The 408,491-nt window shown below is 34.8% G+C and overlaps 13 protein-coding genes, 3 long non-coding RNA genes, 1 other non-coding gene and 1 pseudogene across 24 annotated transcripts; 10 read left to right on the top strand and 8 right to left on the bottom strand.

The window, feature by feature from the left end:
• The first annotated feature begins 2,862 nt into the window (after window positions 1-2,862).
• On the top strand, window positions 2,863-68,148 carry LOC126964995 (angiotensin-converting enzyme-like). Of its 3 annotated transcripts, none has more exons than XM_050808388.1 (12): window positions 2,863-2,892; window positions 50,006-50,227; window positions 51,449-51,704; window positions 52,928-53,071; window positions 53,658-53,849; window positions 55,246-55,513; window positions 56,422-56,546; window positions 61,709-61,836; window positions 63,256-63,470; window positions 65,048-65,188; window positions 66,921-67,096; window positions 67,992-68,148. In XM_050808388.1, exons 1-12 carry the CDS (start codon window positions 2,878-2,880, stop codon window positions 68,063-68,065), a joined length of 1,956 nt encoding a protein of 651 aa, XP_050664345.1. In that variant the 5' UTR covers window positions 2,863-2,877; the 3' UTR covers window positions 68,066-68,148. The 3 variants fall into 3 exon arrangements, with proteins under 3 accessions (XP_050664345.1, XP_050664344.1, XP_050664346.1); XM_050808387.1 differs by lacking the exon at window positions 56,422-56,546 and adding an exon at window positions 56,268-56,392; XM_050808389.1 differs by lacking the exons at window positions 2,863-2,892; window positions 56,422-56,546 and adding exons at window positions 34,883-35,047; window positions 56,268-56,392.
• A 2,516-nt stretch (window positions 68,149-70,664) lies between these two features.
• Window positions 70,665-87,741, top strand: LOC126964998 (angiotensin-converting enzyme-like). 2 transcript variants are annotated; one of them, XM_050808393.1, is made up of 13 exons: window positions 70,665-70,827; window positions 78,873-79,094; window positions 80,320-80,575; window positions 80,889-81,032; window positions 81,864-82,052; window positions 82,152-82,249; window positions 82,946-83,118; window positions 83,445-83,569; window positions 84,378-84,505; window positions 85,188-85,402; window positions 85,691-85,831; window positions 85,967-86,142; window positions 87,611-87,741. In XM_050808393.1, exons 2-13 carry the CDS (start codon window positions 78,873-78,875, stop codon window positions 87,685-87,687), a joined length of 1,944 nt encoding a protein of 647 aa, XP_050664350.1. In that variant the 5' UTR covers window positions 70,665-70,827; the 3' UTR covers window positions 87,688-87,741. The 2 variants fall into 2 exon arrangements, with proteins under 2 accessions (XP_050664350.1, XP_050664351.1); XM_050808394.1 differs by lacking the exons at window positions 70,665-70,827; window positions 87,611-87,741 and adding an exon at window positions 73,778-73,863 and having other exon boundaries at window positions 85,967-86,150.
• Window positions 87,742-97,637: 9,896 nt separating this feature from the next.
• On the top strand, window positions 97,638-298,797 carry LOC126964982 (angiotensin-converting enzyme). Its single transcript, XM_050808357.1, has 12 exons — window positions 97,638-98,361; window positions 125,082-125,240; window positions 125,599-125,839; window positions 126,763-126,845; window positions 127,305-127,511; window positions 132,981-133,150; window positions 133,675-133,799; window positions 150,924-151,167; window positions 155,478-155,576; window positions 277,936-278,076; window positions 294,504-294,692; window positions 297,786-298,797. Exons 1-12 carry the CDS (start codon window positions 97,738-97,740, stop codon window positions 297,916-297,918), a joined length of 2,415 nt encoding a protein of 804 aa, XP_050664314.1. The 5' UTR covers window positions 97,638-97,737; the 3' UTR covers window positions 297,919-298,797.
• LOC126965145 (uncharacterized) lies at window positions 135,422-140,353 on the bottom strand. The gene is made up of 3 exons (XM_050808612.1): window positions 140,253-140,353; window positions 137,644-137,805; window positions 135,422-135,877 (listed from the first exon to the last, which is right to left on the bottom strand). The coding sequence occupies exons 1-3, from the start codon at window positions 140,314-140,316 to the stop codon at window positions 135,660-135,662; spliced, it is 444 nt and encodes a 147-aa protein (XP_050664569.1). The 5' UTR covers window positions 140,317-140,353; the 3' UTR covers window positions 135,422-135,659.
• On the bottom strand, window positions 157,878-159,111 carry LOC126965079 (skin secretory protein xP2-like; annotated as a pseudogene).
• Window positions 190,603-192,468, bottom strand: LOC126965050 (skin secretory protein xP2-like). The gene is made up of 2 exons (XM_050808493.1): window positions 192,347-192,468; window positions 190,603-192,112 (listed from the first exon to the last, which is right to left on the bottom strand). Exons 1-2 carry the CDS (start codon window positions 192,356-192,358, stop codon window positions 190,940-190,942), a joined length of 1,185 nt encoding a protein of 394 aa, XP_050664450.1. The 5' UTR covers window positions 192,359-192,468; the 3' UTR covers window positions 190,603-190,939.
• On the bottom strand, window positions 207,434-214,046 carry LOC126965148 (uncharacterized). Its single transcript, XR_007729464.1, has 3 exons — window positions 213,907-214,046; window positions 208,498-211,960; window positions 207,434-207,638 (listed from the first exon to the last, which is right to left on the bottom strand). It is a non-coding gene; the product is annotated as an uncharacterized LOC126965148 (long non-coding RNA).
• On the bottom strand, window positions 230,326-235,380 carry LOC126965059 (keratinocyte proline-rich protein-like). The gene is made up of 2 exons (XM_050808506.1): window positions 235,244-235,380; window positions 230,326-231,693 (listed from the first exon to the last, which is right to left on the bottom strand). The coding sequence occupies exons 1-2, from the start codon at window positions 235,253-235,255 to the stop codon at window positions 230,569-230,571; spliced, it is 1,137 nt and encodes a 378-aa protein (XP_050664463.1). The 5' UTR covers window positions 235,256-235,380; the 3' UTR covers window positions 230,326-230,568.
• A 10,858-nt stretch (window positions 298,798-309,655) lies between the features above and the next one.
• LOC126964976 (uncharacterized) lies at window positions 309,656-334,421 on the top strand. Of its 2 annotated transcripts, XM_050808343.1 has the most exons (8): window positions 309,656-309,707; window positions 321,604-321,779; window positions 324,833-324,959; window positions 325,811-325,922; window positions 327,088-327,198; window positions 328,798-329,061; window positions 330,713-330,835; window positions 332,616-334,421. In XM_050808343.1, exons 2-8 carry the CDS (start codon window positions 321,649-321,651, stop codon window positions 332,906-332,908), a joined length of 1,161 nt encoding a protein of 386 aa, XP_050664300.1. In that variant the 5' UTR covers window positions 309,656-309,707; window positions 321,604-321,648; the 3' UTR covers window positions 332,909-334,421. The 2 variants fall into 2 exon arrangements, with proteins under 2 accessions (XP_050664300.1, XP_050664299.1); XM_050808342.1 differs by lacking the exons at window positions 309,656-309,707; window positions 321,604-321,779; window positions 324,833-324,959 and having other exon boundaries at window positions 325,895-325,922; window positions 327,425-329,061.
• On the top strand, window positions 330,616-330,689 carry Trnai-aau (transfer RNA isoleucine (anticodon AAU)). The gene has a single exon. It is a non-coding gene; the product is annotated as a tRNA-Ile (tRNA).
• Window positions 334,422-339,264: 4,843 nt separating the features above from the next.
• LOC126965032 (epidermal growth factor-like protein) lies at window positions 339,265-346,829 on the top strand. The gene is made up of 7 exons (XM_050808456.1): window positions 339,265-339,518; window positions 341,981-342,118; window positions 342,903-342,951; window positions 343,043-343,349; window positions 343,421-343,601; window positions 345,474-345,953; window positions 346,241-346,829. Exons 1-7 carry the CDS (start codon window positions 339,370-339,372, stop codon window positions 346,368-346,370), a joined length of 1,434 nt encoding a protein of 477 aa, XP_050664413.1. The 5' UTR covers window positions 339,265-339,369; the 3' UTR covers window positions 346,371-346,829.
• Window positions 346,830-352,349: 5,520 nt separating this feature from the next.
• On the top strand, window positions 352,350-359,219 carry LOC126965015 (juvenile hormone esterase-like). Of its 3 annotated transcripts, none has more exons than XM_050808426.1 (4): window positions 352,350-352,666; window positions 354,136-354,295; window positions 355,378-356,675; window positions 357,826-359,219. In XM_050808426.1, the coding sequence occupies exons 2-4, from the start codon at window positions 354,152-354,154 to the stop codon at window positions 358,037-358,039; spliced, it is 1,656 nt and encodes a 551-aa protein (XP_050664383.1). In that variant the 5' UTR covers window positions 352,350-352,666; window positions 354,136-354,151; the 3' UTR covers window positions 358,040-359,219. The 3 variants fall into 3 exon arrangements, with proteins under 3 accessions (XP_050664383.1, XP_050664382.1, XP_050664381.1); XM_050808425.1 differs by having other exon boundaries at window positions 352,352-352,666; window positions 353,949-354,295; XM_050808424.1 differs by having other exon boundaries at window positions 352,352-352,666; window positions 353,946-354,295.
• Window positions 359,220-365,348: 6,129 nt separating this feature from the next.
• LOC126965017 (importin subunit alpha-5) lies at window positions 365,349-385,041 on the bottom strand. Its single transcript, XM_050808436.1, has 11 exons — window positions 384,885-385,041; window positions 383,967-384,140; window positions 383,373-383,585; window positions 380,757-380,980; window positions 380,043-380,152; window positions 376,890-377,043; window positions 376,119-376,323; window positions 371,573-371,700; window positions 368,340-368,506; window positions 367,559-367,773; window positions 365,349-366,503 (listed from the first exon to the last, which is right to left on the bottom strand). The coding sequence occupies exons 2-10, from the start codon at window positions 384,138-384,140 to the stop codon at window positions 367,583-367,585; spliced, it is 1,566 nt and encodes a 521-aa protein (XP_050664393.1). The 5' UTR covers window positions 384,885-385,041; the 3' UTR covers window positions 365,349-366,503; window positions 367,559-367,582.
• Window positions 385,042-385,549: 508 nt separating this feature from the next.
• On the top strand, window positions 385,550-388,905 carry LOC126965153 (uncharacterized). 2 transcript variants are annotated; one of them, XR_007729472.1, is made up of 3 exons: window positions 385,550-385,724; window positions 386,456-386,828; window positions 388,490-388,905. It is a non-coding gene; the product is annotated as an uncharacterized LOC126965153 (long non-coding RNA). The 2 variants fall into 2 exon arrangements; XR_007729473.1 differs by having other exon boundaries at window positions 385,552-386,001; window positions 386,557-386,828.
• A 663-nt stretch (window positions 388,906-389,568) lies between these two features.
• On the bottom strand, window positions 389,569-390,725 carry LOC126965161 (uncharacterized). The gene is made up of 2 exons (XR_007729483.1): window positions 390,449-390,725; window positions 389,569-390,334 (listed from the first exon to the last, which is right to left on the bottom strand). It is a non-coding gene; the product is annotated as an uncharacterized LOC126965161 (long non-coding RNA).
• A 3,175-nt stretch (window positions 390,726-393,900) lies between these two features.
• On the top strand, window positions 393,901-394,666 carry LOC126965131 (UPF0389 protein CG9231). The gene is made up of 2 exons (XM_050808598.1): window positions 393,901-394,230; window positions 394,314-394,666. Exons 1-2 carry the CDS (start codon window positions 394,025-394,027, stop codon window positions 394,516-394,518), a joined length of 411 nt encoding a protein of 136 aa, XP_050664555.1. The 5' UTR covers window positions 393,901-394,024; the 3' UTR covers window positions 394,519-394,666.
• A 4,981-nt stretch (window positions 394,667-399,647) lies between these two features.
• On the bottom strand, window positions 399,648-400,667 carry LOC126965130 (protein MIX23). Its single transcript, XM_050808597.1, has 3 exons — window positions 400,359-400,667; window positions 400,004-400,276; window positions 399,648-399,846 (listed from the first exon to the last, which is right to left on the bottom strand). Exons 1-3 carry the CDS (start codon window positions 400,395-400,397, stop codon window positions 399,742-399,744), a joined length of 417 nt encoding a protein of 138 aa, XP_050664554.1. The 5' UTR covers window positions 400,398-400,667; the 3' UTR covers window positions 399,648-399,741.
• A 4,386-nt stretch (window positions 400,668-405,053) lies between these two features.
• LOC126965127 (60S ribosomal protein L24) lies at window positions 405,054-408,117 on the top strand. The gene is made up of 5 exons (XM_050808594.1): window positions 405,054-405,144; window positions 405,263-405,338; window positions 405,533-405,618; window positions 405,698-405,859; window positions 407,957-408,117. The coding sequence occupies exons 1-5, from the start codon at window positions 405,140-405,142 to the stop codon at window positions 408,093-408,095; spliced, it is 468 nt and encodes a 155-aa protein (XP_050664551.1). The 5' UTR covers window positions 405,054-405,139; the 3' UTR covers window positions 408,096-408,117.
• Window positions 408,118-408,491: the final 374 nt, after the last annotated feature.

The following is a 408,491-nucleotide window of genomic DNA, read 5'->3' as shown; positions in this document are numbered from 1 at the left end:
CGCGAAAAAGTTTTTATTTGACCTTTGACCTTGAATAAAGAAAAATTTTCATAAACGGGAATGATGGGGAACTTTTAAACATTGCTTATAATTATGTTTCGAACAATTTCACTGATTTTCAGCTTGTTGGGACTTTATGTACTTCACTCTCATTTTTTGGCCTATATTGACCGGACTATTAAGCCTTGCAAATAAACGCGGGAAATGTTATACGTTGGAATAAACCAATCATAAGCAAATTGTCTATTTGTAAACAATAAATACGTCTAAAACAACCCCATAATTTATATCGATTTCAAATAAAAAAAAATCTATATTCATAAATTGATTAAGTATAGGAACTCAAACCATTTTTCTTGATTTGTAGAAAAAAGCATAACTAAATCACTACATATTATTAATCATTTTACGCTGTTTTGACCAATGTATAGCGTGGTTCTCGAGGAAGGTTTCAGTGCATAATTTATTAGAGATTTTGTATACATTAACGATATTGTTGGAGATGTCGGAAAAAAACCAACTGAGAGTTTTCAACTACAGCAAGACGCAGTGTTGGTGGGCTCCGCTTTTTCATAAAAATATTGTTAAAAATTAATATCGTACAATTAAACTTATTATTTATTAGCCTGAGGGCGGTCGCTCCATCCCCAATCCGTGGTATCATTAAGAGAGTCATTTATGTTATAGTAACCTTAACCACACAATCGTTTTTTTAATAATTCTTTTGAATTTCGTTTTGAACATTATCTGGGATCATTTTGTTAAAGCAAACACATGTCATGTCCCCACAAAAGTCTTACTAACACGACTTAGCCAAGGCCAATGCCTACTGCATTATAAGTTTATGTCTGTTCCTGGTGTTAACATTATGGTTATGGTAGTTTCTAGCAAACTCACTTAAGTGCCTATATACATACATTACATTATGAATATATTGAGAAGCAAAAGTCAAGAAGTTAATATCTTTAATTAAAATAATAATTTTTAAAATATTACTAATACACAGGTGCATTCCTCTCAAGAAAAAATCCTCCTCTATATCTACCACAGTCTCCACCTATTACAAACAAAATTCCTTTATAACGCGTGCGAGTAACAACTCTAGAACACAAAACTCATCGATTGATGTTTTTAATATGCCTATGCGTATGGTTTAAAATTATTTAAGTTGTATTATATATGTCTTTCCTTTGTTTTGGATATATTGATTAATTCATAGTTAGTATCTTACTGTGTGTGTTGCGACTCAAATTGTTTCTTAATGTGATTCCTAACCTAACAAACATGAATGTTTAGAAAAATTTTCATAAAATGAAAACTACTGTGCCAAACTATGTGAAATTATAATGGGACCAAATGCCATCCATTCCGCATCGAACTAAAGAAGAATCACGTAAATCGGTTCACGAATCTCAGTGTAACACACATAAAAAAAATACCAATAGAATTGAAAACCACCTCCTTTTTGAAGTCGGTTACAAACCATTAATAAGGTGTTTTTTTTATATTCTCTAATACATATAATGTAACATTAGCTGTTGGTTTTCCTTTAATAAATAAATAAAGAACTTTACACTTCAAATGTGTAAGATATGAGTGAGGTGTACAAGATCATTTTACACTTTCATATCTTAAAACCACATTGATTATCTTTCATAATATATGTACTGTAACTTGTGGTCTGCCAACTCGATACATTCGTAATCAGTTTTATTCAAAAGCAAATTACTCTGTAATGGAAAGTGATAAGTAAGATAAAGTAAAGTAACAAAAATGTTAATTGCGTCTTATTGTTACTGCATTACTATATGGCATAGGCTATATTATATTTTCAATTTTACAAAAAATTAGAGGTTCTTACTAAAACTCAAATAATGTAACCCAAGGTGTAATAAGTATAAAAATAGTTTAAAAACTAAAATACACGCTTCGATTGTAAAGATAATGGTTGAAATTCAAAATTAACATCAATTCCTGCCTTAACGACGATAAATGAAAAGATTATATAAATTAACATAAATCTCATTTTGCAAATTGAAAAATGGAATAATTTTATTAAATTAAATTATCGTCGTCGGTCCTCGATAATTCTACGAAGTTTGAACGAAATCTGGCCGTTTAAAGTGGGTCCAAATTGCACTCAAATGAGTCGGTTACAAACATACATACATACAGGTGAAGCTAAAAAAAAGCGTGTAAAAAGTTACATAAAATATTAAATTATTACTAGCTGACCCAGCAAACGTTGTATTGCCGATATTAAAATCGCGATACAAAAGTAACTGTTGATCGTAGATGGGTGAAAATTTGAAGTTGTATGTATTTTTTAATGTTGACTCATAATCAAATAAATTTGAAAGAAATGTCAGAAAAAATTAAAAAAAAATATTTCGTGTGGACCCACCCGTAACATTTAGGGGTGTGAAAAATAGATGTTGGCCGATTCTCAGACCTACTCAATATGCTCACAAAATTTCATGAGAATCGGGCAAGCCGTTTCGAAGGAGATTAATTACAAACACCGCGACATGATAATTTTATATATTAGATATTCATAAAAACTAATATCTATAATAACATAGTATAACTACCATGTAAGTATTTATAATATTCGTCATTAAAACATTCTATAACCATCGCACCAGGTCATGCTCTACCAATTTTTCGGTCCACTTAAGCTTCCAGCAGCGAATTCTGTCTAACATTTAATCAATCCAATTCAATTGGTGCCTTTCCTATGTTGTATTACGATCGTACTTGACTGATGACTCTCAGTCGCGACCTGACTTCTTTATTGATAACTTGTGCCCTGTGTCTAAGAGTCAGTGTTAAAATCTGTGTCTAATAACAACAAGGTTTCATGGTGTTGCGAACGACATGTCCAAACTAAAGGTAATTAGACATAGATTTTGTTCGTGCTATATATCAGCTTGGTTATAGACAGTCTCTCAAAGATAAATTTAAAGATATAAATATTACGACTGTTTATTGTCAGTACATTTATGAAAATTTAATATACGTTCACAAAAATCGTCACCTTTTTGCTCTTAATAGTGATTTTTATATATTATTATAACACTAGAAATAAGGGATTGCTTGTAACTAATTCTAGTAGATTTTATATATACATAATAGCTTTAAGGGTAAATGTATACAGTTTTATAATAAAGTCCCAACCACTGGTCAGGCATTATCTATAAATAAATTTAAATGTTTTATAAAAATATGGCAATGTCGTAAATCCTATTACTCCACAGCTGAATATCTAAGTGATTGGACAGCCTGGGACTAGATTATGATTATTGATGATTAGAAATGACTATACAATATTGTATATTTTTATTGAAAATAGCGCAAAAAAAGAATCCTGGGAGAGTTTCTTGCGCCGCTTCTACTCTCTCAGAGCGCCATTTGTTTCCGAAGCGGTAGTAGTATCTAGTATATTAGAAATAACATCAAAAAAAATTCTAAAGGAATCAATTTTGAGAAAATAAATGCCTTTTATGACTTTGATTAACGCGAGTGTTACACAATTAAATAAAATAGGTACGTGAAGCCATTGTAATTAAAAACCACACAAATTTTATATATTATCATTGACGATTTGATCGATATCTTCCGATATAATAAAGGTTCCAAGTTTATAAGTGAACTAAAAAAAGTGATGTCAAAAACCAGCTTAATGTTTTTTTTTTAATTTAAATTTCAATATTTTTTGTTTTTACTAACGTTGTTGTTTTTGTTATATACTTTGCTGTACACACTTTAATAGATGTTACACTTAGAACTATACTTAAAAGTTATGAATAATTATTATTAATTAATAGTTCATAATTTAAATAGTTATAAATGCTTCGTGTAAGATCAATAGTGTATCATAATAATAAATACATTGAATCATTTCATCTGCAGTCCCCCTGAAAACGAAGTCTGGTAAGGTCTTGAAACGTCGGATTAACTAAAATAAAAATAAAAAATGTAACATTTACGAAAAAATCTAATTTTAAAACACAGTTACTATTAATTCCACACGTGTTAATAGTTTAAAAGTGTTTTATTTAGAAGTAAAGAGACTTGTCAGGTCTGAAGTTCGCATTAAACCGAACCTTATAAATTTATTTACCGCATAAATGCACAATACTTATCCAGTAATTCCCTAATCGAAACAGCATCTTTTGCATAGGACCAACCACGAACGAGTAAAAAAAAAGGACTCCGCGCCGTGATATAAGCAAGTGAAGCACCTTTATGCTAGTGAGTGTGCGGTTACGGGGGATACTAGTTACACAATTTTTTCTCACTTTAATAAACATATATGGCCACAAATACTTTAATAGTATCGTTTTTACACTTTTTCACAACGCACGACGGCATTTTTAAATATTTTATTGCGACGCAAACTGATCTGTTACAGACGATGGCACATCTCATAATGGCGACCGATCGGCTTGTATTAGTGTAAGTGTGTGCGTGAAGCTATATATTTACACGTTTACCCGGTTTGTTTTGGTGCTACACTGTTATGTCAGGTGACACGGAGTCCTTCTTTTTTTACTCGTCCGTAGGTACCAACATATTACAATAAATGACAACATTTTACGAGAAAATAATATATTCTACTACGAAAGTCACTGAAGGTCTTCTTACAAAAAAGCTATACCACTCATTGAAAAAAATTCTTGAGGATAAAATAGTAAATAATAAATATTAACTTAGACTGACTAATAATGATATGACTAATAATTATATGAAATTTTATTATGAATTAAATTGAATCGATGTGTCTATGAATTTAAGTTAGTTTAAGAATATATATATTTAGTTTAGTTAATATTTATCTTAATATATATAATACATTATCCTGGTTCCGAGTGAACTCCTTAACTAATGAACGGATTTTAATGGGGATTACTTCATGGAATGTAGTTTAGTCCAACTTGAGAGATAGGATAGTTTTTATTTCGATTTGAAACCCATAATAATTTTTATTTCCAATATTTGTTTTGTATGGACATATATTCTGTGAGAGAATTTATTGACCTACATGAATAAAGTGATTTTGATTTGATTTGAATTCGATTACCACGAAAAAGTAACTATTCGACGGGGACGATTAAAAGCTAGTAGATACATAAAGATGTCTGTCTGTATATTTCTATAGCTATCTATGAATAACATCTCTTTATCACCTATTGATGTCGATTGAGTGTAAGTCGGAAGGAGAAATCCGATTATGTCTATCATCATTTGAATACAATGACTCTTTGACCCACTATACAGTCGTGTACACCGGAGAATACACCAGTTACGGATATTATTATATTACTGATGACGACCCGCTCGTCTCTCGCATAGCCTGATTATGCATATGCAATGGTAGTTAAAACTTAGAAAAACTTCTTCAATTAGCTCAAAATGATGTCCAGTTTTTTTTATGGAAAAGGACAAACGAGCGCACGGGTCACCTGGTGCTAAGTGATCACCGCCGCCCACATTCTCTGTCAACACCAGAGGAATTGCAGGCCTTTAAAAAAGTGTACACGCTTATTTTTAAGGTACGTGGTAGAAAGATCCTTGAAAACCGCAAGGTGGAGTAACGCATCCAGATAATGGGGTTGATAAAATAAATAAATGGTAGTTAAAATTTAGAAAAATAAGTTCAAAAAGGATGTCCAGTTTCACGATTTCCTACAATACTAGTGAACGAAACTATGGGACATGTTAGAACCTGAATAGCTTTTCAATTCGACCACCTAGAAACACAAACGATTTTAAGCTTTTCTCATCAAGACTTTCCATCGATATATTACAACCTGTATAGCCGAGTGGTTAGCGATCCTACCTACTAAGCTAGAGGTCCCGGGTTCGAATCCCGGTAGGTGCAAGCATTTATATGAGGAATATAGATGTTTGTTTCCGAGTTATGGATGTTTAAATGTATTTATGTATGTTTATATGAATATATGTATGTTTAAGTAAGTATATTGTATTAAATATATCATTGTCTTGTTACCCATAACACATGCTATATATGCTTAACTTGGGGCAAGATAATTTGTGTAAAAAGTGAGTCAATATTATTTTTATATATTATATTATTACGGGGGTCTGTACCTAGTGTTGTTGAGGAATAATAATAATTATCTGTGCATTGGGAGAATTCTCACGATACCTTTGAGGATAAAGTTTATAAGCACGATGTGTTTCCATGGGCTTCAAAACACTAAATTAAGGAAATCAAATTATTTCGCCAGTATTGCGGCTTTATACTACAAGTGAAATAAAAACAAATTATGATAATTTTAGCCAATATATTACAAGTATATATAGAGAGCTTTATTCAAAAAAACTCTTTTAAAAAAACGACTTTTTCAAGAAAAATACTTTTTAACATCTTGATTGTTGCTTCTCAATATATTCTTGATAATGTAATGTATGTTCATATGCACATAAGTGAATTTGCTGGAAACTGTCATAACCATGATGTTAACACCAGGAACAGACATAAGCTTATAATGCCTACTACTCGGCTAAGTCGAGTGAGTGAGTCTTTTGTGAGGCCATATATATGCTTTTACAACAAGATCCCAGAAAATGTTCAAAACAAAAGGAATGCGTTATTCAAAAGAATTGTTAAAAACGTTTGTGTGGTAAAGGTTACTATAACAAATGATTTTCTTAATGATACCACAGATTGGGAATAGAGCGACCGCCCGTTATTAAATAATAAGTTTAATTGTACAATATTACTTTGTAAACATATTTTTTGATGAATAAAAAGCCCGCTGAGTTTGTTGCGCCCATTCTTCTCAAGCCTAAAGGAATTCATTTTGGAATGGGTGGTAGTTTTTTTTTGACTTTCAATAAGTGAAGTCACACAAATTATTTAAGTTTTCTTTAGTGTTAATTCCGCCAATATTTGTCTTTAAAACAATTCGACACGTGTTTCGCCTCTACACGAGGCATCCTCAGGACGTGTTGTCTCGCCAAAATCTGGCACGAGACTCACACACACAGAATTAACACTAAAGAAAACTTAAATAATTTGTATAATTATGGATTTCCGCAAAGTAACGCCTTATTCAATAAAAAAGTGAAGTCACATCCTATTCTGAATAAAAATATTTGAATTTGAATTTGAAATTGATTTACATGCACCTTTTTTATTTGCATCAACATGATGCATGGAAAAACAAATTAAACATTTTATTATTTAAAAAAACCAGACCTGTAAAAAAAATAAACGACATTTCTGAAGACATTCGACTAACGCTTAACCGCTTTGCAGTTTATCTCTTTCCCCCTCATACCATATGAAAGAGACAGCATGCGTACAAAACTGTCCAACAGTTAACGTAAGCTTTACGTTTAAGTTTTACCAGTGGGAGGCTTCTTTGCACAGGATGCCGGCTAGATTATGGGTACCACAACGGCACCTATTTCTGTCGTGAAACAGTAATGTGTAAGTATTACTGCGTTTCGGTTTGAAGGGTACCGTAGCTAGTGAAATTACTGGGCAAATGAGACTTAACATCTGATGTCTCGAGGTGACGAGCGCAGCTGTAGTCTCGTCCCTTATTTTCATAAAAAAAAAGCGCCTTAGCATGTTTTTGAATTTGTAATAATCTTAATCAATAGATGAATAATATTTTCTTGTAAAGTAAAAGTATAATATACACACAGTACAAATATACTATATTATTTATAATTTTGTCTTTATCTTACCTTTGTCACAACATAATTACATGATAGGAGAAGTAATTTTAAACTTGGTGTATTTTTAAACTGCGTTTATTAATAAGGCAGCCAAAGTTTAACTGAAATTAATGCGTTATTTAGTAGTAAACTGGTAAAAATGTCACGGAAATATTTTACTTTGGTATTTCTTTCTATTGAGAAAAATTTATTTACCCACTTCATAAACAGGAGGAGGTTCACAATTCGTTTTTTTTATATACATAGTAATATAACTTACCTAACTTGTTAGCTGCACCTTTTATTAATTAAAAATTCTTTTGGAAAGATTTGAAATCCTTTTTCCATTAATACATATGTAAAGAATATAGATTATATATGTGTGAAAAAATCATATCTGATTATAAAATTATCAATCGAATGTCCTCAAAAACAAAAAAAGAAATATCTACAACATTTTTATGTTTGTGATCGATTGGGTATCTTATTTCATTATTATATTTCTTTATTTTCACGTATAACTTAATACCAACTTGAAAATATTTTAATTTGCACTTGATATTTATTTACTTACATAATTTATTTATTTATTTATACTATTAATCATTTACAGAAAGAATCTTAAAAGCTAACATAGTCCCGCAAAACTGTTTGGACAGTTTGTCTGCAGGATCAAGACTCTTGTTATACATTAATGCTTATGAGAACATTAATTTTATACAAGTGTAATTAACAAATATTGATAAAAAATATAATAAAAAAATCTAATTTTAATTTGTTGACAATAAATAATGTTGACAATTTATCATAATATGTCTAGATATAACCTCTTGTTGCTAGACAACGGATGAAAACAGGCCAGGTTTATTACTTTAGTGTACATTACAAGCTACATCTTACAGTTGCGATTTGTATGTCACTTTATGTTAGTTCTAAAAATAGAGGTTAATTGTCAACCTCAATTTTTTTAGACGTTTTCACAGCTTTCTCAGTCTATCTAGATGCATAAGTGATCTAAGTTTATTTTAATTTTAATCGTGTTTCCGGTCTTGTAGTGTTATATTAAATAATATAGCCAAAACTATATTATGTCTAAAATGGTGAGCGTTAGAAAAAAAATACTTAATATTATTTTCCAAGGTAGGCTTTAGTTAATATTAACTGGCCTTGACCAAGATTCATATCTTCAGCGATTAGTGAAATAATTGTGCTGATGTACAGTCGCGTAAATGGATGTGAGCTGTTCAGAATCACGTAATAAATGCTGATTATACCCTACAGTCTATTTAACAAGTTCCACTAGAAATAAAAATAAAAATATATTTATTTATTATAGGCGATCCTACCTACTAAGCTAGAGGTCCCGGGTTCGAATCCCGGTAGGTGCAAGCATTTATATATTTTTTTTTTATATTTATTTAAAATCCAATATAGTTATAGCTTACAATATAATAACACACACTTAATGTCTGTGTGTGAAGCCGCTTAGAATTAAATTACATAATATTTAAAAAGAAAACAACAATTACTTTCAATTAATACAGTTATTACAAGATGTTAAATTACAATTTTAAACAAAGTAGTAAAGAAATCAATAAAATGCAAAACAAAAAATAATTATCAACTAAATGTTAGTAATTACAAATTAGTTGTCTACTTAGCTTACCGCAGATACAATTATATAAATGAAGGATTTTGTAAAAAGTACTTTTTTAACGATGAATTATATTTATTTTTATTTATATATAATTTTTGAATCTTTAAGGGAGACTCGTTTAAGTATAGAGGAATGACGTAGTTGTTTGCTTCTGGTGCCATATATATTTGTAGATTTAGGTAATTTAAATGACATATTTGTTCCTGTAAATTGTCTTAGATGAGGCAGTCTTTGAATTTCTCGAAGGAATTTAGATTCATTTATATCTGAAAATATACGGAATTTCACTTTATCAAAGACATTTATAACCTTGCAATGTTTAAATAGTGCAAGATCCGTATTTTCTTTTTGTTTATAAAAATAATTTGGAACGATAGTTTTAAGAATTCTTTTTTGTAATTTGTATATATCCTCTAAATATGACTTGTACATCCTTCCGTAACTGCTTAGTCCGTAGTTTATAACGGAATCCGCCAGAGCCATATATAATAATCTTAGGGCACTATAAGGTAACTTATATTTTAAATATGCAAGTTTACAAAGCACCGATCTCAATTTAGCACAAACATGGTTTTTATGAGGTCCCCAATTGAGTCTATTATCAATCACAAGCCCAAGGTACGAGTATTCTTGAACATTTTCTATTTTAATACAACCACACGTCTGTATTGGATTGTGGAAACAACGGTAGTGGTGGGCGATAATAGCGGGTTCATTTTGTGTTTTATGATGAGACGAATGTACATACATAAGTTTAGGTTTGTCAATATTAATAACCAATCCGACATCATGAGCCCATATACACATATTATTGAAATCTGATTGCATATCATGTTCTGCTAATTTAAGGTTTTTGTTTGCAACAACCAAACAAGTGTCATCTGCAAATTGGTACACTGAGGCTTTTGTGATTACACCACACATATCATTTACATATAGTAAGTATTCTAAAGGACCTAAGATTGAGCCTTGAGCACAGCCGCTTAGTGTAGGTATCATAGTGCTTTTAGTGTTTAATACTTTCACTGATGTACAACGATTATTATGATAGCTTTTGATTAAGTTAAGAAATGGTCCCTGTATCCCATTTTGCGAGAGCTTTTCAAAAAGTATGTCGTAATTCAGAACATCAAAAGCCTTGCTGAAATCAATAAACATCACTAATATATTTAGTTTATTATTTAGGTGACCATTTATTTCATTAGAGAATTTTTCTAAAAGTTGCGAAGCCTTCTTGTTTTTTTGAAAACCAAATTGATTTTCGTTTATTATATTTTTTTGGCTAGAAAAGCATTTATTTTATCACAAATATATCGCTCTGTTATTTTATTTATGCTCGATAAAATTGTTACTGGACGATAATTATTGTAATCATTCCTTTCGCCTTTTTTATATATTGGTCGTACTATTCCTATCTTTAACAGGTCTGTATAAATGCCAGTTTTAATGGAGCAGTTTATGAGGTGTGTTAATATTGGGACCATCTTTTCTGAAATATATTTTAGGTCATAGGCTCGTATGCCATCATAACCTGGACTTTTATCAATATTAAGTTTTTTTTAAATTTGACTTACTTCTTTCTTTGTTGCTTTTCCAATCCAGATAGCGCGGTCAGCAATGTTATTATATACATTAGGGTTTAGCAGTTTTCCGAAGTGACATTTTTTGGTGATTTTCTTAACATTTGTATCAAATTCTTGTTTAAAATTATTTGCTAATTGTAATGGTTCTAGACTAAAGGATCTTATTAAAATTTCATCTATACTTTTTGTGATTTTACCTGTCAAATTGTTTATTATTTTCCACACCATACGGGGGTTATTAAAATTATTCGAAACTGTTTTCATGGTGTACGTATATTTGAGCCTTTGCGCATATTTATTTGTTTTATTTCTGTACTTATTATATATAAGCCTATTTTTTGCATTATTCATGTCTTGACGCCATATGTAAAAGAGTTTGTCACGTTTTTTACACATTTCTGTCAGACGGCTATTACTCCACTCACATGATTTTTGCTTAGTGATATTAGTTGGACTTTCAATTCTACATTTGCTATAAGCATAATTAAATTTGTTATATATATGCCTCATAATATCATTGGGGTCGTTGTAGGATAAAGAATATTCCAAATCCAGCATCAAAAGTTCAGCTCGTAACTTAGTTTTATCATAAGTGAACTTATTTCGAACTGTGTATGTACTTGAGTTATTCATGTTATTAAGTGCAAATGCACCGAGTAACGCGCAACCGATTATAGAATGATCCGCAGGTGCAACGTTTACTACTGCTGTGTATATATCACACTTAGAATTATCACGAATTAGGACGTGGTCGATACATGACTTTGTTATATTATTGCCTAATTTTTCTATACGCGTACAATTATTGCTGATGCCACATGAAAAACCTAGATCAGACAAAGTGTTTAAATATTGTTTAATTATGGAGTGCAATTTTTGGATATCTATGTTCATATCACCCATTATAATGAATGATTGATTACACCCATATTTACATAATAATGATGACAATTCGTAAATAAACCTTCTTTTGTCTGTGTTTGGTGGTCGATAAACAGCGCATATATTATATTTGTTTTTATTTGGTAAATAAATTTCTCCTATTATATGTTCGAATTCATTTAAAATGAAATTGTTTGTTCGTGTAAAATTCAGACTGTTATGAATATACATTAATATTCCTCCTCCTTTTTTGTTTGACCTAAGCTGTACTTGAAGTGTATAATTTGTTAGTTGAAATAACATGCTTATATCCTGTTTAATGTTCGCTTCAGTTATCATTATTATGTCTATTGTGTGCAAGGAATTTGATACTATATTTTCTAGCAATGCAAAGTTTTTGATAATCGAACGAATGTTTACATGAAATAATAGCAAAGATTTATTATCAAACGGTAGTTGGTTACAGAAATCGTTCCAGTGAGTGCAACTTATTTCTAAAATGTTGTCACTATCCATATTAAAGTGTTAGATAGTTATTAGAATGATAAAAAACAAAAGTACTTAGATTTATAGACTTACAGTTTTTTAGGTATGAACTTCATAATATCATTCACTGATCGAATCGATATAATTTTTGCACTTTCAATTTTTCGCACTAATATAGCACCATTTTTACACCATATATATCTAAAAAGATCCTTTAATTCCTCTTTCGTTTTCCACAATAAGAAGCGACTTGCGGGGGCCAGTGATTCACGCAGGTACAGTTTGTTTCCCTGCCTTCCAATGTTTGCTGCTGTGAGTGATCCAGATTTGGAAGCTAAAATCCACTGATCCCGGATTCCATCGCGAAGGGTCACAGAGATTATGGGGTCTGGTTTTAATTTTTGATTTATAAGTTTAGGGTTTTTCTTCCAATGTGCCCTTAAGATGTCATTGGGATTAAGTTTTAAAGCTGTTGCAATTTCAGACGTGACACCCATCACATCACTATCTTCATTCTTTAACCCACATATTTCTAATTGATTTTTTAATAGGCTTTGTTCTATTTGATTACATTTACTCTCCAACACCTCATATTTCAAGTTAATGTTTTTTAAATTATTCTTTAAGTCTATATTTTGGTATTCTAAGGTTTTCATATGTTTTTCGTAGTTGTTTAATTTAACTTATGATGAATACGAGCATGGATGTTTGTTTCCGAGTCATGGATGTTTAAATGTATGTCTATGTAAGTATATTGTTTTAAATATATCATTGTCTTGTAAACCATAACACAGGCTATATATGCTTAACTTGGGGCAAGATAATTTGTGTAAAAAGTGTGTCAATATTATTATTATTATTATAGGTAGTACAATAACATAACATATTGCAGCAACACTAATACTTGGTAAGCGTGATGAAGCTACATCAGTTCGTCAAGGGGCTTTGAAATGGGGAGAAGAACTGGTAAGTAACTCCCAGCCCATCTTTTAAATCACATAACAACTTAGCCTACTTAATATAATATTACATAATTTTACGTGGCCTGCGCAGAACCAGGCATAATTATCCTGTTTATAATCTACTATACTATAGTAAGCCTTCTTTGTCAAAGAAGCCTTCATATATTTCTTGAATTTGTGCTCAGTATTTATTAAACAAGTTCTAAAACATGTTAATTCTTGATAAAGCTGCTAAAAATAAAAATTATTATTGGATTGTGAAAAAATCCAACTAATATTTAATATTAAGTTTTGAAAACATGCTGGGAAATAAAGATCAGTTATTAATAAATATTTAAATAAGTCCTTATTTGTCACATGAATTTTAAGCGGCATCATTGGAAGCAATAGTATAGTATTAAAAGTATCATTGATTGGAAGTGAAAGAATTAAAAACAAGGTTAACGGTCCTTATATATAAGCGAGGGCTCATTCGATTTGATTCCATTGATTTTGAGCAGCTTTATGAAAAATAAATATGTTTTTGAATTTGTTGAATAATAAAATCCACTGACCACAAATTTAAGAAATATATTAAAGCTTCTTTAATTATTATAGTAACATATAGTTTAGATCTCTGACCGTTAGTTAAAGTTAAAGAGTAAGCAGAAAACACGCAAACATGATGTTTTTAGACAAGTTTTGTGGTGAAAGTATAGCATTTCGAGCTATGAACACTACTTAATCCTGTTACACATATCCTTTAGTCTTATTTGTAGGTTGCTAATGCTTGGTGTTGGTTATAGTTAACACTGCCGAGCCTTTTTGAACTACCACTTTTCTTTGAAGTTAAACAAGTTTTTTGGCATGCCGTGACGCATTTTTTTGGTACTTCTCTCAGAAAAGTTATTCTTATAGCTTGTACTTTTTTGTATAGGTTCATTTATTCAGATTAGTAGTGAATAACGAGGATTGTACCTAAGAATATCTGTTTTCCACGCAAGAATTTTGAAAATATTGGCTTTGTTACATGGATGGCGGGCCGGCAGCGGTGAACTCACATCGCTCAAGGTCGCTGGCATTTAGTGTCGCCTTAAAGTTTCATTAAATATAAGTACTTGGACGACTGAGCCTTGCTCGGTTTTTTAAGAAGGTACAAAACTTGAACAAAAAAAACTAATATGACATCTGGATTCGAACTGGGGTCTTCTGCTTTCCGGATCACCCAACGAGTTATTAATAGTCTTCTATATAGTGGCGAAATTTACCTTTGTATTCTTATGTAATTGTAGCATTTCCTCATTAAAACACGCGTAAAACAACATTTTTTAAAATTGAAACCAAGCTAGATCGATTTGTCGCCCCCGAAACTACCTGTATACTAAATATTATGAAAATATTTAGAGTCGTTTCCGAGATTATATATATACAAGAATTGCTCGTTTAAAGGTATAAAATAAAGTCTTCTTTCAGTAAAATGTTATATCTACAATATTGTTTTACTGTTTTCTTTTTCTTTCGATTATTATGATGATGATGAACAATCAATTGCGTCATGGCTTCATAAAACCACAATTGTATTTTATAACAGGGTATTAATTATTGTGATCTAGATCTAGATCGATTTCTCGCCCCCGAAACTACCTGTATACTAAATTTGACAAACAATAACTTTAAGCAACCAGCGGTGAGAGAGGATTTGTAATTAAAAATCACTGGGAAACTAAAAAATCTAGTAAAATATAAAAGTATTATAAATAAATAATATGCATATCGTGAGAATTCACTTTTAAATTTTGTTATTGTTTAACCTTTTATTGGTTTAAATCGTTTATTGTTCTTTATCTTGTGTAATTTATTCAGTAATTATATAGTGTCGGGAGTTCCGGCAGAAGTGAAAACTTGAACGTTGACGTTGTGAATATTTTGGAATGGTTATGGAAAAGTACTAGCATTTATGTAGTTTAATACAATGTTCATTTATTGCGCTATCGTACACAAAAATGGCAGTTTATATAACATAAAAAATTTAACACTTCATAACTATTACAATTATTTTACATTAAAAAGTTTATCTTTAAGAAAAATCAACTTTCATCCAATTTTTTAGAATAGAAATTTAGAATTTTAGATCAGATTACGTGGCCTGACGCAAGATTAACATTTTATTTTAATTAATAATAATAATAATAATAATAATAATAATAATAATAATAATAATAATAATAATAATAATAATAATAATAATAATAATAATAATAATAATAATAATAATAATAATAATAATAATAATAATAATAATAATAATAATAATAATAATAATAATAATAATAATAATAATAATAATAATAATAATAATAATAATAATAATAATAATAATTGTTTAGGCCAAATATGCCTAAAGGGTTTTTATAAATAGTGAAACAGTCACCGCATTAATTAATTAATTTACTAATGAATTAAATATTGTGGGTGCACAAAGAGTTGCACTAATTCCTTCTCTTTCCTACCTGCACCCTATCCCTCCCACTTACGGAGTAGCGCGAGCGCAGCGGATCGATGCGTTCCGCGAGGAGTAATTACTTAGTTAGTATTGAAGGAGTATTGAACTTGTATTGATCAAGTATTGAAATTGTCAACGCGCGCCGTGATAACTCATTAATCGTCTCCTTACGTGTAATCTCGTGATCAAGTGTCTTGTGATCCCTTGTTTCATCATTATCGAATTCGGGAAGGAAGAGTGGCCACTCAAAGAAAACGTCTACAAAATAAAGAGGGAAATTCGCGACCCGGCACGTGGTGGAAGAATAGCTGCTGCTCTGGTAAGTCCCCCTGTCTTATTTCCTTACACCGGCTTCCTAATTAAAATTTTCACCTAGATCCAGCGCATACACATTTTTTGGTCCTTCGAGCCGGATATCTAACTTAAATTTGTTAATTCTGTTAGTCGGCCGCCATATTAAATTGTTAATACTTAATACGTTGGCTGTTTCACTGTTACTTACTTAACATTACATCAATCAGTAGATATCTAATTAGCGATGGCCACTTCTAAATCACAAGAACAAATATTTGACCGTAATTTACGTAGGTTAGAAATTAAAGTAAAGGCCTACTTTACACGTATGCAGGATATGTACGATAGTATTGCGAAGTTGGATACTGCCGATAAAATAGACACATTTTTGTCTAAGGCTAGTACGATCGACATTATTCGATCGGACTTTGTACGTACATTAGACGAACGTAATGAGTTGTTAGCTTCAGAAGTAAACGCTGGTGAGCCAAATTATGCAGCCATGCTCGCTTTTGAAGACCTATATGCGTCTGTTAGATTCAAATACTCGCAGTTGTCATCGCGTCCCAATACGCACAATACCTGTGAAACCAAAATGGCGTTTCACAAGTCAAGCCCAAAATTACCGAGGCTTGAATTAATGTCTTTTAATGGCGAATTAGAAAATTGGCCAATATTTTATGAAACATTCAAGTCAAGTATTCACGAAAATATAGAACTAAATGGCAATGAGAAAATTCAATATTTAATGGGTAAATTAACGGGAAAAGCATTAACTATTTGTCAGGGTTTTATGCCAACGGCTGAAAACTATTCGGTTCTTTGGCAGACATTAATTAATAAATATAACGACAAACGCGTACTGGCTGCATCGTACTTCGATAAGCTGTTAAACTTACCTTCCGTTAACGAAGATTGTTCTAATAGTCTAGATAACTTCATAGATAAATATTCATCTCTAATTAGTTCGTTAAAACAATTAAATTTAGATAATTTGGAAGATTTTATTTTTATTCATTTAGGTTCAAAAAAGGTTGGCTTAAATATTTTGAAATCGTTGAGGTTGAGATAACTCGATGCCTTCGCGAGGGATTCCGCAAGAGGTGGCAAGGTCATCCATAAATATGTCACGCTCAGCAACGGGAGCCGCGGCCGGAAAAAGCGAGCCTTCGTCGGTTATCAATTGACGAACCGTTCGTATTGCGAGGTACGGGCTACAACATAAACCGAATGGTACCCTCGTTACTTGAAACAAGCGAAGCGGCTGATTATTGTTTTCTCGGTATAAAACCATTTGATACGGTCTATCTTCATTTTTCACTAAAATCCTTAAAAACATTTGTTTAATGTCAGCATTGATCGCTATTGGAAACAGTCTAAAATTCAATATAATTTTAAACAAATCATTTTGAAGATTTGGTCCAACATGCAACATATCATTGAGTGACAACCCTGATGATGTCTTCATACTTGCATCGAGTACCACACGTAATTTTGTAGTACTTTTATCAGGTCGCAAGACAACGTGATGTGGTATGACATAATGAGAATTAAACGAATTATTATTTGTGATGGGTGCTAAATAGCCCTTTTCTAAATATTCACTAAATACTCTATGATATTCTGAATGAATATCTACGTTCGATAATAATTTACGCTCTAAAGACAAATACCGACGCGTAGCTGCCTGTAACGAGTTCCCTAATTTACTCGGATCATCCTTGAACGGCAATGCAACAATGTAGCGACCGCAATGATCACGCGCGGTGGTCTCGGAATAAAAATTCTCACATTCTTGTTCTTCCGACGAAAGTATATTCGCTTTAGGTAAGTCCTCCTGTCTTATTTCCTTACACCGGCTTCCTAATTAAAATTTTCACCTAGATCCAGCGCATACATATTTTTTGGTATTGAGTAGCGCGAGCGCAGCGGATCGATGCGTTCCGCGAGGAGTAATTACTTAGTTAGTATTGAAGGAGTATTGAACTTGTATTGATCAAGTATTGAAATTGTCAACGCGCGCCGTGATAACTCATTAATCGTCTCCTTACGTGTAATCTCGTGATCAAGTGTCTTGTGATCCCTTGTTTCATCATTATCGAATTCGGGAAGGAAGAGTGGCCACTCAAAGAAAACGTCTACAAAATAAAGAGGGAAATTCGCGACCCGGCACGTGGTGGAAGAATAGCTGCTGCTCTGGTAAGTCCCCCTGTCTTATTTCCTTACACCGGCTTCCTAATTAAAATTTTCACCTAGATCCAGCGCATACACATTTTTTGGTCACTTCGGCCAGGGATATCTAACTTAAATTTGTTAATTCTGTTAGTCGGCCGCCATATTAAATTGTTAATACTTAATACGTTGGCTGTTTCACTGTTACTTACTTAACATTACATCAATCAGTAGATATCTAATTAGCGATGGCCACTTCTAAATCAAAAGAACAAATATTTGACCGTAATTTACGTAGGTTAGAAATTAAAGTAAAGGCCTACTTTACACGTATGCAGGATATGTACGATAGTATTGCGAAGTTGGATACTGCCGATAAAATAGACACATTTTTGTCTAAGGCTAGTACGATCGACATTATTCGATCGGACTTTGTACGTACATTAGACGAACGTAATGAGTTGTTAGCTTCAGAAGTAAACGCTGGTGAGCCAAATTATGCAGCCATGCTCGCTTTTGAAGACCTATATGCGTCTGTTAGATTCAAATACTCGCAGTTGTCATCGCGTCCCAATACGCACAATACCTGTGAAACCAAAATGGCGTTTCACAAGTCAAGCCCAAAATTACCGAGGCTTGAATTAATGTCTTTTAATGGCGAATTAGAAAATTGGCCAATATTTTATGAAACATTCAAGTCAAGTATTCACGAAAATATAGAACTAAATGACAATGAGAAAATTCAATATTTAATGGGTAAATTAACGGGAAAGGCATTAACTATTTGTCAGGGTTTTATGCCAACGGCTGAAAACTATTCGGTTCTTTGGCAGACATTAATTAATAAATATAACGACAAACGCGTACTGGCTGCATCGTACTTCGATAAGCTGTTAAACTTACCTTCCGTTAACGAAGATTGTTCTAATAGTCTAGATAACTTCATAGATAAATATTCATCTCTAATTAGTTCGTTAAAACAATTAAATTTAGATAATTTGGAAGATTTTATTTTTATTCATTTAGGTTCAAAAAAGGTTGGCTTAAATATTTTGAAATCGTTTGAAATGCATCACGGTACTTCAGTTAAACTTCCATCATGTTCGCAATTTATAGACTTTATTCGTAATCAGTCACATATTTTACAACGAGCTAATAATATTGTAGGTACGAGGCAGTCTAGTTACAAGTCGGTAAAGAATAGTACGTCCTTTTCAACTTCTCGTCCCAATAGTAATAATTATAATAAAATTAGTAAGACTTTTGTTATTAAAGATCAAAACAAATGCTATTGCTGTGGTAATACAGAACATTTTCAGTTGCGGTTTTGTAAGAAATTTAATGCATTATCGCCCACGGAGCGTTTTGATTTTATTAAATTAAATAAAGGCTGTGTCAATTGTCTAAGTAAAGAACACACAGTTCGTCACTGTACTTCTAAATCGACGTGTACGCAATGTTCACGGAGTCATCATTCACTTCTTCATTTTACGTCTGAATTAAATCGCGAACCTCACTCGAAAATACTGAGTGAACGGATAACAAATGCCAGCTTTGCCACTAATGTTAGTTCATCGCAAGCTGCGCATGAGACGGCCGCATCGCCACAATCTATTTCTTTGTGTGCCATTAATCCGAGCGCCGACGTACCGCGCGCACTATCGCCTGGTCATACTATTCTACTCGGTACCGCGCAATGTAACGTTATTGATTGCGCGGGAAATAAAAACACCGTTCGGATTTTAGTGGACAGCGCGTCGCAAAGGGATTTAATTACACTTAATTGTTGTAAGAAATTAAATTTACAACTATTGCCCTCCCCCACAAAATATGTTTATGGAGTAGGTGACTTAACGAATCCTATTGAAGGATATACTAATATTACTTTACGTTCACGTTTGGACGATTCCATTTCTTTTACTATTAAGCCTTTAGTGACTCATCGTATTACCGGCGAGTTACCGTCCGCTTCAATTGATTCCGAACGTCTAGAATATTTAAAAGGCATTCAATTAGCCGATTGTTCTTATTCAGAACCTAGTGATATCGACTTATTAGTTGGGTCCGATTTCTTCGCTCGTATAATACGACCAAATATTATTGCCCGTGGTATGAACGAACCCGTGGCTATCGAAACCTTATTTGGGTTTATTATTTACGGTCAGGCTCCGGTTTTATACCCCGAGACTGATATTCACACTTATTGCACATTAGATTACAATAATTATTTTGAAAAATCCGTTGGTCGTTTTTTCGAATTGGAAGACGTACCTAAAGCGAATATACTTTCGTCGGAAGAACAAGAATGTGAGAATTTTTATTCCGAGACCACCGCGCGTGATCATTGCGGTCGCTACATTGTTGCATTGCCGTTCAAGGATGATCCGAGTAAATTAGGGAACTCGTTACAGGCAGCTACGCGTCGGTATTTGTCTTTAGAGCGTAAATTATTATCGAACGTAGATATTCATTCAGAATATCATAGAGTATTTAGTGAATATTTAGAAAAGGGCTATTTAGCACCCATCACAAATAATAATTCGTTTAATTCTCATTATGTCATACCACATCACGTTGTCTTGCGACCTGATAAAAGTACTACAAAATTACGTGTGGTACTCGATGCAAGTATGAAGACATCATCAGGGTTGTCACTCAATGATATGTTGCATGTTGGACCAAATCTTCAAAATGATTTGTTTAAAATTATATTGAATTTTAGACTGTTTCCAATAGCGATCAATGCTGACATTAAACAAATGTTTTTAAGGATTTTAGTGAAAAATGAAGATAGACCGTATCAAATGGTTTTATACCGAGAAAACAATAATCAGCCGCTTCGCTTGTTTCAAGTAACGAGGGTACCATTCGGTTTATGTTGTAGCCCGTACCTCGCAATACGAACGGTTCGTCAATTGATAACCGACGAAGGCTCGCTTTTTCCGGCCGCGGCTCCCGTTGCTGAGCGTGACATATTTATGGATGACCTTGCCACCTCTTGCGGAATCCCTCGCGAAGGCATCGAGTTATCTCAACAATTAGTTGAGTTGTTCCATGCTGGCGGGTTCGATTTAGTTAAATTTTCTAAAAGCATACCATCCTCCGCTCGGGTCTCGTCTGATGTCGAGTTCAGCCCTGACGATTCGATAAAAATATTAGGCCTACGATGGCTACCGTCTGAAGATGTTTTTGCGTTCACAGTAAACATTCGTGAATGTGAATGCACGAAACGTAATATTTTATCCACTATTGCCCGAATATGGGACTTAATGGGATTGGTGGCCCCAGTCACTCTACTGGGAAAATTAATTATTCAATCATTGTGGAGTGAACACATTGATTGGGATGAAAAGCCACCACAAAAAATAGTTTCTTTGTGGCGCCAAATTGAGTCGGAATTACATGTTCTGGAAACCGTTAAAATTCCGCGTTTTGTAGGATACGACCCACAGTGCGTTGTTAGTGTCTTAGGTTTCGCGGACGCTTCCGAGAAAGCCTATGGTGGAGTCATTTATCTTCATATTTATTTTCCGAATGAAAATAAATTCTTAACTAATTTAATTTGTGCTAAATCTAGAGTAGCTCCTATACGTACCGTTTCATTGGCTAGATTAGAACTTTGCGGTAATTTAATTTTAGCTAAATTAATGCGTTCAGTTATCAAGACATATTCGCAGCGTATAAAAATTAATAATATTTATGCATTCACGGATAGCATGGTAGCTTTAGCATGGATCAATGCACCAGCATCTCGTTGGCATACGTTTGTGGCGAATAGGGTTGCTAAAATTCAAACCCTGTTGTTTCCTAGTAACTTCTATTTTATATCAGGTAAAGAAAATCCTGCCGACTGTTTGTCGCGTGGCCTTACTCCAGCACAACTGGCTGCTCATCCACTGTGGTACCATGGTCCGCGCTTTGCCGATCTGCCTATGTCCCAGTGGCCTATTAGCGAATATAATCAGACTACTGATATTGATGTCCCTGAAAGAAAGCCTACTGTTTTAGTTTCAGTAGATAAGATTGAGCTTCCTCTTATACTTTCTCTTGCATTAAGAGTTTCGTCTTGGAATAAATTAATTAGAATTGTAGTTTATATATTACGGTTTTTGAAGAAATTACCCAAAACCTTTCAAGTTACCCATTTAGATTACGCGGAATTAACAATTATAAAGGAATTGCAACGTTATTACTTTCATGATGAATTCAGTAAAATACAGTGTAATAAAACATTGTCACCTGCCTTTCAAAAATTGAAAGCGTTTGTGCATAATGGTATTTTTCGCGTCGGCGGACGTTTGAGTAATGCCGATTTGCCCTACGATAGTCAACATCCTATATTACTTCCCCCACGTGATCATATTGTAAATTTAATAATAGATCATTATCACCAAAAATATTTGCATACTGGACCTCAATTATTAATGTCAATATTACGTCAAAAATATTGGATATTGTCTGCTCGAAATATTGTTCGTAAACGAGTACAATTATGTAATATTTGTTTTAAATTTAAACCTAAAAATGAATTTCCTGCAATGGCAGATTTGCCTGCAGCCAGAGTACAGGAAGCTAAGGCATTCTTTCACACCGGAGTCGACTATGCGGGTCCCTTACGCGTTATTCCTTATCGTAAGCGTGGTGTTCGTAGTCAGAACATTTGCCTTTTTGTGTGCCTCGTCACTAAAGCGGTGCATATAGAATTGTCGAGCGACTTAAGTACAGAATCATTTTTAAATTCTTTTAAACGTTTTATAGCACGACGTGGCCCCATTAAATTCGTTTATAGTGATTGCGGTACTAATTTTATTGGCGCCAAGTCATACTTGGACGAAATATACAAATTAACGTCATCACAAGAATATAATAATAAGCTAACATCAGAGCTTTCAGGCAATGCAATTGAGTGGAAACTTAATCCACCTGCATCTCCACACTTTGGTGGTATATGGGAAGGTAATATTCGGAGTGTAAAAATGCATTTGCAAAAGGTAGTTGGTCTTCAGCTACTTACTGTAGAAGAAATGAATACCCTCTTAACGCAGATCGAGGCGGTGCTGAATACCAGGCCTCTGTCTGTCCTTAGTTCAGACCCTTCTGAGCCGTTGCCATTAACCCCGGCTCATTTTCTAACTTTAACGCCCTTAAAGTCGTTTCCTTCTGAATCGATTCCTAGAGATGTGAATATTATAGACAGGAAGCGTATGATTGACAGTCTATTGCAGTCATTCTGGAGACGATGGAAGTTAGAGTACTTAAATACATTGCAGTGTCGTAATAAATGGTTGAGCAATACGTCACAAATTAAAGAAGGTACCATTGTATTGTTGTACTCAGATAATAGTCCACCTTTAGATTGGCCTCTGGGTATAATTGAAAAGATATTTCCCGGTAAAGACGGGGTTGTGAGGGTTGTCGATGTACGTACTAAGTCCGGTGTATATCGCCGACCGGTAGTCAAATTATATCCACTTCCATCTCAATAATTACATACAGTCCACTTAGTATTAACATAAAATAATAGTAGCTTAAAATAAAAATTAGATTATTATATTAAATAAGTCAATAGTTATAAGTAACATTGTTGTACAATTAACTTTAATTAACTTTTAACTTAATTAGGTTGGTTGAAAGAACTGGGTTCCATCAAACTGGGGGGCATGTTTAGGCCAAATATGCCTAAAGGGTTTTTATAAATAGTGAAACAGTCACCGCATTAATTAATTAATTTACTAATGAATTAAATATTGTGGGTGCACAAAGAGTTGCACTAATTCCTTCTCTTTCCTACCTGCACCCTATCCCTCCCACTTACGGAGTAGCGCGAGCGCAGCGGATCGATGCGTTCCGCGAGGAGTAATTACTTAGTTAGTATTGAAGGAGTATTGAACTTGTATTGATCAAGTATTGAAATTGTCAACGCGCGCCGTGATAACTCATTAATCGTCTCCTTACGTGTAATCTCGTGATCAAGTGTCTTGTGATCCCTTGTTTCATCATTATCGAATTCGGGAAGGAAGAGTGGCCACTCAAAGAAAACGTCTACAAAATAAAGAGGGAAATTCGCGACCCGGCACGTGGTGGAAGAATAGCTGCTGCTCTGGTAAGTCCCCCTGTCTTATTTCCTTACACCGGCTTCCTAATTAAAATTTTCACCTAGATCCAGCGCATACAATAATAATAATAATAATAATAATAATAATTATTATTATTATTATTTAATTTCAGGCCAATAACGTCCCATAGTTAACATTAATTCTTATTAAACTTAAAATCTAGAAAACCAACATTGTATAGGGGTGTGGTGTCCAAAATATAAAAATTCATAATATTCATTACAAGTCCAATTTATTTTTTGTTATTCTCCATGTGAACAGGTATCCATCGTTTATATATAGGGCTCCTGATATCGTCAGATATAGCCGTGATGATTTTATTATTTGAGCTTTTAACAGTCGGTCTGAAATTAAGATTCTGAAATATAAGAAAATTGTAGTACTTATCTAGTTAAGCGTTCTAATTTCCTTGAATAATGGCTTTTTTTAACATATATAAGATTTACTTGCATAGGACACAAAATACAAGTTTGTAATTAGAGATATTAAATCTTTTGGGATGTAAACTGGAAGAGTGGGGAATTACCATCACAAGTGTCCTTGACTACTAACTGGAAAGCTTCGGTGGAAATAATCTGTAAGATTTATGAACTTTTTTTTTCATAGTTCTTAATGCCACTGCTTGTGGCGGCGACGTGGTGTGGGTCGTTTCCTTCCCTAAAATATGGTCGAGGGAGGCGATGGCTGGTCCATACATCATGCACGGGCGCGGCTTGTGGTGGCTGGATGATCCTCTCACCGGGAAATCTGATTTATGTGTTCTTTATTTCATTTATTTTCTTTATTTTTTTAAATTAAAGTTATTATAAATTGTTTATATAATAACTAATAAAATGCTCGCATAATGCCTTTATTTTATTAATGGTATGTGTGGATTGATACATCTACTGTATTGTACTTTAAGAATGTACTCAATAACTATAACTATGTTTTTACTTATTAGTTTACATTTTTGACTTACTCGTGTAAGGCATTTAGTAATTGACGTTTGTGTGTTTTTGTTGCATCACTTTGCATATATTGTAATTGAAATGATTTGTAAAATAAAATTGAAAATAATAACCTGTAATACAATTCTGTTTTGAAAAGAGCAACCTTAGAGTTTCTTGCTCGTTCTTCTCTAAGGAAATCTGCCTTCCGAACGAGCTGTATGAAAAAATGACATATTTCAAGGGTAATGCTATTTACCTACGAAATATTTTTTTTTTTGTTTATTTGTAGTTTTTATATAAGTTTAGGTAGATTTAGTAAATGTTACCGCTTGTGCTATTTCCCCATATTACGAGTGAACATGTCGAATGCTACACCTTGTTCTAATATTGGTTTTATTGCACAATATTGTTACAGATACTGTTTTCTCTTGAGATTGCGTTCGTGACTACATTGTACGTGCTTCCTCCAGCCTGTTTCACTCTTAACAGTTTCCTTTAATGTCTTTTATTATTGAAAACTTGTTTCTGCTGATCACTTAATAAATTGTTGTCGCTGTTTATTTTGAGTCATCTGCCAGTAATTCCCTTCAAAATTGGTCCCTTTCAAAGTTTATCATAAAGGTTCTCTAATATTGGTTATATACCTACACCTAAAGTCAGCTAGAGCTGTTATTTCAACAGCTTGCCTCGCCACTTCACACAAATTTAGTATTTTTTCTGTGATTGCAACCAACGAAGAGACATCAATGACGATCATGTCATCTCCGATCGACTTGATGGTTTACGACTTTTATCTTGCGTAGAGATGTGGGTTATCTCTGCAGTGAGTGGTAGGCTCCTTTTTTGAATTTGAATTTGTTGTTTTTTTTTCCGATCAAAATTTTTGGGTTTTTCAAGAATCCTGAGTGACACTGCATTGTAATGGCCCTCGGTCGCTCAGAACCATAGTCCATAGCCAGTATAGTGTAACTTTTAAGTTAAACTATACTGGCGAATATACCAACAAAGCACGCAAGAGTAAAAAAAATCTCTAACTTATCTCAGTGTCTCTACAGCAAGATAGAGAAGGAAAGAGAATTTACTTTTTAACCGACTTCAAAAAGGAGGAGGTTTTTTATGTATGTCTTTAGTCGATTCGGAATATATCCCATTTACATACACTGGCCTGCAAAAGTAAGTATCACACTTTTCAAATTAATTTTTTTTTCTTAACTATAGAAGGTAGAGATTTAAGATTAAAAACGTTTTGTTGCAAATTTTATAGGCTTAGAAACTAAAATTATACATTAGTAACATTTTTAACTTAAAAAAGATAAAACAATGAAAATAGACATTTTTAGTATAGTGTAAAAAAATTCAACTAAAATGTATTACATGTTATTTAATTTTTAATAACTGGTATTGCCTCCTCGAGCTCTGATTACAGCTTCGAGCCGGTTTGGCATACTGAACACTAGGTTTTGGAGCCGATGTTGGGGAATATTCTCCCATTCTTCTACCAGGGCCTGCTTTAGTGCTCTGAGGGTAGTAGGTGGTGGTCTGCGATTTCTGACTAGCCTCCCAAGCTCATCCCAGGCGTGTTCAATCGGGTTGAGATCAGGACTTCTTGATGGCCAAGCCATCACGCTGATACCGACCTCCTGAATATACTCTTGTACGATATGAGCCGTGTGTGGCCGGGCATTATCATCGCATCGATCCATCACCTATATTTGCTAAATACGGCCCTGCATACTCATTGAGAATCTCTTGAGCATATCTTTGCCCAGTGAGGGTGCCATTTTCTATGGCTACTAGCTCTGTGCGACCTTCTGAAGATATGCCAGCCCATACATGTACACTGCCTCCACCGTATTGGACTCTTTCTGAGATGCAGGCTTGAAGTTATCGCTCACCAGGTCGCCTGTAAACACTTCGCCTTCCATCAGAAGTGTAAAGGGAGAATCGAGACTCATCTACAAACAAAATTCTTGACCATTCTTTTTCATCCCACTGCATGTGTGGGCGTATCGCAGTCTCGCTACTCGATGCTGTCTCTCGAGTTTTGGGCCACTCGCTGGTCTTCGGGGTTTCAAATTTGCTTCAGCAAGTCTTCTTCTCACTGTACTGTCACTAATGTAGTCCCTCCGGGTCTGAAGTAGCTGTTGCTGGACTTCAACTGCATTTTGGTGGCGATTTCTTAACACAGTGGAAATAATATAACGATCTTCTCGGGCACTGGTACACCTGGGTCTGCCATTACAAGGTCTCCTCAGATGGTGTCCAGTCTCTTCGTACCTTCGCTTTACCTTCTGGACCGTTCGTACCGTCACACCCACCATTCTTGCAGTGCGACGCATAATGATGCCTAGTTCCAGAAAAGCCATGATCCTAGCACATTCTTCAACTGAAAGAGGCATGATAAATAAATGTTATGTGCTTTTTAGCATAAATTTTTAAAACAAGACCCATCGATCTTGAAAAAAATTTAAAACAGAAAGAAAAATGTAAATGGTAAAATTGTAATTCGGAAACGTCCACTTTGAAAAAGGAATGGTTTTGTTTTTGAAGTTTTTTTTCTGCCAATTCTTAAAAGAAGGTTACCGACTATAAAGTTTTGATGTACAAAATTAAATTCTCTTTGGAGTCCTTTTTATTTCGAAAGTATATCTTGTGAACTTAAAACGTTATCCCAATTTTAAAAGTGTGATACTTACTTTTGAAGGCCAGTGTAGTTTGGCCCAGTAGTTTTCATTTTATGAACATTTTTTATGAAAATTTTATAAAATACGTGGATGATATAATTGTTTTTTGTGTACGGATTTTTTTGGGGTTTTTAATTCAGGTTGATGTTATATTAATATTATTTACCTTTAATATTAATAAAAACTATTATTTATATGTGCTACATATAATAGCTTTGAAGTAGGTGCCAAGCCAAATGTAATAGCAGGTACCTACACTGGCCACGCGTGACCTTGAGCGGGATAGCTTCGTCTAGAACAAAACAACTCAAACGGACAGACACGCGTGGCCAGACAACCTTAATAATTACAGTAAGTATGCTGTTTGTAATATTGAGTTTTATTTTGTTTAGGCCTCTACTTTAATGTAAGAATCTACTTTTAATGTAACCCATTTAGATTGGCAAGTCGTAAACAGTCAGGCACGCTTGGAATAAGCTCATTATTGAGTATGAAGAAGTTTTCTTGCGTATCGCAAAGTTTGCGACCCCGTACCATCATTGTATGACCATTTACTAATTCTTTTATAAGTTTACGTTAACAAAAAAATGTTCACCCTTCTTTGGCCTTACAAAGCAAAAATCCTTAAATTTTTTTATTCCTCGTGCTATTCTACGTTTGTAGAAACAACAATATTGTAAAAATCTTGCAAAGATGGTCTTGACAATAAATAATTAAATAACGAATATGGCTCTACTGGCTTGAACCCTTTTCTGATCCTAATAATAGACGAAGAAACGAAAAAAAAAAAATAACGAGTGTCGCAAACGTCAGAAAATTTTAGCGACCTACTTCTCGCATCTTCGCATCTTAAAATTTCACTCTCATCATTTTTATCATAACGCGCCTAAAGAATTATAACTACAAAAATCATTTTCATTTACTATTTTAAATAATTATCTAGCTAATGCACACAAAGACAATTCAAAATTGGTCACGCACAGAACAGTAAAAACTAGTTTTTTCTGTTCCGTCGTCACGTATTACCGGTCTGTCAAGTCGTATACACGAGTCTTCACGCTATTCCAAAGAATAATATGTAATAGTACAAGTAGCTCTGCACAGAACACAACCAGAGATTGACAGCGGTCATTTAGACGGCTTTCAATACGAGGACGTAATTTTTACAACAATGGATGGTTCGCGTGTCAATCAAGTCCAATTTAATTGAGTCTGTCGCATAGAAACATTAAGTATAAAGAGATTTAATGACAGTCACGCCACAAATACTTCAAATCCCAATGGATTTAATAATAAAATGGATTATATCATTATCTCTTACTTTATTATGTAGATCTGTAGTTTTTCTGTATTTTTTATTTTCAATATTTGTGGTAAAATACTTAATATTTTCTTTATATTGTTTTCTGTCAGTCTATATGACCTCGTATGAAGAGAACGGCTGCGCCAAATTGATGAAATCTGGTAGTTATTAATTCATTAAATTTTACCTCACATGATAAACATAGATAATCAAAAAAAGTCGTTGTAACTGAGAGAGTATTAAAGTGAGGCATGTGTTATTAACCCTCGATAATTTATACATCTAGATAGAGTCTCTGGCTGTTAGAAAACCGAAAAAAACAGGCCGGGAATATTACTTTAGTGAGCGTGACAAGCTACACTCGCAGTTCGTCCGCTGCATTTTTTTTTATGTTTTTGTTTCATTTCCAAAATGAGTTCCGACCAAGTGCATCCATTTTTTTGTATTTATTTTATGTTCTACCAATGTAACATCCCGATGAACCGGTCTTTTTATATCAGTTGTATATAACACAAAGTATTTTCTTACGTCTACTCCATTACAAATAAGCCAAATAGAATTACTGCTAGCTACGAATAATACGTCTTCATTGATTGAAAGCTAATAAATTATGCGACAATTTGGAATTAACCTCCTTGACTGACGAACAAACTGATAAGCTACGCCTCTTATCTGTCTATAAAACATGCGCAGAGTACGCGGTTTTAGTGTACGTGAATTGCTCAAAATAGAGGTTAGTTCTAAACTCATTTTCTTTCGACACCTGTCATAGTCTATCTAGACGCATAAATGATGATTTAAGTTAATAACTTTTAATCTACTTATGTTCACCAGAATTCCTGTAGGAGTAGTTAAATTTAGTCACCACCATCGAATATTTAAATGTTATCAACTAGCTATATCAATTTGACTGTAGTATTTCTACTCAACGACTTCTGTCTCTTATTACTTACATTTTCATAATCATTACTAGAATTATTCACGTGTATTGATATAATGGAAATATCGAGAGCAAAATCAAAATATTTGCAAGCTTCAATAATCTCAACAAAATCGGAAGAATTATTTTCTTTACCGAAACAGCTCCATCTCTTATCAATATGATGAACTAATGACAACTTCAAATAATGAGAAGTAAACCAGAAAAGTCGAATTAGTACCACTAAGTCACAATAGATGGCGCTATATCAAAATTTATGTTAAAGATATTTTTACCATATAATTTGCAACTGGTTGCTTAAAATATTTTAAAAGAAACCACTTAATTATTTTTTAAACTTATTATTACCAGAAGCATGATCACAAGCGTCTGGATTTAAAAAAAATCTAAAGCATGCAAATTTAACTTTAAAGTTAACTAAGTACCGATCTACATTGTCTAACTTCAACACACACTACAAATAATCTTACCAACTATTCTTAACTTAATGAATACTTTTAACATTTATAAAGTTTGCATCGAGCTTTTATAACAACTTGTCTACAAAGGCATAGTACAATGACCTTTTGAGGACATTAACCTTCCTTGGCATTCGTAATAATACCCTAAAAAGTATATTAAACTATCTTCTTAACAAAAACTTTTTCCGTTATATTATTCATACCTCACTATTTATATATATTTCGTTGTTAACTAGCTCATTTTTGTGAATGAATAAAATTTTATTTCAGTTTATATGTATATAGCAGTAGCAATGAGAGCCTGGAGAAATTGATCGTAGTTGGGAACACAAATGGCAAGCAAGCCCGAGGCCGATCTCCTACCAGATGGACTGACCAAATAAAAGACTGCAGGTCCCCGAGGTTTAGCTCCGTCATCAGGACCACGATAGACAGAAGCTAATGGCAATAAATAGTTTAATCCAAGTGTGGACCACTTGTTGATGACCACGATCCTCAGTCATGAGGGAATGACTAGAGACATAGCAGTTTAATTAATTTACGGATCTCCATTACAAAACAGCACAATATTTTCATCAATATTTATATTATTATTACCTGTAAGACTCTAACACACTCTTCTTTCAAAACACACACTCACACAAACATATCAGACACGCACACTCATACATGCTCTGCCAGATCACTGCTAAGATAATAAATAAATATGTACGCGTTTAAACACATGGATAATTGTTACTTATAAACTTGGTTTAAAGTTATATAATATCAAGTTTATTTGTAAGGCCGTTAAGGCTTAGTAGATTATATAGAGGATAATTAGGCGAGGTTCTTAGCGGCACCCCCCACATAGCTAATACACAATATATCGACTCTTAAAACTCATACAAAATTTTCGTAGTAAAGTTTAAGTGTCCCAAAAAGAATAGGAATCGTTTTTATATAATACTAGTGCTATATTAATAATAGTTAAAAAAGGAGAAAATAATTTTCAATAATTTTAAAGTAGGAATGGTGAGACTAAAAAAATGTATCTAATATATATAATATTCTCATGTCGCGGTGTTTGTAGTTAAACTCCTTCGAAACGGCTTGACCGATTCTCATGAAATTTTGAGTGCATATTGGGTAGGTCTGAGAATCGTACAACATCTATTTTTCATCCCCCTAAATGTTAAGGGTGGTACACGCCAATATTTTTTTTATTTTCAAAAATACATACAACTTCAAATTTTCACCCATCTACGTTCAACAGTTACTTTTGTATCTCGATTTTATTATCGGCAATACAACGTTTGCTGGGTCAGCTAGTTTTACTATAAAAAACCTTTTATTATATAAAGATTTTGTTACATTAAAACATACATACCAAGTTAATAAAAGTAGGACACACTGTTTAAGTTATTGTATTGTGATCGGTCTTTGATGAGTTTGCGGAGTGTCAATTCAATATGACTTGTTAAATTGTATGAAAATCACGTTCTCGGGTACCGTTGTAGTCATACATGGATGCCAAGCTAGTAAAAGTGCGTTAGTCAAAGTCAAATAAACTATATTCGATTAGGCTTAAGTTAAGCGCTTTTGAATCAAGTTCAAATTCAAATATCTATATTGGTACCAAAGGTACATGATTCAGACCTTCTTTTAGGTGACAAACCTGACCTGTGTTAGAAGATCCCGCTCTTCTATATCTATAATCATTAAGTAGGTGCCTACTTAACACTAACAAGGTGATGGTGTGTGTGTGACGATGTGTGTATTTGTGTGAGTAAGTCTGTATGTGAATGTGTATAGTATCGTCACTATCAATATTTCTTTTAAACTACTGAATCTATCACATGTTCGGAAAAAGTAGAGCTCGTGAGAAGAACACACAAATAAACTCAACGGCCACTCTTTTCTATCAATAGAGTATTTTACAATGGCTGTAATATGTAAACAAATTAGTTTGTAAGGTGCCGCATCCAATATATATTTTTTTATTACATAAATTGATTCATCAAAACTACTAAATAATTAACTGTATGAATATAAATTTTCGTATATTAGATGCATCAACCTTTAGAGCTTGAATTCATTGTTTGTGTAAGGATGCTTCGTGAACATGATGGTCGTGATTACTGTCATAATTAGTAATTGCATCCAACAAATACACTGTTTTTTTAACTATAACAGGTTGACCGGGCCCCACAAGCAGCCTAAGTTAAAAATTATTAACCAAACTGTAAGTGTCGTGGGTTCCACTAAAAAGATTGTAACCTCATGAAGTCACTCGGATTTTTAATATTAGCAGGATTAGCAAATGTTATTTATAAAAGCACTTAATCAGTTAAGTTTTATGTTCTTTTTATATTTAACGCCACGAAAAGAAACGAAAAGGTGAAGAGAAGAAGTAAGTAAGTAAGAAGCAAGAACCTAAGTGGCAAATAAACACCAGTGGCCCCGGCTAGATTTTGGGTACCACAACGGCGCTTATTTCTGCCGAGAAACAGTAATGTGTAATCATTATTGTGTTTCGGTCTGAAGGGCGCCGTAGCCAGTGAAATTACTGGGCAAATGAGACTTAACATCTTATGTTTCAAGGTGACGAGTGTAATTGTAGTGCCGCTCAGATTTTTTGGGGTTGTTCAAGCATCCTGAGTGGCACTGCATTGGAATGGGCAGGGCGGATCAATTACCATCAGCTGAACGTCCTGCTCATCTTGTCCCTTATATAAGAAAACATAATAATATCATTTTTTTTTTTCAAAATATACAATTGAGATGAACTTCATAATAAAATAATCGTAATCTATTCTGAACTTACGCATATCAATCAATTTTAATATCTTAGGTTAAAATTAAAACCTTTTAGTATAAATATAATAACTAAACACAATTTGTATAAACAAATGAGAATCTGTCCGTCTGTCCCTATGTATGCCTATCTTTAAAACGACGCAATGAATTTTGATGTAATTTTTTATAGATAGAGTGATTCTAGAGGAAGTTTCATATGTATAAAAAATGCATAATATAGTAGAGAAACACAGATCATTTTAGAGGTTTCTAATATGATGTCTTCAATACACACATAATTTTACACTTACATTGCAAACGCTGGCTGAACTCTACGAGATAGATCAATAGTTATTTGTTCAACAAGTGAGCAAAGTTATTTTTTGCCGCGAGTGCTGTTTTTAAATGACGAATTGGCAAAGTAGTCTAGAAATTAATGATTCTTAGAATCATATGTATATTATATAGACTACTGAAGGAGTGAGCGATTTAAAGGCACGAGACAAAAAAAAATTTGCTCTCGTGTGAAACATACAAATTTTCACCTCGACTAGCGAGAAAAGTGTTATAGGTTATAGTAAGAGAAACAATTAAGATAATATTTAACATTGTTTACTATAAATATCAAATACTCGTAAAAAAATCAAAAGTAAAAATTTAAAAAACTAAATTTCGATAAGCAACATATAAATTTTTGCGACAATGAGATAATACGCTAGGCTAAAATGAATTTCGGAACGCACCGGATCGCATTGTTTATTTTTTTAACGCGGAGTAATTTCCCGGATGTACGGTCACGTGGGGTTCGAAATTTAAATCACTTTGCCTCACGCTCGCACGAAAAACTCTTTTTTCACGTAGCAATAGCGCCTTTTTAGTGCTGGAGATGTGAAAAATAATTTACTACAATATTGTACATCTTAAAAAGGTCTACAAAATGACCTCTCTTAGGGATAACCCACAATAAGCATTTTTTATTCTTTACTTTTTACGAGAAATAATGGATTATTTACGAAGCAATTTTAAGTAATACAGCATTAATATGTATTCAAATAAGTACCTTTAATACATTGTTCATTTAATATAGATTAAAAGGGTTCCTTGTATGTACAGCATGTAATTTCAAACGAAAACTTTCGAAGATAATACAGATTTAAAATGCATGTTGATACATAAAGAACGGCATCACTTGGAAATTAACATCGAACGAAGTCTGTTCGGGCAGCTTGTAATTATAATATAAAAAGTGCTTGTCATACACGACGGTATTTGTAAGCTTAAAAAACAAACAATACCTTTAGAGGCGTCGTTGAAAAAGTAAACATGGCAAAAATTTCTAATTGCTTTTACAATATCAGGCTACATAAAAACGAGCCTTATAGGCGTTTTGTGCGGTTATAGCAATGATGAGGTTCGCTCGAAGATGTTTTAAAGAGGCTTATGGAGTGGTCAGTTGTGCATCACAGAGTATGTGGCAAGTTGGCAATTGGTGGTGACTCGTGAGGTAAGCGTTCAGTCATCGTCCGGCAATACAAGCCGGCGTATGGCCGTACTTCACGGTCTGCACAAAAATTCAACAATAAAACTTTATTTTACTTCACTATCATCAAATAAACTTGGGTGAGTTCTTTGTTTATTACACATAAATCACTTAATTGATAACCAATACTTCAATATATTATATTGTAGCTTTTTTTACTGACTCTACATTTTAATACACTTATTTGTAATGTCATGCCCGACATAATAGAAGTGTATTGCTTAAAAGTGTAGCATATGTATATGTTTCTTTAGTAATTGAAATTTAATGATGTTATTGTTATGTGAAACATTGAAGTGTAACAATCATTATTGTGTTTTCTCATTAAATCATTAGTTTATTTTGATATTCGAATTCTTTCATTCTTGGTGCTCAGGGCTGTCAACTTTTTTTGTCAGAAGTAGAGTATCTTTCAGCGAGGATAAAAATGAGTACATACAGATCATAAAAAAAGGAATCATGGATTTAATTTTTTTTAATATCTATAAATATTTTTTGAATTTATAAAATTTTGCCCTGACTTCATTCTGAATAGATGAAATTTTATGGTTTCGGATGTTATCAACCAGTGTATTCAGTGCAAATATATTTTTGAGTTATAATAATGTGTATTGCTGGAATGTGCGAAAATCTCGGTATATGTTAAAAGTATTTAAGTGTACTCCATTACTGTTATAGATTATAGAATACATATACCTGAAATAGAGTACAAAAATCTATTTTTAAATGACTTCGAAAAGGAGGAGGTTCTCAATTCATTTGCTAAATTTTTTATGTATGTACACCGATTACGCTCAGACTTATGATCCAATTTTCGTGATTGTTCTTTAGTTTGATGCGGAACGTTTGCCATTTGGTCCAATTGGCATAGTTTGGACAATGTTTGGCATTTTTATGTATATTTTTGTTTACGTGAATTATATTATTATTCTTTGTGTACTGGTTTTTCAGGAGTTTTCAAATAGTTCGATCATATATTATTATTATTAACCTGTTTGCCGATATATAATTCATAGCTCACAAAAGTTTTTCACTATATTTTAGTGTCTCACAAGAAAGTGAAATAGCTACTTTAAAAAATTACTAGTTAATATATAACAATAAAATGCAATGAAATCTTACCCCCTTATTCATAATAGTCTGCTAACTTAAATCATTGCTAATTCTCACTCTGTCTTCATCTATTGACCAAAGTGAGAATGAAAAATAACACTCTGTAGCAGCCGTTTTTAGTTAGCGGTCCATTATGAATAAGGGGGTTATAGTTTACCTGATTAATTACACTAAAAGGTAAGAAATAAAAAAAAACTCTCAGTAAAGTATAAAATAACTTAATAGAAAAAACCCTATCAATGGGTAACACATACAAATAATAGTATTTTATTAAAATTAAAGGTAAATTGCATAAAAGTGTACTAAATTAATAGGTACTCTATTAAGTTTTTATTTACTTTTGAGTTTTTTAAGTCGGTTTTTTTATTGAGTACGGTTGGCAACCCTTACCCAAAATATTAAAAATAAATTCAAAATGGCATGTTATATTTTCTAGGCATGTTGGATTCGCTAAAAATATGTGAAATTTTTAGTTACTCGCTTAGAAAAATGTTTCATGTGAAGTGATAAAATGTAGATATGACCTACATAAATCATTTTTTGTGCCCATAAACCTTTTCTTGTAATGGAGTTTATTAAAAAATATTTTCTCTTCTTTTATTGTATTTTGGTTTAAGCTGATTGATGGATTACCAATACTCTAAACAAATATGACAACAAAAAAAAAACTCGTTTTCAAACATATATATTTTCTTCTGTTTTACAGGAACCTTATCACCTACCTAGATAGTATTTTAATCATTTTCTTTCAAGATAAGATAAAAACTGCAGTAGACCGCTTAGTATGATTGTTCGTTATAGAAATAAATTCATGTTTGTTAGGATTTTGAGACGTAGGAACGAAGTTAAGCGATACTTTATTTTTTTTTAATTTTTGTTTATATAAAGAGTTTGAATCTAATCACCCATAGTTAACATATATCCAATTGTTTCTATACAACTTGTAGGATGGTAATTGTATGATCTTTTCAACGGGACCTCTGCTTCATGTTGTCAAAATTTAAAGTTGTCTTATATATTTATATAATTGTTAATACAGTGCTCGAATAATCATCATCAGCCGGAAGACGTTCACTGCTGGACAAAGGCCTCCCCCAAAGATTTCCACGACGATCGATCCTGCGCTGCCCTCATCCAACGTATTCCGGCGATCTTGACCAGATCGTCGGTCCATCTTGTGGGGGTCTACCAACACTGCGACTTCCGGTACATAGTCGCCATTCGAGGACTTTACTGCCTCAACGGCCATCTGTCCGTCGAACTATGTGCCCTGCCCACTGCTACTTCAGTTTCGCAATCATTTGGGCTATATCGGTGACTTTGGTTCTCTTATTACATTAAATACCTTTATTTATTTTCAGTATGTGGATTGATGCATCTATGATTCCATAACTCTTATGGTTTTTCTTAAATTAATTAACATTTAATTTTAACATACTCGTGTAGTCATGACGATTGAGTATTTTTGTTACGTTACTTTAAATAGATTGTAATTAAAACAAATTTTAATACAATCAAGCTATAAATGTTCAAAGTAATTTCTTTGACTAACCCGAGTGTTATACATTTAAATAAAATACTTTTTAAGTTATTAAAACGCGTGTAATTGTAACTTTGTTTATTCATTAGATTTTTGCGTAAAAGTACATTTTTATTATTATTTTAGGTAACGTTTGAAGACCTTTCCAGATCTCGTTTTCAGGGGGGTTAACTAAATTACACGGGTTTTAATACTTTAAAAAGTGTTTTATTTAAATACAAATATTCATTTTGAAAAGTGGCAGAGGGTTTTTAGCAACTCCTTTTAATTACGACTGCACCTTTGCCGAAATTATTGTAAGTGGGAAAAAACTTTTGACATTCATAAGCGTCATTTAATGGACCAGAATGAATAAAGAGATTTTGATTTGACTTGATTTATTTGATGTTAGTTAAAACTTGACTGTATTTAAACTACTTTAAAAAAATTACGAATAACGCGAGCGAATAAAGTATGCATTAAATGAAAAACCAAACATTCTTTATCTAAGATTCAAAAACAGATTTGCGATTGTCTATAATATATACTTTTGTGTTGATTGTTAACAGCTCATAATTAGGCAGTTTCATGTAGTATGTGTGTTACCAGTGGGAGGCTCCTTTCCGAAGAATGCCGGCTAGATTTTGGGTACTACAACGGCACCTATTTCTGCCGTGAAACAGTAATGCGTAAACATTATTGTGTTTCGGTCTGAAGTGCGCCGTAGCTAGTGAAATTACTCGGCAAATGAGACTTAACATCTTATGTCTCAAGGTGACGAGCGCAATTATAGTGCCGCTCAGAATTTTTGAGGTTTTTCAAGAATACAGAGCGGCACTGCATTGTAATGCCCAGGGCGTATATTGATACGGTGATTGCACCATCAGGTGAACGTCCTGCTCGTGTCGTCCCTTATTTCCATTAATATAACATTAAATTTATTTCTACGCAATTTATATTAAGCTAGTTCTTATTGGATTAAAAGCAATTAGTTGTAAGTATCTCACGGCCACAATCCAGTGATTGTTTTAATTAGTGACTATCAACGTGAACTATGAATGAATTAAAACAATTTATTGTACGCTTTACAATTATTTATTTATTGAATTACTCATGAATTATAGGTGTTATTCAAATAAAATAAAACTCAAATAATGTATTAAACCATTTCAAATTATAAAAGGCATTTATTTTCTCAAAATTGATTCCATTAGAATTATTCTTTTTGATGTCATTTCTAATATACTTGATACTACTACCGCTTCGGAAATAAATGGCGCACTGAGAGAGAAGAAGCGGCACAAGAAACTCCCAGCATTCTTTTTTTGCGCTCTTTTTAATCAAATGTACAATATTGTACTATTGTCATTGCTATTGATATAAAATAATCCTAATCTAGTCGCTTGCTGTCCGATCACTTAGATATTCAGTTGTGGAGTAGTAGGATTTACCACAGAGCCATTTTTTAATAAAACATTTCAGTCTATTTATTGATAATAATAACAGAATAAGTTACAAGCAATCCCTTAAGTCTAGTGTTGTAATAATGAAAATCACCTATAAGAGCAAAAAGGTGATAATTTTTGTGAACGTATATAAAATTTTCATGCACAGACATAACATTTATTTATTTAAATTTTTCATTGCGAGACTGTCTATAACCAAGCTGATATATAGCACGAACAGCTCTCTTTTGCAGAGAAAACACTATACTATACATAAACACTAAATATCATTAAGATCTTAATAGGCAAGTAAGATGTCCATGAACCTGGCAATGTTATACATGATTATAGCCGTCATCGGTCAAGAAAGAAAATATAATTGTGAATGAAAATAAAAATAATCAAGATTAATTTTATGCTAACATTTATCGAGACACAAGAAAATATTTAAATAATTTTTTATTTTGCGCTAGAAAATCGATGCAGAGTTCCAAAATATGCCCAAATCGACTATTTTAAATATATGTTATAGGACATTACGATTGTGTTATTAGGAGCGGTCCTTCCGAGATTACTCTTCCTTATTCTTGGCCTGTCTTGGAACCGAGTTTTCATGCTTATATTTCGTGATAATTTTGCACGCAAAAAGACCAAGTAACGTATAAATTGATATGTTGTAAATAACTTTATTGAAGTACAAAATATGCATAAAAAAGTTAGCTTGAAAATTATTAATATAACATATTATGAATATGAAAGGTAAAGGTGTATTAAATAAAATTTTTAGATTTTTTATACTTTTCAGTTTTTGAAGTTGGTTTTTCTAAACGTAGTTTTTTTTTATTTCCTACTTTTTAGTGTCAGTTAATAATTATAATATATAATCAAACTGAATGAAAACTCCTAAAATAGCCGTACACAAAAAACAATTATATCATCGAGGTAAACAAAAATGTTCATAAAATAAAAACTAGTTTTCCAAACTATGTAAAATTTTTATTGCACCAAATGGCATCCATTCTGCATCGAACTATCGGATCATAAATCTCAGAGTAATCGGTGTACATACATAAAAAAATACCGATCGAATTGATAACCTCCTCCTTTTTGAAGTCGGTTAAATCAGTTACAATCAATAGAAGCATACAGAATGAATTTAAATTGCGCATAGCATTGTCTCGGTATTTAGATACGGCAAAATGCATTCGTAGTAAGACGTGCACAAGTACCTAATCGTTGATGTAAACGAATTATTCTAAACCTTGACATTAATTCAGTGAAAGAAATAATATCATCTATAGATGGCGCTGTGTGTCTTAATTAGACATTAAAGTTTGTATATTGTTATTACATGGATTCTATATCTCTGGACTTCGCTGGAACGTAATGCCCCCTCCTGTTTCCCATTCACCCCCTCGTGCTTGTCTTGTTGCGTCAGTACGGCTTGCAGTTTCATAGCCGTTAGGTACACGTCGTGATATTTTCGTGCTATAACTGCTTTCTTTTTGAAGTTTTCTTTGTTACGTTTTGACTTTTGTTGTTCAAAGTTCTGTAGTTTCTGTTGTTTAACGGCCGTTCCCATTATATCTACAGATAGAGATAAATTACTACCTTCTACTGTCAGTAATTAGCTGTCAATAATCTGAAGCTGTCCCAATATACCTGATAAGTCATTCTTATCGCCTTATATTGGGACGCGTGAATTGCTATTTCCATACAAACTTCTAGCGCTGGTAAACGTATAAGCGTCCCAAAAAAAAAAAAACTGAGCCCGCTGAGTTTGTTGCGCCCATTCTTCTCAGGTCTGAGGCATTCATTTTGCAATGGGTGGTAGTTTTTTTGACTTTCAATAAGTGATTTCACATCCTATTTTGAATAAAAATATTTGAATTTGAATTTGAATTGACAGACAGCGTGCACGGATAAGGTGAGCTACCGTCGATAAGTTTACTGGGACAGAAAAGTCAACGATAGTTACGATTTTTATCTCAAGTAAGAGATAGACTGAATATTGGGAACGGCCGTTAATAGTTCTATCAGAAATATACGAGTATACACCCTTTGTACTTAACCTACATGCTTTCATTGACAAGAATACTAAAAAAAATAAATCATTATTTATTTATTTATTAATAATAATATTCTAGTGATACTTGCTTTGCATGCCGTAACAAAGCGATATTGTGACGTCATTAACTTTAGGTCCAGACTCCATAGAATATAATGTACCCGGGTAGTAAGTCATTAACTATGAAACGGGCATTTATTCTAAATATATTTGCTTCATGTATAATAGAAATGGTTCTAATGAGTTTGAATAAGAAACTTGTGATAGTGATGAGTTTTACCTACATCTCTAAAATGCATAACTTACATTTTCCAAATTTCAAAATTTTACTTCCACCGTATTATAAATCTGTAAATTAGACTTCTAAGTCAGCCAGCCACTTATGCCTCACATTTGGTCCCTTTTGATACTTTTTATAACCTTTAGTACCTACATTGCAGTGGTCTCAAAGCATATGAGATCTTACAAGAGTAGAGTAAGGGAGAGAATTTTAAAGGACTTTAGAAGCAATCCCAGATGCGTCGAAACACTACCCGATATAATATGTAGGTTATTTATAATAACTAAATAAAGATTTAGCTGAACCATGCAGGTAAAAGTAATTAAGATATGTTGGTCATTTTATAATATGCACTCAATCATAGAACAGATATACAATCTTTTCAAACTACTCTGTGGACACAAGAATCTAGTTTAGATTGTCAATAAAACGCCAAATAAGATAGCCCACTGTTTCTCTGAATCGATTCAAGGTAATGCTTACATTAGTAAACATTTCAATATCTAGATATTGAAATGTTTTTGGCAAATAGGCGCCGTTGTGGTATCCATAATCTAGCCGGCATCCTGTGCAAAGGAGCCTCACACTATTAATCCTCGCCAAGAGGTGATGCAATATCATATTATACTTCAGCACAGAGAAAAATTAATAGTAGAATGGTCTGCTGTATGTTTATGTTTTGAATATAACCGCTTAACAAGAATTGTAATATAATATTAATAAATGAAAAAAGATTGACTGAAACGAATCACCTTGACGGTTAATAATGACAATTGCTTTTTAAGATAAGCTTCAAATTCAATGCGTTAATAATTGTGCTCTTTCGCTACCTTGTTTATTGATTTTACGATCGTAATAAAATCAATACTTCACAAGTAATGTTTTATACACAGCATATCCATATATATTAAAATATTAGTAATATTTTAAATGTGAATGTAAGTTTGTTTGTTACGCTCTTACGCCGGAGCTACAGCACCGATTTTGATGAAATTTGGTACAGCGATAGACTAGAGCTTGCGGAAGGACATAGCATATAAAATATTTTGTCCTAAAATTCATGGTTCCCGTGGGAATTGTGATAGCTGAAATTCACGTCGATGAGCTATATAGCTATACTAATAGTAGGTTTAGTTTGCCATAGCAATCTTCCTTGAAATAAGATTCATATAATATGTTGGGAATGGGAGAGAAAACGGGTCCCGGAACTGGAATATGACATGAGATTGAAGATTATCAATTCCACTTGCTTATTATTTTTAAAAACCCTTTATCCCCACGAATGAACTCGCGGGCATCAGCTAGCAAGTATTTAGAAGACTTAATATGATTCACACAAAATGGAATTAACTGATTGGTTTAATTGCGGAAACTAGAACCCTTTTACCAATACTTAATATGATTACTAGAAGTAAAAACTATCACTATGAAGCAGTGACTACAAATACTGGCAGCATTTCCACGTTGGATAGCTATGCTGATCTGTTGACCGAAATAGCTGCTAGCGCTTGGGTTTCCAGTAGCCTTATTAAGGCGCGAATATAGTATTTTGAACATTCTCCGCGCCTCTGGGCCCCACGGGCCAAGTGTCTTGACAGTTGAAACACATGAACATATTTGTGACGTATGCTGTCTTCGGCATTCGAATAATTTTAATTGTTAATAAGGCTGAGATCAATAGAGCGTATTTAGATTTTGCTCAAACTTTACTCACGTAAAACTTTGCTGAAAGTGATGAAACGCGAAATTGACTTCTGCATTGGGCTGTCTTAGCTTAAGCTAAATCTAATTTCAGTTGTGAAATTTCTACAAAAACGAAATCAAACTTTATGCTAAGCTTATACTCAGCTAAGTTTTACACGAGTAAAGTTTGAGCAAAATCTAAATAAATTTATTGAAGTAGGCGTTGAATGATTTGAGTTATCTTTAGTGTTAATTGCGCCAATATTTGTCTTTAAACAATTCGACACGTGTTTCGCCTCTACACGAGGCATCCTCAGGACGTGTTGTTTCGCCAAAATCTGGCACGAGACTCATCTAAATCTACGCACTAAAATCTAAGTACGCTCTATTGATCTCAGCCCAAGAAACTTAAGTTCATAGAAGTTGTATTCGTCATTGTTACTTCTTTCTAAAAAGCATATGATCAGTTTAAACTTGTAATGTACTCATACTCTGCGGGTATTTGTAAATTTCAGTAACACTATGAACACAGTTGTCAAAACATCTGGTATTTGAAGGGGGCGTTCAGTGTATTATCATTAATCCTCCATATCAGTTATAATATCTCGTGTTCTGTTCTAGTAAAATAACTGAACACACATTTATCTTCTATTAAATATTTTACATTGCCTGACCTTACTAGGGCATAAAAATAAGAAGACACGGCAAAATCTTGTAACATTTTGCATCAAGAAGGCTTATATTATGGTGCCTATTTCCATTTTACCATTTAGTTGAATCAAGAAACGTATAAAAATGCTGGGAGAGTTTCTTGTGACACTTCTTCTCTTTCAAAGCGCCACTTGTTTCCAACGCTGCAGTAGTATTAATAGTATTAGAAATGATACCAAATAGGAAGTGATAGAATCAATTTTGAGAAAATAAATGCCTTTTATGCCTCAATCACGAAACAGTATTTAATAGCATAAGAAAAGAGAAAAATCTGAAAGCCGTAAATTTGGGAGAAACATCACAAAAAATATGCATAAAGGGACATATAGAATTGGCTGAAAATATGAAAAAAGGATTGTGTGGTTTTATGAAACCATGGTAAAAGTGAAACTAGCTAATTAAATATTATTCTTTGCTTTTTCCTCGTTGATCAGTTTTTTGGACTCACTAGCTGTGTCGCTGTTTACCAAAATCAAATAAAATTTACATTTAACACTGACAAAAACAAACAAAATAGCGTGGAGCACTGGCACAAATGAGTAATAGTCTATACACTACACGGTCAGCTGCTGCGAACTATAGGCGCCGCCCGACCGTCACGCGACATGCAACACACATACGAAAAAGTTTGAGACGATGTAATAAAAGTTTCACTTTAAAAATTTAACTTGTAATTAACAAGTTTGTACGGAAAAATCATTGAAGGAGTTGTATGATGTAATCACAATTACAGTAACCATTAAAGAGTTAATAAAATCTCGTACGCTAAAAGATAGTTAATGAGGCAACAAAATAATTAATATCCTTCTTGCAAATATAAACCTTACTTGGTAGTTTTTACTTCAGTAAGTTGAACAGTATTGGCAAGATTTGCAAGAGAGTTGGGTTATTCAATATATCTAATATATAAAATTCTCGTGTCGCGGTGTTTGTAGTTAAACTCCTCCGAAACGGCTTGACCGATTTTCATGTAATTTTGTGTGCATATTGGGAAGGTCCGAGAATCGGACAACATCTTTATTTAATTTCCCCAAATGTTAAGGGTGGACCACGCCAATTTTTTTTATTAATTTTTTTGACATTATTTTTAAATTTGTTTGATTATGAGTCAGCATGATAAAAATACATACAACTTCAAATTTTCATCCATCTACAATCAACAGTTACTTTTGTATCGCGATTTTAATATCGGCAATACAACGTTTGCTGGGTCAGTTAGTCTATATGTATAAAAATGAATTGCTGTTCGTTAGTCTCGCTAAAACTCGAGAACGGCTGGCTAATTTTGGTCTTGAATTATTTGTGGAAGTCCAGAGAAGGTTTAAAAGGTGAATAAATAGGAAAATGCTGCTAAATTAAATAAAAACGACAAATTTGTTTTTCCTTTGATGTGTCCATACATAATTTCTATGAGAGAATTTATTGACGCACGGTTTGACAGTTCTGCTGTGAAACAATTTCATTACGACAGCAGGGTGCATATTTTACGAAGTAATTTTTGATGTTATGGAATTGACAAATAAATAAAAAACATTATTTTATTTATTATATACAGAACAACGTCTGTCGGGTCAACTAGTCTTATATATAAAATTTTCGTGTCGCGGTGTTTGTAGTTAAACTCCTCCGAAACGGCTTGACCGATTCTCATGTAATTTTGTGTGCATATTGCGTAGGTTTGAGAATCGAACAACATCTAATTTTTATCTCCCTAAATGTTAAAGTTAGTTGACTCCTAAATTTTTTACAATTTTTTTTTATTGTATTATGATTCAGCATTGAAAAATACATAGAAATTAAAATTATCGCGATTATTATATTATTCTGTTCCATCCAAACCAAAACAAAACCGCTATTGGGTAGCAAGACGGCAATCGAATACAATAATTGTAGTAAGTACGATATATTTGGTATGTCTGAGAATCGGTTGCATCATTTTTGTATTCCCCAACAATTTTAATTATTGCATTTTTTTATTTCAGCTAGTATGTTATATATGCATTACTGTTATAAATAAAAGTGATCTTACTTTTGATAATGTAATGTAATATTAATAAAACTGATATGTTTTTATTTATTGAAGTCTCGGAATAGATAAAAATGGATCATTTTCGAAATGGACAAACTGTTTCCATTGGAAATTGAGTCACTTCTTGTTTTAGATATTTCATAAGTGACTCGATGTCTGTATGTTGCTTAGAAAAGGGTATGTTTAGGCCATGTCTCCTAAAACTAACCATAATTTGTGACCCCAGGTGTTCAGATCTGAGCTAAACGAGGGCTAGACCTAAGCCCTTATAAAGCACGGAACGGTAACTTACTGCCAAGCTTGGGTAGTTCGTACCTTCTGAATAGGCGAGGAACCTTGCTGGAAGGTTTCACAACAATATCTAAGTTACTAACTTAGTTCATTTGTATTATTACATATTTTTATCGTTATTTTTTATGACAGTAAGGGACGAGACGAGCAGTTCGTTCCGCTGATGGTAATTGATAAGCGCTACCCATTTCAATGCAGTGGCTCGTCACCTTGAGACATAAAACGTTAAGACTCATTTGCCCAGTAATTTCACTAGCTACTTCGCCCTTCACACTAATACACATTAATGCTAAGACATTACTGTTTCCCGTCAGAAAAAGGCGCCGTTGTGGTACCCATAATACAGCCAGCATCCTGTGCAAAGGAGCCTCTCACTGGTTGTATTAATTAATTTATAATAATTAAATAATAATAATTATAATTAATTAATTTGATTTGATGGTTCACCAACAGATTTAAATTATAAAACCAATAATAATATAAATTTGACAGATTTAAAGGCAAACAAAACTTGTTTATTTTAGGTCTAATTCAAACGAGAATTAATTTAATAAATAAAAAAGAAAATTAATAAAATAAATGCTTTTTTTTCAATGCTAGTGATAAACAATACAATATGTCAATTCGTTTTTTAATTATTTACTGCCATAAAATACATCTGTTTTTGTTGTTTTGTAAAACATATTGAAAGCGACAAAACCGCGGATCAAAGCTCAAATAGAGGTTTTATCATGTTTATTAAAGTTAATCAAGATATTCTGTGTAGGTGATGTGGACTTTCATAGTTATTTTATAATAACTAACTTATAATATAGTTTATTTTGGCAACAAATAGTTATTTACAAAAAATGTTCCTGTTCTAATACTAACTAGGTAGGCCCACTAATTATAATATCATCATCATCAACATCAGCCGGAAGACGTCCACTGCTGGACAAAGGCCTCCCCCAAAGATTTCCAAGACGATCGATCCTTCGCTGCCCTCATCCAACGTATTCCGGCGATCTTGACCACATCGTTGGTCCATCTTGGTCCACTGCGTCTTCCGGTACGAGGTCGCCATTGGAGGACTTTACTGCCCCAACGGCCATCTGTCCGTCGGACTATGTGCCCTGCCACTTCAGTCTCGCAATCATTTGGGCTATGTTGGTGACTTTGGTTCTCCTACGGATCTCCTCATTTCTGATTCGATCTCGTAGGGAAATTCCGAACATAGCCCTCTCTATTGCCCTCTGAGCGACCATGAGCTTTCTCATCAAGCCCATAGTTAGCGACTTATAATATAGTTTGCAATTGTTGTAAATATTCAGGAAGTATTAGGAAATTAAGAATGACATAACACAAATGCAAAAAGAAAACAATAAAGAAAAAGAAATATTATTTTTTGCAAACAAATCATAGATTAATGATTTTTAAAGGTGATATTAGTAGTAAAGGCACAGGTAAAGGGATCTAAATCAGACATTAGATTATTGTATTATTTCAAGCAGTGGTTCACCTGCGGTTGAAGCAAAATTAGATTATATTCTTTTGACAGTGAATAAATTATTAGTTCCACGAATAGATTTAGTCGTGACTTTGAGTTTGATCTCTTCTACAAGGTTAGGTTAATCAATTAAAAAGTTAATGATTTTATATAGAAACATCAAGTCCAACCTTTGTCACCTGAGGTGAAGTGTTAACATTTTATGTCTTTTAAGTGATTGACCATAAGATATGCTACCTGAACCAGTTCTGTACTCAAGAGACCCTTAAAACTATTTATGAATACTCTCAATTCGATTGATGTCACTTCCGCAATATATAAAAAACATTTCCAACAACTTGGTATATACTTTTTGCTGGCTGTACGCAATTGTTTCGAAATATTGGAAACAAGCGACAAAATTCTTGATAAAATCTACCTGCGTTATTTATGATAATGTAAGCCAGGGGTTTTATAAATATTCGCATCGGCTGGACATATGTAGAGGTCAAGACTTTTTACACAATTTGCATATGAAATTTCGCATTGGCATCAATAAAGCGGTGAAACCGGACCAACAACATTCATTGCGGACAACGACATACGAATGTCAATATATTCACATACTTTACTGTTAATGTATATTAACGTCATTATAACTTACGTATACATTATTAGTGATTGCGTCATAATTATTATCATACTGACATATGAATCATCTAGTTTGTTATAATTTCAACTATTTGACGCGACAGACTTAGGTTGAGATCTAGCATACTTACAGCCGTTCCCAATATACTATCTACAGATAGATATAAATTAATACATTCTACTGTCAGTAATTAGCTTTCAATAATCTGAAGCTGTCCCAATATACCCGATAAGTCATTCTTATTGCCTTATATTGGGACGCGAGAATTGCAATTTCCATACAAAAACCAGAAAAATTTTCTGGCTTCACTAACAAAACAACAATTATGCCTAATCTTTATATATATACATCCAGCGTCCTGATTTTTGTTCCCAGTGAACTCCTAAACTACTGAACGGATTTTAATTGGGATTACTTCATGGAGTGCAGTTTAGTCGAACTTGAGAGATAGGAATAAAACCTCTTTCTTATATCTAACTATCACGAGCCATGGTGACGTAATGACATGTTGTTAATGTATTTATTTATGTATAAATATTTGTTGTACTTTATAAATAAAATACAGGGAATTTTGATGCAATATTCGAATATATTTATAATAAGTAAGTACGATTATTTATAATTCAGTACAAGTTGTTGCATGATTTGATACAACCTACTGAGATGGTATGTAACCTCCTACAGTTAATATAATGTAATTTAAATTTGTTATTATTAGTTTGAATAACTTAAATTCCGAAGGATCACGTTCACGAATTCCACCTTCGCACGACACGCCACAAGTTAGGATATCATGTCTGTGATTCTTTTGGTGTTGCAAGAGAATGTGGGCGGTGGTGATCACTTAAAACCAGGTGACCCACCCGTACGCTCGTTTGTCCTCCGTTTTAACCGACTTCAAAAAAGGAGGAGGTTCTCAATTCTTCTCCCCCCTATTTCAATCCCGCCAAGCTTTTTATTCGCGATAAAAGGTAGCCTATATCCTTTCTCAAGCTCTTGTCTATCTCTGTAATAAATTTTAACAACATCGGTTCAGTGGCTTAGGCGTGGAAGCGTAACAAATACACGTATATTCACATTTATAATATTAGAAGGAATTGTCTCAGAAAAACTAATATCCAGTTTAATTATAGACAGTTAGAGGAAATTTTAAGCCAGTTACAAAATTCGTATCGAGTTTGGGGTCATTTTAGTAGTTGTAATGGAGTCTAATCACAAACTAAGGTGACCTGATAGTCATCGTCGTATTTCAAATATGTGACGCTATAGGTAGAGTCGTTGACAGCTCCCACGGAGCCTCAGTTCAACCTTCGCTCGATGAACCGAATGACCATTACACTGCAGTGCCGTTCAAGATTCCTGTAAAACCTAAAATTCTAAGCGGCACTACAATTGCGTCCGTCACCTTATGACATAAGATGTTAAGTCTCATTTGACCACTGATTTCACTAGCTACGGCGCCTTTCAGACCGAAACACAATATTGCTTAAACATTATTGCTTCACGGCAGAAATAGGCACCGTTGTGGTACCCATAATCTAGCCGGTATCCTGTGCAAAGGAGCCTCCCACAGGTAAATGCCCAAAGTCGCCTCTTACGAAACCCTTTCGGTTGGGACTTCCCTATTCTTTTAATGCTCCGGGGAATATGATTCATCTTTTGTTACTATCGGGTTTGGGTCGCGATGATCACATACCATCTGTCTATCCTTTGCTCGTTTGTCTTCCTTTTCCATTAAAAATACAAATGTCAAGTTTCTTATTTATTTCCATACCTTTACAGACGATGTTGAAAGTTGGCGCCGGTGCAGTCCTTTTGGCTGCTATAGTGGCGGTGTTTGTGGTGGCCACGCAAGGCCGGGATCCAGATCTCGAGGCTCTAGAACAAGAGGGCCGAGAATATATACAGCACCTGGATAAAATGGCTGGCGGCAGGAAGAACCGTGCTACTCTTGCAGAGTGGGCGTATACCTCGAATATTACAAAAGAAAATGAAGATAATAGGGTATGTTGATAAACTTTCATTAAGGCTTTTTAAACAAATAACATATACGAGTACCAACTTAATTTGTACCAAAATTCAAAGACGATGCGGGACTCGAATTCCCGTCTCTCGGGTTGTGTCCGACCGCTCTTATCAACTGAGGCGACCATCGACTGAAATTTTGGTACGTTTTGTTCAACTCTCAGGTTATTGCTCCATCTGGATCTACTTTACAGTCGATAAACTGTTCAACCCCAACAATTGTATATTAGGAAATGACTTGTCATGTTGCTCATGCAAATCTAAACTGTTTGCTATTTTTAAGTATGGAACCCGAAAGGCGCGGAATTAAATTAGTATATTTAATCCCAGAAGTGAGGAATATCACTTAGAAATAACGTACTGTTTAAATAACAAAATTATATAACTTTCTCTCTGCCGTCGTTCCCTCATGATGAAGTATCGTGGTCATCTTCCGCTGAACATACTGGTGCTGTGATACAAGTTGTGATCTGCCGCCATCAGTTCGTGTTCATTGAGAACGAAAGAAAGAAAAAAAAATCATTGCATCTCTGACAACCAAGAAGAACTTAGTTGAGGGTGGACCTTCCACTTGATTGTTCCATCTAGATAGATAGGGGACCGTCTGCGGGCTCGTTTACCTTCAGTGGTCCCAAACATGATCAGCTTTTTTTAAGGAAGAGGTGGACAAAAGAGCGTACGGATCACCGCCATGATGCTAAGTCATCACCGCCGCCCACATTCTCTTGCAACACCAGAGGAATAACAGGAGCGTTGCCGGCCTTTAAGAAAGGAATACCCTTTTTTTTTTTGAAGCTACCTGTGAAACACGGCACAAGGAAGCTCATTCCACAGCTTTGTGGTATGTGGAAGAAAGTTTCTCGAAGACCGCACTCTGTAGGAACGCCACAAATTCAGATGGTAGGGATCATGAATGATGATAGGGATGAAGTTCGAACTAAATGTAGTCGTTTAAATTGGGTCAAAATTCGCGCCCAAATGAGTCGGTTACAAACAAATTTACATACAGGTGAAGCTAATAAAAAGCGTTTAAAAAAGGTTTTATTAGAATAGGTAGCTATTGCACATAAGCACTATGAGTATTATGTATTTTATTTTTGAATATTTTTTTATGATTACGGTTATTTAGTCTACCCGTGTGTTTATTTAATGTCGCTATTGTAGTATCACGCTATTATTCGTATCATTGTCTTATTTCAGATCCAAGTTCAATTAGAGATATCTCAACAAGAAAAGCAAGCGTGGGAGGAGACGAAAATGTTTAGATGGCAGGACTTCCAGGACTTTTCATTACGGAGAATGTTCAAGAAGTACAGTCAGCTGGGTGTCGCAGCTCTACCAAATGATAAATACAAGCAGCTGATGCAGTCCATATCAGGAATGGAAGCAAACTACGCGACGTCAAAGATATGCTCCTACAGGAATGCTTCCAAGTGTGACTTATCCTTAGAGCCTGGTAAGAGGGATCTCACTTCTGGGATGAATTATACAAATTAAATTTGTAAATAACATTTTTGACTCAAACCCGTGACCTGTCGGGTTCCATCCGAGCACTCTTACCAACTGAGCTTGAGAGTTTGAACAAGACATACCTAACAATATTTACGAACCATGCGTCACTCAAACGGTTTTTTAACAAGAAATTTAAATTCGACTGTGATTACATTTACTCCAGCTCTCTTGTCCGGATTTTGTTTTAAATAAGATGTAATATAGTATTAGAACTGCATATTAATAATTAACTTATATCAAATAAGTCTTTAATCTTAACGAGAAATGAAATTTAAACGAGACCAACTTTTACCAGTGTGAGGCTCCTTTGCATTGGATGCCGGCTAGATTATGGGTACCACAACGGTGCCTATTTCTGCCGTAAAGCAATAATGTATAAGCTTTACTGTGTTTAGGTCTGAAGAGCTCCGTAGCTAGTGAAATTACTGGGCAAATTAGACTTAACATCTTTTGTCTCAAGGTGATGAGTGCAGTTGTGGTGCCGCTTACAATTTTTGGGTTTTTCAAGAATCCCGAGCGGCACAGCTTTGTAATGGGCGTATCTATTACCATCAGCTGAACGTCCTGCTCGTCTTGTCCATATTGTCATAAAACAAAAACATAAAAGTCTGGACTTTTATCGAAATATCCGGCTTTTTAAAAGGACTTTTCATATTACTATATGGTAACCCTAACCGTAGAAGCATTTGTGATCGGAAATTTTACGTTTTTAAGACTAGTACAGCAATGTAAATAACCATCACTTAACATGGTATTGTAGCGGATAAGTCAAAGTCAAATAATCTTTATTCAAATAGCCTTAATCAAGCCGCTTTTGAATCATCATAATAAATATTTAATTTAAATTACTGAATCTACCATCTGTTCGAAAAAGTAGGGCTTGTGAGAAGAAAAAACAAGAAACTCAACAGCTTATCTCTTAAATCAAATAGATTTTTTTCATTAAATAAGGGATGAGACGAGCAGGACCTTCAGCTAATGGTAATTGATACGCCCTGACCATTACAATGCAGTGCCGCTGAAGATTATTGAAAAACCCAGACATAACATGTTAAGTCTCATTTGCCAATCACTTATCAGACTGAAACACAATTTTTATTTTACATTGACTTTATGTATGTATACATAATGAGTGAGAAAATAAAGTTCTTGTAATTTTTTTTATAGATTTAACAGAAATATTCGCTAAAAGTCAAGATCCAGAAGAGTTGAAGTACTATTGGGTACAGTGGCACAACGCAGCTGGCTCGCGGGCTCGACAAAATTTCACTCAATACGTACAACTGGACAACGAGGCAGCTAAGCTCAATGGTATGTTCCACTTAGCACCCAAAATAAAAAATGGAAGTAATACATCTTTTAGCACGTTAAGGAAAAATAATGACAGTGAATTGTTACGATATATTCTACAGGATGTTCAATTTGTGTGACGGTGTGCGCGCGCATCGTAAAAATTCACTCTGAATTTTTTTCGCGTTAGGAAGTATAACATCAAAAATAAGCTGTACTTTAAAATATTTGCAGTATGCTTTTAGGGATGAATGAATGAAGACTTTATTGCAAGCAAACTAAAAAGGTACATTTTAAATGATTATAATTATATTTCAACTAATTTATACAATATCTTATGTTAGCCATGGCTCGCTTGTACGCCAACATAGGTCTCCTCCAGATCTTTCCACATTTTCCTGTCGTAACTTATTCTTCTCCATGTTGGTCCAGCAATCTTTTTGAAATTATCTTCCCATCGTATCGTTTGTTCCCTCTATCTTTATTTCCATATCTTGGATACCACTCACTAATGTTTTGTTCATTTATCTTGTATGGTTCTTATCACATGTCCTGTCCAATGCTTTTAGGGATAACATTTTATTCACCATTATCAATATTTTCATAGATTTCAAAGACGTAGCAGAATGGTGGCAATCGGAATACGAAGTGCCTGATTTTGAGGCGCAGCTTGCAAAACTGTGGGAGGATGTGAAACCATTGTACCAGCAACTGCACGCGTACGTGAGGAAACGACTGAGGGACAAATATGGGGATGAGGTTGTATCCGCTAAAGGCCCAATACCAGCACATCTCTTAGGTAAATATTTTGTTATAATTTAAGGTATTGTCAAACATAAATGCGAACCGAACCAAACCGAACTGAATGCATAAACCCAAGGCGGAGACGACAAACTACAAAGTAGACACAGTGAACCGAAAGCAAAGCGATATATGAACAACTACACTATACAAACAATTGCAAAAACACTTTCATATCACGGGCAATACACACTTACAACACAATATTCAGTCACGTAGACCTTTTCACTACTTATAAATAAATCTGAATTCAAATCAGAACTCATAGCTACTTTCAATGATACATCTAAGTAACTGACGCTCAGTGACACATATTAATATGGTTATATTTGGTACCTATTGGTTTTCTTAATAAAATAAAAAAACACAACCGTCGCGCTTTGCTCTTGCTTCGCAACTATCATTCGCTCTCTGTTTGACGTGATGCATACAAAGTCAGCAAATACAACTATCGCGCTCACGCCTCGCTTCGCGCGCTCGCCTTCGGTTCGTCCTGGCGTGACATGCGTTTCGGTTCGCCCCGTATTCGGTTCGCTTTCGCTTTTCTACGTTACTAGATTAAAATGATAGTATACATAACAAAATCGAAACGCTTCGCCACGTTTTCAGGTCGCTGTTTGTTTGATAATATCTTTAATGATATTATTATATCACGGCTTATGCCAGAAAAATAAATAAGACTGGTGTATAATTATAACTATTGTCATAACTACACAAGTTTATTGCATGAAGTGAAAATAATATCAATGAAGTTGAATTTTTAGAATTTTCCGTTTTTACCATGGTCTGAGATGACATGACAGTCAAATAATATAAAACTGTTATCGATCATAGTCTGTTCTGTCTGTCACGTCAAGAAAACTATAAATAATTTTTATGCTTTTTGTTGGTAATTTTGACTGCATTTGGTAAATTATATGTTCAAAGTAAAAAAGGATTGAAATTACAGACCTACATAATGACTTATTTCATTGTATACTTTTAAAAAATTGCATTATATATTGCTGCAACTGCATTATTACTGCATATTGAAAAATATATTACTTTTCTCTAATGAATTGAAGAGAAAAATTTGTCTTTTCAATCATTATATTAATAAAACTGACACACTTCTACACAAATTATCTTTCCTTAATTAGACGTAGCCTGTACTATGGGTTTGCAAGACAACGATATAATATTTAAAACAATATACTTACTTAAACATACATAAATACAAATAAACATCCATGACTCGGAAACAAACATTCATATTCATCATAAAAATGTTTGCACCTATTTTTTCATTTCTATTTTGGATTTCAAACTCATGACGTCTAGTTTAGTAGGTAGGGTCGCTAGCCACTCGGCTACATAGGTCGTCGGCTATAATGTATATAATTATTGTTTTACAGGTAACATGTGGGCTCAAACATGGAACAATATAGAGTCTTTCACTCGACCCTATCCGGATAAAAAGGAAATAGATATAACACAAACGATGCGCGACCAAAACTTCACGCCGTTGAAAATGTTCCAAATGTCAGATGAATTCTTCAGATCACTCAATTTAACTGCGATGCCTGAATTGTTCTGGAAAAGATCTATTATTGAGAAACCAAATGATAGAGAAATAGTTTGTCATGCTTCCGCATGGGACTTCTACGATGGAAATGATTTCCGGTTGGTTGAAACTATGTCTTGAATTAATATCAATTTGAAATATTTTCCCTATTACTTTTACTATTCAGATAAATTCTAAAGTGTGTGTGTACTTACGTATGCACGCAAGAAGTTATACTTCTTCTTCGAGGAAAAAATCATTAAAATGATTTATTCCTCGTGCTATTCTATGTTTATAGAAAGAACAATTTTGGAAAAATCTTGCAGAGATGGCTTTGACAATTAATTATTAAATAATAAATACGGCTGTATGGGCTTGAACCCTTTGCCTGTTCTAATAATATACGAAGAAACCAAAAAGAAAAATAACGAATGACGCAAACGTCAGAAAATTTTGGAAACCAACTTCAACCTGTTACTTTTCTGTTACACTGATATTAAAATTTCACTCTCATAATTTTTTCATAATGCGCCTAAAGAAGTATAACTTCGATAATACTCATGATATAGCTTTGATCTATTTAAGAGATATGATTACTATGTCCATTGCATCTGCTTTCTTTTGTACAAAACTCTTATAATTAGTATAATGTGAAAATAAGAGAAACTTGATTCATGCTGCACTGTACTTCTCACAAAAAAGTTTTGAGACAATGTCTTTAGCAATGAATTTCCCGCTAAATGCAGCCTCATTGAAATTGCTTTATTTTATCTTTTGCATGACATCTTGGGCTTGGTTTTGTAGTGTAGTTCGGTGGTGGACATTTCTCAGATTAATTTTCCAAGATTTTTCATGATCCGGATTATTTTGAAGGATAAAACAGTGTACGACAATTGACTATGAATATTTCCAAACAACGCACCACGAAATGGGACACGTCCAATACTACTTACAATACAAACATCAGCCGATTATATTCAGAGATGGAGCAAATCCAGGTAATTTAAATATTTTCTTCCTAATACAGGATCAAAATGTGTACGGTGGTGAATAAAGAGTATTTTAAAGTGGCCCATCACGAAATGGGACACGTGCAATATTATTTACAATACAAAAACCAGCCTTATATATTCCGGGAAGGTGCTAATCCAGGTGATTTTACAATTAAATATATAAACTAGATCTAGATAGTGCTATGCTAATAGAAAGCAACGAGATTTATAGGAAATATAAGGATATATATACTTATAGAACTGAGAAAAGGATGCTGAAATGGTTTGCACTGCTTGTTTGGTTGCGAATGAGTGAAGAAAGATTGACTTATCAAATATATAAGGCAAGTGTGGGCCAGTAGGTTGCGGGAGACCTCGTAGGACATTCGTTTACCAAATTGTGGACGTTTTGAGAAATGGAAAGGTCCGAAGCACCCGGAGCCGGCTAGCATGTATGAAAAGAGTAATGAATATAGAGGAAGCGCGTGAGATTTGTAAGGATAGAAGAAAGTAGCATTCTATTGCGTAGCGTCAGTATGTGTGTGTGTCTGTGTGTGAGATTTATTTGCCATGTGAGTTACGTTTCGAAGTCACATTGATTTAAAATAGTGTTGTTAATTCATTTGTTAATTCATTCATCATTCATGTCTTGCGGAGGACTATTTATGTAAATAAACGTGGACTCATGACCATAGCTCTCACTGTCCCATTAGCCAATAAGACAGCCAAAACTCTTAGCTAACCTCGGCATACAGACATGAACATCATTAATGATGTTAAATATCCTGGAATAACCTCTATAGAAAAATCCTTACAATGGTTGGTCTTACGAAATGCTTTATAAGAAAGCTCCGAAATAAACGCACTGTCGACAAACGCAACGATGCTCGAACAAATAATTATTTTAATAATGTAATTTAGATCGATTACCTGGCGACATGTTCACTCACAGAAGCGACCTTATATCAGCTCATATATAGCCTTAATTTTGTAGCAATTTAATAAAGTCATAGATAAAATTAACACAGCTGTTAATCCCTATCCAGTAGCGACCTAATGTAGTCCATTATTGTACACGTTCCACAAGTTGGGAATACTTCTTATAATAAATCATTTCTATAGTTTTTACAACTTATATAGATAGTAATTGGGTGAACGAGCTCTAACGTCCTTCTAAGCCATTAAATTATCTGGAATGTTGACTCCATAGACCAAGTATAGCAACTAGAAATCGGTTTGGCGTGGCTAACATGAGAGAGATAATATCATAGGTACATAATATAACACAAGTGTTCTTTCACTATCACTTTTACATCGTAAAACACAACATCGAACCATATTTCCTGCGATTCTACTTAAAATTGTCACTGATGTTGAATAAATAATGGATATTTCACAAGTTTCACAACAATAATAGCTTATTTTTATAGACGCAAATGAAAAGTAAACAAAATATCTGTGCAGCCACGGACTAGTAAAAAAAGAAGGACTCCGCGCCGTGATATTAGCAAGTGAAGCACCTTTATGCTAGTGTGTGTGCTTTTACGGGGTAAAAGGCATAAAAGGCATTTATTTTCTCAAAATTGATTCCTTTAGAATTCTTTTTGATGTCATTTCTTATACTACTAGATACTACTACCGCTTCGGAAACAAATGGCGCTCTGAGGGAGAAGAAGCGGCGCAAGAAACTCTCCCAGCATTCTTTTTTTTGCGCTCTTTTCAATAAAAATATACAATATTGTACAGTCGCTATAAAATAATCACAATCTAGTCCCAGGCTGTCCGATCATTTAGATATTCAGCAGTGGAGTAATAGGATTTACGACAGAGCCATTTTTTTATAAAACATTTAAATTTATTTATAGATAATGCCTGAACAGTGGCTGGGACTTTATTGTAGAAGTGTATACTTTTACCCTTAAAGCTATTATGTATCTTATGAAGCCTACTAGAATTAAATACAAGCAATCCCTTATTTCTAGTGTTATAATAATGAAAATCACTATTAAGAGCAAAAAGGTGACGATTTTTGTGAACATATATTAAATTTTCATAAATGTACTGACGATAAACAGTCATAATATTTATTTCTTTAAATTTTTCTTTGAGAGACTGTCTATAACCAAGCTGATATATAGCACGGACAGCTCTCTTTTGCAGTGCAAACACTATATCAATGTCAGCAGCATGACCCCATAGTAATATACCGTACGTCATGATGCTGTGAAAATAACTAAAGTACACTAATCTAGCGGTCGCAACATTCGTGTACTCTCTAATTTTTCTAACTGCATATGCCGCAGAGCTGAGTCTATCTGCTAGATGGGTAATATGTGGACCCCACTGAAGCTTTTTATCTAACGTGATACCCAAGAAGACCGTAGTGTCCACAAGTTCCAATCTCTGGTCATTTATAAGTACGTTGGTTTGTACCTCCGCTGTGTTTGGTGTAATGAACCGTAAACACTTTGTTTTTTTACTGTTTAAGTGCAGATTATTCGTCTCAAACCAACGCACTATCTTTGAGAGTGCATTGCTTACCTCGTCATCAATATCCGCACGTCGCTTCACTTTAAAAATAAGTGAAGTATCATCAGCAAACAATACAATCTCATGGCTATCATCTACCACAAACGGTAGATCGTTAATATATATAAGAAACAAGAAAGGACCGAGAATAGAACCCTGTGGAACACCTATTCCCACAGGTTTACCCGAAGACCGTTTGCCATTTACACCGACTATCTGAACTCTTTCGCTTAAATATGATTTTAACAGATTTAGGGCTCTATTTTTCACTCCATAATGCTTTAGTTTTAGGAGTAAAGTTTCATGGTGGACGCAGTCAAATGCTTTTGACAAATCACAAAAAATGCCCAATGCATCCTGTGACTCTTCCCAGGCGTCAAAGATGTGCTCAATGAGTCTAGTACCCGCATTAATTGTTGATAAGCCCCTAGTGAAACCAAACTGATTTTTGTTCATTAATTTACAAAAATGCATTTGTAGCTGTTGAAGCAAAAGAATTTTTTAAAAAAAATTTCAAAAATTTTACTAAAAACAGGCAGCACTGAAATAGGTCTGAAATTAGCAGGGTCAAAAGAACTGCCCGATTTAAACAAAGGTTTTTGCTGTATTTCATGAGGTCAGGGAACACACCCTCATCTATGCATTCATTAAATATTATTGCTAATTCAGGTGCTATAATGTCAAGTATGTATTTAACAATATTAGTCGAATGGCCCCATAGGTCTTTTGTATTTTTTAGGTTAATTAATTTGAAGATTTTTATTATATCGCTACCTGTAACATACTTAAATTTCAAATCAGTGGAAGATACTGGTACGTGTAATTTAAGCATATCATATGCTGCTTTTGGCGATGAGTTAAGGTATTTGGTCGTGACAATCGGGATTTCGGAGAAGTATTTATCAAATTCATTTGCAATTTCTATTTCTGAATTTATAACGCGATTATTAATATTTAAACAGATAGAGGTGTTACGGCAATTCGATCTACCAGTTTCATTGTTAATTACACTCCAAGTCGCTTTTACTTTATTATTACTGTTTTTAATTTTATCTGCAATGAAACGTGTTTTCGCTTCATGACAAACTATTTTAAAGAGCTTGGAGTATTTTTTTACATATATTTTAAATTCTTCACTATTATTGTAATTTTTCTCATAATAAAGGTCATATAAGCGTTTACGACTTTTGTGGATACCCACTGTTGCCCAATCATTAAAACTATGTTTGTTGTTTACTGTCAAAATCCTCACAGAAGGAATTGAAGACTAAGTTGTAGTGAAAATTAGCAGTTTCGCCACAGTGTAAAAATGGTATTGTATTTACCAAATTATTTCTAAACCTCTCAAGACGGCTACCCGTAACTGGTATAATAGTCACCTTTTTTGGTCTGACATTGTCAAATCTTGTATTTACTTTTATAAGTTGCCCACTATGGTCGGACTGAAGATTATTAATTATGAGTTTACTAGTAATAGTAACATCTGTAAAAATATTATCTAAACAGGTTGCTGTTGTAGAAGTGATTCTAGTAGGTTCCCAAAATACATTGAACAAATTAAAACTTTGAAATAAATTTTTAAGGCTAGTACAATTGGCCGAAGGTTCAAGCAAGTTTATATTAAAATCTCCACACACTATAATTGACTTGCTAGTTTTGCTAAATTTTGATAGTACCTCCTCCATTCTATGTTGGAATTGTTCATATGATGCAGTGGGGGGGGGGGGGGGGGGGCAGTATACACTTACAATAAAAAATTGCTCTAGTTCTATACAAGCTATCTCAATTAGTTGTTCTATAGAGAGATTAACAATATCTCTTCTATTTTTACATTTTAAGCTATTATTAATAATAATTAGGGAACCTCCATGTATTGCCCTACTTCTACAAAACGAACTGACTACTTTATGTTCTCTAAAACTAAACTGGAGCTGATGACTCTTACGCCAATGTTCTGTAATACATAATATATCTATATTACAGCAGCTCAAAAACAGTTCAATTTGTAATTCCTTACTTGAGATACCTTGTATATTCTGGTGAACAATATTTATGAGCTTTATATTATGATTATCTATAGCAGTAACATTTATATTTGGTGAATGTGGCCTATTTTGTATGATATTGCAAGAGTTGTCCTCCCTTGTCAAATAACTTAATTTAAATTAAACCAGTATACCAGTTACACAAATTTTTCTCCCTTAAATAATCATATTATCCACAAATACTTTTATATTATTATTTTTACACTTTTTCACAACGCACAACGGCATGTTTAAAATATTTTATTGCGACGCAAACTGATCTGTCACAGACGATGGCAAATCTCATAATGGCGGCCGATCGGCTTGTATTAGTGTAAGTGTATGCGTGGGGCTATACGTATTTACACGTTTACCGGCCTGTTTAGATGTCTCACTGTTATGTTAGGTGACACGGAGTCCTTATTATTTTACTAGTCCGTGTGTGCAGCGCTGTCAAGTTTGTTTAGCACACCGGGTGTGCTGACCTTGAAAAAACCGACACGCATGGCGAAACAAAAAATCTAATCACTCTATCTCATTTCTTTATATAAGACTCACATAAGTTTTTCTTTTTCTCGTGTGAGTGAGGCGTATGCTATCAATTAGTCTAGTTACTATACTTGGTCTATGGTTGACTCCATTAAGATTTCGACACGTGTTTCACCTCTCCACAAGGCATCCTCAGGAAAGATTGACTGGCCGAACTCTGTAACGAGAGACTCTTCACTCTCTAAAATATTTTTTGTAAAGCTTTACTTTATAATTACAGGTTTCCATGAGGCGGTGGGCGATACAATCGCACTGTCAGTTTCTTCACCCAAACATCTGCGTCGTGTGGGACTTACAAATGGAGACGCTGAAGATGAACAAACTGAAATCAATCAGCTTTATAAAATGGTAATAAAGAGTAAAGGGCTAACAGGCTTCCAAATAAATTTAACTTATTAGAAATTTCATTGAGATCTTTATTTATAACAATAAGGGACGAGACGAGCAGGAAGTTCAGCTGATGGTGATCCGATCACAGTTGGAATTTTCAACAATCCTGAGCGGCACTACACTGAATTGGGCAGGGCGCATCAATTCCCATCAGCTTAACGTCCTGCCCGTCTCGTACCTTTTTGTCATAAAAAAAGAATCAGATTCCGCTGAACTCTCAGGTAAACGACCGATTACTGAACCCAACTTGACAAGTGTTTCGACTATACAAGAGGCATCCTAAGGAAATATTGAATCGCCGAACTCTGGAACGAGAGACTCTTGACTCATTCTAATAATTTCTAAAATAATGCCTAATTTCAATAAACATACCATCTTTTGTTACTTACATCGTATCGACCAAGAACATCGCTTTAGGATGGTGTAAACACGTCAGTATTGGGTCGTACGAGAATAAGTGTTTTCTGTAATAAGGAAGATAACAACTAGGCATACAGTAACCAGTATCCCGTATTTATGAATGATACGGGACTCTAAACTGGTACTCTCGGGTTCCGTCCGAGCGCTCTTACCAACTGAGCCAACTGTTTGAGTCACGCTTGAATAAGTAAGTAAGTCTGGGTATGTCTTGTTCAACTCTCAGGTTGTGACTCCATCTACAGGATCTATTTTACAGTTTATAACCTTCTCAACCCCAATAATTATTGTTTATTAGGAAATTGATCTGAGATGTCGCTCTTTCAAATCTAAACAATTTGTTATTTTTAAAGTGCTCCCCTCAGTTCAGGGATTAATAATTATACAAATTGTAACAAAATTTTATGAACGATGCGGGATTTACGCTCTACGATTTAAGACCAATGCGTGACTCGAATGGTTGGCTCAGTTCGTAAAAGCGTTTGGACGGAACCCGAGTGCGCGGTTTTTGAGTCCCGCATTGTTCATACATTTTGGTTACAAATGTAAATAGGTAGAACCAAGTCAATATTGGATCGTACGAGAATAAGTGTTCTCTGTTATAAAGAAGATAAAAACCAAACAAGTTAGGATATCATCCCCACCATCTGGATGTGTCCTCCACAGTGCGGTTTTCAAGGAGCTTTCTTCCACGTACTACAAAGCTGTGGAATAAACTTCCTTGTGCGGTGTTTCCGGGACGATACGACATGGGTACCTTCAAATAAAGCGCGTACACCTTCCTTCAAGGCCGGCAACGCTCCTGTGATTCCTCTGGTCTTCCAAGAGAATGTGGGCGGCGGTGATCACTTAACACCAGGCAAATCGTACGCTCGTTTGTTCTCGTTTTCCATAAACAAAAACATACATTTGATATAAATAAATTAACAGATATTTGTAAATTTATGTATTTTCTTTCAGGGTATCGACAAAATAGTATTCCTTCCATTTGCGTACACACTAGATTTGTTCCGCTATGGTGTGTTCCGGGGGACCACAACACCAGATGACTACAACTGCCACTACTGGCGGCTGCGAGAACTACTCCAGGGTGTGGAGCCTCCGGTAGACAGAACCGAGGAAGACTTTGATGCGGCTGCTAAGTATCATGTATCTGCTGATGTGGAATATGCGCGGTTAGCTAAAGTTATTTTATTATATACATCGTCCCAAACATATACTGGATAAAGACCGCCAATTGTCAGCATTGTTTTTTTTTATATAAGAGGGGGCTCGGGCAAGAGGCTCATGAGTGAGGCAGCCGTCCATTGACATCGCGGGATGGGAGTGGTGAGGCAACCGCCCATGGACATACGCAACAACAGGTGTTTAGAGATGCGTTGCTGGCCTTTAAGATCCCACCTTATTTATGCATGGTCCCATCAATGGTCTTTTCTTTTCCTTTCTTTTAATTTTTTTTATGGAATAGGAGGACAAACGAGCGTACGGGTCACCTGGTGGTAAGTGATCACCACCGCCCACATTCTCTTGCTACACCAGAGGAATCTCAAGAGTGTCGCCGGCCTTTAAGGAAGGTGTACGCGCTTTTTTTGAAGGTACCCATGTCGTATCGTCCCGGAAACACCGCACAAGGAAGCTTATTCCACAGCTTAGTAGTACGAGGAAGAAAGCTCCTTGTAAACCGCACTGTGGAGGACCGTCACACATCCAGATGGTGGGGATGATATCCTAATTTGTGACGTGTCGTGCGAAGGTGGAATTTTTGAATTTTCTTGAAGGTCCCTTACGACCGTTCCCAATATTCAGTCTATCTCTTACTTGAGATAAAAATCGTAACTATCGTTGACTTTTGTGTCCCAATACACTTATCGACGGTAACTCACCTTATCCGTACACGCTGTCTGTCAATGGGATGACGTATAGCTTACCAGCGATAGAAGTTTGTATGGAAATTTCAATTCACGCGTCCTAACATATGGCGATAAGAACGACTTATCGGGTATATTGGGACAGTTTCAGATTATTGACTGCTCATTACTGACAGTAGAAGGTAATAATTTATCTCTATCTGTAGATAATATATTGTCAACGGCCTTAAATCGTATATGTTCAGTAAAACAGCAGCCAGTAATTGATTCCACTATTATATTCTTTACTTATATATATACTAATGTAGAAAACGAAAAATTAAATATACATAAGTTCCTAAACACGATAATGTTTGCACTTCACTGCTTCATGGAAAAATAGCTAGCCACAAAGGTAAATGAGACTTAACATTTTATGTCTCAAGGTGACTCAAGGTTTTTCAAGAATCCTGAGCAGCACTGCATTGTAATGGGCCAGGGCGTATCAATTAGCATCAGCTGAACATCCTGCTCGTTTCGTCCCTTATTTTCATATAAAAAAAAGTTTTGATGACACACTTTATAACAAAATACGTATTCTGTCGCCTGTAGTAGGGGCCTTTGAAATCAGCCACTCACATTCTCAAGGGTTCGAATCCCGGTAGGTGCAAGCATTTATATGATGAATATGGATGTTTGTTTCCGAGTCATGGATGTTTAAATGTATTTATGTATGTTTATATGAATTTATGTATGTTTAAGTAAGTATTATATTAAATATATCATTGTCTTTTACCCATAACACAGGCTATATATATGCTAAACTTGGGGCAAGATAATTTGTGTAAAAAGCGTGTCAATATTATATTATATTATTATTATTATGTTGAGATAATTTATTGCAGATACTACGTGTCCTTTATCATCCAGTTCCAGTTCCATCGCGCCCTGTGCCAACTAGCTGGTGAATATATACCAGAAGATCTAACGAAGAAACTGGTCGATTGCGACATTTACCAGAGTATAGCTGCTGGGAACGCGTTATCGTAAGAATTTCCATTTATTCAAAGTCAAATAAACTTTATTCATTTAGGCTTAAACTAAGTGGTTTTGAATCATCACTATAAATATTTCTTTTAAATTACTGAATCTACCATATGTTCGGGGAAAGTTGAGCTTTTTTTCAATCAAATAGAGTATTTTACTATGGATGTAATATAGTAAACAAATTAGTTTGTATGTAGATGAAATTGTTTTAAATATGAAATAGTTCATAAAAAGTAATAGAGAATAAACTGTATAAATATAAATTATCGTATACTGGATGCATCAACCTTTAGAGATTGAATTCGTTGTTTGTATAAAGAAGCTTCGTGAACATGATGGTCGTGGTTACTGTCATAACTATTATCGCATCTAACAAATAAATACAACTTAATACAGCTTATTTTATAAAATAGATTCTTCATAGGCAGAACTTCAAAGCAGACGTGAACGAAAATCGTAATAGATTTTTCACTTAGTACGTAAGCATTCGATTTGCAGAGAAAACATTCATTTTTCTTAGAGAGGTGACAATTTCTTAGAGTATTTGAAAAACAGCCCATATAGATCCGTAGATTACCCAGGACAGAACGTACTGGCAAAGATTGATTAGTAGAGCCAACCCCCTATTAAAATGGGATAGAGAAAGGATAAAGAAGAAGAGAGAGGATTGTTTGAGTTAGAGAAGTGATATAAATACATTTTTTTCTGGAGGAAAAATATGAATATAAGCCTTGCGATTACTATGATAAAGCTACTAGGGTATTTTTTCTCGCGTAGCGGGTTCGATTCACGGTTCAATCAGGCAATTATCTAAAAATCTATGAATGCAGTTTAAATTGTTTTTTAAATTAAAGTAAAGTCTTCATTCGGTAAAATGTTACATCTACAATATGAAAGGTACTTCCCCTCCTGGTGGCATAGCCGTGTAAATAAATCAGTTTTTTTTTCATTCTATTATTATCATGATATTTGAATAAGCCAGTGGCTCGTGTCATAATGCCTTTTTGGACTGATTTAGATTAATAATTAAAATTTTGAAGGCGGATGCGTATTCTCTTTTAGTCTATAAAAACGTTACCTTACCACTAGGTATTGCGGTGCTCAGCTCATAGTGCTCCAAGTAATATGTCTAGTTTTGACTATAAACTCCGGGGTATAAAGTAGTCATAACATAACACTTAAGTTATTAATTATATTGAGGCGGTTATGCCAATGCCAATCTAATCGTGCGCGTTCGCGTCGGCAGGAGTTTCTAGCGAAGACTGATAATAAGATACATAACGCCTTTGAGGGTAAATGTATACACTTTTATAATAAAGTCCCAGCCACTGTTCAGGCATTATCTATAAATAAATTTAAATGTTTTATAAAAAAAATGGCTCATAAAATCCTATTACTCCAGAGCTGAATATCTAAGTGATCGGACAGCCTGGGACTAGATTATGATTATTTTATAGCGATAGAAATGATATTGAAAAGAGCTCATAAAAAAGAATGCTGGGAGAGTTTCTTACGCCGCCTCTTCTCTCTCAGAGCGCCATTAGAAATGACATCAAAAAGAATTCTAAAATAATATATTTTGAGAAAATAAATGCCTTTTATTCGTTTTTTAATACAGCTGACGTGAAGTATTTACCATGGTTTCATAAAACCACATTTTTATAAGAGGGTAGTAATTATTGTCCCAATTACGTATTAGTTTAAGTCCTTAAAACATGCGGTTACTTACAGAAACATGTTGAAAATGGGTTCATCACGGCCGTGGCCAGACGCAATGGAAGCCTTGACTGGTCAGCGGGACATGAGAGCTGACGGTCTACTCGAATACTTCCGGCCGCTCCTCGAGTGGCTTCAGACTGAGAATCAGCGCACAGGAGAATATATTGGATGGGAGCCTAGTAAAATACGTATGTTTATTATGATATTTAAATGAAATTCAACTTAAAAATATTTTCATTCAGGTTAATATACAGCCTATGTCAATCACAATTAATATTGCTTTCTATTTTTAATAGATTTTTCAAAATCAGTTCAGTAGATCCATAGAAAGATACAACCTACAATACAAACATAATTTAACTCTATAAGTATACTAACTGATGCCCGCGAATTCATCCGCGTAGATAAAGGGTTTTTAAAAATAATAAACAAGTTTGGAATTGAAGATTATCTCATGTCCTAATTCAGGTCCGGTTCCCGTTTTCGCTCCCATTCCCAACATATTATATGTATTTGATTTCGAGGAAGATTGCTATGGCAAAACAAACCTACTGTTGGCATAGTTATAGCTTATGAGCTAGACGTGACAGACATAGACGTGAATTTAAATTTTTCACAAATTCCCCGGGAACCGTGTAATTTTCTGGGATAAAGTGTAGCCTTCCCAAGCTCTAGACTATCGCTGTACCAAATTTCATCAAAATTGAAAAAGCAAACTTCACTGTGGGAAGCTCCTTTGCACAGAATGCCGGCTAGATTATGGGCACCACAACGCGCCTATTTCTGCCGTGAAGCAGTAATGTGTAAGCATTATTGGGTTTCGTTCTGAAGGGCGCCGGAGCTAGTGAAACTACTGGGCAAAAGAGACTTACCATCTTATGTCTCAAGGTGACGAGCGAGTGCTGCTTAGTATCTAGGGTCCTTGAAGAATCCTCAACGGCATACATTCTAATGGGCTGGGCGTATAAATTATCATCAGCTGAACTTCCTGCTTGTCTCATTCCTTATTATCATAAAAAAAACTTACATTAAAATTCATAGTATTAATAGGGATAAATATAGAATATGATTGTTTTTTTACAGAATATTGTACAGCCGAACAACAGGCAGCCTTAGATTCGAAACAAGCTAAGTCTGAAGACATAAAGGACACATGACGATCAACTGTACTTAACTATTATACTTTAATTATAAAATAATTTAGGACATCAGTATTGATATTATAAAAATAAATTCAAAATGTTGTTTTATTTGTAGATATTGCTATAGTTATTGTGTTTATATTAAAAATCTGCCCATAAATTGAACTTTCGTCGGATATTCATTTTTTATTAAGGGTGGCGTTCACCAAAACGAAGATAATCGTCGATTTTAAAACTGACCGATTATTGATTATGATATTGGTTAAACATGGACGGTCTTAGAAATAATCTTGGCATAAAGTTATACCTGAGAATAATCTAAGAATATGCATAATATTGACTATATCTCTGCCAACAGTGTCCATACAATGATAATATTTAAGTTTTCCGAATATCAGGCCGCCTTACAAATAAATGCGGGAAACTTAATATGTCCATTGTCTATTTGTAAACATTTTGCATATTCTTTGTTTGTTCTCAGGTATAACTTTATAGCAAGATTATTTCTAGGGCCGGAAGGGTTTTGAGGGCCTGAGATAAGAGAAAAATATCACATATTTTTTATCCCAATATTTATCCAATTTATCAGATTTATTATTAATATTCAATTATAAATTAACACGCCTTTTAATCCTCTACAAAACTACTTTATTTTAAATAAAAACATGGCGCATACGAAGGCACAGGATACCGGCTAGATTATGGGTGCCACAACAACGCCCACTTCTGAAGCGAAGCAGTAATGTGTAAACATTACTGTGTTTCGGTCTGAAGGGCGCCGTAGCTAGTGAAATTACTGGGCAAACGAGAGATAACATCTTAGGTCTCAAGGTGACGAGCGCAATTCTAGTGCCGCTCAGAATTTTTGGGTTTTTCAAGAATCCTGAGCGGCACTGCATTGTAATGGCAGGGCGTATCAATTACCATCAGCTCAACGTGCCGCTCGTCTCGTCTAATTTTAATAAAAAAAGACAAAAAAGATATTTACTTACTCGGGGCAGCGCGATCTAATAGCCTAAGCACATGGTCGAATTTGGTGCGACCGAACCTTCGGACGGTCCGGTGGGCGCCTCCCACCAAATGATCCGCCGTCATGCTCGGAACGTTCCAGGCGGTAATACGTAGGTCACATTAAAATATCTGATAACTTAAAAAAAATAACATGTTATAACCAAAATATTATGTTTATTGCTTTTCAAAATACTCTCCTTTACATGTTGAACACTCTTTCACGCGATTGAAACATTTGTTAAAACAGGAAGACCACAGATCTGAAGGCATGTTTTATACGTGCTGATTGAACGCTATCACTGCCTCTTCGGAATTGGTAAAAGTGAATCCTTTCATCAAATCTTTGATTTTGGGGAAAATACGGAAATCACAGGGTGCTAGGTCAGATGGGTGATGAGTTGTACTTTATAGGAAGCTAAAAATGACTTAGTTTTGTTGGCCGTATGTGGAGAAGCGTTGTCATGATGTTGAAGAACGCGGCTTTTTGGTCGTCTTTTGCGAACTTTTTTTAACACCCTGAGTAAACAAATGGTAGAATACCACTCGGCATTAACACTCTTTTGATCTTCAAGTGAAATTGTGCAGATGGGACCCGTAGCTGAGAAAAAAAATGCGGTCATTCTTTTACCAACGTTTCTCGCCTGCTACACTTGTGTTGGCCTGTTCTGGTTTTTGAAACATTCATTCACAAGCTTGCTGTTTTTTTTTCGGGTTCAAAACAATTAATCCACGTTTCGCCTTCTACGACAATGTCATAAACAGCATTAGAATGTCCGTGGTCGTACTTCATTAGCATCTGTGAGCACCATTCCACGAGAGCCCGCTTCTGCTCCTCTGTCAGTTCATGAGGGATCCAATGACAATAAAGTTTCCGAACTTTCAATTCTTCGTGTAAAATTTTCTGAATTTGGCTTATACTAATCCCCTCGAATTATCTCATAAGTAATCCGCGGGTTTTCGTCAATTAGCCGCTAAACAGTAGCCACATTATTTTCGTTGACGGTAGTTGAAATTCGTCATGTAAAGAAACCTAACCTCTATCAAATTCAGCAAACCATCGCCTCACGGTGATCAAACAAGGTGTTTCTCTCCAAAACGCATTTTGAAGACGAGCGGCACAATCTTGCGGAGAAAGAGAACTTTTAAAATCAAAAAAATCAACGCTCTAAAATCTTTTCGACTTAATTCCATTTTCGTGCGGCTCGTAGAACTTTGATGTGTGATAAAAAACAATTGACAAATGATTTCCCGCCAATGGTTTTTTTTTCTAAAAAGGTTGCAACGTTTCAAAATATATAACATTCGAAATTTAAATAGTTCTGATTAGCTAGAAGTGCAAAATTTTTAGTGTACCCCAGGTAATATTATCAGTAATAAAATTGTGTGTGGCATACCGCATACCATCGAATATGTGCCGGTACCGGACCGCGTCCGATGGTTCGACCGGACCAAATCCGAACATGTGTTTAGGATATAAGTATTTTAATATAACGTACACTAACTTAACAGTGCGGTTTACTTAACCTTTAAGTCTAGGTGCTATTTTTAGTTATCGTCCTGTTTTTATGATCTTACAACTATGTAACCAAACAGGTATTCGTAATAAATTGTTGGTTGTATGTCACGGATGCAGGTGTGATATCATTGTATTGATAACGTGAAATATAAACTGTGAAATATTGATAATAACAAGAGTGGATAAGCAAGATCAGATCTAGATATCTCATATCGCTGGTTATTCTTACAAGGTGTGCGTGATAATTTGGGTGAGTTTAAATTTTTTATGGGATAAATTATGTCCTCTTAATATAATATTGCTTAAAAAAACTCGCAGTATATAAATATATATATATTTATATACTGCGAGTTTTTATATATATATTTATGCTTTCAAGCATTTGAAGAATACCATTAAATATTTTAATTTCTTCATTAGGAATAGTATTTATATATTAATAGTACCTATTATTTAAATTTATAAATAGTAGAGATAGAGTTTTGGCAGTCGGAACTTTTCTATTGAAAATTGCTGAGGGGGTGTCCATAAATTAAGTGAGGTGTTGCCCCTCCCCCATCCCCCAAACTCACATGAGATTTTTGAAAATGTGGGTTTCTTACGTAAACGCGTTGGATTGTTATTGTAAATAGAAAAAAAATTGCTTCGTGCGACTTACGACTTGTTAAAACTAGTAATCAATATTGCTGAGAGTTATAAGTGTAATAAAAATTTAACAATAGAATACTTAAATCGTAACTACTGTGATTAAAAAAAGAATATCTACTCTAATTCAGTCCATGGAGAATCATGCGCGGGCTCAAGAGAGACTATTGTAACGTGTCCGTATGATTAAATGGATCAAAATAGTATTGTTTTTTTTTTGTTTCAATCAGAAAAAAATTGTGTGATATTTGCCGAGACCCCCTCACTCCAACGTAAGATTAGATGAGATTTGACTGGACCCCTCCCCCCCTTAAGCATCTCACGTAATTTATGGACGCCCCCTAATTACTAACCTTGTATTTGATTGTAACAGATAAAGTCGGTACTAATTAACCTATTACCGTTTAGTTATAAAAATATATTTTAGCTGATTATTAAATGGAAAGCTTCATTATCAACCAGTATAACAATAGCACATGGATTGTTTTTTTTTTATATTTTCAATGAGAAACATTGTTACCAAAATAATTGCAATAATATAACGTATCGCATCAATTTTGTGGCTACACAAAACGTTATTGGGCTGCGATAAACTCCAGCGTTCACGGCCTACGGGTTCGAGCAATAACTGTCTAGAAAGACCTGTTTGCTGCGCTCAGTGAGGGAGCTGGAGGTCTATTTGCATAAACACTCGAGAAATCCTAATGATGGAAGTTTTGAGAGAAGTGCCTTGTGCCATACACGATCAAAGGCCTTCGCTATATCCAGACTATTTGCCAGGCCTTCTCCCTTGCTTTTCCCACTTCTAAAACCTATTAGTCGCTGCATACAACACCCTTGGGCCTGGGACTCCCCTATTCTTTTAACGTCCGGGGAAGCACAGGGCAAATGATTGATAATACATAAAATATGCTTTTTGTTTTTTTTTAAACACGAAGCGAAGCGAGGGCAGGTTGCTTGTATATACCTAAATATATCTAGTATTTATGTTCTTCGGAAACGATGTAAACTCTGTTAAAAATAAGAATAATAATACATCTTCTTACGTGATAGTAACTGATACGCCCTGTTCATACAGTGCAGCTTAGTGGAAAATCCAGAGTTTGAGAGGCATCGCAAATGCGCTCGTCACTTTGAGACATAAGAAGTTAAGTCTCCTTAAGAGAGCCCTTCCCGATCAACCTTTCGTCTATTAACGACTAGAAAGAGAAAGCGATAACATAGAGTGCAGAAATTCCATAAAACTTCTTCCAGGAAATACGTGTTTTTTAGTTATCCTTACAAATTTGTGAAATAAATGTTTATCACATAGAATCTCCATTACATGCGTGAGGTTTATATTGCAATGTTTTCCTTACTTCTACAAATTATTAGTACATTATGAACAGCCAAAGTTCAGGTAAAATTTGTGCAAAAACCCGATGTTAGGAGGGTTGTACTGGATTTGTTTCTTGAAATTTGTATTTTCTGCTTTGATAGAAGCCTAGCCTTTCCGTACCGGCAAACTCTGATCGCGCGGTATGCCCCAGATCGGCGTGATTTTGGCGCTCGCGCAGCGTTACATCAATGCGTATTATTTTACGTATACCAATAGATTTCTTATAATTAGGATGATTTGAGTGAATGTATCTGAAAGCTATTGAAACAAGCTATAGGACCATGCAAAATAAACTATCTTATAAACAAAATAAGGGTCAGATCTTGGTGAGGGAATAGTGTGCCGTATGGCACTCTCGGTTTTGGTGTATCTGAAAAATTTTGTGCCATGGGACACTGCCGATTTTGGAACGCTATAATATGCAAGATACCTATCTATATTTTTTAAGAAACGAAATTTAAAACGCCATAAGGACGTGTAAGCATTTGTTTGAAAAATATGATGGGTTGGCCGCTTTGAACCCAGTATATTCTGCTACGACGCGCTATAAACCGAAACATAATCATACACATTTTTTTATGAAAATAAGGGACGAGACGAGCAGGACGTTCAGCTGATTGCTATTGATACGCCCTGCCCATTACAATGCAGTGCCCTCAAGATGATTGAAAAACCCAAAAATTCTGAGCGGCACTACAACTGTTCTCGTCACCTTGAGACATAAGATGTTAAATCTCATTTGCCCAGTAATTTCACAAGCTACGCACCCTTCAGATCCACAGGAACACATTACTGCTTCACGGCGAAAATAGGCACCGTTGTGATACTCATAATCTAGCTGGCATCCGGTGCAAAGGAGTCTCCCACTTCTGCTTGATGGCAGAAATGAAGCTGATATTGTACCGAGACAGTTAAGATACAGTGCAAAAAATTTGGTATAATTTTGAGCATCAGTATAACAGTGTTAATACTTCACTTGAAATCACAGTCCAAAAGATATTTGTATTGTTTGTTTTTGAGATTGCTACCACGACACTGTCATCGAGATTCGTTTCGGCAGTAATTGTCACGGAAGAAACAAAGGTTTCAAACACAAAACCGTGACGTATGACGGATAAGACAACATACTAATTAGTTTACATTTTACAAATTTCATACAGTGTTTGTATACTGATGGTGCCTGTAAAGAGTGTTTCTCGTCGCAAGTTAAGAAGTAAAATGCCATGTGGCTACTGTTCAGATACAAGCAAAAAAGTTATTTATGTAAGTGCCATTAAAGTACAATATTGTGTGACCATACTTATGTTTTTGAAGTGAAACTTCTTAATTGACGTATGAGAGAAATTTCATATGAATATCGTCACGACTTACGGTTACGCGCCATTTTGTTTTTTATCAATGTTCAGTACAGTGACATAAAGAATAATAATATTTGTTTGAAAGTGATAAAATGGTATATGAGATAATATTTACAAAATGACTTATTGTAAATATTATCTGGTTGAAGTTTTTATGAAGATTTTCACAAGTACATTACTGAGTGTGAAGAGACATTTTAATCATGTTTATCTAATTTATTGACACAATCTCAATGATTTTTATTTTAACGACATTTTATCCGATCGCGGTAGAAATAAAGCACAAGGTACCCCCCCCCCCCCCGCACCACTAAATTTATGATTATTTTTAGTGCAATTTGAATTAAAAATGAAAAATATAAGTTATTGTAAAACTAAGCATAGTTCCCTTTTAAATTACAAACATCTTTTTTAAATATTCTTGACATATTGAAATGAATATTGTTTAGCTAAATAAAAAGAAAAAAAACTATTGAAATTAATTTATTGAAAACTAGCTGACCCAGAAAACGTTGTATTGCCGATATTAATAATTTTCGGAGGAGTTTAACTATTAGATAATAACCATTTCTTATCGAACGCAGTAAAACATATTATTGTGTTTTGAACCGAACACACTTAGCTAATATAATTTATCTGTAACGTATAATTTTAGACAGCAAAATTGTTATTTTTAAACGGATTTAAAAACATGCATTAATGGATTAAACTGGTACTAATAATGCAGGCGTATAGAAACCAAAGTCACCGACACAGCCGAAATGATTATGAAACTGAAGTGGCAGTGGGCAGGGCACATAGTTCGACGGACAGACGGCCGTTGGGGCAGTAAAGTACTCGAATGGCGACCACGTACCGGAAGACGAAGTGTTGGTAGGCCCCCCACAAGATGGACCGACTATCTGGTCAAGATCGCCGGTCCAGGCAGTGGACCTCTTCCGGCTAAAATGATGATGATGATAGAAAAGAAACTACTAATATATAAATGTTTTACCCATTACTTGCTGGATACTGGTGCGCTTCGCTTCACTAATATTTAAGATTTATTTTGTTAAATTTGTAAAAAGTATATTATGTACTGCCGATGCTAGTACAAAAACACCACACGAAGTCTCTAAAAATCTGTTCTTGTAATGAAAAAATGTCAAAGCAGAACTGTCAAACTGTGCGTCAAAAAGTTATCTCATATAATTATTTAAACCGAAATAAAATCGAAAATACAAAATACTACGGGTTAAGAATCGAAATAAAAACTATTCTTAAGATTAAGCTGCACACAGAATGCAAAATTTGATTAAAATCGGTTCAGTAGTTTAGGAGCTAATTGCGGACAAACAACGTGAAACTGAATAAATAATACAATAAATTTTACGTAGGCAAAGTAGTAACAGAATAGCAACTATGAGAGATTTTTGGGAAAATTTTGAGGATTTTTGCAAACAATTTTTAGGACACGTTGCGTGGATTAATATAATATATTAGTATCAATCCCTACTATGCGATATTATATACAATAAGTTTTGTGATAAGCGCCATCTTGTGTCAATAATATGACACAACTACAGCATATTGTTAACGCTTGTAAGCTCTAAGTAAAAATTATTTGTGTTAGTTCCTGATGCTTACAACTACCACTGTTGCAATGTTCCTTACGGTAGTTTCATTCGTAGTATGGGAGCTGTCTCTTTGTTTATACGTTAGTATCAATCCCTACCCTGTGCTCTTGTATTCAATTTATCAATATAATAGGGCTTTAGTAAAAGAAAGTTGTTTATGTCCGTTTCCCATAACAAATGCTTTCAAACATCATGGGCAATATTGTTTTGTTTTGTATGAAAGTGGAACGAGAATCTTACTTTTACATATTCACTTGGGTCAGCCTGCTTAAACAATAGCAAATCGAAAAACGGACTATTAGCAGTGATAATGAAATGGGGGAAATTTAAGGGAAAGTGAATGTAATAAAAGCAAAATATTTCCTCAAATCCATTTGTTGTGAGCCTTCTTGAGTGTTAATATCGCTAAGATTCATCTTCAATCAATTCGACTCGTATCTCGCCTCTTCACGAGGCATCATCAGGAGATGTTGACACGCCAAATTCTGGCGTGAGACTCAGTCAACTAATATGGATTCCCGAAAAATAGCGCCGAATTTCGTAAAATTCTCATTAATTAGTGTCGTACAGTATCAATAGTATCATTGAAAAAGTCGTGTATGGAAAGCCCGTTACCACAAAAATAATTATAATTTCTTAACAATAATTTTTTTCAAAAAACATTTATTTTGTACATTTTTCGAGATCATATGGTAGAAGCATAATATTTTTTTAAATAACAATATGGGATGAGACGAGAAAGACTTAAATGCTAACCACTCGACTATATAAGTCGTCAGAATTAAAAAGATACGCACTGCCATTGAGTTTTCAGAATTTTTATAATTACTAAAGAAGCAGTAAGTAATGTGGAAGCATTACTGTGTTTCGGTCTGAAGGGCGCCGTAGCTAGTGAATTTACTGGGCAAATGAGACCTAACATCTTACGTCTCAAGGTGACAAGCGCAGTTGTAGTGCCATTCAGATTTTTTTTTGGTTTTTCAAGAATCCTGAGCGGCACTGCATTGTAATGGGCAGGGCGTATCAATAACCATCAGCTGAACGTCCTACACGTCTTGTCGCTTATTATCATTAAAAAAAAGTCTCCGTTACACTGCATGCTCTATGATGCCACGTAGTTACCTTCAATAACTGTTCTATTAAGCTAAGTCTGCCTTGACATGGCTGTTAGTTTTTCCTTAACGTTGCTGCACTTATATTTAAAGGCTTTGTATCTGGCAACCGATATAGAACGTCTTAATGTTTTAAAGTGCTCTTCGTAGTGGTAATATAAATTTACTTTTTAATATCGAGGTTAGTTTTGAAAGTTTTATATTATGTCTATCTATTTTATCTATTATATATTGTATTAAATCATTTATACGTCTAGATAGACTATGAAGAATTGGCGAACAGACTTAGTTAAATTAAGCGCGTAGCATACGCGGTTAAAAAGATTAGACAATTTACTGACATAGATACGGTGCGACTTGTATACTTTAGTTACTTCCATAGTATTATGTCCTATGGCATATTGCTGTGGGGCAACGCGACCGATATTAATACAATAATTGTGCTGCAGAAGAGGGCTATTCGCGCTATTTATAACCTAGGCCCTAAGGAATCATTGAGAGCAAAATTCAAAGAAATTAACATCTTGACTGTTGCTTCTCAATATATTCTTGATAATGTAATGTATGTTCATAGGCACATAAGTGAATTTGCCAGAAACTTTCATAGCCATAATGTTAACAAGAGGAACAGACATAAGCTTATAATGGCCACTACTCGACTAAGTCTAGTTAGCAAGTCTTTTTTGGGGCGATGTATATGCTTTTACAACAGGATCCCCGAAAATGTTCAAAACAAAAGTATTACGTTATTCAAAAGAATTGTTAAGAAACGTTTGTGTGGTAAAGGTTACTAAAACATAAATGACTTTCTTAATAATACCACAGATTGGGAATGGAGCGACCGCCCTCTGGATATTTCTGAATGGGTGGTAGTTTTTTGACTTTCAATAAGTGATTTCACATCCTATTTTGAATAAAAATATTTGAATTTGAATATGACAGCTGTGAAAACGTGGAAAAATTGATTTCAGAACTAACCTTATTTTGAACAATTGACGCACACTAACACAAAGTGTCAAACAAATCGCGAGTGTAAGACGTAGCTTGTCACGCACACTAAATGATTATCTTTTATCGATTATCTAACAGCAAGAGGCTATCTAGACGTATAAATTATCTATAAATATTAATATTATTGAAACAAAACAAATTTTATAGCTTTATTTAGGCTAGAGGTCCCGGGTTCGAATCCCGGTAGGTGCAAGCATTTATATGATGAATATAGATGTTTGTTTCCGAGTCATGGATGTTTAAATGTATTTATGTATGTTTATATGAATATATGTATATGTTTAAGTAAGTATATTGTATTAAATATATCATTGTCTTATAACCCATAACACAGGCTATATATGCTTAACTTGGGGCAAGATAATTTGTGTAAAAAGTGTGTCAATATAGTAAATAATATAATAACCTTCCTACTACTAAGAAAAGTACTAAGAATAAAATAAAAATATTTTGAAAATAAATTAATTTACAATAATATTTTGGTAATAAATTCCTCCTAAATTATTTTTTAAAGTAAAAACTTCTTTAGCAGTATTGGGCACTTTTTGTTAGGGGAAAATCTTATGAATTCGCGTCACCGACATGCTCATGACGCACACGCGATAAATAAATAATTAAAAGAATAAATATGTATATATAATATATATAAAAATATTAATCGATTGGATTTAGTGAAAAGTTCAATATGTTTTGTGCATTATTGAAATAGTGTTTTTCTTTGATTAATATATTGTTGAAAATAAGTTTCAAAAACAAATTGAAATTAATAATTTAATTGTTGTTATACATTATGAAATTTCATATTTTAATTGTAAAAGTTCTACAACTGCTAATTTATATTACGAAGTGTCTAGACGTCCGGATTAAATTATTTAGTCGTCCGATTATCGGATGAATAACATTAAATTAATCGTCCGCTATAATTTTTTGAACATCTCCCTTCTGTGGATTTTTATTTACTTATTTCATGACTATGGATGCTAGGTCCTAAAGTGCTTTTTTTTTAATTGTATGATTCCTTTTTATGTATTAAAAACTTATCATAACACTTTTGTCTGACTTTTTAATTGCCTATTCAAATGTATGTTCTGTTATTTAACAAAACCACTTTCCGCAAAAATAGCAACAGTTTTTTATATCTTAGCTTTGTGGTATATACGTCAATTCTATTGCAGATGATGTTGAAAATCCTCGGAGAGTTAGCCCTGTTGGGGGCTATTGCTTCGGTGTTTGTTGTGGCTGCACAGGGTAGGGCCCAGGAGAGAGCTGCTGAAGAATCATCAGGTCGAGAATACATGCGGAAGTTAGATGAAATTATGGGTAATGCTAAAAACAAACTTGCATTGGCATCGTGGGATTATGAGTCTAATATAACAGATTTTAATGAAAAGCGCCTGGTATGTAGATTGATAATTAATAGATAATTTAGTTTTATAATCTATTCTATACTTCCTACTGTTGAAGAATTTTTGTGTGGAAGAATTACCACAAATTTGCCAGTAACGTGATACTACTAAAACAAACTACCAAGCTTTGAGTATGTGTTTCCTAAGTATAACGGTAAAGATCGGTGATAAGATTACACTAGGTTTTATTTTCTTATAATATCCGAAAGAAATGATAAACATGCAGTTTGACTATAAATACACTAGTGGATTGGACAGACGTTGTCCTGTACACATGTCTTAAATTTGAAACATCGGTCCAGCCGTTAGGAAGAGTTCACTGACATACACATGAGCAGGAGAATTATATTATATGGACGGAATTGAGAATATAAACCAATCTCAAATTCACTTGAACACACGACAAAATCATCAAAATCAGTCCAGCCGTTTAGGAGGTAGTTCAATTGTGGATCTAAACCATTCTCGAATCCACCTGAAGACACACACCAATCTCAAATTCACTGGAACACAAATAAATCATCGAAATCGGTAAAGCTGTTTAGGAAGAGTTCAATTACAATAGACGCACAATATATATATATTAAGATACACTAATAAAAGTACTAAATTATTAAATATAGGTACTTAATGATTGCTTTATCAGTAAAATGACATGAATAACCTTAAAAAATCAAATAGCAGCTAAAATAACCTTTTAAAAAAAGGAAACTAGAACTTTTCTACTAATCCCATATTAAATGTTTGGATGTGTATAAAAGGCATAAAAGGCATAAAAGGCATTTATTTTCTCAAAATTCCTTTTTGATGTCATTTTTAATATACTAGATACTACTACCGCTTCGGAAACAAACGGCGCTTTGAGAGAAAAGAGAAGGCGCAAGAAACTCTCCCAGTATTCTTTTTTTGCGGTCTTTTTAATAAAAATATATAAAATTGTAGTGTCATTGCTATTGCTATAAAATAATCATAATCTAGTCCCAGGCTGTCGGTCATCACTTAGATATTCAGCTGTGTAGTAGAAGGATTTACGACAGAGATATTTTTTAATAAAACATTTAAATTTATTTATAGCGAGTGCCTGAACAGTGGTTAGGACTTTATTATAAAAGTGTATAAATTTACCCTTAAAGCTATTATGTATTTAAACCTGCAGACTCTAATAAGAAGTTGTTATTAGACATTTTAAATATATCTATTTATATAATGTTTACAGCTCCAAATATCTCTTGAAATAGCCGAAGAACAAAAAGAATATTGGAAAGAAACTATGACATATTTTTGGCATGAATTTGAAGATGAAGATTTGAAAAGAATGTTTAAGAAGTATTCTATATTGGGTACATCTGCTCTTCCCGAAGATTTAAACCAACGGCTCATTCAAGCTATCAACAACATGAAATCCACATACGCGAAAGCAACCATATGTGACTACAAAAATATATCTAAATGTGACTTAACCGTTGAACCAGGTAATGCTTTGGATTTTTGTTAATATGATAAAGAATATACTCGTACCTACCACCAACATCTCCTTTCTCGCACACTAATTCACTTAGTTTTAAATTATCTGAAACATCTCCGTCTGTCTGTCAATCCAAAAATCATTGTCGTACATCGATTGTTTTTTTAAATCATCAATTTTATTTGTACGTTAACTATGCTCATATTATAAAGAAAAATATTTGGTATTTTTCTGGTTCATTAAGCTTGTTTCATTTTATTGATTAATTTATATGTTATATGTTGTTTACAAAATTTTTCATTAATAAATCAAATTTCAAGGTGTTACTGATATTTTTGCCAAAAGTCAAGATCCAGATGAACTAAAACAGGCATGGTTGGAATGGCATAAGTCAGCCGGTGCAGCTTCCAAGAGCTACTTCACCGAATACGTACAAATGTACAACGAAGCTGCCAAACTTAATGGTAATTTAATTAATTAATAGCTACTTATAATCTTATAAGCAATGAGTTTCTTGGCACTCTATCACATTAAATAATTCCGAAGTCATGGTAAATGTAAAAAGGAATAAAACCCTTGATATTCATAAGTGTCATTTCATCAAAGAAGAAGTGGTGACAAGGATTGAGAAAGGAATGCTGAAATGGTATTGGACACGTGGAACGAATGAGTGCAGAAAGAATGACACATCAAATATATAAGGCAAGTGTGTGAGAGCAAGTGGGTCGCGGGAGACCTCGTAGGACATTCGTCGACCAAATTGGGGATGTCTTGTAAAAAGGAAAGGGCCGAAGCAACCGGAACCGGCGAGCATGTATAAAAAAGAGTAATGAATGTAGAGGAAGCGCGTGAGGTTTGTAAGGATAGAAACAAGTAGCATTCGCTCTGCCTACTTCGACGGGAAACAGACGTGAGTGTGCATGTCGTGTGGGTCATTTCCTTGATTGCGATGAATAATATGATTTTTATTGGGGCTGCTCCTTCGACTACCGGAAACATCAAGCGTTGCAAATATGTCTGTCTCAGAGAGTGTTCTTTGAGGAGTTTGGTGTCGAGACTAGTAAAATAGAAATAGTACTATCTTCGCGCCTCAATAAGGCTACTTGAAACCCAAGCACTGGCAGCTATTTCAGTCAACGGATCATTCTATCTATCCAACGCGGAAATGCTGCCAGTTCGTTATAATAGTTTAAGTTTATGTAATCATAGTTTGTAAATTAAGTTATAATATTTGGTTTGTTTGAATAAATTTTATTTTGATTATTTTAATCGTCGTCTTTGAAATTGCATTTTAGGGTTAGAAAATGTCGCCGAGTGGTGGATTGGTGAGTATGAAACAGAAGATATTGAAGATCAATTAGCCGATCTTTGGACTCAAGTGAAGCCTCTGTACGAACAGATTCATGCGTACGTAAGGCGACATTTACGTCTGAAGTATGGCGATGCTGTGTCAGCTAAAGGACCAATACCAGCTCATTTATTGGGTTAGTGAGAAGCTCTTCTTTATTAAAATCAAGAAGATTGGTTGCTTCTGTAGTCAGTTATATTTTTTACAGTGTTTTCATTTTTTTTTCTTTTTTTAGGAAACATTTGGGCCCAAACTTGGAGTAATGTTGAAAAATTCACGTCACCGTCTCCGGATAAGCCCGATGTTGATGTTACGGCGGCGCTCATTGATCAGGTACGCTGACGCTAGAGAAACTAAGACAAATACATCAAAATGTTTGACAATTAACAACAAAAATTCGAACTAAAGAATAAATGGGAACACAGTAAATAATACTTATAATAATAATAATAATACGTATAATTTTTTAAGAAATAAAGGCACGAGACGAGCACGACGTTCAGCTAATGGTATTTGCGCCCTGCTCATTTCAATGCAGTTCTACTCAGAATTCTTGAAAAACCCAAAAATTCTGAGTGGCACTACAATTGCGGTCGTCACCTTGACAAATAAAATATAACGTCCAGGAATTTCACTAGCTACGGCACCCTTTAAATTGAAACACAATAATTCTTATACATTACTACCTCACGACGGACAAAGGCACCGATGTGGTAGCCATAATCTAGCCGTCATCCTGTGCAAATAAGCCTCCCATTGGTAAATGCCCTTAGTCGCCTCTTACGACACCCTTCCATTTTCTTTTTCTGCCCCGGGGGAAGCACAGGGCAAAGTGCCATTGATTACATTACAAACATATTGGCGATCAAACATATTTGTTTGAGGAAAAGAAGAATATAAGACTTCATGGCTACTTGATGTCCAGTGATCAATGCTCCCCTTGCTCTAGCAACACGTTGTTGGCATTTATGGAAAGTACCAACACATTTGTATTTCATATATTTGATCCAATCATTAAAATAATTCCAGAACTATACGCCATTAAAGATATTCCAAACAGCAGACGAGTTCTTCAAGTCACTGAACCTGACTGGGGTTCCAGACCTGTTTTGGGAACGATCAATAATAGAGAAACCAGATGACGGTCGTGATATGGTTTGCCATGCATCAGCATGGGATTTCTTTGATGGCGAAGATTTCAGGTAAATCAAAAAAAGAAAAATAAAAAGAAAATACTTGAGTAGTAAATTCAAAATATTATTTCGATTTTATGATGTTTTACTAAAATTGATATTGGTTTAGTAATTTTATTTTACTGAACAATATAACAATACTTTTATACGATAGTTGTTTTAACCAGGAATCACCGCCGCTTCTGTATGATTCTCATCCTAGAAGATAACTGTTATAATTATTGTAATGTGAGTTTTGATTAAATTTTATGATTAAATCTTGATGACTGATTAAAAACCCATTAACTTTATTTTTTATAAATTTTATATATTTATTTTATTGATTTTAATTTCAGGATAAAGCAGTGCACAACGATAACGAATGCCTTCTTCAAAACCACTCACCATGAACTAGGTCATATACAGTACTACTTGCAATACAAGGATCAACCAATAGTCTATAGAGAGGGAGCTAATCCAGGTGATCCAGAAATCTGATATTTATAGTAAAAAATACGTAATAAACTTTATATCTTAAGAAAAGGAGCTAAGACACTGTCCTCATATTATAAACTTTATTACGTGTTCATTTTGCATTAAGCTGCAGAAGAAGTTATAACCTAGGTCCTAAAGACTGAAGAAGGCTGTTGCCTCTCAATATATTCGATTTTATGTATGTTCTTTGTATTTATGTATGTTGTCTATGATAATATTAGGCATAAAAGTGAATTTGCTAGAAACTACCATAGCCAGAATGTTAACACCAGGAACAAACAAACTTATAATGGCTACTACTTGGCTAACTCTAGTCTTTTGTGTAGACGATGTATATGCTTTCTCAACAAGAACCCGGATAATGTTCAAAACAAATGTATTAAAAAATTCAAAGGAATTAAGAAACGTTTGTGTAGTAAAAAGTACTATAATGACTTTCTCAATGATACCACAGATTGGAAATGGAGCGACCGCCCCCAGGCTATTAAAAATAAATTTTATTGTAAAATATTGCATTGTTATCATATTTTTTGGAAAAAAAGAAGCCCGCTGAGTTTCGTGCGCCCGTTCATTGCTTACTCTTTCGAATGGGTGGTAGGTTTTGAATTTCAATAAGTGATAGCATATCCTATTTTTAATAAATTATTTGAATTTGAATTTAAATATATTGGATCGATTGTTTATCATTATCATTCGTATCAAAATAATCAGTATTACATTATTATCTTAAGATGAATATATAATATATATATAATTATAAGTTGTTAAGACTCTTATTCTGTATATCTCCACAGGTTTTCATGAAGCAGTAGGCGATGTTATAGCTTTGTCAGTGTCAACACCAAAACATTTGAAAGTAATGGGCCTCTTGGAAGATGGTCCAGAAGACAATGAGTCTAACATCAATCAACTGTACAAAATGGTATAATCAGCTACATTTTCTAATAGAGATTTAGATTGAAATAATTTTAAACACACATTATCATGTCAGTGTCTTATATATTTAGGCAATTTATTACACAATTCTCCATTTATCATGGGTCTGATTTCTTTACTTACATCAATCCTTTTACGTAAGCTCTCTTACTCTTCTTACCTAGCCTCTTATCACTCTCGTTCTGATAGTGAAATGATTGCCTAGGTAAACTGTTACCATAACTTCCATCCAAATTCACTGTATAAATCTATATAGTTATTATTATCTCCCTTCATCACATTCTGTACGTGACCAAAGAACCCTTAAAAAATTGCAACCGTCATCTAATATATTTAGTAGCAACCATAAATGCAGCTCCCACTATGTAGATGTTCTCAGATCCTCCCCTATCATTATATCATCAATTATACTTTGCCGATAGAATTTACCTTATCCTCGATCACTAGAGAGACTCACAAAGAGTTACATTTGGCACTTCACGTTGTCAGCATCAATAAATTGATATTTTAATTCAAAGATGGTCCAAATTTTAATATAGTTTTCGAGGGAATAAGATTAGTACTTACTCACCTGTGCCATGCAAGGCCAACACAATAAATAGAAGTTAAATCAAAGTTTCCTTCAACATTTTAGTTTGAAACTTGAATCTCAATAAAATTATTTTTAGGGATTGGACAAAATAGTGTTCCTGCCGTTCGCGTATCTGTTAGACTTATGGCGTTACGGAGTGTTTCGTGGTACAACAACGCCAGAAAACTATAACTGTCACTTCTGGCAGCTGAGAGATGCTATTCAAGGTATAGAGCCCCCTGCACCACGAAGTGAAGATGACTTTGATCCTGCTGCTAAGTACCACGTATCTGCTGATGTTGAATACATGAGGTATTTGTTAAAGAATATTTATCATGCTATTTATTTTACATGATTGATGCTCGGTATGAGTAAAATATATTATGTTTAAGTATGGCAAATATTTGGAAAGAGCGATATATTTTTGGCTGATACTTCAAATATATACCCCAGAAATAAAAGAAAACGTCAGTTTCGTCAAGTTTCGTAGATGAGAATTTTTCATTTCTTGCGATATTTTTTTGCCTCCTGTTATTGATAGAATATACTCAATACTAGAAGTGTGGACACGAGATAAATATTTTGTTTTTATATTTTCAGATATTACATTTCCTACATAGTTCAGTTCCAGTTCCATCGATCGTTGTGTCAACTTGCTGATGAGTACCAGCCCGGTGATTCCACCAAACAGTTATCTAACTGTGATATTTACAAGAGTACTAAAGCAGGAAATGCATTGAAGTAAGTTAATAATAATAATAAATAAAATAAATATAATAAATATACCCTTTTGCCATAGATTTCCGTTAGTAAATTACATCATGCAGATTCTTTAAAAATCTTTGAAATAGTATAATTTAAATTTTTTTTATTCAGGGATATGCTGAAAGTAGGATCGTCTAGACCTTGGCCGGATGCTATGGAAGCGTTGACCGGCCAAAGGAATATGGACGCCAGTGGAGTTATGGAGTACTTCCAGCCTCTGTACGACTGGTTAAAGACTGAGAATGAACGCACAGGAGAATATATTGGATGGGAGCCCAGTACAGTCCGTGAGTAGCCATGAGCACTGGGCGACATGGAAAGTTAAAGAATGGCGATAAACCCTTTTGGGTGCAAAATAGCGAGGCACTTTTATTGATATTTTCCGAATTAAAGGGTGTTAACCGTAATAAGTAACCGGTTTAACAGAAAATCATATCGAGAACTGTTTCGGTTTTGATCTACCTTTAACCGGACTTTAACGGTTTTTGGAAATTTAAGTGTCCAAACCATTTCAGATATCTAATTTTCTTTCATTCATTAGTTCGTAAGCCGTTTCTCATTAATTCTTCCTCTAACATTCAAAGTCTCAAATCAGCATTTCGACACCCACTTTGTGCCCTGGCGGGAACAATTTAGTTTTAGGTTTTGGATTGACTTATGGCGAATATCGTCGCTGCTGTTAGGTTGCTCCCCCCAGAATACAAAGAGAATTCACCAGCTCTAACGGTACCCCCCTGGGGAAGACAGTTACAGTATTTTGCTACCAGTGGGAGATTCCTTTGCACAGGATGCCGGCTAGATTATGTAGTACCACAATGGCGCCTATTTCTGCCATGAAGAAGTAATGTGTAAGCATTACTGTGTTTCGGGCTGAAAGGCACCGTAGCTAGTAAAATTACTGGGCACATGAGACTTTACAGTAGTGCCGCTCAAAACTTTTGGGTTTTTCAAAAATCCTGAACTGTAATGGGCAGCATTGTAATGCCACTGCATTGTAATGGGCAGGGCGTATAAATTACCATCAGCTGAACATCCTGCTCGTCTCGTCCCTTATTTTCATAAAAAAAAAATCCCACAGACATGATCCCCTCAATAATTATTTGTTAAGCTGTATGATGTTTTTGGGGTTGGATTAGAATACGCCTGCTTACGCGCTATAGATCCCAGCCTAAGATTGGAGACGTCAAATGCTTGATGATATTACGGTCATCGAAGTACCTTAGTCGCCTTTTACGACGCCTCGGTAAGAGTGAGGAAGGTCTATTCTATTCCGCTGTATTGTATGCTCGGATTTTTAAGAAAACAGTACAAAAATTGAACAAAAAGAAAACTAATAGGATATCTAGATTCGAACCGGAGACTTCTGCTTTCCGGATCACCCAATCACCCAATCACCCATCTGAGCTATAACAGCCTTGTATATAGTTGTGAAATTTACCTTTGTATTCTAATATTATTGTAGCTGTTTCTCATTTAAACACGGATAAAACTACATTTTTAAAATTGAAACCTAGCTAGATCGATTTCTCGCTCGCGAATCTACCTCTATACTAAATTTCATTTAAATTATTGGAGCCGTTTCTGAGATTCAGATTATATATTTATACACAAAAATTGCTCGTTTAAAGATATAAGATTATCACAAACGTGTCTCAACAAATTCAGTTTTTTCTAAAAACCAGCTTGTTAAACTATATTTTTATATTTAGTAGTATTTCATTAATATACTTTTCAACTTAACATTTACATTTTCAGAATACTGCACACCAGAACAGCTCAACAACTTGAAGGATTCGCCATTGAAGAGTCAACTCAACAAATTCGCAAATTGACTGTTTTCATTATAATTTTTACTTATGTTGCACCAATATTAAATTTTATGTCTACTTTTTATTTTTATTTATTGTGGCTCTGTGATATAATTATTTATTGGAAAAAACTTATAACTTGTCCTCTTGATTTAAACGAACGAGCCGATAGCCCGCGACTTCATTTTTTTTAATGAAAATAAGGGACGAAACGATGAAGACATTCAGCTGATGGTAATTGATACTCCCTGCCCATAACAATGCAGCGCCGCTCAAGATTATTGAAAAACCCAAAAATTCAGAGCGGCTAGTGCCTTGAGACCTAAGATGTCAAGTCTCATTCACCCAGCGATTTCACTAAATACGGTGCCCTACAGACCGAAATACAGTTATGCACCTCACTGCTTCACGGCAGAAATAGGCGCTGTTGTGGTACCCATAACCTAGCCGGTAGGCGGTATTATAGCACGCGTCCCTTGTGACGCATGGACCAGCCATCGTTCCCTTCGCACATATTTGAGAGAAAGAAACGACCAGGAGCCTCCCACTGGTAAAATTCATCCGCGTACACACAGGACTGAGCATGACGTAGTAGCGGCAATTCGAATAAAATTTTAAGCTAATGAACATATTAATTATGTTGTCGCGACACTTTTTGTAACTAATGATGTCTAACAATCTCAACCAGCAATAGCTAACAATCTCAACCAGCAATAGCTAACAATCTCAACCAGCAATAGCTCACAATCTCAACCAGCAATAGCTAACAATCTCAACCAGCAATAGCTAACAATCTCAACCAGCAATAGCTAACAATGTCAACCAGCAATAGCTAACAATGTCAACCAGCAATATCTAACAATCTCAACCAGCAATAGCTAACAATCTCAACCAGCAATAGCTAACAATCTCAACCAGCAATAGCTAACAATCTCTACCAGCAATAGCTAACAATGTCAACCAGCAATAGCTAACAATCTCAACCAGCAATAGCTAACAATCTCAACCAGCAATAGCTAACAATCTCAACCAGCAATAGCTAACAATCTCAACCAGCAATAGCTAACAATCTCAACCAGCAATAGCTAACAATCTCAACCAGCAATAGCTAACAATCTCAACCAGCAATAGCTAACAATCTCAACCAGCAATAGCTAACAATCTCTACCAGCAATAGCTAACAATCTCAACCAGCAATAGCTCACAATCTCAACCAGCAATAGCTAACAATCTCAACCAGCAATAGCTAACAATCTCAACCAGCAATAGCTAACAATGTCAACCGCCAAATAACCAAAACCCAAAGAATACTTAACTTCAAAAAACAAAGTAGTAGAATATGATGTCACCACGATTCAGAATTATTTCGATGAACGGAAGTGGCACAATAGGTTTTAGCCGTGACCTACCGGCGTCGAAAAATTCTAAAGATACGTGAGTAAGCCATTAGGGCTTAAAATGAGTTTTATTTGTGCAAAAAATAATCATAATGTATTAGACAAATGTTATTGGAGTATGTTCTAGAATCTAGATTATCGTATAGTACAAGTGTATTTTTAACGACAATAAGAGACGAGACGAGCAAGACGTTCAGCTGATGGTAATTGATACCATTGCCGCTCAGGATTCTTGAAAACCCAAAAATTCTGAGCGGCACTACAATTATTGCGCTTGTCACCTTGAGACATAAGATGTAAATTCTCATTTGCCTAGTAATTTAACTTGCTACGGCACCCTTCAGACCGAAACACGTTACTGCTTCACGGCAGAAATAGGCGCCCTTGAGTTCAGTGGCAACAGTTAAAAATGTTAATTTGTTTAAATTTTTCTCTTAATGATTCTAAAGGACCTCAGTTACTCGTATTAAAGCTGTTAATCCTGAATGACAAGCAGAGATTTTATTTTTAACTAAGACTTTATTACCAGTGGGAGGCTCCTTTGCACAGGATGCCGGCTAGATTATGGGTACCACAACGGCGCCTATTTCTGCCGTGAAGCAGTAATGTGTAACATTACTGTGTTTCGGGTTTGAAGGGCAAATGAGACTTAACATCTTATGTCTCAAGGTGACGAGCGCAGTTGTAGTGCCATTCAGAATTTTTGGGGTTTTTCAATAATCCTGAGCGGCACTGCATTGTAATGGGCAGGGCGTATCAATTACCATCAGCTGAACGTCTTGCTCATCTTGCCTCTTATTTTCATAAAAAAAATAAAAAATTGATTGATATTATACAATTACTAATAATGACAGTAATAACGACCATCATATTTACGAAGCATCCTTACACAAACAATGAATTCAAGCTCTAAAGGTTGATGCATCTAATAATTACGATAATTTATATTTATACAGTTTATTCTTTATTACTTACTATGCAATAATTTATATTATTTAAACACGATACAAAATTGGATGCAGCACCTTACAAACTAATCTGTTATATATAGGTACAGCCATTGTAAAATACTCTATTTGACTGAAAAGAGTGGCCGCTGAGTTTCTTGTATTCTGTTCTTCTCACAAGTACACCTTTTTTTCGACCATATTATGGTAGATTCAGTATAATAATATAAAGTGACGATAAATGAATAAAGTTTATTAGACTCTGGTTCTGAAGAGCTATCAATAATTGACTCTGTGCAAAGAAACGAAATAGCTTCATCCGAATGTTAAGTCGTTGAGGCCACAGTCATAATTTTATGATCTATATTCTCTTTGCGCACGAGTGACTACGAAACGGCCCTACTGTCAACCAGTAATGGCTAACTCAAGGTGATGCGAATAATCTATAATTCTTAAAGACGCAATCAACTTAATTTACGATGTCGTGAAATACGTTCAGTTAAGGAAATATTAAGTGTTACTGGTCAGTTATGATGTTCCTTTACTAATTGTGGAGTAAATATATACAAATAAACTTAGATCATGGATTGGTCTCCGTTGCGCTCCAATTAGATACCGGACTATCTAAGAACAATAGCTTTTTTATTACGGCAACTATTAGACGCTTATATGGCATTTTGACACTCAATGGCATCTTTCAAATTTTGTAATAATTTTACGCCTCGTGTAATTTTACATTGCAATTAATAAAATACAAAATACTTACTGATAATATGTGTATAGTGTTTCATATTTCTTGTAGTATTATTTTTACAAAGTATTGCTGCTACACCAGGCATTTTAGTTTCAATTATTAGCAAAGTTTAACAGAACATGGCAAGTCAACGTCACATATTGTTCGGGACTGGCTCCAGTACGCCCATTTGGGCGTAGTGTTAGTTGCCGCACATTGCGACGACGCCTGCGGTATCTAGTTGGAGCGCAGCGGTGACCAATATTTAATGTAAGCAAATAAAACTATAAATATATATATATATATACTAGCTGACCCAGCAAACGTTGTATTGCCGATATTAAAATCGCGATACAAAAGTAACTGTTGATCGTAGATGGGTGAAAATTTGAAGTTGTATGTATTTTTTAATACTGACTAATAAACAAACAAATTTAAAAAAAAAAATAAAAAAAAAATCGTGTGGACCACCCTTAACATTTAGGGGAATGAAAAATAGATGTTGTCCGATTCTCAGACCTATCCAATATGCACTCAAAATTTCATGAGAATCGGTCAAGCCGTTTCGGAGGAGTTCAAAGTGTAACACCATGACACGAGAATTTTATATATTAGATATATTAAAGTTTTTTTAATGTATATAAATAGCAAAATGGAACGCATAACTTTTATATTGGATATGATGAAAGAAATACAATTTTTTCAATACTAAACAGATATGGCTTTGATATATATTGACCCCACCATGAAACCGTCCAGATGTCCAAAAGTACGTTATCTTTTGCCTCATATAATTTACTCATATATATTCAACGCAAGCACATATTAAACGAACAGTTAAGTGCTGAATTATCATATAACACAGTTTCCCACGCTAACGGGCAGCGGAAAAAGGAAAATTACTACGCATAATATAGGGCGCGTTGACGATGCATCTTAAGTATCAACATATCTTTACTATCTCAGCCTTCAATGGAGGCTTGAAACGAATTTGTTATTCACTTGATAGTGGTTAGGACTTATTGCTTATCAACAATACATGTAATTTGCTATTTAAAAGGCATTTATTTTCTCAAAATTGATTCCTTTATAATTCTTTTTGATGTCATTTCTAACAACTACTAGATACTACTACTACCGCTTCGGAAACAAATGGCACTCTGAGAGAGAAGAAGAGGCGGAAGAAACTCTCCCAGCATTATTTTTTTGCGCTCTTTTCAATAAAAATATACAAAATTGTACAGTCATTTCTATCGCTATAAAATAATCACAATCTAGTCCCAGGCTGTCCGACCATTTAGATATTCAGGTGTGGAGTGATAGGATTTACGACAGAGCCATTTGTTTATAAAATATTTAAATTTATTTATAGATAATGCCTGAACAGTGGCTGGGACTTTATTATAGAAGTGTATACATTTACTCTTTAAGCTATTGTGTATCTTATGAAGCCTACTAGAATTAGTTACAAGCAATCCCTTATTTCTAGTCTTATAAAAATGAAAATCACTATTAAGAGCAAAAAGGTGACAATTTTTGTGATATTAAACGTATATATTTGGTATTCAAAAGGCTGTTTACTAACACAATTCATATATTAGATGCAGCACCTTAAAAACAATTTTTTTATGTATATTACAGCCTTTGTAAAATACTCAATTTGATTGAAAATAGTAGCTGTTGAGTTTCTTGTAACTGTTCTTCTCACGAACTCTACTTTTTCCGAACATATGGTATATTCAGTAATGTACAAGAAATGTTTATAGTGACGATTCAAATGCGCTTAAGGTAATCCAATTGAATTAAGTTTATTTGGCTTTATCTTTGATGGTAGGTGATCACCGCAGTCCATAATCTCTTGTGGCTCCAGAGCAAAGACAATAGTATTGCCGACTATTAAAACGTTCATATGAATTCGATAATCATAAACACATTAGCACGTGGTGGACGAAGATCGAACTGAGGACAGCTGCAACGTGGTGAAGGCCAATGATTTTAAACCGACTTCAGTTAAGGAGGAGGTTATCATTTCATCGGTATGTTTCTTTTATGTTTGTTACCTCAGAACTTTCGACTGGGTGAACCGATTTTGATAATTCATTTTTTATTTGAAATCTGGTGCTTCCCGTGTGGTTCCATGTTGTTACAGTGTCAGACAAGGTAGGTTTGTAAATATATATACATAGTTGTAGGTGAGATGTGCTTGTGTCGCACGCGCCTGACAAGGCGAGAGGCGAGGGTGGGGCCGCGACGGGAGTACGCCGTATCCAAAAATATCAATGATTGTAACTAGAATTAGATTTTATAAAAATACACAATTATTTTTATACTTTTTAGTGCATATTATATCTTTTGTTTTGGAATAGAGTTTTTGAAGTTACAATTTTGGCTTTATTCACCACCAACGCTTTAAACTATCAAATGAAAGCCATTAATCAATTTATATCATCAGCCATTATCGCGGGAGAAGAAAAAAACACGTAAATCAGGTCATTAAGATTTGAGTATGATAAAACAATCACCAATTGTAATTCTTGGGCCGGGTTGCATCAACTTACTCTAGCAATAACAAATGTGTTAAAGTACCGGTTAAAAAGCAAAAAATTGGGTTGCACCATTTGACAATTCTTAGATGACGTCATAACCGTAACCGTCCAATCTTCGGCGGTTAAATATATTGTTAAAATTAAATAGCTAAAAACGACTTGTCAAGAGTTTCAAATAAATATTCGATATTGACTTAATATTTCATTTTTACCTTTAACTATGCCAAGGAATTTATTTTTAAATTTTTCACCAGTGTGTGTTGCCAGTAATGACTTACGGTACGCATACGTGGTCGCTAACTATGGGCATTATAAGAAGGCTCATGGTCGCTCAGAGGGCAATTGAGAGGGCTATGCTCGGAGTTTCCCTGCGAGATCGAATCAGAAGTGAGGAGATCCGTAGGAGAACCAAAGTCACCGACATAGCCCAAATGATTGCGAGACTGAAGTGGCAGGGCACATAGTCCGACGGACAGATGGCCGTTGGGGCAGTAAAGTCCTCCAATGGCGACCTCGTACCGGAAGACGCTGTGTTGGTAGGTCCCCCACAAGATGGACCGACGATCTGGTCAAGATCGCCGGAATACGTTGGATGAGAGCAGCGCAGGACCGATCGTCGTGGAAATCTTTGGGGGAGGCCTGTGTCCAGCAGTAGAAGTCTTCCGGCTGATGATGAAGCCAAGGAATACGATGGTGCAACACATTCTGCAGTCTATGTTAAAGTCAGCGTAACTGTTAACATTAAATTTGATTTAAACCTTAACCTATAACAGTTAATGTGATGCAACGCAACCTAAGAGTTAAATTAGTTAAAAAGTCAGTAAATTACAAAATATTTTAAAACATCGCTAATTGCAAACCAGTGTTTGGTGCTTTGGATTTACCATCTTACAAAATACACATGTACAACTCCCAACTCATTATAATACTTTCGTTTTGTTGAAATCACCTACATACTGCCTGACACACCAATTACAAGCTTAGGAGTGGTCACTTATTGTGTAAGGTTTTAGTTACTTCACAATTATCAATTTACCAGTTTGCACAGGATGCCGGCTAGATTATGGGTACCACAACGGGGCCTATTTCTGCCGTGAAGCAGTAATGTGTAAGCATTACTGTGTTTCGGTCTGAAGGGTGCCCTACCTAGTGAAATTACTGGGCAAATAAAACTTAACATCTTATGTCTCAAGGTGACGGGCGCAGTTGTAGTGCCGCTCAGAATTTTCGATGACACGTATAATAATAATAATACTATGTCGTTCGAAACACCTCTGGAATTGTCGTGAACCTTCGCCCTCGGGACTCTATTTCTTAAATTTCAAAGTCAAAATTAAATAGTCAAATAAACTTATAATATTATATTTTTCTATCTTTAAATATTATAATATTATAAAAAAAAAATCTGAATTATTAAAATACGCTACCCGAACCACGTAGACCCTACAGATTTATATTTATAGTAGAGGACCCGACAGACGTTGTCCTGTACACACGTCTTAAATTTGAAAAATCGGTCCAGCTGTTAGAAGGAGTTCATTAACATACACATGAGCAGGAGAATTATATTATATGGACGGAATTGAGAGTCTAAACCAAACTCAAATTCACTGGAACACACAAAAAAATCATCAAAATCGGTCCAACCGTTTAGAAGATAGTACAATTGTGAATCTATACCATTCTCGAATCCACCTGAAGTCACACAGAAAGTTTCATTAAAATCGGTCCAGCCGTTTAGGAGGAGTTCACTTACAACAGAGTTTTTCACTTAATAATACATTTAAATAAAACACTCAACGCGTGTAATTGTAACTGTGTTTTTACAGTAGTTTATTATTATTTTAGCTAACCCGGCGAAGCTAACTGCGGTTGACAAAAATCTATACTCTTATTCCACAACTTTTGGATAGTTATAGATTTACGGAAAATAACGCCTAATTAAATCTAGCTTATGTATCTGGTTCATCATCATCATCATATCAGTCGGAAGATGTCCACTGCTGGACAACGGCCTTCCCCAAAGATCTCCTGCGCTAGTCTCCTCCAACAAATTCCGGCAATCATGAACAGATCGTCGGTTCATCTTTTGGGTGGGGGGGCCTACCGTCTGCGTCTTCCGGTACGTGGTCACCATTCAAGGACTTTACTGCCACAACGGCCATATGTTCGTCGAGCTATATGCCCTGCCTACTGCCACTTCAGTTTCGCAATCATCTACTCGTGAGAGGGTCCTTTGCACCGGATGCTGGCTAGATTATGGGTACAACAACGGCGCCTATTTCTGCCGTGAAGCAGTAAGTAAACATTACTGTGTTTCGGTCGGAAGGGTGCCGTAGCTAGTGGAATTACTGGGCAAATGAGACTTAACATCCTATGTCTCAAGGTGACGAGCGCAATTTAGTGTCCATCAGAATTTTTGGGTTATTCAAAATCCTGAGTGGCACTGCATTGTAATGGGCAGGTCGTATCAATTACCATCAGCTGAACATCCTGCTCGTCTCGTCCCTTATTTTCATTAAAAAAAATTCAGTCAAAATTTTGTTGAAGGGACCTTACCTGAAATACGAAACTCCATCCTTTTTAAATTTGGATATACTGTTTTTTGTACAGCTTTTCAAAAAAGTTTGTCTCAGTCAACGAGTCAGTCCACTATTACGGTTATCTTGAGATTCTATTGCTTATTGCAAGTAGAAAGTTAAAATAGCAAGTAAAAATAGAAAGGAATGGAGGAGCCCTTTACCCAACTGGGATCCATTTGAAAATGATGAAGAATACTAACATAGTGCATGCATTATAACTTACTAACATAAAAGTTAATAATAAAATAATCATGTTTGTCGACTAACCGTACTAACATACTAACACTAAAATTTAGAAATCAAATGGAAAATCATTAATAAAGGCTTTATTATTATTATTATTATTGCAATGAGCAATACTTTCAGCGCGTTGAAATCTTTCGATAGAGGAATCTAAATAGAGAAAAGCTGTATAATGGTTGTTTTTCTTTACTTCAAAATTATCTTTATTTTATTTTGCTAGATGGCACTGTTTCATACTTTAACTGAGCTCTCAATTGAAGTAAAAGCTAATTTAATCATAAGAGGACAATTTAGTTTATTTATTTATTTATTTATTTATTTAAGATTACCTACAGAAACTACAACATACATTCCACTATAATTACAGCATACTTAAAAAACTGATAATTGCGATTCTACTTACAGGCAATCGGACATGTATGAAACATAATTTTATATATTAGTTAATTTATTTTGTATCTTAAGTTCAAATATGGCATAGTATGTCCAACCCATATCAAAAAGAGTGGTGGCTGGAACTTACTAGATAATTATAAATATCTTATATATTCTTCTCAAGAGTTCTAATTTTTTTGAACATAATATGGTAGATTCAGTAATTTAATAGAAATATTAGTAGTGATGATTCAAAGCGCTTAGTTTAAGCCTATTTAAATAAAGTCTATTTGACTTTGACTTTGAAATAAGAAAGCTGTTTGAGTCTCAAAGTATATGTTACGATAATTGAAATGATAAATTTTTTGATTGAACTAACGCAATTTAATTTTATACAGTTAACTAGCTGACCCAACCGACGCTGTTCTGTCAATAGAAAAAAAAATATGATGTACCTACCTAAGTTTTCGGGAATAATTTAATCTTAAGCTATGGGAAATTAATGATTTTATATTATGTAATAATAAACTGATAAGGATTAATATGGTTAACAGCTTCTACATTACCGCTTTATCGTTGCCAATTCTTAAAGTATTAAAATGGATATAGTATCTTATCCTTAAGATATATGCTATCGCGGACTTTTCTGTAGAACTATATTATAAGATACACAGTTCCACCTTACATTAATCTTTTATATCTCAAATGGTTTATGCAGCGTTTCCGTTGCTCCCACAGCTCCCAGAACTAAACAAGCCATATACAAAAACCTTTCTCGAGACTCACGCTATCCATTGGTGAAAACAGCATGACAATCAGTGCAGTAGCTTTTGAGTTTATCGCGAGCAGACAGACAGACCGAGAGAGCGCACCGATCACCAGCTAGATTTGATAATGTTTCATGACTTTAAATTGATAATTATAATAATTATTCGCTATTGAATCTCATTACATTTCCATCAGTAATTAATCAACGGTATAAACCTCCGAAATCATACCGCAACTGATTTAAAAGCATAGATTTTCCTAGAGCCAAATCTGTACCTACAAGGCCTTCTAACTTTGTACTTGTGCGGACGAACTGAAAACAATGCCGATTCACACGGCCTGAGTTCAAACAAGCGACAAGCAAACACAGTTCTCGACGCGAGTTCAAACAGGTACCACGCACCATTGGTTACCAGTCGACACCTGATAGCAGACTTTATCTATCAGGGAACTGACCGCGTTCTACATCTATATCAGCCAGCAATGGCTTGCGTCCACACCAGAAAAATACTAGGCCTATGGCTGAAGTTCATTCTTCTCTCGCTTGCGTTTGCAGAGCCTCAACTAGACCTTCCGCAGTTACCGCAAGTCTCAAGCACACAGAGAAACCCATACAGTTATGGTGTATCAAGCACTCAACCTAATAACAATTTCGTTAGATCCTTTCAATACAGTACATCCCGCCCTCCGAGTTCAGTAACTCCTGGAGTATTCCCAGTTTCTTCAACCCCATTTAGTGGTATAACTCCTGATATTAGCAACAACGGATATCCAAGTGGATTTGGGAATGGTCAGAGTTCAACACTTCGACCTTTTGATGAGAGGAACCGCGATGATCGTATAGATATCAACAGTGATCCAAATTTCCGACGCAATGATCCCAATTTCGTTCGTGATGATCCCAATTTTGTGGGCGCAAACCCTTATGAATTTAATAGGGATTTCACGTCGAATAGACTAGATGATAGAGTGAGTCAAGTAAGCTTACATCAGATAAGGGATTTCCTGAAGCAGGCGGATGACCAGGCTTCAAAGGAATGTACCAATAATGTGGCAGCGCAATGGAATTTTGAAACTGACGTGAACGATGCTACACAACATGCAGCTGTGAGTATATAACTATTTATTCTCAATAAAAAAATTGATATTTAGATTTAAAATCAAATATTTTTATTCAAATAAGATAGATCTTTAATAACTTATTAAAATGCTTTCATTTTCTCAAAATTGATTCCTTTAGAAGTCTTTCTAATATTTTTTCTAATACTACTATCGCTTTGCAAGCAAATGGCGCTTTGAGAGAGAAGAAGAGGTGCAAGAAACTCTCCCAGCATTCTTTTTTTGCTCTCGCTTTAGATGATTAAGACAATTTCATTACGATTAAGTTTATAAATAAATTAAGGATAATGTTATCAAAACCATATAAATCATAAAAAGTCGCCATAAAAATATAAATCAATTTGGTATTTACAAGTATTTTAAATCATTAATTTGTACTTCCATGTATATACTTAACGTAAACTTCTGAAAAATTAAATATAATTTCAAGTAAATGCAATAATTATATTGTTATTGATTTATGTGTAGAATAATTACTGTACTTTGGAAATTTCATATCGCGTTATTTTACAGTGGAACAGGTTAAGAAAATATTAACTGAACTTTCAATGGAATTTATTTATTTAATCGCTCATCAAAAATTCACATTAAAAATATATTAATAACATGTAGGTGCAAAATTTATAAATAATCAAATTAAAATATAGATATTCAATAAAAGACAAAAAAACAACATATTTATTTAAATTACGTTTTCAATGTAAATGAATAAGAAAAATTCAATATTTTCGTACTATGCATTATTGTACTATACTTTTTAGGGTTCCTTACCTCGACAGGAAAAACGGAACTCACGGCTTTTTGTGCTACAAAAAACGTATATTTCAACACTCTCATGGGAATCAAAATTTATAGGGTATTTTGCGTTGACATAGAGCTATAAAATTCTGGAAGTAATACCGTATTTTACTTACTAAAAGTATAGAAAAAAATCTAGAAACTATACAAGCACGCAGAAACTTATGGAATTGTTGTTATTACAATAATTGAACAATTCAAAATAATGAAGATAATTTAGATATTATCAACTCTATCAAAGACACAATGCATGTAATATGCTAAAGCGTTGTTTGTGAGAAAAATTTAGTAAGTAAGGAATTTGTGTGTTAATCTGTCATAATATTTTCCACGATAACTAAAGAACTTTAAACCGACAGAATAATCAAAGGAGTTACTTATTTATAAAGATACATCAAAGGTACACACAAACAAGAATCTTTAAACGTATATATATCTCTACTATAATATTATAAATGCGAATGTAAGTTTGTTTGTTACGATTTTAATTATCTTAGTACGGAGACAGATTAGAGCATGAAAAAGAACATATTCTTGGCTTTTATTGCGAAAAGGAAACAGGGGATGGATGTTTGTATGTAAGTTAGTCATTATTGAAGATGACAACATGAAATTTTGTATTTAGGCACTTGATAAGAAATAAATAAATATTTGTCCTAGCGTTTTCCTAACTGTGTGATGATGAAATAAGAGAGGTAAGCTCGTATGGGAGTCCAAACAACGACACGTTTCCACGCCTCAATCCGAATTCGATTTTAATTATATTTAGTACAAAACAGACTAGACCTTGGGAAAGTATATAAGCTACCATTTTAAATAAGTCATGAAAGATTGCATGGGAATTCTTCATTTACGGAGAATAAAACCATGAAAGTTTGTTTTTAGGTACTTGATACGTAGTAAATATACATTTGCTCCACGTCTTTTTAACTGATATTATAATCTTATCTAAAGAAAGACAAAAAAATTAAAAATATTTTAAGTTTTATATAGACACTAGGCTAACCCGACAGTTCTGGCAATAAAATAAAAGATGTACCTAAGTATTCAGAAAAATTAATATAGTATTTGTGTTAATACCATTTACATTACCGCTTTATAATAGCCAATTTTTTAAGTATTAAAATGTATATATTATGTTATCCTTAAGAGTTAGACATAGGCCATCGCGGACTTTTCTGTAGACCTATATAAGATACACAATCCCACCATACATTATTTTGTTATATCTCAAAGGATAGCGTTTTCGATGAAAGCTCCCACATGGCTTATTTTTTTCGGTCATCTTCAACAAATTTCGTTTATGTTTGCAACCACGCTATCTATTGGTGAAAACAACATGAAATACGGTGTAGTAGTTTTTGAGTTTATCGCGAACAGACAGACGTGGCGGAGGAATTTGTTTTATAATGTGTAGTGATGTAGAGTCATATGCATATGCAATGTTTACGTGAACCGATATAGTGATGGGAAAATCAATCGTTACGATTTTCTAATGCCGTGGAAAGTTTTCCGTAAGAATGTAATAAGTCTGTCACATATAATGTTACACAAATAGACTTAGGCTGGGTTACACCACATTGGCTGTTATAATTAAAGTTTAAGTCAAATTTAATGTTAACAGTAACGCTGGCATAGGTATTTAACAGTTAAAGTTATGATGTCATCTAAAAATGGTGCAACACATGATCACACATCTATCAGTGGAAGGCTCCTTTGCACAGGATGCTGGCTAGATTATGGATACCACAATGGCGCCTATTTCTGCCGTGATGCAGTAATGTGTAAGTATTACTGTGTTTCGGTCTGAAGGGCACCGTAGCTAGTGAAATTACTGGGCAAATGAGACTTAACATCTTATGTCTCAAGGTGACGAGCGAAGATGTTAGTGCCTTTAATAATTTTTAGGTTTTTCAAGAATCCTCAGCGGCACTGCATTGTAATGGGCAGGGCGTATCAATTACTATCAGCTGAAGGTCCTGCTCGTCTCGTCCCTTATTTTCATAAAAAAAACACATTTTATGCTTAACCGGTACTTTAACATGTTTGTTATTGTTAAAGTTAGTTGATGCAACCACGCCTTAGAATATACCTACTTGCGTATAGAGATAAAAAACTTTAAAAAAAATTGCATATGTAATACAAGCGTGGCTGACTATTTACGACTTGTCCATCAAAATTTGTTACAGTCATAATTCGTTTAATTTTCTATCTTGCTGAGATATATTCGAGGTGCTTATTAGAAAATTGACTGATTGAGATGTAGCTCTTTGAAATCTAACCCTTACTTCTGGTATTAAAATGTATAAATTTAATTTGAAAATTAAACTAAACATAGATGAAGAAACAACCTGAGAGTAGGACAAAAAATACACGATTTATTAACGATACGTCACTCGAACGGTTGGCTTAGTGAAAGAGCGCTCGCACGGAACGGGAGAGGTCACGAGTTCGAGTCCCGCGCTTTTTATAAATTTTGTTTTCCTTACCTTACCATAAAAATACTTTTTTGATTCTCTTAATTCGATTGATGTCACATGCATAATGGGGGCTCCAGACCACAAAACCGAAGTCTAGCAACGAACGAAGTAAACTAAAATATACAATATTGTAGGTGATGCTCTTTTTAAATGGCTTACACGTAAGTAAAAGGAATCCCAATTGTTTAAATGATTTTTGTAGTGATCCCACTTTCATTTCGAGTGATATTTACGTATTTCATTAAACAATCTCATCAGGGGCCGAGTCACCAAAGGAGCATAACAATTTGAAGACGAAACATTTCTGAGTGGGACGTATCGCTTAATTAAACCATTTCAAATTGTATAAAATAAATTTACAAGCTCTTCAAAGTTATTTAGTTTGCTAAACTTCACCATCCACCAAATTAATAGTATCATAATCCGCCATGGGGAATAGCGATTTCCGGGATTTGTCATTATATTTTAACTGTTTGTATTCAGTATTTACGAGAGCTCGAATTGTGGGGGCCCAGTGCCCTATGAACGGCTGGATCATTTGGCGTTGCGCATTTATCACGGGGAGTGTTCCAAAGAGCTGTTTAACCTGATTCCTGCCGCCGAATTCCACCTTCGCACGACACGCCACAAGTTAGGATATCATCCCCATCATCTGGATGTGTGGCAGTCCTCCACAGTGCGGTTTTACAAGTAGCTTTCTTCCACGTACTACAAAGCTGTGGAATGAGCTTCCTTGTGCGGTGTTTCCGGGACGATACGACATGGGTACCTTCAAAAAAAGCGCGTACACCACCATTAAAGGCCGGCAACGCTCTTGTGATTCCTCTGGTGTTGCAAGAGAATGTGGGCGGCGCTGATCACTTAACACCAGGTGACCCGTACGCTCGTTTGTCCTCCTATTCCATAAAAAAAAAAGTGCCGTATGATGCAAATCCTCGGGAGAAAGCGGCTGTATAGTACGGTTTATTTCACAATGATTATTACAGCCGTTCAGCTGATGGTTATTGATACGCCTTGCCCATTACAATGCAGTTCCGCTCAGGATTCTTGAAAATCCCAAAAAATTATGAACGGCACTACAGCTGCGCTCGTCACCTTGAGACGTAAGATGTTATGTCTCATTTGCCCAGTAATTTCACTAGCTACGACCTAGCCTTCAGACCGAAATACAGTAATGCTTCCAATTACTGTTTCACGGCAGAAATATGCGCCGTTTTGTTACCATAATCTAGCCGGCATCCTGTGCAAAGGAGCCTCCCATTGGTAATATTAGGTCAAGAAATTTGTTATTGCTATTCGCCTCGGTATTGTATTGTTTTAATTGTGATAAGCTCATAAAATCAGTAGTGGAACAAACTAATTCGTCATTGGATAATAAGTACATACTGTTACAATCATCTTAAGGCCTTACCTTACCCTTAGTAACATTAAAGTCACCTAATCTTATATCTTAAAACGAGCAATACTTGTATACATATATATATATATGAAAATATGGGACGAGAAGAGCAGGACGTTCAGCTGATGGTAATTGATACACCCTACCCATAACAATGCAGTGCGGCTCAGGATTCTTGAAAAACCCAAAAATTCTGAGCGATGTTAAGTCTCATTTGCCCAGTAATTTCACTAGCTACGGTGCCCTTCAGACCGAAATACAGTAATGCTTCCACATAACTGCTTCACGTCAGAAATAGGCGCCGTTGTGGTACCCATAATCTAGCCGGCTTCCTGTGCAAAGGAGCCACCCACTGGTGAATATATAATCTAAATCTCGGAAACGGCTCCAACGATTTTCATAAAATTTAGTATACTTACAGGGGATTTCGAGGGAGATAAATCGATCTGGCTAGGTTTGAATAAAAAAAATTGTGGTTTTATCCGTGTTTTACAGCCGTTTTCAATAACGTATCTCTCGTTACGGATACATTACTGCCACCGGTTAGTGACAAGTTCTTATCTATCCATAGTTATGTCCAATATAGCTATATTTCAATACTTTATGTCTATAGGTTAATGAAATGTAAGTAAGCGTAAAAGGATAGATTTGCCTTATCTCTAGTAAGTTAAACTAAGTATAGATAGGTTATTGAAAACGGCCGTTAATGAGAAACAGCTACTATTGTAGCTCTATGTTATTACATTAGAATACAAAGGTAAATTTCGCCACACATTTTTGGATTATCTGGACAGTGGAAGACTCCGGTTCGAATCCAGATGTCCCAATAGTTTTTTTTTGTGCAAGTTTTATACATTATTAAAAATCCGAGCAATGGTCGGTCATATCAAAAGAATACATATCTATATAGTTGAAAACTCTATCATAAAAGGAAGAAAGACGATCGAGATGATTGCGTCCGTGTAGAATGTAGGTCAAAAATCCACGGCCAGCGGTGAAGAGGCGTCGCGCAAGACTGTCTCACAGTCACAGGAATACTCACCCATACCTCGTCGGCAACCGCGAAAGGCGCGCACGGTGACCCGCTAGCCAAAGTCAATTGTTATGCCTACTACTCGGTTAATTCGGTTAAGTCTTTCATTGGGCGATGTATATGCTTTTACAACATATTCCCAGAAAATGTACAAAACAACTATGTTACGAAATTAAGAAGAATTGTTAAGAATCTATAGTGATTTTGAAAAATGATTTTCTTAATGATACCACAGACTGGAAATGAAGCGGATAGCCTCAGTATCAGTTTAATTATAAATGTTTATTTTACTATATTACATTTGTAATCCATTTTTTTTTTTGTAAAAAAGAGCCAGCTGAGTTTCTTGCACCCGTTCTTCACCGGTCTGAGGCAGTCTATTTTGAATGTGTGGCAGTTATGATTTTGAATCCGATTTTGAGTTAAACTATTTGAATATATTTTTATTGGATTAGTCTGTGACAAAAAGAACATGACACATGATCCAATCTTCTATTTCATTTGTATTAAGAATTTTGCCTATTTTTCCCAAATATTGGCACGATATTAAATTTAAGAAACGAATTCACGGCAAATTATTTTGGTTATCAATAATGTGTACAAACACCAAAACCAAGTTCATAAATGCATAATTCACAATTTATGTAGGTAATTACTAGAAGACCCGGCAAACGTTGTTTTGCCACATAAATTATTTTTAGAGTTAGACCGTTTCTTGGACAAAGCAACATTACTTTATTTTTCTCAAATAAACGTACGCCTAAGTTACTCCTTATTACATCAGCTATCTGACAATAAAAGTCCCGTCAAAATCGGTCAAGCCATTTCAGAGATTAGCCGGAACAAACAGACAGATAGACAAAAATTGTAAAAAATGTTATTTTGGTGTATGTACCGTATATATATTAATATACATGCAGTAAAAAACGGTTATTTCAATATTACAAACAGACACTACAATTTTACTTATGTACAGACTAACTATTGAATTTTGTCGTTACTTACAATCATAGATCATTAATACGTCTAGATAGACTATGACAGTTGTAAAAACGTCGAAAAAAATAGACTTTAAAACTAACCTCTATTTAGAGCAATTCACGCACACAGAGTATCACACGAATCGCGAGTGTAAGACGTAGCTTGACACGCACACTAAACTAATATTCCTGGCCTGTTTTAATCAGTTGTCTAACAGTAGGAGGCTCTATCTAGACGTATAATTTATCTAAGCTCACAATATTGCCAAGGTACCTAAGTTTCATTGCCAATGTTAAGGTCATTTAAATAACCCTAAAGATTGTTATTGATATCAACACGGCTATAAGATATTACGATCGATATCTCAAATTGTTTCTCACGCCCGATCATAATTATTATTGTATGTAATCATTTAGCACACGGATTTTACCTTTGCATTTTATTATAAAAAAAAACAATTTAGTTTCATTGTAATTGAACCATCTCCACTGCGCTTCGTTTATTGCGTCAGCCTTCTAACTTACTTGTCACGCTAATTCCAATTAAAAAAAAAACAAATGAATAATGTCCTAATAATTTGAATAATTAATAAAAAATCAAGACTAAATTGTTAGTTAATGACATAACATAACATTTATAAAGATGAATATTGATTTTTGTTTTTGTTTAAGTAATTTATATTAAATATATCGTTGTGATGTACCCATAGTACAGGCTATGCCTAGTTTGGGGCAAGATAATTTGTGATAATTTCAATATTATATTAGCTAGCTGACCCAGCAAACATTGTATTGCCGATATTAAAATCGCTATACAAAAGTAATTGTTGATCGTAAATGGGTGAAAATTTGAAGTTGTGTGTATTTTTTAATGCTGACTCATAATCAAACAAATTTAAAAAAAAATAAAAAAAAATAGTGGACCATCCCTTAACATTTAGGGGGATGAAAAATAGATGTTGTCAGATTCTCAAACCTACCCAATATGGACTCAAAATTTCATGAGAATCGGTCAAGCCGTTTCGGAGGAGTTCAAAGTTTAACACCATACACGAGAATTTTATATATTAGATATTATAGATTATTTAACTAAGTATAGTGTAGGTTAATCAAAAGTAGCTGTAAGAATTTATATTTAAAACTCTTTTGAACACAAAAGAGTTTTACAAACAGTAAAACCTTACTCATTACAGAGTTATAACAAAGGTAGTATTTTATTCATTAAATATTGTTTATATTTTATCTCGGGTTTTGCTATGTGAGAGCGTTGCCATTACAGAGTAATGTGTAAACATTATTGTGTTTCAGTCTTAAGGGCTAGTGAAATTACTGGGTAAATGAGACTTAACATCTCAAGTTTATAGGTAACGAGCGCAATTATAATGCCCCTCAGATTTTTTGGGGTTTTTTTCTAGAATCCTGAGCGGCACTAAATTATCATGGGCATGGCGTATCAATTACAATCAGCAGAATGTTATTTTCATTAAAAAAAAGCTTAAGTTAACAACAACACACAATTATTTAGTCTATTGTTCCTCTTTGTCAGATTACCCAAATAAATAGTTCACAAAGACGGCTGGCACATTTAGACTTAGACGTGAAATAAAATATTTAAGAACCAGAGTACGCACTTCACCGTTATAATGCTAGCGTCTCTTGTTCTTGAATCCGGCGCATTCTCTCTTATTGACTGGTGTAATAATATATCGAAGCATTGAAGTGTTTGTATAGAAACACCACCATGTCAGTCCGTCTTCAGGATCAGATCTCGAAGCCTATCCGAGCGGGGAGCCAGACAAGGCGATGTCATATCGCCCAAGCTGTTCACCGCTGCGTTGGACGATATCTTTAAGCTTCTGGACTGGAACGGACTGGGCATTAACATCAACGGCGAATACATCTCTGAAATTCGATTCGCAGACGATATCGTAATCATGGCAGAGATCATGGAAGACTTAAAAGCTTCCGGCTGATGATGATAATGATAGTTGATATAGTACAAATACACAAGAATACAAATAAATAATAAAGATAATACAAATAAAGTTTAGAATATAATAAATTTTATGTAACAAAACTAAACAATGTCCATGGCTACTTCCAATACATTTATACCTTACATCAAAATAAAAAAAAAGTTTTTCATTGCCTGATCTGCTATGAGCCCTTTTTTAGAATACTATTGTCTACTCGGTTAGAATTCGGCGAAGTTTGGTAATACCCACTAAAAACACCTCGAGATCATTGAGTTCCCTTTTCATGAGGTTCTCTGGGACCTTTGCTGGGCATCTTATTAGAGTAACTCGGGGAAGAGCCCACCAGTGGTCCTCTACCGGTTGCTGGAGTTGAAAGGTCTTCTTGGACACCCTCTCCCTCTTCTGCCCCGCCATGCTGCCCTCACTCTACCTCCTTCTGCAGCATAACGTGCTCGCAGAAGGAAGGAGCCGCCTTCCAAACCTCTTCACTGCCGAGAATAATTCGCCCTTTCCCAACATTTCCATTATTTATGCTCAAATATCGCAAAATCTACGAATTAATATGAATAGAGGACACTAATTAAACAGTTTGTTTCCTGTTTACAAAACATAACCTATTTGCATTATTAAAATATATAAAATTATCAGTTACCCAATTAAAAAAAAATACAATACTACTATTACTAGCACTATTGGTCTATTGTTATTGTTGACAACAATGGCGTAAATGACAGGACGTATCGGCTTAATTGATACGCGAGTTAAGGTTGCTCTTGTGAACAAATTCTGAATGACGTTTACAAAATAGTTGAAAACAAATATGTTATATTGTAAATTGCTCTATTCTTTAATAATTTGTACGTCTAGATAGACTGTCACAGCTGTAAACACGGTGAAAATAGCGGTGAACTGTTAGCCTCTATGTTCAGAAACGCACGCACACTAAAACAATATAATAATAATAAAGCGTAATAAAGTGAAATTACTGGGCAAATGAGACTTAACATCTTATGTCTTAAGGTGACGAGCGCATTCGTAGTGCCGCTCAGAATTTTTGGGTTTTTCATTTTCTTATTTGTGTTTATTATTTTCTTATTTTCATTAAAAAAAGCCGTTTTATTACGTACGAAAAAACAATTGATAGATTGGCAAAGGCCTCCTCCAACGATTTCCACTTTTTGTCTGTTTTGGGCAACTCTTCTTCAGTTAGGTCCTGCTATCAATTTTATTTCATCTCTTACCTTGTGTGCTGTCTTTCTCGATTTTTGCCATCTCTTGGGTACTATTCTGTAACTCTTTTACTCCATTTGACTTTATCTCGCATCAATTTACAACTAAAACTATGTGACTTACAAATCGCAAGTGTAAGACGTAGCTGTCGTGCACACTAAAGTAATAATCCTGACCTGTTTCCTAACAACAAGAGGCTCTATCTAGACTTCTAAATTATTTAAGACTCTATGTTAAGTTAATTCACAACCATTTTAGCAGCACGACACACAAACAACTGATTGTTATACTGAACATTCTAGAAGCAGCCATAGAATTGAATACAATTTAATAAATTACATAAATTTGAAAACAAAATTTATGAACGACGCGGGACTCGAACCCGCCAGCTTAACTTATTACCTGTATAGTAAATCCTGTAGAGTGTAGATGAAGCCACAACCTGAGAGTTGAACAAAGCATACAAGATTTTATAAACGATACGTCACTCAACCGTTTGGCTCACTGGAAGAGCGCTCGCACGGAACGCGAGAGGTCACGGGTTCGAGTCCCGCCTCGTTCATAAAATTTGTTTTCAAATTTAGGAGTTGTCATGTCAGCCAATTATCCAACGAGGAAATGCTGCCAGTATTCTTGGTACGCTTCCCCGTAATGATAGTTTTAATTAAATGTAATCATAGTATTGTAAAAAACAATGTATTTTTAACATTCCATGTCTATTTGCACGAAAAATATTGTATAATAAATATATCAATACTGTCAGTGTCTAATAAAATGCAATAGGAAATGCATGTTCAAGCGAATTTCGACCTGCTTCTTTAATATGACTGTAGGAAAAGACTAGAGACCTATCTATGTATTTAGACAGACCACTTCCCGAGAATCATTAAATAAAAGATGCATTATTGACAATCCTACGGAGTTTCAAATTATAATAATTACATAATCTTCGACTGTAACCGTAAGTCATAAGTAGTACTGAATTATTTTTTACTATAAATAGTAGTAGGTGGTAGAAGTTGGTTAAAACTAATTTCTACCAAATTTATTTTATGCCTATTTCGGTTTATCTGCTAGTTATATATTTAGAATGTTGTTTTTAAGCCTCCAATTTATCTCACAGTACATAGTAAGAAATATAAAACAATGATAACATTAAACTTGAATTTGAAGGTAATTTCGCCTAATAGATTAATCTACCAAGCAACATTATTGGAAGGCTCCTTTGCACAGGATGCCGGCCGATGATAATGTGTAAGCATTATTGTGTTTCGGTCTAATGGGCGCCATAGCACACTAGCTGTAGAAATAGAAATAACTGGGTAAATGAGATTAAACATCTTATGTCTCAGTGTGACGAGCGCAATTGTAGTGCGGCTCAGAAATTTTGGGTTTTTCAAGAATCCTGAGCGGCACTGCATTGTAATGGGCAAGGCGTATCAATTACCATCAGGTGAACTTCCGTCTCGTCTATTATTGTCAAAAAAATTACATTGTTATACGATAGTCTAATTTTCATCTCCCCTTCCAAATTCTACCAGTCTGAAAAAATCTAACTGTTATTTAATCAGTTACCTATGTGAAAGAGCTTGTACTCTTTAGTCTAGGTTAGGTTACATATTACAATTTTATTTCAACATCGTTTTACCAATTACTATAAAACGAGCATATATTTTTTCGTGCAGTTTTTATTATCCACACTGTTGCAGCCCTATCAAGTGGTTCTACAGCATACCAAATTCTCTTACCCCAAAATGGCGGCACTTTACACTGCACCGCGTGCGATGCGTCACTATTCTTGCTTTGTAATGGAATCTTTGATGCTTTAGATATTCAATTTAATTTTAGATGTAGTATATAGATTCGGACAGACGGCCATTGGGACAGTAAAGTCCTCGAATGGTGACCACGTAGCGGAAGACAGTGTTGGTAGGCCCCCCACAAGATGGACCGACGATCTGGTCAAGATTGCCGGATACGTTGGATGAGGGCTGCGCAGGAATGATCGTCGTGGATATCTTTGGAGGAGGCCTTTGTCCAGCAGTGGACGTCTTCCGGCTGATGATGATGATCATTCGGTTTTTGGATTGCCCCTATATGCTAGCTAATTCAACGACGTATTTACGTGAAAAACTGTATAAGTTATCTAAGTATTTTTTTACGAATACGATATTATTTCCTACATTGGTTGTAAATTGGACGTAAATCTTTATCGGTAAATGCCACAAGAATGCAAATTATATGTTTTTGTCGCGTCATAGGTACACAAAGGGTACAATAGCCGATAAATCCATTTCGTGTCTTTACCTTGGTACACTTCTCACGGTCGTGACACTGGACACAATTTTTTATACTTTAGGTAAATAATTATCCAACTTACCGCACTTATATTTTATGAAAAATAGAATGAAATTGAGGCCACGCGGTGTAACTTGAATGTCACCCAAATAATTATTGATTTAATCATAGAGTTTGCCATGAGATGAAATATCTAAGAAAACTCAAAAATATTTCAGCATTGGCCTCTATAAGAACTTTTCAAACTTATAAGAATATTTTTATTCAAACTGAGATTCGTATTGTCTATTTGAAAGTTGCCTTTTTAATACGAATGAAAATCTAATACATTACTATCAACCCTTAGAGTTTATCTGGGAGCGCTGTAGTTCTAGAGGTAAATAAAGTGGAGTTAGCACTTTTTCTAGCAGTGTTTCGTAGTGATATTTGAAAGTCAAAGTCAAATAAACTTTATTCCATTAGGCTTAAACTAAGCGCTTTTGAATAATTACTGAATGTACTATATGATGTTCGGAAAAAGTAGAGCTCGTGAGGAGAACGTAATATAAGAAACTCAACGGCCACTCTTTTCAATTAGAGTATTTTAAAATGGCTGTAATATACATAGCAGATTAGTTTTTAAGATGCTGCATCCAATATATGAATCATGTTTACATAATAAAAAATATTTCATAAAAATTAATGTCTTTCTTACTTCGTTCTTTAATTTCGTTCGTCTAATCACTTTTTATTTAAAAAAAGTCGAAATTTGGGAAATCTGTGCTTAAAAAACTTACCAAAAAGAAATTAAATCGCAAAAAAATATTTCATGTAAAGTAAGTTGCCAAGACTCAGAAGTTCATAATGATTTAAATATGAATAATTTATGCATGGTCTCATAGTTTGTTTCGATAGCTTTCAGATACATTCACTGCAATTATCCTAACAATAAGCGTTATTTTGCTACACGTAAAATTATACGCTTAGAACTCTTTCGCGCGCGTAATTCGCTCGCTAATCAACGGAGTTGATGAAGCTTAGAGTCGGTCGCGAAGGGTTGAAATCGCTTTATCATCTAAGCCATTATTTCTCACTAAAACTAAAGGATAAAAAATGGTTATTGTAAGTTATCCGTAAGAGATAGAAATATACTGTCGCGGGCTTTTTTGTAGACCTTATTAAGGTGTGCAATATTGTAGGAGATTATTTTGATCTATGTCGTAGGGTTCAGCCAGCATTTAGCAAAAATAAGGTGTGTTTATTGACGACATCATATTAGAAACCTTTATAATTATCAGTGTTTTTTACTAAATTATGCATGTATTATACATATAGACCTTCATCTTGAATCTCTTTGTATAAAAAGCCGAATCAAAATCCATTCAGTAGTTTTAATGATCTAAGCATTACATCATAGGGACAAACAGCGGGAAGCGACTTTGTTTTATACTATGTAGTGATTATTATAGTTATCATCATCGCACTCAAATACTTAACAAAAATAGCCTTGATTCTAGGACTGTCGCAAAAGTCTTTCCATTGTCCTAAGATAATATTATGTTTTCATATCGTATGACAAAAACCCAATACATCACTCCATCTAAAATACTCTACTATTTACACTACCTACGCTTCTTATCTCTATGCTAAATGGTGACCAATGGATCTTAGCCTTCTACGTCATTGAGTAGAAATCGCGTCCAACCCATTTTTTAGTCTATTCCAAAAGCATAGGGAATAAATTTAGCTGAAGTATACCAGCAGCAAAATTTTAATGCAAATTAGTTGCATAAAGAAAGAATTGTGCGACCTGTTAAGAGGTTTGTTTCAGTTAACACTTTTGTGTAGAATTGTACTGTTTGTGGACTTGAACTCAATTCATGAATGAACACGTCTACGAGAAGGTCATTTGTTTTTACTGTTCTATCGTTTTTTATACATTTTTCTGCTGGATTGCTTATGATTGTTATAATCTGAATCTTTTACCAGTGGGAGGCTCCGTTGCACAGGATGCCGGCTAGATTATGGGTACCACAACGGCGCCTATTTCTGTCGTGAAGCAGTAATGTGTAAGCATTACTGTGTTTCGGTCTGAAGGTCGCCGTAGCTAGTGAAATTACTGGGCAAATGAGACTTAACATCTTCTCTCAAGGTGACGAGCGCAGTTGTAGTGCCGCTCAGAATTTTTGAGGGTTTCGAGAATCCTGAGCGGCACTGCATTGTAATGGGCAGGGCGTATCAATTACCATTAGCTGAACATCCTGCTCGTCTTGTGCCTTATTTTCATTAAAAAAAACTGATTGAGAATTTCCTTATTATAATTTCTAAAAACATGAGATAAAGTGCTATCAGTCATTTAACTAGATATATAATATATCGTAGGTATATTCTCAAAGCCGTGATATTACAATTTCACTAGTCATATTATAAATAAAATATATAGAGATTGTCAATCGATGTCATTTCTTACAATTAAACAAATTAAGAATTTGCAAAACAATAATATTAAATAATGAAGCGTGTATGCAATTATCCATCTGAAATTATTGTTAAAACAGTAGTAAACAAGGACCGATTTGGTTCTGGCACTCGACCGGCCGCTGCCGCGGCACGCTACGCTCGGCTCCTGCGTTCTGATCAACAGTCTAAATTTGTTTTTCAGACTTACTAGTGAACGAAGGCCGATTCACTTAAATTACAATTAGTTGATTACTTCGAGTATACAACTATATAACTATTAAAATAATGACTCTACAATAAATACGAGAAACAGACCAATTAGAGATGGCCTCATAAACTAACAACCAGTAAAATTGTCAAAATAACATTGGATTACAATATCACTATAGTGTACCCGTGTAATTACAATGTCACTAAAACCAGGCAGTTAAATTGTAAGAAATGAAGTTGAGATGATGAGAGATTGACAATCTACCGAGTAATAATAATATCACTAGTGAAATTGTTATATCACGGAGTTCAAAATATACCTGCGATATATACTCGTATATATCTGGAACCACAAGGCGTAGGGACTTGAAATTTTGTACGAATATTGATTTTTTTGTTCAACTCTCAGGTTATGGCTTCATCTATAGGATCTACTTTCCTATAATATATTTCTTTATTCATATAACATCAATTTTCTAATATGCAAATATTGGGGTTGAGCAGGTTATCAACTGTAAAGTTCGTGGGTTCGAGTCCCGCATCGTTTATAAAATTTTGTTTTACAAATTTTATTTGTGTATTTATCCTAGAAGTGAGGGTTATCACATTAAAAACATAACATATTGTTTTGATGCCCGTATAGTTTTAATTTCTCTCATTTTTCTAAAGCCTAAGTGTTTTACCTCAGCCTGGGTAAGTTATCACGTTATGATTGCGAAACCATGGATAAGTTTACGTAGTCGTGCGAACGTCCTCACGGAGGACAATGGAAGCTGAGATGTTGTGAGAATTAATAGACATCTCATTGTACTGCTGTTAAATAATACATTGAGGAAGTTTTGCCTTTGAGTAATAATGTTTTATACTTAAATTATTGTTTTATTATTGACGACCCCTATAGCCCAGTGGCTAGTGACCCTGCTTACTCAGCTAGAGGTCCATGGTTCGAATCCCTGTTGATGCAATCATTTATATTATTGAATATGAATGTTTGTTTCCGAGTCATAGATGTTTAGTTGTATTTTTGTATTTTTAAGTAGGTATATTGTATTAAATATATCGTTGTCTTGCAACCCATAGTACAGGCTATGGCTCGTTTGGGGCAAGATAATTTGTGTTAAAGTGTGTCAATATTATTATTAATAATCAGTCATCAATAAGGCAGCGTTGCAGGAAACTTTTGACCGAAGATAAGACCGTTTTTAACAGCATCTATACATGGATAATTTATATGTCGACATAGAATCTATCGGAGTGTAAGACAAGCTACGTCTTCTACGTCACGCACACTAAAGTAATAAACGTGACCTGTTGTCATTAGTTGCCTAAGAGCAAGAGGCTCGAGAGACGTATATAAACACCTTCCTTAAAGGCCGGAAACGCACCTGTAATTCTTCTGGGGTTGCAGAAATTTTCCATAAAAAAAGACAGTTATATACATAAATTAATAAATTAATCAATACGCGATTTATTAGTTCAAGTTAGAGTAGCCTAGTATGACTACAAAATTGTTAGTTAATTGATTTAGAAATGCACAAATAATATAAGTTATAACTATTTCCCGCTCCGTGACAACCCAACACGCTTTTAATGGTTTTTTCATGTGTGAACGGTGTAATAAAATGACGATTTCCTGTTGGTATGAAATATGTAAGAAATTATTTTTAATACTATATCCTATATTAGCCTGATTTGAAAAACAAGTGTACTTATATGTACGCACGCAAGAAGTTATTTTTCTTTGGCGTAAAAAAAACAAAATTCTTTAAAAAAGATATTCCTCGTGTTATGTTACGTTTTTAGAAAAAAATTATATTGCAATAAAGAATTTTAAATACAAACAATGAAAATATTATAATACCGCTCAATTTAGATAAATAATGAGTTATAAAATATTATTAAACTTTATATTTTCAATTGGGGAGAAATTATTTTTTTAACTTCCATTGGGAAAAAATTTCATGTGTTCTGTCTGATTTCATTGTCTAAATATTCAAATAATAATTCAATATTGAGTTGATATTTTTATAACTTTAACAATGCCAAGGAAAAAATTAAATTAAATTTGACTTAAACCTTAACGATAACAGCTAATATGATAAAACCCAGCCTTAGTTTACTTTGTTCACTTAATTAATAATCTTCTTAATTTATTTATTGTTTTGTCCGTTATTAATTAATTAATTACCTTCGAATTAATTAAGATTGTTGCGACGCGACACCATAATCGCAGAAAATCTCAATTGTTCCATCGAACACGGTCAAGTTCAACACATCTAAACTAATTACAATGGATTAAGTACCCACCTAACTTTACAACTCATTGTTATCTATACTAATATTATAAAGCTGCAGTGTTTGTTTGTTTGTTTGAACGCACTAATCTCTGGTACTACTGGTCCGATTTGAATGATTCTTTCAGTGTTGGGTAGTCCATTTATCGAGGAAGGCTATAGGCTATGTTTTTTTTTCAAAATTAGGGATCCGTAATAAAATTGCTATTTTGTAACACAAGGTGTAAAATCGAAAACCTATTTTTGCGTGCGCTGCAAAAACTATTGACAATAGAACAAAATGATGTACAATATATATAAAGGCAATATTTTATTACTTATAAAACTATCGCGTGAATTATACTTTATATGGCAAAACAACGTTTGCCGGGTCAGCTAGTAACAATATATATATAAGCAAGCTGATCCGTCATACGCTGTTCTGTCAATAGAAAAAAAAAGTGTGTGTGTACTAATGTATGCACGCAAGAAGTTATACTTTGGCCTAACGAAACAAATATTCTTAAAATTATTTATTTCTCGTGCTATTCTACGTTTGTAGATAGAATAATACTGTAAAAATCTTGCAAAGATGGCTTTGAAAATTTATTATTAAATAAGGAATACGGCTTTACGGGCTTGAACCCTTTGCCTATCCTAATAATGGATGAAGAAACCAAAAAAAAATAACGAATGTCGCAAACGTCAGAAAATTTTAGGAACCAACTTCAACATGTTATTTTTGTGTTACAGTGATGCGCGCGCATCTTAAAATGTCACTCTTATAATTTTTCATAAGGGGCCCAAAGAAGTATAACTTCAAAAATTGGCAATTCTAGAGACTGCAGATAGTAGTGAAAACTTAGAACTTTTAGTATTAAAACATGAAATTCACAAAGTTTAAAAATTATTAATTTCGATTATATTATGATTTAAATTCAATCACAATATCACTAAATCTAATAAATACTAATGTTGTACATTACGTCAGCTGTATAGCTACAGATATACTGCTATAAGCATTTCGGTGTCGTGAACTCACGAGATTTCATCCATCCAAAAAGTGTCTTACTATATATTATATTCATATATATTTTTTTATTATTTATTAGCTGCGTGCGCCCGTCATGACCATGTTGGTGACGCGAACCCATAAGATCTTCCCTTAGCAAAAAGTGCAAAGTGAAATGTGTAGGTACTAAAAATTATTGAGCTAAAAATGAAACAAAAACATATTACTAGAGGATTTCTAGAATTTCTAGGAGCCTTTTTCTGCCGTGAAGCTATTTTGTATAAGCATTATTGTGTTTCGGTCTGATGGGCGCCGTAGCTAGTGAACTGGGCAAATAGACTTAACATCTTATGTTTCAAGGTGACGAGCGCAATTGTAGTGTCGATCAGAATTTTTGGGTTTCTCAAGAATCCTGAGCGACATTGTAGCATTGTAAAGGGCATTACCTTTAGCATAATGTCCTGCTCGTCTCGCCCCTTATTGTCATAAAAAAAATCCTAGCCCTTTCCAACATAGCAACTTGTATTTTCTTGAATGTAGTATAATTGTACTTAAAGTTCATTATGTTTTTATTAGTCAAGTCAAAGTTTGTCGACGTACCTATGACTTAATAACCTCGCAGCTAACTTTATTTTCCCACGACATCAACACAGTGAACTTGAAACACGTTTAAATATTCAATTACAGTAATTGAAAGATAACATAAACGCCAGTAAACAATGAATAATAGAGCATAATATCTTGTATTATAAAATACATCTTAGATTTAAGATATAAGTTAAATACGGATGTCTACTAAAGACAAAATGCATCCCCCTTATCTTAATATATATAAATTACGTGACACGTTGTTTTCCGCGATGGACTCCTATACTAATGAACGGATTTTAATGGGGATTACTTCATCGAGTGCAGTTTAGTCCAACTTGAGAGATAGGATAGTTTTTATTTCGATTTGAGACCCATAATTATTTTTAATTCCAATATTTGTTTTGTATGGACATATTTTCTATAAGAGAATTTATTGACGCACGGTTTGACAGTTCAGCTGTGAATCAATTTCATTATAACAGCATATTTTACGAAATAGTTCTTAAAAAACATTATTTTATTTATTATATACAGAACAACGTCTGTCGGGTCAGCTAGTACATCTATATAATAATAATAATAAAGCCATTTTTAATGATTTTCCATTTGATTTTCTACATTTTAGTGCTAGTAAGTTAAGTACGGTTAGCCAACAAACATGATTATTTTATTATTAACTTGATAGTTTTCTTCGTAATTTTCAAATGGATCCCAGTTGGGTAAAGGCCTCCTCCATTCCTATCTACTTTTCCCGTTTTCGAGCCAGTTAGTTCCATACATGTATATATAGGTATGTAATAAAAATGGTCATTGTTTGAGGATCAATCACGCCTAAACCACTGATCGTATCGACATGAAACTACCACCATTCGATGCGAAATTTATCCTTATTTTTTGAATTACAACGTTCCTTCATTAATTTAGTTCTCAACGAAGCGGGCGGGAACGGATAGTCTGAATCATAAGTACTTATTAGCCATTAACAATCATGGCAATCAAGAACATAACCCAATTATGCACAACCACGATACTCGGTTGATATCCACTGGTAAGTTCGAGGTTCCTAGAATCAATAACTACTACGGAGATAGAACTTTGGAAAAACGCCTACCTTATCTATTAAACAGCTTGCCTGAGGACATCCGACTAGAAACCAGTAAAAGAAAATTTAAAACTAAACTTAAGTAATATTTATTGTCAACACTGCCTTAAAATTAAAATTAGATTTTTCATTATATTTTTATCAATATTTGTTAGTTACACTTGTATCAAATCAATGTTCTAATAATCATTAATGTATTACAAGAGACTTGATCCTGCAGATAAACTGTCCAAACAGTTTTGTGGGACTATGTTAGTTTATAAGATTCTTTCAGTAAATGATTAATAGTATAAATAAATAAATAAAATAAAATAAAAATAAAATAATGTAAAATTCTCGTGTCCAGGTGTTTGTTACTAAACTCCTCCGAAACGGCCAAACCGATTTGTATCAAATTTTGTGTGCATATCGGGTAGGTCTAAGAATCGGCCAACATGTATTTCTTAACGTACCTAATATTATTTTTTATATAAATTATCTAGCAATATTTGACTACTGCAAAAGCTACTGAGTTTCATTTGAGTATATATGGAAGAACTTATGCCGATGAAGCTTTAAAAACACTGCAATAAAATAATTACTTGATCTCTATGCATTGTATTAAAAAACTCATTAACTCATTTTATTTAATCACATATAGCTTTTTTTTATTAATAAAGATAATTCACTTAGATCATTTACGGCCGTTCCCAATATTCAGTCTATCTCTTACCTGAGATAAAAATCGTAACTATCGTTGACTTTTCTGTCCCAATAAACTTTTCGACGGTAACTCACCTTATCCGTACACGCTGTCTGTCAATGGGACGACGTAAAGCTTAACACCGATAGAAGTTTGTATGGAAATTGCAATTCACACGTCCCAATATAAGGCGATAAGAATGACTTATCGGGTATATTGGGACAGCTTCAGATTATTGACAGCCAATTACTGACAGTAGTAGGTATTTATCTGTATCTGTAGATAGTATATTGGTAACGGCCGTAAAAAGACTATGACAGCTGTGAAAACGTCGAAAGATAATGGTACTTAGTTCTAACCTCTATTTTGAGCAATTCACGCACACTAACACAAAGTGTCATACAAATCGCGAGTGTAGGACGTAGCTTGTCATGCACACTAAAGTAATATTCTTGGCCTGTTTTTATCGGTAGTCTAACAGCAACAATCTATATGTATAAATTAACTAAGATAATTCACCATCAAGACCACAAAAGTCAATTTTCATTTGATTTGATTCCATGTTTCAGTAAAAAAACTAACCTCGGTGCATTTTTTTAAATAAGTTTCTCGACGATTATTACTCAACAAAGAACCGCGTTCCGTCCAGACCTTTTTTGCTATATTTTTATGATCTGAATAATAATTCTGATGATTCATTCGTAATTTGCGTGACAAATATCTATCATCAACATGATATAACGCCGTTGGTCATGGAGTTATCTGATTCATATTTTAATTGATATAATTATGTGCTATTGTCCTCAAGGCTTCGTACATAGTTTCATTGTTTTGCTTGAGTATTAAATCTTTTGACGTCACTTTTGAGAATCACAACTCCGCTATTAACTTCTTTTTTATGTAAATAAGGGACGAGATGAGCAGGACGTCCAGATAATGGTGATTGATACGCACTATAATTGCGCTCGTAACCTTGAGACATAAGATGTTAAGTCTCATTTGCCCAGTAATTTCACTAGCTACGGCACCCTTCAGACCGAAACACAGTAATGTTTACATATTACTGCTTCACGCACGAAATAGGCGCCGTTGTGGTACCCTTAATCTAGCCGGCTTTCTGTGCATAGGAGCCTCCCACTGGTACTCATTCACTACTTAAGAGTATTCATATGGCAAAACAAATATGCAATTTCATTTCATATAGATTTACCAGTAGGAGGCTCCTTTGCATAGCATTCCGGCTAGATTATCTAACAACGGTGCATTTTTCTGCCATGAAGCAGTAATCTGTAAGCTTACTAATTATTGTGTATAATAAAACTTGTAAACTTGTTGTGTAATAAGACTTAACATCTTATAGCTCAAGATGACGAGCGCTATTGTAGTGTCGTTAAGAATTTTTTGGTTTCTCAAGAATCCTGATCGGCACTGCATTGTTATGGGCAGGGCGTATCATTTACCATCAGTTGAGCGTCTTGCTCGTCTCATTACTTAACTGTCATAAAAAAAGATGAGCGTGTGGCGCTAAGCAATCTAGTGCAGTTATATTATGGTGTTTTTTGTAGTTTTTGGTTTTAATTTTAAAAATGATAAAAATCTGTTTTTTTAATATTGCTGCCTTAGTGGCTAAAAATTTACTACACAATGGCGTAAAATTTATTCCAAAGTAATTATCCAATATGGAGCTCCACTAAAGTGATTAAAATAAAGTCCAATTTAGAAACCTTTTTCGCCTTGAAAAAAGAATACTGTAAATGTATAAATCCTGTTTCAGTATTTAGTACATATTATTATTATTTTTTAATATTACATAATATATACTTCAAAGAACTAAGGTTGTTTGAAGTTTTAAATAATAAAACAAATTTCGTTGAAGAGAGAGTTGAAAAGAAAGAAAAAATGTTTATTGACGTCATTATACATTCTGATAATAGTTCTTAAAGTTATACTAATCTAATTATGATGTAATGATGCCAATGGGCCCCCAACTCAGCATAGTTGTGGTTTCGAAAGGTCTTCCGTGGATAATGCGGTATAGAATCCTCTTGAAGGACATTAAAACGCATCTAATCATAAACAACGAGTCACCGACAATAATGCTTAAGATAATGTTTGATCAAAGATACCCAAGAGATTGTTCAAGAATAATGTTATTTTTCTTTAGCACTAACATTATAATTTGAAAGGTTTCTACCCAAAAACAAATCACTATAACAAATACCAGTATGCTGGTCATATGCCCAAAACTTTGTTCAGCTACGAAATTGGTAAATTTCGTTTTGAAGATGTTGTTCTGAGAATACACTAGCCCTCTCAATCCTAATAGCACCGACCCTCATCGATCATCAAACGTATTATAACTAACTCCTTTCGGTCGTTTTAACCTTTTTTTAATGGAAAATGAGGGCAAACGAGCATATGAGTGAGTTGATGGTAGGTAGGTAATCACTGCAGCTTAACACACACTTTCGCCGACTCCAAATATAACTATAATTGTAACTCAATTATATTGATTACTAAGTAGTATAAGAATACGCATTTTTTTTAGTTTTAAGTGCATATTTGTTGTGTTTTTGAAGTCGATTGTTTTTTGTGTCATTGATCTGATTTGCCTGCGCCAAAAACAAACCACCAAGAATCTGTTCCCTGTCAAAATGATTAAGTTATATATGCAAATGACCTCTGTGATTCATTAAAAGTGCCCAATACGGATTCGTATTTATTTTCGTGCGACGTGCATTGAAACATGTCATAGCTGCCATGGATTGAATGACCGTGGCTTAATGGAGTATTATGTTGACAAAAACAGAGCTCCACATCTAATTTGTACTGACTGACCTTCGACTTCATTGCTAGTTGTTACTGACGCGTTTAATTGGTTTACTGACTACTAATCACCGATGGAGATTATCTTGCTTTTGTTTTTGTTTGATTAAAATATCTTCACGCTCTTTATAACACTAGAAATAAGGGATTGCTTGTAACTAATTCTAGTGCATCTAAAGCTATTATGTATCTTATGAAGCCTTCATAAGATACATAATAGCTTTAAGGGTAAATGTATACACTTCTACAATAAAGTCCCAGCCACTGTTCAGGCATTATCTTTAAATCAATTTAAATGTTTTGTAAAAAAATGGCTCTGTCGTAAATCCTATTACTCCACAGCTGAACATCTAAATGATCGGACAGCCTGGGACTAGACTGTGAGTATTTTATAGCGATAGAAATGACTGTACAATTTGTATATTTTTATTGAAAAGAGCGCAAAAAAAATACTGGGAGAGTTTCTTGCGCCGCTTCTTCTCTCTCAGAGCGCCATTTGTTTCCGAAGCGGTAGTAGTATCTAGTATATTAGAAATGACATCAAAAAGATTTCTAAAGTAATCAATTTTGAGAAAATAAATGCCTTTTTATGCATTTTTAATGGTACCGATTTGTAGAACTATGATGTTGTAAATGTTGATTTAAGAGTGGCGGCAATTGTAAAAAGAAAAGAAAAGTTTTGACATTCTTAAGTGTCATTTCCATGACCTAATTGAATAAGGTGATTTTGATTTGATTTGATTTATTTATTAATGAAATATTTTGTTTAAAGGTTTTTTTTGTATTTTTAAAGTCTATCAAAGAGTTGTGTGCATGTTATAAACTATCTAACTTCGACGCACTATCGTATCTCAAATGTTCACATCACTAGTAAAATACAACGATAGTGCTTGTGGTATAGATGGCGTATTGTTTGTGCTGAAACAACTTAATATTGTTTTATTGTTACTCAAGTAATCATCCGAAGTATTTAGTTTTGTTTAGTGTTCTTGTTTATATTGGCAATGTCATTTGAAATTTGTGATGTGTGTTTTTTCTATGACATTTAGTGATTTTGACATAAATACAATTGCTCTCTCTCTCAATAACAAAAATAGCAGCAACCAACACGGTTAGGAAAGTAGAATTATGCTATACCTACAAAAGGATATTTTTCATATATGTTTACTCACCACACCGATATAATTTGAACTCATAATAGTGAAATTCACTGTTTAAAATCAAAAACGTGCTAGCACATGTTGTAACAATATTTAGTATTTGTTGCATTTAAACTTCGAAGCACCATCGCTTCTAGGCATGGCTAGTCAAACCCCAGGTCTGACAAGAAGCCTGAGTCAAAAAGTCAACATGACATTTTTCTGGATTTGACAGTCCAGATCAAAATCTCCTAGGATTAGACTAAAAATTCGTTGGTCAAAGACCCAACACTATTGACTTGAATCTCGACTAAAGATTCTTAACAGATGTGAGCTTTGGCTAGCTAAGCTTAGAATAAAGCAACACCCTTAAAGTTGTGCTAGCAAATTTCGATTTCAGACAGTGCATTTCACTATGCTGTGCTCAAATTATGTCGGTGTATTATTAATAAAGCTCATAGTCGCTCAGAGGGTAATGGAGAGGGCTATGCTCGGAATTTCCCTGCGAGATCGAATCAGAAATGAGGAGATCCGTAGAACAACCAAAGTCACTGACATAGCCCACGAACAGATGGCCTCAGTCCTCGAATGGCGACCACCTATCCGAAAACACAGTGTTGGTAGGCCCCTCACAAGATGGACCGATGATCTGGTCAAGATTGCCGGAATAGATTATATATTAATAATACGTTGGATGAGGGCAGCGCAGGAGATCTTTGGCGGTGTCCTTGGTCCAGCAGTGTACGTCTTCCGGCTGATATGATGATGATCATTGAATTCGGATGATTATATTAATTCGAGTTACAATCCAACAATATTAAATTGGCACATATAGTTCGCAACCTATATGAGTACGTAGCACTATCGCTGTAGCACAGAGTAGGAATAGATAGATACTTACGTATGCTGTTCTTTACTAGTAAGAATGCGAAAACGTTTTAGTCTCTGACATACGATGACGTCACATAATTTGTAGTTGCAACTTGTGACTTTAAATGTGTAATTACGCTTTCGTTTAAAGTTTAACTTGTGTGATAAATGAATATTTAAGCAAATGAAATTAGGTGGCATATGAAACATAAATTTCATTCCGTATAACATTTTAATTTTGTAAATGTTTTAGTGTTTAATAATTACAGATTACATTTGAGTTTATATACGTAAAAATTAGCTGAGTGTGAAAAAACACGAACTTGCCTTTTGCATTGGGCTGTCTAACGGCCGTTCCCAATATACTAACTGCAGATAGAGATTACTAATTTCTACTGTCAGTAATTAGCTGTCAATAATCTGAAGCTGTCTTAATATACCCGATACGTCATTCTTATGGCCTTATATTGGGAAGCGTGAATTACAATTAGACTGAATATTAGGAACGGCCGTTAGTAAGGTCAGCGTAATTTCAGATTTAAATTGACTATAAAATCTTATTCGCAAATTACGCTAAGCTTATACTCAGCTAAATTTTTTTCACTTGCTTCATGGTTTTTATATTAAACTAGTAGTTGCCCGTTGCATTCGCAACTAAAGGTTTTATTTCAATAAACAGAGGCGTCTGCTAATTAAATTTTCATGGAGTTTTAATACTGAAACATGCAGGGCAAGACTGTAAGCCTGTACTGCACAGACGCACGTCAAGAGATGGGAGATATTAGTAGGTTTATATTAATATAATATTTTATTAAGTTTTCGAAGTTATACTTCTTTTGACGCGATTTTTGACTTCTTTTTCTTTATAACAATATTTTTCTTCCTACAAACGTAAAGTAGCACGCGGAAAACTTTATTTTTATGGATTTTTGTTTTTTTTTAATTATAAAAACTTAGTGTGTGTGAGAATTAGAGTCCGTTTAATAGATTGCTTATAATTAGGATAATGATAAAGCGCGTACACCTTCCTTAAAGGCCAGCAACGCTCCTGTGATTCCTCTGGTGTTGCAAGAGATTGTGGGCGGCGGTGATCACTTAACAACAGGTGACGCGTACGCTCGTTTGTCCTCCTTTTCCATAAAAAAAATGATATAAGAGAATGTAATAGAAAGCTATTGTAACAAGCTATAAAACCATGCAAAATAAATTATGTTATAAACAAAATAAGGGTCAGAACTTGGTCAGAGCGTAGTGTGCCGTACGGCACTTTCAATTTTGGTGTATATGAAGGATCTAGTGCCAAGGGGCACTTCCCGATTTTGGAAGGTTAAAAGACTTATATGTTCTATATATGTCTTATATATTTTCAGCTGGATGCTCAACAACGGTACACACTATTCCAACGAGGGTTGTGGGAGGTAGCTCAGCAGCTGCCCCGGGGCGCTATCAGAGACTTCCCCACGTTCAGGCAGCTGAGGTTCCTCTCCATCATCGGGCCGGCAGCACTGCCTCCAGACCAACTAGATAGAGTAAGTAACCTATAACTATGGATGTAGTTACAAACCTACCTTGGCTGATACCGACTCCAAAAATAACAATAATCGTTAATCCAGATCCATTGATCATCATATTCGACTACGACAATTACTTGACCATAACGACGAGACGGTAGGATAATTAAATATCCGGATAGCATATACAAGATTTGGCCTATTATCGTTAATTTGCACCTAAGAATTGAATAGTTCCCTTACTTTTTCATGGATCCCATAATCAGAACCTAACCAAGCTTTCACTAAACTACATTTGAAGTAAAAAAAACATACCGACGAATTGAGAATCTCCTCCTTTTTTGAAGTCGGTTAATAAATTATTATCTCGTTTCAGTACAACAGAATAATAAATGACATGTTGGCCGTTTACAACAATGCCGACATCTGCGCGTACAATGAGCCGTTCAAATGCGGCCTTCACCTGCAGCCAGAGCTCCAGTACACCATGTCACACTCCCGGGACTGGGATGAGCTGCAGCACGTGTGGACAGAATGGAGGAGGAACACCGGCAGGAGGATCAGAGACTTGTATGAGCAGCTCGTGGATCTGACCAACCAGGCTGCGAGGTTGAATAGTGGGTATTCCTTCAGCTCAGGTTTTGTTGTCCGGCTTAAACTGCGGTGCGCTAAAGTTACTGTCCTGACCTTAACTGGGGCATAAAAAGAATAAGGAAGTCCCAGGCTCAAGGGTATCGGAAGCGACTAAGGGCATTTACCAGTGGAAGGTTTCTTTGCACAGGATGCCGGCTAGATTATGGGTACCACAACGGTGTTTGGTACCAAAATTTTTCTGTGTTTCGGTCTGAAGGGCGCTGTAGCTAGGGAAATTACTGTACCAATGAGACTTAACATCTTATGTCTCAAAGTTATGAGCGCAATAATTGTAGTGCCGATCAGAATTTTTTGGTTTTCCAAGAATCCTGAGCGGCACTGCATTGTAATGGATATTGCGTATCAACTACCATCAGCTGAACGTCCTACTTGTCTCTTCCCTTAATGTTTTGAACATTTTTGCCATCAAGACATTTCTTGATGATATATTTCTTAAAATTGGTATGTTTTATTATCAAGTCCAGCCTAATCAAAATAAGTTAAAATCTTCGTGTATATATAACAAGTCTATTAACAACACAGTATCTATAGAGCATACTTAGAGTTTGCTCAGACTTTACTTGCGTAAAACTTAGTAGAGTGTGATAATACGCGAAATAGACTTTTGCATTTGACTGTCCTAGCTTTTAAACTCAGCATTAAATGAATATAGAAACGAAATCAAAGTTTATGTTGAGCTTACACTCAGCTAAGTAAAATCTGAGAAAAGTCTAAGTACGCTCTGTAGATTGGATTGAAAGTCTTTCATGCCACTACAAGTAAAACAGATTTTAACAAATAAAATATTAAACTACAATACGCCAAAAATATTTCAATAGTAATATTTTATTTCTTGATCTTTGCTAATCAGTTTTTGCAGGCGTTATAAAGTTTCCGTGTTTTTCAGATTTCACCGACGCTTCAGCTTACTGGATGTTTCCTTATGAGTCTTTCAACATGCGTCAAGAAGTTGATGAGGTTTGGGAACAGGTAAATACAATACCAACCATTATTTTAATTTTAAATCGGTACAGATTATGAGCGCTCTTTCAACTGAGCCAACAGTTCGAGTGACGTACGGTTGTCTTGTTTAACGCTTGGGTTGTAGCTCCATCTAACGGATTTATTTTAAATTTGTATATGCTAAGGAACTCTCTCTCTCTGGGGTCGGTACCTAACGTCTGTGGATCATGATCAGCATTAGGGTTGCATCTACCTCCACCATTTCTGTACGCTGGACAGTTTCTTACAACCGTGAAGAATTTCGATGATGAGTCTTTAACTTGCTCAGTCCATCTTGTTGGAGAACGACCGCGCGATCTTTTTCCTTCAGTATTTCCTTTACTAACTACAATTATTTTTAACGAACTTTCAGCGCCTCCGCGCATGTTTGGGCAAAATACGAAATAAGAATATAATAACTAACGAACGCCTTGTAATAATTCACAGGTGAAGCCTCTGTATGACCTTCTACATGCCTACGTCCGTCGGCGGCTTCGCGAAGCATACGGCCCAGAGCGGATATCCAGATCAGCACCGCTACCTGCTCACGTACTTGGAGACATGTGGGGTCAGAGTTGGTCTGGCATCGTGCCTTTTACCTTACCGTACCCGGGAAAAAAACTGGTGGATGTAACACAGGAAATGACACGACAGGTATGCGTCATAACATATGACAGCAGGAACCATTAACTTCTTACGTAAATTATGAACCCAAGTTGACTAATAACATATCATACTTATTTCATGCAGTTTTATTTAACAAATTATCCAACAAGGTAAATACTGATATAAACATAGCATTAAACAACGAAAATAATATTCACAATGTCTATGTCTCAGTTATAGGCTCAAACGACATGCTACATATTTAGAAAACGCTAAAAAAGAACATTTCGTGTAGAGTAATTAATATACTCCACATCTGAATATAAAGTAATAATAATTAAGGTTAATTTAATTCAATGAAAAATATTTACTATCTACGATCTGTATGGACCCCTTTTGGTAGAATCCTCCAAATAATTACATTCAGTTCTATTTATTGCTGTCTCTAACCAACCTGCCTCTCGTTCGAATGCTCGATATTCAATTTTTAAGTACAGAACAAGTTTTAATTGCGTCAGTTAGGGTTTGTGGATTTAAAATGTTTATTCCAAAAATATGGTGAAAATTTCGAACTACTGCATGCATTTATTTGTAGTAGCATATGAAAGACTTCCATCCTTCAATCAACTTCAATCCAATTTAAAGAGCGTACTTAGAGTTTGCTCAGATTTTACTTGCGTAATACTTAGCTGAGTTAGCTCAACATAAACTTTGATTTAGTTTTTGTATTCATTTAAAATTATTATGTGTGTCCATCTGTAATCGGTGCACCTGGCCACATGGACATTACCATTTTCTTTGAAGGGACAATTTTTATTTTTAAGCCCACATAGCTTCTCTCAATATTTCTTTGAGTAGTCTAGGTTGATAAGATCTTACATATTGGTATCCAACACTAGCAACGATGCGCTTCAAATAAGTTTAACATTGAATAGTGCTTGCACACTTATTTATTTATTTATTACAAAAGGCTTACCAACTAGACACACAATTAATATTATGACTACTTATAATATAAAATTTCTTATATTTATATTTGTATATCTAACTTATAGGTATGCACAGCGTTGCCTTCATTTATTATTGTAAGTTAAGTAATACTACTACAATATGTGTTTACTATTACTAAAAACTATAATTTTATACATCCAAATTATAAGGGTGCAAAAGCGTATTTTTTAAAATTCCAAATGTATTAAAATTTATATCTATACTACTATTACTATGGAATTTACTGTTATATAATTTTGAGATAAGTTGGATAGGTGAATTTGAGCCATAATTGTTTCTGAAGAATCGTACATGTACTGGCAGATATGTACTAATACGACAAGGATAAGGTGGTACACATAATTCAATCTTAGATTTCTATCTATCTGTAATGGACAGTCTAGTACTGGCAGATATGTACTAATACGACAAGGATAAGGTCGTACACATAATTCAATCTTAGATTTCTATCTATCTGTAATGGACAGTCTAATTGATTATTTAATAATTTATATAAGAAAAGAATTTGTGACGCATTTCTTCGCAATTCTAAGGTTTTCATATTGAAAATTTTTAATTTGTCTTTGTAACTTATAATAGTGTAATTATTAGTGACATAACTCAATTTGGATATAAATTTTTTTGAACTGACTCAATCCTAGTGATGTACTTTTTGTAACAGGGGCACCATACTACCGAATTGTATTCAACCTGAGATCTTACAAGGGAATAGTATAGTATTTTAAGCGTAGGAATTGATGTAAAAGCCTTAGTGTTACGTAAGAAAAACCCAAGCATTTTAAAACTTTTGTGAATTATTTTGTCAATATGTTTACCTAATCTCAACTCCTCGTCTAAAATGACACCCAAATCGTTGATTTTATTTTTTTATTTATTTGATTTATTTGTATGCCATCAATATGATATTTACTCTCCAATTTCTTTCGTTTCCTAGAAAATTTTATAAAATGACATTTGGACGCATCCATCACATTATTTTTAAACCATAACATTACACGATGGATATCATTCTGTAGTTTCGTTTGATCCTCTGAACAAGTAACTGTACGATATATTTTTATGTCATCTGCATATAACTCGTAATTTGATTCTTGAATACTTTTGGAAATATCGTTTATAAACCGTGTAAACAATAATGGTCCCAAATTAGAGCCTTGAGGAACGCCTGATGTTTGTTGAAATTCTCTAGATTGATACCCACTTATTTTAACTACTTGTGGTCGATGAGCTAAATATGATTCTAACCATACCAATACACTTTCTGAGAAGCAGTATGCATCTCTTAGCTTCTTTATTAGCAGGGTGTGGTCGACTTTGTCAAACGCCTTACTAAAATCTGTATACACAGCGTCAACCTCCTTATCATTGCTCATTTCAGTTATAACAGAATCAGTAAAACACATCGAATTTGTAAGGGTTGATCGTTTTTTAACGAAACCATGTTGTTTTTCACTTATTAAATGTTTAGTGTCCCATGAGATTTGGGAACAGACAAAAGATTCAAATATTTTGGCAGGAGTACTTAGTACAGTAATTGGTCTATAATTTTTAATATCCGATTTATTACCCTTCTTGAATATAGGCACCACCTTCCCTTTTTTCCATTCACTTCTATCCCTCAGAGATTTATTATATATTATTGATAAAGGTATCGATAATTCCGCAGCACAATTTTTATAGAATACGGGAGGTATACCATCAGTTCCCGCACTTTTATTAATGACAAGAGACATTAACTTATTTTTAACTTCTGTTTCGCTTACCTGTAGGTGATTTGTACTATTTTTATTAAATTTTGATGTAGTGTATCTATCCTTTTGTGGTGATGCAATTTTTGGTGTGTTATTATATATATATGAAAAGAACTCAGCAAAAAAGTTAGCTATCTCAGTGCCATCGTTCGATAAACTATCGTTTAATTTCATTAAAGATGGAATTACACTTGTATTACCTCTTTTAGATTTTATGTAAGGCCAGAACATTTTTGGGTTTACTTATATATTATCTTCTATTTTTTTTTATATATTTTTCATAAGCACTATTTATAAGCACACGAGATCTTTCTTTTAATAAGTTATATTGTAGTTCATCCATTTCATTCATATATTTTTTGTAGCGTTTTCCTATCTTTTCTTTCTCATTCAACACTTGAATAAGGTTATGTGTGAACCAGGGAGGGTATTTATAATTTCGTTTGAATTGTTTAGGAACATGTAGTTTTATAAATTTATGTAAAATGGAATAAAATTTCGTTACCATAGCATCTATATCCATACAGTTACTTAATTCTGACAACCAGTTTATCGATGAAATTTCACTTTTTATTAATTCATATGCACCCTTGAAGAAATTGAGAGAATTTTCACGGACATTATTTTATTCTTTTAAATAACTCATTTGAAGCAGGTCTAACGATACATTTAATGGTGGATGATGATAATTCGTACTTGAGATAGCATCTAATGTCTCCACTACCGTCACACTCTTTATGTCTGACAGCACCAAATCTAAAACTCTACTATTTTTATTTAACACAGAATTAAATTGTTTACTATTACAAAAAGCCATGTGGTCAATCAAAGAGGTACCTATTGGAGTTTGATAATTAATGGGTTCCAGAAATTTATTATAGTCCTCTCTGGTCCATTTTATAAAACTCATATTAAAATCCCCAATTATCAAATGTTTCTTAGATTCATTTACAGCAATAAATGGTTTCTAGAAAAAGGCCTGAAGAACTGTTTTATCAATAGGAGGAGACATATATACGGCGCATAAGCTTAATTTGTCAAACCCATTAGCAATTTTAATCTCTAATTCTACCCATAAGTCTTCAGCAATACTTTCAAAAGAGGTCATTCTATGAGATTTAATACATTTATGTACGGCAATGAGAACACCGCCACCATCCCTATTACTATATGAAGAATTAGACTGCCTATCACGTCTATAAATCTCATAGCAATCGTCAAATATTTCTCCATCATAAATATTGCTATTGAGCCAGGTCTCAGTTAGTATAATTATCATATAATTATGTAATAATACGTTTTTATTAATCTCATCCAACTTAGTTCTCATTCCCCTTATATTTTGGTAGTATATATCTAATGTTGCATTATTAAAAACATTTAAATTAATAGACATATAAATTAAATAAAATTAAAATCTAAACAGAACGGTGAGAAAACAATATAAACAAGAATTCTAAAATAAATAAGAAAATTATTTAAATAACTTTTCCAGTTGTTCCGGGCTCAAAATAGTCATGGAGGGAGAATTTTCGTCTTTACGGATAAACATTTTACTGTTTCTTACCCAAACAAATTTATAACCGTTTTCTTTGGCTTTCTTTCGGGCATCAGCGTGCAAGGATTTGTTGGCTCGCGTCAAGTGTTCGTTCACAAATATTGGCACTTGGGGACCAGCAACGCCCAATAGCGTTGAGGAGATTTTAGTGTCTTTGTGTGTCTTGTTATATAATATAACAGCTGCAAGTAAATTGTCGCGCATTTATTTGTTAGGAAGCTGACATATAAGGGCTTATAGATAGTATATTATCTCTATCATTGAGCGTCCTATAGTTTGTCTTAAATAGAAATTTTCTCTTCTTTGGCTTGATGATTCTGGTCTGGATACTCTGCTTCATGTTTTTAAATTAAAGATTATTTAATTTTATGGTTTTATCATATATTTTAACTATCGAATATAGAAAATTTTCGTGTTGCGGTGTAGTGCTTGTAGTTAAACTCCTCCGAAACGGCTTACCGATTCTCATGAAATTTTGTGTGCATATTTGGTAGGTCTGAGAATCGAACAACATCTATTTTTCATTCCCCTAAATGTTAAGGGGATCCCAAATTTTTTTTTCTGATTCTGATCCATCCACAAATCCGCTTCAGGGTTACAAGACGGCAATCGAATACAATAATTTGTAGTACGATAAATTTGGTAGGTCTGAGAATCAGTTGCATCTATAGGTATATCTTTATATATTTGGGGTATATATAAAGATATACCCCAAAATTTTTTTAATTACTTTATATGGCAATACAACGTTTGCTGGGTCAGCAAGTAGCTAATAAAATTCTCGCATAACCTTTATTAAAATATGTATAGAGTGTGTTGATGCATTTACTGTACTCAATAACTCTTTTATGTATTAATTAACATTAATTTTTTGACTTACTCCTGTGAGGCATTGCGTATTTGATGTTTGGGTATTTTTGTTGGGTCACATTAAATATATTGTAATTAAATAAATTGTAAATGAAGCTGTTAATATTGATTTGAAAATGAGTTTCTTGCCACTTCTCGTTAAAGCTCAACTTTTGCCGAAGTGGTGATAAATGTAAAAAAAATCTTTCAGCATTCATAATTTGCATTTCCTTGCTCTAGATGAATGCAGTGATTTTAATTGGATTTATTTAAACACTGTAATTTTTGTAAATAGCATATTTTACATTTCATTGTAATTTAGTTAAATCATTCTTTTGAAATTTTCAGGGCTATACCCCGTTAACAATATTCCAACTGGCAGAAGAGTTCTTCGTATCCATGAACATGTCGGCAATGCCGCAAGATTTTTGGGCTCTGAGCGTTTTTGAGCAACCTGCTGACAGACAGATACACTGCCAACCGTCTGCCTGGGACTTTTGTAATAGACATGATTATAGGTAGGTAAATACAAATTATTATAATATGTGAACGAAATTAAATTAATTTCGATTTGGGCGAGATTCATGAAACGGTTTGGAGATGTCGATGAAGTGGAAGTCTTGCTCTTATTGTTACTTAAAAAAAATACTGTTAATTCATGAAATTGTTATTTGATTAGTTGTAATTCATATTTTCATTATAACATTTGCGAGTAGGGTGATTTTTGCTTATGTAGCTTGTAAGGCGTTATGGAATAGAAAAGAAATATATTTACTCACCATAGGAAGTGACAATAACATAACATATTATTGCAATATCACTTGGTAAATGTCAAGAAGATACATCAGTTCGTAAAGGGTCTTTGACATGGGGAGAAGAACTGATAAGAAACTCCCAACCCAGATTTTTCAAACTAGTCACTTATTTAATACGAAACACGTAACGCCTATCTACATTAATTAGAAAGTCTAATTATATTTGAAATGATCACGTTTGAAATAATGTAAAATTATTAACAAATAAATTCCTTTAATAATTACAGAATCAAAATGTGCACTCATCCAGACATGAAGGACTTAATAACTGCTCACCATGAAATGGCCCACGTTGAGTATTTCCTTGCCTACAGGAACCTACCGAAGGTCTTCAGAGATGGAGCTAATCCAGGTATACTATTTGAAATTTATATAATTTATGGTTATAAGCTACTAAATAGCTATGTAGTTTGATTTAACTTTCACGCTCTATTTAGTAGTTTTACATATATACATATAATCACGCCTCTTTCCCGTAGGGGTAGGCTGAGACCACTTCTTTCCACTTGCTACGATCCTTACATACTTGTTTCGCTTCGTCCACCTGCATTATTCCTTTCATATATGCTCTTCGGCTTAGGGTACTCTTGACCTGGCCTTTTTTCAACACGTCCCTGAATTGGTCTCAAAACGTCCGCCTAGGTCTACACCTTTCAACACTTTCATTCACACTGGCCTTATACACTTTTTTCGTCAATCGTTCTTCATTCATTCTCTCGATATGGCCAAACCATCTCAGCGTAGTAGTCTTACAATACTGGGATAAAATACCATATTATATTGAATAAGTCTATATTCAACATAGTATCAAATATAGGCAGGCTGTTAGCCTAGCTATTCACAAAACATACATTACAACATAATTCATAGTGGTTAGCGATCCTACCTACTAAGCTAGAGGTCCCGGGTTCGAATCCCGGTAGGTGCAAGCATTTATATGATGAATATGGATGTTTGTTTCCGAGTCATGGATGTTTAAATGTATTTATGTATGTGTATATGAATTTATGTATGTTTAAGTAAGTATATTGTATTAAATATATCATTGTCTTGTAACCCATAAAACAGGCTATATATGCTTAACTTGGGGCAAGATAATTTGTGTAAAAAGTGTGTCAATATTATATAATTATAATACTGTCAAATTCAGAAAACTGCGACGTCATTCACGTGGACGCTACAAAGCTGTATCAACGCTGTAGATTCTACTATAATGTGCGTACAGACTGAAGCAATACCTAGCTATAACTGGCTTGACAATGTAAATGTCACTCTGGTTACCACATCCATTCTCGCCATCGGCTCTCATGACACTCATCATCAGCCGGAAGATGTCAACTGCTGGACAAAGGCCTCCGCTAAAGATTTACACGAAGATCGATCCTGCGCTGCTTTCATCCAACGTATTCCGGCGATCTTGACCAGATAGTCTGTCCATCTTGTGGGGTGACTAGCAACACTGCGTCTTCCGGCACGTTGTCACCATTCGAGGCTTTACTGCCCCACTGGCCATGTGTCCGTCGAACTGTTTGCTCTGCCCAGTGCCACTTTAGCTTAGCAATCATTTGGGCTATGTCTTAACACTATGGTTCTCCTACGGATCTCCTCATTTCTGACTCGATATCGCAGGGAAACTCCGAAACTATCATGACTCGAAACTAATTTTCTAAATATGAGAATCTACCTTTAATATTTGAAATATTTTTAGAATAGCATTTCAAAGGGAAAACTTAGTTGAGATGAGTATTACATATACTTTAGTGACGTTTACATTCGTCCACTGTCTAAAGCCTCAATCAGTTCACAATTTTAATAAATTTCAAGTAATACTTACAATTACAATTACAATTACATTAGTTTTTAAAAAAGTTTTTTTTATTGATCATACATAAAAAGGATGGATGAAAAAACTTTAAAATTCAAAAATAGACAAAACGTTTAAATAGTTTCATTGAAGTATATCAATTATTACATCATAGGTAAAACTAGAATTGGTTGCTCACAGAAAAAAAAATGGATTAAATAAAAATTCACCAAACATTTCCTAGTACAATAATCTTATAACATTATTAAACAATTTGATGACTAAATTATTTTGTCTACATAATTGTCACATACGGCAGTTGTCAAATCCTAACTAAGAATTCGTAACATTTATATTAATAAGTGAGACTGAAAGTTTCTATAGATCTTATTATATTGATAAGAATTGTTAAAAGGAGGTTTTAAATAGATAAACTGCAAGTAAACTCAGTATTGAAAGAATAGCCAAATCCCTGTCACATTTAGAGGAGCTGTTACATAGATCTGTATTGCAAGAGCAATATGTTACAAACAGTTCTCCGGTACCAGTTTGTCGCTTGCAGGAGTTCATCTTGTAGTCGTCTGCCACGTAACCACATTTACGTACCACTCTCACCTTGCCATAAACTGGAATCACAAATTTAACGATTATTTTCACAGAAATTTAGTATAAAATGTAAATTCATATCTTTTTTATGAAAATAGGACGAGCAGGACGTTTAGCTAATGGTAATTGATATGCTTTATTACAATGTAATGCCGCTCAGAATTCTTGTAACCGTAAAATTCTGAGCGGCACTACAATTGCGCTCGTCACCTTGAGTTATAAGATGTTAAGTCTCATTTGCCCAGTATTTGCACTAGCTACTATTACTCCTTCACGTCAGAAATAGGCTTCCTTCGAGGTACTTATAATCTAGCATCCTGTGCAAAAAGGGAAGCTTCTTTCTGGAGGACTGGTAAATGCCATTAGTCGAATTTTACACACCCTTGGACCTGAGACTTCCCCATTCTTTTTAGGTCCCGGAGAAGCACAGGACAAAATCTTTTATTTATTCTTGAAATGAACTTATACCAAAACGCGTTGTTTTATTAAAACAGAACACGATAGACGTAAAAAATTCATCAATAGAAATTAAATTATACGAATAAAGACTCTTGTAATATCATAATTTAAGAACATTTTATCACTGATCGCACTTAGTCAAATCGAGCCGACTTTACCCTACATATCCGAGCGTGACCACTCAGTACTATTCAATGAGAATTAATTTTAGCATTTCGTACTAGAAACAGAATTGATTGTGAAATGCAACCTGTGTTACTCAAAACTTTAATGTGTCCATTAATGTATCTAGCCCATGACAATCCGCAACTTTACTTGTACATTGTGAAACATACTCTTAAACTATAGACCCCTTCTACCAATAGGCAGAATTTCGACAGCATTTGCAGGCCAGCTTATCAAAAACACATGAATACGTAACAAGACAAAGAACAAAATGTTGTAAAGACAATCTGCTACAAATGGCTGTGGCGTCTTAGCCCGATTTCACCAATGACACTTCAAACTGGGTTTAATAAAACCCAGTTTTATTTTGTCAAGTTTAAATTCCATTCTTGATCTCGATTAAGGACTAAGCGATTTCACGAAAACTGAGTTAACATGTCATGAGATTAAATCACTAACTGTCAACACTATTGCCGATAGGTATGAAACAAAATCATAATTCTAATATTATGTCAACTTTTCTGTTGTGATAAAGAGAGTGACAGCTCTTAAACGCGATCAAATAAAAAAAACAATCCATTTTTGTTTTTAAATTTACGACTGTTAAACTTTGGCACAAAACTCAACAATACTCGTGGCACATTTATTTTAATATTAAGTATATTCAATAATTTACTATTTAAATATACACATTTCACTTAAAACACTTATTTAATCAACAAATAATCTATTTATAAACAAGTTACAGTGATTTATTTCACGGTATACTGTAGTTTAATATTTATATTTAAGGAAATTTGCACAATGTATATTACGAGCGGAGAGCGATGCGAACGTTATGTATATCTTATTTAGATTTTTAGTTCTCATATAAGTGAATTGTAAAAAATCTTTATAAGAATAAATATCTTAACCTAAATATGTTAAATGTCGAAAATTCGGCAAACAGCATCTAATCGCGTTAGGGCTATCTGCGTTTAGTGTGTGTTGGTGAAATGCAAATTTATTCTGAATCTCGTTTATAGACGTAAACTTAGTTCCAAAGTGTTCTAATTTCTTCAATAGTGAAATCTGCCTTTACAAACTTATATACACATGTATTTTTATAACTCTGGCATCAAGCATAGTTCAATCAAAGACTATAAATTAAAAAGAAACTTACTATCCATTTTGATGACTCTGCAGAATGTGGATTCCATTGGTGGGATATGGTCTATGGGATCCTTGAGGGAGCAGTTTACGACTCCGAGATTGAAATGATCAAACTCCTCCCCGCAGCGGGGGTCAAATGCGCTGTTGCAATCGTAGCAAAATATTGACGATGCTGTAATATGTATAATATGCTATAAATAAAAAAAATGTTGGAAATACAATTATATAAAAAAGGCGTTTCTTTGCCATCCATAATTATCAAATTGGTTTGAGTTTTCTTTAGGGATAATTCCGCCAATATTTGTCCTTAATCAATTCGAAACGTGTTTCGCCTCTAGACGAGGCAGGAGATGTTGACTCGCCAAACTCTGGCACGAGACTCAATCTCGTCTCACTCATTTATTCTAAAAATATCCAAAGTCGAAAAAAAATGTTACAAATAATAACATTACTGAATTAAATAGCAAAGGAGACAAAGCAAAATTAAAACAATAGAAATAATGAAAGTGGTTTACTATTTTAACTTGAGCCGTTATAGATGTCAGTAAATTAGGTTTGTTTCAAGTTCAACTTTGTGTAATCCAATTTAGGCTCCGATAAGGTTTCTACTGTCACCTATGACCTACTTTTCGCGATCGATTCATAACATACTTTGTTACGGCCGTTCCCAATATTCAGTCTATCTCTTACTTGAGATAATAATCGTAACTATCGTTGAATTTTCTGTGCCAATAAACTTATCGACGGTAACTCACCTTATCCGTACACGCTGTCTATCAATGGGACGACGTATAGCTTACCAGCGATAGAAGTTTGTATGGAAATTGCAATTCACGCGTCCCAATAAGGCGATAAGAATGACTTATCGGGTATATTAGGACAGCTTCAAATTATTGACAGCTAATGACTGACAGTAGAACGTAGTAATTTATCTCTATCTGAAGATAGTATATTGGGAAGGGCCGATAGTTGTTGTTGATAAAAAATGTATCTTTATAAAAGTTTTAATTATGCACAAATAATGAGTTAGATGGAATTAATTATGTTGGAAATATTAAATAGATTATTAGAAGTTCTAAAACGAATTCTTAATAAATTTAAACATCGGTTATTTGTTTATTTGTAATTAAAAATAGCTACAATCAATTATTCTAAATTACTTGCGATTTATATAAATGATTCTTGGTTTATCATCTTAATTATTGAAAGTTAACAAGGAAAACTATGACATGATGATTAAAATTCATTCAAATAAATTAAGCAGTAGGTATTATTATAAATATTAAAAAAATATTTAAGTTGCTTTTATTGTATGAGCTGAGTTGGGTAAAATATATGGATTGGTAAATCTGTATTGTGCTGTGTATATCTCAAGCCGACATTTAATGTATATAAATAACGATTTGGACGAAGCTTTTAAAACACAAGACTATATTTTTAGATTGCTTGTCCGTGCAAAAATTTAGGTTGGGATTTAATAATCAGAATTTTTCTTCATGGTAGGTTTCAGCCGCGCCTATTACGTCATTATAATGCACCCATGATTCGAGTGATTGTATTAACTAACAATAACTAATATTGACGACAAGAATACCTTCCAGAATAAGTCTAAAAAGCCAAGACAAGACGGCCAAGCTTTTATGATTTCTCTTGCGAGAGAGAGAGCATGAATCCGGGTCTTTTATAAGAAAATTGCTTCAAGGAAGGCTCAAACAAAACTCAGGCCGAATGTTGTAAAGACTTTAACATTTATGAACGGTGGTTTGTCTCCCTGTTATTTTCCCCATTTATAAGCAGCATTCCTTCCACCAGGATATCACATTCGAATGAAGACATACCCGTAGACGCATTCGATAAGTCTATTTTAAAACTCAAATGCTCGACAGCACCAAGATTATCAAACTCGTATTCTCTAATATTGACTATACTAAGTGGCGCCACACTTTGTGGTGCGGAAATAATATGAATTGGTCTCTATGATCGAACATTTGACTAGAGACATGAGAAATTGTGGACTCAAATTAGATTATCATCTCTACCATCTGGTAATCTTGCTTTCGTCTACGGTGCGGCTTTCCATGAACTTTCTTCCAAGCTGTGGAATGAACTTCCTTGTGTGGTGTTTCTGGGACGATGCCTACCTTGAAAAAAGGGCGTTAACCTTTTTAAAAGGCCGTCAACTCTCCTGTAATTCCTCTGATGGTGAAAGATACTGTGGGTTTCAGGTGACCCTTACTTTCGGTTTTTTTTCCTCTTCCATAAAAAAAATCCATAAAAAGTTTCTTTTAGAGATACATGTGTTCACTGGGTAATATTCGAAGTTCAATGATGTCTTACCGAATGTGACTACTGAAGTAGAATATGGAAAATTCCAGTGAGAATCGAACCTGTCAACTGCTTCATGCTTTGATCCGTTGTTTGACAGACAGACACAACGATTGTCAAATATATGGGACCATTGACTTGAAAGCCTACTTGATATGATGAGGACAGCGCAGGACCGTTCGTCGTGGTGATCTTTGTGGGAGGCCTTTGTCCACCTGTGGGCGTCTTCCTGCTGATATGATGATGATGATGATCTTATAACATAGCCAACAGTTTCTTTATCCTGTCACTTACCATATTTTACACTGAATAATATTGAAACTAAACTCGTTGTAACACTTGATACTGTCAGCTTCATGTTATGAGGTGATACCTTCGGAACGTTGACAGCGATATATCCGTTAAAAAACTGGCTGTTACTATCTGTTATGTCGTCAAGAAATTTTAATTGAATTATAAAAGTACTTTGTTCCACCTAATGCTACGCTATTTCAAACTATTAAGCTACATGTAAGGCTGTATTAAAATTATTGTAATAATTTTATAATTGTAAAAGTATTTCTAAAACAATATAATATTATTATTACATGATTTCTTCATAAATTATGAATGGCACTGGAATGAATAAATATTTACTGATAAATAAATATCAGCTTAAAATCCATAATTAATTGGGCGCCTTGTTACAAAAGGTAGTCTCAGAAAATATAATCGATTTTTCTAAGTTCTTCCAAAATCGGGGAGTGCCATATGGCACTAGCTTTTATCAGATACACCAAAATCGAAAGTGCTGTGCGGCACACTGACTCAGTTCTGACCCTCATTTTGTTAATAAGTCTTCATCATAAGTTTAGGTCTTATAGCTTGTTTTAATACCTTTCTTATACATTCACTCAAATCATCCTAATTATAAGCAATCTTTTAATACACGTAAAATAATAGGCATTGACAGAACATATATCTCAGAGTGGAGTGAACCGTGTGATGTGTTCGGGTGCGCTAAGCCTTAGATTGGTTTGTGGATGAGTCATGTCGTCGTTATGTTACCCATAATCATAATCATCGGTTGTGGTTCTGTAGGGGCCTGTTGTTTTAACGTGAAACATCTTTATGAGCGAATTGCTTTTAGGGTTTTAGTTTGAAATTAGCACACAATGGACTGTGATTTGATTATAGTAATACAAAAGTTTTGCTCATCCTTCTATTGGTACGAATGCAGAAGCCGTACCAAATTTGATGTTGTAATGAAGGTGTCATAGCTTTTAAACGTACGGATTTCGAGCCTAGTTGTGATTGATAGTTTTGGCCTCAAAGCTAGAGGTAAGATTTTTTTTGTAATTCTTCGCTATTTAATTAATGTTATTTGTTATCCTTATTGGATTTATTTTTATCTAAATTGAAGTATTTAAATAGATTAATTAAACATATAAGCTGATTTAATAATAAATTAACAAAAGGCAATAAACTAACATACGATACGAAATGCCTTGAATCAGATAAGTTTGCGGTGGAAACGAGAGGTAATATTAGCATAACACCCTAAAATGTATGCAAATAAACTCAAACCAATGCTATATTTTCGCTTAATAAATTATATCTTGTGCTGTACAACTGGGTCGTGATCTGATGTAGTTCCGAGGTTGTAAATAACGTTATTATACAAGCGCCCTCTACCGGTTTGCCTCAAAGGAAATGACATTTATGTAATCCAGTTACTACAGTATCTAACCGTATCTAGAATGAAGTTAGGGAAGTAATTGATCTCAAGGGTGATAGTTCTGTGACTGTTTAAATTAGTGGCCATTTTTATATATAAACGTTCTCGGTTCTTCAAATCTTTGGTTTTTAAATATAGAACAAAATTATTTTAAATTTTTGAAGTGAAAACTTCTGTAGCGGCGTTGAGCACATTTTTTTGTTGAAATGTTAAACTCGTGTCAGGACACGTGGCCTGATCGAAAAATCGTAAGACAGTCATTGAAATTATTGATGTAAGTTGATTTTTCAGAGAGATAAACTTTTTAACGTAAAATAATTGTAATAGTTCTGAAGTGTTAAATTTTTTATGTTATATAAATTGACATTTTTGTATAAGATAGCACATTAAATTAATATTTTATTTATCTACATAAATGCTAATACTTTTATAATTATAATTATTCCATAACCATTCCAAAACATTCAAAAATACACAACGCTAATGTTCAAGTTTTGACTGCTTCCGGCACTCCCGAAGTGCAACCCGTATTTTTTTATAACAGTCAAGGACGAGAGGAGATGGACGTTCAGCTGGTATTAATTTAAAACGCCCTGCCCATTACAATGCAGTTTCGCTCAGACTTCTCAAAACCCAAAAATTCTGAGCGGCACTACAATTGCGCTCGTGACCTTGTGACATAACATGTTAAGACTCATTTGATCAGTAATTTCACTAGCTACGGCGTCCTTCATATCGAAATACAACAATGCTAACACATTACTGCTTCAGGGAAGAAATAACCCACAATCTAACGGGCATCCTGTGCAAAAGACCCTCCCACGGTAGTTCAATATCAGTGTCTCCGTATTATTTTATTTATTTTTGATATTCTTGTGTAAGTGCATTTCAACAATTCCTTAAAATGGCTTTATCACATAGGCTGCAAATAGTGGCCTAGTTTTAAAATCTGACAACAATAGACTAAAAACTAAACTGTCCAACATAGAATATTTCCTTGCCATTTAGTTAAAAAGTTCCTGGTCAATAAGCAGCAATGTAAAACGTATAATCAATTCAGATTTTATTCGGACAGTGACAGTTGACACACGACAAAGGAGAAAAGTGTGCTTACATTGTCGTACAGCACACTTGCCGTTTCGCTATCAGACTGCGAATCATATAACCTTATATGTGTATAGAATGTCATTGATCTAAACTAATATTATAAAGAGGAAACATTTGTGGTTTTGTATGTACCTAGTTTGTAATGCTTTCACACAAAAACTACTGGACCGATTTTAAAATTTCTTTCAGCATTAAAAAGCTGCATTTTCACTGAGTGACATAGGCTATATAATATTTTCAAAAATATAAGGACCACTATTAAAAATTCCTTAATATAAGCCAGGTTGTGAAAGTATTAGTCATCAAAAATCTGTCATAGAGTGCGTTGCGGGAACTATTGACGATACTACAAGAAAATGTTCTACAGTATTATAGAACGTATCAATCTTCAAACAAGCCCGCTATACTATAAATCCAACTACGGTAGTTATGCAACTATAACTACTTTTTTACATTTTAAAAATTGATAAAAGAGCCGACAGTAACAAAACCATATTATTCATATCTTTGAATTAATCAGTATCCCATCAAATGTTTTTTTAAAGTCCGTTTTAATACCTATAAAATACTTTTTAAATTCTTAAAATCAGACATTCCATTGAAAAGATATAATGAATTTAAAAATCTGTCAATCTAAAAAATAAATCTAAAGAAAATAATGCAATAATAGCCAAGTGAAATAAAACTTTTATGTTAACAAAACTAACTACCACGAGATCGGTATTTACGCGAGTAAAACCGCGGGATATTGCTAGTTATATATAATACTAGCTGACTCGACAGACGTTGTTCTGTAGATAATAAAAAAATACTGTTTTATAGGAATTTGCCAATAATATTTCATATATAATAATATATATAATATACATCAAGAATTATTTCGTAAAGAATGCTCCCTGTTGTTATAAAGAAATTGTTTCACAGCAGAACTGTCAAACCGTGCGTCACTAAATTCTCTCACAGAAATGTCCATGCAAAACAAATATTGAAAATAAAAATAATTATGAATCCCAATTCGAAATAAAAAGTATCCTATCTGTCAAGTTGGACCTAACTGCACTCCATGAAGTAATCCCCATTTAAATCCGTTCATTACTTTAGGAGTCCATCGCGGACAAACAACGTGTCACGTAATTTATATATATTAAGACTAGAACATCATTCAAAATTATATTTTGCAACTTCCACTTATATTTCAAAACTCACCTTGACATTACTTTGAAGTGACATCAATTTAATACAAACATGATTGCATTATTTCTCAATATTCCATAAATAATTAATAAATCTCTTAAAAATATCATATCGTCTTAAACCTTAATCAATGTAGGTATGAGTACATAATTTAAATTTTAGATTACATTTGCATTTAGTCACGACTTCCATTTTTAAAATTTCCCAACATCAAAGCTGTAGTGTTAAATTAATTATATCTATGTAAACAGAAGATTAGTCTTCTGTTTTTAATTAATGTAGTAACGAATAAAAAATATGTTTGACGATTTAAAATTACATCACTCTTGGAAAATCGTTTGATATGATTGTATATTTTGGAATTAGGTTAATTTTAAAAAATCAATATCAAGTAAAAGTAATTTTTTTGGAAACATTCTACTTTTGGGGCAAAAAATAGAATTGATATGAAATTCTTTGCAATTTGTAAAAAAAACATGAACATCTTTAAGTAGCGTAAATTTACGCGATAAATTTACATTTCCGTTTTTTATAAAAAGAAAACGAGGGTTGTCGATTTTGAAATATTGGTTTTGTCAATTAGAATTTTGAATATTGGAATCCCTGAATTACACTCTATTTTTCTGACGCCTTCTGAATTAACTTAAAAACTTAACAAAGATATATGTGTGTGCGTGTGTGTGTGTGAGAGAGAGAGAGAGATAACTTCCTATCTGTATAAAATTGTCTGAATGGTTGAATACTAAATTAAAAAAGGATTTCCTTGTATTTATTTTCACAATTACAGACAGTTGTATTTTGTCTGTATTATATAAAAAAAATATTGGAAAATTTAAATCAATCAAATCCACTCATCTTTTTAATTTGTTGAAGCCTTTAAGCAATAGTGAATAAATAAATTTTAAGGTTATTTATATAAGCATATATTTTCAGCTTTAAAATAAAACAAGAATTATCAAAATCGGTTCACACAGTCAATAGTTTAGAAAAACATAAAAGAATATAGGCAAATTGAGGACCTCCTCCTTTTTGAAAGTCGGTGAAAAACATTTTAATAAGGCAATATATTACAGTTTTTAAACTAAATTAAATCTTAGGATTCTAAAATGCTTATTAGATTACCCTAGTCATAAGAAAATATGAAAAAAGACTATTTTCATTTCTATGACATTTGACACTTATCTTAAAAACATCAACACGAGTTAAGCTCCTGGTAATTAATAATTGGAAATGAATTCGAAAATTAAAGTTCCTTTAATTTTTTTATGAGAATAAGGGAGGAGACGAGCAGGACGTTCAGCTGATGGTAATTTATATGCCCTGCGCAATGCAGTACCGCTCAGGATTCTTGAATATCACTAAAAATTGTGAGCGGCACTACAATTGCTCTCATCACCTTGAGACATAAGATGTTAAGTCTCATTTGCCCAGTAATTTCACTAGCTACGGCGCCCTTCAGACCGAAACTCAGTAATGTTTACACATAACTGCTTCACGGCAGAAATAGGCACCGTTGTGGTACCAATAATCTAGCCGGCATCCTGTGCAAAGCCTCCTACTGTTAAATTTTAATGTTGAGAACTTGGCCCTTCATATTTTCTGTAATTTCCATAAGAAATAGATTATTATCAAAATAAAGTCCTTTTGATGGAAAATGGAAATGTGTGGTCTTTATAAATGCTTTACGTCCTTCGTACAACAAAACAAAACATTAACGTTATTTTGTAGCAGACATTTACATAACATGATTTGGCTTAAGCAATTCGTTTCCTATGTTACGAAATTTAGAACAAACCGCGTGTCAACAAACTGTAAACTATACACTCATATTTCTAACACGTATGTTCTGTGGTATGTACGCACTAGCCATAATGCCGAAAATACGGAAACAATTTAAATAGCCGCTATCGCATTTCATGTCTTATCTGCATACACATAACTATGCAAATTCCCTGGCTTTACAACAAGCATTAACCCTATCATGTAGGCTCATTTTTCAACCGACTTCAAATACGAGAGAATGTTCTAAATTCGAATGCGTGCTTTTGTATGTTTGATACCTCGTATTACAGCTGTTTACGGATTGATTTGATTTATTATAAAAATAAAACTAATTATAGAATGTTGTAAGCATTTGTGATACATTTTTAGGGTTCCGTAGCCAAACGGCAAAAAATGGAGCCCCTATAGATTCGTCATGTCTGTCTATCTGTCCGTCCTAAACTATAAGAACTATACTGTTGAAACTTGGTAAGTAGACGTATTCTCAACAATTTGTTAAGTTTTTAAAGTAATAACCCTCACTTCTAGGATTAAAACACAAATTAAGTGAAAAAGATGTATTCTGTGAACCGCATTGGGAATTGTGAAAATCACATAAAAAAGGAAAAAAAAAAGTTTGGAGGTCCCATACGTAAATATTTATAAAATATATAAAATTTCACTTATTACACATATAACTTTTGATGATTTTTTGTTTTGTTGTTTGTGATATAAAAATAGCTAATGAATTAACAAGTTTTAATTCAATCTCGCAAAAAGATTAAATGCACACACTTTTTTTAGTCGAAGGATATTATAATTTTAGCAAATTAATTACAAACAATATCGTAGTGTAATAAAGTGGTATTAGAAGATCTTATACACCGTTTAGAAATATATAAGTTACAGTTTGTTATGTTTTAAAGTGATAACCCTCACTTGTGAGATTAATTACACAAATAAAACTGAAAACAAATTTTATAAACGATGCAGGGCTTCCAGCTGAGCCAACCGTTCGAGTGACGTATCGTTGATAAATTTTGTATGCTTTGTTCAACTCTCAGGCCTCTGGTTAGTACCGTCAAAATATCCAATCACTGAAAATAATGTTAAGCCGTTATAATATATGTCTGATGGTATGTTAGGTATGTTAATTATCTATACTATATTATAAAAAGGTGAAGTTTGTTAGGTTGTAGAGAGTCACATACTATAGTGTCACACAGTATGTATGGTGAGGGTTATCCTCTGCATCTACTAAACCAATTTTGAAAATCCTGTTACAAATAGAATTATTTGTAAGTGTCATAGTCTGTATTCAAATTCAAATTCATATAGTTTTATTCAAAATAGGATGCGATATCACTTATTGAAAATCAAAAACTAACACCCACACAAAATAATGCCTCAGTCCTCACACCTGAGATGAACGGGCGCAACAAACTCAGCGGGCTTTTTTTTCATAAAAAATATGGTTACAATTAAACTTAATATTAATAGCCTGAGGGCGGTCGTTTCATTCCCAATCAATACATCGCCCCACAAAAGACTTATAAACTCCACTCAGCCGAGTAGAAAGCATTATAAGTTTATGTCTGTTCCTGGTGTTATCATTATGGTTATGCAATTTACTTATGTGCCTATGTATTAATTCAAAAAATAAAAAGACTTTAGTGGTAGTCGAATTTTCAAAGTAAGTCGAACGAAAATATTTCTTACGAACGCTGTTTTTATCATGAGACATATTATATGATTGTTTTATATAGTTATGTATGTTTTATATATAGGCAGTATTGGAATACCTACCAATAGATATGGTAACACTAACAAGTGTTAATATAATTTGTATCTGAACAGGTGTTGCTTACAAATTCACGCAAATATACCAGTGGGCGCCTCCTTTGCACCAGATGCCGGCTAGATTATGGGTACTACAACAGCGTCTATATCTGCCGTGAAGCAGTAATTTGTAAGCAATACTGAAAGTAATGAAATGCTAGTGAAATTACTCGGCAAATGAGACTTATCTGATGTCTCAAGGTGACGAGCGCAATTGTAGTGCCGCTCAAATTTATAGGTTTTTCAATAATCTTACGCGGCACTGCATTTTTAATGGGCAGGGCGTAATAATAACCATAACTGCTCCTGCTCGTCTCGTCCCTTATTTTCTTAAAAAAAGAACACAAATATTGCACTATACAGTCTTTAAGAAAAAAAATAATTATAAGCTCATGAAAACAAGCGAGAAGTATTCAATTATTGCCATGATAAGAAATCAACGCATGTAGCATAATTAAATGTGGTAGGAAGAGTCGCACGCGCTAATAGTTGGAAGAATTCACGGAAATTAAAAGCAAGTATTACGGCTTGAGTTACATAACTCACAAGTAACTGAGATGCCGTTTTACATAGTTACATCGATATACAACACTAGATGTGAATTGTGCTATTATTTTAATTAGTAATAGTTGCTTTTATTATAATTAGAATTCATTGACCGTAGGTTCAATTTTAAGTTTATAATTACCTTATCATATAATTTTACTTTCATTATTTCATTTTTAAAGTGAAAGTTTTATTACATCGTCTCAAACTTTTTCGTCTGTGTGTTGCGTGTCGCGTGACGGTCGGGCGGTGCCTATAGATCGCAGCAGCTGACCGTGTAGTGTATAGATGAGTAATAACTCATTTGTGCCAGTGCTCCACGATTTTTTGTTAGTTTTTATTATTTCCCATTATCATTCAAATTTTCCAAGTATAAAATTAAGATTGATAATGCGATTTTATACCCTTAATGGAATATTATTCCACAATTTTTTAATTAAATGTCTATAAAGTGAAAAAAGTTTCACTTTTACCGTGGTTTCATAAAATCACACAATCAATTATTAAGTTTATAATTGCCTTATAATTTTACGTTATTTATTTAATTTTTTAAACATCTCTTTTCATGCTCCGTAAGTGTTGTGTTGCCCATTAACTAATTAATGTCACAAGTCAGCAACTCATTTTATTTTTACTACTGGGAGTTTTACAAACACAAATTAAAATATTGCGCATTTAAACACAAATAAGTACATTAAAAGAATTCTTTCTCAGAATTACAAGATACTACGTCCAACTCGCTGATAAAGGTCATGTTATTTAACTAACAGTTCTAGGAATTATATACTTTTCTATATCATACTATGAGCATCGTATGGCCTATGTGCAATGAAACTACGAAAAAAATAATTAAAAGGATTGTGTGGTTTTATGAAACCACGGTAAAAGTGAAACTTTTTCACATTATAGACATTTAACGCTGACAAAAACAAATGAGTACTAGTCTATACACTACACGGTCAGCTGCTGCGAACTATAGACTCCGCCCGACCGTCACGCGACATGTAACACACAGACGAAAAAGCTTGAGGCGATGTAATAAAAGTTTCACTTTAAAAAGACCGCATAAAATAATGAAAATAGAAACTTCCCCCTTAATATATAATACTTAAGTAATATCACTTCACTCGAACTTTATTTACAGTTTCATTAAAAACTGAACATTTGTAATATTTTTATAGTGGCATTTCCAGTATGTAGTATATCTTTGATACTACGATTTTATTTGGCTTTACGGCTGCTAGACATCTAGGTCAAGTTCGCCGCCTGCTCACGGCTGACTCACATTTAGCCACAGCATCAATTATGAATATTTTGATTACAATCTTCTTGCAAAACAATGCATCTTTGATTTCTCTTACTTCCTTTTTTATTCCTAAGCAAAAATACTTTTAATATAGAAAGTTTTTATGGAAGGCTTCAAATAATTGTATGTATCATGAAGTACACTACTAAAAGGCGATTCAATAAAATTATAAGTATTGTTTTTTTTTTGTTTATCGCAAATTGAGCTATAGTAATTCTTTCTACAACACAATTCCACACAAAAATGGAAAGCAACATTTCGATCGGGTGATTTCATTGTAGCAGAACTACTAATCATACTTTTTTTCAATTTAAGAGACCCTTTCCCCAGACATTAATTTAATATTTAAGAAGAAGTATCAAGTTTGCACCAGTGGGAGGGCTCCTTTGTACAGTATGCCGGCTAGATTATGGGTGCCACATCGGCGCCTATTTCTGCCGTGAAGCAGTAATATGTTTCGGTCTGAAGGGCGCCGTAGCTAGTAAAATTACTGAGCAAATTAGACTTAACATCTTATGTCTGAATTGTTCTGTTTTTCAAGAATGCTGAGCGGCACTGTATTGTAATGGGCAGGGAATATTACCATCAGCTGAAGGTCCTGCTCGTGTCGGCCCTTATTTTCATTTAAAAAATCTAATACTTTTACTACTTCTAAACTAAAACGTTTACTAAAAATGTTAATAATAACGGGAAATACTAATATTGATGAAAGAAAATTAGTAAACGTAACACAATATTCTAGAATAATCTAGTTTGTAAGTAATGGGTCGGCCCCAGCAATACCGCTTCAGTATGTATCAATCTTGAAACACTTCCGCGAACTTTCTCTCTTGATTATTCTTACTACGATCGATTTTGTTTAGGTTTTTAGCAGTTCTGTGTTTAATTATTTATAACTATTGTTATACTTTATTCGTCCTTTATTTAATTACTTGCTTCTACACGCCATTTCGTTCCCGTGGAATAAATTATTTCACACTCCCTCAGGAACTCTTCAAAAATTCAGAATAAAATTTGTTTTACATAACAGTGCAGAATAGTGAAAGCGTTAGAAATAAAATAAATAAAATTTTAAGCTTAATTGAAAAGTTAAAGCGTACGAAATCTTATGATTTTCTTAGTAAAATATTTTATAATAATATCCTAAGTGATATTGAATTTAATAAGATGGGTATTATCTTATCTTGTATATAGTGGCGAAATTTACCTTTGTATTCTAATGATACTGTAGCTGTTTCTCATTAAAACAGGGATAAAACTACATTTTCTTTAAATTGAAACATAGCTAGATCGATTTATCGCCCCCGAAATCACTTGTATACTAAATTTTATGAAAATTGTTGGAGCCGTTTCCGAGATTCAGATTATATATATTATATATACAAGAATTTCTCGTTTAAAGATATAAGATATTATTCATTCTATTCATATTTATTTCTTTTACATAAGTCAAGAGGCACCGTTTGTATCTATATATCTGTGTTTTTTTGTACAGGTTTTCACGAAGCAGTCGGTGAAACAATTGCTCTCTCTGTTTCGTCTCCACGTCATCTTCAGACCCTGGGTCTAATCCAGCGCTCCATCGATGACACTGCTCATGACATCAACCATCTCTTCACCCAAGCAATGGACAAACTCGCCTTTCTTCCTTTCGCTCTGGTTATGGACAAATGGCGCTGGGATGTGTTTAACGGTGACGTCAGAAAGGAACAATACAACTGCCATTGGTGGAGATTAAGGTTAGTTCAGATATTATAATCCTTACTAATATTATGCCGGAGCTACAGAACCGAATTTGATAAAATTTGGTACAGCGATAGACTAGAGCTCTGGAAAGGACATAGGGTACATTATATCCCGGAAAAATCCATGGTTCCGATCACGTCGTTGAGCTATAAATATACCATTAGTAGGTTTAGTTTCCCATAGCAATCTTCTTCGAAATAAGATTCATATAATATGTTGGGAACGGGAGCGAAAACGGGGATCGGAACTGGAATAGGGCATGAGATAATCTTCAATTCCAAACTTGCTTATTATTTTTAAAAATTTATCTACGTGGACAAAGTCGTGGGCATCAGCTAGTACTATATAATAAAGTACCTTGTAGGTAACCAGCTGATTGAAAAGAAAGTTATAAATAAATGCCATAGGTGCGACCGCATTGCGACAGTGTCCGAGGATAGATCAGCAATCAAACATTATGTCATATAGACCTGGGTAGTGCTGAGCATTTATTGTCCGCTTAAGAGAGAACTGACAATAGTTTGAAAGGTGTTAAGTTTTTTTTATGGAAAAGTAGAAGAAAAGAGCGCACGAGTCACCTGGTGTTAAGTGATCACCGCCGCTCAAATTCTCTTGCAACACCATAGGAATCACAGGAGCGTTGCCAGCCTTTAAGGAAGGTGAACACTTTTTTGGAAGGTACCCATGTCGTATCATCACGGAAACACCGCACAAGGTAGCTCATTCCACAGCTTTGTATTACGAGGGAGAAAGCTCCTTGAAAACCACACTGTGGACGGCCGCCACACATCCAAATGGTGGGGATGATATCCTAACTTGTGACGTATGACGTGACGAAGGTGGAATTCGGCGGCAGGAATCATGTCAAACAGCTGTTAGGAATACTCTCCGTGATAAATGCGGTAGAAGACACACAATGAAGCGACGTCTCTACGCAACGGCGAATGATCCAGCTGTTCACAGAGCACAGGGTCCCCGAAATTCCTTAAGAAATTTTATTCATTTTCTTCTTGTTCCTTAAGAACTTTTACAAGCGCGCACACCGTCACGCAAATTGGACACCCTGATGTTAGCTAGTCAACTAGACTATTTGTATCATACTTCAGCTACCAAGCCTCTTGTAACTCATATATCTACTGAACCACAACAACTGGACGAGAATTAAATAAATTTCAATGTATATTAATTGTTAAATAGAAAAAAAAATATATACCTGTAATTATTTCTTTATAATATAACTATAGATGAAAAACAATGAAAGCATCTAGATTAAGCACAAATAGTAGTTCTGACAGAACTATTATAGCGACACAGAACAACAGAAACTATAGAACCATTAACAACAAAAGTCAAAACGTAACGATGAAAACATCAAAAACAAAACAGCGATAGCACGAAAATATCACGACATCAACCTAACGGTAATGAATCTGCAAACCGTACTGACGCAGCAGGACGAGCGAGAGGGGGTGAAAGGGGAACGCGAGGGGGCATTACGTTCCAGTGAGGTCCAAAGATATTTTATACAAATTATTTAGCTATTTATTAAATTAATATCATTTTTATGATTATTTGTCTAAGCGTCAATATTATGATTTATACGCAAATAATGCGTAACAATCGTTAATTGAACATTTTTTATCATAATTCCAGGTACGATAGTAAAATTCCTGAATTGAAAAGCGTATTAAACAACCAGTTACCAGTGGGAGGCTCTTTTGCACAGGATGCCGGCTAGATTATGGGTACCACAACGGCGCCGTAGCTAGTGAAACTACTGCGCAAATGAGGCTTAACATCTTATATCTTAATCGTCTTGAACGTCTAGCTCGTCTCGCTCCGTATTTTCATAAAAAAATGTAAAATTATTTTCTACAATTATATTGTAACATGAAACATATCTAGTCCAATTTCGACCATTCTCTTTTGCATATTATCTAACAAATAATAAAAGTAATTACTTAAATCAATCACCCAGTTCTGCACAATTTAAGTACGGGAACATTATTAAGTAACGTTAATAATCGCTGCCGTAATTTTATTACGAATCCGTTAATTAGACACGATATATCGGTGTTCTAACACTATATTTACTTTACGTCGTAGATATTTTATATCACGGACTAGTAATAAAATAAGGACTTCGTGTCCACTTTACATAACAGTGTAGCACCAAAACAAGCCGATTAACGTGTAAATACATAGCCCCACGCACACAGTTACTCTACTACAGGCTGATAAGCGGCCATTATGAGAATTGACATCGTTTGTGACAGATCAGTTTGCGTCTCAATAAAATATTTTAAAAATGCCGTCGTGCGTTGTGAAAAAGTGTAAAAACGATACTATATAAGCATTTGTGGCCATATATAATTATTTAAGGTAGAAGAAATTGTTGAACTATCCCCCGTAACCGCACACGACCCACACACTTGCTAATATCACGGCGCGGAGTCCTTCTTTTTTTACTCATCCGTGATTTTATTTATTAATCAATTTCTTTATTTACTAAAGAATAAGCTTCATGTACTTTTAAATAAAAGTGTTCATCTCATTTTCATTTATTTCCCATAAATACCCGAGTTTTGGGTAATTAGACAAAAACGGAGTTAACCTACAATTTATGGTTGACCTATTCTTCCACTGGGCGTGAGGACATGTGCGTAGTGGTATTTATACCCTAGCATCAAAGCCGTTAGTATTAATTATTGTTATATAGGTGTATCCCTACTAATATAATATGTAATATAATATATATAAATGTGAATGTCAGTTTGTTTGTTCCGCTTTATCGCCGGACCTACTGAACCAATTTTGATGATACTTGGTACTAGAGCTTGGGAAAAGACATATCCTACATTTTATCCCGGAAAAATCCATGGTTCCCGTGGGATGTATGAAAAACTGATATTCACGTCGATGAGCTATAACTATACCAATCGCAGGTTTAGTTTGCCAAAGGAATCTTCCTCGAAATAAGATTCATATAATATGTTGGGAACGGGAGCAAAAACGGGAACCGGAACTGGAATAGGACATGAAATAATCTTCAATTCCAAACTTGCTTATTATTTTTAAAAACCCTTTATCTACGCGGACGAAGTCGCGGGGATCAGCTGGTACTAATATAAATTTTAGTTATTTTACTAACATATTTTGTATTTAGTCTGAAATAAATAAATAAATATTATTTTTGTTCTTTAAAGCAGATATTTCATCATCAGACTTTTATAGGCAACTTTTGTTATGTGTACGCGACAGTTACAACCAAAGGTGGTCATTTGATTGTTATTAGCCGGCCTTGACGCAAAATAACGACTTTACTCTCGATTTCAAATGGAAAGCAAAATTTATCGGTCATAATATCGTATGACATGTTGGTAGATTAAGAAGTTTGAACGAAATCTGGCCGTTTAAAGTAGGTCAAAATCGCGGCCAAATGAGTCGGTTACAAACAAACATACATACACGTGAAGCTAATAAAAAGCGTGTAAAAATTCACAGTCTCCTATCACCCATAGATATCACGCATCTAAAAAAGCGTTTCGTTTCTGAAACCAAATAAGTTAACACGCCCGCATTATGTATAAATCATTAAGTAATTGATTTCCACTGATTTTAATAAAACTAATAATCAGATAAGTTTTAGATCTTATGACAATCATAATGTTAACACAAGGAACAAACATAAACTTGTTATGCCTATTACTCGGCTAAGTCGAGGTAGTAAGTCTTTTGTGGGACTTTGAAAGCATATAGCTTTTACAACAAGATCCCAGAAAATGTCCAAAACAAAAGTATAACGATATTCAAAATAATTGTTAAAAAACGTTTGTGTGGTAAAGGTTACTATAACATAAATGACTTTTTTAATGATTCCACAGATTGGACATAGAGCGACCGGCCTCAGGCTATTAAATAATAAGTTAAATTGTAAAATATTACTTTTTAAACATATTTTTGATAAAAAAGCCCACTGAGTTTGTTGCGCCCATTCTTCTCAGGTCTGAGGCATTCTTTTTGGAATGGGTTGTTTTTGACTTTCAATAAGTGATGTCAAATTCTATTTTGAATAAAAATATTTGAATTTGATACGCAACATACGCAAATAATACGTAACAATCGTTAATTGAACATTTTTTATCGTAATTCCAGGTACGATAGTAAAATTCCTGAATTGAAAAGCGTATTAAAGTGATGTCAAATTCTATTTTGAATAAAAATATTTGAATTTGAATTTGATCTCTTTATAGCTCAGCCTTAGCTTACGTAAAATTTATTCTAACTTATGCTATTTTTCCAGGGAGCAGTACCAAGGCGTCAAACCCCCAGTGCTTCGTTCAGAATTGGACTTCGATCCAGGCTCCAAATACCACATTCCGGCTAACATACCATACATAAGGTAAGTAGTACTATAAGTAGTAATTTATAATATTGAATAAGTCTTACAAAATACCTTTTATTTATTTATTAAAGCAGTCTCATCGTCGACACTTCATTATACAATTAACTTGTAAAGTGCACAGGGGATGGTTTGACATTAGATGCGTCTGCCTGAAGACGTCCACTGCTGGACAAAGACTTCCCCCAAAGATCTCCACTATGATCGGATGCGCTGCCCTCATCCAACGTATTCCGGTGATCTTGACCAGATCGTCGATCCATCTTGTGGGTTCCTACCAACACTTCGTCTTCCGGTAGTCACCATTCCAGGACCTTACTGTCCCACCAGCCATCTGTGCCCTGCCCTCTGCCATTTGCAATCATTTGCACATATTCAAATGGCATTTACAAATGTGATTATTGTTAATACATAATATTCTGTTGGAATTATCCAGTCTGTACTATTCCACATACTATTTTCTTTGATGAATGCGAGTGCCACGCATTTATTCAAAGAAAATACTTTTAAAGGATTAATGCGCGTGTGTTTGTAAATATATTGTTAACCAACTTTAAAAAGGAAGAGGATCTCAATTCGATTGTTTTTTTTTATGTGTGATTACACTTAGATGTAACATCCTATTTACCGGATTCTTCTTTACTATGATGCAGAATAGTTGTCATTTGTTCCAATAAAAATTTAAAATAGTTTGGCCCAGTAGTATTCCTTTTATTAACATTTTTGTTTGCGTGGATGTAATTTTAGCTTAGCCTATAAGTTATTCGTAAAAGTTACATTTTATAAATGTGAGGTAGGAATGGTAATTTTTAAAAAAAAGGTGTGTTAACTGTCTGTTCGAGCTGATTTAGCCCTAAAGAGCGTTACATAGTCAAGCGTGACAGCTCAATTTCATTTCATACTCAAGATGTTATCAGTATAAATTACTAAATTATATAACTAACCAATAATATAACTCAGAACCCTAAAGAATATTTAAGCTATTTACTTAAGAAATCTTTTTTTTTAAGAGGAAAATACATTGACATATAAAGACCCTGAATATAAGGGCCGAGATTTCGGCTTCGAGTGTCAGCCCTAAAAGCATTTACAGCGACATAGTATGTGGGCCGTGTCTTACCGCAGGTACTACGCAACAACAGTCCCGGGGCGTCTCTTAGCGATACTCGAACCTCGGACCGCATTTTTAATACAATTTACTAAGCTAAAAAGTAAAAAAAAGTGATAAAAAGGCCTAAAGATTACTAAGTACAGTAGACAATTGTGTAAATTCTTTCGTGTCTGTAATTTACAGTGCTTATTGAATAACAAAAGCAGAAGTGATCACCTACTATCAAGCTACCAATGCGCTTTTATTAATAGCTAAAACAGCTATTAATTTGATACAATGAATACAAACCGATGTATAAAAGATTGTAATCATAAAATAACCGGTTGAATTAAGTTGCGTTGTCACGAAGTAACATATCTATAAGTAACAGTTATGTGGATTGTGGATTAACCACAATCTTACTATGCCTTATGTAATTTTTACATAACACTCACTATCTAGTGCGCGAGTTTCAAAATTACCTCGCAATGAATAATAATTATTGTCAGTTAATGGCGCATTAATATACTGAAATATTCGATTGAGGATCTGTTTATATATTCAAAGAGTAAAATGCAGATAAAAATATTATGACTTTAGATTGTTTCGATAGAGGTTGCTACATTTTTAAGAGTATATTACGTTTTGTATAATTAAAGTTTATTTCGAATACTTTAATAATTGATAGATGCAAAAAAGCCAAAAAGGTTTTTGTGAATGAATTTTATAACAATTTACTGATACAGAAGTTAAATCTAACTAAAAAGAATTATTATCTGAAAATAAACCAGAATTTCTTAAATTAATGGGTGTTAAAATAAAACTGTTATGTATAAGGTAACATTTTTAATACTTTTGGTTTTATAAACTAAACATTATTCCAGTAAAAAAGGCATAGGAATAAAATACTTAGTCGACAACTAAACACAAAACAACATTTAAATCTAAAAAAAAAAACAAAGATCAGACTATGTTTACAATCAATGGTGGTATTCGTGGCCACTCTCGTAGCTGCCATAGCTGCTACCACCACCCTCGTGTCCGCCAAAGTGGCTTCCGCTTTCTAGACCACCTTCGAAGCCACCACCTTCATGGATTCCACCGCCGTAACCGCCTTCATGGTGTTCCTCGTGTTGAACAATAGGAACGGGTACTTTAACCTGGTAAGGCACGTGTTTTTCAACATGATATGGAACATGCCTCTCAATATGCACTGGCACTGGTCTATCAACGGGAATATGTACTGGAATGGGCACGTTTTTCTCAACGGGATAAGGAATTACTTTCTCTACTGGATATGGCGCGGGATATGGTACTTTTACTGGTACTGGAACAGGTTTTTCTACGTGTACTGGCACTGGATTGTCGACATGAACTTTCACGGGATAAGGCACTTCTTTCTCTACTGGGTACGGCACAGGCTTGTCAACAGGAACGGGTATAGGTTTCTCTACATGAACGGGCACTGGGCGGTCTACGTGAACCTTCACTGGATAGTGAACGATTTTTTCAACAGGGTACGGTACGGCGACTTTAACGGGAACCTTAACTGGGAATGGAACGTGTTTCTCCACTGGGTACGGATGTGGGACGTGGACTTTGACCGGCACGGGAACATGTTTCTCTACTGGGTACGGTACGTGTTCGTATACCTTGACTGGAACAGGCCTGTCAACGTGGACTTTGACAGGATAAGGCACTTCCTTTTCAACAGGATACGGTTTCGAAATGTATTCTGGAACTTTGATGGTTTCTTTAACTGGGTAGTGTACAGTTTTGTAAACTGGGTACGGTTTAGGCACGTGCACTTTATAAGGCACATGGACATGCTTCTCGACAGGGTAGGGAATATGCTTTTCAACTGGGTAAGGTACTGGCACCTTTTTCACAACTGTAATTGTCTTCTCATGTTCTTCATGATGTCCACCTTCGAAGCCTCCAAAACCACCCCCGTAACCACCCCCGTAACCACCTCCATAACCACCGCCGTAGCTTCCATAGCTCTCGTAGCCACCGAAGCCTCCGTGGTCTCCGTAGAAGTCAGATAAACCTCTTTTGTCTTGTTTTTTAGTTTCTTCGACCTTCTTCTCTTCAGCCTTCGTGTCCTTCTCCGCCTTTTCCTCTGCCGTGGCCAGGCCAAAAGCCACGGCCAAGATTAAGGTAGATCGCTGAAAAAATAAATAATCAAAAATTAAATAAACAAAAGAAAATAAATATACTGCATATAGATACTTCTTCGATCACTTTAAAATGTATCTAAATTTTAAAAATATTTATTTATTAATATAGATTTTTCAATGATTTTCCAATTAGCTTGGTCATCCATTTTAATTATTCTGAATGTATCACTGCGTATATTTCTAAATTGAATATTATTGCTTTTTAATTAAATTTAAACTAACCAAAAGCCTCATATTCGCTTAGCTTGATGTTCAGCGAAGGCTGCTTAGGAGTGTGGCATGTAGGAGACGACTTGTCGTTTTATACTGGGTGCATGCTATTTCGTAGATCAATGAGGTAAACACTTTCGCTCGTAGAGAGTGTTTATGTGTGCGTGTGTCTTTGTATGTGTGCGTTATATTCGGATATAAGATGATTTTTAAATATTCAACTATGCTAAATTATGCATTTGATATGAATAACTATTATTATTCTTAATTATTTAATTCATATTCAAGAAAACTTATCTTTTATCATGAATTGCGAAATACGCTGTTGATTTCAATTGTATTAATTATATGAATAACGTGTGTATCTTATAACTAATAAAAAAAATTTAATAAATTTTATTGAAGTAGGTGTAACTTTGCGGAAATCCATAATTATCCATATGTTTTTATTTTTCTTAAGTTTTAATTCCGCCAATACGTGTTTCGCCTCTACACGAGGCATCCTCAGGACATGTTGACTCGCCAAAATCTAGCACAGATTGATTGATTGACAGAAAGTGGACATGTGGACAAATTTGAATACACAATTCAGGAATTTTATATTTTTTATTTGATACTATACAATACTATTTTTTATTGTTAACAATTTTTATATAGCTTTGATTTATTTCTTATATCGAACTTTAATCAATTTAAATATTATTATGTAATAGACTGCTTATATTATTAAAAACTTTACTTATAGTTTATACTTATACTATATATTTACGCTTATATATACGCTTATACTATATATATTTCTACATGTATGAATAAAGTTCCGTTTCTAATTCAATATATGTATCGGATTGACTTACTTTGATTGCCACAAGGATATTTTGTTACAGTTTCAAAATTACTTTGTTGCGATAGATAAGATGTGGGTTTATACCATAAAGTACATTATATTTTTTAATAAATATAATAATAGTTAAAAAAAATAGTTTATTTGTTCGATGCAATTACTAATTATGACAGTAATCACGACCATCATGTTCACGAAGCATCCTTACACAAACAATGAATTAATATACATACAATAATTATTCTGAGCGGCACTACAATTGTGCTCGCCACCTTGAGACATAAGATGTTTAGTCGGATTTGCTCAATAATTTCACTAGCCATGGCACCCTTCAGACCAAAAACAGTAATGCGTACACACTACTGCTTCACGGCAGAAAAAGGCGCCTTTGTGGTACCCATAATCTAGCCGGCATCCTGTGCAAAAAGATGCCTCCCACTGGTGACGACTGCCCATTATAATGCAATTTCGCTTACTATTCTTGATTGTACCAAATATTCTGAGCGGTATTGAAATTACGCTCGTAAAATTGAGACCTACTCGTAAGATGTTAAGCTCTCACTAGCACAATCTATACATATAAATAAAATTGGAATGTCTGTTTGTAACATTGAGACAATTTTTTTTTACTATATGTATATGAATATATATACGGTAGATACACCAAAATATCATTTTTTACAATTTTCTGTTATTTGTCTATCTGCCTGCCTGTTTGTTCCGGCTTTTATTTTAGAAAAATAAAGTAATGTTGCAATGTCTAAGAAACGGTCTAACTCTAAAAATAATTTATTTGGCAAAACAACGTTTGTCAGCTAGTACAATAATAGAACAGTACTTTATCTTCATACTAGAGTGCCTGACGCACGCACACATACACACGATTTAGATGGCCGCTAAGCAATCTTAGGGCGACAAAACTATTGCCGAGGCTAACGGCTGTCCGAGTTAAATTAGCTGCGCCCGCGCCGCTTCACCTAAACGTTGGTATAAATTACAAGGTGACCGCTGAGATACGCTACTGTTCTAATACTTGTATTGTGACATTAGCTAAGTAATTTCCATAGACCTAAAATATACTAGGGCTTAGACGACTTTACAGCCGGATAATACGTGACTTGTGCGTGAGTTTTGATTTGTCAATGCATGGCGCTAGCTTATAGTGTACTATTCGAAATAATAATAAAAATAATAAAATCTAAAAAAGCGCGTACACCTTCCTTCAAGGCCGGCAACGCTGATTCCTCTGGTGTTGCAAGAGAAAGTGGGCTGCGGTGATCACTTAACACCAGGTGACCCGTACGCTCGTTTCCTCCTTTTCCATAGAAAAATAGCCTTTATTAACAAACGATCTATATGTACTGTTACATTTCTAATCTTAAATCTACTAACTCTTATAATTTGTTTATATACAATGAAAAAGTACCCATGTAATAATTTATTGTATTGGACACCGATTTCTAGATTGTCATGCTTTCCAGCACAGGCCTCCCCAAGTGTTCTCTACAAAGATCTATCTCTTGCTTTTCTCAAATATTGAAAATACTAAGGAGGTGATGCCAAGCGGAGTTGAATGTCCGTCAAAAAACGGTTATAATAACAATATATTCGCTTTCGTTTTCTATCTTGCTTTATCTCCTTTACAAATGTTCTTCTCTCTTTCTTCTATCGCATTTATCACGAGGAGTGTTCCGGAAAGCTGTTTCACCTGATTCCTGCCGCCGATTTCACCTTCACACTACACGCCACAAATGAGGATATCGTCCCCACCATCTGGATGTGTGGCGTTCCCCCACAGTGGGGTTTTCAATGAACTTTCTTCCGCGTACAACCAATTTGTGGAATGAGCTTCCTTGCGCGGTATTTTGGGGACGATACGACATGGGTACCTTCAAATAAAGCGCGTACACCTTCCTTAAATGTCAGCAACGCCTGTGTTATTCTGGTGTTGCAAGAGAATGTGCGTGGCGCTCTTTTTTCCTCCTAATCCAAAAAAAAAATTGCTACGGCTATATTCATTCGGTCCTAGCTTTTGTACTCAGCCTTATGGCCTATTGGTAATTAAAAACTGGTGGTTTTTATAACCAAGCTGCACTGTTACTCATTTTTACAGTAAAATAAATATATCGCAACGTTATAACATCACACTGCGACAACTTATAAAAAATGTTATCGAAAATCGCTTTAAAATATGATATATGCCCATAGCGCCATATAGGAGCGAGTTACGACAATGGTACCACTTTGATATGCAAATTTGAAATTAATCCGTCAACAACATTCTGAGATTTACTGCCACTAGCATTGGCAACCTTATCTATACTTCTATAATAATATTATAAAGATTTATAGTTAGTGAGATTGTAGCAGGTAATCTATGGATCTACTGAACTGATTTTGTAAATTCTGTTACTAATAGAAAGCTACAATATTTGTGATTGTAATAGTACCGAAAAATGAGTGGGTGGGGATGATATCTGATAATTTTGTAGCGTGTCATACGGTGGAAACAGCTCTTCGGAACACTTCCCTTGATAAATGCGGTAGAAGACACACAATGAAGCGACGTCTCTACGCAAAGCAAAGTGATCCAGTCGTTCACAGAGCACCGGGTCCCGGACAATTCGAGCTGCTCTGCCTTAAACGCGGTCAAAGGGATCGAGTTCGAGTCGATCTGATACTGGGATGCACGAGATAAGAGATGACAGCAATACTCCATTTATGGCAGCACCTGCGCTTTGTAGAGCGCTAGAATGTGGGCCGGCTCGAAGTATTACCGTGCTCTATTAATGACACCCAGCTTCTTCGAAGCCAATTTGGCTTTGCCCTCCAGATGACCATGGAATTGGCAATCTCTCGAGATTTCGAGGCTAGTATCCCGATACTAGTATCCTCCTATATCCTCTATATTATTGCCTAGGCGAGGCATTAAGGGAAGTGTTGTCGAAGAGCGGTGATACAACAAATGGGGTTTTTTTAGTGGTAAACGCACAAAGTTAAACCTTCTGGGTGTTAAAATGGACAAGGTGCAATTTAATTTTTTGGGGTGCATGCGATGTAAAGATTATTTAAGGATTTTTTTTCACACCTTGAGTTACATTATTGGAGTTTTAATAAGGATAACTTTTTTTAAAAAAATACATAACTTTTGTCACCCGGGCATAGTGTAGCTTCCCAACATTGAAAGAATTTTTCAAATCGGTACAGTATTTTTGGAGTCTATTCAATGCAATCAAACAATCAAATCTTTCTACTTTATAATATTAGTATAGATAATAATAATGTGTTTAACTATTAATATTGTAAATAAAATGAAGTACAAGTAATTGCAGTACAGTTTAAAACAGTAGCAACAATGTGCAAACTGAGATTAAAATCAATCAAACGTGATGTGTTAGATAATCAGTACGAACAGATATGATTTGCACATCGGAGCTAGTGTAACATTAACCACACGTTACAGAATATGTTATACAATGTTTATTTCGCACGATTAAATTTATAATTACTGCTCTATTATCACATCACACAGGCAACAACTGATTTTATTCTTACTTATATATGTATACAGGCACGGACTATGGCCATCACCGCCCTTCTTAAAAAACCATCCTGTATACACGGACGAGTAAAAAAAGAAGGCCTCCGCGCCGTGATAATAGCAAGTGAAGCACCGTTATGCTAGTGTGTGTGCGGTTACGGGGGATACTAATTACACAAATTTTTCTCCCCTAAATAATCATATATGGCCACAAATACTTTCATAGTATCGTTTTTACACTTTTTCACAACGCACGACGGCATTTTAAAATATTTTATTGAGACGCAAACTGATCTGTCACAGACGATGACATTTCTCATAATGGCCGCCTATCGGCCTGTAGTAGTGTAAGTGTGTGCGTGGGGCTATGTATTTACACGTTAATCGGCTTGTTTTGGTGCTGCACTGTTATGCAAGGTGACATGGAGTCCTTATTTTTTTACTAGTCTGTGGTTTCGAAATAGAAAAATTATATTAGAATTCAAAAAAGTTTATTACTATAACGCTGTACTTAGGTACTACTTTAATTAATAATTTTAAGCGTGTAGTTGAAAATTCTATGTTAAAGCTGTGTCATAGTTTAATAGAAGACTTTGTGATTATTTTGTTTGATTTGTTGAACATTGAATTTGTAATTCTTTGAATAAATCAGCAGAAGTTTTGGTCTTTCGTGGAATTCAATCAGCTAATAGTTTTATGTTTTACCTCAACCCTGAATAGGGTTTTAAGCTCTGTACGTATTTCATGCATGTTTGAAAAAAAATTACTGAATTCAAGAAAAATTGTGATTTGAATTCATTCAATTCAAGGAGTGAAAATCTACTGTATGTGCCGTTTAATAAGTTAGCTAGAGTTGAGGGCTCCTTCATAGGTCTTGGTATTCAAGTTTTTTTTTTATGGAATAGGAGGACAAACGAGCGTACGGGTCACCTTGTGTTAAGTGATCACCGCCGCCCACATTCTCTTGCAACACCAGAGGAATCAAAAGAGCGTTGCCGGCCTTTAAGGAAGGTGTACGCGCTTTTTTTGAAGGTACCCATATCGTATCGTCCCGGAAACACCGCACAAGGAAGCTCATTCCACAGCTTTGTAGTACGAGGGAGAAAGCTCCTTGAAAACCGCACTGTGGAGGTCCGCCACACATCCAGATGGTGGGGATGAAATCCTAACTTGTGGCGTGTCGTGCGTTGGTGGAATTCGGCGGCAGGAATCAGGTTAAAGAGCTCTTCGGAACACTCCCCGTGATAAATGCGGTAGAAGACACACAATGAATCGACGTCTCTACGCAACGCCAAGTGATCCAGCTGTTCACAGAGCACTGAGTCCCCGACAATTCGAGCTGCCCTACGTTACACGCGGTCAAATGGATCGAGCAGATACTGAGGGGGAGCAGATACCAGACCAGAGATGACAGCAATACTCCATGTGTGGCCGGACCTGCGTTTTGTAGAGCGCTAGAATTTGGGCCGGCTTGAAGTATTGCCGTGCTCTATTGATGACGCCCAGCTTCTTCGAAGCTAATTTGGCTTACGACAAATGGGTTTTTTTTTGTGGTAAACGCGCAAACTTGAGTCTTCTGGGGGTTAAATTGGGGGTTAAGTTGACAATAAAATACTAGACAGTATACTAAGACTTACTGAGCACTAATTCAAGATACCTGTTAAAGCTTCTTTGACAAAGAAGGCTTACTATAGTATAGCACCTACATTATATAGAAGATAATGTTGCATAGTTCTTATCTGGTTCTGTGAAGGCCACTTAAAATTATATAATACTAGTGGACCTGACAGACGTTGTCCTGTACACACGTCTTAAATTTGAAAAATTGGTCCAGCCGTTAGGAGGAGTTCACTAACATACACATGAGCAGGATAATTATATTATATGGACGGAATTGAGAATCGAAACCCATCTCAAATTCACTGGAACACACAAAAAATCAACAAAATCGGCCCAGCCGTTTAGGAGGTAGTTCAATTGTGAATCTAAACCATTCTCGAATCCACCTGAAGACACACAGAAAGTTTTATTAAAATCGTTCAAGCCGTTTAAGAGGAGTTCAGGTGCAACAGACGCACAAAAGAAATATATTTATTAAGATATATGGACGGAATTGAGAATGTAAACCAATCTCAAATTCACTGGAACACACAAAAAAATCATTAAAATCGGTCCAGCCGTTTACAAGGTAGTTCAAGTATGAATCTAAACCATTCTCGAATCCACCTGAAGACACACAGAATGCGCTGGAAGTTTCTTATCAGTTCTTCTCTCCATGTCAGAGTCCCTGTTTAATGTGTGACGCTCACGTGCCACATGTTCTGTTAAACTTTACTAATAATTGAAACTAAATTGTCCGGGTTACGTAGTAAAACTTCGTAAAAATAATACAACAAGAATAAGAAAGACACTGGGATCACATATTATTAGTAAGTATTTTGTATTTTAATGTAAAATAACACGAAGCGTATGTTACAAAAGTGAAAGATGCCATTGAGTGACAAGATGCCCTAATAAAAATGCTATTGTTCTTAGGTAGTGCGTATCAAGTTGGAGCGCAGCCCAACCAATCCTTATTCTAAGGCTATTCTATACATAAAATATAAATAGATATGAAAATTATGTGAAAATGTAAATTGTACGATATGATTTAGTAGGCATAAATGCTAATACTTGCAAGACTTGACACAGTTAAAACAATAAAATATTTAATTTAATTGTTGCAACAGAATGATTTGTTATGAAGGTAATTAATAGAATTAATGGACGTATATTTTATGGAATCTAACCTTGTTGAGCTAGCTTTCCAGAGCCTTGGAAAATCACGAGAACTAGTAACGTTTTAGTTAAAATAGAGTTTTTTAAGCTCTTACATGATTTCTTTATTTATAACCTGTAGCAATGACAAATGCTTAGATTATTTTACGTCTAGTGAAAACCTTTTGCTGTTAGGCGCGGCATGACAAAAGGCTAGGTTGATTACTTTAGTGTTTATGACAGCTACGTCTTACACTCGTGATACATCAGTCACTTTTTTATGTGTGCGTGCTTTGCTGAAAAATAGCGGCTAATTGTTCGCTTATGAGTCAATTTAGACGTATACTTAAATCATCCAAGGAGAAATATAGTTATTGTCATCCATATATGAAGCTTTCAATCATTTGTAGAAAAGTAGGTTGGAGTAAATATTGTTGTGTAAACAAAGCACTTTTCACTGAACTGTGAGGGGTTTTAAGCCCAGTTTCCAGCAAAGCAGAGAGGAGATGTGAGCTGTGTTTATAGCAACGCTTTCGGGTGTGCGAGGCGCGGGGAGAAGGCAGCGAGGAAATCTCATCTCCGCTCTGCCGCTTGATAGAACGACGCGGCACATAATTCTATAGACAAATGAGACATCTCCTTTACTCTCCGCTTGAACCAATTCCACTGAAGATAAGCAGAGAGAAAATGTGGAATTAACGAAATCTGATTGGTTATCAAAATACATTTCCTCTCCTCTTCACTTTGGTAGATACCGGGCCTTAGCTGGAAAACATCAGCTGTCCTAGTTAATGAAACAATGGAATGAATGGAGTTGATTAACGGCCGTTCCCAATATTCAGTCTATCTCTTACTCGAGAGAAAAATCTTAACTATCGTCTTTTCTAACCCAAGAAACTTATCGACGGTAACTCACCTTATCGGTACACGCTGTCTGTCAATGGGACGACGCTTATAGCTTACCAGCGATAGAAGTTTGTATCGAAATTGCAATAAGAATAAGAATAAACAATAAAATAAGAATAACTTATCGCGTATATTGGGACAGCTTCAGATTATTGACTGCTAATTACTGACAGTAGAAGGTAGTAATTTATCTCTATCTGTAGATAGTATATTGGGAACAGCCGTAAGTTAGCACAGGGTGGTCTATAAACAGACAACAATGTATTGCATTCAATTGAGGCTATTTCTTTTACCCGCTGAATAGACAGGCAGACAATATTCATCATCAAACAAAAATAATCATCAACCCAAATCAAAAATGAAGAAAGTATTTTAAAAAAGCAAGTATTTCATGCAATTAATTGATAATTTTATACGACATAATTTAGTTAAATAATGTTTATTTAATATCATTAAATTATTTGTATACAGTTGGAAAGATTTTCTACTATACAACTTATACTGTTGAAATTTATTAAATTCTCGTCCATTGGTTGTGGGTCAGTAGACATAATATGTGTTACAAAAGGCTTACGGTAGCTGGAGTATGATACAAATGATCTAGTTGACCAGCTAACGTAAATCGAGGATAAAGATTACCGATTGTCATCGGTCCTTGATAAATCTACGAATTTTGAACGAAATCTGGCGGTATAAGTGGGTCAAAATCACGCCCAAGTGATTCGGTTACAAACAAACATACATACAGGTGAAGCTGATAAAAAGCTTGTAAAAAATAGGAACAAGTAGTCACGTATGGGTTTATAAGTCTAACAGAGTAAGTTTAAATTACATATTGATTTAAAATGAAATTTGTTTTTATTGAAATAACCTGTCTTTTAGTCAAGAATATCATGGGTTGATTTTCTTTTTAAACCTTAGATCATTTATACATCTAGATAGACAGTGACAGCTGTGAAAACGTCGAAAAAAATTGAGGTTGATTGTTAATCTCAAACTAATCTAAAACGCATACAAATCGCGAGTGCAAGACGTAGCTTGTCACGCACACTAAAGTTATAAACCTGGATTGATTTCATTGTTTGTCTAGAAGTAAGAGGCTCTATCTATATGTTTCTAGGCTTAAGGCGACACTAAATGCCAACGACCTTGAGCGATATGAGTTCACGGTTTCCGGCCCGCCATCTATGTAACAAAGCCAATATTTTCAAAATTATTGCGTGGAACAGTTTATATGATTACAATCCTCGTTATTCATTACTAATCTGAATAAATATACCTACACAAAAAAGTAAAGCTATAAGAATTCCTTTTCTGAGAGTTGTACAAAAAAAATGCATCATGCCATGCCAAAAAACTTGTTTAACTGCAAGGAAAAGTGGTAGTTCAAAAAGCTTCTGGAGTGAAAACTTTAACCAACAGCAAGCATTAGAAACCTACAAATAAGACTTAAGTATATGTGTAACAGGATTAAGGAGTGTTCATAGCTCGAAATGCTATATTTTCACCAAAAAACTTGTCTAAAAACTCCTTGTTTGCATGTTTTCTGTTTACTCTTCGGCTTAAAACCAATTTTCGTTCACTCGATAATATAACCGTAGAATACATTATAATGGACTCCAAGAATGCGACCAATGCTCGGTGCTGGCAGCCTGGTAGTCGAGAACATTCTCTAGCTATGCTATGTTAATGAATGCTCCATTTTCAATTGTTACAAAATATCCTTTTAAAACAGACAGACACTGTGATCTACTCTCTCGTAATCACGGAAGCGAACTGCAGTTTATGTCTGCCGATATTATTATTAATGAGTCTTTATTACGACTTATTTCAAAACAATATTTGTTAATTTTTAATAATTAACAAAACCGTTATTAGTTAGCTTATTGTGCATTCGGAGATGTGCAATGTTAAGATGAATGAATTTATTTATTTACGGTGTGTGTGGATGCAGCTACTGTACTCAATAACTTTTGTATTAATTTACATTTACTTTTTTGACTTACGCGTGTAAGACATTGACTATTTGACGTTTGAGTGTGTTTATTGCATCATTTTACATATTATATTGTAATTGAAATGATTTGTAAATCGATGTAAATGTAAATCTTGATATAAAAGAGAGGCAATGAGTTTCTTGCTACTTCTTCTCATTAGATCAACCCTTAACGAAGTAGCGGTAGATTCAAAATGAAACTTTTTTTTGACATTCATAAGTGTCATTTCCGTGACCTACGTGAATAAACTGATTTTCGTTTGATTTGAATAATATGACATCGTTTTTCATTTTGACAGTTTGTACGGCATTGATGGAATGATGATTGATCGATGGAATCAATGTAATTGTGCTGGTGAGTCTCCCTGAACAGCTCCTCTGAGCACTCTCCGTGATAAATGCGGTAGAAGATGCAGAGAGAACCCACATCTCTACGCAACGCCAAAGAGTCAAACCGATCGGAGATGACTTGATGACATGGTCGTTGATGATTCGAGCCGCTCTTCGTTGTATGCGTTCAAATGGAAGAAGTGAAGTACATTACCAGTGAGAGGCTCCTTTGCATAGGAAGCCGGCTAGATTATGGGTATTTCTGGCGTAAAGCAGTAATGTGTAAGCATTATTGTCTTTCGGTCTGAAAGGCGCTGCAGCTAGTGAAATTACTGGGCAAATGAGTCTTAACATCTTATGTCTCATGGTGACGAGCGCAATTGTAGTGCCACTCAGAATTTTTGGGTTTCTCAAGAATCCCAAGCGGCACTGCATTGTAATGGGCAGGGCGTATTTATTACCATCACCTGAACGTCCTGCTCGTCTCGTTCCTTACTGTCATAGAAAAAAAACTGTCTCGCCTTACTGATTGCAACGAGATTTTTAGGTAAACGTAAAGTAAAAGAACTCCCTCTAGTAAACAACTCTACAAAATCAGTATTTTGTAAGATTTATAGCTTCCCCTAATTAACTCATGCATAATAAACAATTTCGCGTGCATTTAATCGTCATTCAATAGAGTATGAAAACATAAAAACAATTAATTAGAATCGATCATATTGAACAACGTATTACAAGAGTTAACTCTATGGAACGGCCTGAATTTTCCTATTACGATATATATACAAATGAATACAATATACTGGGTGGCCGAGAAGTTGACGTCCAAGCTAAAATTTGAATTTGGCTCATTTTATTGGCCAATGTTCTAGGAAGTTTTTAAAAATAGTTAGAAGCCATAGGCTACCCATTTTATTTTATTTTTAATATCTTCAACATTTTCATGAATTTAGCTGGAGCAGTTATTTTGAACTTACGACTCAATTCTAAACTAGTTCCGCATTGTCTAAACTATTCATAGTTTCTTATGTGGTTATTGCAACTGTAGTTAATAATTATCAACAATAAAATTAACTAAAAGTGTTCAAAGAAATTAGAAAAACTTCCTAAACCACAATTAGGTGAAAAAAGCAGATAAAACGGGAAAAAAAATATGATCTCCTAAACTACGCAAAATCGTAGATCATACATAGGGGTGATTCGGATACTCATCACCATGAGGCTTTCAAATTTTAGCTTTGGATGTCAACTTCTCGGCCACCCTGTATATTATCAGGACTAAATACATTAATCTTTATAATACGGTTTCCTCATAACATAATATGTAATACTCACGCCTTTGCCAGTGCGCAAGATTATATTAATTATTTAGAACTCATTAGAACACGACGGAAAATATTTTGAATACTTTAAATTCATGTTTATTTAAAACTAGCTTTTACTCGCAACTTAGTCCACATGGAATAGTTACTCTGGGCAGAATTTCTTATAGCAAACAATATATATACACACAAATTGCTTATGTTAATACATCTTTAAAAACTACTTTTTTGCTAAATTCTTTGCTAAAACATAAATATTATTATAGTTTGATACTAGTGAGCAAGTGCCAGGTTGCCGTGGGAAATACAAGTTTTCCGTCATTACTCCTGTAACTTTTAAGCGATCTTTTGTATCAAATATAAAAAATTAAATTCAGAGTTTGGTGTGAATTATTATTCGTTGAATTTTCATGCGAACTTTGATACCCTATTTCATCCCCACTTAGGTGAAAACTTCAAAACCACTAGCGCCCATATTTATTTATTTCTTATCAAATGCCAAGCTCGAGTCTATCTCTGCAATTGAATTTTATCAAAATTGGTTGAGTGGCTTAGGCGTGAAAGCGTAACAAACAAACTTTAATTCACAAATAAAATATGAAAAACAACAAAATTTTATGAAAGATGCGGGACTCGAACCCACGACCTACGGCGTTCCGTGCCGGTGCTCTAACCAACTGAGCTAACCGTTCGAGTGTCGTATCGTTATAAAATCCTGTATGCTTTGTTCAACTCTCAGGTTGTAGCTTCATCTATAGGATCTACTTTACAGTTGATAACCTGCTCAACACCAATATTTGCATATTAGGAAATTGACATGAGATGTCGCTCTTGTAAATCTAAGCAATTTGTTTAACAGCAAAGTTGTTGTTTTTCAAATTTTATTTATGTATTAATCCTAGAAGCGAGGGTTATCACTTTAAAAAAATAATAAACTTACATTCATTATAATATTAGTAGGGATTTTATAGTCGAATTTCGTAATTCTGTCCCTTCTAGGCTTAGCTAGTCAAACCTCATGTCTAAAGCCCTGCGTGTTGAGTGTCGGTGTTTGAACACAGCAAATCGGTTTCACTTAGAATAAGACAAGGATTTATAAGTCAAACACTGAAGTACGCTATTAAATTGGATTTAGAAAGAAAGAAATATCATTTATACACTTTTACCATCACTTCGGAAAAGTTGAGCTTTTAAGAAGAAGAAGACTTTAATAACATTTTTTTTATAGTGTTAAGGGTTTTCTAAATTTTAAGTAAACGTTTTGCATGCTAATTTAAATTAGCCGAATAGAAGACACTACAATAACTTTAAGATCTATAATGTATACTGTATTCTACGCAATAAATAAATTTCATTTCAATTCATTTCATTTCAAGAAGCAAGAAAGTCAATGCCTAAATTCTTCCTAATCTATGTTTACAGTTTTACGGCCTTACAAATAAACTTGGTATAAAGTTATAACTGATGATAAACAAAGAAAATGCAAAATGTTTACAATATCGTTGACAACACTGTCAATACAATGATAATTGTGAAGTTTTCTGAATGACAAGCCGCCTTGCAAATAAACGCGGGAAACGTTATACGTCCGAACAAACCATTCGTAAGCAACATGTCTATTTGTAAACATTTTACATATTCTTGGTTTATGCTTAGTTATAACTTTATGCCAATTTTATTTGTATTCAAACGTTTGACATATTTGTGTAGATTAAAAAAAAACTAAATAACTTTTACTGGTATTGTATTTGTGTGATGCGATTACTAATTATGACAATAATCATGACTACCATGTTCACGAAGCATCCGTACACAAACAATGAATTCAAGCTCTAAAGGTTGACACATCTAATATAAGATAATAATTTATATTTATACAGTTTAATCTTTATTACCTTAATATTATGCTTATATAATATCATCCCATATAACGAGTAAATTATTTTAATGGATAATTTTTTTTTCAGGTAAGTCTCAATTATACAAGAACAATTTCCGGTAAGTATATTTTTATATTACATTTTGAGACTTAATCTTTGAAAGTTTGACATATTATAAGGTGTAAAATACGTCGATTAAACAATTTAAATACATACATACATACTACACATGTATGTAGACTTCTATTACTTATTCACGTGACAATTTCTATATTTATATTAATTTAATATTATCATATAATAATTACATTATTTCTTTGTTTAACGACTTTTTTTATTTACAAGCGTTTACCAACATAATGTTCCGAGTACCAATCTAACATTTATAAGAAGCTGTCATAACCATAATGTTAACACTAGGAACAAACATAAACTTATAATGCCTACCACTCGGCTAAGTCGAGTTAGTAAGTATTTTTTGGGGCGTTGTATGTGCTTTTACAACAAGATCGTAGATAATGTTTAAATATTATTACGAAATTCAAAAGAATTCTTAAAAAACGTTTGTGTGGTAAAGGTTACTATAACATTAATGACTTTTTTAATGATACCACTAACCATATTTTTATAAAAAAAAAAAGAAGCCGCTGAGTTTGTTGCGCCCGTTCTTCTCGGTGATTATATTATTATTATTATTATATAATATATTTATACGTATATGTTATCAATAAGTGATTTTATATCCTATTTTGAATAAAAATATTTGAATTTGAATTTAGTTAAATCTTAAGAAAGAACTTACTTTAATCAAATTTATATAGTATAACTAGCTGACCCAGCAAACGTTGTATTGCCGATATTAAAATCGCGATACAAAAGTAACTGTTGATCGTAGATGGGTGAAAATTTGAAGTTGTATGTATTTTTAATGCTGAATCATAATCAAACAAATTTAAAAAAAATGACAAAAAATATAAAAAAAAGATTGTACCACCCTTAACATTTCGGGGGATAATAAATAGATGTTGTCCAATTCTCAGACCTACCCAATATGCACTCAAAATTTAATGAGAATCGGTTAAGCTGTTTCGAAGGAGTTTAACTACAAACACCGCGACATGAGAATTGTATATATTAGGTAGTAACTAATGTTTTATGTAATATATGAGTATAATATGTATAGTTGACAAACGAAATAATACTAAATATGATTAGTAAGTAAGCTTTTTCAGGGCTTCTTCATAGGTCTTGAAATTCAGTTTTAAAATAAAATACCATACAGTATACTAGGGGACTCACTGAGCATAAATTCAAGAAATATATTAAAACTTTTTTGACAAAGAAGACTTACTATAGTATTGTACATTATATAGAAGATAATGATGCATAGTTCTTATCTGGTTCTGTGCAGGACACCTGAAATTATATAATATTATATTAAGTAGGCTAAGTTGTTATATGATTTAAGTTTTAAGATATGCTGGGAGTTTCTTATCAGTTCTTCTTCTTGTCATGTCAAAGCCCTTTTACAAACCGATGTTTTTTCATGACGTTTACCAACTGTTGTTACAATATGTTATGTGATTGTCACTGCCTATGGTAAAAAATATATTTCTATTTCTATTATTAAAACAAAAAAGGAATATCTAAAAACAACAAATTATTTACAGTATATCTTTCCTCAAAACAAAACGTTTCTTCTATATCTTGTGTGAACACAGTGCTGCCATCTCGTGTTAGCACTATCAATGAATCACAAGTCCATACAACATTACTGTAACTGTTCAGCCTCTATAAGTCACCTTTCACGTTTAAACACACGCATATTTAGAAGTAACTAATGCCATTCGTTACCGCTAGGTGGCTTATATGTAACAAAAATATAGAAAAGTCTGCTAAAATCACAATATAGTCAATTTTAAGCACCCTATCTTTCCAAATAGGCCTTCAATTTTAAGTTAAGCGACTCTCAAATCAAAATCACTTTGTTCATGTAGGTTACGGAAATGACATTTATGAATATCCAAAAATATTTTTCTTTTTTCAATTTACCGCTGATGAGAAGAAGTGGCAAGAAACTTATTGCCACCCTTTTAAATCAACATTTACATTTTCATCGTCCATATATAGACTCGACGATATCTCTGGAACCATAAGGCATAGAGTCTTGAAATCATCAGCTATTATTTTTACGAAATTCCATTCGCAAGAGTTTTTTTATTATTAACAGAAAAAACATCTGTCGTGTCAACTAGTTACCTATATTCTTATAATAATTATTCTTTATGTATATACATTTTAATATGCCACTCAAGTACTTCTTAACACCTAAACTAATTTGGTAGGTACATACTTAGCTTATTAATACTTGGCCTCTGTAAAAGACCTTGCGAATTGTGATTTATGCCTTGGAGTTTTCTTGCTTTTTTTTTCATCAAAACTTAATATTTTGTTTATGATTATAAAAATATTTTTTGACGTTGAGTAGCCCAGTAGATGCCGATGAATGGTTTCGTGTCTCTTCGGATCATTACGTGTATTTTAAGTTCAGTTTGCGTCAAGTGGCGTCAAAATAGTACGAGTATTTATTTTTCAAATTTAATGCGTGTATCAAGATGTTACCTAGTTTACCTTTCAGTACATTAATTATTTGTTATTGGGAAACAACTAGTAAATAAAAAATTTACAGAAAATACATAAAAGATTGTACACACACTAATAAGGTTTCCATTAATATACATGTTAAGGAGCAGTCAAAAAAGAGGGAAAATACTTCCAACACTTATTTTATTAGTTATTTCATATACTATATGTATTACAAGCCAAATATATAAGTTTTTAATTGTATTTTTGTATTACCCCTAAAAATAGTCAGTACAATTCAATATTTTACGTGTGCAGATTAGAATTGAAGACAGCTGGCTGGTAACTAGTCAACTAATAAAAACTCCTTGATTTTACTTCTTTTTTTTTTAATCAAAATACTATATTTGGATCATATTACAATGGTTAAATAACAATAATTAATGAATTTTGAACACTGTAGCGTCTGCCCCGAAACCAGTACAACAGGAAGTGCAACGTTTTCGTAGGCAAATTTCCCGAGATTCGGGTAGATTACTCGAACCACTGCAGATGGCAATACAATGGTAGTATTGTTATAGCGTATAGTCACCCAAACACTGCTGGTTTGTAATGCTCTGTCACCAGTTATAACGTCACACAAATATTGAATATTAATTCCACTTCACACTATACTATTGGGAAGTTTATCGGCTAACTTCACGGTTTTCGAAAATTGTGTGTAAGAACTTCAAAAAAGGTGACTGGTACGAATTGCGTTATCGTCCAACATGAGTATCTGCAATAAATACTCAGAAATACATCGTTAATCTTATGGACCGGGACATAAACATGCCAACAAATGATCAGTTTTACCACGCTTACAAGTGTTAGCTGGCCCCTTAATGGGGTCGCTTCTGGCGGTCTGACGTGTAAAATTATCCTCGTAAAATCTTTTTACAATAAAACTACTACGAATAAATATGTTTGATAAAATGTCTAAGAAGCTATACCTTAATTATGCAATTAAATATATTATAAATGTTATATTTTTTATAATATATATTTAGTTCATTACTTCGCCACGTGTCAACTTATAACAGACATTATCTTTGCTTTCATAATTTCATATTTTGTATAAATAACAATTCATTGTGAAATTGTTTGCTGCGGGGACCTTCTATATGGTACTGTTAAACTTCGTATATTCTTCGATCATCAAACGAAAGAAATATAAGTATATAGAGTGGTCATTTGAAAATTTTATAGAAATTTTTTTCTAAGCGAAAATCCTCAGCGATAATTGCGCCTCTTATTTCACACACATATATAATATATATATATATATATATGACGGTGGATGGCCGGTTAAATGGTCAGGATCCTCATAGTTGTCCATTAATGTGGGCGCCTAACAAAACACATTCTTACAAGCAGAGCAATTACGAATACGTAATAAGAACGTGGTGTTCCCGGTGTGCGCGTGCGACACAACCGCCTCGCTCGATAGTTTCTCCCTGACTGCCTAGTGTGGAGTGCCTGCTCGGCGCGCACCCGGCGCCTGCTCAGTGCTCTCGCCCGCATCCGCACCGCACGCCTATTACACCCGAGCTAAGATGAATAGCGAATCATCATTCGTGAAAATTTGATGAAAGTCTGCCCAGTAGTTCCAGAGATTAGCGTGTAGCAACAACAAGAAACAAAAAGAAATTTAAAAATATATTTTTTTTTCTTTCAGCTACACTTCTTTATTACCTACATTCGGTTTCGGAACAAAATATCCAATGCACGTCGACTCTACAGTTTTATTATAGTGTAGATATTATAATCATAAATTTTGCAATCTATTTATTTCCAGGTACCCTTTATATGGCGAAACCACTTCAACGTTTCCTTCTCAACAAACCCTTTTAAAATCACAACGAAATTATTTATTGTACGTACGTTAAGATCAGATGTTTTTATCCAAACCTTTAAGGAAAAGTTAAAAAACGTAAATGAATTGAATCACTGCCTACATAATATAGTAAGGTAATGCTGCCACCTTGAATGATTCACACGATCTCATACGTGAATGAGATCGAAAGTAAAAACAAACACAACGTCATACTTAGCGTACTCTGAATTAAAACAGGTTAAGTTTGACATTTTTTACATATATTATCTTGGTAACGAATTACGTAATGTCTAAAAAAACAATGTTTTCTTATTTACTAAATGTGTACATCAATATTATTGATTGAAAGTCTCACACCTATTAATAATAGCCTGGTACACAAATACCATACTAATACCAAACGTATGGAGAGTTATAAAAATTGCATTTGGTTCCATACCTACTTTGTGTAATGCAATCACAGCGATTCAGTTCTCTTTATCACCCCACTCCATTTTAATATCGCAAAATATTGTACAATGTATTGGCGCCAAAATGAGAAAACTCAATAAACAATCATAATATAAAAATGACAGATTCCAAATTCAAATGTAATATATTGTTTAGTTTTAATTGTAACAGTATTTATGGCCAGACGAAGTATATTATATAGACAACCATCAGCTGTTATAATAGATAACTTAATATTGTCTACGCCTTTAATTAGTGGTTGAAATCAATACTTTAGGTTACCACAATATTAGTTAACGCGATATTGTAACTAACTTGCATTGAAAATAATATTTATTCAATGTTCCCTAACTTAAAGCGAGTGGCTTTTATTTATTTATTATAGTAATCAACAGCGTACACAACAATTATTTTTACAAAATTAACCTAGGTTTTACATAAAGCCACTAAGGATTACATAAATTTTAAATTATAAAAAGAAATCATATATTAACAGAATAGACTTAAAAATGTACTGTATATACTAACAAATAAAAGATTACAATAGCGCGCGCGTGTCTGTGTGTGTGTGTGTGCGTGTGTGGTGTGTGTGTGCGTGTGTGGTGTGTGTATGCGTGTGGTGTGTGTGTGTGTGCGTGTGTGTTTGTGTGTGTTGCGTTACCTATTATTATTATTTTTTACGATGATGTTTTATTATTTCTGTTTTTAACTTAATTTTTGATAAGTGAAATACGTCAAACTCAGCGTACTGTTTATTATAAATTCGTGACAGACGCGGAATTATGGAATTTTGGGCATAATTTGTATTAGGTTTGGGAACATGTAAAAGGCGCGTGTGACGCGATCTTAAAGATTGAGCGTTTAATGAAAAGGCTGACAGTAGACTAGGGCAGTCGATGGAGCCACTCAAAATTGCTTGCAGAAGTAACATGTCACTTTGATTCCTTCTTTGTTCCAGTGTGTCGATACCATAGTGAGAACACGCTTCCTCATAACTGTTGAATTCTTTAAAATCTTTAAAAGTTAAGTATTTAATAAACTGTTTCTGTATGGTTTCAAGCCTTTCGATATGTATAATATATTGGGGTGTCCAGACATTACATGCGTATTCAAGAATACTCCGGACGTACGCAAAGTAAAGTGCCTTTATACATTCCAGATTACTGAAGGAACGGGTCACTCGTTTTATGAAACCTAGTTGTTTGAAAGCTCTATTTGCTACATTATCAACGTGCTCATTCATTGAAAACTTAGCATCGATTTGGATACCCAGGTCTCTAACCGCAGTCACTCTGGGTATACTTGTGCCATTAATTTTGAAGTTAAATTCAATTATATTTTTTTACGAGTCAGAGTAATATGATGGCACTTTTTAACATTAACTATAATTCTGTTCCTTGCGTAGTATTCTGTCAGTGCATTTAGGTCATGTTGTAGTTTATGACAATCGTCAAGTGAACGTATTTTGACAAATATTTTTGTGTCGTCAGCGAACATTAAATACTGTGCAAGGTGGATGCAACTTCCAATATCAAATAGGTAAGCGTTATATAAAAGCGGACCTAGGATGGACCCCTGTGGTACTCCTGAGGGTATTATTACAAAGTTACTTCTAGCACTACCCGTCACAACTGCCTGCATACGGTTCTTAATGTATGAAGTAAACCACCGAAGTAAGCTCCCATTTACGCCTTGCACGCTTAGTTTTTGCAGTAGAATTACGTGATCTACTCGGTCAAATGCTTTTTCGAAATCCGTGTAGATCACATCCACTTGATATTTCTCGTCCATGCTCTGTACTACGTAATCCGTAAAAACAGCTAAATTTGTAACGGTAGAACGGTTCTTCATAAATCCGTGCTGCTCGTAGGGAATAGATCTAGTTACAATGGGGCATATGTATCTATAGACAACTGTTTCGAATAACTTACTCATTGCGTTCAGAATCGATATGGGCCGGTAATTCTCTATTTGGGCTCTTGATCCGCTTTTATGTTACGGTACTATAAGTGCTTCTTTCCACACATCAGGGAAACTACTGAAGACGTTAATGGAGAGATTAAATATTATGGATAGCGGTAAGGCTAAATTGTTAGCACACTTGTTTAAAAAAATCGGTGGGATTCCATCACTGCCAGCTCCCTTATTAGTTTTTAAAGCTTTAAGCAATTTACGAACCTCATATACACTTATAGTAATTTTGCAAATGGTTTCATTATGATTCAAGTTTAGAGAACTTGGTTCATCGTACGAGTTTGCTGGTTTTACAAAGATGCTCTCAAAGTATTGACTGAATCCATTACAAACTGAAGTTTCACCTGTGTAAGTACTATTACCAAGTGTAAGCTTAGTGGGGTATCCTTGTTCGCTGTTTCTAAGGGATTTAGTATAAGAGAAGAGAAGTTTAGGATCTTTACGAATGAAGCATTGCATACGCTCAGTGTAGTTTTTGTAACACCTGCTCTGTACGAGTTTTTGGCGAGCCCTGAGCATAACAAACTCGTCGTAATCACGAGGATTTTTATCATTTTTCCATTGTCTATGCTTTTGAAGCTTCTCTTGCACTATATGAATTAGAGACTTAGAATACCACACAGGGAAATTAGTTTTATGTTTAACTTTAACTGGTATAAATTTAATTATTGTTTCGTTTAGAATGGAATAAAAAAGTTTAATTGTTTCATTAATTGAATCAGCTACTAGTAATTCGTGCCAATTGATTTGTGATAAGTATTCATTAATTTTGATATAGTCCCCATTATAGAAATTGGGCCTATTGACGGGTTTCTGACGAATATTACGAATTAGTGAGCTCGAGAGATTAAATTCTAGACATGGATGATATACATCTTCTGTAACGAGGGGAGTAAGGCAGTGGTGAACTTCAAAGTCAATGTTGCTAAATAATAGATCTAAGGTGTTTCGCTTACTGTTCGAGATAGTGTTTTGTTGTTTCAAACCAGAGAGGTTACAAATATCTAAAATATTTACAAAAGCATTTTGCAATTCCACTGGGCCACGTTTTTGCAGTGTAGGTCCGGAGTCAGTCCACGTGACATTTGGTAAGTTAAAATCGCCACATAAAATGAAATAGTCATTGGGATGGGTTGCCAAAACTTCTGCGAGTCGAGAATAGATTGATTCGAGTCTTGTAGGTAACTGTGAGTCAGGTGGTGCATATACTAATCCGATATGGATGTTGCGGTTCCCCGAAATTTTGAGAGTTTCAGCTGGTATAGTTGCCCACAAGGATTCGACGCCAGGACAGGCCCACTCGCGTTGATGTTGGACATGCATCTTCTTAGAAGCACATAGTAGGACTCCCCCTCCCATTTTTTTAGTAGATGTTCCCTGGTTTCGGTCACAACGTAAAATGTCATATCTATTGTCACAGATCTCACTATCATAGATACCGTTAGTCAGCCATGATTCTGTTATTAAAATTATGTCATAATCGTGGTTAAGTATGTTTTGTCTAAATTCATTTGTTTTAGTGCGTAAGCCTGCGTGGCTTTTGGTATAGTATTTCTATTGTATTAGCGCCCTTACGTGTGCAATAAGTACCAAAATATAGAAAAATTATATATGTATAATATGGACAGTAATGTAAGTAAGTTAAGATAAGCTAAATTGTACGGATACTTAAGGTAACATTTGCTTGATGTTCGAAACGGAATAATTTTGATGTTTCTTTTAAAAGTAGAATGGGTGTGGTAACAATATTGTTTAATGCCTATGTCTCTGGTGCAGATGCCCTTTTGGTTTTTTAGGCCAGAGAGTATTTTATCTTTGTAAAGACGGTCCGCTAGCTTGGCTACAATGGGTTTAGGTCTACCAGCTATGGCTTTCTGAGGCTGGACGCGATGTACAAAGTCAATATCCCCACGGTTCAGCACCACGCCAGCGTATTCAGCAATTTTCAGTACTAAGTCGACGGGCGATTCACTACTGGTTTGTGGCAACCCTACAATTTCCAGATTATTCATTCTCGCCTGTTGCTGCTGTCTACAAAACTGTGAACGCAGTTCCAATAGTTGATCCTCCGACACGCTGATACGTTCCTGCAGTGTACGTACGTCACTCTTAAGATGGTCGTTTTTGTCCTGAAGTTGACTATAGGAAGTCTGCAACTGAGACATTTGGGAAGATAACGAAGCTATTTCATTTTTTAATTCGGTGAAGATAGTAGCTTTTAATTCTTCAACAATTTCATATTTAATCGACTGCAGCTTGGCGTCTAGAATGTTTTCCAAACGATTAATTATTAGGTTTGCATCCTTATCTATCGAGGCTGCAGGGACATCGCATACAGACACTGAGATGTCGGAATTGGTGGCTACAGTTCGCGCAGTTTTGTTTATTTTTTCTACTCGTACTGGTGTGTTACTGTTATCTCCACCTTTTCGCTCATTTGCCACGCATTTAGGGCACTTCCACTGCGTTCATGCGGATCTTGAGTCGCCAGTAAATCGTACACATTCAGAGTGGTATATGTGGTTACAATTGATACATTTTATGCGTTTCATCGTCACACTAATGTGTGCTTGGCACGCTTCACAAGTTGCAACCATTGCAAATTTCGTTCACAATTATTTCCAAAGAAATATAAATTGAAGAAAAAAAAATGTGCAACGCGCGGCGAGATTCGAACCAAGTTCCGCGTTGCACTAGTCGTTGTAGTTACCAACCGGCCGCGGAACGTATTACTATAGCGACGAATTAATAGAGTCGTATTAAGTTTTGAGCGATATTGCGTGACAGCATTAGCAGATTATTTTATAGGTACCCACATTTATTTATTAATGCTACCAAATTCGTCACTGGACCGTGAAGTTTTTTACACTGATTTTAGTACTTTTTCAAGATACTTTGATCAAAAAACACTGGTCACCACACTATTTAAATGGTTAACTTTGAGCCCTTAACACTTTTAATGTAATTATAGCAGTAAGTTCGTTGATTTAAAATTTTAAATACAGGAGCTATCGATATACGTCTACTCTGTTAAATGTCAGATGACACGTTTTTGATTCACACGGCTTGATTCTTCTTCTTCTTCTTTAGTCGTTCTAAACCTCTAAGGCGTAGGCCACCTTCAGCGTATGCCATCTTTTCCGGTCTTGAGCAGTTTCCAACCACTTTGTTCCCGCCACTTTTGATATCATCGTACCAAGCATCTGCGGTCTTCCTCTCGTGCGTTTCTCACCCCACGGCCTCCATTCTATCACTGCCTTGCACCACGAGCCATGCTTGCGGGCGACATGGGCAGCCCACTCCCATTTCAATTTCGTAACACGGTTGGTTACATCGCTCACTTTACGCTCTACTCTTTGGCCCATTCGTTTCTTTAATGGTCTCTCAGTGTAACTCCTACCAGTTTTCTCTCAATTGCCACCTGAAGTTTGTGGAGGATCTCCTTAGTAAAAACCCAAGTCTCAGCCCCATACGTAAGCACTGGCAAGATGCACTGGTCGTCATGTTGAAAGCGAACTTGAGTTTGCAGTAAGCTGCCCACGCCAGTCTTATGCGCCTGTCAATTTCGTTAGCCTGATTGTCCTTTCTCATTCCGAGCTATATTCAATAGCTTGATTACTAATTGCTTATTAAAAAAAATGTATGTGTACTGATATCCGCACGCAAAAAGATATTCTTCTTTAGCGCAATAAAAAAAAATCCTTAAATAATTTACATGTCAAGATTGAGTCTCTTGCTGTTAGACAATCTATAAAAACAGGGCAGGAATATTAGTTTAGTGTGCGTGATAAGCTACATCCTACCCTCGTGATTTGTATGACACTTTGAGTAAGTGTGCGTGAATTCCTCAAAATAGAGCTTAGTTCTAAACACAATTTTTTTCGATGTTTTCACAGCCGTCATAGTCTATCTAGACGCATAAATGATCCAAGCAAAAGTTCTTACTACAAATTACTCCTCGTGCTATTTTAAGTTTGTAGAAAAAACAATATTTGTAATAAAGAAGGTATTAAATACAACCCATTAGTTAATAAAGTGTAATTAAATATCATTATATTAATGTATCCAATAGAGAGAAAAAATATTTTTTTAACTTATAACTAATTGTATAAAAATTGAAATTATATATTCAAATTTATTTAATTCTCATCCATTGGTTCAGTAGACATATAAGTTAGGTACAAGAGGCTTCGAAGCTGAAGTATGATACAAATGGTCACCAACTAACGTCTGAGTGTCGAATTTACGTGACGGTGTGCGCGCGCATTTTAAAATTATATCCTCTTCTTCTTCTATATATATAAATATTATATATTTAATCAAAACAAATCTTATAACAATATTTACAATACTACGACTACATAAAATTAAAACTATCATTACGTGGAAGCGTACCAAGAATACTGGCAGCATTACCGCGTTGGATAGCAAGGCTGATCCGTTGACCGAAATAGCTGCCAGCGCTTGGGTTTCCAGTAGCCTTATTGAGGCGCGAAGATAGTATTTTGAACATTCTCCGCGCCTCTGGGCCCCACGGGCCAAGTGTCTCGACACCAAACGGCACAAAGATGTATGACTATAAATATTGAAAATGATCTTTGCTTGAGGCGCAATCACGCCTAAACCACTGATCGTATCGTCATGAAACTACCACCATTCGATGCGAAATGTATCCTATATGGTTTATGGCTACTTATTTTTCGAATTCCAACCTTCGTTCATTAATTCATTACCTTTTAAAATTCGCTTTAGGGCGGGAACGGCTATTATATATATAAAATTATAAAATAATAATTTTTCCCTAACGCGCCAAAGGAAATATCACTTCAATAATAAGTTAATTACATTTTATAAGGCTCACTCTTTTACACTTCAAATAAGTAAATTGAAGGTGTAAGGCAACGGCGTTCTACTTTCGCGACATACAATCACATTATATTGGAAAGATTTGTGAGCCTAAACTGTATGTTATAGCCTTTCACTCCTACATGTAAAAGAGATACGTTCTTACAAATAAGTTTGGCATAAAGTTATACCTGAGAATAAACCAAGAATAATATGCAAAATGTTGACTATACGACTGTTCTAAATACACTATCTACAGATAGAGATAAATTACTACCTTCTACTCTGATAGTAGTAGTATTACTGATAATTAGCTGCCAATCATCTGAAGCTGTCCCAATGTACCCGATAAGTCATTCTTATCGCCTTATATTGGGACGCGTGAATTGCAATTTCCATACAAACTTCTATCGCTGGTATGCCATACGTCGTCCCATTAACAGACTGCGTGATAAGGCGAGTTACCGTTGATGAGTTTATTGGGACAGAAAAGTCAACGATAGTTACGATTTTAATCTCAAGTAAGCGATAGACCGAATATTGGGAACGGCTGTAAATCGTTAACAATACTGTCAATACAATTCAAACAAAGTTTTCCGAATGTCAAGCATCCTTGCAAATAAACGTTATACGTTCGACTAAACCAATCATAAGCAACATGTCTATTTGTAAACATTTAGCACAATCTTGATTTATTCTCGGGTATAACTTTATGCCAATTTCATTTGTAAGGCCAATAGTGTCCAAAATCATCGAAAACCAAAATGACAATTTTTTTTTCAATTTGTGATGACATATAAATCAATTATTACGGTAAATATACAGTTTGTAATTTTTTGCAAAATACATTCTACAAGTAACTTTTAACCTAAAATATTTCGTTGTTTACTCGTAACATTTTCAATAATATATAGTCTTAAACAATTTATACGTCTAGGTAAACGTGAACACTGTTTTAAAGAGGTTTGGTCTAACCGCCATGATAATTCGGAGTCCCTAAAACAATCCGTACGATTTGCAGTGAAGAATTATCCCATGGAAAGAGTGTGTGCTTTTGGTACCCAACGTTTAAAGGACTATAGTGCAGCCAATGAAGACCACTTCGTTTAACCTTTTTAATTTAAATTCACAAATAAAATTTTTAAAAAACGGCACTCGCACCCACGACCTACGAATCTAAACAATTAGCAAGAGCGACACCTCAAGATGAAGCCACAACCTGAGAGTTGAACAAAGCATACAAGATTTTATGACGATGCGTCACTCGAACACTTAGCTTGGGAGAGGACTCGCACGGAACTCGAGAGGGTGGGTTCGAGTCCCGTATCGTTCATAAAATTATGTTTGCAAATTTTATTTGTGTATTAATCCCAAAAGTAAGGGTTTTCACTTTAAAACCATAACAAATTGTTTATATTAAATTGTTTTATATTATTAGTATACGCTGAAAGTAATATATGTTTAGCATTAGAAAATTTATTTTCGTTGTTTCAGTATTTATGGCCAGAATAAGTTAATATGCACGCGTTATGCTGTATGTAAAAACATAATAACATAATAATTGCTTCACACATACATAATCACAATCATTTTGTTACATATATCCCCTGTTACGACAAAGTTTTTCTCGTCGATGTGATAATGATATACCTCGCTAGCGCGGGAACATATCATTGTTGTTGAAATGACTCTAGCAAACTCGTGGCGTGTTCAGAACTTTAATATATGGTGTGACCTCTGTTGGCCATGTAGCGTGAGTCTTCGGTACTAAAACTTGTGTTGAGATACTCAGCAAACATCGATAGATGGTGGGAAACTATTCACAAAACATTTTTTTCTTTTCTTTATTAAGTTGTTCTTGTAGTATAAATAATATGGAAAACGAACGAAATAAATTCAAAACGCAAAAATACTTCAGGGTATTGAATGATCCTTCGCAGGCATTTGTATTAAGTCAAAATTAGTTCTCTTGACGCTCGCGAGTGGTGCTTCAAATACGGCACAAAAAATTTGCTGTCAAACATATGGAACTGCCTGTCCAGTGGTATTTATACAGGTCAGAATATACAGATTTCTTCAGAAGTGACCTAGTTATAGATAGTCAGCCGTCGCATGAGCACAGGCGATGTTTTATAACGATCGTACGATGCACCTAATCAGTTATCATGTAATAAAATACACCGATTTCTTACACACATTAAATTTGTTAACATTATATATAGGTACTAAATGAATTATTAAGGCTTTTTGCTGTGAACTTTGCAATGCCTAGAGACGTCGATTAAATGTGTCTTCTACAGCGTTTATCACGGGGAGTGTTCCGAAATTTGGCACTTTGACGTGATTCCTGCCGCCAAATTCCACCTTCGTACAACACGCCACAAAAAACGATATCAATCCCCCCATCTGTGTGAGTGGCGTTCCTCCACAGTCGCTTTCAAGGAACTTTCTTCCAAGTACAACCCAGCCGTAGAGAGAGATTCCTTTTGCATTGTTTCCAAGATGATTCGTCATGGGTACCTTCAAAAAAAGTGCGTACACCTTCCTTAAAGGCCGGCAACGCTCCTGTGATTCCTTTGGTGTTGCAAGAGTATGTGGGCGGCGGTGATCACTTAACACCAGGTGACCCGTACTAGCGTACGGGTTTGTCCCTCTTTTCCATTAAATTACAAAAAAAGCGCGTACACCTTTCTTAGAGGTCGGCTATGGTCCTATGATTCTTCTGGTATTGCTAAAGAATGTGTACGCTCTTCTGTCCTCCTGTTCCATAAAGAATGAACACCGATCAACAAACTAATTAGTGAATATTTGCGAATATAATTTCTGATCTATATAAGTTGACGTTATGCAAAGTGAAACAGTATCGTACTTGTTGGTTACATAATTGTTCCAAGCTCGCTGTTGCAAATTATCTTCGTGTTAATATTGAGTAATCACAAAACTATAATTATATTTAATACAATTTGCGACAGGACCTACTTAAGAGGGTCTTCTAGATGTGTAAATATTGTTACTACCTACATGAAGCGCTATGAAAATAAACTACTGTGTCCCGTACATACGATTCATTTATCAAGGTTTATTGATAGTCATACTCAGAATACAGTGTCTGAAGACGAAGGTTTTTAACCAGTGTATGTTGCCAGTGATGACTTACGGTACGCAGACGTGGTCGCTAACTATAGGCCTGATGACAAAACTCATGAGCGAAAAGGGCAATGGTGAGGGCTATGCTCGGAGTCACCGACAAATGATTGCGAAACTGAAATCGCAGTGGGCAGGGTACATAGTTCGACCAACAGATGGCCGTTTGGGCAGTAAAGTCTTCGAATTACGACCACATACCCCAAGACGCAGTGTTGGTAGGACGCAAGATGGACGGAAGATCTGGTCAAGATCGCCGGAATAGACAGATCATCGTGGACATCTTTGAGGAGGGCTTTGTCCAGCAGTGGCTGATGATAATGATGATGACACTCGGATTAATATTTCACAATAAAAAATAATTTATAGTAATTTTATTCAAAATAAACCAATACTAAGTTAGATTATGACGATGACGTCACTCGGAACCCGAGAGGCGCATCGACTATAAATTTTGGTTCAAATTAAAATTATATAGTTATATTTTAATCCCAGAAGTGAGGAACCATTTAAAATTAAAAACTGTTGATTTACATTAGTTAATCAAATGATTTATTTACCCGCAACCATAACGTTATCGATTGTGTTCAACATTCAACGCTGGTCAGGAAGCTATGTCACTATGGTATCAAAGGATCTGCGCTCGATTTTCTGATCTCATACTTAAATAAAAGGAATTCAAAACGTTGGCGTGAATGGCAGGAGATCTCCTGGGACTTCTCGATTGATCTTGGGGGGATCTCGGATCTATGGGAGTACCACAAGGGTCTATTCTTGAACCGTTCCTCTTCTCAATTTACATAAATGATCTACCTAACGTTATAGAAAAAAAAGCAAGGTAGTATTGTTTGTAGCGTCAATGACCTATTGTTTAATAACCATAAAACTTAATATATTAAATTTACCGCGCCAAATGTCAAAAATGTAAATGCGAATGTTTTCTTGAACGGAGAGGTGATAAAACCTGTGGAATCTGCTATATTTCTTGGCATTATTCTTGATTTCAATTTGCAATAGGCCCATATTGAAAGATTGGCTAATAGACTTAGTTCTGCAGTATATGCTATAATTATGGAGTCCGCTGAGATTCTTGCGCCCTTTCTTTTAAGTTATGAATCATATTTTTCGAATGGGTGTTGTTATTGTCGTTCAATAAGAGATTTTGAATCCTATTTTGAATACAAATATTTGAATTATTCGCAACTCTTACTTTGTTTATATTCTCTGTGATGTTGAAACTATTACAACTATATAAATGAGATCAAACCAAGAACTGCATAACAAACACCTAATGCCTTAAAATATCAGTATAAATATAAGAAGCACGTATCAGTGATGTGTTTAGATTTAATATATGTATTACCTACTACCCGGTTACATTACGGAGTCTTCTTCATCTCTGGATCTCGATGACGTCACATCGTCGCTTTGTTACGGTGTGCAAGACAAGCATCACTAAATTATATCCTAATATTATTATTGATAAATAAACTACGATTTATTTTTTCTGTATTATTAATTGATGTAAAGGTGACTTGAGCTTGGGAAAGGTCATAGGATACATTTTATCCCGGAAAAATCTATGGTTCCCGCGGGATTTGTGAAAACCGAAATTCACGTCCTTGAGTTATAAGTATACCAATAGTAGGCGTAGTTTGCCATAGCAAACTTCCTCGATATAAGATTCATATAATATGTTGGTTAGAGCACCGGCACGGATCGCCGGAGGTCGTGGGTTCGAGTCCCACATCGTTCATAAAATTTTGTTTTTCAAATTTTATTTGTGCATTCGTTATTTTTTTTGGTTTCTTCGTCCATTATTAGGATAGGCAAAGGGTTAAAGTCCGTACAACCGTATTCGTTATGTAATAATTAATTGTCAAAGCCATCGTTGCAAGATATTTACAATATTGTTCTTTCTACAAAAGTAGAATAGCACGAGGAATAAATAATTTAAAAGATTTTTGCTTTGTGAGGCCAAAGAAGTATAACTTCTTGCGTGTATACAAAAGTACACACACACTTTTTTCTCCACGCGGACGAAGTCGCGGGCATTAGATAGTACATATATATAAGTAATCATCAACAACTTAGAATGTAAGAAAAAAGATAATTGGTGCCGCTAGCAGATTACAACTTATGCAAACATTAATGCTTCAACTTTGATGATAACGAAAGAGGCGCATACCACACGTTTAGAAACTACATGAAGGCTATTTCAAATATTAATAATCAAGTAGATTGTACACATTGTAACAGCTCAAGTAATAAATCAATAACATCTCTGACCAAACTGTTTAGTTATCGAAATGATGTATTGATATTGCTTCAACGTTTTAGACCGGGGCCACATATAACGAACGACAAGCAATCTAACGATAGTTTATTTGTCGAGGCGAATAAAAAGGGAAACTTATTTGTTGAGATTCGTTCGTTGTTGTTCTTTTTAAAGCTATAAATATTTGGTACTTATTACGATTTGGTGTTTAATATTACCATTGAATATAGACCGGTACAGTATTGCGTCCCTTGGTTCGGTCGGGCCAAATCCGACCCTATGTTTAGGCTTCAACCAAAGAGGATGTAAATAATAATATAATATCGGCTATAACAGGGACGTGCATTGGTTTTCTAGCAAGGTAGGTACTGGAGATCTAGTCTTAGTTGAGCTTTGGAATAAGCAAAGATTACCTACCGTAGGCATTTAGTATATAGTGTAAAGAAAAATTAATAGTGGGTGTTCCATAGAAGTTTGGCAATAAAATAACGGAACCAAATTGAACTAAATTAACTTTTACACTAGTGCTATATTTATTTAGGTTCATAACGAGGTAGGCACTGACTAATTGCATATATGATATGGACGCCCCTGGGCTAAAACTACACAAGGTATTACGCAAAACAATGCAAAGCGTATATATACTTATTGTCAAATGTTTCAACAGAACTTAACCAGCGGCGATACAAGTGGCTTACGATGCGATACTAATCTAGGCCGCATTGTGTCGTATTTCGCAAATATTCACGGGCTGCGATCGGAATAATAACATACTCAGGCCAATTACGAATCACACACAGCGGGATGCAATAAAAATGCGTTTCTTTCATTTGGCAATGCCAAGTTTATTCTTACAAAAATACTGGTAACATTTCGTAGAAAAAGTTTATCATTTCGTTTCTTAAATAACAGGTACATCAACTCAAATATTCGTTACAACATAAAAGATTCGTTCGAAAACAACAATACATTTTATACAAAAAATAACAAGGGTTAGAAAATAGTTTCAGTGCAAATAGTTCCTATACAGAGTATTATATAAAGAGATCTAGCTGTTACCGAAATTAACACTGGGAGTAAACTCACAAACTATTTAGTAACGTGCTATACTAAGATCTGATTAATATCACAATAGAGCATCTCCTTCCTGCAGCCATTTAATAGCTTCCATGATGTCCGTACTCGTGACCGTGTTTGACGACAACTGGATATGGGACCTTGACTGGGTACGGCACGGGTTTCTCAACGTGGTATGGTACGTGTTTTTCGATGTGCACTGGGTATGGCCTGTCTACGAGAACCTTAACTGGAACTGGGACATGTTTCTCTACTGGCACTGGAATGTGTTTCTCAACGGGGTAAGGTGCTGGTACTGGAACTTTGACGGGGTAAGGCACCGGTTTGTCAACATGTACTGGGTATGGTCTGTCAACGTGAACCTTGACTGGATAGGGCACTGGTTTTTCTACTGGGTAGGGAACGGGCTTTTCGACTGGGTAAGGCACTGGCTTAGGAACGTGTACTGGGTAAGGTCTATCGACTGGAACCTTGACGGGTACGTGAACCTCTTTAACGACTGGGTAAGGAGCAGGTACGTGTACCGGTACCTTCACTGGGTAGGGAACTTTCTTTTCTACTGGGTACGGAGCTGGCACGGGAACGTGAACAGGGACATGGACTTCCTTTTCAACGGGGTAAGGTTGGGGCACGTAGACTTTGACGGGGACAGGCCTGTCGACTGGCACATGTACTGGGTATGGAACTTTCTTCTCGACTGGGTATGGCTGTGGAACATGAACAGGTACCTTCACTAGTTCTTTAACTGGGTAAGGAACATGTTTGACGACTGGGTAAGGCTGGGGAACGTGGACTTTCACTGGCACTGGAACGTGTTTCTCAACGGGTACTGGGATGTGTTTTTCTACTGGATATGGAACAGCGACGTTCTTTACCACGGTGATTGTCTTGTGGGTTTCTTCATGCCCACCGTATCCTCCAAAACCACCACCATAGCCTCCTCCGTATCCACTTCCGAAGCCACCTCCGTAGCCACCTCCATAGCCACCAATTGAGCCCCCGTAACCGCCTCCATGGCCACCAATTGAGCCCCCGTAACCGCCTCCATGGCCACCAATTGAGCCCCCATAACCGCCTCCATAGCTTCCTTCAAATCCACCGTGTCCATATCCAAGACCAATAAGTCCACGTTTCTCGTGTTTTTTGTCTTCAGTTGCCGTCTTACTATCGGTCGCTGCCACTTCTTTGTCTGCTGCTTTGGCTTCTTCTGCATGCGCGAAGGCCAAAACAGCCACCAGACTGGCGGCCACGAGCTGTAAAATAAAAAAAATATATAAACACCCACATGGCAAAATCCAATGACAATTAAAATATTTAATTCCAAATACTATTGAGATGTAAATTCTAATCAACAATATTCTACAATGATTCCAACTAATGTCTCATATTGAGCAACAAATGCAATGGAACATTAAAGTAAATCCGATAAATGACTACACGAGCACATAGACCACTTGCACAATCACATAAAGCATTAAGGCACACACCATGAACTTCATGATGCTGCGTTCCTTGGTTGCACTGAAGTCAGCAAAGTCCTGACTGTGAATGATGCGTGATTGTGCTCCACAGGGCCATATATATGCGCCATGCGCGGCGGACCGAAAAAAAGGCACCGCACTAAAGTCCTACGTTACACTTTCGCTTTCGAGGGGTATCGTAAAGCGCAAAGCCAAAATGCTCCATATTAGCGTTGCAGAGATTCGGACCGGTTCCGTTCTACGTAATACCGTTCCTGAAGCTTTTGTAATATCAGATCTCGATTACATTACATTTCACTGATTTCAATTATAATTGAAATATGTGGACGTTGCAAATTATATTATTAAAACACCTTGAACCAAATCACATATAATGCAGCGGTCTTATACTCAAGATGCGCATGTTATTATAAAATTATGAAATGTTGGCGACAAAACTCTAAGTTTGACGGTTTTATTTTCGCTAAAATATTTGATATTTATCTATTATTGAATAGAGGATTTGCAGTTGTGAAATAAGTTTGATTTAAGCTTTACATTTTTAATGCTTTCTTGTCAATGGTTACTATAACATAAATGACTTTCTTGATTATACCATAGACTGGAAATGGAGCGAACGCCGTCAGGCTTATTAATAATATTAAAAAAATCTACTTTATTATACTGTGACTAAATTTGATTAAAACAAAGAAACCCTCTGATTTTCTTGCGCCCGTTCTTCTATTTTCGAAAGGATGGTTTCTGACATTCAATATTTGATTTTATAATATTTTGATTAAAAATATTTGAATTTGAAATGTGATACGTGCTGTAAAACGAGGTGTATTTTACCCAGAGTTGAAAAAAGCAAGATGCTTTGTTTGTTGTTATACTGACATATTTTCATGATAGGTATAAAATAAAAATACGCTATTTCGTCATTGAATTATCAATAATTTAAAACATAACTTATCAATTATTTAAACCAATACTATTACAAGAATTTTACTATTTTTTATAGGTATTATTTATTGAGAGATTTATTTCCCTTCATCGATACATTATATAATACTAGCTGACCCAGCAAACGTTGCTCGTAGATGGGTGAAAATTTGAAGTTGTATGTATTTTTAATGCTGACTCATAATCAAACAAATTTAAAAAAAAATGTCAAATAAATAAAAAATAAAATTTCGTGTGGACCACCCTTAACATTTAGGGGTATGAAAAATAGATGTTGGCCGATTCTCAGACCTACTACAAAATTTCATGAGAATCGGTCAAGCCGTTTCGGAGGAGTACGGGAACGAACATTGTGACACTAGAATTTTATATATAAGATTTATTTATTAGAATGTGTTATTGTTTCATTGTTTAAGTATTTTATAATTAATAAGGACCGCTTTTATCGCCTTTAGCGGTAAAATCCACTTCCAATAATTTTTACTTTTTTCTATCTTTTGCAATTGTTTTTTCAAAACGCTCCTGCTATTTCTAGTAGGTCATCGCTCAATCTCTTATTAGGCGTATCTCAAGTTCGTTTCATATTCATAGGGTACGTCATTACTACTTTGAACCACCTTTTGTCATTTGTTGTTAGGATATGTATAGCCCATTTACATCGATATCTAGAATAGATAAGCTATTTACTATGTATAGAATATACAAGGTTAAAGGGAAAATCATACAGAATATTAAAGGAAGTTATTCTTCAGGTCATTTCTGGTGGATTTGATTGTGTAGTATGGTGCCCGAAACGAAACCGTTATGGAGAAATTGTACTTTAAAGTATAATTTTCTTAAAGCAATTTTTTGCGTTTATATCTTTTTTTTGGTAGTAAAGCTCTTCTTATTTTTTATGTTTTTGGTTAGAAAACATATCAATGATTATAAATGAAACGTCCGACAAAGTTTAGAATTCTAAAATTACGAGTAACCCCAATAAAGTCTCTTAGTACGGCCATACTTATTCTCTAGCATAGGTACGTGCCAAATCTTCTGTCATCTGTCAACTTTTTTTAAGATCCTGAACAACTCAAACAATCTCTTGTATATTCTTTTATATAAAAGGGGGTAAACGGGTAATGGACCTGCGTGATGAGAAGTGGTGAGTCAACCGTCCATGGACATCCGCAAAATCAGAGGTCAAGAGTTACGTTGCCAGCCTTAAATGGATTATACCTGTTGCTGCCAACACAAGTATTTTGTTTTGTGTTTGTTATTTAAATTAATTCAACATGCAAAAATACTGTACGCTTCTCTCGCAGCCATTTGTATTATACGTCAAAATTTGTTCTCTGGACGATCGCGAGAGGTGCTTCAAATAGGCACGATGATGTCAAACTTATGGAAGAGCCTGTCCAGCGGTATTTATACAGGTCATTTTTTATACATTCCTGCTGCCGAATTCCACCTTCGCACGACACGCCACAAATCAAATCAAATCGGGGATATCATCCCCACTATCTGGATGTGTGGCGGTCCTCCAAAGTGGGGTTTTCAAGAAGCTTTCTTCCACGTACTACAAAGCTTTGGGTAATGAGTTTCCTTGTACAGTGTTTCCGGGATGATACGACATAGGTACCTTCAAAAAAAGTGTGTTTAATTTCCTTAAAGGCCGGCATGGTGTTGTGCAAGAGAATGTGGGCGGCGGTGATCACTTAACACCAGGTGACCCGTACGCACGTTTGTCCTCCTTTTCCATAAAAAAGAACCTTAAATTTAAGAATCGTTTGAATATTGATTCACATTGGTGTTTGATAGACTTTGCCTTAGACTAATTAACAACTAATGAACTTAATTACACTAAAATCGAAATCAAATTTCCTTTAACGTTCCGTGCCAATCAATTGTTCAATAAGTATTGTTGTATTTTACAAATAATTGTACTGATTGCTTAACTATTATATATTACACAAATGATTTAAGTTTTATTTAGTGTTAATTCCGCCAATATTTGTTTTTAAAACAAAATCTGCAAAATCTAGACAACACGTCCTGAGGATGCCTCGTGTAGAGTCGAAACACGTGTCGAATTATTTTAAAAACAAATATTGGCGGAATTAACACTAAAGAAAACTTAAAATGATAATATTTCCGCAAAGGAACGCCTAATTCAATAAATTTTATTATATATTACGTTCGTTGAATTTTTTTTTATGAGAAAATGTGATGGCCAATGTGATCTTATGATAATTGATACTCCCCGTCCGTTTCAATAATGAGCCGCAGAATTTGTGATTGAACCTAGAATTGTATGTTTATTTTTATTTCTGGTTCATTTGTTGGAACTGATTTACTTTAGAGTAAGTTACAAACTGAAGCCGGCATGTGCATTACGAGCACAATACAAGTAATAGAAGAGTAGCGTAACTCAGTGGTCTCTTTGAAATATATATATCTGGAGCGCTAGGGTTGGTACATAAAAAATAATGATGACGGACGGCTCGGCGCAGCTAATTTAACTCGTACTACGACCAGTATCGGCGGCGTACGGCGTGGCATTCAATAGTTTTGTCTACCCAAGATTGCTTAGCGGCCGTGTAAATCGTGTGTATGTGTGCGTGCGTTGGGCGCTCCAGTATGAAGTTAAAGTACTATTCTAATACTATATTATTATTTTACGACTTCGTGTATACATTTTAAATGTATTTAAAAGTATATATAGTGTTATATCTTGTACGATAGTACGGAATCCTTCATAGGTGTGGGTTCCCCTCGTACCTGTTAGATTATTTTTAATTTGCTCATGAGCATGGTATATAAACTACTAGCTGACCCAACAGACGTTGTTCTGTAGATAATAAATAAAATACTGTTTTTTATGAATTTGTCTGTAATATTTGATAACATCAAGAATTATTTCGTAAAATATGCTCCCTGTTGTTATAATAAAATTGTTTCACAGCAGAACTGTCAAATCGTGCGTCAATAAATTCTCTCAAAGAAAATATGTCCATACAATACAAATATTGGAAATAAAAATAATTATGAGTTCCAAATCGAAATAAAAACTATCCTATCTCTCAAGTTGGACTAAACTGCACTCCATGAAGTAATCCCCATTTAAATCCGTTCATTAGTTTAGGAGTCCATCGCGGACAAACAACGTGTCACGTGATTTATATATATTAAGATGTACCTATCATAGACTAGCGTACGGATCATTTGTCAGCCCGATATTAGATTTAATTCGAGAACAATTTTGATTTGTCAATACGTTGTGTAATTGTGGTTGTGGTTTAATATTCAAAATACTAAGAAGCTAATGTCAAGCTTGGCTGACTGTTTACGACTTGTCCAATCAGTTACAGTCACAATAGATTCGCTTTCCTTTTCTGTATAAATATATTCTTCTCTCTCTCATGTTTTGTCGTTCCTTGCCAAAAATTTGCCTACTATCTTCAAGCAGTAGCGATTATATAGAATGTCAAATTAACACATTTTAAATATTTTCACATTAAAAATATTTCTCTTTTTGATACTTACAATGACAAACGTAAATAAATAAACTTGTAAGTTTGGTCGGTCATGGGCACTTAAAACAATATTGCTTTGGCGAAGACATTTTAATTTAATTGCAAAATATAAGGTCGCAACATGTATGTAGACTTGGAAAATATGTTTCTAGCGAGGATCGAATCCACGACCCATTCCTGTAGAGTCTAGAGGCAAACACCACTCGAGTAACACTTTAACACCTTTTATGATTCACCTTTTTACTCTCAACAGTGATTTTCAATCAATCAATCTAAGTGATCCAACAGCCTGGGACTAGATTATGATTATTTTATAGCTATAGCAATAGCTGTACAATATTGTATATTTTATTAAAAGGAGCGCAAAAAAGTAATGCTGGGAGGAGTTTCTTGCGTCGCTTCTTCTCTCTCAAAGCGCCATTTGTTTCCGAAGCGTTAGTAGTATCTAGTATATTAGAAATGACATCAAAAAGAATTCTAAAAGAATCAATTTTGAGAGCATAGATGCCTTCTACGCCTTTATGCCTCTAACAGTGAAGTAAAATAAATAATTTGTTGAATCTTTTAGTAATACATCCGTGAATGTAGTCGGCTCGATCAACCGTAACTTTCATTGAATTGTCTAAAAATAAATTCTCTAAAATAGACTCGATATTGTCTCATTGTGTCAGACTAAATTATCAGAAAAAGCATTAGTTCCTGTCATTGTAAATGTATTAATTTGACATTCAACAGGTACTTGAATACCGCTCTATAGCCTAAGATTCTGCAGGTACATAATTTTTTTGGTAAAACTAATCTATATATATAAAAATAAAACTCGAGAACGGCTGGACCGATTTGGCAAATTTAAGTCTTGAATTATTTGTGAAAGTCCAGAGAAGGTTTAAAAGGTGAATAAATAGGAAAATGCTGCTTAATTAAATAAAAACAACTTTGTTTTTCCTTTGATGTGTCCATACATAATTTCTATGAGAGAATTTATTGACGCACGGTTTGACAGTTCTGCTGTGAAACAATTTCATTACGACGGCAGGGTGCAAATTTTACGAAGTAATTTTTGATATATTATTGAAAAATTCATAAAAAAACATTATTTTATTTATTATATACAGAACAGCGTCTGTCGGGTCAGCTAGCTTTAAATTTAAGTTTAGAGAGAGTATGCAATGCATATATTTTATAGGTTGCCTATAAAAAATTGGCGGGAAGTACGTGTAATTTAATATAATATAATTAATTTACTATATGTTTTTCAATCAGTTTTATGTAATTTTAAAGGAAATTATGTAAGATATGGTTGCCAGCTATCATTCAGCCGCTACATTAGGGTTGTCAAGTGTAAACTGGTACATTTTTGTTGTTAATTTACAGTCATCTGTTTTTTTTTTATTGTAACACAAAATTGAAATTTTATATTTACTAGTTACTACTGTAACCTATTTTTTGATAAGTCGTAAAGAGTCAGCCTCAAAAAGACTCAATTTAATATATATCTAATAATAGACGATTTTACAGCCCGCGGCCTAGTTTGATTTATGTTATTATGTTAATTGTTGCTGCGGAACCCTTCATAGGCCAATCAAAACTGTGGTGATATTTCTAATAAATATATATATTTGTTGTAAATGTAGAACTATCTAGGACGATGATAAAAACAGGTTTTGTCAAGCTCAATCGAACAGTCTACCGAAAATAGATGCATTTATGATGACATCATATTATGCATCAAATCTCGATTTTACGAGCGCAGAGATCAAAGGTGTGAAAGTTGCAAGCTAATTATAATTTATAATACTACATAGTATATTTTAGGCATTGACATAGATTTTTATTCATAAATGTTTATAATATATACCAATTTAACCTATAGACTTAGATTAAGGATTGGTCGCCGCTGCGCTCCAACTAGATACCACAGGCGTAATCGAAAAGTGGGACAAAATATACTACGCCCATGTGTCGAACAATGTGTGACGTTGACGTGACACATGTTCTTTTAAACTTTGATAATAATTGAAACTAAAATGTCGGATTGCGTAGTAAAACTTTGTAAAAATAATACTACAAGAAATAAGATAGACACTGGCATTACATATCATCAGTAAGTATTTTGTATTTTATTAATTTCAATGTAAAATAACACGAAGCGTATGTTACACAATTTGTAAGATGCCATTGAGTGTCAAGATGCCACGCACACAAGCATCTAGTAGTTGCCGTAATAAAAAGCTATTGTAGTTAGATAGTGCGTTATCTAGTTGGAGCGCAGCGAAGACCAATCCTTAATGGAAATACATTGTCTCTTCACATAATCGTAAACAACTGCTTTCGTACTTTTGCATCGCTTGGACTACGAAAAATATATATATTTATCGGATATATTTTTAATAGCATTTTGCACTATGAAGACCCTACAATACTTGTAACAAGGTTTTTAAAAATCTTTCATAATCTATAAAGCAACTAAAACTGAAAATATGTATGAAGCTACTGAAACGCAAACACGGGATATGTCATGTGAAGTCATCAAAAGCGCACGCAAAATGGTGGCGTTTGAACGGGTCAAATTTATCAATGTTTTTAATTTCACTTTGAAAAATAATTTCAGTACTATTCAAATTTTGTTTCTGTTTTATAAAGATTCCGATTCTCCGGCATTCTAGTTTCAATTATTAGCAAAGTTTAATAGAAAATGTGGCACGTCAAAGTCACACATTGTTCGAGACTGGCTCGAGTACACCTACTTGGGCGTAGTATTAGTTGCCGCACTTGCGGTGACCAATCCTTTATCTAAGATGTAAATGATTGATTTAAATTATAACAAAATATTATATTCCCTATTCCAAGCAGGGCTGACTGTTGACGACTTGTCAGTTAGAATCGGTTACAGTAGGAATCATAGATTTGCAATATTGTATAGACAAGCATATCGTGCGAGTGAGAATGACATATTATCTAACAGTGATACAGCAAAATAGAAAAGGACACAAAATAAAGAGTTAAATGCACCTATACTCTAAAGTATGCTTGTAATACTTTAGAGTTCACCAGTGGGAGGGTCCTTTGCACAGGATGGCGGCTAGATTATGGGTACCAGAGCGGTAACTATTTCTGCCGTGAAGCAGCACATTACTGTGTTTGTTGTTGTGTCTGAAGGGCGCCGTAGCTAGTGAAATTACTGGGCAAATGAGACTTAACATCTTATGTCTCAAGGTGACGATCACAATTGTAGTGCCGCTCAGAATTTTTGGGTTTTTCAAAAATCCTGAGCGGCACTGCATTTGTAATGGATAGGGCGTATCAATTACCATCAGCTGAACGTCCTGCTCGTCTCGTCACTCATTTTCATAAAAAAAAAACAATAACTTTAAGTCCTACTTTTCCATTAAAGATTGAATAATCATATTATGATGGCTATAGGACATTAATTATTAATACTGTTGGTGAATGTTCAAGAGACGGTCAAGTGAAGGGTTTGGTATAATTCGCCAGAATTGAATAATATGCGTAATTGTTGCGTGTTTAAATTACATGCAAATAATTTATATTTATATCAAAATGTCGTTGTTCTGTGCATAATAAATAAAAAACTGTTTTTTTATGAATTTGTCGATAATCTATCTATATATATATCAGAGATTTCCACGTATATAGTCACTTATCACGATATCTCTGGAACCGTAAGGCGTAAAGACTTGAAATTTGGTAGGAATATTCCTTTCGTCGATTAGAGGTCAGCTAAGAACGGATTTTACGAAATTCCATCGACGAGGGTTTTTTTTTAACAGAACAACGTCTGTCGGGTTCGCAAGTATTTCATAACACCAAGAATTATTTTGCAAAATATGCTCCCTGTCAATCACGTTCTATATTATGTATAGAACGTCATTACTCCCTGTTGTTAACTATAATGAAATTGTTTCACAGCAGAACTGTCAAACCGTGCGTCAATAAATTCTGTGATAGAAAATATGTCCAAAACAAATATTGGTAATAAAAATAATTATGGGTCTCTCTATATCTCAAGTTGGACGAAACTGCACTACATGAAGTAGTCTCCATTAAAATCCGTTCATTAATACACAAATAAAATTTGAAAAACAATTTTATGAACGATGCGGTACTCGAACGGTTAGCTCAGTTGGTTAGAGCACCGGCACGGAACGCCGGAGGTCGTGGGTTCGAATCCCGCATCGTTCATAAAATTTTGTTTGTGTATTAATCCTAGAAGTGAGGGTTATCACTTTAAAAAAAACATAACATCCTTTCATTAGATTAGCAGTCCATCGCGGACAAACAGATATATTCATTGCGCGTGAATGTGAAGCCAGAATATTTCCAACAAGACACGTCTGGATTATTTAAAATCATTCCATGTCAACAAGAAGAACTCATCAAAAGCAGCTTAAATCAAGTAGGCCAGTAAAAATAGAATTTAACCTCCCACTAAAATTATTTCAATCCATTTTTTTTAAGGCTTACTGAGCATAAAATGACCAAATGGCATCTATTCAGCATCGAACTAAAGAGGAATTACATAAATCTCAGAGTAATCGGTATACATACAAAAAAAAAATTATTGAAGTAGGCGTTACTTTGCGGAAAAACATAAATATACAAATGATTTGAGTTTTCTTTAGTGTTCATTCCGCCAATATTTGTCTCTAAACAATTCGACACGTGTTTCGCCTCTACACGAGGCATCTTCAGGACGTGTTGTCTCGCTAAAACCTGGCACGAGACTAACATTCAGTCAGTAGTCAGTAGTCGAAGCACTTGTCGAATTGTTTAAAGACAAATATTGGCGGAATTAACACTAAAGAAAACTCAAATTATAAAAAAAAATACCGATTGAATTGAGACCTCCTCCTTTTTGAAGTCGGTTAAAAGTTAAATTTCTTAAACGTGACGTAGTAAGGATATGATGCACTCTGATGACGTAGTTTCCGCTATTTTAAATCAGGAACTAAATATAGAGTGTTGTAAGTTATTAATTATTACGTGATACATATAAGTAGTACGTAAAAGTAGTACATTTCATAGCTAGTTTGTATTGACATGAACTTACCCAATCTTCAATTTATTTTTCAACACACTTGCTCGTAAAGTGAACCTTATTACATCGTTATTAGAGCCGTAAAGCGAACTATAACACATACGTGCATAATAGAATCATCCCTACAAAGTTAAGATAGTACCTAATACCAAATTATATGAGAGTCAACAGGATGTAAATACTACGAAATAAGGATACTACGGCTACTATAAGGACTGCCTAAGAAAAAATTGAAATTTGCAGTGATTTGACACAAGTTTAAAATAATATTAATTACAATATGGCGATTGCCGACGAAGTACAATCCGGCTAAGTTTGAAAACGAGCAGCTGCAGTAAAACGTAGTGGATTTCGGCTATCTTCGTTTTTTACAAGATTATAGCCGTCATCTGCCAATCTATCAATGACTGCACTTTTCATACAGTCGAAATAATTTTTTATTAGAGAAGTTTGCTAGGCTACAGATCATTTTAAATTTAACAGGGTAAAACAGTTTTTTTTTTGTTACAACAATGAGGTTTTATGCCGCTGAAAATCCAATTAAATTTTGGAATATATAAATATGTTCTTAATTAAGACGAAATAACATTTATTATTATGTTTTATTTAATTCACTATAATTTATTATAAAATATATGCATTTTATCAGTAAAATTTTGATTTTAAAGTATGCTGTGTGCTATATGTAATCTTACATTGGGCGTGTGCAAAAAAAAAAATTTCACTCCATTTTGCATAATTTTCATATTGCATATGGACGATTTATGCGATACATGTTTGTTTTTTCCACGCAAGTGTGTTGAAAAGTGCGTATGAAACTCGTGAGAAATTTTCTCTCTAGACACTCGCCCGATTTACGCCCTCGCCTACGTCTCGGGCTGCAACCCACAGCCTCGTGTATAATCAACAACTTAGGTCACTGGTATCATAATATACTATTACAATTGAAGAACTGAGTACAAGCAATTTGTTATGTTTTAAAGTGATCGCTTCTGGGATTAATACACAAATAAAATTTTAATACAAACGATCCGGGACTCGAACCCACTACCTCTAGCGTTCCGTGCGAGTGACGTATCGTCATAAAATCTTGAATGCTTGGTTCAACTTCACCTTGTCATTTATAACATTCATTGCATAAATTAATTCATTCTTTGCATAAATTATAAAAGTTCGAAGTAATTACCTACTCTGTGAGTGTGAATTTGATTTCTATTGCAATATTTGATCGAAAGTCAAACCAAAGTTACCTACATAGCCGAAATGATTACGAAGCTGAAGTGGCAGTGGGCAGGGCTCATAGCCCGACGGACAGATGGCCGGTGGGGCAGTAAATTACTCGAAAACGCAGTGTTGGTAAGCCCCCCAACAAGATACCACGACCATCTGGTTGATATGGCCGGAATACGTTGGATGAGGGCAGCGCAGGATCGATCGCCGAGGAGATTTTTGGGGGAGGCCTTTGTCCAGCAGTGGACGTCTTCCAGCTGACAATGATAATGATTTGATCTTATTTCAGTAGAAGCAATAAATCTGCCGATTGATCTAAATTGCCGCACCAACACCATTAAATTTGGCCTTCTATATTAAAAATATACACATTATACGAAGCACTTACATATTTGCTTCACATAATGTTATATTGCCTTATTACTATCTATTACTCCATCAGAATCATATTCTAAATTACTATATAATAACGTATTGCGAATTCCATCAAACATAACATTAATATTTGAGAATTTCGTAGTCTTTTTTATGGAAGATCAGGACAAAAGAGCGTACGGGTCACACCAGAGGAATCACAGGATGCGTTGCCCGTTTTAAGACAAATTCTTAGTTAGTGTACTTCAAATTCACTAAAAATAAAAAATAAATATTACCAAAAAAACAACCGACTTCAAAAACTATTCCAAAACAATAGATATATTATGCACTAAAAAGTATTAAAATAATTGCGTATTTTTATACAATCTAACTAGTAAATCTAATTCTAGTTACGATTATTGTAATTTTTGGAACCGGTGTCATCCAAGATAGGTTGGTAATTCAATTCTTAGGAGCAAATTAACGATACTCGGTCGAATCTTTTTTATGCTATCCGGATATTTTAGTCATCTACCAACACATCGTTATGGTCTACTAATTGTACTTCAAATTCACCAAAAATCATAAAATATTTTTTTTTTAACAAAAAACAACCCACTTCAAGAACACTATTTCAAAACAATATATATAATGTGCACTAAAAAGTATAAAAATAATTGCGTATTTTTATACAATCTAATTCGGTCGGTGTCATCCAAGATAGGTTTGTCACTACATACATAGTTATAGGTGAGATGTGCTTGAGTCGTGAGGAGGCGAGAGGCAAGAGCGAGTCGCGGCGGAAGGACACCGATTCCAAAAATAACAATAATCGTAACTAGAATTAGATTTACTAATTAGATTGTATAAAAATACGCAATTATTTTAATACTCTTTAGTTTTAATATATCTATTGTTTTGGAATCACTTTTTAAAGTCTATTGTTTTGTTGTTAAAAATTTTTTTGAAGATGTCCATGTCGTATCGTCGCAGAAAAACCACACAAGGAAGCTCATTCCACAGCTTGGCTGTACGTCAACGTTGTACGTATATCTATATGAAATATGATAAGACATAAAGCATAGTATAGTGTAGGTAATGTGGTACAACCCCGACCACGTCACATTGCACCCCTCACCTTGAGACTAACTTAATGTCTCACGTACCTGTAATGACACGGACAATATTCAGATTATACACCGTTATTTTAAGGTAACAAAAAAACTGGTTTAACAGTAACTATTACTGAATGCAAATAAAACAAAAAACTAATTATTTCACGAATATCATTGACGCAATGACTGTTATTGTGTGCACTCGTACAATTCACAATTCTATTTATAAATCGCTAGGCAACTTGACCTCATGCTTCCTGTTCCTGGCCTGGCAGAATACCTACATTGAGGCCCTTTCATTAAAAAATTTTTAATGAGTATTACGTCCATAATTTGAGGTTAAATTTTTAAATTGTTTAATCATTATCATCAGCCGGAAGACGTCCACTGCTGGACAAATGCCTCCCCCAAAGATCGCCATACGATCGATCCTGTGCGGCCATCTTGTCTTGGTCACCAACCACTACGTCTTCCGGTACGTGGTCGCTATTTGAGGACTTGACTGCCCCAACCGCCATCTGTCTGTCTAGCTACGTGCCATGCCCACTGCCACTTCATTTTCGCAACCAACTCGGGATATGTCGGTGACTTTGGTTCTCCTTTCCTTATCTCTGATCTCCATTGCCCTCTGAGCGACAATAACCTTATGAGGAATCATAAGGCCATAGCTAGCGACCACGTCTGCGTTAAAAGGGAGACAAAACAGTATAATATTATGCATAAATTATTACGTACTATTATATAGTATTTATCATATTATACTAATATTATGTAGTATTATTTACCAGTGCGAGAAAAAATCTGCATATGTAACGATCCCTTATTTATTCTACATAGGCATATTATTGTTTCAAATTATTATCTATTGGTCTATAGGTTCTGAAACGAATGAATATCATTGTCTGTTTTACTCGTAATAGTTCCACTAATGAAAGGTACAACGAGTGCCTGCTAACGTCTGTATTTCGTAAGCCACTTATCTCTGTAACAATTGTCATTCTTTCAAGGTCCCTTTTGTTCTTAAATCTGATTACAGTTGTTTTATATTATGATGTCGGTATTTCTATAACGTTTATGGTACGGTTACCAATCGCCATGAATCACGAATATGCCAGTTACCTCGGGCTATGGAAATAGCCAACGTATTTTGTCAATACTGTCATTGATTTTAGTTATTTAGTGATGCAGCGGTTATATTTTTTATATTTACTTTGTGTTTGCTATTATTTCAAAATCGTATCTATTCAATTAAAATCATAATAGGATGGCTCAATAATTTATTAATGGTTTCATATTTTTATCACACATTGATACATTTAGAATGGATTGTTTAATTATTTAATTGGAAACAGGCACATCTTCGTCGAACACAGCGTGCCCTGTTGGGTATGAATGCCATATCACAGATTGATTGACACTCTCTGTCCCATCTACAGCGGTAATAGGCACTTCTGCTATCCACTGAAAAAATAGAATAGAAGTTATAGAGCAAAAAAGAAATTTGTTATTGTTGAAAGTTTCTCAATTTGTTATTGTTGAAAGTTTCTCATTTTTTTTCTTCTTTAATTTAAATTTGGAGCAAAAAGTCTTGTGAGCATATTTGTAGGCAAAGAGATTTGCTACACATTATCTCGTTACGAATTTTTTGAAGGACGCATATTTTCCGAGATTTTGTGAAAAAGGTGTTTGTACCCCTTTTTCCAAGATGGCGGCCGTTTGACAAGGGCTGCAACCCCACAAACTATGGGTTAAGCTTCTATTGAACCCCCACATATGTCACAAAAATAAAATTACGACCTCTAAAAAATGCAATGTTGGGTCCTTAATCTGTAACATTTCAATAGACTACAGCTCGACATAAGAAATGAAAGTAGAGTCATATTTAGAATTTTTTTCACTATGAAAAAATACTCTAATTAAAAATTAATTTAAAACTCCTGCTTCAGTGTTTAGTTTTGATTATAATAATTGAAGATTATAATAATAATATATCATGTTATTGTATAAAATATAATAATTTACGGTTTATGTCTTATATAGCCCTCTTAAGGTACTAAATAACTTGTGATTTTATAGATTTATCATAATCGATATTTATAACATGCGTTGTTATGTACACACAGTCTGGAGATAACGTATATGACAGGAGAATTTCTCCCGGGAAATCAAGAGAAAACTTATATTTATATGTTACTAGCTGACCCAGCAAACGTTGTATTGCCGATATTAAAATTGCGATACAAAAGTAACTGTTGATCGTAGATGGGTGAAAATTTGAAGTTGTATGTATTTTTTAATGCTGACTCATAATCAAACAAATTTAAAAAAAAATGTAAAAAAAATAAGAAATAAAATTTCGTGACCACCCTTAACATTTAGGGGTATGAAAAATAAATGTTGGCCGATTCTCAGACCTACTCAATATGCTCACAAAATTTCATGAGAATCGATCAAGCCGTTTCGGAGAAGTACGGGAACGAACATTGTGACACGAGAATTTTATATATAAGATAATATTCAGTTTGTATATCTTACAAACTAATTTATTTGTAAATATATAACAGCTTTATTTAAATACTCATTGATTTCGTAGAGAGGACGTTGAGTTTCTGGTATGTTTTTCTCACGAACTCTAAATTTCCAAAGACAGCGTAGATTCAACAATTTAAATTAAATAATTATATAGACTCAAAAGCCCTTAGCTTAACCTAGGACTTGGAGAATCATAATAATAGAAATTTTAAGAAACTAACATCTCTATATTGTTGGGAGGCTCAAAACATTAATGAAAATATAGTAAGTTATGGTTATCATGATGTATATCGACTATTAAATGAGTTCATAAAATTTGTACGTTTCAATTAAAATCACAACAAAATGCTCAATAGTTTATTTATAGCTTCATCAAAACACATTGATCGATTTAAAGCAAATTATTTACTTTAATATATTTAATGGAAAACAGGCACATTTTCGTCGAACACAGCGTGCCCTGGTGGGTAAGAAAATCATCTCACAAATGGAAATGCAATCGCTGTCCCATCTACAGCGGTGATAGTCACTTTGGCTTCTACTATCCACTGAAAAAATAGTTAATATCTTAAGTCAAGATGATAATTTTAGAGAATTTCTTTAGGACCTAGGTTTAAAATATATATAAGTCAAATAAGACTTTACAATTCATATAGGCTTAAGTTAAGAAGTTTTGAATCGTCATTATAAATTATTCATTTAAATTTTTGATTCTGCCATATATTCGAAAAAGTAGAGCTCGTGAGAAGAACATACAAGAAAATCAACGGCCACTCTTTTAAGCTTAGGTATTTCAGTAACAATCTTTACATAATTTTGATGTTGCCATATTGCCATTACATTAATAATGATTTTAAAATAACGTTAATAAACAAAATGTGTACAGTTTCTTAGGACACTTAGGCCACACATAGCCTGATACTTATTAAAAAAAAAACTATTTGAAATGGCCCTTCTGTTGGGCTGTTTAACAGATAGCGCAACAATTTCTTTTTATAAAACATAATAAGGGACGAGACGAGCAGGACGTTCAGCTGATGGTAATTGATACGCGCTTCCCATTACAGTGCAGTGCCGATCAGGATTTTTGAAAAGCCCAAAAATTCTGAGCGGCTCTACATTTGCGCTCGTCACCTTGAGACAGAAGATGTTAAGTCTCATTTGCCCGGTAATTTCACTAGCTTCGGCGCCCTTCAGACTGAAACACAATAATGTTTACAAATTCCTACTTCACGGCAGAAATAAGCAGAATTGTGGTACCCATAATCTAGCCGGCTTCCTGTGCAAAGGAGCCTCCAACTGGCAACACTTAGGTTTCTGTGCAAAAAAGGCAAATACGGAAATTTATTATTGGCCAATACTGAGATATATACACCTATATCTTCACAGGTGAAACTACTCACTCACATTCTTCAAAAGAAGCTTGCACTCCGTCCAATGAATCGTATGGGATGTTCCCGATTGCCGAAGCTACCACGAATAAACTCAAAATGATGATTGATAAATAATTCATCTTATTATTATCCGCTCCGTACTGTAATCTTAAGTGTCGCCATATGAAAAATCAGCCCCTTATATATACACGATTAAATTGAAAGAAATTAAATTAAATTTTCTCTATTTGACAGGCATTCACTATAAATCTATAATGCATCAAATTTTATTTTATCATTGACTAGCTTTCACCCGCGGCTTCGTCCGTGTAGAATGGTTACTTTGGGCAGTATTTTTATTTTATAAGACACTTACTTTGCATATAATACACATACAAACTGCTGTGGTTAATAAATTTATATAAACTACGTTTTTTTGTTTTTATCTCATGCTAAAAAATAAAGATTTTATGGTTTGATACTAAATATATATATAAATTTAAAGTTGCCCGTGGGACAAACATTCGTCTTTGAAAATGACGAACTTCCATTAAAAATTTTCACCTATGTCCGTTTACAAGTCTAGTATCTAGACTCCAAAAATACCAATAATCGTAACTAGAATTAGATTAATTAATTAGATTGTATAAAAAAAAAGATTAACAAAAGGAACCGCCTTCCAAACAATATATATAATGTGCACTAAAAATTATAAAAATAATTGCGTATTTTTATACAATCTAATTAATTGATCTTATTCTAGTTACGATTATTGTTATTTTTGGAATCGGTGTCTTTCCGCCGCAACCAGCTCTCGCCTCTCACCTCCTCACGACTCAAGCACATCTCACCTATAACTATATATGTAGTAACAAACCTATCTTGGATGACACCGACTCCAAAAATTACTATTTTATGATTTTTAGTGAATTTGAAGTACAGTAACTAACAATTTGTCTAAATATGTGTCACTATACCTAATTTTTCAATGCAGCTATGAACGTAAGTACAATGTACTTTGCAATTTGATTACAGACAGTTATCCGTTACTTTGTCATGGATTCCGTAATCAGAACTTAACCAAACTCTCACCAAACTATCTTTGAAGTATATGCTTTCCAATAAAAAAAAGAATCATCGAAATCGGTTGGCGCGATATTGATTTATTCGTAAATTTATCATACACTTTGCTATACGTATGTATAGAAAAATTTAAGAGTCTTATGGTTTTCTCATGGATTCCACTGTCAGATCTGGACCAAATTACAATGTGACCACTCGGGAAGCACCAGCTTTCAAATAAAAAAAGAATTATCAAAATCGGTTCACCCAGTCGAAAGTTTTGAGGTAAAAAAAAATATCGATGAATTGAGAACCTCCTCCTTTTTTGAAGTTTGTTAAAAATACGCAATTATTTTTATGCTTTTTAGTGCCCATTATATCTCTTGTTTTGGAATAGTGTTTTTGAAGTTGGTTGTTTTTTTGTTAATAATTTTTTATTTTATGATTTTTAGTGAATTAGAAGTACAAATACTAGACCATAACGATATGTTGGTAGACGACTTAATTATCCGCATAGCATAAAAAAGATTCGGCCGAGTATCGTTAATTTTTCTCCTAAGAATTGAAGAGTTCCGTTACTTTGTCATGGATTTCGTAATCAGAACCTAACCAAACTCTCACCAAACTATCTTTAAAGTATATCCTTTCCAATAAAAAAGAATCATCGAAATCGGCGATATTGATTTATTCGTAAATTTAACATCCACTTTGCTATACGTATGTATAGCAAATTTAAGACTTTAATGGTTTTCTCAACCAAATTACAATTGGACCACATGGAAAGCACCAGCTTTCAAATAAAATAAGAATTATCAAAATCGGTTCACCCAGTCGAAAGTTTTGAGGTAACAAACATAAAAAAAGAACATACCGACGAATTGAGAACCTCCTCCTTTTTTGAAGTCGGTTAAAAATAAATGCCCAAAGTAACTATTCAACGTGTACAAAGTCGCGGGTAAAAGCTAGCTATAAATGATTATTATAATAATATACCAGAAATAATATTTATCATAAAAGTATCAAAATACTTCACGCCTGTCGCATGCATGCAATATTTGTCATGTCGAGCATTATTTCTGTATCGCAATATTTATTACACATTCCTTATGATGGTTTGATTTATTTAATAGTTCTGACTCGGCGATCAACGATTCTGTACAATTTTTATTAATGATTTAATTTCAGTTTTCAGATTTTTTCCTTATACTTGTAGTATAAAATGGTATTACTTATCAACGGGAAATAGCCAATCAATTTTGATTCCCCTGAGTGCCGTAAATTCCTAAATAAGGGTTCCATTTTTTCTTTTGAGGAACGGGAAATACGTTGACAAATTCAAATATTTTCATTTAAACTAAAATATCATTTATTGAAAGTCAAAAACTACCACCCATTCGAAAAAGTATGCCTCAGACCTGAGAAGAACGGGCGCAACAAACTCAGCGGGCTTCTTTTTTTTTCATCAAAAAATATGTTTACAAAGTAACATATAATATATTAATAACATAAAAAATTGGATACACGATATAATTATAGTGATCTTGTTACTCTAGAGATTTCTTCACAGACGCCACGATTGCATTGAAAAATGTGTGAAGTTTTGCAATGTCCCCTGACCAGCGATATGTAGAGCAAAACGGACTTACATCCTTTGTCTTAAGAATTGAATTACTTTTATTATTTAACAAATAAATACTTTGTTTATTTTTAATCTGTCCTAAGTTAAAAGTATACCTACATTTTACTGTAAAATAATACTATAAGAAAACAACTAAAAACAAGCTTTTATAAAAAACCAAACTGAAAGTAGAAAATAAAATCAAGCGAAAAGTTTATGAAAATATGTGACGAGATGGGCAGGACGTTCAGCTAATGGTAATTGATACGCCCTGCCCATTACAATGTAGTGCTGCTCTATTGAGAAACCCAAAAATTCTGAGCGGCACTACTACTGCGGTCGTCACCGCCCTTCAGACCGAAACACAGTAATCCTTACAAGTTACTGCTTCACAACAGAAAGAGCCATCGTACCCATAATTTAGCCGGCATCCTGTGCAAAGGAGCCTCCTATCACAGTACGGTTCCCAACCGCCATGAATTACGAATATGCCAGTTACCTCGAGCTATGGGTAATACGCCAAAGTATTTTGTCAATACTTTACGTCTTTGATTTTAGTTATTTAGTGATGCAGCGGTTATATTTTTTATATTTACTTTGTGTTTGCTATTATTTCAAAATCGTATCGATTCAATTAAAATCATAATAGAATGGGTCAATAATTTATTAATGAATTTCGATTGAATTGTTTAATTTAATTGGAAACAGGCACATCTTCGTCGAACACAGCGTGCCCTGTTGGGTATGAATGCCATATCACAGATTGATTGACACTCTCTGTTCCATCTACAGCGGTAATAGGCACTTTTGTTATCCACTGAAAAAATAGTTATTATATAATATGAAGAGATACGTACTTAAGAGGAGTACATATAAAATAAATAAAATAACAATTAAATTTCATTTAGATGAGCGCGGCACTGAGAAATCGAACGCAGTGGTCAAATATGTAGCTTTTGTTTGCTTAGAAATTATTAGAATTTATATTTTTTTACAAATAATGCTGCTTTACCGTCTGGATATTTAGATGCCCTATACAATGACGTAAATTTTATTCCAAAATAATTATCCAGTATGGAGCTAGTTTGACAAAAGTAATTAAAATAGAATCATATTTAGATTTTTTTTTTCACCATGATAAAATACTGTACATTTCAAAATCCAGCTTCAGTGTTTAGTAGGTATTAGTAAGTTTTAAAAATAAATCATTGTTATTGTAAAAAATATAACAATTTTCGGTTAATGTCCTTCCTATAGAGCCCTCTTAAGGTACTTAATAACTAGTGGCTTTATAGATTTATCATAATTCATAATTGTTTTTGAATACCTCCAACATCCGCTGTTATGCAGATGACAGTAGTGGAGATAATGTATATGACAATACCAGTAGTAGGCTCCTTTGCACAGGATGCCGGCTAGATTATGGGTACCACAACGGCACAAAATTGTGTAAGCATTACTGTGTTTCGGTCTGAAGGGCGCCGTAGCTAGTGAAATTACTGGGCAAATGAGACTTAAAATCTTATGTGACGAACGTTCCGCTCAGAGTTTTTGCCTTTTTCAAGAATCCTGAGCGGCAGTGCATTTTATTGGGCAGGGCATATAAATTACCATCAGCTGAACGTCCTGCTCGGCTAGTGCCTTATTTTCATAAAAAATATTTCTCCCGGGAAATCATGTACCAGTGCCAGAGGAAACTTCTTTCTCCTTTTGAGTCTGTTTATCTTACAAACTAATTATTATTAATATTACAGCTTTTGTAAAATACACATTGATTTGGAAAAGTTTCTTGGCCGTTTAGTTTATTGTATGTTCTTCTCACGAGCTCTACTTTTTCCGAAGACAGCGTAGATAACTCAAAAGCCCTTGACTAGGTCTAGTTTAATTTAATTTTAAGAAACATCTTAACTTTTGGGTGCTTTGATCAATTAGTATTTTATTAAAATTATTGTTGGGAGGCCCACATTAGTACATGAATTTTCTAGAAGTAATGGTTATCACAATGTATCTAGACTATTAAATTAGTTTGTAAAATTTGTTCGTTTCAATTAAAATCACAACAAAATGCTTAATAATTTATTTATGGCTTCATAATCGTTTCACACATTGATAGATTTAAAGCAAATTCTTTAGTTTATATATTTAATGGAAAACAGGCACATTCTCGTCGAACACAGCGTGCCCTGGTGGGTAAGAAAACCATCTCACAAATGGGAATGCAATCGCTGTCCCATCTACAGCGGTTATAGGCACTTGAGCTTTTACTATCCACTGAAAAAATAGTTATTATCTTAATTCAAGATATTAATTTTTGAGAATTTCTTTAGGAACTTGGTCAAAAATATTCAAAGTCAAATAAAACTATACAGTTCACGTAGGCTTCAGTTAAGAGCTTTTGAATCGTCATTATAATTAATATTCATTTAAATTTCTGATTCGGAAAAGTAAAGCTCGTGAGAAGAACATACAAGAAAATCAATGGTCACTGTTTTAAACCTAAGTATTTCAATATCTGAGTATTAAACAATGTTTAATACAATGTTGCCATATCAGTACATAAAAATAATTTTAAAATAATGTAAATAAAACAAAATGTGTACATTCATGTATTAGTACACTCACATAGCTTAATACTTATAAATGAAACTATTTAAAATGGTACTTCTGTATGTATGTTTAGCAGATAGTGCAACAATTAGGTTTCCGTTCAAAAAAAAGGCAAATACAGAAATATATAATAGGCAAATACTGACATTCACTCACATTCTTCAAAAGAAGCTTGCACTCCGTCCAATGAATCGTATGGGATGTTCCCGATTGCCGAAGCTACCACGAATAAACTCAAAATGATAATTGCTAAATAATTCATCTTATTATTATCCGCTCTGTACTTTAATCTTAAGTGTCGCAATATGAAAAATCAGCCCCTTATATATACGATTAAATTGAAAGCAATTAAATTTCATTTTCTCTATTTGACAGGCATTCACTATAAATCTATATTGCATCAAATTTTATTTCATCATGGACTAGATTTTACCCGCGACTTCGTCCGTGTAGAATAGTTACTTTGGGCAGTATTTTTTATTTTCTAAGATACTTATTTTGCAAATAAAACTCATACAAACTGCTGTGGTTAATACATTTATATGGACTAAGTTTTTTTGTTTTCATCTTTTGCTAGAAAATAAATATTTTACGGATTTAAACATTCATCTCTAAAAATGACGAACTTTCATTAAAAATGTCCTTTTACAAGTTCTAGTCTATCTTTGTACTATATTTGATCAAAATCGTTTCAGTGTCTTAGGCGTGACAGCGTAACAAACAAACTTACATTAATATTTATAATATTAGTAGGGATGTTTGGTTTTTATTTCACACCGACTTGAAAAAGCACACTCAGTTCTGTTATTTTATGATTGCTGATAAAAAAAATGCCATTTGTGGATGCTTTTGGATTTTTTTTCGAATAAATCTATACTAATAAATGGATAGCCGTTTTTTTCCATCGGGTATACTGCGAAAACTACTGAAACGATCGGATTAATACTTAAATCATAAGATGCAGCGTGTTTCGGTAAAGGTTTAAGTATATTATTTGATGGTTATTACCCCCGGAACTTATATTTTTGACTATGACCTATGATGTTCGCAATAAAAATCATTCAGTCAAAGACATATGACATTCATACAATGAGTTGGGGCGGGAATCGTAATTTATATGTCAAAACAACGTTTGCCGTGTTAGCTAGTATTAGATACAATAAATGTTACTTACTATATCGCGGAAAAAGCAGTTTGTATGTATTATTTCAAAAGTATCCTAAAAAATAAAAATTGCCCAATGTTACTATTCAACCTGGACACTGTCGCGAGCAAAAACTAGTAATTCTATTAATGATTATTATAATAATATACTTACCAGAAATAATATTTATCATAAAAGTATCAAAATACTTCACGCCTGTCGCATGCATGCAATATTTGTCGTGTTTAGCATAATTTATGTAACGCAATATTTATTACACATTCTTTATGATGGTTTGATTAATTTAATAGATCTGAATCGCACATCCACGATTCCGTACAATTTTCTAATAATGATTTAATTACAAATGTATAGTTTCAGATTTTTATCTATACTTGTGTTATAAGATAGTTCTCCTTCAACGGGAAATAAACTTAAAATTTTGAATCCCTTTAGCGGCGAAATTTATTTTTTTCTCCAATAAGGGTTCCTTTTTTCTTTTGAAGTACAGATCTCTAAAGAAATCCCTTGACATATTCAATTTCAAATATTTTTATTCATATATAGGATATCAGTTATTGAAAGTGAAAAACTATAACCCATTCGAAAACGTATAACTTCTAGACTTCTTATTTTTTTCATAAAAATATGGTTAATATGTAAAATCGTACAATTAAACTTATTATTTAATAGCCTGAGGGTGGTCACTCCATTTCCAATCTGAGTTATAATTAAGAAATTTATTTATTTTGTAGTAACCACTGGTAACTACCACACAAACGTTGTTTTAATAATTCTTTTGAATTTCGTAATACATTTGTTTTGAACATTATCTGGGATCTTGTTGTAAAAGCATATCTAACGCCCCACAAGAGTTCCTGGTTATGGATATGACAGTTTGTAGCAAATTCACTTATGTGCCTATACACATAACATTATCAAGAATATATTGAGAGGCAATAGTTAAGATGTTTATTTCTTTTAATTTTGCTCTCAATGATCCTTTAGAACCTAGGTTATAAATAGAGCTAATAGCCCTCTTCTGTAGCACAAATATTGAATTAATATCGGCTGCGATGCTTAATAACAATATTCGATAGGACATAATACTATGAAAATGGCTAAAGTAAACTAGTCGCACCGTATGTATGTCAGTATACATATAAATTAATCATGTTAACAATTGGACACACAATATAATTATAGTGATCTTGTTACTCTAGAGATTTCTTCACAGACGCCACGATTGCATTGAAAAATGTGTGAAGTTTTGCAATGTCCCCTGACCAGCGATATGTAGAGCAAAACGGACTTACATCCTTTGTCTTAAGAATTGAATTAAAATACTTTTTAACAAATAAATACTTTGTTTATTACTTATATGACCTAAGTCAAAAGTATACCTACATTATACTGTACAAATTATATTATACTTATTTAAAAAAAACTTAAAAACACGTTTTCTTTAAAACCAACATAAAATGTAGAAAATAAAACGAAAAGTGTGATTAAGTAACAGCAAAGAAATGGTTTTATCGTAAAAAAATATGGGGCGCTTGATGTAAATTTGTTAAAAACAAATATTGGTAAAAGTAGAGTCATTTTGAAGACTACTTTAAATACACCCCACGCTTTTTCTATCAAATACATTTTAGTAACTTAATAACATATAACATACCTATATATTCAATGAATATGACGTCTTTTACTAAAAACTAACTGTTAAAACCCGTAAATTGTGATATTGAGGTCACCAAAAATGTCATTAGTCTCACAAAATTTTATTAAATTTGAAAGACATCCTGGCCTAGTATCTAAATACTGATCAATCTCAAGCAATTGCCAAGTCCGCGGTCATCTGTGAGGCAAAGTCAAATTGGCTTCGAGGAAGCTGGAAGTCATAAATAGTAATGAAATACTAAATAAATAAATAATAAGCTTCAAGCCGTCCCACATTCCAGCGCTCTACAAAGCTCAGGTCCGGATACATATGGAGTATTGCTGTGATCTCTGGTCTGGCTCGCCCCAGTATCAGTTCAAACCATTTGACCGCGTGCAACGTAGTGTCGGGGACCCGTGCTCTGTGAACGGCTAGATCACTTGGCATTGCGTACTGTTTGGCCTGATTCCTGCCGCCGAATTGTACCTTCGCACTACACGCCACAAATTAGAATAAAATTCCACCATCTGGATGTGTACTTTTACTGTGCGGTTTTCAAGGAACTTTCTACCACGTTCAACCAAGCTGTGGAATAAGCTTCCTTGTGCGATGTTTCCGGGACGATACGACATGGGCAGCTTAAAATACAACTTCGTTAAAGGACGGCAACGTTCCTGTTACTCCTCTGGCGTTGCAAGATAATGTCGGCTATGACTTATCATCTGCTGGTTCGTACGCTTGTTTTGGACCCTTCCATAAAAAAAGGTACTAAGGAAACACATAATTTGTTATAATGATAACTTAAGAAGACTACATAATATAATAATTATGGTGGAGCAAAGGTTTTGAAATATCGACACAAGCCTTACAACTTATAAAGCCTTGTGCTCATTAATGTTGTGTACACTTTAATCAATTTTCTTACAGTTGATAAACATAAAGATTTATTACCTGGTGTGTAACAACAGTTTTCTCACCTCAGACACTTCGAATTTTCTATCGTTTAATGATTTTACAACACGACCCTAAATTCAGTGTTTATATTTAGGTATAATGTTTTATGATTTTATATGTTTTCTTTTTTTATTAGCTTCACCTGTATGTATGTTTGTTTGTAACGGTTTTGGCCCACTTTAAGCGGCCAGGTTTCGTTCAAACTTCGTAGATTTATCGAGGACAATACAGTCATTTGAAAAATTATTCCAATTTCTAATTTGCCTTATAAGATTTTTGTTTATTTATATAATTATTTCATCTAGCGTCTATAAGGCAGGAATTGATGTTCATTTAAATTTCTACTTGGGATACCACAGAAGGGTTCTAATTTGATTTATTATTCCTTATTCCTATGTTCCTGAGAAGAATTATATCGATTAGTAAAATATACAAGGCAGCTCAATTTTTAAATTGTGAAATTAGGTGTAGGAACGTATGGAAAGATTAATCATTTCAACATCCCAGACAGACCGACCAGTCGCGGATGCAACTGGTATCCAATCTCCAGTCTGTGGCAATATCCTTTCTTTCTTTTTTGGGACCTTGATACCATTCACATATTGTAATCAAAGAAATGAATCATTAATATTAACACAATGGGGATAGAGCTAAACATAAAACAGCATTAAACTTTTTTCCATTTCCGCAGTTAAATGCATCATTTTTAATCGACTTCAAAAAAGGTTCTCAAATCGACTGTATTTTTTTATGTTTGTTACCTCAGAACTTTCTTCTAGATTAACCAATTATGATGATTTATTTATTTAAAAGCTGGTACTTCCCAATTTGGTCCAGTCCTGACAATGGCATCGATGAGAAAACCTTCTTAGAAACAAATTAACGATACTCAGTAAAATGTTTTACATGCTATCCGGATATTTCAGTCACCTACCAATGGTCAAGTAATTGTCGTATTCTAAAATGATGATAAATGGAACTCCATAACGACTTATAGGAAGAGTGCGATCTGTGACAGAATACCAAAGATCTATACATATTTAGACAAATTATTAGTTAGTGTACGTTTACATCAAAAAGTAAAAATAAATTTAAAAAAATAACCGCATCATAAAATCTCTTCCAAAACAACAGATATAATGTGCACAAAAAAGTATAAGAATAATTGCGTATTTTTATACAATCTAATTAATTAATATAATTCTAGTTACGATTATTGCTATTATTGGAATTGTTGTGAGCCAAGGTAGGTTTCCCAGATATTTCGGCTTAATAGTAAATAGCTTATTGAATGGTACTAGCAAATGTCATTTATATTTAAGGAAAAATAATAAATATCTGACAATAGAGTAAATTTTTTGATACAACAAAGAATGCTTGGGGCTGCTGCTTCGACTACCAAAGACAGCAAAGTGTTAAAAATATGTCGGTCTCAGTGAGTCTTACATCTTTGTGCCGTTTGGTGCCGAGACACTTGGCCCGTGGGGCGTAGAGGCGCGGAGAATGTACAAAGTACTATCTATGCACCTCAATAGGGCTACTGGTAACCCAAGCGCTGGCTGGCGGCCATTTCGGTGAACAGATCAGCCTACCTATCCAAAGCGGAAATACTGCCAGTATTCTTGGTACACTTCCCCGTAATGATATTTTTAATGTAATGTAATCATAGTATTGTAAATATAGTTATAAGATTTGTTTTGTTTGAATCCTCTAGTGGGAGGCTCTTTTGCACAGTATGCCGGCACAACGGCGCCTATTTCTGCCGTAAAGCAGTAATGTGTAAAGTAGTAGTAGTAGTTCTTCATGATACCACGAATTGGGAATGGAGTGACCGCCCTCAGGCTAATAAATAATAAGTTTAATTGTGCAATATTACTTTGTAAACATATTTTTTCGATGCAAAAAAAAAAGCCCGCTGAGTTTGTTGCGCCCATTCTTCTCAGGTCTGAGGCATTCATTTTGGAATGGGTGGTAGTTTTTGACTTTCAATAAGTGATGTCACATCCTATTTTGAATAAAGATATTTGAATTTGTTTTTGTAAGCATTACTGTGTTTCTTTCCGAAGGGCACCGTAGTTAGTGAAATTACTGGGCAAATGAGACTTGACATCTTATGTCTCAAGGTGACGAGCGCAGTTGTAGTGTCGCTCAGAATTTTTGGGTATTTCAAGAATACTGAGCGGCACTCCATTCTAACGGGCAGGGCGTATCAATTACCATCAGCTGAACGTCCTGCTCGTCTCGGCCCTTATTTTCATAAACAAAATCATAATATAAGGCACATTTAAATCTATGTTATGATCTATTTCGATATAAAATTTCATAATTTCTTAATTATGATTGATGTTAAGTTACATGACTGACAATCATTACCAAATAGTAGGTAGATTCGAAGAGCAAGTAAGTGTAAATGGTATCACGAAATAGTAACACGTATTGGGCATTACGTACGTTAATCTTGCGATATGCGAGGTGTGTGTTTAAGTAACTGCACGCGGAGATTCGCTATGTTCAAGTGCGGAATTCAGCACTTAATCTGCTTACAAATTAACCAACATATAAACGCTTTACTGTGGTGTATATTACCTAATATGTTTAATATAACAGCACAAAAAGTTTAATACGACTTCGCAACATATATTTTCGAATGTGGTTTTTTTTATGAAAATAAGGGACGAGACGAGCAGGACGTTCAGCTGATAGTAATCAATAGTCAATACGCCCTGCCCATTATAATCCTAAATTTCTGAGTGGTATTACTCGTCACCTTGAGACATAAGATGTTAAATCTCATTTGCCCAGTAATTTCACTAGCTACGGTGCCCTTCGGACCGAAACACAGTAATGCTTACACATTACTACTTAAAGGCTGAAATAGGTGATATTTACAACTTTAAAATGTAGTGTCAAAACTTAAATTTTTAACAATACAATATTTTATCTTACAGCTATATTTACAATACTATCATTATATAAAATTAAAACTATCATTAAGGGGAAGCGTACCAAGAATACGGCAGCATTTCCACGTTGGATACTGAGACTCGGTTAGATATAGTATGTTATTCTAAAGAGATAGACATATGCCTTCTCGGATTTTTATCTAGACCTATATAAGATAGATAACCACCATATAATTTTTTGTTTTATCTCAAAGGGTTTAGATAGCATTTTCGTTGAAAGCCCTACTTACGGTTTATTTTTTCCGATGCCTACAAATATACACTGGCCTTCAAAAGTAAGTATCACACTTTTAAAATTGGGATAACGTTTTAAGTTCACAAGATATACTTTCGAAATAAAAAGGACTCCAAAGAGAATTTAATTTTGTACATAAAAACTTTATAGTCGATAACCTTCTTTTAAGAATTGGCTGAAAAAAAACTTCAAAAACAAAACCATTCCTTTTTCAAAGTGGACGTTTCCGAATTACAATTTTACCATTCATATTTTTCTTTCTGTTTTAAATTTTTTCAAGATCGATGGGTCTTGTTTTAAAAATTTATGCTAAAAAGCACATAACATTTATTTATCATGCCTCTTTCAGTTGAAGAATGTGCTAGGATCATGGCTTTTCTGGAACTAGGCATCAGTATGCGTCGCACTGCAAGAATGGTGGGTATGACGGTACGAACGGTCCAGAAGGTAAAGCGAAGCTACGAAGAGACCGGACACCATCTGAGGAGACCTTGTAATGGCAGACCCAGGTGTACCAGTGCCCGAGAAGATCGTTATATTATTTCCACTGTGTTAAGAAATCGACACCAAAATGCAGTTGAAGTCCAGCAACAGCTACTTCAGACCCGGAAGGACTACATTAGTGCCAGTATAGTGAGAAGAAGACTTGCTGAAGCAAATTTGAAACCTCGAAGACCAGCGAGTGGCCCAAAACTCGAGAGAGAGCATCGAGTAGCGAGACTGCGATACGCCCGTGAACACATGCAGTGGGATGAAGAAGAATGGTCAAGAATTTTGTTTGCAGATGAGTCTCGACATGTTTACAGGCGACCTGGTGAGCGATACCTTCAAGCCTGCATCTCAGAAAGAGTCCAATACGGTGGAGGCAGTGTACATGTATGGGCTGGCATATCTTCAGAAGGTCGCACAGAGCTAGTAGCCATAGAAAATGGCACCCTCACTGGGCAAAGATATGCTCAAGAGATTCTCAATGAGTATGCAGTGCCGTATTTAGCAAATATGGGTGATGGATCGATGCTAATGCATGATAATGCCCGGCCACACACGGCTCATATCGTACAAGAGTATATTCAGGAGGTCGGTATCAGCGTGATGGCTTGGCCTTCAAGAAGTCCTGATTTCAACCCGATTGAACACGCCTGGGATGAGCTTGGGAGGCTAGTCAGAAATCGCAGACCACCACCTACTACCCTCAGGGCACTAAAGCAGGCCCTGGTAGAAGAATGGGAGAATATTCCCTAACATCGGCTCCGAAATCTAGTGTTCAGTATGCCAAACCGGCTCGAAGCTGTAATCAGAGCTCGAGGAGGCAATACCAGTTATTAAAAATTAAATATTATGTAATACATTTTAGTTGAATTTTTTTACACTTAACTAAAAATGTCTATTTTCATTGTTTTATCTTTTTTAAGTTAAAAATGTTACTAATGTATAATTTTAGTTTCTAAGAATTAAAGCCTATAAAATTTGCAACAAAACGTTTTTAATCTTAAATCTCTACCTTCTTCAGTTAAGAAAAAAAATTAATTTGAAAAGTGTGATACTTACTTTTGCAGGCCAGTGTAGTTAATGTATCCAAATTATATACTCAAACCTTCCTCAAGAACCACGCTATCCATTGGTGAAATCAACATGAAAATCGGTGCAGTAGTTTTTGAGTTCATCGCGAACAGACAGACAGACGTGGTGGAGGATTCTGTTAGGGTTCCGTAGCCAAACGGGAAAAAACGGAACACTTATAGATTCGTCATTGAAGTTTCTAATATCATTTTTTCTAAACTGATTAATTTGCGCGAGAAACAGTTCAAAAGTGGTTAATTGTCCTTTAACTTCTAAAGTAAGAAAATGATAAAATTAAAATATATATATAATTTTACATTATTTACATTACCATGCAAACTTCCACCGAAAATTGGTTTGAACGAGATCTAGCAAGTCATTTGGACTGTATGATTTTGAGCAAAGATTTTTTTTTAGTTTTCATTTTAATAATTTAATATAATTTTCCTTTCTATAAGTATAACTTTTATATTGTGTTACTTGCTGCTACGGAACCTTTTATGAGCTAGTGCGACTCGCTTTTGGCCGCTTTTTTTATAATATGTAGTGATACTTATACTACACTAGTATATTTAAATTTATTGGTATATATGACAATAAATAACAAATCCATATCGAAACTCAATTAAACTGACTTATTCGTTAAGACCGAGGCTTTGTTAGTAACCCAATTTTATACTTATTAACACACTCATATTTAATTAAAATATCAATTTCCACACAACAAAATGTCTATCGACATGTAATTAGCAATCTTGATGCAATGTAGGTACTACGGCAATCAAGAGAAAGGCGTAAGTTATAATAAAAACAAGATAACTATAACATATTGTAGAATTATTTTTTGTATACTTGAACATTGTGCGTTGTGTAAGTTCTTGCAGCTTAAAATCTTGTATCGTAATATTTCTCAACATAAATGTTTTTACATTTTAAACGATGTTTTAAGTAGGGATCTTAAGCTAAGACGAGGAAAATTAAAGTCAAAGTCAAATAAACATTACTCAATAAGGCTTTTGAATCGTCACTTTAAGTATTTCTCTTAAATTACTAATCTTCTATATTTTTGGTAAGGGTTAGAGCTCGTGAGAAGAACATACAAGAAACTCAACGGCCACTTTTTTCAATCAATAGAGTATTTTACAATGGCTGTAAATTTCCAGATAGATTCTTCTTTAGCTCGATGCAGAATAGATGCCATTTGGTCCCATAAAAATTTTACATAGTTTGCAAATTTTTGTCTACGTGGCACCGACTTAAAACCTATCAATAGGTAGCACATTTGAATAATAGTATTTTATTAATATTAAAGGTGAAGGTTTGCATAAGATGCGTATTAAATTAAATTTTTAGTTGTTTGATACTTTACTGTTTTTGAAGTCGGATTTTTTAATAGTAGTTTTTTAGTTATTCAAAATTTAGTATTAAAATTTTTAATTTTAATTTATGCTTTGACATAGATTGGCATACTGTATCTCCTTATTGATATCAATTTAGTAGTGGCTTGTACATTAATGTGTAATATACGTCAAAACATTGTTGTTTACCTACTGTTTACATAAAGTCTTTTATTTATTATATTTTTAGTTCCTTCCGGTGTCGCCATAATTAAAAGTAAGTTTACGAGGTTTTAAAGGCCGGCAACACTCTTATTCGGGTGTTTTTTGGTGTTACAACCTCGTTCAGTAAAATTTGCAGTTGTTTGCCCTCAGCTTCACTCATTCAATAAAAATTAGTTATATTCTATTAGGGGTTAAAGTATGAAATTGCCGATTTATACCGAGAAATTGATATTCTTTTTTTTTTTTGATTAACCATATTTAATTAATCTAAATAATTACTATTATTATCTATACATTGCTGCCATCTAATAAAAAGGTCAGTTATGCCTTTGCGATAGAACTAACTGTGGTGATCTAGATTGGACAAACACTGTGAAAGCATTTTGTACTGACTCCTTAGAAGAAAACTTTTTATAGCGTTGAAAATTGTTCAAATCACGAAAAAAATGGTAGTCCGTTGGAGCAAGGTCTGGCGAATACGGTGGATGGCTCTAATGCTTTCTAATTGCATTTCCTGTCGAGTTAAGACGGTTACTCGTGCTGTATGAGGTCTCGTGTTATCATGGAGCAATAATCGTGAAGATCGATTCATGAGTCGGGGCTGTTTCACTGCTAGTTTTGATATCATAGTTTTGAGTTCGTCACAGTAGACATCTGCTGTTATTGCTTGACCAGAACGGAGAAAGGTATAGTGAATATCATCATGCTGAGACCTCCAAACAGTTATCATTACTTTTTTATTCGTAAGTTTTGCTTTAGGACACTGTTGCGGCGTTCGACCTGGGGTCAGCCATTGCATATTCGCTTACGGTTATCGTAAAGAATCCATATTTCATCACATGTCACAATTCAACCAATATTCCTTCATTTCTGTATCGATTCAACAAGGCAACAGAAATATCATCACGCGTTTCTTTCTGCAGATCAGTGAAATCATGAGGCAATCATTTTTCATATATATTTTATTTTATTGATTTGACGCAAGTGAGTCAATATTGTTGGTAAGGTAACGTTAAACCATGCCAAACAAACCACCACCATCAGCTTTCACCATCTCTTTCAATTCATTGCTATTCACCGGCGGTCTTCCACGTGGTTCGTTCTTCAAATCAAAGTTTGCATAACGAAAGCGCTTAAACCAAAATCGCACGGTGCGTTCATTAGCGGTCCCCTAACCAAACGCAACATTGATATTGCAAGCTGTTTCTGCCGCCTTAGTTCTGCGTCCGAACTAACGCGGTATTCAAAAATCACTCTAACTTCCGAAGAATTTTCTTATCTAAGCTGAATAAAAAACAAATGAAAGTCGACAGTCGGATGTTGCACATTTTTTAAAAGAAGAACTACATAGGTACCACGTGAAGTTTCACTCAAAAATCTCAAACCATGAAGGTTTTATCTCAATTTGAAGTACTAGTTACAATAAAACGGCAATTTCATACTTTAACCCCTATTATTATGAATATTGCCTGAATAACTCAAATAACTCAACATAACGTAACTTTGTAATGCGTACAAAACATTTTTGCATTAAGAGCCCTCTATCGTCCATACAAAGAACTACCCGTTCACTAAAATTCGCCAGATCGATAAATCATATTGTAGCTTATCATCAGATGGCGCTTTAGCGATAATTATTTACACACTGCATCTGACGGCAATGTAGAACTGTAAAATGTGATACGCCCAGCATATAATATTATGTATGATTTCTGATAATGCTTTATATATAACACTAGCTGATTCCCCGCCGTTCGCGTACATATTTTTACATATTGGGTTACATTATTGGACTTTTAGTAGGGATCCCTAATTTTTTTGAAAATGTAGTGTACCCTAGCCGGGGAATATGTAGCTTCTCAACGTTCAGTAGTAGCGGAGCCTATTCAATACAAACAAACAATCAAATCTTTCCTCTTTATAATATTAGTATAGATTAGTAAACATCTATTAATAAAATGGACAAAGTATAAGGCTTCGTGTTTGACCAGCCTAAACTCCAGTTTAGCTGTAGCGACGGAGCTTCGAAGTTTGACTATACATATCTATAAGCTGGGCCATGTAGTGTTTTGTTGAATCAGATATAAAAAAAAAACTTTTGATTATTTTTTAAAATTTCTATTGTTTTATTGGAATTGTTGAAGTTTGTCATTTAAGAATGGAACACAATATCATTCATATGACTATCACGACTAACTCGGCAGTACCCTATCTGATCACTCCAATTTTTCAGTACATTTCCGATTGTTTCGGCTTCAATCTCTTCAATGGCAACTTCGATTTCACGTTTCAAAGCTTGAATTATTTCTGGATGGTTTTCGTAATATTATATTAAACAATCGAAAGGGCTTAAATCACAGCTCTGAGCTCCTATTCAAAATAGGATATAATATCTCTTCTTGGAAGTTAAAAACTAGGTACCCATTCGAAAAAGTAAAATATGTTTTTAATTTTTCCCAATTTTGTTCGAGCACATAGTGTAATGCAAATGTCAAAACATAAAACTAACTTCCTGTCAAAAAATGAATGTCATTTTACCTATCAAAGTAAAAGTAATCTGTACTTCAAATGTAAAACACTAGATGGCACCCACCCGTATAATATGTAATTTTAAATGTCTCAACAATTAATATTTCAAATTCCAGTTTTCTTACAAACATTATATCGCCGTATGTAGTGCCAGCTATTACTATAGCTCTGTACAACGCAAATCTTCGTGTGAGAGCCGAGAGGTCATTTCAACAATGCACAATACGTTCTTTGTTTTGTGCCCTTAAAGTTGAAGAAATGATATTCGTTGACGTAAGTCTCACGAAAATTGAATATTAATGTTCGTCAGATTTTATGAGACTTCCTAGTGGCCATAGCTAGTTAATTAGACATTTTAGCATATTTTCCTATTATGTGAATTATTTGGGTAACATTATATTTTATAGCCTATTCAAAACAAATGCATTACGACATTCAAAAGGCTATTAAATAATAAGCTTGTGTACGCGTTTTTTTTTTCCTTCAAAAAATGTCGTATCCCGGAAACACCGCACAGGGAAGCTCATTCCACAGCTTTGTAGTACGTGGAAGAAAGCTCCTTGAAAAACGCACTGTGGAGGACCACCACACATCCAGATGGTGGGGATGATATCATAACTTGTGGAGTGTCGTGAAAAGGTGGAATTCGGCGTCAGGAATCAGGTTAAACAGCTCTTCGGAACACTCCCCGTGATAGATGCGCTGTGTTGCACGCGGTCAAATGGATCAAGCTGATACTGGGGTGCGCCAGACCAGAGATGACAGCAATACTCCATGTGTGGCCGGACCTGCGCTTTGTAGAGCGCTACAATGTGGGCCGGCTTCAAGTATTGCCGTGCTCTATTTTCTTCGATGCCAATTTGGCGCGGAATTGGCAATTTTACGATATTACATTGCAACCATATTTTTTATGAAAATAAGTCGTCCGCTGAGTTTGTTGCGCCCGTTCTCTCACGGTTTGTATGACACTTTGTGTTTGTGTGCGTGCATTGCTCAAAATAGGGGTTAGTTCTAAACTCAATTTTTCTTAGTCATAGTCTATCTAGACGTATAAATGATCAAAGTAGTCAACATTTTGCATATTGTAAGTATAACTTTGAACCAAGTTTATTTGTAAGGCCAATTCAGTGTACTTCTGCAAAACAAAAATTTCGTAAATTTTAACATTTTAGTACAAAACTCACTGACATGTTGAGAATGTGCTTAATACGCATCGTTTCCTCAATACAAGGTAAAATATTTTCGTAATAAATAAATTTATTACTGTCCCAATTGTCCGTTATAGATGCTAAAGTGAAAACAAATCAACATGTTATTATATGGAATCTCATCTCTGTTACTTAACAAGCACGCGATTTGGCCGACTTGGCCCACATAACATCGCTCTAAAGTTTAACCTTAACCGAATTGTTACGTAAACTTAACTAAGTAAGTCAGACTACCGCACTTAATGCGGTATTTGACTTCTGTTTCTTATCTCTTTCAACCGACTTTTTACGATTTCGATACAGACTTTGTTTATAGTATTTTCTTTGATTACCGAGTATTAGATTTTTAAATAAATAGTATTAAAAAACTAGTTTTTATAGAAAACCGAACAAAAAATAGAAAAAAAAAAATTAACATTAAATCCTGCTTTATAGACGATAGATGTACGCACGCAAAATGTTATTCTTCTTTGGCGTAATAAAACAGAAATCCTTAAAAAAATCTGGTGCTATTTCTCGTTTTTAGAAAATACAATATTTGTAATAAAGAAGATATTAAATACAACCAATGAACATATTATTAAACCCTAATTAAAGATTTTTTTTTTTTTTTTAATCTTTGTATGCTCTTTTATATTTTCATTTTTAGGCATGCATGCTTTATGCGCGAAGCTCTTAGGTATGTTCTACTAGGGCCTAAAAATCAATACTCCCATGTTTTGTCGCATAAAATCATATATAATAGTTAGATTGTACATGTCGTAGGTAAAGTACGTCGTGATATTACAATTACACTAGCAATATTATAATAAAACGGTAGATTGTCAATCGACGTAATTTCTTACAATTTAACGGTCTGGTATTAGTGACATTGTAATGTCACAGGTACACTATAGTAATATTATAATAAATCTAGGTTACAAAATTTGTAATTTTTCCATTTAATGAAGTTAGCAGTGTGAGATGTCGAGCGTTTTGATTTGTCAATTTCTGTTCATACCCAATTAGCAAAACAATAATAGTAAAAAGTAAATAAACGTTTATGCAATTTTCCATCTGAAATTATTGTTGAAATAGTAGTGAACAAGGACCGATTCAGTTTTGGTACTCGCCGACCGCTGACGCGGCACGCTACGTTCAGCTTGTGTGTTGTTATTAACAGTTTTAATTTGTTTTTGGGACCTTCTAGTGAATAAAGCCCGATTCGCTTAGATTACAATTAGTTTATTACACTAATGCATAACTAAAAAATAATGACTGTACAAAAAATACAAGAAACAGACCAATCAGAGACGGCCTCATAAACTAATGACCAGCATAATTGTCAAAATAACATTGCCTTACAATATCACTATAGTGTACCCGTGTAATTACAATGTCACTAAAACCAGGCCGTTAAATTGTAAGAAATGAAGTCGATTGACAATCTACCGTTAAATTGTAATATCACTATTGAAGTTATAATATTTTTTTTTTAATCGTAGAATTGTTATTTTTACATAAGAAAATTGGATTTAGTGGTGTATGGTGTGGATTGTGGATTTGTACGTATACATATTATTAAATATGAAGATTTCAAAAGCGCTTATTTGAAGCCTTTTTAAATAAAGTTTATTTTACTTTGACTTTATGTATATATAGATAAGCTAGATATCTGTACAGCTTCATAATCAAATGGAGCGATGCAACAAAAACATATATAAGTACTAGCTGACCTGACAACCGTTGTTCTGTAGATAATAAATAAAATACTGTTTTTTATGAATTTGTGAATAATATTTCAAAACATCAAGAATTATTTCGTAGAAATGCTCCCTGTTGTTATAATGAAATTGTTTCACAGTTGAACTATCATACCGTGCGTCACTAACGGCCGCTTTCAATAACGCATCTCTAGTTACGGATACATTGCTGTCACCGTTTAATGACAAGATCTTATCTATCCATAGTTATGACTGTGGTTATGACCGATATAGATATAGTCCGTAAGCGTAATAGGATAGATTTGTCTACCTCTAGTAAGTTAAACTAAGGATAGATAAATTATTGAAAACGGCCGTAAATCTCTCATAGAAAATATGTCCATACAAAACAAATATCCAAAATAAAAAATAATTATGAGTCCCAAATCGAAATAAAAATCTCTCAAGTTGGACCAAACTGCACTCCATGAAGTAATCCCAATTAAAATCCGTTCATTAGATTACGAGTCCATCGCGGACAAACAACGTGTCAAGTAATTTATATATATTAAGATAAAAAGTCTAGATAGAGCCTTTTGCTGCTGGAAAACCGACGAAAACAGGCCAGGCTTTTTACTGACAGTAGAAGGCAGTAATTAATCTCTATCTGTAGATAGTATATTGGGAACGGCCGTTAAAGTACGTGGCAAGCTCCGCCTTACACTCGCAAAGTTACTTTGTGATATGTGTGTGCATCCATTGCTCAAAAGAAAGGTTAACTATTAACCTATTTGGTTCGTCCTTTTCACAGCTACCACAATCTATCAAGACGTATAAATGATCTAAGATATTAAGCTAATAAGTTATTTTTATTACGACCTTTAGTGATATAAACTGCGTAATAAATAGAATAATAGAACACGTAGTTAACACTTAGTTAACTCTCAGATATCAAATCGTTGATTAAGATAAAATCATATTATCAAGCATTCTGAAGGTCACCATTTTATAGCAACAATTTCCATTTATTCGCCTCGACCTTCCCGTCTACTTCCTAATCTAAAATAAAACCTTTCACTTGTTGATTTATATTTTTATTTATTCAGTATTTTACAGTCAACTTAACCTAGAAATGGTAACCATTTACATCACAACGTACTTACTCCAATCACGAAGTACACTTATATTACATGACATCTCGACGAATGACAGTATAAATATACAAGAAGATAGTTTGCTGGTGTCCCGGCCGAAGGGATAGCGTGACAAGTTAAATAGAACTTTTGTGCCTTAAGTATAGCCTTAAACTAAATTAAATTTCCTAGTGCTCATAGTATGAGCCTCCGTAGCCTCCATTGCTTCCGTAGCCTCCATAGCTTCCGTAGCCTCCATTGCTTCCGTAGCTGCTGTATTGGTTATTCTCGTGACCATTGACTAGGTAAGGTACCTTCACTGGGACTGGCACTGGCCTTTCAACTTCGACTGGAACTGGCCTGTCTACGTGGACTGGGTACGGCCTGTCAACTGGCACTTTAACTGGGTAAGGCACTGGTTTCTCGACTTCATAAGGAATGTGCTTGTATACTGGGTAGGGCTCTGGAACTGGTACTTTTACAGGCACTGGCACTGGCTTTTCTACGTGAACGGGGTATGGCCTGTCGACTGGTACATGGACTGGGTATGCGACTGGTTTCTCAACGGGCACAGCAACAGGAACTGGTCTTTCAACTGGGTATGGAGCAGGTACGTGGACTGGGTAAGGCCTGTCAACTGGAACTTTGACGGGGTATCCGACGTGTTTGACTACTGGGTAAGGTTGTGGGACGGGAACTTTAACTTCGACTGGGTATGGCACGTGTTTCTCGACGGGGTAGGGCTGAGGCACTGGGACCTTGACTGGGTACGGGACGTGCTTTTCAACTGGGTAAGGCTGAGGAACTAAAACCTTGACGGGGTAGGGCCTGTCGACTGGGACGTGCACTGGGTATGGCACCTTCTTCTCTACTGGGTATGGAGCTGGGACGTGGACTGGTACTTTAACGTATTCCTTAACGTGAACTGGTACATGCTTGACTACTTCGTAGGGTTGAGGTACTGGAACCTTGACTGGGTAAGGTACGTGTTTCTCGACTGGGTAAGGCACTGGTCTATCAACGGGATAAGCGACTGGGACTCCTTTGACGAGGGTGATGGTCCTGGTGACGTCAGTATGTCCACCGAGGTTGATGCCGTAGCCATGAGCTAGGCCTTCATCGCCTGAGTACTGGTAAGCACCGCCGACTCCATGTCCGCTGCCGATATATCCAATATCAAGACCGCTGATGCCATAACCATATCCTAGGTTAAAAAGACCGCGTTTGTCCAATTTCTTTTCCAGCGGTACCTTTTCTTCGGTTGACTTCTCGCTGGCAGCAACCGCTGCTACCAGCAGGAGAGCAAAATAAATCTAGAAAAATAAAAAGTAAATTAGAAAATATAAACTTTTGAAACTAATTTCATTTATCGTAATACTATTTGTCCCGAAAATAAGATACAAATTATAACAAGGAACATAATAAAGCTAGCTATTATAAAGAGCTACACGTATTTCCCTGGTACACAAACGAAATCCAAAAAAAAAATTTAGAAAAGTAAAAGCCTATTAGAAAATATAAACTCTTGTTACTATTCTAATTTATAGTAATAGTATTCTACAGCTTGTCCCGAAAATAAGATACAAATTATAACAAGGAAGATACAAATACTAGCTACTATACAGACCTCACGTACTTATATTTGCCTGATAGACGAATGAAATCATTCGAATTTCAATTAAAGTTGTTTATTCGACATACCCCAAGTACAGGTTATGTTACGCAGTATGCAGTAAGTGTGCATAACGGTTACGGTTAGATAATATCGGGCAGATTCTACGTAAATACTAAATATGCAATGCGTCAAGCCCAATTAATTAGCTTGCGTAAAAATCTCATTGCAATATTACAGGTTAGGGGAGTGACAATATCAATTTAATACGAAAGATTACACAACAATTTTTATTTAGGCTTTCGTAATTGGAACGTATCTTCTACAAGTAAATACAACTTAGAAGTAATTGAAGCTATTCTGTATAGTATTTGTTAGAACGTATCTACTCTTTGTATTAGCATTGCGTTTGCAAAATTCGTTTCATTCATTCACAACGTATAAATTAGAATTGTGCTGCAAATTTTATTAACAAGTAAAAGTATATAGTTATCACATGTTGCCATGTTTATCGCTACCCTTTTCTGTAGCGTTGTATTGTTTACTTGGCCTTATGCTTTTTACAAATTGCTTGAAATTATTGCGCATATCTTTCGAAAAAAAGCCACTCTTCACATCATGTGTGGTTTAAATAATTATCTTGTAAATGTTATCCGGTGTATCGAATAAATTTTTATAATGTTCAAGTCCAAAATTTTCTGAATCGTTTTTGTACATTTAAAACGACACAATGAAATGTGATAAGTGATAATTGATTTCAATAAAATTACTTCACATAACAGACGGCTGAGTATTTAACGGTTATGATCACCTTACATGAACTCACGGGGATATTAACATTTTATCTACTTATTATCAGTTGTAAAACTCTAAATGGCCAAAAACATTAATTCGTGGACTTAATTACGCGAGCTTTCGTGAGTTCATTGCGTCAGCAAGATCGAGTCTGAAGAGTTGATTAGTAAAACTGATCTGAGTGAAGAAATTATTCTTGAGGCTCGACACAAGGGTTTTACAGTTGAGTGACGTTTAAGTTTTTCCACGTCTTTAATTGGCAGCTACAGAAAAATCAGTTAATTTCCTTTGTTTGCCAGTTACGCTAATCAGTGGGTACATCGAACGAGGCCAGACTATCGGGTTGCTCGTGGGATAATGTTGCTTCTTGTGGCACTTTCGCAATCACGCTTGGCAGCTTCTTACCCAACTTCATTCTCTACTTTAAACAGGCTTATATTATGCGTGTATTTTTATGTGATTCTACGTCGTTTGATCTGAACAGGTCGTTTAGACTTTGATCGTTCTTAGTTCATGTTTGCATAAATTTCTGTTTTTGACTTATAATTTTGCTATTTGTATATTTACTTCATAACTTAAACGAAAACAGGTCTGAGAACTAATGACTTAACCTGACCTAGGTTAGTATTCGTGGTATTGGACACAGTTTGCGCGGTCATGTTAGTTTACATTCGCTTGCCATTGAATGAATTGCGAAATATATGGTTATGGGGTGATTATACAGCTAATAGTTCTCTTGTAAATTAACTACGGTGATTACTTTGGACTGGATAATAAATTCTCGTAAATAGCTTATCTTTAAAATGATAAATGACATTGATGTGTTTTCTTCATATATTTTATACTGAAAGCGTATTTAATCTCAATCTGATGATTGCAGGCGATAATTGAGCAAGGCCTACTTACTCTAGAAAAGTTTATTAAAGTAAATTGAAATATTTTTTTCGGAAAATTATCTCATGATGCGACTCTTGGGAGCCAAATTTAGATTAATTAATTATAGATATGTTTTATGAATTGGCACATATAATAAGTATAGTAATAATGTTATGGTATCAACCTCATAGTTCTCTCTCGTCATATTACACACATTAACTTCCTGTAATGCAATTGACTGGGTGAGTTGTAGACGATATTCAATACTGGGATACTTTCTTCCTGCTTTGACCACATTAAAACCTGTCTCTACATACTATTATACAATATCGCCCCAGTTATAAAGCTTTGTTCGATTTATAGAACTAAAACTTAGCGAAGGCTAAGTTTTAGTTCTATAAATCGGTGCCGGAATTTAAATATTTTATTAGAATATCTCTTATTAACCGACTTCAAAAAAGAAGGAGTTTATCAAATCGTCTGTATATTTTTTTATGTTTGTTACTTCAAAACTTTTTGCTAAATCTTATGTAATAACACAGTTACAATTACACGCGTTTTAATCCTTTAAAATGTGTTTTATTTAAATGATTTTAACACTCGCTTTAATCAAAGAAAATACTTTATTTTTTTTGGTATTGAATAATCAATTAGTAGAATGGCTATTATATTTTTTCTTTTTTAATATTTTTTTCAAGTCGAGTTCGTTTAGATCGCGCACCTTAGGGAACTCTTCGAATTTTCTGGATATGAGCCTCCGTAATCAAACGCCCATAGATGTTTTATCGAAACTGCTTTAGTAGTTTTAACCGTTAAACAATAACTGACAGACAGATAGACAGACTCAGCTTCACACTTATAATTTAAATAGGTATTATCGCATTAAGGTTTTATCGTATATCAAAAATCAATAACAATTGAACACATGGTTAACTCTTACTAAATTAATGTTAGTAAATAATCTGATTGAAACAAATGACAATACCGGGTTAAATCGAATTGAATGATTCTGAATTTAAAAGAACAAAGTCAACCCTATTTGTTGAAATGACAACTAAAGTATCGGAATTAAGAATTCATATTCAAGATATCTCGTTTACAACGGAATGCTGCGCTAAATGAAGTAATACGGCCGTTTTCAATAACCTATCTATCCTTAGTTTATATCAAATCAAATCAATCTGTCAATAGGTAATTGAAATATAAGTAAGCGTAAAAGGATAGATTTGTCCACCTCTAGTGAGTTAAACTAAGGATAGATAGGTTATTGAAAACCGCCGTTAATTAATTTGAAAAGCGGTGACTTCAAAAAAGTGTATCATCACCTTGCGTAACACTTCGCCTTACCACAATGATAATATATTTAAAATATATCATATATCTATAGAGATACTAAAATGAAATTTTTATTCAATCAAATCAAATCAAAGTTTTCAGTTTAGATAAATGAAAAGTTTTGATTTAGTAATATCCCGGTACTATATCTTGTAATTGTGGCAAGACGAACCATCGTGCACCGGATTCGTAACACATTTCTGAAGTGGTCACTTTTCACTACACTTGCACTGAACTACACTCACCGCTGTTTTCATTATGCCTCTCGTATGATGGAGCCAGGAATCGGACTGGATGTATATGAGGTGGTGTCTTGTGTTTTTATAGTTGGATATTTGGAAGCACTTTCGCCTCGTCCCCTCTAGCGGGAGTTGCTTAGTGTTTCGACTCGAGTCCTTCGTATGCGATTACCGTCACTGGACGAACACAAACCAACAGTCTCATTGAGACTTCTGACGCATAGACGCCACAAACGTCACTTGGTTTAAACTTTATTCTTCTATATATCGTTAATAGATATGATTATTTTAAATATTACAATAATCACATAATACATTTGTGACAAATATGTCAATTTGTTTTTGAGTTCTTCAATAATAGTACAAATTCGTGTATTTACTTAAGTTCAAACAGGTCAATATTGTGTAGTGTTTAGAATTCATACTCTCAATTAAAAGGTTTAGTTATTTTAACATTCAGTGGAATAAAATACTCGTAATTGTTAAATTCAACGTTGTTTTAGGTAACTATACAATGTATTGTTTTAAATGTAAATTGTCTTGGAATCAGTTTGAAAATCGAAATTTAAGTAAGATAATTTTGTTTTTGTGTTTATTTTTTAAATCATAACTTTGTGTGCAAAATATTTAGTGTATATTATTTTGTATTATTCACATTTCAGTGAATTTAAATTAAATTTCAATGCGCTCCTTTGATAAAGCGTTTTTGTCAGTTCAATTATATGTTATTTTTTCGTTTTAGATTAACTTTTTAAATTATCAAATTAAGTTTTCAAGAAAGTGATTCTGTTCTGATTGGAAAATAAATATAGCTAATTTATTACCCTATATAATAAGAATAAATTTTACGAAGTATTCCAATTTTATAATAATAAAATATTAATATTGTAATATTTAAATGGTTGTGATCAAATGCGTTACTTATTCATTCATTCATTCATATTTTTTTAATTACTGTTATGATAAAAATATTTCTCTTTTCAAATTGTAGATCAGTTCGAAAAAGTGTTACCGGTCCCTCGAGTGTCTTGATATCCAGATTTAATGTTTTTATTTTTTTTTTCAAATTATTTGAATTCATATAAGATCGAAATACAAATATGTAGATATAAATTTAAAACAAGTAATTACGTATAATATACTGCTATAAACATTTCGGTGACGCGAACACACGATATTACACCCATCCAAAAAGTATTTAACAAAATATATTTCTGTAGTCTGGTGTTAAAGGGGCCTATATCAATTTTTTCTCTTAATAGTGACTTTAAATAAATAATTATATATATTACACCTGAATTGCGAATGGGACTTTATTAAGGAAGTGTATGGTTTTTGCCCCTGAGAGCTCTTTTGTATGTAATGAAGCCATTTACAAACAATTCCCTATTTTCTAGTGTTATTAAAATTAAAGTCACTATTAGGAGATTGATTTTGGTCCTTTTAGCACTAACCCACAGGTTTATACCTATTTTTTAAATTATTTATTTATCGCGTGCGCCGGTCTAGAGCATGTCATAAGATTTTCCCCTACAAAAAAGTGCCCAACTAAAGAAGTTTTCACTTCAAAAATAGGGATTAAAATAAGGTTGGTAATTAATAAAGAAAGAAAGAAAAACATATATTTCACAAAACACTCACAGGATACACTTAATAGAAAAAGATAAAAGTACAAAACAAACCAAAAAAGAACGTTTTTATATAGTAATAGATTTAATATTGGAGAGTTCCTGTGCAGTGCAGGAAATGGGTCACCGACTCAGGATTATCTGTGACACGGCCGTGGCTATGACACAGCACTGATTTTCTGCGGTGCCCGTTTAACTTTGGAGATACAGTGCGCTTGATATATAGTAAATAATTCCTAATAATAATATAATATTGAATACATTATACGTTAAACCCAGTTAATTATATTAGAATACAGTGAATGTATATGACATTTCCGTGTTCATGGTAAACATTAATCTTAATACAAGGACATGAAAATGTTGCAATGTGTATATGGGATACCTTTTTAAGCAAATCATGCCGTTGCTATTTCGTATAACCTTTACGTTCTCAAGTAATTATATGTATACAGATATAGCATGCTTTTACGTCATTATGTTATTAACAAGTGAATCGCCCTGGCTTCGCTTCGTATATCAATAAATAAAACTATGGAAAAAGGAGGACAAACGAGCGATCACCTGATGTACAGTGATCACCGCCGCCATCATTATCTTGCAACACCAGAGTAATCATAGGAGCGTTGCCGGCCTTTTTTTATTAGGTTTATTTACACTCACTTACAATAATACACACAAATAAAAAGTAGAACTAATAACTACCTAGTTATTACGTTAGTGATTACTTACAAATGAAAAATACAGAGAAATAGTTAATTCTAAGTAAAGTAAAGTAAGACTAAAAAAAAAATTAGACAGTTTTTTTCTATTAATAAATGAGTAGGTTACATAGCTACATTGATTTACCAATTATAACATTATTAAAGATTACCAATGTTAGTGCAAATGATCTTGCGGAATTTGGCCAAGGAAGCACATAATATGTCGATATTAGCTACGCTATAAGAATTTAAAATTTACATAAACGTGGGACTGGGGAATTGGTACCTAGGATTGTTCGACGAAGTGGAGGACAAATTGGAGTAATGGGCTTTAAGAAAAGTGTACGCGCTAGTTTCATTCGGGAAACACCGCACAAGGAAGCTCATTCCACAGCTATGTAGTATGTAAAAGAAAGCTCATTGAAAACCGCACTATGAAGGACCGCCTCACATCCAGATGGTGGAAATGGTATTGTAATTTGTGGCGTGTCGTGTGAAGGTGGAATTCGGCGGCAGGAATCTAGTGTAACAGCTCTTCGGAACACTCCCGGAGATAAATGCGATAGAAGACACACAATGAAGCGAGAAAAATAAAGAGTCACACATTTTTATGGCGGACGAGGATAAACGAGCATCCATAAGGGTTACCTTATCGGAAGTGATCTCTGCAGTCTAAACTATGGTTGGTTAATCTTTAAATAAACTTATAAATGATTTATAGATAGATTTTTTTTATGGATTTTATTACTTATAATAACATGGTAAATTATTTGTTATTTTTTAAAGTAATAACCCTCACTTCTGGGATTGATTACATAACCAAGCCCCAACGGCCATCTGTCCGTCGAACTATGTGCCCTGCCCACTGCCACTTCAGTTTCTCAATCGTTTGGACTATGTCGGTTACTTTGGTTCTCCTACGGATCTCTTCATTTCTGATTCGATCTCGCAGGGACACTCCGAGCATAGCCCTCTCCATTGCCCTTTGAGCGACCATGAGCTTTCTCATCAGGCCTATAGTTAGCGACCACGTCTGCGTACCGTAAGTCATCTCTGGCAACACACACTGGTTAAAAACCTTCGTCTTAAATTGTACAATAAACCAATTGAACCTAATTTAGAATCCAAGGTACACTCAATTAACATATATTCTAATATCACAATATAATATAATGCACTTAAGGCATAAGGCACTTAAGCAATATTATTTCTAAAAGTAATTATTAAGCTGCTAAGAGTACAAATTAAAGGTAAAATAAAAAGGTTTAGTACTTCTATTAAATATGTTCATAATAAAACACAAAGTTCAAGGACAGGCTCAAATGGAACAATACATTTTTTTTATGGAATAGGAGGACAAACGAGCGTACGGGTCACCTGGTGTTACGTGATCACCGCCGCCAACATTCTCTTGCAACACCAGAGGAATCACAAGAGCGTTGCCGGCCTTTATGGAAGGTGTACGCGCTTTTTTTGAAGGTACCCATGTCGCATCGTCCCGGAAACAACGTACAAGGAAGCTCATTTCACATCGTTGTAGTACGAGGAAGAAAGCTCCTTGAAAACGGCACTGTGGAGGACCGCCACACATCCAGATGGTGTTGATGATATCCTAACTTGTGGCGTGTCATGCAAAGGTGGAATTCGGCGGCAGGAATCAGGTTAAACAGCTCTTCGGAACACTCCCCGTGATAAATGCGGAAGACACACAATGAATACATACTCTGAAATAATTTCCCTAAAGGATCGCTGTTCTCGCTGAGATTGCTATTCACCAGTTTAAGAGTGAATTAATGAAAATTCGTACGAACTTTGTTTAACTAGTAGACATTTGCCGCTTAGATTATGGCTACCACATCGGCGCCTTTTTCCGCCATGAAGAGTAATGTGCAAGCATTATTAATAATAATAGTATTAATAATATTGACACACTTTTCACACAAATTATCTTGCCCCAAGTTAAGCATATATAGCCCGTGTTATGGGTTACAAGACAATGATATATTTAATACAATATACTTACTTAAACATACATAAATTCATATAAACACACATAAATACATTTAAACATCCATGACTCGGAAACAAACATCCATATTCATCATATAAATGCTTGCACCTACCGGGATTCGAACCCGGGACCTCTAGCTTAGTAGAAAGGATCGCTAACCACTCGGCTATGCAGGTCGTCATTATTACTGTTACTTACGTAGATACGCAATAAATAATTTATTAATAAAGAAGGTATTAAATATAACCAATGAATCTATTATTATACCGCATAATACACTTAAATAACGTTTATTTAAATACCATTAAATTATTTATATACTATTAGAGAGAAATAATTTTTTTTATTTTAAAACTCTCCATTGGTCTCTCTCATTCTCGTCCATTGGTTGTGGTTCAGTAGACATGAGTTACAAGAGGCTTAGTAGCTGAAGTATGATACAAATAGTCTAGTTCACCATCTAGTAGATGTTAGGGTTTCTTTTAAAAAAATAAGGGACGAGACGTGCAGGACGTTTAGCTGATGGTAATTGATACGCCCTGCTCATTACAATAATAATAAATATAATAATAATATTGACACACTTTTTACACAAATTATTTTGCCCCAAATTAGGCATATATAGCCTGTGTTATGGTTTGCAAGACAACGATATATTTAATACAATATACTTACTTAGGCATAGATAAATACATATAAACATCCATGACTCGGAAACAAACATCCATATTCATCATATAAATGCAGTGCCGCTCAGGATTCTTGAAAAACCCATAAATTCTGAGCGACACCACAATTATTGCGCTCGTCACCTTGAGGCATAAGATGTTAAGACTCATTTGCCCAGTAATTTCACTGGCTCAGGCGCCCTTCAGACAGAAACACAATAATGCTTACATTACTGCTTCACGGCAGAAATACGTGCCGTTGTGGTACCCATAATCTAGCCGGCATCCTGTGCAAAGGAGCCTCCCACTGGTGTCCCAAGTTAAACATAACTTGCATGACCGTGTGCGCGCACATCGTACAAATTCAATCTGAAATTTTTTCCACGTCAAAATAAGTTTAAGATAAACAAGAGAAAATTATAAAAATTTGATGATAAAGTTAATAAAAACCACATCCTATATAAAACACTCTCAGCGACACAAATCAGTCATGCACGAATGATTCATATTATTCTAGCAGACAGTTTTTTGTAGTCGTTTTATCGACCATTAATTTTACAGACTGCTCAAGATCCGTACCGCAGTCTATACTATACCTACTGATGTCAATGACTCTTTTAGTGTGGTGGTGTACATCATGGGTGCAGTGTTAAAAGATGTCCTGTCCTGCATATAAAGTCTTGGTACATGTTGCTAGGATGACACATGATTTCAACCGCTATGAAAGACATTACTATCACCGCTACCATATTTATGTTCTTCTGGTGTCGCATGCCGTCAGAATATATTAAAGTATACACGCGTCATACATAAGACAATCTCTCCTTCAACTATGATCGCCTGGTATTTTCTCCTACGCTAAATCTTACGAGTTTATGTCTCTGTCTCTTTTTACTGTCGCGCTTTTTCGTTTCATCGACTTTCAAATCACAACGATGCTTAAGAAGTTTTCACTTCAATAAGTTTGACGTATTAAACGATAAGGCGTTTCGCTAATGTGACCCACAGATGATTTATGCACCACAGGCAGCGAGTGCTTGACAGTAGTATAGTAACGTGGACTTAAACTGGTAACACCAGTAGCAGGCTCCTATGTACAGGATGCCGGCTATATATATATTTTTTATATAAATGGGCAGCTGATGTACCGAGATCTGGCGATAGGAATTACTTATTGGGACCGCTTCAGAAGATAGATAGCTAATAATTACTGACAGTAGAAGGTAGTAATTTTTCTCTATCTGTAGATAGTTTAATGGGAGTGGCTGTAAGTAAATATTAAATGGAATATGGAATCCTATTTGAATAAAAAAAGTGTGTACTTATATGTATGCACGCAAGAAGTTATACTTCTTTGGCGTAACAAAGCAAAAATCCATTATTTATAGCAAAAATTATTTATTCCTCCTGCTATTCCACGATTGTAGAAAGAACAATATTGTTAAAATATTGCAAAGATGGCTTTGACAATTAATTGTTGCCTGTACTAATAATCGACGAGGAAACCAAAAATAATAACGAATGTCGCAAAGGTCAGAAAATTTTAGGAACCAACTTCAACCTATTACTTTTGTGTTACAGTGATGCGCGCGCATCTTAAAATTTCACTCTCATCATTTTTTCATAACGCGCCTAAAGAAGTATATCTTCAAAAATATTTAAATTTGAATAATATAAACGTAAATATCTCTATTTACATACAACTTACAAGATAACTACACACCTACAGCTAAGTAGGTACAATTACTTGAACTGAATGCTACCGACAGTTGATCGAGTTTCATGGAAAGGTGCTCTCGATGCCCTGTACCGGTTGCCTGTCCTTGAACTCCCCAAGCCCTAAAGTAAGTGCAGTGAACGCGGTAATGTTGCGGTGATCAATAACTGACGTGCTAGTGACGGGATCATTATCTTTATTATTTACCTTATTGTTACCGACTTGTCTTTTTACTGCCTGGTATTTTACTTTCGTCGAATGTCAATTTCATCTTGATTTCCCCACGCGTTTCTGAGAAAAAACCTTGATAAACGGACACACAGATTTACAGCGGAGTGTTAAGATTTTACAATAATACCACAATGTCTGAAGATGAAGGTTTTCAGCCAGGGTGTGTTGCCAGTGATGACTTACGGTACGCAGATGTGATCGCTAACTATTGGCCAAATGAGAAAGCTCATGGTCACTCAGAAGGCAATGGAGAGGGCTATGCTCGGAATTTCCCTGCAAAATCGAATCAGAAATGAGGAGATCCGTAGGAGAACCAAAGTCACTGACATAGCCCAAATGATTGTCAAACTGAAATGGCAGTGGGCAGGGCACATAGTTCGACGGACAGATAGCCGTTGGGGCAGTAAAGTCCTCGAATGGCGACCACGTACTGTAAGACGCAGAGATGGTAGCCCCCCACAAGATCGAGCGACTATCTGGTCAAGATCGCCGAAATTCGTTGGATGAGGGCAGCGTAGGACCAATCGTCATGGAGATCTTTGGGGTAGAGAGGCCTTTATCCAGCATATGGCCGTCTTACGGCTGTTAATGACGATGATGTTAAGAGTTTAAAGCAGACAAAGTTGCGGGCGGAAGTGAGTATTACCCGGATACATTATCTCTGGAGCTGACGTCGATGACGTCACATCATTGCTTTGTTACGGTGTGCAAAACAAGCGCCAGGATATTATGATTAAATAAACTACGATTAATTTTTTGATTGATGTAAAAGTGTTGTGTTCTGATGCTGACTATTGTTATTAAAATGATGGAATATCAATGAAAAAATCTGGCTTAAATACAAAAAGTATAAATTTTTCTGACAGAACTATTATAGCGACACAGAATAACAGAAACTACGGAACTGTTAACAATAGTGATAGCAAGAAAAAATCACAACAAGTACCTAACGGTAATGAAACTGCAAACCGTACTAACGCAACAGGATTATCGCAAGGGGGTTAAAAGGGGAAACATAGGGGTTTCACGTTCCAGCGAGGTCCAGAGATAATGTGATTCTGTAGTTGGCATATATATTATACCTATTCCTACTAAGCAATACAAGATACACGTTATAATGAATGTCTATAAAAACTGCAAAGGCTAGTAAATTATTCCAATATAAGCAGTTATATCCTTGATTCGAATAGATTCAAGTAGAGCAATTAAATGCAACACAACAATAAGAGCCCTGAACTTTATGCCGCTTGTGGCCTGACTCGGTGAACTAGGCATAACGTAATAAGTGTAACATGTTACAAACATATGAGAATTACAAATCTATTCTCAGCGGTCGTTGCTAGAGTACACTGAGCTGTTTGCAAAATAATGCGAGTAAATATTAAAGCCGTGTGACTTGTTTCTCAAGCAAACGAGAGCGAAAGGGGGTTCTGTGCAATAAAGCTGTTCTGTCATCGACTGTGAAACATTGTTTTATGTTTAAATAATTTTATTTATTATTCAGCCAAACAACTAAGAACTACTACGAAATTATAGTGATGGTAAATAATATTATGTACACTAGACTGGTATGACTATTGGGAAAAAAGAAAGACATCTCTGACGAGTAGAAGTGCAGCTTTATGTCCTTATAGGTTCTCCCAAATTGTGTTAGCATGCTCTAAGAAGTATTATTCTCCCACTAAAAGCCGATATTATGTAGTTATATAGAACTGAAACAAATTATTGCACCGTTTGCAAATGGACTACTCCAGGACAGCACCAAAAGAAATATTTTTGGATAATTTACCCCTTGCCGTTCACAACCAGGATACCTTACACAGGCCCTGATGGTACCGGAAACAGAGCAGGAGCCGTAAACCTACTAAAACGATCACCATAGAAGTTAAGGAGTTTGTTTCTCATCTAACTGCCATCCACCTCCATCTCTAGGCAACATTGCCCTTTTTGACAGAGATATAAATATCCACTCTGGTGGATTGATACTTTTTAACTCTCCTGAAGCTAAAGTAAAAGCTAGAACACTCCTATATACCACGGGCTCTTGTGTTTGCGTTTTCATTTTGAGATCAAGACATTCACTTGATGCTAAGCAACGCGTCCTGCTCACGATTCTTGTAACACCCAAAATTTGCCCTATTACAATTCGTTCATCATTTTGAGACATGAGATGTAAAGTCCTATTACCCCAATAATTTTACTAGCTACGACGCCCTTCAAACTGAAAATATAAAATAATGTATGCACACACTGCGTGGTAGCAGAACCACCTAGCAAACATTTTATGCAATGAAGTCTGCCACTAGTGAAGAGGGTCCTGGAAGGACAGGATCATTGGCATAGAATCTACGCGCAACTGCAAAGCAACGGTTGACCCACCCCTGTAGCATATGATATGTTCTTGGAGCAAACACCCACCGCAGAGATTGTGATTCTAAGCGAATTTTACGTGGAAGGTTCAATATCTTCATTGTCGGCTTCCATGGGGTCATTCTTTGGGGTCGTTGGATGACTGCCTGATCAGAAATACTATGGCAGTTATGCGCTTAACGGAGCCCACTTTTCTTTTTGGTTGTTTTTGCATTCCACTCATGATCGCAGACTTGTTTTTTTTCGCTGCACGCCCCACATACCCTGATGTGGTACTACAGGGTATGGAATCTATCGCATCGTGGCTCCCTTCCTATGGGCTTCCCAAAAATTTACCATATTGGTTGATTGAACTATCTTCTCTGGTGTTTCTTCTGTAAATTTAGTTCACTGCATGTATTGCGAAAATTCTCCCTTTGTTCTTCGAATCCTTCCATAATATTACTTGCCTAACTACAATAGCTAATTCTCAGCCTCTACTAGCATTGTAGGTGAGCCGCTTTTTTTGCTAAATTGAGAAAAAGTTGTATACAAAGGGATGTAACCAACATTTTTAACCAACATAATCATAATATTTGGATCTAATTAACCCTTCGGACTGAGTTGCTAGGCTTATAACATGTCTATCTCAGAATTGATGAATGTAATTACACAATATGTTTAAGTAAGTATATTGTACTAAATATGTCGTTGTCTTGCAACCCATAACACAGGCTATATATGCCTAATTTGGGGCAAGATAATTTGTGTAAAAAATGTGTCAATCCCAGAATTGATAAATGTAATTACACATTAATAAGAATTTATAACAATCAATTTGAAAAGAGCAACCTTAGAGTTTCTTGGTAGATCTTCTCTGGGGAAATCTACCTACGGATTTACCTACGAAATTAATGTTTTTAATTTGATTTTCTTGTCCGTTTCCCCTTCTAATAAGAAACAAACAGACTACTACATTATAATTATTGTTGTGCGTAAAAATATACTTAGAATAAGTTTTTATAACACTTGCAACATTATCTGGGGGTCGAATACATAATCCTTGGATGTAAGTTAATTCACGTTATGACCGCGTTGCCCGTACTTTTTTTTACAGAATTTTTTCGGGCAATATTTGTAAATATTTAAATACATCTGAATCATTTCTTGCTTTCTAAATTTATTATTTATTGTCTAACTTAAAAAAACTCGATTACCTATACAACCTTTTTGGAAACAGTGGTAAGAGTACGTGCGTATATTACACTAAAATGCGTTTTAAAAACAATTTTTTTATTTAAATGAGATAGTGACAAGACAAACAACATGACATTAAGTGACACGCCCTGCCCATTACAATTTGGTTTATTCTCAGGTATAACTTTATACTCAGTTTATTTGTAAGACCGATAATATTATTTTGACATGACATACTACACGTAAAAATATCTAATATATAAAATTCTCATGTCGCGGTGTTTGTAGGTAAACTCCTTCGAAACGGCTTGACCGATTCTCATGAAATTTTGAGTGCATATTGGGAAGGTCTGAGAATCAGACAACATCTATTTTTCATCCCCCTAAATGTTAAGGGTGGTCCACGCCAAATTTTTTTTATAAGTTTTTTTGACATTTTTTTTTAATTTAAAATACATACAACTTCAAATTTTCACCCATCTACGATCAACAGTTACTTTTATATCGCGATTTTAATATCGGCAATACAACGTTTGCTGGGTCACCTAGTCTTATAAAATTTCTTCTAGTCTATATAAAATTCTCGTGTCCCGACGTTTGTAACCAAACTCCTCCGAAACGGCTTAACCAATTTGTTTGAAAATTTGTGTGTATATCCGGCAGGTATGAGAACCGGCCAACATCTATTTTTCATAACCCTAAATGATAAGTTTCACCAACCTCTAAATATATATTTATTTGACATTTTATTTATTTTATTATGATTCAGCATTAAAAAATACGTAACATTAAAAATTTTCACCCGTCTACGATCAACACCTATTTTTGAATCGCGACTTAAAAATTATTCTAATCCATCCACATACACGCAATAGAGTTGCAAGATGTCAATCGAATATAATGATTATTGTAGTACGATAAATTTTATGTACGATATATTTGGTAGGTCTGAGAATCGGTCTTCATCTATTTTCTATACCCCAAAAATTTTAAATATTGAATTTTTCTTATTACTTTATATAGCAATACAACGTTTGCTGGGTCATCTAGTATTCAAATCAAATCAAATCAAAATCACTTCAAATCACGGAAATGACACTTATAAAAAATTTTTTTCTTATTGAATCTACCGCTACTTCGTAAAGGGTTGAGCTAATTAGAAAAAGTAGCAAGAAACTCATTACCACTCATTTATATCAAGATTTACATTTCAATCGATTTACAAATAATTTTAATTATAATGATGCAACGATGCAACAAACATACACAATCGTCAAATAGTCAATGTCTTACACGAGTAAGTCAAAAAAGTAAATGTAAATTAATACAAAAGTTATTGAGTACAGTAGCTGCATCATCCACATACACTATAAATAAATAAAGGTATTCTGGTAAAAGGTATTTATATATATACTAGCTGACCCAACAAACGTTGTATTGCCGATATTAAAATCGCGATACAAAAGTAACTGTTGATCGTAGATGCGTGAAAATTTGAAGTTCTATGTATTTTTTAATGCTGACTCATAATCAAATTTAAAAAAAAAATAAATAAAAAATTGGAGTAGACCACCCTTAACATTTAGGGGGATGAAAAATAGATGTTGTCTGATTCTCAGACCTACCCAATATGCACTCAAAATTTCATGAGAATCGGTCAAGCCGTTTCAAAGGAGTTTAACTACAAACACCGCGACATGAGAATTTTATATATTAGATTATCATAAAATCAATTGCTTATTGCATTTCTTATAATAAGATTCTTTAATAGATAATATCTCTATTAATGATTGGACTGCAAATGAAAGAATGTGTTAATGCATAATGGTTGGTTGGTTTTGTTGTTCAAAATTATTGCTTTATTGGCTTCCTGTCGATTATAACCTCGACTTCAATGGTCAAGTTACCAATATAATGTACGAACAAAAACTGTATTGAAATATTTCTACCGTCCTCCATGTATACACTCACAGTCTTAAATACTTAATGAAAATTTAACCATACTTAAATTAATTTCGTAGCAGTAAATATTGTCTGTGTCTGAATTGCTTAAACTAAAATTATGCTTGTTTTTTATTGAAGTTAAAACTTAATAGTGGGAGGCTCCTTCGGACAGGATGGCGGCTAGATTATGGGTACCATAATGGCACCTATTCCTGCCGTGAAGCAGTAATGTGTAAGCATTTTGTGTTTCGGTATGAAAGGCGTCGTAGCTAGTGAAATTACTGGGCAAATAAGACTTATCATTTTATATTTCAAAGTGACGAGCGCAGTTGTAGTGTCGCTCAGAAATTTTGGGTTTTTCAAGAATCATGATCGGTACTGCATTGTAATGGGTACGGCGTATCAATTACCTTCAGCTGAACGTTCTGCTCGTCTCGTCCCTTATTGTCATAATAAAAAAAGTGTGTGCGTGTAATCTTTACGGGCGATTGAAGTAAAACTTAATTATAATTAACTTTAGGAATAATTAACAGATACATATATATGCTTTTTGCTTATCTGAAGGCTCATAGACAAAATATGTTATTTTCGTATGTCCTTGATTTCCTGCCTATTCTAGGACATCCAGTATAATATAACAAATATTCTTAAAATGTTGAAAGACAATAAGATTTAATTTATACCATTAAATATATACTTAGATTAATTAAAGCCGTGATATGAATAAATAATTGAATAAAAATAATTAAATTATTAATATCACACATATCAATATAACGTTGTTATTGAATATTAACGAATATGGCTCTATGAGCTCGGACCTTTTGCCTGTCCGATGGACAAAGAAAAATTAACGAATGTCGCAAACGTCAGACTGAGAATGATGAAGAAATACACTTGGAGATTTTCAGAAAATATTACTGAGCAATTTGATACAATTTTACTAACCATTAAATTATAATGGTTAAAAATTGTCCCAATTTACTTTTTTCAATATTCTGAGTTACCCCCAATTCACACCTTAAGAATTTTTACTTCAAAACTAATAATAATAATAGTTGGCAACCCTAGATGTCCCCTACATCTAGGGTTGCCGCTTCTAGTCTCATATACATAGCATCATTGCTCCATAACAACTAAAAAAACTAGAAATAGAATAACGTTACTCATTTGCATGATATGTAGATAATAATGTCATGTAATTTGACTTTCAATCTCGAATAGCCTCACCGTATTCCGGCTACGGCTAAGAATAACGGGCGTAATTATTACGTGCTGTTATAAAAATATCAAGTCAAGGCCACGGAACTGTCTTGAACTTGCTCCGAGCTATTACTTGTAACTAAAGCCTTTCTAATCTCGCGTAATATGTACTTATAACTTCAATTACATTTTCTAAACAATTTGTTACGTTTTTAAAGTGATAACCCTCACTTCTAGGATTAATACACAAATAAAATTTGTAAACAAAATTTTATGAACTCTGATATCGCCGCTCTTTCAGAGTTGTACGAAAATTGCGACTATTTTCCTAAACACGTCAAAATAAAAATACCTACTGCAATTGAATTCTTTGAATGATTTTAACTATTGTAGGCACGTTATAATATGATCTTATTATTTCACAAAATAAACGAAATCAAAGATTATGCTAAGCTTACACTCAGCTATGTTTAACGTATGTAAAGTCTGAGCAGAGTCTAAGAACGCTCTATGAAAAAAAAAATGAAAAAATATTTATTTCTGTAACAAAATATTTATATTTATTTATTCTTATTCTATAGATCTCAGACTAAGTAAAGATATCAAACGAATTCAGAAAATGTACAAATAAAATTTTATGAACAATGCGAGACTCGAACCCACGACTTCATTATAAATATATAGCAAATATTTTCATTACTATAATAATTTAAGTTTGAATATTAATAATTAATTTAATTAATATTTAACTATCACATAATATATTCAAAATATTGTAGAAAACATTTATTTATTAGTTACTTTAGAGAAAAAATTAAGTCGCTAATTTCTGAGTGAAGTTTTTTATTACACTTTTTATCTACGAATAATATGTAATAAAACCTATTAAGACGTTCTGGCATCAATTACAATTGAGTCATTCCAATACGCCCAAAATAGGCTAAAATATATGCCAACAACGCAATGCCAACGTGCCGTGGTATCACTTGATTAAAATCCTTAAAATTAGTTGTTTATAGTTGCTTAACTCCGTACATCACTAGTATTATACTCATTATTGAGAAGTTATTTTCGCAATCTTTTTCATTGGTTCTATATCAATGATGAATGATACTTTCTGAAACAATTGCTTGGTTTGTTTTCCAACAGACTTAAATTTCTAAATATATATTTCAATGGTTGTCTTTTAAATTTTATGTATTTACTTTTACGTATTTCGTCCTTTGCTTTCTTCCCATGCGACTAAGGGACGACCAGTGAGAGGCTTCCTTGCACAGGATGCCGGCTATATTATGGGTACCAAAACGCGCCTTTTTATGCCGTAAAGCAGTATGTGTAAGCATTATTGTGTTTCAGTCTAAAGGGCGCCGTAGCTAGTGAAATTACTCGGAAAATGAGACCTGACATTATTTGATATAATCGGCCTTACAAATAAAATTGGCATAAAGTTATAACGAAGCATATACCAAGATTATGTAAAATGTTTACAAATTAACATTTTGCTTACGAATGGTTTGTTCGGACGTATAACGTTTCCCGCGTTTATTTGCAAGGCAGCTTATCATTCGGAAAACTTCAGAACTATCATTGTATTGACAGTGTTGTCAACGATATTATAAACATTTTGCATTTTGTTTGTTTAACATCAGTTATAACTTTATACCAAGTTTATTTGTAAGGCCGTATAAGTTTACGATATATGATTGCTTTTTGCTTAAACGCTTCAAACATATCTGTTGGCTAGGAATTATATCGGCTCCTAGATAGTACCGACTCACGTAGTACCTACGGACCCTCATAACATAACATCTTATGTCTCGTAACGAGCCCAATTGTAGTGATGCTCAGAGTTTTTGGGTTTTTGTAAGAATCCTGAGTGGCACTGCGTTGTAACAGGCAGGGCGTATTAATTACCATCAGCTGAACGTCCTGCTCGTCTCGTAAGGCATCATAATCATCTTATAGACATCAAACGTCACTGTTTTGTTGAAAAATGTTGAAAGGTGAGTTATGAGTTGAATAATACGGAAATGTATAGTTCGTCCGACTTTAGTTCATAAATTTAACAACTACTAACGCTATCAACGATTGTATAATTTAAACATTAGTTGTGTTTTATTATAGAGATAGTATTGCCGTTCAAAAGCAGAATAGACTTTTATATGCGATCATAATTTATTATTTGCATAGATACATCAATGTTAACAAGCTGTATTTGCACAAGTCTTTTTATCACATTTTAGTAGACAAAGAGGTATGTAAATAATTTATACACTATTAATAATTAATGTATTTTTTTATTAATTTATGTTAGCACAATTAGCAATCAAGGTCATTATGTTATCATAATTGATTATTACACGACCCATATAGTCACTAAATATTATAAAACAAAGTCTTCAGCCACGTCTGTCTGTCTGTCTGTCTGCTCGCGATAAACTCAAAAACTACTGCACTGATTTTCATGCTGTGTTTAGTAATAGATTGCATAGTTCTCAAGGTAGGTTTTAGTTGTCTTTTTTTGTATACAGTAACGATATTTCTTTTGGGGGCTTTCAATGAAACACACACTTGATAAAGTTTTTTTATTTTATGAAAATGTATAGCATAATATATAAATTAGTTTTTTTTTCTATGCTGATATTAATACCTATTATATTTTGTGCATTTTCACTTGCATCGTGGTTTCATAAAACCACACATTTGCTTTTTTAAGTACTACATATTATAAAATCATTGAGAAATACTTTTTGTTTCATTTTTAAGTCATTTACTTCATTCTCGAATACTTACATCATTTTTTTCTATTGACAGAACAGCGTCCGTCGGATCAGCTAGTATTTATATATATATATTTTGATGAATACGGATATTTTGTTTCTGAGTGATGGATGTAAATTTATTTTGGCTGCTTATAGATAATAGATAAAACACAAGTTAATTTACACTATATCATACTAAAGTCCTTTTAAAAAGCAGCATTCTTAACGAGCTCTATTTATTACGATAAATAATATGGACGTAATTTCAGAAAAACGTTCCAAACCACAAATCGTGTCTAAATTGAGTTAAGAACACAAAACTGGTCACGTGATACATATTAACGGACTGACAAAAAATGGCAGCCCTACTGTCACTTTTTAAATGACATCATGACTTAGTAGCCCAACCCACATGTATGGAATACACTAATATTTATTAAACTTTAAACACGAATTCCTCAAAATGTCATGACAATTTATTGAAGTAGGCGTTACTTTGCGGAAATCCATAATTATACAAATGATTTTGACGATACTTCTCCTGTCTCGTGCCAGATTTTGGGACAACACGTCCTGAGGATGCCTCGTGTAGAGGCGAAACACGAGTCGAATTGTTTAAAAACAAATATTGGCGGAATTAACACTAAAGAAAACTTAAATAATTTGTATTAAAATGTCATGTTTGTCATGCTTGGAACGTTTTTCAGGAATATCATCTATATGGCAAACTCAGTAATCTAAAAGAAATATTTAAAGTGACGATTCAAAAGCGTTTAACTTAAGAATATTTGGATAAAGCTTATTTGACTTTGACTTTGACTTAAGGCGATACTAAATGCCAGTGACCTTGAGCGATCACGGCTGCCGGCCCGCCATCTATGCCAATATTTAAAAATTCTTGCGTGGAAAACGTAACATTTTAACAGGTTCTAACAGTTTTTATGCTTAAAATCCTCGTTATTCATTACTAATTTGAATAAATGCACCTACACAAAAAAATACAAGCTATTAGAACAACTTTTCTGAGAGTAGTACTAAAAAAAATGCGTCATGCCATGCCAAAAAACTTGTTTAACTGCAAAGAAAAGTGGTAGTTCAAAAAGGCTGTGGAGTGTTAACTATAACCATCAGCAAGCATTTGCAACCTACAAATAAGACTTAAGGATATGTGTAACAGGATTAAGGAGTGTTCATAGCTCCAAATGTTACTTTTTCACAACAAAACTTGTCTAAAAACACCTTATTTGCGTGTTTTCTGCTAACCCTTCGCCTTAAAGCAGATCATATCGCAACCAATATTCACATAAGTTTTGAATGATTTATTATTTATTGCATGTTCATTTTGACATGATACCTCAATTTAAATCGTACTACTTATTGAGTGTATAAATTAAGCTAACGACCTTGTTGACTGTCATGTTTAAAATGGATTTGTATTGCGAAAGATTTTCACAGGCAATATCTTCAATAATTACATGTATTCCTACTTGCAAGGTTTTTATCGTAACAGCATGAACAATAGAACCGTTGAGGTATATTGTTTCGTATGCAATGTTTAATAGCTTTAATTACTCATGGTGTCATTTTGGGCATAATTGAAATTGAAGAATCGATTGAGATGTTACATATAATAAAATCGTAGCAAAGTAAAAAAAAAACTGTAGAATTAATACTTTTATAAAAACTTTAATTTAGATTTGAAACACTAACGTTATTCAAAGAAAATACATCATCAAATCATCAAATAAATTGTGTTTTTAACCAACTTCATAAAAAGGAGGAGGTTCTCAATTCGTCGGTATGTTTTTTTTAATGTTTGTTACCTCACGCCAGACGTGAGAAGGTGAGAGGCGAGAGCGGAGCCGCGGCAGGACACACACGACACCGATTTGCCTTTATATATATTATTTTGGAATGGTGTTTTTGAAGTCGGTTGTGTTTTGTAAATATTTTTTTCGCGTTAGAGCTCTCACATTGTTTAAAATTTTTTATTACAAAAACAGCGGAATATTTCGAAATAAAAAACAAAACATATATTACATAGCCTAGATTACATTCTGCTCAAGCACCTGACATCAGAATAAAAATGAGTTCTTTTTTTCAGAGAAATTCTTGATGTATTGTGATGAGCTGAAACTAAAACCATGCGACCAAATGGTTTGCATCCAACATTTCTCAAACTTTGAACTCATCGCGATTGTCGTAATAATTAGAGAAACACTGAATGATTAAATGCATTTGAATTTAAGTATAGTATACCTAGTCTTGCTATAAATATTGAAACAAAGAAAAAAAAACTTCGGTACACAAACATTTTTCTAATATGAACGTATGGAGAGTTTTAAAAATTGCATTTGCCTCTATACCTACTTTGAATAATGCAATCACAGCGATACGGTTCTCTTGATCACCCCACTCCATTTTAGTATCGCAAAATATTGTACAATGTATTGGCGCCAAAATGAGAAAACTCGATGAACAATCATATAAAATGATAAATTCCAAATTTAAAATGTAGTATTTTGTTTATTTTTAATTGTAACAGTATTTATATAAGTATATATATCATGTTGTGTCAAACACAGCACTAGATCTACTTTGTGTAATTTTCAAATTAGTATTATAGTGGATTCTGAATTGTCGGGGACCCAGTGCTCTGCGAACGGCTGGATCACTTAGCGTTGCGTAGAGACGTCGCTTCATTGCGTGTCTTCTACCGCATTTATCACGGGGAGTGTTCCGAAGAGCTGTTTAACCTGATTCCTGCCGAATTCCACCTTCGCACGACTCGCCACAAGTTAAGATATCATCCCCACCATCTGGATGTGTGGCGGTCCTCCACAGTGCGGTTTTCAAGGAGCTTTCTTCCGCGTACTACAACGCTGTGGAATGAGCTTCCTTGTGCGGTGTTTCCGGGACGATACGACATGGGTACAATCAAAAAAAGCGCGTACACCTTCCTTAAAGGCCGGCAACGCTCTTGTGATTCCTCTGGTGTTGCAAGAGAATGTGGGCGGCGGTGATCACTTAGCACCAGGTGACTCGTACCCTCGTTTGTCCTCCTATTCCATAAAATAAAAAATCTCTTATTTGTAAAATATATATTTTATTATAATGTAAAAATTTGTGTTTCTACATTACGAACATTAAGTTTAAAAGATTTATAAAAAAAAAGAAAAGAAAGCTTTCGTTAATAAGTTTTATGTTTTCGTTAATAAGTATTCAAAATATGACTCTGTGTTAGATATTGAAAGTTATAAGTAGGCAAATAATGTTTTTTTGCCTATTGCGCGCACTAAAGAAGTAATTAATATTTCCTGTGCCTTTACATAAATTTTATGAAATAGAAGACTCGAAAGTATTCCCCTCGATTTCTCTGGGATGCCATCATCAGATCCTGGTTTCCATATCATCATTCCATGGGTCCTTTCCAACAAAAAAGAATCATCAAAATCGGTTCATAAACCACGAACAAAATATATTTATATTATTAGACTATTTATAGTCTAATTTAGAACTCCTTTCCGATTTTTTATCGGATATAAACTAGAGACCATTATAACAATAAACCAAATATTACAAAACTGCCAATTTGTTCTCAAATATCTCATCGAATCAATGTATATAGAGTAATTGAAAGAGCTGTCAATATTAATCAAATTTAGAATTTAATTGATGGTCGTGATCAAAGTGGGTCAGCGGAAGGGTTTAATGGTAATGGGAATTGTGTAAATGTTGCAAATTTAATCTTAATCTCAAACAGGACAGTAAAAGTGAAGGACGCTGCCTGACCGGATGCTATTGCATGAGGTGCTGTGTGAACACTTTAGTGTGCCTATGTTATGTATTTATATTCTTCTTTTGAATAACGTAATACTTTATAGATAATTTATTATTCAAACAAAACAAATCTTATAACTATATTTACAATACACATGACACTTAAAATTATATATAAGAATACTGGCAGCATTTCCGCGCTGGATAGCTAGGCTGAGCCGGTTTACCGAAATAGCATTCAGGCTATTTCGGCAGGCAGTACTACTAACGCGACACAGAAGAACAGAAACTACAGAACTATTTACAACAAAAGTCAAAACGTAACAATGAAAACATTAAAAAACAAAGCAATATTATCACATGTACCTAACTGCAAACCGTACTGACACAATAGGGCGAGCGTGAGGGGTGAAAGGGGAACGGGAAGGGGCTTCACGTTCCAACGAGGTCCAGAGATAATGTGGCTTTATATCAGATATCCTAAATTATATTGAAATCTAACGGTTTTGTGTTAAAGTTGTCAGAGAGTTACTCGATTTCAAACAGGATTGCAAGCTTCCTCCATCTTAATTTAGACATTTCTTCTTTTTGAGGTATCATCTCCTATTGGAGGTCAGCTATCATTAGTGCTATTTTTATCTTTGACACAGCAGCACGGAACAGGGATCCTGTGCTAAGACCGAACCATGTCCGGAGATTCTTAAACCACCAAGTATGCCTTCTTCCGGGTGGAGGCCCTGGCTTTTCCCTTGCGTGATGAGTTGGAGCAGGTCGTATTTAACATTACGCATTATGTGACCAAAGTACTGCAGCTTGCGTTTTTTGACAGTTTTCACTCTACCTTTTTCTTCATCATCTGCAAAACTCATTCATTCGATATTCTATCCGTCCACGATATCTTCAGAATTCTTCTGTACACTCACATTTCAAAGGCCTCCAAGCGGTTGCACATAATTTGGGTCCATGATACATGATCCAAGGTCCATGATTCCACACCGTACAAAAGAACCGAAAACACATAGCAACGTGCCAACCGCACTCAAATTTAGACATTAACATGTTTGAAGATGTCGCAAATTCAGGTCAGTTTGTCAACTATCCCTTGACCATCGCATTCCAGGGCATTGCGTAAAAAATACCTGCCTAATGCGACCCTGAGCTCGTGTCAACTGGCTCACTAATAATGTTTTACTTCCTCTCATATTTAACGTCGGCTAGAATCATTGCATCATCATGCATATGCTACATATAGATTTAGGCTGCAAATATTTATCGCTCGAGATAATTTGCAGTCATAATAATTTATAATTTAAAATCGATAATATATTTAATATTGTCAATTTCTCAATATAAATTTAAATATTGTAATAGCTTGTATAAAATTTATGTATTTATATAACTTGCATCACATCGCTTCTCTTATATAAAACAAACAAACCGCGCTCCCGCTCATTGTATGAATTGCCAGAATGAGTTGTCATATGTAATAAAAAAAATGTATTGTGAATATATAGGTTTTTCTTCGTCAAAAAAATATATCCCGACACGTAAAAACGACATATCTTTTACTTAAGCCTTATAAACACGCTGCATCTTATGGTATAAATATTATTTGGATCGGTTCAATAATTTTCGCAGTATAATCAAACAAAAAAAAACAATAAATCAAAATAACTTTATTCGTGTAGGTCACGGCAATGACACTTACGAATATTAAAAAAATATATTTTTATCTTATTGAATCTACCGCCTCTTCGTAAAGGGTTGATCTAATGGGAAGAAGTAGCAAGAAACTCATTGCCACTCTTTTATATCAAGATTTACATTTTCATCGGTTTACAAATCATTTCAATTACAATATAATATGTAAAGTGATGCAACAATCAATATCAGTCTAGCACATGTTGTGTTATAAGAAATAATAGATAATTTTAAATAACTGATTTCTAGAGTTACAAAAAGTTCTAATATTATAGTAGTAGTAAGTATATTTTTTAATAAATAAGATAAGAATCGCCATAACAAAACATTAACTGATTTATCAATATTTTTTAACTTCAAAGTGTTAATTTAATGAAACGGAAACAGGAGTTTTTTTGGATAAAAAGTCTTAACGTAGATTAATCACTATTGTGCAATAAATTGATAAATTGCACGAGAAAAATGCAAAAACAAACGTTAACAAAGAGATATATAGGTATAGCGAAAGGCTGCGCCCTTCGACAGAGTCCGGTTGAATTACAAAGTTCCGCTAGTTGACAGACAGCGCTGCCATAGGGTTGTCACCTCTATGTAACTTATTGTGACAGTTAAATGGATATAGTAGTTTTAAATCGCGCCTGTAAAGCAAAGAACTGTCAATAAATCTGTTCCAACTGTTAAGTCGCGAATACAGACTCCGTGAATTTATTGGATAGTTATAGTCTATCCCCCTTATTCATAATGGTCCGCTAACTTTAAACAGCCGCTTAGGAGTGTTTTTTCTCATTCTGACTTAGGTCAATAGAAGAAGACAGAATGAGAATAAGCAATGCTTTAAATTAGCAGACTATTATGAATAAGGGGGTATGGGATTATAGGGAATACGACTGTTAAGTGGCGAATACAGAAAACGTGAATTTATGGGATAGTTAATATAGTATATGGAATTATAGGGGATACGACTGTTAAGTCGCGAATACAGAAACCGTGAATCTATGGGATTGTTATAGCATATGGGAGTATAGGGATATGTTCCTAGTTGACAAAATAAAAAACAAATATATTAATAATCAATATAATAGAAGTTCAGGACATCTTTACAAATAGCCAATACACACTACAATATAAAGTTGCCATAATACAAAAAGCTATTGTTCTAGACCAATCCTTAATCTTAGTTTAAATAAGTTTCAAAAAAGATTTATTCTCTCCCATGTTTAGGTAAGAAAGAAACAATTACTCATTTTTCTCGGAACTTTTCTTCTTATCAGGGCAGTATATTGTGAACACTTTAGTGGCAAATGAACAAGCAGTTCAAATGATGAAACTTTAACCATTGTTAAATAATAAAACAAGTGAACCGGTGTCAGTTATTAATCAATTCCTATTTATTTGCGAGAACTGTCATAGCCATAATGTTAACACCAGGAACAGACATAAGCTTATAATGCCTACTACTCAGCTAAGTCGAGTTAGCAAGTCTTTTGTGGGGCGATGTATATGCTTTTACAACAACATCCCAGAAAATGTTCAAAACAAAAGTATTACATTATTCAAAAGAATTGTTAAAAAACGTTTGTGTGGTAAAGGCTACTATAACATAAATGATTTTCTTAATGATACCACAGATTGGGAATGGAGTGACCGCCCTCAGGCTATTAAATAATAAGTTTAATTGTACAATGTTACTTTATAATGTTACTTTAATTGTAAAACATATTTTTGATGAAAACAAAAATCCCGCTGAGTTTTTTGCGCCCGTTCTTCTCAGGCCTAAGGTATTCATTTTGGAATGGGTGATAGTTTTTTGTCTTTCAATAAGTGATGTCACATATTATTTTGAATAAAAATATTTGAATTTTAATTTTAATTTCTTCTAGTTACTTTCACGTTACGGGTCAATCTTTCAACTGTGACAGTATACGCCATTTTGCATAAAAATTGTAACACAGATATAAAATAAACAATCATAAAATAATATTTATTTATTTATTTATTTATAGAACAACCCGTAGTTGTTACATTCTTATACGCTTAAATATATTGAATATTAACAAAATATGTTGAATGTACAACAAATTAAGGTTTCACTACATGCACTGTCATTACTTTAAAAATATTAATATAAAATAAAATAAAAATTACATAATCAAGATCCATGCAAGAATTTGAAAAAAAAAAGAACTTAAGTCATTTGGAAAAGTAATTTTAAACTTGGATTAACTTAACACTGCGTTTATTAATAACATACATACAGTATAGAGGAATAGAATTTATTCAGATTTAAGTTATTATTAGTTCTTTTTGATGGAAAAGGAGGACGAACGAGCGTCACCTGGTGTTAAGTGATCACCGCCGGCCGCATTCTCTTGCAACACCAGAGGAATCACAGGAGCGTTTCCGGCCTTTAAGGAAGGTGTACGCGCTTTTTTTGATGGTACTCATGTCGTATAGTCTCTGAAACAAGGAAGTTCATTCCACAGCTTTGTAGTACATGGAAGATATCTCCTTGAAAACCGCACTGTGAAGGAACGCCACACATCCAGATAGTGGGGATGATTCTTAAATGAGATAAAACTTTCATTTTGTAAAACTCCATTGGAAAGAATGTAAGTGTTATTGTAACAATGTGTAGGGTATATAATATTGCCTTTTGAAGACATCTACAACAATATGTCTCGTCATCGAAAGTCTTCACGACTGGAATAGCCTAAACACATAGTCGGACTTGGTCCGGCAAAACGATCGGACGCGGTCCGGTACCGGACGTATTCGATAATATGTCGAATTCTCCATTGTACAAAACTATTATTATTACCATCCGGACCGGACCGTACTGAGTACATCACCGGATTAATGGGTGCGAGGCGCCCAACTAACCGTCCGATGGTCCGACCATGTGTTAAGGCTTTAAGAGACGCACTGAACCGGAACGATGCAGGTTAACCGTTCCAGAGGCAACCCTAAGGCTATAAACACAAGATCCGATGTGGTACGGCAAAACCATAATACGTGATCCGGTAGCGGGCCACATTGGATAATATTGGACAATTCAACACACCATACTGCTATCAGAACGCAACCGATGGTTCGGCCGTATCAATTCCGATCGTGTGTGTTATATTTACCAGTGGGAGGCTCCTTTGCACAAGATGCCGCCGTTTCTGCCGTGAAGCAGTAATGTGTAAACATTACTGTGTTTCGGTCTGAAGGGCGCCGTAGCTAGTAAAATTACTGGCCAAATGAGACTTTACATCTTATGTCTCAAGGAGACGAGCGCAATTGTAGTACCGCTCAAAATTTCGTACGTCCTGCTCGTCTCGCGCTTATTTTCATAAAAAAAAGTCTATCTAGACGGATAAATGATCTAAGGTTTTAATATATCAACCATAGTTACAAATAACAGATAGATAATATAAAAATAGAATGTGAAATAAACTTTGTAACATAAAAAATGATTCAACAATAAAACATGATTATCTAAGCCGATAATTTCGGCTCTAAGTTATTCATAATACAACTCATTGACACTATCTTACTGATTATCGATATTAATATTTTTTACTTGTTAATTATTGTAAGTTGACCTCGACCAACTTCAACATAACATAAAGGTCGTGTTCTATATAAATTGGTACCCTTCGAAGTATTCAAGTGTCAATTCTGAAATAGATTAGAGAAACATATTCATAGTACACAAATAAAATTTGAAAAACAAAATTTTATGAGCGATGCGGGATTCGAACCCACGACCTCCGGCGTTCCGTGCCGGTGCTCTTACCAACTGCTAACCGTTCGAGTACCGCCTCGTTACAAAATTTTGTTTTTCAAATTTTATTTGTGTATTAATCCTAGAAGTGAGGGTTATCACTTTAAAAATATAACAAATTGTTTCAACAAATATTCATAGTAGTTTTTCCCGCGGTCTGATTAATTGTGAAACAATGATACCTTAAAGTGCTTCCTTTTTTATGGAAAAGGAGGACAAACGAGCGTACGGGTCACCTGGTGTTAAGTGATCACCGCCGCCCACATACTCTTGCAATACCTGTTTTTTTGAACCCATGTTGTATTCAAATTCAAATATTTTTATTCAAAATAGGATTTAAAATCACTTATCGAACGTCAAAAACTACCACCCATTCAAAAGAGACCTCAGACCTGAGAAGAATGGGCGCAAGAAACTCAGCGGGCTTTTTTTTAAATATAAAATATGCATTACAATGTGATATTGTACAATAAACATTTATAATTAAAGAGTCTGAGGGTGTTCGCTTTATTCCCAGTCCGTGGTGTCATTAAAAAAATCGTTTATGCTATAATAACCTTTCCCACACAAACGTTTTTTACAATTCTTGTAAATTTCGTAACACATTTGTTTCGTACATACATTTTCTGGGATCATATTGTAGAAGCATATACATCGCCCAACAAAAGAATTACTAACTCGACCCAACCGAGTAGTAGGCATAACAAGTTTATGTTTGTTCCTCGTGATAACATTAGGAATGTCACAGTTTCTAGAAAATTCCTCAATGTGCTTATACAGAACATTATCAAAAATGTATTGAGAAGCAACAGTCAAAATGTTTATTTCTTAAAATTTTTCTCTTAATGATTCTTTAGGACCTAGGTTATAAATCGCGCCGGAAACATCGCACAAGGAAGCTCATTCTACAGCTTTGTTGTATGTGGAAGAAAGTTCCTTAAAAATTAATCTGTGGAGGAACGCATCATGGTGGTGAGGATATCCTAATTTGTGGCGTGAATAATTATTAATAATCTCTGATTACGTAATTGATATAAGTATATTTAATGATTAACTCTATAAATAGTATAGTTTGGACACCTAATTAGTTGTAGTTTACTCGATAGAAGTACAATCCGAAGTTTTATCTATCTATATATATTATCTATTACGGAGTAAATAGTTCACAAATACTTAGTAGGAGAATTACATGACACGACAACATTCAAATCCTGGATGGGAATTTAGGGAGTTCACGATCTGAAAAGAAAGGTTTGAGACATGATCGCCAACATCCCTTAAGGGGATGGTACCTACCACAAGAAGAAGACACTTACTTTCGCGCATCACAACTATTCTAATCAGAGCCCCCTGGAGATTGCAGTCATCAGGGTCTTGTTCAGAATTTAGGATTTTGAAGACTCCTGAGTGGCATTTATAGTCTTTATATATACAATTATTTATTTATTTTATTTATCTAATATATAAAATTCTCATGTCGCGGTGTTTGTAGTTAAACTCCTTCGAAACGGCTTGACCGATTCTCATGAAATTTTGAGCGCATATTGGGTAGGTTTGAGAATGAATGAATGTTTTTGATAGAATTGAGACGGACAACATCTATTTTTCATCCCCCTAAATGTTAAGGGTGGTCCACGGCAATTTTTTTTTTTAATTTTTTTGACATTTTTTTTAAACTTGTTAAATTATGAGTAAACATTAAAAAATACGTATACATTTTCAAATTTTCACCCATCTACGATCAACAGTTACTTTTGTATCGCGATTTTAATATCGGCAATACAACGTTTGCTGGGTCAGCTAGTTTATTTATAAATTTCATTACATGTGACTAAGTTACTAAATAAATCATTAAACTACTAAATTATCATATGCACCTCGTAAGGCATACGCTTAGCACTGAACAGTAGAAGGGCAGACAAAGCAGTATTCATTAATAGAACTTCTTCTCAACTTTTTTGAGGAGCTTATGAGTTTTTACGCATTTCAAATTCATTTATTTTTATTCAAAATAGGATGCTCAAGTCAAAAACTAGCACCCATTCCAATAAGTATGCCTCAGACCTGAGAAGAACGGGCACAACAAACTCAGCGGGCTTCTTTCTTTTTCGTACAATTAAACTTATTATTTAATAGCCTGAGGGCAGTCGCTCCATTCCCAATCTGTGTTACTACTACTTCTTGTCAAATATTTGAATGTTTGATTACAGAGTTTAGGTTCACTTCTTATCGTTATGCCACTTCTTATCAAAAAAATTTATAAATGTAACACGTCTGTATAAACTTATGTGAGTTCCGTAATAGTAGATAAATTATGATTTATAGAATAATGTGATACAAATTGTTATTTAATTGTTATTAATAGATATCATAAAGAGCAAATATTAATAATGCATAACTTAACAAGTCTGGGAACGAATATATAATAACTTCACTAAGCTATATACATTACTTAAGTGTTTTAACTATCCGACGGGAATTCTTTAGTTTTCCGCGATGAAAAATATCCAAGATGTTGACTGGTTGTATAAGCTATCAATACGCCAAATTTTTATTAAAATACGTGAATAAGTTGTTGTATTCTATGCTATATAAGCTCCTTTAGGTTTTTAACCTTCCCACAGGAACTCTTTTATTTACCGGGATGAAAAGTGTCTAAGATGTTGACCGAGGATATAAGGTACCATTATGCAAAGTTTCAATAAAATCAGTCCACCGGTTTCAGAGAGTAGCCCGTACAAACAGACAAATAGACAGAAAACGATAAATTTTATAAAAATCAGAACTTGTTCTATTTCTCTTCTCACATACCCCTGACTCGGTTTGGAGCATTTTTTTCTTTGTACAGAAATCGCATCAGTACAGTTTGTTTATAAGTATAGATGTGAACAAATTATTTTAAACGAAAACCCCATTGAACATAATACGTAAATGTAGTGGCCAGTTCTGCATTGTTTCAATTTAACTAAGTGTCATGGATTGCGATTGTTTTGAAAAGTTTTCAAACAAGGAGTGGCAATTGTAGATAATAATATGTCAAGGTTTACCGTATTTACCGTGAGCATGAAATGTTACGGTGTCCATGACTCAAATATAACTTTTTAGAAATGTGTTAGAAAACAACTTACTGCGCTGAATTATACACTGTTTGTGCTGTAACTGTTAGAAAAAAATTACTGGATTCAAGAAAAATTGTAATTTGAATTCATTCAATTCAAGAAGAGAGAATAAACTGTACGTGCCGTTTAATAAGTTAGCTAGAGTTAAGGGCTCCTTCAAAGGTCTTGGAATTCAAGTTAACAATAAAATACCAGACAGTATACTAGGACTTCCTGAGCTCAATTCAAGAAATATATTAAAGCTTCTTTGACAAAGAAGACTTACTAAAGTATAGTAGATTATATAGAAGATAATGATGCATGATGCTTGTCTGGTTCTGCACAGGCCATATGTAATTGTATAATACTATACTGAGTAGGCTATGTTGTTATGTGAATGAAAATATGGGCTAAGAGTTTCTTATCAGTTCTTCTCCCCATATCAAAGCCCATTTACAAACTGAAGTAGCTTTATGATGTTTACTAATTGTGGGCCTACCCACACTGTGTCTTCCGCGACGTCGTCGCCATTCGAGTACTTTTTTTTTTGTGGAATAGGAGGACAAACGAGCGTACGGGTCACCTGGTGTTAAGTGATCACCGCCGCCCACATTCTCTTGCAACACCAGAGGAATCACAAGAGCGTTGCCGGCCTTTAAGGAAGGTGTACGCGCTTTTTTTGAAGGTACCCATGTCGTATCGTCCCGGAAACACCGCACAAGGAAGCTTATTCCACAGCTTTGTAGTACGAGGGAGAAAGCTTCTTGAAAACCGCACTGTGCACTTTTCTGCCCCACCGGCCTTCTGTCGGTCGAACTTTGTGCCCTGCCCACTGCCACTTCAGTTTCGCAATCATAAGGGCTATTCACGTGTTATTTCTCCAACGAATCTCCTCATTTCTGATTCGATCTCGCAGGGATACTCCGAGCATAGCCCTCTCCATTGCCCTCTGAGCGACAATTGTGATTGAAAAACTCAAAATACAGGGTTCGTTCCTCTGCAATTACCTCCTTCAAAAATTCACCAATCGTAACCAACTTTTGGACACTGACTGGGAAGGAAATTCGTTCTGCCATCGTATGAACTGCCTTCCTCTATTCTTCTTATATCCTCTGAGATTCCATTCTCTTCATTCATACTCTAATGCATGTTGATATTTCATCCCTCATGAAGTTGCATATCTCTCTAGAGGGGATGAAATGGGGATGCATTTCAAAGCTTTTTCTTTTGTATATTCCAGTCTCACTTTGCCTTGAAATTTATTGAAGATTCTTGCAAATTGTTTGCAAAATAGTGCTGTAAAAGTAGTTGTTATAGAATTAAATAATATATTATATTCAATTTATTTGTCTTTTTTTATTTGCAGCCGAAACCATTACAATAAATCGCATTTTATTATATAATAAATTTGGTAACCCATTCTAATGATATTACTGCTAATTTCCAGTTGCATGGATAAGATTTTCAGTCCACTGGGGCAGGCTGGCATTCTGTAGATCCCCAATAACTATAATTTGCACAAGCATTAATATCGCCCGAAAGTGCCGAATATTATAACGAAGGTGTTTATTTTGAAACAATTCTTGTGTAAATGTCCTCGATACAGATAAAAATACCTGCATTTTAATTAAATTTTAAATTAACTTACTTTTACAGGTTTATAAATTTAAAATAAGTATATATTTAACGTAAAAATTTAACTTATTTGATTTGCTACTTATTTGAACAAAGTTTATCTAAAACAACGTCATTAGTAATTTTTCATATCATCAATGTGTCAGATGTTCTTTAACCGATTTTAAAAAAAGGAGGAGGCCATAAAGTCATACGGTTTTAGTAATTTCACTAGCTACGGCGCCCTTCAGAGCGAAACACAATAATGTTTACACATTATTGCTTCACGGCAGAAATATGCGCCGTTGTGGTATCCATAATCTAGCCGGCATCCTATGCAAGTCCCCTGTTTGCTCCCTCAAAAGAAAAAATAGACTCTACTAATTACCTTATAATTAAAATGCATAATGTAACGTTATTAATTCTAGTGACAAATTGCCCAATACATGCTTTGGTAACATTCTTGCTGAAAAAGAAGTAATTTTCCGCACGCGAAGCACAGAACTAGTTGCTATAAATGTTGAACACAGAACCCATTTACTTCGATGTAATTATATATAATACGCACAATATGGCCGATGTGTTTACTTGTTGACTTGGGGCAATGGTTGTAACCGTTACTCAATAGCGATGAATATTTTGTAATTTGGTCGCAATACTGTACTGGTAGTTGGTAACAGTGATCATCTGTTGGTAGTACTTGATATTTGTATTGAATATGTGTCCATAACTTTTGGTAAAAATAAAGTTTGTATATTTAATCCCAAAAGTGAGAGATATCAGTTAAGAATAACAAACTGTTAAGATTTGAAAGAGCGACATCTCAAACCAATTTCCTAAAATGCAATTACTGGGATTGAGCAGGTTATCAAATGTAAAGTTTAGTCTGTAGATGGAGCCACAAGCTGAGAGTTGAAAAAGATATACCAAGATTTACAGTCAATGCGTAACTCGGACAGTTGGCTCAGTTGCTAAGAGCGCTCAGATAGAACTCGAGACGCGCGGTTTCGAGTCCCGCATAAGAGAGACGAAGAAGTGAGGAATATCACTTAAAAATAATAAACTGTTTAGATTTGTATAGAATAGAAGTATAAACGAGTCACTAACAAGACCACAGGATCACAAGGGTGGACGTCAAATGTACACTGTTATTAAAAAATTACCAAAAACAATATTGTTTATTAGATACCATTACTAAAGACGTTCATCAAGGGACTTTTTCCGAAGTTCCTGTTGAGAACGCTGGTACATCTGTCTGTATATTTTATTGGAATAAAAAAGTAGTGGTGTATGAATTAAAATGAATGTCTTGTACCTACTCAAATTTTTCTATTCTATTTTGTTTCATATTTATAAATTTACTTTTGCTGACGAATATGACTACCTAAATTCAATATTTCCTGACTTCACGAAACTATACGATCTATATTAATTTACAAACTAAGAGAAAAATTTATTGATTGATTGTGAGATTGAGGTAAAAGTGGGCAGGGCACATAACTCGACGGACAGATGATCGTTGGGGCAGAAATGTCCTTGAATGGCGACCACGTACCGGAAGATGCAGTGTTGGTAGGCCCCCCACAAGATGGACCAACGATCAGGTCAAGATCGCCGAAATACGTTGGATGAGTGTAGCGCAGGACCGATCGTCGTAGAGATCTCTGGGGGAGGCCTTTGTCCAACAGTGGACGTCTTCCTGCTGATATGATGATAATGATGATGATGAAAAGAAAAACCCACACCCGATGAAAATGTTGGCAACCACTTGCCACAAGCACACGCTCAATCAATAGACGACAGACTCGCTTACGTCATAGTCACTAAAATACCAAAAATCTCAGGAAAGTGCATATAAATTGCTATCCTTATAAGTAAATAAGACTATACAATTTCTTGAATTGATTTCAGCGAAACTCCAATTAAAAGCGGATAATATTTTAGGCTGGGCATCCAAATAATTTAAATGGGCTCGCAAGGTCACTCTTATGCGTAGTATTTTGTAATTCCGCGGCACACGGTTAATTTCGACGGCCTTCGTATTAAAACTATTTCGTTTCATTGCTTCAATTTATCATATTAACAAATTCTTGTTAAGAAATAATTGGATGACGCGGCAGACGGAATCATGCGGGTTGGATTCTTATGTCACTTACGAATTGTATGTACTTTTCAGCACACTTACTCGTAAAGTGAGCCTTATTACATCTTTATAAGAGCCATAAACCGATCTATAACACACACGTGGACGACATATTACACACTAGGACAGTAGACACTAGTGCATAACAGAATTATCCCTACAAAGTTAACTAACTTCTAGGATTAATACACAAATAAAATTAGAAAAACAAAATTTTATAAACAATGCGGGACTCGAACCCACTCTGGCGTTCCGTGCCAGTGCTCTGCCAACTGTGCTAACCGTTCGAGTGACGTATCATCATAAAATCATGTATCATGTACCAATATTGTGTTTTAACAACTAAACGCTTTATTCAATACATATTTGTTTTTTACTCGTAAGTGTGTAGTATAAACCCGCCCGCTTCGCTGTTTTAAAAGTAAGGAACGTTGGAATTCGAAAAATAATAGCTATAAGCCATCTAGGATAAATTTCGCATCGAATGGTGGTAGTTTCATGTCAATACGATCAGTGGTTTGACCATTTTCATTTTATATATATATAATAGCTACTTAGTATCAAGCGTGGCTGGCTTTTTACCTGTCAATTTTAATCGGTTACAATTATAGGTAACAAGAGATTCGCTTACCTCTTTTACCTTGTTACATTTCCGTCAGAGAAGTTCTTCTCTCTCCTAAGCTTTATATTATTATGTCTATGATTGGTATTCACTGAGACTTGTTGCTACCAGGCGAACATAAGTACAGAAAAGATAGTAATCTCTTTGAAGAATAAATTGTTGATACCTATTATTATTCTGGACTACCGCCTCCGACTTATACTTCATTGGTACCAGGTAAACATAAATATTATACTGGTGATAATAGTGTGCTCGATAATAACAATCAAATGACGTGGCTTAGAAACATATACCAGGACTTCATATTTAGTTGAGAGGCTTATGCTAAGCTTGTACAGCTTAGAACTTCGTTACAGTATTGGTACAACAAAGTATTGTATTTTTTATTATATTGGAAAAACCCTTTCCAAGCCGACGTACGGACAGCACTGAGGATGAAACGGTCACTTATTGTCCTAAATCCTGGTATATGCAGGAGTCAACCATCGAGTCAACAGGAGTGTTCTGAACGTCTGGAAGGAGCTGGGCTGGTTGAATTAACTGGCCAACACAGCATGAAAAATAGACTCAATTTAACGACTTAATTGCGGAAACGGATTACGTATATCGGAGAATATTGATACTGCTAAATACTAATTCTAACTCTCTTAATCTCAGTTAGGCAATTCTAAAATTTAATAAACAGACAGTCACCTAAATGATAGGATAGGAATAAATTATTTGTCAAAGGAAATATAACAATTTACGGTCTACTTTTACTTATCAAAAAGCAGAACTAATCAGATGATTACGTGACTCACAGAACGTAGACATGCAGTGCAACGCGTTTTCAAATTAATTTATGTTATTAATCCCAGAAGTGAGGGTTACCACTTTTAATAAATAACAAAATGTAAAATATACTTTCCAATTGATATTGTCAGGCATTGAATGCCAATTTGAGAGTAGAAATAACAAGTAACCAAGTAAGTTAGCATAACTCGGTCAAATCTGAGAGTGTGGTGTTTCTACAAGGTCACCTTGGACTTTGCCTAGTGGCTGCACCACATAAGATGTTATTGAACACGGAGATGTTGCGAAATGATGTTGACTTTATTTCGATGATACTAATAATTATACGCACAATGAAACTGTTGTTGCGAAGATCTTTTTTATGTTTACTGTTATTGAATATGAGCGGCAGTACTTAGTGTCACCGAGATATAATGTATCTTTTTTTTAATGAAAATATGGGACGAGACAGGAAACATCTGATCAGCGCCGGTCAAGTTGATTGAAAAGACCAAAAATTCTTAGCAGCACTACAACTGCGCTCTTCACCTTGAGACATAAGATGTTAAGTCTCGTTTGCCCAGTAATTTCACTAGCTACGACGCCCTTCAGACCGAACTGATGTAGCTTCACGACGTTTACCAAGTGTTGTTGCAATATGTTTAAAATACCTGAAATTATACATATTGCCAACAATATGTATACAAACACATTTTTTTAATGAAAATAAGGGACGAGACAGGACGTTCATCTGATGGTAACTGATACGCCCTGAACATTACAATGCAGCGCCGGACAAGATGATTGAAAAAACCAAAAATTCTTAGTGGCACTACAACTGCGCTCGTCACCTTGAGACATAAAATGTTAAGTCTCGTTTGCACAGTAATTTCACTAGCAACGGCGCCCTTCAGACCGAAACACAGTAATGCTTACACATTACTGCTTCACGGCAGAATTAGGCGCCTTTGTGGTACCCATAATCTAGCCGGCATAGTGCAAAAAGCCTCCCACTACTAATAATTAAACGCACAATGAAAATGTTGTTGCGAAGATTTTGATAGAATTTGCGTCATCATTTTTATGTTTACTGGTATTGAATATGAGTAGTAGTACTTACTGTCACCGAGACATAATTTATCTACTACACGCCCACATTGTCTCTGGACCTCGCTTGAAAGTATAGCCCCCTCCTGTTCGCTTGTCCTGTTGCGGCTTGCAGTTTCATTGCCTTTACGTCATATTATGATATTTTCTTGCTTTGTTTTTGAAGTTTTCATCGTTACGTTTTCACTTTTATTGTCAATAGTTCTGTAGTTTCTGTTCTTCTGTGTCGCCATAATGTATCTGACAGAAAAATATATTTCATCTTTATCATAATTATAATCAGCATCGCAAGACCTTTTCATAATTCTAAAACACTGAAAAAAATCGTAGTTTATTTATTTATAATAATTATTATAATCTATGAATATTCTTTTTAATGATAAGGACGCCTGAGTTGAAGTTTAAAAAAATATCAATATTATGAACTAATTTAAATATTTTATTATAGTTTACACACATATTAAGTAAGACAGTTGAAATTTTCACAGACGATGTATTCTGTTAAAAAAGCAATAAAATAAATATTTAAGGGGCTCCCATACAACAAACGTGACTTCAATAGAATATATTGAATTAGATAATAGTACGGAACCCTTCGTGCGCGAGTCCGACTCGCACTTAGCCGGTTTTTTGTTACATATTTTATATGTCCATAAATGCGTACAGTAATGGTAACAATAAATGGTATTATATATTATTGTCACAGAAAAACCCGGACATAAGAAACTCTATTCATCAATCTCTTCTGTACACGGCTAACATAACCCAAAGGTGTCGTATGACAGTTGGAATTGATATCAACTGGCACATAACATTACGATTGAGATAATACGATCGCGTTATATAATTGTACGATATTACCAAATGAGTGAATAAACGGTACAGAGACTAAGGTTTTTGAAACCGGGCAAAATTTTTACCTATTTTGGTAGGGTTGTCACAAACGGTTGAAATAAATTAAACAAAACATTTTTTATTACCTTTTTAATTGAGTTTTATTATCGATATTAAATAACTCTATATAAAATATTAAATACAACCGTTAAAGTAAGAAGGGTCCGTATTAACGTTATAAGCATATATCCGGTGCTCACACATGCCGCGGATCATTGTAGTAGTGCAAGCAAATCGAATGAAGCTTAGTCTTTGTACCATTTATTTACTCATGTGACATTACCAAGATGCGGCGTTACATAAACCTCTTTTAACTTTATTGCAACTGTTCATATGTGATGCAAGTTAACACCAAGTTAGTATATTTTAAGTAACACTTGCTTAAATGTTATAAACTATGATCTTAAGTGTTAATTCGGCTTAGTTTAATAAAATCACTTGCACACGTGTGTCGCCTCACAGGCGCAGGAATATTAAGAAGCTGTTGACGGTCATTATAAATATATTATAGTTTCTAATAAAAATCTGATAATATGATATACAATACAACACGAGGAACAAACATAAACTTGTTATGGTCGGTCGGTGGTCGTTTGTGTGGTAAAGGTTACTATAGCATAAACGATTTTCTTTATGACACCACCTAAGGCTCTTTAATTATAAATTTTTATTGTACGATATCACATTGTAATCCATATTTTATATAAAAAAAAGCCCGCTGAGTTTCTTGCGCCCATTCTTCTCAAGTCTGAGGCAGTTTCTTTTGAATGAGTGCTAGGTTTTGACGTTCAATAAGTGATTTTGAATACAAATATTTGAATTTTAATAGGATATGATATCAGTTATTAAAAGTCAATAACTACCGTCCATTTGAAAAAGTATGCGACAAACCTGAGAAGAACGGACGCAAGAAAATCTGCGCTGTTCTTTTTTTCATAAAAATATGGTGACAATGTAATATAGTACAATTAATATATTTTATTTATTAGCCTGAGAGCGGTCGCTCCATTTCGTATTCCATTTAATGTTGTCATTCTACTAGCACGCTGTATATGCTACTAGCTGACCCGACAGACGTTGTTCTGTCAATAAACGGTTCGAGAGATATGGTACATGCGTGGGTGGGATCGTGACACGACAAACTATATATTTAAACCTTTCTTGGACTTCAACGAATCTTTTACAAAAGATTTTATTGAGATCGGTCGAAAAGTTTAGGAGTTATTAGGGAACATATATACATACATTCTCTTTTATATATATATATATATAGATATGCTACACGCTATATATAGTATAATCTTATTTAACTCTTAGGTTGTAGCTTCGTTCATAAATTTTGATTATAAATTTAATATGTGTAATTGACCCCAAGAGTGAGTGTTATCATTTCAAAGAAATAGCAAATTGTTTAGATTTGAAAGAGCGACATCTCAAGTCAATTTCTTAATATGCACATATTTGGGGTTGAGCATGTTATGTAAAGTAGATCCTGTAGATGAAGCCAAGACCTGAGGTTTGAACCACATATATTATACAAAATTTATCAACGATACGTCACTTGAACGGTTGGCTCAGTGGAAGAGTACTCGTACGGAACGCGAGAGGTCGTTCCAGTCCCGCATCGTTCATAAATTTTGTTTATAATTTAATTTGTGTAATTAATCCCAACAGTGAGGGCTATATAGGTTTGTCTTAGAATAAAGTCATTTTCAGATTATACAAGAACATAGTTAGTACTTATAAATAAATACCTTTAACCCACTTTTCAACCAGTAGATAAATATTTCAGAGAAGTGTTAAACAACTACGTACTACTAACGACGTAATAGAAATTACATTTGACCAGTAATCAATGATGAATGACTCCCAGACGTTAATTAGTGTGTTACCAGTTAGTTATGTAGACGGTCGTTCGCTGGAAAATAGAGGAAAACTACTAACAGATAAATAATTGAATAAATATGGTGTTGTATAATATTACGCTCGTGTCTGTTGAAGAAATAACTGTACTTTTAGTACTGGCCTGTATAAATACCACTGGACAAGCAAATTTTTTATGCCTATTTGAAGCGCCTCTCGCGAGCGTCCAGAGAACTAATTTTGACGTATAATGCAAATGGCTGCGAAGGAATGTACAATAAGTTGAACAATTTTTGCATTTTGAATTTATTTCGCTCGTTTCCTGTGTTATTTATACTTCAAGAATCAACGTTATAAAGTATACAATATTTTTTTTGTAAATAGTTCCCACCATCTATCGATGTTTGCTGAGGTCGTCATCACTAGTTTTAGTACCGCAGACTCTCGCTACATGGCCAACAGCGCCAAAGTGGCGAATATCAAACAGGCACAGAAGTACTTTGACAGCCGCCAGTCCAGTGGTTTAAAGTAGAGGTCAACGCTGGGATCTATAGAGAATACTTAGATATTACTCAGACTATACTTACGTAAAACAAAGCTGAATGTGAGCTTAGCATAATCTTTGATTTCTTTTTTATAGTCATTTGACAGATGAAATTATACTGAGCTTAAGATAAGACAGCCGAATACAAAAGTCAAGTCCGCGTTTTATCACACTCAGCTAAGTTTTACGTAAGTTTTTGTAAGTAAGTATATTCAAAGTAGTATTTTTAATAAACATTATCGGGCGTCAAAGAAATCAACATAATATTCCTTTAACAATTGTTAAGTTTTTACAACTTTTTAACCAAAGTAATTTTTTTACATATTAAATAAAAGTTTATTTTTCAAAATTGATTCCTTTACAATTCTTTTCGAAGTCACTTCAAACACTACTACCGAGAGAGAAGAAGCGGCGCAAGACGCTCTCCCAGCATACGTTTTTTGCGCTATCTTTAATAAAATATACAATATTATAGTGTCATTGTTATTGCTACAAAATAATCATAATCTACTCCCAGGATGTCCGATCATTTAGATATTCAGCTGTGAAGCTAGATTTAAGACAGAGTCATATTTTAATAAAACATTTGAATTTATTTATATATTTACTTTTAACAGTTTATTGTATCCTATGACATATTTTTAATTATGATAGTGACGAGCGCAGAGTGGTGTGATTGGGGTTGTATTGTTTTACACTACGCCTTTGATCAGTTGCATAGTTTTGCAGAATAATTACAAAAATACTGAGTTGGTTGATTTTCTAATTACATACGAGGGGTGGCTGATATAAAATCTACTTTGTTAAAGAAAGTTTTGAAAATCGAACTGGCCACTGCAAAATCATATTCTATATTTATTCCTTTTTCAAAATTATGACGCTTATTTTTTTTCGCTTGCTTTTGTTTTTTTGGCGCGGCTTTGATTTCACCATGTCGAAAGAAAATTGTAAAATGATGAAATTTGAGCATCGAGCAGTGATTAAATTCCTAAGTAAAGAAGGAAATACGCCTACGCAGATCAGAGAGCGCATGTTAAAAGTGTTTGGTGATTCAAGTCCTTCTGAATTCGTCATAAAGTTTTGGTCGAAGCAATTTAAACATGGCCGTGAGAGCCTGGAAGACGACCCACGTAGTGGAAGGCCAACTTCTGCTGTTACCGCAGATAATGTTGAAAAGGTGAAGAACCTGATTCTTGCAGATCGGCGAATCAAGCAGTGGGAGATAGCCAGAGATGTGGGCATTAGCAAGGAACGAGTTCATGAAATTATTCACGAACATTTGGGCATGTCCAAGGTGAGCGCGCGTTGGGTCCCTAGAATGTTGACCCCCTTTGACAAACAAAGGCGAGTAGAATGTTGTCAGGCATTTCTAGACCTGGTCAAAGGTAAAGAAGAAGAGACTATCTCTCGAATTGTGACCTGTGATGAAACTTGGATTCGCCAGTGGGATCCGGAAAGCAAACAAGAGTCAATGCAATGGAAATTTAAAGGAAAAAAGCCGCCAAGGAAGTTCAAGGTTCGGCCGTCGGCTGGAAAACTAATGGCCACCGTATTTTGGGATGTCGAAGGGATTTTGATGATAGATTATTTGCCTAAAAATACAACAATGAATGCTGAATATTATGCAAACTTGCTTGACCAGCTTCGTGAACAAAGCGGAGAGGCAAACTCAGCAAAGTTGTTCTGATTTTACAAGACAATGCTCCTGTACACACAGCCTTAACGGCGAGGTCAGCCCTGAGCAAAAACGGCTTCACAGAAATTAACCATCCACCTTATAGTCCAGATCTGGCTCCCTGTGACTATTTCTTATTCAAAGATTTAAAGAAAAAATTGAAGGGTCGCAGATTTTCGACGGACGAAGAAATGAAGGAGGCTGTGACTGACCATTTTGACGAGCAAAATAAAAATTACTATTATAACGGCATGATGTCACTTATTTGCAAATGTCATAAGTGTATTTCACTTGCAGGAGACTATATAGAAAAATAAAAAAAAAAACTAGCCATCAAAGTCTTTTCTTTCATAGTTAGGTAGATTACTTATCAGCCTCCCCTCGTACATACGCAATACTTAATGAACGTTTTGAAGTGAAACTTCTTTAGAATGATTTCAAACCGGATGCAACGGAAAAAACAACAAGTAAGAGACAAAAAATACAAAAATGTGTAGGATGAAGCCGGCAAAGAATGAGACAGAAATATGCATACTAATTTATTTTTATATATGACGCGAGTAGGTATACCTTAATATATTCTGATGTCATACGCACGACTTATAACTGCATAGACACCCGGAGAACATAAATATGGTAGCGGTGTTAGTAATGTCTTTCATAGCGGTTGAAATCATGTTTATCCTAGCAACATGTACCCGGACTTCATATGCAGTTTAGAGGTTCATGCACAATGCAGGTTTCACTTCTAACATGTGCACTTTGTACACACGCAATTTTTTTTTATGAAAATAAGGAACGGGACGAGCAGGACCTTCAGTAACTGATACGCTCTGCCCATTAAAATCCAGCGCCACTCAAGATTATGGAAAAACCCAAAAATTTATAAATTCTAGTCACAAAATCAATAAAATGCAAGTATATTATATTTTGTAATGGTAACTCAATCCGTTGTTAGGTAATTACTTAATGACTGATTAACAACTTCTGACTTATTAATTGTTACAGTTCAGTTGTTCATTATGACTAACTTAATAGATTGTTATCAGTCAATGTAATCAATTATATTAATTATTAGGTCAGATCATTATAACATCTTTTTATACTGCGGAGTCATTCAACTTTAAAATAATAATTTATAACTCACGATGTTGTACACACACTATTGCTTTTAGCAATAACTATCACTTCTTATAAAGTATTTCGTTAAATTTTGTTGCACCAATAACCGCTTTGACGCAACCTTGTATTTTGATGTTGAGTCCTAGTTATCGCCCAGAGACAATTAGGTTCTGTACATATAGAATATATATGCCCAGAGATCAAAATTGCCAGTGGGAGGCCATTTGCACCGGATGCCGGCTAGATTATGGGTACCAAAACGGCGCCTATTTCTGCCGTGAAGCAGTAATGTATAAGCATTACTGTGTTTCGGTCTGAAGGGCGCCGTAGCTAGTGCAATTACTGGGCAAATGATACTTACATCTTATGTCTGAAGGTGACGAGCGCAGTTGTGGTACCGCTCAGAATTTTTGGGTTTTTCAATAATCTTGAGTGGCGCTGGATTTCAAAGGGCAGGGCGTATCAGTTATCATCTGAAGGTCCTGCTCGTCTCGTCCCTTATTTTCATAAAAAAAATGTTCATTAAGCATTGCGTGTATAGGTATGTAATTAGAAAATCAGCCAACTCAGTATTTTTGTAATAATTCTGTAAAACTATGCGACTGATCAAAGGCATAGTGTAATACGATACAATCCCAATAACACCATTCTGCGCTCGTCACTATCATAATTAGAAATTATGTCATAGGATACAATAAACTGTTAAAAGTAAATATATAAATAAATTTAAATGTTAAAATATAACTCTGTCGTAAATCTAGCTTCACAGCTGAATATATAAGTGCTCGGACAACCTGGGACTATATTATGATTATTTTATAGTAATAATAATGACAGTACAATATTGTATATTTTATTAAAAAGAGCGCAAAAAACCAATTGCTGGGAGAGTTTCTTGTACCGTTTCTTCTTTATCATAACCCCGTTATCGAAGCGGTGATAGTGTTTGAAGTGACTTCAAAAAGAATTCTAAAGAAATACAGCCAATTCTAGTGCGATTTTGTGTACATATTATTTATTATATTACTGATTAATACAAATAAAACCTAAAAAATTTATTAGCCCGAAATAAAATTAAATAATATTATTTTTTATTTGTATGTACTGTTAATGTATGTACATATATTATATAGCTATAGATGACCAATATATCCGAATGGTTAGTGACCCTAACTACTAAGCTAGAGATCCCGAGTTTGAATCCTGGTAGGTGCAATCATTTATATGATGAATATGGATGTTTGTTTCCGAGTGATGGACGTTTATATTTATTTATGTATGTTTAGGTAAATATATTGTATTAAATATATCGTTGTCTAGTACCCATAATTCAGTATATTCCTTGTTTGGGGCAAGATAATGTGTAATTGTAAAAGTGTGTCAATATGGTTATTATTATTATAATAAACTTCTTCAGAACAACTAAATCCCAGTTATGTAATTCAATATATAATACGATTTTGTAGAGAGTATAATTCACAGCAAATATCAAATTGCTTTACAAACTATGAATGTGGTTCATGGGATTAATGTTCGTTATCTTATGCGCGGTTTCACAACTATTAAATTTCCTTGTTGCAGATATTTCGTCAGCACTATATTGCAGTTCCAAATCCACCGGGCATTATGTGAAAGGACTGGACAATATATCGCCGGCGATCCTTCTAGACCTCTACATAAATGCGACATTTATCGGAACCCAGAAGCGGGCAGAATTTTGACGTAAGTACCTTATTGTATTACTAGCTGCTGCCCGCGACGTCGTCCATTTAGAATTTACCAGAGGGAGGCTCCTTTGCAGAGGATGCCGGCTAGATTATGGGTACCACAACGGCGCCTATTTCTGCCGTGAAGCAGTGATGTGTAATTATTACTGTGTATCGGTCTGAAGGGCGCCATAGCTAGTCAAATTACTGGGCAAATGAGACTTAACATCTTATGTCTCAAGGTGACTAGCGCAATTTTAGTGACACTCAGAATTTTTGGATTGTAATGGGCAGGGTATATCAATTACTATCGGCTGAACGTCCTGCTCGTATTATGTTCACAAACGTAAACGTAACGTTTCGAACGTAATGTTAAATAATAAAAAACCAATCGTATATCAATTACCAAATATGAAACAAACAGAGGTTAAGGTAATGCTCGATTCTAAAACTCAATAATGTGTGGATTCGAATGTTTTTCATTATTATGGATAGTAAATTACAGTGAGACCCACATATCAGTAACTTTGCAAATAGATTGAGTTCTTCAGCTTTTGCCGTTAAAAAGAACAGGGGGTCTACTCTCTTTCTCCGAAGCGAAACTTCGTAAACGAACGTAATTTAAACGAAGTTTCGGTAAATTTATTGAAGTAGGCGTTACTTTGCGGAAATCCATAATTATACAAATGATTTGAGTTTTCTTTAGTGTTAATTCCGCCCACATTTGTCTTTAAACAATTCGACACGTGTTTCGCCTCTACACGAGGCATCCTCAGGACAAGTTGTCTCGCCAAAATCTGGCACGAGACTCTTTTCTTGACTTTGAGTTTGTTTGTCGTGTCGAATTGTTTAAACACAAAAATTTGCGGTATTAACAATAAAGAAAACTCAAATCATTTGTAGAAGTTTCGGTAGTCACCCTTCTCTATTTTGTTTTCGGACACACCAACGAAGTTCGGAACCATAGACAATATTCGTGAACGAATGGTGAACGATTGAATTGAACATTATTTTAATCCGACTAATTGGCTTATGTGAATACAGCTCGTTTGATTTATTTCGCCTAGTTTTTTATTGTGGGTAAATGTATGTTAAAAAATATTAATTACCTACTAAATTCAAGAAAAATTGTTATCGGAATTCATTCAATACAAAAAGAAAGAATAAATTGTTTAATTGTTACATCAAACGAAAGTATATATTTAGTTACAATCTTAAGTCAAGCGAAAGTAACTCTTCTACAAGGCCACGGAATTTTCCACCCGACATTGAGTCATAACATATTATAAATAACCTTATATAATAGAAATACGCCTATATTTTACATAATGTACTAGCAATAATGGCGATTTATATATAAAATTTTCTTGATACAGGATTTCCTTGTAAGGAAACTACAAGAATGTGAATGGTTGCAGACATTATGTTTGTGACCTTGTTTCACAAAAACCTACTTGTATTTTGAATACTATAGCTAATGTAATAATACCAGTGGGAGGCTCCTTTGCACCGGATGCCGGCTAGATTATGGGTACCACAACGTCGCCTATCTCTGCCGTGAAGCAGTAATGTGTAAACATTACTGTGCTTCGGTCTGAAGGGCGCTGTAGCTAGTGAAATTACTGGGCAAATGAGACTTAACATCTTATGTCTCAAGGTGACGAGCGCAGTTGTAGTGCCGCTTAGAATTTTTGGGGTTTTTCAAGAACCCTACCGAACCAACTACCGAAGAACAATAGGTTTTTTATTACGGCAACTATTAGATGCTTGTGTGCGTGGCATCTTGACACTCAATGACATCTTTCAAATTTTGTAACATGCGCTTCGTGTTATTTTACATTAAAATTAATAAAAAAACCTACTGATGATATGTGATCCGTGTCTTTCTTATTTCTTGTAGTATTATTTTAAAACGCTTAAGGTTTATTACGCAACCCGACATTATAGTTTCAATTATAAGCAAAGTTTAATTGAACATGTGGCACGTCAACGTCACACATTGTTCGAGATTCACTCGGTTCGAGGTTCAGAGTATGAGTTGCCGTACTTTCTGACTACTCCTGTGGTATCTAGTTGGAGCGCAGCGGAGACCAAATGCGTCTAATATTTTTGATAACGAAATAATATTGATTTAAAATAACGATAAAATATCTTTTTATATTATAGAAAATGCTATTTTTATAAGATGGCCTTGTACCAGGTAGGAACACTTTTAGGTAGAGAAGTCAACCCTAATATCATCAGAAGAGGAAAGAGACACGCGATAGAAAGAGAGGCAACTTCTAGGTGAATATAATTGTAGGTTAGTAGCGTTGGGCGATCGGAATTACACTTTATTGTATGACCGCAAGAGTCCCTATTTCTTTAATTGAATTTGCGGAGTATGACTTCCGTATTTTTTTTATGGAATAGGAGGAAATCGAGCGTACGGGTTACCTGGTGTTAAGTGATCACCGCCGCCCACATTCTCTTGCAACACCAGAGGAATCACAAGAGCGTTGCCGGCCTTTAAGGAGGGTGTACGCAGTTTTTTGAAGCTATCCATGTCGTAACGTCACAGAAACACCGCACAAGGAAGCTCATTCCACAGCTTCGTAGTACGCCACACATCTAGATGGTGGGGATGATATCCTAACTTGTGGCGTGTTGTGCGAAGGTGGAATTCAGCTGCAGGTATCAGGTGAAACAGCTCTTCGGAACACTCCCCGTTATAAATGCGGTAGAAGTCACACAATGAAGCGACGTCTCTACGCAACGCCAAGTGATCCACCCGGGGTCTTCGACAATTCGAGCTGCTCTGCGTTGTACGCGGTCAAATGGATCGAGCTGATACTGGAGTGCGCCAGACCAGAGATGACAGCAATACTCCATGCGTGGCTGGACCTGTACTATTTATATATTGTTTGCTATAAGTATTGTTCATGGGATAAATGGTCGTTATCTGACCGCAATTGTCCATTGCGTGAATAAAAAGAAAACAAAAGTAATACGCAATTGAGATGTCTGTGCGAGAGGAAATGCCCAATTGGCCTAAGGGCATGATGCGGGCTTTGTATTGTAAGTACATTATTGACTTTAACGATACAACATGAACACAATCTGATATCATTATGAAGATTAAAAAAATATATATTGTCATAAGTATTTTGGAAACTTTAGTAAACTGCTAAGATAATTTATACATCAAGATAGACTGAAAAGCTGGGAAAGCGTCGAAAAAATAGCGGTGAACTGTTAGACACTATTTTTAGCAGCATTTTATTTACTTTTTTATTTTAAAAGAAAACTTAAAGCTTATTAGATGACAGTTGCGGTTACAAACGTTTTGGTCCTTTAAAAGTGTTTTATTTAAATGTGTAACACACACATTTATCAAAGAAAATATTATAATATTTTGTTTTGTTATATATTTTAATAGACTTATATGTTGAAATCTTGTATGCTTTGTTCAACTCTCAGGTTGTGGCTTCAGTTACAGGATCTACTTTACAGTTGATAACCTGCTCAACCCCAATATTTGCATGTTAGGAAATTGACTTGAGATGTCGCTCTTGTAAATCTAAACAACTTGTTATGTTTTTAAAGTGGTAATCCTCACTTCTAGGATTAATACACAAATAAAATTTGAAAATCAAAATTTTATGAACGATGCGGGACTCGAACCCACGACCTCTGGCGTTCCGTGCCAGTGCTCTCACCAACTGAGCTAACCGTTCGAGTGACGCATCGTCATAAAATCTTGTATGCTTTGTTCAACTCTCAGGTTGTGGCTTCATCTACAGGATCTAGTTTACAGTTGATATTGTGTGGCCTTCTAGCACAGGTGTTCCTCACTTAATAGAAGGTCACATCCACTTCTATTTTCGTATCATTTTTGTTACTGAAATAAATATTTTTCAATTAGAAGAAATTAGTCAATAAATACAGAAGAAGAATTAAAGCTAATTACGGAACAAGTTTTCACAGATAGAATTTAGATATGAAAAGAAAAAACACTCAACTGGGAGAAGGAAAAGTAAAAAGGAGTACAGGAGGAAAAAATTGGTCAGAGTAAATATATAAAAATGCTATACATTTGTCGTACTATAAACGTATAAGGTCGTCTAAATGTCCGAGCGGCGTTGTATACATTAACTTATACACATAACATTAAAACATTCATTCAAATTAGCACTTTATTTCGTGACAGTAATGTTCAAAGTCTATTGTTTAAAACTCTGCCTAATAGACGCGTAGGCAGAGTTTTTCTTCGGGCAATTTTTGAGCATGATTGTGAGTTATGGTGTTAATTGTATTCTGACGTATCGCGAGTGTAAGACGTAGCTTGTCACGCACACTAAAGTAATTAACCTGGCCCGTTGTCGTGCGATCTCTAGCAGCAAGACCCTTTAGCAATACGTATAAATGATCTAAGGTTAATACATACCACTCCTGAAAATAGACAGACATAGAATCGAAGAGATTTATAGAAAAAACTTTTGGGCCAAAATAAAAAAGTCATGAGCTTAGAGTTAACCTCTATTTTCAGGAATGCACGCACACTAACACAAAGTCTCATTCGTATAAATCGCGAGTGTAAGACGTAGCTTGTCACGCACACTAAACTAATATTCCTGGCCTGTTTTTATCGGTTGTCTAACAGCAAGAGACGTATAAATATTCTAAGGTATTATTAACATGTCTTATAATATTGAAGTTTAGTTTAGAGTTAACCTCTATTTTGAGCAATGCTGACACACTAATACAAAATGCTCACACACTAATACTAATACAATTGGGAGTGTAAGACATTATCTTGTCACGCACACTAAACTAATATTCCTGGCCTGTTTTTATCGGTTGTCTAACAGCAAGAGACTCTATCTAGACGTATAAATTATCTATGGTATTAACATGCCTTATAATATTGAAATTACAAAACAAACGTCACTTATCTACAATAATAATTATTTTTAACTCGGTCAGTTTCAAGTTATCTAATGGTACACAATCCTGTTTGACTGCAACGTGTAAATGACTTCAATCAGCATTTCTAAAGACCTCTAGCAATAATAACATATAATACAGCATTCAAGGAAAAATTCAGATTGTATGATCAGCTTTGTGGTCCAGTTTTATATGTTTTATATTCAAACTGGCTGAAAAAAAAATGACGTAAGTAATCGGGAATGTATAAAGCCATCGGAAATGTGACATCATCATCATCATCATCAGCCGGAAGACGTCCACAGCTGGACATAGGCCTCCCCCACAGATTTCCACGACGATAGGTCCTGCGCTGCCCTCATGCAACGTATTCCGGCGATCTTCGATCCATCTTGTGGGGGTCCTATCAACATTGCGTCATCCGCTACGTGGTCGCCATTCGAGGACTTTACTGCCCAAGCGGCCATCTGTGCGTCGAACTATGTGCCCTGCTCACTGCCACTTCAGTTTCGCAATCGTTTGGACTGTGTCGGTCACTTTGGTTCTCCTACGGATCTCCTCATTTCTGACTCGATCTCGCAGGGAAACTCCGAGCATAGACCTCTCCATTGCCCTCTGAGCGACCATTATCATTCTCATTAGGCCCATAGCAATAGCTTGAGCGGTGAATATTGGACGGTTACAGTAACAGTTAAAGTTATGACGTCATCTAAGAATTGTCAATTGGTGCAACTCATTTTTTCGACGGACAGATGGTCGTTGGGGCAGTAAAAACCTCGAATGGCGGCCACGTACCGGAAGACGCAGTGTGGGTAAGCCCCCCACAAGATGGACGTTCTGGACAAGATCGCCGGAATACGTTCGATGAGGGTAGCGCAGGACCGATCGTCGTGGAGATCTTTGGGGGAGGCCTTTGTTCAGCAGTGGAAACCTTCCGACTGATGATGGTAATGATGATGAAGCTATTGTTAATGTTAAACAGCTAAATAGCGACCTGTCGAAAGTATCAAATAAATATTCGAAATTTACTTGATATTGTCATTTTTTTAAGCCGCATTCCATAGTCTATGTTAAAGTCGGCGTTACTGTTAATGTTAAATTTAAGCCCTAACTATAACAGCTAACTTGATGCAACCTAGCCTTAGTGTACGAATGACAAACTAACAATCAAATTATAACGTCCAATGTTTGGGGCCGTTACAAATAAAACTCAACACGAGTTATTGCACGAAGGATTCACATTTACGCAAAACTAAGAATTACCGGTCGAGTTATCTCGGTCTAGATATTATAATATTTAATTTTAGGTTACCTGCCAGTTACCCAACTACGAAACGTAATTATATGCGTTGCTTTACATTTAATGCGGATGGTGCTGATTTCTAATACATTATAACTATCATAATTTATATATCCGACACATTGCATTCAATCAAAGAAACAATATATTGTTTTTAGTTTTATTTGTGTAATTAATCCCAGAAGTGAGGGTTATCACTTTAAAAACATAATAAATTATTTAGATTAGCAAGAGCGACATCTCAAGTCAATTTCCTAATATTACGCAAATATAGGGGTTGAGCAGGTTATCAACTGTAAAGTAGATCCTGTAGATGAAGCCACAACCTGAGAGTTGAACAAAGCATACAAGATTTTATGACGATACGGCACTCGAACGGTTAGCTCAGTTGGAAAGAGCGCTTGTATGGAACGCGAGAGGTCGCAGGTTCGAGTCCCGCATCGTTCATAAGATTATGTTTTCAGTTTTATTTGTGTTACAATATGTATGTATAACTACAAAGTTGAATTTCGCTATCAAAGTATAATTTAATAGTATTGAGTAGTAAAATTGTATCTTAATTTTTTTATGGAAGAGAATCATCTCTCTTGCAACGCCAGAGGAATCAAATGAGCGTTGCCGGCCTTTCAGTTAAAAAAAACTTACTACAGACAAATTGTCTTAATTTTGCGATTTGCGAGTCGATGTCATGGAGGCGTCGTCGTTACCTTCTTAAAATGGTTGAGGCGCGCGGTGGCTGGTCCATACGTCAAGAGATACCGGTATCGAAAGCCATCAAGACAAAGCCAATTTGGCTTCGAAGAAGCTGGGCGTCATCAATAGAGTAAGGCAATACTTCAAGCAGGCCCACATTCTAGCGCTCTACAAAGCGCAGGTCCGACCGCACAAGTATTGCTGTCATCTCTTGTCTGGCGCACACCAGTATCAGCTGGATCCATTTAACCGCGTGCAACGCAGAACAGCTTGAATTGTCGGGGACCCAGTGCTCTGTGAACGGCTGGATCACTTGGCGTTGCGTAGAAACGTCGCTTCATGGTGTGTCTTCTACCGCATTTATCACGGGGAGTGTTCCGAAGAGCTGTTTAACCTGATTCCTGCCGCCGAATTCCACCTTCGCACGACACGCCACAAGTTAGGATATCATCCCCACCATCTGGATGTGTGGCGGTCCTCCACAGTGCGGTTTTCAGGGAGCTTTCTTCCACGTACTACAAAGCTGTGGAATGAGCTTCCTTGTCCGGTGTTTCCGGGACGATACGACAGATACGAAGGTACGAAACCTTCAAAAAAAGCGCGTACACCTTCCTTAAAGGCTGGCAACGTTCTTGTGATTCCTCTGGTGTTGCAAGAGAATGTGGGCGGCGGTGATCACTTAACACCAGGTGATCCGTACGCTCGTTTGTCCTCTTATTCCATAAAAAAAATTGTTTTAAAAATCAAAGTAATACTTCTTAAAATATTACAGTGTCAAAAAATTATCAGATTTTTTTTAATTTACAATTTTGTGTGAATTGACGTATCCTTTGTATGATTCTATTTTTTATTTTCTTAATTTATGTTGAAACTTGTTATTTTGAGTATTTCAATGCAGGACATTGCTTAGTTAACATAATTTATAGAATAATAAAACTTTAAAAACATAACAAATTGTTTTGGTTTGCAAGAGCGACATCTCCAGTCAATTTCCTAATATGCAAATATTGGGTTTGAGCAGATTATCAACTGTAAAGTAGATCATGTAGATGAAGCCACAACCATAGAGTTCAACAAAGCATACAAGATTTTATGACGATACGGCACTCGAACGGTTAGCTCAGTTGGAAAGAGCTCGCACGGAACGCGAGAGTTCGTGGATTCGAGTCCCGCATCGTACATAAAATTTTGTTTTTGTTCAAATTTTATATGATTATTAATCCTGGAAGTGAGGGTTATTACTTTAAAAACTTAACAAATTGTTTTGTTATTTTTCACAAATATATAAGTAAATAACTCTTAATTTAAATCAATTTGAAAAACATGACTTCTTTTTTTAATCCCATACTATTTATACACTATTATTATATAAACTAGAGTAACAATAAACATTTTCATTAATTAAAACTTATCATAATCGTGTTTTAAACGCAATATAAATTTATATTATGGCTAAAACTAACTTGTAAACATTAACGACACAACACGTGCTAAATTGGTCTAATTAAATAAATTATTTAACTCAATAGCAGCTACCAGTTAAATGTTTGAGACAATATGTTTCAAACTCGGCCTATCTATTCTCGTTGCATAACGAGCCTTAACTTAGTATTAAGACTAGGTAATAGTCTTCCTTGATTATGCCACTACCAACCACTTTCTCGCTGGTATCCCGAGGCTCCGTCCAAAAGGCGATCAGTTGCATAATACTGTTTTTAGTTGGGCAATATTTTTATCAATCTGGTATCTTTGCTAATAAATTTCTAGTAAGGTTTGAAAGTGTGTTTGAGAGCCGTTTTTGGTTTGGAAACTACTGAACCGATCGGAATTATACTTATACTATAAGATTACATCGTGTTTCAAAGGACGTTTTAGTAAATTGTATGCACTGACATTACTTATCCGGAACCTGTATATTTTTGGCTTAGAAATACCACTTAGAAATGTAAATGACATTTCATTACATATGACAATTCATATAATGAGCGCCGCGGGGTACTTAATTTATATGACAATATAACGGTTGCTAGGTCAGCACTTTTATTAAACCTTTAAAATTTTGGTTTAATTAGTTTATGTTATAACGAGTTATTAAAACATTATTTGGATAAAATAAGATTCAGTTTTTAATATCCCTATTTATTTCATTTTCTCGTATCACTGCACTTCATAATTGCTTAACGTATATCGGATAAGTCCCGTGCAATGGCTTATTCCGTGGTCATCTGAAAGGCAAAGACTAATTGGCTTCGAAGGTACTAGGGATCATCAAAAAAAAATGCAATACTTGAAGCTATAACTTTTAGTAACTGCAATACAATGTATCTCTATATAAAGAGCAGGTCCGGCAATATAGGATGTATTGGCTATCATTGCATCCCAGGTGAATCCCAGAATTCAAATTCATATTAGGATGTGACATCACTTATGTATTGAAAGTCAAAAATTACTACCTATTCCAAAACTAATGCCTCAGACCAGAGAAGAATGTGCGAGCTTTATAGGCTTTTAAGGCGAGCTTATAAGTCCTTATACCAAAAGTTATGTTTAAGCTCTTTAAGGATGTATGTTATTGTAAATGTTTTAAATAAATACTTTATTGTTTATATTCAGAACGTTTTTGTTACTGTAACTCTCAACTATGAGCAAAAAACCGATTATTCAATAACTCTGGAGTAGAATAGATGCGTTATGTTAAAAGCAAGCTTAAACTACAGGGTGGACCAAAAGTCCGTTTACATTTGAATCGGTAGCCGCGTCTAGCAGCGGCGGTGGAGCGGGGTGGAAGGGTTACGCATTGCAAGAGCGGCCAATGGGAATTTAGTACCATGGCGTCGTTCAGCGGTAGTCAACGTGCGTTTTGTGTACGCGAGTACTATCGAAACAACGATTCTGCGACCTTAGCTCAACGAAAGTTTTGCAATCATTACAAGATACGACACAAAAATCAAGCTCCATCAGGTGTGTTAATTAAGAAATGGGTGCTCAAGTTTGAGAAGACGGGTTTAACAATGGATTTACCTCGATCTGGCCGGCCTAGAACGTCGAGGGACCCCGAAAACGTGGAGCGAGTAAAATCGTCTGTTCGTGACCAACCTGGACTTTCAACTCGAAAGCGGTCTGCTGTCCTTAACGTGCCAAGATAATGATGTATTAAACCGCATTCTCAAGAAAGATTTAAGTCTACATTCCTATAAAATCCAAATGGTGCAGGAATTAAGGCCTCAGGACCATACCACTAGGTTGCAGTTTGCGAACGAAATGATAGAGCGATTCACCAGTTTTACAAACATTTTTTTCTCAACAAGGCACACTTCCACCTAAATGGGCATGTTAATAGACAAAATTGTCGTTATTGGAGTGACACTATGTCATGGTGATCAAAAACCCCTGCATTCCAGCCAACCAACCCAGTAACTCTTGACAAATTAAAGGATCGTATTCGCACAGAAATCCAAAAGATCTCAACAGAAACATGTAAAGCTGTTATCGAAAATTTCCGCTCTAGATTGCAGCAATGCCAGAATAATGAAGGATTTGCATATGAATGATGTGACTTTTAAGAAATTAATTCCCCTTTTGTTTACTATCGAAAACAATAAACAATTTTGATCTACTGTAATTAGTTTTTTTTAATCATCAGTCGAATTATAAACGGACTTTTGGTCCACCCTGTATTATATCTGTATATATAAAAATTTATTGCTGTTCGTTAGTCTCGCTAAAACTCGAGAACGGCTGGACCGATTTGGCTAATTTTGGTCTTGAATTATTTATGGAAGTCCAGGGAAGGTTTAAAAGGTTAACAAATATGAAAGTGTTCGGAATTAAATAAAAACAACAATTTTGTTTTTCCTTTGATGTGTCCCCCGTCGTCCGATATTTGTTTTGTATGGACATATTTTCTATGAGAGAATTTATTGACGCACGGTTTGACAGTTCTGCTGTGAAACAATTTCATAACAACAACAGGGTGCATATTTTACGAAATAATTCTTGATGATATGACTTATTATTGACAAATTAATAAAAAACATTATTTTATTTATTATATACAGAACAACGTCAGTCAGGTCAACTAGTTATTAATAAATATTACGCAACAACTTAAGCAAGGGATGCAAAAAACATAATTAAATATAAATGTTATGATTGAGCGGATATTAAGTATATTTTGAGGTTATTTGTTACGGCGATTATAAATTGCATTGCCCTGAATTCCATCAATGTTTGTATCAACGAGTTCAAATTATACGCATCCTCGACCGCTCATTACCTCAATACATGAATGGTGTTATGCAATAAGTGAATTCGCTAGAAACTCTTATAACTATAATGTTAACACCAGGAACAGACATAAACTTAAAATACCTCCTACTCGGCTGAGTCGAGTTAGTAAGTCTTTTGTGGGGCGTTGTATTTGCTTTTACAACAAGATCCCAGATAATGTTCAAAACAAATGTATTACGAAATTCAAAAGAATTGTTAAAAAAGTTTATTATAACTAATAAACTTTATCACACAGTTTATTATAACTAATAAACTTTATCACACAAACTTTTCAACTCAATAGTTATTTATTATTATTATTATTACATTTATGTTAATAAATGTCTTTTTATTGATGCTACTGATTGAGGATTGAGCAAACGCCCTCAGGCTTTTAAATAATAAATTTTATTGTTCGATTTAACATTGTAACCATATTTTTTATGCAATAGAAGAAGCCCGCTGAGTTTGTTGCGCCCGTTCTTCTCAGGTCTGAGGCATACCTTTTGGAATGGTTAGTCTTTGACTTTCAAAAAGTATTTTTATATCTTATTGTTTATAAAAATACTTGAATTTAAATACATAATACTGAGTTATTAATAATATTAATCGCCTAGTCGAAGAAAAACAAGCGGTTCGGCCGTACCAGCCTTTTCTCGAAGCAGTTCAAACCATTTTCGACCCCCAATAACCTCATTGTGGTACTCAAACTAGTACTACATTGTATAAACACGGTATATTTTAAATTTCATGCAATTTAAACCGGTACTTTACGAAATATAACTAGTCAAAGTTTCTTAATTTTGTCACTCACTGACTGACTGAAGCATAAAGCATTTCTAGCACACATAGAAGCTTCAAATTTAGAATACAATTAGTGTTAAGTGTATAAATCAAGGAAAATATTAAATATTAAAATATATTGTAATTTACACTATAAGATGTTGTAAGGCTAGGTAATTATGTAATAAATTGAGACAGAGGGACCTTAAATAGAGACTGAATAATGACCGACTTGGATCTTACAACTTTTAACAGTAGAAGAACTGGGTTGCGAGACTTGGTTTTTTTTTGCGAGTTATGTTTTTGATGGCAATCTAAATTCAGATTGACTAGTATAATAGATCCTGTATATATCATGGCTCATTGGTTAGTGAACCTGAAAACGAAAAGTTTTTTGGAGCTTGTTATGTCAGTGAGAGGCTCCTTTGCACAAGATGCAGGCTAGATTATGGGTACCACAACGAAGCCTATTTCTGTCGTGAAACAGTAATGTGTAAGCATTACTGTGTTTCGCTCCGAAGAGTGCCGTAGCTAGTGAAATTACTGCGCAAAGGAGACCTAATACTTCATGTCTTAAAGTGACGAGCGCAATTGTACTGCCGCTCAGAATTTTCAGGTAATTCAAGAATCCTGAGCAGCACTGCATAGAAATGGACAGGGCGTATCAATTACCATCAGCTGAACGTCCTGCTCCTCTCGTCCCTTATTTTTATTAAAAAAAATGTATTTGTATAAATATTGCCAACAATATATATTATTCAGGTATTTTAAACAATACCTAGGCAATAGAACAGAATAAAAATATATCTATTCACCACAGGTAGTGACAATAACATAATATATTGCAACAACACTTGTTAAACGTCATGATACTACATCAGTTAGTAAAGGGGCTTTGAAATGGGGAGAAGAAGTCATTGGAAACTCCCAGCCCATCTTGTATATGGCTGATCAAGCAATATATAATGTAAAATTTCCTACAGATTATTATATAGAATAACTTCTATATAACACTAGCAATATGTGAAAGTATATTTATGTTTTTTCGTTGTATATTATATGATTGAATTTTGTATTGTTTTTGTAATAAAGTGCAAAAATACATTCAAGGTAACACAATAGTTTAATTAAAAAAAGTAAAATTCAGCTCAGTTTAAAGTGAAATATATTTATAATTGGGTGATAATTATTACGTGGTAGCATTTTATTTTAATAGAATCCGGTCGCAGTTTCAACTACTTGTAGTTGGCACATGGGCCTGTAAAAAAATATGAATTTAAGCCATTCCCGGATTAACTATTGAGTTATGTAATTATATACTCAGAAACATCAACGATTCGACCAGCCGTTAAGGAGTTCAAAGACATATTATATTAAAAGACCGTTTTAAAAAGACCCTTTGAATATCAAATAAATTGAGGTTGATTGAAATATCTATCATTTATTTCTGTATTTTTTTATGAAAGTAAAGGACGATACGAGCAGGACCTTCAGCTGATGGTAATTGATACGCCCTGCCCATTATAATGAAGTGCCGCAAAGGATTCTTTTAAATTTATTCTCTTAAAAACCCAAAAGTTCTGAGTGGCACTACAATTACACTTTCACCTTGAGACATAAGATGTTAAGTCTCATTTGCTCAGTAATTTCACTAGCTACTTAGCATTCAGACAAAAACATTATAATGTTTATACATTACTGCTTCACGGCAGAAATAGGCGCCGTTGTGGTACCTATAATCTAGCCGGCATCCTGTGCAAAGGTGCCTCCTACTTGTCTGTCCCGGATGTTTCACAAAAACACTTACATATCAATAAGCGTGCAATGAACTCTCAGCCCAGATGAACACATCGGCCTTCGGTATTTGCAAGTCCTTTCCCTTCAATTCTTGAACTTGCGACAATAATGTAAAAAGGTCATTTAGATTTGATCTTTTGAAACTATCCACTCTATAAAATATACACAGGGAAATGTTTTGAACACCTGTTTTACCATATTCATCCTACGACATTTCTGTAGAAAGGTCATGTTCGACCTTTTGGTGTTACCCACGCTAAGAAATATATTCCGGAAAACGTTCCGGATAACTGATTTACCCTAATTATTCTATGACAATATTGTTATAAACATAATAAGATTTGCTCTAATATGACTTCTCGTATGCTCTATAAAGCGCAGGTCCGGGCAAATAATATGGAGTATTGCTGGCATCTCTGGTCTGGCGCATCCCAGTATCAGCTCGATCTATTTGACCGCATGCAACGCAGAGCAGTTCGAATTGTCGGGGACCCAGTGCTCTGTGAATTGCTGGATCACTTGGCGTTGCGTAGAGATGTCGCTTCATTGTGTGTCTTCGACCGCATTTATCACGTGGAGTATTCCGAAAAGTTGTTTCACCTGATTCTTGCCACCAAATTCCACCTTCGCACGACACGCCACAAACTAGGATATCATCCCCACCATCTGGATGTGTTGCGTTCCTTCACAGTGCGGTTTTCAAGGAGCTTTCTTTCTACTACAAAGCTGCGGCATGAGCTTCCTTGTGCGGTGTTTCCGGGACGACACGATATGGGTACCTTCAAAAAGAGCGCATTCCTCTGGTGTTGCAAGAGAATGTGGGCGGCGGTGTTCACTTAACCCCAGAACCCGTACGATGGTTTGTCCTACTTTTCCATAAAAAAAATATGATTATAAAATATATACCGGATCAAACTCTGAATAGTTTTGACAGAATGAACCTGGGACAGTGCTGTAGAAAGGACATATAGGTTTGATATTTTGACATTTGGACATTGTGGATAGTCATCCACTCTATAAAATATAGACAGGGAAATGTTTTGAATACCTGTTTTACCTTAATCATCCTACGACATTACTGTAGAAAGGTCATTGATTTTTAATCTTTTGAGCCTACCCACGCTACAGAATATATTCCGGATACGTTTTGAATAACTGATTTACCCTAACATGACAATATTGTAAAAGAACTTATTAGGTTTGATCTTATATATGATTATTAACTCTATAAAATATATACCGGAGAAAATTCTGAAAAGCTGTTTGACTCAAGCTGAGAGAGTACTATTGAAAGGACATTTAGGTTTGATCTAATGAGGCTATTCACGCTTGAAAATATATACAGGGATCGTTTCAAATAGCTGTTTTACCTGAATCAATCTGATATAGTACTGAAAAGAGGACATTTAGGTTTGATCTAATGAGGCTATCCACGCTACAAAATATAATATACAGGCAAACATTCCAAATAACTGTTTTACCTGAATCAATCTGAGATAGTACTGAAAAAAAAAACATTTAAGTTTGATCTAATGAGGCTATTCACGCTACTAAATATGTACAGGTAAATATTTCTAATAACTGTTTTACCTGAATCAACCTGAGATAGTACTGAAAGAAAGGACATTTAGGTTTGATCTAATGAGGCTATTCACGCTACTAAATATATACAGACAAACATTTCAAATAACTGTTTTACCTGAATCAATCTGAGTTAGTATTGAAAGAAAGGACATTTAGGTTTGATCTAATGAGGCTAACCACGCTATTAAATATGTACAGCCAAACATTTCAAATAACTGTTTTACCTGAATCAACCTGAGATAGTATTGAAAGAAAGGGCATTTAGGTTTGATCTAATGAGGCTAACCACGCTATTAAATATATACAGGGATCGTTTCAAGTAGTTGTTTTACCTGAATCATCTCGGGACAGTACTGTAGAAGAGACATTTAAGTAACTGACCTTTCCAAGTGACCTACAAACCTAAATGTCATTCAGGTTTGATTTTATATACAAGATTTGAAATTTAGGTTTGGTATGTGGATAGGCTATCCGAGCTATAAATTATTACAGCGAATGTTCGAAAGAAATTTTGTCTGGATCATCCGTTTCGCATCGAACCAGTTTCATGTCGATGCGATCAGTGGTTTAGGCGTGATAGAGCCTCAAACAATGACCATTTTCAATATATATATATATATATATATATATATATATATATATATATATATATATAAGATACCATCATTACTGCCCTGGAGCCATAATCACACTGTGATTCTAAAAGATATTTTTCCGTTCTAATGAAACTTTCTTTCTTTCTATCTACTATCATTTAGTCTATGTAGTGCCCTGACAAAATTCCATAAACAGGCCTACAATATGGTACTGATAAAGCATTTTCTCCCGCCATTTAGCCCCTGGTAACTATTACCATGAACACACAAACTCCTATTTAGGTGGCCTTGACAAAGTAATTACTTGGCAGAAATAAATATGAAAAAATTATCCAATAAACTTAAAATCGAAAATATTTATTATTGGAAATTAACTATTTTAGAAAAGAACGCGTATTTCCCTAAAAAAAAAGGTTTAATTAGAACTTCATTGAATTACAAACAACACTAATATTAATATTACAATTTCAATACAAAGAATTGAATTAATTCCAGGCGGTTGATGGAACGAGGTTCATCCGTGCCATGGAGCCAGGTCCTTCAGGAGTCTATCGGCGAAGCGAAGCTCAGCGGAGAGGCCCTTCGTGACTACTTCAGACCACTTGAGGATTGGCTTCGGAGTGAGAACTTGAGAACTGGAGAATATCTGGGCTGGAGTTATGATGGAGACTACTGTAAATTCAGGTAATTGTATAAAATTATAAAAATTAGGACAACAGTTAACATGTTCTTATATACTTCAAAAGTCTTCACAAGTGCAACTGTATTTTATTTAATTTCCTTTGTAATTTTTCTTGTGTGCATTTTTTTATAATTTATTCATATTATTGAATGGTTTTTGATCCCGACAGTTACTATTTATAACATTGTCTCCATGTCGAAACTTTTTTTGAGGCCAACATTGGGGATTTTCCCGAAGATGTATTTATTTTAATTGAAACAGTGAATACCAATTACATTAATTACAGACTATTCATTATTAATTCGGACATTCATCTCGCTCACAGTAATTCAGGCATTCTGACATTATTCCCGTCCATTCATCCGCGAACAAGTCACACTCAGGGTTTGCTTTCAGAAGAGAGTTGAGTGTTGTTTGACCTGATTCTTGCAGTGGAATTCGACCATTCGATTCCTCAGTTACAAAGAGTAACAATTCCGAAAAGGGTTCCAAAAGAAAAGAACTGTATGAACCGAAAATATTCTAGACTTATGAAGAAATATTGGAAGTAAGAACTAAACTGCATTCACTCATCGACTTGCTTCTCTATGGTAATGGTGGGTTATCATTCATGGAACAATTTCTCATACTTACCTCAACCCTACTCCTTACACTTTGGAACTGAGGTTTGGATTTATTGTACATGGACAAAATATCCTCACCATCTCGATGTTAAGCGTCTGTCACAGCGGTCCTCTAGGAACTTTCCAAAAACAAGCAAACTGCGAAATGAAATTTCTTCTCCGATGTGTTCACTGTTCAGGTTGATATGACAGAGTTACCTTCAAAAAGTTACAACCATCTAAAAGGTCCACCGGCAAATACTTGTGATTCTTCTTTTAGTGTTCAATAGAGAGCATGGACTGCGAAGATCACTTACCATCACAAGATTCTCTGGCTCGTGTGTTCTGCTTTCGGAGAGTATTTTTATACAGGTGTCTTCAAATTCAACGTCTAGCCGAAATGGTATGATAGGATAGATAGTAAATAATCATCCAAAAATCCCATTTTGTTGAGAAATTATGGGCATTAAACATAAAAATCACATTTTCTCCATGTTTTATCAATTTTTGTTTATTGTAATTAATATAGGTTATGATTGTCCATTTGAAGCGTATCACCGTAGCCCTAAGTCATCTTTAATGTCAATAAAAATAATATCACAATTGCCCCAAGTTTTCTTAGAAATAACATTTTTTGCCGAACTATTACTTCAACATTCTAAAATATGTGGACTTTGACAGAGCCTTCTGAAAAAAATGTATTAGAATGCCTTGGCAAGTGCCATCAAATTTGGCACCATTAATCAGGATTCCAAAATAGTACACCACTTGTTGTGATAATACTAAAAAAAATATGGGTAGAAACAAATCTTGAAGTGATCCGATTTTATACGAATCGAGTTTACTTAAATAAAATGTTTTTGATTCGGACAAATTCGGTAGTGGTCCTTAATTTTACGGCACAATGATGATGATGATCATGAAGAGAGGTGGATTGCGGAGTTTGGTAAGAGTGAGCAAGATAGATAGTGACGCTACTTTTATCAAAGGCAAAAAGAGTAAATAAGTATAAGAGGGGGAAAACTGGCAAGAGGCTCACGTTATCGGAAATGCTGGAACAAACAGTCCTGGAATTCGCAACACCAGGAGTCAACTGATGTGTTGTGGAAGTATAAGTGAAGTTGCATAACTAAATATATCCCTCTCAATGACGTTGTTAGTGTCCCCTACTAATGCACGAAGCGTTTGTGCGGATATTACACTTGGCTGAATTTAGTCATCTAAATTCAGAAGCAAATTTAGAAACACATTAGATACTTCTGATTACACTGCCCTAAATTTAGTTACTGAATCAGTCACCACATAAAGCGCGGATACGAGGATGGCTCCAGTGTTGTCCAGGCACCAAAAAATTGGGCTTTGCCTAGCCCTGGCCGTTGGCGCAATTAAAATTAAAAAAAGAAAACGAAAATCATGGGTTGAAGTTAGCTAATATTACAAAGAGAATAGGGTGTTTTTTAACCAGCAGAATGATTTTCAGGAATGATCTACGAATGGATCCGAGATCGTTTGACATAATATAATTAAATTTTGTGACACCGTTTATTCAAAAGCAAGATACTATCTCTACTAGATACTACTACTCCTACGAGACAGTATTAGTGCAAAAAAAAATTGGTCGTAACACTTGTTTAACACACGTTTCTTGCAACAGGAAATTCATATCAAGATGTAATTTCATTTATTTAATATACCAAACCCTGCTGACAAAAACTATCTCTGAAACATGTTTGGTCTATAACTATTATTCGGGAACATAAAACTTAGATACGTCCTCCACGCACGAAGGGCCACTACCGACTGAAATCAGTAACTAAATACGATTACACTTTACTAAATGCGTTTCTAATTAGATTTCTAAATGATTCAGTCATTCAGAAACTATCCTTACTTCTGAATTTAGGAAGCTAGGTTGCTGAATGCGATTATACTTGTCTTAATTCAGTAACGACAAAACTTAGATGACTAAATTCAGTTAAATGTAATAAGCGCTTTGCTTCTAGCTTCATAAAGCGAACACTCTATACAAAATAAAATAACACTTCATAAAATAATATAGCTTCGATGTCACAACGTTATAGTAAATAGTTAAAATACACATTATTGTTTCATATAAAATAAATATCAAATATCATAAAAGTTTCAAAGCGCATAAATCATTATTAAACATTATTATGCAGCGAAACGGGGATTTTTGCGCACGTAGATTGTTTTTACGCAAATATGCGTAAGCGGTGTACATCCCTGTTGCGTAGGGTTTGGGCAAGCCCCAGTGGTATTCTGAGGACATTTTCGAATGTCAGTACAACTTTGATGATATAACCACTGCTGTACACATGGTTAGGAAGGCTTCGATTTTAAGATATCTTGTACTAACACTAAGTTTTAAGTGACTTTGTTACTAACACATTATGATCCTTTGTTGGCCGAAATAAATGTATTATTATGTAACGAGACTTTAGTATAAATTAATTAAACTTTTTTTTATTTCAGCATTGAAACAGCAGGTCTACAAGTTTACGGAGGTTTCTACAACGCTGCAATCAGAACTTTCAACGCCGCTGAACTACTCACCATCATGTTAACCTCGACGATAATTACTGTGATCAGTTTACGTCATAGATAAATCTTACTTTCAAAACTGCACATAAACAATGAATTATACAATATTTTGAGAACATCAAGCAGAGAAAACCTATTGGAGAACTTATAATATAATATTATGTAATAAAGAGTAAAAAATAAGGACTCCGTGTCATCTTACATAACAGTGAGGCACCAAAACAAGCCGGTAAACGGTAAATATATAGCCTAACAAATATACTTACACTAATACAAGCCGATCGGCCGCCATTATGACGTGTCCATCGTCTGTGACAGATCAGTTTACGTCGCAATAAAATATTTTTAAAAGACCGTCGTGCGTCGTGAAAAAGTGTAAAAACAAAAATATTAAAGTATTTGAGGATATATGATTATTTAAGGGATAAAAAATTGTGTAACTGGTATACACCGTAACTGCACACACACTAGCATAAAGGTGATTCACTTGCTAATATCACGGCGCGGAGTCCTCCTTTTTTTACTCGTCCGTGGTAATAAAGAATTATATAAGACTTATTGCAATAAGTATTTTTATAGTAGTAATAACATGATAATAAACTAATGTATAGTTAAAATTAATGTTTGTACTTACGTCGAGGTAAGTAAGTAACTTACTTACTTAGGCAAGTCTTCAAAGGCATATATTTAGGCATCAATAATTATGAAACGTTTCTATAACATAAATGAGTTATTTTATGTTTTATCTATTTGCCTAACCTTAATTGTTAAAATGTTAATTTCTCATTGAAGTGACAAATAGGTCTCGAGAATAAAGTTATTTAAACCTTAAGTACAGGGTTATATGAACTTGTAAGTACACTTAATATTTTTGTTACAATCCCTAGTTCGTTGGAAGAATTAATTGAAGCATTAGTATGAATAAATATTTTATGATTAAGAATTGTTTATTTTATTATTAATATCATATAGTACTTCTTATAGTCCGTACACGAAAACGTCCCAGTCCCATTTGTCCAAATAAATATTTTCTTCTATACTCTTCGTATAATGTATAATAATGGCCCCAGAGCAATCTTGATTTTTTTGTAATAAGCTCAAGTTCTTCTATTAGAATGCCTCTATGATTAAACTTGCCAAAACATGGTAAAAGAAAAATTGACCTTCAAAAACTTCCAAGTTAATACCGTCATGATCAGATTGCCAGATATATCTTAAAAGATTTTAAGGTAAGTCAGCACGGCAGCGCCACTTACAATAATTAGACGAAACACAAAAAGGTAAGCAATATTAAAGAACATTTTTTTTTTGGAACAGGACGACTAACGAGCGTACAGGTCACCTGGTGTTAAGTGATCACCGCCACCCACATTCTCTTGCAACACCAGAGGAATCCCAGGAGCGTTGCCGACCTTGAAGGAAGGTGTACGCGCTTTTTTTGAAGGTACCCATGTCGTATCGTCCCGGAAACACCGCACAAGGAAGCTCATTCCACAGCTTTGTAGTACGTGGGAGAAAGCTCCTTGAAAACCGCACTGTAGAGGACCGCCACACATCCAGATGGTGGGGATGATATCCTAACTTGTTGCGTGTCGTACGAAGGTGGAATTCGGCGGCAGGAATTAAAGAAACTAGGGAAGTCCACCCATCATTGAATGGATCCCATTGAGTATTCTTATCGAAGAACGCGATTAAAGATGCCAATGAACGCGGTATAAGTGCCGTGGCTCGGGCAAAGGTGCGATGAAGTGGGCCACGTAAAGTTTATTTTTTCATGGGAGAAAATTATTGAATTTAGGGACACGTATACGACACAATGGCTCATGAACATCTGGAGCATCAACGTCTCCTTGTAAAATGGGACATATAATTTTTAGCTGGTCACAAGTCCACCTGTCCTCCAGGGAATTGAAACCTAAACAATCTAAGAGAACGTTGTATAGTGGCATAGTTCTTGCAAATAATTTAACTCACTTAGTTTTGGAAGAGGAAACCGGAGTATACGAAACGTCGATCAGGTCGAGTTTTGTAGTTGTCTTCAGTCAGAGCTTAAGTCCACATACTACGAGGGCAGCGATAAGAAGGGGACTGACTAATACCAAGAATATGTAATAGTTGCTAAAACTCCAATACACGACCAAATTTGTGGTTGTTTTTCGTATGATTTGTACCTTATCAGCCATTTCTAAATTTTTCACTGTTGGCAACACTTTTATTACACAACTGTAGCCCCAATTATACTCACCTCCAAAATATCTTGATGATCAGTTGTATAGCATTAAAGCTTTAAACAGTAACAAAAAAACTAGGCTTCACATTTATGTTAGTTCATCCAATGGGAGGCTCCTTTGCACAGGATGCCGGCTAGATTATGGGTACCACAACGGTGGCTATTTCTGCTGTGAAGCAGTAATGTGTAAGCATTACTGTGTTTCGGTCTTAAGGGCGCCAAAGCTAGTGAAATTACTGGGCAAATGAGAATTGACACCTTATGTCTCAAGGTGAAGAACGCAGTAGCATTGCCGCTCATAATTTTTGAGTTTTTCAATAATCTTGCCCTGCATTGTAATGGGCGTATCAATTACCATCACCTGAACGTCCTGCTCGTCTCGTCTCTTACTTTCATAAAAAAACGTTAGGTCTTTGGATGTACTGAAACTAGAATATTATACTTATTTTTGCTTTATTATTACCATTAAATTATCGCTCTCCCAATTCTCACTGTAAATCACTCATCCACTGTCTCCCAGATGGTTGGCCATAGACTATGGATATCCACTAACCAGTCTATCCATACTTCCTTGGCATCAACTCTTCCATACATACCTACTATTCTCGACCGGCTCCATAGTCTATTAAAAAGATCAATACAGAAACAGCTGTCAAACAATCGAACTGAGACAAAAGTCTAGTGTACTTTTTTTTTTTATATGAGAGGGGCAAGAGGCTCACGGGATGGGGAGAGGTGAGGCAACCGCCCATGGACATCCGCAACAACAGGTGTGACAAGAAATGCGTTGCCGGCCTTTAAGGTATGCTTTTTTCATGAAGGTCCCTAAGTCGTATCTGTTCGGGAAGACCGCTGCCGGTAGTTGATTCCACAAAGTGGCTGTGCGAGGCAAGAAATTTCGAAGAAAACGCGCGGTTGTGGAATGCCAGACGTCTACGTGATGCGGATGGTACTTTGCACGTAATGTCCGATGGTGGAATTCGGCCGCTGGAATCAACCCGAACAGCTCCTCTGAGCACTCCCCGTGATAAATGCGGTAGAAGATGCAGAGAGAACCCACATCTCTACGCAATGCTAGAGAATCAAGCCGATCGGAGATGACTTGATCGTCGATGATTCGAGCCGCTCTTCGTTGTATGCGGTCAAATGGAAGAAGCTGGTACTGGGGAGCACCCGCCCAGTGGTGAGAACAGTACTCCATGTGAGGCCGAATTTGCGCCTTATAAAGTTGCAGGCGGTGGCTTTTAGCGAAGTACTGTCTCGCCTTACTGAGTACACCAAGCTTTTTAGAGGCCAGTTTGGCCTTCTCTTCCAAGTGACCACGGAACTGAACGTCGCTCGATATATCGACGCCAAGTATGCCAATAGAGGCTGTGGCAGTTAGAGGAGTGATCTCGAATCGAGGGGATACGACAAAGGGAGACTTTTTAGTGGTAAACGCACAAACTTGTGTCTTCTTGGGGTTGAATTGGACTAAATTATGTCGGCCCCATTCCGAGACTTTGCAAAGCATAGTCTCGATTTCAGACACAAGTTTGTTCCGGTTCTCGTCGACGCTATCCCGGGACATGTTGGCACGGCCGGTGTAGGAAGCATACCCTGTGCTGTCGTCTGCATAGCAATGAATGTTGCTGATTTGCAGCATATCATTGATATGCAGAAGAAACAGCGTAGGGGATAGCACGCAGCCTTGCGGGACACCAGCGTTTATGAGTTTTAAGTCGGAGCATGCACCGTTGATAACAACCTTGATGCTCCGATCAGCCAAAAAGCTAGTGACCCATTTGCACAACTTCTCGGGAAGCCCATAGGATGGCAGTTTCGCTATAAGCGCTTTATGCTACACCCGATCGAAGGCCTTCGCTATGTCCAAACTAACCGCCAACGCGCAAAAGGGAGAGCCCTTCGACTCAACCGCTTGCGCCCATTTATGGGTGAGGTATGCAAGAAGATCACCAGCTGAGCGACCCTGACGGAAACCATACTGGCAGTCGTTGATCAGCTGGTGCCCCTCTAGGTATCCCAAGAGCTGGCGGTTGATGATCGACTCCATTACTTTGGAGAAAATGGAGGTAATGGCAATAGGGCGGTAGTTGGATGGATCTGAGCGTACACCTTTCTTAGGGATCGGGTGCACTAAAGCCGCCTTCCATAATTTCGGGACTACGCCTGATGAGTAGGAGAGCCGGAAAAGACGGGTAAGGACCGGCGCCAGTTCCGGAGCACATGTCCGCAGCACTATCGGCGGAATGCCATCGGGCCCGCTTGATTTGTGAATGTCCAAGGTGAGAAGCGCCTTAAGCACGGCACTATGCCGGATTTTTACCCCCGGCATATATGAATCGCACCGCGGAATATGCGGTGGTGGTGCACCTTGGTCATCCAGAGTCGAGTTGGACGCGAAGAGGGAGCCCAGGCGATCAGCTTTCTCTTTCGCGTCATGGGCCAGCGAGTCATCATCCCTGTGCAGTGGCGGAATGGCTGGCTGGCAGAAGTTTCCTTGGACAGCCTTGGCGAGCGACCAGAACGCACGAGTTCCCGAGGGAAGGCGTGCAAGTCTCTCGCCAATTCTGCCAATGTGCTTCGACTTCGCGTCAGCAATAACTCTTTTGAAGGACCTGGAGGCATGATTGAAGTGTTTTTTAAGTTCGCTGGTATTCAAATGCTTAGATACCACCGCATTGACGCAAGCCTGATAGCACTCCTGCTTTCGGCGAGAGGCCATTTTGCAGGAGCGGTCAAACCATGGTTGGGACCTGCCACCGATAGAGGCAGAGGAGGATGGAATGAAGAGTTCTTCTTGTGTCAGTTAACCGTCTTATTATTTTAGTCTCTATAGTCTATGCCTGGCCCTTAATTATTAATAATTCCAATCTGATCGATGATTTCTTGTGTCAGTTCACCGTCTTATTATTTTACTCTCTATAGTCTATGCCTGGCCCTTAATTATTAATAATTCCAATCTGATCGATGATTTCTTGTGTCAGGTAACCGTCTTATTATTTTAGTCTCTATAGTCTATGCCTGGCCCTTAATTATTAATAATTCCAATCTGATCGATGATTTCTTGTGTCAGTTCACCGTCTTATTATTTTACTCTCTATAGTCTATGCCTGGCCCTTAATTATTAATAATTCCAATCTGATCGATGATTTCTTGTGTCAGGTAACCGTCTTATTATTTTAGTCTCTATAGTCTATGCCTGGCCCTTAATTATTAATAATTCCAATCTGATCGATGAATTCTTGTGTCAGTTCACCGTCTTATTATTTTACTCTCTATAGTCTATGCCTGGCCCTTAATTATTAATAATTCCAATCTGATCGATGATTTCTTGTGTCAGGTAACCGTCTTATTATTTTAGTCTCTATAGTCTATGCCTGGCCCTTAATTATTAATAATTCCAATCTGATCGATGATTTCTTGTGTCAGTTCACCGTCTTATTATTTTACTCTCTATAGTCTATGCCTGGCCCTTAATTATTAATAATTCCAATCTGATCGATGATTTCTTGTGTCAGGTAACCGTCTTATTATTTTAGTCTCTATAGTCTATGCCTGGCCCTTAATTATTAATAATTCCAATCTGATCGATGATTTCTTGTGTCAGGTAACCGTCTTATTATTTTAGTCTCTATAGTCTATGCCTGGCCCTTAATTATTAATAATTCCAATCTGATCGATGAATTCTTGTGTCAGTTCACCGTCTTATTATTTTAGTCTCTATAGTCTATGCCTGGCCCTTAATTATTAATAATTCCAATCTGATCGATGATTTCTTGTGTCAGTACGTATTTTAAACTTAAAAGTGCAAAATATATGAGGTTGATGTAAATATTCATCTTCTTTGGAATTTCTGCAATGGACTGTATTTTGTGTTAACATGATCGCACTATTGTAACCAGACATGTAAATATTCGACTAGCAGATGTGTAACAGTGTTTAAAATTTTGAGTTGGAGAGGTTTTTTTATGACAATAAGGGACGAGAGCGAGACGAGCAGGACGTTCAGCTGATGGTTATAAATATGCCCTGCATATTACAACGCAGTACCGCTCAGCATTCTTGAAAAACACAATAATTCTGAGTGGCAATACAATTGCGCTCGTCACCTGGATAAATTTGATATATAGTCTCATTTGCCCATTAATTACACTAGCTGCGGCACCCTTCACACCGAAACATAATAATGTTTACACATTACTGTTTCACTGCAGAAACAGGCGTAAAATACCCATAATCTAGCCAGCACAGGATGCCGGTAATTTCCCACTGGTAAGCAAAAGAGCCTCCCACTGGTGAGAGATAATTCTCTCACCAGTGGGAGTAATCGTACTCAAAGAGCTAATGCTCTTCGATTTACCGGTAAGAGGTTTCTTTGGACTGGTTATTGGCTACTAGGGTATCACAGCGGCACGTTTTTATGGTAACTCTAATCCATAGCTGTAACGTATGAATGTTAGTTCTGCTCCATCGAACCCCCCAGAATACTCCTTGTAAAGTCGATGAACCAGTCACACACCCAAATACGCCTATGCCTATTAAAAGGTCGTCAAAAAATGTCCGAGTGGCAGTGTATACACGTATAAATGAACTTATACGAATAACATTACAACATCCATTAAGATTAACACCTTATTTCTTGACAGTAATGTTCAAAGTCTATTGTATACGCTCATTAGAAGTAGTAACTGCACTATGTCACGAACGAGACAGATGCGAACACGACGCAAGAAGATTTTGTTTAAGCAATTGAAATGTAATTATTTAGCAAAATGATTAAAAACGTCAAGTTTTTATTTTAAAGGGCACTTACCTGAAAAACGACACTCCATCCATTTTAAGTTGGATACGCTGTTATTTGGACAGTTTTTCACTGAACACTGTCATTGCGTGGCGTTGCATTCAAAGTGAGGTCGAAACACAAAGAAACCTTGCCGTATAGACGCGTAGTGAGAGTTATGCTTTAGACATTTCATTCTTTTTTTATATTATCTTGTACAAACTAGACATAGCCACGGGATAAAGGTTGCAAGACGATATATTTAATACGATTCATGCTTAAAATTTCATAAATACAAGTAAACATCCATGACTCGGACACACACATCCATATTCATCATAATATAATTGTTTGCACCTACCAGGATTCGAACCCGGGGCCACTAGGCAGGGACCTCAGTAGACAGGGTGACTAACCACTGGACTATATGGGTCGTCAAATTGCATAACATGAAAGTCCTGTTAAACTATAGGATGATATTATTTTACTTCAATGAGATGAATCCCCTCACAATGGCTTCAGTTCCGCCGACTTTGTGTCGCCTTGTTGATTGAAGCACCCCTGTGCAGTGTATTACACAACTTTGTACCCTATCTCAATCGTTGTTAGCACTATAATTGTAAAAACCTGGTTTTTACAAAAACAGATCACCCACGAAGCTCTCAACAACTGTACTATAGTTATTTTGATGGGTTTTCCTTGTCTGGTGCTTAATATTAAATGCAATATTCTATATGACAATTTCTCTTTTAAAAACTGTTACATTGATGTTATTGTAGTCCATTAGTTTAGTGTAAATAGCATTTTATCATTTTATTTAATAGCACTGGAACTGTATGTGAGGTGTTCGTCTGCCAGAAGTTTTAGATATAAATATAGATTCACTTATCTACTGTTATTTCGATTACAAAGTTGTGTGTGTGTGTGTTGTTATTCTATATGTAAATAGTGTATACATAGTTATAGTACAAGTGCACTTAACTAAACTAAATAGGTACAAAATTTCATATGAAAATTTAAAATATTTTTTGTTTTATTACAAAACTAATATTTGCTCGTTGCATTCGCAACTAAAGGTTTTATCACAATAAAATGTTCAAGTAGGGATAACAGAGAGAGTTGTCATACTGAAACATGCAGGGCAAGCCTGTCACCCATTAAGTTGGCATAGCGACATCCCTTTCTGCACGGACGCACGCCAAGAAAGGGAAGATATTAGTAGGATATGTAGAAGTTCATTAATTACAATAATTATTTCGTTATTCACTGTCTTCTTGTAATGAAATAATGTCACAGTAGAACTGTCAAACTATGCCTCAAAAATGTATCTCATAGAATTATTCAAACAGAAAAAAAATTTAAATTCAAAATTATGAAGGGTCACGGATCCAAATAAAAACACTCAATGTCAATAAAACTGCTGCAAGAATTGATTAAAATCGGTTCAGTAGCTTTGGTGTTCATAGCGGACAAACAATGTGACCTGAAGCTAACGATAGACGTTACATAATAAATAAAATACTGTTTTTATGAATTTGTCAAAAATATTTCATAACATCAAGAATTATTTGGTAAAATATGCTCCCTCTCACGGACGAGTAATATAAGAAGGACTCCGTGTCACCTTAAATAACAGTGAGGCACCAAAACAAGCCGGTAAACGTGTAAATACATAGCCCCACGCACACACTGGCACTAATACAAGCCGATCGGCCGCTATTATGAGATTTGCCATCGTCCGTGACAGATCAGTATGCGTCGCAATAAAATATTTTAAAAATGCCATTGTGCGTTGTGAAAAAGTGTAAAAACAATACTATAAAAGTATTTGTGGATATATGATTATTTAAGGGAGAAAAAATTGTGTATCTGGTATACCCCGTAACCGCACACACACTAGCATAAAGGTACTTCACTTGCTAATATCACGGCGCGGAGTCCTTCTTTTTTACTAGTCCGTGCTGCCTGTATTATATGTACAATGAAATTGTTTCGCAGTAGAACTGTCAAACCGTACGTCAATAAATTTTCTCACAGAAAATATATCCATACAAAACAAATATTGGAAATAAAAATAGTTATGGGTACCAAATCGAAAGAAAAACTATCCTATTTCTCAAGTTGAACTAAACTGCACTCCATGAAATAATCCCCATTTAAACCCGTTCATTAGTTTAGGAGTTCACTGGAAACAAACATCGGAACACTGGATTTATTTATATTCAGATATGCTGCGTGATGTATGTGATAAGAGCTCATTTTGTAAAGAGTACATTTCAGATCACATTATCACTGTTATGGGTAGATACCCATATATAGCATCATCTGATGCCTTTGAACATCAGCTAACCTACTGATCGCTTCCTCATATGCCATAAAAAGAAATTGTTTGAATCTTCTTATGTCCGTCATAAATTTACTCAATTAATATCGGCAATACAACGTTTGCTGGGTCAGCTAGTATATAGATAAAAAGCTTTGTAGCAAGAGTTAGTTTTAGTTTACAATGATCTTAATTTACCATAAGCTTAAAATCGAATACAATGGATACTGTACATAATCACTTAAGATCAATTATTGTTTTACTTAGACTAAGTACGTCTTTCTTAAATATTTATATATAAAACAAGCAAAATAATGAAATAGGTAGTTAGTAAAATACAAAAATATCTCGCTGACTTTATGGTCATACAAGTTTTAAAGTATCTACTAAGGTTTTTAGGTTTCGGTACAAAAACGGCGATCAAAAAGAGTGCTTTAATTTATTTATTTATGGCACGCATTACACATCAATATAAGATAGGAAGATGAAATTAATGTAACTACCGGAACAACTTGGATAAGCAGACATACAGGATGTTAATGTACAAATAAAATTGGAGTGTCTATTTGTAATATAGAATTAACCGTTTTTTACTATATGTACGAGTATATGAATATATACGGTATATAAACCAAAATATCATTTTTTTTAATTTTTGTCTGTCTGTCTGTCAGTTTGTCTGTTTGTTCCGGCTAATATCTGAAATGGCTGGACCGATTTTGAAGGGACTTTTATTGGTAGGTAGCTGATGTAATAAGGAGTAAATTAGGCTACGTTTATTTTAGAAAAAATATTTTCATATCATGTAACTGTTATTTGTTGCTTGGTTATTTTATACATTCGTACATTAATGATTTTTAACTTAATTTCGGTGTACTGTACACGCGATTCTATTCTAGATTATTTCATTCATTACTATTCTAGTAATAGTAACGTTCTGGTTTCTTAATAGTCTCTAGTAAGAAGGATTTGTGCTGTATAGATTAATCACTACAACCTCTTAAATTGTTTAAAATATCTGATTGAATTTTACGTAGGTGAACCTGTTGTACCTTGGCACTATGTGTACCTAGGCCATTGGGCTTGTTACAAAAATTCCCGGGATGTTAAACTCTATTGTTAACTATATCAAAGACAAAGTCAAAATCAAAGTTAAAGATATCGTTATCTATATTAAAGCTATTGACAACATATTTACCAATTATAAACCCATTTCTCAGGCAATAATAAACAAACTGAGTTCAAACCACTTTGATCAGTTACCCTCTTTTAATATTGAGGACATTAAATGTACTAAAATTAAAAACAAAAGAAAAACTAAAAGTAAAGGAACAAACGTAAACCTGTGAATAATCGGCGAATGGAGATATATAGAGGTAATGTAAAACTCTCAAATTTGGATTTATACAAATATAATATTCATCCGAATGAAATATATGATATGTTACTTAAAATAATTTAAACAGAGTTTGCTTCTATATTTACTTCTAAGACAGTCAAATCAGTCAGTCGTGTCTTGTCATTTAATGATTGGGCAACAGCTGGCTTTCATAGGATAGAACTATATAGTGAGATATCATTATATAATTATGATGAATCTTTTCTCGAGTATGTTAAAAAATACTCCAAATTATTTAAAAGTGTTTGTTCTATTGCAAAGTCTTTGCATATCAGACAACAAATTAAAAATGCACCGAATAAAATAAAGATGACTGCAATGTTATTAACTGGGAATCTGGAAGATTAAAAGAACGATGCAACGAACGAAGCAACATTGAATACAATCTATCAATAAACAATACAATAATTCAATCACAGAAGGAAGTTGCTACTGCTTTTGAGAATTTTTTTCTGAGTTTCTATCACAAGCATTCTTGTCAACTCCACCAGTATTGCTGAGTGACTTCTTCTAGAAAATGTTAAAGAATCCCAAGAAAGTTTCAATTTTAGTTTTATTAGCCCTGGAGAAAAAATTAAAACTTTTAATTCTCTAGACATGAAAGAAAATGGAGATATATGGGGCATTTCTGTTAAAATAATGAGTTCAATAATTGATGTCATAGCACCATATCTTGCAATAGTCTTTAATAATTGTATTAATCATGGCGTGTTACCTGACCTTCTAAAGCATAGTAAAATTACACCAATATCTAAGTCGGGATGCTCTTCTGACCCGAATAACAATCGTCCTGTGTTGGTTTCGCCGACACTTAGTAAAATTTTTGAAAAATAATCGTTTGTGTACAGTTCGTCAAATAAATTCACACATCACACATTCTTTTAATATTAATATTCGTTCGCCGTGTCCCGTATTTCTGAGAAGAGCAGGGCACAGCATCCCTATTTTTTCCACGACCCGCATCCTTGTCATCCCAATCCCATATTATAACCAGTCAATTGTTCGCCTCATCGGGATCGCAACGCTCTCGCGAGCTCAATTTTATCGCGTCTGTTGAATTTGTTTTACAATAGACAAAGTTTGTGAAAGTTGTGTAATGTGCAGTTTTATATATTAAGGTTTGTATATAACTATTAATATTTATCATAAATTTTTGTGATATATAAGTCAAGTACTTTTGTTTATTGACTCGAAAAAGTAAATGTTCACATAAGATACCTTCCGCAGCATGTTTTTGAAAATGTAAGTAAATTTAAAATAAAAATAAACGATTTTTTGCATTTTTAGATATTCGTAGAGAGCTTAGTAATACAATCATGTGGTTTAATTTAAACAAAATTTGTAAGAGACTTCAAATAGCATTTGTTTTGACAAAACAGATTTTTTATTATGTAGTTAAAATTTGCGAAATTTCTATTGAGCATTATGAAAATATTTAATATATCTAACAGAATACAATCCCAGCTAATGTTTAAATATTAAACATTTTATTTAAAAAAATAAACATACTATGCCCTGTGTTCATTTTTTTTTTAGCTATACACTTATTATATATATAGTTAGTAGTTACTTATTTAGACTCAAAGTATTTGCAATATTTTTATGAAGAATTTGCGTTAAACATTCATTTTTTTAAACAGACATTTCGCTTTTTACTAAGAAATGGATACTTGTTTCGTTTTTGCCTATATGAGACAATTTATTCTGATATAATGCTCAATTTATTTAAATTACTTAAATCAATTGATTGTTGATTTATATATATATTTGAATAAATGCGATTTTTTCAAAAAGTTCATACTTTTTTAATGAAAACGAAAATAATTAATGGAAAAATCTATTTTCAGATTTGGAAATGTATACCACAGTTAAATTAATTACTGCAAAAAATTACAAATAACATCTTTTATGTTTCGCTGAGATCTATAGAGCCTACTCAGACTCTGCTCTGACTTTACTTACGTAAATCTTAGCTGAGTGTAACCTTAGCATAATCTTTGATTTCGTTAATATAGTCATTTGACAGATGAAATTATGCTCATCTTAAGATAAGACAGCCGAATACAAAAGTCAAGTCCGCGTTTTATCACACTCAGTAAAATCTGAGCTAAAGTTTAAGTACGTTTTATAGATCACAGCCTTACGGCCGTTCCCAATATTCAGTCTATCCCCTCCTTGAGATAAAAATCGTAACTATCGTTGACTTTTCTATCCCAATAAACTTATCGATGGTGAATCACCTTATCTGTCTGTCAATGGGAGGACGTATAGTTAATTACTGACAGTAGAAGGTAGTAATTTATCTATATTTTGGGAACGGCCGTAAGTCTGTTTAGTAGACACAGCCTGCATATTCACGGGCAGCAAATAAATAGTAGCTATTTTATTTATTTAAATAAATATACATTTTTTAAGGAATAAAACGCGTGTTAACTATATTTTTTCATTATGATTCTGGTTAAGTTACATTTTTATTATTTTTAAGGACTCGCGGTAAAGTAGAGTAGTACCTAAATATTACACAAATAAAATAAAAAACTAAATTTTATGAACGATGCGGGACTCGAACCCACGACCTCTGACGTTCCGTGCCAGTGCTCCCCCAACTGAGCTGTTCAACTCTCAGGTTGTGGCTTCATCATCAAGTTCAACAAAGCATACAAGATTTTATGCGAACGCCAGAGGTCGTGGCTTCGAGTCCCGCATCGTTCAAAAAATTTTGTTTTCATATTTTATTTGTGTATTAATCCTAGAAGTGAGGGTTATCACTTTAAAAACATAACAAATTTTGTATCTAAATATTGTTACAATAATTTCACAAGCCTATGTGAAATAAAATTTAGTTCAATGGGGCTTGGTAGTATCATTAAACCAATTTATCATTCGTTGTGATGCGGGATTCATTAGTAACAGCTGCCATATGCATTAATCTAAGTTAATTTTATTTGAGCTGTTGCGTTTAATATTGTAAGGAATGGGGTCGACTCTTAATTTTTGTTAACTGATTTAGATAGAAGTATAATTATTCTGCTATCTATGCTGAGATGGTTTGGCCATGTCGAGAGAATGAATGAAGAACGATTGACGAAGAAAGTGTATAAGGCCAGTGTGAATGAAAGTGTGGGAAGGGTTAGACCTAGGCGGACGTGATCAAATCAGGGACGTCTTGAAAAAAAGGCCAGGTCAAGAGTACCCTAAACCGAAGAGCATGTATGAAAGGAATAATGAAAGTTGACGAAGCGAAACAAGTTTGTAAGGATCGTAGCAAGTGGAAAGAAGTGGTCTCTGCCTACCACTACGGGAAAGAGGCGTGATTGTATGTATGTATGTATATTTATTCTGATGTAGTTTAATTATTCGATTTTGAATAGTTTCTCTTTGCGAGCGCTATATAACTAAATTCCATATGGACATAGTCGCGGGCAGAAGCATCGTTTTATACGTCTCTATTTGAAAATTGACAAATAAATCTAGTTTATAGTACTTATCATTAATAAACACATTAATGAACAAAATACACAATGTCAGGAAATATTTAATTATAAACAAATTTTAATACAATAAAATAATTTATTATAGGTAGAATGCCTATACAACAATATGCCTTTACCACAAGATCCCAGAAAATGTTCAAAACAAATGTACATATTACGATATTCAAAAGAATTGTTAAAAACGTTTGTGTGGTAAAGGTTACTATAGCATAAATGACTTTATTAATGTTACCATAGATTGGAAATGAAGCGACTGCCCTCAGGCTATTAAATAATAAATTTTACTGTAAAAAAGAAGTCCACTGAGTTTCTTGCGCCCTATCTTCTCAGGTCTGAGACATACTTTTTCGAATCGGTGATAGTTTTTCACTTACAATAAGTGATATCATATGCTATTTTGAAAAAAATATTTGAATTTGAATATTCATATATCGCTTGTCAACATACCTCCCGACCCCGGTCACTTTTCGTGGCCCCACACTACTTTCCACCCCTTTTAATTTCTATAATAAAACGTACACAAGCAAACGGCACGTAGTATTTTTATGGTGTTATTGAGTGTTATGTCCATAGTTAAGGAATAATTTTTGAAAAGTTTAATACGTCTTTTATGAATTTGATTTGAAAATTAAGTATTTTATTAAAACGCGTGTATTTGTTATTTTACATTAGATTTTGCGTAAAAGTTACATATTTAAAGTGAAACTTCTTTAGAATCGTTGTGATTTCAAACCGGATGCAACGGAAAAAACGACAGGTAAGAGACACAAATACAAAAATGTGTAGGATGAAGCCGGCAAAGAATGAGACAGAAATATGCATACTAATTTATTTTTATATATGACGCGAGTAGGTATATCTTAATATATTCTGATGTCATACGCACGACTTATAACTGCATAGACTCCAGGAGAACATAAATATGGTAGCGGTGTTAGTAATGTCTTTCATAGCGGTTGAAATCATGTGTCATCCTAGCAACATGTACCAGGACTTCATAACATGCAGTTTAGAGGTTCATGCGCAATGCAGGTTACACTTCTGACATGTGTACTTTGTACACACGCAATTTTTTTATTATTGTTTTTGTTAACTCGACGTTTCGAGAACTTTCCCCCCTTTCGTTATCACGTTTTCAGAGCAACGTGTATGTGCATCTTTAGGCCCCGTTCACATGAGAGTTGAGTTTTGGTTGAAATACATAGAAAATATTAAATATTTCCTGACGATTCGTTCAATTTCTTTACGGTTCGTAATTGTTTCATATTTCACTTCTGTCGGTACTTCCAGAATTCCACTGTTTTTTTAAAAAACCAAAACGAAAACTTAAACCTTGTCGGACAATTTTTGGTAGAGGAAATTCTTATGGGTTTGCGTCACATACATCCACATGACTGGCACAGGCGATAAATAAATATTTAAAAAAATAAATATAAAGATATATAGTTAGACATTTTTTGGATAGGTGACATCTTGTGAGTTCGCGTCACCGCAATACTTATAGCAGTATATCTGTAGCTATACAGCTGACGTATTGTGCAATATTATTGCTGTGTATATCTTATAAGTGAAATTGATTGGATTTGTGAAAAGTTCAAAGTGTATATTCTGTGCATGATTGAAATAGTGTTTTTGTTTGATTAATATATTATTGAAAATATTTTTTTAAAATTAAATTATAATTAATAATTTAATCGTTTTTAAACCTTGTGAAATTTCAAATTCTAATATTAAAACTTCTAAGTTTTAACTTCTATCAACAGACATTTTTATTTCTTATTAATCATTTCCATGAATTATTACTTTACTACACAGAACTTATTATTAATTTTCCTAAACATATATCGTATGAATCTTCTAATAGCAGTGCCTATATGTCAAAATATATTTCTATCGTATTGTTGTTTCATGCCCAATTTATGGGCGCAACCCGCTTAAATAGGTGAACGGATGTCAGCTATTTGGTCCCCTTCGTTTGTTAAACCTAGTTAATGTATGTGTGCGCTTATAAAACATTGTGTATATTAAATATCACTTGACAGCAATGATTTAACAACAACCTCTCGAATTGATAGGATAATGGGCAAAATAAACCTACGGATCTAAAACACATATACATACATATAATCACGCCTCTTTCCCGTAGAGGTAGGCAGAGATCTTTTCTTTCCACTTGCTACGATCCTTACCTACTTGTTTCGCTTCGTCCACTTTCACTATTCCTTTCATACATGCTCTTCGGTTTAGGGTACTCTTGACCTGGAATTTTTGCAAGACGTCCCTAATTTGGTCTCGAAACGTCCGGCTAGGCCCTTCCAACACTTTCATTCACACTGGCCTTATACACTTTCTTCGTCAATCGTTCTTCATTCATTCTCTCGACATGGCCAAACCTCATGGCCAACTGAGCATACCTTTTTCAATTTTTGTCACTTCATCTTCTTATAGACCACAGCGTTTTCTTATCTCACTAATTCTTATCCTGTCACTCAGTTTAACTCCTATCATACTCAAATAAAATTTGTAAAACAAAATATTATGAACGATGCGGGACTCGAACCCACGACCTCTGGCGTTCCGTGCCGGTGCTCTAACCAACTGAGCCAACCGTTCGAGTAGCATATCGTTACAAAATCTTGTTTGCTTTGTTCAACTCTCGGGTTGTGGCTTCATCTACAGGATCTACTTTACAGTTGACAACCTGCTCAACCCCAAGATTTGCATATTAGGAAATTGACTTGAGATGTCGCTCTAGTAAATCTAAACAATATGTTATGTTTTTAAAGTGATACTCCTCACATCTAGGATTAATACACTATCAAACTTTTCAACGCACTCATGTCAACTGCATTTATTCGGCCTTCATATTTCTTCTGCCATACCCAACTTTCACTTCCGTACATGAGTGTCGGAACTAACACCCCCTTGGATCTAAAACCACGTGATATATATCACATTAGACAGAGTATATACACAAACATAGCGTACGAGAGAGAAGAACATCTCTAACGGAGATACCGCAAGATAGAAAAGGAAAGCGAATCTATTGTTGGTGTAACTTATTTTGATTGACAAGTCTTAAACAATCAGCCACTCTTGACATTAGATTCTTAAGTATATTGAATATTAACTAACTAACTACCTAACGCAAATATTCAACAAATCAAAATTGGTAATGCATTATCTAGCTGTCAGGTCGACTATACGCTAGTATATTGTAAGTTTAGTAGTAGTAGTATTAAATATTGACAACATGCAGTTTAACAAAAAAGTATCGGTAAATCCTAAAATTTATTTTACTAAGCAACATTTTCCTAAGAAAGAGTTTGAGGATAAATTATATTATTATATATTTTTTATTTATTTATTCTTTAAGGAAAACAAACAACATACACCAAAATACATGTGTTTTACTTAGTTTAATTATTACATGCCCCAATTAAGTTTTCGTAAGTTACATGATTTATTTAATTTTGCGGGTATATTAATTACTAATATTTATTGAGTAAACTTAAAGTACAAATTTCAATTTCCATACAAACTTCTAACGCTGGTAAGCTATACGTTGTCCCATTGACAGACAGCGTGTACGGATAAGGTGAGTTACCGTCGATAAGTTTATTGGGACAGAAAAGTTAACAATAGTTACGATTTTTATCTCAAGTAGGCCAGATAGACTGAATATTAGGAATGGCTGTTGATGATTTTTAGGCCCTAGATTATTAATAGCGCGAATAGCCCTCGTCTGTAGCACAAAGACGGTATTAATACCGGCTGCATTGCCTCATAATAACATACTTACCACAGGACATAACACCATAAAATAACTATAGTATCTATGTCATTTAATCTATACATGTAAATAAAATTGGAGTGTCTGTTTGTAATATTGAAATAACCGTTCTTTATGAATATATATATACGTTACATACACCAAAATGGCTGGACCGATTTTAACGAGACTTTTATTGGCAGGTAGCTGATGTAATAAGGATTAACTAATTTTAGAAAAAATTCTTTGATTTTAGAAAAATAAAGAAATGTTGCAATGTCCAAGAAACGGTCTAACTCTTAATATAATTTATATGAAAACAAAACAACGTTTGCCGGGTCTGCTAGTTGTAATATAATAATGTATAATTTAGTGTTATAAAGTATTACATAGGTTCTTTATACTGCGTACGGACCCCTAAAGAAAGTTCTCAATGTATTTTTTTATGTTTTTTCAATGTATGGACGCACACCCCAAGCGTGCAAATAATTTTATGAGTAGGTTTTACAGAGAGAGGGGACAATAGGGAAGAGGTCGTCGACGCGACGGGATCTCGTTAGATACATCCTGCTTGGGGTCTCTGGAATCTATAATAGTCGTTTGGCGGTACCAAAATATAATTTACGGCTTTTTAGGAACTATTTTCACAAGATTGTGATTATTTCATGGCGTTGTTATGAACTTAGATTTATAAATTTATTGATCTGTGGTTATGATTTAAAGTTTTTGTAAAGTTGGGTCAAAGAGGACCGACCATTTGTGGTTATAGAAAAAAAATATAGCGTAAAAAAATATTTATTTTACAATGAACCAAATTCAACAAAAAATATAAAATTTACAGTTGCTAAATATAAAAAAATATATATTTTTTTGAAATGTATGTGTTTTTTGTTGGAATAAAAAATGGCTGAAGAGGCAATTTAGGGTACTTAAGACTTTAATTCGTGACAAAGTAATTGCAGTATTACCATTATTAATTACTATTTTTTTTTTATTGAAAATACCAACAGCATAAATATTACAAATGAGTCTTAAAAATTAGTGTACATATGACAGCCAATTACAAGTCTCTCTATATAAAAAAAAATAAACTAAGGAATTTTCAACTTAAATTACTTTAATATAATATAAATAAAAAAAAATATTAAAGTAGGCGGTAATTTGCGGAAATCGGAAGTGTTTCGCCTCTACACGAGGCATCCTCAAGACGTGTTGACTCGCCAAAATCTGGCACGAGACTGTTTATATATTTGTTCGTTTTATATTGCTCCAGTAACATTTTTTATATCTACTGTATTCATTAAAGGCGCAATTCCACTGAGGCAACATTTAGGCAACATGTAGCATACGGCATTGACGCATGCTACATTCGGTCTTTCTATAGAAGGAACACTAAGCGACAAAAAATATGTCTCCTTGCCACATGCTACGAGTTGACCGTTGTTGCCTGTAGATTGCGTCGTCTTTCGACACGATTGGACGTGTCGAACAGTGTCGCCGTCTATCCAACAGTCAACGGATCCATGCGGCTTGAAGAAGGCGACATGGAGTGGTCGAATGATAAAACCGTAGCTTGAAACTGAATTTCTTGACCATCGACATATAGCTCTCTTCTCCAATATCGTGGCGTTTTCCTTTTCCTTTTGCGATTATAAGCGATAACCAAATAAGCAGCTGCCGCGACTGTTTGTAGTGACATGATGTACTAAACTGAAGTTGCCTGAATAGAATTGCTTTAGACGCATGCTTCACTCAAGTCCGACAACGCTCATGCGACAGGGGGCAACAAATTCCGCATGCGACATCATTCGAATTTTCTGCCACAAAGTCGAACGCCTACAATAGGCAACACTAGGGAACAATTATCAAGCGACTTGTCGTTCAGTGTTGCCTCAGTGGAATTGCGCCTTAATACTTTAATAATTTATTTTTTGAAGATATTTTTACTACGATTATGAATGTCGACATTGGAAAAAACTTCGTTGTAATTCTTACAAATTCTATTATTGGGAGAATTTTTACCATAGTTCGTAGTGTAAAATGATAATGAAAAAAGATGCGCATTTCTCGTTCGTTTACGGCCGATTATTTCCCAATAATCAGTCTATCTCCTACTTGAGATAAACATCGTAATTACGTTGACGTTTCCTATAAACTTATCGACGGTAACTCACCTTATCCGTACACGCTGTCTGTCAATGGGACAACGTATAGCTTACCAGCGATAGACGTTTGTATGGAAATTGCAATTCACGCGTCCCAATAAAAGGCTTTAAGAATGTCTTATCGGGTATATTGGGACAGCTTCAGATTATTGCCACCTAATTACTGGTAGTTGAAGGTAGTAATTAATCTCTATCTGTAGAAAGTATATTGGGAACGGCAAGTAATATTGGGGAGTCCAGAAGATTATTTATTATATAAAAATAAGAACATTGTATCTAGTGTAGTGTTATTCATATTTTCGGTGATTTTTCTAAGATTTTTTTTATGGAATAGGAGGACAAACGAGCTTACGGGTCACCTGGTGTTAAGTGATCACCGCCGCCCACAATCTCTTGCAACACCAGAGGAATCACAGGAGCGTTGCCGGCCTTTAAGGAGGGTGTACGCACTTTTTTTGAAGGTAGCCATGTCGTATCGAAACACCGCACAAGGAAGCTCATTCCACAGCTTTGTAGTACGTGGAAGAAAGCTCCTTGAAAATTGCACTGTGGAGGACCGCCACACATCCAGATGGTGGGGATGATATCCTAATTTGTGGCGTGTCGTGTGAAGGTGGAATTCCGCGGCAGGAATCAGTTTAAAAAGCTCCTCCTTTGCAGTCCATCACGAAACCTGACGATTCTTTCTTGAGCTAACTAATATTTGTTATATTTTTATTTTTTTATTGTACTATTTTATTTTATTTTTATTGTTATTTTAATATGCAGGTAGGTACCGAATAATGACGCAGTTCTTACTTGACTATTCTAAGTATTTGCAACGAGTGATACGTAGATCATGCAGGGTTGTGGATTATTATCATAGAGTGGGAGGCTTCTTTGCACCGGATGCCGGCTAGATTATGGGTACCACAACGGCGCCTTTATCTGCCGTGAAGCAGTTATGTGTAAACATTATTGTGTTTCGGTCTGAAGGGTACCGTAGCTAGTGAAATTCCTGGCTACATGCGACATAACATCTTATGTATCAAGGTGACGAGCGCAATTGTATTGCCGCTCAGAATTATTGTGTTTTTCAAGAAACCTGAGCGGCACTGCATTGTAATGGGCAGGGTGTATCAATTACCATCAACTGAACATCCTGCTCGTCTCGTCCTTTATTTTCAATAAAAAAAGATGATAAAATATTTTTTTTTGTAATAAAACCGTTAAAGTTTAGGTGAATCGAAGCGCACCAGTGACCAGCTAATTATACATAAATAAAAGGCATTTATTTTCCTAAAAATTGATTCCTTTAGAATGGTAGGAGACTTTAGAAAGGTACCACAACGATGCCTATTTCTGCCGTGAAGCATTAATGTCTAAATATTATTGTGTTTCGGTCTTAAGGACCTCGGAGCTAGTGAAATTACTGAGCAGATGACACTTAACATCTTATGGCTCAAGGTGACGAGCGCAATAATTGTATTGCCGCTCAGAATTTTTTAGAACAAACATCTAAAGCTACACCAACAAATTTTTACCAAAATTGGCTAGACAGAGACAGTGACGTGCTGATTATCAACATTCCTTTATAATTATCTTATACATAAAATTCTCGTGTCACAATGTTAGTTACCTTACTCCTCCGAAACGGCTTTACTGATTTTTACCAAATTTTATATGCATATTCAGTAGGTCTGAGAATCGGTTATTATCTATTTTTCAAACCCCTAAGTTATAAGGGTTGTTCACCCTTAACCTTTGTTTTTTTTTAATTTTTGGACAATTTTTTTATTTTTATTTTACTGATTACAGATACGCAATAGAGTTGCCAGATGGTAATCGAATATAATGATTATTGTAGTACAATATATTTTATTAACGATATATTTAGTAGGTCTGAGAATCGGCCGTCATCTATTTTTATACCCTAAAAATTTTAATTTTTTTTTTTTATTACTTTATTTACAACGTTTGCTGGGTCAGCGAGGATGACGATAAAGTACAACGAAATCTTATAGTTTACCTAATTAATTACACTAAAAAGTAAAAAATAAAAAAACACACCGAACACACGGACGAGTAAAAAAAGAAGGAATCCGCGCGTGATATTAATTTAAGCTAGTCTTAGATAAAATAATAATAAAACTATGTAATCAAAAGAGTATGCGATACGATGTTGTAAAATAATTGTGTCATATTATGTGCGATTATCTATGAACTGGTACCTACAGTAGAGGTCAACTAACTAAACAGGATGGGGACTGTAAAGAGGACATATGAATTAATTGTCGCCTAACTGTCGTGCGATAGCGGCCTTCTCTAATATTGAAGCCAGCTTGCATAACTGCTGTTTTAATAATCTTGTACAACAGCTATAGTAAAATTGAGTTTAATTTGTAGCTCACAATATTACGATCTCTTGTATGGACTGCACGCTCTACTTTGCAATGTTTGTAGTCATTTTACGAGTAGGAGAATCCCTTGTACAGGATGCCGGCTAGATTATGGGTACCACAACGGCGCCTATTTCTGCTGTGAAGCAGTAATGTCTAAACATTAATATGTTTCGGTCTGAAGGGCGCCGTAACTAATGAAATTACAGGGCAGATGAGACTTAACATCTTATGTCTCAAGGTGACGAGCGCAATTGTATTGCCACTCAGAATTTTTGGGGTTTTTCAAAAATCCTGGGCGGCAGTGCATTGTAATGGGCAGGGCGTATCAATTACCATCAGCTGAACGTCCTGCTCGTGTCGTCCCTTATTTTCATTAAATAAAAATAATATTATAATCCAAACGGTAAATAAACCATACTAATATATATTTGCTGACTGTCAAATGTATAAAAAAGCTTATTAAACACTTTGGTTTCCATCAACTAATAAATTTTTACTCCTATTCTTTATTGTTTAATTGTAATACTTTCATTTTTCAATTTTTACGGTTCCGTAGGACTTTCACACAAAAATAGAAAAACAACAAATTTTGTGGGTTACTAAAACTTTCATCAAACCCTTTCGGGCATCTATTATATTATATTATTACTAGCTGACTCGACAAACGTTGTTCTGTACATAATAAATAAAATACTGTTTTTTTATGAATTTGTCAATAATATTTCATAACATCAAGCATTATTTCGTAAAATATTGTCCCTGTTGTTATAATGAAATTGCTTCACGGCAGAACTGTCACACCGTGCGTCAATACATTTTCTCATAGAAAATATGTCCATACAAAATAAATATTGGAAATAAAAATAATTATTAGTCCCAAATCGAAATAAAAACTATCCTATCTCTCAAGTTGGACTTACTGCACTCCATGAAGTAAATCCCATTTAAATCCGTTCATTAGTTTAGGAGTCCATCGGGGACAAACAACGTGTCACGTAATTTATATATATTAAGATTATTATTAAAGTTTTATGAAACGCTGCTTGCTTCGTATATGCAATCTGTGGAATGACTACCATAGGTACTAAATTAACTTTAACACTAGTGCTATATTTATTTAGGTTCATCAGGTACGCACTGCCTAGTAGCTGCTAGTGTCCGATGCAATAGAATAACAAAATAAAATTCTTTAAATTTTTCAGATGGAATGCAGAATATAATAATTTAAAGATGGCTTGGAGTTAATAATGTACAAAATGTTAGTCGTAAAACAATGGCTAACGTCCAATTTTATACTCTGTGTGATGACAGTACTCGCACATTCAATTCTACAAGTTACCAGTTTGAACGGACCAAATGTGTGCATGGTACAACAAAAGTAAGTAATTATTACATATATCACACATTTAAACACTCTCAAAGCCTATGAAAATAAGGGACGAGACGAGCAGGACGTTCAGCTGATGGTAATTGAAACGCCCTACCCATTACAATGCGTTGCCGCTCAGGATTCTTGAAAAACCCAAAAATTCTGAGTGGCACTACAATTGCGCTCGTCAAATTGAGACACAAGATGTTAAGTCTCATTTGCACAATAAATTCACTAGCTACGGCGGCCTTCAGACCGAAACACAGTAATATTTACACATTACTGCTTCACGGCAGAAATTGGCGCCGTTGTGGTACACATAATCTAGCCGGCTGCCGGCCTGTGCAAAGCCACTGGTAAAATTCATTCATTTTATCCTTGTCGCTTTTTCTACGCCTACAGTTCGAATGATAAATTAATTCAGAATAGCGAATAAAACTTCGTAAATACAACGAAAGAAAAATCTTCTTAAATATAAGTAGTGCGGCTCGCGTGATTCGATTTAATTTGACATTTTTCGTTATAATACAACAGAATACCGATGATAATTCACAAGCTTGCTGTTTTTTTCGGGTTCAAAACAATAAATCCACGTTTCGTCTTTTCGTCTCCTGTGACAATGTCAGAAACAGCATTAGAATGTCCGTGGTCGTACTTCATTAGCATCTGTGAGCACCATTCTACGCGGGCCCGCTTTTGCTCTTGCTGACAACAAAGTTTCCGAACTTTCATTTCTTCGTGTAAAATTTACTGAATTTGGCTCATACCAATCCCCAATAGTCCTCGAATTGTCTGATACGTAATCCGCGGGGTTTCTTCAATTACCCGCTTAACAGTAGCCGCATTATTTTCGTTGACGGCAGTTGAAGGCAATCCTTCACGAAATTCGTCATGTAAAGGAACGTGTGCCAGGATTTTAACTGTATTCTCTAGACCATAGAATCGTATGATCCTCAGAGACTCCTGGCAGGGCACGTCCTCTGCTTTGAGTCAGGGTGTTTTAAGACCCAGCTCCAACCTGATTCTGGCAATGGCCTCGCATTCCAGAAGAATGTGTATGGGGTCTTCAGCGGCTTCGCAACTACAACCAGAAGAGAGAGAGACCTAATCTGGCTAGGTGCCTGTTCAGCTTGCAGTGGCCTGAGAGGAACCCCGTGAGGGCACTCAGTAGTCTGCAGTCCAAGCTTATGCCTTGTTTGACACGCTTACGTTGATAGTTGCCTAGGAGCAGCTTAGCCTGCCGATGGCCTGGTAGCGAGGACCAGTGACTGACTGCTTCCAGCAATTCTAGATTCCTTAGAGCATTGCAGATAAGAGATTAACCGGGTCCACAAAAGGGTTGGGTTCTTAATGACTTTCATTGGTCGTAAGCTTGATCCAGACACACTGCCCTCTTCAAAAGCATCAATCAGTTAGTTCGTGCTGTCTCCTTGATACTCCCAAACCGGCACCTTTTCAGTACATCACTCATCTGATCTTTTTTACATTGAAAATGATTTCTCCGTGGTTCCTTATTCAGTCTATCGACTTTCACCTCTCTAGATGACTAAAGCAAAATTTCCGTCACAAAACTGTCACGGCATGTTACATTGCTCTTTGATTTCACTGTTTCCAATCAGTCTCTCTAATTACCAACATACTACAAATATCTCTCGATATAACCATAATTATTTTGATTTGATTCTTCATCTGCTACACCCAGCATTTACTATGAAATGTAAGCGTAGGAACCAACAAGCCTCTATCTACAGCTAGTCCAAAGAGGATATAAATAATACGTACTCAGGCGGGGCTGCCTCAGTAAAAATTGAAATTTTGTTTAGTATGAAACATGCAGTGATTTGACATAAGTTTGAAATAGTAATTACAGTTTTATGGCGATTGGCGACAAAGTATAATCCGGCTAAATTTGAAAGCGAAAAGTTGCTTAAAACGTAGTGGATTTCAGCTATCTCCGTTTTTACAAGACTATAGCCGTCATCTGTCAATCTATCAATGACTGCTTCTGTTTGCTGTTTCATACAATCGAGTGAATCGCATTTTTCTGAGAGTTTCGCTAGCCTGAGCTAGCCTTTTTTCACACCGCTCGACATAAAATGTAAAAAAAAAACAATTTTTTTCCCTTGCTATATGCAAAGGTAAATAATATTGTAGGAAGTCCATTAAGATTATTTGAATTTAAAATTTTGCATTGAAATTCATAGAAAAACTATATGTAAACAAAAGGGTATTTGAACTGGGCACCATAAACAGAACAAAAAAAGAATGAAACCTACAGCAAACATTAACGTTTACTTAACACACGAATATTTTCACGATGAAAACGACGAAAATATCGTTATACTTAACGATATTTTCAAGCAAATCATTGTTACTACAGTGATTTGATTGCAGAGTGTATTAATTTGCTTTATGGACTCGACATAACTCCTATAGTCCAACATTAATATATTATAGGTTACATTATCTCTGGACCTTCCGTCAATGACGTCACATCATCGCTTTGTTACGGTGTGCAAAACAAGCATCAGTATGATATTATTAATCATAAATAAACTATGATTTATTTTTTCAGTATTAGAGATTGATTTAAAGGTGTTGTATTGTGATGCTGATTTATTATAATGATGAAAAGTCAATGAAATCTGGGTTAAGTAAAAAAAAGTATTTATTTTTATGGCAGTTCTCTTATAGCGACACAGAACAACAGAAATTACAGAACTATTAACAACAAAAGTCAAATCGTAACAATGAAAACTTTGTAAAACAAAGTAATGATAGCACGAAAATATCACGACATGTACCTAACGATAATGAAACTGTAAACCGTACTGACGCAACAGGACGAATGCAAGGGGGTGAAAGGGGAACGGGAGGGGGCTTCAGGTTCCAACGACCAGAGATATTGTGGCTGTGTAGTACTATCAACATACAGACGTGACTTCTTGACATTCTGAGAGATTTTTATATGACTTAATTCCTTCTGCATTTTCTTCTCAATAAGTCGCACTAATCTTTTCTAATTTTAAATTACTAAACGATTGTCTAATTCTAATTTTTAGATACAATATAACAAAGCGTATCAAATACCGCGCTCCCATGTCTGTCAGGACTTATGAATGGTGCTTCTCCATGCCGCCGAGGTGTTCAAGATGGAAGACTGAAATGAGAGACCTTACGAGGCTAGAGGTAACTTTCATCATCATCAGCCGATAGACGTCCCCTGCTGGACAAAGGCGTCTCCCAAAGATTTCCACGACGATCGGTCCTGCGCTGCCCTCATCCAACGTATTCCGGCGATTTTGACCAGATCGTCGGTCCATCTTGTGGGGAACCTTGGTCCTACCAACACTGCGTCTTCCGGTACGTGGTCGCCTTCGAGGACTTTACTACCGTCGAACTATGTGCCCTGCCCACACCACTTCAGTTTCGCAATGATTTAGGCTATGTCGGTTACTTTGGTTCTTCTACTAGAGGTACCTTTACTCAATTAATAATGATATTAAGTTATTGTTCACGTTCTTGAAATAAGTATTTGTTGTTTTAAAATATATCTGGAATTCATATACGAAGATGTTACGCAATTTATGTTTAAAACAGTTTTACCTGGGGCATATACAACTGTTAATGAAAATGAAAATGAAAAAATACGCAAATAACGATATCGTTTGTAAAATATAACGTTATTGTTTATATAAAAATTTAATAACATTAAGTTATTAATGTAATTTTATTTAAGTATTAATTACCTCAAAAGTTTCGTTTTCTTTGATATTGTCTGTGAGAACTTACAAGATAAACTAATTATTTTTTTTAAGCATACCATAAAATTATAATTTCTTTTCAAAATAAACTTTACCAAAAAAAGGACTAGCGAAAATCCATTTTTTTTCTAGATTTTGCTTGATATTGAGAGAGATTTATTTCATTGTTATCGTTGTTAATATCGGTTCGGGCCTCTTATATTAGTGCTATATTTTTAAAATTGACAAAATAATATTTTAAATTCACGTTTAAATATTTTATATTCAAATTCTTAGACTGAAGAGCGCACTGCAGAAGTGGCGGTTTGTTGTCGAGGGTACAAAATGAAGGATGTGTCCTGTGTTCCGATATGTCCCAATGGCAAAACAGGCAGTGATTGTTCTGAAGGTAAGTGGGACTATACTATGTATAACATAACTTGTGGAAATATTATATAGGCAGCAGTGTGTTCTCAATGTATCGTCATCCTCTTCAACAGGGCACTCTGAGGCCCGGTCTCCACCAAAGCGGAGAGGAGAGGAGAGGAGATGTATTTTGATAACCAATCAGATTTCGTTATTTCCAAATATCCTCTCCGCTTATCTTCGGTGGAAATGGATCAAGCGGAGAGGAGAGGAGATGACTTATTTATCCACAGAATTTTGTGCCGCGTTGAACGATCAAGCAACGCGGCAGAGCGGAGATGAGATTTCCCCGCTGCCTTCTCCCCGCGCCTCACACACCCGAAAGCGTTGTTATAAACACAGCTCACATCTCCTCTCCGCACTGGTGGAAATAACCTGACTGTATCGTGGCTTATCTCCCCACGTCTCCTCTCCGGTTTGGTGGATACCGGGCCTAAGGCTGTACTTAGAGTTTTCTCTGACTTTACTTGAGTAAACATTAGGTGATTTTCAGCTAGCAAGTAACAATACAAATTAGAGTAGAGCTGTGAAAAGCAATACTAAGTAATTTACGTTGAAAGCGTATTCGTTAGAAATAGGAGTGTCTAATTCCGCGTCTCCATTAATTTTGCTACAAATTACATTTAAATACAATTACTCTTCTTAATCGCATTCTTCATTTCTGAAGGTCGTGTCCGTACTTCAAAGTTTTTGTAACGTTAGTCACTAAAGACTTCCACTCCTTTCGGTCCTCGGCCATCCTTATTGTGGTCGTAAGTGGTAGGTCGGTGAGTGTCTTGATCTGGTCCAACCAGCAGCTAGGTGATCGTCCGCGTGGTCCTTTGTCCTCCACCTTGCCTATAACTATCAGTTTGTCTAAATTACTGGGAAGGTGTTGGGCAATAGAATACAATAGCTGAAACCTTCTTCACATTTAAGTATTCTAAGACAACATACCATGAGGCGGGAGAGACAATCATCAGTGTAATAAATGCAGCTGCAGCTCCGACTAAAAATCGTGTTAAAAACTAAAAAATCTGGCTTTCGTTCTCAGCGATTTCCTTTTCCGAAAATTACTGATTCTACCTGATCCTGATTGCTAAAAGTATTAATTAAATATATTAATATACTATTCCTTATTATGTATAGAGCTTATGTTTTAATTTCAGAATGTCCACCAAATAAATGGGGACCAAATTGTGTAAATGAATGTGTCAAATGCCTCAAAGGATTTTGTTCCCCTTTAACTGGAGAATGTGAATGCTTGGAGGGATGGCAAGGTGAGAGGTGGGTTGCCACAGTCAATTCTAATGAAGGAATTTAGCAGAATGTAAATAAATGTATCAGTAGATCAAACATTTTAAAATTTCATTACAAATTCATTACAAAACATATTCGAGCGTTTATATCATTTCTTTTAATCCTATTTGAAATCGTTTGTATTTTTATTGAATATTTCTCCAAAATCATTTAACATAAACTTCGCATTTTTACATTTTGTTTCAGTTGCAACATTCGCATGACAACTGTAGCTCCAAATGCTTTAATGGAAGAAATACTAACAACTACCAAATCTACTACTCTGACTTTATCTCCTTCTCCTAAAATCATTGAACGTATTTTAACCACAACGGATTTAGGAATGACAACAACAATAAAAAGTATAACTATACCTAGTACTATTTCAATAAGTAAAACTGCAGAAACAAACAATGTTGTGATAGATAAAAACACTAGTTTCCCTATAAATGATAACACAACATCTACTACAGCAAGTACAGTAGAAAGAACTACTAACCACATCATCAACGCTGTTAATAGAGTTACTGATCATGCTTATAACAGAACTGAAATTCCTTTTGAAGGTACGTCGAATGATTTAGCTACGCATGTTCCCACAACTTCTATTAAAGTCCCAATAGATAATGAACTAACTACTAATCCATCGACTACTACTGCATCAGTAACAATCTTCATGAGCACGCCTAAAACTAGTTCACGATTACCACTAGTGAATGTGACACAAGGCACAGAAGAGACTTTAAAAGTAAATCAAGTAACAACAGGTAAACATAAAGCCAAAGAAATATGGATAAAACCGACACAAAATATTGCTTCCAATGAAATGAAGATCAAAATAATCCATGATAATTTAAAAAATAAAAGCGTAGCTAAGAACGATTCTGCCACGGAAACAACGACGCCACGCACAATTATAGTATCTATAATTCCAACGTCAGCTTCTTCTCATTCTACGTTCAAAAGAATTGCTCTTACAACTGCATCGTATATACCGAGAAGGACTTTATTTACAAAATCAAATAACAAAACAGAATTGGCAAACAAAAAATCAACCTTAGAGATTTTGAAACCAACCGTGCGGCCCTTTACAATCAAGATTCTATCAACATCTACAACAAAGTCTCATTCACCGTTGCACCAAAGAAATTTCACCGAACGAATATATATTCCTAAAAATAAGTCTTTAATTTCTTTCTACTCTGAACGAACTACTAGGGCTTCAACAAACAATATAACTAACAGCATGCCCCTCACTGTGGGTGCAACTTTAAATGGATCCAGATCTTTTAACACAGTAACCATACCATCTTCAACTAACACGGTATCCATAATAACTAACAGGCCACCTGTGTATATTAAAGACGAGAGAAAATATTTGAAAAATGACAGTTTTAAGATTCGTAAACCAAATGTGCTTGAAACTACAAAGTTAACGGCTTCGTTACCCGCTGAGCAACTAAAGACATCAACAGTACCTGTGATTAATAGATTCAATAATGAAACTACTACTCAAGTTAATTTATATTCAATAACAAGTGAAAATCCAACTGAAGATGAAATGTTTCATGTTTTAACAGAACCGGAACATATAACAGCTGTTATGTCCGACAAGGAACGGAACATAAATTCGGTAGATCTTATTTCTGTCGTAAGTATAGCAGGTGGGATTATGATGTTAGTTATAACGGTCGCTGTAATAATTGTGATGCTTGAAAGATGCAGGAAATTTCGCTACGATGATTTGAGAAAGATCAACGACATAAGAATGCAAGTAATGATTGATAACAATGATGTACCACCGCCACCTTATGTAAGAAGCATATTCCATTCTCCATTGCCAGGTATCTACTCTATTTTAATATATTTTTGTACTCCTCTACTTTTATCTGTCATTTATATAGACACGATCAGTAATACAAGTACATACTGTATTGAGTCTTTAAAAAAGTCCATATATGGCCTAAAAATAAGTTCTATAATGTCGCCAATAAATCACAGTTGTTTTGGTGCCAGAGATAACTAAATCTAGGTTAGGTATGGTTGGTTCATAGAAATTTTAGGTAATTCGTAGTACATACTATATTATGTATATAATAGTTAAATGTTTAGATCATTACAATAAATATTTTTTGACAACTTAAGAAATCAACTTGTACATATAATTTGCCTAGATGCTGCTAGGCTAGGTACCTATATTTTGTAATGTTAAAGTGTTATTTTGTCCCGCGTTGGCTGTATGGATGTACCTTTACCATTCCTTAAAGGAAAAATGAAACCACGTACCAAAGTATGTATACAATACATTTCCCGTACATATTTAAGCAGCAACCCGAAAAGTTGTGATATTTTTTTGTTTTATTTGTTTTAAATAAAATTACCTTGTCGTAAAAAAAATATTGTATGCGACAGATATACAAATAGGGAAAAAAAACTCGTGGTGTCATTAATTGGGATGTTCTCCTGTGGCGCACATCGCAACCCACGCCACTCATTTTTTTTGGCACTCGTTATAAAACTGTAGCATAAAAAACCATTGAAATATGTTGTTTAGTCTTATGAACCAATGTTTATAGATACATATAATAAATTATATATTGGTACCTAGTAAGGAGCATCAGTATTAGGTATTACTGACGGTTTTTAAATAAGTTAAGAGACTCGTGTTATCCGAAGTCTGTCAGTAGTCCTGACATATAATACAGTTACGCAGAAAGAAAATAGTATAAAATGTATACTTTACTGTTTAAAAATAGGGAGACAGGACTTTTTAGCGCTTCTCATATTTTAGAAAAATACTAAAACGAATTAAAAATTTCTGAAACGACATTAAAATATTAATAATATTATATTTTTAATTTGTGATTTTAATATCTTTTTACTTATATATAATTATAGACAAAATATGTATTATAGACACTTTTGTGTTTTTACTGTTTTATTATATTGTATTTAATAAAAGAGATTAGTAGATCACATTATTATAATATCACACAGTAACAAAATGCACATACTATGATAATATTGTTATATACTAACGGCCCTACAAATTGAATTGGCATAAAGTTATAACTAAGCATAAACCAAGAATATGTAAAGTGTTTACAAATAGACATTTTGTATAAAGTTTCCCGCGTTTATTTGCAAGGCAGCTTGTCATTCGTAAAAACTTCAGAATTATCATTGTATTGACAGTAGGTATTGTCAACGATATTGTAAACATTTTGCATTTTTTTTGTTTATCACCAGTTATAACTTTATAACAAGTTTATTTGTAAGGCCGTTACTGTATAATATTTGGATTAAGTTCTTCGAGTTTATGATATATTATTATATAATAAACTCGAAGAACTTAATAATAAATAGTGCAATATCTTATTTTGAACAACAAATGTGAAGGCCCATTAGCTCAGTTGGTTAGAGCGTCGTGCTAATAACGCGAAGGTCGCGGGTTCGATCCCCTCATGGGCCACACTTATTTTTTTTATTTTTCAGATCCTCCTAACACAGACCGATGCCATTACCAACCAATATCAACATTGGACCGAAATTTGAAACAATTTATGAGGCCTGTTGTTGTACAAAACATTTCACCAATAATGCTTGAAAATTTTCGAGGTAATTTCTGTTGCACTTAATTAAAATATAACCTAATTGCCAAATTTTTCTATGCGGAAACGGGAAATATAATATCAGCAATACAGGTTATGTCCTACGGCTGTGACATATGGCGGAGTACAATGTATAAGTAATATTAAATATAAAAAAATAAAAAAATTCTTGAATGAGTGCATTCATTCATTCTTTTAATGAGTCCGCTGCCTGTTGATTTTCTTATCATTTTATGGTGAATACTCGATATGATATGGCACAGTTCTGTTTGTAACTCGCCCACGTTCTCGTATCGTTTTTTGTATAGCATATTTTTCACGTATCCCCAAAAGAAGAAATCTAATGGTGTAAGGTCCGGGGATCTGGCCGGCCATCTAATCGGCTAATTCGTACCAATCCAAGTAGGAAAACATTCATTTTACGTTGTTCCTTTCTTTTAAAATACTATGTTACTTAAGAAGAGTTATTAGTTTTTGGCCATTCTTTCGATTGGCATTATAAAAGTAGGGGTGTTTTTTTTTACATTTCAGTCGGTTCGATTCCCAGACGAGGCAAGTAATTTTTAGAAAATCTTTGAATGCAGAATTACTAACTTTTAAAAATAACATAAAGTCTTCTTTCAGTAAAATAGCCTATCTTCGATATTTAAGGTACTTTCCCTTCATGTCCCATAACTTTGGGACATCCTGTATAATAATATGGCATAGCCGTGGGACAGCCTGTGTATACGTGATAGAAATTAATTATTTTAAATTAGTATTTTTTCGACAATATTGGCGCTTTCGCTGAGTCATGTTTCTTTCGAGGCATTTTTCTATGCCATCGAAAATACTTAATAAAAATATGATCACCAGAAGACCTCAAAAAACATCGCCGCTCATACAAAACTCATTCTGAACTAGAAGATATTAAGTCATTAAAAAACAATAACAATAACAGTTTTGCCAACCTCTAAGCCATAATTCAGGATCACTGAATCCTGAATTCTGGTATGAGCAAATATTTTTATAATGAATATAAATGTTTGTTTCCGAGTCATTGATATTTTTATATTTATGTCTATTGTATTAGTTTTAACCTATACTGCAGTAGCAGTGTCAGTGTGTTATTTTAATTTATAACTTTATACCAATACTAGCTGACCCGGCAAACGTTGTTTTGCCATATAAAGTATAATTCACGCGATAGTTTTATAAGTAATAAAATATTGCCTATATTATAGCCTGTACATAATTTTGTTCTATTTTGTGTTACAAATTTAGCAATTTTATTACGGATCCCTAATTTTGAAAAAAAAAACATAGCCTATAGCCTTCCTCGATAAATGGACTACCCAACACTGAATGAATCATTCAAATCGGACCAGTAGTACCAGAGATTAGCGCGTTCAAACAAACAAACACTGCAGCTTTATAATATTAGTATAGATTATTTGTACGGCCGTGACAGTCCACCAATTGTAATTAAATCTTTTTCGTGCAAATATAAACCTGTTTTTATAATTTTAAAAAGCAAATCAGTCTGTTTAATTGAAATTATTCACGCCAGTCTCAGTTTGTTCCTGCAATAGCCTCTGTATCTAGCAAAAAAACTTTTATAGTGTAAAGTGTAAACGTCCACTGACTCAGGTTAAACAACCAACAGCTTTTAAAAGTCAACCGAAGTCTCTGAAAACGATGTTAAATCCCTTACTATACTTTCCTTAACTGCGGTTTTCCTACTTGACGAGCAGTGTAGAGAGATAATGCCATACACATAATCCTAAAACATATTAATTTTTACACAGGTATTCTAGAATGCCATTATGATCATCTGCCAAGGAGGGCACATGACATTTGTATTTCTGGACGTTCTTCAGTAGCGACATCTACATTTAGTGATGAAGAATTACACAGTCAACGAACACACCGTATGTCTGAGTATACAATAGAAGCTCTAAAATGTGAAGCAAAACAAGATGTTATTGAGAATAATATGAGTTCTGAGCCTCTATATGCTGAAATACCATGCTGGAGACCACCTTCTGAACACGCCATTGAAGTAATGAACTTGAACGGGGAGGCAGTTACAGAATTATGACCAAATTTCAGACCAATGATATCGTAGAAGTACAAATTATCATTTTAAAACAAAAAGTCCCTTTTGACGGCAACTTATAGTAAGATGTGCGTTGATTTTAGATCTTTGCAAGTGAATAATTATGAAGTAAATTATAGTCATCAAAATTAAATTCTGAAATATTCGAAAATATTGGTGAATGCAAAACTAACATTGTTTTATAAAGTGATACCTTAGATCATTTATACATCTCGAAAGACTGTGACAGCTGTGAAAACGGCGAAATAAATTTAAGGTTGACTGTCAACCTCTATTTTTAGCAATGCACAACACAAAGTCACATACAAATCGCTAGTGTAAGACGTAGCTTGTCACGCACACTATAGTAATAAACCTGGCCTGTTTTCATCGGTTGTCTAGCAAGTGGCTCTATGTACATGTATAAATTATCTAAGAGTGAAAGGTACTATTTATTGTAGTTCCTCACTACTTTTGTAACATACTATATAATATAGTATTCCGCCTTCTTTTAAAGTGCATTTAAATAAATCCTGATAGAATTATATGCTTATAGTGTCTTTTATAAACATTGCTATAATTTTAGTAAAGGCGCTATTGTTATTATATGACGCATAATATAATACGTTGTAATATTTTAATAAATATTGTTATTATTATCTATGAGACTCAAGATCTCATTATTTTTCATGGCAGATATGTTTTATTTGTTATATGTAGATATCTAAGCATTAAAAACAAGATTATGTAGTAGGTACCTAGCATAATGAAAGCATCTAATTAAAAAAAAAATAGATTTTATAAGAATAATGCTGTCATAATTGTTATATTAATATATATCTAAGCATTTAAAACAATAGATTACTTATGTCTTAATATAAGTATCTAATTAAAATAATTAATATAAGATAGTATTACCTACAATCACGGACGAGTAAAAAAGTAAGGACTCCATGTCACCTTACATAACAGTGAGGCACCAAAACAAGCCGGTAAATGTGTAAATACATAGCCCCACGCCTACACTTAGACTAATGCAAGCCGATCGGCCGCCATTATGAGATTTGCCATCGTCTGTGACAGATCAGTTTGCGTCGCAATAATATATTTTAAAAATACCGTCGTCCGTTGTGAAAAAGTGTAAAAACAATAATATAAAAGTATTTGATATATGATTATTTAAGGGAGAAAAATTGTACAACTGGTATACCCCGTAACCGCACACACACTAGCATAAAAGTGCTTCACTCGCTAATATCACGGCGCGCAGTCCTTCTTTTTTTACCAGTCCGTGCCTACAATAAGCACCGAAAAATTAATGTGTTAATGTCAAAAGGGATTTGACAGTTTATTCCGGGTTTCTTGCGACTGACTTATTACAATTATCTTATTAAAGAAGATAATAGATTTAAATAAATTGAAATACCAAAGATTTACATAATTCAATTTAAAATATTAATATGGGTTGTTATGTAGTTCAAAGTAAGGAAATAAATAAATGATAATAATTTATGTATATGATTTATTATTATACTTATTCCTATACAACAGTATAAGTTAATAAAATGTTTGGTGTTATGTTACATTCTCTTTGTCCTAATTTCACAAAAGCCCTTTTCAACTTCTATTCGGGTTTTTCGCTGAATACAAGGTATTGCTTGCTCCACATAACCAATATAATATTACTGTCTATTAAATTTTTCTCTGCCTTTAAGAGTAAAGAGTCTTGTCTATATCACCATCAAGAACACAAATGTTCTTTTTTATGACTATACAAGATGTCCCAAAGTTATGGGACATGAAGGGAAAGTACCTTAAATATCGAAGATAGGCTTTTTTACTGAAAGAAGACTTTATGTTATTTTTAAAAGTTAGTAATTATGCATTCAAAGATTTTCTAAAAATTACTTGCCTCGTCTGGGAATCGAACCGACTTAAATGTAAAAAAAACACCCCTACTCTTATGATGCCAATCCAAAGAATGGCCAAAAACGAATAACTCTTCTTTAGTAACATAGTATTTTAAAAGAAAGTAGTCAATTAAGTGGGTATTTTTTTGTAAATTAATTAATAAAATGCTCAAAATGTGATCTCTCTTGTCTTACGCAAATCGCCAACCTTTAATGAGACCGCTGCCTGTTGATTTTCTTATCATTTTATGGTGAATACTCGATATGATATGGCACAATTCTGTTTGTAACTCGCCCACGTTCTCGTATCGCTTTTTGTATAGCATATCTTTCACATATCCCCAAAAGAAGAAATCTAATGGTGTAAGGTTCGGGGATCTGGCCGGCCATCTAATCGGTCCATTCGTACCAATCCAAGTAGGAAATCTTTCATTTTACGTTGTTCGTTTCTTTTAAAATACTACGTTACTTAAGAAGAGTTATTAGTTTTTGGCCATTCTTTCGATTGGCATTATAAAAGTAGGAGTGTTTTTTTTTACATTTGAGTCGGTTTGATTCCCAGACGAGGCAAGTAATTTTTAGAAAATGTTTGAATGCAGAAATACTAACTTTTAAAAATAACATAAAGTCTTCTTTCAGTAAAATAGCCTATCTTCGATATTTAAGGTACTTTCCCTTCATGTCCCATAACTTTGGGACATCCTGTATATGTAGGTTTAGGCTTATTTTTATTATTAATAGAGGGTGGATATTTGGCTAGTTCTAATGAGTCCTAGTAACACCTCGTCCAGAATCGAACTATTGTGTTCGCCACTCATAGCTTGTCGTCAAGCCCTGCCGCATTTATGAACCGCAGTATCTTATTGAGGCAAGTATTACAAACAGCATCTGAGAGCAAGGTGTAGTCACCAAGGATGGTGTTACTCTAATGCATTAGTGGTCCGCACTCGCAGAGGATGTGAAGAGGCGTTTCATCGGCCTCAAGGCAATATCTGCAAATTCTTTCGTTTTTTATTCCGACCAGACTGAGGTCCCTGTTTAGGCGACTGTTCCCAGCTAGTATCCTGGTGAGTATGCATAGGTTTTTCCTGCTCAATGACAGAGCTTCATTCGCGTTTCTGTTATTGAATGCCTTTATCAGTGCTTTGGAATGTTTTAAACCTGTTGAGTTGCTCCAGCGTTTAAGTGCTTCTGTGACAGTTTAGGGTTACCATCCGTCCGGATAAATCCGGACATGTCCGGACTTTTAGATTCTAGTCCGGATTTTGTCCGGCTCTCTAATTTGTCCGGATTTCATTTTTAATTAGACTGAATAAACCTACATAATTATAAACAAAAAATCTTTAATGTTTATGAAAAACAAAATCTTAACAATATCAACTTAAAACTCCGGACTTTTATCGAAATGTCAGGTTAAATCAGGACTTTTTAAATTACTCAATGTTAAATGCTTTTATCGAGTTTTTTTGGGACAACCTGCAGTCTCATGGAAAAGGTGTTTCACTTTTTTTATGTTATTCAGTGTCTATTATTTTTATCTGTTGAGGAAGGTGTGTGAATGTGATGATCGTGTTAGTACACCACTTTCGCTGTTCTTCAAACTAGTTCCAGGTCGAGACTCCCGGAGACAAAGATCCAAGAAGATGTATTTCAAATGCCGCAATATCAGAAAGCAAACATAAACAATAATTAAGAATTAATTACAATTGTCCGTGTAGGTGTATGTGTATGTGTGATTTACATAATTCGTAGAATCATTTAACATTGGACAGATAACAGGAGGTCATGCGTGGGGGCACACTATCTTGTTTATCCTACATATTATATTATTTGTTGATAAAACATGTTATAATATGCATTTTGATAAGCGTCTGGTGTACTGAATATTTGTGGTATAAAACGCTCCTGCGTGTGTATGTAACAATCTTACCTAAAAGCTAAAGTTAAACCAAAAACTCCCTCTTTTATTTGCCGATAGCTAGATTATTGTCTATGGAAAATTGTAGACCCTTTAAGTGATCTTTGAAAGGAACCAGTCACTAAACACTCAGATGATAATCTGCAAATAACAAAGACAATATGACAAGCCATAATGCATCATAAAATGAAGGCGCTCCTCAATGATCTCATAAGCTGTTATAAGTTAAATATTCAAAATTGCAATGGAGCCCCTATTTAAGGATTGGCAAATAGACTTAGTTCTGCAGCATATGAAACTAAACAACTGACACCGAATAAAATTATTTTCGCAGTATTATGTCCTATGTAATATTGTTAGCCCTCTTCTGCAGCACAAAGATTGTATTAATATCGGCTGCACTGTCCGATCCGTGTTCGTGAAAACACTGCCCGAAGTAGTCGTAGAACTATTACCAGTAGAACTAAACCAATCGCGCTATTTATAACCTAGGTCCTAGAGAATCATTTAGAGAAAGAGAGTAACTGAAATATTGAAAAACGCTTATTTGGTATAGGTAACTAAATGATTTTCTTAATGATACCACAGACTGGGAAAGGAGCATATGCCATCAGGCTTTTTAATTATAAATTTTATTGTACGATATTACGATCTACATATTGTAGCTAAATTAAGAAAGAAAGAGACCGATCAGTTTCTTGCACTCGTTTTTCTTAGGTCTGAGGCATACAAATATTTGAATTAAATATATGAAATAGAAATAAAAGGAGATGGGGGTCACCGGTATAAAGGAATCTCCAAAGTGTTACCGGCTGTATGCTTTTTGAAGTACCTACCTATCTCATGTCATCAACCTACCCAACAGGCATTAAAATTGTAAAAGGAAACCTTTGATACGCCGAGATGTGCCTGATTTTAGTCTAGATAAAAAAGTTGTTCCCGAGAAATTTACCTACCACTTTCCTGAAAGCTATCTATAAAAAATATATTTGTTGGGTCTTCTTTTTATTTATTTTTTTATTGAATAGGAGGACAAACGAGCGTACGGGTCACCTGGTGTTAAGTGATCACCGCCCCCCACATTTTCTTGCACCACCAGAGGAATCACAAGAGCGTTGCCGGCCTTTAAGGAAGGTGTACGCGCTTTTTTTGAAGGTACCCATGTCGTATCGTCCCGGAAACACCGCACAAGGAAGCTCATTCCACAGCTTTGTAGTACGTGGAAGAAAGCTCCTTGAAAACCGCACTGTGGAGGACCGCCACACATCCAGATGGTGGGGATGACATCCTAACTTGTGGCGTGTCGTGCGAAGGTGGAATTCAGCGGCAGGAATCAGGTTAAACAGCTATTCTGAACACTCCCCGTGATAAATGCGGTAGAAGACATACAATGAAGTGACGTCTCTGCGGAACGCCAAGTGATCCAGCCGTTCACAGTGCACTGGGTCCCCGACAATTCGAGCTGCTCTGCGTTGCACGCGGTCAAATGGATCGAGCTGATACTGGGGTGCGCCAGACCATAGATGACAGCCATACTCCATGTGTGGCCGGACCTGCGCTTTGTAGAGCGCTAGAATGTGGGCCGGCTTGAAGTATTGCCGTGCTCTATTAATGACGCCCAGCTTCTTCGAAGCCAATTTGGCTTTGCCCTCTAGATAGCTTCTATAGGATTTATATTATGCCGATGACATAATATGCCTGCTGAGTAACATACACGCCAAAATTCTTCGCCAATGAGGGTGGGTTTAAAAATAGATACCCGAAAGAAAGTCGTCAGACTTAAAGAAATAAGGTATAAGGCTGATTTTTTTTACCATTGCTCATCGACGTAAGGTGTGGAACAAGTAGCTACTTTACTTATCTCGGGAGTGTCGTAGTGAGACTGGATGAACTAAAGTGGACATCATTTCCAGGATTGCCAAGACTAGAGCAACCTTTGCTCCATATGGCACTCAAGTTGGAGTTACTCTGAAATGAAATTTATTTATTTGTATGAGCCGTGGTAACATAGTTCTTAACAATTGGCACAGCACAATTCGCCAACAAATCGGTATACAAAGGATTAATTTAATTAATAATTAAAGTAAGGATTAATTTAACTTTCAAACCGTGTTGCTAAGGGGAAGCGATAAGAAAATCGTAATCTTCATCTTACATCAACTCCAAGTCTTTATAAACCGCTGCTTTCGCCCTATTTTGAGTAAGACGGGCCAATGAAAGTCTCAAACTCAGTCAAAATTCGTCCGAAAATCCCTTCGTTTCTGTGCTGATTTAACATGGTAAGCCATATTAACGCTTGCTCCTCTATGAGAGTAGTTTCTGAACGTAATTTATGATCTATATTCCGACACTTTCGTATGAACCACCAAAATACCCTTTAAATTTATAAACAAATGGAATATTATCATTATTATTTGCACCTACGCACAGGTCATATATGACGTAATGCAACTGCAAATAAATCATACTCGTGTTTTTGTATCATTGGACAGGCAGTAAATAATTCATAGAAGGCTGTTAATATGTCATCACTCTTATTATCTCATCGTCTCGCGTCGCAAACAGCTTCTTCGCTATTTCGTGTGGATTATTAATTTGTTCCACTATTTAACTTTATCAGCAGATACTCTTAAGTTATGCAGTGTAGTATTATTTTTACAATATTGTTGGGGACATTGGTGTGTGCGTTTGCAGATGATGATGCTCAGTACGTTAATGTAAAATCTGTGAAGGGTGGATACCATGGCGGTCTCCGACAATACAATCCCGGAGCTAATTTCCAAAAGTAAGTTGATTTATTAACAAAAATAAAAAGTTTGACATGTAAGTATTGTGAATTCCGAAAATGAACACTTATATTAGTTTAAATGAAGAATAAGAGCCTAAATTCTCGAATATAATTTAATGTTAGGTAAGTGATACAAATAAGGCTTTTCACAGACATAGATCCAAGTAGATAACGCAAATCCCTGAAAACCAAGCGAGCCCCTTTTATACGCTATATATTAGCTTCACTTGTATGTTTGTAACTGACTCCTTTAGACCTGATTTTGACCCACTTTAAACTGCCAAATTTCATTCAAACTTTGTAGATTTATTGAGGACTCATGACAATACCCTAATTTGATAAGATTATTCCATTATTCAATTTGCAAACTAAGATTTTTGTAAATTTAAATAATTTTTATCTATAGTCGATAAGCCAGGAATTGATGTTAAAGTACTACTTTTAAAAATACGCTTTTATAGAAAGTTAAACAAAAAATGAAAAATAAATAATAGTTTAAATAAACTTAAAAACACGCCTTATATATAGTGGATCTTTTCAATGGATCTTAGTGGACAAAGGCAAAATTCAACTAAAAAATTAAAAATAAAATTTAACAAATTTAAATTGAAAATAGTGTAAAAAAAATATATTTTATTGTAAAAAATGCTTGGTGTGTAGAAGAATTATTATTTTAATAATTTCTTAAAAAGCACCCCACGCTTTTTTTTACAACAAAATTTATTTTCTTTACACTATTTTCTATCTAAGTTTATTCAAATTTATTTTCTATTTCTTTTTGACGACCTGTATAGCCGAGTGGTTAGCGTTCCTACCTACTAAGCTAGAGGTCCCGGGTTCGATTCCCGCTAGGTGCAAGCATTTATATGATGAATATGGATGTTTGTTTGATAGATGTTTAAATGTATTTATGTATGTTTATATGAATTTATGTGTGTTTAAGTATATTGTATTAAATATATCATTGTCTTGTAGCCCATAACACAGGCTATATATGCTTAACTTGGGGCCAGATAATTTGTGTAAAAAGTGCGTCAATATTATATTATATTATTATTATTATAAAGAATTTTATATAAAGCGTGTTTATTAGTTTTTTTAAACTATTATTTTTTTGTACATACTGTGACGTCGTTAAAAATGCCAATGCATCGAACCTAACGTTTAGCCATCTCATCAACTCCCATATTATTAGTTGACGTTTTCAGTACATCAATAGTCGGTTTTGCTTATTACTAAAATCAGCAATTTGTCATCATGTTATAAATCATAATATAAAATAAAATAAAAGCGTCATAGGAAGAGCGTTGCTCCTTTTTTTGTCATCTTTTTGACACGCGAAGTACATACACTCGCGGCATCTATTTGGATCCATGTCTGTGGGCTTACCTAATTTTGAACACTTAACTATAGATTTTGGGGTGTTTGCAATAGTGAGGGCTATGCTTGGAGTTTCCTGCGAGATCGAATCAGAAATGAGGAGATCCGTAGAAGAACCAAATCACCGAAATAGCCCAGGTGATTGCGAAACTGAAGTGGCAGTGGGCAGGGCACATAGCTCGAAGGACAGATGGCCGTTGGGACATACCATACACCGTAAAGTCCTCGAACGGCGACCACGTATCGGAAGACGTAGAGTTGATAGGATCAAATGGACACAAGATGGACCGATGATCTGTTCAAGATCGCCGGAATAGGTTGGATGAGGCCAGCATAGGACCGATCGTCATGACGATCTTTGGGGGAGGCCTTTGTCCAGCAGTGGACGTCTTCCAGCTGACAATGATAATGATGAACTTTAGATTCCCTTTCTTTTCTTTCTTGCTGTATGTTAGTTACAGGTATTTCCTGTCGTCTATCCTTGTGTGGAGCTTTTTGACGTAAATATGTTTTATTCGACTCCTCAGCAATACAAGTCTTTATTGACCAACCATTATTTGTATCAGGTACCATACATTTCTTTATTATTTTAATTCGATATTAGATATTGCTATTACTAAATCCGTAAGTATCAATTCCTACTTTTACCAGTGGGAGGCTCCTTTGCACAGGATGCCGGCTAGATTATGGGTACCACAACGGCGCCTTCTTCTGCCGTGAAGCAGTAATGTGTAAGCATTACTGTGTTTCTGTCTGAAGGGCGCCGTAGCTAGTAAAATTACTGGGCAAATGAGACTTAACATCTTATGTCTCAAGGTGACGAGCGCAGTTGTAGAGCCGCTCAGAATTTTTGGGGTTTTTCAAGAATCCTGAGCGGCACTACATTGTAATGGGCAGGGCGTATCAATTACCATCAGCTGAACGTCCTGCTCTTCCCGTCTCTTATTATCATAAAAAAAATACTATTCTATGTTATTACTAAGTTAATTTTCATTTAATCTTCTCAAAAGAATACCAACATAAAAAAACGCTTACACGTTTCACGTGCTAATTGTTTTAATTAAATTAATTGTGTTTAGCTTTTATAACTCATCGTATCGTGGTGGTTATGAAGGACAAGGGTATCAACGTAATACCACACAACAAGGGTTCAACATGGTCCAAAACACAACCGCTCATAGAGACTATGAAATAGGAGTATGCTACATCGAAATACCGTAAGTTGAATATGCCTACTTATTTATTATTATATTGAAAGCCGAAGACAGCAAGCGTCGCAAATATGTTGGTCTCAGTGAGTCATACATCTTTGTGCCGTTTGGTGTCGAGACATTTGGCCCATGGGTCCCAGAGGCGCGGAGTCTAGGACTATCTTCGCGCCTCAATAAGGCTAATAGAAACCCAAGAGCTGGCAGCTATTTCGGTCAACGGATCAGCCGAGCTATCCACGTAATGGCTAAGTCGAGTTAGTAAGTCTTTTGTGGGGCGATGTATATGCTTTTACAACAAGATCCCAGAAAATGTTCAAAACAAAAGTATAACGTTATTCAAAAGAATTGTTAAAAAACGTTTGTGTGGTAAAGGTTACTATAACATAAATGACTTTCTTAATGATACCACAGATTGGGAATGGAGTGACCGCCCTCAGGCTATTAAATAATAAATTTAATTGTACAATATTACTTTGTAAACATATTTATTCGATGAAAAAAAAGCCCGCTGAGTTTGTTGCGCCCATTCTTCTCAGGTCTGAGGCATTCATTTTGGAATGGGTGGTAGTTTTTGACTTTCAATAAGTGATGTCACATCCTATTTTGAATAAAAATATTTGAATTTGAATTTAATGATAGTTTTAATTTTATGTAGTCATAGTATTGTAAATATAGTTAAGATTTGTTTTGATTAGATAATAAGTAAGGCATATATCAGTTTATACAATTAAATAATTGAAGGCCTCTTATAAAAATATACTTATTTTTAAATACACATATTTTTTGGCAGAACTGCAAGTCTCGTACGCGATCCAAAACACATTCCTGCTGGTAATGGGGTAGGTATTATTTCCCTACATAATATATTGAATTCATTGATTATACAATTATATTAACAAAGCTTCTCCAATCCATTTAAATTTGTTTTAGTCACGACCTGATTTGAGCCGCGTCCGTTCCTGCTGTAAGGGCTACATCAGAAATATTCACAATTTTAAAATCTGTGAACCGGTATGCAGTATGGATTGTGTAAACGCATTATGCACAGCTCCGGAGACCTGTACTTGTTTCCCAGATCATGTAAAAAATTTAGCTGGCTATTGCATTCCCACGTGTCCCATTGGCTGCCAAAACGGACACTGCAGTGGCGGTGAATGCTTGTGTGAAAACGGCTATAAGCTAGATTCCGAAAGCAAATTTTGTTTACCGAATTGCAAAGAAAACTGCGGTGGGATAGGTCTGTATTCTATTTGTGTATTTCCTAATAACTATTTAATTATCAATTACTTTATAATAATGTAATTTCAGGCAACTGCACTGCGCCTAATACTTGTGAATGTAAACAGGGATACCAATCATCCCGTGACGGCAACTGCAAACCTATTTGTAATGAATGTGTGAATGGCGAATGTATTGCACCTAACGAATGTCGCTGCAATCAAGGATTTAGTAAAAATCAGCAGAATTTATGTGTGCCTCAATGTCCTGGGTATGTAACACAATAACTTTATACATTGTTTACATAATAGCTTTAGGAGTAAATGTATCATCATCATCATCATCAGCCGGAAGACGTCCACTGCTGGACAAGCGCCTCCCCCAAAGATTTCCATTACAACGTATTCCGGCGATCTTGACCAGATCATCGGTCCATCTTGTGCCTACCAACACTGCGTCTTCCGATACGTGGTCGCCATTCGAGGACTTTACTGTCCCAACGGCCATCTATCCGTCGAACTATGTCCCTTACCCACTGCCACATCAGTTTCGCAATCATTTGGATAGTCGGTAACTTTGGTTCTCCTACGGATCTCCTCATTTCTGATTCGATCTCGTAGGGAAACTCCGAGCATAGCTCTCTCCATTGCCCTCTGAGCGATCGTGAGCTTTCTCATAAAGCCAGGCAACACACACTAGTTGAATACCGTCGTCTTCAGACACTAAGGTAAATGTATACACTTTTGAAATAAAGTCCCAGCCACTGTTCAGACATTATCTATAAATAAATAATCCTACTACTTCACAGCTGAATATCTAAGTGATCCGACAGCCTACTAGATTATGATTATTTTATAGCAATAATAATGACAGTACGATATTGTATAATTTCATTGTAAAGAGCGCAAAAAAATTATGATGGGAAAGTTTCTTGCGCCGTATTTGTTTCCGAAGCGCTAGTAGTATCTATATTAGAAATGACATCAAAAAGAATTCTAAAGGAATCAATTTTGAGAAAATAAATGCCTTTTATGCCTTTATGTAATATACTTGGTTACTTTCGGGGACAAAATTTTGCCAACACAATATTTAATATTTTCGTATGATAGCACAAAAACTACTAATACGCCTCTCATTGTTCTTATTTCTTTCTACGTCAATTTCAACTATTAAAGCAAACCGAGAAGATTACTTGAAGCAGAAAATCGACCATTCAGGGAAATAAAATGATGATCAGCGGAAATTGTTTAACGTCAAGTACTAGAAAGACTCACCAACTATATATTAAGCTTGATCTTAGAATATTGATAGTGTTTATATTCTAACGGCCGTTTCCAATATACTATCTACAGATAGAGATAAATTACTACCTTCTACTGTCAGTAATTAGCTGTCTATAATCTGAAGCTGTCTCAATATACCCGATAACGGCCCTTCCCAATATTCAGTCTATATCCGGTTGTGGCTTACTTGAGATAAAAATCGTAACTATCGTTGACTTTTCTGTCCCAATAAACTTATCGACGGTAACTCACCTTATCCGTACAAGCTGTCTGTCGATTGGAGGACGTATAGCTTACCAGCGATAGAAGTTTGTATGGAAATTGCAATTCACGCGTGCCAATATAAGGCGATAAGAATGACTTATTGGTTATATTGGGACAGCTTCAGATTATTGGCAGCTAATTTCTCACAGTAGAAGGAAGTAATTTATCTCTATCAGTAGATAGTATATTGGGAACGGCCGTAAGTCATTCTTATCGCCTTATATTGGGACGCGTGAACTTCAATTTCTATACAAACTTCTATTGCTGGTAAGCTATACGTCGTCCCATTGATAGACAGCTTGTACGGATAAGATGAGTTACCGTCGATAGGTTTATTGGGATAGAAAAGTCAATGATAGTTACGATTTTTATCTCAATTAAGAGATAGACTGAATATTGGGAACGGCCGTAAGAGTTTGATAGTGCGATCATAGAGTAAGATCGATATTGACTAAACATAGATCCAAAGTATTGATAAATATTTCTAAGCTTGTCATGTAACAGATTTGTAGCAACGTGGCATAGTTTTTAATCTCGCGTTTTTGCAATTTACTTGCAACATTGCTAAAGTTATTTCGATATTTTTATTTTTCCAGAAATTGTGTCCCAAACGGAAGGTGTGTATCTCCAGGCAGATGCGAGTATCCTGAAGAAATAACTACTTCGACAGTAATATCCCCTCCATACCAGCCATCCCGGTATCCAAACCAACCTCTATACCCCGGCAATCAAGTACAACAACCAAATAATAATCCAAATTATCCCGGTAACCAATATCAAGTATATCCAATGCAACCTGGTAGTGAAAATCAATACAACCGTGGACAACCAAACCAGTACCACCCTGGACAACCTGGTTACCAAGCAAACACGGATCAAAACGGATATAATGGCGTAACGGGAGGTCAAGGATATGTCGGCAATCAAAACAATCTATATCCAGACTTATATCAGTATAATGAAGGAGTACAGAGTGAATGTTCACTTCCTTGTTTAAATGGAGTTTGTGTTGAAGGAAACAGATGCCGTTGCAACCCAGGATACGTCTTAGATAGATCAGACCAATCCGCAACAAGGTATTGGATATATTTACATATTAAATCGGTTTTACTCACGAAAGACTCAATTAAGGTTTTTAATAATTTTGTGATGACAGCACTGGTGACAGTAGTATTAATTAATTTTTTTTTAATACGTGGCTAATTACGAGGCTAATAAATGAAAATATTTTCTTAAGGGGATCTAATTTATGTGAGCACCGCTGAACATCAGTGCTGTTTCATAGCCACGCCGTGTCACAGATAATTCTGACTGCACAGGAACTCTCCAATATTTTATTTAAACCTGGTTCTTTAATTTTCAGGTGTATTCCAAACTGTCCCGGCGGCTGTCCAAATGGTGTGTGCTCTGCTCCCAACTTTTGTATTTGTAATATGGGATACTACAAAGACCACAGCGTAAAAGGCAGACCAGTCTGTGTGAAACGTAATTAAAAAATGAATTGAAACGTCATAAAATTTCTCATGATAAGCAATTAAGTACTTGATATACAAACGTTAATCTTGAATTTGAACTGTAAATCTGTTGCTCTGTAAGTAAACTGTAAGACGTCTCTTGCGCTCTGTTCCCAACTTTTGTAAGTATCTGTAATATCTATTCTATAAAGACCACAGCGTAAAAGGCAGAGCAGTTGGTGTCAAACGAAATTTAATAACTGAATTGAAACATCTTAAAAATTCTCATGTACTTTAAACAAAAAATGTTTAGTTCATTTATTAATAACTAAAAGTGTTTGAACTGTTTATTGTTAAACCTTGTAAATATGCTTGATATTGCTATTATTGAGTTTTTTACCGTTTCCATCAACTCCAACTTTAAATCTTTTTTCTAATATAAAGATCGGAACATAAAATTTTGCTACTATTTCAATTTTGTAATAAAAAGTAAATATATTTGTTGTTTTATTTCCTATATTGTAAACCTGTTTATTGAAATGAAATGGTTTCACTGTTGTTATGTACAGTTAATAATTATTCTGCTGAAAGGAACTAAGATCTTCTGCGACAATTTAGACGATAAGTAATTGACACCTTATATTATCCTTTTAAAAAGTTTAGTTTTATTAAATCAGAGTCTGAGTATGTTTTAACGGACCGTAGTAGGTAAACATCATTGACAGGCGTTCTTTCCTTTGGACAACAGCCTACCGAAGCAGAATCGATGAGATATTCTGGCTACGCTAATTGTGCACACCGATGTAAAATAATAAGAAATTATTTATTCCTTCAGGCATTGAAAGTTGCGCACTCCGATGTAAGACAGTGAGAAGATCGTTCTTTATTTAGCATGAAAATTACGCACTCCGATGTCACACAGTGAGAAGTTCGTTCTTTATTTTGACATGAAAATTGTGCACTCCGATGTAACACAATGAAAAGTTAGTTCTTTATTTAGACATGAAAATTGCGCACTCTGATGTCACCCAGTGAGAAATTAGTTCATTATTTAGACATGAAAATTGCGCACTCCCGTGTAAGACAGTGAGAAGTTAGTTCTTTATTTAGACATGAAAATTGCGCACTCCGATATCACACAGTGAGAAGTTAGTTTTTTATTCAGACATGAAAATTGCGCACTCCAATGTAACACAGTGAGAAGTTAGTTCTTTATTTAGACATTGATAGTTGCGCGCATCGATGCAACACAGTTAAAACTTACTTTTTTATCAAACAACAAAAATTAGCTGCTTTTGCTCAATAATACACCATCTGAAACTTAGATCTGAAATGAGCTCTTTCTTCAGAAAATGACGCAAACTATGCTTGCGCCTGTTGAATTCCTAGGGGCAATGATGCGATAAGATATTTATTATATATTAAAAGTCATCTTCTAAGTCAATTTTAATTTAGACTTTTGAATTGAGGTCTGTAAATGGGCTTAACATCCATTAGCAACAATGGATGTACCATTGCTGTGTATGAGATGGCGTTATAAAAAAGTTTTCTTATCAATGAAATTAAGTACATTTTTTCCAGCAAGATACATATGTAGGTACCTAAATGAACGAAGAAAGCAAAACCCTGTCTAGATACAAAATTGTTCCAAATCGTTAGGGCCGTTTTCGGGGACACTGAAATAAAATAGATATAAAAATTGCTGATTTAGTAGTTTATGATAGGATTAATTATGTAATTACCTATGCTATAATTGCAGGCGTAATGAAGGATATAACATGGCATCGAAGGTTATGCATAGTTTTCTAACCATGTTTGATAAATGTATTAGGACTTCGATGCCGCGACAAAAGTAAGTGGACTAAAATTTTTGTTATTTATAATTATGTAGACAAAAAAACTGCAATAAATTAAAATTTAGTAATATATCCTTCTTTACTCCCATTCAGTATTTTTTTTTTTGGAAAAAGAGGACACGAGCCTACGGGTCACCTGATGTTAAGTCATTACCGCCAGCCATATTCTCTTGTAACACCAGAGGAATCACAGGAGCGTTGCCTTTAAAGAAGGTGTACGCGCTTTTTTTGAAGGTACCTCTATCATATCGTCCTGGAAATACCGCACAAGAAAGCTCATTCCACAGCTTTGTTGGATGTGACAGAATGGTGCTTGAAATTTCCAATGGTTCGATCTGATATTGGGGTACCAGAGAGGACAACAATACTCCAATATCTAATAATGACCATCAGGTCATGAAAGCAAATTTAACTTTACTAACCTAACCTAACCATTTTTATCATTGTATTGGTTGAGTAAAGATGATCATAATTGCTTTACATTTTGTGAACGCTGAAAAAAGCGAATATTATCATAAGAAAATGCTGTCCTAACTGATAATGCAAAGCTCCCTGCCTTTTTCTCGACAACACAAAACAATCTTACATTTTCTTAATAAATAACCAATTTAATTTTCTTTAGCTTCTTCATTGATAATATTGACGCGTACATCAACTCACCATCTAAAACAACAGTTGGCATTGGTGAGAAATTTACAAGCAACAGGAAATTCTTCGCTAATATAATTGCCTCAACGGAATTCAGAAAAATGTTGTCAAACGATCTTAATCAAGTCAAAACGAATATTGTCGACAAACTTAAGTTTTGTGATAATGCGGTTATGAATCAGAACTTTCTGCAAGATTTTTACGAACGCGATATGGACCAAAAATTTTAAATAAAGTGTTTAATTGTAGCTATAAAACTATTACTTTCCTAGTCTAGTCTGTCCTAGTCTTTTAATACTTAAATAGGCTTCATCACTTCAGCCGAAAACGTACTGCTACTACTACTGGACAAAGGCGTTCCCCAAATATCTCCACGACAATCGGTCTCGATCAGCCGGGCTAAGATGCGCACCACGAGTAAATTGTCTCTACGCATTTTCTCGACTTATCTCGACATGTCTACTGAAGCTATCATGGTTGCTTATTTATTTCGTCTCGTTACGTCAAAAGTAGAGATAAAAGTAATTTTGACCTGTGATATTTTTCTCTACGAACCCTAACATGACGGCGTTGTTTTCTCATATTTTATCGAATTTTAACAATTAAAGTAGAGTAATTTGTCGTCCTACAATTTTGTGGACGAGATCATTTCTCGAGGATAATTTCTTTGATTGATCTTCTTGCGGGGCCTACCACACTGCGATTTCCAGTACGTGGTCATCATACGAGGACTTCTGTGCCCAAGCTGGAATCTTGCAGTTTGTCGCTGATTCAGTTGACTGTTTAACTAGTTGTGGGGTAAAAAAAGAAAGGGAAACTAATGTTACCTTAGATCATAATATAATTTGCTTTTAGTTTGATTACACTCAAGCAAATTAGAACTGTAGTATTTGGTATGTGTTAATGTTTCAGTAATATAATATTTGCTAAGCATTTATCCATTTTAGCAAGCAAAAAGAACCTTTAAACATAACGTACTACTATTGTGATGTGTGTTTTGGTTTTAATTTACTCGGTGTAAAAATTATTTTTGAGCAATTAAATTGTTATATGAAATTCGTTAATTTTATTCATAATTGCTTTTAAGTCAAAGCAATTTTAACTGGATACGGCAGCCTGACCTTTATTACTCGGTGTGCTGAATACTTACATCATGATCATTTTTAGTGTTGTTAAATTTATATTATATTTATAAATTACTTTTATTAATTTTATATAATATAAATGTTATATAATATTAATTACAAATTTCAGCAGAATTGTAAAATTGTAAAAAGAGGTATTACTCTTTTTCTTTTTTTTTTTCGATGGGAGGAAAATCCATTTACGTATTATACAGTATATGTCGGACTCGAGTGTCCGCATAAGCGATTCCCCCTACCGACTGAAAACCTCCTCAATGCTGAAGGCTTTTACAGCGACATAGGACATGGGCCGTGGAGGCCGCAAAGACTACGCAACATCAGTCGCGGGGCGTCTTCTAAGAAGACTCGAACCTCAGACCGGCTGTGTGCTTGTGGGAGGGTATTGCTCGTGAACTGGCGCTACTTGTGGTGGCAGGATGATCCTGTTACCGGAAGCTCTGCTTCAGATTCTTAAAAGTTATTACATATTTTTTTATAATCGCAAAATACTCACAAAATACTTTTATTTATTTACGTTGTGTGTGGATGATGCAGCTAATGTACTCAATAACTTTTGTTTTGTATTAATTTACTTTTGCTTTTTTGACTTACTCGTGTAAGGCATTAACTATTTGACGTTTGAGTATTTTCGTTGCATCACTTTTATTGTTATTGAGTTTATTTTAAAAACGATGAAATAAATAAACTTCGTTTAAAAACCGACTTCAAAAACTGAAAAGTATCAAATAACTAAAAATGTAATATAATACAAATCTTATGCAAACCTTTACCTTTAATATTAATTACATACTATTATTTATATGTGGTACCTATTGATAGGATTTAAGTCGGTGTTTCAAGGGTATGAGCCTTGAAACCATTGTCGTTACATTGGTTACGTATTTTATCACTGCAATGATTGGAACATATTTAGAGTTGATGCCAGTATAACAGTTAGTACCGGCAGTAACTCGGAACTCATGCCCAACTGTTAGACCTTAAAAAAAGAAATTTATTACATCCCACACGTTCTTAGTTATTATACATATATATTATGCTTATAAGACATGCTTGAGGCAAATCATAAACGGTGTTGGGTCGCGTGAGGTGATTAATAGAAAAGACAGCAGCGTGCCTTGGCGGGGCCCCGTATAAAAATGTGCTTGGGGGCCCTTACAAAGGGTAAAGATTTCTCATAAAAGAAAAAAAATTTTTGCATAAAATTAAAAGAAATATCTGTTCATCATAATTAGAATAGAATAGAATAAAAATTTATTGATAACAAAAATTATTGCTTATCATTCTTTTTATTGTCTCTTTTTTCCAAAATTTTTACAAATAATTCAAATTTAATATATACACTCCTTGTTTTTTTTCGGGAAGCAAAAGAAGCATAGGTTTTATTAATTTTTGCTTACGCACGTCGGGGGCCCCATGTTCCGGGGGACCATATAATTGGTACGGCAGATACGGCGGTAGCTACACACCTGAGAACAGAGCACGCCAGTTGGGTTTGTCCCGTGCTTTAGATAAGCCATCTTTCTGTTATCGGCTTATCGCTAAGGGCCATCGACTATAAAATATGGCACGAGCTAACGCCTGTGCTGTGCCTAAAACCAAATATAATTTTGATGCATGACAGTTTCTCGAAGTTGTGTAGTAGATGATCGCCTTTAAATGTCGTACGCATTATGGTGTAGAGCATGACGTACCTAGGTACATGATAAGTTTGTATTTGTGTAAGAATAACGAGTTAATAATAAAGTAGCATTAGTAGAATCTAAATCAAAATCTCTAATAATCAAGACTCAAGTCTAGTCACATACCCAGCTATCCATCAAAGGGATAAGATAAGATAACAAAACAACCACAACATGCATTAAAGACAATAAGCGTTTTAGATAAGACCGATTGAATCCAGGCAAAAGAAGGCAGTCAGTAGTGCAAAAGTTACGAATCCAGATCAAAAACACAACAGATAACCCACAAATATTCACCACCTATATTATGAATGCAAGAGTTTTATCTTAATTTAAATTTCTGAAACAAAACATAATTCGTTGACCTGAATCATTAATATTGGATTTGGTACAGCCGAACTATCCGACGCGGTCTGGTAGCGGACCGTATTCGATGGTATGTCGCATTGTCCATCGCACAAAATTATTATTATTTCCGTCCAACCCGTAACGAGTACGACGCCAGACCAATTGGTGCGAGCTGCCCACTGGACCGTCCGATTGATCGGCCGTAGGTACCAAATCCGACCATGTGCTTAGGCTATTACGGTGCGTTGCCACAGAGGCAGAGCGGGGCGAATCGGAGTTCAATTAGATAAACTTCACACATAAATATAACAATACTTGTTGACCTATCTCAACCTGACAAGTGATATTGGCTAAATTGTGTCGGCCCTTCGAGGTTTCGGCCTCGACCAGTGCCGCAAATTAAAAAAAAACTGTAATAAATAAAATGTTGTTTTTATTATATAAATTTAATACCTATCATTTATCAATTATCAGTGATTTTTCTGCTTGATTGTTGTTTGTTAAGTTGATGTCGCGATTAACGGCTATCACATGTCTTCCGCGATCATCATCGAAAAGTATAATTGAGTAATAAATTAAACCTATTTCTAGCACAGGTTATCAACATCCAACAGAAGTTTATTATTTTACTGGTGGTGGTTTATTTATATTGATTATTGGTGAGTGGCTATTAAATTATGAATCTGATTGATTATTTACTAACCCTACTTACTAGCTACCTAGCTTTTCACATTTCTCCGTGAACCTCCCGATCCACCGAATATTCCCGTACCTGCGGGTTCTAGTCGGCGCTAAGACACAAGTACAAACGATAATGCCAGGACAAATTTAAAAAAAATACAATGTCAAGATGGGGTTAAAAAAGTTGCAAGAATGAAACTGCTGTAAATTTTAATTCAGCTTCAGACGCTAATAATTTTTGGATTAACACTTGCACGGGCAAATACTTTCAGATTAAATATTCTACCAGAATTCCCTCCATGTAGGAACCAATTCCCAACAATACAGTGTCAGAGTTGGTCACATTAAGAGCCAATCAGATCAAATCCACAGTGCTATTAATGTGCACAGCACATCATACAAGGGAATCTTGTAGTATGTATCTTGAAATATATTCCTCTTGTTAAAATAACACAAACAAGAGAACCCTGAACATGGAAGCCAAAAAATTTTTTTATAATATTGTTACAAGAAATTATTATCTCTTATGAACAAGCAGAGTTCACTGTTAAATAGTTTTAGATGATTTAAAGTTACCCAGAATTCTTTTGTTCATGTACATTACTAGTCCTGTTTTTGTTACATTGACTGATAGATCTCTGCACTGATTTTCAATGCTGCATTTGTTACTTTACGTACTTTGTTACCAAACTTTCTGCATATTTAAATAGATCATCTATATAACCTACAGTATAAGAATTGTTTTAGTTGAGGGTGGCAATCAGATCAAATACTACCTAGTTCCATAGAAAAGGCAATATTAAACCTCCTTTGGTTGGTAGCTTTTAACAACAGTTACTTTTTGTGACTCAGCTTCATTAAGTAGAATGACTCAGCTTTTGTTAGAATGTTATTAATCCATGTTTACAGAGTTGTATATACTCCATAGTAGTGGCATCTTTTACTCTTATTGGTACAAGGTACTAATCTTATATTTAACAATAATTACTGTCCTAGCCTCTTTATAGTTACCTACTACTGTCTGACTGTGCTAGCCCAATATTTCAAACATGCAAATTAAACATTTTCTCAATGCATTTCACTGCATCCTTTGAACACAATAGATGCTAACAAAACTTTTTCTCATACAATGCGCTTTTACTTCCAAAATTGGTATAAAATGTTTAAATTATTAAAATCCTATTTCTTTCTTCTAGGATTAAGTTATAGCTGCTGCTCTGTCACCTCAGGATTTATATGCATGTGTATTTCTTTCAGAAGTTTATCAAATAAAAGTATTGTGGATACTATATGTACCAAGCATTACCATTAAAACTTCAAAATTTATTATCACGGAAAAAGTACTTGGTGGCCTAACCCTGATTTAGAACATTGAACACATTAGAAATTGTGATGACCCTTCTACAAAAGCCATAATAAATAGGATTGAATAGAACATTTATTTCAGTGAAACTAAAAAAGAAATGATTGGGACTGATAAAAAATGTATCATAGAGACTAGTGATGGCGCTATTTGTGGTTACATTGACACAACAGATGAAGGGACATTCTATAAGTTTAAAAGTATACCATATGCCAAGCCGCCACTTGGGAATTTAAGGTTCAAAGTAAGATAATTATACATTACTATACAATTTTAATAAAATTTAATTTTTTTGGAGTTTACCCCTTAAGAATCGATTTTCATATAAGGAGCCTGGTATGAGAAAAATATGGAGAGTAAAATCTACTCATCAAACGGGATAGTAATGTTTTTGGTGTGCATCATTTCTCGCCCACCTTTCACTTTTCAGTTGTGTGTGTGTATATATACTTGTGTGTAGCCAGCATACACAGTATACTGTGTGATAGCTTATGCATGTAGTATAATATACCTATTAGAGTGTGCCAAAATGGAAGTGGATAACTTCCATGAAGAACCTTTTAAAATTGGAATTTTGAGTTCCGCTTTTAACAGTAGTTGTGTTTGGGCATTTCCTGACATATTTTGAGTGTTAAGGATTTATTTTATTTTTTAATTATTACGCTTTTGTTAGATTCTGCTGTATGTCTGTTTGTAACCGACTCCATTGGACTTGATTTTTTATAGTTCCTGTTCAAAGACAATAGTTCTTGAGGAGTAAACTCCAGTCGTGCGTCGGAGCTGACACACACACTTTTTTTATTTTATTTTCTAGTGTGCTGATACTAAATATTACAATATTAATACAAAATATTTAGATGCAGTTTTATTTCTAATAGGTCTTGGCTATATGTATTTAGTATTAGATGAATGTGACACTGTGTGACATGGATTCCTAAGATGCATTGGATCATCAAATATTAACAACACTACTTTGGTCAAAATACAATAAGTAGCTTAGGAGCTACATGGGAACGGATTAATATACCTACTGTAGGTACATATACATACAGATTCTTGCCAGATTTTGGCGAGACAACACATCCTGAGGATGCCTCGTGTAGAGGCGAAACACGTGTCGAATTGTTTTAAAAACAAATATTGGCGGAATTAACACTAAAGAAAACTTAAATCATTTGTATAATTATGGATTTCCGCAAAGTAACGCCTAATTCAATAAACTTTCTTGTGTGTATTCCCTCGGCTCCACCTCATGCCTACAAATTACACCCTATTAAGAATCTCTAAAATTATCTTTGAATTAATTATTGTATTGACATTTTATAGCCTTCCTCTTCAGCTGAGCCTTGGAAAGAAGTACTGGATTGTACAAAAGATGCACCTCCACCACTCAGCTTAACATATAAAAAAGAAATTGTTGGGTCGGAAGACTGTTTGTATATTGAAGTCTCATCTCCAAATATAATACCTGAGAAGCCTCTACCTGTCATGTTTTGGGTCGGAAGTTGTAATTTTATGTACACTATTGATAATATATTAGAGCCCACCTTAATAAATAAGGAGGACATAGTCTATGTGCGATGTGGTTTTCGGTTGGGACCATTTGGATTTCTTTCCATTAATGATTTTAATGCGCCTGGAAACAATGGTATAAAAGACATAATTCTTGCTTTAAAATGGGTACAAAAGAATATTCTTAAATTTGGTGGTGATCCGAATAATGTAACAACATTTGGAACTTCATCTGGTGCTGCTATTGTACATTTAATGATGCTGTCTCCAATGGCAAATGGATTATTCCATAAATCAATTCTGGAAAGCGCTTGTGCTCTAAATTGGTGGTCTCTATCAAGAAATCCACTTGAAAGTACAATGCATTTAGCACATGACATGGGAATTACAAAAACAGACAAATTAGAAGTTGTAGAAGAACTGCGAAAATTGCCAGCAATTGATATAATGAAAACACATTCATCTTATATGCTCAAGACAATTTATAAGTATGACTGCTTTGATGCTATATTCAAACCGTGTGTTGAATGTTTTTATGAAGGGCAACCAGTGTTTCTAGACAAAAGTCCCGCAAGTATTCTAAAATCTGGCAATTTCAATAAAATACCATTTATAATAGGAAGTAACAATACTGAATCTGCAGTGTTAGAATATATGAAAGATAATTTCTATGAGTATGAAATTTATAATAAAGACATTAGCCTGTTAGTACCAAAGTGCCTTACAAATGTTGAAGGAGAGAGCAAGATTAAAATTGGACAGAAAATTTTAAATTTCTACTGGGAAGGTGAAGAATGTCTGACTGAACACACAAAAAAGGAATACTTACAAATGCGTAGTGATTATAATTTCCTTTACTATATAGACAAAACTATAAGGACCCATATTGAAGTAGCACCAGAATGTGCGATCTACTATTATGTAATGAATTATGCAGGGCAGTGGCGTGTGCCAAAAGAATTGGATTTTTTTAATTGTAGTGGACATGTCGCTGAATTACCATTTATATATCGTATTAAAACATCGAATTCAGGATACTACGGGGGGAGTCGTGATTCTATTAAAACTAGGAAGCGAGTTGTAAAGATGTGGACAAATTTTGCCAAATATGGGTGAGTAAACTCTAGGAATATACTTGTATGTGTTAAAATAAGATCTCCAAATGATTTGAGTATTCTTTAGTGTTAATTCCGCCAATATTTGTCTTTAAACAATTCGACACGTGTTTCGCCTCTACACGAGGCATCAGGACATGTTGAGTCGCCAAAATCTGGCACGAGACTCAACAACACTAAACTAAAGAAAATTTAAATCATTTGGATAATTATGGATTTCCGCAAAGTATCGCCTACTTCAATAAATTTACTATATTCAATAGCAATAAATAAGTGTGCGAAGTTTGATTTTTTGGTCTATTTCCTGATTTTGGTATATCAAAAACCGACCAGCAGATCATTATTTTATTTCAAGCCGTCTTAGGGGTGAGATATTGTTATTTTGACTAGCACAATGGTTCGACTCGTTGACTTTTATTTGAGAAGAGCCGGGTCATATATTCATTTATATAATGTGTGTAAAATTGCCCTGTGTGTCCCCCGGCCGAAAGAAGAATAACAGGAGTCCCAAGCCCAAGGGCCTCTAAGGGCCTTTCAAAGTGGAAGTCACACTCCGGTCCTGTCACGACAGCATGGGTAAGACTCGTCTGAATTAAGTACCATACACGCAAAGAAACCCGGACCGCAACATCAAGTAGCGGTCAAATAATTGCATAGGCTTTAGTTATTTCGCAGGTTAGTGTTGAGAACAGGTGCCCATCCCTAACGTCCCTCTTTTACCCCACAAGGGTACCGGGTCAGCCAGAGTAGGGGGATCCCTTCGTATTCCGGGAGGCCACGGTGATTGAACATACCACAGTGTACAAAGTTGACCATAATATTTTGCCTCATGCCGGAGTTTTATGTGTTCCTTAGGGTAGATATCTGCTGTCGCAGTATCGGCAATTTTGAAGGTACGTAGGGGTCTACTCTCTGACTGCACATAGATTTTGAGGACTGCGTCCACAAGTTCTGGGCATGGCCTAACGCTGCTCTTGGCAAATTAGCCAGCCGTGCCTGCCGCCGTTGCACGTGGCGAATGACACCCTAGCCAATAACGGAAGAGAGAAAAGAAAGAAAGCCGATCTTTTAGACACTCTTTTTGTTTCTAGCTCGACTCTTAATTGAAATAAAATTATTTAACTTACTCTATTATTATTATTTTCAGCAATCCTACCCCAGATGACGATGACCCTCTTCTACAAATCACATGGGACAAAGTTGAAAATAAAGATAAACTCAACTTTCTCAGTATAGACACGGATTTAACAAAAGGAAGAAATCCATTCTACGAACGAATGCATTTTTGGGATAAAATACACGAGGAACACTTAATTTTAAAATTTATTACGCATTTTATTGACATGGGGGTTGATATATAAATAAGTTTAATGGAATTTTAAAATAACTATATATAAAAAAGGACCATTTTAAAGCATTTACAATAAGTAATTGTTTCCTACGATATTAATGAAGTAGTAATAATCTTATGTCATCGACTGGAAATTCGTTGGAAGAATGCCGAAATATTTCTGCATCTGGCCACATTCTTATATGAAAATATATACTAAACTCATAACTAGTCACTGGGCATACCACTATAGTTTTTCTGACCATTGATAATCTCGAACATAATCCCAGAACCGATTAAATTTGAGATTTTCTCTTTGTGGGAATGTGATATACCAACACAGTTAGATATTAACAATAGGTCAATCCAAAAATTAAGCTTTTGTTTTCTAATAGCTAAGTCTCAACTTGTTTAACATACACTGTGAATAATTAAAGTGATTAGTTATTTTATTGTTATTAGATTGTTTTTGCATAGATTATAATATTTATAATAATTGTTATTAGATTTTTAAAAATATACATTAGGTAAATTTTACAAATGAAATTAATTATTATTATACTAAAAGTCCCTTGTTATAATTTTAATTTAGTAAAAAATTAATATTTAAAATGTTCATTAATACCTATCTGGGAAATTCGGGTATTTGAATAGCGGCGTTGGTCAATGTGAATGTAAAAAATTGGAAAATCCAAAAGTGCACAGTAAAGTTAAATTTCTAATACAATCAAATCACCTGCGTTTAAAAAAAATATCATTGTGAAAAAAATAAGTCGTTCTCGAGATATCCGTACCACGCCGCTTTTATGAACCACAGACTAATGGACGTCTATTCGACAACTTAAAAAGAGTATCAGGATTATTCATTCGTGTCTCAGCTTTATATTGATGTGCTTTTTATTATGTGTAAGAGTAATAGAAAAAAAAATGTTTAAAGAGTGGAAATCGTATGACCTTGACAGGTCGGTTATAAAGCACAACCTCGCCGCTTCGCGTTCGAGGCGTGCAATAGAAGAATGGCGACATTGTTCTTACTTACAAAACGCGCCAAACCGGCCACGTCAATTTTTTTTTTTTTTTAAATACTTGGAATAGCTTTTTCTGCTTGTTTTTTCTTAATAATTCCCTATTACAATGAGATTTTTTTTATTACTTATCTATAATATAGATTCTATTATTTTATAAATGAAATAAATATATGTACTTGTATACACCCGGATACCTTATTTAAAATATTCTTTATTGAAAATTTTATTCATAACAAATATCTGTGACAATAATACGCAACAAATGGCATTGATTTTAGACAACTTATAAAGAAACATTTCGGTCAATGTCATCCAATGATTCTGAACGTGATAATTTGAGAACCTTGTGATGTTTAGGAACTACGACAAATGTCGCGTCTATTAAATCTAACGTCGTAAACATGTACACTAGGCGCACTTTCCTGTAAAACGGGGAAGTGCGCCTGGTAGGTCTAAAAAGCAATAATGTAGGATAATAAAAACAATCACGAATCAATAAATCCTAATCAACATTCCTCCTATTCTGAAAGTCTACAGGCCATAAATGTTGTTACAGCTTAAAAAAAATAAAAACTACTGATTTTGTTTTAGAAACTTCAATCATTTCACGCCATTTACATATTTTTTTCGAGGTAATTTATATCACAATAATGGAATGGGGTGCTTAAGAAAACAGAATTGCAGTGATTTGCCTACGACAAAGTGGATACAGAGAAATAACCCTGTACATATAAACAGCCAAGCTCTATCCATGTGGCTAAAAGAGCGTAATACTTTGGGAAACTTAAAGTGAAATACAACGGAAACGCATGATAGTTCATTTTGTTCTACGTATCGACAAAACTATTCATAGATACATTATGACAATAAGGTACGAGACGAGCAAAATGTTCAGCTGATGGTAGTTGATACGCTCTGCCCATTACAATGTACTGCATTCCGCTCAAGATTCTTGAAAACCCCATAAATTCTCAGTGGTACCTACTACAATTGCGCTAGTCATCATGAGACAAGATGTTAAGTCTTATTTGCCCACTAATTTCACTAGTTACAGCGCCCTTTCAGACCGAAACTCAATAATGCTTACACCTTAGGTACTGCTTCACGGCAGAAAAAGGCGCCGTTGTGGTTCCCATAATCTAGCCGGAATCCTGTGCAAAGGAGCCTTCCAAATGCCTTTTGTTGCCTCTTACGACACCCTTGGGCCTGGGACTTCCCTATTCTTTTTATGTCCCGGGGAAGCACAGGGCAAAACCATTTTGTTTTGTATACTCATATTATGTGTATTCCTATAACTTTATATTTTTATTCACAATACACAAATATAATCATATTCGTAAAAGAGATTCCTCATTTGACACCTTATGTCCATACAAACTGCCAGGCCTTGCATTCGATAGCCGCTGCCTGTCTATGTGCTAGGTATACAAGAAGATAGTGTCGAGCGACCATGGTTAAGCCGTACCGTCGGTGTTGATCATCTGGTGAACCTCTAGATATACCAAGAGGTGGCCGCCTTAACCGGGTCCGAACTGTCTCCTTTTTTGGGTCGGATGGATAAAGGCTGTCTTCCAGGAGTCCAGGACTACGCCTTTTGAATATGAATGCTCGAATAAAGTCAGTTCAGGGGCACGATGGGGGAAATGCCATCCGACCCGCCCTGTGATTATGAATCTTGCGACACGCGTAAATCTCTCGACTTTTAAACGTCACTTATTACGTTACAGCGGCAACAGAGCAGATAGCTATCAAGCTCTAGTTCACCATCTATCGGACAATCTGTGAACTAAAAAGTGCATTCGAGTCACGGACCTCTACTATATACCACTGGACTGGCAGCTGTCAAAATGCTTTTGTGGCTGTTTGATATTCGCCATTTTGGCGCTCTTGGCCATGTAGCGAGAATCTGCGGTACTAAAACTAGTGATGACAACCTAGTGGAAATATAGATGGTGTGAAACTATTTACAAAAAAAAATGTGTACTTTATTACGGTGATTCTTGAAGTATGAATAGCAAGAAAAACGAACGAAATTAATTCAAATGCAAAAATACTTCAGAGTATTGTATGTTCCTTCGCAGCCATTTGTATTATACGTCAAAATTGGTTCTCTAGACGCTCGCGAGTGACGCCTCAAATAGGCACAATAAACTTGCTGTCAAACATATGGAACAGCCTGTCATACTAGGAAATTGGTACCTTTTACGTAAGCTTCTTTGACAGCAATACCAAAGAGGATGTAAATACTACGTAATAAGAGGCGGGTCTGCCTAAGTAAAAATTGAAATTTAGTTTAGTATGAAACATGCAGTCATTTGTCTTATGTTTGAAATAGTAGTCATTACAGGATGACGATTGGCCACTGAGTATAATCCGGCTTAGTTTGAAGGCGAGCAGTTGCCTAAAACGTAGTCGACTATGCAATCAATCCATCAATGACTGCAACGTTTCATGAATTCGAGTGAATCGCTCCTTTCTTAGAGTTTCGCTGGGCTGAGCAATACGACAGCGACAGCCGAGCAAAATGAAACGTCAAACAGCATCAACCTCTGCACCTGTCGCAAAGTGATTGTTGATTTGTAATTGTACCTAGGTTATTGTCGAGTACGTTTTTTACCTACTGTGGTTTTAATAAGTAAATTAAAAAAGAGGTTAGGTATCTACTTCTATTTATTTTCACAAATGGGTAGTTTACTATATATGAGAAAAAAAATATAATTGAAATAGCTTAATAGCAATAATAAGTCGAAAAATATTAGTTTCAGTTTATAAAATAAATTTTATAATTCATTTCGAAGTTTTCAATAATTATTTACTAGCATTGGTAGCCTTCATAATATTACTCCTTAACATCTGTAAACAAAGCAACAGAGATTAACTTCTATTGCTTTTGTGCTTATCTTAGCTTAAGGATTTGTCTCCGCTGTGCTCCAACTAGATAAAGCGGGCGTAGTCGCAAAGTGCGAAAAGTAATACTACGCACAAGTACTCGAGCCAGTCTCGAGCAATGTGTGGCGTTGACGTGCCTCATGTTCTTTTAAACTTTGCTAATAATTGAAACTAAAATGCTGGGTTGCGTAGTAAAACTTTGTAAAAATAATATTACAAAGAATAAGAAAGACAATCGGATCACATATTATCTATCATCAGTAACTATTTTGTATTTTATTAACTTCAATGTAAAATAACACGAAGCGCATGTTACAAAATTTGAAACATGCCATTAAGTGTCAAGATGCCACGCACACAAGCATCTAAGTTTCAGAACTAAAAAAGCTATTATTCTTCTTACATAGTTGGAGCGCAGCGGAGACCAATCCGTAATCTAAGATGCTTTTATTAATTTAATATTTAGCTTTCGAAATAGTATTATGAAAGACGGTTGGTTAACAAATCTAGCAAAAGTAAACTCTATGTTGGCTGGAAAGTTATTTGCTGCAAAGTCGATTTATGTTCTGCCGAGTTTCAAAATGATAAATCATTGACACTCACACCAACACTATGGGATAAATTTTTGAGGCACAGTTTGACAGTTCTATTGTGACTAGTAAAATTATATATTGTTTGGTATCTAAACAATTTGTTAGAAGATTTGAAAGAGCGACATCTCAAGTAAATTGCCCAATATGCAATTATTGGGGTTAAGCAAGTTATCAATTGCAAAGTAGATCCTTAGGTGGAGCCACAACTTGAGAGATACGTCACAAACGGTTGGCTCTGTGGAAGAGCTCTGGGACGGAACCCGAGAATTTACACATTTTGGTTACAAATTTAATTTAATTAATCCTAGAAGTGAGAGATACCATTTTAAAAAATAGTAACAAATTGTTCATATTGGGGCATATTGCCGTTTTATCACGTAGGTACTAAAAAATACAAATTAGAGTACCACGCAACTAGCGCGTACACCTTCCTTAAAGGCCGGCAACGCTCCTGTGATTCCTCTGGTGTTGCAAGAGAATGTGGGCGGCGGTGATCACTTAACACCAGGTGACCCGTACGCTCGTTTGTCGTCCTTTTCCATAAAAAAAAGCGCTGGTGGCCATAATCATGCGGTGGTCCATTGCAATCGCGATTAGATACTTTCTGTCAAATGACGTCATCATTGGTTTGGTAAAGTTGCAGTAAAGTTCTCAAATGGCGACAACATACGACGATGAAAATTTCAGTTTACTTTTTTTTTATTATTTTTATTTTTAGAGAATCTGAAGTACACTAATTTGTCTGAATATTTAAAGACCTACTCAATTTTGCAATACAGCAATGAACGTATGCACATTGCAATTTTATTACAGACAGTTTGAAATAATGTTATAGATCGCACTCTTACTGTAAGTCTTTGAAAGAGTTCCATTAATCATTATATTCGACTACGATACGACAATTACTTGACCATTACGATGTTATGGTAGGTGACTCAAATATCCGAAAAGCATATAAAAGATTCGGCTGATTATCGTAAATTTGCTCCTAAGAATTGAAGAGTTCCATTAATTTGTTATAGATCCCATAGTCAGAACCTCACCAAACTCTTATAAAAATACCCTTCAAGTTCATCCTTTCCAATAAAAAAAGATTAACCGAAATCGGTTGGCATGAGTTATTCGTTAATTTATCGCACACATACTTTATGCAAACGATACAATTTTTTTGGCCCATTGGATATGGTGATGTTTATTAATCGTATTATGCTAGAAAAATTGTAACTAAATTATTAATGTAAACAGGACAAATTTTATTGTAAAATCTAACCAGGTTCATGAAATTATAATAAAAACGCAAACATTTGATACATTTCCTGTATCCAGTTATAGTGACCATGGCAAAAAAATGCGTTTAATTAATGTGAGAAAATATTACTGCAAAACATGGATACTTTCGAAAACCGATAATCACTGTTGGTAACAGTTGTTGTATCGATTGGATCCATGAACGGCATTTTGATTAGTGTTTTAGTGGTTAAACTAATTATATAGCAATAATTACATAGTTTTATATTACAGTGCAATAGAATAATATAGCAAAGAGAAAGTCTATATCTGTGAACTGTGCATATGTCAGTTTGATGTTTATGTTGTCAAAACAGAATTATGTGTGTTCCTTTTCTTTCGAGTTGCGTGAACGTTTACTTTGCATATTAAGAAATTCAAAAGAATTGTTAAAAGACGTTTGTGTGGTAAAGGTTACTATAACATAAATGACTTTCTTAATGATATACCACAGATTGAGAATGGACCGAACGCCGTCATAAATTATGAAATTGTTGTATAGAAATTTTAAATTTAAAAAATAAAAATTACTACGTTTAAAAATACCGACTTCAAAAACTGAAAAGTATAAAATAACTAAAAATTTTATTTAATACACCTCTTATGCAAACCTTTACCTTTAATATTAATAAAACACTATTATTGATAGGCTTTAAGTCAGTGCCAAGCCCTAAACAAAATAAAACTTAATATTATAAACAGCTTACTTACTGCAATTATTTAGGTTCTCTGGCCACGCGTGTCTGTCCGCTTGGATTGTTTTGTTCTGTACGAAGCTATCCCGCTCAAAGCCACGTCTGGCGAGTATGGGTACCTTTATTACATTTGGCTTGGCACCGACTTAAAACCTATCAGTAGGCAGCACATACAAATAATAGTATTTTATTAATATTAAAGTTAAAGGTTCGTATAAGAGGTGTATTAAATTAAATTTTTTGTTATTTTATACTTTTCTGTTTGTGAAGTCGGTATTTTTAAACGTAGTTTTATTTTTACGTTTTCGTGTCAGTTAATAATAATATACCTGAATGAAAACTCCAAAAACATGGCCGTACACAGAAAACAATTATGTCAATCAGGTAGACGAAAATTTTCATATGAATGTTCATAAATGAAAAGTACTGGGCCAAACTATGTAAAAATTTTATGGGACCAAATGGCATCTATTTTGCATCAAATAAAAGAAGAATTACGTAAATCGGATCATAAATCTCAGAGTAATCGGTGTACATACATAAAAAAAATACCGATCGAATTGATAACCTCCTCCTTTTTGAAGTCGGTTAAAAAAAGGAAGTTGAAAAAGAGTTTTTGCGTCCGTTATTTTCAGGTCTGAGGCATTAATTTCCGAATAAATGGGATATGTACTTAATCTTCAATGAGTGATTTCATATTATGAAAATAAATATTAAAAATTTTATTTTATAGCATAGTTGCGCCGAAAATTATGTTGCGCATACATAAATTGGAATAGAGAATTATTCGAAATAATAGCCAATTTTACACCTACCGTCAAATACCATATTCTTATAAAACAATCAAACATGTTACAATAATTATATTTATTACAACTTAAAAAGCAGATTAATATTATAAATGTTACTGAAATACACTATATAAACCTGGTTGACTATCACATAGTATTACAATATAAAACAATATACAACGACAATTGGAAATGCCAAATGGCAATGCCAAACATAATATAGGTAACATTTTACAAACAACAAAATATTAACCGCCTTATTCATAATAAAACGCTTATCGAAGGTATAAACCTATATTAGATAAACGTGTTTTAAGCCTATTTAGTTCGATAAAATTCCTTAACAATTTATATTTTAAAGTGATAAAACTTTCGTTCGATAACACTTCCGTGCGAGCACTCTTTCTGATTAAAATAAAACAAATTGATTAGATTTGCAAGAGCGACATCTCAAGTCAATTTCCTAATATGCAAATATTTTGGTTGAGCAGGTTACCAATTGTAAAGTAGATCCTGTACATGAAGCCACAACCTGAGAGTTGAACAAAGCAAACAAGATTTATGAACTTTACGTCACTCGAACGGTTGGCTCAGTTGAAAAGAGCGCTCGCACGGAACGCGAGAGGTCGCGGGTTCGAGTCCCGCATCGTTCATACATTTTTTTCAAATTTTACTTGTGTAAAATTCCTTATTCATAATCGTTTGATAAACCTCCAATAACTAATGTGTCTCTTTATTACACACAATGTTGTCATTTCGTACAAAACACATGATTTTATCTGATTTAACGAGGAACTGTCCATACATCTTTTCAATGTCAATGGCTTATCAGCTGTTAAAAGTCGATACTTCGACATCTATATATACATAAATATATTTATGAAATATAGACATAAATATATTTATTGCTACAAACTTCAAAAACAGATAATAAGCGTTTAGCTCTAATATGCGATTATGAATACCATTTTTCAAATAAGCGACGATTAGCCATGTTTTAAACCTCCGATAAGTCATTATGAATAAGACAGCAGAAAATAGATAATGTGTCTACCTTAGCAACATATACGAGGCGAAGCTTTAGAGAAACAAATTTAACTACAATAGTTGAAATTTGTATTGATACAGTATAATATGGGTAAGTTCTAATATACACTGGAACATATTGCTTTTGCTGAAGCGTTATAATTACCATCCATGGCATAGGGTCATCTGAAAAGTAACAGTTTTTGGATTTAGAAAAAGTAATCCAAGTTAAACTATTTAATATTGAAATTGTTTAACTTGAGAAAATCTCAGGTTATTACTTAAATAAATCCTACTTATATTATAAATGTGAAAGTTTGTATGTCTGGATGTATGTTTGTACTTCTTTAACGCAAAAACTACTGGATGGATTTTGATGAAACTTTACAATAATATAGCTTACACACCAGAATAACACATAGGCTATAATTTATCCAAAATGAGAAAAAACGGTAAAACACTAAAAATATTTTTTATGGCAAAACAACGTTTGCCGGGTCAGCTAGTTTTATATATATTAATTATAACACGATAATATAAGGAATAGTTATCTATACATATAAATAAAATCGGAGTGTCTGTTTGTAATATTGAAATAACCGTTTTTTACTACATGTATATGAATATATACACGGTATATACACGGTATATACACCAAAATAACTATTTATAAAATCTCTGAAATGGCTGGACCGATTTTGACGGGACTTTTACTGGCAGGTTGCTGATGTAATAAGAAGTAAGGCTACGTTTATTTTAGAAAAATAAAGTAATGTTGTAATGTCTAAGAAAGGGTCTAAGTCTAAAAATAATTTATATGGCAAGACAATGTTTGCCGGGTCACAATTTTTTCTCCCTTAAATAATCATATATGGCCACAAATACTTATATAGTATCGTTTTAACACTTTTTCACAACGCAAGACGTCATTTTTAAAATATTTTATTGAAACGCAAACTGATCTGTCACAAACGATGTCAATTCTCATAATGGCCGCCTATCGGCCTGTAGTAGTGTAAGTGTGTGCGTGGTGCTATGTATTTACACGTTAATCGCTGTTACACGTTAATTTAACGTTAATGCTACACTGTTATGTAAGGTGACACGGAGGACTTATTTTTTTACTAGTCCGTGTGTATAATATAATATTTTTAATTACGGTGATATGTAACTACGATAATATGAAGTACCTACTGAGATTACTTAGCTACTATCATACTACTACATCTTATCATACTTACTGCACGTTAATATTAAGAGCCAGTTTAGAATTGGAATCCACCCATTGGCACCGATTGGTCAGCGTTGAAATTATATTGGTCAGTTGTCGAAGACACTTCCGGTGCAAGCCGAGAGTCTTCACTCTCTGATCCGAAGTAATTCTCAATCATTTCGAACGACTTCTGGTAAATATCGAGATTCTCATGCGACTGTAAGAATTCAATCTTGTCCAAACCTGTAACGGAAAATGTTTGATTGTTGAAATCGAAACAATGATTAAAATAGACATAATAAAAAAATTCTTATGGTTTAAAGTTATAATCCTAACTTGAATTAATACACAAATAAAATTTGAAAACAAAATTTTATAAACGATGCGGGACTCGAACCCACGACCTCTCGCATTCCGTTCGAGTGCTCTTCCAACTGAGCTAACCGTTCGAGTGACGTATCGTCATAAGATCTTGTATGTCTTGTTCAACTCTGCAACAACCTGTTGCTCCATCTAGTTCTTTGAAAATTGCACTGTGGAAGAACTCCGCACATACGGGAGGCTCCTTTGCACAGGATGCCGGCTAGATTATGGGTACCACAACGGTGCCTATTTCTGCCGTGAAGCAGTAATATGTTTCGGCTTGAAGGGCGCCGTAGCTAGTGAAATTACTGGGCAAATGAGACTCAACATCTTATGTCTAAAGGTGACGAGCGCAATTGTAATGCCGCTTAGAATTTTTGGGTTTTTCAAGAATTCTTAGCTTGTCATAAAAAAAACATCCAGATGGTGGAGAAGTGAATACTCACCGAAGCATTCCTCGATGAGTTTGGAGTAGGGGTTCGCTCGCGAGTCGTTCTGTTGCCCCGCCTTCAGTATATTCTCAAGTCCGTTGAGCGCCACTTGTACGGTCTTAGCGTCCGTCAATGTCAGTAGATCACACAGCGGCGGTATGCACCCTTGCTCGACTAGGTAACTGAAAAAGATTCCCACAAATATATCACACTTGACTTTTGTTTTTATGGAATAGCAAGACAAACAAGCGTACGGGTCACCTGGTGTTAAGTGATCACCGCCGCCCACAATCCCTTCGCAACACCAGAGGAATCACAGAAGCGTTGCCGGCCTTTAAAGGATGGTGTACGCTCTTTTATTGAAGGTACCCATGTCGTATCGTCCCGAACACACCGCACAAGGAAGCTCATTCCACAGCTTTGTAGTACGCAAAGCTCCTTGAAAACCGCACTGTTGAGGACCGCCACACATCCAGATGGTGGGGATGATATCCTAACTTGTGGCGTGCCGTGCGAAGGTGGTATTAGGCGGAAGGAATCAGGTTAAACAGCTCTTCGGAACACTCCCCGTGATAAATGCGGTAGAAGACACACAATGAAGCGACGTCTCTACGGAACGCCAAGTGATCCAGCCGTTCACAGAGCACTGGATCCTTTATGGTTATAGTTTTGATTTGTAGAACGGCTTTGGTCCAGTTCAGTGCAGCCCTGTTTCACAGATAGCCACTGTTAACTATTTCTAGACATTTTGTTACGTTTTAAAGTGAAAACCCTCACTTCTGGGATTAATACTCAATTCCTCTCGCGTTCCGTGCGAGTGCTCTTCTAACTGAGCTAACCGTTCGAGTGACGTATCGTCATAAAATCTTGTATGCTTTGTTCAACTCTCAGGTTGTGGCTTCATCTACAGGATCTAGTTATCAGTTGAGAGGTCGTGGGTTCGAGTCCCGCATCGTTCATTAAATTTTGTTTTAAATTTTTATTTTTGTACTACATTTATAGCTCACCGCTAACATTGATTCTTTTCATGAATCTTATTATATCTTGAGATGACGTATCTCAACTTCTCAAGTGGTTGAAGAATAGGGTATATGAATGTAACTTATATTTAGTTGAAATATTATTTTTTCTAATCTTTATTATTATTTATTTTATCTTAAATCGTTTTTTTTTATTAAATTTGTGCTGAATAATAAATATTTAATATACAAAAGTGCAATTAATACGCGCGAAATATAAAACATAGAAACGCAATGCTATTGGTTGAAGCGCAGTGTAACGTCAGAATCTATCCCAATAATCTATATTGTACTAATAAATGTATGGCTGGTTTTTTCTTTCGGTTATACTGCGAAAACTACTAAACCGATCAGAATAATTCTTGTACCATTAGATGCAGCGTGTTTCGGAGAAGATTTAGTATATAATATGTTGGAGATTACTTATTAAGAACCTTTTTTTTTTACCTACAAATGCATATAAATTATTTTATAAATCACAAAATGTAATTAAATTTAATACATTTCACCAGAATTGTAAAAAATTTGTTTACACAAGACAATTGCTGGTGATATGTAATGAAATTTCATGGACTGAATTAGTTGTATTGCGAATTTATAGGCATTTCTAGGTAAAAAAAAATAGGTTCTAAATAAGTAATCACTCATATCAACATATACTCAAATCTTCTCCAAAACACGCTGCATCTAATGGTACAAGAATTATTCTGATCGGTTCAGTAGTTTTCGCAGTATAACCGAAGGAAAAAAAACGGCCATACATTTATTAGTACAATTTAGATTCTTGGGATAGACTCTGACGTCACAGAAACCTCGCGCAAAATGGCGCGTTTGAATAGCCGAAATATCTTGCCGGGAAAGATTATATATATATTTTAATTGAATAAGAATGTTTTTATCTATAATTTGAAGTGTGGTAATATTTAGGATGTAAAAAATCAAATTTAAGTATTTTTAAATTCATGCATTTATACCCTATTGGACTTGCCAAAGAGATGCTAGGTTTACGCAATATACACCTAAACTAAATTTATACTTTATATTAACTAGAAATTAGACAATATAATCCGTAGGTGTATTTTTACAATGGTTTTTAATTGTATTAGTTTCAATGAACACTATATTATCATCATAACATGTACACGGCCTATTAAAGGGACCAGTACCATATAGAGCTATACATAATTTTTATAGTTAGGTATACCTTCTATTTGGTGTGGAAACTTGTACGCGGTGGTTTATATAAAAGATTTGAGCATAAAAGCGATGTAATAAATTCCAAATGTATTTTTTTATTATAATTATACTCAGTAAATCGTGTATAAAAACAATGAGAATAAGGAATGATACGAGCAGGATGTTCAGCTGATGGTAATTGATACTCCCTGCCCATTACAATGCAGTGCCGCTCAGGATTCTTGCAAAAACCAAAAATTCTGACCGGCACTAAAAGAGCGCTCGTCACCTTGAGACATAAGATGTTAAGTCTCATTTTCCCAGTAATTTCACTATTTTCGGCGCCCTTCAAACCGAAACACAATAATGCTTACACATTACTGCTTCACGGCAGAAATATGCTTGTAGTACCCATAATCTAGCCGGAATCCAGTGCAAAGGAGCCTCCCACTGGTATATGCCCTCATTCACCTCTTACGACACCCTTGGGACTGGGACTTCCCTATTCTTTTTATGCCCCAAGAATGCACAGGGCAAAGTATGATGCTATAAATAAAATTTTATGACGACCTCACGCGTTCTGTGCGAGTGCTTTTCCAACTGATCGAGTTACCTATCGACAAAAAATTTTATATGCTTTGTTCAACTCTCAGGCTGTGGCTTTGTTTTCAAATTTTAATGTGTGTAATAAATAATCCTAGAAGTGAGGGATATAACTTTATAAACATAACAAATTGATTAGCAAGAGCGACATCTCAAGTCAATTTCCTAATATGCAAATATTGGGGTTGAGCAGGTTATCAACTGTAAAGTAGATCCTGTAGACGAAGCCTCTACCTGTGAGTTGAACAAAGCATACAAGATTTTATGACGATACGTCATACGAACGGTTAGCTCAGTTGGGAGAGCACTAGCACAGAACGCCAGAGGTCGTGGGTTCGAGTTCCTCATCGTTCATTAAATTTTGTTTTCAAATTTTATTTATGTATTAACCCTAGAAGTGAGAGTTATCACTTTAAAAACATGATATTATAATGTAAAATAAATGTTTACTTTATCTGCACATGCGTGCCCCCGCTGGTCGCGTTGGTAATAGCCCACGCCGCTTCCTTTCGTGTTTTGAATTCTGCATTCTTCAGTATGGTTATCAGAGTCGGGAAAATGTCCGCGTCTATGACTGCCTGAAAGCAACGAACGTAAGCTGTGATTAACACATTAGATGTCAGCGACATCTGTTGATATTTAACGGTAAACAAAGATGACGACAAACGGTTTAGAATCAGCAGTTCACGCCTAGAGGAGGTTAGTTTTATACGGTTAAAAATTAATGCAAAAATATACAAATAATAATAGTATGTTCTTCCTGAACTAAATAAAAACATCAGATCACTTTTCAATATTAAAATTTTGACGAATATTCGTCGATTTTTTACAAAATTCTATATGTACCAAAATTTATGAACGTCTCGGGGACTCGAACACGAGCGTCTAGCGGTTCCGACTGACCCAACCGTCTGAGTAACGCATCGATCATAAATCTTGGTATGTCTTGTTCAACTCTCAGGTTGTAGCGAGTCCCGCATCGTACATAAATTTTGGTACAAATGTAATTTGTGTATTGAATCCCAGAAGATATTACTTAAAATAACAAACTATTAATTTTTTTTAATTAATCTAGATAATAGTTTATGTATGTATGTAAAATATATTTAGACATACAAATAAGTGATAATATTCAATGAGATCTAATAAGTTTATTTGTAATATAAATTATGATTAAATAAAATAATATGTTTATACTAATACTAAATTGTAAAATTAAGATAATATTTCAACTCTCACTATATATAAAATACTAACTGGTCTTATTTTTAATTAAAAATACAACAAGTTGGTGCGATCTGATAGAACACACAACATTTTTAAAAGGAGACATTTGTTGCCGATTTGATTTTTGGTTAACTAGTTTGTTGGCAAGTTTGCTATTGTAAGGCCGACCTGCGGGCCTACCAAGAACTCTTATTGCGATTCACTTGACGACCTAAAATTAACTGCTTTGTTATATCATACCACGACATCATTTAAGCGATCGAATTTAGGTTGACGTCAAATCAAGTAGGAAATTGAATCGCAAACTGATTTAGGTCGTTCATTCATCTGCACCATGAGGTAATATTTCGACCTAAACTGGATAGCTTATGTATCAAAGTGAGTGAGTCAAAAAAAAGTGAATCGTGCTGTTAATAACTTTAAAAAAAAACATACAGAAAAGGAAAATTTAATTGATGAAAGATGAGATGACAATTCTTTATTGGACTTTTTTGCTAAACAAAATACTGAAAATACATACCGAAAATGAAAATACTAAAGACGAGGCAGTAAGGGCCCGGGCAATAGCCTGTTCGCAAGAACGAATTAAAAAAAATGTAGGTACTCTGTACTCCTGTCAAATCAAACATCAATGGAGGTGCGTTCATAACTCGTTATTGTTACGAAAACACCCAAGCAAACATTTAATTTGTAATTCAAAGAACTATATATATTTATACGAGGGCTGAACTAAAAGTATCGGGAATCAAGGAAGTGACACAACATTACTACTTAAAAATGTATTTATTGCTTTTCGAAGTATTCTCCGCGAAATTTGACACATTTTTCCATACGATGGAACCAATCATTGAAGCAACCATTCCATTCGGAAGTTGGGGTCTCCAAAATGGTCGTTATAGGTCGGTTATAGGCGTCCACAGCTTCTTCAGGTGATGAAAATCTCTGACCACGCAATTTATTCTTTATTTTAGGGAAAGTATAGACATCATTAGGGCTTAGGTCGGGACTGTACGGCGGATGGTCTAATAATTCTATGTTTTCTTGCTCTAAAAACTCTTTTGTTCTGTGCGCGGTATGAGAACTCGCATTGTCGTGATGGAGGATAATGCGGCGGTTGCAGTTCTCTTTACGGAGTTCAGAAACAACCTGTGGCAAACAAATGCTAGCATACCATTCTGCATTAACCGTTCTTTGTCCCTCAAGAGGAATAGTCGCAACATGGCCGGTTTTGGAGACAAACGTGTACCACCATTTTTTTGCAATACTCCGTGAAAGAACAATTTTTGTTGGCTTTGACTCATTTTCGAACACCCAAACTCGTGACTGGTTTTTTGTTTCGGGTTCGTACGCGTATATCCAGCATTCGTCACCTGATACGATGTTGTATACAGAATTTGAGGATCCTGCGTTGAATCTTTCGAGAGTTCTGACGCACCAAGTAACGCGAGCCGCTTTTTGCTCTTCACAGAGCAAATCGAGGGATCCATCGGGAAAACAACTTTTTTACACCTAATTGTTCATGCAAGATTATTTGTATTTGACTCATGCCAATGTCTAAAGTAGCCTGAATTTCGCGGTATGTGACATGTCGATCTTCCTCAATCAGCTTACGCACAGCATCATCGTTTTCTTTGGTGACTGATTTTTAATACCAAGGAGTTTTCAATAAAAAAGATTTTAATATGACAGGAACAGTGGAAATATCCATTCCCGATACTTTTAGTGCAGCCCTCGTATTACTATTATTTAATAGGTACCAAAAAGGGCTTAATAGTCAAATGGGCTTGATGGCAACGCTATACAGCGCACTTTTAAAATGTATTTTTAGTCATTTCTACGCAAAAAATAAGCTAAAATCATATCATTTTAAGTTTCAATCAAGTAAGAGACAAACTTATGGAACGACTGTAGAGCGTCATCTCTTTCTCACACCTCGGACCATGCCATTCAGTAAAAGGCACTTCATGGTACGAATCTTAGCCATTCATTTTAAGTACCTAATCTGAACTGCACCGGAATTGAATCGCTAATTAAAATTTTATGGTAGGCCTTCTGTTCGCGTTATGAAACATCGCGAGAACTTTGCTGTGAAAGCCTTTAGGGCTGACAGCATAGAGTTAGGTTATTATTCGGTAGGGGGTGTTTACATATCCGCGCCCGACATATCGGCCCCGTTTCGGGGTCTTCAATACTTAATTTATTTAGGTAGTAGCAGTTGCACGCGACTTCGTCCACGCATAATTTGAGATTATTTTCCCGCTGGAAAGGCAATCAAACTTATCGACAAAAATCCTACCGCTAGTAAAAACCGCACTTCATAGTTCATAACCTAAAGAAGTCGCAATTTACATTTTATTTTTTCAAACTTCCCCGTTAACAAAAAATCAATTCACATATTGTTATAAGCCTCCACATAGGTACAACTTTGTGGGTCGTGAAAGAAACAATTTCTGAGATGTACACCGGCTGTTTTCAAAGTTTGATTCTGGCTTTATTATTATAATAAGATTAGTTGAAGAAATATCTGGTGAACTGACTCTGGAACACGCCACATACAACTGGCCATGCAAGAAACAATCATTACTGAGAACTATACCGGCTAGTTTCAAAGTTTGGCCCTGTACTTTGTTATCGCGTAGCATAGTTTAACCGGAAATTGCAGAGGTTTAAATTCAAATCATCATGGTCATCCGATGGTATCAAGGGAACCCTAGAGATAAAGACTGTTTCCACTTGTTTGACGCCAGGTAGTGGTGGCTTCGATCACATGATTATGCAAGGTACTTGACCTGAAGTCTGGTTCCATTGCAAAGTTTTGGAGGGTTTAGATTGCGCATTAAAATAATTGGATGGCCAACTTTGACGTATAGGATGTGAGATGGTATTCCTGTTGGCTCAACAGTGTGAAGAAACTCTACAGGATAAATCACAGATCATCGACCACAGCATCGACCGTGAAATACAGTGTCTAAACTTTCATATTTTATTTGAAGTAAATAAAAAAAAATTAATACTGTTGGCTGTGTCGTTTCTTGGAGAAAGAATAGCTCTCAGCCATTCAGCGCAATTTACTCCAGATTGAACAATATTGGGGAAGATTCTATCCTTTAAGCTAGTCAGATCTCTCACAACACGACCAAGATTACTGGGAATGTTTATTTTACATCCTTCCTCCAAAATGTTTCCATCACCAATGTCTAACTACAAATTGGAGAACTCCTCCGCCTTTGAATCATGTTGAATATAGACACCCATATTTACTTTAATGGACAAAATATTAACTTTAGGCCATAGAAGTAATGACTTAAGGCAAGCCTTCACTTCATATGCACGTGGCCCTCATGAGACAACAGGCAATGTCTGTATGAAGTCACCAGCTAATAGTACCGTGACTCCGCCCATAAGTCGGTTACAATTCCTTATAACATGGAGAGTCCTATTTAGAGCTTCAATGCCATTCTTATGGATACTCATCCCATACAATAATTATGGCTTCTCTTGCACTTGTGCCGTGTGCAGGTTCAAAGGTAATTTGAAAGCAGAATGAGCCATCTTGCCTCCATCAAGCAATCTTCTAAATAACTAAGTATAACAATATTTTCATTTAATAATTTTATCATCGAAAGGCGTAGGTGTCAAAGGTATTTTAATCATCACCTATACAAATATACCATCAATACTTCATAAGACTTTCATCCAACATTTCAGACCCAATTTCACCCCCTTAGGAGATTTTCCAGAAAAAAAAGATATAAGAGGAGTACGGCACCTGGATCTGGACCGCGTTGCCAGCGGTAATGTTAGAGAGCGTCCAGCAGGCCTCCTTCTTGAGCACCTCGGTGGGGGACTTGAGCAACGCGTGGAGGCTGGGCAGGGGGTTGCAGTTGAGTACGGCCTGTGTTTGCGCGTCATTACCCGTCACTATGTTGCCGACAGCGCGCAGAGCCGCAGAGACCACCGTGTATTTGTTGTGCCTGGTGAAAAACACAGTCAAATACGATTTAAAAACTTTATTTCTCAGAAGAATATTACAATATTCACTTAGAGAGGAACGGGTTCGAGTCCCGCATCGTCCATAAATTTAGGTTAGAAAATTAATTTGTATTATCATTCCCAAAAGCGAGGGATACCACTTTAAGAATAACAAATTGTTTATATTCTTACATGTATTTACAATACAGTATTTATTTCACAATGTGTAGTCATATAATTTATTTTATAATAATTTATTACACAAATAAAATTTGAAAATAACATTTTATGAACGATGCGGGACCCCACGACTTCTGAAAGCGTTCCGTGCTAGTGCTCTGCCAACTGAGCTAACAGTTCCAGTGACTTATCGTCATAAAATCTTGTATACTTTGTTCAACTCTCAGGTTGTGGCTTCATCTAAACACTACAGGATCTACTTTACTATTGATAACATGCTCAATTTGCATATTTGCATATTAGGAAATTGACTTGAGTTGTCGCTCTTTTCTAAATCTACCTCTGATGTAAATAATGTATTAATCAAATATTGGCTATTTACACTCACATAAGTAGTTCCACAAGTCGTCCACAGACACCGGCGTCGATCACAGCTTGTATCTTCTCGTTGGGTCCGTCGGACAGATACGAGAGAGCCCAGCAAGCGTCGCTCAGTACCTCAGAGTCTATGTGGTGAAGTAGCCTCGCGAGCACTGGGATACCTGGAGCAACAGAAGCAATTTCCTGAGACTACTTACAAGCCCGGCACATAAGAAGAATAGGGAAGCCCCAGGGTTTTTTTTATGGAAAAGGAGGACAAACGAGGGTACGGGTCAGCTGGTGTTAAGTGATCGCCGCTGCCCACATTCTCTTGCAACACCAGAGGAATCATAGGAGCGTTGCCGGCCTAGAAGTAGGTGTACGCGATTTTTTTAATGGTACCCATGTCGTATCGTCCCGGAAACACCGAACAAGGAAGTTCATACCACAGCTTTGTAGTACGTGGAAGAAAACTCCTTGAAAACCACACTGTGGAGGACTGCCACATATCCAGATGGTGAGGATGATATCCTATCTTGTGGCGTGTCGTGCGAAGGTGGAATTCGGCGGCAGGATGTGTGGGGTGTCGTTATAGGTGACTAAAGGCATTTACCAGTGGAAGGCTCTACACAGGATACCGGCTAGGTTATGGGTACCACAGCGGCGCCTTTTTCTGCCATGAAGCAGTAAAGTGTAAGCGTTATAGTATTTCGGTCAGAAGGGCGCCGTAACTAGTGAAATTACTGGGCAAATGAGACTTCGTATGTCTCGAGCGCAATTGTAGTGCCGCTCAGAATTTTTGAGGTTTTTCAAGAATCCTGAGTGGCACTGCATTGTTATGGGCAGGGCGTCTCAATTACCATCAGCTGAACGTCTTGATCGTCTCGTCCTTTATTATCATAAAAAAAACTATTTTCCGTAGAAAGATGGGCAACAAGGGTAAGAGATTGGCAATGACTTGGAAGTAAAAGAGAAAAAGGCAGGCCAATCGATTGTTGGACGACACATTACGAATAGCAGGAAGTAAGTTATTATTGGAGAGGTCCAAGACATGTTTACCTAATTTAAAAAAAACTAATAGGCTCAGCAATACGGCGTTGTCAGTATGACGCGAGATGTCAAAGTGGAAACCATATCACAATAAATAGGCAAATACTATGTTTAAAGTAGGATAGACGATGCAGGATTCGAACCCACGCCTCTCGGATTACGCCCCAGCGCTCTATAAACTGAGCCAACCGTTCTAGTGGCGCATGATCCGAAAAGCTTGGTTTTTCAAATGTAAAGTGTTTGTTGAAAAAAAAATACCAAGATTTGAATTCTACATCGTCCATAAATTTTAGTACTAATTAAATATACATAGGCTGCACTAAAAGTATCGGGAATGGAATATTTCCACTGTTCCTGTCATATTAAAATCTTTTTAATTGAAAACTCCTTGGTTATAAAAATAGAATATCAATTATTTATTTAAAAAAAGATTCTCGGTCTTGTCACAAGATCTTGTCAAACTTATTTAGTCGTTGAGAAAATGGAATTGACTCGAGAAAATTCTAGAGCGATGATTTATTATGACTTTCGAAGTGGTTTAACACAAAAACAGTGTGTTCACCGGATGATTTCTGCATTTGGTGATGAAGCCGCATCCAAAACCACAATTTATCGCTGGTTTGCTGAATTTCAATGTAGACGTGTCAAGCTTAGTGATGATCCCCGTCAAGGTCTCCAAAAACTGCAGTCACCAAAGAAAACGTTGATGCTGTGCGTAAGCTGATTGAGGAAGATCGACATGTGACATACCGCGAAATTCAGGCAACTTTAGACATTGGCATGAGTCAAATACAAATAATCTTGCACGAACAATTAGGTGTAAAAAACTTGTTTTCCCGATGGATACTGCATTTGCTCTGTGAAGAGCAAAAAGCGGCTCGCGTTACTTGGTGCGTCAGAACTCTCGAAAGATTCCACGCATGATCCTCAAATGCTGTTTACAACATCGTATCAGGTGACGAATCCTGGATTTACGCGTACGAACTCGAAACAAAAAACCAATCACGAGTTTGGGTGTTCGAAAATGAGTTAAAGCCAACAAAAATTGTTCGTTTACGGAGTGTTGCAAAAAAATGTGGCCACGTTTGTCTCCAAAACCAGCCATGTTGCGACAATTCCTCTTGAGGGACAAAGAACGGTTAATGCAGAATGGTATGCTAGCATTTGTTTGCCACAGGTCGTTTCTGAACTCCGTACAGAGAACTGCAACCGCCGCATCATCCTCCATCACGACAATGCGAGTTCTCACACCGCGCACAAAAGAATTTTTAGAGCAAGAAGACATAGAATTATTAGACCATCCGCCGTACAGCCCCGACCTAAGCCCTAATGATTTCTATACTTTCCCTAAAATTAAGACTAAATTGCGTGGTCAGAGATTTTCATCTCCTGAAGAAGCTGTGGACGCTTACAAAGCGGCCATTTTGGAGACCCCTACTTCCGAATGAAATGGTTGCTTCAATGATTGCGAAAAGCAATAAATACATTTTTAAATAGTAATGTTGTGTTCTTCACTTCCTTGATTCCCGAAATTTTCAGTATCCCAGACGTAAGGTATATCACTTAAAAAATACGGGTTGCACTCCGGGAGTGTCGGCAGAAGTGAAAAGTTAAACATTAATTAATTTAATTACAAAAAAATTTAACTCGTCAGAACTATTACAATTTTTTTACATTAAAATGTTTATCTCCGAAAAATCAACTTTCATCCTTAATAAAATGTAAAAATATTTCACGTCTGAGATTCGACCGCAATCACAATGTTTCAACCACTGGTCCAATGACCGCATGATCATTAAGTTGAAATTGCTTAACTAATATTAGAAGTATAAATCTTTCATCCATAATTTCAACGAATGTCTCACGAATTTTCGATCAGGTCACGTGTCCTGACGCGAGTTTAACATTTTATACCCATCCCAAGAAAAGAGCTCCACGCCACTAAAGAAGATTTCACTTCAAAAATAAAAAACTGTTTAAAAATATGTCTTCTCGTGTACTTATAAGTACAGTTTCAACCTATTAAAGTAGCTGTTTTAATTTAAAATGAATAAGAAAAAGAAGTAAATTCTTATGAGGAATAAACTCTTTTACCATATTTAAATAATGTTAATAATAAAAGTAACTTCACCTGGCGCTACTGCCTCAAAATTTGTTGGCGGATTTTTCCCTCTGCAAAGATTCGACAGAGTCCACACTGCGTTCTTGGTCATGGATATTCTTGAATATTTATTTAATATTCTGTAATCAAAAGTAATACACGCTAAACGTATGAACACAATCATCTCACAATAAATGTAAAGCCTAGGTACCAACACTACGTCTTCCGGTACGTGGTCACACTTCATGGAGTTTATTGCCTCAACCACCATCTGTTTGTGGTGCTATATGCCCTGCCCGCTGCCACTTCGGTTTGCAACCGTCTGGGCTATGTCAATAACTTTGGTTCTTTTACGATCTCCTCACTTCTGATTCGATCTCGCAGGGAAACTGCGAGCATAGTCCTCTCCATTATCTTTTGAGCGAACATGAGCTTCCTCATGAGGCTTCCATAGTTGGCAACCACATCTGCGTTTCGAATATCATCACTTTCAACACACACACACATGTCTTACACATATCAAATGGAATGTCCTGGGGTGGCCAACCAACGGGCAAAAACCTTAGTAAATACAAGGTCGCTCCAGGAAGTCTAGAACACCGCAGGAGTGTTCTGAACTTCTGGAAGGAGCTGGGCTGGTTGGAATGACTGGCCAATACTGCACGCAAAATGGCCCTAACTGAGCGGTCTAATTGCGGAAACAGAAGCCCCTTACCAATATGAGTATCAAAAAATATGACTTACTCGATCAATGGCGGCAGCAACCCAGCCGCTAGCACTGTGTCACGACACCGGGGTGAGTCTCCGGCCACGTTGCCCAGCGCCCACACGGCCTGCTCACGCACGTCGTCACTCGCCCCTGAACACACCAGGTTCACCAGCACCGGAACAGCTCCGCACTCTATCACCACGCGGGTCTGCTCCGAGGACCCTGAAGCTATGTTCGTCAGGGCCCATGCTGCTTCAAACTAAAATATATACGCCTTTATTCAGATAGTAAATTTACATATATATTTACGTACTATCTTTAAATGATTGGCTCAGTGGTACGCTTTCGGACTGAACCTGAGAGGTCGCGGGTTCGAATCCCGCATCGTTCATAACAATCATTTGGGTGACAAATTTAATTTGTATAATAAATCCCAGAACTGAATATCACTTTAAAAATAACAAATTCGTTAGTTTTTTTTTTGTAAAAAACAGGCAAAAAGTATATTTTGTTGAATAGATTCAAATAATTTATAAATACTGATAAGTTTAAGTCTGTTTTATATCATTGTGAAATGATGCATGTTTTAATTATTATATAATATTATTGATTTCTTATATGTTTAATTCAATTTGTAAATATTCCGACAATGTTTGCATTCATTATAATTAAATATGTTTGTGTCTATGTTTTTGAAATGTGTGTAACACCTATAATTAAAGCCAACACTTAGAATTTATTATTTATTGTAATAATATTATTATACTTTTGTTAGTGTTTGTCTTGTTGGTGTTAAATAAATAAATAAATTTGAAAGGGCATCTAAGTCAATTTTCTAATATGCAATTATTGGGAAGCAGGTTATTCATGTCTTTCATCATATTCATGTTTTTCATTTGTGTCAGATCCAACATGGAAGACATTAGGATGTGCTTCATAGGCCAAGCATTGCTTGCCTATGAGGCACATATCCAAAAGAACCGCGTCATTGCTGAAGAGGTTGCGGGGTAGCCCTAACATCATTCTGCAAACCATTGCTAGTCATTACTATGCGCGCATTATAAAGGCATTTATGCGGCTTCATGCGCCTGTTTAGTTTATAATTATACTAACATAATTTAGGACATTTTACTAACAATTATTATGGATTTTTTTCTGAATTAAATTATTATTATTATTGCTACTGTGATTTCTCTTGTGGTGCAAGAGAATGAGTCTGGCGGCGCATATTGCAAAAGTACACGGCAAGCGTGAAGAAAGGTGGTTTGATTCTCTTGACCCGTCTGCCCCGATTCAGCGTAGTTTGTCGCCTCCAGGGTACTTTGCAGCCTGGGCATCAACCACCATGTGTTGGTTGTGGACCTGTACCTGATGAGTGACAGTTGTTTCAGAACTATTTTATCTGGTACCATGCTAGAGTTATCTTATTTTAAAAGGAGCTGACTGCTGTTTGTAGAGGAAAAACCACGAAATGAAACACAAAGGCTAACAAAGGGTTGGAGAAAGACCATATTACACCTGAACAGGCATGGAATTGTCTATTATCACGAGAGGCTCAAATGTGATTAATTACTGTATGTATTTCTTTTTTCCGTTGATCGGATGTTTTTATAAAAACTTTCAGAAGACATACTCTAAGTATACTAAAGTACAGCTTTATTATTACTTCTATGCTTGGACGAATTAACCACTGGACATGTTAAAGGCCCGTGTTCGCCTTTCTGGCCTGCTTGATTCTACATCTGTTATTTTTTTATAAGACTAATTTTAAATGAATGTTGAGCAATATACCTATTTACACCAGGCAGCCTATTGCTGCGGCCGATTGAGAGCTGGAAACCTTTTTTGCAATTGATATCAGAAAATTATTTATACTAAAATTTATTACAGGTTAGGTTTGCTACTAATTTTATAGACCCATTACTAATACATTGCATTGTCTCTCAACATTAATTTCAAATTAGTTTAATAAAAAAAAAACAATAGATGCAGAATCAAGCAGTGGGATAACCTTCTAGCTAGTTACTGAGCCTAATAACCTCAGAAAGCAATATGGCGTTGTCCATACGACAAGAGATCTGTTTTTATTATAGAAGTAATAGCAAACAATCAAAAAATGGTTCTTGTAAGTCTTATTGTTAGTAATATTTCAAACATGTATAATAACCTGCAATTTACTGTAACTTAAAATCTGGTCTTAACAGTTTCTTTTAATATTTAGTTTTTATGACAGTGCTTAGTAATAAGGAATTAGACCATGTACCTATATTTTAAGAATATTCTAAAAAAAACAGAGTTGATATCAACAAAAAAAAAAGTAATTTCGGCAGAAGAAGGGCAGTCTAGAACCTCACTGTACATAAACAGGATCATAAGAATGAACGATGTGGAACATAAACACTTGCCTCTCGGGTTCTGTCTGAACACTCTTACCAACTGAGCCAACCATTCAAGTGACACATCAATCGTAAATCTTGGTATGTCTTGTTCAACTCTCAGATTGTGGCTCCATCTACTTTACAGTTGATAACCTGCTCAACCCCAACTATTTTTAATAAATTTGTATAATTAATCCCAGAAGTGAGAGATATCTCTATCTTAAGAAAATTATCATAAGAATAGTCAATGTTAAATTCCTTTATTATAAATACCTGAAGGGTTGCATTAGTGCTATTTGTTAGAAATTCCACAAATTTCGGAACAATTCCTGTCCGTATCACTTCATCAATGGGTGGATTTGGCTCTCTACTCAATAACTTTCTGAATGTCTGCGTCGCTATTACTTGCTCCAATGGGTTGTCGCCATACAATGCAGATACCATAGATGGTGTTATATCATCTGATGGTGTTAAACTTAAGTCATCCTGAAAATAAAATTTGTTATTTATTTTACTTTTATTATCATTTTTAAAGTGTCAACCACTTATCTTTGTACGTATTGATTGGGTGTAAGAGGTTTTAGTCAAAGAAAAATTGATCAAAGTCCACTTGTCTTGGTGCCCTTGAAGGGACATTGTCTGTATGCTCTCAAAGATGTGTGGCTAAAATAATCTTAAAACACTAACAATCAAAAGTGATAGAAATTAAAGCTTGTATTTTAATGTTTAGAATAGCAGTTAATAGGTAATTCTGATTGACCAAAAATGATGAAATTTTACAAATAGAAACACAAAAATATAAATTGTTACTTAATATTATGTATTTGAATATTCTATATATATAATATAAAAATCATTCTACTTTACTGGTAATGCTATGTCTGGTGCATTTGGTTCCGGAAGATTGACATTTCTTCTCTTAAAAAGTTGCTGCTCTCGCTTTTGTTTTCTGAGCTGCACTCCTTCCTCTTCACGGCGCCGCCTAAGTTCATCGGCACTGAGACCGGAATTCTTGTATCGATGCTTGTGCCCACCAGACATCTAACATGAATATCAGAACAATTATTTGAACTCCTAAGTTTTATTTCTGGCAAATTTAGACAACAGATCACCCTAAATCTACAGCTAGTCATAACTTGGCTTATTATTACATAGACTGTATGTATAAATTATTAAGATATAATGATATTTGCCACAATTTAGTCTCTATGTATCAATAAAAACTATTAACAGCATAAAAATCTAGAGTTAACCTTTGACTAAGAAAAAAATGCAATCACTTTGGTACTATGGCTAGAATTACAAAACAAAAAGTAATTTATAACTTTACACTACTTACCTTTTCCTTAGAGTCTATAACATTAAATAGAATGTAGAGATATCAAATGTTGTCAAGGATATCAGTACATTATTATTGAGTGCTACAGATTTCTAGAATACATCTCAGCACTTGTGGTGTACTACATACTTTTATATGTATTCAGATGTCAAAAAACCAAAACAATATAATTCCATTTGCTCATTGACATTCCTCAAAGGAAATAACTATTGAGTACTCAACTTTCATAATTTCACATAAAATGAAGGATTTTGGCATAATTAAATTTGAAAGCCAAGCACTAAAATTTATTTAAGTTGACACTATTCTTTAATTCTATTTAATAACATTAATATTTTAATATAATAAAAGCTATATATAAACAATTGACTACAAAAATTTACACTTTCAAGTTATATTGTTAACAACAGTTGATTTTATAACATTGCATTTTAAAAACCACTTACATTCTATTCATAAATTGGAATCGCAAACAAACCACCATTAAACGATTCTAATTAAAACTATTAGCTCTTCACAGCAGCAAAATAATCCTACAAATTCTCTTACTATTCCAATTTCCAACTTTAGATTTTTATTTTTGACATTTATGACGAATTACGAAATGTTAATTGACAACCACATTGAGAACTGAGAAATTTCAAATACGAAGATACAGAGAGTAGTGATCGATGATTACCTACCTCCTAGTACGTATTAGGTAGAAGTAAATATATTCTTTATCTGTGGTCTGAACAACTTGACACTAGATCTCAGTGTTCTAGTGTCAACTGTCAGTCAAAATAGATTCCATTGCAACTCGCTTTCAAACATAGCCGGATTATACTTCGTCGCCAAATGCCATACTGTAATTACTACTTGTTCAAACTTATATCAAATCACTACACGTTTCATACTAAACTAAATTTTAATTTTTACTGCAGTCAGGCCTCTTATCACATAGTATTTACATCCTCTTTGCTAATGTTCAGTCATCAGTATTCTGTGCCCGTACCCAAAGAGAATTTAAACACTACGTTCACCCGTACCTCTCGAACTAGAGAGTTGAAGAGTAAAAGTGTTCAGTGGCTTACATCCTCTTTGCTTATCAGTGTTGGTTCAGTCATCAGTGTTCTGTTGCCGTACCTCTCGAACTAGAGAGAATTTTAGCTTATGTAATCTTTGGGCCGTACTAAGTCGTGATCTCGTTAAAGTAAAATTCTAAGGAGTAAAAACTAAAAAGAGTTCTGTGCACAGACTAATATGATGCTTACGCATGGTTCTGTGGGTCGTGACTCGTGATGAACGTACGTGGGGTATATAATATGCACTGCGACCACTGTATAGTGTGACGAATACATTTAGTATACTGTGAAGCCGTTCCTTTAAAGTTAGTTATACTGGTTACTATATAAAACGGAACACAATCCCGTATAGGCGAATACAGTCAGCCGCATTTTTTGACGCAGCATTCAAATGAGTGTATTAAAGTTTTCTAGTTCTATAAAAAAACTTTTGTTAGAGTAGTGTCAAATAAAAAAAATATATTAATTGTATGTAAATTGTATTTATAATATAATAAAAGTAAGTAGATTTTTGTTAAAAGTAACATGTTTTTCATTACATACATTATATTAACTTAATACAGTCTAATAAGGTTAATTTATACAATTCTTAATTTTTTTTTAATCCAAACAAATTACAGAACTTTATAGCTTTGGGATTAAACTGTAGGTATTGTTTATAAAACGTTAGGCACTCGAGTGGTTTTGACTGATCACGTGATCAAAGTACTGCGAGTACCTACCTTACCTCGAAAACGCTAGTGCTCACTGTAGATTAAGGCGACGATTTATGACGTCATATATTTCCCTAGGGTACTGCGGCAGTATACTGGCAGTCCCTAACGAAACAAATTTTTCTACAGTGATAGCACTGTGCAGTGCGTACCGGGCCATACCTTTTTTTTTGGGATTTTATGACCTGGTAACTAAGACCTTTAAGTCAAGTCTTTTTTTATTATTATCTAATTTCACAGTTCACTAATCACTTCACTTTATTTTATATTGTTAGAATTGTATTCTTAAAATATTTATATAATGGTTTATAACTTCTTTTGTCTCTTAATAATTGATCAAGTGGAAGCGGGCGGGATGAAGAATCACATAAAATTTTGGAGTTACTGATTTCACTAGCCAGCACAAGTCTGTCAATCAAAAATGTTTGGCAGTCGAAAATAAGGTGGTCCATAGTTCCTTCATTTGAATTGCAATGTGGCAAAATTTTATTCTCAACAATACCCAATCTTGCAAGGTGTGACGGTGCAGTATTATGTCCAAAACGCAATCTATTTATTGTGGTAATAAAATCTCGGTTGCCATCCTTCAATTGATTGTACCAGGGTCTGACAGGTATGTTTTCTTGTATGCGGCCATACCATTTTCCTTTATTATCTTGGTCTTTCTTCCACATGTCTAACCATAACTTTTGAATTTCTTGGTCAATATATTGGAGACAATCAGTCATAGGAATCTCTATAACATTTTTAACATCAACTGAATTAATACCTTCATGTGCAGTCATATCAGCCATTTCGTTACGTTATACCTTTATGTGATGGCACCCATAGGAAGGCCACTTGAATATGCTCAAGGTGGTATTTATATATTATTTCTTTTATAAAAATGAGGATATAGTTAGATTTAAAATTAACTGTAATATTAGTTCTTAAAGTTGTGAATTTCGCGTATTCTTATTAATGCATGATAGACTGCATATGATTCTGCTGTAAAAATTGAGCATGATTGGTGTAGAACAAAATTTTTACAAAATTTGGTTTGTGGATCATATAGAGCAGAATGTACATAGTCACTCCCTTTACTTCCATCAGTATACATAACATAGTATGTTTTATTATAAATTGTGGCATATCTAAATTGTTGTTTATTGTGTTTTCCATTTCTGTTAAGGGTTGAAAAATACACTGGTAAGAAAAGGAGTAACATGGCCATTGTGATTTTCTTATTTTACAAAATTTCATATCTATTTCTAGAAGTATGTTGGGCAGTTCTGGAGAGATACCACTTAAGAGATCAATCCCTGTTGTTAATGATCCTAGAGATCTATTTATATAAGATAAAATTTTAGTCATTATTCATTTGTTATTAGAGTATATTACTTTGAGACAGTATCTTTCTGCAAGCAAAAGCCGCCTCAAAATTAAAGGCATTATTTTTGTTCTTGAACTTCCATGGCCCTTATGGGAGTTGAACACATTGCACCAGATACTATTCTCAGAGCTCTGTTCTGTAAGATATCTAATTTATTTGCATGCCTGCTGTTCATGTATGCAAGTGAGCTATAGTCAAAGTGACTTCTGACAATAGATTTGTACAAAATTGAAAGTATTTTGGGATCTGCTCCCCAGGATATACCAGCAATACATTTCATAACATTTAATCCCTTAAGTGCACTTTTGGATATGGCTTTAATATGTTCTTCATATGTTAGTTTTCTGTCTATTGTTATGCCCAAAAATTTATTTGAATTTACTCTGTTAATAATTTGTCCATTATAAAAAATATTATAAATTGGGTTATCATGTCCAAAAATCATTACACTGCTTTTAGATGGGTTGATTGTTAAATGTAAAATTTCATGATAATATTGAAAGAGTTGAAATAATTAATGGTTAATTTCGTTGATGGCAATCTGCAAATTATAATTGCTGCTATACAAAACAATGTCATCAGCAAGTTGTAAAATATTTACATCACAACTATTTACATATTTACAAATTTCACTAGTATATATATTGTACAATAAAGGTGATATTGCAGCACCCTGCATTGTACCTTTTGATGCAGTTTTTGGCCCAAATAATTGATTATTGTATTTTATTAAAAAATGAAAAATGAATCAAAAAATGAAATATCCATTTACTAAGCCATCCTGGTATTCCTAATCTAGTCAAAATTCTAACAAGTATGGCAGGATCTACAGTATCAAAAGCACCTTGAACATCAAGGAATACACAAACAGTGTGTAACTTCTTATATTTTGTATGTTTCAGTTCAGATATTAAACTGACAAAACTATCTGCACAACAATGCCCTCTACGAAATCCGTATTGAAATTGTGGGATAATATAATTGGATTCAACATACCAGTCGAGACGAACTTTAATCATATTTTCAAATACCAAGACAAGAAGATAAGGATATTGGTCTGTAAGAACTGGCAAGCTCCGGAGATTTGTCAGGCTTGAGTATGGGGATAACACATTGAGTTTTCCATGACTGTGGAATAATTTTCTTGTACCAAAGTAGATTTAGGATATTAAGGAAAACCTTTTGAGCAGATTCATCTAAGTTTTTAATAATCATGTAAGGATAATCATCGAGACCTGGAGTTGTGTTTTGTCTAGATTGTAAACTCTTTGTAAATTCATTCCATGTAAATGAATTAAGTAAAAATTTTGAATTTTTATCATCATTGTTTAATTTATATAAATTATCTAAGTCATTAGTCTCAGTTAAATCTCTTTTATCGGATAAGTTCTCTAGAAATGGAGAAATAAACTCATCTCCATATGATTTATTGCCTCTTACACCTTTGAACATTTTGATGAGATTCCGAATCTTACTTATTGGAGTAGTTCTATTAAAAGAGTTACATAAATTATTCCATCCTATCTTCTTCTGTTCTGAGATAGTCCTTTTTTTAATGCATCTTTTTTTTGTAGTTTATATAATTATCTATATTAGGCTCACTTCTGTATAGTTTTAATGCATTATATGAAGCAATAACACTTTGTTAATATGAAAGACAAAGAGCTCAATGGCTAAAAACTGTATTTCCTATTCAGAAGCTTCAAAGATACATCCATCTGTCTCTCGAATTTCATATGCAGATACATTACTCTCATCACCTAACATCACTCCTAATACTTTTCCAACCCAGCATCAACATTCAACACCTAAAGCTATAAACAATACTTCATATAAAAAAAACTGTTTTTGTTAAACCAAAGCCTCCATCTACACTTAGCAAAGGATATGACAAATCTGCTCACCAAGAAATTTTAAGGGATTTTAATATTCCCCAACCCTCTAATGGATGTGCATTAATTAACAAAGAAAATGAAAATCCTTTGGAATCCTCAGTAATTGATTTAATTATTTCTCTTATAAAATCTCTTAGTCAATCGAATGAATTTTCACCGTCCAACGCTGCCTTATTAGTTTCTGCAATTACTCAAATTTATAAACCAAATAATGGACAAAGTTCTTCAATGGAATTGTCAAAGCATCACTCCTAAAAAAAGTGATCTTATTTATTTATTAAATAAATATAAACCTTATATCTGTGCTCTTCAAGAGACATGGTTGAAACCAGGATCTTTATTTAAGATTCGTGGTTATTCATGTCTCAGAGAAGATCGTGTGGATGGGCATGGCGGAGTAGCCATGCTTGTGAAACACCCTCTTTCCTTTTCTCTCTTCTCTATTCCTTCTCACAGTAATGATTTTTCTATTATTGCTGCTTTAGTTGAAAATATCTGTTATGTATCTATTTATATACCCCATCCTTCTTCTGCAATCTTAAATGAAATTAAAGATATTATTTCCATTCTTCCGAAGCCTTTTATGATCCTTGGTGATTTTAACTGTCGCCATGAATCCTGGGGTTACTTATCTTCTAATAGTTATGGTAACACATTAATAGATATATTTGATTCAGTGAATTTGTGTATATTAAATGATGGTCGTCCTACACGACGTTCTCATCCTGACGAGGGCCCAAGTGCTCCAGATTTAACAGTCGCTACACCTAATTTTGCTTTTTCTTTGTCCTGGGATCCATTACGATCTACTTTTGGTAGTGATCACTTCCCACTATTATTATCATTTCCAACCTGCAATAATAACAATAAAGTATTACATAAAACTTATTCTCCTCGTTTAAAATATAAGCTTAATGGTGTTGATTGGGATTTATATAAAGATCTAATAAAAAACAAAATTATTACACTTCCAAAAATTAATCCAGGTACAGAATCTCAGTGTGCAGATTCTTTAGCAAGAATCTTTATTGAGGTTGCCAATGAGATATTTCCAAGTAAAAATAGCTCTTTGGGTTTTATTCCTTCTCCTCCTTGGTGGGATAACGAATGTACTGAGGCAGTAAAGAGAAGAAAATATGCTGAAATTACATACTGTCAATGTTCCACTGATGAGAATTTTGAAATTCTTACAAAGAGTATGTCAGAAACTTCAAAATTTCTAAACAAAAAGAAATTTGATGGCTGGAAAAATTTCTGCTATTCAATATCACCTGATGTCAAACCATCTCTTGTATGGCAAAATATAAGAAGGTTTAGATCTGCATACAAAGATTCATCTCCAAAATCAATTCCTTTTCATTTAGTTAATAGCTTTTTAGATAAATTGGCTCCACCTTTCGTTCCTGAAGACTTAATAATTGGTTACCCTGAAATAAATATAAATAATGATAACTGTTTTGGTTTAAACAGTATATTTTCTCTCACTGAACTAAAAGGTGTATTGTCTCATGTTAAGGATTCTGCTCCTGGACTGGACGGTATTCCGTATTCCTTTATCTCTCATTTAGATGATGATGCTTTATTTTATTATTTATCTCTTATAAATTCCATAGTGACATCTGGTAACATCCCCTCCACGTGGAAACGTCAAGAAATAATTCCCGTACTGAAACCTAATAGGTGTTCTTCAGACCATTCTGCCTATCGCCCAATCGCACTTTCTTCTGTTTTGATGAAAATTACAGAACATCTTATAAAAAATCGTTTAGAATGGTTTGTTGAGCATAACGGTCTATTATGTGAATCCCAATTCGGTTTCAGACGTGGGAAAAGTACTATTGATAGCTTAAGTATATTCATTTCTGATATTCAATTATCATTTTCAAATAATAAATCAGTAATAGCTGCGTTCTTAGATAAAAATTGTGCCTATGATAATGTCGTAATAAGTATTTTAAAGAGTAAGCTTTTACAACTTAATATACCTCTGCTATTAACAAATTTTATCATAAACATGCTTTCCGAAAGATACATAATCCTGAAACTAGATGACAGGAAGTCAATTACTCGACTTGTTTCAAAGGGCCTCCCCCAGGGATCAGTACTTAGCCCAATATTGTATAATATTTATACACACGATTTAAAATCATCACTTAATAGTGTAAATGTTCTTCAGTATGCTGATGATCTATTAATTTACTGTCGTGATATTTCTATTGAAAAAGCTAGTTCTTCTATAACACAACCGCTGATAAATTTAAAAACTTGGTTGGACTTAAATGGCCTTGATCTATCACCTGAAAAAAGTACAATAGTTTTATTCACGAGATCAAGAACTCCTCCTCCTATTTCTATATTTTATGAGGGTTATCAGATTCCAGATACAGTTAAAGATAATGTTAAGATTTTGGGAATTGTCTTAGATTCGAAACTAACTGGTATCCCACATTGTGATTACTTAAATGCTAAATGTGAACATACTCTTAATATTTTAAGATGTCTGTCAGGTGTTTGGTGGGGTGCGCACCCTTTTTGCATGAAAATTAAACTACCTCCGGAAACATCGGTGTTTACTGGCGAATGTTATGGTATTTTTAAGGCTATTGAATATATTATTCTATTTAAACTTCCAAAAACAATAATTTTCTCTGATTCAAAAAGTGCCTTACAGTCTCTCAATAGGTTCCCATTTAAATCAAAAAACATTTCTTCTGTTGTCCTAGAAATAAGAAATCTATTAAATAAATGCAATCACTTTGGTCTTTCTGTGTTGTTTGTATGGATCCCCAGCCATAGCGACATTCCTGGTAATATAAAAGCAGACCAACTAGCTAATGAAGCCGTGGTCGATGGCGACATTTTCCCTTATAAAGTTTTTTGCCAGGATCTAGGTGCTCTTCCTATAGTTCACCTTCAGGATTGTTGGAATAGACTTTGGACTGAAACTGGTCAATCAAAAGGCAGGAAATATTTTAACCTTCAGCCACTTATTTCATTTAAACCATGGTTTTTCCGTGCCAATTGCAATAAGTTAGTATGTTCTTCTATCATAAGAATGCGTTTGGGTCATGTTTGCACTCCTGTTCATCTTAATAGATTAGGCATTGTATCTACTGACATGTGTGAATGTGAATCCGATAAATGTGATCTAGATCACATTTACTTTTCAAGTTCTCTATACGACCGCTCCTCATTCCTGAATGATCTAATATCTCTTAATGTACCTTTTCCTACCTGTATATCCTGTCTTATTATGTATCCATGTAAATTTTATAAAATATTGTCATCTGTCATTCTTCAGAATAAAGTTTAAATATTTGTAATGTTGTGTAAGTAGCAAGTATATATGTATATTTATGAAATTTTTAATATCCGTTTCAATCCTCTTTCTACTTATCTGATCCTTTCCCGTGTTCCGTATCCTTTTTTAACCTAGTTTCCCAATCTTTTAATTTACGTTATTGGCAAAAAGTAAACGCTATTGCAAAAGAAGAAAAAAAAAAACACGTTGTTCAAACAAAGGGCAAATGGTTAGCCGACATTAAAAACGAAATCTCTCCTCCCTGGTTTGTTAAAAAGAAAAAATACTTACACAGAAAATTTTATACCACAATTTGTCGGTTACGTCTGGGACATTCTCGTAGTGGTGCTCATTTATTTAGGATCGGTGTTTTAGATTCTCCAACTTGTCAATTCTGTAATTTATCCATCCAAACTCTTGTACACATTTTCTTTGACTGTCCCCAATATAATCTTCAAAGATTTACATTGATAGACTGCCATCCCGCGCTCACTTCAGCAGTTATTGAAAACTTATGACAGCTTCGTGCCGCTTTACAAATTTATAATTTCAACGGTAGGCGAAATTTGAAAATAGGGCTTGGCTTTTGACACAATCCCACAGACTTAAAACATATTCGTCCATAAATTATTATTGGACACGTGTTTATAATGTATAAATGTAAATATTATATTTGTAGTTATACCTTAAATTAGTTTCATATTATCTTATAATTATATTCAACTAATATTCATCATTGTTACTTATAATTCACGTATAATATATTTCTTATGACGTATATGAGATTTATATTTTAATATTATATCATAAAAGTTTATTATTAAACCCCGGACTAAGCTTAATCTTCATTGGAACAAGAATATTATCAATAAAAGACTTGGCTTCGGCCTTTCATGCGAACCTATATGTATATGAAGAAAATGAAACATGAAGAACACGAAATACTACTTTTATGTGAAATTGTACTATTTGTGTTTGAAGATGAAGATTATGTAAATATTAAATACTTAGCTTGACTTTGAACAAGCTGTGTAACGTGAAGAATAGAAAAATAAAAATGAAGACTTGGCTGTATGGGCTTTTGACCCCTTTGCCTGTCCAGATGGACGAACAGAACGAAAAAAAAAATGTCTTTGGTCGTGAAATCTGAATCATTGGACTGGACCCTGTTTACCTAATTATACTTTATAGTTGGTAAATTTAATTCAAACGTTACGCAATTAATTAAAAATTTACTCGAAATGGAGAGACTGTTTCGTTTCCGGACATCCATTTCTGTATTGCGATTGAGAAGGTGTATGTGTACTCCTTCACAACAATCAAAACCTCCGGTGAGTAGTCCATCAGCATCACTAAATACAAGTTATAAGCCTAATGATTTTCAAAAGTTTCTTCTTGTTTGGACAAAGAAGTACAAAAATAAGGATGAGATACCTAATATCGTAAGGTAATTTTTATTTATTAATCTCGGACATACCTAATCCATTTCAAACATACAATGATAAAATTATTTAATACTAATTGTTTCAGTATAGATCTTATAGATCGAGCTAGAAATGAAGCAAGAATTAAATTGGCGAATATCTTAATATTTGCCACAATTCTTGGATGTATCTATGCAGTTATGTCTGGAAAAGCAGCAGCTAAAAAAGGTGAATCTGTACAGCAAATGAATCTTGATTGGCACAAACAATATGCTGAACAAAAGAATAAAGAAGAATCATTAGCAAAATGATAGAACAAGGATTTATAGTAAAACTGCAATAATTAGTGCTTTCAAAGATTACTGTCATCTGATATTATGTAGGGAAGGAGAAAAATTAGAAATATTTTATGCATGTTGTTATATCTATTTAAGCTTGAATATAATATTTTAAATAAGATTATCTATAGTTATTTATGTCAATCCACAATAACTTGGAATTGTAGCGCTAAAATCTGAGCAATATATTGTGCCCTTTTCAATTATGCTCACATGCACACACTCAAAACTCTGTATCTTTGCAAGTGTGGAAATCAAGCTTGATAAATTAGGGACCAGATCCTTTGCTGAAGTTTAAAATCATATCCTTGAGACTAATATGGAATGCCCTCTTTTGTTAGTATACAGGCATATCACTCTTAGCATTGGTCATACATTCTAATAGGATGTGTTTTTTATTCAATATTTTCACAGCAGATTCTGCACAGGTTGGATTTGGACCAATTTTTGACAGGTGCTAACAGTGGCCAGAAAATAAGCCTAATATAAGCACATTGTTCTCTGCATGCTTTCAGATTTTATTACATCAGCATTGGCTGTGCAGACGTATTTCCTACTTGGAAATGTATAATAATATTTGTTGGCACCTGTCGAATGAATACTTTTCCCCCTGGTATATGGAGGATTCTTTACCTAAGGCTTTATGGTGTTTGGTTCTACGGCCAAAATTTCCAGCACCATAAATGTGTGTATTTATTGAAGTGAAACTTCTTTATCGCCATATGAGAGAAATTTTAATGAATATGAGAGCAAATAGTCACAAATCACAATTGTTGGTTATGTGCCATCTTGTTTTGATCCAAGATGGCCGAAACGCAAAATTATGATTTCAACATTATGGATATCGAATCCAACGTTCTTGAGGGTGCAGAGAACGAATTTGGTATCTTTTTTTAAAACCCAGTGCCTATATGTGGCTAAGTGTCACGAAAATGTGGGACGTTTTTATCCAAAAAGAGGGAGATTGAGATAGAGTGAGAAAGGGCGAACGTAGCTTAAAGCACATGGCACCGCTAATAAGTAGAACAACTTCGCTACTAGCGTTGTATCATGCAGGCTTAGCGCGCGGCCGCGAGTAAGTAGAACATCTTCCCTACTAGAGTTAATTTGTACAGGTTCAGAACGCTAACGCGAAAATGTTGAACATCTTCCCCAACAGCTTTGTATCGTGCAGGCTTAGCGCGCGGATGTGAAAAAGTTGAACATCTTCCCTACTAGCGTTTATCGTGCAGGTTTAGCACCCGGCCGCGAGGAAGTAAAACGTCTTCCCTCCTAGCGTTGTATCGTCCAGGTTTAGCACGCGGCCGCCAAAAAGAACATCTTCCCTAATAGCGTTGCATCGTGCAGGTTTAGCGCGTGGCCGCGAGTAAGTAGAACATCTAATAATGACAAAAACATTTGGTTTAGAGAACCGATTAGGATAATTGATATAAACGAGATTTAAAAATTAGTTTTCTAATGAAGTTTCACTTCTGACATGTGAACTTTGTACGCACACCATTTTATTACATGTATTTTTAATTAAATATACTAACATTGTCTTGTACCCATAGTACATGCTATGCTTATTTTGAAGCTAGCTTATTTATGTGAAAGCTTCTTATTATTTATTGGTATGATAAATAACAATTACTGAAGTGTCAATGTAGTCTTCCTTGCTATAAATCATTAACCCCCTTTCCCCCTGAATGGCCTGTATGAGTCATAAGCAAACTCACCAGCTGATGACAGCATTATAAATGCATGATAAGCGAGTGAATACAGATGCAAAAGAAGCTCTACCATGCATAAACCACAAGCTTTAAATGAAATCAGAGGTTAGACTACATTGAAGAGTCGGTATAGCAAAACTAGCCGCCACTCCACCACTCAACAAGGCTATTTTCTGCAATATGAATGTCTAAGGTGTACTTATACCCTAATAATCATAAGTTAAAATTTCCTACTTAAAAAAGAATTTCATGGGCCTTGCCGTTTTAATTTTACCATTTTGCCTTAATAAGTGAGGGAGCATATTATCTGGATATTGAAGTTTCTCTGAATCACATTAAAATTTGTTTTAATGCCGCTATTTTAAAGTGTAAATATAGCCATCCTAGTGGCAATCGTGCTAATGGCATAGGTGAAAGATCTAACATCATCTTCATAGCTGCAGTGGAGCAGGATTTCATGGTGCCTGTGATGCATGCTAACCTTTGTAATTTATTGAGGGTTAATTTCACTGTGTCGTTAGATGTATTAATAGTACACACTCATATGTGACAAAGGGCCTAACCTACACCTAAGTACCTAAGTAGTTACATTATTTCACGAAAACTTCGAGAGGAACTTTAAAGTTATATCTTTTTTCGGACGTATGTAATAATCCAACATCATAACTGGTGTGCAACAGCTATCTTTAAAATTTTACTTAATGATTATCAAGTTGTTTTCCTTCCTTGTAGGTGCATATTCTGAGAATTTAACACAGTCTGTTTTAATTAAATAAGGAAACTACTAGAAGTACCCACTAGGTACATAGGTACTTCATTTATTATAAACAGGAAAGCCATGAGTAAATACATAATTACATAGGTTATTAATGTAGGTAGATATCAATAGATAAAATAACGTATTAACATTTTTGTGAAAATTCATTATACTTATACAAATTTAATTTGTACCAAAAGTCCATGGCCGATGGGGGACTCGAACCCGAATCTCTCGGGTTCCGTCCGAGCGCTCTTACCAACTGAGCCAACCATCCGAGTGTATAATTTGTATATTTAATCCCAGCAGTGAGGGATATCACTTAAAAATAAACTGTTTGAATTATATTCTGGTATCTGTTCAAGTCTGTGTTAGTGCAAGAAATTATAGTGTATGTACAAGAGCTAGTCTAGCTAGTAAACCATCCACCAGCTTCTTCATGGCGTACGGATCGTTTTCGACGGATATTTCAATATTCTAGCGCTCTACAAATCATTAACCCCAGTATCAACTCGGACCATTTGGCCGCATGCAATGCAGAGCTGCTCGAATTATCGCGGTTCCAGTGGTCTATGGTGATCACTTGGCTTTAGAGACGTCACTTCATTGTGTGTCTTCTACTGCATTTACACGGGGAGTGTTCCGAGGAGCTTTTTGACCTGATTCCTACGACCAAATTCCACCTTCGCTCGACACTTCACTAATTAGAATATCATCTAAACTAGATGGTATTCCTAGCGTTCCTCTACAGTGCGGTTTTCAAGGAAATTTCTTCCACGTACCTACAACCAAACTATACTATGAAAAGGGCTTCCTTGCGCGGTGTTTAACTATCGGGATGTGTTGTCAGAAGATCTAATAAGGACGGCATGTGGTTATCCACATCCGGGAGAAGCCTACGATTTTTGGGCTTGAATGCAGCCCATGAGATGATCCGTTTCTGCGCTCTCTATGGGACGCACGCATAGATGCGGACGCGGTCCTCAAAATCTACACGGAGCCAGAGAGTAGACAGGTTGACCCCCAAAATTGCCGACACGGCGACAGCAGATATCCTCCCTAACGTACACACATACCCCGGCATGAAGCAAAAATTATGCTTAATTTTGCACCCGGGGTACGTTAAAAATGACTTATCGCTAGGTCGAGATATCTGCGTCTCGTTAAGGAAACACAAGGCCGACTGCACCGTCAACGTGGTGGTGGACGGCGCTTAAATTGGAGTGAATTTCCCTGATATTGCAAAAGTCCACATTAAGCGTGGAGCTGGGTGCCTCGTTTGACTTCGGACATGCGCGGTTCTGTGCCCTCTCCAGAAAAAGACGGGTAGCCGGTTTCGTCTCTTCTTATATAAAATGTGTAAGTACCTACTTTCTAATGCCTTTCTTATTTCACGTTATTTTTAATTTAGATTTCTTTAAAACAGGTGTCGGAAAAATTAATGGATAAAATCTGTTCAATTAAGAGACAGGAAAATGATTAAATCCCTAAAATGTTTTTACTTAAAAAATAATTCCAATTTATCCAAAGAGCAATTCACAATGTTTTCTAAAAGCGCTATATTAAGTTGTACCTAATTGCTAACCTTGTTGCTACATATAGCAAGTCATCATAGTCATAACTATTTATTGGGCTCAATGACAATACGATTTCATTCAATGTACTTAATTCCTTTAAATACAGCATTCGTTTTTCAAGAGTTTATTAGCACTTGTATGCACTACAACTAACTCTGGAACAACTCGTTAATAATTCAGCCTGTTCATCATGTTATCATTGAACAATTCCAGTTTCTCAAATTCTTGAGGATCAGCTTGATTCTCTCTACATCTTCTACCACATATATTTATAGCATTTTAACATGATTTATTGTTGCCGAAAAATAAATTATATATTGAATTAGGTATTTAAGTCTTCAAATTTTGTTTTTGTTGACTTTGTATACCAAATATATATTATTATATTCATAGATTAATTTTAGTCCCACTGTACAGTGCCAACTTTGCCAAACAACTTCATACACTTTAATTAAACCTGATATCCAATGCCTATACAAAACATATAGTGGATAATTAAGTCATAAATAAATAATGACGATTAATAAATTCTCTACTTTATCCCGTTCCACTAAAATCGAATACCAAACATGTTAGTAGTTTAACATTTTATACTAGTCGGACTTTGTCCCAGTGACGGCAGTATAATATGTAGTACCATTACCAACCTTAGATCCTTCATTCACATTTTCTTCACTACAGAAGCACCAGCAAATTGGGGACAACAAATTCTAAAAAGAAGGGTATTAATTATTCTTATATGACATTTTCTTTGATTAAAATGAGTGGTACACAGTTAACTAAAACACTTTTTAAAGAATTAAATCTCGTTTATATCTTTTTATGTCCTGAAAATGTGATCTGATAAGTCTCTAAATGGCAGTCGAACTTAAAATATAATAAAACAGTAACTTTTATGCAAAATCTGTTGTTCACATGTTTTAATCCTTTAAAAAGTGTTATATTATATATTCTTTTATGGTTACCAAATTCAAGCCAATCTGATCCATCCTTTTTTGCCCTTAAAAATATCTGATACTTTGTAGACTATTACTCATACTTAATGAAACAAATGAATATAATATATTTGATATCACTATATTAGGCTATATTATAAAGATATTTCCCATTCCATAATCTATATACACATCAAATGCACAAGAATCAGTCTCTAATTACTTGGTTTAAAATAATTTCTACATTTTTCTGTAAACAACTTCGATGTCCTCTCATTGATAACTTCTTCCACACTAAGTTCAGTTTGCAAGAGTCTTAACTGTGAAAATAAATTTAAAGAGTTATCTAATTATATTAATAACATGAAAAGTTAGCATAAAAACAATTTATAACTTTAATAATTATATATGTATAGTCATGTTTCTTAAGTCTGAACTCTAACCAGTACATTTTTGTTAATAAATAAAGCTCAATACCTTTCTTTGTTCAGCCTTAAAATTCTTTATTGCTTCAATATTATCAGGCATCTGATCCTTCATGTTTTTTAAAGTTTTAACTGTGTTAGCCGTGACTAATATGCAATTCTTTATAAAATTTTCTCTCTCACTATGTCCTTTTTGTATTTGTAAATATAAATCTTGGCACGATGATGTAGCATCCACTTTGCTTCTAAACGATTCAGTCGGTATGGAGGTATTCAGAGAATATACAATTTTATCATCAATAACTCGCATTTTTTTCAATATATCCTGAAATATTACGAAATAGCATTTATAGATGAACTCAATGAACTATTAATTTTTAAATGGATATACTTAAATTACCACAAACCTGAAATTCTGAAAAATCGGGACATATTAATTGGTTCATTTTATTTTAATACTAAATATTATTGCAAATGCAATTTGCTTTATAATTTATATTCATAACCTAAAAATAATATTTTATCGACGCCTATCTACCTATCCTCCAAGTTAAGTTGTTTTTTTTATTATGGCTCCTTCGACAGTATCATCGTATGTCGACGATTCTGTAATTTTAATCTAATACACATGATCGGATTTGGTACGGCCAAACCATCGGATTCAGACGTAGTGTGGTACCGGACCATATTCTATTTCTATGTCGCATTGTCCATCGCACAATATTAATATAATTACCGGAACATACCGTGTATGACTGCGGAGTGCGGACCAATTGCCAATTGGTGCGAGGCGTCCACCTACACTCATCGGACCGTCCGAAGGTCCTCGCGTACCAAATCCGACTATTTGCTTAGGCTATTATAGTTGTGGTTGAGGCTTAGGTGAATTAGGCTTTATTTTGCGGAAATATATACTCATCCAAATGTTATGAATTTTTTCGTGAGCGTTAATTCTGCTAAGATTGGTCTTAAACCAATTGCACACGTACACGAGGCATCCTCAGGACATGTTGATTCGTAGAATTCTGGTGTTGGCGGCTGGCGTGTCTGTTATACTTGTCATTAATTCATTGATTTCGAAGCCACCGATGTAAAGCACTTATTACAGTATTCAATCTACAGAAAATCTGCTGCAGGAAAATTGTACATGCTAGCTTTAATCTGATCGATGCCTCGTAGTATTGACTTAAAATGGCTCGCACGTTTGCAATGGCTCTAATCAGCTTAAATAACTAATAATAGTGATCCGCCTCTGGCATAATTATAATTTGATGTTAAGTATTGAAGTACTAATTATTTCGATCATAAGTATTTAATTATCAAAATAATTATTTATGTAGATATAATGGACCGATGATCTGGTCAAGATCGCCAGGAAAATGTTGGTTGAGGGCTGCGTCGGACCTTTTCGGGAAGGGTTTTATCCAGCAGTGGACGACTTCCGGCTGATATGATAGTGTAGATTTTCATGATATATAGGTGTTGGGTATGAATTTGAATTTTTATTATGAATAAGGTTAGAATAACTGTTATGCATTTTTCAACATACTACAATATAATACTTGATTTTAAAATAAAAGCGGCTAAAGGAGTCCTATATTACTTTGGGCGACAGGAAAGTGAAATTCATAAATTACTCTGTAGCTCATTTTAGTAAAGGTATCACTCTGTAAATCTTATAATATCCGTCAAGAAAACCAAATACTTTATATATAAGAGGGGGCAAACGGGCAAGAGGCTCACGGGATGGGGAGAGGTGAGGCAACCGCCCATGGACATCTGCAACATCAGGTGTGTCAAGAAATGTGTCACCGGCCTTTAAGGTGGGAGTATGCTTTGAAACCGCAGCCGGTAATTGATTCCACAAAGTGGCTGTGCGAGGCAAGAAATTTCTAACAAAACGCGCGGTTGTGGAATGCCAAACGTCTACTTGGTGCGGGTGGTACTTTGCACGTAGTGACTGACTCTGAGCACTAATGCGGTAGAAGATGCAGAGAGAACTCACATCTCTACGCAATGCCAAAGAATCAAGCCAATCGGAGATGGCTTCATCGTCGATTATTCGAACCGAATCGAAACGAAGAGTCGAATGGAAGAAGCTGGTACTGGGGAACACCCGCCCAGAGGTGAGAACAGTACACCATATGAGGCCGAATTTGCGGCTTATAAAGTTGCAGGCGGTGGCTTTTAGTGAAGGACTGTCTCGCCTTACGTATTTAAAATATATTTTGATAGGTATTCGTCTAAGTTATTTTTAATATTAAATATAGTTTTCGAAATCGTTCGTCCATATCGGAAAGTAATTTTTATATAGATATAATGTATACATTTCAATCAATTACGTTTAAACTTCTTTTTAGCAGAAACTGCCGCCTCTGGTGTCGTTTTCAATGGTGCGTACTCCGTGTCGTAGACATTCAAATATGTACCTATTAATTTACTCCGTAGAAGTTCGTCACGAACAAAGCGCAGATCAAAGAGAATTTAAACACTACGTTCAAGAGACGGGAGTGCCATTGAAATTATGAGAAATGTCGCTTGTATTAAACACGTACTTTATCTTGATATCTACATAATTACCTAACTTAATGGCAAAGCTGCCAATATAGTAACCCATGTAAGAGTTGGAATCAATCCATAATTTTAATCGATATTTAACTATATTAAACAAATAATAAAAAAATAGATCAATAGAAAATTTACTCTAAAAAGGTACATTTTACACCTTTACGTCCATCAATAATTTTGTAATCCAAATTTACTAAGCGACCTGTTCGTTAGCATTATCGGAAAGTAAATTAGACTGAAACGACAACAATGAACTAAATGACCCACTTTAGGTGAATAATCATAGTTTAATGGGCACATAGCAATGTATGTTGGACAACTCCAACATATCATTGATATGCAGAAAAAACAGTGTGGGATATAGCACACAGCCTTGGGGCACTCCAGCGTTCACGGGCTTAGGATTCGTGCAATAACCGTCGATAACGACCTGTATCCTGCGCCCAGTGAGGATGCTGGAGGTCCACTTGCATAAGCTCTGGGGAAGCACAAATGATGGAAGTTTTGCCAGTAGCGCCTTGTGCCATACACGATCAAAGGCCTTCGCTATGTCCAGGCTAACTAACTGCTAAGCCTTCCCCCTTGCTTTCGATAGCCACCGCCCATCTATGTGTTAGGTATTCCAGAAGATCACCTGCTGATCGAACATGGCGAAAGCCGTACCGTCGGTCATTGATTAACTGGTGCCGCTCTAGGTATACCAAGAGCTGGTGGTTAATTATGCTCTCCATGATTTTGGAGAGCAGGGAGGTAATAGCTATAGGCCTGTAGTTTGCCGTATCTGAACTGTATCCTTTTTTCTGGATCGTATGGAAAAGGGCTGACTTCCATGAGTCAGGGACTACGCCTTTTGTATATGAGTGCCGGAATAAACGCGTTAGCACCGGCGTCAACTCAGGGGCACACGTTCTAAGCACGATTGGACAAATGCCATCCGGCCCGCTCGACTTCCGCCGGTCCTCGACACTAACCTATGCGAAAAAATAGCGCCACTAGGTTGATACTTCAGGCCGGTATTCTGTGCGAGTGTGCCCGATTGTGCTGACATCATCAGACGGCAGCGTGACTCTCCCACATCTAAAAAGCCTTAGCCTCTTACGACACCCTTAGGCTTGGGACTCCCATATTCTTATTACGCCCCGGGGAAGCACAAAAGGTATTACAGGTAGTTGCGCCAGGCTGACGCAGACGTCAAATAAATTTAGGCAAATAAATTGAGGCGGAGCGGTTACACATTTCCTTCTTCTTCTCAATCGTTCACTCTTGTCAGAGTGGTCGTGGTTGCCAAGATGACGCAACATTAGTCGCCGTTGGTCTCCACAGTTATGGGTCGCACTGCCTCCCTCGCGATGCTCCTCCACTTTTGACGGTTTGCAGCATTGCGGGAGCACTCCACAATAGGTGTCTGGGTCACTGTTTTGATAAGGTCCGTCCATCGTGTGGGTGAGCGTTCTCTCGCTCTTTTCCCCTCCACCTTCCCCTGCACTATCAACCGCTTAATCGATCCTTGATTTCTGGAGATGTGACCAAAGAACTTAAGAATTCGTAGTTGCACAGTCGACGATAGCCTTTCTTTTATCTTCAGTTCTTTTAAGATGGAATTGTTGGTTCGGAAAGCCGTCCAAGGTATCTTCAGGAGTCGTCTCCAACACCACATCTCTAAGGCATCAATTTTGCGGCGGTCTTGAAGTCTAAGAGACCAGGTTTCAGCCCCGTAGAGGAAGATTGGAAACACAAGACACCTCATAAATCGAACCTTGGTGGTTTTGGTGATCCTTCTGTCCTTCCAGATCTTATTGAGCTTCTCTACCGCAGATCTGGTTATAGCACATCGCCTTCGGATTTCCAGCTCGGAACCTCCGGTGTTGGAGATAGTAGAACCAAGATAGGTGTAGGTTGGCACCACCTCACAGTTGGCAATGTGTTGAAATCTACCCTGTTGTTATTTACGCGGTCTACTATCATCATCTTGGTTTTAACTCTGTTGATGGCCAGTCCGAATTCAAAGCTGGTTATTTCCAAACGTGTTAGTAGTTCTTCAATATCCTCCTTTGATTGGGCAAGTAGTGTAGTGTCGTCCGCATATCTGAGATTACAAATTTTGCGCCCTCCGACAGATATGCCTTTATCTCAGTCCTCGAGAACAATCCGCATTATGTGCTCGGTGTAAATGTTGAATAGAAAAGATGAAAGGATACACCCCTGTCGAACGCCACCCTCTGTTTTGAAATTTGTCGAGTCTATTTCGTCCACCCGAACAGCTGCTGTACCATCTATGTATAATCTTTTGACGAGTTGTATCAAATGCAAAGGTACTCCCATTTGTGATAGTACGTGCCAAATATACACATTTCCTAAGTCCTTTCAATTTAGAAAACAGTTCGGTCGGAGCTCACCAAGACTAGATTGAAGCCAACGTATTGTTCTAACTTCAATTATATCTTTCGATTTCCTATGTAGATTTTCTACATCTATGTAATAATCGCATTAATGTTATATTATATAACTTTTGACATTGACAAGGAGAGCTATTCTGAGAGACTGACAAGTGACAGCAGATCGTTTATGCTTTAGCTGTTTATTTCTTTCATTCTTTGTTTCTTTTTAAGAAGACGTCAAAATGAAGTACGTTGTTTCTGTTTTTATCCTTAGATATTTTAAAAATCTACTTATTTATTGGAGTTTCCTACTTTCAAAAAAATAGTGTTAAAATTTATCTTTACAATGAGTGTTATATTTTCAGGATCGGCCTTTGCGCTTACAGCGGTTACAAGATATATCCTGGCCATGGCAAAACCATGGTTAAGGTTGATGGAAAGGTTAGTTCACTCATCAATAATTTGCGAAAATTATGTTATAGCTCCTCGTAATATCAGTACTAAATACTTATATCAGCTGTATTTAATATCTTCTTAGTTAAAGGTTAGGTTTTATTTGCTATTACAATCATTCGCAATAAGTTAATATTTATTAGGCCTGAGGATACAGACTAATAATTTGACTAAAATTTCAGACCTTTACATTCTTGAACTCAAAATGTGAGGCTGCTCATCTAATGAGGAGAAATCCTCGTAAAGTAACATGGACGGTGCTATACAGGTAATTAATTTTATTGTTGTAAATAATTTTGTTTTGAGTTCTGTATTCTTGTAATCATTAAATTTATCTTATTTTCTAGACGAAAGTTTAAGAAAGGTCAAGAAGAAGAACAAACTAAAAAGCGTACTAGAAGAACCCAAAAGTACCAAAGGGCTATTGTTGGTGCTTCATTGAGTGACATCATGGCCAAACGTAACATGAAACCTGAAGTAAGGAAAGCCCAGAGAGAGCAGGCAATCAAGTAAGGAACTAACAATTTATTAAACTTTAACATGATACTTTTTAATTATTGTAATTGATGAAGTACTTAACACATTAATTATGGTGCCACTGAAAAGTAACCACAGATCAGTATATAGTACAGTGTAAATGGTCATACTGTGAGATAGGGACACTAAATATAAAACAGTGAGTTTTTTGTTTGGAAGTTAAGTTCTTACATCTTGTCTACAAACTCACCTGTCCTAATATGACAACATTAGCCTCAACAACTTTTTGGATGTTTATATACAACCAGGTACTCAATATTTTTTTAATTTCCGGTGTAATTGGTAAATAGGTTTTATTATTTATTTATGGACATTATTTGACATTAAGCTTCAAAAGAATTAAAAGTTCATTATCGAATAGTTTTGTTTAATTCTGATACATAGTAGACTTGAATATTGATCAATGATGCATTAGTTCACTTAGGATCCCCAGTATCAATTTTATAATTACAGGATAGAAGGAGTGCAAAAGAAATCTTTACAGCAATTGGTGTACACAGATAATTTTTTGAAATAAACTTAAAGCTATTACGATCATCTAAAAATATAAAAATCTTTCTCTCTTTGTAATCATAGACAATTAATAGATCTTTGTTTTTTACATCAAATTATAAATAGAGGTATCAATAGTCAAAATTTGTTAAAGAGAGTAGGATTAGCAGTGCTAGAAGTCAACAATGATTTGATAGGAGTAACCTTGGCATGGCCACCTCTGTAAATAGAGTAGTCATTACATACAACAACAAATTTTTTAGAGACAATTTAGATATTTTCCAACAATCAGCTTCATCTTTTAAAAAAACATTTCACCACTTAGAATTGCCCCTTTAATTTTTTATGTTGTATGTATGTTTTGTTTTATTCTTGCTTTATTATATTTTTTATTCTTACATTGAAATATTTTATAGTTCAAATTTAATAATATATTGATATTGACAATAATGACACACTTTTTACACAAATCATCTTGCCCCAAGTTAAGCATAAATAGCCTGTGTTATGGGTTACTAGACAATGATATATTTAATACAATATACCTACTTAAACATACATAAATTCGTATAAACATACATAAATACATTTAAACATCCATGACTCGGGACAAACATCCATATTCATCATAAAAATGCATGCACCTACTGGTAGGATCGCTAACCACTCGGCTATACAGGTCACCAAATTGTTTATTTACATCTTAAATTGGTTATATTTTAGAAATGTAAGTTTTTAAAATTTGCAAAGAATGTATTGTTTTTCAGTTTTTTGTTATATGTTCATTATAATGTAAGCTAGAGGTCCCGGGTTCGAATCCCGGTAGGTGCAATCATTTATATGATGAATATGGATATTTGTTTCCGAGTCATGGATGTTTATATGTATGTTTATGTAAGTATATTGTATTAAATATATCGTTGTCTTGTACCCATAGTACAGGCTATGCCTAGTTTGGGGCAAGTTAATTTGTGTAAGAGTGTGTCAATATAATTATTATTATTATGCATGTCTAGTTAGCCTGTCAGTGGATTGTATACAATTTCTATAATAAAGATCGGTATTGTATACAACTTTGGCTTCGTATGTTATAAATATATATATAAAATAATTTTAGGAATTAAGGTCATTGAACTAGCATGTCTATATTATAATTGTTTGGGTTTATAACTGTAAAGGTGTTAAGATCAATAAAATATAATTTATTGATTAACATATAAAATTACCATTCTCAAATGCTTTGATTTATTAGCTGGTTTTTTAAGTTTACTATTCAGTGTTAAGTTGTCCATGAAATGGTTGACTAAAATGGGATTGGCCTGTAAAGTTTTGAGATTAAATTAATAATGGAAATATCAAATGGCTATAGCTAAGTTTCAGCTTAGGCTAATGAAAATCAATTAACTACTATTTTTATATGGACTATTTACTAAGAGTCTTGTTTGTATTTTGTGCTTCTTTGACACATGTATCATGTACAGAATAAACTAATGTTTATGTTATGTCCCATATTAATCGTTTAAACCGTGGTTTTTAAGCGCTGATGAGTAATGTAGATAATTATATCTATTTTTCAGAGCTGCAAAGGAGGCCAAAAAATCCACTAAAGCTGCAAAGAAGACCACTGCACCTCCTACCAAAGCTAAGGCTCCTCCTAAAGCTAAGGCTGCAAAGGTTACACAGAAACCAACCACCCGTATAGGTGGAAAACGATAATCATTAAAAGGTTAAGAAATTACATTTTTGTTTTTATTTTCTGTACATGGTTTATTTAAATTATTATACAACTGTAATTATGTATCTAATATATAAAATTCTCATGTCATGGTGTTAAACATTGAATTCCTCTGAAACGGCTTGACCGATTCTCATGAAATTTTGAGTGTATATTGGGTAGGTCTGAGAATCGGACAACATCTATTTTTCATCCCCCTAAATGATAAGGTAATAAAATGTGGTCCATAGGAATTTTGTTTTTTTAATTTTGACATTTTTTTTTAAATTTGATTATAAGTCAGCAAAAAATACAACTTCAAATTTTCACCCATCTACGATCAACAGTTACTTTTGTATGGCGATTTTAATATCGGCAATACAATGTTTGCTGGGTCA

This window comes from Leptidea sinapis, chromosome 6 (assembly GCF_905404315.1).
Source record: "Leptidea sinapis chromosome 6, ilLepSina1.1, whole genome shotgun sequence".
NCBI lineage: Eukaryota > Metazoa > Arthropoda > Insecta > Lepidoptera > Pieridae > Leptidea > Leptidea sinapis.
This window is presented reverse-complemented; position numbering and strand designations above follow the sequence as displayed.

Excerpts from the sequence above, each read along its gene's own strand:
- LOC126964995 (XM_050808388.1), top strand. Across the intron at positions 51,705-52,927 it reads TGACTTATCCTTAGAGCCTG|ATTTAACAGAAATATTCGCT; the intron begins GTAAGAGGGATC and ends TTTTTTTTATAG. Across the intron at positions 53,850-55,245 it reads AATACCAGCACATCTCTTAG|GTAACATGTGGGCTCAAACA; the intron begins GTAAATATTTTG and ends ATTGTTTTACAG.
- LOC126964998 (XM_050808393.1), top strand. The coding sequence starts at position 78,873 with ATGATGTTGAAAATCCTCGGAGAGTTAGCCCTGTTGGGGGCTATTGCT. Across the intron at positions 82,250-82,945 it reads CGGCGGCGCTCATTGATCAG|AACTATACGCCATTAAAGAT; the intron begins GTACGCTGACGC and ends AAATAATTCCAG. Across the intron at positions 85,832-85,966 it reads AAAGCAGGAAATGCATTGAA|GGATATGCTGAAAGTAGGAT; the intron begins GTAAGTTAATAA and ends TTTTTTATTCAG.
- LOC126964982 (XM_050808357.1), top strand. The coding sequence starts at position 97,738 with ATGGCTTGCGTCCACACCAGAAAAATACTAGGCCTATGGCTGAAGTTC. Across the intron at positions 125,241-125,598 it reads CTCCAGACCAACTAGATAGA|TACAACAGAATAATAAATGA; the intron begins GTAAGTAACCTA and ends ATCTCGTTTCAG. Across the intron at positions 126,846-127,304 it reads TTGATGAGGTTTGGGAACAG|GTGAAGCCTCTGTATGACCT; the intron begins GTAAATACAATA and ends AATAATTCACAG.
- LOC126965145 (XM_050808612.1), bottom strand. The coding sequence starts at position 140,316 with ATGAAGCTGACAGTATCAAGTGTTACAACGAGTTTAGTTTCAATATTA. Across the intron at positions 137,806-140,252 it reads ATTATTCAGTGTAAAATATG|CATCGTCAATATTTTGCTAC; the intron begins GTAAGTGACAGG and ends TACATATTACAG. Across the intron at positions 135,878-137,643 it reads CAGAGTCATCAAAATGGATA|TTTATGGCAAGGTGAGAGTG; the intron begins GTAAGTTTCTTT and ends TTGTGATTCCAG.
- LOC126964976 (XM_050808342.1), top strand. The coding sequence starts at position 327,179 with ATGCTTGGAGGGATGGCAAG. Across the intron at positions 329,062-330,712 it reads ATTCCATTCTCCATTGCCAG|ATCCTCCTAACACAGACCGA; the intron begins GTATCTACTCTA and ends TTTATTTTTCAG. Across the intron at positions 330,836-332,615 it reads AATGCTTGAAAATTTTCGAG|GTATTCTAGAATGCCATTAT; the intron begins GTAATTTCTGTT and ends ATTTTTACACAG.
- LOC126965032 (XM_050808456.1), top strand. The coding sequence starts at position 339,370 with ATGCAGTGTAGTATTATTTTTACAATATTGTTGGGGACATTGGTGTGT. Across the intron at positions 342,119-342,902 it reads GTATGCTACATCGAAATACC|AACTGCAAGTCTCGTACGCG; the intron begins GTAAGTTGAATA and ends ATTTTTTGGCAG. Across the intron at positions 343,602-345,473 it reads TGTGTGCCTCAATGTCCTGG|AAATTGTGTCCCAAACGGAA; the intron begins GTATGTAACACA and ends TTATTTTTCCAG.
- LOC126965015 (XM_050808426.1), top strand. The coding sequence starts at position 354,152 with ATGATTGGGACTGATAAAAAATGTATCATAGAGACTAGTGATGGCGCT. Across the intron at positions 354,296-355,377 it reads TTGGGAATTTAAGGTTCAAA|CCTTCCTCTTCAGCTGAGCC; the intron begins GTAAGATAATTA and ends GACATTTTATAG. Across the intron at positions 356,676-357,825 it reads ACAAATTTTGCCAAATATGG|CAATCCTACCCCAGATGACG; the intron begins GTGAGTAAACTC and ends TATTATTTTCAG.
- LOC126965017 (XM_050808436.1), bottom strand. The coding sequence starts at position 384,140 with ATGTCTGGTGGGCACAAGCATCGATACAAGAATTCCGGTCTCAGTGCC. Across the intron at positions 383,586-383,966 it reads CACCAGACATAGCATTACCA|GATGACTTAAGTTTAACACC; the intron begins GTAAAGTAGAAT and ends TTTTATTTTCAG. Across the intron at positions 380,153-380,756 it reads TTGCTGCCGCCATTGATCGA|AATATTAAATAAATATTCAA; the intron begins GTAAGTCATATT and ends TTTTGATTACAG.
- LOC126965131 (XM_050808598.1), top strand. The coding sequence starts at position 394,025 with ATGGAGAGACTGTTTCGTTTCCGGACATCCATTTCTGTATTGCGATTG. Across the intron at positions 394,231-394,313 it reads GAGATACCTAATATCGTAAG|TATAGATCTTATAGATCGAG; the intron begins GTAATTTTTATT and ends TAATTGTTTCAG.
- LOC126965130 (XM_050808597.1), bottom strand. The coding sequence starts at position 400,397 with ATGAACCAATTAATATGTCCCGATTTTTCAGAATTTCAG. Across the intron at positions 400,277-400,358 it reads CCGATTTTTCAGAATTTCAG|GATATATTGAAAAAAATGCG; the intron begins GTTTGTGGTAAT and ends GTAATATTTCAG. Across the intron at positions 399,847-400,003 it reads TTAAGGCTGAACAAAGAAAG|TTAAGACTCTTGCAAACTGA; the intron begins GTATTGAGCTTT and ends TTATTTTCACAG.
- LOC126965127 (XM_050808594.1), top strand. Across the intron at positions 405,339-405,532 it reads TGGTTAAGGTTGATGGAAAG|ACCTTTACATTCTTGAACTC; the intron begins GTTAGTTCACTC and ends CTAAAATTTCAG. Across the intron at positions 405,619-405,697 it reads ACATGGACGGTGCTATACAG|ACGAAAGTTTAAGAAAGGTC; the intron begins GTAATTAATTTT and ends CTTATTTTCTAG.